Source organism: Manis javanica, chromosome 11, assembly GCF_040802235.1.
Source record: "Manis javanica isolate MJ-LG chromosome 11, MJ_LKY, whole genome shotgun sequence".
Taxonomy (NCBI): Eukaryota; Metazoa; Chordata; class Mammalia; order Pholidota; family Manidae; genus Manis; species Manis javanica.
The window spans coordinates 85,502,834-86,079,549 of record NC_133166.1 but is presented as its reverse complement, the minus strand read 5'-3'; the positions used below and the strand labels follow the sequence as shown (position 1 = coordinate 86,079,549).

At 43.4% G+C, this 576,716-nt stretch overlaps 2 protein-coding genes and 1 long non-coding RNA gene across 10 annotated transcripts; 2 read left to right on the top strand and 1 right to left on the bottom strand.

The window, feature by feature from the left end:
• The first annotated feature begins 155,273 nt into the window (after positions 1 to 155,273).
• LOC140844460 (uncharacterized) lies at positions 155,274 to 159,937 on the top strand. Its single transcript, XR_012122802.1, has 3 exons — positions 155,274 to 155,390; positions 159,028 to 159,114; positions 159,820 to 159,937. It is a non-coding gene; the product is annotated as an uncharacterized lncRNA (long non-coding RNA).
• BRINP2 (BMP/retinoic acid inducible neural specific 2) lies at positions 155,385 to 271,223 on the bottom strand. 4 transcript variants are annotated; one of them, XM_073216805.1, is made up of 8 exons: positions 271,142 to 271,223; positions 212,492 to 212,838; positions 179,158 to 179,348; positions 177,846 to 178,054; positions 166,261 to 166,366; positions 163,461 to 163,697; positions 159,969 to 160,191; positions 155,385 to 158,391 (listed from the first exon to the last, which is right to left on the bottom strand). In XM_073216805.1, the coding sequence occupies exons 2-8, from the start codon at positions 212,758 to 212,760 to the stop codon at positions 157,275 to 157,277; spliced, it is 2,352 nt and encodes a 783-aa protein (XP_073072906.1). In that variant the 5' UTR covers positions 212,761 to 212,838; positions 271,142 to 271,223; the 3' UTR covers positions 155,385 to 157,274. The 4 variants fall into 4 exon arrangements, with proteins under 4 accessions (XP_073072906.1, XP_073072907.1, XP_073072904.1 ...); XM_073216806.1 differs by lacking the exon at positions 271,142 to 271,223 and adding an exon at positions 270,291 to 270,395; XM_073216803.1 differs by lacking the exon at positions 271,142 to 271,223 and adding an exon at positions 263,479 to 264,284.
• Positions 270,325 to 557,344, top strand: ASTN1 (astrotactin 1). 5 transcript variants are annotated; one of them, XM_073216799.1, is made up of 24 exons: positions 270,325 to 270,607; positions 365,814 to 366,001; positions 393,536 to 393,929; positions 395,390 to 395,536; positions 396,614 to 396,721; positions 400,792 to 400,941; positions 401,488 to 401,598; positions 401,899 to 402,066; positions 409,497 to 409,581; positions 454,771 to 454,845; positions 461,475 to 461,612; positions 462,120 to 462,270; positions 470,385 to 470,551; positions 473,570 to 473,764; positions 475,161 to 475,288; positions 489,124 to 489,228; positions 491,408 to 491,596; positions 524,864 to 525,132; positions 529,572 to 529,705; positions 533,257 to 533,408; positions 534,435 to 534,570; positions 540,692 to 540,792; positions 549,666 to 549,849; positions 553,796 to 557,344. In XM_073216799.1, exons 1-24 carry the CDS (start codon positions 270,325 to 270,327, stop codon positions 554,031 to 554,033), a joined length of 3,996 nt encoding a protein of 1,331 aa, XP_073072900.1. In that variant the 3' UTR covers positions 554,034 to 557,344. The 5 variants fall into 5 exon arrangements, with proteins under 5 accessions (XP_073072900.1, XP_073072899.1, XP_073072902.1 ...); XM_073216798.1 differs by having other exon boundaries at positions 401,899 to 402,090; XM_073216802.1 differs by lacking the exon at positions 270,325 to 270,607 and adding an exon at positions 306,244 to 306,450 and having other exon boundaries at positions 401,899 to 402,090.
• Positions 557,345 to 576,716: the final 19,372 nt, after the last annotated feature.

Genomic DNA, 576,716 nt, shown 5'->3' with positions numbered 1-576,716 from the left:
ATCCATTTTCTCTTGCTAGACCATATCAGCATCCCCTGCTTACCTCTCCTTCTAGCAACTTGAGCATCCAACTTATACATCCTGTGCATCAGGCCTTCACCACATGGAAGATTAGTCCAGGAGGCAGGATGTTATGGGGTATGGGTGGCATATATAACCTGAGTTCTAATGTCAAACAGCACAGCTTGTAGGTAACATGAATAGTTAAAGTATACATGCCTTTCTCCTTCACACACAGTTTTAGAACATTTGACAAACTATTTCTGTCTATCAGGAAGGTTTCTTTTCTATCTATAACTCAGCCTGCTTCGATGCAAGGTTTATACTATCAACAGCAAGGCCTTGGGTTTCCTGAAGTCTACAACAGACTTGGCTCTACAAGGTTGAGGGTACAGCCCTGGATCCAAGCAGAACTGCTTTGCGTAATGAGGAGAAAGAAAGTTGGAGTTTCTGGGGCAGATCCAGGAGTAAGTGACAGGCAAAAGGGCAGTTGTGCAATTAAATGCAGAGAAACCCCCAGGATGGACATGGCTGAGAAAGGAATTTGAGGTACAATTGTGTTCCAATAGGGACATTTATGAAGTTTGCAGTGGTAAGGTATCATAAAACTCTTACTCTATCACTTGGTGATGTCAGCCCCTATTTGAGTGTGATTGGATTCCTTTGGTGGAATTTGAAGAGATGCTAAGTTCTACTTGCAGGAGGCAAAGACAGAGTAGGTTTGTGTGAAGGAGCTGTAGGAATTGGTGTGGGCATGGGAGGCTCAAACGATCTAAGAGAGATATTTTAGAGTGACATGGGATTATTTGAGTCAAGGTATTCTACCCTATTGAGTACAGCTTTTCCCAACCTAGGGCTCTTTGTCTGAAGCACAGAACCTAGACAGTGACCTGAGGAACTATTTTCTCTGTTTTCTCAAGGTTGGTATGACTAGTATTATTATAGATGCCCCAGGAAGGGGTCAAGTTATCAAACGCTGTTGATTCTTTCATTCAAGAGTTGACAAACTATGACTAGGGGCCAGATCCAGCCCACTGCCTGTTTTTATAAACAAAGCTTTATTGCAGCATGACCACTCACATTTTGTTTATGTATTACATATGGCAGCTTTCATGCTATAATCGTAGAATCAAGTGGTTGGAACAAAGAATGTATGGCCTACTCTTTTGCATTCTTTTATGAGATGGTCAGTTCAGGTGCTGCCTGCCTCAAGAGAAGACAGAGTTGAAGGTCAGGAAAACGAAGTTTATAATGCAGGTCCCAGAGATAGGAGGCACAGTGCACCCACAGGGCTGCACAGGGAAGATACCAGCGTGGTCAGGAGGCAGAAGGCAGGAGCGGGAGAAGCGCTCGCTCACTGCCTTTATTGGGGTTTTTCCTGGAAAGGCAAAGCAGGGCAGTTTTGGATTGTCTAGTCTGGATAATTTGATCAGGATTTGGGCTGTTGGGGTGGTCTCTAATTGTCTGGTACCTGGCCCTGGGATAAGTAAGGCAGAAGAATATTGCCTCCTTGGGTGCCATATAGAGGAGGTCTCGCTCAGGAGGGCTTAGTTTATACCTCAAGGCACGCTCTAGGCTGGTCCTTTGACTCTCTCTAAGAATTGGCTATCTCAGGGAGAGGCAGTCTCTCCCTAGCCAGAATGTTTTTTTTTAATGTCAAAACATCATAAAATGCATAAAATTAAAAGTATGTACAATACACCCACAAAGCCTAAAATATTTTCTATCTGGCCCTTTAATTAGGTTTGTCAATGCCTGCTTTAGGGCAGTAAATCTTCATTGGGTCTTAATTTTTTAGTGACCCTTGGTTGAGAAAGCTGACCTATTATATATATCTAGTAGCATCTTGGATTAAGTGGTCAACTCAAAATTGAGCCAGAAATGTTCTGCACCAAGAGGGCCAAACTCTCAAATACACATTACCAGGGAGCAGTGACTATCTGTACAGGCGATGCTGGCCCAGCCAAAGACTGTAGTTGAGATGGAGTCCTATCTGGAAGAATCTAGACTAAAGAGAGAGAAGCATCATGGCTGCAACTTTGCCAGGATGCCAGTCCGTTTAGGTCATGACCTATGAATTTAAACCCAGCTGGGGAAGCATTCTGTTCAAGGAATCTATCATGGCCTCGGATTTAACGGAGCTGAGTGGAAAGTCAAATATACATGCAGTCCTTTTTCTCAGAAAGACAGGGTTCTCCTAGATAAAGACACGAACTGTGACGGCAGCCCCAAGCATCAGTTGTCTTTGAGACTTTTCTTAACTCATCCTGCACATATAAAACCTCTTAGTTTGACTTTTCCCACTGGAGCCTTTGCACCTGGCACCTGAGACCAAGTTGAGTGTGAGCTCTCTTTAGAGATACAACCTTTTTGAGGTTTCTTGGGCAGATGTTTATCAGTCCTGGGTCACCATGGCCCCCCATTGCCTTTTCCTGTGGCACTGTGTAATCCTAAACAATCTGTCTTTTAAGAAGATTTTCACTCTTGCCTTAACATCCCTTTAAGCTAGAGCATTACCCTCAGAAAACTCCTAAACAGAATTTGCAGTTGACTTTTCTGAAGTCCGTGCCCCTAAGCACATCTGCCACATGATTCCTGTTTTCCCTCTGCATTTAGGTGTTACAAGCCTTAAGTAACGTTTCTTTCCATCCTAACTTTTCTCTGCAGTAATGGGATCAGCCTTTAGTGTTTCATTTTTCTTGCTAGTTCCCCTGTGCCTTTCAGAAAGGCTTAGCTGAGGTTCTGACAGTTTAGCTTTCTTCTTTAGCCATTTCCTTTCTTTCTCTACCATGTGGAGATCTGGCTGTATTTACTGGGCCAAGTGCTCTCTTTCCTCTCTTTTGTGATTTCTGGCATAGGCAGGAATGATACTCAAATATTCAACCTTCATCAAAGCACAGGAACCAACCAATCAAGAGATGCTGACTGTAAAGAAGGCACATGGGTGCATCGTCCGCAGCAGTACAATCTCCCTGAGTACCAGTCTAGCCTCAGAGGTTGGCTGTTTAAAAATTTGTGCTTGCATATTTTTTCTAATGGGGGCCCTTATCATGAAGCATGAAAAGTCAGTGCATTCTGGTCAGTAAAAATGTGTTAGTCAAGCAAATCCTCTTAGACTTCCCAACACTGAATTGGTTGGTTAACCTCACCCAGCAAGGATTATCATAGCAGATCAACGTCTACAGCAGCTCAGGACCTTTCCCAGGTCCCTGTTAGTATGTTCTACATGTTCCTCACATTCCTTTAGAGGCTGCATTTCACATAATTTCGAGCACACTCCAATAGCTGCATGGAGCTGGCTCACACAGGCTCACAAGTGCTGATTGTGCACATCTCTTCCCCAAACCATGGCCGATGATACTGTATTGAAAGCTCAAAATCAGCCATGGAGTATTCATATCAGAAATAAGCAAACACTACAAATAAGGTTTTTTTTGTCATCTTGAAACTCACCCCAATAATGCTATGAGTATTTATGCTGGTCTTTACTAAAGTTGTCTAACTTTTTTTCCCCTGAAATCCTTTATATAACTATCCCAACTTTCAAGAGTGGTTCCCCAATTTATCTTAAAAGTAGAGACTGTCTTCTGTTTTAAAACAAGCAGTTTCTGGATTCAAGCTCCCTGTGGTAAAGCTGGACTCCTGCACTCTTGTTTTGTGGGATTTCTTTGGATTGGAGCAAACCTTTTGCATCTAGAATGAGTAAAATGTACCCTCCCTTTTAAAGTTACCTGTTTTTGAGCAGTTTGGTCCAGGAACATATTTTTTACCCTATCATATCTCTCTACTGGTCCCTAAGATTTTATTTTTACATTCAGAAGGAGAGATTTTATTTCTTTCTTCCAGAACTCCTGATATGATAATATGATGATGCATATTTTTAAAACAAATTCAGTTTCTTTCCTGACTAAACTTGGTTCCTCCAGACAGAAGCCTTTCTAGCCTTTGAGTGTATAATAACAATCACTGAGATTTTTTTCAGTTCCTTAATTCAAGAAGACACTGTATCATTTATAAAATAAGGGTTACCATTCTTTTAAAAATGTCCATTAATAAAATCTACCATCTGGGGGTCTGATGTACAACTTGGTGACTTACAGTTAATACTGTATCACATAGTTGAAAGTTGCTAAGAGGGTAGTTCTTAAATATTCTCACCACAAAAAAGAAATGGTAGTTATTTGACATGATGGAGGTGTATAGCCAACACTACAGTGGTAATCATCTTGTAATGTATAAATGTACCAAATCAAGACATTATACTCTTTAAACTTACCCAGTGTTATATGTCATTTATATTTTAATAAATCTGGAAAATAATAAAACATAATAAAATCCACTACCCTTCTGTGGGTGAAGCCATAGTCAAAACCTATGTAATTAATGAAAACTAAAGTCTTAGCCAAAACTTCAGTAATTAATAAATCTGGAGCCAACTGTATGATGACACAGGGGATAACCATTGGAAACCTGTGAAGATACTATGTGATCTATGAAGTTACTCACTTCTTATACTTGGCCCTGAATGAAATTTGAAATAACATAAAGGAGCTGATTTCTAGAATGCACCTTCACCTCTTTTCTCCTAGTTGTTAAATTTAAGCTGAAGTGTCACTTCTATAAAGACTTCTCTGACTCCACTGCAGTCTTTCCTCTGTACTTTGTTCATTTATTTCATTACACTTGTATGATAATTTTTTCCTTCTTCTAAAATACTAGGACTTAATCTTAGACTAGGATACCTTTTATTCTTCTTTATGGTCCCAGGACTTAAGACAATGCCTGTTACATAGCTGGAACTTTATAATATTTGATTAATGCTAGAATGCAACATTGTTTTCTAAGACTCATAAAGTTCACATAAAAAGTTAAGTGTCATGGAAAACTAAAGTCATTGGATGTAGTGTTCCATTTGAAAGCTGTTGCTGCTTTAGTCTGACCAAGAGTTGAACAAACTAAAGGTAGTTATGCTACCACTGAGATGAAGCCTTTCATTTTCTTGTCCTCTAATGGCCCAAAAATGTATTTTAAATATTACAATTCTGGTTATAATGGTAGATAGATGCAGAGTAGTGTCTTGCTTTGGTGGTCCAATGGCCAGTCCTTAATCTAACTGGCCGGTACACCCATTCTTATATGGCCTAATAAGCCCGGAATTTGAAGTTAGAAAGTCTGGTTTCCACTCTTGGCTGTGCCAGGGAACATCTCTGTGTCCTTAGACAAATCACTTAATTTTGGTGAGCCTTTGTTTCCTTATTCATAAAATGGGCTGAGTAATATCCACATCCATGAGATAACTTAAGGGTCATATTGGAGACCTTGTAAACCTTTCTTACCTAGAAATCAGTGTTTCTATGTAAGTGGTTATTGCTGGAGTCAGCTAAAGTTAACAGTGGGCTCGGACCCTGAGCAACAGAGAAACCCTGTATAATTATGAACCGTGTGCCATTTCGCTTCTGACATTTCGGGATATTTATCTTTCTCATCACAAAAAGAGTCAGCCTGGAAATGGCCATGCTTCATAGCTCCTCCTGAAGTGAGGTTTTTTTTCTTTCTCTTTTGAAAGTTTGAACTGATACAATTCTACCAGCTTTTCTGCCTCTAAGTCAGACCATATTGGCTTTTTTGCCTTCCAGTCCCCCTCTCAAATAAAATACTTCAATCTCTTTCTTGTGATCGTGTAACTCAGAAACGTCTAAAGCTATAAGCTTCAAACTGGGCAAAGTTGTCATCTTCGCTAAGGAAGAAAACTCAAGGAAAATTTGAAGGAGAAACCTTTTCACTTTCTTTTCTTTTAAGTTTGTTGAATGTAAAATAAAAATGTGAAGTTGTTGTTTGCATGTTTTCATTCTTGCTAATAACATCATTGTATTGACTTCAGAGATTCAATGTAGCCATCCTATTGACACAGAGGATAGAGACATATTCCCATTCTAATCCAGGATGATGTGTGAAGCTTGTTTTAGTCTTGCAAACAATAAATGCTTTTCATCTTCTGTTAGAGTGATTAGTAACGAGGTCTAATATTGAAGTCAATTATGGTAAGTAGAAGAGGTGATTGCCTTCAGGGTACCTCTCCCTTCCAGAATTCTCTCCTGATTTTAACCTAGATAAAATTCTAACTTAAGATCTTCCTTTATCTAAACAGCTATACTTTTTGCATAGACTAATGGTAGTTATTACCTATGGACTGCTCTGAATGAATAAAGAATCTGAGGACAGTTTTTGAAGAGAGTTGGAGGAGGTTGTCGACTGTGTATGTGTAAGATTAGCAAGAGGCTCAGAAGATAGAACAAAGAGAATGGAGCAGACACCATTTGATTCACCTATTTTATATATGAAGGAAGGGACTTATTTGACTTCAGTTCACTTAGAAGGGGTGAGAACTCCAGAAGGCACCCTCAAAAACATAGGAAAGAAAGGAACAGCAAGAGTCTGGATCAAAAGTCTGGGATGGACAGAGCAACGTGGGAATGTGAAATGAAGAGCACAAGGTGCTTGGAGGATTTACCTCTTGGTCTGTGTCAAACCGAGAGTGACAAACATGAGAGGCATGGCAAGGTTGGCTGGATGAGGTTTCCTGAAGAATGATGATGTCCAGTGTCCCTGGGCAAATTTAGAGTCAGCAGCCAGATTTCCATGTGCTGAACACAAGAGATAGAGTCCAGGTAGTCAGCCTCCAAGTGACCTTTCCTGGAGCTCCTTATCAGGAGTTATTCAGTTTGTAGTTGGTAGAAAGAAAAAAAAAACAAAAGAGAGATTTAAAAACAATAAAACAGATATAGCTTCACAAGAGACATGACTTAAAAATTCTGGAATTCTAGCATTTTGTATGTGAGGAACTCATAGTTGAAAAAGAGCCCGAGGCACTTGGGCTGTAGGAAACTTGCTCAGGTTTTCTTAGTAGTGGAAGTTTCTTGAAAGGGCTTACAGGGCAATAGAGAAGACAGTATTCTCATGGGAATCCTGGAACATCATTACTCTTGTGCCTACATAGTGCTGAGCACTAGAGTCATCTCTGTTGTCCCCTTAGGAGCAAGAATCTGTAGATCTGCTCTCTGACACCATTAACAAGACTTTGTTATCCTACATCTCTTTGTGCCATTTTCTCTTACTATTTGGACATCCAAAGTGACTAAGACAGTAGATTCTGGAGTTAAAACACCTGGTTTCAAACACTAACTCTACTCCTTATTATCTCCGCAAGTTACTTAACCTGAATCTCTTCTTCTCTAAAATAGGGATAAAATGGTACTTACTTAATTGATTATTTTGTTAACTAATGAGTTCCTATCTTTGAAGCCCTTATTATTAATGTATTCTATCAGTTTCCCCCTGTTCTTACTCCTGAGAAAGATACTGGATGTCTTGGAGAATTATATTACTTCTACTGTGTAGAGCTTTCCTTATAAGAGTATCAGATGGGTGGTGGCCAGCATATAGATTGGCCACACTTGAGTCAGATTTCTGTGTTGTCCAACCAGTGGCCAACACCCCAGGGCCATTTCCCTCAGAAGGCTGTGGGTAGATGGTTTTCCTTAGAAGGGATAAATGTGGCAAGCTTTATGAATGACAAGCCCATTTTAGGAGGGGATTAGTGTAAAGAGGATGCCTTATGTAATTAACTAAATCCATCCATCATCCTGCTATTAAAATCCCTGACCCTTCTTTCTTTCTCACTTAACTCATGTAATTACTTCAATTATGCATTTCTTCAATTATTATAATTATGTATCTTTTATCAAAAACATTCTTAGATGGTGTGATGTTTGCAGGATGATCTCCAAAGTTCCTTCCTGTCTTGATGTTGAATTAGGATGTCTTCACAGTGATTCCTGTTAATTTTGAGGGCAAGGGCTTTGTTGTCTTGTTTATAGCTGTATTCCCAGCATTAGAATAGTGCCTGATGTGTGATAAGTGCTTGGTAAATATTAGTTGAATGAATGGATAAAAAGGACGTTTGGAAGAGGGAAATGGACAGGCTGAGTGATATTTGGCATACATTGTTTTGGGCCTTCATCTAGTAGTTAATGTCTAATGTTCTTCTATTACAAGATAGAAGAATATCCATCTCTCATTTTTTACTGGTATGTTTTTCTTACCAAAAGATATCCTCTGGAGATCAGTGCAGTGAACTAAGCCACGCCTTGAACGAGTAGGAATAGGGGATGGAGTTGTTTACACCCAGAAGTCGAACTGGTGTATTGCTGATAACTACAAAAACTATCATCAAATTTGCTGTGCAGTTGCCATGGATATCATCTGGGGTGCTCTGAGGTGTGATTACCCAGTGGAAAGAGTCATACAGAGTTGGGCTCAAATCCCAGGTCTGCTCTTCATTGGCTTGGTGTCCTTCGACAAGTGATTTAAACTCTGTAGAGCATGAGCTTTGTCCTTTTTAAAATGCGTGGTTAGCAGAGTTAAATTGAAGGAAGCAATAATAATGTTTACCATATAGTAAACATTTTCCATCAGCCAACACTAATCCTTGCAGTCATTCTGTAAAGTAGGTGTTATCCCTGTTAACAGATGAGACAACCATGGTGCAGAGAGGCAAGAGAATTTGTTGAGATCCCACAACTAGTAAAAGTTGGAGCTGAGATTTAAACCCAGGTTTGGCCTGAATCTCATATCTTGAATAAAGATATTTATGTAAAGTGCCTGGCACATAAAGGCATTTAGGTGGAAACATTAAGATTATTTCCCAATATGTACTGCTCTCAGGACTTTCTCATCCTCATTATTTCTCCCCGTGTCAGAGAGCTTTTAAGACCCTCTTTTCCACCCCTCCCCATATCCTAATACAAACTCATGAACTTCAAAACCCTAAAGTGAATTGAGACAAGAGCCAACACAACTGGCTGCTTTCTAGTCAATGTCAGAAAAGGAGAGCCTTGGTTTGAGGATCTTTCAGGGGTTAATATATATCTTGCAGTGGTGTGTTCAGATCCCTGATAACTGGGTAAAAATGGGTGAGGTAGGCTTCTCTACCCAGATAAACATGCTGAAGTGGGGATGTTAGACCATCTCTCCCAGTCACCATTGTGCATCAGCATTGCCTTTTCAAGCGTTCTGAACTACAGCCATGAGAGATTCTTTATAAAACCAAATTTGATTCTGTTCTCTGTATCAAAGAAATGATTACACCCTGGAGGGCTAAAACTATTATACAAGAAGAAAGGGAAGAAGAGGATAAATGCTGAGATGGGGAATAATTACTGCCAAAGGTGAAGGAGATTGACTGGGAGAATGATACCTGTATAACTGAGGCAAAGCAAATAGGAAAATCTGTGCAAGCTTGTTCCAGCATGCACATTCAGAGGTCCTTGGCGACCGGAGTGTACAGCAGGTGGGGTGCTTAAAGGTCTGCTTGTCTTGGATCTTTACTTTTATAATCTGCTTTTACAAGGCCTATTTAAGGAGTCCACTGTACTGCTGGCAGGGGAGTAGAGCACAATAAAGCTATATTTAAAAAACAATTCCAGTTATCTTAAATTCTGTATGGCGTTATTTGGGTATTAAATTTGCAGATGAAAGTAACATGCAAATCTCTCCTCACCTCAAAACAAATTTCTAATAATGGTTGAGTTTCCCCGCATAAATGCAGCTGGTGGAGTGGAATGGGAAAGCAGAGAACCTGATCAGGATCTACATGCATCATTTCCTACCTCTGTGGCTTCTGTTCTTTGTTAGAAGTCAAACTTTCTTTTAGAAGTTATTTCAGGTTATCCTTCTGGATTCTAGAGAGGAAACAGCCAATCAACTATATTGAATAAGGGGCAAGGCAGGGTTGTGGTTGAAATTTTGTCTAAGATCTTGGCTTCTTCATCTACCTCCGCTTTCAGGCTTGCCAGTTTCATTTCCATGATGAGCTCTGGGCTCAGTCTGGATGTGGTATCATTTGTTAAAGGGAACGTGCTGCTCTGCTTGAAGCCAGAGTTCACGTTCTTCCCCAGCCCCTTTTCCACCTGCCCCTTTTCTCCCTCCTCCTCCTCTTCCCAGTCCTGCTGCTGCTTTTCATCTGCTTCCCCCACTTTCTCTTACTCTTTCTTCAGCATTCTTGTCCATGCTGTATTTTTCATCCACTTCATTTTTCATTTCCCTTTGTTTTCTTCTCTCCACATTTCAAACCTAACTCATTTTTGGTAGTTTTGTCCTGAATATCTCTTCCTTCCCCTTTGATGATATTTTCCAGTTCTTCAAAATATTACTTGTTTATCACCTTTTTAAAAGAACATGTATCTTTAATCATCATGAACCCCCAGGGGACAGAAGTGGAGATGAAAATCTCTGTCCTCAATATACAGTTGTGCTGACAGGAGGGGAAACAGAGCACAACAGACTTACCCCAGGGCACCAGACCCATCAGCCTGGGCTGAGCACTGCCTATTCTGAATGGCTCTGTTGGTCCTACTCAACAGGAGACCATTTTGTTAACTGTCTGACCATTTATACCAAAGCTCTGAATTTATTTGCTATTTTCCGTTTCCTTCCCCAATAAGCCTGTAATTATTTGCTTTTTGAACACAAACATAAATATTGTTAAAAGGCTCCCATAGGGCTTGCCTACTTACCATGCTCAGAAATACAATGGGAATGACAGCAGAGATCACACTGCAAATCATTATTAAGGAAGACTTTGATCCTGAGAGAATCAGAAAATCAGTGATGAGAGCCACTCATATCTGAGTACCAAACAGCAAGAGAAGAAAGGAGCATGGGGTGCAGACCTTGTGAGAGGTACCTGAAGTGTACTGCATCCAGAACCAGTGAAGAGGCAGGAGCAAAGCCTGTGTGGGTGGTGAAGGACCACGCAGAGGGATAAAGCAGGAAGGGGGAGGTTGGTGAGTCAGAGCCCTCAGTTTAGAGGACTGTGATGTTGCACTGCCCAGTCCTCCTTCAAAGAAGCAATTATTGCCCCGGATGCAGGGAGTGCTGTCAGCAGAAAGCCTTCAGCAGTCAGTTCATGTAGGGATTGTATCAGCGGCAGAGAGCACCTCGCCAAAGGCCACACCTTTGTGAAGTGACCTACGCTTAATGACTGATAGAGCCGGGAGGAAAAAGGCCTCCATCTTTGTCTCCTTCCCAGAGAACACAACCAGCAACAGTGGGTGCCATGTCCAAGAAAGCAGGTATTTAGATGGGATTTTGGAGCTAGATGACTTACTACCCATTTGGCTTGACAATGAGGACTCCATTACTAGCAAGCACAGATAGCTCCTGACACAAGGAGGAAGTTCGGTTATCAAGACTTTTACCAGCTTTGGATGGTATAGCAGTAGAAGAGAATGCTCTGTATCAAATGTTTGAGATATATGGGAGAAATGTAGAAGAACAATGGAATTTAGTGGCTGATACTAAGTTCAGTTGATGCAGTAAACTAGGGGATAGAAAACCAGGACCCATGGGTGAAATTCTGCCTACTGCTTATTTTTATAAAGTTTGATTGTCATTTACATATTGTTTATAGCTGTTTTTGCACTACAAAGGCCAAGTTGAAGAGCTGTGATGAGACTTTATAGCCTAAAACCTAAAATGTTTACTGTATAGCCCTGTCAAGAAAAAGTTTGCTAACCTCTGCACACACACACTAAGAGATTAACAAGCAATTGCAAAATCAAATATGAAACCCAGAAGACTTTTTTGACAGACTACAAAGAGGTTCTCATCTCATCTCCCACCTGTCCCAATTAAGAGCTACCATACTCCGTTTCTTGCTTAACAAAATGCAGAGACTTCTCCCCTGAGAAGCAATACGTGCTCCTCTCAAGATATGCCCCATTTTCCCTCCTGGCCACTAGATGTATCATTAGCAGCTAGAAGTGTACAGGGCATGCAAAGGAAGGAAAAATACTATACTTGAAAGATGCTGCAGGACTTGGTCAGCATATACTGGCAGGAGTTGGAGGAATATGTGTGGGACTGAATTCTGAGGGCACTTGATTGAGGAGACTGAAATATATGGTTAGTGAAGGGATAGTTTACTGAATTAGGAGTATTCTTCTGAGACAAAGGATTTAGTGCTATGTCAAGAACAAAGTCTGGAAGCATAAAAAATCAATAGCCCACCCTGAGTGAGGTTTAAATGCCAGAATTTCCATGAAAGAAGATGGAGAAACTTATTAAAAGACTTGGTAAAGCTGGCATGCTGAAATGGATATATCATGTAAAGCCCAAAACTACACCAGATGATTATGTTCCATGGGGAGACCCAGAGGATATATAATTTACCAAGGCTACAGGAAAGCTCTGATGAGAGGATCACCAGCATCTAGAACTTCAATGATGCCTCTCCTTTAAAGGTCATGGGTACTGATCGGAGGAGGCATCCCACAACAAAGCTCACTGACAGCAATGGGATGATGAGAGCCCTATAACAATTAGGCCAGGTGGTAGTACTTACTAGTCAGAAGCTAGGTGCATATAATTTTCATAAAGAACAGTAAGGCTGGAATGGCCGCCAAGAAGATATGATCTGCAGGGAGTTATGAAACTGTTCACAGACTGTGGCATTCCAAGGGGCAGAATAAGTGTGCATCCAACTAAGCTACTACTCAACTTGTACCATCAGAGGAAATCAAGGATGGATCATCAAGAGGCTGAGGGTAGTCACCCCAATAAAAGTCATGTTTCTTTGCCCATTTTCTGGTCCTGAGCCAGTGTTTAGATCCTAAACTCATGGATTGAAGAGAGAACGGGACCTCTGGGATTAAACACTGTAACACCATGGCAAGGTGTACAGTAATGATTCACCCAGTTCTTCCCCAAAGGGATGTAGAGCCAATTTACTCAGGGACATTGTGGGAAGGGAATACTCAAATATTCCAAGGACTCTTGGACAGTGTTGGGGTTAACATTAATACTTGGAGACATGAAATATTTTTGTGGTCCTTCTGTTAAGATGGAGACTTATGGGGCCCAGGTAAAACACAGACTTTGTCAAAGATCTAGCTCATTGTTAGTTCCTTGGGATTGTGAATCACCCTGTGGTAATTTCCCCAAGTCCCCTAAAGTATAATCAAACTAGAAAACTTAGTAACTGGTAAAGCCTCCACATTGGGTCCTTGGTCAATGGAGTAAGAACTACCTATAATAATGGGAGAGGTCAATTGCAAGTGCCTAAATTTCTCTACTCCTGGGAAAGACATTATGTTAAAAATAAAAATTGCATTCCAAGGATGTGGAGGACAGAATTTACCAGTAAGTCTCTATCATTAAATCTCTAAAGGAATCAGGAGTGTTGGTCCCCATCATATCCCCACTTAAGTCTCAGTTGAAAAATCAGAGTCATCCTTTAATCCCTATTGCAACTATCATGCCAAATGCGGTATCCTTTGCTAAAAAAAGGTTAATGTGGCCTCAGGTACATGAAATACAACCATTGATTTGGAGAATGTTTGGTTTTCTGTCCCTGCTGGAAAAGAGAATCAGAAACTGCATTTTTATGGATTGGACAGCAATATATATTTGCATTTTACCCCCAGAGGTATGTTAATATTTGTCTTCTCTCATAATACAAACCAAAGAAATTGGGGTTATCTGGGTATCCCAAAGAATATCATGCTGATACATGAAAGAAATTATGCTAATCAAGTTGAATAAGCAAGAAATGGCTAGCATGTTTGAGACCTTGGTAAAACTCATGCTCTCAATAAGATGGAAGATAAACTCTATGAATATTCAGGGACCAGAAGTATCAGTAAAATTTGTAGACTTTATATTAAAAGAAATGAATAATAGCTGCCATGCCCTAGTGATCAGGGGCATTCTAGGAAGTCCCTTCCAAAACAAATGTAAATTATTGCATCTTGCTCCCCCATTAACAAAGAAGGAAGCACAGGTCTATAAACCTTTTCAGGTCCTGGAAGCAGCATATTTCATACTTGGAAATACTGTTTCATCCATGTAACAGGTGATACAAAAAGCTGCCCATTTTGAATGGGGCTCAGAGCAGGTAAAGGCCTGTTCAGCAAGTGCAGGCTATGGGCCAAGCAGCCACTTGGGTCATAATGCAGAAGACTTTATGGTATTAGGGATATCAGTGTTGATAAAAGATTCCATGTGGTGTTTACGACAAGATCCAATAAGTGAATCACAAGGTTCTTTGGGGCTCTAAAGCTGGGGCCATGCTATCTTCAGTGAAGAATTATACTACTTCTTGAAGATAACATCTGATGTGTTCCTGGGCCCTGGTAGAGACAGAATAGAGACAGAGAGTACCAAGTGATCATTCATCTAGAATTTCCCATCCAGATCTGAATTCAGTCAGGCCTACCAAATCATGAGATTGGATAGGTCACGCAATAGTTCATTGTAAAATGTAGTTATGCATTGTACATCCGGGATCAAGTACAGGAAGCACAGGAGGGCATGAATAAGAAGTACGAGCAGAAGCCTAAATCCCATGTTGTCTACCACTGTTGTACCAGGGCCCCTCTCAGTTCATACCAGTGGCCCATGGGTCATCTTACTGGTTCTTGGAAGGAGAAAGTAACTGACAGGGTGGGTCATCTCTCGAGGTAGGTGTATGCTGAAAATGTACAACAGTTGCAATATATGGTCTTTTGAGGCTGGCTACCAAAGACAGTAGCAAGAAAAATCTTTCCAATAGGCAAAACTTCAGTCTGAGCACAGACACACACTTTGTGTTGGGGGAAACGTGGCCCAAAGTCAGAAATTAAATGATGGATTGTTGGGCAGTGAAAAATGGCTTGGATGGCTGATGAAGCACCTGCAAGAAAAAAAAATGTGAATATTGAGACCAGGGAAGTGTGGGATTGAGGTATGTGGGTAAATACATGGGAGTGGACACAAAGTGGAAAGATCATATTAATCTCCACCGGAGAGCATCCATCATGGAAGAAACTCTAAAAACAAGTAGATAAAGTGACTTGCCTACTTGGTGTCAACCAGTCTATGACACTGGTTACCTTAGTGCTAATCCAATAGTCCCAAGAGTTAAGTGATTGTAGTGACAGAAGGAAATTGGAAAACTTCACACAGATATATAAATTAAACCACACACTGGGTCAAAGCAGAAATCACAAGGGAAATTAGAAAATAGTTGAAATGAAAACAAAACCAAAACATACTAAAACTTAGGGCATGCAGCTAAAACAGGGCTAAGAGGGGAATAGACAGCTGTAAATACCCATATTAAGCAAGAAGAAAGATTTCAAAACAGTAACCTAATTTTTTACCTTAGAAAGCTAAAAAAAGAAGAGAAAGTAAACCCAAAGCAAATAGAGAAATTAACAAAGACTAGAGTGGAAAAAAATGAAATAGAGAATGGAGAAACAATATAAAAAATTAATAAAATATAAAGTTGTTTATTTGAAAAGATCAAGAAAATTGACATTTAGTTATAGTAAACAAGTAAAAAAAGAAGACTCAAATTACTGAAATCAAGAATGATATAGGAACATCATTAACAACCTCACAGAAGTAAAAAGGATTATAAAGGAATAGTATAAATAATTGTATGCTAAAAAATTTAATAACATAGATGAAATGGGTAAATTCCTAAAAAGATTAAAAATAAATGAAGCTGACTCAGAAGAAATAGAAAACAAAAATAGATGTAAAACAAATAGTAAGATTAAATAAAATTTTTTAGAAAAGCTCACAATAAATCCCAGGGCAAAGTGGCTTCATTAGTGAATTCTAAAAAGTGTTTAAAGAAGAATTAACACCAAACCCTCAGAAAACCTGCCAAAATTTTGGAGAGGAGGAGTTGCTTTTCAACCCATCTCTGAGGCCAGCATTACTTCAATACAAAAATTATCTCAGTATGGAGGAGATACCTGAATATGAGAGCTAAAACTTTAAAACTCTTAGAAGAAAACAAAACCTTGAATTAAGCCATGATTTCTAAGACATAGTGGCAAAACTAGAGCTACAAAAGAAATAAATAAATTGGGCCCCATTAAAAAAAACTTTTATGCTTTAAATCATCAGGAAAGTGAAAAGACAACTCTACCAATTATGGTAGACTAATTAGAAAAGACTAATTTCTACCAATTATGGTAGAAAATATTTGCAGATTATATAGGGTCTAGTCTCAATAAGGGAGTAGTCCCCAGCATATATAAAAGACTTTTGTAATTCAATAATTAAAAGACAACTCAATTTAAAAATGGGCAAAGGATTTGAATAGAAGTTTCTCCAGTGAAGATATACAAATAGCCAGTAAGTACATGAAATGGCATTCAACATCATTAATCATTAAGGAGATGCAAATTCCAACCACCACAAGGTACCACTGCACACTCAGTAGGATGGCTACAATAAAAAAGATGTACAATAACAAGTGTTGGTCAGAATGTGGAAAAATAGGAACCCTTATATATTGCTTTTGGGAGTGTAAAATGTTTCAGCTGCTTTGGAATATAGTTTGACAGTTCCTCAAAAAGCTAAATTTAGAGTTACTAGATGACCCAGAATTTCCACTCATAGGTCCAATAAAAATCAAAACACATGTCCACACAAACAATAAAGGCTAAATGCAAAAACTAAAAACCAAAGATGAATCCTTTGAAAAGTTGCATTTTGTGCTGTGTGAATTATAAATAAAGCTGTCCAAAAATATAGGGGCACTTAGCATGTAAAATTTAAGGGGGCACTTATCTCATGCAAGTACCCCCTTAAATTTTGTGCCTTAGTTATCTTGCTTGCCTCACCCTGTTCCTGGAACTGACACTGAAGTTCCCTTCTCAGTTTACCTCAGGAAGAAAGGCCCACAGAAATGCTAGAGAAGGTGTTCCACAAAAGCATATGCAAAGTGAGACCCAAGTGAGAACAAGGGGTGGACTCAGGACATGGACATACACCCTCCAGATTTCCTTTAAGAAGCAACTTGTTGCAGTAGTAACAGAACATGCAGTGGTCAGTCTTCAGCTGTCAGCCTCCTCAGAGGTCACCTTACGGCAGGGCTCTTTTGGAGGTATCCACATCCAACAATCAATGGAAGAAACAATATGAGGGCTCAGCTTTTCAACCCCGTGTGCCATCTCTCTGCTGGGCCATTTTAGCTGCATAGCTTCCCTAGAGAATAGGCTAAGGTTGTCTAGGTCACCATAAAAGCTCAATTTCTCCCACCTCCAATGCAGCTTTCTTCCCTTCTTCCCACTGTTGTTATCCCATAGACACTGTGCACCAAACTCAATCTCAGAGTTTGATTTCATGAGAACCTAATCTGTGATAGGGTTTAAGGGAAATTATAAGCAAAAAATTGATTAACAACAAAAACACAGAATCTGTTAGAGGTAACCACTATCTTTTTCAGAATTCGTTTGAGATTGGATAGGTCTGAAATAGTTTTTATGGAAATAGGAATGTAATACTTATGGTTCCAGGTCCTGGAATTAGAAGATCATCCCACCTCAGTTGTTCAACAATCATTGATAGAAATAGCCTAAATTTTTTATCAGAATGAAATGGAGGAAGGAGGAGATCAATATGTAAATATTATAGCAGTGAGTGCAGCACAGATGCTGGCAGGGGTGGTGTGGTGTAGAAGGCTGAGAAAGGATACACCACCTTTCTTGCCCTGAAGGAGCTCACAGTCTTGATAGATGTGGTGATAATGTAATCATATGCCTTGGGTGCAGGGCTAATGATTACAGTTGGAAACTTCTTTTCTTGGAGTTTTTCAGCTACCTCTTCCTGTTTTTTTTCTCTCTCCATCATCATTCACTCACCCACTTACTCTATACCCGCTGGTTCCTGCTGTACATATGCTCGCCCTGCAGGCTAGGGTGGCCTCCCAGTGGACCTGTAGGGCAGACCACTGTGTCATGGACTTAGATGCAGCCTCTGGGAGGAATCTATCTGTGATGAGAAGCCGCAGGTTTTTGATGAGCAGTCCACAGACCTCAGGACAGCAGCCAAGATCTTTAATCAATATACTAATGAGGTTTCGTAGAGTTTCCAATATCTCTCATTCCAAGAACATTGTTTATAGCCTAGTCCTTTCTTACATATGGAATCAAAGAATCTAGACTCTATTACCTTCTTGCCTCTAACTGGCTCTGGTCAGCCATAGGTGTAGACGGAGAGATAGCAATCTGAACAGGATTATTTGGTGGATTTGTAAAGGTCCTTTTGTCTATATTCTATCTCCATGTTTAGTAATGCTTTCCTTTCAGGCTTAAGGTTTTGCTTACCCATCCAAGCATAACCTTTTGAGAAATGAAATGAAAAAAAAATTAGAAGAATTTGAATTGAAGTTTCACTGCTTATTGCTTAAAGATTCTGGCAAAATTACAAAACTTTTGTAAGCTTAAGTTTTCTCAGGTATAAAATGAAATGAGAGTAGCTAAGTGGTTCATCTCTCAGGGATTATTAGAAAGACAAAGATAATGGAGGCCAGAGTTTCATAAACTGTAAAGCACTGTCGAACTGAAAGAAGTTATTATTTCCAGCTGTTTCCACTTCATTGTAAATATTGTAAATGATATTACCTGTCAATTTCTTCTCTTTATCTTAGGACACTGAAAAAATGGAGTTTTAAAAGGAAAAGAAAGATGATTTGGGAGAAGTTTCATGATCAACTTGTCAAGGGTAAGTCTGAGTCTGTGTCCAACTGGGAGGAATATACTGGATAAACCCAAAGGATAGTTAACTGGTGATGGGGAATTGCTGATGGCTCTAAATTAATCATCAGTTTTCCAAGAGAGAGCCCCTGGACCATACGCTGTCTAAAAAGAACCAACTGCAAATAACTTCATTCACTCATTCACTCATTCATTCAAAAACATTTAGCCAGTTTTGGATGTGAGGGCAATCTGGCTGTGACATCTGTCACCCCACTGATTGCAAGGGTTGATTCGGCTGATCTGGCTGGCTAGGCGGGTGTCCTCCCTCGCTGCCCATGCCTCCCTTCCAAAGCTGGGCACTCAGTCAAAGAGGATGACCTTCCCTGATAGAGGAGGGACTGTTCTTCAGTCAAGGGTATATGAGTAACTGGGCTCCCCTGCTGGAACCTCCAAGCAAGCTCTTGAAAAACATGTGGCCAGGTTTCACTGTGTGTTCAACACCAGGGGAGTTGAACAAAACACAACTGCACAAAGTGGAGGTAGAGTTATGCTAATACATCACACATTTCAGCATAATGTGGCAAAGGTAGGTACCAGACAGAGGCAGCATGGCTACAGAAGGAGCATAGAGGAGGGGCATCTGTACTGGATTAGGAAGCTTGAGCAAGGTTTCTTGGAAGAGGTGATGCTTGAGCAGAATTTAGAAGGATGAGTAAGTCTTAGGCGATGTGGGGGCGGAAAGAGTGTTTTCCTTGAAGAGAGAACAGTATGTGCAAAGACTTGGAAGTCTGAAGCAGCTGTTGGATTTTAAGGAACCACAAGTAGTTTCAAATGACTGTTTTGAAGGTGTGTGGTGAAGGGTAGGTGGGAGGAAGAGAGGTGTGTGCATGGGTGGGAGAACAGAGAAACAGGAGGGCAGAGCCAAAGTATCTGAACTTGATCCCCAGAGCTGAGTGGACTGAAGACATGGTGAGAGTGACCTGGTCAGTGATGCAGTTTAGAAGAAGGTGGAGCTGATGGGTCGGAGTTTGGCCAGGGGCAGGAAGCTCAGTTAGAAATCTGAACAGCAGCTGTGGGGGCAGAAAGCAAGGCAGCAGCCTGGCTGTGGGATGGAGAGAAGGGAGCAGGGCCAACAGAATCTGCAGAAGTCCATGTGCAGAGCTCTGTGCCTGAATAGGGGACTCTCAGTGGGTCATGTTAGAAGGCCTCTCAGAAGTTGAAAGTACAGATAATTTGGGTTTGGTCACGTCTTCTACTAAAACCATCCTTTACTATGGGGAATATAAGTATCTGCTGATAGTCAACCTGCTCTCGGGTTCTGGGAAGGAGACTGAGCATCATCTCCAGCTCCATTCAGTTTCACAGAAGACCAATCCCACCATCAGTCATGTCTGGTCCGTTATTTACTATAAGGAACTGAGCTCATGCAAAGCACACTTTCACAGAAGCAGTCTCCAGTTTCTCATGTTCTCTGCAAGAGCCCATGCCTCCTGCCCTGCTTCCCCGACAGAGCAGTGGGTGGGGACCCAGAGCAGCTGTCCTCATAGGTCAACCTCCCCGGCTTATTCTCCCCGCCCCGCCACGCACGCCGTCCTCTGTCAGAAGTGACAGATGACTATTTTGGTCTTGGGATTTCCTCTTCAGTGTGTGTCTGTCACTTCTCCAGTCTGTGATGAATGCATTCTAAGGAACTCAGAGGCTGTTTGACTGGGGCTGAGGCATCTATTTTAGGTTAAGAATTGCTGACATCCAGGAGCATTTTTTTTAAAAGAGAAGGAAGAATGTTAGAGGTGCCCTGATCTCTTACATAGTCACATTTCTCTGCTACCTAGTGATGTGAGATGGTGAGGCACACTTCGGAGTTTATCCGTTGTGACCTATGGTGGATCACAGAAATGGCCACAGTGTCCCCCTGGGATCCATGCCTTTGCAACGTGGCTTAGTCATTCCTCCCATCGAGCAGAGATGCCTCTCTTTTTCTAAGGGTGTTGAAAGAATGGGAGTTTTAAAGGGAAGGAAGGGAGTGAGGGAGGGAGGAAGGAAGGAAGGATGGGTGGATTTGGGAGAAGTTACATCCTTTATCTGGCACAGCCCTCAGGGAGGAAAGGTCTGGGTCTGTGTCTAGCTGGAGGTAGAATGTACTGGATCAACCTGAGATATAAAAAGCTTTAGGAAGTTGCTGGGGAAAATAAATATATCGCTTTGCAACTCTCCAAGAGAGACCTATACCACACAGTGTCCAAAAAAACCCAAATTCAGTAACTTCACTTATTCATCCACTAATTCATTAACTCATTAATTCAAAAAACATTTACCAGCTTTCTGTTTGTATTCTGAGCTGAGACTGATTAATAGATCACCCGTTTAAATAGAATGTGCAACCCTAGCTGAGATTCACTGAGTGAACTCCAGCCCAGGGCAAAAGAACCACTTAGAATAATCATAAGTTAAATAAATGGTGATGTTTTTAAGCCTCTAAGTTTTGGGGTGGTTGATTGTGAAACAAAAGCTAACTGAAGCATGATCTAAATCTAAAGGACAGTATTTTAGTCTTCATTTCTGTAGAAAACTCCTCAGGCCTGCTCCTTAAGATGGGTGATGATAAAGTTTAAAGTAAAACTGTTTCATGCAGTGGAGCAGGGCCAGACAACTTCATGCAAGCAGAGGAAAATGCTTGGACCATCACTGTCCAATTCCAAATTTCAAATATAGAACACACCCAGGATTAGTTTTTAAGGGTATGCAAGGAAGGCTAGACCCCAATAACCTTTAGAATTTAGAAGCTTACAAATGTAATTAAAGGTACTTTTTTAGTTTTTTTTATTGCCCCAGGTAATAATTGATGTGGTAATTTTTTTCTATTTCCTTTTTATTAAACATTTTTTGCTCATAAAAGCCTTACACTAAACTTATTTATCACAGAAAAATTACCTTTCCATTTCTTCTGGGTAATCTGCAGATTCTATGCACTTTGCCAAAATGAACCGTGTGATACCCTGGGACAGTGTGACACTTTAAAAGCTTCTCTTTGAGAATAATAAGAGGAAATATAAGAATAAAACTATTATTGTAAATTTAGCAGGGGCCAGGCACTCGGCTTATGGCTCTACATTTATATTCTCATTCAATCATTTCATCTGCTCATATGAGGTAGAAACCACCCTGAGGAGTAATTCCACTCAGGTAGTTAAGGCTCAGAGACCTCCCACGAGCAAGGAGGTCAGCAGAAGGCAAGATGGCATCCGAGGGCATCGGCCTTGCTGCCATGCCCCTGACCGTGATTGTGTGTTGCTGTGTCTGGGATGGAATCTGCTCCCTGCCATCACTCTCCGTCATCACTCCTGTGCCATCTGCTCAATTTCTCTCCACTTCAGTGTTTTTTACTGCGGTGGTAACGTGGGGTTAACAATATATAGATGTAGAAACTGAGGGCTGGAAAATGCCATTTTATATTAGTGTCCTAGCAGCTCCAGAGGAACGTAAGCTCACAGAAGCTCTCTGAGAATGTAAAACAGTACCTTGTGTGAGGTATAAGGTTTGCTTTTGTCCATACAAAGATTGTCAGGGCAAGCAGTTAGAAGCTGAATCTCAACAGGACTCCACATTTTTCTGTGTCTTCCTTCTTTCTCCACACTATATTTGGAGGGTGTTCCATAAATATGAATGCCTTGAACAGTTCCTGGTTCTGGTCCACTGGAGAGCCCTAGCCATCTTTGACCCTCACAGAAGACAAACCCCCTGTCTAGAGCCCAGGGACCCCAGATGATCTGCATTGTCCTATGAGAGATGCACAAGCTGGTAGCAGCAAGGATGTTCAATGAGTGAGCATGGAGGCAGAATGTCTGTGAAGGTAAATGGTACTTACTGAGTGGGAAGGTTCCAGAAACTCAGAAATATGGCCAGTGCATACAGTAGTAGATATCTGTTCCCTTTGTGCTTCCTGAAGAATGTAAACCTGCTTCAGGTGCACAGTGGATGAATGGGGTGGGTGCTTAGAGGAAATGGAATGTTTTCTTTCTGGGACTAGGATTGTCCCATGTGTTGTCCCAAGTAGTCCCAACCACTCAGACAAACACACAAGCACACACGTACACACAGGTGCATAAGGAGATATGCACACAGACCTGTGTATACATCACAACAGATGTGTTTAAGCAGTATTCCTCTTTTTTTTTAATTTAGAAAATATGGTAGAAGAAAAGGAATATCATTAAATAATACAAGATAAAATGAATCCTCAGCTCCTTAACAAGGTGAAAGGGAAAATGTATAAAATGTTGACGTCAGGCTGAAGGACAATGTTGAGGGCTGTCCCTCTGGTCTCATAAATCCTATGTAACAAGATACAAATTACCAGCCATAAAGCATCTTGTTCTCATGTGGTGTCATTTCCATAAATATGGTATATAAAGAACACAATGATGAGGGCTAACGCAGGTCACTGGGGAAAAGGCAAATGTCCATAAAGAAGCTTATGTTGCCAAAGCAAGATTCTAGGATTTGTCTCCAAAGGATATTACAGACTGCTATGAAGGAATAAGTACACACACATGGGTGTATAAATTTTAAAAATGTGACTAATTATTTTCCTTCAGTATTTCTCCATCAGCAGGAATCCAGACCACTGAGTAAGGAGGCCACAGGGACATGATCCTTAAGTTCACAGCAGCATTTACTGTTCTTTTTTCCTTACGTGTGTCCTAAATGATATTACTGATGTCTCTTACCTGTCCTCACCTGGGAACTGATGAAATAGTTCAGGAGTGTTGGATGATTCCTGCCCAGGTCACCTTCTGGTCAGTGATGGTCATTTTGAATAAGTGAACTTCCATCAATATTCCAGGCCCATGAACAAGAGGAAGGGAAGCCACTCTGCGAAGTCTATTATCTCCTAGTGCTTTTAGCTCCTTGCACCTCAGACAGCTCCTAATATTCCAATCTCACTTCTGGCTCCGTGGGGGTATTTCATAACTTTGAACAGCTGATTATCTCTTAGCTAGAAATCTTAAGGATGTGGAGACAGCTCAGTTAAACTCCTGCCTCACCTCCAGAAGGCTATTGGCTGATCCCCATGGGCAGCTGCAGAATCACGTAGGTGATGCAAAGAACTGTTTTTTTTAAGGAAGTTTTCATGTGGGAAGAAACATCTCTCTCCCCCTTTCCCAAAACCAAAACCAAAAAAATTAAAAGCAACTCTGCTTGCCTACTTAACTTTTCTACCTATCTACCTAATCTGTTATTTTGTCCTGTGTCCTATCGCAAGAAGATACACCTCACTGTGGGGCTCAGTTGAGCTCCCACAGTCCCTAAACATCCCTTACGATAGTCATAGTAGGAGTTATATCCAAATTTGGGTATCTAGGGCATTTGGCAATAGACCTAAGCCACTCTTCACTTAAACCTGTGTTCCCTCCCCACTCTCCCATAACCCCAACCCTTGACATCTGCCATCACACACATAAACAATCCATCCAGTGCACAGGGACACCTAGATGATCTAGGTCTCGATCAGAGTTCCAGAGAACTGGGGTTATACATATTCACTCATTTATTCACTCATCTATCCAATAGAATTTGTCCCAGGTAATGTGGTGGGTGCATATAGTTTCAAAGATAAAGATAATCTCTCTCTGCCCTCAATGAGCCTTAAACTCAGAGTGACTTGGGATTGCATTATACCTGGATTTCCCAGATAATGTTTTCAGGGACTCATTAAAAGGGGGAAAAACTCATTAAAAAGGGACCACTGATTTAAAGGAGGACAGCTGAAATTGAAGGATTGGAAAGTGGGGACTATTAGAGGAGGCAAGAGGAAGCACTGTTATTCAGCACAGAAAGAAAATGCTGAAGTGATGACTTAATAAGAATATTTAACTGTCTAGAGGATGGACTCCATTATGGATCTATCATTCGTGAATTTATCTAAAACCCTTTTTGAACCAAGTTATCTTTTTTTTAGTCTGTGCTATCTGTAGGGGTAATGAGTTCCTTATGTAGACTGCCTGCTGTGTGAAATAACACATCCTTCTAAATATCTGCCTTTAAGCTTATAGGAACTCCCACTAATTCTGGGTTTCCTGGATTTGGAGGGTAGGTCTTCATGTTATGTACCCTGCCTGTAGCCTGCATGATTTTGAGGCTTCTTTCCCATCTACCCTCAAGCTCCGCCTCCACTTATTTTTCCTAAATAGTCCCATTTTTTTCCTTGTAGAGAAGCCTCTCACATTTTGTTATCACATTAGCTACACTATTTCCTGAGATTTTACCACCTCTTGTGTGTCTTTTTAGGGGTATGCTAAAAGCAACAAATTCATCAATTAATCTAAAACACACTCCCCCCTACGATGTTTAATTGGCAGCATTTTTTCCCCTTAGGTAAGGAAAGAGAATGGTGTGTCTTGACTGTCATCTTCAATTTCATGAAATATGGTATTAATATACTGTTGGTCTGTGTGGAACAGTGGTGGTTGCTAGGGCACAATGGTAATGTTCATGAGATGCTTCCTGGATGCCCCAGGATGTAGTTAATATGGGTATTTTTATAATGTTCATTGAGGTGCTTTTTTTTCCACCAACATCTTTGTTGTCTCACAGGGCAAGTCAGCTTCTCTGTTATTTAAAATCTTGGTGTAGCCTCACATAGCTGAACACTTAAATGATACTAACCAGTAAGAGTGGAAGCACTGGGATCTGGCTTCAATTCCTAACCCGGTTCCACAGGCTAACCCCCCAGGAGCGCTCCAGCCTCCCACCCACACTGCCATCGGATCTCTCTAGAAGTAGAATGTCTGTCCCTCATCTTCCCAACCGGGTTTGAAGATAAAAGCCAAGACAGTGTCAGGATGCTCCCCTGAGTTCCTTGGGCAAAGGAATTGTAGAAAACAGCACGATATCATCATTATTATCATGTTGACCACGTCCCTTGAAATCTAAGCCATTCAGGAGAATGGATTTTCAGCTCAAGTAATCGGAGCTTAATTGGAGGCAGAGTCTGTTCAGCAAGCTTCTCGGCATGATTCTCCTTTCTAAGGCGGATTGTATTTCACTTTGCATAATGAGGCAATCTTTCTATTTACTGGTTATTTCCTCATATAACTTGATCACTGGAAAGAAGTCACCACCAATACCACAAACAACTGACTAATAAACATATTTCCAACTCCTGATGTGCAGGGCGCCAAAGATGCCTCTCTTGTTTGCAGATCGAAATTTATGCACACTATGTCAGAAGACACATTTTGCCAAGAGGTGAAGTTTACATTCCTGACATTTTGTAGAGAAGTCCGGAAGGAAAAGAACAGGATATCATCTCCATGGCTGGCATTTTGAAGGTATGAGATAGAATATGAAATTCCTAGGGTTGACCTATTAATAGCCCAACTAACATTTGAATAGCACTGTATAATTTCATTTTAATTTGTTTCCCACCACCATGATAGAAATAAGAAAAACAGATATCTCATTTTATATATGAGAAAAACAATAATTACAGTAGTTGATTTGCCCAAAATTATAGTTAACAACTGACAGAACCAAGAATTGAGTCCAGGTGTTTTGATTTGTAACCCTGAGTATCATGCTGCCACCCCATGAAAACTACCTATATTCCGGGCCTTACCAACACTGGGACAGCCAAAGCGGCAGCTATGGGTACTGTGTCCGCAGTGATTCAGATAGGGGGCCAAAAGGCTTGTACCAGTCTCCTTAGATAATTTCCGCAATCATCCAGTTTATTTTAGTAGCATAAGCCAGAAATGTTATCTTTCCCCATTATCCCTGTAACATCTCCTTGCTAGTTTTTGGTATAGAACTTACCTGATACATAATTTTTCTGTGTACTAAACTGTCTGTTTACTATCTGTCTCCCCTGCATGTGGGTGTCTATCGTTACATACCCAGGCCCAGTACAGTGCCTTGCACACAGTAGACATCCAACAAATATTTGTTAAATGAATGAGTGAATGAAAAGGTGTTTGAAATGGCTGAATTCCTGAATCAAATCAACACCAAAGTTAGCAGCATGCACATTTATAAGTGAGCCACTTTGCTGTAAGGTTTTATTCCCTTGAATAACAAATCTGTGTTCAAGGTGGTCATGGTATTTTGTAGTATCAGCCCCGCATCTTGAATTGCGCTGCCAGGAATCCCATATCATCTGCATTTAATTATACATTTACTGTATTATAAACCTTGGTTATCTGATTACAACTGGAGGGAAATGAAAAGGAATGCCGAATAGCACACTAGGGACCACTGCAGTGATACAGTCTAGACTTCAAAATAGCAGTGGCCCTATTTATGGTCTTCCTTCTGGCTTCAAGTACTTTCATAATTCCTGATATTAACTCAATGAACCCTCCAATTTTCCCAAACTTATGTAAGCAACCTTGGTAATGTGGTAAGAAAAAAAAACCTGTATTCAATGTAGCATATATTTTGTACATTCAGCAAAGCTAGCTTTCTCCTCTGGCCATAAACCATCTCTTGTAAAGCTCAGCAAAGCCTCAGGAAAAATCTCTTTCCTTCTTCAATAGCATCAAGTCCCTCTGTGCAGACACTGCTCTGTTGGTCGATGTACTTGTTAAATTGACCCTATGCTTATGTTTTAGTTAGAACTGATGACAATGACAACATCAATATTACTTATCACTATCCTTGATCTGCTCCTCAGGATAGGAACTGCCTACATCTGCTTCCAAAAGGTTGGACAAACATCAGTAGTAAATAATTAATTATAAATATAGGTCACCTCCTGTTTGGTGACAGCCACTGACAATTATAAGCTTGCTTCCTGGACACCTGAACCAATCATATTTCCTTCCTCCCTTCTTCCAAACCACCTGCTTTCTAAATGTATTACTTTGTTTTTAAAGAAGCTTGCTTATCACCAATATTAAAGCACAAAATCTAAATGTACCCTCATTTGCTTCTAGGAATATGATCCCTATTGCTGAAACATTTTGGGTATATATAGACATGTTTTTGCTAAAAAGTAAAATGGCTTAGTGTCTTCACATTATGTTAATAAATATGAATTTATGAGTCAACAAAAATGAAACAACGTATTTGACTTGAGAGTCATAGTGCGTTTGAGGAAGAGATGCCTGTGTTCGTCCATTATGGACGAGGAAATGGAAACCCAGAGACGTGTGTAGCTTGTGCAAGGTCGTGCAGTCACATAAACACAGGAATGGTGCTTCTTTATGTCTAATTCCCTATGACTTGTGGATGCTAGGAAAGAGGGTACAGTGGGGTTTGTAGACGTGTCAGTCTGTGGCTTGCTTTACTCACTGGGAGTTATATTTCTAAAGTTTCTTTCTGAGTCGCCACTCTCAGATTTTGTGAGACTGGTTCACTTGAGTACAAACTCAAAGCTGCCTGGAAGCAAGATAGTCTCTGGCAAGTCTAGAGGGTCTTTGCTGTCTTCCTGGGTTTTCTGAGTGCAATGCCTAGGGTTGGTGGGGGATGTGGTAGTGGCTGACGAATGGAGGGAACAAAAGGAAAGTGAAGAGAGAGGAGGCATAACCCACAGTGGCAGAGAATGGCTGTTCCTTATTCCAGCTGTGTTACTAGAACAGGCATGAAGAAGAATCCTTTTGTTATAGCTCCTATTTGGCCTGACCCAGAAGTAGGAATGGCTTAAAAGGAAAAATTGACTGTTATGTTCATTTTCAATTTTAGGTTAATTGCAGGGCCTGCCCCTCCTGGTCACTGCCCTTGGTCTCAAAAAGCAGCTTCTCTCTGTGGGGAAGAAAATTTCTAGACACATCTCCGTCATAATTTGGTTAAATCCTCAGGTCACACATGATAATTCAATGAAAACTACTCTTCCTCATACTTATCAGTTACAATAAAAATAAAAATATATTATGTACTGTATTCATATGCTAGGCCACCACAAAAATTAAATTTCATTCTCCTATTTAAGGATTATCCTCACTTTTAGCTTTGAGGGTAGGGCAAGAGTAGAGTTTTTATGGAGGTGGGTAGATGCCAAAATTGAAGGGGATGCTTCTGCCCTCTGGTTGGTTCATCTCCATCTGACTCTGGTCTTCCCTCATTTCCTCAAAGGATTATGCCTCCAGTACTTTATACTTCTGGGATTTTAGCTATTCTACCTGATTCACATCCTGAGCCACTTTACAGTATGAAGTGCCAGTGGACCAAGCTGCATCATTGACTCTGAAGTTTCTTTAAATGTGAGCATCTAGTGGCTTCGGGCAGAATTGTCATCATGAAGTGATAAAACTTGGCGCATTCAGCAACTGTGTGAGTCGTCCTTAAAAAACATAAAGAAAAAAATAAAACTGGTCTGCTACCTCATGATGTAAAATGTTAGTAATGTTCCAAACTGTAATTATGCTGAGGAGAAGCATGGCCATGTCACCAATTAGTCGTGTGTATGAAAGCACTAGAACATACCAGTTCACACTGATCCAGAACTTTCCAGGGTTACTTTGTTGGGGATGAATGTGTAGGATGTGATGAATTGCTTCAGCGGTGTCCTTCATGGTGGTGGTAGGGACCAGCTAGTCTTTTATTAGCTTGGGGCTGGTCCTTTGGACATCCAGAACAGGTGGATTTTTAAGAGAAGCTATAGCAAAGTGGTCAAGAGTTTGGACACTGTAACAAGACTGCTTGAATACGAAGTGTGGATCCACTGCCCATTAGACATATGGCCTTAGACAAGCTATTTGAGCCTCAACTTTCTCATCCATTGTCCATAAAAATAGGAAAAATAACATCACTAACCTCAAAGGATATTGAAATAGTTAAATGTATCAATACATGTAAAGCACAAGTGCTCAAAAATATCATACTTAGTGTTAATGATAATTAGGTCAAACTCAAACAGCAATGTTAAAGCAGCAGCAAACCATGAAAATTAATCAATTTTTCTTGGCCTTCATGAAAACTGCGCTACAAGTGCAGTTGAGAAATCATTGATTTAGAAATTACCTCCATCTGTGCTATCTTGGGCTCATTACTCCTCTAAGATCCAGTTTCTCGTCTGTAAAATGGAATAGTAGTATCTACCTCATAGGGTGGTTATAAGGATTAAACAGCATCACGTAAATGTGTCTGATGCAGAGTGACTGTCAGTGTGCGTTGCTTTGCTTCCCTTGCCCTCCCAGTCAGATTGAGTCAATTGGTAAAGACTGCAATGTCTTTGAGTCAGAGTTTTCAAAATGAGAAGGCAAGTTTATTTAATTACTAGTGCAAAGAGTATTTATTGAGAACCTACAATGTGCCAGGCCCTGTGTTACAACGGAGAAGAGGCCCCACTATTCTCCCTGACTATTTGGAGCTTGAATTGTACTGGAAATGGCCAGCCTTCATAGGCAGGAGATCCTCACTTTGATATTCAAGGTAGAGAAGGAAACGTTGGTGATTTTCATCTCAGAAAAGATTCAAGGAAATTTTTTGTTTGAGAAGGAAGTTGCCTTGGGAGCCTTCTCTTTCCTCGAATGGGACTGCCAAGCTCCGTCACACTGCAGCAGCTGGACTCGTGCTTCACTGTCCGTGGAGCACGTAGTCTAAGGGAACTGCATGCCACTGATTAGGCCGACTTCAGTGTCCCATCTGTCTGCATGGCTCAAGATCTGCGATTGTAGTTCCAGAATCCTTCTCACTAAGAGCTTCCTGGCTGATTTAGCAGGAATTCGAAGAGGTGGCTGCAGGCCAAAGTGCTTTATAGAGCTAAGAATCACGAAGTTCTTCCCCTGGGAGCTTAAAGTTCAGCTTCATCAAAGTCATCCCAAACCAAATGAGGAATTTATGAGAAGAAAAACTGATCTGTGGGAAGGAGGAGTATGGTAGTGGGGAAGATGTCTGAGCTTGGCATTGGATGGGTCTGGAATCAGAAGAGGTAAGTGCTTAGAGATACAGGAGCTGGGGTTGGAAATACCTTGGTTCCAGCATCTTACTAGCAGTGTTAATTTGAGGGTGTTACCAAGCCATTCTGTGTCTCAGTTTCTGCATCTGCAACATGGGGATGATAACATTAGCAACTTCATTAGGTTACTGGAGAGTCATAGTGCATGTAATTAAGGTCCATTTGAAAATGTTCAAGGGAAGGACAGGGAGGTACTGTACCAGGATTATACTGGGCAATGCAGATGGGAAGGATACTACAGGCAGGGGAAGCCACATGTTCATTATCTAGTATATGTTATGTTCTTTGCTGTGTTCTGGGGAAAGTGGAGCTACAGAGATAAATGAGTGAGTGCCAGACACCCTCCACACATTATGTAATTAAATCTTCACAATATCCTTAGTTGATGGTAACTTACATGATCAATAGTTTGAGGATGACGAAACAGAGACTCTGAAAGTTTATACAGCCAATAAATGACAGAGTTAAAACTGCTACACCAGACTTAACTTATTCCCCAAATCTGCACTGTACCCACTCCTCAGAAGATGAATGACCACATCTTTCTTCCAAAGAGCTTGCAGTCTAGGTCAGTAAAAAAACACTATGATTATAGAGATGGCATGAATTTCATAGTTAGAAACTCTGATGTGGAAATGAAACTTTATTTCCTTATATCTGAATTTACCTTATTTCTTAAATCTCAAATTCAAGCAATGGGAGAAATTTTTATCTTACTTATTTAAGGTAAAATCTCTTCGGTCATTTTTTTCCCCATAAGTTTTTTTGATAAATAGTTTGGGCTTTTTACTTCTCTCCCTTAACCCAAGGTGGTCTACATTAACAAGCATTCAGGTAGTTTTCTGGTGTTTTGTCTGTCTTGTTTTCTGATCTTGTTCACCTTTGCTGAGGAGAAATCCATCCACCTCATAGGTACTGTTCCTTTGCTGATGCTGATGGTCCATTCCCAGTTCAGACCCCATCCCACCATCATGATGGCCAGCCACCTTCATGACACTCACATGAGTGCCTTTTTGTCCTCAGGCTTTTCAACACATTGCAATTCTTCAGGGTAATATTGGATTCATCACATACGATCATTGATGATCGGGTGTATAAAATATCAGTCCCCAGGTTGTGACACTGGGCTTCATTAAAAAGCAAAGAACTGTCTGTATGCCTGTACCAAAGAGTCACTTTATTGTCCTGCCACACTTAATGAATAGCACTAACTTTCTCTCTTACATCTTGGTCTCCCCACAGAGAGAAAGAGTCTGGTGGTCAAGGGTTTGAATGTCTGGCACATACCTCAGTGCCTGGTACATAGCGGTGAGTGCTCAATAAATATATGAATCAATTCATTAATACTGAAAAAATGCTTGAAAATCCAAGACAGGTCTTCCTGAGTATATGATAGCGATATCCAAGACTTTTTGGTTATAGTATTTTCACTTTAGTCATCTCAAATAACAGAACACAGGGGCTAAGAAGAAGGGTAGAAAGTCACAATTGGGGAGATTAATTGGGGAAAGAAACAAGGAGACCGCTATTGAGCACTGACTATGTGTGAGAACCAATGTAACTCATTTGCATGAACTCCATGAGGAATGCTTTGCCTATGCTGATCAAGTTATGGTTAAAAAAAATATAGCTGCCATTTAAAAAATTCTTAGTTCAGACAAAATAATTTTTGGACTTCTTTTTAAATGGCTTTTTACTAAAACACAGTTGAAAATGTCACAGAAAATTGTCTTACCCAGGTAAGGATACATACAAGTTTCCAGAAGATAAATGTTAGATTCAAATCTGGATGAGAGCTAGCTACAAACTAGACTTGATGTGAATCTTTCCAAACTATGGCATTTGAATCAAACTCCCTAAATCCTGAAGCCCAAAGCAATAAATTATGGCTGGTTTTTCTGTGGTGAATTGTGACTCTGGTAGGGAATGATGTCAGGGGGTTAGCACGAGTAACCACACCTTGAACATGAAGTGAAGACCAGGTAAGACTATCCAGGAAAAAGGAGAAGAGAATAATGTTTATCCAGTTTCTATTAAAACTGGGCATCTTAGGTCATCTCATTCTTACAACTTTATAAATGTGTACCTTATACCCATTTTACAAAATAGAAAAATAATGCTCAGAGAGTTTAGAAAATTACTCATTTAGTAAGTGGCAGAGCCAGATTTTTGTGTCTGAGGTCAGCATGTGGAGGATTTAGACATGCTGGGAGGCATAGCAGGGGCTGGAGCATGAGTTGGAAGGACGGGCTTTATGCTCAGAGGCCTAGTTTGACAGGAAGCACAGGTGAAAACATGGCCAGAGCAGACCTCAATATCCAGAATCACAATTTGTGTACAGATGAAGCCTGATAAAGAGTCAGGCTAAGCACAAGGAAAAAGGCAGACTCCAGACTTTACTAGCTTGGAATAGAGGGCTTCAGGGCTTAGAAATTCCACAGTAATATCTTTTGCACTGAGGATTGACCCTGGGGCAGGGACTGTCTGCCTATGCCTGAGTTTGAAGTGGCTTTCTTGGTTGGCAGGAACAGATAAGGCAGGTAGGCAGATGAGGCCAGGGCCTACACATGTTCCTCCTCTGAGCAGACCTCATACCTTTTTGGGTGACCCAAAAATGAATTTGATGATATATAGTAGCTTTCTCATTAGAAATGGAAATTTGGGTAAAAGCCTATCTTCAAGATAGGAAGCAGAAATGTGGAGATCAGAGGCAGGGCAGGGCCCGTGCATCTGCCTAACAGTAGGTGGTGAGAGTGAGGCCATTGAAAGAACTCTTGACCTGGTCGTGGAAATTTCGGGGAAGTTCAGTGATGGTAGAATGTGGGATGTAATTTACCTGTCAGATACCTGATAAAAAAGGTGGCATTTATAGCTTGGATTTTGGAGGTATTCTTAGTATTACCTATAAAAGCCAATAACTCCTACTGTTTTTCAAGGGTTGGTGGCTAAGTAAAATGAGCTGCCTACTTCAGTGTGAGCTAGTTATAATTTGGCGTAGTGTAATGATGTGGATCATTTGCTATAGATGGGGGTAGTTATGGGTCCAGATGCAGAAAGGAATGTTCTCTTCACCCTTTGCTTATGACATAGGGGAGTTTTTAATTTAAAAATGACCTAGTTTTTATAAAAGTCTGTATTCCCTGATTTTGGCTGGACTGCTCCTATTTTCCCATTTGAGAAATGAGATGGCACCACCTTTTATCCAATTAACAGGTAAAATACAGGAAGCCCATCCACTAGGTCATTTTTCAAAGCCATAGCACATCAGGCTTACCTGGTAACAACAGGCTTACCTGGAACTTCCTACATTGAGCGATGTGAGCATGAGCCTTCCTTTAATGGTAGCAAAGCCATCATCTGAAGAAGAACATACCTTGGCCTGGCGGGGGTGGGATCATTAATTTCCTGTGCCATATTCCAACTCACAGTCCGGTTCCTTCCTGAGCCGGGTGCTGGAGTGTCGCTGTTGGTTTGAGGGGAGAAGTGACATACTCCTCAGGTGGCGGTTGGAACCACTACACGGCCTTACTGAATGCCAGGCAGAGCTGTAAGTCCCTGCTCTGGGTCTACACATATACCACCAACATCAGGTTTTATTAACAGGGGAGACAGCCACCTAATGAAATATGGCCCTTAACTTCCTTTTATATTTGGTAATACCCTGAACTCTTTATCCAAATGAAGCATAAAGCACTTACAACTGTGTTTTGCCATTGCACTGACCGAGGAATATATTCATTTGCAGTAACATGGGATTCAATGGAGTGGAAAATAAGCTCTGAAAATTGCTCTTGCCATGAAATTGTATCAATAAATAGGAAAAGCCCGTTTAGATTTCACTGACCAATTTCCCCCCTGTGACAGAAATTAATATGGCCAAGTGGTATGTATCGAAGGTAAGAACCAGCAGGCAGGCACCAGAGTCTGAACAAGCCATGAATCAAAGACTGCCTGGCATAGCTAACCTGTGTTACTGTTCACAGAGCCAGCTGAGTGTGCTTTTTGGAAGGGGGGAGCAGGGGACAATGAGTGGGAGGTAGGCAGGAACCTCTGGGGGGTGAAGCTGGAGGAGAGGCACTGGAGGCTCCCTCCTCTGCCATTGACCAAGCTCTTACTATTCCAAGGACAACCAGCCCAAGTTAGGAAAAGGAAAGCAGGCTTGTGTTGTACTTCTTTGAGTTGGTGTGCCTTCTCACTGTTCATTTTAACACACCATATTCTCTTAATAAAATTCTAGCAGACACATCTGAAAGCAAGCACATGGTTGATCTGTGGCTTATCCATGTGTAAATAAATAAAACATCAAGTTTAGGTATAAAGCAGTCAGTTAGGATGTTAAAAATTTGTGGAAAAAACAAAAACTTCTGATTGATGACATGGAAGTAAGTAAAGCTAAGAGTCAGACATGACGGTTTCTGCGTGATTTAAGGAAACGAATGTCTTGAACTCAGTTGCCACATTTGTAAGATGGACCTAATAATGGCTGTGCTGCTTGCTGCTCAGAGTTAATGTCAAATGAGATTGTGTATGTGAAATTATCTGTGATGATCTGTAAACATCTTATTTCCCTCAACCATCAGCACTGATGTTGAAGCACAGTAATTGTGAAGGTAACTTATACCTTTCAGAACAAGTAGAGGTAGAAATTTTGTGGCGAAAGATGATGGGCCTGGGAATCTGACGTATTGGGTTCAAGTACCGCCTCTCCTGCCACACACAGTGACCCCTCAGACAGTTAACAATGTCTCCATATTTCACATCTGTAATGAGATGGCTTTTCTTGATTCTAAAATTCCTTTCCAGCACCAAATTTTGTATGTCTTTGATCAAAGAGGTATCATAATGGAAACCCCAGTGATAAGCTAAGAAGGAAAGAGTATATGTTGTAATTCCTGAACCAAAAAGATGATAGCTCTCTTGTAATTTGATGTTAAAGTACAAGGTCTTGGAGGAAATTTTTAGGCATATTTTAGAGAGCTGTACTCTCTAGCATAAACTTGTCTTGAACCAAAATACATTACTTGTGCTGCTGAAACCTTCAGATTTCCCTCTTTATCTCCCATTTGAATCATCTGTCCAGTGTCGATGAAACTTACTAGAGGTGGTAGACTCCTTTGCTTTCCAGGCACCCACTGAGATTCTTAGGTCTTGGCAAAGATCTAAAGACTCTGTTTTCCTGTGTCCATTGCCACCCTAGTAGAAACTGGCTATAATACTTTCTCTCTTGGCCAACTGAGGTGCTTTGGGAGCCTTCTGTTATTCTAGATATGCAGAATGATGCACAGGAGAGCATTCCAAGCCTCTTGCATGTTGACTAAGCCCCCTCCCAGCTTTCTCAATGCTTGTCAGGAAGCCTTAACAAGCAGTAACTCCATGTGGCACTCAGCATGGCAGAACAAGGCCATCTTCTCCCTCTGTGCACTCTTACAGACTGCCCTTCCACCCTGCAGGGTTTCTGCTGCTCTCATTAATCAGAGTCTAGCAGATGATCACACAGACCAGTAGCAGGTGGAAGATGGAAGGGAACATGTACTTGTAGTCTGTGTTCCATTAGCAACGTGGGTGATGAGAGTCTGTGCTGTGTTTCTGTGGCTCCACTTGCCAGTTATATGCTTGGAGAAAGTGCAGCTCCTCAGTCAAACTTTGAGAAAATTTATCAGTGCAGAGTCAGTGGTGCTCAGCACAGTAGTGTGGGCAGGGTTGACCCCAACTTTGGCTGCCTTGGTTAAATCATTCCTGGTATCTCTATAGTCCAGTCAATATTCTTTTGAATCAATGAATGAAATACATGAAAACATTCCCTTTGCAACAATCCAAGTGATATAGACAAACTAAAGCCCATTTACTGCCACTCATCATCCCATGTCCCTACCCAGAGGAGAATACTGTCAATCGATTAGTTTTTATGAACATATAGTTATATGTTCCAGGATGATGAGTGGGAGTGCAGCTGAGGTGTCACTGGGGACCTCTCTGCAGGATTTTCTAAGAAGCAGTAGAACCAGCCCTGCTGCTGTCTCCCTATAAGTTCCTCCTCATGTTGTATAAGAAAGGAAGTGGAGATGCCATCTGTGGGTTTAGAGAGAGGGAGCGCTGTTGGGGCTTCCCTTCCATCTCCCTGGGGAATCAGAAGAGGTGCTTTGCCTAATCCTCAAGCCAAGGGGAGAGGACTCCAAGAGAACTATTATATTGGGAGGGTGTCTGCAAGAAGGGGAGACTGGCCTCTGATTCCCTGATTGAACATCTGCTTAAGGAGTGGACCTGCTGGTCTTCACGCAGCACCTACTTGAACAAGGTGAAAAGAGAATTGGACAGAGAAGGCGCAGTGAAGCAGCTCCATGTTGTCTGGCAAGGAAAAGAGTTTTCTATGCCTCACTTAGACACGGAGGAAGGTAGCTTGGATGTTCCTATTGTTATCCTGACCATAACGGCTGATTTCCAGAAGAGGAGGCCCAGCGAGAGAATGTGCTTTAAGCAAGTAGGTAAGTTGGTCAGAAGAGGTCAAATACAAGCTTTTCATCTTAACTCAGGAAGAATTCACTCATGTTCCTTGGGAAAAATGCCTGCTAACTCAATGGCATCAAAGGTCAATGTCAACCCAAAGAGGACCTCAGAAGCAGAGTCCAGTTCCACCTGACCCCTCTAGTGCACTGGAGGAGATAGAGACCTAGAAGAGGAGGAGGGAGAGGAAAAGAAGCAAGGGAACAGACTGGGCATCCTCGAGACCCCAAGTCCCTCCAGCTGGGGTCAGGATGAACTGGGTAAATGGATAAAGAGTAGTGCTTAATATGTGAAAGTGATCTGAGAGCCACAGGATCTGTCCTGCACACCATTAAGTGTTTGAAAGGGAGATTCAACATAATTAAAGGCAGTTATTGACAAAAAGTAATAAAACAATTCCATCTTTGTATCTCAGTGAGTCAGATTTTCAGTGAAACCAGTTATGTGCAGGTTAGTGTTGTTTGTGTTATAACATTAATAATGTCATAATGTATATGTCATACTGCAACTTGCTTTTTCTCAGAAGTTCCTCTCAGATCTTTGAATGTCAGCACAGTTGGGTTTTGTTGTCATAACTGCTGCATAAACTTCAATAGCACAACGTTCCTAGAGTTTATTTTGCCATTCTGTAGCTGGTGGGTACTTAGCTGCTGTGGAATAGCCTGATGGTTGCTCACTATTAGACTGTCAGAGAGGCCAAGATTTGGCATAGATCTCTAAGGAAGGGCCATGTGTATGGACTGATCAAGAACTTGTCCAGGATTGCTGAATCCCTGGTGCTAAGGCTGGGTTCTAAGTACATGGAGATTAGGAGGAGCTGCCGAATAGGCTGTCAAAATAGTCTCCTTTTCATCTTCTCATAATTGTTCTTCAAAACATGCATCTTACTAAGGAAGAAGTAAAGTCAGTGACTTCATGTCAACATGCTGTTTTCTCACCTAAAAATTGAAATGAATTCATTCTTTCTCCTTCCAAATTTTGGGTTTTGCGGCAATTAATCAATACTTTCAGAAAAGTACTTTGAACATCTTGAAATGGAGGTTTATTGCAAAGTCAAGGATTTATTAAACAAATTCCTTTACCACCTTTATGTATTATTTCATACACCTTTGTCAGATACATATATTTTAGTATCTAAGTTTTTAAAGTAATACATGCCCATAATAGCAGGATATTTTTTATTGGCCTTTTACAGTCTCCCTCATGAAGCCATAGAATGAGAGTGTCATACTTTCACCCAAAGGAACTCTCTCTGAAATAGCTCTCCCTTATTTTCTCCCAGGAGTAGAAGAATCTGGCATTGCCTTCCTTTCTGAGTTAGGGTAGTTTTCACTGATTTTCCGATTGTCTTTGTATTTGGGTTTGTCTACCTTCCAAAATCTTAGTGTTACGGGAACAAATAGATTATTGTTATTATCATGTACCTACCAGGTTGCCTGATGGCATGAACATGTTCCTAGTTAATGTTAGGCCACTCCAGATATGTTTTCCTGGTTTATTCTTATATGTCAGGCTCTCATTTACAGGTGTCAGCCAAGGCCACAGGATGTCCACTGGGAATTTATAAAGTGTGGAAAGGCCTTCTTTCTCCTGAAAACTAGGACCTCAGACAAGCCACCTGCCAGAGATTTTTAGCTTTTTTTTTTCTCAGAGGAAAGAATAAATATGAATCATTTGACATATCTGAAAGTCTTCTATTAGAAAGATTCATAGATTTAAAGGTCTGGAAAGGAATCAGGGGAACCTGTAGAGTCCACTTCCCTCACAGGGCGGGTCAACAGTTGCCATCCCAAATAGAATGGCTGTCTTCTCTTTTTGTAACTTTTCAGACTAAGAAATTCTGTTCTCACTATGGATGAGTAATTCTAATATTTAACAGTCCTCACTGGAGGATGTTTCTCTTTTAATCTCTCTAAGAATTAGAGTTGGAAACTGTTGACCTCTTGTCTGTATACAGCCCCTGGCTGAGACTTGGCATCTGTAGGTGAGATAATTTGCTACATTAGTAGTATCTTTTTGGATACAAATATGTTTGTGTTTTGATCATTTTTGTGGTTTTCTTAGATACTTTCTCCTAGTGCCCAGGGTCAGATCCAGAAAGGCTGCCACTGACATGAAGCCCAAAAGCTAAGAGGACCCTCAAGATTCCCTAACAATGGGTGTACGTGGAAAAGATAGATGACTTCCTTTGTAACACATAGATTCCCACTGACCAAACATCTATGACGGCAACGGAAGGTATTTACTTTGAGGTCCCATTTGTATCAGTGGGAAGTCAAATGTAAACTTCTGAACAGTTTCCACAGAGGGTGAAGGCAGAAGGTTGTGTAAATCTGCTGCCTCATTCTGCCCTCCAGCCACCATTTCCCTCACTGTTTGGTGTTCGGCAAAGCATATCCTTTGTGATGATACCAGCCACCTAAAACTAGTGAGCCATGGGCTGCAGACCAGGCTTATAAAAATCCTGTAGGGCCACATGGTCTGTGTCCGGGGGTATGTGCCACACTACTTTTCTTTTGATATTTTAGCCTCTCATCTTCATCAGCTCAGCACAGAGTTTGATAACTCAGATTTTATTTTACAGTGAAAAATATGCATTATTAATATTAGGGATGCTTATACCCTCTAGCCTAGATTTCTTTCCAATATCAAGGTAACAGAGTACAGGGATAGTAATTTGAAGTTGCTCAGAGCTTAGAGTAAAAAGGAGTTGAAAAGTTTTGCAAGATATGTCACATACTCTACAAACCAGAAATTTTTTTATTGACCATATTCCTAAGGAGCTGTTATTTTGTATCACACAAGACATGATAACTATCAAGAGCCTAGCCAATCAGAGAGGCCCATACGTAATGTTAAATAGTGCTGTGGGAAGATACTCCAAATCAGGTGTGTCTGAGTTGAGTCTTGAAAGATGAGCAGGATCTAACTAGGTAAAAGGGAAGAGTCAGGGCAGGTGTTGAGAACAGAATGAGCAGCTTCTCCAGAGACCTGCAAATTATCCAGGGGGTGGACCAGAGTGCAAGGAGTGGGGTGAGAAGATGTGAGGTGGGGGAGATAGGTTGTATAGGATGGGGAACAGTTTATATAGCACTGGAGAGTTAGCCTGAAGGCAATAATGAATCACTACAGGGTCAGGGCATCCTCGTATTTGTGCGTTTAAAAGTCATTTGAATGGTGGGAAGAGAGGTCTGAAGAAAAGTGAATTAATGGAGACAAAGAGGCAAGGAAAGCATTTAGAAGACTGATGAAATAGTTCATGAGATAGACTTGTACTAGGGTCATAGCATTTGTAATGGAGAGATCCATATTGGAGATGGCATTGGAACCAGGTTACCAGGGAGAATTAGTAGAATTTGATTGATTGGCTGTGGCAGTTGAAAAAGAAGAAACTCCAAGTTTTGGTCTTAGAGAAGAAGACACCAAATTCAGTTTTAGATTTATGAATTGTGACGTATCTGTGAGTTATGTGAGTGGCCATATCCAGAAGGTCTTTCTGGAGCTTGATTTGAGAGTCATCAGCATATATCTGTACGTGAAACCATGAGAGTGGGTGAAATTGCTCAGGAAATGTGCTAAGAATGTACACTGACTGCCCTTGCTTTTCCTTAGAGCACAGCAATTCAGGTACCTTAAAGGGCAATGTGTACAGTGTCATTTTCTCTCAGGCAGTGGTGGACAAACATTCTTATATGGTTATTCTTCTTTTTGGACTCTCCAAGCTGTCACCTTCTGTTATTACAATCTCATCAGTATTTCATGATCCATTCTTGTTTTCAGAATGATGTGGACAGATGTCATCCTGACAGCATAAATAGAGGTCTTGATTTGGGTATTAGCCATGCTCATTCACCAAAGTAAAATGAGATTAAAGAAAAACCCTTTCACTGTATGTTGATCCCTCTGAGGCAGCTTCACTGGCGATGATTTCTTGTTACTAGATATGAAGGCAGATGTTTTCATTCTGTTCCTTAATGACCAGAACTGAACTCTGAAACCTCTATCACTGTGTTGGTGTCCACGGAAGAGTCAGTATTTTCATCCATGACCACTTGTGGGTTGCTGTGAATGTTTATAGAAATGGGGGTGGAGAGAAGAGGAACTTTCAAAACTGGATTTTCTAAGGCCTGGCAAAAGGGTAAATATTTTTAGATTTAAAAAATTCCAAAGAGTTGAGAGCCGCATGTAAATGCATCTCCGTGGTCTGGAGATTTGCATGTTCTGGAGGAGGAGGCACAGCGCAGCATGTTGGCTTGTCTGTGCCCGCATCCCTGATTCCCTTTGAGGTGTTGGGGACTGAGATGATGCTGAGCACCTAGTGCTCCCAAATTTCTTCTTCTCTTCTGACAAAAGTACTTGCTAGTGGGTCTCCCAGGATGCAGATGCTGCCTTGGTGAGTCAAAGAACATTCTAAATAGAAGCGCTGTGTTCTGGGGACTAGCTTCTGCACTTCAAAAATGGGACTCTGTCGAGAAGACAGTTATGCTTCCCAAAACTATGAGATGGATAGGATGTGATTCCACGTTCATTTTTGTGCTTTTTTTCCCCCCTTGGCTTGATTTGAAGTTCTGTTGGAGTTACATGCCTACATATGAGAGATGAGCCTTGCCCCAGTTTTCTAGACTATTATACCAGTTCTCTGCCTTCTTTAACTATTGAACGCTGGACACAGCTCTGTCTGTACCTGTGGGGCAGTGGGGGCAGGATGGAACTGCTGATGTGAGCTGGAATTCCATGACTCCACCCTAGCTAGTTAGACACTGGGGACATGACTTCGTACTAATAAAAAATGTTGCCAGTCAGGGTGTCATACCAAAGGGTTCAGAATATAGTCTATTTAGATGGTAAAGTGTTAGAAAAAAAAAGAAATGACCTGAGTCTAATAGGCTGATTGAACTCCAGAGAGAGAGAGAGCTAACTAGAAGCAGAAGAGGAGAGGGCAAAGGAACAGTTTCTAGGCAGAATGTGGCAGCCAAGACGAGTTCTGGGGGTGACCAGCCATTTATCGTGGACAAAAGAAGGTCAGATGAACTCATTTTGGAGTTCAGACTGGTGCTGGAGTCAGAAATTAAACAACTGTAAAAATGACTCCATTTTGGTCGGGTGTGTCTGGTTTGGTTCCTGCACCTGAACAGTTAATGACATAGGCTAAGAAATGGCTGGCTGGAAACCAAGTGGAGGCTGATCATGCTGCCTGTGAAGATGGCAGGCAGCCTTCTGGGCACTGGCATTGCTGGGCACAGTATTGGTGCCCATCTGCATAGATTTTTATGTAAGTTGTAGTAGCAGTGGGTAAATGTGGTGACCTGAAGGCTAAAAGCAGTCACAATGAATAACTGTCTTTCCTGACATTATTCCCAGGGTCAGCCTGGCAAATGATTTTTTACTTTAGGTTACATGTACTACGGCCGTATGCACTGCTATATCAGGGCAGTGTTTCAGGTTCAGCCTCTCTTTCTCTTTACCTCTCTCCCCCCTCCCTCCTCCTTCCTCCTTCCTCTCTCCCTCCCTCCCTTCACCACCACCTCACCTCTACCTCTACTTTTATCATACACACCCCTGCAGGTCACATGGCTTTGGCAGCTATAAGCTCCTCTGAATGACACAGAATTTTGCTGGTATAGGTCACCACAGTGCATGATGTGGCCTGTCTTAGGATAGATCATGACCACCTAAACAAGGGTAGGGGTCTGGAACACTTCTGTAGCCTGGTAGATAGAGAAAGGTCAGCTCAAATTGGAAGATCCACTACATAAACCAGGACAGGGTACAAAATAATTCCAGGTGCTGGAGTCAGAAATGGGAGGAAAACTACCACAGCTCTATTACCTCTGAACTTCACCCAATTATGTTCATCCTGGCACACTGGGGCGGCTATTATTCTCTGTCTTAGGTTAAAAAGCAGAGCCCAAGTCAGAGATTTAAGTGCACATGATTTATACAGGAGATGCTTTCAGGAGAAAGGTACGGGGAGAAGTAAGACAGGGCACACATGGAAAGAGCTAAGCAAACATTTGTTTCAGCTTGATCCCATAGCAGCCCTGAAACATAAATTGTACCATGGGGTTGTTCCACCCTGCCCTCCCTTCAGTCAGTCATTGGCTGCCATGTAGATTACAGGATGGAGGTTGATTGATATTTGCCCTATACTGTGCATGCAACTGGGATCTATTAGTGTACATACCAAAAACAGAAATTAAATCCCTACATGAATCCTCACTCTGACTAAGTGAACACCAAGGGGCCAAAATTATTCTATGTTGTTAGGACACCATTCTCTGTGGATCTGTTACATTTCCATATGACTGTGAGAAGCAGCATGTACTTCCTTTTTCCCTAACTATCTTTCAGTGACATTGTAGAGCAGAAACCTTGGAGGTCACACTATCTCTTGTCCTTGCAAAGGCAGGGATCCTTCCTATCTATTATGTAAGCTTGGGTTTCCTAAGCTCAATTTTCCTCTCCAGTCATGTAACACACTGAGTGTGCAAGTGTCACTTGGCCCTCTGAGCATTGTCTAATGGGAATTGGGGTCAAGGAACTGATGCAAAAATGATGACATTCTGGTTGCTGCTATTGCTGTGAGTAATAAGATATCTTTTGTTTTTGACCCAGGGGTCTCATGTCCTTTGCCAGTTTCCATGAAATTATGGCAGGTTAACTTGTTGACATGCAAGTAAGATAAAAGATTAGACCTGTCAAGTTATTGACCAATATATTACCACCTCTGGTTTATAAAAAAAGGACATTAACTGTGATCAGTGATCTGACTCTCTAGGAATGCTTTAGAAGTTTTTCTTCCCCCCAGAAATAAGTATTTATGTCTGTGCCAAACAATGGTATGCCTATGATGTGCTTTTAAAATAATTATTTGCTTTCACAGCAATGAAGAGTCTCTTCATTATATTAGTCAATTAGTTTAATGTAATTAGGTAAACTGCACTAATGGCCCCAGTTCTTCATCTGTTTGGTCAATGGGATGTTAGCAGATGTAACCAAGTGGAACCTTGAAAATGTTGGCGTGACTGGGCTTGCACTTGTATCTCTGCCACCACTATGAGGTGAGCAAGCCTGGGTTAGCCTGCTGGTTCTAGGATCATAACTAGGGACGCATGGAGTGGATACTCTCCCAGTCTTACCTAGCCTAAGTCAGCTGACTCCAGACTGGCCTCAGGCATGTGAAGAAGCAAAGGCAAGATGAGCCAAACTTCTCTGCTCAGCCAAATCTAGGTCAAATTTGACAGCTAAATGGCTGTTTTGGTTTTAAGCCATTAATTTTGGGGGTTTATTACACAACAGAAGCTAACTGTCAAAGTTTCCCACTTGAATAGATTGCTTTCATTTTTTTCATTTTCACAGACTTGGGAGAAAGGTGCTCCGAGTGAGCTGCTGCCCTGCCAAAATTCACATCTCTGCTCTCAGAGCAATATGAGCTTGCTTGCTCTTCCTGTGTTTTATATGGGCAGACTGGAGTTGCCTGCCTTCCCTTCTTTCATTTGTTGGTTCATTTATTAAAGATTAATAAGCTTTCACTTTTAGTAGATAGGTACCGGGCATACAAAGGTAAAAAACTCAAGAGGGCATACGTGGAGGGAATTCTTACAGTAGGTATAGTAAGTGCTGATGGAGCTGTGTGCAGTCTTCTGAAAACATAAAGGACAAATCAGCTGCCTCTGACAAATGGGCATGGGTGGCTCCAGTGACGGGGCAGGGTTTCAGAAGTATTGAGTTGGCACAGTCACAGTTATTCCCCAGTTCATGCCAGGGCATTCAGGATGGATCTTCCCACTCAGGAAACCTACCCCATGCTATGCACTTTGCTAAGCATGAGAGATACAAAAACTAATTAAATCAGTTCCTTCAAGGCTTTTATATTTTTAGCTTAATTCTAGTAGCTTGGCATTTCCCCTCATTTATAATGTAGCCATCTCTAAGAGGAATTGCACTTTAATCTGATGTCAATATTTTAACCTCTTATTAGTATTTCCCTTCTTTCCTTCCTCCTCCTTTCTTCTTCCTTCCCTCCTTTCAGGTGTTGACAGAATGAGTTGGACGGATCACTGCAGGATGGTCCCTCATACCAGGGAAAGGCAGAGGCTCAGAGACTAAATTGATACACTGGGTCTAAGTTGTAACCAGGAAAGATCTCCACTGTGGACTGGAAGACCTGTTTCTAAGCCCTTTCCCTTCTAAACGTTCAAGATGGTATACATACCCTGTAAACTGTCTTGTTAAATTGGTCTCTGTAACCAACGAAATGGCCCTCATTCCCAGCCCTCAGATACTGTGAGATAGCATCTCAGGGGCTCATTGTCCTGATAGCTGGTTCCTTGGCTGATAGGTGTAACCTCAGCTCACACGTTACTCCTTAAACTGTTCTGTGCCCATTAGTAAGGCTACCTCAGGCTGTATCAACAACAGCTAATCTCAGACGTCCTATTCTGTCTCAGCCAATTGCTGACTCTCTTTCTGCACCTTATTTGTTAAGGTTTGAAAGAATAATTGTATGTACAGACCAACCAATTTCTTTTAGTTGTGACAGGATTTTTTTAAACAAACAAGCAAGAGATTCATTTACACATACAACCAAATCATGAAATCATAACTCTGGCCTTAGGAGAAACTGGAACCAGAGTGACAGTGTATTTTTGCACATTTTGTGCGCAGGTTCCCAGCCCAAGAGGCAAGTAGGAGCTGGAAACCAGCCCTGCTCCATTCATGCCTTGTGCTCTTAGGTATGAGGTTATGTCCAATCAAAGGTGCCTTCTGGTCTCCTTCAGGGCTAGGCCTCTCCCAGAGGCAGTGCATTCCTCTAGTTGGTCCCCCCTCAGAGGAGATGCCCATCTTCTGCCTTTCCTCTGCTCATTCTTTGCTGTTTTGTTTCAGTAAGAGCCTCACCAAAGAGCTTATGTGAATGCAGTTCTCACAGCTCAGGCATGTTTGCAGGATATACCTCACTAACTAACCAAGTGTGATAACTGAGTTGGCATGCAATAGCATTGGTGTTGGTGTCATTCATAGACATTAGATGGTCTTTAATACTAGTTTAGATCATTACCATGATCATGAAAAGAAATAATCACAAATATGGTGGGGATGAAGAAGTATAAGCCTAGTAACTATAAGTCAGGGTCTCCTATGGAAAAATCTGTGCATCAGAAGTACTTGGGAACAGAATTGAGGCTGAGAAAAAAAAAAAGAATCACAATTGTCAAGAGTAACTTTAGAAATTCTTCAGATACACAGAGGAAATGGGGGGAAATGAGAAAGAAGATTGTGAATGTAGATAGAAAGCAGAAGCTTTAGAATGCTTCTGAAAAGGAAATCCAAACCATTGGAACCAGATTAAATTAGGAAAGATATTGCTGAAAATGCTTCTTGACTTGAAAAAAGATCTCACATTGGGATGACCAAAATGGCTCATATTTATAGGTAAGATTAATGGAATGATTACTATGCCTACATATTTCAGGCACAATTTTTACATTATAAAAAAAAGGAAAAAAGTTCTGTAAGTACCTCTGAGAAAAGGAAGAAAACAGAGCTTTTCGACCAAAGCATTGATATAAGGCTGGTGACAACTTAATTTCTTCAGCAATAAATGCTACAAGACAGTGGAGTAACATCTGGAATTTTGTTGACTGAATTTTGGTGAGAAGAAAATTTTAAGTCCAAATTTTATACCCAACCAAATAGTTATTCAAAACATTATCATAGGACTAGTATGTGTACTACCTGTTAGTCTTTTTTTGAAGAAGTTAGTTGAAGACATTCTCCAACTGACTAATTAATTTTTAATAATTACATGGGAAGTCATTATTAAAATACAAATCTTAATACAAAACTGCACAGGAAACACTTTGCATTGGTAGATTTCATATTTATGGTTTTAACTATTTTCATGTAATCCCAAAGACTTATGATATGTAGCAGGTTTTTTTCATTATTAATTTTATTTTAAGTTGAAGTAGTTGACATATAATATTACTTTAGTTGCAGGTATACAACAAAGTGATTTGAAAATTATATGCATTACAAAATGCTCAGTGTAATAAATGTAGTTACAATTTGTCAGTATATAAAGTTATTGTATTATTATTGACTATATTCCCTGTGCTGTACTTTGCATCCCCATGTCATTTGTTTTATAAGTGGTAGTTTGTACCTCTTATTCTCCACCTATTTTGCCCAAGTCCCCTTCCCCCTCTCCTCCGGCATCCACCATTTGTCCTCTGTATTAATGAGTCTGTGTAGCAGTTTCTAATTGTGTTGGAGTAGAAAGGTAGAGTGAATTGCAGAGCTAGGGAATTAATCTGATCATTACCTCAGTATCCACGTCTTCATCTGTGTAATATCTTCCTTAACTGAATAAATGTTAAACTCTCCTAGATCAATTAAAAATAAAATTATTTGTTTTATAAAATGACCATAAACTGAGAAAAAATGGCAAAAGTCAAAAAGGCAGTTAATGCTGTGAGGATATGCTCAGTTATGTGTCGATTGTTTTATCCTATAGATACATATTGAACATTTACTGTGCACTGGTCTTTGTCCCAGATCTGGGAAAATGGTGAATAAAACATATGATGTTTGCTTTTATGGAACTAATGGAGCAATCAAACTCTTCTCACAATTAAGCAAACAAATTAGATGATACAAATCGTGAAGGGTGCTTAAAGAATATGGACTTAACTTTAGACAATGTAGTAAGGAAATGTGGTTGGAAAAGATGATTTTCAAGTTGAGTCTTGAAGGATGAGATGGGTCATCATAGCAGGAGTTGGGGGCCTTTTATACCACAGTTCTGCCAGCTCCATGTTTATGGTTGGAGCACTAGTCCTGCTCCGTAATGAAGCCCTGGACTATAGTCAGTTTCCATGGATCTTTGCGGGAGTCTTGCAGGAGATGCTTTCAATCTACCTTCTGATTCCAAAAGGCTCTGTCTGTGCACTATGTCTCACTGTCAGAAACCTATAGCATTTGAATCCTGAGAGCTGTGAGACTGGTTACTGGCATTACTTTAAGAGACACTGGAAAATGGTAGTAATGGTCAACTGACTACTCCCAAGAGGCAGGTTCTTTTCAGCTGAGGCACACAAGGAAGTTCATCCAGAAGAACAGCCAGGAGGGGCATATTATTCAGTCTGATAACTATAGCTAGGTCAACAGCAGCTGTGACTGTGGTCCAAGAGTTGAGAAAATGCTAAGTAAAATTTTCCCCATTACTCTCAAGCCTCCTCCAATGACTCCTGAAGGGAGAAGAGACATCTTACATGGCTTATCAGTCTCTAGTCCTATGATTCATTGTGATAGTTTCATTGGTAGGATACTAAGTGGTGTGACTCAGGGGGAAGGGGGTTTCAGAAGGCACCAGAATAGATGACAGGGTTGGTGTTATCAGCACACGCTAAAATGGCTACCAACTCTATCCCACACAACCAGTGCCAAATAGCAAGTCAAGCATCCTGAAAGGTGAGCCGAGGAGGTCACCTGTAAATAACACACTGAAGAACTCAGAATGTCCTAGGTGGCAATTCTTCTGGAAGTACTCAAGTTCAATTATTGTGTCCATATTCTGTCTCTCATGGTTTCACATGTTTCCTTTGAGTAGGTGAGGGGCTTCTCCTTCTGGAAATATCCTTACTGTCTGTCCCATGCTTGGGGCCCATTATCTTGGTAGAGACCTGGAGTCATCCCATCACCTACTCACAGCTCCAACACTATTGTGTTGTGATGGTTGAATGCATGCATTTGCATACATTTGCATACAAGATGAAAAAAGTAGCATAGTGTACATGGAAAGCACACGGCAAGGTGTCTGGGTCCAAAACTTCAACATCACATGGGATAAGGTGAAACTAATGTAGGTTCCCTGGAGTTACCTGATTGGCTGGACTACCAGTAACCAGTCAGGAGAAGCAGTGCCTTTCAGGGGTGTTTGCCTATTCCTTCCATAGGAAGCCCTGAAGGAATCAGGGTAGGCATGCTAGTGTCTCTATAATTAGCACAATCTAGCTGGAAACTGTCTCTTAAGGAAATCTGTAAAAATGGTAATTTAGGCTTTGTGCCCTTACGTAGAGAGAATAGCTGAGAATGGCAGCAAAGGTTCAAAGTTTAACAAATGACACCTGGTAGAGTCCACCTCTTTGGATTCTCAGTGTCCAAACACACCCTTCTATCCATATGTAACTCACAAACAGCTGCAGTTTCAACATCATGCACCCACCTCACTGCATGTGTTTATATATTGCATGAATAAAAAGTTACTCTTCCTCTCCCTCTAAAAGGAAGATGCAAAATCCCATTATCTGTGTGTGAAGGATGTTCCTTACTTTTCCAGCACAGCCCAAATTCCCTTTGATATTCTGTAGTCTAAAGGTTAAATAATAATTGCTACTAATATACTGTATGTGAGATAGTAGGGAAAAGAGAGTTGTGGAAGTGACATAGGTCATTTTTGCTCACATTCTGTTGGTCAGAACTAGTCATCCAGGCCAGAACCTAAATGTAAGCAGCATCCCAGGAGAAAAGTAAAAATCGGTTGGTGAACAATAGCATCATCTCTGTCATACTAAGAAACCAGAGTGTTTCTTTTAGGAAAGAGGGACTTCTGATTAGACACATGTATTTATTTCCTCAACCTTGGAGTAATCTTCTAAAATGTCAATAAAGGAGTAAAACACAGAAGTCGAGAAGAACAAAGAGAACAGGAGGGTGAAAAACAATGAAAGAGATATTAACCAAATTTGAGCCACAGAAATCAGATGACTTAAATGGAGAAGTGGCAAATGTTTGAAAAGAAGATGACAAAGAGAAAATGCATGATATTTCCACCCACCCCTCCAGCCCTCTTGAAAACCTTAGGTACTGGAGAACAAGGTGAATTGATTAGGTATAGTCACAATAATCATGTGTAACAATCGTAAAACCTGGGTGACACACACCGACCTTTTGGTGTTTCTGCTTTTGAAGATGAGCTGGATCACTCAGACATTCGTGAAGCAGCTGTGGGCTTTCCTCATAGCTGGGCTGGGCCGGGACTCTGCTGGGGCAGCTGTGCTCCACATGTCTCTCATCTTCTTCCTGAGGTCAGTGTGCTAGCCCACTTGTGTCTTTTTCATGGTGAGGGCAGAGTTATGGGGGCTCCAGTGAAAAATGTTAGCCCTCTTTGGGACCAGGTCCAGAACTGGCACACTGTCACACACCTCAGTGTATTGACCAAAGCCAGTCATAGGGCTAAGCCTAAATTCAAGGGGTGAGGGAGCAGCCTCTGACCCTTTCTTAGGGGAACTGCAGTCATGTGGCAAAGAGGGTGGATGAAGGGAAGTATGAGGAAATTGGCCCATTAATACAATTTACTATAGCAGGACTGAGATGATGAGCTGAAAAGTCGGTACCTGCAGGGAAGTCCTGTGAAGAACAGTTACAACCCCAGATTTCTCGCTCCAGGGCCATGAAACAGCAGAGGTAGTGAGGTGGCTGCTGCAACAAGGGGAATAATTGGAAGTCTGCATTTTGAAATATAAAGCCTCAGTCTCTTTTCCCCATTTGTCTCCCGGAACTCTAGCCTGTCTGGAGAAGATGTTGGTGGTCTTTTCTGGAGAAACTAAATGAACCCAGAGAAAAGAGCTACAGATCATGCTCACTGGGGGCTGAATTTGTGGAGTCCATGCAAAATGAAGTAATATTTGAAAGCAAGCAATTATTAATTATTTATGGAGCTGTGTAATTAACAAGTACAATTAATAAAATGAATTATTAACAAGTATAAAATTACATGTTATATTTACAGTAATTTAAAAACAGTAATGAATTAGAGATGAAGTGGCATCAATCTTTCAATAGGTGGAGATGAGAAATGAGGTGATAGATGAAAGAATGTGGGCTTAACTAGTATTTTTTAATGCATTGTACAATACAGAAGAGACGGCATAAATGGAGGCTCAAAATCTTTGAGAAGAATTTGATGTCAACTACAACACAGGTAATTCTGGAGCCTCAGCAGCAGATACCTCTGTTCAGGAATTTGGAGACTTATAAATGTTTCTGTTTGTTACTTTGCAAAAGCATGGATTTATCTCAAGATCCATATGTACACATATATGCATATAGCATGAAACATATGTATACACATACACACATATATAAAACATGAAATGGAAACCTAAAATGATAATGGTTATATTTATGCAGTAGGTTGGGTGATTTTGTTCAATAGGCTTTTCTGTACTTTCCAAATTTTATACATTGAACATGCATTAATTTCAAATCTGGGGACAATGTTATCTATCCACCTATCTTCTTATTTCAGAAAATGTATGTTCCTGGAAGGACAGATAGACTACCAAGGAAGTGGTATTTTAACTAAATAAAATCCCATGTATTTTGGGGAGTGATTTGCCTGAGGGGATGAATGGGTGGTTTGACATAACCCTCCCCCCTCAAGGGGTGCTCCTTTCCCCAGGATGGCTGCTCTCTCTGCATCCTGCCCTTTCTCCACCACATCACAGTTGCTTCAGCCTCCCTTTCACTGTTTCACATGTTTCATCTCTCACTCCCTCAGGCTGTTTTCTCTTCACCCCTTCCACTGCCTGATCTGTTTTCATGTAAGCAACATGATTTCTGAGAGTTCCTACTTCATTTTCTCTGGTCCCCCTGCGGACTGGCCTGAACGCACGTTGTCAGAGAATTACATTGCACTCGCTGCAGGGAATAAATTAAATTACTAATAGATCATTCTCTCTGAGGACACAGAAAAAGAATGCAAATAAACCAGCTGTGTCATCTCAACTCCCTGTGATTCTACCTTGGTATGCTAGTACCCCAGAATCTCTCTGACTCTCTGTCCTCCCTCTTGAACCTTAAATCAAATGGACTTGGATCAGAAACTGCCCCTGACTATCCGTGTGACTTTGGGGATGTTCCATGTGACTTTGGGGATGTTCCTGTGCTCCCTAAGCTTAGGAGTCCTTTGTAAAATGGGTATAATAACACCCATGTCACTGAATGCAAGGCTGGCTAACAGCTGCCCAGCAAATAGCCACTTCTGTCCTTTTCTTCCTGCTTGAGCTTCCTACTTCTGTTCTGGTTTATTTTAACTAGCAAACTGCAGTGCCCCTGTCACACTATATGCCCTGCCTTCACCTCCACAGTCATGTCTGGGCTGAGTTCAGACACAAGTGGAGACAGAAATCAAGATCTCAGCTATAAGGGAATGACAGCTGAGAGCTTCTCTGTTAAGGAAACTTTTTTCAGTTAAAACAAACAACATATAACAACCTGTCTATCTCCCATACTTCCCTGGCTGATCCTAGGTATTTATTCTGACCAAGGCACTATGATAGGTTCCTTTTATTTTATCCTTGCTTAAGCCTCAAGCAACTTTGTGTGATTTTACCATCCTGATACCATAGAGAAGAAAGTGAAGCTCAGAGAAGTTGCTCAAGGTCACAGTTGCTGATACTTGTTGGCAACAAGAATTGAAATCTGCACTCTATCTAAGCTCTTAGGTAGATTCACCTGCCTTAATTTTACTGTGATTTTTCTGTCCCTGTTGCAAGGAGGAAAATAATAGGACATGGAGTTTAAAGGTATTAATTAAGCCAAAAACACTGACTTCTCTCTAGTTATTATCCTGCTCTCTTTGGAAAGGCTCTTCCCACTTTTTGTTTCTTATTTGTTACCTTCTTTTTAATATTGTGATGCAGTGGATTGGCTTTTGGAGATTAACAAGGTATTCCTTCATTCATTCATTCATATTTTCTACATCTGTCAATGTACAGTGTGCTGGGAAATGTGCGAGACAATGAAGATGCACAGGTATGGGCGAGGTCAGTCTTGTGGGGAGAGAGAAATGTAAATGTGCTTTGAGTCCTGGAGCGGGGAGCATCAGGGAATGCTCACTGTCTAGGTAAGTCGGGTGGATATATTAAGTAGGAGGCAGGCAGCTGCGAGTACTAGAAAACCAAATTCAAACTGAGTTAAGCAATAAGAAATTTATTATCTCGCAAAACACAATATCCAAGTCATGGCAGGCAAAAGTTACAGTCTGGGCAGAGCACCAGCTGCATTTCTCTGCTATCCTCTCAGCTCTGTCCTCTTTTGTGGGCTGACTTTGACCTCAGCTTCCCTAATGATGATGGCCAGCAGTTTCTCTGTGTTCAGTAGGAGAAAGAGAGAAAAACCTCTAGTCAAATGTGTGTAGCTGCTGAGGCTGATGTAACAGGTGGTTCTGATGGGTCTGGGACCTGAAGATCAGGTCAATTAGAACATTTCTCAGACAAAACCCAGGGCCAATAGGTAACAGAGAAGAAGTTTCCCATCTACTCCTGGCCCGCGGTATAGAGGTACAAGCACTGATGTATGTCTTTGGTGGTGGTCTTTTATTTTAGAATTCTACATCTTCTGGAAAAATTTTTTGGCCATAAGAAATCACTAAGCAAGCCTTACAACTCTTCTCTTGGATGGGAATTGAGCTTGGTGGGAAGGAATTTACTAACTGGATGGGAATAGTGGGTGAAAACAGTGTCTCATCCATGGCATAGTATCAGAAGGGTTTCTCTCCTTACTTCCTAAATTTCTCCTATGTGTTGGCTCATTCCTGCCAGCCTACAAACATGCCGCAGGATCTCACACAGTGAAAACAGCAACCAAAACAGGCTTCTTAGACCTCTTGTACTCTCCAGCTTCAGCCCCATTTCTATTTTCCCTCTACAGTAAAGCAACTACAAAAAGGCCCAACTCTGTTTCTGCTTCCTGCCTCCCAGCCTCTCCTTAACCCACTCCGATCAGATTTCCTCCACTATATGGGGACTACCCTTATCAAGATATCAATGATCAATGGTCAGTTTTCAATCCTCATTACTTAGCCTTTTGGAACATTTGACAACATTTGGTCATGCCTCCTTTTTGAAACTTATTTTTCACTTACCTTTCAAGTCAACAACGTTTTCTGGTCATCTGACTACATCCCTGACTACTTCTTGATCTCCTTGACTGTCTCCTCTTCTAGGTGAGCTCTGAAAGTTGGGGCATCCCAGGTCTTAGTCCTTGGACCTCTTTCCTTCTCATACCTACTCACTCCTTGGATGAGCTCATCTAGTTCCATGGCTTTAAATGCCAGGGACTCAGAGAAACATACTCCTGCAGTCCCGAGCATCATTCTTGTATGTCCAGCTGCCTGCAAGATACCTCAATGTGGATATCTACCAGGCAACTCGTAATACTGTCTTTCATCTACTTTATACTACTGCGATACAGAGAGTGTGCTCCAAAAGTGTGTATTAGTTCCTTCAAGCTACAGACAGTTGCTCTAATCAGGAATTTGCACTACAGCTGGCTTCACTGCAGAAAGGCCATTCTCCAGAGGCAGCTACTACAGGCACTTCAGCTATCTTTAACTCTGATCAACACCAGACATTTTGCTAATTAGCATGCTGAAGTCAAAACTGAGTTTTCATTTGTGAAATTAGTGGCTTGTTAATCAGCATAATGGGTGTTAGAAATGGGTTTTCATAGGTCAAATTAGAAGTAATCAAGATATGGTAATTGACTAAATTATTTTAGGGACATTCTCTACCCACATAAAAACAGGACATAAGGATCTAGCAAGGCCAATAGGCTGTACCTTGAGGGATAGTGTGGAAACTTGATTCTTTAATACTTGTGTTTCTAGCCATTAGGACTAAAGGGTTCTGGAGGCCTGACGCTGCCTGGAATATGATCTTCCACTGAGTGTTCTCCTCATGCAGTACAGGGGTAGGAACTCTGGAAGACCCATGAGTTGGGACTACATCAGGCTCACAGCCCAGATGTATGAATTGCCCTGTGCCTACTTGTTTATGACATTGTATCTGCATATGTAGTAAAATCTGATCTGAGACTCACTTTCATTATAACTTGGTAATGAGGTTTTGGGAGCAATAACTGACCTGCTTCAACTTTCTCTGTGGCTATAGTTGTATACCACAGTGAACCTAAGACTTGTGCATTATCACATTGGCTTATGTGTTTTCAGGACAGGTCACCCATAACGTGGCCAAAATAAAACTCTTTATTCACCAGCCTCCAAAATATGCTCTCCCCAGGATTCCCCTTTAGGGTAAACAGCATCAGCAGTCACCCACTTGCTCAGGCCTGAACTTAGCACCTTAACTGAGCCTTGCCTTATACCCACCACCTGTCTACCAACAGGTTGTCTCAGTCCTGTCTTCAAAGGATATCTTCAGTTTGTGCACTTCCTCCATGTCTGTAGCTCATCTTTCATCTCTGCTAGTACAGTAGCCTCCTACCTGCTCTATTTCCATTGTTACTGCTGCCCAGTTCCCACAGAGCTGCCAGAGAGAGTCTATCTACATTGGTAATGAGATCATATTATTCTCCTGCTTTAACCCCTACAGAGTTTCCTATTATACTCTCAAAAAAAATTCCAACATGTTGCCATGTCCTCTAAGACCCCTGCCGTTGGCCCCCAACTGCCTCTCCAGTCTCAGCTTCTCTTACTCTTAGCTCATTGCTGTCCTACAGTCTTGAATCTCTTCACCTCCTCAAACTCTTTCCTCTCTTAAGGCCTTTACGCTTGCTGCTCCCTCACCAGGAATACTCTTTTCCTGCATATCTGCTCACATGTCACGTCTTCCAAGAGGGCTTCCTTACCAACCATCTTGTCTAAAATGGCTGGTTCTTGTCATTCATTCTCTATTCTGTTGCCTGTTTTACTTCTTAATGTATATCTTGGGGAATGACATCGTAACATATCTTTGTTAAATATATTGTGATCTGTTTCCCCCCCTGAGAACAAAAGCTCCATGAGGGCAGAGACTACACCTTGTTAACTGCTGAATCCCTGTGAGCACAAGTGTTGGGCACATAGCAAATACATATTCCTTAAGTATTTGTGGAATGAATGAATGGTTTTAATATTCTGAAGTATTTCTCTGTCTTTCCCATGTTATAATACCCAAACCCAGGGGCACTGAAAAGGTAATTGTGGAGTAAGATTTCTCTCTGTGAGATATGCTTATGTTCACCCATTCATTCATGTAAACAGTTTTTCTTGCGTGCCTTCTATTGATGATACCCTGTAGTAGGTGGGGCTGCAACTGTGAGCAAGCCAGACACATGTTCTGCCCTCATGGAACTTCCCATCTGGTGGAAGTCATAAACATTAAACAGCAAGAAAATAATTATACATTATCATGAGAGGTATAAAGGAAAACACAGCCACGATAGAGAATAGTCAGGGAACACTATAGTAGCCAGTGAGAGGCAGCATCACTGAAGAGATGACCTCATCCTGGGGCCTGAAGGATGAGAATGAGCAGGATGTGGTAGAGAGATGGCAAGAGCAAAGACCCAGATGGAAGAGGTCAGCCAGCACTGAAAGGCCTACATGGCTGCAGAGCTGGAAGTGACAGTGCAGCCATGTTTGACCTTGAAAAGAAAGGGAGACTGAGGCACCAGGGCTTACCCAAGGAGGGTATTATAATTTATTTTAACTGAAAGACAACAGAAATGTTTGGGGCTGTAGTGAAATTATCATATTGTAAAAGTTGCTCTGGCAGCTGGGTTGGGTGTGATTACGCATGACTTTCAGGTCAGTGTGAAAGCAAGTAGGTCAGTGAGAAGGTAGTCATGCTGGTTGACCTAGAAATGACAGAGCTTGAACTGAAGTGGTGGCAGAGGAAAGGGAAAGACGCAATCCCATTAGAGATATATTTTGGAGGTAGAATCATTAGAAATTGGAGAAGGATGGAATGTGGGTACACAGGGCTAAATACATCACAAATCTTCAATAATGTGATTATATCATATCATGGGAGAAGGAGGAGATATAAGAATATTTTCCAGATTTAGGGCTTTTACAACAGGGAGGAAGAGCAATGTTTTCGGAGAGGATGGGTAAGACTGAGAGACATAGCTCTGAAAGAAAAGCTCACTTCTGATTTGAACACATTAAGTGCAAGCTGCCTGCAGCCCATCTTGTTAAGCAGACAGTTGAATATGCAAGGCCAGAGTAGGAGACAGGACTGCAGATAGCAATTTTGTATCCTTAGGAATATAGGTGGTATTTGAAACTATGAGAATGGAGAACATCAGCCAGGAAAAACTAGAGAGAGAATACATCCCAGAAGAAGGTGCTGGGAAGTCTAACACCCTCAGTCAATTTGAAGAGGAGGGACTTAGAAAGAAATTTGACAAAGGTGAGTAAAGAGAAATCCAGGATAGTGTGGTATCCTGGGGACAAAAAAGGAAAATGTTTCTAGGAGGAAGTTTGTCAGTTAGGTTGAATGCTGGTGAAACACTCAGGAAGATGAGGCAAGAACAGTGTCGGCTGCATTTGGCAACGTGGAGGTTGTTCACTTTGACAAGAGCAGTTTCAGTGAGCAATAGAGATGAAAGTCAGTCGTTGCTGCGTGAAGAGGAAATTGGAAATGCAGAGAGTGGAGACAGCTTGTGTTAAAAAGCCTTTTAGGAAGTTTGACTGTGAAGATGAGCAGAAAAATGTTGCAATGACTAGAGAAGTAAGTGGGGCAAAGGAGAACTTACCAATTATTTTTTTTTTTTTAAGATGGGAGATTACAGAACTTGTTTGACAATGATGGGACTGTTCCAGCAGACAGGGAGAGATCGTGCAGAAAAGAGCAGAGGATGCCTTTCAAAGTCAACAGGGAATGGGATCCAAAGTAGAAGCAGAGATTGATTGGTTTTTGGTAGGAGGGCTGTTTATTTTATGGAAGTCAGGATGTAAAGAGTACTTACTTTTCCTGTTTCATTGCTAAGTCCCAAAAGCTGGGAGTGATGGATGACCAATATTCCTGCATTCATAACTGGGACACGGCATCATTTATGTAGGACTGGGAAAGCAGTGGACCAAAACCTGTCTGCCCCATTAGCCCATCAGCCAACTCCAGGCCGTGGAGAAGCTGGTAATGAACAGTCCGCTGCTGCTCCGGGTGAGAACAGAGGTGTGGTTTCCCTTCCACTTCATGCCCAGAGGGAAAGGCTTCATGAACCACTTGGGAAGTTCGATATGTATCTCTTAGAGCTTGGAGGCCCCCAGGGACCCACCTGACTACACTTGGAAGTCTGCAGATGAAAGGCCGTGTGGAACGGTCGGGAGCAGAAGAGCAAAGACGGCTGCCTTGATGATGGCCTGCACTTCCAGAGTCACCGGGTCCAGAATTTTTTTTTCCTGTGGGCCATAAATGGACCCCACAAGAAAGCAGATAGTCTTAGGATTTTTTAAAAGGGACGTTTCCAATAGGACAGTCTGGAGAGATGAGGCACCCTGAGAGAAAGTCTGTGTGGATCCAGGATCCAGAGGATGACAGGGGAATCATAAAATCCCACAGGAGACGGCATTTCCCACATCAGGGGGCTCTGGTGGGGGAATATGGGAAGGGCCCACAAAAGCAACTCCCAAGCGGCAGGCTTACATTTGGGCTTCTGCCGCGCAGAGGAGAGGGCCCCAATGCCACGGAGCAGACGTGCCGGCAGAGGGAGAGCTTGACCTTTCTCTGACTGCTCATCTCCTAAGCCCAGCTCATGGGGGCCAGAGACAGGATGTAGAGAGCGGGGAAGAGGTAGAGATGAAAAATAAAAGTGGACAAAGGGGGAAGAAACGAATCTCCTCCTTCATTCCAGGCTTCTGGACCCAGGCCAATCTCCTCCTATTGTGTGGGTTGAACAGTGGGGGCACTTATATTGTTTAAGAGATTGGAGCTTTAATATCAGACTGGATCGGACTTCCTAAATACTTTGAAAGTCCAATTTTTCATTAATGGCTGAGAATGATGGGAAAAATAAGGATGTGCCCAAGAAACCCCCAGTCGTAGGGAAGAACAATTCTAGAGAGGAAGAGTAAAGGGGCAGTAAAGAATAGAGTTGCTTTCTGCCTGCCCTCTTCTCATTCCAGCTTGTTCAATAAATGGTTGATAGTTTACATTTGTTTCTGTCTTAAAACTTTGTAATGTTTATGCTGTTGTAGTCCAAATAAAACCTGTATATGACCATTTATAAGCACTGCCATATTTACCGTTCCATCATGTTTTAGACCAGGTTTGTACATTGAAAAGCATCCAAAAACATAGCAGGTAGTAAAGATGAATGAGGCAGGCCAGGAGCAGTGTGGTAAAGAACGAGGACTAGAGAACGCGTGGTTTCTAAACGCTTTAGAAAGCCTCTGTCAGTCAAACGACATAAAATTGGAGGCAACAGTGTATTGCTTTTGTGTTAGGCGTGTTAGATACAATTCTTCCCCTGCCCTAGACATTGCAAGCCTACATTGCAGTGAGGCTGGCCATGGGATGGGAACCAGGGGACAAGGCAACATGACATGTCCCCACTTCACATTCATACATACTAAGCTAATGCTATTGACTGGGTAAGTGTAGAAAGATTTTGGGATTTCCCAGTCTATAATTTATAATTTCTTGTCAACATTCTAGTTACAAATAGGAAAGCATCAGCCTGTCATCTTAACACTAACAGGAGGAGAGATGAGGGAAGAAACAGAAAGTGGGCTCATAAAGCTTCTTGTCTATCCTTTGCCCAGTCCTGGGAATGTACACCAACACAAGCCATTTGCTTTAGCAAGGAAACCACTTTTTAAAAGGATTCCTTTCAATTCATTCAATATTTACTGAGTAACTACTGTGTGCAAGAAAATAATAGGAAGTCGGCACTGACCAGAAGGGTCTGAACTGTCTGGTATATGACCTTGTCATTTGGAATCATGCCTGACTAGCATCATGCTAGCCTCAAGCCAAATACCCTGTCAGCAGAATAAGAGCCTCCTCAACCCAAAACAAAACATACCAGAGGAGTATAAAAACAGAATTTTGGAATGAGACTAGTCATATGCCAACAAAAAGAAATATAATTGGATTTCATTACGTTTTTATTTTTGAAATGATTCCTTATAAAGGAGCTCAGGATTTGTTTCTTTACATGATATCTGAAAATATCACAGAATCTTGGGTGTTGGAAGGGTTCTCAAAGGCCGTTCACATCACGCTCCCATGTGGGACAGGCATTTTGCTTAGAGTAGTGCTCTTCCCAGGTGGTTCAACCCACCTCCTCTTGGCCACGCGTGATTATCACAACCAGGTTCTGGTGCTGAGTTGTCCTAGACCAGATGCAACCAAGTGCTGGAATTAGAGAGATCTGTGGTGCTGGACAAAGGTTAGGTTAGGGTCTTACAAGACATATGGACACGAGTCTGAGAGTTGGTCTATACCAGAATGTAAGCATGGTGAGAGTAGTGGTGAAAGAATGGCAGGAGACCAAGATGGTGGGTGCTGTTGCAAAGCCTGATGGCAGAGTGAGAGCCCAACCTGAGGAGAGAGTCCAGCAATAAGCAAGGAAAAGACCTGAGAGCAAGGCAGGGACCAGCGTTAGGGAAAGGAGTCTCTGCAGGTGCTGTAATACCTTTCGCAAGAGTGCCCAGGCCTTGAACACCCAATGAAGGTCTCTACTTCCAAGAAGGGTGATCTTTGCCTGCTGGTGGGGTTAAGGTGTTTCATCGCCGGAAGAGGGGAATTATGGAACAGTAAGGCCTTCACAGGGAACTGTGAGATTCTGTGAGGAAAGTGGAATTTCCTATGGCCAGGATCCTCACCTGACCCTAAACGTTACTTGATGATGTCATTGGTCTACTGCTAGGCTACTGCTTCCATACCTGTAGGCAATTTGCTGTTACTGACTGAGTCACTACTACAAAGAGCTCTGCCCAGTGCTCTAAGCAGACGCCGAGGAGGATTATGAACCTGCAGACTGGGGGATGCAGATGTGATTCTAGTGCTCAACCTATGGCTGTGAGAATAAAGCTGAGTATAAACCTTTTCATCCCAAGAATGTTCTGTTGTCATTTCCCGGTAACCCTGAATCTATAGTGAACTTGCCCAGGGCTGAAACCCTCAGGCAAGACAAGATTCCTTCCATGGTAGGAAGAAAAATCTATTTTTTATAGGATTTTCCTTTAATAGGGTGTCTTCCTCTTTAAATATTTTCTTCCTTTGATTTTCATTACTCCACCTTTTCCTGGTTTTTATTCTGTCTCATTAGCTCTCACTTTCAGTCACTCTGCCTCTTCTAATTGATCTCTACATATTAAAGCTCCCAGTTTTGAGGTGTTTTATATTTCCTTCTATCCCTAGTCTTGCCAATGGGTTTCAGCCCCAGGCAAGTTCACTATGGATTGAATGTGACCAAAAAATGTCAGTAAAACGTTCTTAGGGTGAAAGGGTTATACTCAACTTTATTTCCACAGTGGCAGGTCAATCACTAGAATCCCATCTACTCAGAGCGAGTCTGCACGCAGCAAGCCAGTCTCTGCCTCTGGGCCTCTGTCCTCAGCGCTGCCACCACTCCAGCCTCTGCTCTGCTCTCCTGCAGCCTTGCAGCCATGCCATCGTGTCGCCCAGAGCACTGGGCAGAGCTCTTTATATAGAGTCAGTAGCAACATATTGCCCACATGTGTGTGGTGAGCTAGCTGACCAGGGCCAGGTGAGAATTCTGGTCACAGGAACCTTCACTTTATCCACCCCTAGTCCCATGACTCATGTCCTGTCTGTGTGTTAATGACTCCCAATCTTTGTTTCACCAAAGAGTCATGACCTCTTCCCTGAGCTCCAGGCTCCTGTATCTAGCTTCTTACATGACATATCCACTTTAGTGAGTGAAATTGGGATTTCAACATAATATATCCAAAGCACAACTCTTAATCGCCTCTGCTGTCCACAGCCTGCCTCTCCATTTTTCCCCATCTTAATAAATGGCAGCACCATTTAACTAAACATTTAAGCCCAAAATGGAAGAGTAATCCTTAATTTTCCCTTTTCTTCACTGTCCCCACCCACTCAATGTCCAATTCATCAGCAACTCCTGCCATTTCTATTTTTAAAATGTTTCTGGAACCCATTTCTCTCTATCAGAGTATTACCACCCCACTTCAAGCTGCCATCCTCACCCCTGGAATTCTGCTATAGCATTAACTCCTCTACATTCCATTCTATGCCCAAAGGCCAGAGTGATTTTTTTAATGTACAATTTAGATAATTTTACTGCCTGAACAAATCCTGTCCAAAATTTACACAAGGGTCTCCCATTATACTTGGAATACAATCCGAAGAGAATTTGAATGAGTTTTTTGTCTACCTAACTTCATCTGACACCTCATTCCCATTTACCTTCCTTTAGTCACACTGGCCTGTTTTCTAGTCTTCAACAGCCCAGGCCCAATACTGAGTCTGAAGTCAAACCTTTTTACTTGATTTTTACTCTGCTCAGAGAGCTCTTCGTAAGCCTGGCTGCTACTTGTCATTCAGATCTCTGGCCTCCTTAGAAGATGCTCCCCAGCACCGAATCTAATGAGCCCTGCCTCGCCCTGTGCTCCTCCCCTTGGTTCTACATTGTCTCTTTGTGCTGTCCGGCTTTCCTGTGGTAATCATCAGTATCAGAAGTCATTAATCTTGATGATTATCTGTCTCCCTATCACTAGAATATGAACTTCAGAAGAACAGGGACTTTATCTGTCTTGTTCCTCATTAGATCTCTGTACCTGAACCTAGAACAGTCAGTGCCTCCTAAATGTGGGTCCTTAATCATTTATTGAGTAAATAAATGTGAACTTGACCTGCATATAGCTTCCATTCATTGATCTGCTCAATCAGATATGTTCAGTAAGTCCACTGTTTCTTCTGTATGATGGCCCTTTAAATATTTAGAGGAAGTCTTTATTACATATGCAAATATGGCTGTGTGTTGGTGGAGGGGCCGTGCATGTGTTTCTCCTGAATAAATACCCACAAGTATTTCAATCAACTTCATGGGAAAGGATTTCCAGATACTTCACTATCCAGGTCACCTTCCCCTGGATAAACTCCAAGAGAAGATTCTCCAAAGTTAATTCCAGTGCTGTCTAAAAATAAACTGAATGACACCAAAAATAGTTAGTGAAGAAAAATGCTTTCAGGCTGGGATGAACAGCCAACTCCTGTCTTCCCCTAAAGTATTTTTTCTGTTATGCAGAATTTAAGGTATAGAAAAATCTTAACAGATTTTCTTTACTCTTCTTTCCTATAGCAAAGAGCTCTCCCCTGTAGCCTGCAAGCAATCAGCCTTAACCATGTATTATTTACTTCCCTGCTTGCTATTCTCCAAGCCTGATCTAAGAAAGGAGAACTAGAAGGCAGAGTCTCTGCTGGTATTTCCAGCCCTAGCCTCTCCTCTGAATTTTGGACATACACATGCAACATCCTACTCAGTGTCTCCCCCATTGTACCATAGGCACCTCAAATCCAACACATATCCCAAATTGGGCTTTTCCTCTCCTGCCCCTAAGCTTTTATTCTCTTTTATTTCACATGCTTGTAAATTACACCTCCATTCATAAGATATCCAAGACCCAGACTTCAGTCATTTTAGATGCTTCTTCCTTAATATTCAATCCCAATCAATTTTCAACTCTGAAATTTTCCCTGCCCTTCATCTTTGTTTTCATAGCTCTTGCTCAGGCCTTCACAGCCTCTTGGGTGTGGTCTTCTGACTGGGCTTTGCATTTTCCTGCCCCTGCCTTGCTTCCTTTTGCCCCATTCCCTGCTCTGCAGTCACGGCGACTTACAGGCAGCTCCTTTGTGATGGGGTCTAAGCCTGGAAACACGGTCCCCAAAGTCCCTTAGGTCTCCACCTCTCCACCTCTGCCACAGCAGCTACCAGATCTTGACTTGCTCTTGATTCTAAAAGACGAAACTTTAAATTCCCCCAGACACTACAGACTTCTATCCTCCATGCCTTTACCTTTCCCTCCGCCTGGACTTCCCTTCACACCTTTCTTCACCTGACAGACACTAACTTTCAAGGCCTAAAGGAGCAGCTGCTGTGTCTTCAGGGAGCCTTCTGACCCCTCTGCCTGGACTATGCGTCCCCTTTTCTGCTAGGCTGGTGCCCTGTGTGATTCTCCGCCTAAGCACCCAACATTACTTCCTGGGATTACCTGGTTTTGTACCTGTCACAGGGCTGAAAGATCTTTAACGCAGGAAATGTTTTTTAATTACCTTGGTACCTACTCCCTAGGACCCATCTGAGGGGGCAGCACATAGTAGGTATTCCACAAACATTTGCTGAACTGAAAGACCCTTTTAGAGGCTGAAGTCATGAGTTCTGATATGGCACTCTTAGGCCTAAAATAGCATCAGAATGCCCTGTGTTAAGAATAGGCAGGTCCGTAAGTCTCCATCATTCATAGTTTGTGATATTTCAAACCTTCTTCTGATGTGACTCCCATGCCTCAGCAGCAAGATTTTAGGGGACTTAGGATGGTTTGTGCTGCAACTACATGTTACCTTTACTTTTGTTAAATGTGACTAAATCTATGTTAAATGGATGGTACGATACGTGTTCAACACCAAGACTGCAGCTTCGTGTGATCTAACAGTAGATAATTGTTAAACAGCAGAGACTCCAGTGCACTATTATTATTGATGTACATGTCTTAGTCCCACATCAGGGCTTCTACCTGTGGACAAGGCTTAGGACTCATTCATGCTTGAAACTCTGAGCGTCTCTAGCACAGTGACCCGCACAGAGAATGACCTCCATAAGTGTGCACTGCATTGAATCGAGGCTGCTAAGTGGAATGGAGCTGCTTTGAGGCACCACTTTTGTTTACAACAATCATGGGAAAATATATAGTGACCATATCTTCCTCTTTACACGGAATTTCCTTGTCAAATTTCTCTTTAAAAGGCAGGTAAATATAATTGCAAATCAGCTGCAAGTGCTGCCAAGATATAACCGCTGGGAAGGCCTGGAAGACAAGTGGTGTCGTGCAGCTCTGTTAACGTGCAGTATCTAACTGATTCAAAGCAGAGAATCAATTTGACATTAGGGTGAGTAATGGCTTCAAGTACTTATAGTCATAGTGAAGGGCTTTGCCACCAGGCTCCAGGAGAGATGAGGACATCTCTTTCCCATTCTCAGCCTCCCCTGGTCCCATCAGACTCCAGCTGGTTGGACCCTCAAATGCTCAGCTCTTGAAGGCTGTGACCCCCTAAAGGTATTCCCTAAATAAGGCCAGTGTCTGCTATTTTTCAAATTCAATAATACCAATCTTCCTCAATAGTCATTCATTCATTTGGTCAAAAGTCATCCATCACACAAGTCACAGTGCAAATTTAAGGAATTTATGGCCAGTAGTCTTCATGTTATTTCCCATGGATTCTCTGCAGGCACATCAAACATAAAATGAGGTTTCTAGTCTATGAGACAGGGCACACAGTTAACTTTGGGAAAATAGTGACTCTGTATTGAAAAAGTTCTCATTTTCCCAGTCTGCAGGGTCTCCTATAGATCCCTCAAAAAATAAATTCACAGAGAATATGAATATTAATTTACTTGCACCTTCACATAAGGAATTTCCTCAATGTATAGAAGAGGAACAGTGACTATTCTGGGTAATAGAGCACAGCAAAAATTCTCTAACTAGCAAAGCCCTTTTTATGTACCAGAAAGACAACCTGGAGTCAGTGCTTCTGGAGCACTTAATAATCATACCTTTCTTTTCTCCCTTGTCTCTGAAGGCAAAAAGCTCTGTTATCTTGCTGTAACATAATTGAAACAGAGCCGGGTATAGAACCAAAAGCCCTGGTTTTCATCCCCCCTTTGCTACTTGAAATCTGACATTAGAGATATTATTTGACATCCCCTAGCTCGTTTCTCATCTGGAAAGTGGGATTATAAATTGTACCTTCCAGGGTAGTTCTGAGGATTAAATGAAATACAAAAATACTTGTTTGGTATTGAATCCTGGTCTGGTCTAGTTATTAGTTAAACTCATGAAGATATAATGTTTAGGAATCCACAGTTTTTTTTCTTTTTTTGCCAAGAAATGAAATTTGAACCCAAACATGGACTAAAACATCTGGAATTTCTACAAAACTGTTAGGCCATGATAAGCCATTTAAAATCTCCATGTTCACACAGGGGAATCAGAGCTCAGGCAAACCAGCCAAGGACAGACCTGTGCTCCTGTAGCTTCCATGCTCTCTAACCACAGGAGCACCTGGTCTCTAGGGACGTGCTCTGTGGTGGGCACTTGGCCATGCACTTGACACGCATCCTCTTCCTGCATCCTCATATAGCCCAGAGAAACTTGAGCTCCTTAGCATTGTGCCACGGCCCCCCGTGGGGGCCACACCTGTGGCTAAGGTGGATCACAGATGGAGTGCTTTAGGAAGCCAGGCTTGTCACCAAGTCTGAACCCTGAAAGATGTTAATGAGCAATCTGTGTCCCTCACTACATAGCTATTTTATTTTAGTCCCTCTCTTGATCTACTGTAACTTCATACAGGAGGCTTTTGGTCATCTGCTTCTCTCTACTGCCCCCTTCACAGCTTCCCGTGTGATCTTCTGAATCTGAGCCACCCATGGTCCTGGGAAGGTGTCTGGAAGACCAGGCCTTTGGTCAGTCCAGCCTCTGAGAGCCCATGGCACTCAGCGAACAGTACTGGGGTAGCTTTCATGACGTCTCTCCAGGAGAGTGAGAGATCCTAAAAGATAGGAACTGAGCCTCATTTAGCCTCGCATCTGCTGGGCTGTGTGCAGTGGGAGCTCCTTTCCCCTCACTTTCTCTTAGGTGATTCTTAACTCCTGGATGCACATTTAGAATTAGGTAGGGAGTTTTAACAACTGTCCATGCCCCTGCCCGTGCCCAATTTGAGTCCAGTGGAATTAGAATCTCTGGGTTTGGAGACTGGGTCTAGGTTTTGCTAAAGCTTCCAGGTGACTCTAACCTGTAGGCAGAACTGAGAGCCAGTATAATGGTGTCTGTGTCCTGGTCTCTCTCTGTTGTCCCCTCACTCGTCTGACTGAGTTGAAGAGGAAGACTGGCCTCTATGCAGCCCTACCCCTCCTTTCCCTCTGAACTACGGGGACGGAGAACTTCCTGCTCTGCCCCTGGCCAGGCTTCGAGATAAACAACCAGTGCTCTGCCCCGTGGCTGGGCAGATTTGCCTGTTAATCCTGGAGTTTAGTACTAGGGAGCTTTTTCTTACCCCAGCTTATTCCTGAATACTGGAGAATTTGCTCTCAATATAAATTTGACATTTACATCTCCATTTGCCTGACCCCCACCCCATTAATTGATTTAGACTTTGGGAAGGGAAGACATTTATTATCTCTCTCAAATCAATAGCATCCTCTTTTGCTTGCCTGATACACAGGCCATAATAGATGCTTAATAAATATTTGTTGAATGAGTCAATTCCCCATGCACTTCTAGTAATATCCATTCTCTAAATTTCAGTTGTACTTTCTCTCTGTCTCTTGCTTCCTCCATGAGCTACAGATGGTATAAATGCTGCAGTCCTTGTGAAGACTGAAAAAGCAGACAGATGTGTTGTTCATAGCTCCCTAGTCAGGCATAACTAAACATTTACATTTATTACCAATTAGAGGGGAAACAGACTGTAGTTTTATGCACTGTATGTGGCTGGATATATTTCTTTTTGGGATCTCACTAAAAACTTCAAAATGTATCATTAGATCTCACTCTCTTACCAGCTCAAACCTCACTGAAAATGCCATTTAAATAGAGGTCTACTAATGACAGCACAAATCTGCGTGTCGTTCTCCTACCCACCCACAGAGCCCCATTAGAGGTGGGAAAACAATGTCGCAGAAAGACAGCTGACCCAGTGTGATTCAGCTGAACTCACCCCACTAGGAATCTGAAGCAGAATTCATGGAGTTATGGTAGGCTTTGTTGAAGGTGGTGCATGTAAAATTGTTGATGGTACATGTTGTATAACAAAGTATGTGGGCACATAGAGCTTTTCTGTATGTACAGCCCTTTGTACATTTAAGGCAAAGTAGAATGAATGGAATAATACTAGAAGTGGCTCTGGAATCAGCAGTTGCATGGAGCATCAGAGCCAGGGCTCAAGAATTCACTGTTTTTAGCTGAGTTCCACCTAATCTACACATCTGACATATAAAACACTGACCCAACCTCATCAAAAATCAAAGGAAAGCCCTGGCTGAGGTAGAGGCAACCCAGTTCTGGTCTAAGCTCCTGTGAATTCAGCTGCTTCGCCTGCAAACTTAGATGACTGCCCCCAGGAACATTTGCTGAGCGAATAATGAGAGATTTAATGAAAGATGTATGTATTATATAAGGTTTCACCCCATAGCAATTTACAAGAGGGACAATTTAAAACAACCTAAATGCCAGCAACAGGATAGGGACTGGTTAATATATTATGACATTAAAAATTGCAGTTTTACTCTAGTGAAGTACCAGTTCACACTCACTGTAATGGATGGCTATAATGGGGGGTCAGGCAAAAGCAGAAAATAACAAGTGCTGGTGAGAATGTAGAGCATTTGGACCCCTTGTATATATATTGCTGGTGGAGATGTAAAATGATCCAAAAGCCACGGAAAACAATGTTAGTGCTTTGTAAAGTTAAACATAGAATTACCATATGACCCTGCAATTCCTCTTGGTGTACACCCAAAGGCATTGAAAACAGGAACTCAAACAAGTACAATCACACACATGTTCATAGCAGCACTATTCACAAGAGCCAGAAGGTGTAAACGGCCCAAATGTCCATTAATGATGAATAGCTCAACAAACTGTGGTATGTATACGTGGTGAAATGAATGTAGTACTGATGCATGCTACAACATGGGAAACCTTGACAGAATTATGCTAAATGAAGGAATCCAGAGATGCAAGGTCACATATTGGAAGACTCCATGTGTATGAAATATTCAGAAGAGGTAAATTTCACAGAGACAGAATGTAGATTGGTCGTTTCCAGGCCCCTGGGGGGAAGGAAGAGGTGAAGAGCTGCTTAATGGGTGTGGGTTTCACTTTGAGATGGCAGAAATGTCTTGGAGCGAGATAGAGGTGGATGCACAGCACTATGAATGTACGAAATGCCACTGAATTGTTCATTTGACACTAGTTAATTTTACATTGTGTGAATTTCACCTCAGTAAATTATTTTTTTTTAATTGTGGTTTTGGAAGGATACTTATTGACGTGGGAAAATTCACGTCAGGTACCTGTTGTTAAAGCTGGACTTACTATCTCAATTTTGTAAGCTTAAAAATGTAAGTGTGAATGTGTGCATATATATGTGTGTACATATATATGCACACATATACACAAATATACTAAATACATATACACCATCCTCCCCATAAAAAAAAAAGACTAACAAGAAATTCAGAACCCTTTTTTAGCTGAGTTCCACCTAATCTACACATCTGACATATAAAACACTGACCCAACCTCATCAAAAATCAACGGAAAGCCCTGGCTGAGGTAGAGGCAACCCAGTTCTGGTCTAAGCTCCTGTGAATTCAGCTGCTTCGCCTGTAAACTCAGGTGACTGCCCCTTCCAGGTTTTTCTCTGGGTAGAATCCAGAGCAATGTCTCAGTCTTAGTGACTGAAGATCCAACTCTGTTATGTCTCAGTTTTATAGAACCAGTGCTTGATTGAGCTCAGAATGACTCACCTCCCATCCTCTCTAAATTCCATTGGCAGAACTTCCCCGAACTTCTTCCTCTTTTAGGGAGACAAGAACAATGACCCTTCAGCATCTGCGTTTTCAGGCTTTTGTGAACATCCTCTCAACCTCCTGCCTCCTCGTCCGTTAGGAATCACTCCAGGCATTTTGACTCAGTCCCTCCGAATCAGCACCTGAATTCATGTTTTTTGATATTCATGAAATGATAGGTTATTTCATTTTCATAGTCTTTTCCATATTACTTAAAATGAGTACCTGTCCATTTTAGAATTTGAGGGAAGAAACAATGCCCCTGAATAAGAAGGGTAACAAGGTATTGCTAAGGTTTCTTCCAGCTCTACAATTCTAGGAGTCTAAATATGCTACGTTTACTTGGTTGCCCATTAAATGTTTGACAAGAACAGATAAACCTTTTAGGGAGGCACCTCGGAAATGATGATTTAAGATGGTCAGGCAATATTGAGACACAGAGACGTTTTATATACAAACAGTTGTGGAGGCGATCAGCATGCAGAACTTCAGTCTTCGTCACGTTTCAGCAGGGGCACCACTAGGAGGACAGAGCTGCCCATTATCCAGTGCCACCGCCCAATCTGTGTGATGGCTCCTGTAAGAACTACGGTAATGTTCATGCCTTCCTGTGGATCTTCCCATAATACATGCGTCTGAAAATAAAATAAATGTCCCTGTTCTGCACAGCCACCCTAGCTGATATCAGACTAGTAAGAGGAAATTAAGTTGCTTGTCTTTCTCTTTCTTTTTCTTTCAAAGTAAAATATTCCAGCTGATGCATTCCAATAGGTGGCTTCCTAAATGACCGTCTGTTGTTTTGCTTGTCATTCACTGTGGGAACCTGAACTTTTTATTCTGCTTAGTTCAACCTGTCTCCTTCTCTCTTCCTATCATTCCACATCAATGTGACTATTAAGAACACTGAGAGCTGGAAAGGAGAATTTGAATTAATGTTCACACAGTCTGAACATTTTGCTCCATATTCACAGATTGTTTATGTGCCTGTTTTTGATTTTTACCATTTTATTATTTCAGTGATTCTCCCCAAACCCTAATTATCTTTGTGGATTAAGAATCCCCACTCTTCACCTCACTACCTTTGGGTAGGTAGGTAAAACAAAAAAAACTTGGTTATTAAAATATTTGTGCTGAGACATACTCAGAGATTGATTTCTGCTGGTGGGAAATCCTTGTATATAGGGAGGAAACATATGCTTGGACCTATGAAGAGAAGTGCAAAATCTCATTTATTGTTTCCAACACAGAAGATTCCCAAAAAACGTGAATTCAGGTGCTGATTCGGAGGGACAGTCAAAATGCCTGAAGTAATTCCTAACAGACGAGGAGTCAGAAGGTTGAGAGGATGTTCACAAAAGCCTGAAAATGCAGATGCTGAAGGGTCATTGTTCTTGTCTCCGTAAAAGATCTGCCAATGGAATTTAGAGAGGATGGGAGGTGAGTCATTCTGAGCTCTATCAAGCACTGGTTCTATAAAACTGAGACATAACAGAGTTGGATCTTCAGTCACTAAGACTGAGACATTGCTCTGGATTCTACCCAGAGAAAAACCTAGAAGGAGAAATGGAAGTGCTGGCAAAAACCTGATGTGTCAGCATCATGTTTGCATGTACCAAAGAAAAATAGATAATAACTCATTTCTTATGACTAGACTATAGACTTGGATGTATTTTTGCCTCAAGTAAGGTGCACACAGCGCAGTGGTGCGTGCCCTCTGAGTGTGTGTGCATGCTGTCCTGAAAGCCGCAGTGGCTACTTCTGGGTAAAGGAAAAGTCTGGAGATTTAATGAACCAAATACACCTGGGTCTGCTTGCCTGATGCGCAGCAGGGCCGGACACGGACATTAGAATGTAGTGAAGGAAAATGGCCATTTATTGCAGGGTGCCATATGCAGAAAATAGGTGACCAATACCCAAGGACCTGAACTCGCCATAGGGTTATGAGCAGGAGCTTTAAGGGAAAAAATATGGGAATGTGATCAGCAGGGTATGTGATCAGCTGATTGGTCAGTGGTGAGGTGACAGGGGATTGTTTCAGGAATATTAGTTAGCACTTGTCTGGCTCCACCCCGTCTGCTTGTTGTCAGGAGGTAGCCCATCTGGTGGGGGTCTAAATTCCTGTAAAATACCTCAAGGATAGTGAGTCAAGATTTTATCTGCAGCCTTGAGGAGAAACTGAGTCCTGTGTCTTGAGTTTGCTTTACCTTTGGTTGGCAAACTCCCATTTTCTTTAATCTCTGATCACCCAGTCTATTTCCCACATTCTGGACCATGATTAAGGGACACAGGCTTCTCACTGTTAATGAGAAATCTGAGGGGCTTCATCAGAAGGGGGCTACCTCTGCAGTTTCAGGGATTTTAGAAGAGACAACATCCCTACCTAATTCCTCCCTCATTTGACGGCTTTTTTGTTGAATTGTAAAGCTGTGAACCTGGCACACTGATTCCGTTTCTCTAGCTCTTTCTTTGAAAGGACGCTAATCCAGCCCCAGGGGAAATAAATAGCACTGGGATTAACAAATAAAAGATATTCCCTCCCATCTTGACTTCGATCTCCAAAGGAGGTCAGCATTTATTGAGAGGGTGCTCGGTGTCCTGCCAGCCAAGCAAAGCGTTGGCAGGACTGGCCACCCTGGAGCTGTTGGTTCTCTCACTTACCACTCACACACTGGGCTCCCTGCAGGGGAATTTCTTGCTAAGACAGCACTTCACAATTGTCCACATTTAATTGCCCTTTCTTTTCTCTAGCCTCAAGTCACCCAGAAAAAAAAATTTTTTTAAGTCCCTCTAGATCCAGCACATGGGACAAAATTAGTTGCTCTCTCTCCAAATTTAGTTCATCAAGATTTGATAGAGTCAATATGTTCGTCCCACACCATCTTCAAGTAGAGGTTTGGTGAACTGCTGTGCTACGGGTTTGGTATATTGTGTGCTTTAAGCAACATGAAAAGCAGTCCCTGTTGGTGCTTCCAGCATCACAAATGAACACATCTCCCATTTCTTTACTTAGGGAAGCTCCATTTGAAATCTGGAAGCTCATTAAGGTAAAGAGATGGGAAGTGATGTCACACATGACAGCTCTGAATGGACATCACCTCAGTGCTAACAAAAATCTCTCTTGTTTGCTGGAATTTCCCTTTGTTAGTTAAACGAGGATATATTTCTCCCATGATGCTGTCTTTAGAGAACTACTGGAGGGTGAGTAACAAGAGAAATATAAGATTTTCTTCCCCCCAGTAAAGTGCCTTGATTTTAGAAAACGAACTGGGCTGCCCCTCCCATAGAAAGTGAGGCTCCTCGGTCTCCACACAGCGCATCTTGTGTTTTGCTTTTCTAGCAATCAGGATGGGTTTATGTGGAACTAAAAACACAGTCTCTCCTGATCTCCCTGTGACCAGCACTCTAAGACAGCTGGCTGGAATAAGAATCAGAGTGTGTTATCAGCAAAGGAAACAGCAGCTTCTGTGCCTGGCATTACGCAGAGCTAGGATCAACACTAGGGGACATCCAGGGTTGTCCTGGGGAACCAGAAAGAGGTTGAGTTCATTTACTGATCCAGACAGCGGGGTCGGGTGGTGGGAAGGGACTGGGAGGTGGCGAGACAAGCCCAAGCCGACTCCAGATATAACAGGAGTGAAAAGGGGGAAAGCAGCTGGGATTCTGGGGACAGGGCCCAGGGAGTTCCCAGTGATTCATCCCACAGCATCTCCTTGGCCTGGTATGGCTTTGATGGGCTGTGTACAACTTGGTGACTGATTGTTTTTCCATGTCAGATGTGATGGTAAAAGCCAAAGTGGCCAGGGGATTGATGGCAACAGTCAGCTCTCTACCGGCGGTGTGGGGTCGTGAGCCCCAGATCCCTGACTGTCAGTCCAGTGCTTTGATGCAGGGCGGATGGAGGCTTAGGGCAGAGCTCCTCCTCCTGGGGTGGGAGCTCCTATGCTGTGTGGGATCTGCGGAAGTAAGCTGTCTCTTGTCCAGCCCTGGCGGATCTATGCCTCTTTCCTCTTCCCCAAAGGCAGAGTGAAAACGAAGCCTGCTGTTGGGGCAGAAATCTCTAGAAGCACTCTGAAAAGCCAGGGTATAAAGGACTGCATATGACTCTGGACAAATTTGTCCCCACAGTGAAGCAGGGATGCTGTGTCCGAAGCAGCCCGCTCTGTTCAGAAGCCAAGGTCAAGACCCTTCCATCAGACCCTCCCCTTATCTCCTCCCTGCCAGCTCTGTCCTGCTGTCTGTCCCTCTCTGCCCTCCCCCAACCCCAGCACATACATGCTTGTTCTTTCTTTCTATTGATTCTTAGCCAGTTCCCCAAAGCTCTAAATTTATCTTAGGATTTTAGCTTTATCATAATCTTGCATCTTTTACCTTCCACGTTTTAATCTCTTGCCTTGATAGCTCTCAGCTCTTTGTTTTCTCACGTTATTTTGCTCTGCCTTATTTTTCAGCTCTCAGTTATTTGAAATGGTTAGTCGAAATGTTAACTCTTTCCTTTATCTTGTTGCTTTCAGTTGTCTGGAACTCATTTGAGAGTTTCTGGCCTTTTATTTTATTTTCTAGTTTATATTTTCTCTGTGTTTAAAACTCCCTTTGCTCTCCTCCATGCACCCCTTGTTTTTCAGTTGGTTTTAATTTCCATCCCACTATTTGCCATGTTCTATAATGACTCAGCAGAACACTGGCCTGGAGGGGTTACAGTCTCGAGAAACCAGGCGCTGCAAAGGAAACAACAAGGTTTCCTTATTCCCAGCTGCCCCTCTGTGTGTCTTTTCCATTCTCTCCATAGATTTCCTAGCTTAGCTGCAGGTGACTGCAGAGAATCTTGCCCTAGGAGACTGGGGAGGCTTATGGGTAGACTTTCCTAAGTGTCACAACCCTACTGTTCAGATAGCATGTTTTACTAGCTGAATATTAGTTATTTACAGTTCATGCTATCCAGGCATTTTCAAAAAAGTCTTGTGTTTTAAATTGTGTTCTCCAAAGTTTGCCTCATTGGCTTGTGTGTACATCACCTGAGCGGTTTGCCCTGGGAAGCTTGGGAGTGGAGTGGAGTGATGCTTCTAGGCAGTGCTTTGGCCCTGACTTGGTGAAGAGCCAGGTGGGGCTGAGCACAGAGATTAAGGGTGGGATTCCAATACCACAGTGACATCTTTGTGCTCCTTGCTGAGCTATTTCTCTGCCCTGTCTGTGCGGGATTACAGGAGAAGCCTGTCTGAAAGTGACCACCACCCCCTACCTTGTTTCCCTCGTGGTGAGAACCAGAAGAAGCCTAGAACAGAGGCACTGGTGGGCAGGGCTTCTGAATGCAGTCACGCGTGCCCCTGCTACATGCTTCTTTCAAGTCACCAGGCCTGTCCTGGACCATGAAGACCCACCAGAGGGCTGCTTCGACGGCTGTTGTCACTGTCTGATGTGTGATGTGGCTTCCTGGCCCTCACCTCACAATCTCAGGAAATCTACAGTGTGCAGGAGAATAGTTGGGGTGGAGAAGTCTAATTCTTTACAGACTCTCTGAGGAAGAGAGGATGGTGGAACTCCCCACCCCGTGTAATTTATGACCACCTTGTCAACTAAGCCAAGTGAACTAGCAAAAAGTCCCACTCGAAGGCTAGCACTTACCCTCAGAATTTCACAACTGCAGTACATCAAAATGGGATTCTAAAGCAGCAGCCAGTAGGTATGGAGTGCCTGATATAAACAGGCCTGAGTATCAGGTGCCATGGAAGCGACATGCATATGAGTTTTAGTCTCTGTCTTTGGGTACCTTATGAGGTAGTTGGTGATACAAGAAATATGAGTAAAATAGTCCCATTGCTTACAAGGTCCTTACATCTGCAGGTGATCCTCTCCCTCTTTCCTCCTGCATCTCACTGAAGACCTGCTGGGCTCAAACTTCAAAGTCACTTTCTTGAGGAAAGCTGCCATTCCTGCCTCTTATCAGCGTTCACCAGAGCCTTTTCTGACTTTTACCTTTCCACTTTGTGATTTCCAGTGTTTCTGCCCACTTTGCTCACTAGCCAGTAAGCTCATTCAGAGCAGAGACTGACTACCTCACTGTTTCATCGCCAGCATCCAGTATAGAGAAATGCTCAACAAATATTTTTTAAAGAGTGAATGAATCAACAATAAGAGGTGACATGTCACATATGAAAAAACAGACAAGACAGCATCTTCTGAATGGACTTGGGAGGGAAGGGAGACTGTGATTCACTGAGGTACCATGGTGAAATCGTGGAACAGGTGCGGTATGAGCAATCTGGCATATTCGGCGGCCCTGGTCTCCTGGCTACATGCTCAGCCCTTTCTCATCTAGTGTCAGGTTAAGTCACAGAGTCCCTTGATCATAAGGAGGTTAACGTGGGTTGCTTAACAATCCTCCAAAAGAGGAGGCATTGTGATTCTAACTGAGCTCAACGCTTCCATATCTGTGTGTGTGTGTGTGTGTGTGTGTGTGTGTGCGTGTGTGTGTGCGTGTGTGTGTGTGTGTGTGTGTGTGTGTGAGAGAGACAGACAAAACAGTCAATAACAACTGGTCCAGATGACCTGTTTCAGCCAGCCTCTGTTACTAGCACTTCCTGAAAACCACTGCACATAGCAGTCTGTGCCATGCTAGCAAGGACCTAATTATGACAACCCTCCAGGTTATGTTCTGGTAGGAAAGCTTGGGCATACATAAAAAAATACATGTAGAAATACCTCTGAGCTTAAGTGCCACACTCAGTGAAACCTTTACAAACAAGCATAGTGCAAAAGGGACACAGTCAAGAAAACAACTGGCGGGTAGCTGGCTTAGGCTGAATAAACAGATCACATGGAAGAGTGGGAGAGAAACGCCTGGAGATGTAAGGACCATGTAAACCACGTAACTATTTTGTACATATTTCTTGTGTTACCAGCTGTATCATAAGGTCCCTGAAGGCAGGAACTAAAACACATGCCTTGTAGTTTTCTTGGCACTTGATGGCAAGACGTGGCTATAGCAGGCACTCAATACCTACTGGTTGTTGCTGAAGAGTATGCCATTTTGACATATAGCACATGGAAGATGATACAGCAAGGGTATCTGGTGGGACTCCTGCTGAAGGGGACTGTGGGCATAGTTCTAAATGTGAGAAGGGCCTGTTTGCTGAAGAAGACTGGAGAGGGTGGTTCCATGGGGCTGACAGCATGTATATTGTACAGAGTGGAAAGGATAGTAGAGGCTTGAACAGGATTAGTAGGTAAGGGGATTCCTGCTACCAAGCCACAGATGGTGGGTAGAGGTGGTGAAAGGAGAGCAGCTGCTGGTAGACAAAAGGGGAGAAGGAGAAGGAGAAATATGAGCGACCTTCCCTGCTGGAAGGGCTCTCAGTATCAAGGGTCATAGGATGTATTCCATGGAATCTGTGGATGTAGGCATGGCTGGGGATTTGTGAGCTTATGCATTGCAATTGAAAGGGGAAGTTGGAAGGGTGGTTACTTAGTAGGGTTCAATATGATTCCTCTAATTTAATAAATTTGTATTGAGGATCTAGTGGGGGCTTGGTAGTATGGAGAGCTAGTAGATACAATGATAATGGACATCACCCCATGCAGCTCCATGAGGGGGCTTTTAGGAACAACCAGAAGCTTCCTGAAGTATCTGAGAAGGGCGGTCACTTGCTTGCATGATGCTTGAGGAAGATGATTTAACATCGGCATCCAGATTGGTCTGTGGGAAGGATGTGAGCTGGGAGGCTGACCAGGTGCTACCAGGTCTTCAGGGAAGAGAAGCGAGCAGCATCTGGCCTTGAGTGCAGAAGAGACAAGAAATGACTACAGAAATGTGTCCAGTTCTGCTTTAATGTTGTGACACTGAACAATGAAAACAGAAGGGGGAAAGGCAACCACAGAGTTTCCAGCTTCACATGACTACTCTGCCAAGGGGCCTTCTAAGAGCTTCTCTGTGGAAGGAGCACATCCTGAAACGTGGCTCTACTCCTGGCTATTGGACCTCGAGAGAAATCATTTTATGTCAACTTTGGCTTATTTATCTTAAGATGAGGTCATTTCAGCCTTAAATGGTCTATGATTTATAACAATACTTTGGTGGGAAAAGTATGTAATGAATGACGTAGATTTATGATACGCTGAATTACATTATCAGGGCAATAATGACTGAGATTTTCACACTGCTTTACACTTTAGAAGGCATTTTTGCATGATTAATTTCACCGATTCACCCATACACTTATTCATCACATGTTTACTAATCACCTACTATGTGCCAGGCATAGAGCTAGGCACTGGGGATGCAGAGCACCGTCCTTACTCAGAAGGAGCCAGTCTAGGGAAGAAGTTAGACTGCCAAAGTAAATAAATATTTACATTACAGTGTGCTAGGTCCTTATCACTGAAGCACGTGAGAAGCATGCTGTGAACCGTGTGGGTGTAGGTCTGTTTCATCTCGAGCTGGCATCATCTTACTGCATTTTCCAGACCAAACCTCTGACAGTATCTCGAGGACACCTCCTTGGTCAAGGCTGCTCTGGCTTCAGGTCACCATACTCTGCTCTTCTCAGAACCCTGGCACGCCCTCTGCTCCCTCCCTTTGCTCTATGGTGTCTTAATTTTCATTTTCTGTGCATTTATTTATTATTTACTACATGTTTTCAGTACTCCCATAGAAGGCTGTGTGGCATATGTGGAAGTTTTTGGTGGGTGAGGACCTAGGTGAATTTGTTATTCAGTCATAGCACCAAGTCTGAACATGACAGGCAGTCAGTCAACATTTGTTTAAGATTGCCAGACTGAGAAGCCACATGGTTGGGAGGTGCTCAAATGAATCTCCTGAAAGTACTGCCATTAAGCCAAGAGAAAGGAGTCTAGAGCAGCTGAAATACGGAGTTTTAATATGATGACTGTAGTACGTAAGCCCACCCTTGGCCCCCTCAGTCCTAGTGTTAGGGGCTCAAACAGTTGCATTCTGAGTGTGCGAGTTCACCATGTCGGGGAGAAAGGAAGACTTTTGCGCTTGAAAGCCGTTTTGTGAAATTGATCTCGATCCAGTAGGGAAGATGTTAAGCAATAAAAAAAAAAGCAAAGAAAAAGAAAAACTTATTGTTATTTTTACCTGCATCCTGTCTCTGGCTGCGCCACTGTCTTGTGAAGGGGCCTTGGCACATGTGCTACTTTTGAGTTCCAATTGTCCCATCTGTAGAATAATCCCTGTCCTTGATCCTCAGCTCACAGGGGTGTTCAGAAGCCCAAGGAGGTAATGTCTGTGCTGTGCTTGCAAGATCCTGGATAAAAAGCATTGTATAAATAAAGGTGATCACTCCTATTATAGTGTACACAGTGGTTCAGAAGTGTGTTTCATGCCCTGTTCCCTTCCCTTGTGTCTCCTTGCCCTCAAATCTCCCCTCAGCTAGTACCCAGGTGCACACCTGTTCTGATCTACCTGCAGTTAGATTAATTGAACAAAATCCTTTGAAATCCCATCTAGTTTTCCCAACCTGCCTGTCTTTCAGGGCTTTCACAAACTCTTTTTATTGAGAAAGGGAAAAGGGTGTCACTTGGAATGGCAACTTCTCGATTCCTTTATCGGGTCAGCTTTTTTCCTGAAGGGTCCCCCGCTCCTCAAGCAGTCCCATCTGAAGCTCCCTGCACACTGGGAGCGCTGGATGCAGGGCTCTCTGGTTCCGTCGCCTTGGCAACAACTTCTGTTTGCTGGGAGTTCAGTTTAGTGTTGGGTGGTCGTTTTTCCCCTGTGCCTCATCTACAAGATATGCAAATAAGCTCTGTGGATTAGGTGAAACAAAGGAAGCATCCCAGTGTGTGCCGAGAGGAATGCGGAAGAGCAGGCACAAGAAACCTCTAGAAGGCCACTGTTGAGCCTTTGGAACTACCAGGTAGTTATACATTTAATAAAAACTTAAAACCAGGAAGGAATATCTCTGGAATGATTTAGAGGCAGGTATATAGAGACCTTGACATGATAGATTAGGTCCTATGAGGATCATGAGAACAGGGGACTTCATAAGCAGAGCTAAATATCTCTTCACAGTAGATATACACATGGGTTTTCCTTTTTCTCAGTGAACTTAGACTCCAGGAACCCACCGACATTCACTGACAGCCAGCTTACGATTCAGCAAAAGTGTGTTTAATTCAGAAGTGTGTTTAATACCCTGTCCCCTTGTTTCTCCTTGCCCTAAAGTTTACCCTCTGCTAGTACCCAGGTGCGCAATTGTACCGATCTACCTCCATTTAGATTCATTGAACAAGATCCTTTGAAATCCCATCTAGTGTCCGCATAGCACATGTATCCTTAAAGTACAAACATACGATTCAAAAGGTCTTATCCAACTTAGCTCATTATGTATTTCTGTTTGTAATTTTTCTTCACTAGGAAGACTTGGCATAGTCGTACAAGAAAAGACAACTTCAAGTCTTGTGAGTCTGAGAGAGGAGCATTCTGAGTCATTTCACAGTGCTGAGCTTCGATATCTGCATATGTGACTCTTTATTCTCTGTGTTGTCCCCAAGGACAACTCTTATAACAAGAGCAAGGTGGGTTTGGTGGGGATGAATTAGCCTGGAGGTCAACTACAAGTTTAAAAAATTTACATTTACCAACTTTTCATTCTATTATTCACTCATTTACCCACCAAATATTTACCGGATTACTTGCCAGGGACTGCACTAGGCGTGAGGGGTATGGCAGTGAAGAAAACAACACTTCTACCCTCATAGCTGTCATGTTTCCATTCAGTCTCATAATCAGTGTCCGTGCTCACATAAGTGCTTCTGTATTAGCAGGAAAATTGAATGGAGGCTGTAGAGTTGCCACACGCAGTTTCTCAGACAGTTACACAACTTTAGGTTAAAAGGGCCTTCAGAGACCATAATCTCCAGCTGACATTTAAAGTAAGAATTCCTGTTTCCAGCATCCCTGGGAGCTGGGCACTGCCTCCCACCCATCCCCTCATCTGTCACCTCTAGTCTGGTGGCAGCTCCACCTTGGGAACTCGCATAAATCCGTCTGCCACGTCGCTCACCTGCCTCGCTCCACTGGTCTTCTAGCAGGTCTCCCAGCTTCCATTCTTTCCCTCCTCTGTTATCCTTTCTCCACACAGCTAACAGAGTGATCTTTTAAAAATGCAAATCAGTCCATGTCTTTTCTGCTTAAAGCCCTCCAAAGGCTCTCTCAGCGCAGCTTGGATTAAAATCTTAACTCTCCAGCCTGCTCCATAAATCCCTGCCATGCTTAGGCCCGTGCCGCCCCTCTGAGATCACTTCCCTGATGTGCCAGCACAGCCGCCAACACCACTTGAAACACAGTGGTTTGTTGGTTTATTTTCTATTACCACCTGCAAACTCACACACACACATACACACACACACACACACACACACACCACCACCACCACCACCACCACCACCACCACCACCACCACCACCATACCACACCGAAAACTAAGCTCCTTGGAGGCCTATACTTTGATGTATTCCCTTCTGCTTATAAATGTGCTTTACACAGTAGGCATTCATAATTACTTGTTGAATTTTTAAAAATCTAGCCTCTTTAACACCTTTTTGAGTGACAAGGGACTCTGTATGGGTCCCCAATGTATATATTGTTCTAACATTCTGTATCATTTTTTTTTCTTATGTTGTGCAAAATTTTCTTTCCCTGTAACATCCACTCATTGGACTTTGTTCTATTACATGGAATTAACTAATTTCTCATCTACAAAGCTTTTTAAATGTCACTGTAGCTGCTAGGCCTCAGCACATCTTCTGTTTTCCAGGCTAAAGACTCACAGTTCCTTTAACCATTTGAGCTGTGCTGATTTTCAAGCCCTTCTCTCTCTTGCTTCCGGTTCTGTTGAAAACTGCCAGTTTGCCTAGTTCCCTTTTGAAGAGTAGTGATTGATTTAGATGATATTACAGCTACCTAAGGAAGATAGGATGAGTCAGTTAACAGGAAATGTTTGGCTGGTGAAAAAGAAATTTGGTCCAATGTTATAAAATGTTTATCGATCACATACATGAAACTAGTTTAATGTCTGACCTATTAAACCTAATTGAAGGCTCTCCTCTGCCAAGCCAAGTACACCTTCCACTGGATTTTGAGCAACGACTTGATGTGATATTAGTGAGAGTAGCTGAAACTAATTCTCTGTTCTTAATCACTGCTAATGCATGCTGGTCCAATAAATATAATATCAAAATAATTATAATAAGATTATGTACAATCTAAGGCATGGTAATTAATGAAGAAGTATTTGAACTGTCAGTGGTGTCTTGAGCCCTAAAGGGAAAAATAATAACCTGACAATATAAGTGAAATGTGAGATCAACCAATTAATTAGCAGAATAATTGTAATCTGATGCTTTGAAAGTAGGCCAATTAAAATGCACTGTTACTATTTAACATTGGATAAGCAAGGTGCTAGATGTTGAATACAGGTTGAAAATAGACCCTATTCCTATCCACAGAAAACTTAAATATAATAAAAGGACAGAGAAACAGGAGGTGTGGTGCTGACTTGATTTACCTATTGGAGCTCCTTCCTACAGTGTTGTACAGTGGCAGGAGAGGGCTGTTACCACTACACTCTTCCATCCTTCTCCTCTCTCCTCCTTCTAACCTTCACTGGAGGTGGTTGGGGTCAATTTAATATCAAGAGAAGACAGAAGGAATGGATTTTAAACAAAAGCATTCCAGAAAACATGAAGTTTTCTACACTCTTGCTCTAGTTAGTGGAAAAGAGGAACCCAAATATCATTAGTGAAAGGGAAAGAGGGGATAGATTAAAGAAAAAAGAGGAGATGCTAACTCAACAGTCCGAGCAGGTTTATTGCTGAACCTGAGAGGGACCCCTCTGTCCTGGCTAGTAGAACAAAGGAAAGAAGGGATCTCTAACAGGGCAAGAGGCTTTTTATGGCCAGGGTTTTTGGCGGGCTCTTTGAGGGGAGGGGGGCAGGGAAAAGGTGGGCTTGTGGCTTGCTGATGTGTCCTCTGGAGAATGCTTGTAGCCTAGGTAAGATGACACCTAGGTCTCTCTGTGATCGTGGGTGAGCTTATTTGAAAGGTGGTACTCAAGTCTGGATTCTATCAATTAGTGCCTTAGATAATTCATTTGAAATAATCATTGGTTACCAATGATACACAATAACAACAATAACTACAAAAGAACTACAGAAAAAACCCCAAAACTATCCTGCTTTCCAGTATACTTAAGGGAATGCAAATACCCACCCTCAAATTTAATGATGGTACAAAGATAAAACACACAGTAGCCCATTAGCTACTCACTTAACTTTAACAAATTCTGGTCTCTGCAATAAATAATAATAACATAAATGTATATGTAACTTGCAAAAAGTTCTTTAACCTCTGGTAAACCTTCTCCTTGTGAAATGCTTAAATTTCACAGCCTCCCCTCCAATACCTTGCTCCCAGTGTTGAATGATTAATATTTGGTGTCATAACGCTGCCCCTGAGAAGAGAATGCTCTATTCTTCCCATCTCAGTGGAAGGAAACACAGAGGGCGCCCTCTCTCTCTCTCTTCTGGATTATGTGTTTCCCATAGGGGTGCCTTTGAATTGCCTCTCTAGCAATTCAAGTAGATTGTGTGGAGGCCTTCAACCTCTTTTCTTCTCCTTGGGAACCACTGGCACTCTTATAGAAGACATTGGGGAAAATTGCTTCTGGCTGGGCACCAACCATGGCTCTCTGTCTCAAATGAGACTTGCCCTAAGGCTTAAGACTGACAAACACCATGCTTTTGCTGGAGCATTAGCTGTGTAATAGGCCAAAATGCATGATAATAGGCCACAATGTGTTGTAGATTGTTCACACACACTCAATTATTGTGCTTAAGCCCCAAAGAGCTCTGACCTCATCTACTAAAACTATTAGCAACTCACAAAGCAACATTCCCCACCAGCTTTCTGCATTCTACTTTTGTGTCCATGAGTCTAGGTTAAGAAGCACAAAGTATTTGTCTAAACCAATAGTCCTGTTCACAGCTTAGCTCAATTTCTTGGTGCGTATTTACATGAAAACGGAATGTACCACGAATAAAAGCTATGAGTCACTGAGCTCTTACTAACGTTCACTAAAACTTAATGCTTTCCATGTATTATTTCATTTTTCATGAAATTTTCACAACCTATGAGATAGATATTGTCATCAATTCCCATTTCATAGAGGTAAAGAAATTGAAGCCTAGACAAAGTAACTTGGTCATTGGCAGAGGAAAGAAACAAAAGCGAAGTCTGTCTGGGGTGAACTTCCCTCCTCTGGACCTCTGTGCTTTATTGCCTCCCCTTGGAAATAACATGCCAGGGGATGGAGGCCGCAGTCATTGCTTGGACATACATGGTTTTGGTAACTTACGTGTCATTGCTCTCCCTAGTGTTCACATTACTATACTTAGTCCTGCATCCACTGATGTAATCTCTCCTTACAATCTTTACACGCATGTAGGTATACTTAATTTTACAACAAATTCCTGAAACCTAAAGGTGGTGACCACTCTTTCTCCTTTGTGTCCGTGGTCATGTTTGCACTATGTTCCCAATCATCTAATTAATTGAGTTTACTTATTTAAAATTTTACGTTACTTTCCTCCTCAGCCCAGTCTGAAATTAGCAGTTTGTACCTCTACCTCGACTTAGAAAGAAGGACTAGAAAAGAAAATGAAGTAGGGTCCTGTTTGTTTTTGTTTTTGTTTTTTTGACAGATGGAATGCATCACTTTCTCTGTTTCAAGGGCTAAAATAATGTTTGAAATTGCAGCAAATTGGGAACTTAGGGCCAAATCTATCTTCCTCTGTAGAGTTTTCTGCTCCTCCTTGGGATTCCTTGGAGTTTCCCATTTTTTTAGTGTTGCAAATTTAAAGTCTGGATCCTCCAAGTGAAATGTACAAAAGCCCCTCTCTCTGTCAGTTCCCAGCCCAGCAACTTCAGGTCAAACGGCTCTAGGGAAGCTTTTGTTTGCTTGTTTTTCACCTGACACTCTTGAATTTAATATTTCTTACTACTCAAAGGGGAAAGTCTGGGGCACAAATAACATGGAATGTGGAGAAGATTATCTGAGTGTTCCTTGGGCTAGTGAGGTAATAGTATATTCAGGTAATACAGGTATGTCTCTGTTCTTATGCAGTTGCTGTCTCTGTTCTCTGACACTGTTGTTGGAGAGAAGTTAGGAAGAAAGAATCAGAAGGCCTTGATGACTGATGACATGTAGAAGACACGGGAGAAGGAGGAGTCCAGGATGATGGGAACATTACTGGGAGAATGATGATGCTATTAAGTGAAGTAGAGAAGTCAGGAGGAGCCGCAAGGGATGAAGGGAGAAAGGAAAAGAAATGATGAATTTGGCCATAAAATTGAGTTTGAGATGATGCTGGAAATTAAGTACCACTTGTCTGGCAGGCAGTTTGGGTGGTAGAAGTGGAGCTTAGGGAAAAGGTCAGGTAGGAGATGACAATGTGAAGGCCATGGGCATAAAAAATGGCTAATGTCTCTCAGGTAGAAAGGAGGAATGAGGCTTGAACCTTGAGAAATAGCCTTAAATAAGCTTCCAACACAGAAAAGCCAGTCAGGGAGTTAGAACAGCAATGGACATCATATGGGAGCATAAACAGGAGAGTGCCGCATGTTCGAAGCTGAGGAGGGATAATGGTGTCTTCTGATAGGGCTGTGAGGGCTCACTCAGATTAAACGGTAGAAGCAGTTCATAAACTCTCAACTGCTGTACCAGTTTGTTCTTGTAAAGTTGTCGCTGAAACCAACATTCGATGAGGAAATAGAATCTATTGAAAGGGATTAGCATCAGAACAGTTAAGACTTGTCTAACCAGCCACCCCAACTGGACCCTGTGGCTGAGGCATCAGGACATTCCAGCAAAATAGATTATAACTAAATTGAACCATATGAAATGGCCATTTAGTTTGTCATAGAAGAATGGCCTTTTGATATGATTCATCCTAGTAACTTAAGCATGGTTTCCTGAACCTGTTCTGATGAGCTTGGCCACCTTTGAGCTGTAGGAACTGGCTTTAGACTCCTTTTCCTCGGCCCTCCCCCTCGTTCCTCTGGTCATTCTCCCTGGGGTCTTCTGAGTGCTGCGGAGGGGACATGACTGATCAGTGTTATGCAGCTAGACAGCCACAAGGCTTAGTTCAAAGACCTGTTCTCCTAACTCCTGCCTCATCCATTCTTTTGTCCTCCCATCTATAGCTTTTCTCTGAGCTAAATGAATGAGTTTATTCAAGAAATCAAGACCGTGGAAAGTAATGACTGACTCTGTCTTTCCCCGAACTGAACACAAGAGAAAAATTCTCCGCGATGTAACATACCATGCCCCCTTCCCGCCACAGAGACTGGAAGATAGCCTGGAAGTGCAGCCAGGGCAGAGGGCGGTTACGGTGCACCATCATTCTGATTGACTTGCAGACCCTCTTCCAGAGTCTGGTGAGTTTAATGGTGGTAGTAAAGCGGAGCACCAAGGGAATTACCTCAATTATGCAAATCAGCAACCCACAGAGAACTTGCTTTTGTCCATGGAATCCCAGCATCCCAGCATTCACGTGCTTGCTCAGTTGTTCAAATGACCAAATTGTACTTGGTCTCATTAACACATAATCCTTAAAATGCACTTTCCCCCAACTAATGTAACAGCTTGGTCTCTACAAATGGAGTTCTTCCCACATGTGCAAGTGGCTCTAAGTAGTTTAAAAAGTTTAAAAAGCACAGTAAGTACCTTGAACATAGCCTGTTGATCATTAATAGAAGCTCTGCAAAATGGAAGTCAGCAGAGAGAACCATGGAAGTGCAAATGGGGCAATTATGACTGCCAGCCTGACTCTCCCTGTCACTCTGCATGACTGCTGCCCCTTTGCCAACTCCACAGCAGTTTGAGCAAGCCAACAAATATTCTTGATTCTTTGGTGAGGTTTCAGAGAAGGGAGATCCTCCAAGCCTCATCTTTATATCCATACCAATACACAAGAGGTTGAGATAATGACTATTCAGAAAATTAATCCTTGCCTTTTATTTGCCCCTGGAAATGATCACTGGGTTCTGACTTTATATTTGCCTCTTTACTCCAGTTTCTTGTAATGTTCAGCCCCCTCACCTCCCATGGCTGCTGCTTTTCATAAATGCAATTTCATGATTAAAGTTTGAAAATAATGTGGCACTGGTTGATTGCCAGGGAAGGCAGTTGCCTCTGTCTTTCTCTTCTCAGAGACACTTTAATAAAACACCAGAGAGCTTTTTCATTTTAAATAACTAGAGAGAAAGATGTATGTATAGAGAAATTGATATAATGTCAGATATGTAATATAAATTAGCATAATTATGTTAAAAATTGTAAATAGTTTAAATTTATTACATTTAATATATATGATGCCTATTTTATTTAAACATACAGTTTTAGGAAAACCCAGCAATATATTACAGAAATTGAATGCTAATTTTAAAGAAGCCCTAATTTTTGCACCTATGGAATTCTTCAGAAAGTTAATTTTCTCCACAGACTGTGGTAATTTTAACAAGAATATCCTTAATATGACTCAGATACTCACGAACAACTTCCACGTATTGAAAATTGGGTTTGAAATAGGATTTGAGGCTGTCATTTTCACAAATGAGATTTTATTTTTTGTATGTAGTTCCATTTTTAATAATTTTAAAATCTGAAATTAATAAACTCCACTGAAACCTTTTTAAAAGGAAAAGGCACTGCTCACCTTTACTGATTTATTCGCTGCATAAAATCCCAGTAGGCCTTCATCTAGGCATTGCACCTTTTCAGCAGCCATATTGCTGTTACTTTGTCAACGTATTTTATAAAGACAACAAAAGTAAGTATACAGATTGTCTGTAGGCTGGAAGTTGCCCAGCAAGTTGTCTAGCTAGTCATAGCTTGTTTCTGGAAAACATGGTAGTTATTCTTTGTGAGATGTCCAGAAGTTCTTTTGTCTATATCTGTTTATTAATAATTTAAGCTTTTAAGATTAAATACGTATTTTTGAGGTTTGGGAATCAGATGCCTAGAGTGCTAGGATAGTAGATGACTGTTCTCTGTTCCTGAAGGTCAAAGACATGATTGTAGACCTGTGTTAGTGTCGGTCATTGTTGCAGGTGAAACAGGATGCACTGAAAGTAACAACCAGACTGGAGGAAGAGAACATTTTTACGTGATTAGTTCCTTAGTCTTTACCATAACTGCACCCCTTTATCTCAAAACGATGTATGCGAAATGAAGCAGTCCACGTAGGGAGCTTGTAAACTATGTATTGTTACTTCCCTCCGTTCCACGTCCCTATTCCTGCAGTGGCCTTCCCTCAGAATGATTTAGGTCTGCCCAGGTTCCGGGTATGGATACTGTTGGATGCATCACCTCAAACAATATCAAACCTGTTTGTGTACTTATAATAAATGTATGAAATGCACATTAAATCACATTATACATGATTACAGAAGACTTGACTTGCAATACGGTTGATTATTTGTAAAAGCTTTTGTAGATATTTAAACATTATTTTTTACATTTCAGTTTTCTTTTCATATTTTGGAGGGGTGTTTGGTTTGGTTTGGTTTGGTTTGGTTAGGTCTCTAATATTTTTGAAGCCCTTGAAAAGCCTGGGGGTCATAGATCCTGAGCTGAGGAGTTTTTCCTTCTCTCCTGTCTCAGAAGAAAAGCCCTGGCCAAGACTAGCCTTTCTCTTCTGCCTACAGTACTGGCCCTGGCACCCTTCAACAGGCATTTAGAGAATGTCTATCATGTGACGTGACTGGAAGCAATGGTAATGTAGAGTGAGAATTCCTGTAAAAGAGACAGTACTGACTGTTCTCAGGGCGTGATTTAGGATGGCTTTACAAAGGAGATGGGCCCTGAGCCTCGAGGGTGGCTTAGAATTGGCTAGATGGAGAGGTCTGGGGGTGGGATAGGTGTTCCAGACAGAGAAACAGCATTGGCAGAAAACATAACTTTCTCTAAAATCTTGGTCTATTCAGTATCTCTACCATCTCCATTATCAAAGGCTTTAGGGACATGGACCCGCTTTGGTTTATTCCTCCCTCTCAGACTGCTGTTTCCCTGGATGTCTTTTCACTCCTACACTCATGGAATTAGGTGCTGCCCTCAAGAGCCTGTCCTTGCCTCCTTTTCTTTCTTTTTTGTTCTCCGGTAGTAACCTGATGCTTTCTCAAGACTCTCAACCATTGCCTTATGCAGAACTCTTATTCTTTCAAATTTCCAGGGCCAAACCTTCTTCTAGACTGAAGGGTTTTTTTTTTTTTTTTCATTTGCATGATGGGCATCTCCATGCATTCCAAACTAAGCATATCAATTCTTCCAGAAAAGTCTGCCCTTTGGTTTATGTTCCTTATTCAGGTTACACCATGCGATTTTCTTAGGTATTACATAAAAAATTTCAGCGTCATCTATGACTTCTCCTCCCTTGGCCCACCTCTCCGGTTAATTGTCCTACAGCTAACTCCTTCCTGCTTTCACTCCCTTGCCTTCCTGAACGCTCCCCACTAGGCAATTATTCATTACCCGCTCACCTAGATTATCACCTTGCCTACTAAATGGTCTCTCTGCTTCTATCCCCTCTGACACAGGCTACATACCTAAGTTGTGCAGAACGCCCATTTCTGATCCTATCTCTCCTCTGCTAAGGATGTCAGAGTTGATGGTGAATGGCCACCATCTAGCAGATACAGTTTGAAATGCTCAGGTTGTATTTGTGGTCTCCACTATCAACCTCTCCAATATCAAGTCAAATATGCACTTTTATATAACCCTTCACCCACCAAAACAGACACATTTGCTGCTTCCCACAGGCATGTAGAAGTTTTTGGTCTCCATCTTTTTGTCTAGAAGAGCCTTCTCCCCATGTTGAATCCAACTTCTCCTGAAAGTGTCAACTGGAGGGCTGCCTCCTCACAGAGGCTCTCCTGTGCTCTGCTTTCCTCCTGTCATCCCTTCCCCTCTTCTCCAACACCACATAGCATTGGAAGGGAATTCTGCCTCTTTTGAATTCACACTTAATTTTGTAATTAACAAACCTTACTGTTTTTCTGTTTATAATCCCACAGTATTTTACCCATAGTTCTTAGAACAATTATTGCAGTTTGAATTGATTTTGGAGACATTGCTCCGTAAATATCTGGTGGATGAATGAGAGCAGCCTTTATAGATTTTCCTTCCTCTAACAAGTGTACCTTCATGTCCCTAAAGTCAATTGAAGGGATATTATACATGAAGTGAATTTATGTATGCTTACTACATGTTATTTTGATAACTTAAAAGGGTGTGGAATTGAAATTCTCTGTATAACTTTAAAAAGAGAAATTAAGTAAGCGAGGTAAATTATCTGGATAAGTTGGATAATTTTTTGATTCTTCTTTCAGAATATTTGAGTTAAAATTTTGTATAAGAAAGCAGAGGATGAGCCAAGGACAATAAACAATAATAATAATAGTAATTTAATAGCTGTTGTTTATTGAGAACCACATATGTGCCACATACTGTTCCATATGGTATGTCCACATTTTAAATTTGCAAATTGAGGTGTGAAGAGATTAGCTTCAGTTATCTAAGAACTCAAGATTATTAGTTAGAATCCAAAATCCACACTTAGGTCTTTCTCTGGATCAGAATCTATATTTCTAGTTACTTAAATATCATATTCCAGGTACCCACCCCCGACCTTCTCTAGTAAAACCTATTCCATTTTTTGTTAACCTATGGTTTGCTTCTGCTCTATTAGCATGAAGTTTTGTTTGTTTGTTTTATTTTATTTTTTATTTTTTGTTTATTTTGCTATCATTAATGTACAATTACATAAACAACATTATGGTTACTAGACTCCCCCTGTGATCAAGTCCCCACCACATACCCCATTACAGTCACTGTGCATCAGCGGAGTAAGATGCCATAGAATCACTACTTATCTTCTCTGTGGTATACTGCCTTCCCTGTGTCCCCATTATACGTGCTAATATGAAGTTGTTTTTTTCCTGACTTTATACAGTCATGTAATGGTTGTTCCCAGAGGTCTGAAAAAATGAAGTTATCAATGCATGAGCAGTCAGGGTTTTTCCTCACGGTGATTCATCTTAGGATACAGTTCAGCCATTGCCTCTATCTGAAAATGATGTGCATTTCCCCACAGATCTGTGCACCAGGCACAACTTTTTTTTTTAATACTGGCATAATTGAGTCTAAAATATTACATCTAAGAAACTTGGCCATTGTCAAAAAAAGAAAATGTCAGCTTTGATGTGTTCCAACAGTGGAAACCCCCACCACTGGAGCCGCTCCCTGGAGCTGTGGGAGTCCACTCCTCTGTCACAAGAGCTTACTCGCCGGAGTCCCATATGAATGGGGTGGTGAGAGTAAAGAGCATGGGCGTCAGATGCTGGCTCTACTGCTTAGTAGCTGTTTGGCTCCTCAGTGCCTCAGTTTACCTTTGTGTAATGGGTGTGGGAGAGGAGATAACACTTCTAAAGAGTGATATAATCATAGGGAAAAAAAATATGGACCTGTGTATAGATGAAATATTCAACCAATGGTAGCCATTATTGTTATTAGTCTCACAGGAAATTCCTATTCCCTAGCAGAAGAAAGAGCCCTATATTAGTTTCCTGTGGCTACAAACTAGGTAGTTTAAAACAATACAATTTGTTTTGTCACAGTTCTGGAGGCCAGAAGTCTGAAATCAAGGTGTGGGCAGGGCCACACTCCCTCTGGAGTCCCCAGGGGAAATTCCCATTCCTTCCCTCTCCCAGCTTCTGGTGGCTGCTGTCGTTCGCTGACTTCCGGCCATGTCTCTGCATCTGCAGGCACATGGTCTCCGCTTTTGTCTGTGTCTGCTGCCTTTCCCTTCTAAGGACACTTGTCATTGAGTTTAGGGCGCACTTGGATAATCCAGAATGATCTCATCTCAAAATCCTTACATCTGCAAAGATCCTTTTCCAAATAAGATAGCATTCACAGGTTCTGAGGATTAGGTCATGAATGCATGGGGGGAGGGGAGAGCACCATTCAACCCACTATCCGTCCTGAAGGGTGGGTGAGGTATTTTGTTTCTTTTGCTTTTGGGAAGTGGAATATGTGTCACCCACAGAGTGCTTCCTGGGTGAGGTCGTCTATTGATGCTGCCGGCCGCTAGGGGGCAGCATGCGAGGCTGAAATAGCTGCCGCGAAGGGGATGATAAGACCCAGAGAAATAGCCTAGACCAATGGGGGTGCGGTCTGGCCCCCAATTCACAGAGTAACACAGGGCAAGACACTTCTCCAGGACTCTCAGTTCCCATATCTATAAAGTGAGAGAATATCGAATGAGATAATGAAATCAGCAATTTTAAGTTGATTGTATACAGGATGAATTCAACCTACCCAGGTGTTTCATTTGTATCTTTAAAAAAATCTGACAGTTAACATATAAACATCAGTATAGCTTCTTTTGAAAATAAGATGTAGCAGCCACAGCGCATTCAGTCTCCTTGGCTGACAACAGGTTGCAGGGAGTGTAGCCCCATTAGAACCACCCGCACCGCCACCTCCCCCAACACCGTGTTGGCTTCCCACACTGAGTCTGGGTACATGCGGCCTTTTATCACTCTCTCACCCTGCAGATTTCCTGATGGTAGAGAAATATTTGTCTGTATCTCATGTTTCCATCAATTGTGAGATCCACATGAATGTTTTTTTTTATACCTAACTGGGTTCACTAACACGGCCTTGTGGGCCTTCTAGAGCTTTGCTTTTGTGATGACTGCATCAGAAGACTGGGATCACTGCTTACCTCTGTGACACTGCCAGCCCAGGTGCCAGAAGGAAAAGCTGGGGTGCCAGAGACTGACTTGGCCTTCATCTGCAAGCAAGCTCTCCACGTGCCCTTTCAGGCACACCAGTCCAGGTTCCAGGGCTTGATGGAGGGAGCTTCACAGTTCACAGGATCAGGTTCTTGGCCCCACTTATTGCCCCTTATAACTAGATCCCCCTCTCAGTTTTCTTAGCCCTCAGATTTCTTCTCCTCGTCTTTCTGTGCACTTCCAGAATGCTTGCTTCAGAACCTCTTACCTTTTGGCTCCTACCAATGAGAACCCTGCCTGTGGTTTTGTGGGGGCTGGTACAGCACCCTCTCCTGCACCTGGACTTCACTGCTCTCTCCTGCAGGATTCATGACTGAGTTCTGCAAAGCATTTCTAGAGCCTTGTTTGCAATGGGAGAAGGCTAGGAAAACAAAGTAGCCTGGTGTCTTCAATCTGGGCCCTCTCATAAGGGGTCTGCTTAATTTTTAAAATTGTAATCCTCCAGTAATGGACCATCTGAAAAGACAATCTCTCTCTCAGGCAGAGCCTCCTGGGACTCAGGTAGGAGTCATGAGCCCTGTTGTTAGGGCTGAGCCTTCCTGGCCACCTTTCAGGGAAGCCACCCGCACCTGTTCCTCGGCTCTCCAAGTCCCACTGATTTCCTCACTTATTTTCTTCTCTGTCACTTGTAACAGAGGGTCTAGGATATATTAAACATATTAACTTTACTCATACACTGAACAGATATTTCCAAATCATCTGTTACGTGTCAGACATTATTAGTGAAAGTCAAGATCTAACAGTGGAAAATTATGGACCAAACTGCCCTCATGGAGCTTACACTGTGGTTGAGGAGCCAGAGAGCAAATAATATAAAAAGTAAAACCTAATATGTTACATAGTGACAGCATGTGTTAGAGCAAAGGAGAAGCCTGAAGCCACCCAACGGCAGGATCTGAAGGAAATGTTTGTTGAATGAACGACCCGTTCCTTCTCCTTGGGGATTTCACAAAATTCCAAGACAAGGGAAAGGAGGGATACACTAGAGATGAATAAATATGAAAATAACAAATCTAGATACTACCTATTTTTAAAACTAGGTTTTGATCCTCCAGTGATAGGGATTTAAAAGAACCTTTGGTCTCTGAGTGACAGGGTCTGAGCAGATATTTATCTATACAGAAGAAATTATATTGCGAACTGACTTCAGTGTCAAATTCTTGCAGCTTCTATCTGAACCATTAACATCTATATCTGTGCATTTCTCCATCTCTGGAATTACAAGCATTTTTTATTTTTGGTGCTGTTCCCCCCATGGGAGCCCTTGGAACGTCCCCGGGATGGGCTGCCTTTGGCTTCTCTCTGCCTCCCCCACCAATAATCTCATAAAGGTGTGAAGGTCACTCACCCGCACGCACTCATGCTCACACACACATGCTGACCCGCACACACACATGCTCACACACACACTCACCCCACACTTACCCCTACACACACGTTCTCACATACCCACACACACGCTCACACACACACTCACCCCACACTTACCCCTACACACACGTCCTCACATACCCACACACACACCCATACATGCTCACACACACATGCTCACTCACAGTCACCCCCACATGCACCCATACACGCTCACACACACACACATTCACACGTACACACGCTGAGATCCCTGCAGTAGAGCCTTGCTGATGCTTTGCAGCTGTAATTAGCTCTTAAAGCAGAGCCTCTGACGCAGTCAGATCACCCAATCAGCTTTTCGCAACCTTTCCCTTCCATCAAGTACTCACTTTGGACTGTAGTAACTTAGGCACTGACCTCCAGTCACAGGTCAGTTTTCGGGAAGCCACTTCGGGCTCCCTCTGCTTGCTCTGCTGTGTAGGAGTTTTAGCTTTCCTCAGTTAAGCGTCTGTGGTGACATTACCCCTTCCTCACCTATGCTGCCTGCCAGATCCCCTGGCCGCCTCTCTCAGGGTGGTGTCCCCGCATGTGCCCTTCTCCCAGGAGAATCAATCTCCCAGTGTATGGAAGTCCCACAGTCTGGGTGTGTAGGGCGGTCCTCCCCCAAGTCCCGTGAGGACTTCCGAGCACACTTTTGGCCTCTGACACAGGAATGGCTGTCTTCTCCTTGAGTGGTACACTCACCTCTGGGACCCTTATGCCCCTGCCACAGGCAAGAGCATTGACCAAGTGGTCCCAGCTGGTATCACCTAGAAAAGCTTCATTTCACAGGGGACATTATTGTCCAGTCAAGGAAGAAATGAAATGACTCCAAAGTCAGAAATTGAATCAAAACAATTATGACTGTCATCCCCAGGAATGAGATAGGTTTGTTAGGTAGAGTGGTGTTTTATCCCCTTTGGATAAAAGAAGAATCTTCTTTTTTCTTTCCAGTTTTGAGCCTCAATAAGTAGAAAAGTAGCTGCACACTTCTAAAGAGGGTTGGAAAATGGGAAAAGAATGATAATTCATTATTCAGTAATCAAAGCCTTCTGCAAAAGCAGCAGATTCTGCAAAGAACATAGGGATGTGGGGAAAGGCAAACCCAGACACTGCCCAGCTCATACCTCTGGGGCCAGGTGCTCCGTAGAGACCTTATTAAGAGCAGAAAGAAGGGGAACCAGTGTGGGGTACCACTGTTTGCAGCCTCTCTACCTTTGTACAGTACATTAGCATCCAGAGTCATTGTTTTGTGGGCCAGCACTCCCTCCTCTCCGAACCCCACTCTCAGATTAAGAAGCCACCACGTAATCATCTTCCTAACTTAAGGTTCCATAGAGGCCCCCTCTCTCCTGGAGCCATGCACACAGATGTCAGGCAGAGTCCTAAGATGAGCCCAAGCGCCCCATCCCCAGGTGCGCACACACCTGCCACGGGTGCAAGCTAATGTAGGTGCTGCTCTGAAGGAATTTTGCTGATGTAATTATGATCCCAAATCAGTGACTTTAAGAAAAGGAGAACGTCCTGGATTAAATCCAACCTAATCAGAGGAACCCTTACAAGAGACTGGGTTCTTCCTAAAGAGTTTGAAGTGTGAGGGATATTGAGACCAGGGAGATTCTCCATTGCAGGTTTTGAAGATGGAGGAGTCAGGGGACAAAGAACATGGGTGACATCAAGGAGCTGAGGGCAGCCCTTCGCTGATAGCCAATGTGAAAACAGGGGCCATAGTTAGTCCTACAACCACAGCGAACTGAATTCCGCCACAGTCATGTGAGCTTAGAAGCAGACCCTGAACTCCAGATGAAAGAGCAGCATAGCCGACACCTTGATTTTAGCTTTGGGTGACCCTGAGCAGAAAAGCCAGCCCCACTGTGTGCTAGCACCTCTGACCTACAGAATTGTGAGCTAATAAGTGCTTTATTTTAAGCCATTAGGTTTGTGGTTATTTTCTATGCAATAAACAGGACTAGTACACTGACCCAGCTCTGCCGATCCCCATAGCTGGGCCATGTACACAACCCTCTCTGCAAAATGTTTTCAGGCATGTGGGTGTGCTCTGGCTCTCATGGTTTGAAGCCCCTCACAGGCAGGGACTATGAATGCCTCAGTGGTGAGAGGGGGGACTGTGGAGTGGTGGAGAGCACTGAAGTCTACAGACCCTATTTGAATAGCTGTTTTACCCGCCACCTGGGGCACATTCATCCCCCAACTTCAGTTTTGCCATTTCTAAGATGAGGCTAATGGCATCTACCTCTTGGGATTATTATGAGGATTAAATGAACCAATCCATATGAAACGTTGAATACCCTGCTGACATGCAGTAAATGATCAATAAATGTATGGCAATTTATTATTATTTGCTTTCAATACTTAAACATATATTAAGCAGCTCCTTTGTGCCCAGCTAGGTGCAATGCTAGGTTCTTAGGGATATAAAGACAAATAATACCAACCTCTGGCCATCAAGTATCTTACAGCCAGTAGAGTCTCCACAGTGTCTTGCATAGTGTTCTGTCCAGAGAAGGAACTCAGTGTCTTGGACATGGTAGGCAGGAGGGAGTGGGCTGTGAGCAGACCCAGGCCACACCTAGGGTGCCCCAGGTTGTACCCCAGAAGAATCTAGACAGTCCCAAGCGTGTCCTGGGAAATCATGCTACCAGAACAGAGCCAGTATGAGGGTTAATTGTTACACTTGTGTGATAATGTGAATCACCCAGAGGGCCTTGTTACAGTGCAGATCCAAGGCCCCACCCGTGACAGAGGAGGCACCTAGCTGGTCCATAGTGGAGGACTGAGCCATGTAATAAGAATCCCACACTGATTCTATCCTAGTTATTTATTGCTGTGTAGTAAACTACCCAAAACTTACAGGCTCAAAATAACAATTTTATTATGTGTACAGATTTTATGGGTCTGGACTTTGGCTTGATTGGACCACTCTGCTCCATGGGATGCTGACTTAGTCCACTTGGTAGTGTTCCACTAGCAGATAAGCAGGGCTGGAAGACCCAAGTGACTTCACTTCACACACCAGTCACTTTCCTAGGTATGTATCTCAAAGTGTGCAGAGAGAGTGTCTCAAGAGACAGGAAGAGGAATCTGCCAATTTTTTAAGGCCTGGGCCCCAGCACTAGCCTGGTACACTTTCTCAATATTCTATTGGACAAGATAACCACAGAGCCCACCTGAAGCCAAGGGGTGGAACACAGAGTCACCCCTCAACAGAAAAAATGTGAAAAAACAAGTGTGGCCATATTTAGTCCACCACATCGCCTAAGCAAAGTTAGGAAACAATGATTTACAGAATATTAAATGGCTCGGGGCTCTGTTATGGACAGTTTTGGGTATTCCAAAACAGAGCTCAGCGAACTTTTTCTGTAAAGGGCTAGATAGTAAATACATTAGGCTTTGTGAGCAACATATGGTCTCTGTCACATACTCTTCTTTGTTTTATTTACCATTGTTTTACATGTGTAAAAACCAATTTTAGCCTGTGGGCTGTGCAGAAACAAGCTGCAGGCCATATATGGCCCATGGGCCTTAGTTTGCCAATCTCTGTTCAAGAATAATCTTCCATCACACAGAGTCTGGCTGAGCTGTAACTATGGTGACAGCTTCTGCTCACTGTGTCCCAAGAGTAGTAATGATTCAGAGAATCTTAGAGCTAGGAAGATCTTGGGAGTCACGTATTCCAATCCGTCCATTCTATAGATGTGGAAACCCAGGTTCACAGAGGTTAAGCGACGTAGCAGAAGACCATGGCTCATGAATCGTAGAGCCCCAGGGATCCTTAGGCCTCCTCTCATCTGATCCAGTGTTCTTGCCACTGCATCAGACTGTATCTCAAAACGCTGCTTTTCTAGTCAGCAGAAATAGCAGCAATCTAGGGGCAAGGTTAGCCATAGCAGCAGTGAAATATGCTTGTACCTAGGGCCCTAGAGCATGTGCACTCCTGGCTGTGGTCCAGGGCATGCAGGGAGGCCAGATTTATGGCAGTGCTGCTTGTCCCGTCTCTGGCTACTGGCTGGAAAACCAGAGTAATCTGTCAGTCACATTAGGATGGGTCATCAGCATGGAAAGGCTGCAGAACATGTAAAGAAAGGGACTTGGAGACGTTACACATGGATATGCAAGAGGTCAGCCGGGGTTATTCATGTATCCCACTGGAGAAATGTCATCAGGGCTTTATGAATCACTTCTTGTCTCCTTAGTGCCAGGTGCTATTTAGGGGAGATTCTCACTTTGCCAAGTTTCTCAAGAGGCCTCCAATTTACTAGTACTTGCTTATATACATTGATTTCTCATGTCCCCATGCCTATGTGGATGCTGTCTCTTCTACCTTGGAGATTTGCAGTCCTCCGTGCCTTTTGGAAAATTTAAATTCTTATCTCTTCTGAAAAGGCTTCCTTCACCTTCCTAGGAAGACTAAGGCACTTGTCCTAGGCTCGCACTCCTGTTTTTGCTTTATGTAAATGATATAGTCTGGTCCTAAGTAACCAAGTGAGCTTGACACAAGTAGTTAACTATACCTGTTATAATCTTTTTTCATAGGTATATTCTAATTGTGTTGTAGTTATTTATTTTTAGGTACATCTCCTTATTCAATTGTAAGCTAAGTGATGGCAAGAATCATGCCCTTTTTTTTGGGCTGGGGGTTGGGAGGTTCACCAGCTCCTGCTAGAGAGCCTGGCACAAAGTATGTGTTCAAATAAATGCTTGCCACATGAGGGAGTACATGCATTCATGAAAGTGGGTAAAGCCATAGTAAATATAATACATTCCTCCTGGGTCGGGTATTGGATGACTGACTGCTTGGTAGTTCATGCCAACATTTTCTTCATTATTGGCTCTGAAGAGTTGGAATCAATTGAAATAGTTACCATGAGAAACTCTGAAGTATTCTCCTTTGGGTCTTAAATGTCAAAAACATTTCTTAAAAGAGTTACTTGGGCATAATTCTATTCAGGTGACCTAGCAAGGTCTATCATTCAAGTTGTAATTTGGGTCTATCCATCTCTCCTCCCCATCACCCTGGACGCTGGGCCACCAGAATGATCATATATTCCAGCTCTTTCTAAGGAAAACACACATGGTCAACATTTGGCTTTTGATACTATGGTTTGTGAAATATTTGAGATACTTTGCTTAACATATAACTCATACTTTAGAGGAATATACTTACAAACTCCTACTGGGGTCTTCTCAGATGTGTCCTGACAGTCCCAGCTGTTCTTCCAAAATTGTATTTTTTTATTCCAAGTAACTAGACACTGGATAATCATTATCCCTTTCCACATATTAATTTTATTTTTTTATTGAATCCTGCCTTTTGTCCACATAATGTAAGCTTTTATTAAACCTATCCTGACCTCTTTTCAATTGCAATGCAGAACAGTAAGACACTATTGTTTTTCTAGCAGTTCTAATAGATGTGACCAATTGTTTAATACTGATATGGATTCTAGGCCCCTGGAGGGATGAGTTCTCCGCGCAAAGGAAGAGTGCTGTGCTTGTCTGCTTACAGAGAGAAGGGATGTTCGGTGATTGGAATAGCCCTTCACGGCTGCCCATCCCTACAGCGATGCTGCTGTTGTTTCGCAGTGGTTTAAAATAACTAGTTGGAGGGAGAGTGTGAGCCTGCAGTGGATTCAGACTGTGTAAAGAGATTTGAAACGTCATGGACATGTTCAAATGTTCATCAGCTCTCAAAAACCTCCTCTTGCTGATGGGTTTCTTTGCAGGCCTGGCTTATTCAGCAGGGAGCATGGGTCACTGGGGGAAGGACAATACCACAGCAGGGACTAAGATTTTACATTTTTATTTACAGTGTGTACTTGTACGTTGTTCTGTAGTTTTGCTTGCTTTAGATCCAGTCAAATTTCTCCCACCCCCAGAACCTGGGGGTAGAAGTGGGAGATGCTTAGAGCATGATATTAATTTTGCCGGTGTAGTTGCATTTAGCAAACGTCATGGCTGTAGAAACCCCAGGATGCCCACCAAGGATAGATAAAGTAACGCATGCTCACACAGGACTCTTGTAGTAGAAAGAGAAACTGTTAAAATAGAGAAGTCTGTCTGGATCTCACATTCTGACTATGAACATACTACTTCCTGACTTTGAACCTCAGTGTCCCTCTCTGTAAACTGGGGGGAATATGCACTTTGCATGGTCTCTCTTGTATTATTTAGTTCTGGTAACTGCTGGTAGCCTATAGAAGTCAAGGCAGGCCTGAAGCAGAATCGTACCCCATGCAGTGTTTATATGTGACACTTTTGGAGGTCCACTTCTTTGGAGGCTTTGCATTCATGGGGTGAGGGACTCACAGATGAAGATGTGGCCTCTGTAAGGCTCCCTTTGCCTCCAGCTCACAAGTATAGAGTCAGTGTCAAAGTGGACTCCGGAGAACACCCAGCAGGGAATTGGTGTGGGTCATGGGTGTGAGAACCTATGCTGTGTGAGACCCTGTTTGGTGGCTGAAATAACTGACTGTGTCCCCTTCCCCCTCCACACACTCCTCGGAGGGTTAGCTCTGTCATTTGGAGGAACATACAAAGAAACGTCACCAGTGCTAAGGCACCGGGTACGTGGAGGCTTTTGCTTTCTCCCAAACCCTAAACAGAAACAAAGTACTCATGTCCTCTGTAGGTGAGAAGCAGAAGCTTCTTTGGTATGGGTGTCCAGAAAGGCATTCCTTCAGTGGCATTTTCTAGAGGAAATAACAGAAAGCCCTTCTCTAATCAACAACAACACAAACCCAACCAGGACCCCAGAGATGCAGGAGAGTGTACCTGGCATATCAGTAAGTCCTTGATAACTGCTGGAGGTGGGGCGGCAGTAGCTGGGAGATGGAGAAAGGAAAGAGAGGGAAGGAGGTGGAGAGGAGCAGAAAGAAGGCAGCAGGGCTGGGAGGAACTTACAGCATCAGTAAACACCTGCAGTGAAAGCACTCTAAATCAAGGTCTCCAAACTACTGCCGGTGAGCTAAAGGCAGCTTGTTACCTGGTTTTGTATGAATGGTTTCTGCATATTTAAGTGGCTGGAAAAAATCAAAAGAAGAACAGTATTTTGTGCCATATGAAAATTACATGAATTTCAAACATCAGTGTCCATAAATAAAGTTTTATTGGAATGCAGTTATATGCGTTAGTTGTTACCTACAACTGCTTTTGCACTTTAACAGCAGAGCTGAGGAGGTGTGACCAAGACCACATGGCCCCCAAAGCCAGAAAACCTTTCTATCTGCTATCCCTGCACCAGATAGAATCTTAAACGCTGGCCTGGCAATTCAATTTGGGAGTCTGGATTTCCCCAAAAAGAAGCACTTAGCAATTATTTGTTACTGTGTATCTTTTCTGGGACATTGAGTGCCACCACTGCAAAGGCAGGTAGGTAAGGTACTCCCTGCGCTCTCTCTGGCTGTGCTCTGCCCCTCAGCCACCTGAACTACGCCTTGCCCAGATCATGATGCACCTGCTGGAAGCCAGCCTGCCGGGGGAACTCAGCGTGCCTGAGATTTTTATTTGAGTATTCACATGGCGACTACATCCAACTTTTTGAAATATTACAGAAAAAAAAGTTACATATGGAAATAAGTGTGAAATGTGTTCCACTGATTTCCCTTTCTTACAAAGAAACTTTAAGCAGAGCACAGCCATATTTGAATAATCGAATGTGTGTTAATAATAGTGCAATATGTGATGCTATTAAACTCCATCACTGTAGTGAATATTTCATATCATATGGTAGAGATCATCTTGGGCTAATGAATCACACTTGTGGCATGTATTTTGTATGGCTGCAATGAATACTGCTTTATTTAACATAGTTGCCATACCTCATGAAGCACATATGCATGAATTCACAGATGCATATTTTCCCCAATAGCCTTTTTTATCCTGTTAATACTTGCAAAATGGCTGGTGGACAAGAAACTAACATTACCCAGCCTAGAATTGCCCTTATTCCCACTACTTTCCACAATCTAGATCTTCCTTTAATTAGGTTCCTTTGTAAATAGCCATTTTTTAAAAATAGGATTTTGTATTTTTTTCTGATGGCTTGCTTTACTTCTAAGTGACTGGCTGAATCCTCATGTATTCCCCAAGGAACTTGTTACATAATCCAAAGTCAGGTTCTTAACTCAGGGGAATCTTGTTTGGTTGGAAGGACAGGAATGCACTGGAGGAGAGATGGAGCAATAAAATAGTTATGACTGCCTTGGGTAGAAGCTTCCCGTGAGTGCCAGGGAGGAGGGCACTGATTTGGCCTCAGAGAGGTGGAAAAAGAAGAGCAACAATGGAGGGTGGAGGGTGGGGTCTGGAGGAGCAGGAGAGGCAGGGGTGTTTTTTCTGAAAGACTGTGAGAAGGTGGAGCAGGTTCACAGTCAGAGAGACAACATGGCAAATGAATGTGTTTAGAAAGAAGGTGGATGGGAAGAAGAAAGGCTGGGGTGTAGCTGTGATCTGAGAGGGAGCGTGAGTGTGTGCAGCAGGTGTGTGAATCGCTGGTTTCTTTTGCAAGTTGTACTCTGAGAGTCATTGTATAAGGGAGAGTGTGCGGAAGGTGGGTGGGTAGAGAAGAGCTAGTCAAAGAGCATTTCAGTGAAGGCAGGAGATGGGGCTGGGTTTGTGTGTGTGTGCGCTGTGTGGGTGCGCAAGGAGAGAAAATAGAAGGACAGGGGCAATGGGGAAGGCATTAATTGCTTCCCGCCTGTTTCTGTGACCTGACCATAAACCCCATTTCCCCATCAGGCTTTTTGATGGGCCGCTGAGGTGAACGTGTGGCTCTGTGCCGTCAGGAGTGATGGTATTGAGGGGGACAGCCCTGGGGCTCTGCTTGCCCCCTGCAGTTCATCATGTCTGAATTAAAAAGGGAATTGTTTGGACAAACCTGTTAAGTGAATGTTTTTCCAGCATTAGTGGGAGAGCTTAAGGAGCTCCCATTGGATGAAAACAGCCTCTAACCACCTCAGGCTGTGCTGGCAGAAGAAATTTATGTAACAGCGACTGCATAGCATCATGCCTTTTCTTCCTTGGTCTCCTATATTCAGATTGGTCTAAGACACCTTTCCAAATCTCTGCCTGGGTTGAAACTACCCTGCGTCTATCTCCAAAGTTGTCCTCAATCCCCAGGGCTTGTTTGCACACCCTGATTTGGTCTGTTTCAGCAAGATTTGGAATGAGCGAGTGTTCATTCTAGATGTGTGTGTGTGTGTGTGTGTGTGTGTGCGCACACATGCATAATCAGGCATGTTGCATTGAGGAGACAGGAGCCCTAGTTATGAAGACTCTTTCAGGGGCCATTTCTGTGAGAAAGAGGTCAAAGAAAATTATCAGCACAAGTTTTGTGTTTCTCTCTGTAGGAGCTACATGGAGCCACAAGAACCCCAGCTCCTGGGATATTCCCACTTATTCCATATTCAGGCCATTTCTAGCAGAATGCTCCAGGGAAGCCAAAAGCCAGGAGAACTGTTGAAACTTGTGTTGTGTGAGAAGAAAGTCACATTGTAGTTTTGGGTCTGTATCTAGGAAGTAGAGGCGGGAGCTCATGGGGAAGGAGGGGAGACCCAGCAGCTCAGTGAAGGGAGGACCTGCTGGGAGCCTTCCGGCCTTGGAGCCTGGCCTCTCTGTGGCTGCTCTGCTGCTCGCCTCAGGCTTCTGCACACCTCAGCTGCAGAGAGCCTGGGAAAGAAGCTGACACACAGCAGGAGAGAAACCTGCTTCACTAGTAAAGAAGGTGGGGCCGAGGAGGAGAGAGATCGTGCCTGTGGCCAGAAGTCTTCCTGGGTTCTGCTTGCTCCATTAACTCTGCAGAGGGAAAGCTTCGCCCCCCGCCTGTGCAGGTGTGAACACTCCAGTCATCACTTGGAAAATCGGGCCCCGGAGGCGGGCGCTGCCAGCTGCTCAGTGATGGGCTCTAATGCCTTCCAAGCCTGGGCTGTGCCCAGCATCCCTACCCTGCTTCCCTTTCCCAGCAGTGTGCTTGGCTCCCCGCCGCTCACCTTCTCCCTCCAAGCCTTTGCAGCTTCCCATGTAATTTGCTTGTAACAAGCCTCATAAAGTTTGATCGTGCTTGCTAGGACTGCGGACGGCCGAGCGCAGTGAGCTCCTGCTTCTGGCAGCGGAGCACAGGGTTAACGCGAGTCCCAGAGGGACTGCCTGCCCGGGCTTTTTCAGGAATGGGAGGCCATTAAGCAACCTTCAGCCTCTCAAAGTGTCAGGGACGTAGAACTTGACACACTCTTGGTGGGCTGTACATACATACCTGTACTCTGAATTCTTATGGTTTATCAGCTTCCCTTTAAAGTCCAAGCCCCTTCCCCAACCTCATCTCCTGGGACGTTCAAATCATCGTAAAACAACACTTTCATTGTCATCTCATTCCCCTGGAACCACTGTGCCCCTTCCATGTCTCACTGTCCCTTTGGTCACTCTCCACCCTCCCGACCTCTCTGGTATTCCTTCCCGTCATGGCTGTCCCACCCCTCCTCTGCCTTCTTTCCCAAGATTACCTACCTCCCCTTCCCCTCCCCTTCCCCTCCCATTCTCCCTCTCTCCCCCCTGCCCTCCCCCCACCTCTCTCCTCCCTCATCCCCTGTACTTTTCTGAATCTCTGCCATATGGCTTATTGGCTTGGCATCTCAATGGTACATGGGCAGATGGACAGAGACCAGAACAATGAAGTAGGCAGGTTCCCAAGGGGAACTAGAGAGCTTTGCTCTTGATTCTTCCAACCCACCAAGGCACCTAAGAACCTCACAAGCGTGTGGAGCACCATTACATACCACCACCCTTTTAAACACTGGGGCTCTCCCTGCCATATATCTTGGAACCTGAATTACCACAGCCATTATTACTGATAGTATCACTCAACTGTGTTTTGCAAACAGGAACAGTATTAATAAACACATTTGTGAGCTTATTAACTAACTCCTCATATATCATTTGTTCAAATAATTAATTACATCTTTATTGGGTATCTTCTGTATGTCAGTTATTATGCTAGTCACTGCGGACATGAAGTGCCTTGCATGGGACTTAACAAAAATTTCTGGAATGCCCAGGATAGTCACTGGCTAGTCCAAGGTCAGCGATCTAGGGAAGGGCCAAGTCAGATACTTTTTTTCACTTAGAGCTCATGTTTGTTCTTCAGCTTGGGTTCTGAAACATGGCTGTACACCGGAACCACCTGGGAAACTAAAATATATTGACATCTGGGTCCCACTCCCAGAGATTCTAATTTCACTTATATGGGGTAAGGCCTGGGCTCAAGATTTTTTAAATTTCCCCAAGTGATCACTCACACACCAAGGAGCCTGGTTTCCTCTCTAAGGCTGTAAACAGCTTGGGTACCGAACTGTATCTCCTACACTTTCTATGTGGCCCATAGGCTTGGCACGATGCTGAACGCACCATCAAGACACCCCCACTACTTAGTGGGTTTCTACAAGTATTATACCAAGTTGGAGGGTAGGGTAGTGGCAGAGAAGACTATCAAAGGAGTTCCCAGCCCCTTGTCTAGTGGCAGGGGCCTGAGCCATTTTCTATGACAACCCTTAAAAGCACAGCACAACAGAAGGCTTCTACTTTAAACTCCCAACAAGCATCTTTACTTGCTTCCCCCACCCCGACCCCCCCACCACAGTGTTCCTCACTTTTATTTCTCACAGGATTCTTTTCCCCAGGAAACTTCTCTCTCCATTTAAAATTGTTTTCTAAATTGCAAACAGATGCCAAGTTAGGTTTCCAGAACCCTTTCCCCCTTCAAAGCTGGCAACTAGAAGCTGGGCTTGGCTGCCCACACAAGGAGGATCCAGGCCTCTGCTCTTCCATGTTGGCCCCGTGCTGCAGACAAAGGACCTCCAGGTAGTAGAGGCACAGCTGTGAGCAGAGCTCAAGCATTCAAAAGAAGATGACCAAACTGGTTGCTTCCCACTGTCTGTGTGCTCTCCAGAATCTCCTTTCACAGGCTTCTGGGGCCATGTCGGCACTCCCCAGCACGCACTCCAAACTCCCCCAGCCTCTGCACACTACCCAGTTCCAAAGCCGGCTCCCCTGCTTCAGGTGTTTGTTAGAGCAGCACCCTGCAGTCAGTACCAATTTCTGTCTTAGCCTCTCAGGCTGCTGGAATCAAATACCATAGACTGGGTGGCTTTAACAACAGAAACTTATTTCTCACAGTCCAAGGCTGGGAAGCCTGAGATCAAGGTGTGGCTGGTTCTGTCCAGTGAGGACTTGCTCACGGGGGGCTGCCTTCCTGCTGTCCTTGTGTCTCTCCCTCTTTCATAAGGGCATTAATCCCATCATGAGGGCCTCACTCTCATGACCTAATCTAACCCTGATGGATCTAATTTCCAAATGCCATCATGAGGGGGGCTAGGACTTCAGCATGTGAATGGGGTGGGGGCACACATTCAGTCCGCAGTACCTCTGTGAGTGGGATTAGAGTATTTAGCTCAGATAAAGTCAGAGGATCATCTGTCAGCAGCCTTCCTCACCCCAACTATCTCTTGGTTCTAGAAAAATGTAAGGCATGATAGCTCCATCCCCCAAAATGTAGAGTTGTGAGACATGAAGGTCTTTACTTAAAAGAAGCTGCTGGAAGGCTTCATTCATTTGCTTCTTCAATTAGACAGTCAGTTGACATTTAGTGAGTCCTTTTGAACTAGTAAGTGCTAGTTCTAGGAACAGAGATGAATAAGGCATGAGCTCTGCCTTCTGGAGCTCCCGGCTTCATGCGGGAGAAAGATGTGGAGGTGAACAAATGCATCTGTGGATGGGGTGTTAGGGTGGCGTACAGTGGAGAGGGTCCCATCTGGGTGAGCTAGGTAGTGGAGTGGCTAGGGAGAGTTCCTGGGGAACAGTGCCGTGAATGGTTAGACTGCAAAGAGAAGCAAGTGTTAGTTCGGTGGGGGTGCAGGGGGACAGGGAGGTGCCCTACTGTGAGCACATAGAACTGTACTTGGTGAGTGAGGGCCTCAGTGAGTTGTGGAGGATGGGTCAGGAAGAAGGGACAAGATGGAGAGAAAGGCCAGCAGCATATCAGGAAAGGTCTCCTGTGTCACTCTGGGGAGTGTGGGCTTTTGTCTGGTTACATGTCATACTCCTAGACTCTGGGAAGTGACTGGCCAGCCTCTGCCACAGGATTTTTTCTGCTACTAAGCATTTGGGATATAAAGGTGGCTTCAGGAGCAACTGCTGATGTTCCATTGGTTCTCAGTGCCACCACCTTCTGCAGGGACACTGCTCACATCGTGTTGAGCAGGTCTGCACTATAAGGGAATAGTAGGCAGTTTCTGTCTGCGTGTCACATTCTGTCCGAGAACTGCAATTACACCAGTGACAGGTGCACCTGCAGATCCACCAACATATGTCCCACAAGGACTCATCCCCACAAGACAACCTGTGTTCCCAAAGGTAACTGCTCTCTGTCAGTGCAGAGATTTTTATGGATGAAATGTTTCGCAAGTGTCATTCTTAAAGCCCTGGTACCCACAGCATGGGTCAGCTGTTCTCCCACCTGACACTGTGGCTCCACCGAGCCATTTCCTCCCCTAAGCACCTTAACAGAAGGAGTGCAAAAAATAGTCCAGAGTGAGGCCAGAGAGGACCCCATGAATATACCTTTGTTTGCTTTCGTGACGTTATTACAGGAGCCCCTGGACGTTCCATGCATTCTGTTTGCTGAAGGGCCTTGAGGTCTCAGTGAAGCTGAAGCTGAGCTGGCAGAAGCTCCAAGAGAATTCTGTGTCCCTCGCCACACACCAGGGATTCTCATTTCTGGATATATATATATATATATATATATATATATATATTTTTTTTTTTTTTTAATTTGAGGACTCAGTTGAGCTTTTGGAAAAAGTACCAAGTTTCTTTCTATTCATTCTGGGTAAATTTCTACTACGAACCTGATTTTTGGCAAATACGGTGGAGATTCCAGTCTCTGTCACAAGGTGGTCATTTTCAATTGTAGGAGAAGGAAATGGTGAAAGGGGAAGGGAAGGATTTGTGGGTGAGAAGAACCAGGCTCCCGTAAAGTAGCAGGGACTTTATAGGTTTTATCCTCATGGCAACCTGGTGGGGGCAGATAAAGCATCCCCATTTCACAGATGATGATATAGAAACAGATCATTTGAATAATTTGTCAAAGGTCACAGAGATGGGAAGTAGCACAACTGGTTTCTGCAGGTCTGTGGACAGGGCAGGTCTCTAATGAATATCGGTGGATTTGAAATTCCATGAGTAAAATTGCTGGGAGAAGAGAAGGCCTTCTCTGATTAATTTGGAAGAGTGATTAATGGGGGATGTAGAATCTGATAAAAAGAATATGCCCTCTGATTTGTAAAGTGCTTTTCTACTTTACAAAACCTTGTGCAGCTCTTATCTCATAGAAGAGAAGGACCACGTGAAGTATGGATTTTTCAGGCAAGAAAGCTGCCACTTGACAGGATCCTTTAATGAATTAGCAGCAGACAAGGAGAAGAACCTAGGCTCTTGGCGCTGGTGTCAGAGGCCCTCATGCTGTGTGTGCTGCTTGGGCCTTGGCACGCTTCAAAATCAATATGGATTTCCGCATTCCACCCCAGATTCTCTGCATCACCATTTCTGGAAATGGGCCACGGGTTCTATATTTTAAACAAAGTCCCCAGATGATTTTTCCTGACACCAGAGTTTGTGAACCCTTGTCCTTTTTTTATATATATTTTTTGGTTATTTTGACTTTGTGAGTTGGAAGTCCCACTTTGTCCCTTACACTGAGGTGGAACTCTCCTGAACATCCTCTAGTCTCCTGGCATCTTCTAATCTCAAGAGCTGCTCTGGAAGGGCGACAAGAAAGCGCCCCTCATTCTCTCTCATTTTTAACAAGGCCTCCTGCTGGCTAGTTCTTCCTTGTGTCTAACTGTAGCTTTCCTAAACCTGAATAAGGTTTTTTGTTTTGGTTTGTTTTCTTATCATTCAGAGTAGAATACAGGATCACCATCCCTCATGTAATAATAGCCCCTATAGTTGAAAGCAACTCTTTTTTTTAAATTTTCTATTAAGGTATGATTGATATACATTCTTATGAAGGTTTCACATGAAAAAACCATGTGGTTACTACATTTACCCATATTATCAAGTCCCCACCCATACCCCAATGCAGTCACTGTCCATCGGTGCAGCAAGTTGCTGGAGATCCACTATGTCCCTTCTCTGTGCTACACTGTTCTCCCCATGATCCCCCACACCATGTGTACTAAACATAATACCCCTCAGTCCCCTTCTCCCTCCCACACCCCTCCCCTTTGGTAACCACTAGTTCATTCCTGGAGTCTCTGAGTCTGCTGCCATTTTGTTCCTTTAGTTTTGCTTCATTGTTTTACTCCACAAATGAGGGAAATCATTTGGCATTTGTCTTTCTCCATCTGGCTTATTTCACTGAGCATAATGTCCTCCAGCTCCATCCATGTTGTTGCAAATGGTAGGATTTGTTTCTTTCTTATGGCTGAATAGTATTCCATTTTATATATGTACCACATCTTATTTATCCATTCTTCTACTGATGGACACTTAGGTTGCTTCCATATATTGGCTATTGTAGAAAGTGCTGCGATGAACATAGGGGTGCATATGTCTTTTTGAATCTGAGAAGTTGTATTCTTTGGATATATTCCAAGAAGTGGGATTCCAGGGTCAAATGGTATTTCTATTTTTAGTTTTTTGAGGAACCTCCATATTGCTTTCCACAGTGGTTGAACTAGCTTAAATTCCCACCAGCAGTGTAGGAGGGTTCCCCTTTCTCTGCATCCTCGCCAACATTTGCTGTTCATAGTGTTTTCGATGCTGGTCATCCTTACTGGTGTGAGGTGATATCTCATTGTGGTTTTAATTTGCATTTCCCTGATGATTAGTGATGTGGAGCATCTTCTCATGTGTCTGTTGGTCATCTGAATTTTTTCTTTGGAGAATTGTCTCTTCATATCCTCTGCCCAATTGTTAATTGAGTTATTTGCTTTTTGGGTGTTGAGGTGTGTAAGTTGTTTATATATTTTGGATGTTAACCCCTTGTTGGATAAGTCATTTACAAATATAGTCCCCCATACCATAGGATGCCTTTTTGTTTTGTTGATGGTGTCCTTTGCCATACAAAAACTTTTTAGTTTGATGTAGTCCCATGAGTTCATTTTTGTTTTTGTTTCCCTTTCTTGACGAGATGGGTTCAGGAAGAAGTTGCTCATGCTTATATTCAGGGGATGTTTGCCTATGTTGTCTTATAAGAGTTTTATGGTTTCATGACTTACATTCAAGTCTTTAATCCATTTTGAGTTTACTTTTGTGTATGGGGTTAAACAATAATCCAGTTTCATTCTCTTGCATGTAGCTGTCCAGTTTTGCCAACACCAGCTGTTGAAGAGGCTGTCATTTCCCCATTGTATGTCCATGGCTCCTTTATCATATATTAATTGGCCATATATGGTTGGGTTTATTTCAGGGCTCTCTAGTTTGTTCTTTTGGTCTAAAGGTCTGTTCTTGTGCCAGTACCAAATTGTCTTGATTACTGTGGCTTTGTAGTAGAGCTTGAAGTTGGGGAGCATAATTCCCCCTGCTTTATTCTTCCTTCTCAGGATTGCTTTGGCTATTCGGGGTCTTTTGTGTTTCCATATGAATTTTAGAATGATTTTCTCTAGTTCGTTGAAGAATGCTGTTGGTATTTTGATAGAAATTGCACTGAATCTATAGATTGCTTTAGGCAGGATGGCCATTTTGACAATATTAATTCTTCCTTTCCATGAGCATGGGATGTATTTCCATTTATTGGTATCTTCTTTAATTTCTCTCTTGAGTGTCTTGTAGTTTTCAGAGTATAGGTCTTTCACTTCCTTGGTTAGGTTCATTCCTAGGTATTTTATTCTTTTTTGATGCAATTGTGAATAGAATTGTTTTCCTTATTTCTCTCTCTGCTAGTTCATTGTTAGTATATAGGAATGCCACAGATTTCTGTGTATTAATTTCGTATCCTGAAACTTGGCTGAATTCATATATTAGATCTAGTAGTTTTGGAGGGGATTCTTTAGGGTTTTTTAAGTACAATATCATGTCATCTGCAAACAGGGACAGTTTAACTTCTTCCTTGCCAATCTGGATGCCTTTTATTTCTTTGTGTTGTCTGATTGCCATGGCTAGGACCTCCAGTACTATGTTGAATAGAAGTGGGGAGAATAGGCATCCTTGTCTTGTTCCCAATCTTAAAGGAAAAGCTTTGAAAGCAACTCTTATGTCTTTCTTCAGAAAACCCTACCTCAGACTGAATACTCTACCCTGTAGCATAAGACTTATGAAATATTTTTAGACTGAGGCAGTTCTGAGTTATGGAACCTGAGGATGGCATCACAGAGAAGCTCCAAAGATATACTTTCTTCCAATGTCACATATTTTAAGTAAATACGATTTAAGAATGGAAATATACATTTTCAGTTTCCTCTGGTTACCCTACCTTTTATTTAAAAAAACCACCTAACATCTGATGTTATAAAGTATATAAAAACTGAAACAATTTTTAAAACCACTGATCATAATGATACATTATTTATGCAAATCAATGAAAGTGATCAGGCTTCTTATGTCCATTGTTCAACCAAGATTTATAGCTTCTCATTACCTCAGGGAATAGGTTGGTTCAACAGGTTCACATTTTCCCCATCTTTCTGTAGCCTTATATTTCCTTATAAAACAGTGTCAGTAAAACATGGGAAAAAACACCCTCTCTTCCTTTGATCCTTGTTTTCCTCACCACACCCACCCCCTAAAAAATAAAAACCCAAACTATTTCTTTTTCCAAATCTCTGGCAGGCAATTTCAGTTTGGGCTTAAAAAGATAATTCATCTGTATAGTTTCTTATGACATAAAAGATCATAGAAATGCCCTAGAGGAAAAATAAGAAAACATTTGGGGAGATATGACAAGGTTAACAGGTCTCCATACACAGTCAAGTCACTGACAAGATGCTCTCCTTCTAGCACTTGGCTAATCTTTCTGCTCACTTATTCTGTGACACTTCTGGTACCATAGGGAGCTTGAGACTTCTGGGCTCTACTGTTGTATCCTAAAAAGTTTGTTCAACATATGCAGTAGGACTAGATGCAGTACTCAGGCAAATTCCAAATTCTGAAGCCAGTAAAAAAAATAAAAGCTGTCTATTTTCTTTTGTTCTATCTTTTTATTTAGCTTTTTTGAAAATTGTAAACATTTAGAAATAACCAAATAAAAATTAAAGTCATTTGAGGTGTTGAGGTCACTGTGCTCTTCCTTTCTAATCGCTACCTAGGGACCTTCCACAGGCAGAATTATTTAGCAAACAGACCTGGACGCCCCACGCAGAAGGAGGTACTGACAGTAACACATGGGACTGGCATGCACAGAAAGTGGCTGTCGGCAGGAAATATGTATGGACAGCATGCTTTATGACCCGTAGACACCGCACTTCCCATCGCCAGCCAACTTTATCTGGAAAGACCACACTGCCTGATGTCCTAAATGTCACAATACAAAAGAGCTTTTTTTGTTCCTAAAGGATCCTTTCCTTACACAAGGCTTTCAGCAGCCACGGCATAAAATCTACAAAGAAAAACACCCAGCCATGCCTGGGAAAGGCATCCATGGCAACACCCTCCTGTGGCTCAGGGGATGGGGCAGTGGAGGCAGACAAGGCAGGGAGAGCTAACCCCTTCCCAGCACAGCCAAAAGACAAATGCAGTTTGCAGATGCCTTGGACAGCGACACACATTTGGCTAAGAACTGCCTACATTTGTTTCACACTCAACCACGCACATACTCTGACTGAAACAATCAAATGCTTTCTCTTCTGTCCTACCCTGACCTGACCACATACATGCTTAGGAGGGACTGCACGCACGCCCCTGGCTGGGCAGTCTGGTGTAGGAAGCTGGAAGCAGAGGGCCCAAACGTCCCTTTAATCTGTTAGTCGTCTTTGAGAGCATGGTTATAATATCACATGGTTGTAATACCACAGAAAGAGGTGGATAATTCAAAGTGGTTTCTTCATAATAAGACATCCATCCCTGTGCCATCAGGGCCCTGAATGCCTGATCAGATCACGACAACTCAAGGATTGTCCTGGGCTCCTTTAGGCTGTAAACTGATGAGTTACTGATGTTTGTGGTGTGTCCATCAGAAGGAAATGCCGCGTCTTGAATTTCTGAGGAACGTGTCCTCACAGCAGGATGCCCAGGAGGCACCCCCAAGGATTGGCCTGATATCACACGTTTTCCGTCAGCTCCCTCACCTCCTTTCCAGGTGCTACTGCTTCCCTGCCTTCCCACCTTCTGTGTCACCTCCCGGGAGCTGACTCGCCCTACTCAGACCTGCCTTTGTTCAAGCCTGAGGAGATCCCCATGGACATCTAACTACTTGGCTTCCTATTGGCCTAATTGGAATCCAGTTAGCGATGGCATTTATTCTTTAAAAGCTTTTGCAGATGTTCATGATCTGAGGAACTATCAGTGCTGATGTTACACCACAAATGGGGTGAGGCCCCTAGGAGCCCCCACACAAATCATGGTCTAGGGGTCTCATTCCCACAGAGACTCATGGATGCTAAAGATTTTTTCTGAGAAGACAGTCCCTGTGAGCAATGCCTCCTTTCAGTCCAGTTCAGCAAAGGTTTGCTAGTGGTAACAGAACCGTGTGCTCAGTACGTCACTGACCCAGGTAGCTTGGAAGAACTGAAGAATGTGCCTTATTTTCTTGAGGGTACCTACCTGTTGTTGCATATGAGATTCAACCACACATGAAATGGTCACAAAGCAGCACGACAAAGCTCCTAACCAGGCACTGAACTCTGATGAGGGGCTGACATGACCACATGAGTTCAAAGAAGGATAAGCCAAGGTGGATGGCCGACCTGGGGGGCCGAGTGGGGGCTGAGTGGGTTTGGGGTTAGCAAGCAGATGGGAAGACCATCCAGGGTGTGGATAATATGCTCAGCAACCAGAGCCAACCTAACGCTGATGCCCTGAGCCATCTCCAAGTGCAAAGTAAAAGGCCGCCTCTAGGTGAATGTTCTTGCGTCCCTTTGGAAGGCTCTGGAGGTGAAGGGGTGGCAAGATGCCATTTGCGCATGCACAGGCAGACAAAGCAGACAGTGCAGTGATCTGAAAGCCTGGTTCTCCAAGCAGAACGTGGACTATCTGTCAAAAACTTGGGCAGTGAAACATTTCCAAATGATCAAGTGTCCAAGGTCAAGGGTTCAGTAAAATCCTGGACAGGCTGGTTAACTTTGCCTATTTCACTACATGCTGCTAAGCCTGGGCCAAGTGTTCCATGTTAGTCATAAGAAGCCTGGACAAGAGCATAAACAGATTATGGTAAATCTGCCACTGCCATTAAAAATTCCACAGCTTAATACTAGCTATGTCTACTGATTCTGTGTTAACAGTCCCGGTTTTGTTTTGTTTTGTTTTATGTCTGTTTGTTTCTTTTTTATAGATCATATCATTAAAATATACTCATATATTTTAGCAGTAGAGCATAGTGGCTGAGTGTGGGCACTAGAAGCAGATTGCATGGGTTAAAATGTTAGCTCTGCTCCTTAGCTGCATGACTTTGGACAAGCTACTCAAAGCCATTGGGCATTGGTTGTTTTAATTTGAACAATAGAGATGATGATGATAATATTTCTATAGGATTGTTTCAAGGAGTAAATAAGGTAATCCATGTAAAAGAATTAGAGGAGTGCCCTGGTATGTGCTTGGCATGCAATAAATATCAAGTCATGGTTTTAATGAGGGTCATTATTGATCCAGAATGGATCTTAGAAGCTATCTAGTTAAATACTACACTTTTACAAATATGGAGCCTGAATTCTTGAGAGGTAAAGTGATTTGCTGAAGGCCATTAATAGAATGGGTTCTAGTAGCCTTGCTCCTTACTTATAAAAGAAAAATTTACATTTATGTGTTCTCTTAACCATCAACAAAGCACATTCATACACATTACCCCCAAACTCTTCCTGTTATGCCATGATGCCTCTCCAACTGAAGTGCTGCAATGTTTTCCAGGCACCCAAGTATAAGAGTTCCACAGGGAACAATCTCAGTGAGTTCCGGAAAGAGGCACTTGTGTAATGAGATGAGGGAAGGGCAAAGGGAGGGCAAGTCCCAACAGTGCAGCAGACAAATGTGAGGTCTTCAGTTCTGTGGCAGTCACACCCCATTATTAATTTGATGCTGTGTTAAATTATCCATTTTTATGAGCAGCAGAGAGAATTCCTTCAGGGGGAGCTGCAGTATATTCCATGAGTCCAACTGTCCCAACAGGCTGTCAAGACAGTGCCTGTTTCCCTCCAATGATTAGGAGCAGATGACTGTAATGACACCTGATTTGCTGCATTTCTTCTTTCTTGAAGAATTTTGTCTGGCCTTTGGGAAATAGTATCTGTTTGTCTTTCATCATTTAAAGCCCACCTTCTCTTTTCCCTTGTCCCCAGCCTGACTCAGCTGACCCTCCACTAGTGACTAAGCAGCTGGCATGCCACAGTCATCCACTGGGGGGGCGTCCTTTTTGACTGGGTGTACCTGTCTTATATAGGCATCAAACTCCTTTAACAATTCTATTTTTCTTACAGCAAGATGGAGTAAAGTATATTTTACTAGAACTTCTATGAAAGAGACCCCTGTGTGTTTGATAAATCACAGGGATTGATGGGATGGGGCTTCAGATTTATGTTATATTAAATAGCAAAAGCCTGCTGGGCTCTTCAGGTTAGGGCAGAATTACTTGGGATAATAGAGGAACAAGTCGTTCTCTGGGTGTGGGAACACTGTATGAGGACTGCAGTAGGAGTATGGGGAAGTTATATTGGTAAGAATACTTGAAAATATTTTGCTATGGGGTGTCTGATATAAGCTCTCTTTTCTTTTTTTTTTAATGATTCTTCAGTAAAATCTATTAACAAACCATGAACTGGATTTCTTTTGAAAAACAGTGAAGGAGATAGTATTGAGATATAATCTGGTAAAGACAAAACAGAGACATTCTATATGGTTGGTAGGAACCAGAAAGCAGGAGGGAAGGTGGATTAAAAGTGTGTTGAGGTACCTGCTAATGACCTGAGCAGTGGAAGAACTCTTCTTTCTACCAATAACTAGCTAATCCTTAGTAGGAATGGCCAACCTTCAACTTCCCTAATCTAGGAGACAGTTTTCTTCTTCTTGTTCACTAGTTGTGTGTTACTCACTGAAGTGTATCCTTCCAAAATATACAGGTTGAAGCCTTAACCCCCAATATGACTGCATGTGGAGATAGGGACTTGGGGAAATAATTAAGGTTAAATGAGGTTGTAAGAATAAGACCCCAATCTGATAAGATTGGTGTCCTTACAAGAAGAGGCAGAGAGTTCTTTCTATGTGCACATGCACAGAGGGAAGGCTGCATGAGGACACAGTGGGAGGTGGCTGCCTCCAAGCCAGGTAGAGAGGCTTCCTCCTGAAACCAGTCCTGCCAGCAGCTTGATCTCGGACTTCTAGCCTCCAGAACTGTGAGAAAATAGATTTCTGTTGTGGAAGCCACTCAGTCTCTGGTATTTCATTACAGCAGCCCAAGCCGACTAATAAAGTATGTTGTTGCATTAGAACACCAATTTCCTCACTATAGGATGTGACTTTATATTAATTTTTCCCGCTTGTTCTCCTACCCAGAATGCTGTACCAGTCACGATCTCCACCTCTTGTGGAAAGACAATACTATATACACATATTAGCTGATAGAGAGTGTTGGTGTTCAAATGCACTAAGATTCTACTGCCCCTCAGAAATGGAGGAGCATTGAACCAGTAGAGATATATATGTATATGTATACTATGTGCGTATGTATACTATATGTGTATGTGTGCATGCGTACATGCATGATTTTATTGCAGGGAACACGCTTCTGCAGTTTTAAGAGCTGGCTTCCTGATCCTGAAGCCCACAGGGCTGGCAGTCAGCAAGGAAAGGAGAGAGTGATTGCAGCTCCAGTTGCTGCTTCATGCCAGTGAAGTGAATTAGCAGATCTGCAGCAATGAGGTAAGTGTAGAGATTTCAAAATGTAGAAATACTTTACAGTTTACCTTCTCTATTGCTTGGAATCTTTGATATTTAAGGAAGACTTAGTCCCTTTTTAAAGGGCTTTCACCTAATTAAATCAAGCCCATCTAGGGTAATTTCTCTTTTGATTAATTCAAAATCAACTGATTTGAGACTTTAATTGCATTTGATAAAACCCTTTCAGTGTAGCATGTAGACTAGTATTTCATTAAGTAACTGGGAAGGTGTGTGTATATTTCAAAATGGCCACCTTCTCCTTTTGACACTCCAGTTCTCCTGAAAGAATCTGTGTAGTCTTCCCTAATCAGAAACTTAGAGGAAAGGGAATTCCAGGGAATAGAGTTTAGCTTAGCCAAGTCGACCCATCACACAGAGCTGTCACAGTGTTGAATGCGTACATGTGTCCTGTTTCACTGTTATGTTTTTCTCCCACAACACATCTATAGCTGGTCTGTCCAGAGAATCTTCTTGAATTCCATGGAGAAGACCACCCACCACGCTTTAGAAAGACACATCCTCCTCTTCTATTCTCCCTTTGTTGTCCTTGGATTTAAATCCTGTCCAGTCTCACCATGTCAGTCTTTGGCTCTGTTTGCCAGAATGTTCCAGGAATGAAGGATCTTTACTCTTACCCTTGGGGTTTGCTTATTTGTAGTCCTTCAGGTTATAAACTGGGGTGAATAATGACTTTACAACTCACAATCTGTGTGAAGTTGGACCAATCCCTTACTTCTCCAGGGCTCAAAAATAATCATCTCCTAGAGTTGCTCTGTAGGTTAAATGACCAAATAAAGGGAAAACACTGTATGTTGCCTGCACACTGCAACAGTTTGATAAATGATAATGCATCATAAACATTATCATCTCAATATTATCTTTTATTATTTTCTTAGAGTCTTTAAAGACAATCAGAGTATAAGTTCTATACCCAAACCCAAAGCTGAGGACTTATATCAGTTGGTTTTCTCCTCATGCCACCAAGAGTTATCTCGAGTTTCTGGTTACTTAAGACATTTACTCAGAGGGGATTCTGACTGACACCAGCCCTTCATCAATTTCTCAGGAATATTGCCTAAAGCATTAGCAGCAGCAATGATAAATATAATCACGATAAATTCCACAAAATCTCAATGTGTGTTAAAGGTTCCAATGACAATCTGAATAGCAGGAAAGTTTCTTCCTACCAATTAATGGGAAGCCAAGACTAATTTGCCACCTGCACAGCACTTTTGAACTTGTCAGGGAAAAAGGAAACCAGTGAACCTTCATCTTGTCACTAGTCTTCTTGGGGACCGCTCTCTCAGCAAATGAAAATAGCATTCAGTAGAGTGAAAAATAGAGAGCCTATGTCAGCCCCCTGTGTTCTTTTCTTGGCTACAAGCAAAGTCCGTCATTGTCAGCAAGGAAGTAGCTACAAAGCATAGGGACTTACCCACTCATCTCCTGATGCTGGAGAGTGAATATTCCCTTAAATGCTTTAGAAAAGTTGAGAGTGTTAAGTCATTAGTTCTCCTGTGACTTACGAGTCAAGGGATATTCTATACATAAAAAGAGTTCCACTGTTTTCAGAGTCCTAAATCTGAGAAAATGCTCTAAAGGCCAGGATAAATTCCATGTGAAGAAGTGAGGACATCCAAGATGGCTTTTCTTTGACTTTCCTGCCTCATCTAGAATAACAATACAAATATTTATACATTCTACTGTTACTGTACTCCTTGATAAACAAACACAAACAAAAGCAAAACAAATAAGCCCGTAGATCCTTTTCCAGTAGTATTTACTAATACTTCCAAATCATTAGATTTACTTTCATTTGGCACATGGCTTACAATTAGGGATGCAGCCACTAGATGAAAGTGTGGAATATAAGACCATGAGGTTCAGATACAGATGATAGTTTATTTATTCAGTAATTCATTAAGTCAACATATATTTAGTAGAACCTCTCATAACCAGAAACATTGCAATGCAAAACTACTTACAATCTGGCAATTTTGCCTTTGATGAAAATAAACATATTTATTGCTACCTTTATATAGAAACTTTATACTATCAACTTCTAATTTATTGATGATGCACCTAATCAGAAAGAACAAGCTCTCACAGAACATTTCTCACAAATTATGGTAATCTAATTACCATATTCTCCTTACACCTTGATTAAAATTACTTCCTTCCATTGTTATGAACTCCACATCCCATTGTGGTGCTGTTTTTCTGAACTGGCACATCACTTTGGAGACTTTTTGGCACAGCAACCCCTCTAGGGGCTTTCCTCAGTTGCCAGAGATCCAGGGACTTTCTGTCCTTTGTCCCAGTTATTATTAATACATTCATGCTTTTTTTTAAAATTCATTTTATTATCATTAATCTACAATTACATGAAGAACATTACGGTTACTAGGCTCCCCCCTTCACCAACTCCCCACCTGCCACAAACCCCATTACAGTCACTGTCCATCAGCATAGTAAGATGTTGTAGACTCACTGCTTGCCTTCTCTGTGTTACACAGCCCTCCCTATGCCCCACCACCACCACATAATACATGCTAATCATAAGGCCCCCTTTCTTTTTCCCTGCCCTTATCCCTCCCTTCCCACCCCTCCTGCCCAGTCCCTTTCCCTTTGGTAACCGTTAGTCCATTCTTGGGTTCTGTGATTCTGCTGCTGTTTTGTTCCTTCAGTTTTTCTTTGTTCTTATACTCCACATATGAGTGAAATCATCTGATACTTGTCTTTCTCAGCCTGACTTATTTCACTGAGCATAATACCCTCTAGCTCCATCCATGTTGCTGCAAATGGTAGGATTTGTTTTCTTCTTATGGCTGAATAATATTCCGTTGTGTATATGTACCGCATCTTCTTTATCCATTCATCTACTGATGGACATTTAGGTTGCTTCCATTTCTTGGCTATTGTAAATAGTTCTGCAATAATCATAGGGATGCATCTGTTTTTTTCAAACTGGAGTGCTGCATTCTTAGGGTAAATTCCTAGGAGTGGAATTCCTGGGTCAAATGGTATTTCTATTTTGAGCTTTTTGAGGAACCTCCATACTGCTTTCCACAATGGTTGAACTAATTTACATTCCCACCAGCAGTGTAGGAGGTTTCCCCTTTCTCCACAACCTCGCCAACATTTGTTGTTGTTTGTCTTTTGGATGGTGGCCATCCTTACTGGTGTGAGGTGATACCTCATTGTGGTTTTAATTTGCATTTCTCTGATGAGAATGCTCTGTGGAGCATCTTTTCATGTGTCTGTTGGCCATCTGAATTTCTTCTTTGGAGAACTGTCTGTTCAGCTCCTCTGCCCATTTTTTTTCAAACTTCATTTTTTTAAGTTATAAAAGTAATATCACATGGCTATTTAAAAAATTAAAAATTACCTTAGTGAATATATAAGTGCTCTACTTAAACCTCTCTTTATTTCAACCTTTGAGCAACCACTTTATAACACAGTAGTGTATCACTTTCCCTTTTTCTGTGCATATAACATAATGATATACCGTTTTCCTTGCATACAGAAATACATACAAATACTGGTAGTTTTTTTTTTAAAACCTAAGAGTGACTATACCATATTTGTTCTCTGTTTGCTTTTTTTCATTTATTTTGGAGGTCATCCATTCAGAACTTAGAATTAACCTAGTTCTTTTTAAGGGCTGTGGAGTATTCCATTATTTGGATTTTCCATGATTTATTTGCTCTTCCAATATTGATAGACATTTAGGTTGGTTTTTTCTGTTATAAACATTGCAGTGGTGAACATCATTGTAAATATTTTTGTGCATATATGTGAATATTTTGTAGATTTCTGAAAGTGTAGTTGTGTAAGGGTGTGCAAATTTAAAATTCCAAAATACTCCCAGTTGCCTTTTTAAATAGCTGTAGCAAATTGAACTCTCCCAATAGTGGTGAGAATACATATACTCCCATATCTTTGTTAGGCTGAATATCATTGGCTTTCTACATTATTTGCCAATCTGATAGGTGAAAAAAAGCTAGTGTCTCCCTTTGTTTCTATATATATTTCACTATTTGATTACTAATGGGATTGAGCACCTGTTAGTCATTCCTGGGTTTTAATTCTCCTTTAATATCCACCTTAAATTAATTTTTTTTTGTGTGAGATCTCCTCTAATTCCTGTTTATCCCCTTCCAAAACCCCAGGCAATGAGTTTCTTCCTTTGCTCACATCATGTTTTATATGTATGTCTGTTGTAAGTGATTATAATTGCATTATGTTATGATCTCTGCCCATTTTTTAATTGGATTATTTGCTTTTTGTTTGTTGAGGTGCATGAGCTCTTTATATATTTTGGATGTCAACCCTTTATCGGATCTGTCATTTATGAATATATTCCCCCATACTGTAGGGTAACTTTTTGTTCTATTGATGATATCCTTTGCTGGACAGAAGCTTTTCAGCTTGATATAGTCCCACTTGTTCATTTTTGCTTTTGTTTCCCTTGCCCGAGGAGATATGTTCATGAAGAAGTCGCTCATGTTTATGTCCAAGAAATTTTTTGCCTGTGATTTTTTCTAAGAGTTTTATGGTTTCATAACTTACATACAGATCTTTGATCCATTTTGAATTTACTTTTGTGTATGGGGTTTGACAGTGATCCAGTTTCATTCTCTTGCATGTAGCTGTCCAGTTTTGCCAGCACCATCTGTTGAAGAGACTGTCATTTCCCCATTGTATGTCCATTGCTCCTTTATCATATATTAATTGACCATATATGTTTGGGCTAATGTCTGGGGTCTCTATTCTGTTCCACTGGTCTGTGACTCTGTTCCTGTGCCAGTACCAAACTGTCTTGATTACTATGGCTTTGTAGTAGAGCTTGAAGTTGGGGAGTGAGATCCCCCCTACTTGATTCTTCCTTCTCAGGATTGCATTGGCTATTCAGGGTCTTTGGTGTTTCCATATGAATTTTTGAACTATTTGTTCTAGTTCATTGAAGAATGTTGTTGGTAATTTGATAGGGATTGCATCAAATCTGTATATTGCTCTGGGCAGGATGGCCATTTTGACGATATTGATTCTTCCTAGCCAGGAGCATAGGATGAGTTTCCATTTGTTAGTGTCCTCTAATTTCTCTTAAAAGTGTCTTATAGTTTTCAGGGTTTAGGTCTTTCACTTCCTTGGTAAGGTTTATTCCTAAGTATTTTATTCTTTTTGATGCAATTGTGAATGGAATTGTTTTCCTGATTTCTCTTTCTATTAGTTCATTGTTAGTGTATAGGAAAGCCACAGATTTTTATATGTTAATTTTGTATCCTGCAACTTTGCTGTATTCCGTATCAGTTCTAGTAGTTTTGGAGTGGAGTCTTTAGGGTTTTTTATGTACAATATTATGTCATCTGCAAATAGTGACAGTTTAACTTCTTCTTTACCAATCTGGATTCCTTGTATTTCTTTGTTTTGTCTAATTGCCATGGCTAGGACCTCCAGTACTATCTTGAAAAACAGTGGGGTGAGTGGGCATCCCTGGATTGTTTCCGATCTCAAAGGAAAAGCTTTCAGCTTTTCAATGTTCAGTATGATGTTGGCTGTGGGTTTATCATATATGGCCTTTATTATGTTGAGGTATCTGCCCTCTATACCCATTTTGTTGAGAGTTTTTATCATGAATTGATGTTGAATTTTGTCGAATGCTTTTTCAGCATCTATGGAGATGATCTTGTGGTTTTTGTCCTTCTTTTTGTTTATGGGATGGATGATGTTGATGCATTTTCAGATATTGTACCATCCTTGCATCCCTGGGAGGAATCTAACTTGGTCATGGTGTATGATCCTTTTGATGTATTTTTGAATTTAGTTTGCTAATATTTTGTTGAGTATTTTTGCATCTATTTTCATCAGGGATATTGGTCTGTAGTTTTCTTTTTTGGTGGGGTCTTTGCCTGGTTTTGGTATTATGGTGATGTTGGCTTCATAGAATGAGTTTGGGAGTATTCCCTCCTCTTCTATTTTTTGGAAAACTTTAAGAAGAATGGTATTATGTCTTCTCTGTATGTCTGATAAAATTCCGAGGTAAGTCCATCTGGCCCGGGGGTTTTGTTCTTGGGTAGTTTTTTGATTACTGCTTCAATTTCTTTGCTGGTAATTGGTTTGTTGAGATTTTGTGTTTCTTCCTTGGTCAGTATTGGAGGTTGTATTTTTCTAGGAAGTTGTCCATTTCTTCTAGGTTTTCTAGCTTCTTAGCATATAGGTTTTCATAGTATTCTCTAATAATTCTTTGTATATCTGTGGGGTCAGTCCTGATGTTTCCTTTCTCGTTTCTGATTCTGTTGATGTGTGTTGATTCTCTTTTTCTCTTAATAGGTATGGCTAGAGGCTTATCTATTTTGTTTATTTTCTCAAAGAACCAGCTCTTGGTTTCATTGATTTTTTCTATTTGTTTTATTCTTCTCAATTTTATTTATTTCTTCTCTGATCTTTATTATGTGCCTCCTTCTGCTGACTTTAGGCCTCATTTGTTCTTCTTTTTCCAATTTTGATAACTGTGACATTAGACTATTCATTTGGGGTTGTTCTTCCTTCTTTAAATATGCCTAGATTGCTATATACTTTGCTCTTAAGACTGCTTTTGCTGCATCCCGCAGAAGTTGGGGCTTTGTGTTGTTGTCATTTATTTCCATATATTGCTGGATCTCCATTTTAATTTGGTCATTGATCCATTAACTATTTATGAGCCTGTTGTTAAGCCTCCATGTGTTTGTGGGCCTTTTTGCTTTCTTTGTAAAATTTATTTCTTGTTTTATACCTTTGTGGTCTGAAAAGTTGGTTGGTAGAATTTCAATCTTTTGGAATTTACTGAGGCTCTTTTTGTGGACTAGTATGTGGTCTATTCTGGAGAATGTTCCATGTGCTCTTGAGATGAATGTGTATCCTGTTGCTTTTGGGTATAGAGTTCTATAGATGTCTTTTAGGTCCATCTGTTCTAGTGTGTTGTTCAGTGCCTCTGTGTCCTTACTTATTTTCTGTCTGATGGATCTGTCCTTTGGAGTGAATGGTGTGTTGAAGTCTCCTAAAATGAATGCATTGCATTCTTTTTCCTCCTTTAATTCTGTTAGTATTTGTTTCACATATGCTGGTGCTCCTGTGTTGGGTGCATATATATTTAGAATGGTTATATCCTCTTGTTGGACTGAGCCCTTTATCATTATGTAATGTCCTTCTTTATCTCTTTTTACTTTGTTTTGAAGTCTATTTTGTCTGATACTAGTATTGCAACACCTGCTTTTTTCTCCCTATTGTTTGCATGAAATATCTTTTCCCATCCCTTGACTTTTAGTCTGTGGATGTCTTTGGGTTTGAGGTGAGTCTCTTGTAAGCAGCGTATAGATGGGTCTTGTTTTTTTATCCATTCAGTGACTCTATGTCTTTTGATTGGTGCATTCAGTCCATTTACATTTAGGGTGATTATCGATAAGTATGTACTTATTGCCATTTCAGGCTTTAGATTCATGGTTACCAAAGGTTCCAGGTTACTTTCCTTACTATCTAAGCATCTAACTTAACTCACTTAGTATGCTGTTACAAACACAATCTAAAGGTTCTTTTCTATTTCTCCTCCTTTTTCTTCCTCCTTCATTCTTTATATATCAGGTATCAAATTCTGTACTTTTTGTCTATCCCTTGATTGACTTTGGGGGTAGTCAATTTTATTTTGCATTTGTCTCGCAATCAGCTGCTCCACCCTCCCTACTGTGGTTTTACTACCTCTGGTGACAGCTATTCAACCCTAGGAACACTTCCATCTATAGCAGTCCCTCAAAAATAGACTGCAGAGATTGTTTGTGGGAGGTAAGCTCTCTCAGCTTTTGCTTATCTGGAAATTGTTTAATCCCTCCTTCAAATTTAAATGATAATCTTGCCAGATAAAATAATCTTGGTTCCAGGCCCTTCTGCTTCATGGCATTAAATACATCATGCCACTTCCTTCTGGCCTTTAAGGTTTCTGCTGAGAAGTCTGATGTTAGCTTGATGGGCTTTCCTTTGTATGTGATCTTATTTTTGCCTCTGGCTGATTTTAACAGTCTGTCCTTATCCTTGATCTTTCCCATTTTAATTACTATGTGTCTTGGTGTTGTCTTCCTTGGGTCCCTTGTGTTGGGAGATCTGTGGATCTCCATGGCCTGAGAGACTATCTCCTTCCCAGATTGGGGAAGTTTTCAGCAACTACCTCCTCAAAGACACTTTCTATCCCTTTTTCTCTCTCTTCTTCTTCTGGTATCCCTATAATGCGAATATTGTTCTGCTTTGATTGGTCACACAGTTCTCTCAATATTCTTTCATTATTAGAGATCCTTTTTTCTCTCTGTGCCTCAGCTTCTTTGTATTCCTCTTCTCTAGTTTCTATTTCATTTATTGTCTTCTCCACTGTGTCCAACCTGCTTTTAATACCCTCCATCGTGCTCTTCAACGATTGCATATTTAACCTGAATTCATTCCTGAGTTCTTGGATGTCTTTCCGTACCTCCATTAGAACATTGATGATTTTTATTTTGAACTCCCTTTCAGGAAGAGTCACGAGGTCCATATCATTTAAATCTTTATCAGGAGTTGTATTAATAATTTTACTCTGGACAAGGTTCCTTTGGTGTTTCATGTTTGGATATGGCACCCTCTAGTGTCCAGAAGCTCTATTCTGTTGCTGCTGAGCCCCTGAAGCAATGTCGGGGGTCGCAGGGGAACGGTACTGGTGCCTGGGGGAGGAAAGAGCTGTTCCCTGCCTCCCGGCTGCTGTGCCTGTCTGCACTGCCTGAGCCAGTGGGCTGGGCACTCAGGTGTAAGTTTTTGTCCCAGAGCAGCTGGATATGGATCCCTGCTTTTCACAAGCAGCCAGAATCCCAGTCTCCCCAGGAACTCTGCCTGTATTAACTTTCCAACCCGGTAGTCATGTGAGTCTCATGAAAGCACCATGAAATGTAGGTTTGTGCTCCCAGAGCAGATCTCTGGAGCTAGGTATTCAGCAGTCCCAAGCTTTCCACTCCCTCCCTGCTCCATTTTTCTTCCTCCCACCAGAGAGCTGGGGTCGGGGAAGGGCTCAGGTCCCGTGGAGCCACAGCTCCCATACGTTACCCCGTGCGGTGAGGTCTGCTCATTTCTCCAGTAGTGTGCAGTCTGACGCCATCCTCTTTCCTGTTGCTCTCTCAGGATTAGTTGCACCAACTATGTTTTCTAATTGTATCCAGTTTTAGGAGGAAGCCTCTGTCTCTCCTCTCATGCCGCCATCTTTAATCCAATCCCCATTCATGCTTTTTGAGCTTAGCGCTGGGTTCCAGGTTCAGGAGCAACCCCTCTCTGCCCTCCTCTACTCTGATTTGCCACCACCCCATAGTGAAGATTGGATGATCTAAATGGACCAAAGTCAAGGACATTACTGAGCCGAGGTCTAAGACATTCTTTTTATCTCTTTAAGGATGATATTTTTTCCAAGGTCCTCATTTTCTAGGAAGTGAGTTAGAATCCAGCACTGCTCTGGAAGTATGTGGGAAGGCCTGAGTATGTGGCTTTACACCAGCTGTAGTTTAGGTACTAGGAGTCCTTAGGATCTCACTGCCTGGTCATTTCTCAGAGTGGAGTGGTTGAGGACAGACTGATGAGTTCTGATTGTGACTCTAGCTGTTTGTTACCAGCTACTCAACTTCCTTTGAATTAGAGAGGCCAATTGCATTTCTCTTTTAAATCTCTGAGTCTCAGCTCTATTCTTTCTGACACTCCTGTGTCATCTTTCCTATAGGCTAGACTGACACAGCAAGAGTGAGAAAAGCCACAAAACAACCTCAAAACCACTTCTCCTGTACTGACAACAGTTTTCTCTGATATATACACATTTTTTTCTTTTTCCTTGAGAAGTGCTTCATTTCTGTCTCTCTGATCAATACTTTATTCTCAATCAGTAACTCATGTTGCCTCTAGCAACAGCTTTAGCTTGAGCCTATCATCAGACATACCTTCCCCTTTCAAAATTGGTTTTCTATTTTGTTCTCTCTCACCATGGAGCATTTTCCAACAAGCATAATCAGGAGACTTAATGAGCCTTAATTAATGGGAGACTTAAAGTATATTTGTCAGGTCAGACTGTCATGATAGGGACATTTTATTGGACCCAGGCATTTGTTATAAGATTATCTCTCAATTTTTATACACACACACACACACACATACGTACACAGATATGTGTGTGTGTGTATATATATATATTTATATAATATTACATAAGACAATATAAATCTTACTTTTGCCTGTCTATAATACTGGACATAATAGAAATATGCTCAGTTCATAAGGTATTAGGATGAAGAAATAACAATTAAGGTAAAACAGGAAAAGAAAAGGTAATTAAATGTACTTATCTTCCTGCAAGTTTTCCCCAGGGGCAAAACATGGACACAGTCAGTAGCTTAAGATTTCTTAGGTTATCTGGGCATCACTAGATACACCAAGTAGGTCCATTTGTATGTTAAATCACAGTATTCCATACCAGCATCCATTTAAGGTCTAGGCTGCCCAGGTCCAAGGAAGCTCAAAGTAAAAAGAATAAGAATTTATTGAAATCCAGAAAAATCTGCTGTGAAGTCAGTCTATTCCCAGACCACTCCTCTTACAAAGGAAAAGTCACCCCAATATAAGTTAGTTCTAATTTGGAATGCCACTTGCAATTGGATATATAATTTCCTATTTTCAAAGGCCATTTACAGTTCTGCCTTAAATTGGTTTCATATATATATATATATATGTGCACATATATATGTGCATATATATAGCTCTGATTCATAGGCAGAAGGCTTTTAAGACAATGAGTCATGATGTGTAAAACCCCTATAAACTTTACAGGTCACACTAGTTCTAGAAAAATCTAAGAGTGACTTTGAACTACCTAAGAGCCTTACAGGTCAAGTATAGTTGGGTCAAACTCAAAATCTTATGAGAAACGAACCTCCCATGATGTGCTGTGTCCCTTATCCTTGCCCCAGAGGGACTGTCCAACACAGATGGTCATAGAGACTTCTGGCTCCAGAGGGAGCCCTTTGACCTCGTTCCTACCTTCCAACTGCAGAGGTTCACTCAGAAGCCCTTCAAGACAGAGCATAGAATCTTCCTGGAGCTGCGGTTAAAAATTCCAGGGAAACCACCTGGGCTGTGGATGAGGATTATTTCTGTTAAAATATAAATGTGGTATCTTCATGACTTTTTAAAATCTTTAAAGTATACTGATATTAATTTTTAAATGCAAAGTGCTATGAAGTCATAAAGGAGAAATCTCAAGGAAAAAATGATCTCTAGATTGGAGAAGGATTTGAGAGGCAGTGGTACCAATTCCCTTTGGACAGAGAGAGTACTTATAAAAGCAGAATTGAATATAGAGTGGACCCGGGGAGAAAGGAGTGAAATGGGAAAAAAACCAAAGGATAGGTTTGAATGGAGTGACATGGCAAATAATAACTAAACCTGTGGCTAGATTGTGTAGAAGCTAAATACAGTCTCCATGAGGACTCATGTCACCAGTTGAAGAAAAAATATAAATAAGCCAAAATGTCCCAGGTAGGAACCAGGTGCACATGCTGGGCTGGGAAGCCCTGGTGCTGTCAGCTTCCTGTTAACCTACCAGTGAGCTAATGAAACAGGAAATGGGATCCCTGAAGGAGATTCTCAGGAACAATCCTCAGCTATAGTCTAGGTAGCTCTCCTGGAATTTTTAAGTGCAGCTCCAGGAAGATCCTATGCTATCTTTTGAAGAGCTTCTGAGTGAAATTTTGCAGGATTTGAGCTGTTTACCAGTACTAAGAACAGAGCTATTCCACGTTTTAATACCTGAGCATTAACTTCATCAATTGATTGAACAAATATTTATCAAGGACTCACTATGTGCAAGGCATTAAGGTAGTGCTGGAGACACAATTTAGAACAGAATAAAGCCCTTGCCCCATAGAGTTTTCATCATACAGGGAAAATATAATATAATAAATCAATAAACATATAAGAATATATGGTATAATTAGTGCCATAAAGACTACAAATGGAAAACTGTGACAGAAAAATGAGCAGAGATGGACCTACTGTAGATAGCGTGATCTAGGATGGCTTCCCTGAGAGAACTGAAAAGTAGGAAATCAGTGATAAAAAATGGTTGTGGGGATGGAGCTCCAGCAGTGAAGGCTAAGGAGACAGCAAGCCCAGAAGCCCAGAGGGTGAAACACTTAGTATGTTCTAAAAACTAACAGCAGGCAGCCTGGTGGGATACTGTTGAAGGGACAATAGGCAGTAGGAGATCAAAATGGCAGCTTAATTGCTGAGCTAAGCTGGATTAGGGAGTCTGGCATAGATTTCTTGGTAATTGGCTTACAAGTGCACCTCAGAACTAAACTTACCCACTTAGGCCTTGTTGGAAGATCAGCCTCCCCAGTTGGACTGCATTTGCAATTTACCCCGTGGAGAAACAGAATGAGTCTTCCCAGTGAGCAGGCTGCTGCCACCCCAAAAAGGGAGAGGAAAGAAGGGGCTGGACCACATAACTCCTTTTCCCAAGCCCACCAATCGAAGAAGTCATTCCCAAGGGGAGCAGAGGCCAGGAGGCTTACTTAAATGGCAGTCCCTTCCTTTGGCAACTGGAAGCCAAAAACGAAGTTCTTCCATGGCATCCACTCAGGTTTGGGCCTAATGGTGTGTTTAGACTTGAGAGGGCAGAAGGGAAGAAACAAAAAGCTTCAGTGGAATGGGAAGGACTGTAGCTTTTCATGCGAGAAATCCCCCAGAATTCTTGCCAACACTTTTTCCCCATGCAGGATGCCAACTGACACAGTGTATCAGAGCTTGTGGTCTCAGAGATAGGAACGGTGGAGCTCTGTTTTGGTTTTGATCATTAGTTCCATCTAAACTGGATTTATAAGGGGGAAATGCTGGCCATCAGGATTTAAGCTAGGCTAATGTCCAGCTGATTCCTAGGCTTTTAAATTCACATTATTGTGGTTACGCATGCAAGTATGTGCCTAGTGCACATGTATGCCCTGTCCCTTCCATTAATATGGAAACCTCATTGGCTGCTTTTACATCTGTCCTTAGTGCTTGGTTCCACTAGAGAAATTCAATTTTTGCAGTTTGACTTACTGATTAATAAAGAAGGTTAAGAACAGAGTTATTCAATATTGTTGGGTACAGGCCAATGAGAAAAGTTACCTCTTCCCCATTTCATCCAAAACCTTTATCCTCCTTCCCTAAATATTGCTCGTGCTGGGAAACAATGTGCACAGAAGAGAAAAAAAATCCTGGTTAGAATGACAAGAGCCCTTCATCCTTTGGGAAAGCAGACTGGTCTCGGTCTGATTCACACACAGTGAAATCCTGCTTATCCCAGGGTTTCCTGTTGTGTCCCCTAGGATCCATTAGCAGTGGATTTCTTGGCATTTGCGGCTGGCAGAAATGAGATCACCCGGGCCCAGCAAGCTCCAGCCTGCTGAGGGCTGAATCTCAGCACAGGCAGGCTGAGTACCTACCTTTCTGGGTGACATACCAGGAGCAGCTCCTGCACTAAAGGAGCTATAATAGTCCCATCAAAGATGTCCCATTAGTGCCCACTGGATACTGCCTTTCAGCAACACAGAGTTCTTAAAAAAATATAATTGTGAGAAGATGTGCCCAGCTCAAAATGTTCAAATGGTTCTATAAGGTTTCTAGTAAAACGCTCAGTCCCCTGCCCCACCTAGAGTCTGACTCCTCAGAGGCAATCGCTTTTAATTATTTAATCCTTCCTTAGGTAGTTAACTCAATAATTTTAAATAACATGGTTACACTGCTAGTTTTCCAATTTTAGGCATAATGTGTTGATTTTCCTACTATGAAAAAATTAAGATTTGGCTCTCTGATGCATTCACACACATGCACACATCTACACACACATATACATACACGCACACACGACTTCTCTCCCCCTCATTCTCCCAGGATAGTTACATCATGATTTTTCACTGTGTCAATATACATCATTTATATTACTGTGAAGTTATAAATAAGATGCTTACACTGCTGAGTTTTATGGCCCACTATGATTTTTTTTTTCTGGTGTAATTTTTCTCCTGAAGTGAATAATTTGTCTAAATTTTCTTTTCATTCAGTTACACAAGCAACTGTCTTTAATTTATCCCCAAACCAGTTCTTCTCTCAATGGCTTCAAAACACATGTGGTAATCTGTTGGTGTCACCCCTTTGCTTAGAAACATTCCTCTGGGGCCTTCACCCTCCTGCCATTTGGTGGTGTCTCACTGGACCTGCTCCCAGCTGCCCTTCTGGCATCCGCTCTAGCTTCCAGAACACTCAGGAGATACACTCATCTCCATGCTGGGGCCCTGATTTCTTAGATCCCATTTTCCCTTCTTTCTTACTGACTCTCAGATCTTCCAGTAGCTTTCCAGAAAGGGTGCCTGAATTAGAGATGAATTTTAGATAACTGTATCTGAAAAACACTTTATTCTAATTTCCGGAGCGTAGAAATAGTTTTCCCTCCAAACCTTGAAGCCATCTGTCCACAGTCTTCTAGCTTCCCATGTGACCATTGAAAAAGTCTCAGATAGTTTGCATCCCAATTTAAAATTTTTATTCTATTGTTTTTCCTCTGCGGAGAGCATTTAAGATTTTATCATTTTCTCAACATCCTGAAATTTCATAATCTTGTGCCTGAATGTCCTTTCATTCTGAACACTCAAGTCTTTCAGTTCTGGGAAATTTTCTCAAACTACTACTTTAGAAATTTCCTCCCCTTCTATCCTCTTCTCTTTTTCTGGAACACATTTTTTTTATGGATGGACTTGCTGCACTGGACCCTCCAGAGCTTTCCACAGGGGAGTGGGTGTGGTTGGTGGTTTTCATATAGTTTTTCCTTTCCTCTCTCTACTGTTTTGCTTTCTGGCATATTGCTTCAACTTTATTTTTCAGTAATGAATGTTTCATTTCTGCAATTGTAGTTTTAATTCCCAGGGACTCTTTTCCATTCTCAGAATGCTCCTTTTTATGGCCTCGTACTCACTTCAGAGCAGCAGAGTAGAGCTTATAAACTGAAGAAGCAGACTGCCCGGCTGCAGCCTACAGCTCAACTGCTTCACCAGCTGTGTGACACTTGACAGTGTACTTAACTCTCTGGGTCTCAGTTTCATCAACTGTGAAATGGGCTCCCGGCACCCACATTGTGCAGGGTTATGGTGAGCCCTCCCTAGGTTACCGTGGAGCCCTTGGAGCAGTGCCTGGAACATAGTAAGTGCTTAGCATGTGTTGACTCTTAGGACTATGTATAGCTATCTTCGCTCATCTTCCTGAAGATACTATTTACAGGGGTCTACCTTGAAAATCATTTTGTGCTTCCTGCTGTCTGGCTCCCTTTTCCTTTTTTTTTTTTTTAATGTTTTAATCTCTTTCTTTCCTTAAACATTTTGTGATATTTTAACAGGGAGGAACTTCAGTGCTGACTGGGTGCTCTGTGTTTGTGCCTGGCTTACACCCATGGGGGCCGCACTGTGGGCCATCTGCTGGACATTTCATTGTAGAGCCTCCAAGTAGTGGAGATCTTGGACTGCGTAGTCTCTTGCCTGGGGGTCTATACCAGGGCTCTTGGGGCTGAACCAGATGAGGGGCCCAGGTCCTCTGGCACGTTATGCCACCTTCTCCTCTACCCACTATTTTTGGCACATGCCACTCCCTCTGCAGGGTCTTGTGTCCTTGAGCCCAAAACCCCTCTTCAGAGGCTCCACATCTGAACTTCCACTAGGGGTGGGGCTGACAGTCACCTAGTTTTGCAGAATAATAGAGGGGACCTGGGAACCTATCTGCTTCTAATGTAGACACTGCACAAATACTTTAGTTTTCAGCCCTGCCTGTACCCCCACTTCCAGAGGCATCAGTGCCCCCAGTTCCTGGGCGTTACTGTGCTTCCAGGATAGAGACCTGCTTGCTTCTGAACTTTTCTCACTTCAGGCTTTGGTTTTGGCCTCCTCTGCCATGCTAAGTTTATTAGCACTTTTTCATTTACCCTCTCGAGTGCTAAAATTATGTGGTCGTTTTGATTTTTTTCTTGACTCTTATGACTATATGCAGCCTTAGGAATCCTTTCGTCGTCTCACCAGCGGAGATTCTGGAGGATGCAGGGACACCCAAGTGAGTTTACCTCCCACTCCTCACATCATGCTTCTCAATGTATTTCTCAGGATTCTGAGTCTGCGTGGTGAACCGTAAATAATGAGGGCCACAATCCGGATAGTAATAGCTTTCCATAGCCAGTGAAGATGCTGCTGCAAGCCATCAGTAAGGGGCCTGAGCCCTGCGTCCTGAGGGGTGACTTCCCTGCTTTCCCCAGGTGGCCAGCAGTCTGTGGACTGGCTGGCAAGGCTCAGGCGAGCAGTATTTTCCCACGACTACTATTCATTGGCTGTATAACCTTGGACAGATGACGTCTCTGGCTTCAGTTCTTTCCCTTGTGAAGAATACATACCTCTGCTCCTAAATTTTGTGTCGGGCTTAGAAATGATAAACTATAAAGCTCTGTACAAATAATGGGAAACATTGTAGTTCTGTTGCTCCCCCCTCTTGGCTCCCAAACATATCAGTCTGTGCCCATCTGTTTCACAGCACAAACCATGTTAGTTACCTTCATATTTTCCTGTCCTTCTCCCACATTAGACAGAATGGCTTCTAGGCTGGTATTTTGGGCATGATTTAGTCAGCTTAGTATCATCAAGTCCTGGCACTGGGCATGGAATATAATAGGTGTTCACTAAAATGTTGGCTGAATAAAGAGGAGACAGAGTGGTCTGGCACCAGGATTAAACCTGTAATCTTGACCCCTTTAGTTGTAACTTCCAACCAACTGCTTACATCGTTAAGAGAACCCATTTCCATGACTGAGAGGATCTGTTCTTTCAAAGGCTGGTTGACACTGCGGGTCTTGAATACCTTGGGGCAGAACTGAAAAATGATACTCCTGCCAAGCCTGACTTCACATCTTATTACCCATCCCTTGAGCCATATGTTTAGCAACTTATATTTAATAAATATAGCAGCAGAATTCGATTAGAGTGAGCCCAGTGAAAGTTAAAGTCGATTGCCAGGGAAATAGAGTTAGAATCCTGAATTGTTTTTATGTATTGCAATGGGCAATTGAAATGCCTGTTCCATATGGCACTGACTCTGTCTGGATTGCACAGCCCATTCCCTGTCAGATGGTCCCATTTTGGGTCAGTGATGATGGCAGGGAACAATGTTAGACGCAGGTGATCCCCGAGGGGGTCAATTAGATTTCAATTGTTTCCCCTCAATTGCTGTCCCACTGCAGACCAAGGGACTTTGGCACAGTTGGGCTTGCATCCTTACATTGTTAATCGGCACATTAGTATTTACGAAGCTGACTCTGTTCAGGGCTTCAGAAAGGCAGAGAAAATGGTGGGAAGAGAACAAATGCCTCATATAAAGGTTAGCAGAGATTGTTTTCATGCTTCCAAAGGCAGGGGTGGGTTCTTTTATCTGCACCAGCTCACCTGTTTCCAGCTGTCACAGTTCTGAGGCGCATCCACAAAGTTACTGAGTGCTCAGTCAGAAGGGAGGGTGTTGCGCGCTGCTCAGCCTTCAGAGTGACATTTCCGTGCTCTGACCACCCTGCCAAATCCCAGAATGTATTTTCCTTCCCTCTTGAGGCTGCCTGGTGTGTTTCCATCCTCTGTCCTGCCAGGAAGAAGTGCCTTCCTCTCTCGTCACTGAATGGAAATGATAGAAACTTTCTTAAAGACGTTCCCTCTGGCTCACCCGTTCAGCTTCTCAATAAAGCAATTCTGCAGCTTCCGGGGGGGGGTGCATAAAAATGGCCTGGTATGAACCTAAGGTCATTCTTTGAAATTAAGATTCCGTTCAGATCCCAAGAAGAGACACACACCTCTCTTGGTGCCCCTTGCTAAGGCTTTTGTGAATGCTTTAGAGTCTATTACTAGGGAGGCTGGCTCGGTATATTATGAGTATCAATAGAGCTCCCATCACCATTCTCCCTACATAAAGGAGCATTCACATGATATTCACTGGTGCGGTAGAGACAGTAAGTCTGCTTCCCTCCCCGGTTCCCCTTTTGCTTCCTGGTCAAGGGGAATCAGCTCAGTGAGGAGGGTGGGCAGGCTAGCTTTAAGTAATTGCTCTGACCTGGCCTCTTGAGCCAGTAGCCAAGTTTTTTGTGTGTCTGTCACATGTCCTTTGTGGGTTCCTTCTTTTCTAAACATTCTTTCCATACCGTAGTTATCTTTCTCTCTTCCTTGCTCTCTTTCTGTGTTTTGTTTTGTTTTTTTTCTAAGAATTCACAGCCTGGCTAACCCATACAGGACTGTTGAAATGTCATGTGATGACCCCTTGCTCAAGGGCCAGGACACTATTAAGTTCTTTGCCCTCCACAGAAAGACTGCATACTTCTAGCTGGAGTTTATAGATGTCTTGAAGTCATAGAACCTCCTTATTTAAAAATAAAATTAAGCCTCCTTGCCTGAGCAGTAAAGTCTTAACGACCTACATTAAGGCCAATGGCAGTTAAGCGAAGCAAGTACTATGTTATGGGCAACCACTCATGTGGAAGAGGGGTGCAAAGTAATGGTAATCATCACAACAACAAGAGATGTTAGGGAAAGAAGGCTGGAAACAGGGCTCTAATAAAATGTGTCCTTCCCATTATTGGGATTATCGCCATATCTCCTATAAAATAAGAGTGATGCATTTCCTTCCTGGGTGGGGGATACCTGCCCTGACCTTGTGCGTTCTTGGCTGACTTGGTTCTTGATTATGCACAGCTATGGTAAGGATGAGGCAGGCATCTGGAACCAGGTAGAAGGTAGAAGTGAGTTTTCTGGCCTTGTACAATATTTATGTCTTGCACTGATATCAAGGCACCTCGCTGTTGAATACAGTCAGGCACAGTTATTCCTCTGAGGTGCATAGGCCATTGCCCAAGTCTTGGTCATTGCAGAAGAGCCATGTCAGGCAGACTCTTTACACAGACAGGCCTTTCTCTCTAGAGAGAATCCTAGAAGCATTCCAGTATGCTCTAGGGTGTTGATGTTTATAGATGTTTTTGGCCAACTGGCAGTGACTTAGAGTTAGGCATGGCTATAGGTATCCCTGCAGCGTGACCCAACGGACCTACCCCAAAAAGTCCTTTGGCAACAGAATCATCTAGTTTTATGTTTATATCCCTCTTGGCTTTCCTCTTTCATTATCCCCAGCCTTCAGGAAAGTCTTATTTAAATATTCCCCTTGGTCTTAGCTGAGCTACAGAGTTGGCAGGACAGGATCCTGGCTTATGTTTGGTCAGAACATTAAGTAGGAGCAGCTGTGTCCCCAGACGAGCAGTGGTGGCCCTTGTAATTAACAAAAGATTTCCCTCAGGCAGCATTTTCCAAAGTGGGTTGCATACAGTGAGAGTTCTGTTTGGATATTAATAAGCCTTATGGGGAAAGAGTGCCATGATCAATCAAGTCTGGGGAATGTTGGGTTAAGCATCTTAAAGGAGTTGACTCCTAGCAGGACTTTTCCAGGGTTTTTTACTAGTTTCCTTGTGGCTGCTGTAGCAAATTGCCACAAGCGTGGTGACTTGCAGTCACTCATGGTTCTGGAGCCCAAAAGTCTGAAGGCAGTGTCACTGAGCTGAATTCAAGGTGTTACACAGCTGTGCTCCCTTTTAGCTTCAGTGGGAAATCTGTCCCTTACCTCTTTTAGCTTCTGGTGGCTGTCCACATTTCCCGACCTGTGTTCATATCACTCCAGTCTTCAATGCCAGCATCTTCAAGTGTCTCTGCTCTGTCTTCACATCACCTTTGTGTGTGTGTGTGTGTGTGTGTATGAACCTCCCTCTGCCTACCCCTAGCAAGGGTAATGTGATTGCATTTATAGCCCATCTGGATAATCTAGGATAAATGCCTCTTCTCAAGAGCCTTAATTTAATCACACATTTTTGGCATATTAGCTAATTTCTCAGGCTCCAGGAATTAGGAAGTGAATATATCTTCTCGCAGGGTTATCATTTAATCTGCTACAGCCTTTAATACATTATGAGCAGGGTGCATCTCTGGGATGTGGGAGGAGTTGTGAGGGGTTTCTCAAACTTCTATGACAAAACATCCTTCATTTCAGGAAACTTTTGTAGGCTTAGTGTTCAGAGGAACACGGTTTGGGAAATTTCACTAAGGGAAGATGAATCTTGGGGGAAAACCAAAAGATTGTACTCTAGCTGCCCCTTTTCCCAATAGATCAGGATTTTATTTTACTAAGGAACTTTCCTGCCTCAGGAAAAAATATTGCATTGATAAAATATGAAAAAATATTAGCATTTTCACTAGGACATCTAAGCCAAACTCCACAGGTGACGTGTCTCTAGAGAATAATTAATAGCATTGTGTTAGGAGTTTCAAAACCTGGACTGCTTTCCCAGTCACCCTGAATACCAGCTAAATAATGCTAGGGAAGTAAATAAACTTGTCTAAGCCTTGGTTTTCTCATCTAGGAAACATAGATAAATAACCATAACTACCTTGTTGTATCATGTAAAAGGCATGTATAAAAGCACTTTATTAAATGTAAAATGTCATGCAGGAAGTATTTTTATTCTGTAAAATCCAAAATTAAAAAATAAATTCTTGTCCTGAAGGATGATGGATGATAGTGGGGGTAGATTTCTATTGGCCTTCTCTGGAGGTCAAATAATTTTTGCTCAGTGACAGACCATAGCAAAACACTATGCTTTCTTATACCCTGTTATGTTTCCAATACTTGATGTCCAGTATGGGCTAAGAGACTGTGGGATGATTGAGTTTTCCTTCCCTAGATCACTTTCTTCCAGTGTCAGTTCCACAGACTCGTAGACTCATGTGGCTGGAAGAGCCCTGGTGATACCCTCTAGAACAGTGAGTAGTTCCCAGTGGCTGGTCTGGAGACCCATGCAGGCTGGCAACCTGAGAATCATCTGGGAGCTCCTTAACACTATTGCCAGGCACTGCCTTGGGGATTCTGATTCAGTAGATCTGAGATCATGCCTGGGAATCTGTATTTTTAACAAGTTCCTCAGCTGGTCCATGCACTGATCTAGCCTTTCCCACTATCCTAACATAGAACCACACTCCTAAAGTATCTCAGTAAATAGTCTCTTTCTTCTTAAAGATCTCCATGGCATTTTGTAACTTCCTTTGTTCGAGTTGTTCTTTGTACCAAGTGGGCATGTGAGACAGCACAAGTCAGGGCCCCTTGGTTCATTCATTCCCTCATCCATTTATTTATCTATCGACTAATAAAAACATTTATTGTGCACCTCCTGTGAGCCTTTCACTGTGCTAATTTATTCCACTGCATTCCTTCTTAGGAGATCCCTTGTCATCACAAAACGCATGATTTAAAGTCTCTCATTTCTCCTTTTTTTGCCTTGAGTAAGTAGAGATATAGGAAGACTTACCTTTCTGCATCACTGTTTGCTCTTCTCTTTCCCAGGGATTATCTTTGAAGTAAGAAAGAAGCTTTTCTTCCCTTACTGATGAATCCTTGAGTGCCTCAAAATCACATTTCATACAGTTGGGAGGGGCCTCAAGAGACCCTGTCCACAGAAGTATAAGGTGGCCTCATTCCCATCTCCCCATGTACATATCAACTGAAAAGAAGTCAGGAACATTAAGTGATTTTCCCAGCATCAGAATCAGGAAATGTCAGGTGCACATTTCCTATCTCTCCCCTTTTGTTTCTTAAAATAAATGTTTATTCAGAAATTTTTATTCTAAAATAATGTGTGTGAGAGCAATACTCTCCCATTAAAAAAAAAATGCTACCTTTCAAATATTCATCTGGCTGCTTGAGAAATGGGCCTTTCCTTCTGCAGGGTTCCTAATTACTGATTGCCATCTTCTGCTCTTCACCAGTATATGCTTATAAGTAAATATCACAGGCCCCCAAACTGAGCCAGCCAATATCCATTAGATGGTGGATGAGTAAAATGTTAGCTGTACTTCATTTTCCTAGACTGCAAAGGAGACTTGAGCTTTGCGCAGTGTCTCTAGCCCTGCTGAGTGCAAGCACCTCCCCTCAGTTCTGTTCCTCTGTCTTCACTGTTTCTGTTCCAGGGACTCTCCGTCCGTTTGTCACCACCAGCCTCCCCTGTAGGTGGGCATGCAGGTCTCCATGCCATTCTGAGAGCTGTCATGGGGTCTTCTGGAGTTGGGGTATGCAGCATGGAGCTCTGCTATCCCTTTTCCTCTGGGTCCCTGGCTCTAACTTCACAGAGTCCAGAATGGTGCTGCCTTCCTGTGGCAACTCACATCCTCCAGACTTGGGGGCCCAGGGGGGTCCCATAATCCCTGGTCTGTGTGTCAGGGAATCAGGCTAATCCCAGAATTTAACAGAGTTCTACCATATCTTACTGTGTTCTTCTTTTCAAGGGTTTCCAGAGAGAGGTGCTGCCTACCTTGCCTCACATCTGTCCAAAAGTCAGCAGAAGGGATGTACAGGCCCTAGAGGAGCCTCAGGACCAACAGCTGGGGACTCAGGCTCTGGGACAGATGAGGGGAATAGAAGCACGGTGGCCTTCAACAGGTCAGAGGGAGCTTGAGATCTGCTGGGATTCCCCGGCCAAACAAAATCAGATGCCTGGTGGCCCGCCCCAAGGAAAGAGCAAAACACTCTTCTTTCTTTCTTTTTCCCTTGTTTTCTTTTGTGGTGGCATGCAGAAGAGGCTTTTGATTTAGTGATGTTGGTAGTCTTGTGTTTTCTTTTTCCGTCTTTTACATTGTTGATATTTTTATATACAGTTATTATCATGAATTTTCACTCCATTTACTGGAAATGAGATCCCTCAGAATAGCCCCATATGCTGTTAGCAGTGAAATCTGAAGGTCAGAGGATCCAAAGAAATGAACTGTTTGAATGGTAACAAATAGTCCTACTTCAGACATTTGTAAAATTCCCACCTTTTCCTCACTGCCCTCCCACTCTCTCACTGTATCCAGTTGGTCTAAATCACTTGCAAAATGATAAAACTGGTTTGTGTTGCAAATATACAATGCCTTTCTCTTCCTCCCCAACCCCAGCCCACTGCCATCCCCTCCTTCCTCACCCCAGGAGAGACTAGATTAGAGAACTTTTGGTTCTATTTGCAAAACTCTGATTTGGGGACTGGCCCAGCAGCAGACCTGACCCTTCTCTCACATGCCATTTGTCCCTGGAGTGTTCAAAAGGATATTTGCATATTTCCTGAGGAGGTGAGTCATAGAAGCCAGCAGTGTCAGCCGCCGCAGCCACCCTTCCAGGGTAACTGGAGTGGAAGGACATGCCTCATTGTGTCTCAGCTTCAGATTTATTTTGATGCTGGGAAATGGGGGGTGGAAGGGGAAAGTGTAGGGCAAAAGGGAGACAGATGAATGGTTAATGGAGGCTGAAGTGGCAGATTGAGAGAGAACACAAACACAATAGACAGATGGATGGATTGATAGATTGGAGCGGGAGATGTAAATAGGATAGTTTATCTAAGCTGTTTAGAGTCTCTCCTTCTCTTCCCTATCCATCTATTTCTCTATCTGCCTGAAGTAGGGACTGGTACAGGGACAGACTGATTGCTTGAGTAGGATGGATTAGCAGCAGGCATAGGAACCTCCTGACATCCCAGACTTCAGGAGGGCGAAGTGGCTTCGGGAGCTGGGGGACAGATTCCAGGTGCTTCCCTGGAATTTCCTGCCCCTTCTGTGTCCCAAATAAAAACATGATTGGCACCCAGACAGAGAAGGCTACCCAGTTCTCAGAGTGCTTGCTCACCTGCCTTCCCTCCCCAGACCCCTCCTCTAACATCTGCAGGTGTCCTGCTCTCGGACTGGCAAGTGGACAGCTGCCAATCTGAGAAGGCGCAGAGAGAGCAGGGCTTGGTGCTGGCATAATTTTTATCCCAAAGCCTTGCTTTAAATTCCAGTCAGGTCTTCCAGTCTTGCAACAACAGGGTAAGGAAGAAGAGGGGAAAAAAAAAGAGTGAAAGCTAACCGTGTGCCCCTGCTGTTCCCAAAAGCTGTCAGCTGTCCGGTCTGCTTACCTGACACAGGGGGCTCCAGAGCCTATTGAGCCCAGACCCGGAGAGGCGGGGGCTGTCCTGGGGGCGGGGGCGCTGTTGCTGGCTGCCACACTACCTGGTGAGCTTCCCTCCTGACCCCACCCTGCTTAGGCCTACCGGGGCACAACCCTGGCCTAATCAGTGAGCTAGGGACGGGCAGAGAGAGCAAGGTGGGCCATGTTCTCTGTCCTGCCAGTCATCTTGGAGAAGGAGGGTCACAAGGTAAAAACTCAGCTGTGCTGGACCGTCTCTCCTTGGTTGGGATGGGAGAGGCTCCTGGCTGGGCTCGGGAGGGGTGGAAGTGGGGGGAGGAGGAGGGGGAAGTTCCGAGATTTTCTGAGATGCAGGGGGACCCACCCTCAGCCCAGGTCACAGTGGGAGTGAGTAACAGCCTTCAGGCTAGCCAGCAGTTTTTCCAGAGACCAGCGGGTCCCCTCCCGGCTCATCTTCACAAGCTGGCTTCTAGGATCCCCTTCATTTCTCTTCCCTTTCTTTCTTCTGGGCCCAAATTCCTAGGTATGAAATTTCTGTGACTCTCAAAATCATCTTTTCGGGACAAACTCTTCTGTCAGGTTGGAAAACATAGCTGGGTTTGATTCGAATCCCCAGGACTTACTATGCAACTTCAATTCCAGTCCTCACTGCCTCCTCACTGTGACCTTCATCCTAGTGTCCACTACCTAATTATGTAGGATTTTGAGCAAATAAGCCTTATTTCTAAAAAGGAGACTATCTTTACTCCACTGATCAAACAAAACTGCACATGGTAGAGACATTTCATAAACTACAGGAGTCCATACAACATGCCTCCCTGACTTACCTTTGTTTCCTTGACAGCCCCTAGCACAGATGTACCCAGAGCAGGCACTTAACAATACTCAAATGAAAGTATGAAGGGATATAGTAGAAAAATATTTCTCTATGTTTGATCATGGAACTTCTAAGCCCCATTGCAGATCTACAGACTCAGAAACTCCGGGATGGGATCTGGGTATCTGTACTTCAGCTGGCTACACAGGCAGTGTTTCAAAACTGGGAAGTTTCTGTTCTAAGTAGGAAAAGGGGGGCACATAAGGTTTTGTGATTATTTTAAGGACATGGAATCATTGTTGAGTCCCCAACACATAGCACAGTGCCTGATGACAGATTGATACCTCAGGACAAAATTTTATTTCATGACTGTCACAGTCAATGTTTTGGTAGAAAGCAGGCTCCTGGAGTTTCACTAATGATTAAAGCATCGTCTCTACCCTCACAACAATAACATGCAGGGATCATTTGAAGACATTGCTGAGGTGTAGCCGTAGACTTACACAGGGGCATTATACAGAGAGGGAGAAGCAAGACAGGGCAGGGCCAGGATTTAGAATGAGGCCCCAGGCACCTGGACCACCAGATTGAAGGAGGCGCCACTCACATGTGCAAAAGCCTCCTTCAGTTGTGTACTGTAGGATGGGGGCCCTGCCTGCCTTTCCCTAGTTCTGGCCCTGGGGCGAGGGGAAGGATTGAGAAGCCTTCTGGAAGGAGTCAGCGAGTTTGAAAAGGTGAACAGGCAGGAGTTTTCCAGGGGACTTCTGGGGAGAAAGGCATTTCAGGCAGAGGGCAATGCATAAATAAAGCAGAGTTGCTAAGAACATTATGTGTAGCTGAAGAATTACCCACATGTGGAGGTGGCAGAAGCATAAATTAAACATGGCAGGGGGCAAAGTGAAAAAAAATGTGGCAAGTTGGGAGGCATGAGAGAGATGAGGAACAGAACGTGGAGTATCTTGTCAGCCCTATAGGTATCTTGGGATTTGTCCTACAGGCTGTGGGAAGCAGGAGGGTGACCTGGTCAGTTTGTGCTTCAGACAGAACACTCCGATCAATGTCTAGACGCTGCACTTTCCAATTCATAGATACTGTGAACCACAAATGCAAGCCACATGTATAACTTTAAATTTTCTAGTAGTCACACTAAAAAAAGGAAAGGGAGAAGAAAAACAAATTTGAATAATAGAATTTATTTGACTTATATCCAAATATAATCATGATAACCTTTTTAACATGTAATCAATATTAAATAATATTAATGTCATGCTTTATATTTTTTCTCATTGTACTAAAAAATCCAGTGTGTAATGCATACTTACAGCACATCTCAACTCAGTCTAGCCACATTTCAAGTTCTCAGTAGCCACATGTGGCTAATGGCTACAATATTGAACAATGCATGTCTAGAGGAAGGAATCTAGATGCTAAAAAAACAGACCTCTTTATAAGGTTCAAGGGAAGTTGAAAAATTTCTAACACAGGGTGTTGGTAACAGGAATGGAGAGAAGGTGATTGTCCAGATTGTCCAGTGACTTAGCTTTTCCTAGCTCCTTTGTTTGTGAGATTGGATACAATAGTTACCTTCCTGGGTGATGTAAAGATTCTTTGAGGTCATGTATAAAGCAACAGCCCAGGCTAGCAGGGAATGTGTGCTCATCAGGCATTCTCTCCACTACTCAAGCTGTTCACTCTCTCTAGAAACAAGAATTGACATCCCACTCGGATAAGGTGGTATTTACAGCACCAAATGGCATAGATTGTGGACCCTAAAATTAATCACTGCCTAGTTAGCCGCACCCCACCCCTTTGCAGGCATCCCTCTCAATATCACCCACCTAGGTGAAGAGAAGTCAGTCCTGGCCTGTCATAGGGAGGCTGGAGGAGTACAGTGAGGCCAGTCCGTGAGAGGCAGAGAGGCAGCACTGCTGACATTCTGGGCAGAAGCCACTCTGACTGCAGCCAGCAGTTGCCAGCAGCGGTGCCAGATGATGGAGAGCTGAGCAGCTGACTCAGAGGAGTGGAGCACTGTGGAGCGCCAGGCTGGCATGGGAAAGTGGGAACATGTTTCCTCAAAGCCCATATTCCTTGCCTTGGGTTGATGTGCCCATGCTCTCTGGGGGGTACCCCCAGCCAGCCCCCAGTGTGCAGATCAACAGCTTCTGTGTTCCTTGAAAGAAACAAATGCATTTCTGAGTAGATTCAGGATACAGGCTCCCACCCAGTTGCTTATGGAGAAAGGCTGGGAGTCGTGGGGAGGGAAGACTCCATGAGAGCTCCATGCAGGGAATCCAGAGAATAACCAAGGCCACAAGGCTTAACTGCAATAAGGCCCTTCTGATCACAGAGATGTCCTGCCTCCCTCCTACTTCCACCACAGTGACTTTCAGATGAATATTTATTTTCAAAATGATTCTTTTAGCCAAGTAAGGTCATGGGGTAGGTGCTGAGAATCTAAAAAAAGTTACTAAGTAATTAGTACCTAGAGCTGCTGAGAAGCACAGTTCACGTTCCGTTGGGTCCCCTCTGACACATTAATTTGCGATCTCTGTACTAGCCTAAGCCAACTGCTGTAACAAACAAGCTATCCCAAAATTGAATTGGGATAAAATAACAAATGACTATTTGTGTAACAGTCTGATTTGTAGGAGCAGCTACCCTGGACAGCTTTCCTCCAAGCAGACGTCCAGAGATCCTGCACCTCACACTAGGGCTCTAACCCTCACTCCTCAGAACCCTTTCTCGTCTTCCCATAGGAGAGGAAAGAAAGGAGATTTGCAAGTGGAGCATCCACGGGCCAGGCCTGGAAGGGGGCACCTTATCCAGGTCCAGTTCCCTCATCTGGAGTTCGGTCGCATTGCTGTGCTGCACTTCAAGAGGCTGGCAAATACAGACTGTGTGTCAAGGAGAAATAGGGGAGAGGTTTGTAGAACAAGTTGGTCTTTACCATAATCATGCTCTCTCTCTCTGATAAGACTGAGATAGACTGTTTTGGACTCTAACTGGACCAGAGAGGCCTGAGAGTCAGGAGACTGCAGGAGAGGGGCAACATTCATTAGAGGGTGATGCCCTGGGGTTCCAAGGTGATTATTAATCTGAACAATGTCATGGTCAAGAAGTTGTAATGCCAAACTAAATTTTTTTCTCTCTTGTATTTCAGACCTATTTCATGAGCTTGCAGGTCAAAGCAAGAGAAGGTGCTGCAGCCAGGGCACCACCAGAGCAGAGGGGTGGGCTAGGCTTCCCATCACGGATCAGCACCAGGTTGTCACCCACAGTCCCCACTTACCCGACAGGCTCAGAGGATCATTTGTAGTGGTCCTGTGGCAGCAGAATGTTTTCTTTTTGCTTTTGAAAGCAACCCTGAATGTCCAGAATAAGCAACATTATCTGCAAAGGTGTGGAAATTCCAGTCTGGTAAGGTACTGCGAAAGGCAGTGGGATGATAATAGAAACAGTCATTCTGACGGATGTGGGGTGCCACCATGTCCCCTCTATCATCCCTGAGCCTCCTGGGATATCTACCACTGACGGCCCACGGTTCACAGCTATGCTTCTCACTAGGAACTGCCCTGCTCAAAGTTACGCCTTCTCCCGTGCATAACTCCTCTCAGGTAGCCTGTGGGATTAAAAGCCCAATTTGGGGGAATTCTACGGTAATGCCTCAATTTGGATAATTCTGAAGGGTCACGCAGGCTCCAGAACTCCCCATGGAAACTGCTTAGGCCTCCGTTACAAGCTCTTTACAACTCAGCTTTTCCTTGTGCCCACACTTGCTTTCTTCCCTTCTTTACATACATATAGCTCAAGAACTCTGCCCAATAAGCCTTCTGCATGTAACTTCTCATCTAAGAATTAGTTGATACAAGAAGTACTTGTAGGAAGCTAACTTTTAAATGTACTTTGGAGATGGGCCAATAATCGGCTCTCTGGCAGGACAAACCCCTTCGCTGGTGGCGGGTGGAGTAGAGCTAGCCCCTGTGGTAGAGGCGTGATTGTTAGAAGCTGGCAGGTTTCTGTACAGTTGTTAAAACTTTCATGGGTGGTAGACTGCTATGGGGTATCCACAAAAGGGGACGCATGGCCTGGTACGGTGTTTCTTAAAATTGAGAGGGACATAGGAAAGGGTGATTATTAACATCAGGGATTGTGTCTCTGTTTGCTGAGTACCGTTGACTTTGGAAAGGTAAATAATGACAGGCTCAGATGATTAAACACCATTTCAAGGCAAAATATAAAAGCTACAGGGCCTCCTCAGCAGCATTTGGGGAAACCCTTATCTCCTGTAGCCAGAGTACCAAGAGAACAGAAAACTAGGATCAGGACTTAATCATTAAAGTAGTAGAGCCTCAGATAGGATTGCATTCTCAGCTGCAGTAAGTCTTCTGTGTCAAGTAGGGCCCTAGTGGGGAAGGAGCAGGACACAGAGACTTGGAGTGGGGCCATCACAGGAGATGCAGTTGAGTGCCTTGACTTGCTGGGGCTTCTGAAGTCTCTTCCTCCTACTGCCTTGTTAGAAGATCGTAGCTCTCCGCTTGCTTGAAGATCATGCAGAAACCTCAAATGAAGCATTTGCTTTACAAGACAATGTTGGTCTACTTCAGGACCTATCCACCCCCCTCTCCTGGCAAGGAGTCCAGTAAGGAAGATCAAATCCCAGGACAACCAGGCTAGAGAGGCACTGAGCCCACTAAGGAAGGAGAGAGAGAGCACAGCAAAGGAGCTGCACGGCGTGGCTCATATGAACCTGTATTAGCCAGTGGCATCTGCATGGGACGGAATCCTGGAGTACTAGGTCAAGAGGGGAGAATGTAATTGGAAAATCAAAAGTTCATCAATATTTTAACAGTCTCTTTTTTATATGATTTGCTATCTTGGCGAAGACCCAGGAGATGATATCAACATGTTGCTATAATGGCTGTTAGTATATGGAAAAAGCAAAGGGCCACATTATGGGAGGTAGAAACACCAGAACTGCCGTGGTAGAGGGGAAGGAAGAGATCAAGTGGCTCAGAGCAGTTGGCACACTAGACAGGGTACGTATGCTACGTGAGGCCGGAAGCCCACTAGCTGAATATGTTCCATGGGAGGGTCTGAAGGAGACTCCATATGTCAGACCAGTAAGGAACCAAGCTCTGATAAAGTTGTTTTGACACTTGAGCCATATGACCCTGAAGACCCTATGAACTAGTGGCATCAAGGGTGGGAGAAGATCATATGTGGAGTTTATGGCAAGCCCCAGTAGAAGAATCACAACATAGACCCAAGGGGTTCTGGAGAAAGTCCCTGCCATCTACAACAGAGGGCCACCACTGTTAGAAAGCAGTTACTAGTGTGCTACTTGGCCCTTATAAATATAGAGTTTCTGACCATGACACACCAAGGGACCTTGTGGCCAGAACTATCTATTGTGAGCTGGGTATAGTCAAAGCCACTAAGTCATAAGGTAGGACCAGTCCTGCAGCAATCCATTCAAAGATGGATATAGTACAGAACTGGAGAGCACAAGGCAACCGAGCAGGTGGCCCAGAGCCCCATGCTGTCCATGTGCTAGCATATCTCCCACAGCTCACATCTGTGGCTTAATGGGAGGGCCTTTATGACCAGGTAACAGAGAAGATAAAAGACCAAGCTTTCCTTATAGGATGGCTGTGATAGATAATGATGAGGGGAAATCCTCACAGTGGGCAGAGTTTTGATGTTAGGTGCAATTAGTCATCAACTTTGCGTAGAAGAGAAGTGGGCTGAGATATAAATGTAGATGAACTTATGGGCAATGGTGAATGGCATGGTTGATTGGTCAAGGGCCTGGAAGGAGAAAGTTTGGAAGATAACAAACAAGGAGGTCTGGGAAAAAAGACATATAGCTGGATCTATAGAAATGGACGGGAAGCATGAAGTTTTGAACAGCATATTCACATTCAACTGAGAACATCTACAGTGGAAGAGGGACTGAATAACAAAACAGAGTAGTCAGCTGGTAAAGTCAGTCTCTGCCACTGGGCACTCTAGTGCTGGCACAACAGCTATGGGGGTAAGTATGGAGGCTCTGCAGGGGCTCCCATTCATTGAGGCTGATCTAATTACAGTAGTCCCCCCCACCCTTTATCCAATTTCAGTTACCTCCACTCAGCTGTGCTCTGGAAGTAAATGATGCTCCTTCTGGTCAATAGTAGCCTAACTGTATGTCACAATACCTACATCATTCACTTCATTTCATCTCATCACATAGGGATTTTATTATCTCACATCTTCACAAGAAGAAGGGTGAATGCAGTACAATAAATATTTTGAGAGTGAGAAACCCTATTCACATAATTTTATGATAGTATATTATTGTAATTATTCTGTTTTATTATCAGTTATTGTTAGTCTTTTACTGTTCCTAATTTATAAATTAAGTTTATCATAGGTATGTATGTATGGGAAAAAACCTAGTGTATATAAGGCTCAGTGCCATGCACAGTTCCAGGCATCCATATGGGGGTCTTGGAACAAAAACCCATGAATAAGGGGTGTTGCTATACTGCTGCTGGTAAGTGGCCTTTAGAGGCAGCTAAGAACTTCAGAGGTGGGCTGAGAACTTTGAACAAACACCCAGGGTTATTGATTATTCTCACTTTTTCACCATGTTAGCCTTGGGATGCCTTTGTGCACCCATAGATAGTGCTGGGAGTGAAATATGTTTCTGTAGGCCACTGTGACTCTGCAGTAAAACAATTTTCTCAGATGCTCCTAGTAAGAGCACAGAAAAGAAGGAAGTAAGTGCAAAATGCATTGGTTGAAGAACCATTAAGAATAAAGCATGTGGTAAAACTACATTTGAAGACGACATGCTGTTGTATATAGAAAATTCTAAGGAATCCTAAAAAAATATTGGAACTAATAAACAAGTTTGGCAAGGTTGAAAGATGCAAGATCAATAAACAAAAATCAATTGTAGTTCTATGTACAATGAATAACTCAAAAATGAAGTTTATGGAATAATTCCATTTCTAATAGCATCAAAAATAATAAAATACTTAGGAATAAATTTAGCAAAATAAATGTGAGCCTTTAAGAGCAAAAACTATAAAATATCCTCAAAAGTTTTTTAATTTAAGTAGATGTTTCATGTTTATGAATCAGAAGACTTAATATTGTTATGATAGCAATATTATCTAAAGTGATCTATAGATTCAACAAAATGCCTATCAAATTGCAGGTACTTTTTTTACAGAAAATGACAGGCTGAACCTCAAAATCATGTGGAAATGGATGATATTCAGAATGGCCATGACACCTTAACAAAGAAAAGCAAACTTGAAGTTGAAGGATGTCCCATTTCCTGATTTCAAAACTTACTATAATGCTATAATAATAAATACAGTGTGTAATTTGCATAAAGATAAGCATACAGATCAATCAAATAGAATTAAGAGTCCAGAAATCAAGCCATACAGTTATGGTCGATCAATTTTTGACACATGTGCCAAGACAATTCCATGAGGGAAGAAAAGTCTTTTCAACAAATGTTTCTGGGACAACTGTATATCCACATGCAAAAGAATGAAGTTGGACCCCTATCTTATACAACATAACAAAAATTAACTCAAAATGGATCAGAAGCCTAAATGAAAGAGCTAAAACTATAAGACCCTTTGAAGAAAACATAGGCAGACGTCTGTGCGATCTCAAATTAGACAGTGGAGTTGTAGGTGTTATCAAAAGCATAAGCAACAAAAGAAAAAAATAGATGAATTGGATTTCATCAAAATTTTAACTTTTTGTACTTCAAAGGACACTATCAGGAAAGTGAAAAGAAAATCCACAAAATAGGAGAAAAGATTTATATTGTAAATCATATGATTTTTATGCATCATACCTATTATATGATTACATTTATACAAAATGTTCAGAATAGGCAAATCCATAGAGACAGAGAATAAATTAGTTGTTGCCAAGAGCTAGGGGCTACATAAGAATGGAGAGTAACCACTAATGGGTACAGGGTTTCTTTTTTTGAGTGATATTAAACATTGTGGAATTAGATCATGGTGATTGACACAATACTTTTTAAATAAGAACTGAATTATATATGCTAGAACTGTGAACTTTATGGTATAAGAATTGTATCTTAATTAAGCTGTTATTTTAAAAATGAGAAAAGAATGAAAGACATTGGCCCAAGAAGCTGGATATAGTACATGAACATTAGGCTGGCTTATCATGTCTATGAATACATACCTAAACATACGCTGCTTCCACTTCTTAAGACATTTTCCCCACCGTTCTGCCTATCCACAACTTACACTTGAAATATAAGTTCTAATATAACTGGAATATAAATGCTGCATCCCTCATGTCTGTATCTAAAAACCTTATGGCAGTACTGTACCCTGGTTCCTCATCAAAGAATCCAGCCAGGAATTGACTGCAATCCAGTACTTGCTAAAAGTGCACTTAAGATGCTGTAGTTGAAAGAGACAGTCTGTCTAATGGGCACGTTAATTAGCCATTCTCTTAGCTACTCCAAGCTCTATCACCGTAATAAGTAATATCATCAGAAACAGTGGACCTGAGCCACATGATCTGCCCAGGCACAGGCATTTTGGTGATGAGTGATGTTATTATACTGTCTGCTTCTGTAGAGGGTCTATGTAAAAAATATCCATTTGAATGACTTATCTATGTCTGCCACAAAAGTGTAATTGAAAAACTCCATTTTATTACCCAAAGTAATATATATATAGTATGAGTGCAAATGATAAATTTCCCTTTGTTTCCAGGAAGAAATTTGCTTCTGCAGGTGAGTAACATGGATATTTCTTTTTTTCCTTTCCTTTTCTTTCCTTTGTTTCTCTTCCCTTCCCTTTTCCCCAAATACAGAAATTACCTACTACAGTAAAAACAACCTGCACTCACTGAGTGTGTACTATGAGCCTGCCCCTGACCTTTATATGCTTCAACTTATTTGACCATCACAACATCCTACAATACAAACGCTCATCTTTTACATATGTGCAAACTGGTGCTGAAAGAGATTAAATGACATAACCCACACTTCACAACTTGTAAATGGTGTAGATGGAATTTGAACCATGGCAGCCTGCCTCCAGAGAGCATGCTAAGTTTAGCTTTTGCTTTCACTTAGCTGTATAGCCTCCCCCCACCCCAAGTTTCATTTTCTAAGACATCTGCAAAATTTTTTAATTAAGCAAGTATACACACTAAATGCATGTTTGCTTTATTCCCTACATCTCCTAGCTGAAAATGCTCAATAAATAACATTGATTGATGCATTCTTCCAAGTTCTGAGATCCTTAGAAGAATGACCCCACATAAATTCTGGTGGCTGTTTTTATTAATGCTGCAAGGGTAGTAATCTCCCAGGCTGGAGGAGAGGAGGACAGAACTGAAAACAAATAATTCATTTTATTGCTTAGATGAGGTGCCTAAAGGTTGCATGGCACCTTAGCAGTGTGAAGTCTGGGGCCTCTGGGTGCTTACACATTGCTGGTGTGGATTTAATCATCTCATCTGATGTACGTTTCTGTAGAGTGACAGGTACTCCCTGTCCCACTTCTGAACAGATTTACTCTGATAGGCTTTGGGGAAAAGACCTTTACTCAGACAGCATGATTCAGCTGTTATCTGTAAACACATTCATAAGCAAGCTGGCTCTCAGCCTTCAGAATTTTGATTTAGTTAAGTACCCTTTCTTTCTGCTCTCTTTTCTTACATACTGGTATATAGGCCAGACACCTGGCTTCTGTGTGTTTGAGAGATTAAAGGCCAGTAAAGCACCAAGATTTTCATGAGAACCTCCACTCCTCGTCAGCCATTATTGACCTTTTGCTTTCTTAGCCCCTGTATTTCCTGGGAGGCTCTTGTGTTAGAGTCCTGAGCACTGCAGGAAGTTGGCAGGCACATCCTGTACGAACTTGCTCCTCAAAGGATGGCCTGCAGACCAGCAGTAGCATTACCTGGGAGCTTGTTAGACGTGCAGAACCTGGGCCCACCCAGACCTGCTGCATCAGAGTCTGCAGGTGAATCACATCCCTGCGGAAGTTGCAGAAGCACTGGTTTCAGAACACAGCATCCTCAGGAGGTAGGGCAGCTCCTGCCCCAAACATCCCCGTGGCTGTCCTTTAAACGTGCCTTGGGAGGAGTCGCAGGTCAGGGCACCAACCAGCTGCGGGCTGTGCCTTCACGGGGGCTCTGCGGCAGTGTTGCTCTCTTCTGCCTTCTCAGGAGGGATGCATATGGTGGATGGTAGCTCTTCCCCCAGTTGACATGTAAAACATCTGGAGACCTGGGGTGTCGCTTCCACAGTCATTAGGTTCTCAGCAAGTGACACTGGTGTCCCTTCCAGGAGCAGTATGCCCCCTTTGTGTGCATTCCCAGTACTCCTCCCATATCTGCTAGGGAATGCCACTCGGCTTTGTTTATTCCTCCTCCTCCCTGCGTTAAACTGTACAGTTCCTTGTGACTCAGAAACATGTTTCATAGAGTTTTGACAATTCCACACCTAGCCTAGTGCCTAGCATTTAACACATGAAAGAAGGAAGGAAGGGAGGGAGGGGAGGACTGGGAAATAGGACTGAGTTGAAGGGAACTATGGTACACATGTGTTCTGGAAGTTAGTATAGAGCAGAAGTATATAGAGAGGTGAGTGGTCAGAAAGATAAAAGAAAAAAAATCTCAGGGAGGTGGAGGTGAAACAGTTGGGTTATAGATGAGGGGAGAGATCAAGAACTAGGGCCACTTAAATGTAAGTGTGGAGCCAACATGTGCATTGGTCTGACATGTGGCCTCCACCACCTCCTGTACCACCTGCTTTTACCACCCTAAGAGGACGTGCTAGGAGAGCTCCCAATCCCTGCATAGGAAGCCCAACTCCCAAGTCCACAGGGACACAAGCTGGAGCTCAGAGAAGTGCAGTGACCTGCTCACAGTTACAGAGATAGCTGGTGGCAGAACCAGAACAAGAAACCAATAGAAAAGGGCACAATCTGGATCTTCTAACCTGTCTTTCCAGGCCAGGAGTGCAGGCCAGTTTTGTGTCTTGGACATCGCCTTTGGTCCGCATTCTTGTTCCACTGCTGGAAGGAGCAGGGACTCCTCGTGCACAGCAGAGCTGGGCCTCATGGCTCTGCCCTGCCTAGACCTAGACCATATACTTGCCATGGGAACTGAACAGCCTAAGGCCTTCAGGTGTTGGTAGTATCCAAATGCCTGTAGCCTTCACAAGAAAACATTTTTGCAGAAATTACCAGATTTGTAAAGATAAGCAAACTCTAATCTATAGAAAACATCAAGAAATTGGAGGCAAAATGTTGTAATTAAGAAACATTGAGCTGATAGAGTTATTAGGAAGCCAGCAAATTGATCCTTCAATCTCCAACCTTAAGTGAGAACAGGTCTACTCTGTGCTCAAAGCTTCTCAAAGAAGAAACTTCAGTCTTTTTCTTTCACTCGTTATAGCAGCTGAATACTTTTGCTGGAACCAATCCCAGTAAGAGATGTGAGGATGCTCCTGCCTCTTAGTAGGTCTCTTCTCCTTTCTGAAAAATGGTCTTCTATCCTCCACCCTCTCACTCCCAAGCCCTGAAGTAGGACCCTGTCACCTCCCAGGACCTAGACGTTATTTACTGGCAAAGGAAATAGATTAGACTGCTATTCCCACCCTACTAATGGATATGACCTTGGGTAGTTCTTTAACCTCTCTTTGCTCATGTCAAAAATAAGTAGCCTGGATAACCTCTAAAAACCTTCCAACTCCAAAAATCTAATCCTCTAATTTGCCAGTGGGATAACTTCTAAGACTTATTTCTTCTTTACGGCATTATAATTTTTGTACAAAATAAAATGGCAAAAATACCTGTGCGAAAGAACAGACTTACATGATGAAATTACACTTTGGAGGTGGTATTTTGGGGCCAGACATTATATAGGCAATGTATTCTCTCTACTCATAAGGAGCTCCACTCATCATGACAACTATTTTCATATTTGTGAAAAGAAGCCAAGAACTGGATCTGAACTAACTGTGATACCCAGTATTTGAAGAGATCTTCACTTATGTCATTGACTGTGAATACATGAATATGCTTGCAGAGCACAGTATTATATTATTAGCAGGAGGTATTAAATACATCATTTAGTATTAGAGGTATTAGTCTTGAGCATTAGGGCAGATTAGTATCAGATGTACTAGTCCTTTGGAGTTATAATTAAGGCTTGAATTCCTGACTCTTATCTTCAGCAACTGAATTGTGATACAGCTTTTAATTCCACAGTGAGTTCACCGACATTGAAGTCACCAACACTGACAATCTGGTGCTAATTAATTTATGACAATTCCTTATTTACAATTGTGTCTGAAAATATGTGGTTTCATTATCTTCTGATTACTATACTCTTAAGGTGGTAATTTTGACTGAACCTTTTTTTATCAGGGTATTTCTCAGCCTAAATTTCTGGGAAACTCTATGCTGAATTGATGTTTCAAGTCTTTAGATGTCTCTTAAGGAATCCTGCCCATCCTTTATTCCCCCCACCCCCCTTCCTTCATCCACCTTCTAGAAGCAGTCTTTGGTCTGCTGCTTTGACCCAGGCTTTTCAACACCAGACACCCCATCACTGTCTCAGAACAGAGGAGTCCAGCATCCATCATGGATAATGGATGTGTAGGCCAAATATAAACATTTCTACTATGGTCATTAATCAATAATGCCTTTTAGGCCTTCTGTCAATATTGTACTTGCATCTGGGCTCAGAGGGGCACTCCTAAATATTTGCCAGTGTGTTACAGTACTTTCAGATGGAATTGATACACTCAGCTTCACAGTTTAAACCTTCAAGCAGGCAACAAGTGGAAGTCTTAAAACTGGATGCTTGTATTTCTGAACCCATAACACATCACATGCTCAGCTTCCCAGAGCCTTCCTAAGACAAGGAGTCTGAGACAAGGACTCACAACATCCTTCCTGATAACTCTGTAGGTGTGTTTCTCCTCCAGACGAGATTCTGATTCAGAGACTGACAGCTGAGGTTCCCCTCCCTTCCACTGTGGAACTGGCCTAGGCGGGACGTGAGCCCTGATATACTGACTCAGTTCCCACCAGAGCAATTGCCATCATGCTATTGAGGGTCCACACTGCTAACTTCCTGCACAGCATATTACTGATTGCTTTCCTCCCCACTCTGAATGCTACTGTGCGCGGTGTGCTGTTAATTTGTAGGTGAAAGCCTTTGGCCACCCACTCCTACAGAATGTAGACATGTGCACTCAGAGTGTTAAAATCAGACTCTGACATCTTTCTTACCCCTCTGAAGCCGCATCACTGGGAGGTATCAAACCCTGGCCACCACTTGCAGCCCCCTTCCCAACAGAAGCACACTCCTAGCACATCAGCACCTGCAGAGGCAAAGAGAACAGCTGGTTCTGTCTCCACAGATGAAGGGCGGGATACAAACTCCCAAAGAAAGCCGTGACTCAACTATAAATGGCCAATACCTGTGTTCATTCCTAGGTCATCCCATCACTCTGGATTTCTACCCTAGAAGCCTTCAGGGAAGTTGTGAAGAAAGAAATGCCCCGGGCGGCATCTACCAAGGATTTCAGGTCCTAGTGGATTGAAAAAGCTGGTACGATGATTAAATGTAATGCTACATTCTTCTCTGTGCAACAATAAACATAGAAGGCTCTTAGGCAGAGAAACATGATCCTCTTTTCTGTCTCCCAGTCCATTTTCTACCAGCTGAGGTGTACCACAGGTAGAAAATGAAGTACTTAGTATTTATGTGGTGACTTTCACCTGAATAAACTGGGGGTTGTCATGTCTATGCTTTGTACTTGGAAAATAGAGAAGTGGTTCTCCAAGATTTGCTCTGAAATGTTTCTCATGCCACCTGGAAGAGGCCCTAAGGGGAGAATGATGCATTGTTCTGCATGGTGTACATCAAAACTTCTTAGGCTCTGGGAAAGTGGTAATCAGACAGAATGGAGAAAGCCAATGCTATGTCTGCAGCTTTCCCAGATTTCCTCAAAAGACAATCCCAGACCATAAGATGCAGAATATGGGCAGTTCTCCTATTGTCCATAGCAGTGTGGGGAAGAGGAGTCCCCTTTAGCAGGTATTTGCTCCAGAGCAAAGAAGGCAGTTCCCCTTGTCAGCAAGAACTTTCATATTGCCCCCCTGAAAGTGGGAGATCCTGGCTGTTGGACCCGTGCTGGTGATCACACCTGGGAAAGGGGGCAGGTAACCAGATAACCAGGAGAGTTCTGCCTCTGTCCATCCTTCCTTTCATCCCCTACCTGCCTCTCTCTTGTTTCTGTGTGTGTGAGTGTCTGTCTGTCTCTCTTATACACACACACATGCACACACCCCAGTCCAGCCAGACGTGCCTCCCCTTGCGGATACACCAGTCAGACAGCCTCCCACACAGCAGTGTGCACCGTCCATGGACAGCCACGTACCACACACCAGCCATTAGAAAAAAAAAAGGCCAGGCGACCCAGGGACCTATACTTTTTTTCTCTTTTCTCCCTCATTTTTTTCCCCTAAAAAAAGCCTTCTTTAAAAAATATATTAAACCAGGTAAATTTTTACTCATGTTCATGTGGCTGAAGCAGATTGACAAGGAAAACAGTCACAAAATAAATATTTTGTTTGTTTTTTAAAAAGAACATTGCCCTATACATTGTCTCTCTCTGATTTGACAGAGCTGCTTTCTTAGACAGATCAGGTGCTTCTTGGAAGAGGAGCTCTGGCTGGACCAGGGGAATGTGGAGCAAGCCAGGGCCCTGAAACTGGGGAGGACAGGGAAGCGAGGGGGCTGGTGGGAGGATGGGGTGACGAGGCAGAGCATGCCCGCCTGCCCTGAGCGGGGCTCTGTTGGGGTCACTTTTTGAGTTTTCCAAGGGAGCCGGCCTGAGGAGCAGTCAGTGTCTGGGAGGGTTGTGGGTTGTGGCTTGCGGGGCATGGGGGGCAGCACACAAAAAGTAAGAACCAGTGTGGAATATCACGAAACAACGCATTTTAAGAAATTTGGTTAAAAAGAATACAAAAGTGACTCCACAGAGGGAGAGGAAGAGCTGGTACCCCTCCCATTGTTGTCCCCACTTGCTTTCTTGATTGGTAAGAATCGCTTTTAAGGATCTGTTGTTTCATGGTTTGGCTGGCTCCTGTTCCTCGTCTCTCCATTGGTTGGTTCCTCTCCTTCAGTTGCATTCATTTGAGGAAGCACTGACTTTACAGATTCAAGGCTGCGGAGTTGTAGCTTTCCCGGGTGAGTGGGTGTGTCTGTGTGTGTGTGTGTGTGTGTGTGAGTTCACACATGTGGTATGTGCATGTGTGCAGCAGCTGTGTCTTTCTCTCCTGCCTGCTCAGTCCAAGCCCCAAGGTCCTGTCGGCTGGATGCTAGAAGTCTCAAAGGGAGCACCCTGTTGGCACTAGGTGAGGGCTTGAGCGATCTTCACACCCGGATTCATGGATCCCCTCCCTGTCCAGCACCGGCACAGACCCCCCATTAGCTACAGAGTTTGCCTGTCTCATACTCCACGGGGTTTGGCAGCTTGGAATTGAAAGCCCTCAGAGAGGCCTGGATCCTGCCCACCTCATTGTTGGCTAGCTTGAGCCGATGCCGGAGCAAGCAGGAGAAGAGGTCAAGCCGGACTTTGCCAGGTGGAGAAAGCTGGTTTACCCTGTCCCTAAGCTCTATGAGCTGCAAGAGGGCAGAGTCCTGGGAACCTTGAGTGTACGGGTAGTCTAATTGGAGAATTAAGTCCCGGATAGCATCCGGGTCAAAGGGCAGGCTGTAGCCAAAGACCTGCAGTGTGTTGATTTTCATGTAGCCCAAGTTCTTGGAGGGATCTGTCATCTCCAGGGGCTCATAGTAGATTGTCTCATTGGAGCTGTCATCCAGGGACTTGATTCGGCTCCGTAGGTAAACATGGACTGTCTCAAAGAAGGTCTTCCACCTGTTGCCCAAAGTGATAGTCCAGTTTTGGCACTGGGCAGCTGCATCCACATTAGTCCTTTCCCAGTAGGGGAAGTCAGCCTCATTCACGGGCATGAACCAGCTCTCAGAGTGGCTGCCCCCAAAGGGGTTGACATAGATGGCCATGACAGGCTCCAGGGTGCTGTTCTTGGTGAGGCAGATCTGCAGGGACAAGGCCAGCATCACATGCACCAGCCCAGGCTTATACTTGTTGCTCTTCAGCGTGAGCAGCATGCGCTTCCTCCAGGAAGGGTCGAACCAGCTGCCCAGGCGCATGTCATTGCTGATGAAGATGGCGTGTACCTCGATGCGGCTGTCCCACTTCTGCAGCAAGTACTTCAGCTCCAGGTCCTGCAGGTCTGTCTCCAGCCCCAGAAAGTTCTCCAGGGACTCGGCCACCTCTGGCCGGCACAGCCCCTGGGCAAGCACGTAGCCTGGGTTGCAGCTCCCACAACGTGTGCTGTTTTCTGGAGCACAGTGAGCACATGCAGACCCTTCACCCAAGGCACAAGGGATGGGGCCCTGGCAGGAAGCGTGGTCATAGGGGCAGGTGCAGCTGTGGCTCTGTTCCAGGAAGGTGCCAGGGAAGGTGCTTTCTCCACAGTAGAGAAGGGACTGGATTCGGTTCCACCAGTAGGACAGGGACCTTGTGGGAAGAGATAAAAATGAAGGAAGAGTCATAGGATGCCAGACACTGTCATCTTCCCTGAGGGTGGTGGAATTGACTAACAAGCAGAGAGCCAATGAGGAAGATAAATGCCTCCAGTTCTCTGAATGCCCCATCGTACCATTGTGGAATGGTGGAGTAGGGCCTGGAGTTTAGTGTCTGATGGATCAGCACCAGAAATACTTGACATCTTTCACTGCAGGGAGCCAGGCTCATCCCTCCCCAGTACCACCTTATTCCCTTATCCGAAGCCCACAGAAAGTCTCCAACATCTTTTGTATCAGATCTAGTTCTCAGCCTTCTAATAGGGTGTTCCAACAACTGGCTCTCCAAACTTCCCAACGTTGTGCCAGCTTCTTCCCACTTCATGGGCTCTGTCCTTGGCATCCTCTTTGCTTCTGTCACTCTCCCACCAAGAACAGGAGTTCACTATGCCTGGCTCCCTCTTAAGATTCAGATATCACCCCAATGACACCTCATCAAAGAGGTCCTCCCAGACACCCTTCCCAAAAGAACCAGCCAGGCCCTCTCTCACTGCACCCTGCTTTTATGGAATCCACAGCAATGATCAGTATTTGAAAGTACTGTGTTTACTTATTGTGTTCTTGTTCACAGACAGCTTACCCGCAAATGCTGTGAGAGCAGGGACATCGCATTACACACCAGTGGATTTTCAGAAAGTACTATTGCTCCTGGTGCATGGTAAGCATTTAGTAATCATTTGTTGAAAACAAAATAACAACTCCCCATCCAAAGCCTTGCTGGTCTGTCCTGTCCACTCACGCTTCCCTTTTCACTGAGGCCTCAGCTAAGAGTCACACCTTGGGGCTGCTGTGAGGGCAGACGTCCCCTCCTGGAATGTTCCATCTGACATGCACCAGCCCATTTCCATCTCCTCCCACACAATCTGGCCAAGGCTGCTTTCTCCAATGTGGCTTTGCTCTCTGGCCTTTTCTTTTACTAGACCGTGCTTTTGATTTATGCTCCAGGAACATGAATGTAAGTAGCTACTACATAGTTAGGATTTTATGGTTTTTATGTTTCTGTGTATTTATTTTATCTTCCCAATTAACAAATATCCCCCTGTGCATAATATAGAATGTGCAGTGTGGTCTTAATAAAAACTTGTTGACTAAATGAGTGAGGGCGGGCCTAGGACAATATAGGCCCATGTTCCCCAGGGCACAGGGCCTCAGCCTTCTGCCTCTGTGACTCATAGCAGCTGCTTGTTCACACCAATTCAATGTGTGTGTGTCTCATCAGATGCAATGGGTGTATAAGCTTATTCCACCCCTTTCTTTCCTAAAAGACTACTAAAGTGAGATTAAAGTATTATTAGAATAATATTGGAATCCAATCTAATTTGTTTAAAAGGAAAATTAGCTTCTTTTCTCTCTCTCACTTCAGACACAACATGTCACTGAGAATGACACGAGTAGGTCAGAGAACAAGAGGATGTAAAAGGCCACATGTGGGCCGCCGCTCCCAGATCTCCCAGGTTGGGGGGCGCTCTCTGGGGAGGTGCTGAGCTCCGGCTGCAGCGGCAGCGTGCTCACCTCTCCTTGGGCAGGCGGAAGCGCGGCTGCCGGTGGCAGCGCTGGCACAGGCTGAAGAGCCTGCGGACCAGGCGGCGGGTCTTCTTGAACAGCACCTTCAAGCTGGCCGCCAGCTGCCGGTAGCGATGCTGCAGGCCGGCGTCCAGGGCCCAAAACTGGGAGATGGCTGTGGCGTTCAGAAACCTGTCTTCTGGCAGCCTCTTCAGCAGGGCCTGGAATTCCTCTGTGAGCAAGGACACAAGGGCTGAGCTGACAGAAGACGTGCAGACCCCGGGAAGGCGGGAGGGCACCCCCAGACCCAGCCAGCCCTTCACAGTCACCTGAGGAGAAAGGAGGCTTCACATGCACTCCCCCAGGCCCAGTTATATATTTCTTTTTAAACAGCTTTATGGAGAAATAATTAACACATCATTAAATATGGTTTCAGGATTCTTCCCTATCCTTCCTGTCCCTAATAATACTTCCTAATTTTAAAACAGATCTTTGTCACCACTTGAGGGGCCAATTCCTGCTTTTGCCAATGATTTTGGGATGCATCTTCTTCTTGAAACCTCCTTATAAGTCAGTCACAACCCTGGCACAGGCCAGTCTTCTCAGTAACACCACAACTTTCTCAGGGAGGAAGGGAGGGCACAACAAGGTGAGAGTGTACAGGGCTGGAAGAGTGATCACAGGGAAGACCAACACCCAGCTCAGAAATCTTAGAAACCCTTCCATGCCAGAGACCAGCCTCTCCCCTCCACATCTTCTGAGCTTCAACTCTTGGCCAGATACCCGTTCTTTCCTGTAGCTAATCCAGAAGCAACATGCTTTCTGGTTCTTGGCTCCTACTGCAAGTCTGAGCTCTCGAGCTCTCCCCAAGCTTCCTGGGCACATATTTTCTGAACTCACACTCAGATCTCTGTCCATAGCTTGCCTTTTACTTGGAACTGGCAGCTCCCCAGTCTCCTGGTGGGAGTCCAGACACACTTCATTTACTTTTTAGCAGTAACTATAATGATTAAAGTCTAAAGTCATTCCTCTCATACTTAGGCATTATTGAATGCATCCCACTGCCATTAGTCCAGTACAGGTCGGGCTGGGGGCCTGGCATACGATATTCTCCTTAGCTACTACGTGCCTGGTCTAGGCCTTCAGATGGTAATAATGCCCTGGGCCTTATTTCTGAATTCCTGATTTCCCTGGAAGCCCCCCACAGTGGCTGCCCTCCACAACCATGATGGGTAAATTATACCTACTAATGACACTGACAACTTGCGTGTGCATAGTTCTTCCTACGAAACACTTAGGTATAAAAAAGAGCATAGAGAATAACAGGATAAACTCCTAAGTACCCACCATCTAGATTTTGCCATTTTGCCATATTGGCTTCAGATTTTTTTTTGGAGGTGGGGGTGGATATAAAGCAAAGCAAATATAGTTGAAGGCCTTAAACTTCTCTTCCATCTCCATCTAGATGTAACCGCTCTCTTGGATGTTTTCATTATTATTATCACATAGTTTTTAATGTTTTCTACAAATAAATTTATCCTTAAAAATATTAAGTATTAGGAACAACCTAAGACAGGCACAGTCGCAGGGGGGCCATCAGGTGAGAAAATGGGGATCAACAGAGGTGAGGCTTAGAACCTCCAACCCCCCCCCCCCCCGTTCTGAGAGAAATCTTCTGCATACGTGGATGGTTTATTGCCCTTGTCTAGCTTGGATTAACACATAGTCTACAGGCACACACCTGATCATCTACATTTGCTCTCTTACAACACTAAACTATGTTTTCGACCTTTATCTTGTATCTACCTACCAATTCAGCATTTTATTAAAAATAATAATAATAAAGAGAGAAATGTGGTATCCACATATAAATCAAGTATAAAAATCAAATGAATATTCATCTTTGAACTGACTGTTTATAGTTCATAATGCATGATCAAAACCAAAAGCTTCTGTGATGACTGCCCTTGTAATGTTCACCATGTAACTTATTCACTATGTAAGAATTTGTTCTCCATCTAAGAACTTGTTCGTTATGCTTCAGAAGATTGGAGACTGACGAAAATTAGGCTTGGGGTGGATTAATGATTGTGCATTGAGCATTGACCCCCCTATACAGAATTTTATTGTGGTTAACAACCATTGATCAATAAATATGAGAGATGCCCTCACAAAAAAAATAAAAAGTACACACTTCCAATTGTAAAATAAATAAGTAACCGGGATGTAATGTATAGCATAAGGAATATAGTCAAAATATTGTAACAACTTGGTATGTGATAGCTGGTACCTAGAATTATCATGTATATAAATGTTAAATCACTGTGTTGTACACCTGAAACTAATGTAATACTGTGTGTCAACTACCCTTCAATAAAAAAAAAATTAAGTATTGGTGTGTTTTTAAATGTCATATAAATAGTATTAAATATGTATCATATTTAATTAATGAGTATAAGTATGTTTATAATATATAGCCTTTTTCATTTTGCTTTATTTTATCCAACATTATGCTTTTAAGACATCATCATCTAACTATCATTCACTTAGTATTGAATATATTCATCATATGAATATACCATGCAGAGTTCTTTATATATTAATTGTCTCTACATTATTACATATAAGCCTTCCATCCACCTATTATCACTTTCCCTCTTTCTCAGATGAGAAAACGGAGGCTTTGAAAAGCCGCATGGCTAATACAAAGTCTTAAAGCTGGTCAGGAACAGTGTCTTTGTCTAGACTACAGTAACAAAATACCAGAGCAGACAGCCTATTTCTCACAGATCTAGAGGCTGAAAGCCCAAGGTCAGGTGCCAGTGTAGCCAAGTTCTGGTGAAGGCCAATGTCATAGCCAACCTTTTCCAGGCTGCAGGTAGTCAACCTCTCACTGTGTCTTCACATGGCAGAAGGGGCAAGGGAGCTCTCTGGGGTCTCTTTTATAAGAGCACTAATCCCATCTACCCTCATGGCCGAATCACCTCCCAAAGGCCTTACCTCCTCATAGCATCCCCTTTGGCATTAGATTTTCAACATAACAATTGTGGGGGGACAAAGACATTCAAACTATAACACAGAGCAAAGATTCAAAATCAAGTCCTTTGAATTTAGGTTACAAGGTAACATTGATGTTGGTCATTCCTGCAACAAACAATGTACTAGGTGCCTTCTAGAACTATTCTGTGTACCTCATTCAAAAGTACTGTGCGCCTTCTGTGCAGGCACTGGGGTGTCTGTGGAACACAAGACAGACAGGCCTGTGCCCTGGATACCTTAGCTTATTAGGTCCTGAAAACCCATCTCTTTGGTAGGTGTTATACCCATTTGCATACACAAGAGAAAGCAACCTAGACTTGGGGTGGTAATACGAGCTTCTGGAGGTCAGACAGACTGCAAGCAGCTAAGCTAGGATCCAAACTGAGTCCCCACATTGTGGTGCTGCACCTCGCAGCCACCTTCCATTGCCAAGGAAGAGATCTGGGCTGGTGGACTGCTCACCTGACTCTTCGAACTGCCGGTTGTGAGTTGCCCAGGAGTCCTGGATCTGCAGCAGGCTGTCCTCCATGGCCTGGATGTCTGCATCAGGACAGTTGCATTCTGGGAAGGTGGGGCTGCACTTGCACCAACAGTCATTCTCCTTGCAGATGAGCTCACCCTCAGAGCTGCACGTGATGTAGCTGAGCGCGGCGGCCACAAAGCGCTCACGCAGGTACTCTGGCAGCAGCACCTGCAGGCCTAGGGACAGGACATGTCAGGGGCTGGCCCAGCAGGCCCAGCAGGGCCTGGTCCCCACACCCAGGGCTGCAGGATCCCAGCAGGGCCTGGTCCCCACACCCAGGGCTGCAGGATCCCCAGCTGGGCTTCTGTTGATTTGTGCATCCTGGGCCCAAGAGTGGTCACCTCAGGGCCTGACACTGCTGACTAGTAGGGAGAGAGGGCTACTGCTGCACCAGTGACAGATGGGGGAGGATCTGAAAATGCAGATGAGGAACATCAAAGCCCAAGGCTTAGTCACACCTCTCACATCAGCCAGACTTGAGAGTGTACATATCATATGAACAGGTTTACTGGCTAGAATCAGCATTTCTAGGATGGAAACAGGAAGATGTTTCAGATAAAAGAAGAGCTGATAGCCCTCATGGGGAGGAATCAAGGCTTGATGGGCTTTTTGCTGTGCCTCCAGTAGCCATCCTGTTTCTAGCTTCACTGAGATTAGCAGCAGGCATCCTAGGATGTTACTGAATGCTGACCCTCCTGGGCCTTCCACCCTAGCCCTGACGATCAAGGAGGCTGCCCTGGCTAGGAGGTAAGGACAGGTAGTCTGGGTGGGTAGGGACCACGACACCAAGGACTTTCCATAGATGGTCGCAAGTAACACTGGTCATCATTATTGCCGCTTTTCAAGTCACAGGAATATCACAAATGGCTTGGTGTGAGACTCTGTCCTTGTCCTGTCCAATCATACTGCATAACTGGGGCTGCCCCATCTCAATCTGATTTAACTCTTAAGTAGATTTGAAAGTAATGGTGGTGGATAATGTAAGTTCAGTCAAGCCTGGATAGATATGCGTGGCGCTCAGTTCAATTTTCTAGTTAGCTGCCTCTGATCTTGGATATAATCCATTAAACTGCCCCAAGCTTCAGTTTTCCTACCCATCTGTGGTGGACATGAGTTTCCTAGTAGCAGAATATACTCCTAGGTAGCCTCAAGCCCAGCAGAGTGGCTGTTAGAAGCATGTCAAAAGGTGAACGAAGGGTAGGCAAGCCTTTGGACGCAGCCTGGGCCAGGTTCAAGGTCAGACCTGCAAGAGGCTCTCCATGCCAGGACTTGGTGAGACACTGCGCCAGGAGCGTATGGGATGCCAGGACTCCTGGATAGGATGAGCTCCCCTTTCCTCAAGTATCTGCCAGTTCTTTATTTTCACACCCTTGACCTTGTCCTTCATGGGAAATCAGCCCTAAAGGATGTATCCCAGGCTCAGCAGACCTCAGAATTTAACTTAGAATTGCAACAGCAGTGACTGTCATTCTTGCTGGACATCTTCGTTCTATTATGAACTGCTCCCAAATGCTCCTGACTTGATGCTGTGCCCCCAGTGGTGCTCGAACTGTCCCCCCCACACACCCTGTCCACACGCTTGCTTTCAACCCTCCCTCCTTTCCAAGTGCTTTCTTTTCACTCCCCCGTTACCACCCTCCTCCTCACCATAACATTTCCCATTGCTATAAAATAAGTGCCCCAAGCAATGTTGGCATGAATGATGGGCTATAAAATTAAATGGCATAAACTATTCCAAATGAACCACCCACATTCAGAACTTCACTCATCGCTAATTTCCAGACACACACCCAGCCCAGCCAGGGGCACAGGAGAAGGGGATGCTAACTGCATTCAGGTGGCTCTAAGTAGAGGAGTCTTTTACTCCTTTTTATTATATATTCCTTGATTCTTAAAGCATTGATGGATTGCATCTGGCTCAGGTTGCCTGGAATTTGTAATCATAGATCCTGGGTGAGAGCTATTGATTTTGTAATACTAAGACGGTATCTTAAACAGAGTCCAGTTCAGTTAGGCCTTAAGAACAATGAACCTTTCCCCCTGCTAAACAGCTCTGTCTGAATTCAGTTTGCATCCCCCTGTCCCCAGGATGCTTGGGGGATGGAGAGCAGGGCCTGAGTGCCTCCCTTACCTGCCAGCCTCCAGACCTGTGTCATTCCCTGTCCTTTCACTTGCCTTTTTTTTTTTTTTTGGCCTTTTTCTGTCTCCAGCTGAGGCCCCCATTCCTCTCAAACTCTTCTCCTGGCTTTTATCTCCCATGGAGGGTTGCAGACTATTAACATGAAGTTGGGATCATTCTCGGGGTAACCAATGGTCTCACAGTTTGCACAGCTCTCAGTTGAGCTAGAGATGGTGGCCGCATAGCCACTCTGTAAAGGCAAGCTGTGCTCGGTGTGTCCTTAGGATAAAGCAGAGGGTTCATTAGGCCATAAAGACCATCAAACTAGATCAAGACATGTCAGGGTGGATGCACTGTCCTTGTGGGATAGTGACAGAGGGTCTAGGAAGGACTATGAGGTGGAAGGATGTGGGTGACAGGTATGAGCTATGGTCTTGGGTGAACGGTGTCAGTAGTTTTCTCAAAAGAATGATGGAGAGTTAAACATAGGTCTCAGAACTCATGGTAGTTGTCTTAAGGAAAGCTTAGCCAAGGTGGCGGACAGGACTTCTTCTGCTCCTAGGTCTGCCAAGGTTTTCACCTGATACGAAAAGTGCGAAAGTCATCACGGGGTCACTTACCAAGTAACTGCACTTTGTTCTCCGGACTCTGTACCAGGACAGAGCTGACTGAGTCCAGATTGTCATAATTGCTGCAGCCCAGAGGGCCAGTCCTGGTCTCCGTGACCTAGAGAAGGAAGGGCAGGGGGTGCATTTAGGTGACCATCAGAGACTTGCCCTGTGCACCTCCCTCTCCAGTCATCCAGTCTCAGGCCCTGGGTCCTGTTGTTGAGTAGCCAAAGGAAGGCATGTGGTTCCCTACTCCAGGCGCATGGAGCCACCTCTCTTCCTTGCTCTAAGACAGTGTCAGTGGTGAAGGGCTGGCAGCAGCTGCTCTACTTAAGTGGAGACCTTTCAGAAGGAGCCACAGGGGATTTGTGTCTGGGAAGAGAAAATTCCACGTAGGCAGAGGGAGCTGGACCTCAAAGCTGGAGTCCCCCCTTCTCCTCTCCCAGAGGAGGACAGGAGGTGAGATGTGCACCCTGTCAGCCTGCTAGCAAGCCCAGCGGCACCCACTTGATGTGGTGCTCACAGGCTTTAGGGAACCTGAAGATGAAAAGCACTAGAGAAATATGAGTTATGAGTATTATTATTAGTTTTAAACATTTAAGTCCCACCTCGGCACTGAGACATCCTTAGAGAAAATCAGCCAGGGGCTCACTGCATATTTTAATAAGTATATTAAATATACATAAACTCTTGCAGCCATGTAATATTCCAAAACACCATAGAATCATTTAAAAATATTATAAAGTTGGCCTATCAGTTTTTCCCTGATGTTTAAAGTATAAGATGAAAAATGGGGAGCTTTAAATGCACTGAAATAATTATGTAACAAGAATGATGGAGACCCGAGGCCCTTTTTTCTCAGGGTCTAAAGCTTTGCCAACAATAAATCAACCAATCAGCAAGTATTTATTGAGCAGCCACTGTTCAATTTCATACAATTCATCAAACATTTATAGAGCGCCTTTTCCAGAGTTTCTCAAGGAAGTCTGCCCTGATACCTCTGACTTTCTATCCTAGCTCCAGGCACCTCTGCCCTGCAGCAGCCATATGAGTTGCAATTTTCCATCCTTTTCTGTGAGTATCTGGTTAAAGTCTGGGTCTTTCACATGCTAAAGGCTCCACAGAGGTAAGTTCATATTTATTTTGCTTTCCATTACTGTCAATAGCAGTTATCACAGTGAGTGTCTGGCACATAGTGGGTATTCAATAAGTTAGAGAACATGTGAGTGATATGTTCCAGGCTTTGGGCGTGGGGAGGAGGGCACGAGATGCACAAGTTACGTAGTGTGTTGTCCAGGAGAACATACCTGGGGCAGGTAGGTGCATGCACGACCGACTGCACATCCAATTCGAGGAGAAGCAAGATTTCCTAATGAGCATGAGGAAAACACAGCCCTAAACAAAGGGCAAACAAGAAGTAGCAGAGGAAACACCAACTGTGCTGGTCCTTAAAAACAAGCAGGAAGTGGGCAGAAGGGAAGGGAGAGAAACTGCTCTGAGAAAAAGAAGGAGCGGTATGATCTGTAACTCGGGGGCTCAGAAGTGTGTACTGTGTGTGTCTAGCACCCTGCTGGCTACCATGGTGAGTACGAAAGTGTAAATGACATCTTTAAAGAGAATTTAGTATACTTAATCTTAAAAGATACACATGGAACAGAGTAATTAAGTGAGAAGTGGTATGATACTGACTATAATACAGTAGAAAAAGAGTCAGGAGAGATCCTTGAAGCTTAAAGTAATCTGAGAAGGCTTCATGGAGGAGGTGAGCCATAAACGAAGAATTTCCTATCCATAGGGATAGGAGAAAAGAAGGAGAGAACAGAGAGAAAAAGAGGTAATTGCAGATAGAGACCAAAGGGCAGCAACAGACATAGTGAAGAGAAGTAGCAAGACGCAGCCGGAATGAGGAGTGGGACCAAGGCCATGGCGGGGCAGGATCAGTCTCTCGTTTGCAAGTTCATCCTCCAAGACCATCCCGTTCAACCTTCACAGACACTCTGAAACAAATCTCACTCCTCTCACTCACTAAAGAGGGACACCAAGGTTCAGAGAGTTAAAGTTCCCGAGACCCGTGCTGTTGACACAGGATTTTAACTTTTGAGCCCTCAGACTCCAGTGCAATGCTCTGCGTGTTTCCTGTGAGGTCACATCCAAGCCCTGCAGAAAATACAGTGAGTTACACCCCTTTAGATGACATCACTCTTAAAAACATGTATGAACAGACCAATTCATCCAAAATACTGCAGGGATCTCCCCTGTCCTTGGAATGTGGACATGGGCAAAAAGAAATTGTATAGATTTGAGATTGTATTATCCTAATATTACAGATGAGGAAACAAGGCTGGGTAGGTTGAATGACTTATTCAAGGTTACACGGCTGGTCACTGGCAGGCCAGGGTTCTTTTGACTCATTCATTTGTTCTTTCATTCACTCATGTATTCACTTAACACATATTCAAGAAGCATCCAGAACTCACAGTGAGTAAGACCCCATCGTTGCCATAAGGAGTCTGCAGACAAGTGGAAACATGTTTTTATGACTCCGTGTTCAGGCTGTTACACATGGGCCTGCCTCCCTCCACAGGTGGGCATGAGGTGCTGAATACGGCTCTGTGTTGAGTGAGTGGGTGATTAGTTAGTTGTCAGACTGCAGTGGGAAGGCAGAGCCAGGCTTATTTCAAGGGAGAGGTGTCTTTATACAGTATAAAAATCCCTGTAGGAAGAGCCACGGCCAAGGACTAGCCCAGCACTTCTGAGGAAGCCTGCCCTCTTAGAATGGGATGGGATGGTGGGAACGGTATTTGGGAGTCGTGCCTGTCCTGTCTCTGGGTAAGCTGGCCACTACAACGTCACTGAGTTCTGCACTGGCTTTTCCATCCACCCACCCCTGAGTTGGTCTCTCACCACCATCAGGCCCAGACAGGGAGGTGCTACATGTGTTCCAGACGAGTAGGATGATCCCCAAGCTACAGAAGAGAGAAGAGCCTCTTTCCTCTCCTTCGTTCCACCACTGCCCATATCTACATGCCAGTGATCCATCTCCTTCCACAGGCCCATGTCGTGATCAGCATTCTGGGGCCAGCCAGATGCTGTTTTCTGACCTTTGCTTTGCTATTTCCAAAGGTCATTCCACAAGAGGACAATCAGTTAAATTAGATAAGTCACTGTTAGGGTGTGAATAGCTTCACTTTCTCAATTGTGGCACAAGAATGGAGTGTGGCCGACACCAAGACCATGGTTGCCATGCTCACTTCCTGCTCAGGGAAGGATCCAAGCCATCTCCGTGAGCGAGGGAGGCCTGCTCCGGTCTCGCTAGAGCCCGAAGTCCTGGCTCATTCTGCTGCTCTTGTGTGCCGAGCCACCTCTGTCCTCACTGGAGAAGGAAGGAGTGGGAAGGAGAAAGGTTTCTGGACAGGGTGCTCTGCAGAGATTTCCTGAGCACTGTCTTGAGAAGCAGGATGGCCCGGGCTCCCGTCTCCCAAGTCCCAGGAGCTCTGGAGGACTGGGTCAGTGTATCCGGGGCCTTTCTCCATAGACAAGGCAGACAGCTTGGCAGATTATAAAGGGGCCATAGAGGTAATGGCCAGGGCATTTCATGCAGGTGCACATGTTCAAAGAATGTCTCAGATAAGCTTCCAGAAATGCAAAATAATCATGTGCTAATTGGTCTGTTGACAGAGACCATCCTGCCTTCAGAAAGCCCTGCCGGATCTCAGATTCATTAGCACATCCAATTTTCCATAAATACCAGATTGTGCAAACCCTCATTCTAGTGAGCCTGCTCTCCTTCTGCCCTTCACTTCCCAGCAGCTCTTGTCCTACCTGGGGTGGTGGTGGTGGGGTACCTGCGAAACTTGGAGTCAAATGAGCTTCTAATTGTGAGCGATAGTGACAGACAGGGAGAGTGCAGCTGATGGTGTGTGTGGTTAAAAGAGCTGTAAATTGGATTGCAGGCTGCTGCAGGGAAGATGGACAAGTCCTTTTAAGGATGCTTTGGGAGGCCCACTCCCTTTCGCCATTCTGGGATCCACCTGAACTTAGTATGGGTTCTTTTCAGGCAGCTCACAAGTCCTCCCTTCCCCACCGAGTCCTTCCTCAGCCTTTACTTAAGTAGAGGGTGAGCTACCACTCAGAGACAGGCTCCTCTCCGCCTTTACAGCTCCGAGCCCTCCCTGGGAATTATGGGCAGGCCCTATGTCTCTGCAGCCCTCTACAGCTTGCACAGTGTTTTCATGTGAACTGTATCATTTGGTGACATAGCCAACCTATGGTAGAATAAGGGGAGATAGAATATTTACCAGCTCGTATGACATGAGGGTGCTGACTAATCAGAAGTGCCAGGCTTAGTGCCAAAGTAGGGTTCTCCAGGCCACCCCAGGTGAATTAGCCCTTTGGCTGCTATCAAGGGGAGATCTGGGGGTTCCCAGGGAGGACTGAAGGTAGTTAGGATAGCACACAGGGGAATGGGTGAAGACTGTTCGCCAGCTGGTATGAAAGTGTTGTAATATTTTAATAACTGGAATAGCCATATCATCTGAATGTAAGCCCTGGGTATAGGTGAGTCGAATAGTTGGTAATGACATATCAGTGAATCAGTGACTCCTCAAGGTCTTAGAAATTGTAAGCATCAAGGCTGAAACTCAATCCCAAGTCTTCTCACCTGAGTAAGTTTGCTTCTCACTGAGCTGGGAGCCTGCCTTCACCTACTGAGCATGTTATTGAGTGGCTCACCCCATGCCAGCCACCGTGAGGGGCCTGGAACTGTAGGCACGCTGCGAGTCCCTTCTGCTCTAAATGCTCCTGTCACGATGGGTGTGGGGGAGAAGTGGGCATGCAGACAGCTGCTGTGTGATCTGACAAGTTCCAAGATAGAGGGGTGTGCTGATCGAGGCAAACCTTGCAACAGTGGGGGGCAGTCAGTGGGGTCTCAGAGGAATGTGTCAGATACACTGATGGGAGCAGGGTACCTCTTTCTCCATGTCCGTGAGAAGAAGTTGCTAACACAAGGTAAAAAGTAAGAGCACATCCACTTAAAGAAACAAGAAACAGGCAGATGTTCTGGGGGGTTCTTCCTTCACCGAGGCCGAGCAGGTGATTAGAGACCTCAGCCCGCCCACCTCCATCCGGAGTAATGACAATGCTGGACACCAGCTCATCTATGGCACAGTGGTCAGTAGTGGGAAGCAGGGGCCAAGTGCTGCAGCCCCAAGAAGAGTTTTAGCTGGCCAGCATGTGCTGCAGGGCACGTCCAGCCTGCTGGGCCTGCTGTGTGGGTCTGTGCATGCTAATCATGTTAGGGCAGAGCAAATGGGCTGGTGGAACACCTTCACTGTTGGGACAGAATGGGCAGGTCGACCCCACCAGGTGAGCAGAGCAGTGGGATGCAACGCCAGCACTTCCCTTTGCTCCTTAGCCTCGGGGTGCGACCTTGCATGGGCCACGCAGGTCTGTAGACCTCACTAAAGTATGTGGAGATGAGGGCTTGGAGGGGTAGAGGTGGAGAAAACCCTTAAATGACCCTTGTTTTCTCATGGTTCTCTGAATCACACCCCCCGGGGGGGACACACTGTACTCCTCAACAGATCCAGGTCAATCAACTCAGTAGAGGCTGAATAGTCATCTCACATTCTGTGTGCGACTGGAGGAGTTTCAGAGAGAGGCTTCCAAGGATGGTGAGCCCTTTCTTGAGGAGACAGGTGGTGGCTCTAGTTCTGGCAAGTGTGTCCACAGGCACTATAATAGATGTGGTGTTGGGTGCCTGCCCATCTCTCTGTCCACCACCTGCAGACCTTGCTGAAGAGGTGAGTCCAGTTAGCCATGGCTGAGACTGTGTAACCTCCACTCTTTGTATTGAACAAAGGTAGACCTTGAATCAGATTCTTTCTCCAGGGAATTTAGAACCATAATACTGAGAGAAAAAATTTAAAGGTGATGGTGGGCACTTAACAAAATTCAGAATAAATAATTATCAAGTACTACTATGTGCCAGGAACCAAGAACACAACAATGAACAAGAGTGTGGTCCCTGCCTGATGGCACTAGCTGAAAAATAAAACAGAAAGATTCATGTTCCGTCAAAGCTAGAGTCAGCTCTAGAGCAAGGCAGTGCTTAATGAGAGGTGGAGTCACTGGCACACAGAAAAGTCTAGAATAAAAACAGGATGGAACTTCAGCAAGAGAAGCAGAAAGATGAAGAAGGTGGAGATGAAAAATTAGAGACGTCTTCCAACAAGAAACAGAGACCTGGGAATGCTACCGTCCTTTCACAAGGCCCATATGTCTGGCCTGGATTTAGTGCCTTGTCCTTGGAGATCTGTGATGTTCTTCACCAGAGTCCTCTTAATAAACCATCTTTATACCCAAGCAACCTTGTTTGGATTTGTAAACTAAACAAGATCATCTACCCCTGCACACACACTGAGAAGAGCCTAACCCGTGTGGGAAGCAGAATCAGTGACTCCTTCATTCATTCACCAAACCTTTACCCATTACCCATAATGTGGTAAGCTCTGCGCTCTTACTGGGAACCAAGGATGAATCAGCCCCAGTCAAAGGACCTCAAAGTCTCAGATGTCATCCTATTTGCTAGCAATTATAGTTCTAATGATAACCCCTATATAAGAGGCATGTGCTTAAAGCACTGAATAGGGGCATTTTACTACCTTGTCAAGAAAGTAAAAAAAATCTTTCACAGAAGAGCTTCTTTTTGAGCAAAGGACGGTGGGGAAGAGTCCCTCAAATGAACTGACAAGCATTGCAAACAAAACCAGCAGCAGGCGCCAGGGAAGGGAGACACAGGGCATGACGTATTTGAATGATGGCTGGTAGGCGGGACTAGCTTACGTGATATTTTAAATGGTAAGTGAAGGGCTGAGGTAAACATGGATCGAGAAGAGTGTCAAAGCATTGTTTAGAGATGCAATCAGAGAGATAGCAGGCGTAGATCGTGAGTGGCCTTACAGTTTTGTTAAGAATAGAAAATATCCCTTTTCAAGCTCCAGTTGTGCTGTGGTTCATGCTTTCTATATATCTTCTGTGTCTTCCTCACAGAAATCCCTCAAAGTAGAAATTATTCTGATTATTCAACAATTTTAGGATGAGCAAACGAAGGCTCAGGGAAGTCTAGTAACTTGTTCAAAGACACCTCCCCGCCCCCGCCCCCACCCCCATGAGCAGCGGCAGAGCTGACTCTTGGATTCGAGCCTAAGTTCTTTGCATTGCATCACCTGCTGTCCTGGCTGGGAGACGGTGGCTTGGGTATGTCCCCTGTTCAGTCAGGAGACGTGAGAGATTTTAAGCAGGGAGGTGATAGGATATGATGATTTGTACTCATGTGAGCAGCACAAAAAGTGACTCAGAGAGCTGAGAATGGTGACAGTAGGACTAGGTAAAGAGATAATACAAGAAAATATGGAAAGAGTTGATGGGGTCCTGAATAAGGGAATGGCGGTGGGCATGAAGAGCAGGCAAAGGGCAAGCTGAAGATGGAGACCAGGGGGTGATGATGGTGATGGACTGAGGAGCCCCAGTTCTCCAAAGAGGGAAATATGACCACAAAGGGGAGATAGAAAGTGACAGGTGACCACATGAAAGGATGGGGAGGAACATTCATGGGACACTTGCACTGTTGTTCCAGGCCTTCCACTCATTTCTGGATAAGGTTCTTTTCCAGCCTCTACACAGCTCACTACAGGCCTGAAGGGGGAGAGAGGCTTCCATAGAGTTCTGTCTTCTTGGTAAAACCCACTCCACGCTATTGCAGTCCTCTTTCATTATTCTAAGCTGCCTCCCAGAAGTGCCCCAGTCCCTGTTAAGGCCAGTCATCTACCTCTCCCACACTCACTCGGGACACTGTTCATCCCCTAATTTTCACCCCTTCTCTTCAGTTAACTTCCATGACGCTCTCTGGATCTCATGCTCCATCCCCAGTGAGATCTATAACCTCAGTCTCTTCTCAGGGGTCTGCCTGACCTTTGTGCGCCAACCACAACATGGTGGGTCCTGAGAACATGGTCTCGCTGCAGCCTCTCTAGCAGCAGCTGTCTGCTTTCCCACACCTCACACCCCAGCGTGGAACTGAGCTGGGCCCTCCTTCGCCATATCCTGAGCACTGTTCCACCTTCCTCCAGCCATCTCTAGCTCCTTTGTAGCCAGACTTAGCAGGACTCTGTCACCCACCCCTCCTCCTTGTTGCATTCTATTTTTCTTGTTCGTCACCCCCAGTCATTGAATATTTTCCATAATAAGCTGGTTCACCACCATCTTTCTTGCCCCTCCCAGGTCTGTATCTTACCTGTTGACATCACCATCAATGTACGGAACCATCTAATACCCTGGCCTCCTCGCCTCACCTCCTCATCTCGTCTCCAACTGCATCCTTGCCACCCACTCCCACAGCTGGACTCTGGACCCTGATATTTTTGGAAATTGCACTCTCTCTATAATCTCAATATTAAGTATTGCACACTTGCCCTCTAACAAGTCATCAAACTTACTAGACTTCCAATATTTTCACCTGGCCACTTCACTTTTTCTCATCCCTTAATGGTTTCAAATCCCTTGGTCTATCACTATAATCACTCCTTTGTATATCCTCTCAACTCTTGCTTCTTTTCTCTTTTATCTTGTATGTACTTAGGTACACACACACACACACACACACACACACACACACACACACACACACCTTCCTTAAATCCAGCTCTCCATCTAGTCCATGCCTCTCTCTACTTGAAGTGCTGAGTGCGGCTGATCAAACTACATCTGTGCTGACTGGTCTCATGGTATAATTTAGACTGTGCTTCTCAAATGGGCACTCAGTATGCCTCAGTATGGCCCGACAATCCACTGGATGTATCTAGTTCACTGAAATGCCTGACTCCTATTCCCTGAGACCATTTAACAAATTATTTTCTCAACACTTCCTTCTCCTTCCTTTGGGCCAAGGACTTTGCCTCTTGGTTCATGAAGGAAATTGAATTAGTCTTAGGAGAATGTCTGTATCCCTAATGCCTCCATCTGCCATTGCACCACATCTCTCCTTATGTACTGTAATGCCTCCTGTGCAAAGTGAGAGGTGTGCATGCTCCTACACGAGATCGGCCCCTCCGTCCACTCCACCCCTCCAAGGAATAGCAACCTCCTCCACTGCAATGATCTCCTGTCTCCCCTGCATTGTCACTTTGTCCCTCTCTCCTGAATCATTCCAACCAACGTGCCAATGTTCTTGAATATCTCCCATCTTAAAAACACAACCTCTCTTGACCCTACCTCATTCTCCAGCAATCACCCATTTTTATGTTTGCCCTTACACAGAACCCTTAAAACATTGTCTCCACTCCTCTGATTCCTTACTTTGCTTTCTCTCTGGAACCTTCTCCAAGCAGCCTTTTGTACCTTTCATGTCATTGAAACCACTCTTACCCATGTCACTAGTTACCTCCTTATTGCCAAATTGAAGGTCAGCTTTCAATCTGACTGCTTGACAGCATTTAACACAACTGCCTGCTCCCTCTTTCGCAAATTACTTTCTTTACATGGCTTTGTAACATACGTTCGGTTCTCTACATACCTTTCTGCTCTGTCTCAGCACCTTCTGTTGGATCCTCTTCCTCTTCCCCGTTTCTGAATATTATGTGCTTCACAACTTAGTCCTAACACTGCTTTACTGGCTATATTCACTCCTTAAGTGAGCATGTCTCCAGCTTTCTAATAGTTTTAAACACTGACTACACACACACATACACACACACATATATTTGTATGCCAAATTTTTATCTCCAAGCATGACCTGTCTTTTGAAATCCCAGTGTTGATAACCAACTGCCTGTTAGATATCTCTACTTGGATGTCTAATAGGAATTCAAATTCAAACCGAGTTCTTGATTTCTGTCTTTCAATTTGCACCTCCCCCCAGTATTATCCTTCTCACTAAGTGAAATCACTGTTCAGCTGGTTGCTCAGATCAAAAATCTTGCAGCTAATTTTGACTCCTTTCTTCTAGTTCATTATCTAATCCTGTGGGGTCTACCATTGAATATATTGAGTCAGTCAACCTACCACACTACCTCTACACAGCCAGCTTTATCCAAGCAAGCCACCATTGTTTCTCATTTTTACCACTGCAGCAGTCGGTGGGCTGGTCTCCAGGACCCCTCTTTCTGCTCTCTTCCCTAATCAGTAATGCCCCTGGGATCCGCATCTCTCACTTCACCCCTCTTTTGACTCCACTCCATCTGTGCCATGTGGTGTGTTCCTAGATCATACCAAGCACACTTGGGGGCAACTGCACTGGACTCACTCATCCCTCTGTCTGGAAAGCTCTCACTCAAGAGAGCCAGGTGGCTCACCCCCTTGCTTCATTCAGGTCTCTGCTTAACTGACATTTCTTCAGACAGCTCTTCCCTAAAGTCCTCATCACTCTATCTTCTTCCCTGGCTTCATTTCTTCCCACTATGAATCCCACCTAACATTCTAATTGATTTAATTATGTCTCCACTACTAGAATTTAAGCTTCATGAGGGCAGGGACTTTAAATGCTTCATTCATTCTTGGATCTCCATACCCAGAATAGCCTCTGACACATAATAGATACTCAAGAAATATTTCTGCAATGAATAAATAAATGAACAAAACTTCCTTGTGAATTTTGGGTGTGATATAAGGACGTGAGATAAGAGTGACTGCTACTTACCACCCTAACTTTATATTTAGAATAAAAAATTCCAGCATTCTCAAGCATTTCCATTGATCTCCTCTTCCCTAAAACAATATGACCTTTCTGAGAAATCTCTTAGATGTAAGTAGAGAAGTTGGGATGGAGGGTATAGTGATTAAAGTTACAGTAACTGTTGGTCTTTCTCAAACATACATGAGATCACATCACTCCTCAGCTTAAAGCTCTCTGGCTGTTTTCCACTGCACTTTGACATATTAAAGTTCCTTATCACAGCCATGTCGTCTGGTTACAGGCTATCTCTGAACCTCATCTTGTACCAGCCTCTTTCTGGTTCCCCTTACTGCACTCCCAGCAGTCTCCTCTGTGTTCCAAGGCACCTGGCTGGTTCCTGCCTCAGGGCCTTGGCACGTACTGTTCCCTCTGCCTGCACACTCCTCCCTCGGATCTACATACCACTGGCTTCTTCTCATTCAGATCTCAGCCTCAGAGTCTAAACCCAAAGCACCTTCCTCGACCAATCTGGTTAATATTAGCTGCTCCCTTCTCTCACCCTAGGAAATCTGAACCTTATGACTTGGCCTTTTCTTTTCATCTTTATTTGAAATTACTCTGCTGATAGTTACTTTTCTATTATCTTCATCCCCCACTGGAATGTGACCTCTGGAGAGCAGGGACCTTGTCTACCTTTCACAACAGTCCTTTGGCAGAAGCCTACCTCCGAGCAGCTACTACATGACTGCTGGCTGCGCAGTGAAGACTGGGACCGTGTGTTAGGGCTGTTGTGCCAGCACCACAGAGTTTCTTTCCCACGTGCCTCGGTCAGGCCTGGCTGACTGGTAGCTGATCAGGACTCCAGCCTCGCCCTGGGTTTCTCTCCGCCTGTACGCCCTCCCTCTCCCAGAACCTCCCAGGCCGTTACCTTGATGGCCCCCGTGGCTATCTGGATATGGTGCAGCCGCCGCAGCGTGCTCTCTCTGTCGATGAAGTAGGAGGCCGCCAGTTGGTGCAGGGTCTCCAGAGACACAGCAGAGCTGTTCCCACCACCCCCAACTACGGGGGCATTTCCTGCTGTCTCTGTCTTTCGGCTCAGTTTCCGCTTGTCCACAAAAATGGTCAGAGACTCTTCTCCTATGGCAAACAGCACAGGTTCATTGGCAAGACCTCTGCTCCCTGGTCCCCCACCAGTAAGAACATGAAACCTGTGCTCAGAGGGCGTCTGTTGCCCTGCTGACCACCACCTCCCCATCCCTTCCGTCTTTGGAGCGAGCTTATCAGATGCGACCCAGGAGAGCAGCCCAGCTGCCTGAGAGGCCCTCCTCTTCCCTCAGCCCTTTAAGCCTCGGAAAGCTCATCCCCTCTCCGCCCGCTTATCCATTTAACATCCTTTATTGATCTCTCTCTCTCTCTCTCTCTCTCTCTCTCTCTCTCTCTCTGGCAGTCTCCCTCCACGGGGGAGATAAAATTCCCTCTCCCCAGTTGTTTGTGAGAAGTCACCATGAATATTTCTGCTCCCTCGGAAGGAGTGAAAAGCCTGGAAGCTCTGCCTCACGCCCCACCAAACACGCAACACCTACCACCTGCCGGCAGCTGGCCCGAACCCTTAGAAAGGTCCTTTTGGCCCCTCAGACAGTAAGCTAAATGTTATAATAAATCCTGCTTTCTTCTTCCCAGAGCAAACTCATTGTCGCTAAGGCTTTTGGTTCTGCCCTGGGTCCCGGCCACAGGTTGTACTGTCCCCACTCCCAGCCTCATCCCCATCCAGCCCAGAATCACTGGGATTGGTTTGCCAGCTACCAATCTTTATAGAGAGGAAGAAGAAGGGTCAGGGAACCAACAGATATTTCATATTTCCTTCTTTGCCTGTGGGTCTGACAACTGTAGCCGTAACAAGCAACTGGATGTGGAGAAGCCTGAGGGTAAGAGGGACCAGTCAAAGGAAAATGGGAGCGCCCCCTGCTGGCAAGTGCTTAGTAGGCGCCTGTCTGGCCCCAGCCTTACTTGGCACCCTGTCCCGCAGAATGCTTATAAGCAAACAGCAAAGTTCTACGGTGAATTTGGACGTCAAGAGACCATACTGTTCTCAAAGGCACCAGAAAAGAAATATTTTCCAGGCAATAATAGGCCAGCGAGAACAAAGACCCAGGAAGACTGTTGAAGCTATACTCAATGGGTCGTAAAGCTGTTTTCAATGATCTGGCAACCAGTCTTTGCAAGGTCACGACGTTGCTTACCTCCAAGCGTGGCAGACAGTAAGAAATGAGTGCCGTACTTTTTGATCAGGTTTTCTGTAACTTGTTGCAGGTTAGGTCTCCTTCCAAGGAGGCGGATGTTCCGGATAAATTCCGGGGCAAGAGGCAATGGCAAACTGAAGAAGTCCTTCCTTTCCAGAGCCAAGTTGTTCACTTTCCAACGGGCAAACTCCCTGGAGAGAAAGACAAGGGATAAGGAAAATCTCACGGTATTTCAGAACAAGAAGCATAAAATCTGAAATAGGTAATGTTCTTCCTCCACTTGTACCCCCTCATCTCCTCTCAGGATTCATCTCTCCAGAGGGAGTCACCGGCTTCTGAAAGAGACCCTTTGCCCCCCTCACCTGGCCTCGCATTCTTAGGCTGTGGGGAAGCCCTATCTCAGCGGACTTCCACCATGACCTACTCACACCCAGCTTTCTCGTCGGAGAGATCAGCTTATCTATACACAGGTGGTCATGGCAGTAGTGTCAGAGGGGAAACAAATCAACAATGGAAACACTGGAACAGTGGTTTACAGAGATATGATCCAGTCACAATTGCCACTCAGGAGATGAGCAAGTCACCTGTCATGCCTTCAGTTACCCATTTGTGAAGCCAGCAGGTTGGTCTAGAGCTCAACCTTTTTGGTCTTGGGACCCCTTACACTCTTAAAAATGACTAAGTCCCCCTATTTATGTGGCTTACATCTATTGATAACTACTATTTTTAGGAATTAAAATGGGGAAGATTTAAATTTACTTATCATTTCAATTAAAGATAACAGCAATAAACTCATTACATGTAAATAACATTTTTATGATAATAACTATATGTTCTGAAACAAATTAAGCAAGAAGAGAGGCATCACTCTGAATTTTTGTAAATCTCTAATATATGGCTCAGCAGGAGAGAGCCACATTCATGTGTTTGCTTCTGCATTCCGTTGTGATTCTGTGGATATTCTCCTGAACTCAACAAATGCAGTTTATTACAGGTTAGTTATAGTGTGGAATCTGAAACCATACCGATGAACTTTTCACACTCTTACATTAAAATCCAGCATTCTATATTGTACTTTGAATGGATCTTCTTACCCTCCATGATTTTGTAACATCATGAATTGATCACCTGGAAAATATGGGATCAATAAATTATTCTTCTACACTTTGACACTTTTCATTATATAATATCAAAATACCATCTTCATTAATATCACCACAAATCTCATCATCAGAGAAGTCTTTAAATATCGGAAAGCTGTCAAGCTCCCAATGACAAATACAAGTTTTCCAAAACTCTGATTTTCATTTGAAAGCTTAAGTTTTATCATTGGTAACAAATACTGTCAGTTGTTTTCCTTGAAGAGTCAGGCTTTTCTTTTCTTTTTCTTTTTTTTTGAGAAAGTGTCTGGCAGACACTAAAGTCTGAATAACCATAGTTTTTCTATTGGTTGTTCTTTTAAGAAACATTCAGTTCCTGAGTGTTCCTAAGGCTAGTTTAGGTCAACTTTCTCCTCGGCCCAATTCTGCTCTTTGGGATAGTGCTGTACCCAGTCTAACCTTCCCCCCAAATCCATGGAGTACACGTGATAGAGCTACATAAGAATAAAGGAATTCAAAATAAATAAATAAGAAGCCATGCCTAATTTGGGACTATAGAATCCCCTCATTTAACTCTAGACACTAAGAGAGAGAGAAGGGCCACATGCCAAACATTGCCAACAAAACAAAAGAAAAGGAATGACTAATAATTCGTGGCTCCAACAAAGTATTTTAAAATTCCCACTGTGTGGCTTTATTTATCTAAGCAGGAAAGTTTATAATAATACATACCATTTATTTCCTTTGTATCAGAAATATTAAACTTTAATTAAAGTACAGGGTATTTGTCAACAATGTTCTCTATCCCAAATCCCACTTGCAACTTGAAGAATAGTTGCTTGATCTCATTTCTAATTGACTAGATAGCCAATCAAAAGACATGGATGGTTAAGTGGATTTAAAAAACAAGACCCAACTATATGCTGCCTATAGAAAACCAGTTCAGCTGTAAGGACACATATACCAAAAGTGAAAGGATGGAGAATGATTCCATGCAAATGGAAACCAAAAGAAAGCAGGGGTAGCTATACTTACATCAGACAAAATACACTGAAGTCAAAGACTTTAGCAAGAGACAAAGGTCATCATATGATGATAAAGGTATCAATTCATCAAGAAGATAAAGCATTTGTCAATATTTACACACCCAACATAGGAACACTTAAATATATAAAGCAAATATTAACAGATCTGAAGGGAGAAATAGATAGCAATACAGTAATAGAATGGGAATTCAGTAGCCCTTCCAACAATGGATAGGCCATCCAGAGAAAATCAACATGGAAACATTGCACTTACAAGTTAGACCAAGTGGACCTAACAGACATATACAGAACATTCCACCCTATAGCAGCAGAATATACATTCTTCTCAAGTGCACATGGATATTCTCCAGGATAGATCAGATGTTAGGCCACAAAACAAATCTTAATGATCTTAAGAAGACTGAAGTCATATCATACATCTTTTCCAAACACAATTGTATGAAACTAAAAATCAATTACAAGGAGGAAATTGGAAAGTTCACAAGTATATAGAGATTAAACAACATGTTCCTGAACAACCAGTCAAAAGGAGAAATTTTTAAGAAATATCTTGAGACAAATTAAAATGGAAATACAAATACCAAAACATATGGGATACAGGAAAGCAGTACTAAGAGGGTAGTTTATAGCTATAAATGCCTACCCTGAAAAAAGATAAAGATCTTAAATGAACAACCTAACAACATCTCAAGGAACTAGAAAAAGAACAATCTAAGTCCAAAATTAGTTGAAGGAAGGAAGTAACAGATCAGAGTACAAATAAGTCACATAGAGACTAAAAAGATAACAGAAAAGATCAATTAAACTAAACCTGTTTTTTCCTACAGATTAAAAAAAACAGATAAATTATTAACTAGACCAACCAAAAAAAAAAAACAAGACATAAAATCAGAAGTGAGAAGAGATATTACAGCTGATACTACTCAAAGGATCACATGAGACTGTTAAGAACAATTATACACCAAAAAATTGGATAACACAGAAGAGATGGATAAATTCCTAGAAACATATAACCTACCAAGGATGAATTATGAAGAAATAGAAAAATCTGAAGAGACCAATTACTGGTAGAGAGACTGAATCAGTAATCCAGAAACCTCTACCCAAAAAATTCCAGTATCAAGTGGCTTCACTGGTGAATTCTACCAAACATTTACAGAATTAAAACACATCTTTCTCAAATTCTTCTAAAAATAGAAGAGGAGGGAAAATTTCCAAACTCATTTTATGAGGCCAGCATTACCCTGAAATCAAAACCAGACAAGGACATTACAAGAAAAGAAAATTACAGGCAAGCCAATATTCCTGATGAACCTAGAAGCAAAATTCTTCAGCAAACTATTAGCAAATTGAATTCAACAGTACATTCAAAGGATCATATACCATGATGAAGCGGGGTTTAGTCCAGGGATGCAAAGATGTTTCAACATCTGCCAATTAATGTGATAGACCACATTAAAAAGCTAAAGATAAAAATCATATGATCATAGATGCTAAAACACTTGACAAAATTCAACATCTATTTGCGATAAAAACTTTCAACAATGTTTGTAGAAGAGGAACATGAATGTCTATAAAATATATGTAAAGGCTGTTTTTGATAAGCTCACTGCTAACATCATTCAATAGTGAAAAGCTGAAAGCTTTTTCTCTAAGATCAGGAGTAAGACAAAGTTGCCCATGTTCACCACTTTGGATTTATATAGATTTCATTAATAAAGGATTTATTTCCTATCATTTATATTGCTGAGGAAAGTATGAGAGGCAGGCATTCTTCCACATTCCATAACTTCTTAGAGTGGTCAAAGCTCATCACTGAAAGGAAAGGCCCCCTTATCATAGAGGTGGCTCCCACCTTAATTAAGTCTAATAAATAAAATTGGTAGTCACATTGCTTGCTTAGTCATTTCATTCAGGACTGTCAAACAGTACCTCTCACTCATGTATCTTTTTAGTACTTACCACTACCTGACATAATACAGCTTTTAACTCCCTTTTTCTCCCATTAGAACATAACCTCAGTGAGAACTGGTTCCTTCTGTCTTATTCAATAGCAGTAGAACAATGTTAGTGTTCTAACAATGGAACAATAGTAGATGTTCAATATATTTTTGTTGAATGGGAGATTTTCATTTGTTTATTTAAAATAGTCACTTATTTTATGTCACAGCTCTCCTAATCCTTTAGTTGTTTGCAAATTATTGACAGTTTAATAAAATGAAGTTACAGGATGAGAATACATAGAAGCTTCAACCAATTAGTGATTGATCTAAAATGAAAGTAAAGCCTACTAAATGTGTATACATATCAATGGTAAAATTAGGTTCAATTTATGAGAATGTAACTTATGGGCATAATTTTGCACATCAAAAAAGACAAATCAAGGTACTGATGGTACTTTCTCTTGTTGTGGTAAACTGAGTCTGGGCCTCTTCCATTGTCTTCAGTGGACATGGACAACTTCCAATCAATGTTACGGTCCATACTCAGCAGCCCATGAGTACAGAGCTCCTATTCAAACTCTGTGTTATATACCCAGTGTTACTGAGCTGTAGCTCCAGTCCTCTATACTGGGTCTAACAATAATTTCTGCCACACACATAGTGTTAAAGATCCCCAAAGAAGCAACCATCTTAGAGTTTTGTACTTCTCCTTAGTCTTCATCTTCCTTTGTCCAAATTCAGACTTGAAAAATCATAGATTTCATCAAACGAAACAGAGTTTTCAGTACATCTTACTTAAATGCACGAGGATATTGAAACTCAGAAAGCTAAGTAATTTGTCTGAAGTCAGACGACTACCAAGAGGGGAATTTGGGCTGTTAGAATTGGAAGAAACATTTGAGTACTATTTGCCAATCTTTTTCATGTTATGCTGTCCATGGAAAATTCTCTTTATGTGACACATTGGGTTCAATGAATGAGAATTCTCAGACCTGAGGAAGTCATCCCAGGCAGTCCTGCTACTTCGGACCTTGTCCAATTGTCCCAAGGGCTGAGGGGATCAATGTACGGAAATACCTGTAATGCATTTGCAGCACCAACAGGTGCCAGCATGCATACCAGTCGAGAAAGTCTATTCCAGTCCTCTTATGTTAAGAGACAACCACGAAACAGAAAGGGAAGCAGTTGGCCTAAAGCAATATAACCAGTTGCTACCAGAACCAGAACAAAAACTAGTGTCCTGACGCTTCCCCAGTGCTATTAACAGCACCTATGATGATGATACCAATAGTAACAATGAGACCCAGAGGAATTAAGAAAACACCTTGTAGGAAGTCACACAGTTAGTAGGCAGCAGAGCTGACATGAAAACCCAGGTCAATGCCATACTGCTATTGCTCTAACACTTTTTTCCCTTGTGTAGCTTAGGTTAAGTGTATGTTACTGCATTCTAATTCTTTTTAAATGTTTACTATCTTTTAACAACACACACAACATATCCTTTATCTACACACAACATGAATTTATTGTATATCAAAAACACAGTGCAACAAATACACCAAAGCTAAACCTTTTTGGATTAAGGTGATTTCAATAGAACCATCAGCAAGAGGAGAAACTTGAGATCTAGACAAGAAAATCAATTCTATACACAGGGTATCATGGGAGGAATCAGAGGTGAAGGCCTGATTCCAACTCCTATGGCTGCTCAGGAAATCATAACAGAGAATAACGAACGACTTAGAAAAATGAGTGATACTGTTTTAGGAAGCTTTTTATGAGCAAATAATAAAAAATAATGGTTAACATTTAATAAATTCTTGGTACTTGCCATGCATTCTAAGCATCTTACAAGTATTAACCTATATAATATTCAAAACACCCCTATACGGGGGGAAATATAATTGTCCTCATTTTATGGATGAGGAAACTGAGGCACAAATAAGTTAATTTGCCCAGTAAGTAACACCCAGTAGGTGGCAGAGTGAGGATTTGAATGCAGGTTGTCTGGCTCCATGATCCATACATAGCCTTTCCCACTGTGCTTTACCACCTCCCCCTGAGATTCAAAGGGGGCAATAATGATCTTGTGAGTTCAAGAGGGTGTGTGTGTCTGTGTGACAGAGAGCAAGAGAATTTCAGTGAAGAAAGAATAGATGCATAGGGATGGGAACTCTCTTTGCAAACAAAACAAAATAATAAAACCTGCCTCTGTAAACTGTAGTGGGGCGTCACCTCGAGCAGGCATAAGGCCTCAGCCGGCTGCAGGAAGGTGTAGGCTCTGCAGGGGCCCTGTGGTTTTCTCTTCTACTTCACTAAGGTTCTTCCTTACCCTTGGGACCCTTCACGGAATCAAAATAATGGGGGAAGCATCTGGGAATGGAGTTTGAGCCAGAAAGTGGTAAAACTGTGCTTACAGAACTTACTAACCTGGTTTTTTCCAGCATCTGAAACCCTCAGAAGGCAATACTGGAAGACAGCCTGAGCTATTCAGAGAATAAACGTTCATTTCCGATTTTTCATTTAGTAGTTTTTTTTTCCAGTAATAAAACAATCAAGACCTTTTTTTTTCCCCTAGAAAAAGGATGTTTTCTATACATAAATTATGTTCACATACAACTTCAATTAAGCTATCATCTTTGTTTCTATTAAGACATCAAGTAGCCATTTCAATTTAGCCATTTCTCCTAAAATCTTCTCCTACTGTGTTACTCAGTAAACAATGTGAGAAAGCAACCATTTCAAACAGTGGTGGATGCCCTCTGGAAAGTGCCTTTGGAACAGCAGAAACCACTACGTAAGGGGTTCACAGGTTCAGCCACAGGATCACCTGAGCTCTCCAAACGTACTGGGCTGCACCTCTCAAAAGGGGGCCTCAGCAGACTACACTTAACAGAAGTTTAGTCCATTTGTCATTGTGTTTTATATTAGCCTAGAGTGAACAACATATGTGTCTGTGAGAGAGTTAATGTACCCGTGAAATCATCAGTAACAACCAAAACAAAGTTTAGGAATGGTGTAAGCCAGATTTGGGGGGTAATATCCAGTGTCCCATGGCAGCCGTACACACCATCACTGGGAATATCGTGGATATAACTCGAAGTCTCTGTATAACAGCTATATTCTGAAGAGGTCATAGTTTCCGTGCTCCCAAACTGCTTAACACCAGTGGTCCAGACTGGCAGTAGATGCTGGCTCTGGTTGTCCATCAGTTTAGGGATTTTCCTAGAATCCGAAGGGGCCTGCAGTAGGAGAGCTGAACCACAGCCATGCGAGGCCGCAGGCGAGAGGAGCTTGAGGAGGGCTTTGGTACTGGGCCAGCTCTGGGTATGAAGCGAGAGGGTCTCTGATGAGAATACTAAATGGCTACAAGGTGTTCCTGATTCGAAGGATGTGAATAAAAAGGGATGCCTCCAAGGCCATTGCTACTGACTCTAGGTCACCAGTCACTCTGCAGCATGTATTCCTCCACATTCCACACCAGGACTCTGCAGGCAAGAGTCCCCTGCAGGGTCTCATGCTCCTGGCGATGTAAGGCTCAGAAAGAGCGCAGGCAGGGTATTTCATCCCAGGTGCTATTTCCAGCAGCTGCATGCTGAAGCACCGCTTTCGGGCTTGTAAACTGAAAACATTGATCTGGCCCCCATGAAGAGTCATTACCTATGAAGCCTCCCTCCCTATGAAGCTTAAAGAGAGAGTGTATTTTCTAACATTTCATAGTTTAAAAACAAAAACAAAACTCAGTAAATGCTGCCTCAATGAGGCTGACACCTCCTTGCGATGGATACTGGACTTACAAAGTGGGTGCTTATGCCCAGACCTCATACTAACAGCGAGATGATTCTGTTACCAGTGTTCCAACAGACACATCTTTCCATCTCTGTGCAAGAAGCACATTTGGGCCTATCTCCAAAGCCATCAATATGGTTGTCATTTGGAAAGTCACATTTCCTGTATCCTGAGTGGCAGCTCTACCCAACTCCTTTGCTGTGGCACCCCTGCTGGCTTGGCACACCCTATTCCAGTGTCAGTGTGCCCTTGAGTGCCAGGAGCCCATTTGTTCTTCCTGAATTAGACTCCAGGCTGGGTTTACTGGGAGGGAATTAATGCTGTTTCCAGCAGAGCCAACCGAGCATCACCTGCTCACTCAGGCGGAGTTCTCAGAATAGGTTCCGGGACTCCCTGAGAGGTTGCAGAGCAAGAAGTCTTAAGGCAGCCATGGAGCCCAGGATGCCCAGATCTAAACACCACTTTGAAGACCCTGGCGGAGAGCAGGCTGTGGTAGGGAATATTGCCCTTCTCTGTCCTGTGGCCTTCCTGATCCATCTCCCATAATCTCTCTTTTGGGGGCATCTTCGTCCAACCTGGAGTGTTCAAAAGGACCACGGTACTGAGTCTGAGCTGTCATTCTCCAAACGTTTGCTTGGCACAGACCATACTTGTAAGGGACAAAATATGACTGGCTTTCCTTGAAAAATGAAAGAAGACAGAGAACAGGTCATTGAATAAAATATTTAAGAACTTTGGAGCAGAAAAAGATGGATTGGCCTTAAGCCAAGGACACAAATAGTTTCCTTGTCATTTTTCCTGTGACTCGACTTTGTCTATGTAAACTGTCAACCAGTGAACATGGGAAAATTTCTCACATACCGACCAGTTCTGGAGAAACACAAATGTCTTTGGTCTCAGAGCCCATCTTTCTCTTGGAGAGCAGCCTCTCCCCAACTTGCCAGTTCGACAAAGGAGGCTCAGTAAACACCATGGAGGATTGCACTGCTGACTTTCCTGAAGACACAAAGAAACCTGCTCTTTCTTCATTGATACACCTCATGCTGGGGGCTACTGCTCCCATCACAGAACTCAGTCCATCAAAATAAGACATGATCATCTTTTCTTTTCCATAGGGCTCACATTCTTTGCCTTGATAAACTCACATGAATAAGAATAGTCAAAGCCAACATATACACTGAGGATATTTACCCTGATGCCTCAGCTAAGATAGCTTCATGTTTTCTAGCTGGACACTTTAGAGGCTGAGGGGTATATCGTGCTTCGGCTCCTGTAAAGCAGGCAGTATTTCTAGGCCCATCACAACATCAGGGTATTTCTATCTCAACAACAGATTACTGTAGTGCACTTGGCCATTAGAGCTAGTACTGCTATAGTGAATAAGACATGATGAAACTGAGCCATAAAAAAAAATGATAATAAAAGTCATAATCTCTTAAGTTAGTGTAGAGCTTTCCTTTAGTTTTTAAAAAAGATTTGTATACAATTTTCACATAAGCTCAACTATTCGACACAAAGACCTCAGGAAAGAGGAAGCAGGAATATCATCTCTCTATTATTAATCTTGTACAGGATTAAAAATATGAAGAGACAGAGTAGGTGAGAGAAGTGACCCAACTCTCAGTGGATCAGTGGTAGAGTTTGATGATATCCGGTGCATGCTGTGAATGATTTTCTGCCTCCTGTACTCACATTCAGAGACCAGTCTACACTTTTGTCACACTTCCCAGGAATTCTTCTTTTGCCTCGTTTACCACCGTGGCTGGGAGAAATCCCCAGGCAAGAAGGCTTCAATCCAGGAGCCCTTTGGTTAAAAACCATCTCAGCCCCTGCAACTGCAGGGGGCACAAGAGCAGAAACAAGGTGAGTTCTCCCCCATGTCGCAGTGCCCCTGGCCTTCCCACGGGAAGGACTCAAGAAGCCTGGTGTGGAGGTAATTTAGCAGCCTGCTGTGTTCTCAGACAACAGCCCGTAAACAATGATTGGCCAATTTCATTCTAATCTTCCCAATTTTGCTCTAATTAAAATCAAGCTGTAGCTTTCAAACAGTTCAATTAAGGCTGATTGGGAGAAATGGGGAGGAGAGACTCAAGCTTACAGAAGAGGAAGGAGATCACTGCTTGGCGCCTCTCATACTGCCCAGTTGGGACTTGGGGACTTGCAGAGGGCACTGAGCGTGGTGTGTTGGTAGATTCAACATGAAATACAACAGATGCATTAGAATAAAGGACCAGGGAATCTATGAGGCCAGAAGGAACTGAAGAGGGAGGTAAGATCTGTGTTTCCCCAGGCACAGAAACCACGTCTCTGTCCTGACCTCCCAGCTGCTCCCCACAGCTTATCTGCCCAACTGTGGAGAATCTGGCTCTGTTCACTACTCTTCGCCTCCTTGTCTTTGCTCAGCAGGCTTACAGTGCATGCCATGCTCCTCCCCAGCAAATGTCCGTGGGTTTCCCATTACCTACTTAACTCCACGGGAATTCCGCAGAATGGCAGTTCCTTTTGTTATTCTACAAATGTATTCCTTTTGCAATGAGACAGGCCTTCTGGTATTGGGGTGCATTTACTTTTTATATGGGCCACTCTTCTTTGGCCTAAATATGTTTCATTCATTCAGTAGTTTCCATTTCCCTAGGCCCTTAGGCTCAACCTCTCTGCTTGCAATCTAGCTTGGCAATGTATTTCTTTTTAAAGAGCCACCAAAATTAAACATGATCCTGTAGATGTGTTCTGAGCCACTGAGAGGACACTAGGATAGAATGTGTGAATCCATCATTATCATCAACATTATAACAATCATCAGAGTGTTTGTTGATTGAGCCCCTATGTTGCCAGTCATTGTACTGGATGCTTTACGTGTTTTTAAATAGTGACCACAGCCTTAAACAAATGTCAGCATGGTAGATTGAATCCTCATTGTCTTCTGTGTCAGAATCCCTTTGACATGGGACTTTGTGGTTTCCCTCACTCATATGGAGGGAGCTTATTTCCCTCCCCCATTGATATAAGGCTTGGCTATGGGTCTTTGCTTTGGACAAAGGACTATAGACATAGGTGACAGTGTGCCAACTCAGGGCCAAGACCTCAAGAAGCATTGCTTGTTTCTACTCTTTTCCATTGCATATCTGCTCTTCCCATGAAAATGGCTTCCCCCACATAGCTGCGGGTGCTGCCCCTTCGGCCTGAGACCCGTCATCAGCATCACTGGAGTGAAGACCTAACGGCTCCCTCACAGGTCTGCAGCCTAAAGCATAGCTAAATAACTCTGCCAACCTGCAGAGGCATGAGTAAGAAAACTGATTGTTTTTTTAAGCTACTGAGTTTGAGGGTTATTTTTGTACCCGGAATCGTGGCAATAGTTAACTGACAACACTGGCACACCAAACAAGCTTTAGTCCTCCTTATAGCTGAGCTAGCTGGGCCTCCGATAATTTAAATATCTTAGTCAAGGACACATAGCTAACCAAAAGTGAAGATGGTCTATGATCTTTCTCCTACACGTATTTCCTTTATTAATGCACCTAAACATTGCATTCCTTTTTTAAGAAAAAATGATCCTAACAGTAGTCTTACGGTCAGCCAGAATATTTTTTTCCAACCCTATATATATATTTTTTCACAGTTAAGCCAGGTCTGTATCCAAATATGTGAAATTGACATTGTGAACTTAAATATAGGGCTTTGCATTCCACCCCTTGGGACAGGGATTGGGCAGTTGTTCCCTATTTCTATTTTCCTTCTGGGCGCACAGATAGACAATTTTTCCCAGCTTCCTCTGCATTTAACTGTAGCATGTGGCTGAGCTCTGGAGAACATGAACCCAGGCCTAGACTGTAAGATCTCCCGTGAAATTCTTCACACAGACTCTCTTTCCTTGTTTACTGGTACCCGGAGGAAGACTGAGGCTCCGAGTGATGACAGAGTGACTAGACAGAAGGAGTCTTGGTGCTCCTGAGTGGTTTCATGCAGCGATCTCCTTGTAACCTGCCCATGAACTGCACTGGACATGAGCAAAAATAAATGAATGAATGAATGAGTGAACAAACTTGTACTAAGTCCCTGAGATTTGGGCACCACATGTTCAAGCAGTTACTACCCTGACCAGTACTACCTTGATCATCTTAACCTCATATTCCAGCCTGGAAGAGTAATCTTCACTCTTGATTTCATTGCCTATCTCAATAGGGTTCCCTCTCAATTACCTGATTTTACTGCCCATGTGGTCAAGCACCCAAGCTCCCATTTCCTCTCCAGCTCAGTAATATTCCCATATGGGGTCTCTTGTCTTCTTAATATCTGAGTTTAAATGGAAATGGTGTTGGTCTGGAGGCCTGACTTTTATGCTATGGGATCATGGTGTACGAGTTGTGCTCTACATGGAAAGCACCTGTCATTGTTAAGGATTTATTTTGAACAATCCGTAACTATAAAGTCAATGAATAAATTAACTCAGGCTATAGTTAGGAGAGCAATATGTGGATTTTAAGTGATAAATTTGATTAATGTATGGAGATTGCAGTGGAAAGAGTTTGACAGAGTAAGACTGCCCCTTATTTCTCTCCTCTCTCAATTAATTTCTGCATTTTCTCTTCTATTTCTCAAGATATCCCCCTTCATTGTTTCCCACGTTTATTCTCAGAAGTCCCCACAAAAAATAATAAGCACTTATCTTGAAATAAATAAAAAATTGTCTTAGTCATCACCAAATAGTCCTATAAAGAAAGTCCTATCGGAGGCGGAGCCAAGATGGCGGCATGAGTAGAGGAGCAGAAATCTCCTCCCAAAACCACATATATCTATGAAAATATAACAAAGACAACTCTTCCTAAAATAGAGACCAGAGGACACAGGACAACATCCAGACCACATCCACACCTGCGAGAACCCAGCGCCTCGCAAAGGGGGTAAGATACAAGCCCCAGCCTGGTGGGACCTGAGCGCCCCTCCCCCCAAATCCCGGCAGGAGGAGAGGAGTCATCAGGGAGGGAGAGGGAGCCCAGGACTGCTGAACACCCAGCCCCAGCCATCTGGACCAGAGCGCAGACACAGTGCATGCATGGGGTCCTGGATACTAGGGAAACAGGGTGGCAGGACCAGTGAGTGGGTGCCTGAGGCCAACGCCAGAGAACAAAGAAACGGGAGCGACCATTTTTTTTTTTTTGGTGAGTGCTTTTTGGAAGTCTTAAAGGGACAGTGACCCAAGTACTAGGGAAACATGGCAGCAAGACCAGTGACAGGCGCCTGAGGACAAAGAAAATCATGCGTTTTACTTTTATTTTTTAAATTATTTATTTAATTTTTTGTTGTTGTTGTTGCTGTTGTTGTTTTGGTTTGGAGAGTGCTTTTTGGAAGTCTTAAAGGAGCAGGGCAGGACACTTAGTCCAGAGGCAGGGAATCTGGGGATCTCTGGGCACTCTAACCCCCTGGGCAGCAGGGAGCACGGAGGCCCCTTACGGAGATAAATAGCCTCCCGGCCGCTCCCCCTCCAACGGGGATCCACTATTTTGGAGCAGCAGGGTGAGCCAGGCCACGCCCACAGCAACAGCGGAGATAAACTCCATAGCAGTTAGGCAGGAAGCAGAAGCCCTGTCTGTGCACAGCTGCCCAGCACAAGCCACTAGAGGTCGCTATTCTCCCAGGAGAGGAAGGCCACAAACCAACAAGAAGGAAAGCTCTTCCAGCTGTCACTCGTACCAGCTCTGCAAACTATCTCTATCACCATGAAAAGGCAAAACTACAGGCAGACAAAGATCACAGAGTCAACACCTGAGGAGACAGACCTAACCAGTCTTCCTGAAAAAGAATTCAAAATAAAAATCATGAACATGCTGACAGAGATGCAGAGCAAAACACAAGAGCAATGGGATGAAGTCCAGAGGGAGATCACAGATGTCAGGAAGGAGATCACAGAAGTGAAACAAACCCTGGAAGGATTTATAAGCAGAATGGATAAGATGCAAGAGGTCATTGAAGGAAAAGAAACCAGAGAACAGGAACATATAGAAGCTGACATAGAGAGAGATAAAAGGATCTCCAGGAAAGAAACAACACTAAGAGAACTATGTGACCAAGCCAAAAGGAATAATATTTGTATTATAGGGGTACCAGAAGAGGAAGAAAGAGGAAAAGGGATAGAAAGTCTCTTTGAAGAAATAATTGCTGAAAACTTCCCCAAACTGGGGGAGGAAATAATCGAACAGACCACGGAAATACACAGAACCCCCAACAGAAAGAATCCAAGAAGGACAACACCAAGACACATAATAATTAAAATGGCAAGGATCAAGGACAAGGAAAGAGTTTTAAAGGCAGATAGAGAGAAAAAGGTCACCTATAAAGGAAAACCCATCAGGCTATCATCAGACTTCTCGACAGAAACCCTACAGGCCAGAAGAGAATGGCATGATATATTTAATACAATGAAACAGAAGGGCCTTGAACCAAGGATACTGTATCCAGCACGACTATCATTTAAATATGATGGCGGGATTAAACAATTCCCAGACAAGCAAAAGCTAAGGGAATTTGCTTCCCACAAACCACCTCTACAGGGCATCTTACAGGGACTGCTCTAGATGGGAGCACTCCTAAAAAGAGCACAGAACAAAACACACAACATATGAAGAATGGAGGAGGAGGAATAAGAAGGGAGAGAAGAAAAGAATCTCCAGACAGTGTATATAACAGCTCAATAAGTGAGCTAAGTTAGGCAGTAAGATACTAAAGAGGCTAACCTTGAACCTTTGGTAACCATGAATTTAAAGCCTACAATGGCAATAAGTACATATCTCTCAATAGTCACCCTAAATGTAAATGGACTGAATGCACCAATCAAAAGACACAGAGTAATAGAATGGGTAAAAAAGCAAGACCCATCTATATGCTGCTTACAAGAAACTCACCTCAAACCCAAAGACATGCACAGACTAGGATGGAAAAACATATTTCAGCCAAACAACAGCGAGAAGAAAGCAGGGGTTGCAGTACTAGTATCAGACAAAACAGACTTCAAAACAAATAAATTAACGAGATAAAGAAGGACACTACATAATGATAAAGGGCTCAGTCCAACAAGAGGATATAACCATTCTAAATATATATGCACCCAACACAGGAGCATCAGCATATGTGAAACACATACTAACAGAACTAAAGAGGGAAATAGACTGCAATGCATTCATTTTAGGAGACTTCAACACACCACTCACCCCAAAGGATAGATCCACCGGGCAGAAATAAGTAAGGACACAGAGGCACTGAACAACACACTAGAACAGATGGACCTAATAGACATCTATAGAACTCTACAACCAAAAGCAACAGGATATACATTCTTCTCAAGTGCACATGGAACATTCTCCAGAATAGACCACATACTAGCCCACAAAAAGAGCCTCAGTAAATTCCAAAATATTGAAATTCCACCAACAAATTTTTCAGACCACAAAGGTGTAAAACTAGAAATAAATTCTACAAAGAAAACAAAAAGGCTCACAAACACATGGAGGTTTAACAAGATGCTTCTAAATAATCAATGGATCAATGAACAAATCAAAATAGAGATCAAGGAATATATAGAAACAAATAACAGCAACACAAAGCCCCAACTTCTGTGGGATGCAGCGAAAGCAGTCTTAAGAGGAAAGTATATAGCGATCCAGGCACACTTGAAGAAGGAAGAACAATCCCAAATGAATAGTCTAACATCACAATTATCAAAACTGGAAAAAGAAGAACAATGAGGCCTAAAATCAGCAGAAGGAGGGACATAATAAAGATCAGAGAAGAAATAAACAAAATTGAGAAGAATAAAACAATAGCAAAAATCAACGAAACCAAGAGCTGGTTCTTTGAGAAAATAAACAAAATAGATAAGCCTCTAGCCAAACTTATTAAGAGAAAAAGAGAATCAACACAAATCAACATAATCAGAAATGAGAATGGAAAAATCACGACAGACTCCACAGAAATACAAAGAATTATTAAAGACTACTATGAAAACCTATATGCCAACAAGCTGGAAAACCTAGAAGAAATGGACAACTTCCTAGAAAAATACAACCTCCCAAGACTGACCAAGGAAGAAACACAAAAGTTAAACAAACCAATTAAGAGCAAAGAAATTGAAACAGTAATCAAAAAACTACCCAAGAACAAAACCCCAGGGCCGGACGGATTTACCTCGGAATTTTATCAGACACACAGAGAAGACATAATACCCATTCTCCTTAAAGTGTTCCACAAAATAGAAGAGGAGGGAATACTCCCAAACTCATTCTATGAAGCCAACATCACCCTAATACCAAAACCAGGCAAAGACCCCAACAAAAAAGAAAATTACAGACCAATATCCCTGATGAATGTAGATGCAAAAATACTCAATAAAATATTAGCAAACAGAATTCAACAGCACATCAAAAGGATCATACACCATGACCAAGTGGGATTCATCCCAGGGATGCAAGGATGGTACAACATTCGAAAATCCATCAACATCATCCACCACATCAACAAAAAGAAAGACAAAAACCACATGATCATCTCCATAGATGCTGAAAAAGCATTTGACAAAATTCAACATCCATTCATGATAAAAACTCTCAGCAAAATGGGAATAGAGGGCAAGTACCTCAACATAATAAAGGCCATATATGATAAACCCACAGCCAACATTATACTGAACAGCGAGAAGCTGAAAGCTTTTCCTCTGAGATCGGGAACTAGACAGGGATGCCCACTCTCCCCACTGTTATTTAACATAGTACTAGAGGTCCTAGCCACGGCAATCAGACAAAACAAAGAAATACAAGGAATCCAGATTGGTAAAGAAGTAGTTAAACTGTCACTATTTGCAGATGATATGATATTGTACATAAAAAACCCTAAAGACTCCACTCCAAAACTACTAGAACTGATATTGGAATACAGCAAAGTTGCAGCATACAAAATTAACACACAAAAATCTGTAGCTTTCCTATACACTAACAATGAACCAATAGAAAGAGAAATCAGGAAAACAATTCCATTCACAATTACATCAAAAAGAATAAAATACCTAGGAATAAACCTAACCAAATAAGTGAAAGACCTATACCCTGAAAACTACAAGTCACTCTTAAGAGAAATTAAAGGGGACACTAACAAATGGAAACTCATCCCATGCTCATGGCTAAGAAGAATTAATATCATCAAAATGGCCATCCTGCCCAAAGCAATATACAGATTTGATGCAATCCCTATCAAATTACCAGCAACATTCTTCAATGAACTGGAACAAATAATTCAAAAATTCATATGGAAAGACCAAAGACCCCGAATAGCCAAAGCAATCCTGTGAAAGAAGAATAAAGTAGGGGGGATCTCACTCCCCAACTTCAAGCTCTACTACAAAGCCATAGTAATCAAGACAATTTGGTACTGGCAGAAGAACAGAGCCACAGACCAGTGGAACAGATTAGAGACTCCAGACATTAACCGAAACATATATGGTCAATTAATATTTGATAAAGGAGCCATGGACATACAATGGCGAAATGACAGTCTCTTCAACAGATGGTGCTGGCAAAACTGGACAGCTACATGTAGGAGAATGAAACTGGACCATTGTCTAACCCCATACATAAAAGTAAATTCAAAATGGATCAAAGACCTGAATGTAAGTCATGAAATCATAAAACTCTTAGAAAAAAACTTAGGCAAAAACCTTTTAGACATAAACATGAGTGACCTCTTCTTGAACATATCACCCCAGGCAAGGAAAACAACAGCAAAAATGAACAAGTGGGACTATATTAAGCTGAAAAACTTCTCTACAGCAAAAGACACCATCAATAGAACAAAAAGGAACCCTACAGTATGGGAGAACATATTTGTAAATGACAGATCCGATAAAGGCTTGACGTCCAAAATATATAAAGAGCTCACATGCCTCAACAAACAAAACACAAATAATCCAATTAAAAAATGGGCAGAGGAACTGAACAGACAGTTGTCCAAAAAAGAAATACAGATGGCCAACAGACACATGAAAAGATGCTCCACATCGCTAATTATCAGAGAAATGCAAATTAGAACTACAATGAGATATCACCTCACACAAGTAAGGATGGCTGCCATCCAAAAGACAAACAACAACAAATGTTGGCAAGGCTGTGGAGAAAGGGGAACCCTCCTACACTGCTGGTGGGAATGTAAATTAGTTCAACCATTGTGGAAAGCAGTATGGAGGTTCATCAAAATGCTCAAAACAGACCTACCATTTGACCCAGGAATTCCACTCCTAGGAATTTACCCTAAGAACGCAGCAATCAAGTTTGAGAGAGATGCACCCCTATGTTTAACGCAGCACTATTTACAATAGCCAAGAATTGGAAGCAACCTAAATGTCCATTGGTAGATGAATGGATAAAGAAGATGTGGTACATATACACAATGGAATACTACTCAGTCATAAGAAGAGGGAAAATCCAACCATTTGCAGGAACATGGATGGAGCTGGAAGGTATTATGTTCAGTGAAATAAGCCAAGCGGAGAAAGAGAAATACCAAATGATTTCACTCATCTGAGGAGTATAAGAACAAAGGAAAAACTGAAGGAACAAAACAGCAGCGGAATTACAGAACCCAAAAATGGACTAACAGGTACCAAAGAGAAAGAGACTGGGGAGGATGGGTGGGTAGGGAGGGATAAGTGGGGGGAGAAGAAAGGGGGTATTAAGATTAGCATGCATGGGGGGGAGGGAGAAAGGGGAGGGCTGTACAACACAGAGAAGACAAGTAGTGATTCTACAACATTTTGTTATGCTGATAGACAGTGACTGTAAAGGGGTTTATAGGAGGGACTTGGTATAGGGGAGAGTCTAGTAAACATAATATTCATCATGTAAGTGTAGATTAGTTATAACAAAAAAAAAAAGAAAGGGAAGGGGGATTACTCCCTGATAGGATAAAACTAACTGTAAATCAACGATTAATGCATGCTTTAAATATCTTTAATTTTGATCACTTAAAGGGTGTCAGATGATCAGCTATGGAGGTACACTTTTCTGATAATATTCTTTTCTCTTAAAAAAAAAACAGTTTCTGTGTGGTGACCTCCAATGAGTTCTACACAATGGTATAAGGGGCATATCAAAGTGTGGGCAAAGGGTCTGTTTGTGTTTATACAGAGGATCAAAGCCTAATTTGGCTACCCAGAAAATGAACTAAGATACGATCTGAAGAAGAACTTCCAACATCAGCACTCTCTAGAAGAGTCATACCAGAAGGTGATCATCAAAAAACCTCAACAAAGATCCAGGCGATGCTGCAGTTGTAGCTGCATCCAACCCACCGGTTCCTGGACTTGCCATTGGAATGAAGAAGGAGATATCTAAGCTGGCCTGTGCTTTCAGTAAAACAACAAATTTGACTGGATCTATACTGTTGGAACTCAACCGAGAATTAGGAGAAGTGCAAGTTGTAGTGCTCCAAAATCTTACAACTACAGATTATCTACTGTTAAAAGAACATATGGGATGTGAACAATGCCCAGGAATGGGTTGTTTTAATTTGTCAGATTTCTCTCAGACTGTTCAAGTACAGTTGGACAATATCCATCATATCATAGACAAATTTTCACAAATGCCTAGGGTGCCTAACTGGTTTTCTTGGCTTCACTGGAGATGGCTGGTAACTGTAGATCTGCTTTGGTTATGTAACTGTATTCCTATTATGTTAATGTGTGTGCACAATTTAATTAGTAGTTTAAAACCTATACATGCTTAAGTTACTCTACAAGAAGATATGTCAAAGAAATAATCAATCCTCCCATGTTTTCTTCCATCTGCTACCTCTATAGCTTTTCTTCTTCCTTCCTAATTACAACCCTTAAATAGAATTCGTGCCTCATATCAAATTTACCGAGTATCATAATTCCTCCAAGTGGTAAAGATACCTCAAGACAAATGCTGGGCATAGAAGCCACAGGGCATAAATCTGCAAAGAAGTAAAAAGCTAACCTTTTCAAACAATATGGCTTCTCTCTCACTTACCAACTTTACATCTCCCTGTATGGCCCCGGAAGATGACTGGTTAGCCAGAGACGGGTAAGATTCCTCAAGGGAGGAACAACCTAAGACAGGCACAGTCTCAGGTGGGCCATCAGGTGAGAAATTGGGGATCAACAGAGGTGAGGCTCAGAACCCCACCCTCCCTGTTTTGAGAGAAATCTTCTGCATCCGTGGATGTTTTAATGCCCTTGTCTAGCTTGGATTAACACATAGTCTACAGGCACACCCTGATCATCTACATTTGCTCTCATAACACTAAACTATGTTTTCTACCTTTATCTTGCATCTACCTACCACTTCAGCATTTTATTAAAAATAACAATAATAATAATAAAGGGAGAAATGTGGGATCCACATATAAATCAAGTATAAAAATCAAACGAATATTCATATTTGACCTGATTGTTTATAGTTCATAATGCGTGATTAAAACCGAAAGTTTCTGTAATGACTGCCCTTGCACTGTTCACCAGGTAAGAACTTATTCACTATGTAAGACCTTGTTCTCCATGTAAGAACTTGTTCGTTGTGCTTCAGAAGATTGGAGACTGATGAGAATTAGGCTTGGGGTGGATTTATGATTGTGCATTGAGCATTGACTCCCCTATACAGAATTTTATTGTTGTTAACAACCATTTGATCAATAAATATGAGAGATGCCCTCTCAAAAAACAAAATAAATAAATAAATAAAAATATTTTTTAAAAAAAGAAAAGAAAAGTCCTATCATCCTACACATGCTATTGATGAGAAAAATGAGGCTTCGATATAAATGACCTGTACAAGTTCACACAGGTAGAAGTAGCAGCACTGTAACGTAAACCTCTATAGAATGATTCTAAATCTTGGATCCTCAGCCACTTGCTTTCTGCTTCATCTAAGTCAGTCCCAGAAAATCCTCTCTTACCAAGTGGTTTCATTCTTTACTATCCTTACCCATGGCAGACATGGTGTTGGACGCTGGAGAAAGAAAGATGAAATAAAATGTGTTCTTTGCCTGAAGGAGCTCAGAGCCAAGAGAATAACAAATAAAGAATAATACATACATACATACATACATAAATGTGCAAAATAAGTTATGTAGCAGAAATATGAACAGACTGATGGGGAATCATAAGTATGAATAACTAATCCTCCTGCAGGAGCCAAAGAAGGCTTCCTAGGGAGGTGATCGCTAAGTGGGTTGGGAAGGTGAGCAGGAGCTCAGCTGGCAGAGAAAAGGGGAAGAGCTTTGCAGGAAGAGGGCGACCTGGAAAGACACACAGGACCTGAAGGAGCTTTCTGGGTCTGGGGGAGCCTGGAGATACTCACTGAGCCTGGAACAAAGGATAAGCAGAGAGAAATGGGGGGCCACAATTGGCAGTAAAGGTCGGTATTCACTGAATACTTGTTGAAATAGTGACTGGGTGGGTTAGGAAGGTACTTTCATGCTAAGAAAAGACATCTGTTTTATTTGGGGGGCATAGAGGGACCAACAGAGAACTTTAGGCAGATTAGATCAGAGAAAAGAGAAGAGTTCAAGTGGTAGCAATGAAGCCTGGAGAAGAAAAGAGGCTGACTTTGAAAGCCAGCTCTGAGCTGTCAACCACAGAACTCAAATGGGGTGGGGGTGGGGGTGAGGTGGGAGCCACAGCAACCTGCAGGCTAGTCATCCAGGAAGCACAGCAGAGAATATAGGAGACACTGTAAGGGCAGTAGGAAACATGATGAGCACAGGTCTGGCTATGATTTCCTCCCAGAAATGAAATCTAGGTGTACATAATCAAATCAAGGGGGAAGGTGGCTGCAATTCTTTGAGAAACTGAGGAAAAAGGTAGGATTTTCCCCCCTACATTTATCTTGAATGAAAAACCTATATTCTTTCATCATAAGCTCGGCACATATTTCCAACTTTTCTAGAAGCATCAATGCTTCAATTCTAGCACAGTCACCACATTTCCTGACATGTGCTTGTGATCTATAACCACGGTCACTGACCTTCGAGAGCTGCATAGAATGCAAGAAGGTCAAGAAGTCTGTGGAGAGGAAAATGCCTGACTTGAGCCCCCAGGATGGTGAGCTGGTGGTGAGGCGTGGCAGAAGCCGGAGTACCGTGTGAGATGAGCAAGCAAGCTCTCCGACAGCCGGAATTGGTCCAGGAGGAAATCTCATGTCAAAATAGGCTGCTTCTATTTTCTTTATGAAGAAAGATGAAAAAGGAAGAGTTAGGAAAAAGACACAAGGACAGCTTGAGAGAGAGACTGTGAGAGGAGGGGAAAGAGCAAAGAACTGGCTGGAAGTTAAAGAGTGCTGATGAGTCTAGGCTTCAGGGAGAAGAGCTCTCTTCAGATATGCAGAGGCCTGTTGTGAAGAAGAGGCATTTAAAGTTCTTCTAGAGAAAAAAAGAGAGCAGTCAGGGCCCATAAGCAGAATTATGGAAAGAAAGACTGTGATTCAGTTTCAGAAAGGTCTTTGTAGTGTTTTGGACTGTTGAAAGAAAATTGGCTTCAGTGAACACACAGGACTAGAACTGCTCAAGCCAAGCCTGCTTGAGCACTTTCTTAGGGATTTGTAGAGTGGTTATCTACATTGGGTAGGGAATAGGTGACTTTAAGGTTTCCTCTTAACTTACAGATTTGAGCATCACTTTCTTCTGTTCTGCCATCCCATGTCACCAGGCTTCCTTGCACGGCCAGACAGTCCCTGCATCTCTGGCCTCTTGTCCCAGACCAACACTAAATTTGTGGTCCCCAAATCTATCTCCTATCTTGCAGACACCAACATGGCCCCTGCCACACTGAGTGGTAACAGAAGGCAAGAGAATGTATTATCAGCCTCCAGAGCCATGTTTCTTCTATCAAGTCTCATATGAGCATGAGTTTCTATATGACATTCAGGGACTTGTGTGGCCTCCCTTCCTCTCCATGTTGTCTTTCTCAGACTCACAATTTAGAACATGCCCAGAAGCAGCCAAGCTGAGGCTACAGTTTACCTCCGTTACTAGTAAACCAACTGTGAGGCTCATGTCGAGGGATCGGTAGGTGTTTACGTGCCTCTGTGGATCCAGGAGAACCCAATCCCCAAAGAGTTTTCCTTCCTGTCCCTCCTCCGTCACTAGCCTGTCCCCAGGTTAGGCACAGGCTCTCCTGGCACACGAGGGAAAGGAGAACTCTCCCAGGCACGGGCTGGTAATGAAAGGCTTGGTGCAGCACTGTTCTGGCTACCTCATTTTTCTCCCTCCAGGGCCTTGTGCCTGGCCAGTGAGACTTCTTCCTCACTCTGACTCATTCTGACATCCAGAGTTTGTTTTTTCTTTGCAGGGAGGGGAATAAAGAGGCATATCTATGAGCTCAAGGGAGAGCCTGGTGCAGTGGCAGAACCAGGGAATGTTAAACAGGTACAGAGGGGAAAACGTGGCAGACAGAGGGAACTCTCCCAGATTCCTGCCTCCCTCAAGCCATGTCTCAGGGATAGCAGCTTTCATCTGTCCACACCTACACCTGCAAATCCTAAAACTGACTCGAGAGTCCCAGCCTCTAGGTCTCTGTTGCTCCTGCATCTGACTCCATGGTGCACTGTGGATGCAAAGGGTAAATAGAAGTGACCCAGAACACATACCCATCTTGTCACTGTGAGAAACTCCAAATTTGCAAAGTAGCCCAATAAGCAGGGGTTATTTGCATCACCAAAGGTTTCTTCTGGCTTTATAAAAATAGTCCTTGAAATATAAGACATGTGCAAGTGGATATGCATGTTTATAAATCAGCAGCTACCTAATACTAGAGTTGGGGGCTAGAACAAACTTAACACTGAATTTTTATAAGTCATTTCCAGGCAAAAAATAAGATACTGCATTTTAGAAATGGCATTACGTGCCCCTCTAGTAGAGGATTCAATTTACAGAAATTCAATTTACACTGCATGCTTACAGAAATACACTGGCAGCCAAAGCAGACACAGGCAGAACTTGTGCTGTGGGTGAATTGCTTTAGGAAGATTCATCTGTAACTTCTTGCCGCTAAGGGTTCACCAGAGCCCAAGTGCAGATGGGGAACTCAGGTAGACACAAAGGATTCTGGGACCTCTAAGTGGGACAAGCCCCACTCTAGCCCCCTGAGGCCTGTCTGTGCACTTGATCTTCAGAAATGCCAAAAGGCTTTCCCATCCTCTGAAATGCCAAAAGAAGAATTGGAGGAGCAAAGGAGCACAGGGGTTAACAACCGGAGGCACCATTTCCCTTGGTGCATTAAGAATCACAGGCTCAGGTTGTTTGATTCAGTAATAATCATTTAATGATTAGATCCTCTATTGTGTCGAGTGAGGGCTGGCTCTTCCTCTTACCGATTGTGTGACACTGTCTCAATCTCAGTGTCTTCATCTGAAATATATGTACACAGAGCGTACTTCCCTTGCAGGTTTCTCATAAGAATAATTTTAGCATATATATATCACTTAGTAAAATGTTGGGCATATGATGAACACTCAATATATATGGCTATTATTTATTACTTTTATTAGTATTTCAGAGTATAGTGGGAATACTTTTCTTCCTTTCCCAGAGCTAAATAGAAACTGTGGCCAATGCATTTGCCCTCTACGACTGTCTGTTTTCTTTGTCCCCTTCTTCCTTCTGTCCTGTTGGGAGACTGGGGAGACTGGGGAGAGCTAGCTGTCCTCTGGTCCACGCTTTGATACTGTGTAATTGATGCACTGAGATCACTGTTCACAAAAAGCTCGTGTCTTAGACACCCACATCTGCGTTCACCTGCTCATGCTTAGCTCACTTGTGGAGCTCCATCTGAGGCACCTTTCCAGGTTATCTGCAGTGTCCAGAAATGCCTTCTCCAGGTGTTTTACTTAGGATGAGGCAAATCAGTCTGATGGACCAGAGGGCTCAGTGGCCTTTAATTTGAGTCAGGGAAGGATTATGGGGTTAGGAATCCTTGTCTCACACTCAGGTCCAAACCTTCCTCTCCAGCCCAGCTTCGCGGTAACATATCTGCTGCACATGCCCTCTGCTGCTTTTGAGCACACTTACCTGCCTGTAATCCTGGAAGAGAAATGGATGATTGGCAGGGAACCAAACTGCTCTCACACAGCACCTTTTACCACTTCACAGACCTCAGCCCCCTTCCAACCACTTGCCCCTGTGGGTCTTCCTTAAGGGCAGAGCTCCCTGAGGCTGGGGTGGGCTCATTCATGGCTGTGTCCCCAGCTCTTGTGGACTGGCCGGCATGCATGGATGCTCAATAAACATGTACAGAGTGAAAAAAGGCCCTCTTAAGCAACATGGACTAAATAAATTTCTTGTAGCAGATGTGGGAAGTCCAGAGGTGGGATAAATGTGGCAGAAGCTGAATAAAGAAAAAAAACTGAGAATCCCTGACCCAGAAAAAGACAAGACCACATGATCAGCCAGTCCCTGTCTGCCTGCATCTGTGTCGTGACAGGTTCTAGATGACGCCTACTTCACTCCTTCCTACATATATGCGTCTCCAAGTAGCAGTTCATTCATGAATAAAATTAATTATTTCTTGAAGCAAAAATTAATTCTCTTTTTCTCTGCCTGACTGAGTCAAGATGTCTCTACTAAATCTCATCTGAAAACAAAACTGATCTTGCTTTCTCCCCTTGGTCATCCTCGGTTTTTCCCTTCATTTCTTGCACATTTTTATTTTTATCTTTGCTCTTCACAGGCTATCTTTGCAATTCTATTTCAATCCAGGCTGGATAACATGGGAAATTTGGGGGGCAAGAATCATTTTGTCCTTGGAGAATTTGCTACTGGCATCCTGAGAATTCATTCGGACATGGTGTCCTTGGACCCAATCTATCCATCAGTTGCTGAGAATGTACCAAATATCTTCTCCCCAGCGCCTGAGATGCTCCACTCCAGTGTGCTTTCTGGCGAGTGTGCTGTCACTCAGACTGGACTGCCAAACTCTTGGAAATCATAGAACACTGTTTCTTCTCTTTTGTAGCCTTTGACAGTGCCCAGAATAATGCTTTACACAGAAGAGGAATTCCATAAATACTTGTAAAATGGCTGAGTAACTAAATACACAGCAAGGCTAGCTTGACTTGAATTCAATTTTTTAAGCATAAATGATGCTGGCTTTTCAGGTGAACCAGTAGCTTTTAGGAACTTAAAGCACTGCTTCCCACTTTCTCACTAGCTGAATAGTCACACCTCAGTTTTCTAAGGTAGAAATGGAGGGGACTGCCTTTGGCACTTCCTTCTTCAGATAGAGGCAGCTACTTTTACTTCATTTTCCTCATCCTTAATACGGGAAAATAACATGCCCCTCCAGATGAGAGATTTTGAAAATGTACCCTGGAAGGCATCAGGGTCTAAGAGACCCTTTTGGCACTTTGGAGGGATGCAATATGACATAAATAGCGCAGTGGGGCAGGAGGGACACAATCACCTGCCCCTTGACATGGACGTTAGATGCCTGGGGCTGGTTCTCAGCTTCCAAACCACACCTGCTCTCCCGTGCTTTTGTTATACTGCTCCCGTGTCCATCACATCATCCCCAACCTCTCCCCCTGGAGAGTTTCCAGTCCTCCATCAGAGTGCAGCCCATCCATCACCTTTTATGCCAGCTTTCCTTGACCTTCCTGTGCAGAGTGACCAAGCGCTTTCTCCAAATGTACTTGCCTGGAAGTTCCATCAGCTCAAGAACTGTGTTCTTGGTCATGGTTTATTATCAGGAGCTTATAGAAGCCTAGGCAGAGCTGGCCTTCAGAAGGCCTGATGGAATGAACACTGCCCTTATGCTCTTAAGTTATAGGTTGTAGTTGTATTTTTACGAGCTACTTCTTGCTCCAGGAGAGCCCGACACTTTCTCACTCAGTTCCTTATAGGTAACGGAAGCGTCAGCTGGGTCTCTTGCACAGGTGTGATATGTTTCTAAGTCACAGATGGAGACAGGGCTCCGCACACAGATGAGGATATGCAAGGCCTGATGCCTGATCCAAGGGCCTGTGCCGTGGGGGGCTCACCACCCGGACATTTCTGGACTGTAATTCCTTAGGAAAGCCTTATGCTGGGTCCACAGCCTAGATTAGGCATTATGCGTCTGAGATGCTGGACATTTAGCCAGTACTGAACTCTTGATGAAGGCAATTCCTAAATGTTTTGTTCTGTTCCTTTCCTGCTCTTTTTCTCAGTGGACTGAGAAATAGTGCCTGTTAGACCAGATCTGCAGGCTCAGCATTGCCAAGTTGTCTCTAATTTTGCTCTACTCTTTTTATTTTTAGTTTGTGAACATTCCTGTCCCTCCTTCCATCCCAATGAACTCCCTTGCTATCAAAATATAAACCCAGTGAGAAGTTTAGAGATCAACCCGTTCACTCTAGTGGTGATCATTTCTCCAGAAGAGCTCACCTCCCTCCCTGCCTGTCCCACCACTCTTGCAGTTGCTGCGGCCACATGTTAGCACTGCCTCTACCTGGGAAATCACTGGGATTCACCCGGGCTGACTGAGGTTGCCTTTGGCTGCCATTTAGTGGTGAGGATTGTGACCACTTAATTGGAGATAGTGCCTCTCCCAGGGTTCGCTGTTTATCCAAATCAGTGTTAGTCGGTGAGACGTGGTCTGCGTGATAAACAGCTCTGGAGCTCCTCCTGCAATTACTTCCGCAGCTGCTCTCTGCTGCTCAACTCTTGTCTCCAGAGAGGCACCCAGAGGCTGGTCCTAGGCCCTTCAACCTTTTCTGCTTTTAAACGTTTCTCCCAGTTGCTGCGTCTGTTCATGCGCCTTGGCATTAATCATTCCTACATTTACCCTCCCTTGGCTACTATCCTGTTTCATTTCCAACATCTCTAAGTAGTCTCACCTCCTCCAGTGCCTCCCCAGGGATGCTGCCATACCATTATGCCTTCTGTCCTTCTCCACCCTGGTCATTCTTGGTCCCCTCTCCATCTCCCAAACACTTAGTGTGATCAAATCCAGAAGTCTTCAAGCTTTAATGTTCACTGGGGCTCTTGCTCAAATGCAGATTGTGATTCTGTAGGTCTAGGGTGGGGCCTCAAGTTCTGTAGTTTTAATGAGTTCCCAGGGTAGTGCTGATGGCTGTCGGTCCCCAGACCTCAGTTGGAACAGTACAGACCACCTATGTGGTTTTTCCTATGTCTCACTTCCCTCCCATGTAAGCTATTGCCAGATCTTATTGTTCATCCTGGTGAGCTGCAGACAGATTGTCTTTTCTTTGGTTACCGCTCTGGGGCCTGCTCCGGGAAGTTCTTTTGCCTTAATTGCCCTCACTCACCACCTCCTCTGACTCGACCCCTCCTTGCCCTAGTGGGTGTTGCCAAAGGCAACTGCTAACCATAGACCTGCCTCAGCACAGCCTACTTTCAGCTACTATCCCACCCTCTTGGTTTTCCATTGTGTTCTACTTCAGTTCTCAAAATATGCAAACTTTGCCCAGAAGGTGATTGGAATATAATGTCCCTGTTGTCAGTGAAGATCTCTATATAGTTTCTTTGTTGTTTGTTTTCCTCCCAAAAGACTTGTAGTGTCTTATATTAGAAAAAGGGAAAAAAATGTTCTTTTGCCTTCCAGATCTTTCCTTTCTAAAAAGGCAAATGGAGGGAAGAATGACTAAGGCCAATAATTTGGAATTATACCTAAACTTGCTTTTCTCCCAGCCACTGTATTATAGTCATTGTTCTGTATGAGTTCTAACTTTCTCTCTTAATTTTAATTTATTCTTTCCGAGTTTTAAGTGTTTCATCATAGTGACTTGGATTTTTTCCAATCTCATGATTATCTCTCTATTAAAGCCTTAATACAAAAAGAAATTTAAAAAAACAGACTGCTCGTTACTTTGATTTGTAGCAAAGAGAGAATGGAACATTACCGCTAGAGTGTTTCGAGAAACCATATTTACATTTGCATCAGCTCAATTTAGGTGCCTGATTAGGTTGCGTGTTATGATGAAGATGCACTTACCAGTCAAAGGGAAGTGGCGTGGTCTAGAGTTATGAGCAGGAGACTCCAAGTCAGGAGCCCTGAGTGCTATTTCTGGCTGTGACTGGCCACCTCTCTGACCTTGAATAGGTCTGTCTCATTGCCTTGGACCCTAACAGCTCCCATCTGCCTCACAGGGCTGCTGTGAGAGGTTGATCACTTAAGAGTGTATTGTAGTGGGGGCCATAGAGTGGAGCAAAAGAGGAGACTCAGGGGTCACAGATGGAATTGGAGATGGGATCTCTGCTCTTATAGCTCTTACCACTAACCTGTTAAGAGTGGCTAGACTGGGCTGAGAAGTGGGCTGATCGCTCAGATCTTTTTCAACCAGGACTTGAGGGCATGCTGAGAGGTTGGTTAATGGAATTTAAAGGCCCAAAATGGAGTGAGAAGACCAAACCCATCCAGTTATTTAGGAAGGCTTAACAAGAGTGCATGTTATCTCTCTTCTCGTAATGGTGCCATCCTGAGGTTGTTCATTTCATCCCTGGAACCACAGAGCTGGCAGTGACCAGCTTCTGTAGGATGTCCTAAGGCAGGCCTGCTTAGGGGCACTCCCTGCTTCAGGAGAAGGATCATCTGGGGTGGCTCTGAAACATGCTGGAAACCCTCTAGCTCCCTCTGGTAGCCCATGAAGCCAGTAAGAATGTGCCTCAGAGAAGATACATGCATTCTTCAGTTGAGTTCCTCTCTCAGCCCAGAGACAGGGTGAGGGGTAAAGGTCAATAAATATGCTTTAAAAAGGAAAGCAAGAGAATATTTTTTCCCTTTTTTCTAATGTAAGTTGTTGAATGCTAAGCCCTCTGCAGACACGATCACAAAATAGCACCCATGGCTCTCACGGCATTTCTGTTCTTGCCTTAGCTAATATTTGTTGAGGAGAATTAATAATAATAGATTGATTTTTATGTATTAAAATTTTTATCTACTAATGTATATTTATATTTGTTAAGCACTGTTTAAGTGCTTTACATCAATTAACTCTTTTAATTTTGACATCAGTCCATTAGGTGGGCACTACTATTATCCTGATTTTACAAATAAGGAAACTGGGAAACAAAGACATTTAATAATTTGTCCAGCAATTTACAGATCGTAAGCTGCAGCTCCAGGATCAGAACCCAGGTCCTCTGGCTCTAGAAGCATCAATGTCTACATGAACACAAACTTGATATGGAGAGAGGAACAATCTCCAGGGGCCCACAGTTAGAGAGTCCACAGCTATTCTAGAATGATCAGTCATCTTCTCCAAGTAGGAGCACGCTCTGATATCCAGGTGAGAATAGGTGGGATTCAGAGCTTAATGTCAGAAGCTTGTTGTGGAATAGTTACTGTGTGCTCACACAGCTGGAAGGGAAGGAGGGGCTCTCTCCTGCTCTGTGAGAGAGCGTCATGTGACCCTGCACCAACTCTTCTAGTCCTCTTGCAAAATCTTATTCTCCCTCATCACAGTTCATCTCCTTTCTTATACAGAAGGTGTGTGTGGATACCATCTGATTCCTGTGTACCAAAAGCTTCTTAGAGAACTGAAAGATTAATTCTGAGACCTAATCAATATTTCACTACACAGCATTTCTGATATTCTCTGTAAGCTTTTACTCCCTCCGCCTTTCTAGACAAAATGCCCTTCTAGTCCTTGGGGGATGACCCTCAGTGTATATTTTACCAGTTTTCAGTGACCCACTTCAGTCAGAGTAAGCAAGGTCGAATTTGTCAAAGATAATTGCCACTAGAGACAAAAGGGGAAGGGACAAGGGCAAATTCCCACAGCAATAATATAGAGCCCACAACGAGTACACATGGATCCACCATTTTGCTCAATAATTAGAGGCAAAACTCCCAGAATGCTCTGGGGTAGCTGTGTGTGGCCATTCTCTCAGAGCTCCACTGCTGCCTTCCTGTCAGAAGGACTGGTTACTGCTTCCCCAAGTGTAGGTTCATTTTCAGTAACAGACCCCAGAGAAACAGAATGGGACAGTGGAAGAGCCTATCCCATGAAATGATCAGAAACCATCACCAACTGCTCGAACGGCTGATGTGATCGCGGGCATTCCCCACAGGCTTGCTCTGAGCTGCCGCCCAGGCTTTCCGTGGCTGCCAGGCTTGGGGCTGGGGCTTGATGAGAATAAAAAATCTACTGAGGGGAGAAGGAAGCTTGTGGTTTATTCCCTCTAGTTCCTACAACCCTTTGAAGAAGATGGTAGTGTTGGAATTTTGGCTTGACATGTCAGTTCCAATATACTTAAAGATATATTTTTGGTGATTACAAGCGCTTTTGAAAGATTCGGGGTAAATGGAAATGTCTAAGGTAAATTAAACCTTGTTTTCCTCAACTGGAGGGACTCACTGCCTGAACACATTCTAGGGTAGATTGCCTCTCTTTGTTGAAGGGATGGAAAAAGAAATTCTTTGATAAAGAGAAACATCACCCTAAATTTAGCATATACAAAATCTGTGGGGGCCATATGTCTAGTTTCTTATATATTTACTGAAAGTCCTTACCTCTTCTGCATATCTGCTTTCCCCTGAGCAGGTATTAACTCACCCACTCCCAGCCTGGGTTGGCCACTGTCTGCCTCAGTGGCCCTGTGTGGATGAAGTCTCTGGAGAATGGCAAGGAGTAGAGCCACCAAAGCAGGGAGTGGGAACTGCAGTCCCTCCCAAGCCCAGGGGATGAGAAATGATCTGAAAGGAAAGCTGGACAGGCTATTCCTGAGAGTGGGTTTTGTTTCTGTATACCCCTGCACCCAGGAAGTGATGTACCAGCTCCTGAAATTCTGATCTTGCCCCAGTCATCAACATCTGCATGCAGGAGTCAGGTACTGGAAGAACAGTGTCTATGAGTGGCCACTCTGACTACTTGGGAGTCTTCCCATCCTAAATACCTTAAAATCTTATTTATGAGGCTCCATACTAACCTAAACAGACTCCATGGTTATCATGGAAGTTAAAACAAACTCTCAGAAACAGGAAAATGTCTCCAAATACATCTTAAGAACTCAGACTCAAGTCTGACTACTTGGGAGCTAATCCTAGCTCCACTCTTTACTAGCTGTGTGCCTTCTGGCAAGTTCCTTAACTTCTCTGGACTTCATTTTCTTCATCTGTAAAAAAGGGAGAATAATTGTTCTTCTGCTAGAGTTTTTGGAAGGATTATATGAGTTAATGTATATGAGGCATATATGGTACTAGGTCTAACAAGAGGGCCAAAAACTTTAGTATGTTCAGATGACCAGAAATGCATGTGCTAAAGGTTTACATTAGCAACCCCTAGATGCTAAAAGAATATGTGATTCTCACTTTAGAGAACCATACACACAATCTAGCAAAGTTGAAGATATTATGTATCCTACAACCCATGATCTGCTCCTTGGCATATGTCCTAGACAAGACGTGTCCAAGAATATTCACTGAAGAAGAAATTAACTGTTATCTGATAGTATCATAAAAAAAAAAAGAATAGGTGATTTTCTGAGTTTGTTTCTTTTTGTGCTTTTTAATATTTTCTCTTTGTTTTGCATTAGAAACTAATTTGTAACTGGAAAAGAAATGTTTTTGATAAGAGAAGAAAATGTCAACAAAGGTCCCAGGGTTTTCTGAAGACCACAGACAAGGTGGAAAAGGGAGTGATGACAAGGGGCCAAGTGGGCGGAGGGATGAAGGGGAAGTTTGAATTCAGGGATGTGTTTACTTGTGGGAGCCCTGAGCCTTGCTGGGTCACCCGAGGTGAGGATTTCAAGGAACCTTTTGCTTTTTAAGTGCTGGCCCAGAAGCCAGGAATATGTTTCTCCCTTGTCGGATGGACCAGGCGGGTGTCGTGTTTGACTTTCAGCTCTAATGCTCCTGAGGATGTCCCACAAGGTCCAGGATGATCCAGCCCATTTCCATGTGCAGAGCCATGGAAACTGCTGTGGTGTTGACCAGGTTTCCATGTGCAGAGCCAAGAGGCTGTGGTGTTGACCAGGGTGAGGGCGGGCTCGTCCCTGACCCTGCAGTACTCCCCAGACCCCTCAGCCAGAGTCGGAGCTGCCCTGCCTTCATTTGCATGTCTAGGTAATTACAACTCATAAAAGTATCTAACCCATTAGTTAAAACCCGGCCCCAGCATTTGACTCTGACCTCCTGCTGCAGCGCGGGCTGCACGCTGACTCTCTGCTGCCTGATTTGTCCTCAATTTATAAGCAGCACAACCTATAAATAGAAACCCTTTTGCTAAGTTCCCCAGGAGGCATCAGCAGGTTTTCCAGCTTGTATGTGTTTTCTTCTTTCTTTTTTTACAAACCGACATGGTAGGCAGATTTTCCCTGCCTGCTGCTCCCCAGCTCTCACCTCCAGTTCAGCCTGCAGGTGGTCCAGCTGGCTTCGCGGTCAGGGTGGGGGCCCGCACCCCGGCGGGAGGCCCCCTGGGCTCTGAGGGAAGCCCCTGTCTTAGTGGGTAGCAGCACTCACCTGTAGATCCTGTACCTGGTGGTGAACCCCTGGCGGTAGCGCTCCATGAAGTCAGCATACTCCTGCGCGCGGTGGAACGGGCCCCGGTCGGTAAGCAGCCAGTCCAGGGGCGGCTGGCCAGCCGAGGAGGCATGCTGCTCGGGGGCCGCACCCGCAGCCGTGGTCGAGACTGCCAACACCCAACCGGGGAGGCCCAGCGCCAGCAGGGCTGCCCATGGGGCCGCCGCCGGCCGAAGCCCTCTAAACCGAGTGCCACACTGCCACCTCATGCTTCTCCCGGGCGGTTGGCTTCTTCATTCTCTCGCCACAGTCTCCCCCTCTGTGCCACTCCTCCAGGGCTCCTGGAACTGAAATACGACATGGAGGCAGTCAGGTGAACACTCAGATCTTACACCACACAGGTGAGCATTTCTAGCGGTTCTTTAACCCAGTAACACATCTTCACTCTAGACGTTGAGCCTAAGTGCTTGATGTTCATTTCAGTTAATTCTTAAAACAATCCTGTAGGAAACATCACTGTCATTTTATAATGAGAAGATAAGGTTTAGTGTATGAAGAAAGTTGCTTAAGTTCACACAGCTTTTAAGTTGAAGAGACCAGAATTCTGAGCTCAGGGGGCCTTTTAACCTTTAGAGTTTATTGCTTCCATATTTCCTGTATTAACACCATTGACTTCAGTCTCCTCTCTGGCATATTCCTGGCTGCTGGGCCGGCACTTCTAAACCGTTCACTGTGTTTCTGTAATAGCCTCACAGGTGGTATGCTGCCTCTGGAAGCTTGATGGGAGGTGGAGAGCTACCTCATTTTTCAGATGCTGAATTGTGGGGAAGGGCAGTAGTGAAGTCCCATCACTGCTATGAAGCTGGGTGGACCTGGGCAAACAATTCTAATTTCTGGGTTTAGATTTCTCTTCTAGAAAATAAAAAGGCTTGGCTAGATAGTATCTAAGACTTCTTCTAGCTTTGAACATCTGACCCTTTTTTACGGAAGGCCTTGCAGGGGTGGAGTTAGGATGGGAAGTCAAATTGGCCTGCCACCACCATCAGAGAGCAGATGCGCACACACAAGGATGCCTGTCGCGTTCTCTCTCATCACCTCCTCCCTGGGCAGCCTGAAAGCTCGCTGAGGCCATCCTTCTACCTGAGCTCCCAAGAGCACAGAGTAAGCCTCCAGAGACCCTTCTTGAAGGAACAAAGAGTACAGGCCTTGTTTTCTCTGAGTAAAAGGGAAGGTGCCAGGGAAGAGTCTGACCTTCAAAACTCTTGGCTGCCTTGTGACTCATCGCAGTCACAGACTTTGATTTCTGTGTCTGTAGTTTGTGTAAGGATACTAGTCACTTTTATCCCCTAGGGAAGATGCAGACCACTGATTCAATACTGTGGGGGATCCTCCATTCATTCATCTCTCACTCGTTAACTTCCAGCACATGCCATCAGTCTCACCCTCCTCCCCTTGCCAGTATCGCCTCAGGTGTGCAAGGATGACTTCCCACCCCCAGCCCCTGCTATTTGTGGCTTTGAGGACTTTCTCTGGGTGCCGAAACCCAGAGACAGGCTCCCTGGAGATGAAGCAAGGGATGCTGATTCCCTGGCACTTCCAGAATCCTACCAGGGATGTCTGCATTTGATTCACATCCCTTCCAGTGTCTCCCAGCACGTTCTGGGAAGGTTCCAGTTCAGCAAAACCACCTTTGGACCAGTGAGAACCCTGAAGATGCTTCCCGGAGGCTGGGACCATGTATTAAATCCTGGATACTCCTGACCTCAAGGCTGGCCTGGGCCTGAGAAAGTTGAACCTCAACATTTGTACAGGATGCTTCCACTAGACTCACGTCCCTGCTTGTAAGGATGGATAGACAGAGGCATGAGTGTCTGGACCTTCAGAGTTTCTCCTCTACTCCAGCTAGGAGGTTTTGCCCACCTACTACATGCTGGATGGTCCTGAGAAGTCACCCTAGTTAATTCTCATAATAAGTTTGTTACATAGGCATTATTATTACAGGTTTACATTCCAATGGGACTCAGAGGAATCGAGCTAAGAAGATACAGAAGTAGAATATGAATGTAGATCTGGCTGCATGTCCTGACATTGCCAAAGAATGCCATGCTGTCTAAGGGGCTAGAGCAGGCAGCAAGATAGACCTTCACTTACAGAAGAATAGTGAGGCCACACCTGCCCTACCAAATCCTAAAACATTATAAAATTCCAATAACTAAAATAGATAAGATTGGCACACAGATAGGCTGGGCAAATCAGTGATCTAGAAAAGATAGCTCAAAAATAGAGCTTATTGTACACAATGTGTGTGTAACTAATTGGGTAAGGGGTGAAATAATGTATTCATCATATTGAGAAATTAGTTCTAGATGGATTAAAAAGTTAAATATAAAAAACAAAATCTTGGAGGAAAAGCCCCAAAGTGTTTTATGATAAGCATGAATTACATTTAAGTCAGGGGAAAAGGTGATATAAACTAAAAGGAGGAATCAGCTTTGCACATGGAGGGCAGGAATTTTCTTTATAGGATGTAATCTGATGAGGATGCCCCAAATATTTCTCTTCTCAATAAATGAATGCATGGAACTGAGGACTCCTAAGTGCCCAACACTGTACCAGGCATCAACCATATAGAAGCAAGTGCTTGTTATATTGCCTGAAACTCAGCCAGTAGTGATTAACTCTTCTTACAAAATAGTGTTCCATTTTTAAAGACATCTTGGTGGGAGGAGGGGAGGATGTTCATTGTGGAGACGGTGCTGCCTATTCCGCAAGACAAGGCAGCCAACACAGTAAGGCGGGAAGGCCTCCACCCAGGTGGGAGGATGCTGTAGAAGGCTGGATTCTAAAGTGGCCCCAAGCCCCTGTGTCCTTCTGTGCATGCCCTACGTGATCCCCTCGCCCGAGTGCAAGCAGGACCTGTGACTGTGATGGGATATTCTCTTGCGATCAGATTACGAATCTGCTCACTTTGAGTTAATCTAAAGTATCTGGGCCTGACCTAAACAGAGGAACCTTTAAAAGAAGGTGACTAACCAGTCTCCTGCTGGCCTGGAAGAAAGTGAACAGCTATGCTGTGAGCAGCCCATGGGCACCATGCAGCAAGGGATTATGCAGTCAACAGCTAGTAAGAGGATAGGACCCTCAGTCATTCCACCACAGAAAACAAATTCTGCCACCAGCCATGTGAGCCCAGAAGAGAACCCTGACCGCCGGCTGAGAACTGCTTCCTTGGCTGACACTTTGATTTCAGTCTGGTGAGACCCTGAGCAGAGGACCCAGCTAAGCTGTACCTGAACTCCTGACCCACAGAAACTGCAAGATAGTAAATTTGCACTGTTTTACACCACTAAGTTTGTGGTAATTCATTCCACAGGAATAGAAAATAATACTGACTCATAAAAGACAACAGTACTGCCTCCCATTCTGTGTAAGGCCTGGCCTGGTGAGGGTTCTCTGTGCTCTCTGAGGCAGACCAGCTCTTATTCTTGGATTAAGAAAAAGCTAGCGGTGCAGTTTTTTGAGCAGAGTGATGCTGATCATCTCCCCTAAACCTCCTCATCTCTGCTGCGTCATACCACCTCATTCCCAGCCCCCACTGAGATTATGGACTCCTCAAGGTCAGAGGCCAGGTCTTTGTACTTGTAGCATCAACACATGGTCAGTGCTCAAAAACCTGTGATATATCCATTCCAAGCATCATACGGAGAGACCATTGTGAGCCAGAGATATGTGTGAGCCTGTGTGGCCCTGGCCCAGCCACCGAACCTCTGGGTGCCCTGTGTTATAATACAGGGGTGGTAACCACCTCCTCACTTACTAATCGCGGGTTTTCTAAGGACAGGTGAGAGCATATGCATGAGAAGCTGTGTGCTCTTTGAAAGAAGCAAGCTATATGAAGTCAATGTGTGCTGCTTGTCTTTCTCTGTTTGTAATTATGCTCTTTCAGAGCTCACAATGTGCTGGAACGTGCCTGGCTATAGGAGGACCCGCTTTAGAATCAAATGGTTTTGATTGCAGGGCCAGGTCTGCTGAGTACAGCAAGAACGCCTGAATTCAGTGCTGACTTCTCACAAAACCTGGTCTTAGAATCATATGGTTTCCACTTGACGGGTTTTCCTCAGGATCTGAAGACATTCTGACTTAAAAAAAAAAAAAACTTTTGAGGAAGGAGAAGTTTGAAACAGGTTTCAAAACTTGCTTTTAAAAAAATGCCTAGAACATGCTCCTTCGCCTTTAAAAAAAAAAAGGACAAAATAATTCCTTGTGTTGACAGTTGTGTAAAAATTTGGCTTTTTCAAGGAAACAACTTTGGCCATTTCCTATTTATGCTCCACACATAGTATCACTGGGAATTTTGTAACAGCAACCTGACAAGCAAATTTTAACTGTCTAAATTCTCACCCCTTCCAGCAGGACTGCTAATACACAGCAGGTTAAAATGATTAGCACCTTCCCCGTGATGTTCCCATGCACCCTTTCTGTCCTAAAGCTGACTGTATGAGTAAGGCTCCATATTACATATGAGTGTATTAAGGTAATGGCTAGGCTCGCTTCTTGGCGAAAAAATTATCAAATTACTTGAGAAAGTCAAATAATTTCATTTCCTTAGACCATACCGAAGGCAGAGTTTTATACCTACACAAATACTGAGTTAGCTTTGCACCCAGGGTACAAGTCACAGGTTTTCTTTGGCAAATATGTTGGTTCAAGTCTGTTCACTAAGCCATGAATTGCAGGGGCTACCGTTTTGTCAGTGGAGAAAATCAAATATGGACAAAGTCATGTGACAAGTAGACAATACAGTTTTCAGAAGGGGAAAGCTTGTAAGAATCGGATCTCCACCACTGCGATGACCACCCAGCTGAGGACTTTGGGGACGCTTGTATCCTTCTCTCGGTCCCAATCTCCATTTATGCTAGACGTGTCAGCAGAGAAATTAAGATGTAGGTCATCAGCTGCTTATATACTAAATCTTGGCAAGTGCAACAGAAGTAGTGTTTTCTCTTTGTGAATTGCAGAGGCAGGGGGCTGCATGCAGAAGTTACAGATATGGTAGGCTGCTGTTAGAGGCCAGAAGAAAAGGAGAAATAGTAATGAAATTATTATTACTATAATTAACAATACTGTTAATATTAACAATTATTGATAAATACCAGTATAAACCATTTAATCTTTGTGTGGTAATTACTGCTTATGAAGCATGGATAACAAAACCACACTGAATCTTCATCCCCAGATTTTGTTTCCCTTTCAACAGACAAGAATACTGAGGCTCGGAATGGCTATGTAATTGCACAAAGTTAGGATTTCAGTGGTGAATCCAGGAGTATCTACCCTAAATCCAAGAGGATTTACACCTCCTCAACCACTTACATGATTCACAGCTATAAAAACATGGACCTGCCATTCTCAAGTTACTGCCCTTGAGAACAACTCACCTCCCTCTGAGACTCTCCCTGTAGTCACCAGTAAAATGATCAGAGGTCTGGTGACCCCTGTGGTCCTGCCCAGTGCCCAAATTCCCTAACTCTGGGGGAAGAGTAGGGGGACAAATACAAGAGGAGAGGCGTCAAGATGTCACTCTTCTTTGGGGAGAAGCTCTGTGTTTCCGAAAGGGAGCATCAGGAAACGAGGTATAAAGCAGAAATTCTTGCCCGATGGAGCAGTGACATTTAATGAAGTGATTAGGCAGTGACATTAAATCAGTTTTCAAGCCATTTGAGTGGTTAATTGGCCAGCTCTATTGAGGAGATGTTTTCTTGAATAAGTCTGAGGATGTCATGGTATAAACTCACAGAAAATGTTATTTGTTTCTTATCGTCCACTACATCTTGATGCAAAACCTCCTATTTTGACAAGAAAGAGGAGGTAGATGGGAAAAGTAGCAAGGCGTTCTGGGTGGAGATTCCTAAAGGCAAGGGTGGATGTGGGGTGCTGTCAGTTCAGATCAGTGAGCTCTATGCTCCCCCTCTTGTTAGTGTGGTCTGCTAGCCTTAACAGAGACTAAGCATGTTTACCCATATGATTCGTGCCTGGTTGCACATCAGAGCACTTCTGCAGTGCCCACCATTCCCCTGTGTGAACCCAGGCATGTGCTACAGCCTGACTGCCTCTGCCCTCCCCAGACTCTCTCTGTGGTAGGACCCTCAGTTCCACCCCCAGACTGGTCTGGAACTAGCAAGCTACCGCTGATGCATTTCCCTACTCTAAGCAGGAAGGCGCAACTTAAAATAGGGTATGGACATCTGCTCAGCAGAGAATCAGGTTAACAGGTATTAATGATTATCTGTGCACAGGTACGAGCTAATTGTGATGACTGTTTCCTAAGTGTTCTCATATTCATCTGAGCCCCCTAAAAGGAGAGGCTGGGTGGGGCAAGGGGGCTTGCTGGGGGTCCTCCCCGAGGAAGCAGAAGTGAAACTCAGATATTCTGATGCCAAGACGTATAACTCAGCAGCCCCATCCTCATTCGCCTCTGTCCATTGAACAGTCAATTAGTTACTAAACATTTCTGTGCACAAGGAATTTTACTAGGTGATGGTAGTAAATCTGATGAGTAAGACAGACTCAGCACTTGCCCTCATGAAGCAGGAATAACATGTAGGACTGGAGGATCCTGTAAGGAGCAGAACAGGGTGATTGATACATGTACCTCTACACACACACACACAGCTTTAGTGACACTAGACCTTGTAGGTGCTGTCCCCTCCAGCCCCACATTTATAGGATTCTGCCTTGTGATAACCAGCCCTTCACTTTTCAAGGACGGGCTCATCTGTCAGTTGCAGAGGCTTTGAACTTGCCTGCCGAGTGTCCTTGGCACTTCCCTTGGAGAGACAAGCTAACAGACGTGCTTGCCCAGAGCCTCACATGATAAAGCCCGGGTCACAGTGTTCAGATCAGGGACGCCCTTCTGACCCCGTGCTTCCCTGGAGGTCACAGGGCTCTCGGAAAAAGAGACAGGAGAAAGAAAACACTGCCGATCAAACAGAACCTCCGAGTGGAAAGCTGCATATTCCAAAGCTTTTAAAATCCGATCTCCATGCTGATTAACCCTCCTCCAAAGTATTTCCATTTCACTCCAAGTTTATGAGACTCCAGCAGCTCCTTGTGGCCCTGAGAACAAATCTGCATTCTTCTGCCAGGCTCCAAGTGCCCCGATCAGCCACTCCCCAGTGGAGCAGGTACAAGGTGGGCCACGGAGTCAGACTGCCTGCTTCTCACGCTGGCTCACCTCTCTTGCCACAGCTTCCTTATCTCTTTAAAAAAAAAAAAGGATAATAATAACCATGCCTCCTCATAGGGTTGTAGGGATTAAGTGAGTTAATATTTGCAAAGCTCCTAAAAAGGGCCTGGCCTGCGGTGAATGCTGGTGTGCGTTTGCTGTTATATCTTAGAAGACTTCAACATAGGTTATTAGAACCAAAAGAAGCCATTAGGCACCCTTAATCCAATACTGGTTTTTGGTTGTTTTGTTGTTTATAGGTAAGAAAACTGAAGCATGAGAAGGTAAAGTCTATGCTAAAAATGTGCCATTGGCCTTCGGGGATCCCTGCAGGTCACTGCCAAGGACCTCACTGGTCTCCTCTCGGGCCACCCACAGTTCACGGCTATAGGGGTGAGAGTCTTTTTGCCTTTATCTGTGGCCTCTGTCACTTGACCCAGATTTTCTGGCTGTGGGCCTTTCTGTTGTATTTATTCCTGCCTTCCTGTCCTCTCTGTGGGTGAATATCTGTCACATCTTTGAAAGACAGAAATAATTGTTATCTTAGATGGGGGTGTATTTCTTTATTTTGGAATGTTTTGAAAGCCCCTCAAGGAGATTTTGGTACAACTCTGCAGTGCAAGCCAGTGATGGAATCCCCTTCCCACTGTACAATAGATGAGAAAATACAGGACCACAGAAGTGCAGTAAGTTATTCAAAGTCACATCACGGATTTGGCGCAAACTAGGCACCTAGGCCTTGGACCTGGGGCTCTCAGTACTAAGCCTTGAGCTCATTCTGTCTCTATTTTACATGTGTCAGTGGCAAACTGAAATTTTCAGAATCCAGAACCCCATGAGTTCCAGAGCTACCATCACCATCATTGCCTGTTAGGTTTAGATATTGGTGACTATGTGCCAGTCTCTGGTCTAAACACTTTCCATTTACTGACACATTTCATTCATGTAAAACCTTATGAGATGGATGTTGTTATTATGCCCATTTTACAGAGGAGAAAACTCAGGAACAGAGAAGCCAGTAATGTTCTCCTCAAAAAGCTCCTAGTGTAATCTGAATGCCCTATAAGCCTAAGATCCACAGACTTCACTCTGAAAAGGGAGCTGCTTTCCCAGATCCCTCAAGGTCGCTCTCATTTAATAAAAATTGTTACGGAGTGATGAAGAGTCAAAATCTTGGCATACAGAGCAGGATCACCTAAAATCGTTTCCTGGCTTGGGTAAGGACGTGTAAGCCATCTGCTTTTGGGGAGCTCTGTGGCTCCTGTTATTAGGCCTGTCAGCATGGCCTTAGGAGAAGGTGGCTATATTTCACTTGTGCTGCCTTACAAACTACAAGGTCAGGCATGTTCCCCTAACCTGGGTCCTGGTGGACAATCCACAACTGCTGGTTTCTGATGCTCCCCTGAGTCACCGCACTCTTTCCTCAGACCCCCAAACCCGGCTGAGCCTGCACCCGTTTGCCATCCCTCTTCTTTCTGCCCAGTCCTGGACTGTCCACCTGAGATATGGGACTTGCACCCTTGCTGGCTCTTGCAACCCCCTACTCTCCGTTCCCCTCCTTGCTATTGTGGGGGACAGACCCCCAAGAATTGCCTGCCCTTTTGCCTAATTCTGAATTGCTCCACCAGCTCTTTATGTATTCAGGCCAGAAGGTTGGTCCTCCTGGTACCAAGATTGCCTGAATCATGCCATTTGGACCCTGCCTTTGGGTATGCCCAGCCCCTCTCCCTGGGTCCAGCTACTAAAGCTGGCTTGGTTATCCACTCCACTCCCCTGGCAGACAGCTGGCTCCATCCTCCAGAGAGGAAACCTTCTCTGTCTGTCCTTACCTCCTTCCCACCAGCCTGGCTTACCCTGCCTATGCCCTAGCTCACTTCCCAGCAGAGCCACTGTATATACACAGGACAATTTAAGTGTTTCTCTCAGGCTTGCAAAGCCAAGATAAACCTAAGCCAGTCACATAGAAAGTACTCACCACTGTCCAGGCTATAGACCTGAGGTGGGGCTGACAAGCCACTCTCCATTCGGACCCGCAGCCCTCAATGTTACTCTTGCTCTTCTTGGCTTTCTGCCAGGCCTGTCACCGAATTTGAACTTCTACCCCAAACTCTGCCCTACTGGGGCCTTGTCCCAGACCAGGATGTAAAATGATAATGCCATGAAGTGTGCCAAATGGCACAGAGCTCCCGAGATGTTAGAGAGGCAGCTGTGACCAGCAAGCACATTGTTTCCGGGATGGTGTTTGTAAATATATGCATTGCCCAACAGCTTGTGGAATTAAATATAGATGCTACATCACAAACTCCAGCTAAAATAAACTATATGCTGCTCAATGAATGTCAATAAGTACACTGAAAAGGAATCATTATCCCTTTTTGTAGCATCGTCCAAGAAACCCATACCTAAGTGTTTTTTTGTTTTTTTGTGTGTGTGTTTTTTGTCCATTTGCTTTTTGGTGAAGGCAACATTTTTCCCCCCACAGGCTTTTGACTGGTACTGGTGGGCAGCTGGGGGTATGAGTGAGGGGACAAAGCAAGTGCATTCGGTAACACTGCAGCCGTTGGGATGGTGTGTATGGTGCGGGGGCGAGAGCCAACGTGGAGGTTAACAGGTGAACTAGGTAATCACAGTCAACCTTTTGGGGTTGCTGGCCATGTCTAAAAGTATGGTTGTAGGCCCACTGGTGGTTTGGAAAGACTTTCTGATGGTGAGCAAGCTTATCCATCACCAAGAGTGTCCTCTCTTCAATTCTTGAGCCAAATGGCTCTCCTTCCCTTACGTTGATTTCTACAGATTATTTGTATACTAGCAACCTCTTAAATTAATAATGGCAGGTTACCAGAAGTTGGAATTCATACCCTAAAACTGACACCCTGGAACAGTTTACTGAGCACTCTCATTCAGCTTTTGGCTGAGGTGGCTTGTTGCCGAGCCATCCTGGGCTTTAACACCAAGCCCCCCACTGCCCTGGCCAGACCCCCCAAACCCGCATTCTAGGAGACGGTGCAAAATGAAGGAGGCTTTGGATTCAGGGCAACTTGGATGTTGTCCTGAGGAGTTAAGGTTTTGCTTGTATTGATCATTTTGAATTTATGCAATTGCTGTGGTGTTGCCAGTTTTGTTTGTGTTCCTCTCTAATTCTTTGACACCAAGTTTTCCCCACTGAAAAATGGAGCTGTAGACTTAGACTGCAGTGATTTGGACACTGTCTGTTACTCCTTGTGCAAGAAGGTTTAAGAGCCTCCAGAGGAAGACCTATGTTAATTCTTTAAAAAAGTCCCAGTTCAGACCTGATTCTGGTTCACGCTGCTACTGACTAAAACTATTTTGACAGTATTCAACCCTTTGTAATATGTGGCAATGAGTTTTCTACTTCCTTCCTTTTAGGAAAGTTAATAAATATCTACTCATTCATCCAACTAATGTTTATTGTTTAAAGAACATTCTATTTAGCTAGAATATAAAATGCCTGAGGGGGACAGTGGGAGAAAAGACTAGAAGGTAATGCTTGGATTTATTTGAAAGGAAGTCGAGTGCAAATTCCTGTTATAGCTTTCTTGTGGCAAGCCGTATTAGCCAAAGTCTCAGTGGGAGGGCTCTTTGATGACCACAATTTGCAGGTATCCCCAACTCGGTCATAACTGAGGCTCAAGTCAACTACTCCTGAATCAAACCTAAGATTACTTTAAGCCTAGTTTTGAATTGCATCATTGATTTTCAGTCCAAATCTTCAGAAAAATAGTATAAAGTAATTTATTAAGAGTTTTAAAAATTAAATCAAATATTTCATTCCTCAAAGATGGTAACAAAACATACAGATAAGACAGACTCAACCATTTACTCTAGTGGGTCTCAGCTGGGTGTGTGTGTGTGATTTTGTCCCCAGGAAGCTTTTGTTAATTTCTAGAGAAATGTTTGGCTGTAATAATTTGGAGAGGGGTGCTACTTATCAGCAGAAAAGGCCAGCAGGGGTTAAACATCTTACTGTGCAGGACAGCTCCCCACAACAAATACTTCTCTGACCTCAAACATCCGCAGTGCTGAGATTGAGAAGCTCTGACTTATGCCAACAACTTTAATGAGCCCAGACTCATAAAAGGTCTTTGAATAATGGAAGAACGATTTTTAAGCAAAACTTTTCATGCATACCTAGTTTGCCATCACAGGGCATGGTGGCAGACCAAAACCACTCACCTCCAGTCCCTCCGTGTAGGCCTCCTGCTTCATGCTTAACTGGTCCTTGACAACATTAACAAAAAAAGCCAGTAAAACATTCTATTTATTGTATATTTGCCCCCTGACACTGTGCTAAAAACTTCATTTCCAACAAAGTAGGTATTATTAATCCATGAGCAATCAATATAAGGAAAATGAAGTTTCAAGAGATTAAGAAACTCTACAACTTCTTTCTTCCTGGCCTTCCTTCCCAATTCAAGTCAAAAAGCCAATAGGCAGGCCTGTGTGATGGGGGTGACTTAGTAAAGGTCTGAATCCATGTGAGGTAGGTTGAGTGGGGCGGCAGTCCAGTTGTCAGGAAATTGGTTCCATAAGGGGATTTTTGCCAGTAAGTAAATATATTGAGGATAATGGGAGCCAAGTTTCTGTGGTCAAAGAAGGGAGTTATAAATATGGAAAGGATAAAAGCTAGAATGAACCCTACAGTGTGGCCATGGGATTAGAGGTATGAACTCATGACTCTAAATACAGACAAACAGAGGAGTAGAGAGATGAAGATATAGGAAGGTAGGGAGATACAGATGATAGGTAGATAGATAAATAAAAATGTGTGTGCTAAATCCACTATGATATTCTGGATTGGATTCTGGAACAGAAAAAGGGTATTAATGGAAAAACTGATGAAATATAAGTAAAGTTTATAGTTTATTTAATAGTATTATAAAACAATATTATGTCTTAGTTTTGACATATGTACCATGGTTATGTAAGATAATAAAATTAGAGGAAGCTGGGTGAAGGCGACAGAGAAGCCTGTGTTCTTTCCAACTTTTCTGTAAATCTAAAATTATTCCAAAATAAAATATTTATTTAAAATTAAAGTATAAACATGCATAAAGCTACACAATGCATATATTTTCTAGTGTATGTGTATACACCCCCCCACCAACACACACACACACACACACACACACACACACACACGTAATCCTTCTCAGTTCTGTCCACTCCAAGTACGTCCAGCAGAGCTCACCTAGCATCAGGATGTTGCTTTCTAAGTCCTGTTCTCCACTAAAAGGAATCAGGCATTCTTGGAGAAATGGGTGATGACAGCCTATGACAGTTTGAGGGATAAAATGAGCTTGGAACATCATTTTGTGACAGAGACATTGGCACACTGTCAAATTGTTAACAACCAGCTCTCTGGGGGAAAAAGTTCTGATTGTAGCATTTGCCAGTTTCCATGGTGTAAATTCTCCCAACATGCTTGATTCTAAGCTGTCAACTCGATGTCCATGACTCACAGATTTCCTGAAAATTTTATAGTGGCTCTTACAAGCCAGTAAGAGCAGCTCCAGAAACCCCTGGATTAAAAGGGATCCAAGAACGATGAAGTCTGGGACAATGAGAAGAGCAGAATAAACAATGATAGTAATGGGTTATATTCCTTTGAATAAAATGGGAATCTAAGAGGCCACATTTTAGGTAAACATACACACACACAAAGGAAACAGCTTTTTGTTATAATAGAATGGTAACTAATAAATGTAGAAAAAATGATAGAAAATCATCATTTAAGATTTATCAGAGTGATGATGGTCCATTCATGGAAAAAAAGATGAATCAGCGCTAAATGAGGGGGTAAAATTTGATGAAGAATGTGGTATTTCATAGTCTTAAAATGCCCTTCTCGAAATACTTATTAATTAGACAGAGACAGAAATAACTTTAAGTGGACAGACCTGACAGCCACCATCCTACTCAAGTGATCAAAGTTAATATCACCAGAAATCATGTGCACCTGGCAGGGTCTGTTGAGCTCACATCCCTTCTGTGATGTTCCAGCCAAAAATTCATAACTTGAATTCAGCATGAGGGAACAACAGACAAACCTAAATTGAAGAACATCCTACAAAATAACATGCCTGTAATCTTCAAAATATTAAGGTCACAAAGGTTGAGAAGGCCTGAGGAGCCAATTGTACTGGATTGAAGAACATGAAGAAACATGACAATGTGCAATCCTGGGTTGAATTTTTTGTTATAAAAGACATTATTGGGTCAGTTGCAAAGCTTAAATGAGGTCTCTTGGCAAAGGGCACATGGAAGTTCTTTCCACTCTTTTATAACGCTTTTTATAAGATCAAAATTATTATAATGTACAAAGAAAAGCAGAAAAGAAAAAAGAAAGCCATACAGGTCCCACCAGTTATGCAGCCACCATTGAAACCCTAGTTGTTCTAACTTTGCCACTAAAGTGATTTACCAATTCATGCTTTAAAATTTGTTCCTCTACTGAAATCAGCGAGGGATGTCTAAGATATAGTTTTAAGACACACAGGCCCTCATTGTTTGCAGCTTAGAAGATGTCAGTGGAGACTGGCGATATGTGGTATATTCAGTGTTGTCTAATCAAAATATAATGCAAACTATATAGATGTATTAAATTTAAACTTATTAGCAGATATATTATAAAGGTAAAATGAAATAGATGCATTTAGTTTTAATAATATATTTTATTTAACCTAGGGACTCTAAGATACTGTCATTTGAACATCTAATTAATATAAGAAAATTGTTACCAAGAGGTTTTACATTTTTTTCACACAGTCTGAAATCTGGGGTATATTTTGCACATATAGCACATTGCAGTGTAGATGCTAATTTTTCATCAGAAATACTTGAATCTGTATTTAGATTTCACATAACTTACAGCTGAAAAAATAGGAATATATGCCCAAGTTACTCCAAACATACTTAAAATATTTCTAATGATGGAATTAAGTTTTAAAAATTAAATTAATTAAGAATAAATAAAATGTCAAAAGTTAATTTCTTAGTTACACGAACCACATAGGAAGTGCTCAACAGCCACATGGGTTTAGCGGCTCCCACATCAGACAACGCAAGGCTGGGCAGACCACAATTCATGAGCTCCTCCATGTTCCTGAGCATGCACATTGCTTACACCATTCCCATAGACGGAGATGCACTGAAACTTCATGTGGAGCAGAGCGCTCTTTTCATTTTGTTGCTGGAAGCATAGAGATGTGCAATGAAGCATGGTTCTACATAAGGGAGGGGACCAGAGGTCCTGACACCTGGTTTCCCACCTGCAGCCACCAAGTTAATCTCCTTCAATCACAGCTGCCTCTGAACTAGAACCTAGTGAACGCATATGGAAGTACCTAGCCAATGACCGCAAGGGGAAGTTCTCCACAAACGAAAAGCACTAGACAAATGGTAGTTGTCCAGGTTATTTATTAGAGGCCAGAACCGGTGGCCCAAAGACAGCACTGTCACAAAGACTTGGAACTAGTCCGTGAACTTGCTATTTTGACCTCCATAATGGTCATGGGAGGAGGCACTACCATCTTCCCTCCAACCCTCACATACCTGCACCTGTGCTGCAGAATGAATTAGAAAATAGCTGCAAAATGTGGTGCTCTCCCAAGAGAAGGGTGTGGCAAGTGAATTTATGTTGGTAATTATTTCCAAGTGCTGCAATTATGGATTGATTTTATTTCCTTTGTTATGATTTTTATGTATTGCACAATTTTCTACAAAACAATACACTATTTTTGTAGTCAGAAAAACATGCCTTTTTCTAATGGAAAAAAATGAATGTAAGCTTCATTGATTAGGGTTCTCTCCTGTCTCCATTTCTCTCATCATCTAGATGACTGAGGGAGACCTGAGTCTTTGCTCTTCCAACTAGAGAGCTTCAGCCACACGTTCGAGCAGCTGGTCAGACAGGCCTTCCATGTGCAACCATCTTAGCGTCTGCCTCACACTTGGTTGTTCCACTTGTGGGAGGTGGAGCTGGGCTTTAGCAGAAACATAGATAGGTCATCACACTCATTCACCAACATTGCTCCTCCAGCTCTCCTTGGCCTCACCATCCCTAACGTTTGGCCAACTCTACAGCCTTGTGCTGACTCAGTCCTTGGCCAGGCTGCCCGTGGGGATGGCCCACGCAGCTCCTGGATGGGCTCTAATGATTCAGCTGGATGAGGCCCATCCATCCTCGCTCTCTGCCCTAATGAGCTGCCCAAAGGTTGAAACTGCCTTCCTGACATCACAGCTGGCATGGACGGCCTGGGGAGCAATTACCCATATGCTTTCTGTGCTTATTGTCCCCTGAAGTTTCAATAAAGAGGCTCTCAGTTCTTTTGTTTTGTTTTTGTTTGTGTTTTTTTTCTTTTTTTTCCTTATCATGGCTTAGAACCTCCCTCCCCTGTAGGGCCTCTGTATCCTATGGTTCAGATTGTCCTTACACAATCCCAGGAGACACCATTCACACCATAGTCTAATTGATTGACATCCTGTACTGGTGAGCAGAACACAGCCTGTGCAGTCACCTCTGGGGCCCTGCCACATCCTGTGTTTCTCTTAACCTCCAGGATGACAATTAAGCTTTCCTCTTGGTGATGCAGCACAGTTTTAAAGGGGGAGGTAGCACACGCAAGAAAAGTCCCAAAAGGCAAGGTAAATAATGCAGGTACATTTATACAGCCATGTACGATGTCTGGGTACCACCAACACACCCCAAGAGTGGAGTCCCATGAGGTGCCCTGACAGGGTTAAAATGTTTGAAATGATGATACAAATACAGGGTGTCATATGGAGGAATGGCCAGAGAACAATGCACACTGTTTATGGGTTCAGTACCTGGGAGATAGTGCTCTGAAGGGCAGTTATCAACAGTTAGCGGGTCGTAACTGCCACCACAATGGGGACAGAGGGAATGGTAAGCACACTTCTTAAAATACCTATCTTCCCATTTTCATTGGTTTGGTTTATCTCAGAGACAGGGAACTCCCCAAACTGCCTCTCAAGTGCTTTTCTTGAACCTACTCACACAGTCCGCCCCCATTCCACAAACTCATTAGGCTTGACTTGTGCAAAACCCACAGCAACTTTCCAATCTCCAAACCAGAGGGACTTTTTAGCACCTGTGGCTAATACCTATTGAGTAATAAGCGGGTGCCAGACATCGTTCTCATTGCTTTCCATAAACTGTCTCATTTGATCTGCAGGACAATAAATAGCATTGTGTTCTACTGTTATTTCCTTTTTATGGATGAGAAAATTAGGAGCTAAAGAGGCTAAGTAATTTCTCAAGGTGCCAGCAGTTTATGGCCAGAGTGGGTTGTCTGGATCCAGAGCCCATGTTCCACGTCCTCCATCCACTTCTCCCTTGTCACCCTGACAACTTCAGTTTGGGGCACTGTTGGCCTCTCTTGCCTGCCTTCTCTCTGCCCTTGCTTCTGTATTTCTGCCTTCTCTTGTTTTTCCTGCCTCCTGCCCCAAATACAACGTCGTGAGCCACTGCCATCATCCTCCCTCCATTCAGTGGGGGCCTGCTCTAATTCTCAGCCCTGGGAACCAACCTCTGTGGAGTGGGGAAAAGCCAGCAACCAGAACAAACTGTAAATGATACAGATGGACAAAAGTCCCAGGAGGATGGCTACCCCACAGCAACTGACGTGGGGAAGTCTAGACTGGGAGAGAGAGGAAGACCCACAGCCTAGAGGTTCACAGAGGAAGAACCAGAGTCCAGAGTATGGTGATAATATTGTCACCATGTGACATGCAGCCAATTAATGGGGAGCCAGCATTAAAACCAAGACAGGTCTTTGCCACCCAGCCCAGAGATGCTGCAGTGCACCCACTCTTCTGACAAATCTGTGGTTCCAGCACAGATCCAAGGGACACCATTAGCCACACAGAACTTCCACATGCACACCCTGACATGTCCCTGTCCTAGGACAAAACGTATGTCCGGCAACCTCACAATTCCCCTTCAAAGCCTCTCTACCCTACAATCTACCCTCCCTTGTCTTAGGCTCTGAGACAGCCTGTCTTTTCTCCACCTGTCTTCCATATACCTGCCCAGCTGTTAGCCACTCAGGCTCTAGGTAACATCTTTCTCCTTCTATAGGGTTGCTTTCAGCAGGATACAAAGGCCATTAGTAAATCAATAACCCTTTATTTAGAAAAGGGGGGAGGTAGGGACCTGGAGTTTTTAATTCAGATCTAGCAGCTCCTGGGGCATTATCAGGAGTGTTCTAAAATTAGGCCTTTGAAATGCTCTCACTGCTGCTGTTGGAATTTTATAGCTTCCAGCCCATAAACAGGAGCAGCTTGCCATGGGTGGGATCATTAGCCGAAATCCCCCTCTCCTGCGGCCATTATGTCTCCCTCTAACTCTAACACCATACGTATTACCTATTGCTTTGGGGCTGTGTATTTCTTTTCTTCTTGCCTCCTCCCTCTTCTCTCCATGAATCTCTTGCCTGTTCTCTGCATCTATCTTTTTTCTTCCATCTAGGAATCTTTGAATTTCCCTCTGTCAATGTGTTTCTAACACACAAAATGCTTCTGCCAGTGCATAATATCTCATTTGTTAATGTAGCCCCACTGAGCATCCATCCATAAACACACATCTTTCTGCCACAGTTACAAAGGTGATCCTTCCAAAGTCAGCACATGTCCTAGGGCCGACCCATCACCATTCCTGTCAGCCCTCAGGGATTCCTAATCACTCTGCCCTGACTGCTGTTCCAGTCCAGCTGCCTCCACCCATAAAACAAAGATCCACTTCTGCAAACAAGTGCGTGAATGGTGCAAGAGCAGGGACGGCCTAACCACACACTTCACAGCCAGGTCCATGGTGTCTAATAACACCCTGAAGTTTAACCAAATCACGTTGGCATTCTGTATTTCCTTTAATCTAGCAAGTCTACATCTGGACAATTGTTTTGAAGACGTACACAAAGATCAACTACAAGGATATTTTATTGGTTGGCAGCTGGGAAAGAGAAAGTGCCATTTATATTTCCAAAGTATACTAATTATCTATTACTGTGTAACAAATTACCACAAATCTTCACATCTGAAAACAAACACAATTACTACCTCACCACAGTTCTAGGGGTCAGGAATTTGGGTGGATCTGGCTCCAAGTCTCTCATGAGGTTGCAGTCGTGGTGTCAGCGAGGTTACAGATATCTAACTGGGGAGAAAGGATCTGTGTCTAATGGGGTCATTTTCAAGAGGGCAGGTTGGTGCTGGCTCTTGGTAGGAGGTCTGTTTCTCTTCATAGGGACCACTCTGCAGGGCCACTTGAATATCCTCACAACATGGAAGCTGGCTTCCCTTAAAGCAAGCTATCCAAATGAGAGCCAGGCAGAAGCTGTAATGACTTTTATGACCTAGCCTCGGAATCACTCACCATCATTTCTGCTTTCTTTATTGCTCATGTAGACCAACGCTGATACACTGTGGGAGGAGACTGTACTACAAGGATGTGGATACCTGGAACTGAGAATCACTGGAGGCCAGCTTGAAGGCTGGCTACACCCCTGGGGAGGACTTCAAGCACCCCTGGTGTGGGGAAAATGGAAGTTCCTAGGGCAGGATCCTCACTTGACCCTAAATTACTAGATGAGAGGTAACTGGCCTCCTGCTAGGCTACTGCTTCCACACCCACAGGCAATGAGCTGTTATTGACTGACTCACTATATAAAGAGCTCTGCCCAGTGCTCTGGGCAGAGGCAGAGATGGAGGTGGATCGTGGACCTGCAGATGTGATTCTAGTGTGCAACCTGCCGCCCTGAGAACAAAGCCAGGTATAAACCCTTTTACCCCAAGAATGTTCTGTTGTCACTTCTAGGTTTCAGTAAATCCATAGTGAACTTGCCTGGGGTTGAAACCCTCAGGCAAGACACCTGGTCTCTCTCCTCACCCCCAGTACCGTTTATATTGTGAGTCTGGGAGAACAGAGTTGGTCTAGTCCTGTTAGGTGTAGATTTCTTTCTCTTTGCCAGCTGTCTGCCTGCAGTGGATGTACATTCCACCTGCTGTCATCCAATAAACGTAGCGCAGCAGGCTCCTCTGTGGCATGGTGGTGGGCTTGCGGGGGGTGGGGGGAGCGATGGGAAGGCTGGTTGTCTCAGTTTGATTTAGTCCCAAATCTGCTCCCATTTTCTACTCATCTCTTTAGAAAATGAAGCTGATCTTCACCTGTGTCTTAATTCCTCACTTGGATCCCAATTTTCTAGTGCTTTCTGTTGACCCCTCACATTCCCAACTATGTTCTATATTTGAACATGTCATCTTTATAATGGAAATTCGAGACAACTTGAATGTCAAACAATATATTGCTTGAGCAAATTATGTCATATCTATACCTAATTCAGTATAATGCAATCATTTAAAAGTGTGCTATATAAGAATATTTAATGGTACAGAAAATTGTTTAAAATATATTAAGTGAAGAATACAGGTTCTAAAACAGTGTGCAAGTTATTATTCTGTTAAAAATAATGCATATTTGCTTAAAAAAGAGACCCAAGGATATATGTGTGTGTGCGTGTGTGTGTATATATAACAAAATACCAATTATAGGTATCATTGGTTGGTTGGTTTATGGGTAGTTAAAATTTCCTTCAAATTTGTCTAATTTGTTTTTCCTAAACTTCCTACATCTTACACTCATGACCCCTGTAATGAGGGGAAAAAAAGGAGAAAAAGTTTGCAAACACTAGTTCAGGGGTTCAAATAAAAGTAATTCAATCTTTCTAATATCCTTTACTGGTGAGAGTCAGGTATTTGAATTCCCCCAACTCATATCCATTATTAGCTCATTTGACACCACTGACCATTATCTCTTTCATAAATACTCTCTTCTATACCCCACAGTATGTTTTTCTGTTTTCTCTGGGGCCACTCCTTGTAGATTCATACTCCTATGCCAAGTCATTAGATGTTGGAACTTCTCAAAGCTCAGCTGCAGGCCTTTATCCCTTCCCCTACATACTCTACCCCTAGGTGACCCCACCCACATTCATGGCTACGGGGCACTTACTCACAGACCAGATGAAATTCATACTTCTAGCCCCGGCTTCCCTCCTGAGCTCATATGATTTGTTCACAGCCTGACCACTTTAAGTGGATGTCTCAAAACTTCCTCAGATTCGCCATACCCAAAACCAGCCTCACGATCTGAATTGGTTCCCTATCAGAAGGAATAGCTGAATAATTCATCTGCTCTTGTGGTTCTCGAGCCTGGGTGCATATTGGAATCATCTGGAAAACCTGTTAAAAAATACCAAAGCCAGGACCTCCAAAGGTTCTGGTTTAAAAAATCTGGGGTTAGGCCCTAGAGTAGGTATTTTTTAAGAACCTCCCTGTGGATTTTAGTGAACAGACAGTGTTAAGTGCCACTGATCTACTTATTCAATATAGCAGTCATGAAATCTTCCTCTCCCTTGCCCCTTAAAATGTAACCCATCACTAAGTTCCATCAGTCTGACCTCTAAAATATTGCCAGAGTTAACCATAGTCCTTGTCCTTTCCGTCACCAACCTAACCTAAACTCTCATCTGGACTTTTAAAGCATTCTGCATAGCATGTCAGATCTGAACATGCCATCTGTTTATCCCTCTTGTGGTGGACAGAGCCTAAGGTGGTCCCTGGTGAATCAGACCCTTGGAGAATTCCCTCCCTTGAGTACAGGAGAGCCTGTAACTTACTTCTAACCAATAGAATGCAGCAGAGTTGATGGGATGTCACTCTCACGATTATATTACTTAGTATCAGACTCCATTTTAGCAGACTGGAGAGATGATTCTCCTGCTGACCTTGAAGAAGCAAACAGCCATGCTGTGCACTGCCTATGCAGAGGGCTATGTGGCAGGGACCTGTGCAGTCTCGAGGACCTGAGGGCAGCCTCTAGCTGACAGCCAGTAAGAAGCTGGGCCCCTTGGACCCATAACTGCAAGGAGAGGAATTCTGCCAACAGGTTGAAAGAGATTGGAAGTGGATTCTTCCCTAGTTGAGCTTCCATGTGACAATGAAGTCTGGCCAACACTTTGGTTACAGCCTTGTGAGGCTCTGAGCAAAGGATCTAGCTAAGCCCTGCACAGATTCCTGACTCATGGAAACTGTGAGATCATTAACGTGAGTTGGTTTAAGTCACTAGGTTTGTGGTAATTTGTTATGCAGCTACAGAAAACTAATATGCCATCTTATTTTCAACCCCCAAACATATCAGTCATTCAATGGCTTCCCATTGCTCTTCAGATATATATAAAAAATCATCAAAATGACCTATGAAGCTATGAATGGTCTGGCTTCCAGACCAGCCTCCTACATTCTACCTTGTTTTGTGTAGCGGCCACACAGACCTTCTTTCAGGGCTTTGGACCAGTCTAAGGCCCTTCAACCACAGGGCATTTGCTCCTGTCTCTGCCTTGAGGACTCAGTTCCCCTAGCCATCTCTTACTCAACCCAATTCTTTAAGGAAGCCTTCCTTGAATCTCCCCGTCAGGGTCAAATTCCCAATTACAGCTACATGTAAGACTGTGTCTTTTTAACTCATAACACTTGCCAACTATGATTTTACATATTTATTTGGATCACTGCTAAAGGTAAATTCTGTGAAGCCTGCAACATCACTTGTTTGGACTCATCATTTTATCCCCAGCGTATTATCTAACACATCACAGGCACTTAAAATAGTCCTTGAATGAATGAAAAGTGAATTGGATATGGCTTTTGTACCCTACTTCATCCCAGTGCACTCACATTAGAGTGCTGAATCTCACCTCAATCTCAACGGATTCTGATTAGATCCTGTTGTATAAGGATGACCCTCAATCCATATGCAACCATGGGAGTTCCAGAAATGGCCTAGGCTTTGGGTAAAACAAACAACAGCCAGCCAGATACCCAACAAATTAAAATCTTCAAGCAGAGTATTTTTAATGGCAACTAACTATATGTAAGGCAATGTTAGTTGTCATGCAGGCTGCTGAGGGGTACAAGGCAAAAATCTCTGACTTCCCTTAACAAGAAAGGACCATTTTAGGGTTTCAAGAGAAAACTTAAGAAACATTCCACCTTCTCTTTTCTTAAAAAATTAGTCCTTTATCATACAATTGGTGAACTTGAAATTGCCAGAAGACTCCTATTCAACCCCATCCTAATTAAATGAAGGACAAGTTCAGAAAAAATAAACTAAGGGCATGGATGTGCCTTCATAAGTTTAGGCTTCTGAATTGTTGGATGTCCATGTTCTATTCAGTGCCTGTTTTATACACTTTTAGGTACAATAAATATTATTTTTATGTTTTATATTCCACAAAACATTGACTAATTGCTGCTTGCTAAGCACTAATCAAGAAATTTGCATTCTAGTGGGGGAGGATACAGACAGTAAACACCAACAAATATATATATAAAGAATAAAACGACAGGGAGGTATGTTGAGTACTCAAGTAATCAGTGCATTTCAGCAAAGACTTGCACAGGTGAGGTGACACCGTAAGACCCTGAAGGGACTTGAACTTTAATCTGAGTGTAACATGATGATGTAGCAGGCATGCTCTGGCTACTCTGTTGAGAATAGACTCTCGGATGCTAAGGGGGGAACAGAGACATATTCAGAAACCAGGACAATGGACCGGGGTGGTAACTGTAGAGACAGTGAAAAATGGTCAGATGCTCTCTCTATTTTACATGTAGAGCCACCAGTATGTACCGAGGCATTTGTTGGGTGAATAAGGAAAGAGAGGAGTTTGACCACCCTCTAGAATTCAGTGCTTTTTTTTTAAATAAAAACATCCTTCGGTCTTTCTCCTGCTTTGCTTTCATACAAAATCATAGCATCGAGCAAACAATCTGGGGACATGCCTAAATCCCACATTCCTCAATATAAATGCAATTTTTAAAACTGGAATGCTAAGAAGTACTTTTCACCCTAAAAATGCTGTCTTTTTTGTATCTCCACCAAACAAAGATGAGAGAAAGGGCTTCAGCTGGAATATTGACATGTCCACTTGAATACAAAGGAAATCCAGATCAGATGCTGTAACAAAACGTGGGAATGATGCCTAAAAATAGCCCTCCATTCCAATCTGCCTGGGACATTTTGGGGAGGGCTGGTGGCCCTCCAGTTTCCTCCCATGCCTGTGACTTGGGCCTCAGAAGAAGCTGATGATCAAATGATTAGATAGTTTTCCTCCATGCCGGTGTCCTCCTGTGCAAAGCTGCCCTTAAAAAGTCAAACAGGAAGTGCTCCAGTACATGTGGCCAAAGCTGGGACTCAAACCACCACCTGCTACAAATAGATCATTGAGTTCCCACAAGTTTGGCCCCAGCTCCTCTAAGAGAAGTATCATGCTGTCCAGTTTATGAGTTCATGCCTTCAACTACTTGGGAGCAATCAGGTATAAAAGGGTGAAAGATCTTTACCTAGGCCTTCTTCCCACCCCTGTCTTGCAATAAGAAAAATATTTTTTTCCTTTCCTAAAATATTACCTCAAGGGGTAAAAATAGAATGTGAAGCTTGTGTGTATGGTGTGTGTTTGTGCATCTATAAGCAGGTAAGGTTTTCAGGATTAGGACGGATGATGTCAAATACAAGAAATGACAGAAGAAAATAAAAAAGGCCTTTCTGTGTACTCTTAGAACTCTCCCAGTGGCCTGGTGCAAAGGGCATGTTGCTGGGCTGGCCTGACTTCCTGCAAGCATGTGACACTTACATCACTCCCCTTCCTAAAATGTGTTCTTCCCTTCCACAACTGCTGAATGACAGAGCATCTGTTTACCTATCAAGAGGGACGTGGGGTTATGCTAAGTGAGAGAAGTCAGACACAAAAGGCCAGCTATTGCACCATTCCATTTCTGCAGAATGTCCGGTATGTGCAAATCTCCAGAGAAGGAAAGTAGATCAGTGGTCGCCCACTGCTAGGAGGATTGGCAGAATGGGGAGTCACTGCCAATAGGTATGGGGGTTTTTTGGGGGGTTATGAAAATGTCCTAAAATTGATTGTAGTGATGGTCACACAGCCTTGTGAATATACTAAATATATACTAAAAACCCTTTGAATTGCATACTTTAAATGGGTGAATAGTATGGCATGTGAATTACATCTCAATAAAACTTAAAGAAAAAGGACTTGGGGTACAACGAAGGGTGGAGAATCTGTTTCCCCAGGGTCACAGACTTCCTTGTCATGCCCCTCCTTGGGCTAGTCCTGCACTTTCTTCCAAGAGGATGGACCCCGGCCTGTCCTCGTTGGGGGTCTTTTCTCCTCATTCCCCAAGGTTTCTCAGCTCCCAGGACTTAGGCTCTTCACCTGCGGCAACAGTGCCCACAAGCCAAGGCCTCACACCTGAGCTCCATACCTGTGCACACATGTGTGCACGTGTGAGCATTGTTGGCTTGCTAAAAAATGAAATAGGATCCACATGCTCTTTGCAACAAGTAAAGCAATCCAGGGGTGTGAGGAGTTTTCTACCTTCTCCAGTTCCATGGCTGTAAAGAAGGAATGGTCTCAGCTTAGTGGGAGCCTCCGAGCAGCTTTCTCCCACCCACACTCATGTGAATTATACATGTGTCTGTTTGTATGTTACATAAGTGTACGCATATATTTCCATATACATATTCTATATAAACTTTCCAAGGGCATCTTAATCTGAGTGCATCTCACATTTAGACTTCAGACCCAAACGTCTGTGCCTTATTTCATGTTTTCTTTGCTTTGAACTGGGAATCATGCAATAGTTTTCTAACTCATCAATCTACCCTCCAAATCACCACATTCATATCCATCATTTTCTCTCCTGTTAGTTAATATGCTCCAAAATGCAAATCTGATCTGCTTAAAATCTGAAGCTGAAACCCCCTTCTCTTGCATACAAGGGCCTTGGGGACCCGACTTCAGTCTCTCTAGCCTCAGTTTTTGTCACACCCCACATTCCACCATGTGCCTTTCCTGCAGCGCTGTTTGCCTGTCCCTTAGGTGCAGCCCATGCTTTCTCTCAGCCTTGCTCTTTTGCATGCGCTCTCCTCTCTGCCTGGATGGGGACGTGTATTAGTCAGCTTGGGCTGCCATGATCTTAGGCTGGGTGACTTAAACAACAGACATTCATTTTCTCACAGTTCTGGGGGCTGGAAGTCTGAGATCAGGGTGCCAGCCTGTTGGGTTCTGTTGAGAATTCCCTTCCTGGTTTGCAGATGGCCACCTTCTTGCTGTGTCCTCACATGGCAGAGAGACTTTCTCTTTCTCTCTTCTTATAAGGCCATGATCCTACGGTACTGGGGCTCCACCCTTCGGCTTCATTTAATCTTAATTACCTCCTGAAGATCCTAACTCCAGATATGGTCATCTTAGGGTTCAGGGCTTCAATATATAAAGTCAGAGAGCAAACAATTCAGTGCACAGCAGAGTCAAGGATTCTCCATTCCTCTCAGCCCGTAAGTTAAGAGTGGGTATTCTGCGCCGGACTGCCTGGGTTCGATCCCCCTTCTGCCTTCTAGTGTCGGAGTGACAATGAACATCCTACTTCACCTGTCTACATTTTAGTTTCCCTACTGCCATGGTTCTCAAACAAGTGCACTCATTAGAATCAACTAAGGGTTTACCAAAACACAGACTACTGAAGCCCACCTAAAGGGTTTCCGAGTCAGGAGGTAGAGGGTGGGGACTGGGAACAGGCATTTCTAACCCAGTCCCTAATGATGCTGTTGCTACTCTTGGAGATGACATGTTTGGAGAACCACTTTCCTCTAATAAAGTGAGGCTAATGTGAGCACCTGCCTCCTAAATTGTTATTGGAATGATTAAATGAGTCACAGGGCAAAGTGGACAGAGCAACGACAGGCCATGCTGACTGCCCAATGAATGTCTGCACCATTACTCTCCTTTGCCTGGCTAAAGTGTACATGTCTGGCATCACTTACCTTAAACTTCACATTTGCTAAAATGCTTTCCTGATATTCCCTGGCAGAATTTGAGTCTTATACCTATTGTCTCCTTACCCTGTTATAGAACTTCCCATGTGGAATGGTAACTGCTTACACCTTACACAAAAGTTAGGCCTTCCATGGACTGAACTACCTAGAGATGAGAACTTTGAATAATTTGTCTCTGATTTCTCAGAATATGCCTGACACAAAGCAGCTGCCCAATGAATATATTTTGATTGAAGAAATTAATTCAGAGAGTTTCATGCATCTGTGTGTGTGTGTGTATGCAGGGTTGACTGTTCTCAGTAAGGGCAGTTATCTAGTTTTTGCTTAGATTTCCACCTAAAATCTAACATATGGGATTTTCTCTGTTGGCAGTGGCTTTCAATTCCAACCAGACATTTAAAATCACCTTTTACACAAAGCTGATACCTGGGCTCCTGCCCAGACCAATCAGTGCAGAACCTGGGGATAGGGCTTGGACACTGGTAAGTTTTTAAAGTTCACCAGGTGAATTTTAAGGTATAGCTAAGGTTGAAAACAACTGGGATAGGAGAATGCAATCTATTAAAATGTGCTTTTCATTCAGCATTACCAGCCTTCTACTCCTGACCATGAATTTGTTTCTCTTATCCCAATATAAATTGCAGGGCTTTGAACAGTTTTGAAGAGGGGTAAATAGAGAAATTAGCATTTGTAGAGCACTTTACAGTTTTCAAAGCACTTTCATACTCAGTGTGTCATCAAAACCTAAAAATAACCCAGTGAGGAAGGTATCATTATTCTTTACAAATGCTTTGAGGCAACAGCCTGGGGAGGGGGGCACACACCAAACCCTTTTAAAAGAAGCAACAAATCAGCAAAATGCCATCTGCCAGGGTTTTTTGCTCTTGGCCTGTTATCACACGCTGCCTGCGGGCCGTCTCTGATGCTCATCTAGGACTTGATTGCAGACATTTCTGGCCCCTTTGGGTTTGCCTTCCTCCACGGCTGGCCAGTGACTCCCGTTTGGCCCCTCAGCAGCCCAGGTGGGCTTGGCTCTCTGCCAGCTGCTTTTCGGGGACTGACTCACTTCCCTACTTGCAGGCATTGGTGTTGGTTTAAGTTTGCTCTGCACAGAGTCAGCATCCCACACAATTTTCCCCATCTTATGGTCAAGGAAACCAGTTCAGAGGAGTGAAATGACTTGCTAGAGGCACAAAGTTGGTGAGTGGCAGGGCTGGGATTCAAACCCAGCGAGGTAAGAAATAACTGAGGAGGACTCAGTACTCTGAGATGGGGAGGGGGTGCAGGAGAGGGAGGAAGGGTGCGGGAAGGGAAGAGCTTTGGACCCAGGCCCTGCCCGATACATGGCCACCTAGGGCAGCTTATGAGTTTGGACAAAAGATTAAACTATGCAGTAGGAAGAGTACTATTTTAAAATGAGTGAGGGGTGGTTAAAGGTTAAACAAAAGTCAATTAGCTCATCATCCAGCATAATAAAAGAATCAGGATTAAGCCATACACCTAACTTTATTAAATGCTTATTTTGATATAGATGTTAAGTGCTTAAGATGCCATCAACCTAAAAATAAATTTGGCACAGAGATGGGTTAAAAGCAGAAAGACAAAAGTCATTATGGTGCATTGGCAGCCTTTTTTCTGCTTAACAATAAAGAATAGGGTAAAAACAGAGACAGTAGCTACATAAAATAAATATATGTATAAAAGATGTTTTAAAAACCAGTACTTGCGGGATGCTTTAGAAGATTATTTGGGGGAATGGATGAGATAGGTTCTTCTGTATTGTGTTTAGGGAAGTGTTTAAACACATGTAATAAAAATTATAATAAAATGACAGGGTCAGACAGAGTGTCCTACACTACAGGCAGGACCCCTTAGCGGGCCCTGAACTGAGTTAGTGGACTATGTTAGGGTTTAAAAAAAAAAAGGAAAAAGTAGCAAGTAGCCCTCTTATTATGGGTGAGGGTTGTCTTAGGACCTGTTGGGATCAGTTGTGAGCCTGTGAGGGTGCAGTGAGCATGGAAAGTTCATCCCACATGGTGGAAGGGTCAGAAAAGCATGAACACCAGTGGTGTAAATGGATACTTAAAGATATAAACAGGTTTAAAAAATAACATAGTAACACTAGTTCACTAAATATGCTAGAATTTAAACATCCCTGCAGTCTGTGCTCACCAAAGAACTCCCATAGGTATATTGTTTTATTCCAGGGATTTGGCAATGACTCAAGAGTATTTTTGGAATTGCATCCAAAACCTTAATTAATGGTGGCAAGTATTTGTCCTTAGAAGGAATAATTTATGTTTAGATAAATGTCACTTAAAACTAAATATGATGAATAAAAAGAAGACAGTGAAGATGAGTGGGGTTTGTTTAGGAAAACCCTGGGCTGTAAGCTCAAGAATGGGGGAGCATGCCATTTTTTATTTTACACCTGTAGCCTCTGCCATATTGCTTGACATATAATAAGTGACTGGTGTTATTTGATGAAACAATGAGCAAACTAACAAATGAGTGGGAGATGTTTCACTAGGAGACTCAGAAGGTGGTATTTTTAAAAGGATGTTCTAATGTACCCCAAAACATTCTAATTAGTAGATTATCAGTGGAGAGAGTGGGCTTTCAAGGAGGCTGGAGGCTCTCAGAAGGCCAACTCTTATTGGGTAATACAGGTCTTGATGTACATGCTTCAAACCCACGTGTGCATGTGCACAAACACACACACACACACACACACACAGCCGCATCACTTTGTAGTCCTACTGTTCTCTATCCATATGAATATATGTGCAAGTCATCCCTATAGGCACGGAAAGAGAGTTAAATCTTCTTAGTCATGGGTAGCTGTTCAGGAGACAGGGAAAAATGAAGGCTTATTAAAATCAAAAGGGGATAGAGGGAGATTTGATACACTTAAGTGGTCAGACGCAAGCTTTTTGCCTGCAAATTAAGACTGCATCTCATCACTAATGCCTGATACCATGCAAATGATCTTTGAGATCCTGTCCATTTAAACCTTGGGTATCCTGGTGAGGTGGAGACTGGGATATAGGACAGTATCATCAGTCTGGACCTGGGTTCTCAGCAACACATTAGTAAGGGAAAAAAACTCATCATCTATCCTCTTTGAACTGTGGATGACAAGACAATAACAAAGTAAAATATTCTGTTTACAGAAAGAAGCAGGACTAAGATCATATTATAGAGGCAGATTTTTAGAGTGTTGGGAGGAATAAAAAATCTGCTTTCCTCCAACACACCTGAAAATGTTATTGGGGAAAACAGAAAATAAAAACACCTCCATGCTTCTCCTATTGAATATAAATGGGACATAAAGGATGACAGTGTTATTCCTTTCTGCATGGTACGAAAAGTAAGATATGTAGCTAACCAGCTCATAAGCATGATCGGCATCTTCTTCACATGTCAATCTCTGTCTAGTCCTAACACAAGCCTTTTTAGTGCAACAGTAGCATATAAAAGTCAGGGTCATGGATCGGGAAGAATGGGACCTGGGTTCCAGCTGCTGCTTTCACCAATAACTAGGTCTGTGACCTTGACCAAGTCACCCCCATGAGCTTTAGTTGCTTCCTGAATAAAATGAGGTGATTGGAGTGGATAACAGCTGCCTCTTTCTTATCACTGGCAAGCTAATACTTTTTTAAACAGTTTCACCATGTGATGGGAGAGACAAACACAGAACAACACAATTCTGTAAATGCTCCAACAATGTCTGATGAAAGTGCCCTCACTTTTGTTGAGGGCACATGCACATTCTAGACACGGCAAGATTCTCACTGTTAAATTCTACTAGAGGGATGCTTTGTGTCACGGCGCAAGTTCAAGAAAGGATGCACTTTTTAAATTCCCTTCCCCATGCATAGACAGACAGATAAAGATTTTGTTAAATTGCTCAACAAAGGGGAAACTGAGAATTTCATGCAATTGTATGGTTCCTGTAAGTTCTTCTAATTGAATTACCAAAGGCGCCTGTTGGGCATTCCTGCCTACGTCCCCTATAATTCCATTAGTATTACCTCTGTGGGTCCTATAAATGCCATTAACATAAGGCAGATATTTGCTTTCAGTAAGATAGCACAGATGATTTTGTCTAATTGTCTCTCTAATCCCTCCCCCTCACAGCCTGGGAAATCACTTGGAACTGCTCAAATCCAGGCATTTATTATCTCTGATCAAAACTGCTAAACATGACAGTGTTTCTGAGGAGGTTTGGCTCCTTGTTCTCACCCGTCACATGCTCTTGTCATCTGACCACGCTCTCTCCTTCCAGGTGGGTGAAATGAGCCATTTGTGCGAGGATCCCCACATCGATACCTGTAGGGAGGAGGGCGAACAGTGGACAGAGCCTGCCGCAGCCCTCACTGCACTGCCTATGGACACAAGAGGGTCTCACGAGCAGTTTGTGCTCACAGCCCAGGTGGAGGCTCATCTATCCGATGTGGGCTGTGCTTTGCTATTGTTGGGTAGTTGTGTCCACTGGAAAGGGCTCAACCTGCAGCCTTTGTAGTCTGGCTCTTACCATTCAGTCTTTGTTATTCTCGGGCTGCTCAATCTTGGATTTTCCTAAATCTAGTCTGTTTATAAGTTATTCAGAATCTGCTTGTTCCCAATATGTCTTCAATGACATGATTGCTCATTCATTGATGCACACTGACTGAGCAGGGTAAAATCTGATCTCTCTTGCTCTTGTTGATTGCTTGAGTGACCTATCTGTAGGAAGGCTGGGGTAAAATAAGTTCGAAGTGTTCTATGCATTGCATCTATTCATGTTCTGATCCACCATTATAAATAATCCAAAGGGTAACATAAGGTCTGGCCACTGGTCCATGATGGTAATAAAAGCTGAAACTCAGCTGTACCAGGGAGATGAGTGATGTTCTTAATAAGAATAGAACTTGGATGGGCTCATTTCCTCTCCACAAACCAGCACATATGCGCAGACCCAAGCAGTATAATAAGAGGAAATAATAAGACTTTGAGTTTGGGACCAGACGGCTTTCACAGTGGGTCTCTGTAATCTCACCTGTATTTCTGCAAATCACTTCCCTCTTAGACTAATCCTTTGATAATTACCAGGCCCATCCACCCACAGCCAGAGTGTGCATGCACCTGGACACTGACAGGCATGATGACAAATGATGTAGTTGTCAATTAAGGATCCCAGGTCTCTCATCTCACCTGCAAACGGTATACCCTTTCCATGTGAAAGGAGGGCCCAATCAGGACATTCTAAACTTTACTAGACTGGTGAGCAATCTCCGTCAAAGACGGGAAGCAATGAGAGGAAATGAGGTTCGAAGGAGACCCCTATTATCTCTGCTCGTAGCAGAGTAATTATTGGAATAATTGTGAACACGAATCCTGCACTTAAACTTGTTTCCCCATTATTTTCATTATTTCAATTGATCAACACTAGTTTTAAACCTATGTGAAGGAAATATGGTCTTTCACTATAATCTTTAATTTTTATGTAAGATTAAACCAAGATAGGTATTAGAGAACATATAAGGAGAAATATATATTGCTGTGCATCCTTCTAATTGATTACTGTACAATGATTTAGATGAATATTCCTGGAAAAAAAGAAGAAATGCATATTTCATATAACAGAAAATAGATTTGATCTTTGTAAGGGTTATTCACTGTACATTTTTGGCTTCAAAATATGCAGCTTGAGACTACAAATTTTTGGGGTTTCCTGTCTGAGTTTCTTCTGTACACATGAGAGGTGAAAGACAAATGAATCAAATGAACTGGATTTGGAAAGGGTCTGCCAGGCCATTGAGTCCTGTGTCCCCAAGGGCTACTGTAGTTTGTTCCCATCCTCATAGTCTCCAGAGTTGTATCCAGTTTAGTTTGAAATGTCTTAAGCAATGCATTCCCCAGAGGAAAAGGTCTAGGTAACAGAGCTTGCTGTCAGAAAGCCTTCCTGACACAGCACTGGCTCTACTTTGAAATTTAGCCCCACAAATGCTCTATGAGCAAATTACTACTTATTCAGTCAGGACATAGGTTTTCATAGGGCTTTTTAGCAAGGGGATCCTGGATTATAAACGTGCTCTGTGGCTAAGAACCCGATGGAGACATTACACTTTCCTGCGGGATACAGATAATGACATGGCCAGGGCCCTCTGCAGTGTGAAGGTGTTGGGTACTTCTCTGGAAAGTTGGTCTTTGGCTCATTGGTTTAGGATGATATAATAGTAAGAGCTAACATTTATGGCAACTGTGCTAAGCTCTGAATTATATCATTTAATCCTCACCAAAGCCCTATGAGGAAAATACAATGATCATCTACATTTGCTATATAAGGAAGCTTAAATCTCTTAAGTGACTCACCCATGATCACATAACTAGCAGAGCCCAGAACTGAAACCAGGCCATCTCACCCTAGAGTCTGTTCTAATCACACCCTGTGGGCATCGCTTTGCTTGGGTCCAAGTAGACAGACTGGTACCCAAAGCACACTTCCCATCTCATGACACTGCAGTTCATTAGTGAAGAAGGAACCATCCGAGGGGACCAGTTGGCCTCTGGCTGCTTCAAGGGGGATCCACATGCTTTCCTTGACTGACTCTCACTAGAGGAAGAAACAGAGGCGAGAACAGGAGCCTGCCAACCTGACAGATGGTGTGTAGGCTGTTTTGGAGATGGGAAGAGAGAGGTTTCTGCTGGCTGACAAAGAACAGGGGGAAGAGATTGGAGAGGAGTGTGACATAAGCAGAAAGAGCTAAACTTGCAGTATATATGGAAGAGAAGGCAATTGAGGGATAGCGACTGATCTAGGGGACAGATGGGTGGATTGCCTTGAAAGGGCAGTTTTTGAAATGCCATATGCAGTCTAGTGAGGAGACACTCTCAGAGAGGAGAGGAGCAGTTCCCGTCCACAGTGATTTGTGCGGTCTCCCAGGGGAAGGATTCAGAAGGCCTGTGATCATGCCCCCCTCAGGGGCTTTAGGATCCACCGTCATGTCCAACGGAAACTGGCCCTAGTCATTCTAGTTTGGAGGGAGCCTCGCAGAAGAGCCAAAAATGGGAACATTCTGAAGAAGCTTGGAATGGTATCAGGCCCCATACATTATTAACTGAGTTCCAGAAAGGGGACAGTAAGTTGTAGGAATGTCTGTGCAGTGGAACCTTATGGGTGCACCACCTGTTACCCGGCCCCAAGGACCCTCCCAAATCTCAGCTGAAACACTACCGATGGTGTGATCAGTGTCCCACATACTCTCCTTTCCTTTTCCCTCACAAGCCTAGCCTGAATTATTTATGCATATGACTTAACATTAAAATGGTTTATTTATGAGGTTGCCTTAGGAGACAGGAAAGAGACAACGTGCTTTTGTGAGGGTCTCTCTGGAGAGTGGCAGCCTGCACAATGTGTTACTCCATCAGGCTCTGTGAGAGCAAAACATCTCAACGTAGAAGTCTCTGTTTAAAATAATGATCAATGCTACATAGGTCCCGTATGGAGCGGCATCTATATTGATAAAGTTGCCTGAAGAAAAAAATCAGAAGATTCTTGAGCAGCAGACAGGGCAGGTCTGTGTTAAGGAGTTAAAACCCATACCGCTGACTGGTTGAATCTGTAACAAGCCTGAAGGTAATTCACCCTCCTAAAGGAAATTTACCATTGTTGACCATCATTCCTCTCTGGAAGAGATCGGGGCAACCCAGTTAATCATTCTGCCATCTATCCACACCACTCACTGTGGGCAGGGGCTTGGCCAGAGACAGAAGTGTTTTGGACTTGATTCTGGGAGGTTTGGTTAGTAAAGAACCTGGCTATCAAATGGACCTTGTTGACAAGCACCTCTCGCCTGTACAGTAACTCCACGGCACAAAACCTCGCTGACTGCCTTGGAAGAAAATCTGTTTTCAGCTCCCTGAATAGCACTCTTTGGTTATTTGTTTGGATTTTTGCTATCAAATCTAATCCAACTGGAACTATTGCTCTCAAAGAAACATAATATATAACTGCAATTCTTAATTTTCATTAAGACTTTTTAAATGCTTTGTCACGGTTACTATTGCACGAAAGGTCAGTTGTCTCTCTCCCTTATCCTCCTAGTACCATGGATTTTTTCACCTCCCTGAGAATTTTCTTGAGTTACAGATTTCCTTACAGTTAATTTGTCCTTTGTCCTGAGTTACTTGAATTAAAAACATCAAGCTAATAAAACTTAAACAAGATGAGTTTTAAAAAGGTACAGTGTTGTGGTGAGTTTTACTGTAAACCTATACACTGTAGTTTCTGCTCTGAAAAAAAGAACTCTCAAGGAAGATAGGTGTGGGTTTATTTTCTATAAACAATTACTGAGTTCTTAACCTGTGCATAATCCTGAGGAGGGAGTATCATGAACTCGCACAGATGTAAAGCATAATACTCTAGACTCTCAAGGAGCTACCGTGGGATAAGGCAGGCATACCTTGGAAGTTAAAAGGTAAGATAAGAGCTAAATAGGTATATCAAACAGTTATTAGACAAAATATATTAATTCCCCACTCTGGGAAAAGCTCTCCAGATAGCCACATGGCTCATTTTTCCACCTTCTTATAGTCTTTGCTCACGTCACCTCTCTGAGTCCCACTCTGACCATCCCATTCAATCTCATGACTCTCCATGAGCACTCCAATTTCCCCTGCTTAAATTTTTCCTGTAGCACTTACCACATTCTAACACAAATACAATTCACTTATTCATTTTAATTTTTGTTCATTTCTTTCTCCTCCCACCAAAATATAAGCTCCATAAGGGAAAGCTTTTATTTTTAGTCTTCTCTGTTCACTGCTCTATCTCTAGCTCTTAGAAAGTGCCTGGCACTTTGGAGAAGCTCAATAAATATTAGTTGTTCTCATTATATGAGCTTGGAACTGAACTAGATGAAATGTATCTGAAGCTCAATAAGTTGCAGAACCTGCTGTAAGGAACTCACAAAATGATACTAATAGCAAAGATAAAAATAATAGCAACAATGATAATTATTTATTGAGAGTGCTTATTATGGGCCTGCCACTGTGATATGCTGATTATTTCACTGTTTCATTTAATTCCCACAATAACCCATTCAGATGGATGTTATCTCCATGATATTGATAAGAACACAAAGACTCAGACTATTTAAATCATTGGCCCCCGCTGGCACAGCAAAAAGTGACTGGAATTTCAGCTCAAGACTCACTCCAGAATCCATGATTTTTTAAATCCTTTTAATTATAGAACGTTCCCAAACATACAAAATTAGAAAGAATCATGTTATACCCCTCTGTACCCATCCCTCAGCTTCAGCTAATGATGATACATCCATCCCACAGTTCATGATCTTAACCACTTGTTACATGGTCAAATAAGTACAAAGGAAATTTTATTCCTTATAAGCAGAAGAGCAAGAGTGGTTAGGGAAGCCTTCCGGAGGTCTGCTTTATTTAAACTCCCCTCCTCTCATTTTCTTCCTCCTCCTTGCCAGCTGATCATCCAGACTTCACTTGCAGCCCCGGGGACAGAATGCTCAGTCCCTGCGCTATTCCTGATCCTGCGCCCAGGATGTGCGGTGCCTGATCCAAAGGAAGATTACACGAGAAGAGCTCATTTTGACAAGTGTACGTGCTTAGTTTGGGAAGGGAGAATCATCTGCTAAGCCTCATTACTGCCAAGTGGTTTCAGGGTTCAGAGGAACAAGTTCAGAAAGAGAGACCTTCGTGGTAGCCAAGGACTAAGACCAGCTATCTTTACGGGCTTCTGGGGCTGGTGGCTGATGGTCAGTCAGTCAGCCTGGATGTATCCTAAGCATTTTCTGTCAAGGGGTGGGCCCAACACCCTGCAACCGGAGACAGTGGGTTTAGGAAAGCCTCAGAACTTGGGGTACAAGTGGGTTGCTGGGAAGGCTTATTTCCAAAGACCCAGATATGACTCTAAGCAGTTTTTTTTAAGTTTCCATCACTGAGGAGCCAGTCCTCAGCTGTCTTTCTGCCTTCCTTCCTCCCACACCTTTTCCAGGTGGTTTAGAGGGAGATCAGGCATCTGGGTTAGACAAGTCAGACTCTGCCTCTCCCACCTTAACCAAGGTTAAGAACAAACTTGCCTGAATCTCAGCTTCCTGATTTAAAAGGGCAACTGTATGGCTTACAGTCACGTAGTATCTAAAATGATGCTTGGCACATGTTAGTTCTTTGGAAATCAGAGCTATGAAATTCTCTGCCATTGTCGTGTGACACTTCTCCAGCTTTCATTGATGACAAAAATGCGGAGTCCCCCAGTGGGATGAGTATTATTCATATTTTTACAAAGAAAGGAATTAAAGTAACCAAGAATCCTAGCATCCTAGCTGGACTGTAAGTCCGGTGACCTACACTCCACATGCATTTTGGAAGAGATTCAGGAACTGGGAGCCAGGATGTATCTTCCTCAATTCCCTTTCACTCCCCGACACCAGGACCAGAACGTTGACCACCTATTATCTCCTCAGTAACACCTTTGGAGGTTCCGATGAGGAAGGTCCTCCTACCACCATCCTGTCATCCCCAGGCCCTGATAGTACAAGAGGCTAAAGATACTTTCCCTGTGCCAAGTATGGGGATGAGCACTATGTGTGTGTATGTGTGTGTGTGTATATATATATAGAGCACTATGTGTGTGTATGTGTGTGTGTGTGTATATATATATATATATATATATATATATATATATATATTCATGTGTTCCTTACAACAATGTAGGTCTCACTAGTTTCCCTTCTCCCTTTTTCTGTATTAGCATTAGGAAACAGGGCCAATGAGGTGAAGTAACCTGTCAAAAGCCTAAATTGGAATTCTGTCATCCAGCCCAGCTTGCCCCTTCAGGGACACTTCCCATGTTTAGGAGCAATGAGGGGGTTGGCAGTGGCGTAGAGTGACAAGGGCCAGGCTGTTGCATTTCATATCAAGGTGTCAGCACCATGGCCAGATCTTCAGCCCATTTTGTTATTTGGTAGGCACAGGATTCTGTACCTAATTGCCCTCCATGAATCATCCTTGTCAGGTTGTTTTGCGAAGCATATTTTGTGTTTAAGTACAGCAACATCTTTCAGAGGTTCAGGTAGTCATTATGATAAATCCTCTGATGAACAGAGGCCAGTGATTCCAGGCCCTCATATATAGAACAGAATCCCGAGGCACTGAGGCAGCATGACTCTGAACAGGTTGCATCTGTGGGTGCTGTCATTTCTCCCTGGCAGAACTTTCCAGAACCTTGCTACAGGAGGAAAGGATGTCTGATGGAGCAGTTAACAGGGCAAGCTCTGGAAGCAGACTGCCTGGATTCAAATCCCACTCTACCACTTCCTAGCTCTGTGATCTTGGAAAAAATACTAGCTTCCCAGTAACTCATTTCCTTTTTAGTGAAATGGAGATAATAAAAGTACCTTGGCTCATGGTGTTATTTTGAGAAGTAAATGAGTTAATACATATTAAGAATATAGAATAGTGCCTGGTAAATATTAAATGCTTAACAAATGATGGCTTTTATAAGAAGCACTTCTGCAGACTATAAGATATTCCCATGGTTAGTGATTCCCCCCACCTCTTCCACACTCATTTTCTTCTTTCTGTTCTTTGGAGATTTAATAGTAATAGAGCTGGGCTGCAATATCACCCCTGTCCAGTAGGTGCTGCCCACTCCCTTATGGCAATGTTTTCCATACTAAATTCATCAAAATTTAACAGGTTTTTAGCCATAAAATATAGTTACAAAGAGTTTTAAGGTCAACTCATATGGGAAATATTTGGTTAAATAAAGTTAAAACATGTTTTCTTATTGTAGATCTTTTCAGAACCTCTAACATGCAAAGTGCATTATAAACCTCCAATTGTGTATGAGGTAGGTGGGTGGGAGGGGGAGGATACTATGTTCCCCAACATTTCCAAACACAGGCCTTTTCTTCCTTCATGACACCTACTAACTACTTAAGGGAAACTAATGTTTTACCACACTGAGGTCACATTTCACTTGGATGGTCTCAAAATGATGTTTCTCAAAGTGTGATCTTCTTATCATCTGCTTATTGACATGCAGTTTTCTGAATTTCACACAAGACGTACAGAATCAGACTCTCTGAAGGAGAGGCTAGAGATTCTGCATTTTAACAAGCCTGCAGGTGCCCATTAAAGTTTGAGAACTGCTGCATTAAAGAAAAACACTTCCCTAATTTTGGAGTTCCATACATTTGAAATCCTGAATACTAAATTTTCTTTAATAGGAAGGATACTTGTTAACTTCCCAGAAACCCATATTTTAATGAAAAGTGGATGCTATGGGGATAGAGGGTGAGGTTTGCTTAATTGCATAAAAATTAAAAGTTTTGCCTGTGCTAGGTATTGGTCAAGGAGCTGGAGATACAATGGCAAATAGGACTCAGCTCCTGCCTTCAAGGTGTTTATAGTCTATAGTGAAGAAGGGAATCAGGGACACTGCTTAGCCTCTTGCCTAGCATTTCTGTATGCTGATGGCTACAGTCACTTTAATAATCAAGTCCATATGAGATTCAGGGGGCTCATTCTAGGATTCAAAGTAGGAAGAGGAAAAATTAATTTCTCTTCTAAATGACTCAGGTACAAATGAACCGCCAAGATACCATTTTGCTTTGGATATCTTGAACAAAGATGTAGTAGGGAATAGGACAAAGAGGCCAAGTGAAGCAAAGGGTGAAGAGCAAGGGGAGGGGAAACCTAATAGCTAGATGAATTATGGGAAGAGAAAAAAAGAAAAAACAACCCTGCTGACTCGTTTCAGTTTAAGGTGAGACATAACAGGATTAGAATGTCAAATTGCTGAGTCTTGCAGACCTGAACTATAAACCTTCACAAACCTGCTCAGCCTTTTTTCCTCTGCAATCACTAATTAATATTGCCTTGGAAGAAATAAAAGAAAGCAAAAATGAAATAAAATAAAAACCCAAAGCCTTTTTTGAGTCAAGTAGAATGCATATTATTAGCTTATAATGGGGCTGGATATCTGGTTGACCTAGACTAAGAGCTGAAAGTGGGAGGGACCATAGGAGAGACATCAAGATTATAAAGAGCTCATCTATCTTAGACTTTTCATAATCTTTTCTTATTTCATGTGCAACCTTTGCAGCATCTTATTTTCATATGTAAACTACTTGCCCTAACTAGCTGTAATCAGAAATATGTGGGCCTCCCCTTTCAGTGTGATTTATGCAGAGCCATAAACCAAAGGATCCTAAAGGATATCGTAAGTAGCGTTTGTAGTCCAAAAACTCATTCATGTGTCCAACAGGAGAAATGACCAGGCAAAGGTCAAAGGTCACCCCAAATACGGTGGCTCATTAAGTCCATATTCTTTGCATTATTCTCATCTTTGATCCAGAGAATATCTTTATAAACTGGTTCCTTTCCTGCACAGAAATCATGCTGAATTGGTAGGTTCCTATGTCTCTTCTCACTCATTTCATGAAAACACAGCATCTGTGACCCTGCTTGGTAGTTGGCATCTTTATGTGTCTGACTCTAGCAGTGAGTCCACTTTCCATTTCACTCCCCTCGCCTATGTGGAGTAGGTCTGCCACCAAGAATCAGTATCTAATTGACTAAAGCCCTAATAGAGAGATCACTGGCCCTGCATTCTGCTGTTTGCCTGAGCAAAATCTATCATTACTCTATATGCATATGGCACGTGTCAACTGTTTTAAAATTAGCCAATTTTCCTAAGGATAAAAATGAATTTTTGTCATTTCACATGAACCACGTATCACAGAAACAAACCAATTTTTGTTGTGGCTTTTTTTTTCTTTCCAAAACGTATTAAGTCTTTTCAACTCACTGCCAAATCCATTTCGCTCACTGCATTTATGAGATACATTTAAATAAACCAAGCAGAGGAAAAAAGATCTCATACAGTGCTATCACCTGGAAAGAAATCTAGTTCATTACGAGACCAACCATACCTACGAGGCTGGATTGCTTCAGTTACTTTTAAATAATTAATACAGCATTTGTACTCTGTCCCTCCCTGAAAGTTTGGAATGGGGCAAAAATGATACCAATAAGATGAGTATGAAAGAGAACTGTCACTTCCTGAGCATACTCTCTGCACCAGACATTATGGGAAGTGCCAGCTCTGCATTTTTTTCATTTCATACACAACACAATCCTGTGACATGACTTTTACGATGCCCATTTTACAGATGTGGAAGCTGAGGCTTGCCTTTAATCACTTGGCAAGGTCGCCTAGCTGGTACACAGCAGAACCTCCAAAACACCTGAAGCCAAGCGTTCCATCCATGAGCCCACTGATGACTAGATACCTCATGTGTGAGTGAAAGCCCATTGGACTTCTAGAGGTGTGATATTGTCATCAGGAGGCATGTCAACTCTTGCATTCCACCTTTCTGCTCTCAGTGAAGGCTACATGGATGTTTATTGTGTGGGTGAAGGGTACATGGGTGCTAGTTGCCAAACGTTTCTCTCAGTCAGATAAATACCCAGATAGCTTTGGAGGAGAGGGTGGGAGAGGCTGGTCTCCTATGCACTCCCAGTGCCAGGACAAGGCACTGTTTTTAAGGATTGCATATTGATCTGGCCTTCTTTGGGAAGTTCTGCTTGAACCCCTGAAAAGTGCTGCCAAACACTGCTAAGATTTGGGGTGCTGCAGCATATGCACTCAAGAGGCAGCTGTGTGGTTCCTTTTGAGGAGCCTATAGTTCCTCTCAAAAAGGAAAAACATACGAGTCTCCTACTTGGATTAAAATCTGTGAATTTCTCTTTCTAAATGCTCGGGTGTTAATTGAGAGGGCAGCGTATTAAAACATTATTAGTCATTAGTACTTCAGCAGATATTAGTTGATCAGGTTGCTGAGAGGTGTGAAGGGCCCTGAGGGAAAGATATCATTTTACAGGAGGTGGCGGGGAGTCGTCACTGTGGGCACTCACTTAGGGTGGATGCAGGGGCTGAGCGCGTGCTGGCAGAGGGGCTGATGGCATCACACCCTTGTCCTTGTTCCTTTGGAGCTTGCAGGACTCTACTCACAGGCAACGGTTTTAGGAACGGTACCAGCTACTCAGCAACCTCCTGGTAAGAAAGAGGCTGGATTGCGCCTCCGCAGCCAGGGGTCCTGTAACACAGCCTTTTGCCTCTAGGGGTCTCCAGCGCCCCGAGGCTTCAGGAGGCTGCTGACCTTGCTCTGTTATCCCGCAGGACTCAAATCCCAGAGGAGGAAGATTGCGGAAGCGGAGAGAGGCAAGCGCAGGCCGCCTCCCTCCCCCAGGACCCCGCCAGAACCCTGCGCATTCTTCTCCCTGCGTCGGCCTGCGGGCGTGTTTACAGATGCTAAATGGCTGAACTCCAGGGAGGCGAGGCCGAAATTAACCCCCACTCCAGACTGAGTGCTTAAGCATTTGCACATCTTAAGGGGATTCCAAGGACTTCCCTCTAGGGGGCCTCACCCTACCCACCCTACCCACTGCCAGTAAGCCCCATCTCTGGGCCTCCGACCACTGCAGAACAGGAATCTTGGCCCTTGGACCTGCAGCCTGTCCTCGGGGGCCTGCTCAAGGCCTGGGAGTGAAGTATACAGCAGGGTACCCCCACCCCGTCACCAAGGACCCCTGCCACTGGGGCTGGCCCCTGATGAGCAGACCCTCCCTGAGGTTGGGAATGAGGAAGAGAAGGACCAGGGAGGGAGGACCATGGCCTGGGTCCTGGGAGACCCCAGAGCCCTAAGAAAGCAGAGTCATGGAAGGTTAGAGAGTCCAGAGAGAGTTTTTTCCGTAAAACCTCAGAACCGAGGAGTATTGGAAAAAGTAACACACTTTGAGAGAGTCAGTATTACTCCCAACTGGTGGCAAGACTCTGGCTTCCTAATCCGCCCTGTGACTTGGGTTGGAATCCCAACTCCCCTGCTCACTAACTGTGAGATCTTGAATAATTGACTGGCTCTCCCTGTACTTAATTTTTCTCAGCTTCAAAATGGGAATAATACCTACTTCATAGGGAGTTGTTAGAGGTTGACCATGATCTTAAACTAGTAACACGGTGTCTAACACTGTGCCGGACATACATTTATTCATAGGTACTGAATTTCAGGCATCCTCAATCATCAAGAACAAAGGGAGAACAGCAGTAATTTGTCCTAGGCTTAGTGAACTTCACAGCTGTGTCAGGGTTGGTGTGAGCTTTATATTTTAAAATCAATTTTAGTTATGTCACCTGCTACTTTCAATGAATCACAAGTCTTGCTTTTTAAAGGAATTTTATAGTGTGGTGGTTTTCAGTGTTTTGAACAGGTTCCCAGGAGGTGCTTCAGGGCCCAGATCTGGGTGAGGAAAGAGAGGTGACAGGTGAAGACCCCCGAGGGGGCTCCAATTAGGCGGGTCTACTTTTATCTGCTTCCTACATTGGGGCTCTAGCTAAGGGTTTATTTGATTAGAGTCTTCGGCTGCTTTTGTAAAAAGTTAAAAGCCATTGCTAATCTATCCTTGTGTAATTCAAGGAAGCCTTTTCCTCCAAGCCTAAGGACACTTCGGCTCTTGTTTTGAAAGCCTGCTCTTTTGAAAATGGAGCACACCTGTGTTCAGATACAGGCACTTGAAATACTCAGCACACATACTCGGTGCCTAGTTTGTGTAAGGAGTTGCGCTTGAAACTTTGTAGCGTGTTTGTACTCCAACCCGCTCCTCCGCCCCCAAATCCCTGAGGGTCTCATGGCGCTTTCAGCCCACTCTGCCCACTCCTGACCGATTTTGCCCAGACCCTGGAGCGGTTACCCTTACCTTGACCGCAAAGGTGCCCTTCCCCTAGATATGAACTAGGACAGCAATTGCATTGCAAAACCCACTATTGAAAAGTTTGGGCTTTAGGATCTGACAGACCTGAGTTCAAATGTGCCCTCTACCACTTCCAAGTTGTATGACCTTGGGTTAGTTATTTAGTCTCTCTGAACTTTATAAGGAGAAGAGAGCCTTCCTTTTCAGAGGCTCTTTTGATGATTAAATGAGACAGTGCCTGGAAAGCTCTTAGCATGGTGCCTGGCATATGGTACACTGCCAGGAAGCTCCTGACTCACTGGCATCTAACAGCATACACTGAAGCTACTACCTGACTCTCATGAACCACAGCTAAATACCATTGTTGCTCTCCATGGAAGTCAATGTGTTATGTTTAATATTTGAGGACACAAAAACAGCAGCTGCCATTTTCTGAATACCTATTGTGTGGCGGGTACTTTGCTGATATTTTTCAGTCATTGTCTTTCATCTGCATGATGTTTCTGTAAGGTAAGGGTTATCACCTCCATTTTACTAGATTGGGATCCTGAAGCACAGAGAGGTTATGTAACATATCTAAGGTCACACAGCTTGTAAGTGACCAAGATTCAACTGAAGCCCCAGTTTGACCCAGAAATAGGGGCTCTTTCTCCCCACCTCCCTGACTCTCAAGGCCTTCCTACATGGAAGACAGAGGGCAGTTTGGAGACAAAAGAGTCCTGGGTCTGAATGTCAGCTCCTCTATACCTTGTCTTGCTCAATTTCAGTCTGTAAACAGGAATGATACCTACTTCATAAGGTGGTCATAAAAATTACATAAGATAACATAAGCAAAAATGATCCTAGTGCAGTTTTTATCATAAAGCAGGCTTCAGATGTATATTAAATAGGGATGAACTTGCCCCACCCAAGTTTTTTTGGCTCTCCAAATCTTATTTTTTAACCTTATTACCAGAAATATTCAGAGAAGACACATGTATGTATGTGCATAGATGTGTGTTATATGTGTGGAAATACATGTGGCTATGTGTATGTGTGTATACATGCATATATATGAAAATTTATAGCACAAACTACCGCCCAGGTCAAGAAGCTAAACACTGGCAGCATCTCAGAAGCACCCTGCCCCCTTACATGTCCTCCCTGATCAAATTCCCATTTCTCCCTCCAGTCCAATTCACTTCTCATCATGTTAAAAAAATTTTCTTTCCCCCTTTTGCTCATGCCTCTGGGGTGTCTCCAGCCTTTTTGCTGTGCCCATGCCTGTCACTCAGTAAGGTTCTGAGTGACACATCTTTCACAGGAGAGAAGTGAAATAAAGTGGTTCAGCAGAGCAGAGATGTGCACAAATGTATTTGCACCTTCCACCTTTGTAGAGAGCAGGAAACCAGATGCTTCAATGAGAATGTCTTAACCGAGAAGAACAGAGGGGACAAGTGGCCTGATGGGAGAGGGGTCTGGGAACCTTTGGACCACTTGCTGCTCCCCAAGACCAGCTGAAACTGAGTCTGCTCCCTCCAGCAGTGAGGGGGACCTCGCAGCAACTAGAGGCTTGGTTGGGGAGAGTACAGCACTTTTCTTCTTTAGACCCCAGATTCTGCCTTACCCTGGGGTTTCTAGCTTCCGTAGTTGACAACTTGGGTTTCAGTTTAAATGTTCCCTTCTGCAAGAGACCCTCCCTGACCTCAATCACTCTTTCCTACAATGGATGCAGGATCTAAAAGGGGTTAGAAAGCCAGCTACCCACTGCGTATTTGGACAAATTGTTTATCCTTGCTGGGCCTCCAACTCACCTATAAAAAGGGAATCTAGGATTTATTAAAGTGGGAATTACGGGATCATTAGGTGATGTAAATGAGTTAATGTCGGTAAAGCCTTCAGTATAGTGCCTGTCACATAAGTACTATTGCAGTGCTAGCTATTACCAGCACTGTCAATAATAATCATTATTATAACTATCATCCTATCTTCCCTGTAGAATGTAAGCGACTTGGTGGCAGGACTTTTATGTGTGGTTCACTGCTGAATCCTCAGTCCTAAGAAGAGTACCAGCACGTAGTCATAATAATATACTGGATAAATATTTCCTGAGAAATATGTCTTTGAACCTCAACCCTGCCTGGGCTCTGAGTACAGGAGATAGTCATATAAACAAATCATTACAGTGTGGTGGGGATAGTGCAAAAACAGTTTATGAGTGTGATGTGGAGGAGTATAGAAGAGGAGGCAATTAATTCTTTCCCAGAGTCTCAGGGAAATCCTCACAGAGAGCTCATCTTTACAGTCTTGAAGCTCCGTGACCATCAGGAAACAGAGAACAGGGTAGGAGAATTATCTGTAGGAAAACAACACCGCCCATTTCATTGTGTGTAGCTGGAGTGAGGGGTGGGAAGTAGGCTATTAAACCAGCTCGTGAAGGATCTCCTGTTTGTCAGGCTAAGGAATTTGCCTTTATTCTGACAGTGGTGGGGAGTCACTGGAGAATTCCAGTAAGGGGAGTAGAATTTACCCTTTTGGGAGGTCACCCTAGCTGTGAGGACACTGGACTGGCTAGCCTTCGGGAGAGGAAATGTGGAGGCAAAGTACTGGGTGAGTCTGGGTGAGAAGGGATAAGAGCCTGACCCAAGAGGGCGGCAGGAGGCAGGGTGGGGGGCAGGTGACTTTGAGAAGTCATGAGGAGGTACATACACCTGGCAGGGCCGTGGGGCCGGCCGCATGTGGGGGGCTGTGTGAGAGAAAGGGGAGCCCAGGACAACCTGTGTTTCTTCATTATGTTTCGGGGGGGTTGGCTGTGCCATTAGTCAAACTAGGGACTGTGGAGAAGGAATAGTTTTATGTGTGCAGTTGTTGCATAATGAATTCGCCTTGGGACATTTTAATCCTGGTGGTAGCAATGTGAAGACCTTTGGGCGAAAAAGATGTTGACATTTGTTGAGCATCCACCATGTGCCTGGAACTGTGTTTGGCCCCTTATGTATTTTATCTCGTTTACCATTTAGAACAACCCTCTGAGAGATGGGGCATTCTTATTTTTTTATTTTATACATGTTGAACCTGAGGCTCAGAGTGGTAATGATCCCTACTTTATATAGTCAACATTGAAGAACAGAAAGTAGGCCAGTTTGATTAAACAAGGTTGATGAAGTACACTTAAGAAAAGGATTTGAAAATAAAATATACTGCAAGGTTTAGAAAATAAATATAATGTGAGCCACATATATAATTTTAACTGTCCTAGTAGCCATGTTAAAAGTAAAAAGAAATGGGTGCAACTAATCTTAATATATTTAACCCAGTATGTCCAGAATATTATCATTTTAACATGTAATCAATATTGAAAAATGACTGAGATGTTTATATTCCTTTTTTTAAAAACCAAGTCTTCAAAATTCAGTGTGTATTTTACACTTACAACACACATTCAAGTGCTCAAGGACCCCATGTGACTGGTGGCTAAAGCACTGGTATAACAGTGCAGTTAGAGCTCAGTCCTGTGAGGTATCAAATTGCCCACTCCCTTGGCTTGACCCAGCATTCCAGGTATATTTGCCTTTCACATGAACTTAAGTAAAAGGAATAATGGAACTGATTGATGAAGATTCCATGCTGTCATGATGTTCCATCTGCATGGCAGAAGGACCATTTCAAGAAAGATCAACCTGCATCCCCATTGGTCAGGTGAGACCCGTCTACTGCAGCCCTCTGTCTGAAGCATGCATGAGGTGCCTGCCTTGAGTTCCTAAGAGAAGCGGCTTTAACCCACCCCTATTAACCCCGCGCCAGTGGGCTGGACCTCTCTCTACCTTAGCCTCCAAACAAGGTGGTGGACACTTCTGCATAGTAATGAGAAAAGGTATCAGCCCCACCATGCAACTGCATGGCCATTTACCATGGGAAACAAAAGTGACACAAGGCCGAGGGGAGGATTGTTTCAAAAAAAAGTAAATATCCCTCAGAACTCATCTCCAGAGTGAATTCCTGGAGCTATGCAGACAAATCAGCTAGGTTCTTAGGGATTTTCCTCCTGACCTGAGAGCGATTATGGTGTGACTTGCAGTAAGCCGTCCGTCCCCTTCTCTGTGCCTGATAGGTATTTCTTCCATGTTGGAATGGGGCCCCCAAGCAACCAAGGCCCCCAGTGTAGGCTAAGCACATGTCTCAAGCCATCGAAGACCAATATATGGGCTGGTTGTGCCTCCAGTTCTTTCCCAGAACTATGCTTTGCTTTGACCTTCTCTCCAGGAGAGGAGGCTCACTGCTGGAGCAAATGTGTGTGGCTGATAAGTCACAGCCATTTCCTGGTGGTCTGCAGCCTTGGCCCTTCCTTGATGCTGCCCACGTTGGCAGACCACCTCTCCCATCTCCTGCTCAGCTGAGCAACTGTAGTGCCCCGTGGTACAGCCGCGGGCAGTACCGCACCCCACCCGGCCTGCTTTTTGTGGTCTCCTCCTTTGTGACTGCTATAGCATATGTTTTATTAAAAGGGAAAGAGGAGGGGAGACAAGAGGTTATGTACATGGGCATGCTCAAGAATCTTAAGACTGAAAATCTGCTCAGTGCTAAATGTCTAAGGGCTTTGTCATTTTGCCTGCTGCAAGAAAACCCCAACAGGGACACTTGGGTGGAGAAATAAGAAATGGAAGAAAACCAACGCTCTCTTAGAAATTCTGATTCTAAAACAGGAAAAGATTTCCTTGTGTTCTATTGAAATTTGCCTGCTTTCCCCCAACATCTTCAGCCAAACCTTTTGATGTGATATTGATAAGCCCCTGACCTTGAACGGTGTTTTCCCATAATATATGGACTCAACTTGAGAGTGGCAGAAGGTGAGGTAGTTCTCAATGCCTAATGAGATATCCAACATTTCAGAATCCTCTTCCTGGCGCAAGGGAAGCTTCCTCTGTCAATATATGCTTCAAATAATTAACCCAAGTGTATGATATTTCCAGGATCGAAGTGGAGAAGCGGCTTAGGGCAAACCCCAAGGAAACGTGCAAACCTCAAAGTTTCCAGCCCTGTCGGCTGCGCTGTAGTTAGCCTCTCTGTCAGCTGGAATCCTTTCCCCACTTCTCCCTATCCAAACAAATCTCACTCCATCTCCCTTGGCACAATTCTGATTCTTCCTCCTTGGAATACTGATAGATCTCATTATTTGTATAAATCAATCGTACATTAATTTGGTCAGCCTCATGAATCTCTTGCATTGAACTGCCATTTAGAGTGTATATTGTCATTTACCTCTTCTCCAGATGTAAAGCTATTTTCCTAACTAGACTGTAAGATCATTGAAGGCAAAGGCAGTCTTATAAGACTTTTGTCCCTCACCGCCCTTCTGTAAGTGCCAGAGAAGCCCTCTGTCACCAGAACCTCCCATTCCTGTAAAGTACAGAACAACTGAATCATATCACAGCTACTAAGATGAAACCATTTCTTTGGAGAAGTCAGTCGAGTCTGTGGCTGGTTTAAGAGTGATGAGACCCAGGCACCAGCCCCTAGGTTCCGTTCCTTGCTGTGTGACCCAGAGCAACATAGTTCACCTTTCTGAGGTTCTCTTCTCTCCCTTTTCCCAGCAGGAAGCTAAAATCATTCTAGCTCTACTTCTTAGGGTGATCAGAGATAAATGAGACAATAAGCTATGTGAGGATTAGTTAGATGAGCTCCCTAAAATGCCCTCAGCCCTTTGGAGAAGGATACCATTATAGAATGTAAACAAGTTCTTATTTAAGAGAAAGAGTTGAATCACCAAAAAATACACTGCACAGTGGGGAAAACAAAACACTAACCAGGAAACCTCCACACTAAGCATCCCAGTCAGCAGAAAGTGCCCACGCAGGTGGCTCAAGTCCCTCCAGATTACCTCTTGTTTGTGAGCTGGGCAGGGATTTTGGAGCACCGTCTCAAAAGGGATCTTTTTTATGTGATGCTCCCCAGTGGCTAGACTGTGCCTTGGGAAAGGAGATTAGAAGGAGTTGATGACGCAGGGATGTGCTTTGCCCTCTGGTCTTGCTCAGTAAACAACCTGTTAGAAGGCCAGAAAGGAGTGCCCATAGGATGATCTTAAAGGCCAAATAGGAGCAGACGCCCCTATCCATGAGGCTGGCCAAGCAGGGACCCTCCTCCCTCTTTTCTTGTGCCCACACTGCAGCACACATCACTCCATTCTCAGAGGCAATGCCAGCCCCCCTTTGGTGGGAAGGGAGAAGCAAGAGTCAAGGATGCTTCTATCTTCTCCATGGCTGCAGCTCAGCTGCCCAGCCCTTTGGAATCAGCTTCCCTCCAGCAGGGAGGATCACCGCCTGACATTCACTTCCTTTCCCTCAGACAATTCACAGTAACTGTGCTCTGCACCTACTCAAATCATATCCCCCCTAAAAGAAGCAAAGCATGCCACTTTCCCCAGAGTAGGCAGCAGCTATGATATCAATAGGATTTCAGGATCACTGGGGCAGCATTGCTTGGCCGTGCTCCCAGTGCTGCCAAGCAACTTATTCTGGGTGAGAGGGAACTCCGGAGGGTCCTGCCTTAAACAAATAACATGCACACAACTGTGTGAAATCAAGAAGGAAAACACACAAACTCCAGCATCACTTTGCTGTTGCCTGATGTCATCAGACTGCCCCCCAGGGGATTTTGTAAAATACTTTAGCTGCTTGGTTAATACTGGAATTGCATGTGTTCTAGAGAGAGTGGTCAGAAAGAGTGTCCCTTCTACATGTACATGTCTGGAGAAGGACAGAGGCAGAAATACTTGACTAACAATGTACCTTTTATTCTCCTCATTGTTCTATGCTGACATATAATTGTTCCTGCTAGATAGGGCCCTGATTGCCCAGTTTGAAGCATGGCCTGTTAGAATTGCTATGCTTTTAACAAAACATTTGTTCCTGCTCTGGGCACCCGGCTCTCAGGCCTAGGAAAAGCACACACACAGTTCTTTACAGAGGGGTTGTTCAATCACGTTACAGTGCATTAGCTTGATTATTACTTAACATTTGGTTTAGGTCTATATACCCTGGATAAATATGTACCATGCAGAAGGACCGCTTCGTGAGGAGAAAACTCCTCTGGGCTGGAACAGCAGCTCCCAAGTTCGTGCTCTCACTAGGAAGGAAGACTCCAGACATTTGGGGCCTGGGCAGAGAGCTGCACATGCATGGTTCTCCTGTCGGCAGCCTGTTTCCTGCATACAGCTGTGAGCACAGGCACACACACACACACACGCGTGCGCGTGCATACACACACACACACACACACACACACACACACACACATTGTAGGCACCATTAGACTCTACCCAGATGAACACAGAACCAGGGAGAGAGAGATTGCTAGATAATGTCAGCATGCCCATCGCCCATCCTTCCAGCACAGCAATGCTCTCCCGGGCATCTCCAATGTGCTGCAGGCTCAACTTAATCACTGGGGCTTCTGCCACCACCCTGGGGAGACTATTTGCAACCTACAGGGTTCACTTCAGAATTTTTTTTCTTGGCTACCTGTGCATGAGGAGAGAGACAGGTCTCTACAGATATGCCACAGAGCCCTGTGAATGTATGAATATAGCCCTATGAACATGTGACTATAGATGCATCATGTACCATGACCTCAGCTTTTCGGGGTCCCTCCCAAACATAGCGAACTGAGTACAGTTCAGTCTGGCATCTGGCTCTGCAGGCAAAAGTCCTCGTCATCTTCTGCAATTATGCAGCCCGATTGGATTTTCTGAAGCTAATGGGAGTTGCACTAACTTTGAGGACTCAAACCAGGCAAAAGCAATATAGGTCAGGCAGAGTGCCCAAGCCGTGTGACAGCCATGCAAAACCAGGAGGCAATAACAGGGCTATCTCTAGCAAACCCCAAAGTCCACCACTCAGTTCCACAAGACAGAAACTAAGAGGGCTGAGGGATCACTCCCTCCGCCTGCATCTGCCAGGCACTAGGGCAAGAGGGTTGCAGGAGGGCAAAACTCTCCCTTTACAAGGGACACACCAAAGGACAACGAAAACGAGATGGAGAAAAATCCCCAAACCCCCGCGCGGTTACCTTGAATCCTTGCAAGAGCCCTCCTTGCTGTATCAGCTGCTCCCCAAACCTCCCCCGACTGGGAGGAGTCTCCTAAAAGATCCCAGGTTTTTGTGCAACATCTTCGGTGGCAGCTTTCCAAAGTTTTTACTTCATGATTTCTGGCGGCTCCTTCTCCTTTGGGGAAACGCAAATGCCTCCCCCTCAGCGTGTGAGAGGGAGCGGATGTCTCTTTTCAAATTCTCTAGCTCCCGCTTTGCTGCCGCCGCCGCCGTTAGACCCCTTGCCTGCCGCCTTCCCGCCAGGCAGCAAGGGTCCCAGGCACGCAGAGCATGTTCCAAGGGGGTCTCGGCGCTGGGCCGGGGCACACGCAGCGGGAGAGGGAAGGAAAGTGCAAAGCCCTACTGGGGGAGTCCCCTTTCCCTCCACCGAAGAGAACCCACGATCTTGCCTTTCTTGTAACTCTAAAGAGACTCACCGCCCTCTCCCTCTCCTGGAGTCACTGTGGTGCACAGGGCAGAGACAGGTCCTCCGACTTCACTGCTCGCAGCCTGCAGACCTGCCCCTGTGCTCGCCCCGCATGGCAGGTGCACATCCCTGGGCAAGTCCTAGCGGGGCCCTCCGAGCTCAGCGGAGGCGCCGCGGAGGCAGCCGAAGCAGCTCCCGAGGCACAGGGTTTCCATCTCAGGGCTGCAGCCAGGCGCGTCCCCGCTCCGACTACGCGCTCCGCACCTAGGCAGTGTCACCTGCAGACTCTGACACCAGATGAGTGTCTTAAGATAACAATGCTGCCCTGCCTGCCTCTCTCTTTCTTATGCACGTACGTTGGCAGCCAATGGGACGCAGCGCCCACACTCTCCCCGGACGCCCATTGGCCGGGCGCTAGGCAGGGGGCGGGCTCGGGGTCTCACCGCTGTCTCCTTTGGGGAGCTGGCTGGCTGGGGTGCCAGCTCTGTTAACCCTCACGGCTTGGCAGCAGGGACTTTTTGGTGTGGACTAGAAAGCCTTGGATAAATTCACGGCTGGGGAGTTGGAGAATGTAAGAAGGCTTGAGGAACAGAAGAAGCCAGGGAGCTAATTGCATTTTCTTCTAATCTTCCTGAGTTACAATAATCATTTATCCCAGACCATTTTGTTTGCTTGCTTAACTAGAACTCCCAGAGATAGGGGCCCATTTGAGCCATTTTCCTTCTAATTGGAGGTTTTATTCAGTTGTTTTGTGCATTTTAGCTTCTTGGTCCTGAATTACTTAATTAGAAATGAGCCCCCAAGTGAGAAATACAATGTACACACACACACACACACCAACACACACACACACACACACACACACACACACACACACACATACACACACACACACACACACACACACACACACACACACACACACAGATACCAGATAGGGAAAAGATAGTAGGAACTCAGAAGAGTAGAAGGGGAGAGAGAGAAGAGAACCAGATTTAGAGACTCCGAAGGGCTAAATCAAACATTTTGTCTGCACAGCAGGGTTGTGAAGACAAAGGTAAAGAGATGAAAGGGGGGGAAATGTCCTGTTTCCAAAAAAGCGAATTGTTTGGCCTGTGGTGTTTTCCTTCTGTGGGTCTCCTTTCACTTCAGTGTGTGTTACGAAGAAGGACTGTGGGTCTCCACTTGGTTTTGGAGCCCTGGGGAAATCAGAACAGGGCCAGCCTTGTTTCTGCGAAGCAGGTGCTGTTGTGGGGCCTGTGCATTTGGCGGGTGGGGAGAGGAGAGGAGAGAGAAAAAGAAATATTAACTTTGCATCAAAGACTGAAATGTATTCTTGATGTCCTAATGAGAATGCAAAACTAAATGAAGCTCAGCTAACTAGAATGCTCCACTAAATTTTGGCAAAAGCATGGGAGAGCAATAATTGAAGACAAGTCCGATTCCACAGAAGAGCTAAGGGTTGGAGTTGGCAAAGGAATTTGGTAGTTCACAGTAAACTGCGGTGGGGGAAATAGGAGAGGGGAATACATAGAAAGTGAAAGAAATGTTTTGGTTTAGTTTCCTTAAATGGAGAGGAATATCAAAGCTTATTTTGTAAAAAACTGGAAGAAAAATAAAAGCTAAAAAAGAGAAAAGAATGCAGAGGATTAATGGATGCCAAAGTACTATAAATCAGCATTAGCCGAAAACTATCGGGGAGGCACATGTTCTGAGTGGATGGGGAGAACTTATAAACATTTCTCAGATACATACCCTCAGTGCTTTAGAACACATCTATCCCTTTCACCTTTATCCCCCCTCCATATCTTGTAAGGCTTACCTTCCTTCTCCACACTGTAAGCATCTGCTTGCCTAAGCTATACAACATAGTAGAGAATGGTGTCTTAGGTCCCCCAGCTCTCCTGTAGTATAAAAACATCCACAGGGACCAGTGACAACCTAAATTGGTGCAACTGCTGAGGTCTTTATTTCTGTGCTTCCTACTAGAGACAGAGACCCCCTGAACTTGTCCCAGCTGATAAGACACCACCTGTTGAGAGTTTGTAAGGTAATAGAAGGGAGTGGGTAAATGGAAGTAGTTGAACAAATGATCACCAATTTCAATGGAAAGGAAACAAAAATTTCTAAGATGTCTAAAAGAGAAGGAAAGGGGCTAAAGTTGGGAGATAAGAAAATCTAAGAAAAGAAAAACTTGCCATGCTTTCTTCTCCTATGGAGCCCTAATCTGTGTTAAAAAAATTAATGAGGTATAATATACATTAAAAATTCTACAAGTATACAGTTTGATGACTTTTTGCTTAGATAGGCATCCATGTAACCCCAACCTATTATTATTCCCAGCACCTTGGGGAGCTAGTCCAGCCTTTCTCAGTCAAATTACCCCACTATCCAGAGATAACTACTATTCTGACTTTCATCTTCAAAGAATTCATGTTAGTTGTTTTGGATTTCATAAATATAGAATCTTAGAGTATACACTCTTGTGTCAGCTTTCTTTCAGTTATTTAGTCTGTGAGGTTTATCCAGGTAGTTGCATATTTTTCATTGCTATGTGCTATTCCACTGCATGCCTATATGCCATTTACTTCTCCTTTTCATGCATATTTGGGTTGTTTCCATTTTTTTTTTGTCTATTATGAGTCAACCCACTACAAATGATCTGTGCACATCTTTTGGGGACATATGTAATCAATTATCTTTCATGTACACCAAAAAGTTTAATTCACCTAATTTGCTTTTGCCTCCTACGTGGGAGAAAATCCCCTGAAGAAGATTCTGAAGCCTACTCCCTTTCTGAACGAATTGAATAAAGGAATAAGGTCAAAGGCTATCACTGCTGAGCACCAACTAACTGCTTAAAATGTGTTAGATCCTTCACATACATTATCTCATTTCCTCCTTACTACTCTAAAAAGCATGCATTATTATTATTCCTATTTTGCAAGTAAGAATTTTGAATGTAAGACATTTTACTAGAAAATTGCCTTTGGCCTTGTAAGGTGAATGAATGTGTGTGTGTGTGTGTGTGTGTGTGTGTGTGTGTGTGTGTGTGTGTGTGTGTTAAGTGCTCTGTGAGAGAAGCTAAGAGAAGAGGAACAGATAAAAGTTCTCACTGCATAGATAAGGCTGGAGATTGGTCTGTGGAGATGGGATGATCTGGAAAATAAGAGTGGTGCCTTCCACATGGATTGAACAGTTGGGGGAGTGAAAATGGAGAATGGGCTTTAATGTAACTGGGATATCTATGTGTTGTGGGAGGAGGGGCTAGATAGTGTAGTAAGCACTAAATCTAAGAGAATATATAGTGTGAGATTTGGAAGAGTTTAAAAAATTTTAAACCATGCCTAAACTTTATCCTGGAGGAAAAGTAATATTTTAGAATGACAAAAGCAAGATTCAATGAGGATCAACCTGGTAAAGAATAGGTTAATGGCAGGGAAAGCATTCAAATGATATTACAAGAGGCAAGGAAAGGAGTCCCTGGTACTTGAATCTTGAATAGTTGAGTAAGTTGAACCTGAGGAGAAAAGTCAGGATTGGAAATAACAGAACCTGCTATTTTTTATATACTGTCTTAGTGAATATAAGTACTTGCACTTATATAATCTGTGGCCTGGAGGATGGGCCAAGATCACTGACTCATTTTATTGATGGGGGCACTGAAGATAAGAATGGTCCAGTCTCACCTCCAAATAAGCAAATTATGGAGGTAAGACTGGGATTAAAGTTGGCTGTCTCACTACCTCATTTTGTCTATACACAAAGGTACTAATAGATGCATACAAATTTCTCCCAGTCCCATGTAAAATATCATACAGTAGTTATGGTCTGGTTTCTATGACCTTCAACCTCTCCCCTATCTCTAGGTATTTAATTCTTCAAGAGGATGCCATGTGATGTGACATTGCATCCACGTTTACAGGAGTCCATGCTCTGGCGAAATTCGATCTCTTTTTATTGTACTGTTTTCTGGCTGCACCCTTCCATAGGGTCAGTGGTCTATAAAGGCTTGAGACACCAACTTCCGATATTTCCAACTCAATACACATTTTTCAATGTCCATTTAATTCATACACTCTTTTCTTGTCCATGTGAGTAAGAAAGCATGTAAAAATGACTATGGATAGGCAAAGAATTCTAGACAGTGACATTAGAAAACCAACCCCAAATGGTCACTTGGGCTTTCTAAAATGACTCAAGACACTTCAGAAAATTAGAAAGAAAGATTTCAAAATAATAATAGAATACATGTTACTCCAAGCAGGAGGAATATTTTTCCTCTAGAATCTGTCCATGCCTTGCTTCATGCCCAGCATATGGTAGGTATGTCAATGTTTACTGAAGGAATTACTGCGACCCATCAAGTCCAATGCTTATCCTTAGGTGTGCCTAGGTGTACTGTAACTGTGGAGTGGACAGATCCTGGGGTAATGAAATCTTGTTTGTGGTCTTAGCTCCACCTCTTCTCAGGAGATGGATCTCGGGTAAATCATATCACCATTTCAGTGGGTTCAGTTTCCTCATCTGTTAAATGAGAGATTGGACTAACAGTTTCATACCATTTTTCACATTGTAGGACTAAGTGTGTTTTCCTGGCATCTACTTTAGTTTTAATGGTAAACCTTGCCTAACTAAGTTCACACTGTTTTTTATGCTGGGGAGAGGAGAATAAAAAGTATCCTGTCTTTCTCTCCCTCATTATACCTTCTAGAGAAGTAATGAAGATGAGGATGAGTTTTAGAAAGGTCATTAGCTAATGAATCTTGTTTGCAGTTGTTTACAAAGCTGCATGTTAAAATACCTCTGGGTTAGTTCTCAGATAGTCACATTCAAATGACTCAACTTGTAACAAACTATTTTTGTTCATTCCTTGAGATAAACAGATCTTTTGCCTCTTCAACATGACCTTAAATATGGCTCATTTTCTCTGTTCCCATCTATCAGCTAGAGTAACTGCCTAAAACATGTGGCAAAACCTTTGTTCTTTTACAGGACATACATTCACATATGCTAGAAAATTGACATCAGGTAGAATGAGAATGAAATTGGATCTAAATGGGGGTCCTCTTTTGAATTAAATTCTTAGAGAGTAGGAACTACCTACACCAGTCTCATAACACCTGGTATTAAAATTAGCATTGAATAAATGACGTTGGAATAAACTTTGGAATAAGTTATTGGTTATCATGTGAGAGAAAGTTCAGTTAAACATCAGATTCCACAAACAAATGCCACTTTTCTCCTACTGTTTATTGCACATTGTTAGTATTTTGTTAAGGCAACCCTGCCCTGCACTAATGGAAATAAAACATGATTTTTTGTTACTGTTACCTGCCCAGTGCTACTCCTGGTTGGGCTGGGACTGACTTGGTCCATATCCAATATATTCTTTTTTTCCTTTTCCATTTGCTGAGGGTGCTTGAAACTAGTTTTCTCACATTTTCTTCCAGCTCTGTTCTATTGACTAGGTTCTCTAAAAGTAAAGGCTCAGTATTTCTTGGTGCTCGCTGTACTTTTTCTATCAATCACAGCATTCCCCAAATCATCTTTGTATTGGCTACGGTAGATGGCATTTGTAACAGAAAGGAAACCAAGAGGCAGAGAGAAGTTGCAAATAAAAGTTCTGGCCTCCTCCTTAATTGTATACAGTACATTGGTTTTGTTCGTTGTTGCTATCTACCTCTTGATCTATCTGTATCTATATACCAAATATTTCCTTTAAATATTTCTGCAAAGGTAGTGCTGAGTAAAAACACATACGTGCATTTACCCCAGCACCTGCTTGTCCAGTGTACAAATCCAACTAGTGGGTAAAAAAAAGACAAGAAAGGGACCACCTACATCCACATACTAACTGGGGGTGGATTTGCTTCTAGAGAGACCCCACCACCACCACCTGCTCTGAGAAAGCGCCTTTTAAGGTGGGTGCGTGTGAGCCGATTCCAGGCCATCTGGATGATGATGTGAGGGCAAAGATTTTGCATTGCAAAGATCGATTTTTTAAAAATGCAGTGCAGGTAGCTAATAGCCAAGACTGTGTTCGTGCTGGGGGATGCAAAGGAGGAGAAAGGCGGCAGCTTGCTGGGGGCTGACCTGATTCCCTAGAATCCTGGGCTCTCTTCCTCTTTCCTCCGACGTCCTTCCTCCCCCTTTTCTCCCCCCCACCTCCACCCCCTTCCCCTTCCCCAGATAAGCAGCTCGGGGAAACAAAGAACGCGGGCTCTCTGGGCAACGGCGCGGAGCCCAGCACCCTGCCCGCCGCGCCTGGTTCCGGGACCAGCTCCCCCGGCCCGCGTGCTCCGCAGCCTCCCCCGCCTCCCGCGCTCGCTCGCTCGCTCCCTCCCGCTCGCTGCCTCCCCCACCTGCCAGGCTGGGAGGACGGCGCCGGGGCTCAAGATGGCTTTAGCCGGGCTCTGCGCCCTGCTCGCCTGCTGCTGGGGGCCGGCGGCGGTGCTGGCCACGGCCGCGGGCGACGTGGACCCATCCAAGGAGCTGGAGTGCAAGCTCAAAAGCATCACTGTGTCGGCGCTGCCCTTTCTGCGCGAGAACGACCTGAGCATCATGCACAGCCCTTCGGCCTCCGAGCCCAAGCTCCTCTTCTCGGTGCGCAACGACTTCCCGGGGGAAATGGTCGTGGTGGACGACCTGGAAAACACGGAGCTGCCCTACTTCGTGCTGGGTGAGTCCTGGGGGAGGTCGCGGCGCCCGAGGCGCGGGCCCGGCGTCCCCACCCCCACCCCGGCTCGCACTGAACACCCGCTCGCGCCGGCCTCCCCTCCCCCACGCCTGCCGCCCTGGATCCGCCCCACGCCTTGACCGCGCTCCACACCCACTTGCCGGCGAGGGCCGGTGCGCCTGACTTCTCCCCAAATCCGACCGGGATGCAGGGCCCTCAGCCTTCCCTCTGCCGCCCTGGCCCAAGACACAGGTTGCATGGGGCTCTCTGACACCTTTCCCAGCCTTGACCTCCCAGCTTTCTTTCAGGAGCACATTGACAGAGCACTTCTTGTCTGCTTCCAGCTCAGCAACCATAAGCCTTCCCCGTGCGCCCAGCCACATGTTGTTCAGTTCTTTATTCACACCCCCTGGGCTCCCACCCCGACCCACAACTCCTGGGAGTTAGAACCAGGTAGCCCGTTGTCACCTTGCCAGGCATATGTAGGCCAGATGGCACTGGCCACATCTCTCGTCTTCACTCCTTCAGGATTCTTACCTGTCATCAGGTTACTGACTCTTTGGGGCCCTGCTTCAGCGCAGTGAAGTTTCCTCCACCACTGGTGCCCATCCTGGCAAGCTCTACCCCCAGGCCTACATGTGACAACCTTCTCATTCAACCACCTCCACATCTCCACGTCACTTCACAGTTCTTTGGATAAAGAAATCACCACCCAACTGTAGTCTGTTAACACTGATGTCTTCTTTGTTCTCAGCGCCCCCTTAGGTAGGCATAGGTGTTCCTGCACACAAATTGACCTTCCTGGGCAAGAGGCCCTTCCTTCTTTTCTCTCTCCCTCTTGGTACGCCTATTTTAATGTTCTTGGCCCACAAAACTCCTTCAGATACTAGAACCTCTACATCACTTCTAATCCACTCCTCTTCATTCACTGCCAAGCTGCAAAGATACTGTGGTCCTGCTCCAGCATCTTGCAGAGCACCAAGGGGTCCTGTGAATTCCTTAAGCAACATTTCCCTCACTTCCCCATGTGCAGATGGATCTCTCACTATGTTGTGCATGTCCACCATGCAATCCATTTCTTTAGTGATGCCATAAATCCTTCTTGTTTTGCTCAGGAGAGAATTCAAAAATAATCATAAGTTAATCTCTCGACCAAAAAAAAATTATACAGGAGGCTGTTCCATTTACTTAATGACCTGTGAACTAGAGTTCACGTTGCAGGAACATGGCTTCCAGATGGCCCATCCATATGTAGGCAAGAGCCACAAGTGGAATGTTATCCAACTTCTCCCTCATGCTCTTTCTTCATACTGAAAACATGAAGAAGTGGGTGAGTAAACCCCCACTGCCCAACTCCTATGGAAAAGCAATTTCAAAAATTGCCAGGTCCTTTGAAAAGTTGGTTTACTATTCCTGGAGTGCAGCTCAGTTGACTCCATTAAGCTCAACCTACACTCTTGATGGCACTATTTGTTCTTGCATTAAAAACATACCAATAACAATAAAAACTGGGGGCCGGCTGGGAATAGGGACATTGTAAATACGCTGCTCATTAAAATGTGCGATTGCTGGGTCATTCAGTGCATGTAATTTTGTGTGGAAGTCATGCTGATGTGCAAGTACAATCTGTTCATCATAGTCTATAAAGATGAGTATAGGGAATTACGTGTTTCTAAAGAGCCTGTCTTGGGCTGTATATGTAATGTTGGCTGTGCATGGAGAGGGAAATATGTGGCACATGGAAAAACGGACACTGAGCCAGCAGGTATTCAAAATTCCACTTCCTTTTTGCAGGATCCCCAAGCCAAGGCCTAAAGCCATGATGTGCCTACTAGAATCCAGGGTGCACAGCAAAGCCCAGATGTTAAAGAATGGCTTTTCTGCACCTCTGTGCAAAGCTGCCCACTGCAGCACCCTGTTGGAGTTGCTATGGTAACCTCCTGCAACTTGGCATTCACATGCAGGAACAGACACACTCTCTCACTTCAGGGCCAGATGCATTTACTAAATGCATTGATTGTCCCCTGCCTGGTCAATAGGGGTATGTTTAAAACCAGAGATGGGCTGGTACCCTTCTGGACCAGTATTCCGAGGGAAAACAGGAGGTAGAGCAGAGTTGAGCAGAAAGAGAAAGCAGTCCAAGTTCATGGAGGGTAGACTCAAGTATAGCTGCTTTTGAAGCTAACTTTTGTGGTCCTGGATTCTCTCATGGCGAATGATAAGGTCTGTAGTGATTTTGATTTGGAACCTAGTTTGCTTAATCCATCCCTTGGAGGAATATCAATCAGTCAAGCCCTGGAATTTACTGAGCATTCCCTTGCTTGCTACTCTTAGGCACTCTTAGGGTACAGAAGTTAAAAAATATAAAAGGCTCCTACCCTCAGGTCAGTGGGAACACAGACTGAGACACCTGTAAGGGCTGTAGGTCCTAACACCGGATTGTGCGGTATGGCTGTTGCAGGTGCAGGAATGCTGAGGAAGGAGGTACTTGTGTGATAAGAGAAGGCTCCATCGAAGACATGGGCCTGACTAGGGACCTTGACCAAAATCAGATCCTTTGGTTTCCTTTTGCCTCCAGGATCATGTCCTGTCATTCAGTGAGGCAAACAAGGGTCTTCTTCTGACTACACCCAACTTCTCCAGGCTGTTATCCCTACAGGCCTGCTGTGGCCATTCAGAATGCTTTCAAGACTTTGCACATGCTGTTCCCTCTGCCTAGATGGCTCTTCCTGCCTTTTCTATTTGGCAGTCATCCATTCTTCCTTCTGACCCCTGCACACGTCATCTCTCTATGAAGCCTTCCCTACCCTCCCCAGAGAGTCTCAGTCCATTCCATTAAAAAAAAAAGACACAAAACATAAATGAATGTAATTAAACATGGATTTGGCTTGGCCTAGGAATGGAGAAGCCATTTGAAGTTGTGAAAAGAAGATGAGCAAAGGATGGTGGTAGAAGCGAACGTGAGTGAGCATGGCATGCATGTGGTGCAGTGTGGAAATCTGCCTTGTGGTACGAGAGTTGAGAACACTGTTGAGAATGGTTCTCCACTTAAAAGCCAGGCAGGGGAGGGCTGCCTTGACGTAGAAAGCAGTGGAGCCTGACTCCCAGTGACTCTCTCAGCCATCAGTGTTGTCAGTATTGCTTGTAGGATAATCCCGAGGGGCAGGGGAGGGGATGGCAGTGTCTCCCTTTCTCTGAGGTAGGTTTGCAAATTGTGGTGCATGGGCCATATGTGACTTGCAGTTGTATGTTGTTCGGCTAACATGGCTTTAAAATGTTTTGAATTTGAATGTTTGTAGTCAGGGTATATCATCTCTAGATTGACATACTTCCCACAAATGCTAATTGTACTGTGGCTGACCCTCTTCTTTAAGGTACTTACCTGGCAACTCCAAGCTTCGTAGCCTTAGCCCCTGCCTTCAGAAGTGTTGTAGGACTCTACAATCACAAAATAACTGTAATTTCTAATTTAAAATATTTAGATACATAGGCCCTACTGCCCTCTCAGGAGACTATACAAGGTTTGCTGAATTAGTCAATTAAAATTTCATATCTCAACTAAAATTTTGTCTCTCAACTTCCTAAACAGTGGCATTCCTGCTTTGGAGGTGTATTTGATTTTGAGACAACTGGTTAGCCGAAAGTGTGGCTTCCACCCTAAAGTGTGGTTTTCTGTGCTGTGAGCAGAGCATATTATGAGACTCATTGCTATTTGAAGGGAATGCCTCTGTTTCAGACCCAACTATTGAGCTTGTGCATGTTTTGAACTTAGTGAGGAAAGCTGTTTCTCTTGTGCTTGGAATTTAGCTGTAGCTGTCATGGCTTTTGATTGAAGAAGGTACCCCTGAAGATAAATCAATCAGCCTGCCGAGATGTAGTGAGTTCCCACATGCAAGGTGCTGTTTAAAGTGACTGGAGCAGTCCAGTGTGGTGGTTAAAAGAACAGGCTTTAAAGACAGATCTGGCATCAATGCCTGGCTTTGCACTTATTCAAACAGTGGAGAAAAGTAAGGATCAGACAGGCTAAATAACTTTCTCAGGGTCACATGGCTAACAACTGATGGATTCATCACTCCAGCTCAGATCAATATAACATTTCAGGCTTTCTCTTAGTTGCTGTTTTATATGCCTTACATTTTTTTCAAGATCTATCCTTTTTCATGGTTGGATAAACGAGCCCTGACAATGGTTAGAAGAGGGCAAGCACACTCACCTGGTTTGTAAAGAGGGGTACTTTATGGTTTCTACGTAAATACCTTTTTGAATATCCTTGCCCATTGAGTGATTTTGACATAAACCCTAAAGCAGAAGAAGATGAACTTCATCAAGAAATATTTACCTAATTTGGTATACTTCCCTAAGCAGAATTCTTATTTCATTCATAGTTTCCAGGTGTAGATAGCCATGTTCCATTTATGTCATGGCACCCACAGGATAAATGGGGATGAAGATAACAGGCCCAGCATTCCGCTCAGAAGGCCCCACAGAAGTGCAAGCTGTGAATCCCAAAGAGAAGACTCCAGTGTTAAATGGGGCCATCTAGAAGGTGCTGTAGTTTTTAAGCTCTTACGCAAGGCCGCTGACCTTTGTGTTAGGCACCCTCATCTTTAGAACCCACTTTCAGAGCCCAGTGGAGCTGTCCATGTAGCAGTTACTGAATGTTCTGATTGCCTTCAAATGTAATATTGGATATAATTTTCTACTTGTTGGTGAGCTTTTGCCTAATGGGAAGCAGCTCTAACTCTTTTCACACATCCCCCATCTCCCTGTTTGGGAAGAAACTTTATAATTTGTTTCTTTTGTTCTCTGCTACAGTAAGCTGCCTAGGTTAACCGTAAACAGATTCATAGAGTGGCAGCCCCACCTAAGACATGGGAGGATGAATGGTGGCAGTCTTAAGGTAGGGTCTTCAGCACTTACATAAATCATACTAGCAAAATACTCTAATTTATAGTATTGGGAGGGTTATTATTTACTGCTTCTTTAGAGAAATGTAGATTTTTACATCAAAGGAATTTTGAATGCAAGAGTGATGAATTTTACAACACTTCAAATGCTCTTCTAGATATATTGATATGGTTTGAATTCAAATCATTGGGGTTTTTTAAGGAAAAATAAAATATAAGCGTAATTTCCTTATTCATCTTTGGAGGAAAGATTGAAATTTTGTTTTATAGAGGTTTTATATATATATATGTGTGTGTGTGTGTGTGTGTGTGTGTACACACACACATTTTTTTTTTAAGAAATGTAACTAGACCTAAAAAGCTAGTAGTTTCTCAGCTTAAGGCTAGTTTATGAGAACAGTAGTTGGCACCTTTTCAGTAGGCACATGCCAAGTCTTTATTTTTTCACTTTTATACCAAGTTCAAATATATGCACACAGATGGCAGAAAGAGCTCTATTTTGAGCAAGGTAATGTCCCAGGACAAGTTAAGGCGTATGGTGATTTCTAATGTGCCACAATTTGGCACCTACCACTATTTTTTATTACAAATATGGAGTATAATTTTATTTTTTAATTGCACACAATGTGAAACTTTGAGGGAAAAAAAAGTGCTTCTGTTGATTCCAAGGTTTCCAAGGAAAAATTAAATTGTTGCTGATAGTCATCTAAACTGACATGACAACTTTAGTAAAACAATTTGGTGTTATCTAGTATACTTGAGAAGGTGCATGCCTTATAACCCAGCAATTCCACTTCTAGGTATTTATCACACAGGGGTTCTTACGTATGTACACAAGAATCCGTGTAGCATCATTGTCGTTCATAGCAAAACCTGGAAGTAAGCCAGCGTCCATTAACAGGAAGCCAGAAGTACACAAGGTATTGCAGTCACCCAATGGAACATTATCTAGCTGCAAAAATAAATGAGTTGCCGCTACGTACATCAACATGCGTACATTGCACAAATGTAGTGTTAAGTGAAAGTAAGCAACTCTTTGAAAAATACGTAGAGTTCCAAAAAACATATTGTTTAAGGATACATAAATATGTAAAATTTCATGAAAAGCAAGGAAACAAAAATCACCCAGTAAGGGGTGGGTGTCACCTCTGGAGGAAAGAGAAGACGATGTGAAGGGGAGGGAAAGAAGGGGAGCTTCAGACTTTCTGGCCGTCCTTGATTCTAGTTTTTCTTCCATTTTTAAAAATAAACTTAATTTTTTATTACTTTCAGATTTACAGAAAAATTACAGAGGCAGTTCAGAGTTCCCATAGACTCCACACCCAGTTTATTACCATCTTACATTAGTATGATATGTTTGTTACAATTAAAGAACTGATTCGGTACATTACTCTTCTGTCAAAGGCATACTTTATTCAGATTTCCTTAGTTGTTACCTAATATCCTTGTCCTGTTCCCAGATCCTCCCCAGCATTCCACTTAGTCGTGTCTTCTTAGGCTCTTCTTTGCTGTGGCAGATTCTCAGACTTGTTTTTCGATGACCTTGACAGTTTTGAGGCGTACTAGTCAGGTATTTTGTAGAATGTCCCTCCATTGGGATTTGTCTGATGTTTTTCTCATGATTAGACTGGGGCTATGAGTTTAGGGGAGGAAGCCATAGAGATAAAGTGTCATTTTTATCATGTCATGTAAAGAGTACAGTCTATCAGTATGACTTATCACTGTTGAGTTGACCTCCATCACCTGGCTGTGATGGAATTTGTCAGATTGCTCTACTGTAAAGTTAACTCTTTTTTGCCCACTCTCTGTACGATAGGAAGTCACTAAGCATAGGCCATACCAGAAGAATGGGGAGCTAGGGTCCACCTTTTTGAAAGCTGAGTATCTGCATAAATTAGTTAGAATTATTCTGCATGGGAGACTTGTCTTCTATCTTCCATTAATTAACTTATTTAATCATTTATTTATATCATACAGTCTCATGAATATTTATTTCATACTGAGGTTATAATCCAGTACTACTTGATTGATCTCATTGCTCAAATTGTTCCTGTGTTGGCTGATGGAATCTCTTTCAGTTGTCTTCTGTGTCCTTTTGACATACCCCCTTATTGTGGGGTTTTGTTTTGTTTTTGTTTTTTAAACGTTTTGTTACTTTCTGTCACACTACAAGCTGTTCCAAGCTCATTTTGTATATTGCCTGCCCCACTCTCCCCAGTCAGCTATTTCGCCAAAGAGCCCAGATTCTTTTCATTGAAAAATGATATTCGAAACCAAGACCTAGGCACTGTGTGTGCTTCTTTATACTCTGTGTTTTTGCTTCTATGGTCTTTCAGCTGAGAAGAGCAAGGAAATATATGTGTGTCTACTAACTCATATGTATACATATATCTGTAATATCTATAACTTTCTATATGTGTCCATCTGTATTTAATATGACCATCTGTATTTATAGCTAAGCATGAGTTCATACTGGTATCTCCAACTCTAGCCCATTATCTAATTATCATTATCTAATCCTTATCTAATCCATGGGTCATTCTAGCCTCCTCCCCTTGCTTATCTCACTCCATCAGTGAGAAATCTAGTTTCCACTGTCTTCCATCCATTTTATGCATCTGTAGCAGTATCAAAATTATTTACCCATATCACCATGGAAAAAACTTTATTAGACTACAGTTCTTATGTGCAGCTTCTTTTGTTTTTAATCTTATAGACTCCACTCTTCTCCAAGTTACTTAGGTCAGCACCCTCCTCCCCTCCCCTCCCCCAGTGGGGTTATTTCATACATTTTGGATGCAGTTGGTGTTTTGTCACATTCTGCATTCCATTCTGGGATCACCTCGCCTCATAAATGATTTCCTTCAATTCATACACATCAAGATCGGCTCTTTGTTCTCTGAAAGTTCTGTGGGTTTTTAGCAAATATAGAATGTCATATATCCACAATTACTATGTCACAGAGAATAGTTTACTGCCCTAAAAAATCCCTCACACTTCACCCATTCAGCCCTCTCCTCAATACCCCCAAACTCTGGCAACCAAAGACCTTTACTGTCATTATAGTTTTGCCTTTTCCAGAATGTCATATAATTGGAATCATACCGTATGTAGCCTCTTTCACTTACCATTATGCATTTAAGATTCAATCATGTCTTTTGTTCAGAGCTTGATAGCTCATTTGTTTTTATTGCTGAATAATATTCCATTATGTAGATATATCATAGTTTGTTTATCCATTTACCTTTTTTAAGAGCATTTTATTTGCTTCTGGTCTGGGGCAATTTAAATAAAAGTGAATATGAATATTAGCATACAGGTTTTTGTATGCTTCCTTTTATCTTGCTTTGTTTTTGTAACCTCAATGCAGAAGTTTGAGTTAATCACACTCCTTAATTCACAAATACATTTTATTGTAAGTCTAGGTGGTTCATTTATTTGCCTGTTCATTTCTCTTTATCCATATTCCTGATTCCCACCCACCCCTCCCCATAGGCAAACATTCTAGAGCAATTCTCTCTTTCTTGCAGTTCTGCTTTCTGTAGTTTTAGTTACCCTTCATCAGCCATGGTCTGGAAGCAGATGATCCTCCTGATGTACCTTCAGAAGGTCAAGAGTTGCCTAACACTAGGTCACAATGCCTCCGTCATTCATCTCACTTCATCTCATCACATAGGGATTTTCTCATCTCACAGCATCCAAGGGTGAGTACAGTACAATAACATGTTTTAAGGGAGAGAGAGAGAGAGAGAGACCACACTCATATAATCTTTATTATTATATATTGTTATAATTGTTCTATTTTATAATTAGTTATCATTGTTAATCTGTTGCTGTGCCTAATTTATAAATTAAACTCTGTCATATATATGTATGTATAGGAAAAACATATGTAGTGCTTGGTACTATCTGCAGTTTCAGGGATCCACTGGGGTCTTGGATCATATCCCCCATGGATAAGGAGGGACTAGTGTAATTTTCCTGTGTGTGTATGTATGCATGTTTGTATGTGTATGTTCTTGCAAAGTGTGAGTAGTTGTTTTGTGTCCAGGTATTTTTAATTTAACTAAATGGTGATGTGATATAATAATACTTTGATTCTCCTGTTTTTCAGTCAACCCTGTATTTTGGGGATTCACTCATGTTACTATGTATGACTATTGCCCGACACTGTCCAATTGAGCTTTCTGCAATAATGATCATGTACTATATCCACCTTATCCAGTAAGGTCATTTTAGGCACATGAGGCTTTTCAGCATTTGAAATGTAGTTTGTGCAGCTTAAAGAGCTAAATTTTTACTTCTTAAAATTTTTAAATTATTTTACATTAAGTTACCTCCTGTGGCTAATGACTCCCATGTTGAACAGTGCACATATATGTGCACTGCCATCATTGCAGAAAGGTTTATTGGACAGCACAGGTCTAGCCCACTGATTCTGATTGCTGCAGAGTACTCCATGGTGGGCATCCACCACGTTTTACCAGTCCTTTGGTAATGGAGACCCAGGTTGTGTCCATCTCTCTATCACTACGAACAATGCCAGAGCTATCATCTTTGTGCATCATTCCTCAAGGACCATTAAAATTTCTCTGGGATATATAAGCAGGAGTAGAACTGCTGGTTCATAAAATCAATGTAAACTTAATTTGACTAAGTACTGTTGAATCATGCTCAGTATAGCTGTATCAGTCTACTCTCACCAATGGTGTTGTGGGTTATTGTGTCCCCATACTCTCACCAACAGTTGTCTTTACCCAGTGTTCCAGTATTTGGCGGTCCACCAAGTGTGAAGTGATGCTTCATTTTGTATTTTTGGGAGCACTTTAAATACTAAGGATTATCTCTTTGACTGTACTATGAGTAACAAATAATTTCCAAGATTCTTGTAGGTGTCTTGCCTCTGCCTATGTTTTTGTTTGGTTTGGTTGTTTAATTAGTTTTTCAGAAGCTTTTGAATTTTATGTAATTTAAATTATTTATTATTTATTTTTGACTTCTACATCGTGAGTCTTAGTTGGGAAGTTCTTCCTCACATTAAGATTATAAAGGATGTACCAACTTTTCTTCTCTTACACTAATGGTTTTAATTCCTTTCATTTAAATGTTTGATGTATTTTGAACTTATTATTATATATATCAGAAGGGATAGCCTTATCCAGATGGTACTGTATGAATGTCTTCTATTACTATATATATATATAGTTTAAATGTGAATACATATATTCATGTGCCTATCCATATTGTTTTAATTATTGATGCTCTGTAATATTTGATAGGACTAGTCACCCTTTAGTACTATTCTTTTTCAGAGCTCTCCTAGCTATTCTCTTTTTAACATATATGTATGTATGTATATGTATATATATACCTTCAAAGAAGCTTGTCTAGTTCTAAGAAAAAATAACAAGAATAAGAAAAACTAAAGGAGAATTAAATCCTCATGATGCTGAGTTTTTCCATTTATGCACCTGATATATCTGTATTTGTTCCAGTTGTCTATTCTGCTCTTTAGTAGTGTTTTAAAGGCTTTTTTTCCTTCTCATAGGTAGTTCCTGTACATTTCTTGCTATATTTACTTGTAGGTATTTTATCTTTTTGTGCTTTTATAAGAAGACTATTTTCTTTTTACATATTCTAAATGATTGCAATTGTATTTGAAAACTATTATTTGTCTGTTAATTTTCAACCCCAATTGTCTTCCTGAATTCTCTAGCTATAGTCATGTTTCAGGTAGTTCTCATGGTTATTTTAGCTATACAGACATACCATCTGCAAATAATGATCATTTCATATTCTCCCATGAAGTTTTTATACTGCTGATTTCATTCTCTTGTCTAATTACACTGGCATGACTTCAGTACAATGTCAGATAAAAATGGGATAATGTGAACTCTTGTATTTTCATAATTTTCACAGTAACAACACTTCTGTCTTGGCATTATGACAGTGGCTTTGGGTTAAGGTAAAAAGCATGGTAAGGAAGGCCTGAATGCCTTTTTTGCTCCTTATCAAGAATTATATTTTTAATTAGAATATTTTTCAGTATTTATAATCATATGACTTTTCTCCTTAGATTTATTGAAAGGATGCATTATATAAATGGACTTTCTAATATTGAACCATCCTTGCATTCCTGAAATAACCCTCACTTGGCAAATAATGAGTTATTCCTTTAATGTGCTCTTAGAAGATTCTGCTTATTAATATTTTATTAAGGATATTTTGCATCCATATTCCCAAGTGAGGTTAGCCTTAGATTTTCTTTTTCTCTGTGTGTGTGTATGTATATAGTCTTGGTCAGGATTTGATATCAATTTTATATTTACTTTGTAAAAATAACTTTTAAGTTTTTTTCCCTTTTTTGCTCTAGAAGACTTTAAATAACATTGAAATTATTTATAGAGCCTAGAGTCTTAGCCACTGTACTATACAGTAAGATGACTGTAATGACTGCATTAATAATTGGTTACTTTGTTAGTAAATAATGGATAACTAAGCCAGACAGAATAGGAATTTGTTTCCAGAGAAATGGTCTAAGTTGAGATAAAAAGGTAGTGGATCACCATGGTGGTTCTGAGTTTTGGGGAGAAATTATAACCTGTAGTTAAGGGAGAAAAAAATAGAAAGTGTAAATATCAAGGATGTGTAGTATAGGAATATCTTAAGTGCCATCTTTGGAACCTGTGTCAAAGTTGACAACCTTTGGTTGAGGGGTCATGAAGCTAACTATATGTTAAACTGTAGGTGTGCCCAGTGAAATTCCTTTACTGTTGTCAGTTTGTAGATGGCTTTTAAAATTCTAAATAATGAGGGGATATGCATAGTGAATATGTGAGGCACTGTTCCCAAAGAAACCTGTATACAAATAGCATCATCTGCAGTTGTGCAATGTAAGCCTGTGCACAGTTAGTGATCTGGGTTGGTGGTTTCAGATGGTGCTATTTTCCCCTGTATAGCTACTTTTCCCCAAAATTCTGAAAATTAAAATTCTCTCTCACCCATTTTTCCCCATTGTAATCTCATCCTATGCTTTGATTTTCTTCTTCCCCTCTCCTGTCCTCCCCAATGGTCTTTGAGTGGCTTTTTCAGTCTGGCACTAATCAGGGATATAACCTGAAAGGGTAAAATAGCAAACGGTGGCTATTTTATTGAGAAGTTTCTTCTGCATACTTTCTCAGAATGTTCCCCCAAGCACATGGGAGGGGTGCTATATTCCCTATTTTCTTCACTGATGTGTCTCTACCAAGTGTTCTTAGCCTCCAGACCATGTATGGGGTCCAGAGTCCATTCAGTGTAAAATTTTTAAGTAATTTCCTAGAAAACAAATTAGTGGCTTAAATTAGATTTTAGAGGGGTATTATACGTAGAAAAGGGATTAACCCTCTGGAACACAGAGACTTTTAAAAAGTGATTCAAAGAAGAAAAGTTTATCCTGACTCACATGACCATTCAAAAGAGAGTGGTTCATTCTGGAAGGGTAGCTCCACTCTGTGCAGTTGTTCCTAAGTTCAGGATCCTTCCGTGATGTTGCTCTTCCATCTCCAAGCCATCATCCTCTTCCGCACGGGCAAGCAAGTACACCAGTATGTGTGCCTTTCATGTGAACGCTACAACACTTGGTTACGTCTGTTATCACACTTCCCACAGTTAATATATTAGTTTGTGTGCCTGCATTTTCTAGTCTATGAGCCAAGTGCTGATGCATATCTGGTGCTTGGTACTTCGTTAATGAACAGAAGAATGGATGGATGAATGAATGAAGGTTCCTGGTCTTGTCATTCTACTCCAGCTTTGTTTTTTATTAGAGTTTTAATGTGCATCCTATGGTTCCTTTGTAGCACAGAGCATTACACACCCATGATGACCTCTACCAATTAGACGGACTGTGTTTGGCCTCACCCCGTACAGCAGTGTGAGGAATTGCTGACAGTCAGGAAGAAGAGTGGCTGATTACAAATCTCAGAGTCATGGTACATAGGGTTCCTTTGAGAGGTGTTTTTCTTTAGTCACTTTCTTTAGGATTTCGGATATATGTGAGTCTAGAAGGCACAATGGTAACATTACTTTAAGGTCATAGGAGAGGCTGATTGAGAGACTATAACATTTAAAGCAATTTTGGCTTATTTCCCAGGGGTCTTGAGATTAAAGGTGAGGGATATGTTTTTGTTCTAGACCCGCTTGGAAGAGTCAGAACCACTTTAAGACAGAGACTAAATCCACAGCATTTTCATCTTTATTTGCTGTTAGAAGAACAGAGCTGAAAGCTGATTTCTCCAAGGTTATAGGCTAAAGGAATCTAGTGAATAAACTGAGTATCGCAAATCAAATTGTGTAGTCCTGGACCACAGAATCCTGACAATTAGACGTTTGGAGACTCAGAGATTTGAAGATTTAAGGCATTCTGGAAAGCTTCTAGACTACTGCTTCACAAACTTTCATGGCAGGAGATATCTGAAAATAATGATCTCTCTATGCCTCCTTGGAGGCATATCTCTTCATAGCTGGAGGTGGTGGGTTTAGGGACTTGGGTTTATACCAGGTCTCATCAGTTACGCCAAGGGTTGGAGGTGAACATCACAGCACATCTGGAGTCCATTTCCAGTGTGCTATGGCATACGTACCAGGGAAGTCTTTTCCAGTTTAAAGAGTCTTTGTGGAAGGAGCTGGAATCTCTTTATACCCTGTGTGGATTCCTCATGTGCAGTGAGAGATCAGTAGTTTTTCCAAGTATCTGAAAACTCTGGTACCAGACTGCCCCTGACCCATTGGGTTATACCCAATCAGATCAGAGATGACACCAAACCATCAGGCTCCACTCCTAGCTTCTGACCTGTTTTGGTCTCAGCCTTAGATACTATTCATATTAATTTCAATTGTCTTGCATAGAGAGCATGTTCCAGAATTTCTCATAACCTCATCAATAGCAGATTAGAGTCCGTGGACTTGCAGTAACTGTAATGTCCACAGAGACTTGATAAGTTTCTAACGCAAAGAAACTTGACATTTTGTTTACCTTGGTACCTTCTTCAGTGTCATTATTGCCCAATAAATGGTAACTTATTATTTTGAAATAATGTTAGCCTTATAGAAAAGTTGCAAAAAGAATGCAAAGAATGCCCCTGTATCCTCCACCCAGCTTCTTCTAATTGCTGAAAGGGAATGAATGATCAAAACTCAGTAATTAGCATTGGTATGGGGATATTTTTAGGTGGTACAAAGCAGTCATTTCAAAAGTATGATATTTAAACATATCATAGAAAATATGTATGTTAGAAAATAACAGGCATATGAAACTCATGATTTCATTGATTTTGTCACCAAGGTTCTGATTAAGCACAAAGTTGGTTTAAAGTAAACTTTAATTAAAAAAACGTGGAAGTGACTAAAATTTCAGGTGGCCTTTGGATGGGGCAAAATTAAATCATGAAGGTATTACTTAAATGGGTGACATTTGAGAATCTGTTGAAGTTAATGTGATTTGGAAACTTTAAGAATTTACCTCCTTCTCCTTACTGCCTTGGTAGATGCTCTTTGGAAAGTGGCTTCCCAGGGCAGGCTTTATTGCTTCAGAGTGCCACTCCTGAGTGATTTGCACTCTTCATTCAGTAGGTTGATGATGGTCAAGCCTAAGATAACGTCCCTGCACATGTCCATAGCAAAGCTGACTTCCCTATAATCCTCACATTACAATGTAGATTGATAATTATGGTGGTGATGGTGGAGGTCAATGTTCTTCCGACAACTGGACATTGACAAAAAAACCTGAAAATGTTATACTAGAGGGAAATTTGAGAGGGAAATGTAAATTATCCAGTTAATGGGTTTTCTCCAATATAAATGCAAAAACTGCTTTCATCTTCAGGTCACAATGTAAATCACACTGCTGCCTGGCAGTTTTATGTTCTCGAAGGTTCTGGGCAGAGGTGATTGCTAAGAACTCTGGAGCAGGGTAGCTATTTGAGGAGTTTGGATAGCCATGAGTGGTGTGCAGAAGGCCGGGAGGACTTTGTTTAATCCTTAAGGAAATTTGCTGACCACATCTGTCTTCTGAAGTTCAGCCTTTCTTCCTCCCTCAGGAGTTAAAATCACTTTAAATAATTTTGACTCTTGAAACTTAGCCTTTTTATGCTTCCTCCCTCCTTTCCCCTGGCTCAAAATCCTGATTTCCCATGTATGTTCTCATTGCTAGTGCATGAAGCTTGGTGAGACATAGGGCTTAAAGTAAGGTCCCTCAATTTTATTGTCTTTATGGAAGTCAGGAATTTGCTTGATTAAATAACGATTGCCAGCTAAAGCAAAAGTGTTTTTTGTTACAGGGTATACTTTTTGATTTTTTTTTAAACCAGAATCTTTGTCATGAAAAGTAGATTCATCCCCACTGATGTTCAGATATTCTTGATTTTCCCTGTGTTATTTTTTACATTAAATCTTGGACATGAATAATGACAGTGAAGTATAAACAACAATTTAATTGGTAGTGACTACTTGGCAGTCTTCTGTATTATTCTTTACATTTGCCTGGCTTTCCAGACCATTCCGTATCAGCTGGTACTCCAAAGTGACCAGGTCCTGGGGTGCTCTGCAATAACAGGAGGATTCTGGGTTCTAAATGTCAAGCATTTGTTTTTTATTCTTTCCTTTCCTGGGTTTGCCTATTGTGTAACAACTGCTGGCACTACAAGCATCATTTAAAAAAAATACATCAGCAATTTGGCCATTGAGCCACATGCTGACCACCTTGCCTAAAATTTGTAAATTTGCTAACACTGTGTAATTATTATTTTTATTGCCTCAAATAATAACTACAGAATAAATATGACCAAAGGAAGCTACTGTCAGAGCATGTCTACAGAACCATTAGAGCTGGGTATAATAATGATGTGGACAGCCCCCTGTCACTCTTGTACTGCTAGACACTAATACTACCCCCCAGTACATGAGGGGCATCCAGTGAGTTGAGTTATTCATTCATGTTAAGTTGGCAGGTGGGAGCCACTGTACTCATTTGCACTGTAGTGTCCTGCTAGTCACGGATGCTAATACAAACGAACATGTTGGGTAATTTCATACAGACAAGGTAGACATAGAGCACAAAGCTATGCTTTGGTTTTCCCCCGAGGTGCCATGTGTGACCTACTTATTTTGGGGTTGAGTGGAGCTAAAGAGTGTCACTGAAATGCAGGACCCCTTGAGAGGCAGACATAGGAGACAGGCAGTTGGAAATGAAAATATCACATTTAGCACTGATACAACTATGCTGGGAGATATGGCTTGGGTATAGTCAAAATCTTGCCTAACGTTCTTTTTAACTAAACTTATGTTCCCAAAGTAGGGCCTGCTGGGAAATGGAGCTGGCCCTGCTAAGCCCCTACGGACTGTAGAGAGCAGAGCAGAAGGTGCATATTCCTCAGGAATGCAGACTCTACAAACAGAGTGGGGGGCAGCTGAGTCATGCCTGCTCAGCCCCTTTTCCTCATTGCCTCGCACAAATCACTTGCCCTCCCGCAACAGGCACACAGGGCAGAGAACCCTGCAGTGGTCCCTACAGGAGGATGCTCTCATGTGGAAGCAGGGGTACAGGGGAAAGGAGGTTCCCCACCACCCCACACTGTGTGCCAGCTCCTGTGCAATGTGCCTGACCTCCAAGATCTCCATCCCCACAACTGTCCTATGAAATAAGTGCTATTTTATTAATGTAGAAACTAAGGTTTCATAAGGCAAGTAGTTTCCCCAGGATCACACAACTAGGAAGTGAGTGAACAAAATTCATTCCTCAGTCTATGGGACCCCAAAGCCTGTGGCTTAAACCAGTGCACTGTGAAGTCTCACACATTTTACATTGCATAGTACTTCTCATCTGAGCATATGCCTAGATGTAGGGCCACATCTCTTCATTTCTTGGTTTCACTATCTGCTCAGTGTTGTCTATCATTTCCACGGTGTCTCTGCCCCAGCAAGGCTGTCCTCGTCACTGCATCCAAAGTGCCCTCCTTGCTACACGCTGTAAGCTTCTGTTTAGGACTGATGTATTGGACCTGATTTAGTTCATATCATGTCTTTCCTTGTAGAATGTTCTTCTCCCTTTCTCTGCCTCCTGAAATACTGGTCATTCTGCAAAGACCAGCCTGAGACCGTCTCTTTGATAGAGACCTCCCATGATTGCCCTAGCATAGATACTCCTCATCTCCAAAGTCCCACAGTTCTTGTTATCTTACTCACAATTATTTTATATTGCTGAACTATCTGCTCTGTGGTTTTTTTTCCTCCCAACTATATGGTAACCTCATGTATAAGAGGTACTATTTCTTTAACTTTCCTTAGAGCCCTTGTCTTTGTTAGAGCCCAGAACAATTGTGTTCATCTCAGATGCTCCATAAAGAGTTACAGAATAAATGCATGAGATTCAGTAAATCCTGAGCTCCCTTGTTGATTCACACCGGGAAGAGATTTTCAATGGATTTCTCTTTTTCTCCCTAGCTTTTTGGCATGGTAGAGTAAAAAGCATGAACTTTGGTATCAGAAAAATCCAACACTTATTCCTTAAATGACCACAGCCAAGTTTTTTGAAAGCCCCTGAACATTGGTTGCCTCATCTATGGAGGAGAGTGAATAGTTTTCTCTTAAGAGTTCAGGAAATCATTTTCTTGGGAAGCTGGCACCGTGTTTGGCATTGAGGAGATGCCTCTTCTTGCTGTCCTCTTGGACTCTACCCACGCCTCACTGTCTACTCTGTCTTTAATCAGGTAGCTCCCAAGTGCCCATTCTATTCAGTGGTGTCCTGATTAATGAAAGTTTCTGTGGAAGCTCAGCTTGGGGCAAACAAACTCACAAAAACCTCCCCTAAATCTTGTGAAGCAGAGCTGTCTGGGACATTTGCATGACAAAACCACCTCGGGACACAGCTCTCCCCAGCCCAGTTGAAGGGGGAGCCATATTGGCTCAGCAAAATGACCAAGTGTTCTCAATATACATAGGGCCACAGCTGCTTCTTTCTATCCTTGTCCCCTTTCTTCTCCTTAGCAAGCAGAGATTCCTCAGTGGCCTCCTCGACCCTGCCACAAAGCTGCAAGAATCTGATATAATTAATGTTCTTTCATTAACTGATTGTAGTTGAAGGTGAATGAGTTTCAGCCAGTGTTACCCCAACCAGGAGTTACGTTTTAAGCCTTTTCTATCTGGTGGTATAAGGAACTTTGTCCCAGGAAAAGAGATCTCCAGCATCAGCAAGCAGAGAGATTTTCTGGAGCAGGGAAATTCCGTATTCCCAACCTGCGAGCTCTAAGGTTGACCTTGAACATAAAATTATTTCGTATTTTTAAAGTGATAGGATATGTGTTGGCTCACAATGAGCCGCCCTTCTTCCCTGATGGCTCAGCTAGCTGTCTCTGCTCCTGGGGAGAGTTGACCTGGGCTGGGTTCCAGAGCTTCTTCTGGTGACCGACAGGAACTGGATAAAGAAGTGCTGTTTCATGGGCACCTTCCAGCCTCTGCAGGGTTCTATTCCTTGACATCGGTGCCCTGGAAGGCAGCTCCTCACTCCCTTGAGGGATGGTATCTTACCCTCATTTGAAACCCTATCTGTGCTTTCTATGCTGAGACTCATAAATGAACATTTTATATTTTCCAATACAGTAGATGCTATTTTAGTTAGCATTTCATTAACAGACTTTCCACACTCTAAAATTCCTCATAAATCACAACAGGCAGTGTGGCATGGTAGAACGAATATTAGGCTGAGAGGCAGGAGACCTAGGCCCAGTTTGGCTGCCAATGTCATCAGTCCTCAGTGTCCTCCAGGCCCAGGTCTGGGTGCTCGACCAGCCACCGATGCTTAAGGTAGAGCCTAAACCTTCACAGACCCGGAGATTTGTATTCCTACTCTGTTTCTAGGTCACTGTGACCTTGGACAAGTGCATTTACCTCTGAATTAAGTGTAGAATGATGGCATCGGAGTAGGTGAATCTAATGCCCATTCCTGTTGTAGATTTCATGAATTTATGCACAGCAGACCTGCCTCTGGGAATTAATACTTCAAAGTGGTATTTTCATACTGTAACAGCCCTTCTCTTCTGACATCCTTGAACTTTTTCTTTGTCTCTCACAGTATTTCCAACTTAGTTAATAATGTCCGTGGCTGAGAAGCAGCCTGTGATGAGGACCTTGGTGCTTCAGTGAGAGACAGTCACTGAAATTAGACGTGGCCTGCTCTCCTTGGTCTCTCCTTTCGGAAGTGTGTGTCTCTCCTGATCCTCCCTCTGTCTTACCAGCCCCTTGTCTTGCATGCGTTATTCGTGCCTGTGTGTTTGCTTCACGTATTAATATAATCGCTCAGCACCTGTGTCGGGGCTCTGTTAAGTCACACCACCATAGACTTCTTCCTTATGCTGTCCTGATGGTCGGCGCTAGTGTTCCCTAACCCAGTGGCTCTCAGCCAGGGGAGAGTTTATCCCTCTTCTCCTAGGAACATCTGGCAGCATCTGGAGACGTTCTGACTGCCACAGCTGAGGGATGATGGCTATCCAGTGGTATCGCCAGGGATGCTGTTAAGCTTCCTCCTTAGGGCAGCAGCCCCAAGATCAGAGAATTGTCAGGTCCACAGTGTCGTTAGTGCTGACGTTCAGGAACCCTCTGTAACCGTTTTTAATTCCTTAAGTGCAGCAGCCAAAATATGCCCATTTCCATGTGAATAGCCTGCAGTACATGGTGACATAACAAGAAAAGGAGGAATTATTTATAATTATTTGACTAACAAACCCCTGGGCAGGTGAACAGAGCCACCGTGACTTTAAAATCAGTCATGCTACAATCTCACAAGCACATTCAGGAAAGGAGGTCTGTCTGCCACCATGGCTGGGTACATCCTATAACACTTTGAAATGTCTGAAGACTCTTCTATTGGGCTACTTAACCAGATGCAATAAGACTAAAGACCCCCAGGCAATCCAGCTGAGATACATTCAAAAGAGGACACTCTATATGAGACTAGCCACAAGGATTACAGCAGTAACTTCTAAGGCAGGGGCTGCCCGCTGTGCGGGAAAACAGTGAGCAAGAACCTTGAGTCGGATGGGATTTAATTTGATGACAAATTTAATACAATGTCAGGCGCTCTTAATGGGCAACAGTGATACTTTGTCTAAGAGGAGTGGTCATCTAGTCTGGCATTTATTTTGCTTTATTTTATAATTGTCAAATTATAACTGATTCTTTATAAACCTGTGATAGAATATTCCAGAACAATGCTTGTAAATCTTTAATGTGCATATGAGTCACCTGGGGGTATTATTAAAAGGCAGAATATCTTTCAGTACTTCTGGGTGGGGGCTAAGATGCCACATTTCTAACAAGCTATATGTGACTCTGTGTGTGTGTGTGTGTGTGTGTGTGTATAATATATATATATATATGCTGGTGGGCCGTGGACACATTTAGAATGACAAGGTTTCAGAATGTCAAAGCTGGAAAGCTTTTTAAAGGTCATTTAGTCCAAGCCTGTATTTCACGAATGATGAAAGTGAGACCCGGAGACTCCAGGGCCGTCATGGAGAGAGTATGGTGACCACATGTCCTTGCCCAGCCCAGTTCCCTCTTACTTCTTCACTCTGGCCTAACTGCACAATCTTTCGAAAATCACATAGTGTTGGTGGGCCTTGGATTTCTTTTTTGGAAGCAAATGGCTGTGGTCCCTGTGAATTCTATTGCAGCCGGAGCTGACATTCACTCCATGTCTCTGTCATTTGGATGCTGGTGGTCACCTCTGCTCGTAACTCTTTTCCTGTTGCCTGCTGCCTCTAGGGAGTGAATCTGGGGAAGGTAGGAGGTAGGGCTGAGTGGTTAGAAGGCGGCTGAGGACTGGTGATGGTATGCTGGCAGGATAAGCAGGTGCCATTTTCATTTGGTGAGCACACCTCTTTGAGATGGGCACAAACCTTGGTCACAAATGTATCCTGGCACTTATCAAACTGGCTCAGGACCTCTACTGATGGGAGGAGATGCACAGAGCATAAGGTGAACTGCATGCCTCACTGCAGAGACACAGGCAACAGAGCAAAAGCAGCATGCTGCAGCAGCGACCACATCTCCTGCCCCTCCACCTGGAGCGAAAGTTCTCTTAGAATCCCAGCGACCACACTTCCATTAATATTGCATTGGAGGGCAGCAAGGAGAGGGAAAGAAAGGAGAAAGTGGGAACCTGTGCCTTCATTCACTGGAACCTCTTCATTATTCATTTGCTATAATGTCTTCCCTGGCATCTCATGCTTTTAGGTCATTGTGATAACTAATCACTATGTAGCTTTGGACGTCCCTCTGGGAATTCCTAAGGCATTTCTCACAACTCATTTGAAAATGATTATACCTCTTCTCATAGGTTGGTTATTATTGCTAGTTTCCCCTCTCTCGTATGCATTGTTACCACTTCCTCTTTGCATTCAATAGTAGCATACAGTGAAACCATTTTTAAAACTTGAGGGGAAAAAAAATCAATACCCAAGCAATAAAAATCCATTGTTTTTCACCAGATTTTTCTTTGAGGATTCTTGCAGACATCAGACAATAAATCTCCTCTGTAGCCCTTTAATTATTAAGGAGGGTGGTTCTTTTCATCCTGTTTAGTAAGATGGAAATGCAGCAATTTAGTGTTGACCTGTGTTCACCCTGGTGGGTTGGTGAGGAGTGGACCCACACCAAGAGTAGAACCAGATTATCTGGTTGAGACCCAGATACCTTGGGCTTCTTAATGCCAGTGAGGTTGCTCTCACTAGTATATTAGGCAGGACTCCAGGGGTGGGAGACTGTGTTCTCTAAGCAGATCAGAACTGTAAGCGCTGATTAGACCTGTGAGATGGAGCAGGAGTGGATAATAAGTGGTGGAGAGGCCAGTTAGGCGCTGCTGCTTTCCCGGGCCCACGTTTCAGAAGCAAGAAGGCACTCAGTGAAATGAAAATGTAACCCATTTAGCGTTGATGAAATGACATTCTTATGTTTGCAATCCATTACTAATCTGTGGCTCTCCGTGCTCCTGGGAAGCACAGAAGCCAGCTCCGTACATGGAATGATGAATTTTGTAGATGTTAGTGTAATAGATTGGGATCTAGATAGATGGTGAATCTAGAGATTGGCGCCCTCATTTCTGCTGCTGTTACCTGCAATTGATAAATGCTTTCAATACACATAGCCTGGGTAACTCCTTGGGCACAGCACAGTGCCAGGTGCAGATGATTTTCTCTCCCTAGCCTCTGGTATGTAGTAGGTACTCAGGATAAGTTTGTTGAATGACTCAATGTGTATGAATTAGTTAATGTATAAACAAAGGCAAGTGAGATCTATTCCTTACGCTCATCAGCTTTCAGAAGCCTGTCTTCTATAGCAGATCAGCATGTCCTGTGTCTCGTTTTGTCCACCTCAAAAATAACCTAGACCTTTATAGGGCTAACCTGTGAACTCATCCGTTCCCACCCTTTTAGGTAAGTAGAAATACTTGCCTGCAAGTTATTGTTAGTGAAGTCTTTGCATTAGCTGGACTCTAGGTAGAAGGATGGCTTTCATTTTTGTTCTCATGTCATTCATTGTGCAAGTAATACTAATTGCAAGATATAACCCCTTCTTGCCCCGTCATCGTGCTTTGGCCGTCTCTATCTTTGCTTCACTCATCACCAGTTAGAGAGAAGAGAAAGGCAAAGATGAGGCCTTGGGGATTATAGGACATTCATAATTAAATTGCCCATGGATTTGGTACCATGTGTTTTGTTAGGTAAAGGGGAATTGCTTCAGTCTCAAAAATAAACCTAGTATTTTTTGAGGTAACAGAATGTGTGGGAAAGGAAGAGCTTGGGCTTTGTATCCAGATGGATCCTGTTTTGAATTTTATCTTTGGGTAATTGCTACCCAGTTACTTGATTTCTCTGAGCCTACGTTCTCTTTTGACTGTGAGGAAGTTTAGAAACAGTCAAGTACCTAGTGCATACGTGTTAATCAATAGCTCTTCTAATTCTGATTAGGTCAGTTAAGGAATCTTTGCAGATACCTTAGTTGTACAAGTGAGATGAGTGATAGGTGTGATAAAAACAAAATCCAACAGGATGGGTACGTATGTTCCTGACTCCAGGATGTTAGGGCTACTTTAAAAGCTATCTTTATAAGTGTATTGTGGATCAGTTGTGCTTTATGACGTGACCTGGAAGGATTTATTTTTCCCCGAGCATCTGACAGCAAGCCAGGTACACAGAGAGGAAGAATACCAACAATGGAGCACCTCCTCACCTTTTTACCCTTTTCTCACTCTGGATATGAATATCCATTAACACTTGTAATCCTCCTTGGGACCTGCATATGCAAATGCATTTAAGTCCAGGTCTTCAGTGAACAGCTCTGTTGGTGTCATAGCAATTAACACCTGTTAAACACAGGCAGTTTGTTAAGCAAGCACTAGAATATATACCAAGGCAGGGGAGTTGGCAGAGAGGAGTTACATTGCCTTTGTTTTTCCATCAGGGCCTTTGGAGTCCAGACACCCAGCTGTCCCCCAGCGTGGACTTGAGCCTTGGCAGGATTCTAGATTATTGCTTCCACACCGTCACCTTCCTGGGGACAAGGACTGTTTCGCTTATATACTCTTCATTCATTATTGCTATTGATTCTAGCTATAGTTCCAGACGACTGGTTTGGATGTTCTGTTGAAAGTACCATCTTAATGAAAAACTGGGCCCCTGAACTTCTCTTGGGATGAGTGGGTTGAGGAGATGTTGGAGTCAGGAGGAGGCATGCAGGACTTTAACCCCTGACTCACACAGCCGTCAGCAGGAAGCCACAGGCTGGAGAAGGCAGCTTGTCACCATGCCTCTTTGGTGACTTCATTTGCTCCTGACCCATTTCTGTTTGGTGATTACTAAGTCCAAATGGAAGACAGTAATAGGTAACCTAGAAGGTGAGACTTCGTAGCCAAGATAAGAATCACATTTCCTCCTCAGGAGAAAAGTGCTTGAGTAGATTACATTTATCTTTGTTTGCATGGTTTTAGAAGCACAATACTTTCCCCACCCCCTTCAATTATAAGGGTAACATATGTTCACAGTATTTGTGTCAGAAAAAATAGGAAACCATAAAGGAGAGAAAAAAAGTCACTTTACTTACCCCACCCAGAGGTAACCCCCTTTTAATGTGTATGTGTATTTCCTTTTTTTTAAGCATAGTTTCTACCTACTTGAAATACTACTGTGTACGTCATTTAAAATCTTGGGTTTTCTCTCAGATTTTTAATATATACAAATATCCATATTATCAAAATCTGAAAACATTAATTTTCTAAACTCTGGTCAGGCAGTGGATGGGTGTAGGAAGGTTCACTGTTAAATTCTCAGTATCTAGCAAATAAATATTTGTTAAACAAAATGAATGTGATATTCTAACATATGGGTGTTCAGTATCCTACTTAATACTGGCATTTCCTATTTGTTTACCTTTATAGATAATGCTGCAGCAAACATCTTTGGCAGAGTAAAATTGTTTTGTATTTTTGGTTATTTTCTTAAGGTAGATTCCCAGAAGTATAATTACACACTCAGTCAAAGAGGTATGAGTGTTTTTAAAGTTCTTGGAACATATTACCAAATTGCTTTCCAGAACAGTTGTGTTAATTTATATTTCCAAGATAACTGAGAAGCCCATTTCGTTGTACCCCCAGCAGAAAGTGAGCTCACATAGTCTATTAAGGGCCACTTGGGCAGCTCCATCCTTCTGGACGACAGACAAGAGCAACTTCTGGTGAATTGAGGGGAAGTTGTGTTTTAATAGGATCTGAAGAGTGAAATGTGTTATGGACTTTAATTAAAAAATGCAGTAAGTGACAACTGGGACTCAGAGTACAGAAAAAAACGTTTTAGGGAAACTGAAATGAAAAGCTTTCACCTGCTCGGGGGACCTAACAGCCAACTCCAGGGAGCCTCAGAGGGGAGCCTCCGTGTTGAAGAGCTAGCAGTAACCTTGTCTGCCTTCACCACTCAGTGTCAAACCTTCTAAAGTGGACCAGGCTCATGCCAAACTCTCTGGGTGACACTAATCCCTGATTTCATTACCCTTGACAGCTGTGATGGGCCTTAACGAGCCACAGTTCCTAATGAGTTGCATCTGGGTTTTAGAGCATTACCTGGAGGGTGTGGTCCTCACCCAGGCTAACCCTGGTGGGTGCAGAAAACCAGCTCCCAGCTCAGGGACCTCAGTGCAAGTGACAGGGCAGAATCCAGTGACCTTAGAAGCATGATGCTTCTAAGTGGGGATGTGACATATGATCTTTCCCTGGCCCTGAATTATTACAAAGTAGGAACTTCAGGGACAGTTTGAAGAGTGTCGACCTTATGTGGGCTCCGTGTCATCTTCTCTTCCACACAGTCATCTTCCTGGGGACAAGGACTATTTTGCTTATATGCTCTTCATTAAAAATCTTCTTACAGACATACCGTCAGGCTGGGGATAGCCCAGCCTTATAACCAGGATTACATAGGCCATCTTGTCCAGCAATACAAGACTTATCCCTGGTCTTCTTTGCTACCTGAAACAAGGTTACTGTTTTGAAAAAGGAACTTCAACAAGAAGAAATGATAGAAAAAGAGTCCACTGAAATCAGAATAGCAGATGAGTTTACAAAGAAGGGTTAGCCATGAATGAGACTGTCTATTCACATTCTATGACCTTGGAGCAAGTTACCCTTTGTGAGCCTTTGTTTCTTCATTTGTGAAATGCAGGTTATGGAACTCACATTTCAGGATCTTACAAGCATTAAAAGACAACATGTGCACAGAATAGAATGGAACATAGCTTTTAGCACCTCCTTAGGGCTCAAGAAATGGCAGGTGCTTTTTTGTTGCTGTTTTTTCTTTATTCAGCCCTTTCCTCATGAATAGTACTATTCAGAGACATTCCAACTCTCAGTCTGAGGAAGATTTGGATTGAGAGTGCTTCTAGATCTCATAGCAGCAAAGATCCTTTGCAACCACCTGCTTCCTTGTCTGGTGGAGTCCTTAGGTTCTGTAGAAGCAGCTCCCAAGTCTTATTTCTGTATGTTCCACCTCCCTGAACCATTCGTCCATCCTTAAATGGTTTTTTTTTGTTTGTGTTTTGTTTTTTGCTTTTTTTGGGGTTTGACTTTGAGGCTATAATTATTTCTTTCATTCATGTCTGGTTCTCAGTGTCCTGGATATGAATTTCTTACTTGGAATTCAGATCAGCTTGTCCTATGAACTCAGTGAACAGCCTTGGAAGTTATACCCTCGTCCCCTGTATCTGTTTACTGGGCATTTTTTACCTTGCCTGAAGGTCACTTGCCTTTTTATTTCCCCAGTAATATTAATCCTACCATTTGATGAAATGTGGCATCTTCTCCTACGGGGCTAGTCAAACACACTGACCTGGTCTTAAAGCCTGAGCAATCCTGATAGTGGCGCCATCTTTCCTTGGAGCTCGTCTGAACCTTTGACGATTAGAGGCCTGTTCTTTCTCTGTTTTTAGACTGACACTTCTTTTTTGAATGTTTATCGTATTCCTATTTCATGCTGATAAGAAATTCTAACCTTCATATCATACTCAGAGCAGAGATAAGTGATCGTTATATCCTAAGGTCAGTGGCTGACTGGACTTTGTGGGGCTGGGTTCTTCGTTCTTCTCACTTCTCCAGTTGCTCTTCAATCCATTCTATAGGATTAAACAGCACTTTCCCTTAGGTGCCCCACCCCTCCGCCCCCACCCCTGCCAAGGAATTAGTCATTTAGGTTCTTGTCTAATACCAAAAGACTGTAAATGCACTGTTGAAATTGTAGAAGAGTCATTTTATCACATATGTTTCTTCTAGATTTTTCTGAGGGCTGCTTAGGCATCTTGTACTGGGTCCACACACACACACACACAAACATGTACCAACTTCAAAAATAGCAGTGGTACTATGTGCTCCTCAAACTAACAGAAAGGATATTTTAAAAATTGTGAGTTTTTAAAAAAGTAACTTGTTTGATTTTTGAAAGCAATATGTGGAGAATTTGAGAGTAAAAGGTTTAACTTTCTAATAATGTCTGACTTCTGGAATTTTATTCAACTAAACAACTATTAAATGTGGTTTGCAGTCCTCAAATTCACCATAGTAAAGCCAGTCCCAGGCATAGGATTGTTTTTGCACATAATAAAAAAATGTGGCGTGAGATAGCCTGCCTAGGTGAAATAGACTCTCCAGAGAGGCTTGTAAAAGAGGGAAATGGGTGATACCTTTTTGTTTTCTTTTTTATACAGTATTTCTGAGTTATGACTCCTCCTCAGAGATGTATTATTTGCTCAAATCCATCTAATGCCAAGAAATTACATAAATAATCTTAAATCCCCAGGTAGGGCTTAGAGTTGTAATTAAGAAATGATAAAGGCATGCAAACCATTTTTACTATTGAATTGAAACTTACATTTGTATTATTTTTTTTTCTTATCAGAACTTGGAGATTGCTTTACCAGGGTATTGCAAGTTACTATTTGTAATGAAATTGCATCTCTCTGGAATAAAGGTCATTTTCTGTTGGTGCATAAGTTGACATGAAAAATTACATCTACAGCAAACATTTATGTTTTGAATCATATGCGTACAGGATGGGGTGACCTGACAAACTGTTTAAATAAATCATCAATATGGGATGCCATCCGTCCAACAGTTTTGAAGGAACTTGAGAGTGAAATTGTAAAGCTGTGGGCCAGATATGTCAGCTGGTTCCTGTAGGAGCAACCTGATCTACTGTATTGCCTGTGTAACCCTAAGAGATACTTGGGGAAACAAAGAGGGGACCTCCAGGTCCCCATATCACCATTCCATTGCAAGAAAGAGGTGAAGTACTTTTACAGAGGGAGTCATTGAATGGATACAAAACCATATCCAGAGCGGAAGGACAGCACAGTGCTTGGCTAGGATCTTGGGCTCCGGACCCAGGCAGGGTGGGTCAGATGTGCTGTGTTCTTTGATTAAGGAGAGGGTACCGGTATGGGTAGATTGGCAGAAAATACTGTGACATGGGTGAAGGCTTAGATGTCAGGCAAGATGATAAATGGGTCCTTCTCGGAATAAAAAGCATTAACTGTAGGGTCTTCTAGAAATCACTACTTCAAAATTTTTAATTTAACATTTTAATATTTTTATAGAAGAGAGAGGCCATAATGAAATTTCTTTAGTGTGCAATCGACATTAAAGCCTCCCCCACACAGGAATGTCAAGCCAATAGAAATAAATTTCAGAAATATCAGAGAAGATCAGATGAAGGAGCTGAAAGATAACTTTTTTAGAAAATTAAAGCTTCACTTCTGACCACCCAGATGATTCTGGCCTTCTTGCCCAAGGTTTTGTCTATGGTTCCAATGAATATCCACCTCTTAATGCCCTTAATGCCTTTGATGCTTGTTGTATATATTATTTATTGGGCATGGAGCATGTGTTAACTTTAAAATGTTATTTACCTTTTTTTCATATATATCTTGAATCTCCAATCACATTGTCTTTTTCCTTCTGGCATCACAGGACCCTATCACAGAGCCCGGAATCCATTAGGTCCTTAATGAAAACTTTAATGGTATTCTTGATACTACCTTAGCCTAGACTGCATAGAATTCAGGCCCTAAAGACTAAGTTCTGTTGCTTTATTTGCGAGACGAATATCACAAAAATACAGAGGAAGGATGGTGAGAGAGGAAAGAATGAGAGGGGGTACCCACTGATGCCTTATCGTAATGGCCATGGCTCCATGACCGCGCCACCAGCAAGAAGACACAGCAGGTCGCCAGGCACACACTTGGCTCTGCCAAATGGGAAATCTTTGGACAGGGCTGTACCACGCGTTGGATCAATAATCCATGGAAAGGAGGAAGGAGAGATCATTTTTCTGCCTGGCTCCTTTTGTGCTCCTATCTCCAAAGGAATGAACTCCCCTGTGATTCTGGGTTGCATCCACTGGCCCCCCAGTGGCCACTCAACAAGCCTGATCTCCCCTGAAGTGTGGTGCTAGATCTGATCCAGCAGTTTCAGGAGATGCCAACACTGAAGGGGCACAGCTGATCACTTTGGTTGTATATCCGTAGCCAAGGGGGAAGGTCTGTCACTCCCAGGCGGTAACACCAGGTTGGGCCCCTGCAGGGTTAGGTCAGTTGTCAGTCACAAAGGCAGCTGAGGTGGAGCCAAGCAGCCGGGGGTCTTGGAGGCAGGGAGGCCAAGGGAATCAGGTGAAGCTCAGAAGATGTATCTGATAAAACAGTGATGATGGTGATGATAAAAAAACAGGAAATGCTAGCTGGAAATGGAGCCACGAAAGCACCCGAGGAGGCCAATAAGGATCAACAAAGAAGTAGATGGAAATTTTAATATAAGGATGGATTCTACACTCTTCCCTTTAGAGAGGTGAAGGCCAAGAGAAGTTCTAATGAATATAAATTCATTCACGACATCTTGAAATATTAGAAATAAGGGGCATCCTTTGCTTGAAGGAGAGACTTAATTTGGGAGAAATGAAAGGGGGGTATTATCACTTAATATAGTGGGTAGTGAACACATAGAATGTTTTACCTTCAGAGTGATACTGTCAGAAAATACAAATTGGTTGAAGAATAATTTAGGTAAGTTTGTTTTTTATGGAGCCATAATCGGCTACTAGGAGGAAATTAAGGGTGTTTAGGTACTAGTTCTGACCTTTTGAGATTGAGATCACAAAGGACAGTAATGTCCTTCCTTTAATGTTCTTGGTGTCATTTTCAATGAATGAATCCTGGTCTGAATGGACCATTGGTCTGAGCCAATATAGAGTACTTTATATACCTATTTTTATCATTAATATCTATGCTAATTTCAGGAACTTGTTCCCTTAGGAGAGGTAAGGGGAGATGTGGATGGTGCCTCCGAACTGGATTCAAATCTAGGTCAGAATCCTGCCTTCCAATAGAAGGATGGTGTTCGCTTTAAGGATTACTCTGCTTTAGTCAATACTCGGTCTAAAAGCATTTACTTCTCTACAAACCAGTGGGGAATTAAATGGGCAATCAAGGCAATCAATCTCCTTAATCTCTGCATAGTCATTTGAAACACAAATACAGTAAAAGACCCTAGTTTTATCATACCCATTCTGAACTCTAGTTCTTTGCCTAAGTTCATCTCCATACTTGGATTTCCTTCTCGATTTATCCAAATCCATGCACTGAAAGGCTTAGGCCAATTCCCATCTCTCTATAAAACCTTCTCTGACCACTTCATTCCTCATGACCTTTCACTGCTTTAAATCATCTGACATTTATTGTCTTTATTATAAATACTCAGCTTTATGCTGTATTGAATTGGTTGCTAATCACTTTGTTTGTACATAAATCATGTTGCTCTAACTAGACTTTAAACCCTTTTAAGACACGGAGTGAGGTCTCCTAGTACTCTTGGGTTCTCGGAGCATGTAGGCCAATTCAGGCACTTAGCTGATGCTCGGGGAACACTTGCTGTATAACACACAGGTTGGCAGAGGAGAGGAGCGTATGTGCTGCCATCCAGACTTGGTAGCTTCCACATTGCTTTTGGATGATACAAGCAGCCTTTAATTTTCACAGAGAGTCATAAAAGTTACTGCCCTTGTTAGTGGTGCTAACTCACTCCCACTCCTCCTCCTCCTTTATCCAAACATGCCCAGTGCCTCCTAAAGACATCCTAATTGATAATAAAGAGAGCTTAATCTCCTACCTGAGTTTGAAAAGGAATTTGCCTTCCCTGTCTTTGTCCTGTTGTTCCTCTGGGCGGTGGCTTCTGCAGTAGCTGTTAGCAAAATGCTCCAGGCCGTGTACATCAGGTACAGAAATCCAACATCCTTAAATTCCTTCCAAGCTCAAATCTGAGATAATATTAGTGTAGCCAAAGCAACATCAACCTCACACACACCCTCACCAAATCTGTGATGGGGTCTCAAGGGTCTTCTTCATTTTTTTTCTCCTGGAGAGAATTTTGAGGGTGGGGATTCATCTGCAATCTGAGGCAGAGAAAAAAAACTTGGAGCCAGATTGACTTGAACATTCTGGCCAGGAGCATGCTGCTGACCTTGTATCAGCCTCAGTGTCATGACTTCCCTCCCAGATGCTTCTTGTGAGGATGAAATGAGAGGAAAATACATAAATGCATCAGCACATGAGCACATGAGGATAGACAGGGCAGCTTTGGCAGGTCGAGCCTTGCAACCCCGATCTGGCCACCTGCTTTAAGCTAACATGTTCATCCTAGCAGGGAAGGGATGCTGAACCAGTGCCCCGTTCTTCTTAGAAAGAGGACCGTGGTATGCTTGGAAGGAGGAGTCAAGCCCTTGGTGGAAAGCAGCTACCAAAACCCTGTGATAATCAGATGTATGGCTGAAAGGCTTCCTCGAAAACATCTCCGTCAGAGAACAAAATTAAATGCCCTTAAATCAAACCTTTTACACAGAGGATCTGTCCCTTCCTAGGCAAGATGGAAATAGACTTGCAACTCTGGGGCTTAGTTCTTTTTTTGCTCCTGTCCTGACCCATCAGTCCCTGAATTCGGCTTCCTGCCTGGGGTGAGCTCACAAGTTGATCCCCAGGCCTCCCAGAGGTTTGGCTGTGCCAGTTGCTTGCCGCACTGCTGACCAAGATGTAATCAGCTCACAGAGCCAGCGTGGGTAAGATGCAGCTTGAAATGAGTAGCTGCTCTCTGCGGAGAAACTCTGCTGCTGAGAACTCCCAACTCCTAATAGAAAGAAAGCAGCAGCCCAGGGGCCACCAGGAGCACGCTGGGTTAGAATGAGGGTAGGAAGGTGGGGAGGAACGTGCATGTGTACCTTCCATGATCTGTGATCGCCATCTTTGGGACGTTAGCTTAAGGTTATATTTTGTGGAACTTCTGTTGCCTGCCTAATCTGTGAAAGGGGAAAAATAGTACCTACCCTATTTCCTCCATGGGGTTCTGTTGAAGAGCAGATGCTCCAAAATATTTGCAAAACTCAGTAAGCCACAAAAGGTGTCAGGCAGTTGTCATTAGTGGAAAAGTCCAATGAGGGTGATGATTTGGTTAGTTTTCTCCCTTTGTTTTAAATGAATGCTTTGAAAATTTTTGCACAGATCTGTGTATCTCCCATTGACTGTTGGAATGAAGCCATGTGCTGTACAGTGAAGGTTTACTTAGGACCGCAAATAGAGCATTCTACTCAGCATAGACTGGTTTTCTTGTCTCCTATGGAACCTTGCAGAAGAATGTGCTTCTTCACTTCTGACTGGTACTAACTGACCCTGTGGTCAAGTCCGGCTGCATGTGGCTTCTGTGTGGTTTTAAAATAAGCGAGGCAGAACCAGTTGCCCTGGATGTCCCCTGGAGTATTGTGTGTGCCCTGGCCTTGGGGCAGAATGCTGGTGTTTCGCGCCTGTTAATCCCTGGAGGGAAGAAGGGCGAGCTGTTCAGAAGAGGCAGTGCAGTTTAGTGTTTTGATTCTGGCTCAGCATCTCAAGGGACCTTCTCTCTCAGCTTTTTCCATAATTTATTGTAAGCCGCTGGGAAGACCTTTCAGCTCCTGGGCATTTCTGCCTCCAGTTCTTTGAAATAATGAGGATAATTCCTATCGCCTCCCTTGCAGGAATGCAGTGAGTCTGAGAACTTAGGTAATGTCTGGGCCGGACTCTGGCCATTGTGAAGTAAGGAGGGTAGGGTGGCCAAATGCAAAAACACCCAGTGGTGACAAGGCAGTCAAGTCACCAGGACAGGGGCTGTGGTCTGAGCCTTGACAGCAGGAGTCTGAGCTGAATGTGAGGTTGGGTGATGTGGAGGAACAGGGAAGAGAGAGATGGGAGGAACCCCATTTTACTCGGTAAAAGTCTTCTTTCTGGCACCCTTGACCATGAGCATTGAAGCTCTTTCCTAATGCCACATCCCAGCCACCAATCAAGTACTTTGAGCTGTCATTGCTCAGATCCAGTGTCCCAAGCTATTGTGACTAACCAAATTGATGGGAAGCAAAGACAGTTCCATCCTCTGAGTTTTTTTTGGTGGCACCATGCTCTGCCTCTCGAAGCAGGTATGATGTGGCTCCTGCCACTTCTGGCCCCGTCTCCCTCCTGCACCAAGCAGCTGGCCACCCACAGTCACCCACTGGGTTATGTCTCGGTCCCTCAGTAACCCAGAATTTACTCTCACTACCTCCTCCTTGTAACTCATTTTAAAACCACTTGGGCTTGAGGAAGATAGGACTTGGCAGGTAACAGGCCCCATTGAACCTTTTTGACCCAGTAACCCCACACCGTTCCAGATAGCTGCAGTACTTCCTTCTCTCAGCATTTATGGCTCTGCCTGCGCCAAGAAATGAAACTGTCAGCTCTGTGCTAAGTGGGTCAGGTGAGCCTCTCGTTTGCTCGCATCTGCTGGGACCCCATTGACAGCATCCTTGGGTGTCTGTTCTCCCACCAGGGCCACCTCTCCAGCTCTTCCCCCAGTCCCCACTGCGTGACCTCTTGACACATTTAACCTGCCTCCTGAGTCAATCTGGATCCTCATCACAAAGCCAGCCCCTTGAAAAGGACACCAGGGATAGCCCCCATAAACCTGCCTTGTTACCTAATTTCAGAGCCACTCCGATCAAGGACTCGCATGTAGTGTGAGAGCTAATAGAAGCCTGGAGGGGTCGGAGGAGGGGAAGGAGGCGCAGGTAGAAACACTAACTTTTACAGATCATTTCTTCAGTGCTGCGAATAGTAAAATGCTGTCTCCCTTAGCTGTTACCCAACCCCTATAAAGTGTAAGAGCGGGTAGAGGAGAAACTTGAGGCCCTGAGAAGATCATACTAACTTGTCCACCACCACCACACACCCTTAAGGGGCAGAACTGCTGACTGCCCACTCAGGTCCCTCTGATTTCCAGGGCCATGTTCCTCCATGCATGCCCTTCCTGGCCTTAAACTTCACCTGCGCCCCCTCTTCCTTTTCCCCACGGAGCCAACAGAGTGTGTATCACACTTGTTCAAGCTCCCTGGACTTATTTAAGGGCCTGGATTTCTCAGTCTTCTACCCGGTGTCCTTCCTACAAGGCACCCAGCACTCCTTTCACCTCCGCAGGATTATAATGATGCCAGGTGGGCCTATCTCTGAGTCACAGGCAGAATTCCAACTCTTTTACCCTCACAGAGCTCACACGCAGTTTATACAGTGCATCGGGTTGACGGGGATCTCCTGGCCCTGACAAGGCTGCTCCGTCTACGAATAAAACAGCAGCAGCAGCCATAAATCAAAGCAAAAACCAGCAAAACCTTGCCTACAGAATCACAAACCTGATTCCTCTGGGATGAAAATGCCTAATACATGTAAGCCACCTCCATTTCCATTTCCGAACTTCAGCTCACAAAACAGCCTAATGCAGTGGCAGTGGGATGAACGGAGGGCATGTTGGCATGAGGCCCACTGAGCTCTGTTCAGAAGAGAAAGGGAGGCCCTTGCTAAGGATTCCTTAGACCCAGGCAGCACCCTGTGCCAGGGAGACATCTGCTCCTGGGAGCACATCTCCCGGGTAGGGGGAAGGCCTCTTTTTAATGGCTGGATTGTGGAGTGGGCTTCTCCCGTCTAATTCGTGCCGCGAAGAGGACAGAGGCTGGGTGGGTAAGATTGGACAGGTAAAACTCATTATAGAAGGAAGCACTGTCTTTTTGCAAGTGAGGATCCTCCTTGTGTCTGGGAGCCATGAATATTGCATCAAAGAATAAGCTTATTTAAGAAAAGGAAAGAGAAACCCAGATGCTGAGAGAATTAAGTAACTCCTGGGAACTCACCTTCAGAAGGTGTTTTCAGTTTGATGGTGGTGGTGAGTTTCTGTTAGAGTTTTGCCTTGATTTTTAGCCTTGTGTAATACAGATCAAGAAAACCCCTTCAGGAAGCCTGGGGGTAGAAGAAAGCCCTGAGTGGAAAGGTGGCCGAGGTGGGTGGCCTCACTGCCGGGGGACTCCCGGTGCCCGTCAGGCCTCCCACGGCTTGGTGCCTTATCCTGTGCCAATGTAGAATTTCCCAGTCTTTAAATCTCACCAGGGCAGTTGAGCTCAGCATTTTAATACTTCAATTAAAAATCAAGTAAACAAACACACTTCTAGGGGTCTTTCCAGTGCAAGCTCAGAGACAAGAGCTCTATCTAAGGCAGCTCCATCTCCAGCTCTGAGGCTACGTTGCTGCTGCTTTCTGTGTAGAGAGGAGCAAATAAATGCCAGCAAACGTTACTGCTTCCTGGTGCTGCGTAGAACAGGCAGGGGGACGCTGTTTCCTGGGTTATTTACCCAGTTTGGGACCATGACTCTCCGGTGGGCCATGCACCCAGGCTCTCGGTTTGTGTATGTGGGGTTTGGGTCCTTCCACAACTTTGCCCAGAATCTGCCCTGTTTCTTTCACTGCCACTTTAGGACCAAGGGCCAGCTTCTGCTTGTTGACAGTTATCAAGATGAGGCAGGTTCAATGGACACACTTGGAGCAGTTCTGTGTGATACTGAGAACCAGGCAACGTGGACACAGATGCTGTCAGAACAAAGGGCAGAAGGAAAGGGGAAGGAAGCCCAGAGGGTGTTAAAAGTAGTCCAGGGCTAAATCTGCCCTGTTCTGTGTGGGCCAGGCCACTCCGGGGCTGCAGGGAATTCTGGGAGAACTGGCTCCTAGAACTCAGCTGTTTCAGCTTTCAAGTTGCTCAAATGAGTGAAAGGTTTGGGAGAAAAGAAGGAGAGGCGGGGAACCAAAACACCCTTTGCATTTCTGCAGCTTCTTTCAAGAAGGACTCTTTAGCCGGAGCCTCCATCCAGAACCTTGTTTCCATGGCAACCCACTTGCAGCCTGCAAAGCTGTGACAGCCCACTCTGGAGCTAGTGTTACCAAACCAGAAAATGGAATCGAAGTTTTGTTTCCTGGATTATTAACAGTATATATGTACCCGTGGAGGTATGTACGACTCTGTTTTCAGTAGCCAATGCTGTTTTTCTTCCTTAAACTTAGACGTGAATTCTGTGCATTTATTTAGCATTTACTGTGCCCTGGCTGTGGGTAGGTCCTGGGACCACAAGGGTGAACTTGACATCGATGAGGCTGTTGTCTGTGCTCGGGTCACCTCCACATGAGATCTGTGCCGCCGAGTGCTGGCGTGCTGGGTGTTTTGTCGGCGCCAAGGAGGGGGTAGCTACCTTTGGTGGGAGTTGGGAAAGCTGCTCAGTGAAGATGACATTCAAGAACTAATGAAAAAGAGTGAGTGGGAGTTTTCCTGGCGGAGAATGTGAGGAGAAGGGAATTCCTGTGGGAATAATGTCTATTAAGAGGAAAATAAACCAGATTATGATTCTGTTTGGTGACAGGTGCCTGCGAGCCCTGCCCCCCCATAGATTCTGCCCTCTCTGGAGCTTCTGCCCACCAGCTGTTGAAGGTTCTGACTGCAGCATCACCATTACCACTTTGGGTTGAGTTAAAATCTGCCGACTGACAGCATTTCCCACACCTTGATGCGGCTTTCATTTACGTACTTGCTTTTTTTAAGGGACAAGTGCATTTCTTGCATTATGTGGAAATGTAATACCAGCAAACTAAATGACATGGGCTCAGAGGGTGGTCAGGGCTGATTTTTAAAGACAGCTTGTAGTTAAATATTTGAAAACTCTATTTGGGGGGATTAGAATGTGTTCTCCCCAAGACATCCCACCTTTTGACTCTCCATATAAGGACTTTTTAAAAGAGGGCCATACCTGTTCTGAACTACCTTAGTGGTCTTTACTTTTACTAGCTGGTTTCTTTATGCTCCTAGAGATATGTGAATTTGCATATTGACACCAAGAATATCAAGATAAATGACTTCTTTCAGAGCACCGGAGAGCAAGGCCCACCTCCATAATGTTCCACAGAGCCCCCCAGGATCAGTGCCAGTCATCCTGTGAACGCTCCAGGCATATTAATTGGTGATAATTGAAAAATAACACCCATCATCCTTAAAGAAGAAAATCGCCTTACCTGATTGCACTTTTATACAAAAACTGTTTGTATTACCTCAACACACTAAATCATCAGATTGTCATTATCACCCTCCGTATTACTACTAATATATATTTAATTCTTTCATTCATTCATTCAACAGCCATGTGCAAAGCAATGTGGTTAGGTTATAAATATGGAAAAGAATAAGGCCTATTCCCAAGATCTTACAATTTACTGTGTTTGTGGAAGAGAGGGTGGAGATATATAAATAAATATGATACAGAGCAGAATGAAGCAATTGGTATACATATATATATATATATAATACATGTATATATTATATATATGCTGTGCCTCACACATAACACGTTATATAAGTGTGAAATGATTGATAGGATAAATAAACATGCTGTAAACATGAATAGAAGAAATTATTCATTTTGATAGGTGTCCAGGGCTTTCAGAACAGAAAGGCTTTATAGATGAAGTAACATTTATGTAGAATTTCCGAGAGAGTGATATTTTGTAGGTGTAGAGGGGAAGAGCAATACTGACTGTGAAACAGCCTGGGCAAAGGCTGGGCCATGGGATATGCAGGGGTGGGACTGGGAACTGGTGAGCAGTCTAGTGAGGAAGGATGAGGTGTGAGACACCTGGAAATTGGGCACATGATTTTGGAGAATCTTGAACATTGTCACGTGTAGGAGTTTAGGTTTTATTTTTATGGTGGGGAGGACAGAAAATGAGTAGCCATTGGAGATGTTTGAGGAGGGAATCAGCGCCATTATGTTTATTGCTTATGGGCTGTGTCCTCACAATACAGACTCTCCGCCAGGTGAGGCTTCTTGTCTGCTTCATCACACAGACATCCCCAGGGCTTACCCAGGGCCTGGCACACTGTAGATCCTCAGTAGATAACTGCTGAATGGGATCCTACCAGGGCTTTAGGAATTTATTTCTGGAAATGATGTGAAGGTAAGGAAATGGGAAGGATTCCAGGCAGGAGATTCAAGGAAGAAAGCTCTTCCAGAAGGTCCAGAGAATGCCTAGGGGATGGACGCTGAAGTAACACGGAGAAGGGAAACTGGAAGTGGGAGGGCTGAGGAGAGCACTGGGGAACTTGGCCGCTGCATAAATGTGGGCCGAGGGTTGACTCTGTTCCTTGTAAGTGCGAGATGGAGCCAGTGGCTGTGATGGCCATTAACCAAGGCTCGGAACTCCAAGGGAGAACTTGCCTCCTGGTAGAAGAGGGAGATACTGGCTCTGCCTTTGGAAAGGTAGCATTCCAGGTCCCTTGGAAATTCCTACAGACGCTCACTTCCAGAGGCTGTTGGCGTGAGGAGCTCAGTATGGGACAGGAGGAGTGAGGGATGTGGGAGTCGATAGGAAGGAGGTGGTAACTGAATACAGGGCTAGGGCCCTGGGTCTCCCGGGGAGGGAATGGGGAGCAAGGCTGATGAGCCTGGAAGAAGAATCTGAGGAAAGCTTGCATTTAATGGGTAGGAAATGCAAAAGCTCGAGCATTGGTAGGGAAGTCAGGACTAAAATGGAGAGAGCAAAGGTCAAAGAAGTTAGAAGAATGTCTGCTGATTGAGGACGAGACCGAAGAACTCAGGTTGATTGGCAACAAGGCTGGCGACTGCCCACCAGATCAGATAGCCAAGAGGTACTAGTAATGTCGGTAGGACTGCGGAGACAGGAAACATTACAGGAAGTGAATAAGGTTGGGTGAGAAAATGGAGCACAAATGTAGACTGCTGCTTTTAGAAGTTTGGCCTTGAAGGAAGAGAAAAAAGAGATTTAATTTTGGGGGAAATCAAGTTGATGAAAGGCATTTTATTTTTTGTGAAGGGAAGTATGTATGTGAGCTAATGGGAAGGAAGCTGTTATGTAAAGATTTAATAATAAACTCTCAGTTTCTATAACATAGGAAGATATTTTTATTTTTTTATTGGAATAAAGTTGATATACAATATTATATTGGCTTCTGATGTACAACATAGTGACTCTATAATTATATACATTACTAGATGCTTGCCACAATCAGTGTGTTACCCCATCACTATACCAAGATATTACAATATTATCTCTATGTTGTACTTACATTTCTGTGACTAATGTATTTTACAATTTGCAGTTTGTACTTTTTCATCCCCTTCGCCTATTTCACTCATCCCCCTATCCTCTCCCATGGTAACCATGAGTCTGTTGCTTATGTTTGTGGGTCTGTTTCTTTCTTTTTTATTTCTTTTGGTTTTTATATTCAACATATAGTGAAATTATATGGTGTTGTCTTTCTATGCCTGGTTTATTTGACTTAGCATGGTACCCTCTGTGTCCATCCATGTTGTCACAAATGGCAAGATTTCATCTTTTTTATGGTTGAGAAATATTCCATTGTGTATGTGTCCCACATCTTTAGCCATTCATTAGTCGATGGGCACTTGGGTTGCTTCCATATTTTTGCTATTTTAAATAATCCTGCAATAAACATAGGTAAACATATATCTTTCAAATTAGTGATTTTATTTTCTTTGGGTGAATTCCCAGAAGTGAAACTACTGAGTCATATGGTATTTCTATTTTTAGTTTTCTGAGGAACCTCCATACTGCTTTCCACAGTGGCTGGACCAACTTGTATTACCACCATCAATGTAGGAGGGTTTCCTCTTCTCCACATCCTCAGCAGCACTTGCTATTTGTTGTTTTTTGAATAGTGGCCATTCTGACTGGTGTGAGGTGATGTTTCATTGTGGTTCTGATTTTCATTTAGGAAAATATTCTTGATTATGAGAAAAGAGGCCTTTATAAAACATGTGCTTTCATCTATACATAAAATAATACACATCAGCACAGTTTTAATGCAATAATGTCAAATGCAATGCATAAAGATGATATTCAGTCTTACTAATACAATCAAAATCTCAGACTTTGCCTATGGAAAGAAGGCTCCTTTCTGTAAAGGTTGTGAGGTCAAAGAGGTGGTGACATCACCACCTGCCTGTCTCTGTCTCACCATTGACCAGTGGTGGCAGGAAAGTCCTAAGGATGAAAATCCAGTCAGGTGGAGTAAGAACTTGAGTTCCATGTTTGGGTTTCATGAGAATGGTAGGAATCCCAGATATTGAGGTACTTTGGGAGATTAGTAAATTTTTCACCTTGTCACGCAGAAGATTTTCATGAAAAGTATTCCAGAATTATAATGTCCTGCTCAATGTTAATGTGCCTGGACCTACAGTGCTAATGGTGTCAGTTCATGTGGGAAAGAATCTAATGGAATTTCATGTGATGGTCCATTTTGACTTGCTAGAGAGCAGAGCTGACATGGAAACAAATGGGGAAACACTTTTCCTTTTTTTTTCTTAACCTAGTAACATAAACAAATAGAAGCAAGAAGATTTTGTTTGTCTTCAGAGTGCTAAGACTTATTGTTATAGAAACATAAAGTTAGCTGAAATGTGAGCAGAAAGAAGTCTATGTAATTCAAGACTGTCTTCAGTCCAGAATCTGGAGACCACCGTGTTTGGATGAATGAGTATGTGGGTGTATCAGCTGAATACTCACTCTATACATTCAACACAAAGGTGCTTAGTTTTGTTTTTTTACCACTATTCAAAAACAAGACTAAAGGGCAGCTGCATATCAATACTGAAGGCAACATTGATGAAAGAAAAAGAAGTGAACATATAATATCTAAGGGTAGGGGGTAGTTGATTAAACAAACTATGGTGACTCTCTAAATTCATCATAGGCAGGTTTAGTATATCCCAAAACATGGAGGAAACCCAATAAATTGTTCAAGGGAAAATACAGGATACAAATCCCTGTGTAGTATAATACAAGTTTTATAAAATTAAATGCTGCCTGTACAGATACATGTGTACACAAAGAGACCTGAGGGAATATTATATCCCAGAAATGTTAATAGCAGTTATCTACGGTGATGGGATTATGAACAATTATTATTTCCCACTTTATATTTTTAAGTAGTCACCAAGTTTTATATAATGATCATACTTTATTTTTATAATCATTAAAATTATTTAAACTTGCACTTAAATATCACGAAAGTATAGCTGCTCATGCGTTCCCTTATATGAGTCTTTTCATTTAATTTTCATCTGAGTAGGGTCTGCGTTTGGGGGCCTAGTGTTTTAACTCCTGTGGGCTTGTGTTTACAACCAACATTCAGTATGAATCAGAATAGGCTCTTTTTAGATTCTAGACTAGAGCCAATCAGAATTGACGTGTGTAGCAGGGATTTCCCTGTGTGTGAATCAGGAGGACGCAAAGATTGGGGAGATGGTGATGCAACTCCTGGTCTGTTGGACATGGAAAGGGCTGCCATGGCTCATGCCCCTCCTCCTCCTTTCCCTTCCTTCCTCCTGCCAGCTCTCCCTCCCTCCCTCCCTCCCTCCCCCCTCCCTTCCCTCCCAGCTCTCCCTCCCTCCCTCCCTCCCCCCTCCCTTCCCTCCCAGCTCTCCTTCCCTCCCTCCCTCCCCCTCCCCTCCCTCCCTCCCTCCCCCTCCCCTCCCTCCCTCCCCCCCTCCCTCCCCCTCCCCTCCCTCCCTCCCAGCTGTCCCTCCCTCCCTCCCTCCTCCCCTCCCTCCCCCCCAGCTCCCTCCCTCCCCCTCCCTCCCTCCTCTCCCTCCCTCCCTCCCAGCTTTCTCTCCCTCCCTCCCTCCCTCCCCTTCCTCCCTCCCGCTCCCTTCCCTCCCAGCTCTCCCTCCCTCCCTCCTCCCTCCCCTTCCTCCCTCCCGCTTTCCCTCCCTTCCTCCCTCCTCCCCTCCCTCCCTCCCTCCCAGCTCTCCCTCCCTTCCTCCCTCCTCCCATCCCTCCCTCCCTCCCTCCTTCCCTCCTCCCCTCCCTCCCCCTCCTTCTTCTCCTCTCCCTCTTCTCTCTTCTTTGCACTGCTTCTCTGATGGGCAAGTGTTCTGCTGTTGCACTTGACTCACAAGCACTGGAGAATGAAGCGTTGGCTCAGGAAACGTTCATGGGCATTATGGATAAAATGCGCCAGGAACAAGAAGAAAGACAAAACAAGCATTTTGACGATGGCCAACTAGATCAGGCCGTTTGAAAAAAAAATGATTAAAAACACGTGAATGTTTCTGGTGATGAAACTGTTGTGCATCTTGACAGTGGTAGTGGGTACACGAATCTGCACATGTGATGTAATTGCACGGTTTAAACACACACACGGATATAAGTAAATCAGGAATTCTGAATAGGATTGGTGAATTGTATCATGTCGTTATCCTGGTTGTGACATCATACTATAGTTTTGCAAGATATTGCTAATGGGGGAAACTGAGTAAAGGACACAAGCTATGACTGTGTTATTGCTTACAACTGTATATGAATCTACCATTATGTCAAAATAAGAAGTATGTGTGAGTTATTCATGTCATATAAGGCCCATTGCCTATGGGCTCAGGATTCTGCTCTGATAGTAAAAACAGAGTTGAAACAAATATCTTCTAAGAAATTATTATGTGTTAGGCACTATGCTAACTAGACACTTCATGTACATTATTCTCTTTTAATCAGCTCATCAGCCTTATTTATGAATGGTATTATTATCCTCATGTGACATATAAGGAAACTGAGGCTCAAAAAAGTTAGGTAACTGGCCTGTGCTCATGTGGCTAATAATTGCAAAATAAACTAAGCATGGTAGTCTGACTCCAAAGTGTACCCTTTCAATCACTAAGCAATACTCCTTCTGTGCTCTGTCAGGTAACATGTTTGCCTGGAATGATATTTAACTCAGATGGGTAGGGGTGTCTCGTCTCCTCCCAGCCATCATTTCTTTGCATCTGTCCTTTGGGTCTCATTCCCCTATGAGTTTATCTAAATTCTTCCTGCACTTATTTATATGACCAATTTTACAGTGTCTGGTTTACTATCTCAATTTTACTATCAATCAAGTTTATGCCCTACTATGTAGAGAAGTATATCTTTTTAAACTGAACTCTTTCTCTTAGGTCTCTATGGGAAACTCCCCACTCCCTCTCCATTCACAAATTTAATTATTGAGATTAGATGGGGTTGGTCTATATAATCGGTTAGTGTAGGGCAGGTGACTGAATGCAGGTGAATCCTGTACCTGGAACTGGGAGAGTGTGGCAAGGGGTTGTGAGGGCCTGAAACTGGTATCAGGACAGAGCCCAACTTCTGGGACCAGGGCAGTGATTGAACGCATCTAGATGAGATTCAAGAAGTGACCTGAAAGCAAGTATGTGCACTGGAAGGAGGAAGGCAGAGAATAACGGCCAAACAAGGCTTGCTCCAGAATTGGCACATCCAAAGAAAACAGGGTGGTGGTAGAGGAAGATAAAGAAGAGAATGAATCTAGGGTCAAGAGGATGACGGTACAGCATGTCTCATTTTGTTGAGCTTTGCTTTATTGTACTTCCTAGATTTTGCTTTCCCTCCCCGCCCCGCCCCACCAAAATTGAAGGTTTGTGACAACCCTGCTTGGAGCAAATCTATTGGTACCATTTTTACAAGAACGTTTGCTCACTTTGTGTGTCTGTGCCACATTTGGTTAGTTCTCACAATATTTCAAACTTTTTCATTACTATTGTATGTGTTATGGTGATCTGTGATCAGTGTCCTTTGAAGTCACTATTATAATTGTTTTGGAGCACCAGGAACAGTGCCCATATAAGATGGATAACTCAACCCATGAATGGTGGGCATTCTCTGACAGCTCTACCTACCACCATCCCCCACTTGCTCTCCCTCTCCTGAGGCCTTCCTATTCCCTGAGGCACAACAATATTGAAATTAGGCAATTAATAACCCTAGAGTGATCTCTGAGTGTTCAAAGGAAGAGCCAAACATGTCTCATTTTAAATCAAAAACTAGAAATTATTAAGCTTAGTGGGGAAGGTGTGTCACAAGCCTCGATAGGCTGAAAGCTAGGCCTTTTTGTGCCAAACAGTTAGCCAAGTCAAGAAAGCAAAGGAAAAGTGCTAGTTCAGTAAACACATGATAATAAGAAAGAGAGACCTCCTTATTGCTGATACTGGGAAAGTTTTAATGTCTGGATAAAAGATGAAACCAGCCACAACATTCCCTTGAGCCAAGGCCTAACCCAGAGTGAGGCCCTAACTATCCAATTCTTTGAAGGCTGAGGGAGGTGAGGAAGCTGCCGATGAAAAGTTGCCTAGCAGAGGTTGATTCATGAGGTTTAAGAAAGAAGCCATCTCCAGAACATAAAAGTGCAGGTGAGGCAGGAAGGGCTGATGCAGAAGATGCTGCAGGTTATCCAGGTCTACCTAAGGTCATTCATGAAGGTGGTCATACCAAACAACTTATTCTCAATGTAGACAAATTGGAGGAAGATGCCATCTGGGAATTTCATAGATAGAGAGGAGAAGTCAATGCCTGACTTCAAATCTTTGAAGGATGGGCTGGCTCTCCTATTAGGGGTTAATACAGCTGGTGACGCTAAGTTGAAGCTAGTGCTCATTTACCATTCTGAAAATCTCTGGGCTCTTAAAAATTATATCTACTCTACCTGAGCTCTAAAATGGAACAACAAATCCTGGATGACAGCACATCTATTTATAACATGGTTTACTCAGTATTTTAAGCCCACTGTTGAAAACTACTGCTTAAGAAAAAAGACCCCTTTCAAAGTATTACTGCTCATTGACAGTGCACCTGGTTACCCAGGAGCTCCAACAGAGATGGACAATGGATTAATGTTGCTTTTATGCCTGCTAACACACCATCCACTCTGTAGCCCATGGATCAGGGAGTAATATCAACTCTCAATTATTATTATTTAGGAAATATATTTCATAAGGCTATAGCTGCTATAGATAGTATTTCTCTAACGGATCTGAGCAAAGTCAACTGAAAACCTTCTGAAATGGATTCTCCATCCTAGATGTCATTAGTAACATTTGTGATTCATGGGAACAGGTCAAAATGTCAGTAGTAACAGGAAATTTGGAAGAAGGTGATTCCAACCCTCATGGATGCCCTTGAGGTATTCAAGACTTCAGTGGAGGAAGTCACTGCAGATGTGGTGGAAAGAGCAAGAGAACTAGAATTAGAATAGAGCCCGAGGATGTGACTGAACTGCTGCATCTCATGATGAAATTTGAATGGATGAGGAGTTGCTTCTTACAGATGAGCAAAGAGATTGGTTTCTTGAGATGGAATCTACTGGTGAAGATGCTCTGAAGATTGTTGAAATGGCAATAAGGAATTAAGAATATTACATAAACTTAGTTGATAAAGTAGTGTCAGGGTTTAGGAGGAGTGTTTCCAATTTTAGAAGAAGTTCTACTGTGGGTTAATTGCTGCCCAACAGCAACACATGCTGCAGAGAAATATTTTGTGAAAGGAAGAGTCAGCCTGTGGAATAAACATGGCTGTTGTCTTATTTTAAGAAATTGCTGCAACAACTGTAATGGGGTGTGTGGTGGGGACTTGATAATGGGGGGAATCTAGTAACCACAATGTTGCTCATGTAATTCTATATTAATGATACCCCCCAAAAAAGAAAAAAGAAATTGCCACAACCACCACCCTGATCAGTCAGCACCCGTCAACATCAAAGCATGACTCACTGAAAGCTCAGATGATGGTTAGCATTTTTTAGCAGTAAAGCATTTTTAAACTAAGATGTGTACATGTCTTTAAAGTACACAAAAGTATCTAATGCTTTTGTACACTTAATAGACTCAGTATAGTGTAAACATAATTTGTATATGTACTGGGAGAAAAATTCACTTGACTCACTTTATTGCAGCAGTCACTTTATTGCAGTGGTCTGGAACCAAACCCACAATATCTCTGAGATGTGTCTGTAGCGGGGAAACCTCTTCAGTTGGAATGGCCGTTTGCTCCCCGTGAGAAACAGCAAGCTTCAGGACCTGGACAGCAACCAGTTCCTAGCTAACAATGACTACAGATTTCTGTTAGATTTTAGTCACTGAAACTTGACTGTCTTATCATTACATCTGATTTTTTTTTTCTTTTTTCTTTTTTCTTCTGGGATTGGGGGTTAGGGGCTGGCTGGGGATGGATTGTTTTCTACCATGTGGAAGCTGGAGACAGCTTTGGGTGTTTATGGCCTGGTTTGGGGCAAGCACGTGGTTATGATTTCTTGTCTCCTCTGCAAATTGACTGCCCTGTGCCATTCTGCTCCTGAACTCCTTGAGATAGAGGCAGTTTCCAGGCAATCACTAGGAAGATGCTGAGCATATGCAGAGAAGGCTGGAGAGTGGGGAGGGGTGCTGGCTCGTGTGGGTCAGCTCTGTGTGCGCTCACATTTACTTTTCAGTGCGTGCTTTGCACAGGGTTGGGAAAGAATGGGTCGGCTAGTTAAAGTTGGCTCTACAAAGCTCACCTTACAGGGAGAATGAAAGAGAACCTTCACAACCAGTCACAGGGGAGAGAGGTCATTGCAGAAGGAGGAGCAGGGGAGGCATAGGGAAAGCAAATAATGAGAAGAACACTGGGCATGATAACAGACTGACTCAAAAATGGGAAAAGAAAAGAGGATTCTGGGCTGCTCTGGGACTGTGTAAGCTGCATGAAACACAGAGATAAAAGGTAATGCAGCTGTCTTATTAGAACCGGGGGCTGTCTGCACCTCATGCTTTTCCCCTCCAGCCCCCTTTCCAGGCTGAATCTCAAATCCAAGGGAATTAGGGATGTGAGATGAAGAGAACAGAGGTGCCTAACTGAGAAGGAGCAAAACCCACTTTTTGTGGCAATACTGATCAAGCGCAGTTTGAAGCCATTTCCCCCACTGGACCTCATTACCTAGATCTGATTTGGAGTCAGTGTCCCCAGTATGGGTGCCACCCAGGTGGCACCCACACCCACTGGACAGGGGCCGGAGGCAGAGTATCTTCTTGGAACCCTTCCCTGGTGAATAGGGCCTCAGTGGGCCCCCAGAGGAGATGTTGTAGGTAAGAGGCCAGCAATTCTGGAAATAGCTGGTGTGTGTATCACCCACAAATCCCCTCTTCCTTTGATGTGAAAGATACCCTACACAGAAGCCAGTGTCAGCTGCAAAAACATGGTAGTTAAGTATTTTTTTTTTCCTGCTGAAATAAAGCAATTACCACAGATGATGCAATCACCTACGTGACCCCAGTGGTAACCAGAACAATTTTCTGGGAAGTTGATTTCCACTGAAACAGCAAAACATTCCCTGGAAGCCAGCCGTGATGTTGGGTTGCAGACATGGAGTGACAGAACATGGCAAAGGGTTTCCAAACAACTTTGCACCAAACACCACCAAGTTGCCAGTTCCTCCGCTGGCTGAGTGCTGCTGTCACCCCAATAGATGGGGGCCTGTCGGATGGGATTGTGATAATTCGAGAACTGCTGCAGCCTCTGAGATCAGAGGAGATTTGTCAAAATTCGACCTTACGAGTAGGGCCTGCTGACTGCTGCTGTAGACTCCTTCCTTTAGGAAGCAGTTATCCAAATGTTTGCAGGATGGAATGAGGTTTGGGGCTGATAGAGATATGGCATACTTACAGCCCAAATCCCGATCTTCATCCCCACTCTCAATCTTAGCAGCTGTATCAGAGAAAATTACCAACCCATTGCTTAGAGTGATAATGGCCTGTTTTTGAAAGCACAAAGTTTCCACTAAAGCCATCTAGCAGAAGAATGCCATGTTTGGGCACAGCCTTGTAGGGCTTGCTTCATACTTACAGCATTTCTACTCTCAAGAGTGGGCTGCAGACTAGCGGAATCAGAGAGCTTGTGAGTATTACAGAATCTTAGGTTCCACCCAAGACCTAGTGAATCAGACTGTTGAACAAGATCGCAGGTGGTTCATACCCACCTTGAAGCCAGGGGTGTCCTAGGTGCCACTGCTCTCAATGGCATTATGGTGGAACAAAGCTTGTCTTTGGAATTAGCCCTATATCCACATCTTAGCTCCTCTACTTAATGATATTGATGAAGAAATCTGACATCTTTGAGACTGGTTTACAAAGTCATTGTACCGCAGGGAGTTAGGAGAATTCACCGAGCTAATGCGTACCAAGAGCCTAGCAATGGAAATGAATGAACAGTTTCTCTCCTACCAAGTCTTCTTGTTGAAGGACCTTTGAATAAAAGACTCTACCCCCTGTCTCTAAAAGACCAGCTTTTATGGAAACTGTTATTTTCAAGTGGTAGAGGAAGGTTACATAGAACTTCACTTTGCTTGATCGATCTCACCTCTCTTAAGCTCAGCCAGGCTTTCACAACAATCTTTTCCTAAATCATGTCTACTTCATAATTAAAGGCAAGATACTGCCTTATTTTCTGGTCTGTTGAGCCTGAATGAGAGGCAGCCTGGAATCAGAGGTCCTTTCACATCTGCCTTTCTCTCAAGTAGACCGTGGTGCAGCTGCAAGGACTTTGAGGTTTGACAGTTGCGGGTCCAATCTTAATCTCCACCATTTACTAATGTGTGACCAGGAGTTCCCTAATCTCTGCAACTCTGTTTCCTTATGTAGAAAATGGAGCTGTCAAATCCTTGTCTCACAGGGTCATTGTGAAGAGGGAGTATAAAGTTATGCACGGCTGAAAGGGTGAAACCTTGCACACAGTAGGTATCCTATACATATTTATTTCCTCTTCTTTTGTACCTAGAAATTACTCTTACCATCTTTTGGGATAATTGATACTTAGTCTAGAACATCCTGAGAAAGGAAGGTTTGCATGTCAGAGGCACATGCATGACTTGATTCCTCACTGGCCACTTCAGAATCAGAGAGAATATTTTGTTAGGCACTGCAGCCAAAATGGCATCATCGTACCTTGACCTTATGACTCATTGTAATAAATTCACTTTGAAATGTTGCTTATTTTTACACTTAGGAGCTCATTCTAACTTTGTCCTTGTTTGATCTTTGTAATGTATTTTAAAGGTCTCTTTGTATGCTATCTTTCCTCTTTAACCTTTTTGATGGCCTTTGTCCAAAGGTGATGAAATTCTGACCTAGTAAAATCCTTATTAATTGTTTTCACATGTCATGTATAGTTTGTATTTACCCAGCAATTTTGAGTTCTCAAAACATAAACCTTCAGTGAGAAAAGAAATTAAATGTTAATGTGGTTTATAGGTAGATGAATAAGGTAGGAAAGACTGGAGAAGGGAGGGCAAATAACGAATGATAGTAAGTAGTACAAGAGGAAAATATTTAGAAGTGTAATTAAAGATAAAAAATGCCTTCAGCTGAGCTTTTCAAGGAAGTAGAAAAATCAGTGAGTCTGAGAAACTTGTCTGGGCTATCTATTTGAGTGAATTGGAAATTGGAAAGATGAAAGCTTTTTCACCAAAAAACAGTAAAACAGTGGAGAGAATCATATAATATTTTGAAAGCAAGTGCCCATGAAAGATTTTCAAGTCTGTCTTGTTTATCTTGAGGCATGCCCACACTTAGAGGCAGTTTTGAACAGAAAAGAACCCATTTTTGTTCCATGGTCTCTAGATTCTAATCAGCACCCAATAATTATGAATGTTTTTAACAATTTACAGTCACAGAGTTTTTCCTTAAATGAACCTAAGTCCCGTGTTTCTTGCTCAACAATGATTTTTATAGATACTATACAGCTAAGGGCTGGAAATTTAAAATTGTATCTGAGAACATTCACATGTCCAGTGTAGTGAAGTTGCCTATCTCTTGGGAGACAGAGAGAGAGAGAGAGAGAGAGAGAGAGAGAGAGAGAGAGAGAGAGTGTGTGTGTGTGTGTGTGTGTGTGTGTGAGAGAGAGAGAGAGAGAGAGAGAGGGAGAGAAGTATGACTTATCTCCTTTAAAGTCACTTTGGAAGTTTTATCAGGTCTCTCTCAAGCACCTTCTAACTCTTTGTCACAAATGTAACATCAGTGATTTTATACATCCCTTCCTAGTTTTTGAATTCCTGCACTATGGCTTGAACAAATGAGTTTCTTAGATTTACTACCTATTTTCTGAAAGTTTCGGGTAGGTACTTTTAAATGTAGCGTACCATATTTGAAAAATCAATATCTATAATTTAATGAATTTCAATTATATCCATTCTCAATTTAAGTTTTTAACCAAAATGAAAAAGTCTGACATCCTCTATCTATATAGATGTTCTTTGGAATAAAATAACCCTTGATTTTTACAATTTGTTTCTGTTTTTCTATATGCTGTTCTATCTCCTTTTCTGGCCCAATGTCTTCCACTTCACCACAAAATCAGAGTTCTTCAGGACTCAGCCCTTGGCCTTCTGTTTGTGCTTTATTTTCCATAAGTGATCTCATTTGCTCTCTTGGTTCCCACTGCTAGCTGAATACCTACCACTGCTAAATCTATGCCTCCAGCCCAGATGTTTTGTGAAACTCAAGAGCCGTATGTATGTTTGTATACTGAAAATGAGCATTTGTATGTTTCATAGGCACTGAGCACAAACACGCCCCAAACTGGCTTCACTGTTTGTCCCTCTGCCTTCCACACCTCTTCTGTTTTCCCTGCCACAGCAAATGGCACCACTGTTATTCACCTTAGCCGAAAGGTGGAAATGACTCAAGTGCCCATTAACAGGTGAATGGATGCACAAAATGTGGCATATACACACAATGGAATTTTATTCAGCCTTAAAAGGAAGGAGACTCTGACACAGTCCACAACATGGGTGAACTTTGAGGACACTATGCTAAATGAAATAAGCCAGTCACAAAAAGACAAATACTGTCTGATTCCACTGATATGAAGGATCTAGAGCAGGCAAATATAGAGGCAGAAAGTAGAGTGGTAGCTGCCAGAGGTTGGAGGGATGGGAATGGGGATAGGGATGGAAAGTTACTGTTTAATGGGTATAGAAGTTCAGTTGGGGAAGATGGTAAAAGCTCTGGAGAAGGATGGTGGTGTGGGATATACAACGATGTGAATGTACTAAATGCTACTTAACTGTCCACTTAAAAATGGTTAAGATGGTAAATTTCATGGTATGTGTGTCTTATCACAATATGAAAAAGACAAAGTAAGGCAACCTGTTAAAAGACACCACAGGAAGCAATCAACCAAATCCAGAATATGGAGCATTCTATAGGACAAATGATGGAGTTTTTCTAAAAAATCAAAGGCACAAATAAAGGGAAAAGAAAGGAGATGGATTGTTGTGGGATAAATGAGACCTAAGAGTCACAAATAAATAATTAAAAAATGAGTAAATACCAGCACCTTCCACCTAGGTTCTTAAGCCAGGAACTTGGAAGCATTGCTTGTCTCTTCCTACCCCATATATCTATATATGTTTGTACATGTGCTGTGCCTACAAGAAACCCCCTGGGTTCTGACTTAGAAGCCCGCAATCTCCAGAGGAGTTGGATATGGGGGAAATGTGTATATTTTAAAATTGCAAGGAAGACTTTACGATAAAGGTGGGCCTGCTAAGGGCCTTGGAGGCCGGGTAAGGTACGGTTATTTAAGAACCAGTTGTCGGCGATAAGATCCTAGATGGAAGAATAGAATGGGGATGTGACAGGAAGGGGCTTGGTGCATGAGTGGCAGTGACAGGTGGGGAGCTGCAGGAAAGCCCTTTTGCCTGAGCAGTCTGGTCACGCTGACTTCCTGTAGAAGTGGGCTCCCTGGAGTGGTGTGTGCTGTATTCCACTCGGAGCAAGACACGTTGTGTTTTGTCGGTTCACTGGTGAGTGTACACATTTGACATTCTGTGATGCAAGGGAGTCAGAAAGAGATTGATCAGGTTGCATTCTAGAGGCTTCTGGAAAATTGGGGTCATGCTGTGCAAAGGAGTGGGGATCCTGAGCAAGTTGGTTGTGCGAAGACAGATCCTACAGGGAAACCAGTGACTCATCTAATCAACGTTGTACTTCAGGGAGAAGGGGAGAGGCGACATTTTCAGTAGATGTCTTACCTTCTTAGGCTGTTTCATGTAAGGGCACCCTCCTAAGGGGACATTGCTAGAATAACACACAACCCATATGCACTTGATAAATACAGAATCTGGATTGAAATGCAATGGAAACCCATTTCGAGAATTAGGATTCCTTAACGGATAAAGGGAAAGCTTACTCTTAATGTGTTCAGAGCATGTTTGCTGTATTTGACATCTAATCATGATAGAGCATCAGCCCTTGGTTAAATTGGTTGCAACCTCTTCCCCCTGGGTCACTATTTTATGTCCCCTCCCTATGATATAGGTTGTTGCTTTCCATTCTTCTTCCTTTGAACCTACAACTTTTATCTAAATCCATCAATCAGGGTCCCAGCAGAAAACAGGTTATATACTCCAACTGAGTTTTGTAGGATTTACTGAGGGTAATTAACAAGGTACAGGGAGGAACAGTTAGTATGCAGAGGCCAGTAGCAGGTGCTGTGGCAGCTTTAGGCTGCTGGGGACAAGTGGGGGACAGTTACTGGAACCCAGAGATGGTGAGGCCTGCTTGGAGAGAGTTGTGACCTCCACTGACAGACCCAGCCGGCCCAAGGCCAGCCCATGGGGAATCTGTCCCTCTGCTCTCATACAGACCAGCCTCCGTAGGCACAGAACAAGACAAAGAATGATGGAGGGTGGATCAGAGCAACCAAGACGATGTCCCTGTTGGGTTTCCATGTAGATCTCTTGCCATCCCCACTTTGAGGTCAGCACATTTATCCTGAGCACAGTTGAAAAACATTTTCCCTTTCCTAATTTTGTTTTTATATTATTGTATGTACTTACTCATCAGACTTTTCACAAAGCAGTCTATTTTATAGCTAGGTCAGGCCTGTCAGTCTTAACCTGAGCTATGAACCCTCTCCCAGGACCTGTCAATATGTAACGCACCCAGGAACGACCAGCTCCTAATGCTGATTTTGATTCAGGAGGTCTCAGGAGGATTCTGAGAGCCTTTATTTCTAGCACGTTCCAAGTGATGCCCATGCACTTGGTCTCTGGACCACATTCTGAAGAGCAGGGCACCACACAATTTGAAAACGGTCTTTAGATAAGCTGCCAGCTGCCCCAAATTAGTTAGGTGCAGTAGTGGGAGCATCTGCCTTTCTGTCGATGGCCTGCCATCTGCTACTTCATTAATTCTTGGTCTTGCCACCAGTTCCCAGGATTCAGGTGCACCATGTACTCCTCCAAGCCCCCAAATTCCTGCCTTCTCTATGGGATTTAATGTCGTTCTTCTTCCTGGACTTGTGAGGGAAGAATGACAACAAATATCTGTGATCATCTTCTGGGAACAGTATCTCATAAGTCCTGCTGTCTGCCTCTGTGTTGTCATTTGTTTGAACACTGATCAGCTTGACGCTTACCTGAGCCAAATGAGCTGATTGGATCGGTGAACTGCAGGAAATGAGGAGTCTGTAACCTTAGCGCAAGCTTCCCTTTCACAGGGCAAGGTATCACAGACTAACATTTTGGGGCATCTCAACATATCCTTGGCCTGTTGTTTAATGGAATTTCAGCAAAACTTAGAACAGTGCTTATAAAATAAGTGCCCAGTGTCTCACAGGCTGAAGTTCTACACATAGTGGGGAAGGACTTGTTCCTCTGAACTTTACTTCAGATACCGATATATTAGTAAGTAGAAGTCTGAAAGGCAGGACCAGGGAAGTTTCATGATGGGATGTAAGGGAGGCTCCCTCTGGGATGTCTGTGGATGCCACTGGACACAGTGTGCATGGGCTGAGACAGCAGTGACGCCAGTGGAGTTGAAACTGTGGCAAGTTAAGGTAGAGAAGAATGTAAAGGAAGAATTTGTGTCATATCAACTAGGAAAACCAACAACATGTAAGAAAATAGCTCTTTTAACCTAAATGATGCAAAAATATTGTTTAGTGAGTGCTTACAATATGGCCAGTCCATCCACATATTTTTTTAGATCATCATATCAGCTCTGAAGAACAGCATAATTAACAGCCCTTATTCTAAATTGCCTGGGCTTAAGTCTGGCATGCACCAGTTCCTGGAAATGTGGCAACCTGAGGCTTTTAAGCTCCCTGGGCTGCATGTTCTTTATACAATGAAATGGACATGAAAATAGTAACAACCTTATAGGGTTGTCTTGAGGAATAAAGGACTTGATAAGTGAAAATTACTGAGAACAATGCCAGCACAGACTAATTTCTCAATCAGGGCTAACAACAATTACTGTTATCATCTAATCAACTTCTATTTTCTGCTTAAATGTGAGTTCTTTTCATGAAGCCATCTTGCCTCTTCCAGCTTTTGGTGAAAGCATACCTAATAGTGGGATGAGCAAGTTAGTTATGGGGTAAGGGGAGTCTGAATAATATTGAAATATCCACAGGATATTTTCCCTTTATGTTTATAGGCATCTATCTAGAAAGGAATATGGGAACAGTAGTTGAGACTGTAAAACATAATGGTCATTATTCTTTAATGATTCTGAGGAACGAAGGAGAAGGAAATCCCTGCTCACAGTGGCACATCAAGGCTCTGAGTTTGTGGCACAGTTCTTTTGGGGAATAAAGAGGAACTAAAGCCTCTTAAAGAACCATTGAGCCCTTGAATCTGGAAGATATTTCAGGTGAATTCTGTGAGACTCAAAAGGTAATTATTACTGAGTGTCCAGTGTAACATAAAGTGTTAGCGGCTAAGTCCCGCACAAGCGTATGATTTAATCTTCCCCCACTCTTTCATGGTAGCTAAGTATTGTCATATAATCCCCCATCGGTGAGGAAATGATGGCCCAAGAATTCCCAAGTGAATCTCTGTTCAAGGGCAAACAGCAAGTCAGAGAATGAGAGTGAACCATCACTTGTCTCTATAAGCCAGTGGGTGTCCATTCTGCCTATTAACTCTGTGAGCCAGGCTAAGTAGTCAAAGAAGAATGCCCTTTGGGGAACAAAGAAATTCATTTCGAAATGAGACTTGATGAAAGATAGTGGTGATCAAGAAGGATAAAGGTAAGGCCCAGTGGAGCATTATTTCACAGGTGCAAAGCTGAAGTGGACAGGCGCATCATCTCATCTCCATCTCTCCATCTTCCAGATGAGGAAGGAAGGGTACAGACCTCACGGGCCCTTGCAGTTAGTTTCAGCACAGAGACAAGAACCCCTTCGTGGACTAACATTCATTCTACTCTGTCACTTCCCAGCAAAGCAAAGTTGCTTTAGCTGGAAATAAAAGGCTGTGGATATAAACATCTGTGGTATTCTTATGGTAGGAAATAGTTAAGCCAAGAAAATCATACTTTTTAATTATTGATATTATTTATTGATGCTGAGACACTGTTTGGTGAACATATGTGAGGAATATTAATAGATAGTATGTATCATAAAGCTCCCCCTTATTGACTTCTCCATCACTATATAAACATGCTTATCCCAATAAAACATGACTTTGTCCTAATAGCATTATGAATAAATTATTTAGGATTTTTATTCTTCTGCAGTAATTTTTACTAGTTTGGGTTAAAAAAAAATCAAACCTTCCATAGGACTGTAATTAAAAGTAAAGGTATGTATAGTAGTTTTAGCCATAATCCTCAGGAGATAAGTAAAAACTATCAAAATTTAGACTAAAGAATATACTGCTTTCTGCGGGGCTCCTTGAGAGTGGCTTTCAAGGGGGCCCTGACCTCTGTGGCTGCTTATGCATCTCACCAGCTTTGGCTGAGGTCTGCGTGGTGGAGAATTGCCTAGGGTGGCAGCCATGCGGTGCTTGCTGGGTGCCTAGGAGCACGCCAAGGCCAGGGAGTGGCCTGCCTCATTCAGGTCTAGCACAAGCCTGGCCCACAGTAGGCCCTCCACAAAGGCCTGTTGCATGCGTCACTGCCCTCCAGGCCATACCCTTTAACGCCAAAGCCACATCACCTTTTGAATTTCTTACCAAGTTGCCCTAGGGATGTGCTGAGAGCTAGTTTGCAGCATGAATAACTGGTAAGAGACAGGAGAACCCAGCTTACTGAGCAAGAGCTCTTGTGTCAGCCAGGCCTGTGTGATACCATGGCTTCCCTATCTTAGGCAAATTACTTTGTCTCTTTGATTCTCCCGTGTTTAATTACAAGACCCACTTTTCAGAGGCTCGTGGTGAGGGCTGTGTGATAAACATGTAAAATGACCTAACTCGGGGTCTGGGAGATTGTTCTTTTTATTCACTCCGCTTACCTCCAGATGGACCCTTAGAGGAGAGTCACCTGATCATGAGCAGCTATGAAGTTTGATTTAATGTTTTGCTATTTTTGTATAACCATCAAGTATCTGCTGCCCCATCTCTGTAGCTCAGTGTTTTGTCTTCTCTCTTCTTATATTAAGTCAGTTTTTACTGAAAGAATGTCTGTGGCTGCTTTCTCCTGAGCAGCGCAGTCCTGTCACCCTCCCCAGCAAGTGCAGGGGACCAGTGGGCCATCCTGTGATCTTGTATTTGAGGCAGGCCTTGCTGTTGATCTCCTCTAGCTGGGCACATTTCGGTCTACCCTTTTTTCCTGGCTTCTTGATCCATCCAGTCCCCAAATATAACTCCACATCATCTGTTTGCCTTTGTGTGTCATCATGAGTTAGTAAGTCACTCTTAAAGCTGCTCTGTTGGGAGCTGAGAACATGTGCGAACTGTGTGAGACTGACACCGATCTGCACTGCACAAGGTGCCCTGATGGCCACATGATTCTTGGCATTTGCATGGTACTTCTTTCTGCAGGCATTAGCTAGTTCTTTTAACACCCTCGAGGACAGGAAGGAGTTGTCATCATCCTTTTGCAGCCTGGGGAAACTGAGGCATCAAGAGTCAGACGCTTATTCCAGGTCACAGCAGCAGCCGTGGTGGTCAGAGACTAGCTTTCAGGAGCAGTCTGAGTCCTGAGACCTCAGGACTCATATCTGTCTGGCTTATGGTTTCTCTGGAGTCTTTTTAGTTGGCACTGTTATTTTTTCTTCTTTGGATGTTGGTTGGTTCTCTAGGGCTAGGGCTAGGGATGATTCCTCCTGGGGTCTAAGAGAAGTCAGATGCATTGAATGTGGACATAGAACCTCTTGAGGCCAGTGATAACAATTATTATAATTGTTCTATTCTCACTACCCCAGTTAGTTAAGACTTCTTTTTTTCCAGGTAAAAGGGCCGTTGTGTTTTTCCTTGCACTTGAGATACTCCTACCAGGGTAAAATTGAGGCGGGATTGAAAGACAATCCCTTTGGTTCTCTTCTTCGGGAAATTTAGACATTTCATCAAAGGGCTGTTGACCTCTGCAGAGGCTTTGTGATATGGAAAGAGCCTGCTGAGTCAATGGTCCCAAATTTGACCCTTTCTTCCCTCATTTAGGGGCGATATAAGTTACATAGGTTTCATCTTCTCTCGATTTCTTTCCATCTCTGTAAAATGAGGCCAGTCATACCTACCATTGAAAGTGATTGTGAAGATACATAAATGCTTAATGGTGCATTGACTCATAACAGGTACTTAAAAGTTTATTTCCCTTCCTTCCTTTATTAAACCTTGAAGACAGACCTCTGTAGTCCCTTACAGATGGAACACAAAGGACAAATGTCCAATTCGTCCCTGTCCTCAAATGAAGTATGTTCCCCAAATGTATCTGATTGCTCTTTGTAATTAGTAGAACACATCTCTCATACCACAGACTGCCAGCAATTAACTTGAAATGACAGACGTGAACTCACTCATTATCCTAATAGGTCCATTTTTAGTATATGAAAACTGAGACCCAGTCTTGCCTTGGGGCAAAGAGAAGTGAGTGCCTTGGCTCCTGCCTAAGAATGTGACACTTCAACATTTGTGTTCCTCATTTGCTGGCTGCTGACCAGTTTCATAAGCAATAATGAGGGAAGAACAGGACAAAGGAGGAAAGGCTGCCTGTGGGTACAGTCAGTCTTTATCTTATTGACGGGACATCTCTTCTACTACCTTGTCACTTTTGCCCTATCATGTTTTTACAGGAACCTATTTAGGGCTTCATATTTTTTAAATGACATATACATACACTCTTACAAACTTACAAATCATAAGCACATTGGTCAGTGCATCAAGACACGAAATAGCATCAACCCCCATCCCCACCAAAAAAAACCCATGCCCCTTCCAGTTACCACCACCACCCCAGGATAAGCACTACCTTGATTTGTAACACTGTAGATTAATTTGATCCCTTTTAAATTTTACATAAAAGAATCCTACACTGCAAACTTTTTGCATATGTGGCTTCTTTTACTCCACATTATTTTTGTGAGCATTTGTATACCTTATTGCAAGTAACTGTAGTTCAGTCATTGGCAATGCAAAATAGTATTCCATTGTGTGACTATATCACAATGTGTTTATCCAACCTACTATTGATGGCCATTTGGGTAGCTTCCTGTCTAGGACTTTTTTGAATAGGGCTGCAATGAACATTCTTGTGCACGTTGGTTGGCTCATATATAAAAGCATTTTAGTTAGGTGTCTACTATGCGTGAAATTTCTGGCTCATAGTGGATACAAGTGCTTAGTGTTCAAAGCTACTGCCAGAGAGTTCTCCAAAGCTAGGTCTTTGGTTTTTAAAAGACAAGGTCAAGTCAGTGGTAACATTGAGGAAGGACCCCAAGATCAAGCTTGCATTAGTAATCAATTTATCTCTACTTAGGAATGGAATCTTCTTCTGCCAGTTGTAGTTTTTGTGCTCCTCACGACTGGAGTTTCAGTACTGTTATATTACACTAGTTAGTTGGCCTTAACCAGTGATAACGATTTTCTCTCTTCCTAGACTCCTGAAGGCAAGACATTATCCGTGGAGGTACCAACCTTTCTCTCCATGTGAAAGCCTCAGCTTGTTCATTTTTATGGTACAATAAAAGCCTACTTTTAAAAATTGGCCAGCAGGGGATTAGGGTATCAGTAGGAAAATTCTGTGTGTATGCAGTTTCTGAGCTATCTTTACCCTTCTTATTCTGTTCTGGAAATGTATTACTAGGAGCTGTCACTTGTCTTAAATGTTTTAATGAATGATACTTAGTTGTCTAAGGCTCTTTTTTTAAGCAAAGTACATATATTTTTTTTAAATGCAGAGAGGTAGAAAATAATAGATGTTCTGTCTTCATAAAAGCATCACTAAATGCCAGCTAACTGACCTCATTTCCCTGTTTCCAGCACAGTGAAATTGCATTATCGTCATCATCTGCATTAACTATTTTTTATTATCTGTCCATAAAGCACTAAGGGGTTTATAGAAGGGTGCAGTGTAATGGAACAAGTGATGGAATTGGAATTAGGTGCCTGGGAACAAATCTGTCTGCCATTTTCTAGTTCTGTATCTTTGGGACAATCACTCAAGTTCTCTCACCTAAGCTCCCACAGTTTTAAAAAAGAGGGGTTAAAGTTCTTCCATGACGTGTAAAAATCCTTCTAGCTTTACACTGTGCTTTGAATCTTAAGCAGTTTGGATAAGTTGATCAGAATGCACATAATGACTATTTCCTTTTAAGGAAATATACGCTTCTTTTTCAACCTTCATTGCTTAAGAAAATAGATGCCCACACTTCTCTGAGTCCAGTGACCTTTTCCATAGACTTTCTTAAGTAAACAAGATGAGAATGCTTCTTTTAAGTGAATTCAGGCCAATAAGAAAAACCCTCCTGCTTCCCAGTGGTAGTTTCCTTGATAATGCTCTTTCTTTATTCAGCAAAGGGGGAAGTGGAGCAGAGGAGAAGAAAATACAGTAGGCAACTATGTTGGCAAAACATTGAACTGTCCCAACCTTAAGTATCTCCTTAATTGTTATTCTTAGTATTAATATTTATTTATTCAGAAAATATTCATTAAGCAACAGCTGTATGTTAGGGACTTACGGTATAGAACTAGGTTAACAGAAACGTAGAGTCAATGAAAGTCTGCATAGCCGATGAAAGTCTCTTGTGTCTGTCACAAACACAACCAATCTGATATCTTTGTGATTTTTCCGTTTTAAGGTTAAAAAAGAAGAGTAGAAGATAGTACATGTTCTCTGTAGAAAACTTTAGACCTTCTTTTTGTTTTAATAGCCTGTGCATATCATCAAATATAAGCTAGGGCTTTAAAGAAAGATTATATGTTGATTTATTCCTTTTTGTCTGCCTATTTTCCCTAGAATATAATTATACTGAAAAGCTTGTAAGAATGATGTTTTTGGAGGAAAAAGGAGTACATAAAAATCAGATTTGGAATTTCTTCAACATAATACTTCACGTTAATTTTTAATTATAGCAGTACGAGAGTTTATATCCAGTGTGTTGAGAATTGATGTTGCTTAATGGGAATGTGTATTCTTCCCTGGTAGTATATGTATTATTCATAGAAAAAAATGGTCTTTCATGAAAGGGCAGCTGGTCCTTAAGAGACAGGAACCTCTTGAATTGGAGTAACTGCTAACAGTGGTTTTGATTTGCTGCCCAAAGTGTACTTACAGGCTCATTTAACATTAATAGAAGGAGATCTGGGTTCCTTCATGACCTCTTGGAATCTAAATCACAGACTGGGTCACTTAAGAGATTTGGGATGCGTAGACAGCCAGTTAACAACAGGTCATTGAAGGAGTTTTCTCACCTTTATGTCCCTTGTAGACCTACCCAGTGATACTCACGTCCTTATCCTGGGGCAGGTGGAGAGAGGGAATGGAGATCCTTCATCACAAGAGACTGCAAACAGTGATTCTTAAAAATCACTCTTCTACTTTGTCCTTCTGACTCCCTTTTATTTTCTGCTCTGCATTTCTAATGTTTCTCCCTGCTTCCTTCTTCTCAGCTGTTTGTTTATTCGACCTTGGCCACCACACCTAATACTACATAAGGAAAAGTCATATTATTACTGTATAGAAAGAGACTATAAGATACATCAAAGTGACTGAGCTGGAGGATCCAGAGAATAGATAAGAATGAATCAGAATAGGTACCATGCAGGCTTTGCTGAATGACAGGTACTGTATCATTTTGTTTCATCTTTATGACAAACCTTTGATATAGTATCATTATTGATAAAGGCATCATTATTATAGCCACTTTCAGGTAAGGAAGTTGAGGATAGAGTCACTAAATGTGTTGTATAGAGACATACATCTGGTAGATGATGGGGCTACGATTTAAACCAGGTTCTAACCCCAAAAACTGTGTTGTGAGATTGTACTTGTCAGGTTGAGTCTATGTTGAGAAATTTCCATATGAAGTAAGGTAAAGGTATCTGGCAGTTGAGAAAAAAGTACTGAAAGGGCTTTTCTCTGAAAAATCTCACAGGTATTTTCCTAGTGGTGATGATGACTAGAGAAATGATAGTGATGAGTAAAAATGATATGAGTTTTGTCAATTCTGGGGAAGAAGTGAGGAAACCATTTAAGACCTCTATATGGGTTGTTCTAAAATGAGTTTACTATTGCAGATTAGCTATACCAGACTTGAGGTACTCAAGCAGGCATTGGCTGTCTGGGATTCTTAGAGGTCAGCTGAAATACCTCTAAGTTTCCTTGCAGAGCTGATGGCTAAATAGAGAATGTGTCAGAGACCTGCAAAAATTCCTGCTGTGATCTTGTTAGAATCTTGTTCTGCAAGAAGCAAGAATGAAAGCACTCACTGAGCTTTGTTCTTCTTTCTCAGGATTGTTTTGGCTATTCAGGATCCTTTGTGGTTCCATATGGAATTTAAGATTTTTTTCCCCATTTCTGAAAAACATGTTATTGGGATTTTTATAGGAATTGAATTGAATCTATAGATGACTGTAGATAGCAAGGGCATTTTAACAATAGTAAGTCTTGAAATCCATACACCGGGGATGTGTTTCCATTTTGACTCCCAAAACACATTACAAAACTATGGTATTAAAAACAGTATGGTATTGGCATAATGACAGACATATAGACCAAAGGAACATAATAGAAAGACCAGAAATAAACCCAAACATACATGGTCAAATGATCTCTGACAAGGTTTCCAAGGAAAGAATTTCTTAAAACACTAGCTTTCTATGTTCAAAAAAGTAAAGTTGGGCCCTTATCTTACACTATACACAAAAATCATTTTAAAATGGATTAAAGACTTAAACATAAAACCTAAATCTGTAAAGCTTCCAGGAGAAAACATAGGGGGAAAACTTCATAACAATGGTCTTGGCAATTTCTTGGGCTTGACCTCAAAAACACAGGCAAGAAGAACAAAAATAGACAAGTGGGAATATGTAAAACTAGAAAGCTTCTGCACAGCAAAGAAACAATCAACAGAATGAAAAGGCAACCTATGCAATGGAAAGAATATTCACAAACCGTATATCTGATAAGCATTAATACCCAAAATATAAAGAACTCCAACAACTCAATAGTAAAAATCAAATGACCCATTTTAAAAATGAGCAAAGGACTTGAATAGACATTTCTCCAAAGAAGACATACAAATGGACAGCAGGTAAATGAAAGATGTTCAGTATAACTAATCATCAGGGATGTGCAGATCACAATGGGATGTCACCTTACACCTGTACAGATGGCCATTATCCAAAAAATAGAAAACAATGAGTGTTGGCACAGCTGTGGGGAAATGAGAACCTTTGTACACTGTTGGTGGGAATGTAAAATGGTGCAGTTGCTACAGAAAACAAGAAGTTTCCTCAAAAAATCTAAAAGTAGAACTACTGCATGATCCAGTAATCCCACTTATGGGTATTTAGTCCAAAAAAGTTGAAAATAAGATCATGAAGAGATATTTGCATTCCCATGTTCATTGTGGCATTAACAATAGCCAAGATATGGAAACAACCTAAATGTCCACTGATAAGTGAATGAATAAAGGAAAAATATATATATTATTCAGTCTTCAAAAAGAAGGATATCCTGCCAAATGCTACAACATGGATGAACCTTGAGCACATTATGCTGAGTGAACTAAGTCATCACAGAAGGACAAATAGTGCATGATTCCACTTATACGAGGTACTCAGAGTAGTTAAACTCATAGAAGCAGAAAGCAGAATGGTGGCTGTCAGGAACTTAGGGGAGGAGTAGATAGGAAGTTGCTATTCAATAGGATAGAGTTTTAATAATTCATGATAAAAAATTTTAGAGTTCTGCTGTGCAACAATACATATATATAGTTAACACTACTGAATTGTACTCTTAAATATTTAAGAGGATAGATTTTATGTTTTTTTTTTATCACACATGCACACACAAAAGCATACACTGAGAATAAACGTACACATTGAGAATGTAAGAAGGATTAAACAGAAAAGGTAATAGGCTTGAGATGATGTACACTGGAGCTGGTCATGTCTGGGGTTAGGAACTGGAGGAAGGGGAGCTGTTGGATTATCCTCAGGAGAAAATCATGTGCACAGCAGCCTCTCTACATTTAAAACCACCCTCTGCACATTTATGGTACGTTATATACTTTTGAGAGGCAGGGTATACAGTGGCTAAGAGCATGCAATTTGATGTCAGATGTATGAAACCTGGTACTGGAGATGTAGTTTTTAAAAGCTCCTGCCTTTATGGAGCTTATAGTCAGTGTCATGCCACAGGGTCCTGTCTTATTTAACATTTTCATAACTGACTTCTATAACATTCAGACATGTTTGTCCTACAAAGCCACAGAGTGGCTTTAATAAAGACAGTGTGGGACTGGCATAAGGCTAGCATATAGAAATGGAATAGAATTGAAAGTCCAGAAATGAAGCCTATGTTTATAGACAATTCATCTTGAACAAGGGTGCCATGGCAGTTCAATGGGGAAAAAATGGTGTTGGGATAATTGCAAAATCCCATGCAAAAGAATGAAATTGGACCCCACCTCATACAATATACAAAAATAAACTACAGTAGGTCTAATATCTGAATATATGAGCAAAAACTATAAAACCTTTAGAGGAAAACATAGGCATAACTCTTTGTCATCTTTGATTAGGCAGTGGGTGTTAAATGTAACACCAAAAGCACAAGCAACAAAGGAAAAAATAGATAAATTGGACTTCATCAAACTTTTGAATTATATGTTTCAAAGTACACCATCAGGAAAGTGAAAATACAGCCCATAAAATATGAGTAAATATTTGAAAATCATGTATCTGGTAAAGGGTCTGTATCCAGAATACATATGTGCATATAAAACTCAACAATAAAAAGACAAATAATCCAACTAAAAATTGGGCATAGATCTGAGTAGAAATTTTTTTCAAAGAAGATATACAAATAGCCAATAAGTCCATGAAAAGATATATATACATCACCAGTGATCTCGTCATTAGGGAGTTACAAGTAAAAGACACAGTGAAATACTTAGAAGCCACTAGGATGTCTATTGTCAAAAACAAACAAATAAAAGTGTTGACACAGATGTGGAGAAATTTGATCTCTCATACATTGCTGATGGGTATGTAAAATGGTTCAGCTGATGTGGAAAACAGTTTAACATCTTTCAAAAGTTAAATATAGAGTTACCATATGACACAGCCATTCCACTTATAGGTATATACTCAAGAGAATTGAAAATATCTGTCCACACCAAAACTACACATGAATGTTCATGGAAGCATTATTCATAATACTAAAGAAAATATAAACAATCCAAGTGTGCATCAACTGATGAATTAATAAGCAAAATGTGCTGTATCTACACAATATACTATTATTTGGCCATAAAAATGAATGAGTATTGCTTGAGATGGATTAATGACTGTGCATTGAGCATTGACCCCCCTATACAGAATTTTATTGTTGTTAACAACCATTTGATCAGTAAATATGAGAGCTGCCCTCTCAAAAAAAAAAAAAAGAAAGAAATCCATCGCAGATAAATGCTTTGCCCCCACTGCAAAATGCAAGGCTATCCAGTTTATCTGTGGAAAAATAATTTGTGTCTTCAGTCATCTGACTGTTATTTAGCCTCTTCAAGATTCTTGTTTCTTGAACAGCCATAATTTCTTATCAGGCATTTGTACTTTGATTATTTATCTACTCTTTGCTTTTGCCTTTGAAAGTAGTGAGAACTGTGTCCAGCAAACTCTTGCCTTCATCTGTTATAATATCCGAATTTGGCAATCCACTGGAGAACATGACTCAAACTGAAATCTATTGCATGACCTATCATTGACTGTAACACTATAATGGATTTCAGTTAGAGAGTAAAAGTTCTGTTATCCCCTGTATGCAATCATTAATAATAGTAATTTTTCTGCTTAGAATAATTTGATAATGCATAACAAAATTTTTCCTAGATGTTCAATCCATACATATCCTGTCTTATGTAATTTTTTGGGCTGTAAATTTTACTGAAGTAAACAAATAAATTATAAAAGTAAGAAAGAGAGAAAAAAAATGAATGAGTATTGACATATCCTACAACATGGTTGAATCCGAAAAACATTATGCTAAGTGAAGGGAACCAGACACAAAGGCCACATATTATATGAGTCTTCTTATATGAGATGTCCATACCAGGTACATCCATAGAGACAGAAAGTAAATTAGTGGTTGCCAGAGGATGGGGGGAAAAGAGATGGGAACCACTAATGGGAATAGTTTCTTATTGGCATGATGAAAATATTCTAGAATTATGTAGGAGATTGCACAACTCTGTGAATATATTAAAAGCCACAGATTGTACAATTTAAGAGGGTGAATATTATGGTATATGAATTATATTCAATAAAAAGACATGCTTATCATAATTGTAGGTTTATGAAACTAGCAAAAGGAATATTTGCATTGGGTGGCAAAGATGGTAAAGTCAGTACTCAGAAGAATCTTAATAGATTGGAAAGATGGGCTGAATCTGACAAGGTGAAATTTAGTAGGAATTAACAAAGAATCCTTAAAACTGCATTCAAGAAAAACAACTAATAACAGCCCTATACAAATAATTCTGGGCTTTAGTACACAGGGAGCCTGGTGTGAGTCAACAAAATGTCACATCCTAAAAGGTTAATGTTATGTTTGCAGCATTAATAGAAGTGTAGTTACTCCAATAAGGAATTAACATTTTTCTGAGAGCTGGTCAAATTACACCCTGACTTTTGAGGTCAGTTCTGGCTACTGTGTTTCACGAAGCATCAAGTTCAACAGGTGAATCTAATTCAAATACACATTATTTTTGGCTTTCACAAGCCTTTACCACCAGCTCCATCACTCCTCATTGCCTTAAGCAGGGCCAGGCTTCTTATTAACATTTGAGTTTAGCACCCCCTCTCCACCCAATCTTGAAAACAAAGACATCTAAAAAGAATGGTAAAATTCTTGAGTATGTTGAAAGGATATAGAACAGTGAATGAACTGGTTATGTTTGATCAAAGAAAGATCTGGGAAACATGGGAGCAGACTTCAAATATTTGAAGATCTTTCATGTAGATGTGGGAAAAGACAAATGGGTACAGCAAGGGACTAATGTACTGAGGCTTCAGAGGAGATAGTTTAATTCAACATAGAGAACATTTCAATTGAGCGCCCTGTGGTCTTTATCCAAAAGTGGAGTGTTGAGCTTTATTGGCATATTGGATGACCATTTGGATGGAATTTACGGTCAGGTGGTTATAGGGTCTAGATGACCTTGGTAATGTTTTCTAGTTTTCAGATTTCATCATGATGCTAATTATCTATTAGATTCTCTACTGGCTTATCTATTAGATTCTCTACTAGAGACTGAAAACATATCTTGTGGATCTTGTCCTTTAGGAAGCTCATTGTCTAAAAAGGATAATAAGATTATCATGGAGTTATTTTTGAGGATTAAATGGTATCATGTTTGTAAAGCAAAATCTCTCTAACACATTGTATATACTCAATTAATATTAGTGATCTTTTAAATTAGGGAGGATAGAGGAAATAAGTAAATATAATAAATGTGATATATATGTAGGGGATATGAATAGAGTACCGTTATTTGCGTTTATCTATTAAGCTCCACCAGAATCTCTACCAACTCTCTACTGATTGTTGGGACTGTGAGTTTCCTCCATCTATGACATTGCCATTTGCTGATGGCTGACTCTTATGGTAAGAATGGATTGTAGATACTGTCAGTTTAATGGGATGAGCCATAACTTCCTAACTTGCTGGGGCCTTTGTAATGTAATGTATTATATCACATTGATATAGAGGCAGTGACTGATAGGGGTGTGTGTGTATGTGTTTGACCAGTGTGTACTCATGTATGCTCATGTGAGCAGGGCTAAACTAACAAATGGGCAATGCTTTTGGTCTTAGAAGTGAAGAGGATGCCCTATTTTTATTAACCAAAGTAAAAGCTTCACTCAATCACTGACCGATAACACCCAGGAAAGGTGACCATTTTCAGGGACTTATAATTTCTATTTTAGTGTCTGATTTCGGGCTCTTTTCCAAGGGTCGGTTTTGATGGGGTTTGTAGGGTTGTGGAAGAACCCCAGAGGCCCCAGTGTGTTGACCATGCTCGGGAGTGTGGGATACGCTGGTGGAGAGCAGGCTCCGGGGCTCGGGCACTGCAGGTAGGAGCTGTGGTGTGAGTGACAAAAAGGATGGAACAATCCTCAAGCATGGGTCTGTGTGTGAGTAGTGAGCGTGGGTGAGAGAGCAGCACAAGTGGAAGTGTGTATCCTGGGGGGCTTTGGATATGGTTTCTAGTGTTCTGAGAACTGGACTCTGAGAATTGTGGAGCATGTGTACTTGCTGATTTTATTCATCTCGATCGTTTTCAAGATATGGTGCATCTCTTTTTCTTTCTCTCCTCTTTCTTTCTCCCTCTGTCTACCCCCCTCCCATCATAGCTGTGGAGCTACAGATCAAAGATTAATGCATCACCCAAATGATAACAAATGGCTTTAACATCCCTCCATAGGAGCTTTTGTTATTGGAAGGGTTGAATCTGGTCCCATCCAAAACCATCCAGAAACTCTCCTGGGGCCTTCAAGACTACCTGGTGGTATGAATTCCCAATGAGCAGGAAACTCTTGGCCTCAGACCAATCCCAGTGCTCAGGGAGCATCATGCCTCCACACTGACACGAATAGGACATGAGCTCTGGGGTCACCTCCAGGATAAGGACTGTCTGAGGTTAGTTACGTAAGTGAAGAAAAATCGCCATCATGTCCTGCTTGCTCACTGCCCAGGTATCTGTTAAAGTGTCCTTCCTATGAAGCGGGGAGAAGGTAGGGGGAGAGAGAGGAGAAACATAGGCAGTGATTTGGCTGCTTCTGACTCTGAGCCAGGGGAAATAGTTCATATCTAATGAGGGTTATAACTACTTTCCACCTTAATGGAAGCATTTTAATGATTTTAATACCCCATTTTGTGGAGGAAGGAAGCAAAGAAGGAAGGGAAGAAAGAAGGAGAGAGTAGAAACCCTCCGTATGTATTTGTATCCACTCAGATGAGCTTGGAGGAGGGTGTGCAAAGGTACATTTTAAACTTTTGTATTAGTTGCTTCCAGGAGTGGGATTGCAAGGCAGCGGGGCGGACGTTTGCTTCAAAAATCTCTGGGTTGTTTGACTTAGAATGAGCATACTATACTGTAAAGTAGAAATGTTTTAAAATAATTTTTTAAGTAGTGTGATATCAGTGGAATGTAGGAGTTTTCAGAAAAATTAAAGTTGTGTCTCTTGGTTTGTTGATAACTCCAAAAAAAAGTGGATTTTTCTCTCTTGAATGTCCTACCTGCCTTGTTGATTTTTCCGATGGTGGCACTACCTATATTCAGCACAGCTTTAATCAGGCCCACAGTGACTGTCACTGCAGTGTCAGCCTCTCTGTGTCTTTGGCTTATTGGTCTGATTCCCGAGCTCAAGGGAACTGCCTCCTTTTCCCCCTGTAAAATGTGGAGGCTGGACACTTAGGAGTGAATATTATTCAACTCTGGCAACGGAACTCTGTCTTGGTTCTTGGTGGCAGCACAAGTGACAGGCAGATGAGCATCTCCATGTCCACCAGTAGGAAGCCTTTCATTCTTTCTCGGTGCTTAAGTAGATTTCCAGCCCAATTCTGTCACATCTGAGGGGTTCAGATGTATTTTCAGCATCCAGACCTGAGGGCCTGTATTAAATGGAAACTCAGAGGCTTATGAGGTTGGTTCCTCATCACTATTACTGGAGTTGAAGATAGAAAAAGATTAGGTGATAATAATACCTTACAGGTATACAATTTAGTTAATCCAAAGCTCTTTGCAAACAGCTCTGCAAACCCCAGGACTGAAAGCCCAGCTCGGCTGGTGCTGACATGCCGCCATGCTCTGAATGAAGCTACCTCCAGGGTCAGCGAGCCACCCTCGGAGAGACCACAGCTCCAAACTTCACTTGGGGAGGTGAAAATGCATCTTACAGCAGCAGCAGGGACACTTGTTTTGAGGGAAAATGTAATTACTAGAGTAGGAGTCAGCCTCGCACCTGGGATTAACACTCCCCAGCATCCCCAAGCACCTTGGGCTCCCTGAATGGCTTCAGCAAGATTTGGGGTTTATGCTTCCATCCAAAAGTTGGCTCCGCATGAAACATGGTTGAAGACTAGCAGACTATAGGGACGTTGATTCATTGCAACCAGGGAGAAGGATTTATTCGTATTTCTTGTAAACCTAGGCAGCCTGAAGGTGGAGATGGGGATTAGAGGAGATTCACAGAGTGTGAAGGTTGTAAAAGAGGCCATGGTCACCTCCAAATAATAAATAATATCCAGGCTCTTGCTGAACAGGCAGGATCCCACATGTGGCTTGCTGACCATAGTGCCTAGGATGGCGGACTGTTCACGATCAGCAACACAGGCCCTCTTACTAGTCCTGTATCTTGAGAGCATCACTGAAAGATGCTTTCCTCTTTTAGGCACGTCTCTAATGCAACCATCGTAGGAGTCTGAAAATCAGGGCTTTCTGCTTTGCCCTGCTCAGAAACTTGATGACTTTATGCTAGCCACCACCCCTCCTGATGCCTGATTTTTCACCCCTGCTTGGAGAGGTTGTATCAAATTGGGATCTTTACAAATTGTGCTTCCCAGAGGCCTAGGCATTTCATTAATATGCCTCAGCTGCCACCAGGAGGGCAGAACGATGGGAATAATGGGACTCTGGGCCCATTATACCTGCTCGGATGAAAACCACTATTCTTTTATCTTTGTTGACATAGTAAGCATCTCTTCAAGGTTTCTTTTGAAGAAAGAGTTTTGATATTAAATAAAATAGTTTTATTTTATAAATAAATAGTTTTATTTGATATTAAATAAAATAGTGTTATTTTCTAGTTCTCTCTAGGTCTAATAGTCTTTGCCTATGCAAATAGCTTTGGCAGTTTTATAAACAAAACACCCAGAGTATGCATATTAGTTACCATAGAAGATACCTAACCATCTGTGTTGTCAGATGAAAACTATTATTTTCTTTTCATTAAAAACTATTTATTGGTCATAGGAAAGTTAGAAGAAACACAGACAAGGTGTAATGGAGAAATTTAAAATCACCCCTAACCCCATTCTTCAGAGATGCACTGAAAACATTAGTTGCATATTTTGCCAATTTTCTATGCACATAAAATTTCTTTATAGAAAGCTGAGCTCATATTTTACCCAATTTAAAAAGAAAGTTAAAAAAAACTATTTGGCCTTATATTGTGATTTGCCACATCATTAAATGTTTGTTTAAACATATGATGGTTAATGGCATTTCATATTACACAGTATTTCCTCATATGCCAATACCATCATTTATCCATCCCTTCCTGAAGTGCTGAGCATCGAGATGGATTCCAATGTCTTTGAGTTAAATTCTAAGAGGAATGTTTTTGGAATAACTATTTTTTCACTGTGTATATATATTTAAAACTTAACTATTGATTTTTAAACTTAATTTGTTGATATATGGGGTTATAGCTATCGTTTCCTTTCTTGAATGTTTGTATTTATGTCTAAAACTAGTTGATGTGAGAAGGGAGCTGAAAGTGGAGACAAGAGTTGGTTGGATGGGTCATCCATGATACTGCAGAAAAGGTACCACTAGAGAGACAAGGAGGAAAAAAAAAACATTAGGAGAAGGTGTATGTGTCAGGGGGAAGCTATTATAAAAGACCAAGACATTGGACAGCCTCAATAATACAGAGAGGTCTTTGTGTCAGATCATAACATGAGTTTGGAAAAAGTTTTTTTGGAGGAACACAAAAATCAGACATGTTGATTCCCCCAAGGAGCATGGTGAGGGTCCTGAGTAAGAACCACACATACAGTAACACAACCTGGTTGCTAATGTGGATGTTGCCACTAACCCCATGAACTTGGGCCGGTGGTTACACTGTTATTCCATCATATAATAAGTAAGTTATTTCCCAGGAAAGACACCAGCCCACCCAGGAGCCACTGTGAGAGTAGTGTGTCTAAGAGGCATAATTTGAAGTATTTGTTAAGAAATTGAGAGATACTCTGCCCTTGCTATTGAAGAAAGAGAGAAGGAGAAAACCAGGGAACCTACATTTATCCCATGCCTCCTCTGTGCCAGTCATTGTGCCAACCAGGTGCTTTATGTTCCCACTGCTCACAATAGTCCTGGGAGGCAAGGGTTTGCAGTCACACTTTAGGACCTTAACTGCATGCTGCAAGTGAGGAATCCGAGGCCGGAATCAGTTAGTCGCCTGTCCAGCATCATGTGGCTAGTAAGGGGTAAAGTGGGGATCAAATTCATACTGCCTGGCTTAAAAAACTATGATCTTGTCATGGGGCTAGTTATATGTTTCTTTGAATAAAAAAAGAAAAAAGACATTATTATCCAATAAATACAGTTTGGTAAACAGGAAGAAAAATATGATATGAGGCTCCCTGTCAGGTAAAAGCAAAAAAAAAGATGGCTTAGAACCCCAGGACTGTTTCATCTTTAAGCTCTATTCTAATATATACAACTAGATGCTTTTCCCTCAAATCTTTAATGTGTCAAGGAGCATGAGAAATCCTTTAGTCCACTCATTTTGTTGTACAGGGAAGAAACTCGGGTTCAGAAAAAGGTCATTGACTTGTTCAGTATTGTTTAGACAGTTAGGAGCAAAACTGAATTAGAAATTAGTCACCTGTGATCAAATGAGACACAAGTACTTGGAATACTAACACACTGCCAGCCTGGATTGCTAACAGTCATTCAAAAGTAAGCGTATTCCTTCTGCTAACGCACTAACTGCTGTTTTGTCCTTTTCCTGTATCCATTCCTTCAATGTGCACTTGACGTGCCCAAGACACATTTTCACGAGGCTCTGGGCCCACTAGAAGTTCATAGTATCTTACACTGGTGCCCTCCTGCTTGCACCCCAGATCTTTTCAAGAAGAAGTTGTATGTTAGTGGTTTTAGAAGTAAATGGGAGAAAATGAATCTGTTGGCTCAATTTTTGCAGGGTTGGGCGATTAGTGAAAGGAAAAAAAAGGCAGTAAGAAAAGTCACAACCAAGGTCAAAAGTTTTGTTGGAGGAGATGCAGGTGAGAATGACTTCTTAGCCATATTTTTTAGACCAGGAGGAAAAAATGCTGGGAAGACAGACTGAGGGTAAAAGAAGCAGGATAGTAGAGCAAAATCTTTAGAGGCAGCAGATGAGGGAGATCGAAGACCCAGGTAGGGGGTGTTGAACTTTGGGAAGAAAGAATAGCTTTTCCTGTAAGACAGAAAGGATATGAAAGGAGAAGCGAATAAATGAAAAATCTTGAAGGGAAAAGCTTTGATGGTAATGGAGTTCACCTTTCCTATAGGTAGATTGGGATTGGGATAATAGGTTTGAGTTATGAAAACGAGAATTGGGCTCCGAATGTTCCCACTCTGAAAGTCTTTATTTGGGGAGGGACATGCTGTTTGGCACCTCTGTGACTGGAGGTCACAAAAACCCTGGGGTTGCATCAGCCCTGTGTTTAGTGGGGGACATGTAGGGCCTGGGATTGTGGTAGAGCACGACTAGGTGGCTCTCTGGTCCTTGGGTAATGCAGTCATTTGCCTTTGTCTCCTCCTACGTGCATAAGGTGACACCTCCATCTAGTCACTCCCTGCTGGAAGTAGGACTGTGAGGACTGTGGTGGGGGATCTGGTGCAGCCCTGTGCTTCGCAGTCAGCAGCATGTGGCCCACCAGAGGGCAGTGGTCATGTATTTGCAAATATTATCAGGAGGCTTCAAGGTAGTTATGTTCCATCTCCACACAGGACAAAGCTGGAAGTAACAGGGTTAAATGACAGCAAGGAAGAATTTACTCTGAAAAAGAAGAAAAGCCTCTTAGTAAGGGAGGATGAGCATTCTGTGGGAAATGGTTTGGAGAACATAGAGCATCTGATCTCAGAGACCCCCCATTCCTCTCATTTGTCTGGATACCTGAGGTGCAGATGACCTGCCTGTTGGGGTTTGGTCCAGGAGGTGCTAAGACTCCCTTGCAGTTCTAATTTCTAGATTTTTTTTATTTCTAATCTTGATCTTCTGACCCCAGGTGGTCATCACTGAGAGTGGTTCACCTGGGAGACTGTTGACAACTGAGGATTGGAGGAAGAGGCCCACAAAAAGCAAGGAAAAAAGAACTCTTCTACTGCTTTCCTGATATGTAAATGGGCCTTTGCAAGAGGGAAGTATTTTGTTCCAAGGGTTAGAAACCTAATGCCTAGGCACAGTTTTATCCAGGGAAAACCCAATTGCTGCATTTTCATTAATTTTTTACGTCACGCTTAGAACTCTCAATGTCCAATGCCTGCAAACGTTGTTTTTATTTTTAAGGATGAGATGAAGCATCTTTTCTCAGTGACACATGACCTGATTGGGAGAGAAAAGAACAATGCTTTTGGATCTTCAAATTTCCTACAGAAAGTGTAGAACATCCTTAGGGCCATCATCTCTTGATACGGAATGGTGTCAGAAAGAGGGTGATAGATGGCTAGTGTTGAGTTTATATGTAATGAGCAATGCATTTTATACAGTTCCCAGACAACCAAAAACATACGGCCCTGGACTCACATAATAAGGAAACTCTTCTGATCCATGGCCAGTTGCTGTCACCAGGTCACTAAACCTATTTCTCCAGATATAAAATGAGACTGTCTTGCCTCTCAGTACAAATGTAATAAAGTCTAGTAATGCAGCCATGAAAATAAGCACTGACCCCTAACCTGGGGGCTTCAGAAGTCAAGGCTAATGAGAAATGAGCAGTATACAAAAAATAAATTGGATTTCCTCCTCTTTGTCTCGGGTTTAATAGGAATTCGGGTGTGTTTTCCACAGAGAACATCTACATGTGCCTCATGCAGGCGGGATGGAGAAAAAAAAAAAGGAAACATCATACTCTGGTAAGCAGAAGGATGGGTAAAATTGTAAATGGGGACATGGCCAATGAAAATTTTATGGTCCTAAGAATTTTTAAGTCTCCTAGCCCGTCCTGGGGTTCTAGTGCCTTAGGTATCAGTCTGTAGTGGCAGCGCTCCCTCCAGTTCGTGGAGAGAGAGCATTGAAGGGAAGCCAGGAGTATTTAATACAAGGTCTGAGGTTATTCTTCTGGTTTGTATCAAAACCACCTCTCCGGAACCACTGAGGAGTGGGAGGGAAACCCATGCCATGTGGCTCCTTTGAAGGCATGAGAAGGCACATCCTGGCACTGAGACCGCCCTGCTTCTCATTTGCATTTTCCTCTGCAAAGTCTCCCTGCTGTATTATTTGTACGCATGTCCTTAGGACAGAAAGATCAGGGGGCCACTTCAGAGAAGCTTAAACTTCCAGCAGACTTTTACGAAAGTAACAAAAGTGGAAGAAACGGGATCTGTTTGTGAGTGAAAGCCTGATCCAAGTGAAACAGTCCTTGAGGAGGCATTGCTGAGGGGAAAGCAGCCTGAACTCATGCCAGCCCATCTATTGCTTTGACCTGGAGAGGAGCTGAGGCCCTGAGAAGCCTTTCCCTTCAAGGTGGTGGTGTCCCTGGTAACCCCCGTGGCCCCTGACTTTTGCACACTCATGGGTGAATTCATCCATTGCCACGGCGCCAGCTGACCGTAATTCTGGAAGGACCACGATGGAGAATTTGCCCATACGCTTCTGATGTGTCCACTTACATATCTATGGGATGCCCCGACTAGGAGGTCCAACGTGTAGTTCAGACCGAGCACTGGGCCCTCCACTCCCTCACCCCAATCTCCCCATCCTGGGTTTCGCCTGTGAGTGGGTGGCACAGGCCTCACACGGGCCTTTCAGGATCATCCACATGTCTTCCTTCTCCTTGTTCCCACATCCAAGCAGCAACTCCCTTTGTTAATTGCTCTTGTCCTTTTCTCTTTTGCCTTTTCCCTTCTCTCCTTTCCACTGGGCAAGCTCTTAATCCCTATTAAGGCAGCCCTTCCTTAGTTGATTCCCTGCCTTTGATCTTGGCTCTTGTGGTCTTTATATTCTGCAGCCACCTTTTTAAAAGCACAAATTAGATCCTGTCTTTCACTCCCTTTTGCCTGGAGAGTAAAGTTGAAATTCTTAAGCATGGAATACAGTGCCCTCTCCAACCTGGCCTCCATTGAGCTCCTCAGCTTCGTAAAGCCTGCCAAATGCTATCTTGACATTCTCGGAGGCAGCCTTGCTATTATTACATGGCTCCATCTCATAACCAAGAGCGTGGCCGGAGTGTCTTCCCCTTGCCACATGTACCTACCGGGATAACCACACTTGTCTTTAAACTCACTGCAGGTATCACCTCTCCTTTTAAACCTTCCTGATGCTCTCTCTGCAGGAACAATGGGCTGTTCGTTCCTCATGGCCTCATTCTACCCATGCATACCTCTTTCATGACCCCTTTGTTGCATTCCTAGTTGTTGTTTTTTCTAGAATGTAAAAAACATTCAAGCATGTAAGCTCCTTATGGGTGGTCTGATCCATATTTATAACCATTAGTATTTGGCATTAAGTAGGACTAAGTAAAATACTTTTTAAAGAAATGAACAAAAGAATGAACAAATGAATGCAAGTACACAGCCCACTAATGGCCTGATCAAGCAAGAGATCTTGGTTTTCCTTCTCCCCAGTTCATCTTTTCCCTACTCCGTGCTGCCCAGTGAGAAGACCCTGGCATTTGAAGTGGTACCACCAGGGCATTTTCTCCACAAAATTTATCTTGTTTTCAAGCTGAAATGTTAGAATGCACAAGCTAACTGGAAATAAATGAGGACGGGGCTTCAATTTCTAGAGTTTCTTATCTTTCTCTTGTGGCTCTGTTATATTTTAATTGCCTGAGAGAAAATACAGACAGGAAGGATGCATAGATATATTTAGTGCCCACTGTACACTCCATACATGGCCTTGTTTAATGCTAACCCAGCCTGTAAAGGGTGTATTATTGTCTGCGTCTTACAAATGAAGACACAGAAGCTCCGAGGTTATGTAACTTGGCTGGGATCATATGACTAGCAAATGTCAGAGTTGGGAGTCTAACCACGTCTTTCTGATTCTCCAGTCCATTCTCTTTCCCCTTCGCTACACTTCCTCCCTAGGGAAACAGAACAGAATTAAGGACATAAAATCTCAAGAAGTTGCACTAAAAGATGTTCCTCTGTGCCTCCAATAACAAATTGGACTGAAGAGGCAGGAACTGTGAACCCTAACTCTAATCCTGTTGCATCGTGTGATTTTGAGAAAGTCAATTAACCTCTTATTTTCCATCTCTTTGTGTTTGCAAATATGTGCACACTACACAGACTTTCCTCATCAATTAATCAACTAATGAATAAATGAGTCTGTCACTGGCTACAGAAATGCCTTTGGTGCAATTACCAACCATAAACGTGACCTTATTTCTCCAAGTAACTAGTATTGGTCTAAAGGAGATAAGACAGCTGGTGAAAAACAAGCAGTGGGTAAAAAAAATTGATGCCTATTTTATTTAAGTTTATATAAGGTCTTTTTGACATAGTGCCTTTATTTTTTAATATCTGGTGAAAGGGCAAAAAAATAATGGAGAGATGAAGAGACGCTTAGGAGAAGAGGAAGGACAGCAGGAGTGTGGCTGTTGAACAATTTACGTGCCAAATTGATTTTTTTTCCCTTGGTCTAATAACTCCAAGGTAGAAATAGACATTTTTTTTTGCTTGAGCGTTAAACACATAACATTCACATAATTCATTGAACTTCAACAGTTACTGGCTGTTGACAGTAACTTGAATTTTGACAGTGTAGTGTCTAAAATTGAATATACTGGACAGAGAAATAGAGAAAATATTCTAAGTAGAAGTATCATAGAATATAAAACCATAGTATTTTCAGTTTTTTTTCTGGATTTTGAGAGGCAGTATAACAGAAAGAGCCTCAGTGGGAGATTTTTTTCCTCTGGATTTTTTATGAGCCAATGTTCTGTGTGACCTTGGGCAAAAAACTTAACTCTCTAGGCTTTTGTTCTGTTTTAAAGGGGGTGTGTGGCGTTTATGCTGTGGAAGGACTGGGCTTCTGTAAAAGGAGGACATTATCGCTAAGTTCCTTTGTAGTGTCTTTGTGCTTAGCCTTATGATCACTGGGATACTCCAGCCGTCTTCGGTCTCCAGCCGTCTTCGGAGCACAGCTGATGATGTGGCAACAGCGAAGCAGGAAAAGCCAAATGTTTGAGGGCCCAGAGAATGGAAAACAGTGGGGAAATGGTGGCTGGGTCTTTGCCATAAAATCATGGCACTTCTTTCACAAAGAACCCTGAATAAAGAGATTTTAAATTGGAAGGGAGAATTAACCCCAACTTCTAGAGGCTACATTCCTAAAAGATGAAATTCCTTGGGACATTTTTATAGTAACCCCCTTAATTAAGTTCCATGAAGGGCTGAGAGACGCCAAACCTGGCCCCAACACTTGGCCCTACAAATTGCCCCACACCCTGTGCTGCTATTCTTCTGGCACTTGGGAAAGACACGAACCCCTTCACCAAGGATCTGTCATTTTTTATAGTCAGAATTCCCCTCCCAGATGTTTAATCCACTCTTCCCTTGTTTTATAAAAAGTGCAACCTTTGTACACCTAATATGATTGAGTCCTGGTTTAATTTCCTGAATCTTTGTGTTGCTTTTTCTTCCTGGATCTCTTGTCAATGCTGCCAGTTTCTTTGTCCCTGCAGGTGCAGACAAATTAGCATAAAGAGGAAGATGCAGAATTGGAGAACAGCAAATTTGATTTCAAAAGCCATTTCAGATTGAGGTCCATTTGGTGGCATTAGGAGCAAGGCTCATAAACTAACCAGGTTTTTCCTACTCAAATTGATATATTTTTTTTTTTTTTACGTGACAGTATCCCTTTAGAAGTAGAAAATTATATAAAATTCTGATTTTAGCTGTCAGGTACAATGCTTTCTTTGTTTCCTCTCTTATTATTGCTGACTGTTAAGTTGTGTGGGACGGCAAAGGAAATTCTTTTCTTTTATATAAAGAAGAATGCATTGCCTTTCCAAAGTCATTATCTGCCTGTGTGTTTTACAACCTTACAGACCTAGGGAACTCTGATTTGACGTTTGTGCTATCATAACTCCCATTTTGCAGATGGGAAAAAAAATTACAGATTTCAAGGGCCATACCTAGACTTCTGAATATGCACAATTGTGAAGAAAACTGGGTCCAGTTTACTCTCTCACTGTCTAACCACTTTTAAATGACTTTTTCTCCTAAAGAGTGATATATATTTACCTTTTGTTCGGGAGTGGGGAAAGAATTCTGTCAGCTGTGACTCACCATCAAAGAAGACGCGTGCTCGGGACCGTGATCAAGGCCATCCCATGACAGGCCTGAGTTCATAATTCTCTGAGCATTCCCATCTTCTGAAGGGCGTTCACATCTCAGTGGTTGATTGCAAAACACAGTGACCTGCTCAGGTTACTCCTGGTGGGAATCCTTGTTAGGACACACACGTGTCCACAGGAGGCAGTTACCTTGCAGGAATGATGGAACGGGCCCCGTGCTCCTGCCAGGCCTCGAGGCGGCCAGACCTGGATCTAGGATGGTTCTCGGGGCCCTGCTAGGGGCTTGGGTCCATTCCCTGTGCTGTCCTGTGGTGACCTGCCTCTTCTGTGGCCCAGAGTGCTCCTTGTCTTCCCCCTGCCATCTTGCCTACTGTTTCTCTCTATGCCCTATGGCTTTTCTCTACCTCAGAGCTTTGCTTACTCATGTGTTTTTTTTTTCCCCGTATTTCTTCCTCTCTCCAGCTTGAAGTAGCCCTTATGGCCCGGACTCCCCATCTATGCTTTTACTAGGCATCTCTCTGAGCTCTGCTTCTGCTGACTTATGCCTGGTTTGTTCTGTATTTCCTATTTCAGATTCCTAAGGAGAATCTGATTAGCTCATCTTTTTGTGCCGAGCTGTGTCATGGGTCACTGCCTAGTCTGTAGGCGGGCTGCCCTTCACTGTGGTGCCCACTCTGAGAGGGTCAGGTGGAGGGAAGGGGTTGGGGAGGAGGGGCAGCTGCCCCTAGAAAGAGCTGTGGGCAAATAGTAAGAGTGGCATGCGCTGGCCTCCCCATCTCTTCATAAACCTTCCTGCCACTGTTCCTCACCCTGGAGTCATCTGGCAGCCTATGAGAAATGACTGAAAATTAAGTTCTGGGAGCTAAATATTTTTAAGGTCATAAAAGGAAAATCATTAAAGTGACTGTAGCTACCAAAGACTATGTTAAGAGCTTTACATTTATTATTTTGCTTCCTGCTTTCAACATTTGATAACGTGGACACTATAATCCTTACTGGACTTAAATAACCTGTTCAAAACAAACCAGTATTTAGTAAAAATCTGGTCTGACTCCCAGATCATGCCCAGTTGTACTCCTTTCACAGGTAACTGGGTATCTTTAGCATTTTCCTCACCTGCATCAAATTGAGCAGCTGTGAAATAAGTCCATTGGTATTGGAGTCACAATGGGAGCCATCCTAAGCTGGTGCCCAGATGGATGGGAGCAGCATGGTAAGGTTAGGGAGACGCTGCACCCTGAATCAGGATCCCTGCTGTCTGTGCTGTGGAGCTGCAGCGCCTCCTTCAGGCCTTTCCCCCAGCAGATGTGAACGCGCCATGTAGAAGCCTTCTGTGACGTGTATTATCATGGCTCCGTCATTTATATGACAGATATGCACACCTGCAGGCTTAATTGCTTCAATTTTCTCGAGTCCCTGATAGGTTTATGGCCTGCCTCAATTCCAGTAAAGCTGAAGCAATCTAGATTGGATGAAAAAGTGTCTTACTCCGATCAATCTCTTGAACAGACCCAGACTCCACTGCTGATGACAGACTTTCTCTCTAGACAGGATAATTAAAGAGGCAGAGACAGCTACTTTTTAAAGTCCCTTCATCTTGGTTTCATCATCTATAACACAATCTTAGAAACTCTGGGCAGGAGACATCTTTTCTTCTCCCATCCACCCCGCAAATGACTGGCCATCCTGGCAAAAACTGTATTTCCTTTCCATTCATTTCATTCCAGATGCCAGGCAGCCCAGGGTTCCTGGTTTGCTCCTGTGAGGTTAGTGGATGTAGTGAGGGATTTCTCTTGCAGTTTAGGGATCCCTCACCTTGACTGAAAGGTTTGCCCAGAAGAAAGAAAAGCCATCTTTATGCTAGAAGCTCTTTTCCCACCAAATCCAGGTCTGGCTCTTTGTGAAGAACCAAAGATAACACAAAATGGGATAGCAATTATCCCTTAAATGGTCTAGGAAACTTCTAGCAAAGAAAGTAAAGCTATTTAGCATATGTTTTCTATCAATGGAACATTTTAAATATCAAGTTTTTTAAAAAAGCAAAGATTTCGAAAACTAATAGATTATTAAATGACTGTAAAATAATGTGTGCTAAACAGAAATAAATTGACTAAAAATAGATTTTTATAACAATCAGGGGTGCAAGAGATCTTTACAAGATATTAAGAAAAGGTGCCAGTCAAAAAATCCTCAAATTCTTTCATTATTATGGAGGAGAAATATGAGAAAAGTAACTGATGGAATGACTTTTCTTGGTTTTTACTGAAGCGTTTGTAAAACTTCAACAAACATGTTACTTCCTGAAATTTAGGAACTTAAACAACTCAGAGTGAGTACTAAGAATACCCCAAACCTGGTAATAAAAAAAGTATTGGTGCTGCATAAGATAAGCCCATGCATCCTGTAGAATTTCAGAGATGAAATTAGGGAAAATAGTGTCATCGTATCTAGTTCAACCTGACCTGGTGAATCATCCCTGTTTGTAAGGACTCTGAGCCCTTCCTGGGGCAGACTACTGAAGTCACTACAATGGATGAGCTCTTTAAATACTTTAGTATGTGTTGAGCCTAGCGTGAGTATAAGGGGTGGGAACAGGGGTGATGAGCATGGTGATAGTGGGAGTCTGTAAAAGGAAATCAAATCTAAATGTCCACTGTCCCATTGGGGTGTACCACCCATGGATCAAGGGATCAGATTTTCAAGAAGCTTTGCTAGGTTCTACCTTTAAAATCTATTTTTTTAAAAAGAAATGCTAAGTTACCACCATATTTGTTGATCATGGAACCAGAGTTATGAAATCAGTATAATTAATAGTCTTTATACATGATTTAGGTGCTACTAAACTTTAGATACTAGAAAGTTAAGCTGATGAGACAGACTGCAAGAAGATCATTAGAACTTATGTCAGAGAATGGAAGAGAGGGGAGATGACTTTCCTGGCATCGACTTCAAGTTAATGCCCTCCCTGATACAGGGTCTAGCAATAGTTATAAAAAAAAAAGACTCTGGGTCATGTCATTAATGATTCAAAGATAACCCAGAGCTCATTAAAATCATTCTCTGAAAACATTGACCCAATATGCTGTTTCTGCCTACAGAAGGGGAACAAAATGTCATGAAGGGCATGGGAAACACTACAGTATTCTACACTTGCTTAGGACCATTTTGATTTCTTACCAGGAATAAAATAAGTCATTCTTGTCACTAATTTTTAATGATCATATTAGTATTAATAATAACTATAACACCTATTTCTCATAATTTGAATTTTCTCATAATTTCCATGTGCATTTTTATTTTAATAGCCCTGTGAAGTAGACGTTTAATAGCCCTGTTTTCTGGAAGATAGAGAAACGGAGGCATCAAGATTTCAGAGATAATAGGTGCAGGAGCCTTGTCTCAGATTTAGCTTTTCTAATATTTGAATCCTTCCTATTTCTGCTATGCTACATTACTCCACTCTAGGGAATGTATTTAATGGACCCCAAGAAAGTGCACAGAAAGGCAGCTATAATGGCCAGTAGGAAATGGGTGTGGCTCTACAAAGGCAGAATAAAAAGCCTGACACATACTAGACACAACAGCCAAATATGGATGAAAGAAGTATGAATGAGTCTGCTGATACAAAGGCACAGAATAAGAAAAGAATGTGAGCCATATTTCTCACATAGAGTATATGTGACCTTGTTCACCAAATACTGCACTGCTAGAATTCAAAGCTCTATTTGAAACCTAAGGAAGGTGAGTTTAGGGCAAATGAAAGGAAGTACCACTTCAGCCAGATGCTATTAGTTGTAGGGAACTTACTTCTCAAAGTGTGGTGCAGTCAGAAATATAGATGTAAATAAGACAAAAAAGATACTGAAAATTTCATGAATGAAAAAGACATCATTGCAAAGAGGCTGGGATTGACCTCAGCTTGAAGACTGGTGTCAGAGAGGATACGTGCCCCTGGATACAGCTCTGTGACTCTTTGGCCACTGAATGAGGACTGGATGGAGAAGCTGTTCGCTGTCCCTAACTCTCTGTCTTTGCATCCTGACTCCAGTATTGTAACAACTCATTCCTGTTACCATCTCATGCGTTCACGGTCTGCTGGCTTGATTATGAAAATTATGCTGTAGTCCTTTGGAGAGTGCTCTTAACAACATCAGAAGCAAAGAGCCTAGCACTTTCTTCATTTTTGCAAAACTCAGTTAACACTGCTTTAGTTACAGCCTCTAATTAATGGGCCAGTGCTACTAGGTAGGGAATGGAACTATCAACCCCATTTCCACCTGTTCATTTCCAGGTCTGTGGTACTGTAGGGTATGCTATGACCAGCTAAGAAGGCAAACTAACCATGGCAGGTCATCTTGCAGTGGAAATATGTGTGGAGCATTGTTGAAAATTAAAAATTAACCCCCACAGGAAGTGTCATGTCAGTTAGAATATGAGAATAGTAACAAGGATATGGCAGAAAGTCAGGAGAAATGGGGCAAGGAACACAAGAGAGGAGCTTAGACAAAGGGGCGGCCTGCCCAGTTTCAGGCTCCCCAGCTATTGGTGAAGTAGGTTGGTTAGAAATTGTATTTTTATAATACATGTATTATAGTAGTTTACGGTGGCCCATTGCAAAGAGCTAGGAAAGTATGGTGCTTCAGAACCCAGACTCAGAGCTAGACATCCTGTTTGCAGCCTCCTCCACGTGGTAAGTATGTGATGCAGGGAAATTACTTAGATGTTCTGTTTCTCAGCCCTCTCATGTGTAATTAGTATCTACCTCGTACAATAGCTGTGAGGGTGAAATGAATTAATATATTCAAAAACCCTTAGATAGTGCCTGTCTTACAGTAAATACTTCGTAAACATTAGCCATTATTCTGAACTTGATCGATAGCATCGGTCTGAAGGCTGATGTGTGTACATGCAGCCATACAATGCCTTCCTACTCTTCACTGAGGTCAAAAGAAGAGCATATATGGACAGATTATCGGGTTTTCATTCGTGGGTTCCCACTCCCCATTCTCATGACCTTGGCAGACGACACCAAGGACATTATCTTATTATTATGATGTTTCTGCAGCCTCTTCCTTGGTCAGGGTGCAAAAGGTGAAGGCAGTTTGTTGGCCAATAACCCCTCCCTGGATCTGATACTAACTGGCCAGTGAACAGAGCGAGGCTCCTGGAAGAGTGTGTTCCTTTCCTGGAGTCACAAATACGGCGAGTTCACTAACGTCTTGGTGCCTCACTGTCCTTCTCCTGGGATAATAATAGTTCTACCTTACAGGCTGTCAGGTAGTGTAAGGACAGTGTATATGTCTAGCCCATTACCTACCATGACCTGAGTGCTCAGTACAAGTTAGCTTTCAGGAAAAATTATAATAATTATCAGTTGTCCTACTTTATTCTTGTCATATTTAGCCTGATGATCATATCATCCAGCACTTTATGAACGCTAAGCCTGTGCAGAGCATGAATTCAAGCTCTTGTATGTGGAGGTCAGAAAAAGAGGAAAACATCCCTAGTGCCCTGGGGTATATATGATAATAAACACACAGACTCCGACACACGCCACAGAGCAGTGGCCAGCGCCGACAAGGGGAAGGACAGTAGACTTGCGGGGTGGTGCCACTGATGAATGCAAAGTGGTGGGCAGGCGTCCCCTGTTCCCTAAAGCCCATCCTTTGTAAAGAACACCAGGCTCCTATTTTTGGTCAGCGCCCAAATGTGTGCCTTGTGTAGAGGGCCTGTAGGGGACAATGGGCTTTAAATTAGTGCAGAATAGAGAGAGGGCTAAAATCAAAGAAAGAGAAGAAAGGTGGAAAGACCTTAGTTCGCAGCTGGTCATGTCAGCTGTTCCCAGCTGAGCAGCAACATATTTTAGCAATCAAGTGACCTTGTAAATTATTATCCTTTTAAATCATTATCATTCACCCAGCAGGGACTAGACGGCTAGATCACCATTTCTATGGTGATATCTGTCAGGTCATTTGGAGGTCATGTCGACCCCTTTGGTAATGAGCACTTACACCAATTAGCCTGTAGAGATGGGCCCAAGGCAGAGTCCACACCAGTGACTGGGAGAGAGGAAGAGGCAGCTCTGATTCCCAGGAAGTCTGTTACTGGGAAGTCATGTAAGATTGCCATGTGATTTGTGTACTAGTGTGAATTGGCTAATAACTCAATTTCATTCCGGTGTCTACAAGCCTAAACTTCAAACTCTGACAGTGTTTACTATTGATGTATGTCTTCAGTATATTTAATTCATTAAGCTGAAAGACAAGCACAGTGGTTCATGATTTCTCAGTACTTATTTATACATCACTTTGGAAGACAGCACAGTTTGGTAGAAAGAGCACTGTGCTAGGAGTCAGAAGGTTGGATTTGACCGTTATCTCCATCTATTTAGCTCTGGCCCTTGAGATTGTCACTTAAACCCTCTTTGGTCTTGTGATTCAGATTTTGTAAACCTACCATACAGGACTGATGAATGAAAAGGGAAGGGGGCCTGTGAGAAAGGTTTTTGCAAGTTGTAACAGTGCTTATAAGAAGGAATTTTTAAAAGATTAGAATATATTTTAGACTTTAATTTCTTTTACGAATTCTATACTTGGGACTTCACTTGCAAAGAGAAGAGATTTCAATTTTGGACCTTAACTTCTTTGGATCTTATAAGAACAAGAGGATTTAATTCATTTTCATTTTCCAGCATTTAATATTATATGCAATGGTAATCAAATGCAGCATCTATTGCTCTAATTGTTAACAGGTTTTCAAAAATGGATGCATATATCTTTGTGCAACACATCTGATTTTTCCCTCCCTTGGTTCCATTTTCATAATTACTGAAATAGAACATTTATTTTAAAATAAACATTTTTCCTTGGGAAGTCTCTTTTAAAAAGGGAGTTTTTCATGTGCTTGAGTCTTTATAGAATTCCCACTCTCTCCCCTTTCTCAGGCTGAATAACACAACAGAGATACATTAAGGTTATTACCACTTCTCATCTTTTACTTTGTAGGAAATGTAAGGTTCAACCCTGAGGAAGGCAATTACAGACCATAGAAAGATAGAAAAGAAACCCAGAGAATTTTAGAGTGAAAGAGAGGCTTTAGAAGTCACATTGACCCTTGCCTCCCCCTTTCCCATAGGAGGAAATGGTTTAGAGAGGAGCCTAGACAAAGGACTGGCCCTCCCAGTTTCAGGCTCCCCAGCTATGTTCATGCAAGAAGGCAATATCATGTCTGCAAGGTGAGCTCACAAGTCTGTAGCAATGAGGTGGAAAGCTTTGTGCCCCAGGATGAAGATGATAAAGGAAGGTTCCACTTGAGAACAGTACCTCTTGGCATTTATGATAACAAGCCCTTACACAGATTAGTCTGCAGAAAAGGACTCAGTTTACCACTGAAGGAAGCTGAGCTGTTATTTTACCACCACTTCCAACTGGTCTTTCTCTCTTTCTTGACCACAGTTACCATTCCCATGTCCCTCTGGAAGGACCTGCCTGTTTTTAATCTATGAGTATATTGCTGAATGCTTGATAGCAAGCTCCCTGGAGCTAGCTTTGCATGGGCATGGACAGCATGGCATCCCGCAGTGAAAGCCCCTGTGGCTGGATATGAAAGCAAAAACAGTGTAGAGTTTTATCAGAGATATCTAAGAAGTGCTCAATTTGCTAATGAGCATTAGGAAGTGAACCAGTATGACTCAGGTCCCTCTCTGGGACTGAGCTGATCTGGACTTGTGGTTCCTGGATAAGAAGATACGAAGACTCTTAGGTACCATTTGTTTAACTCTGTCAAGAATTATTGCTCAATTTTAGAATTTATTTGAGTGATACTAATAATGACAACAGAGTGTTAATAATGACAATGATGGTAGTGATGCTGATTGGTGTTGATCATATGCCAGATACTGCTAAATACTTGACATCTGATATCCTGGGGTTGCTATTTGCAAAGTGAGAGAATGGGAATGGAAATAGTAGAAAGAAGCAGTGCCCTTGAAACCAGGAGGTCTGGGATTTTTTTCTCCCTAATTTTAGTATTTACAAATTAGGTGAACTTGGCAAGTGGGTTGCTTTATCTAGGACTCATTATCAGTAAAATGGGAGCATAAATACCTACATTGAAAGTGTCATTGAGGATTAAGTTAGCTTGTGAATGTTGAAAGGAATTTTTAGCACAGCCAGTGCATAGTAGGCTCATTATTACTTGCTGAGTTGAATCATAGATGATAAGAACTGAAATACAAGTGGATGAGCATTAGAAACAGAGATGGATCAAGACAGTTTAGGACAGGCAACGCGCTGTTCTCCTTTTGTAAGTCATTTGCAGGTGATACTTTGTCAAATATCATTTTCTTTCCCTATCCACGTTATAAGGTGAGAGCCATCAAGGGAACCTCACTAAAAGAGTTCAGGATCAGAGAATTATACCAAATACTAAGCTCTTTGTTAATGAAAGACCCGAGTACAGAGAGAGGATTCGGAATGAACAGAGCTCTTACTGGATCTAATGGGCAGTTTCCCGGCAATCACCCTCACCCAGCTCCCTGTTTTCTGAAACCCGGGCGTCCACATTGCTTCCAAGGCCACACTGTGGGCAAGTGGCCCCCAAGGACTTGCAAAGCTTAAATCAGAATTCCAGTCATGAAACCACAGACTTCAAAATGACTTATTCTCATTACAATGTATGAAATGATCCGTAAATACATATTTTAACATTACCGAGTTTAAATATTATTACACTTCTTATTTGATGTCAGATTTTGTTAAATGCGTGCTGTTATCTCAATTTACAAAGGTCAGTAGGGTGGCAGTGCAGAATAGAACTAGATATATTTAAAATTTTTCTTAGCAGTACATCTGTGGCTCAGATAACCCTGCCTTTTTCAAAGAGCTTGGGGCTTTTTTTTCTCCCTTTAAATGAGACTTTAATGAGTATCATGTGGATAAACTCTTTGCAGAGGATTGAAAAGATCCAGAGAAACACTGTAGTAGGAACAAGCAAACCATTTTGGATGAAATCATAAGCCATCTGAATGCCTCCTCATCTCTCTGGTTGTGTCAGAGCCCTTTGGCTGCATTTTTCCCCACAGGAATGTTTTCATCTCCATGGCTAGGTAAACAGAATGTTCGTGTAGTTGCTCGATTGCTATTCATGCCAGCACAGAGTAGCTTAGATGACCTACTTCCAGCAGCATCCATAGAAAGCTCTGCTGCTTTGCATCAAGTCTGATTTAAAAAGCCACCCTCTGCTTCCCACAGCTCCTGTTCCTTCCCACCCCCAGAAACAGCATGCTGTGGACTCTCAAGAGTCCTTATTTCTTTCTCTCCGTACTCCTGCTTCTGTGTTTGGTTCATTTTAGTCCATCTTAGACCCCTTCTGGAAAAAGAGAGGTGGGTGGGTGGCTTTAATGGAAGTTAACATTTCTGATTTTTAGAATATAGCTCTCTAAAGGGATCTCAGTAGGGCCACAAGAGAGAGAGATTGGGTGAAGTTTTGTTTTTAGACCTGTCTGCATAAACATAAAAGGTAAATAACTCATTGGAAGCCATTTAGAGGCATCAATATATGGATGATTCTTTCTTCCTGGGGACCGCTGATTGTAGTGTTCATAGGTCACTATCATGAGTTTCAGTGCAGCCAATCTTTATTTTGTAAGTTGACAGGTTGGGCTGAGCTTGTAGCATTCCAGACTCCACGAGGAGAGTCTGATTTGAAATAGTCCCAACTTTATCCAGTTGGCATGCAAAAAATATACTCAGCCTGTATCTGACTTGTTGTCTAACAAGAGCCAGGTGTCACGTGTGGTTTTGTGTGACTGAATACCGTGATTAGAGCTGGGGAGTCCTTAGAGACCTAGTCCCACATCTCAAGATGAGAAAAGTGAGCTCCAGGGAGATTAGAGCAGCCTCATTCTCCAGGTCCCTGTCCAGGGCTCCCTAACCTGCTGATCCATTTCTCATCACTGGATCACTAATGCTTTAAGGCACTCTTGTTTTTAATTTTGAGAGCAAATGTCACCGAGCAGAGGAAATAGAAATTCAATTATTCTTCTCTTTGTTCCAAGTGGATGTTTCTATTCCAAGTCTCAGCAAGTCAGGAATGTTCTAGCTACTTGAAAAAGGAACCTCCTATACTTCTGTTAGGTGAGTGATTCTTGAAATTTTAAGCCATTTTGCTCCGGAGCTTTTGCTCACAGGGCTCTGTGGCCATTGCTCAGCCCTGTTTGGAGGCAAAGGAGCAATCACGAGATGATAAGGCAGACAGTGCATTGAACAGAGGAAGCCCTAGTGAGAGTTCCGTTCTCTCCATTCAGTGGGACTCTGAACATCTTCACAAAAGAATTTCCTGGCTCTGCTGTCTTGCATTGTTGTTCATGCAGTCAGGCCTATATAGGCATAAACTCCAAGCTAATCATTGGTGCTCCTGGCATCTGTCCTGGTTGATTTCAGACCCAGCAGGGCACCTTATTTTGTGTGGTGCTCACTCTGGAATGTGGGATTGTATCCCTTCAGAACTCCATGCCAGATGGGCCTGGTGGTGCAAGAGCCAGCTTAGCCCAAGGAATGTCATTTCTCTGGTTGGTCTCCTTTGCTCACTTCTCTTGACTTTGTCCTGTCTTTTCGCATCCTTGTTTGTGTTTCATCTGTCCCTCATCCTCCTTCACAGATGGCCAGGACATTAATGTGCTGCTGTCATTATGTCTATGGAACAAGTTGGGGTCTTCAGAGGCTGCCATTCCAGAGACATTAAAGACGGGTCACATTGATACCAGGGTAAAGATCTTCAGGATAATTAGTGATCCTGTGCTGTTATTAACCCTTGACTTAAGCACATTAGTTTCTAACAAAGGTGTTGAAAGTTAATGCCACTGTTAATAGTCTCAGGTGGAAGACCATAATGAAACCATGTGGGGAGCTAGACCTACCATCAATATCTTTCCAAGTCTGAAACTTGGAAAAGAATTTCAGAGGTGGGAGTTGGGGGAAGGGAAGCAAAAAAGAATGGAAGAAAAAGAGGAATTTGATCACTGGCCTTTTGGTAAACTTAATGATAGTCACTGATGGACAAGATGTGTTTGTTATTCTTAGTGTTGGACAGTTGGCTTATCACTACCAAAGATCTGAGCTTCATCTTCGTCACATACGGAAACAGAATGATAGCTGAGCCAGCATAGTGGGGAGGGGTGACTAGATCCTGTTTTTAGAGATGTTCCCTTTTCCTCAAAAGTCTTTTGTAAAGAATATAAAGCTTTCACAATACTACACTTCATAGAATTCAAAAACAACCCAGCAAAATTGATAACCCATAGCTTACCCCTTCCAGTTCCCTAACAGCAGGGAATTCTTTGGTAGTGCATTTTATTTGTCTTCCAGTTGATCCAGTTCCTTTCTAACTCTGCCCCAGGGAATCCCTGAGAAGCCCTATTCGATTTGGTTTAGAGGAAGGAGTTCTAAGATTAACAGCAAATTTGAAAATCCTGATCTAAGCAAGGTCTTCTAATAGTAATGGCCATCGGGGAGTATTATCATCAACCTTGAAGGACAGCTGGGTCAATTCATCAGGTGCCCTCCACACGAGGCCAAGAATGGATAAATTAATTCTTCCTCCTGGCATGGCCTCACCATCTGAGCAACCTCATTATGACCCGGCTGGACTCAGCTTGAAAGCCCACCTTGTCCAGAATACCAGGACTGCTTTCAGCCACTCTCATTCCTTTAGTTAATTAAAGCATCATTGAGAATTGCCATGGTTCAGATCCACATTGGACTTTAAAATGCCCAGTTCTTTGAAAAAAGGCATCATGGATTTGGTCCTCTATGATGTTATCTCTTGGGGAAATTTTGGTCCTGACTCAGTGTGTTGTCTTAGCAGCTCAGTGTGGGGATTGTCAGCATGAGGGATGCCTAACAAAGGACCAGACACTTGGGTGGTATGAAGAGGTTTTAACACCCTGAAAATGCATTTATGTAGCAAGGTTTGGTATCCTAAGCTAGCCCCACAAATAGTGCTACAGGCTCCCCGCATACAAGCTAACATTAGAACGATGACAAGGACTAATTGAAAAGTGATTTCATCTCACTCTCCATCTCTCTGCCTTTCCCCATCCCAGATTATTCTCTGGCATGACTCTCCCTGGCCCAAAGTCCCATAATCCTTGTTGCCTATGGGTGCAGAAGCTTCAAGGTTTCTTTCTTAGAAACCACATACCTGCATCAGCATGAATGAGAACCTTTCTCAGCAGCCTGAGTTCCTGTCTGAAGAAGCCCTGGCTCCTGAAGGCTCTGATCAAATCATCCCAAACTGGTCCCCCCCTGCTTGGGACAATGAAATGATTGTCTCTAGGTGGCCATGAGAAGCACACCCTTTTGGATTTAAAATCATGGATGTGAAGTTACAAAAGGATCTTGAAACTCATGTTTGCAGCTCCTTCTTACGCAGATGAGAAGACTCAAAGCGAGGCATCTCATACCAGGTTACTGGAGACTTAGGTCTTCTCAGCTCCAGTTCAGTATTCTGGTCCCTGCAAACTATAGGATGAGAGTCACAGTGAGACTGTGATGGAGTCCCATCTGTCTTCTACTCTCTTTCTGCATTCTTAATCTTTCTAAACCGTGGCTCTCTTGGCTGTTCTGGTTAATAAAACCATAGGTGACTTTCCGTTAGCTTTGAACTTCTCCAGCTGGCATTGGTAGCTTTCACAGTTGACATCAATCTGCGTTTTTAGCCTCCACCCTCCACCCCTCCTCTCCCTAGCCTCACCCTGCAGGGTAGCCAGACCTCCTGCCGTCCTGCGAACGCACATCAGCCAGCTGTTCTTTTGTACATGATGCTCTCTTCATCTGGAATTGCCTCCCAACATTTCTCCCCATTTTCTCCCCTCCCATGGGTTTTCATGCCCAGCCAAATTCCACCCTGTCACTCAGCATGCTATTGCCATTTAGAGTACTTCTGCATGGCCACATCTTCAGTTTCTGATTAGATCAAAAGCTCCTTGTGAGCAGGGGCCACGTGCCCCAGTTCGCTGAATAGGGCACAGACAGCGCGCTGCAAAATCTTGGTGGTGTACCGGGAGTAAATGGCACCCTTGTTTCCAGGCAGTTACGCAACTTGGGAGATGGGAAGTTTGTGGCAGGGAAGAAGGGGCATGCTGGACCTTAAGGCAGCCTTACCGTACAGGAGGTCTCGGGCCACAGGGTGGCGATGCCTGTGGTGCTCACCCGACCTGTGGCATCTTCGGTTGACTGTGTCAGCTCCTGTGTGCTTGCTTTAATCAAACACTAAGTGAAGGCTCAGTCTGAGCCTCATCTGGAGCCCAGAAGGCCTCGGACCAGAGCAACTATTTCATCGCCTCCGTATTTGCTCCTTTTGGGTGTCAGGGCAGGCTTGCATTGATCAAGCAGTTTCTGAGAATTTCCTCTTCCTGAGATATTCTGCTGACGTCCAGACCAACGTGATTACATTGATGTTCCAAGCTCTGCTCTCAGCCTCATCATGATAAAATTTGCATTTACTCTACCCTGTGCAGTTTTTCACTGGTTGACCCAGGCCAGATATAGCATAAGTAAGTAAGTACCTGGTTTAGGATTCTAGCTCTCCCATGTCAGATTCTGCCAGGAGAGGAAACAAAGCTGATGAAGAAGCTATCCTATGATTTCTTGAATCTAAAAAATGACAGTCACCTTCACTGGCAGGCCTGGTGCCCTCCTTCCTTCACCCTCTGTGCTGAGCCTGGTCTGGGCAGAATCAGGATACCACACTGTCCAGAGGGACGGGCATGAATAACCCACAGTGAGGTTCGGGGGTCTGGCCTGGAAGCTGAGGCCAGAGATTCTGTGTTCTCAGTCCACCTCCTGTGGGAGCATTTTGTCAAGGGCCCAGCTGCTCCTGTCCTTCCCTTGGTACCATCATTCCTAGAACCCTGGAACAGCACAGCTTCCTCAAAACAGGTCTTAGACTGCCGACGGGTATAGGTTTCTTTGGCAGCTGATGAAAGTGGTCTGGAATTAGAGTGATGATGGTGGTGAATATCCTGAAAATGGAACCATACACTTCGAAAGGGTGGATTTTAGGGCATGTGAATTACATCTCAATTTTATAAGAAGTCATGGAATCCTAAGACCTTGTGTAAAAAATTAAAATAGTGCAGCACCAAAACTCCTAAAAGACCATATGAACTTTCTACTCTGGTGTTTCCTCTCTGCATGTTCAAAGGTCATGTCCTCTGATGTGTGTGTTGTGGGTGAGGGGATCTGATAGAAGTCCGTCCATCTTATTCCCTGTTCTGTGTCAGGCTGGGGTGACCTTGTCCAGGTATTTGTTTCCACAGTTAAAGCAGAGGCAATAAGTCTGACCTACTTGATGAAGCTCTCCTAGAAAATAAGAATCTGGTTTAAGAGCTTTAGGCGTATGAGGTGCTAGATTCCTTCTGAGAGCTACCGGAAGGGCTGAAGTGGCACCCAGTGCTTGTGGAATAAATCCCAGGCTGGGTCAGAGCCGGTGTGGGTAGGAGACTGGAAGCGTGTTGCTCTGGGTGATTTAATTATGCCATTAGGTGCCCTATTAGGAGCCGTTACTGCTTGTGATTTTTATGTCTTGGTGAGAAGAATGTGTTTGGTTATTACTGCGACGGCAGGTGAGGGCCCTGTGGGAGGAGGGGGAGTTTCCCCGGAGCAATCTTCCTGATGCTTTATGGGAAGCCTTGATGAGTGGTTAGAAAGGGTGAGCCTGGGCAGGGGGTGTGATTGGAGCGCTTGCAGTAAAGCGTCCAGGGCTGCTGCTGGGCTCAGTGGGCATCCTGGGAGGCACACCCAAGGGCTTCTCTTGACCTGGGAATCTGGAAGAGGAAAGGTGAACCCTGGAAGCCCATGTCCACTGACTCACTTAAGTAGTGAGTAGGAGCTGTGCTTGCAGAAAACCAAGATACGGATACAGGGGATCTTCCGTTCCCCCCTCCGCCCTCTGTAGCTTCCTGGATACTGTGCCCATCACATCCCAGAGCATGGACTCCCAGAGTTTCCCATCCCAGTGGGATGTCTGGGTCTCTGGGCTATTAGGGAGAGGGGTTAGGGATGGAGGGGAGCTCTGATCACCCTGTCTTTGCTGCCCTCTCATCCTTCATCACACTCCCAAGTTTCCTCTTCTGCTGGGTCTGTAGGATGGTAGGACAGGATAGAAAATCATATCGGTGTCTTGTTGGGACAGGCTGATGACCTGTGGCTCTACAAACCCTTCTCACTGACCTACCCCGAGAGGACCAGTTGATATTCTTCCTCCTCCCTGATTCTCCTCTTCCCACCTCTCTACCCACTAAATGGAAGTCCATTCACCATTCAAGGTCCAACATCAGTATCATCTTCTGAGGAGGCTGCTTTCTGCCCCTCTTCTACTGTCTACCCAGGCAAGATTAGGCTTTCATTCTTCTGTGTCCCCCTAAAACTTAGTTATGCATATGGTATAACACTTGCCACTCATAGGTTGCTTTGGGAGAACTTGTTGACGGCCTCTTTAAGAGTACTATCCTAGTGCTTGGTGAATAATACTTGCCCAATATTTGTCTGTTAAATAAATTAATGAATAAATATATAAATAAATGAAGAAAGAATATCATTTATACCCTCCCACAAATACTAAAAAGATATTTATAAACTCCATAAATATTTTAAATTGCTTTCTTCTTTATGGTGTAGTACTTGATGAGACTACTATTCTGAATGTGTCTTATTAAATCTTTTTTATGTCTATAGAATTGTTATTATTAGTATTTTTTTGGTTAAAGGTGATAAATTTTGAGAGAAGAAGCCATGCCTTAAAAAAAAAAAGAAATATTATAAAGCAATGCTTTGCCAAAGTGTATTCAGCAGAATATTCATTTCCTAGGATGATAATAGTTGTTAAGGTAAAAATGATGTCGAGACCAAATGAAGTTTAAGAAAGGCCGGCTTGATCAGGTCTCTCTTGTGGGATGTCTCAAAGCTTTGAGATGGGGTTGTTTAGAAATATTCGCAAGAGGGACATATAGCTTAGCACCTACAGTGTGAAGTGCATAGAGGTTTCTGGTATTTTGTTTTTAGTTGTTGATGACAGTCCAGGGCCTTGATCTAGAGACCTGAGAGCAGGTGAGTGCTTGTGCCTGTGATAAGGGCCCACTGCTTCACCATCCTCTCCACTCACACCACCTCTGCTCTGCAAAAGTGAAGACAACAATTAAAGGGAATTAAAACATTATCAGCCATAGCAAGTATCAAACATCTCTAGTGGACTAGGCAGCAATAACTGTGATTTTAGAAATAATCTGCCAGCCCGAGATGCTCTGCAGTAAACTCCCAGGACTGTTCCATAAGTGCCAGTTCTCTGCACAGTAATTACCAACGCTCTCCTTGGTAGATTCACTCATGTCTAGGAGTAATTGCTAGGGGACTGAGATTTTCAAATTTACACGAGGCAAACAACCTTGTATTTACCTCGAGGGGTTATCAGGGTATTCAAACTGTGCTGGGTAAAAGATACTATTGATCATAGAAATATGGGGAAGAACTTGAATTTTCACCTTAGTGTTTTTCTCAATGGGTGAGATCCTGGCTCACTAGATTATAGTGCAAAGAATTGTGGGGGACAATTCTCTTTCTCTTGGTATCTTTTCCTTTCCTTGAGATTTGGAGCAGTCATAAGCCTGATGTAACCCAAGTTGGAATCCGTTGTTGTCTTTAGGTGACACTGGCTGATTGGTACCCATGTCTAGGAAGAAGGTGAATAAGAGAGTTTGGACTGGTGCAGTTGGAATTCTGACCTGTGCCCTTGGTGTCTGTCCTCTAGAGATCTCAGGGAACACAGAGGACATCCCTCTGGTGCGCTGGAGACAGCAGTGGCTGGAGAATGGCACGCTGCTTTTTCACATCCATCACCAAGATGGTGCCCCAAGTCTCCCTGGACAAGAACCAACCGAAGAACCCCAGCATGAGTCAGCAGAAGAGGAGCTGAGGATCCTGCACATCTCAGTCATGGTAAGAGCAGCTAAGGCCATGGCTTAATGTCACCTTGACATTAAGAGTCTTGGTGCAAAGGTATAGCTCTCTCAGAACCAACTCCATAGTGATGAGTGGTCATGCTAATAAGTAAATGCCCCATTTATGGGAAATGTCTCCCCTGTGCTCTAAGTAAAACTTGCAATTATTTCTATAGCACCATTGCCCAACTCTTCTCTCTAGGAACATGCCTAGACATGGAGTAGCTTTTAGAAACCAGAGACAATGTCAGATGGGTACCATGGATTGTCTTAGAAAGGAATTATTCAGAATAGATCAGAATATCTTATGGTAGCTGCTCCGTAAGTGTTTGCCAAATGACTGAATTGCCAAGCTGCTTGCTGCTACCAAGCTCCCTATTCCAGCCAGGAGAAAGTCAGCATCCTGGCCTCCTCTCCTTTTATGATAAAGGACATGCCAAGAGATATTTGCCCCTTCCACTAGCCCAGCTCATAAATTTCACTGTCAGCATCTCTTCTCCTATTCAGAAATTTGAGGCCTCAGGAGAATTGGAAGATTCCTCCTAAACCTCTAGGAACTTGTGTTTGGGAATTTCATGAGGAAGTACATGCTGCAATGGCAGGCAGGGGTTTTGTTCAGTGGTATCTTGTTCACTTATGTATCCTGAGCACTTAGAGCAATATTTGTGGAATAAATGAGTGAATTTCCCAGTGGAGATAGAAAATACCTGTCTCACTTGGTGGTATTTTATGTCTTGGTAAAACCAATGTATCATCTGCTCCTGTGGAGGGCATGGGCTATTTCACTGTTTGGAAACTCAATGGAGAACCAATTTAGATGTTGGTCTACACTTTAATTCATCTATTACTCTGGTACCACCACTGAATGCTGCTTCATTTTGTGTGTCAAGCTGGGAAAACACTGAGCACATTTTAGATATATAAAAATTTCCATTATCCAAATATTTGGCCTTGGAAATCTCCCCATAAAATATCTCATAAAATCTCAGAATGTAAGCCCTTCCATTGCTTCCTTAACCTGCATCCCCACGAATAACTGGCTTGCTAGATTCCCTGCTTACACACAAGCTACTTTATTTAAACTGTATAGTCAAGAAAAGAGCCATTGGAGAGCAGATAGTAAACCTCAAGGTCCAGCGATACCAGAAGGCAGACAGGTAAATGAAACTGCTCTGTCTCGCATTTACATAGTAATTGAGGTTTATAGCGTGGGAGTTATACTTACACATCTTTAATCAAAGACCAACGTCTCCTCTCTTAGGGAAGGTTGTCTTCTTCAATATAACTTGTAGTTTCCAGGGAGTGGTGATATTAGGCAGATCAGCCGAGTCAGCCCGGGTGTTGACTGTTGTGCAAGATGTAGAGACCACATTGTCTTCACATTTATAATATGATGTGACTCAAAAGAAGGGCACCATGGTGGACATCCCACCAGCTACCCACAGCCTCCCGTCAATGTGGGAAGCAGTCATTATCGTGGACAGTTTTTGTTTTGTTTTGTTTCTTCTTGTCCAAGATCATTTCAAAGAACTAGTCTTTGGCACACCAAAGACATGTTCAGGGTGAAGAAAACTGTACAGAGAATCCCAAGAACTAAGTTGGGTGTGACTGTGTCTGAAAGACCCTGACTTCAAGGGGCTCAGACAGGAAATGCATCCAAGGGTGTGTCTAATGGGAGCTGGGGGAGAGGGTGAGGATCTGTGGAGAGCCAGTCTAAAGCTTGCCCTGATGACTATGTCTTATCTTCAGTGCAGCACGGAGCTCACCTTCTATCCTCAGAATGAGGTGCTCCCATAAGTTCTCCAGAGAAGCACGTGTGCGTGTGTGGTGGCAGGGTGGGGGGCTGTACACACGTTTTGGGGGTGGATGTCATTGAACATAGAAGTGTGCTGACCAAGGATGCCAAAGGATTGGAGGAAATAGATTGTGCCCTTAAAATATAAGAACCCCTATGAAAAGCTGTGCATTACTAGTGCTTTTTTTTTTGAGGCCCCCTTGGGCAGGAATTAATGGACAGTGGACGATGAAATGGACAGAGGAAAAAGTTAGTCTTGAAGCTGCCCCTGAGATCTTCCCTTCATATGCTCCTGGTCACCCAAGGCAGATCAACAAGGTTGCTCTGTTTTACAAATTAAACGGAAGAGATTATTCTTCCACTTTATGTTACTTTATTCTATGTTACTTCAACTAAGCTGGAGGGGCAAAGGCTGAAAGGGCATGTGTGAAGGGTGAAGGTGCGCAAGTCTTATATTTGTTTCTGGATTGAACTCTTGGATGTGGATAGGGTCACATCTCCATGAAAAATTCAGGAGAGCTTTTGACTTCTGCAAGGGAACAGGACTCCAGAGTGAAGATGTGGCCCCTTCCTCCCGTCCTCAACCAAGACGTCAAGTCAGTGGCGTCTCCTGCAGCCCTGCCTGCCTTCTCCGCATACTCCATTCCCATTCCGTGCCACACTGCCTCTCCTGTCCTTAACATTCCAGGCTAGAAACAGATTCAAAGGCTGAAGTTGTGTAACTGCCTTCAGCTTAAAAATCAAGCCTGAGGGTATCTCATTTGAAGGTGCCGTTCCTGGAATCTCTGATGGCTTCTTCTTAAGAAACTCAGGGATTGGTAGACTTCATATTATCCTCTTTATACCACATTCTGTGGAGGTAAAGTCGGCAGCCATTTGCGGTATCTGGAATACCAGCGTTATAAATGTCAGAAGACGGCAAATTCCTTCAACTAGCAACAGTGTGTTGGGCAGTGAAATGCACTTAAATGAAATCTTATTACCCAACGCCTGTTAGTTATGAAATAACAATAGCGGGGCTGTTAGTCATTAGCTGTAATGATCAATATTGATGCAGTTTTCAGTTTGGATCTAAATAGCATGATTCAAAAAAGAGAAAAGTTAAGGTGATTATGAAAACATGAATACAACCAGCCTTTTTCTCTCTTGTTAAGAAAATGTATATTTAAAAGCTTAACTGATAAGCCTAAATATTTCCAATATGTGCTGAGGGAATTAATGGTTCTTTGAAAACCTTCAAGTTGACATTTCTCTCATTTTGTGTTTACATTTTTCTCATCCATATTGCTTCAACGCAGGGAGCACTGTTTATTTTTATATTTTGCATTTACTATCTTTTGCTTTAAACCCAAAATATAAGTAATGAGAGAATGAAATGCAAAGGAAAACCTTTTTTTGTATCCCTGTGACACTCTATGAATGAGAATTGGTAAGTCCTCTCTTACACTGTGCCCAAGATAAATATACCATCAGCAAAATCATGGGCCTGCAGAAAACCAATACCAGCTGGCAACCTGGCAATTTGAAACTTTGAAAACCCTTTTGCTTTTCTTATTTTTCAATCACATCCTAAAATTTGTGAATTATTTTTTCCCAAAGAGGTACTACGTCCCTTCCTGAAATCTTATATTATTGCTTTGAGGGTCAAACAATGTATATTAACCTCCTGCGCAATCCAAACTTGGCTGAAGAGATTTCGAATTTTGGAAGATAATTGACTTTTAAAACTACAAAAGTCCACAAGGTTATACTTCTGCAAACTCTTGAGTAAGTGAAAGGAAATTCATCAAATGAAAATTGATGCAGGTTTAAACCAGAATCAAGGAATTCTTCAGTTATAAGCAAATTGTTTACTCCATAGAGGATCAGGTTTTACTATGAATTTAGATTAGATAGTCAGCCTGTGTGGATTTAAATTTCCATATTGTACTTTTGCTAATTTACCATATGATCTGCATTTTTCTTCTTAAAAGTGTGCCAAAGAATTTAATGGTGCATAATAGAATTTTAATGTATCATCTATATTTCACTTTTGTAATTAAAGATGACAATGTTAATAGACTTCCTATATGTATATAGGTTGGTTAAGTACATTTTTCACAGCACGTAGCCTTTCAAAAATGCTTTGCTTTGATGTGTGTGTATGTGTGTGTAATTTTTTTTTTTTGAAATAGAGATAACTGCCACTGGTACATGATACCTTTTGTAGTTCACCCTTCTTAGGCACACTTCACAATTGTGGGAAAAAATAATCTTGAGTATTTGTCTTCCCCCATCAGTATCTTGTGACTAGAACCCATCCACGAAGGCGAGGGCTGCTCAGGGCAACTAGCCCAGTGGCCAGTGTCTGCAGGTCCTGTGGCTTTCGATTGCTGGCTCCTCAGGTGTCCTCAGGATCCTTGCTTCTGGGGGCCCAGGTGAGCCCAGGACACAGAGTTTTCTTTTGGGCAAAAAAATGTAGAGAACAAGGTTCAGGGATGAAACTGACCACAGGTGCTCTTGTAGAATCCCAGAGTCCAGGCAGGAGAATGGGCATGCCGGGGCAGTTTCTTCTGGGAGGGTAACACTACGGGGTCAGCTAGTACCAAGCCCACAGATCACACCTAGGGCTGCGTTTCCAGGACTGCAGGCAGCTTTGTGCCTGAGGACCGACCCTTCCTTTATCATCCTTGACTTACTGGTTCGTCCCTCTTCAAGTTCAGTGCAGAGCTGCCTAAGTATTGTGTTATCGTGACCAGAGCTGTCTTCATTTCATTCCTAAAGCTCCGCTACTTCTAGGGCAGGCAAGAGCAGTTCCAAGCCTGGTCATTGCTCTGCACTACCAAGTCCATCATCATTCAGTGTCTGTGGACACCAGCAAGTGCGCGAGATACTTTTTCTGGCAACATGTTTTGCCTTCAGCAAATTAGTTACAAAAATTCATTAGCTAATTCATTAGTCAAGGCCACTTTTGCATCTTTATTATCAATTGATATTTGTTTAGTTCAACTGAGGATGCCCTAGTTTATCAGGGCAATCCCTCTGCTCTTTAAGAACAAATGGAGGGGTTCAGACGTGTCTTAGGTAAACACTAAGAACAGAATTACAGTCATAAATGGGGAGGGACAAAAGACAAGTCCTGATTCAGTTCAGGGAACCTTTCTAGTAGTTCAAGCCATCCATCATGGGGCTGGACTGACTCTCTGGCCATCCGGCCTGCTTACCAAAGCCATCATTGTGGACTGGGCCTCCCATTAGGAAAATGGTGGGCAGTGCCTAACACAATCAGCAAGACCCCTAAAAAAAACCCAAAAGGTCTTTGCTCTTGGGATGTCTGACGGATTGATGTGCAAAAGCCTGGAGATCCCAGTGTCCACTTGGGGGCCATCCCAAGTGCCAAAGGGGGGTTGGCTTGCAAACCTCTCCACACCCCCACCCACACCCCTGGCACTACAGTGTGGCTATGCATTTCTTGCCAAGATGCACTGGGCACAGACAGATACATATGAGTCTGTTAGCCATTGCAGTTGCTCAGCTAATCTGTTATGCTTCCTGCCTTCCCATATTCCTGTAGAGTGGAAGCTAGAGTGTAGTGGGAAGAAACACTGGAGTTAGAGTCAAAAGGTGGCTTCAAATCCTAGCTTGCACTTGAGGTCATCTGCTGACTTTTCTGGCAGCTTCATTATCATCTCATCTGTGAAATGGGTACATCCACTTTTAAGGCTTTTTAGTTTTACAGAGCAATCCACTCAGGCCTTCCCTGTAATGGAGTTAAGGGAGAAAGGAATCTTCTGATTAAAAAAAAAAACAACTTCACAAAGCAGAATTCCACAGAGGAACTGGATGGTTGTGCTGGGTGCACGTCATCCCGCGAGCCCAGCCTCAGGAGTGTGTGCCTGGGCTCGTGTGCACCTGTGCCCATTGTCCCTGTTGACCATGGGCTCCTTTGTCCAGTCAACTCTGTAAATCTTCTCCCTTTTGATGTTTTTATATATTTGTACTATCCATTTTCTCATCAAGTCACCTCACTTACGACCCCTTCTGACTTCTCTCGGCTTCACGGTGTTTCCAACTTTGTTCCTGTAGCTTCCAGATTTCCTGCTTGTCCCCTCATTCTAAATCCTTAGGGAGACAAGCAGATGGACCTCACTAGGTACCACAGTACCTGTTTGTCCAGAGCCTTCCTGTCAAGTTACTGCATAGGTGGACGTAACCCAACCTTTTCCTGTTGGCTATGGGGAGTAGGTCTAGTGGGTGCAGAAAATGACCGCACTTGTTCCAGGCCCATCTCAGAGGCAGAGAAACCATGATTCCACAGTTTACTTGTTCAATAGAGTGGGCATGCGGCAATCTGAGGTGTAGAGATGCCACCATAATTATATCATCATCATCATCATCATCTGTTTTGGATACTGTGTACCAGATACTACTCTTAGTACTTCTAATGCATATTAGCTTATTTTGTGTTCTCATCACAACACCATGAGGTAGGGCTTGTTATTATCCCATTTTACTGATGAAGGGACTGAGGGCCTCACAAACTAAGTAACTTGCCTAAAGTTAAACAACTGTGAGGGTGCAGAGCCAGGATTTGAATTGAGACAGCTGGCAGAGTCTAGACCCTATACTCCAAGGAACACCCAGCTCACAGCCTGACCCACGGCGAGTGCCAGTATGTATTTATTAACATGTTCTTTTATCTGCTTTTGTGTTCTGTTGACTTTTGACAGCTGAGACACATTCACCATTGTCACTTCACAGGTAGTAACTCTATAGCACTAGGACCCACACCAAGGTGGAATACACATCTTTCTTCCTGTGGCTACACCAGGCAGGTAGCCCCAGAAACTCAGCTTCTGTTCAGCTTGGCTACACCCACCTGCCGACCTTGGCTGCAGCCACACTACCTCACAGCTGGCACTGGGTTTATTGGCAGGCAATGGATGAGGGCAGCTGGGGGCTTACAACTCTAAAATTGTGAAAGTCATGTAACAATAAGCTTAGGTTTCTCATATACATACTCTTGCACTTCCACAGTAAAATTTTGGAAGCTAAGAAAGCATTTTTAAAGCATTATTGACCTATCATTGATTTAAAAGAATCATTGACTCATTCAGTCATTTAGGTATTGATTCCCTTAACAGTATCTGTCAGGCTTCAGATATTTTTCTTTTTAGCCACTAAGGAGATAGAAAATTAATAAGACAAGCTTCTGCTTTCAAGGAACATTTAATCGTATTAATACTTAACATTTGAGGATAGCCTTTGGCAGAACAGAGAGCCAGGTGGAATGTCTTTCTTTCCCATTCCTTACATCCTATTTTCAATTCTGTTCTTCTCTTTCCTGAAGCTTATAGAGGCCTTAGGTGACCCCCTTTGTCCAGACAGCAAGGAAAAAGAGACCACATTTTCACAAGGATAGTAATGGTTCTTAACAAATTGATGTGATGTTCTGTTCATCAGTTTAGTTCACTTGATATAGAAGCCAACAAATTACTTTTAAGTGCTCAGTTCCCCAAATCCTTGCAGATTCTTTTGAAGGCAGAATCATAATCTCTGTAGGGTTTAAATCAATATGAAGAACTGGTCCTACTCATAGTAATGAAGCTACCACTATGTCTCTGGCAATGTATGGGATCGTTTTTATGCATGATATAATCAATTCCCATAACAACCTTGAGAAATGAATGGTAATTCCCCCATTTTTCAGATGTGAACACTGAGACTTGGAGAAAGTAAATCACTCTGCAACGTCACATAGGTGGAGCCAGCATCCACGGCAGGTGTATGCGACTTCAGGCGTCACTCTGCTATAAGATTGCTGCTTGGTGGCATTAGGCTCGGCTGGTTTCTCCAGTTTCCCAGGCTGTGGAGTAATTTTGCTTCTTTTAGTTAGCACGGCAGAAACCCTTCCTTGGTGAAAATTAGGAAGGCTCCTATAGAATTGGGCAAGAGGCTGGGACCTCTGGGCCAGCTCAAAAAGTGTAGATCTGGGTTGGCAATCAGATCAAGCACTGCAAAGAAGGCTGGGGTCAGCTCTGAGCAAAGGTCACCGAGAAGCCAACAAGTCAAAGGACACTAAGTGATGGCACTGGCCTTCGGTGAGGTAGTTTAGAGCAAGGCCTTTGCTATCAGAGACACCAACATGAATCCTAGTTCTCCCATCTACTAAATGTTCTAGTGTCCTTGGACAAACAGCTTAATTTCTTGAAACTCACTTTCCTTATTTGTTAAATGGAATAATAATGGCTTCTACTTCTTAGGGCTGTCTTGATGGTTAAATGAGATTATTCTTATTAAGCGCTTCCTACAATGCCTGGCCCCTGGGAAGTGCTCAGTAACTATTAACTAGGTAAACTCTTGGGGTGCCATGCAAGCTGCCTGTAATCATTCTGTACGCAGTGTATTACCCCGGGGCCCCCTAACTCAGGGAGCCAGTAAAGCAGGTGGGATCATAGCAACCTTTCAGGAGCCCTAGAGGAATTGTGCTCAGGGAAAAAGACCGAGGCAATTAAGGATGTTAGGGCGACAGAATCAGACTGATTACAAAGCTGGGATGTGGTCATGTACGTCCAGGGCATTGTTAAGCCACTTTTGTTTCATTGTTTACAGTGTTTCCTAGGAGCTATCCTGCAGTTTAGGATGATAATCCCAGATCCAAACTTCCTCGGCAGAACTTCGCTAATGTATTTATTTTTTCATCCAACCAAATGACGTCATTATGGGAATTCCTCTTCTGCCCAGGCATCCACCATGCAAAATCGTTTTTGGTTCTTTTTCCTTTACCCTGCAGCCTCTATTTGTTGAAAAAAAGTTGCTATTGAAGTATAGTTGATATAATATTATACTAGTTTCAGGTGTACAGTGAGTGTAGTTACCATCTGTCACCATACAAAGTTGTTAACAATATTATTGACTATATTCCCTATGCTGTACTTTTCATCCCTATGACTTATTTATTTTATAACTGAAAGTTTATACCTCTTGATCTCCTTCACCTATTTCATTCATCCCCCCACTCCCCTCCTTTCTGGCAACCACCTGTTTATTCTCTGTATTTATGAATCTGTTTCTGGGTTATTTATTTATTTATTTTTTGAATTTCACATATGAATGAAATCATATTGCATTTGTCTTTCTCTGCTCAACTATTTCTCTGCTCAACTGTACACTTAGCATTATATCCTCTAGGTTCATCCATGTTGTCACAAATGGCAAGAGTTCTTCCTTTTTGTGGCTGAGTAATATTCACTGTATATATATAAACCACATCTTTATCCATTCACCTATTGATAAACATTAACTCAAAAAGATATATGCACCCCTGTGTTTATTGCACATTATTAAGAGCCAATAAATGAAACTAACCTAAGTGTCCATCTATAGGTGAATGATATACAAAGATTGTTATAACTCACATTCACAATAGTAAAAAGAAGTCATGGAATGGTAGGTGATGTTCATGGCCAGCATTGGTGGAAAAACTCAGATATTCTTATTCCGAATGTTATTATCTTTCCACTAGATCATGCTGTCTTCTCCTCACCTTCTACTCATCTCTAAAATTTTAAGATTCTCTCACAGACCTGAAATTTGCCTTTAAATATGACTTCAAACCCACCCCCATGGGCCATGGTTGGAGGCAGACTACATTTGGATATAGTAGATGTAGCCAGCCATATGCCCACAGAGAGAAAACCCTAGCACAGATAATGGAAGAAAATTAGGCTGGGGTCTGTAAAGCGACAAATGGGGAATGTTTTCAGCTTTGCAGGTCATATGAGTTGTATTGCAGCTAGCAAGTTCTTGACATTATAGTGTCAAAGCTGTCACATAATATATAAATAAATTAATGTGGTTGTGTTCTGATAAAACTTTATTTACAAAAACAAGCAGTGGGCTGTATTTCCCCCAGAAGCCATAGTTTGCTGATCCCAATCTAGACTTTCTCCTTATTTTACCTATAGAGCCTTGACAACAACTTGGCAGAAGCAACGGGGTCCCATTTGCAGAATGAAAGATAAGAGTTTGCTAGCTTTAGTCAAACTCACAAAGATTAATTATAATTGTCACTTAAGGCAGGCATTGACAAAGATTTTTCTTGCTACAAAGTCAAGGCATATGGTATTCACAAATTCAGGTGAAATACAAGCACATTAGCCTCTCCTGAGATGTATTGATGAGTTTTGTGAATACAAAAATTGATGAAAACATGTGTGGAGACTTGAGAAGTATAAACAGGATACTGATTAGCAAATATGTTATTTTTTCTTCCCTGTGAGCCTGATGGCTCTGGCTTGGTTTCAATTTTGACATACACTGTAGACTTTTATGAAGTGTCTTTGTATGTTTAATCAGCCCCTTATAGCAAAATACCTAATGGAAGTATACACACATGTGATTCGAATTATGCTTCCAGACATCATGATAAACTTGTATTGTGTGGGGACTGATATGTAAGGACTCTAAGGGTTAGTGGTGGCTGTCTGCCTTGCTTATGAGGCTGAGGGAGGACAAAGCATTTTAAGACTTCACCTCATAAAATACCCTCTTGAGTATTTGCCAAAGTTCATTGAAAGTTTCACCTATACAAGAGGCTGGTGTCAGTAGCCCTCCTCTGGGTTGTGTAGTGGTCTCCATAGTCTACCCAAGGAGGTCAGGAGCTTCCTGTTGCTGCCTTGCTATACACGATTCTCCTGATACCCCTTTGACTGCTGCTGACATCCATGAATAGCCCTAGAGATGAGTCAAGTGGCCTTATAACCTAGGATGAATCGGATGCCCAGCTTACTGAGACACTGAGCTGAGGGTGACAGCAGTGGCTGCTCATGGAGCAGAAGCTGGGACCTTCTGGGCATGGCTCCCAGTCCCAAAGTTTGCTTAAGGTGGGTGCTGCTGTTCCAAGACCATAAAGAGGACCACTGTGTGAGATCCCCAAGGGAGATCAGACACCAGGTGTTTAGTAAAAGGTTTGACCTTTGGTTTCCTGCCTGCATAGATCTTGTATGAGGAAGAAGATGGAAGGCTTTGGGACTTAGACACATAACATTTTGGATGTGCAAGAGTGAGCATGTCAGAATTTGTCATTTATGGGCCTTAGCTACATTTTTATGAAGCAAGGGAAGCTGCCACATAGAACAAACTCCTAAGGGCTCTGCTTCCCAGCAGTGATTTAAAACATCCCTCTCTTATTCTCTTTTAATCCCCTCAGTGTCATGGAGTGTATACACCCAAGTCACCATGCCTGGGCTCTCAGCTGGCTGTGCCAGTCCCCAGCCCTGCTCACTGTCAGGGCACTGCTGACCAGAGCAAGTGACCTTGGCACTGGGGGCCTCCAGCCCCTACTAGGACTGCCTTCCTTCAGCCCCACCAGCAGGTCCCAGCCAGGGTCTGCTCAGAACTTCCTAGCAGAGTGATGTAGGCTGAGAACCCAGCTGCGCACACCCAGACTGTGTTTTCTCTCCCTCGCCTCCCTAGTGATGAGACAAGCTGCCCAGGGCTGGGAGGGGACCATGCCTTAGACATCAGTGGGCCTTCACTGTAGTCCTTCTCCTCAGGAACCTCTGTGAACTCCCGGCCAAGCTCCATTCCCGCCTGAGCCTGTTTTCCCATCTGCAAATGAGGGCTCTCAAAATTCTAGGCACTCAGACTGTGCTGTATTTGTATACCATCTATATTAGTGTTTTCCAAATATTTTATTTAAATTGACTGATTTTCTCAGTGTGAACTAATTTTAGCCTTACCTTAGATGAAAATGCCAGCAAAATTTTGGATTTGATATTACAGTTAACTATTTCCATATAGGTTAGGAAAAATAATAGGTCACCAATAAATAATAAAATTAACAGGTCCCACACTTTTACCAGCCACTGGTGCATCATCGATCCATAGCGCAGGTTGGGCTGTGGGTTCTCTGCCTCGGAACCCTTGGCCAGATGGCCTCACAAGTCGCCTCCAGCTCTCACATTCTAGGACTGTGTAAGCAAAGGACAGGTGGGACACTAGCCGTCCCTGGTTAGGACAGACTTCCGAATAATCTAGAAAGGAACTTTATTCCCTATAGCAAGTTCTCTGTGGAAACTTGGTTCTTCTTTTTTCCATGTATGAAGATGATGATGGTTTATGGGGGGAATGGTGGGCTTGGGTGTCCAGGCTGGGTTGAATGGAAGCGGGTATGTCCTGGGAGGGAGCTGAGAGAACTGCCCATACTGACCCACTGGAAGGGGTTTGGTGGCTGTTGCCCCTTTCCCTTGGTCCCCTGGGGCTTCTCTGCAGTCCCCCAGGAATTGCTGAACTGCTAACCCAGGGTGCCTTGTGCCAGCCACTGCTCTCAAAGTCTCCATGGAGTCTCCCTAGACATGCCCCCACCTTTGCTGGCAGGAGGTGCTCCCGGAACCTTCTGGGGTTGGCCTCAGGATGGAGTGGGCGCCGGTCCATGTGAGGCAGCAGGTCCAGGGAACGGCATACAGCCTCCAGCATAGGGGTTTGCTGAGGTGATGTAGCCCACAGAGCACTGTGGGATCCTGTCTGGAGCACTTGGAGCCCTCAGAGAGGACATTTATCCTCCTATCTGGATGACTTCATGAAGCCAGAAGCTGCGGGACTCCGAGCACGCACACCTGAGCCAGTGGTTTTATATTTCTTCCTCACCTGCTTGCTTCAGTTGCCCCATGTGCCCTGCTCTTAGGGGAAAAGCCCACTTTAAGTGGAAAATTCCTGACAGGATAGTGGGTTGTACCTTTCCAAAGCCAGTTCAGGGACCTACAGGGCACCTCGCAGTCTCCTCTTCCAGGTGGGACCTGCCCGTTCTCAGCACCCCCTCTGAACGAGGGCAGGACAGGTTGGTGCCTTATTTCCATCAGGAGCCAGGGCAGCTGCATTGCCTCTGGGGCCCTGGAGATGCAGCTCCCTCCCTGTCCCCTGCCTGCCTCTGCTCCGTGCCCTTTGTGAGTTCCTTTGCCTGTTCGATCAAGCTTGGATCTGATGTTCATTTTCACCTGATTTCATCTAATGAAAAAGTTAGAGTGTGAAGTGGGCCATGTGACTCTTCCTGCGTGATACTGTGAGCACATCCAAACGGCTGTTTCTGCCCCCAGAAATTTTCCCTAGCACCTGTGTTAAGTGCTGCTTTACGCAGCTAACATCAGTCCAGGTCACTCGGGTTGCAGAGGAGGAAGAGTTGAAAGGAGAAAGTTATTTTACTTGAGAATCATCTGCACAAGCAGCGCCTTTTGTTATTTGGGGGCAGGAGGGTCTCAGTCTCCCCGTTCATTGTTCTTGCCCAGGATCCCCCTTTCTGCACCCTCTGATTTCCTGTCCCTGTAGCTGCCATGGCCGTGGGATTGCCCTCCTGGGTCTTCCTTTCCCCTCCATGTATATGAGTTGCAGTTCTGCATACCTTTCAGGTCTTATCTCAAACGTGGCCACCTGGCCCCCTTTCCGATCCTTCAACTAGAGATCATGCCGCCTCCTCGGCTTTTTTTTGGCTGGGCCAACAGGAAGACTTCTCTGAGCCTCTCTCATGGACGGTGTCCGTTTCCATCCAAGGCATTAGTATTTTGACAAGTCTTTCCTTCCCTGGTAGTAGACTCCAGGCTCCTAAGTGGCAGGATCTGGTCCGAGTGTGATTCATCTTCATATTTCTTACAGTTACCAGCAGAATACTTCACACCAGGAACATCCCCAGTTGGTGTTTGTGGAATGAATATAATGTGTTTGTGTCATGTTTGCTTCACTCGGTCCTTACACCTGTCTATCTCCAGCTTGGCCTCTGTTCCCCAGGCTTCTGACTTACAGATCTGTCTGGATGTAGCACATGCTTTTCAAACAACATGGTCAAGTGAATCTCATCATCTGTTCTCCCAACCACCCTCTCCGCCTCTTTGTCTTCCGCCTCCCTGGGTGTGAGGACCACCAACATCCAGGCTAGTTCCCTTTTCTTCCCTGTCCCCCTCACTCAATCCAGCACCAACCTCTGTCCTTTTTGTTTTTCGAATGTCACTGGAATCCCTCTCTGCTTCCCCTGTGCACTACCACTGCTGGTACAAGGCCCCATCACCTCTCACCAGACCGCTGCAGGGATTTTCCACCTGTGCCTTCTGGCTCATTCCTCTCAAAACTTCCCTCTCACTGCCACCAGGCTGTTCCTAGTAAAATGCAGATGGACAATGCCATCTTCCTGGGGAGAAGCCTTGAGTATTTCCCTGTAAGGCTAAAGGGTAAATTCTAAGACGCTAAACCTTTCATGACCTGACCCTCATCTCCTGCTGCTCCTTGGTTTTTACTTTGCAAACCACACTGACCAGTTCAAAATCATCTTTCTTGGAACACTGTTGCTGTTTAATACTTCTACTTATTTTGCTAATGCTGTACTTTTGGTTTAAAACAGCTTTCCTTTCCTGAGCAGAATAGCTACTAATTACTGTCTTTGAACTGTGCTGATGGCTGCCTGGGAATGGTCCCTGACCCCCTTCCCTCTAGGTGGGTGGAGTAACACTGTGCAATCTCTGGTGCATATTCCTGCCATTGTCCTCATCTTCCCACAAGGCTGTCTCCCCTGAGTGTGAACTCCTTGCTAGGAGGGATTGTGCATCTCTGTAGCCTATCAGAGGGCCTGGCCTTATACCAGGAGGCCAAAAGGAGTTTTGGGAATGAACAGACAGTCCCGTGAGGAAGGCTGTGCAAGTCTGAGCAGATAGGAAGCTGAGGCTCAAAGAGGTCAAAAGACTACGTGGCTGGTAAGTGGTGCTCTTCGGACTGGGAGCCAGGTGATCGTCAGGGTACCTCCTCTCGTATTGCCAGATGTTTGCAGAATGTTCTATTCTGGCCTCCTCCCTGACTGCTGTGGCTCTGTTCTCTCTACTAAACCTTCACCTCTCTTTCACCTTCACATAATAATGGAACAGGAGCCTTAGTAAAGACTGTTAGACACATTAGAGCTGGCCAGGTCACAAGGCCACCCCTTTCTCTCTCTCTCTTTTTCTCTCTTTTATCCATCTATCTATCTATTAAAATTGCTTTAGACTTGACACCAAGAAAAATCATGGTGGGAGATTTTCAGATGGAACATCTCAGTTTTGGGTGTCTCAGAGCATGGCCTAAGGACCAGGGTGGTAGCACCTGCTCTCTGACAGTGAAGAGAGCAACTCCCAGGACCTGAGACTGGGCAGTCCCTGACCCAGCCTTCTAGACAAAGCAAATGGCTCCTCATTTTTCCTGTGTTCAGTGGCTGCATTCACATCTCTGCAGTTTGCAGCCACAGTGCCATGTCCCCATCAATGGTAAAGTGTGGCAAGTGAATTTGATCCTAATGAGAGGTAAAGTGCTGAAATTTGTGACTGGCTTCCTTTTTTCCATTAGAGTGGACTCTGTGCTATAAATGACCTATAATAAGGTCCTTCTCACCCAACTTGCATTCTTGTATGGTTTCTTGACTGAGAGAGAAAAAAAGGGTCCAGCTGGTGCTGGGCATCAAGCCCTCAGTGTGCCTGTGGGAGCTACCCAGTTTGTAGCCCATGTTCGTCGTGGTATGGCGGCAGGGGAAACAAAAACTGTTGGTCCTGACAACTGTTTGTCCCTCTTGCTCAGTCAAATTTAGTTTCCCTACCCAGAAAAGAATCAACAAAAACTTGTCCATCCTACATGCAGCCACTTTGCAGCAACAGTAGTATAAATGGTAAATATATATGTACATAAATACATGTAATGCATATATTAATCAAACAAAAATTAAAGCTTTCGTTTCTAAGAGATGGGACTTTTTCTACACCATTGTCTTTGTAGAGCCCATAGTACAGCTCTTCCTATAATTAGGTGCTAAGTAGTTGTTTTTATAACTGGTCTTCTGTGTTGATGCAAATATCAAATCATGTTGTACACCCGAAACCAACACACTGGTGTATGTCCATTATACTTGAATAAAAAGAATGTGATGAAAAATTCTTTGACCTCTTTGGTGATGAGACTATTGGTGCAGAGCTCTGTGGCATACAGCAAGAACAGGAAGATCCAAGTGCAGGTCAGCTAGTCGTACTAAGAAAAAATTCCCTGTCAATTTAAATGCACAATGACACAAAAAGGTACAAGCTAGAACAAACTTGCATAAGCCATCATGCTAACATCTGCTGGATAAATGGGTCTGCAGTGCAGACTTCCCATTTGAACATCCTCATGGGTGAGGAAGCTGATACCCTGCCATGGATGACTTCTCCCTGGGAGTCTCAGCTGCTGGGGAGCACCTCAGAGCTGGCCAAGGAGCCAGAGGGCAGGAGCAAAGTCAGGCTTCCAGATGGAAGTCTTAAGTCTGAGCTGACAAACAGTATAAAAGCCATGCTATTTGCGTTTTATCAACCTCACCAAGCCAGCTGTAATTAATCAAGCACTGCACTGTTTATGGAGGGTCAGCTCTGGGTTGAGCCCTCTGCTAAGGCTGGGGCTGCAGCAAGTTTTTAAACTGTGGTTTATGCCTGCAAGACTACTCAGAGCTATGATAGGAGAAATAGCAGAATTAGAGATTAAAGATTAATTAAAGAGTGTCCTCCTATGCTTTAGGAGTTGGGAGAGAATGACATGTCTGAGAATTGGAGTAATCAAAGTAGGTTTCAGGAAGGAGAGGACTTAGGCTGAGAAGGGTAAGGGGTACTTCAGTAGAGGGATGGTCAGGGAAGGGTGAAGGCTCACAGGTAAGGTGTGGACAAGCCCCTGTTCCCCTTTACCTGTTCACTCCCCTCCCCCTTCTTTTTCTCTTTCTCTCTCCCCCTTTCTCCCTTACAATAGTACTAAATGTTAAGAATAGAAAACGTAAATCACCACTATTGAAATGGAGAAAAATGAAACCCCATGAACACTATGATTTGGATTAAGTTGTAGTGATGTTGAGAGTTGGCCGGGAATGGCCCTCATGGGGTCAGGAACACATGTCCACCCCAGGTACAGAATTATGCATTGGTTCGGCCAATGATGTCTGTCTTGTCAGTTGCCTTGGAAGCAAGAACCCCTGACTTTGTATCATGTGCGTGTCTCTGGCCAGATCAGGCTGACTTATGGATTCAGTCTGCATGATAAGCCCAGTGAGCAGTAAATCAGAACAATAGCAGGGTTGGGCCTTTTGTCTCTTTCCACAGTGGGTGGGGCAGAACTGGACTCAGCTTGCAGCTTCCCTTTGCTCTGGCCCATCTTTGGCTGGTGAGCACGGGCGGTGCCCAAGGTCCTGGGACATGTGACTAGCATCTGGCCAGGAACAGCGTGAGCCATGGACAGCTAGTGAAGAAATCAAGCTTACCGGTGGCAGCCTTTCTGCTCCACCGGATCACCTCCCCCTCAAAAGCCACGTGCCAGAGAGAAATCCTGGAAAACCAGAGGAACAAAGCTGACAGCATGCAGAGCTGGGTGGGTGGGATGCCAGGGAGGGAGGAGGCAGGGCACAGCTTTTTTATTTTTTTTAATTAATGATGGAAAGGATTTGAAGATTTGTACAATGGCTTTGCCAGCAAAAATATAATTAGCTGAAGACAATATGCTGCTGATGTTGGAGCTGGTGGTTTAACGAAGCCTGTCCTAATGAGAGCATCAGTGTCTCGCTCAGAGATTGCCTGCACAAACCAGGACTCTTCTCCAGATTTTGTGCTTGATTAGTTCCAGAGAAAAATTGAATTGCAATAATTTTTTAAGAGAGGGAATAAGAGCCACAGCTCTTAATGCGTGGCCCAAGAGGGGACTCCTTTGATTGTCAGTCCTCCCTGTCCCTCCCCTCTTTGATACCAGACAAAGCTTGCTGGCAAGATTGAGGGGTTTGGAAGCATCTCGGCATGTGAGACGCCAATTGTGTTTGTATATCACCATCTCTGCTCATCCTTAATTCCCTCGCCTGTGCCCTGTGCTACAATTCTTCAGCTCTCATATGCATCTTCCTTGGATCCAAGCCTGAGTCATAGCTGGAGTGTTACAAGAGAGGTGACCATGGACACCCACTGTTCCCCTCGGTGCTGCGGGTCAAGGAAGGTACATGTTAGAAGAGCTTTGTGAGTGGAAAGCCACGTAGGAGAGCTTTCTAACTTCCGTATTGGCTAGCATTGAATGACTTGAATTGGAAGTGATCATTATCATCCTTTAGGGCCTCTTGCAGGGTTTCTCTTACCTTTTCCACATCTACTGGCCATTAATCTTCCAGGTGACTTTCCCTGAAAGTGGCTAAGTCCAACATTTTCTTCCCTGTCTCTTATATATGCTGTTATATATAGTATGAAAACTACCTACTGTTCCTCTTAGGTGTTTCATCACAGAATAAGAGCATACAGACAGCAGAGACCTGAGTCTGCATGCGTGTGTGGCAGACTGTTCTTAAGGAAAGGGTTGAGTATCTGTACTTGTTGACCTGCATGATGGTTGATTTCACTTAGAAAATATCTACCCAAGAACAGATAGCTCGCTAGGTTTTCCCTGCCTGCGTTAAACAAGAGCCTGAGAAGTATGGCCATCCTGGACACAATTAAATTATTGCTTGAAATGATAACATTTGGTCAACCCAGTGAACAAGCATAACAGGAGAAGATTGCTAGCATCGGGAGCAAACAGTGTAGATGGTACCAAGTGTAGACATTCAGGAATCCTCATTGCATAATCCCAAGAGTTAGGTGTGGGAGGAAGGTCATCTAGGGCTTAATTTAGAGAAGATGGGAAGTTGGGGAATTGGGGCCTGTGCTACACTGGTGGATCCCTTTCTACTCAACCAGGTCATAAAACAACATCATTAAGATCAGTGGTTCAGTGTTAATTTAGCATCATACTACCACTTAAACTTGGGCAGGTTACTGAACCTCTCTGATCTTCTGTTTCCTCATCTAAAAAGAGAAATAGTAATTTCTTCTCCTTATAGTCATTGGTAAGATGAAATAAAATAGTGAATGTAATTCATGGTGTGCTGTGTTTGGCACATGGTAAGCACTTTATAATTGGTGCTCCACTGTGCCGATACTAAAGAAATAAGGCAGTGTGTGCAAAGAACTAGAAAAGAAGGCAGGAATTCAGGGGACGAAAGAGGTGTGATCAATGGGATTGCTGCAGGAATCTGAGGAATGCTTTCATAATGGCTTGAAGCCTTTGAGATCTTCACAAGTAACCATCAGATCTGTGGGGTCGCCACCTACCTGAGTACAGACACTGTGCCGTTGGAGGTTCCACTGGGCAGAAGAACCCAGGCAGGGCTCCTGAATACTGGACTAGACACTGGGCCCCCAGACCTCATGGTGATCATGGTGGAAGTTGTACCTGTCTGTGTGGGGTGGAACATGATCAAAGCCCACACCCTGTCACCTGACTGGTAGGCATCTCCAAATATCACAGCCTTTAAGGGTCCATCTGAGTTCTTAGCTGGGGAAGAAACAGACATTTTTAATCTACAGTGGTTCAGAGAATAATATGGGTGAATATGTACCAAATTCATCTTGACATCATGACTCCCTCTCTCAGTCTTTTATTCCCCACTTTTTCATCTGAAGTCATTGGAATCTCCACAGGACAGTGGACTCCCCATAGGTACCTTGCGTGAGGTCTGCCCTCCGTGACTGGTTTGTTGTAGTTTGCATTTGCTCAGCGCCAGCAGCTGCTGCCCATGGAGCTCTTAGGTCTCCGAGACCTCCTCTCTCCCCTTTGGGCTGGGCTGCCTGACTTTTGAGGAGATGGGAGGAAGAGGGGTTTAACAACGCTGTTATGTTCAGAGAGAAAGAGGGTTAAAGTCTAATGGTCATTAGCACACACTGTGCCAGCTGCCTCTTCTGTTACTTGCTCAATAATTCCCTTAATGTTGGGCCCTAATGGAGTAGATTATTATTATTATTTTATTTCATCAAGATCACCTACTGCATAAAAACAAAGAGGAAAGGAGGAAAGAAACATGGCCAAGAATACTCACTGAGCATTACCCAGCCGGAGATATTTATTCATTGGTTTCATGCTTGACTCGTGAAGTTTTGAAGGGCTGGTGCGCACAGCCCACAGAGGGAGCCTGTCTCACGCGGCTCTGCCCAAGGGTTGCTGACACTGTGACCAGAGGTGCTTTTGCTTCTGTGCGGATGCTTTTATTTCCCAGTCTCCCTGTCTTGCCCAATACACACATTTGTTCATACACATACCCACACATGTAGGTTACGTGTGGGGCAGCCTCTCAGCACTGCACTGACTAGGGTCCCTGCATAATGCCGGACTAGGCAGTGCCATCTCTCTCAAAGCTGCTGCACATACGTCTAGAGGAATGGGAGCACCTCAGCTTTGCCTAGCTCGCCTGGTTCTCACAGCTCTCCCACTCTGCAGCGGTCTAGGCTACTCTTTGGAATTAGAGGATCCATTAGGGTAGCCTTTCCCCAGCTCTACTCAGCCGTGGCCTTCTCATTAAGGCAAATGCCAGGCACCAGAAGCCACTAACGATCAGAGAGCTCTGGGCTCCTTATTGGCAAATTCACTCCTTTGCTTTTGCTCTGGGACAGCAAAGTCAAGGTTCTGAGGCAAGAAGAATCCCGAGAACCAAAAATGCAGCTCTATAAAAAGCATCTGAAAGATGACAACTTGAAAGAGCCCAGGCTGACTCCAGCATGCTAGCCTCCAGCCACTTTCCCTGTAGGGCTTCAGGCTCTCATTAGTTGAAACTCCTGAAGTCTCATAAAGAAATGGAAGATAAACCTCCTAGATTAAGGAAAAAAGACAGTGATAACACCTAACAGAATTAACACCTTTAGACCTGGGAAAAGCGAAAAACAGATAACAAATAAATAATGAAAAATTTAAAAACTCTAAAATTGAGTTTCCTCCTGAGAAGAACTTCATGTTCACAGCCTCTGTCGGTTGGAAGGGCCCTCAGATGTCAACCTGCCTACCTTGGAAGGCTACTAGTGTTCGAGTTTGTCTCTTGCTTATGGAAGGTTGTCTATCTTTAACCCCCAAAAAATGGCATTTTAATGAGAAAAGGTCTTAGAGGACATCCTGTTTCTTCCCTAAGCTATGGCTACTTGTACCTGGAAGGGTAGGGAAGGGGTTCTGAAGCATCTCGTGGCAGCAGACTAAAGTAGTGTCACGCCCCAGTGAGAGGCTAACCAGGCAGGTCTGTCCCCTTCTAGAGAGATGCGCGATTCATGTCAGAAGCCCCAGAGGACGTATTGAGGCCTCTTAATTAACATGGTGGCCCGTGGCAACTGGAAAGCATTTCCACACAATTAAAGACTTCAGAAAACCCCTAAGGGGAGGTAATGTTCCTAATAATTTATAAATTGAACTCACTACTTAATATGCTTAACATGTTTCTCTTGTCTCCCATTTGCAACAGAGATAGGCAGGGGATAATGGATTTCTATGCACCAGCCACCACAGAAAAGAGAATCTGCCAGAAGAGCAAATCAAGGGGCTTCCTCTTCTAGTTTAGGTGACTCCTTCTGGCAGAAAGGGATCCTCAAGTTCAAGAATGTGTTACTACAGTTGGATGACATCATCTGATTTCAAAGCCCTTACTGTGTCTTTGGGGAAAGCGGTGGGTCTGCTTATCTGGTGCTGTGTTGGCTGGAGTGGTAGCCTGTCTGAGAAGGATCAGTTCCATTATTTCCTTAGCTTGTAGTTTGGGGCTTGACTGGTCAAGAAGGGGCAACAGACATTTCCTCCACCATTAGCTTACCAGGTTAGAGCTATTTCCAGTTGGACAGGGATCAGAGTTACAATAAGGAAATTGTCAAGTTGGAAGAGTCGATTCATTTCTTTCAATCACCTCATTTGATAGGTGAAGGCCTGGGGGAGGTTCAGAGAGGCTGTGCAACTTGCACAGTCTTTCTGCTGATTGGTCCTGCTGTTCTATAGGTATGACTTTCATGCTATTGGTAATTTAGGTCTAGTTTTCCACTGGGCTCATAGACACAGGATCAGATGGGAACTTGAAAAGTCATCTACTTACTTTGTCCATTTCCTACCTCTGGAACATTTGGATCTAGATGTGAATATGGCCAGTGATGCCATATGGGCTTACACAGTTCTTCTCCTGATCTGTCTCCATTGAAAGCCAGTGAGAGATGTGAGTGGCCCTGTCATATGTGAGAGAGGCCCTTTGCCCCAGACCTTTGGGCATTGTTTTCTGGAGAAAATAGACAACATGGACCACCAAATTTATCTATCTGGCTCTTATTTTTTGACCACCATTGAATTCCTTTAGGAATATAATTTGAATTCAGTGTGTCCAGTTGCCTTGCAGGGTAATTAATTACGTCCCAGATTCACTCTTCTGGTTACTCCTGGGGTGAAACGAAGCTTTGAAATGTGAGCTGATTGATTGGCTGCAGTCCCTTGACAGATGGTAGCTGGAAGCATAATCTCAGCTTTTCCATTTTGCTTCCAAGGGTTCACAAAACCCAGGTGATGTCCTAAACTTTGTTGACATTTGATGGATGCAGATCCTTTATTCTGGGAGTTCCTGATCAGATGACACTGATTAGTGATAAGGGCATGATTTCACTGGCCGCTGAGGAGGTACCTAGAGGAGTCTAAGATAGCTTTACCTGTCACACTTTCTTCTGTTATGAGAAAAGGACTAATGATAGGTTATTTCCAGTCCTTGTGATCTGTTTTTGTCTTCCTTTTGTGTCTACATTTATTTACCTTTAAAAACCAGATTTTATAGATTTTCTACCTCTAAATTAAATATAAATTCCATGAGACCAGGACCTATACCTGTACTGTTCACTGCAGTATCCCCATAACAGTGATCACTAGACAAATGCCTTGCTGGACTGAGCAAATGCTTGTTGAATGATTGAGTAAATGAATGGAATGAATGAGTCACATAAGCAACTGACTTAAAGCTTTGGTTGCAGACATGCAGATGATCTCTGTGTTGAAGTACATTCAAGGTGGGCCTTCCCTCCTTCCCTTCCTTCCTTCTTTCCTTCCTTCTACAATTATTGAACATTTGCTCTGTGCCAGGCACCATGCTGGACCCTGGAGCTTAGTGGGCCCTGTTACATGAAGTCTGTAATCTAATAGATGAGATCAGCAAGAAAACCAAAGGTTAAAGTACTTGCAGTTAGAGCTCTGTGGAGGGGGTCTATGGGCAGTTCTGTGAGACTAGGGATGAACTGTCTGGGGTTATGTCATTCAGCTGACTTTGAAGGATAAGTAGGAGTTAGCTAAGAGAGGGAGGTATGACACAGACCTAGGAGGAAAAACAGAGCAGATAATGAGATAGCCTTGTGGTTAGCCTGCATGACTGGGATGAGCATAACAGTGAGATCTGCCTGGAATTTTCTATCCCTGGTCAATCACCATCAATGTCATATACAACATTGTTACATAGATATTTCAAAATCTATAAGTTATCTGACAGACCTCATACTACTTTCTCAAGTAAGTGCCGAAAATGTCAGTTTCATAGTAAAATAAAAGCCGATTGCATGTTTTTGATCTCCATGAAAGCCAGTAGAAATGATTTATTGGTTTTTTTAAAAGAAAAATTTATTTTTAAATGCCACTTTTTTTTGCATGCAACTTGTTAGTAGATATGGAGTTCTCACATATCCCAAATGCACTTCTATTTACAAATGTTAACAGTTTTGAAGAGAATCAATAGAATAATCAGAAAACTCATGAAAAGATGACAAAAGAGCAATACAATTCCATATCTTGCCATCAGTGTCATTTTTTTTTTAATGTTCCAATTTTGTAACTTGTCCCTTGTTTCTTGAGTTCCCATGTTCCTCAATGGTTTGTTTCTGTTTTGTTTTTAATGCCATAAAAATCGAAGTTAACACACATAAATAAAGAAATATACTCTGAACACAGCTAAGGTAATACAGAAACTCAAAGTGAGGAAAGCATGTGTGAGGGGCTTTGGTGTGGTTTCTGTCAACCCATGTGTGATGACATCACCATTGTATTTGTGCTCATGCCCACACTCCAGGAGGAGGTCTGTTTGGGATTGAATGTGTGGAGGATGTTTACTCCTCCCAACAAACTGCCTTTCTCTCTGTAATGTGGATATTAGGAAGCTTCTGGCCATAGCCCTTGACCCAGGTTTTTTTTCCATTTCATCTGCCACCTTCTTTCCATTTTGAAAACAAAATTCCAGAGCATCTGTGACTTTCCTGGAAACTGTTTAAAATCCTCTGTGGAAGTAGAGAGGTTAAAAATAATGATAAGAACAAAGAACTATGGTTTATTACAGAAAGGCAAAAGCGATATAAATGTGAGCTCTGGATTTCCAAGTCCACCCCGAAGGAGGAAAGCCATCAAGGTGGCTATGCCCATGCCTTTTCCTAGCAATAGTGGAGGGCCTGTGTATATATTTCTTCTACCTGTGACCTTCTCACTGGATAGAGCAGATAAGCAGTTTAGAGGAATTTGTGTGTAGTGATTTTACACAAAATATTATTATTAAGTTATACTACATATTAATATCACCTAACATTATGTATATGGTTATTTACATACTAACCCACAACCAGTAAGTTATCACAAAGTGTTGTGACGCCTGCCACCAGTTTGAGTTATAGAAGCAGAAAAACTATACCACAACTTGAGTACCTGAGAATCCTTTTTCATACACCTGTGCTGAGTTTTACCTAATGGCTGGAGCTCATTAATGATAACTGATTATTAAAAAGCTGTGGTCATTGAGAGGCACTGACTCTAAGCAGAGGAAACGTTTCACTAAAGCAAGATTACAGATGCTGAATACAGCCTTGGTCAAATGAAAACTTCTTTTCTAGCCCCCTGTAAATTATTCTTTTTTTGATTAAACATAAAGTCTTCCTACTTGAGTGTCTAGGCCTCACATGATAAAGGGAATGTTAGGTTAACCTGACAAAATGGTATCAGGAATGGAGTGATGGTAGGGAATCTGGGTCTAGAACCAGGTGGGCACTGTCTAATTTCGTAGTTTCTCGCAGCCTTGTCTTCTTTATCAGAAAGGACAGGCTGAACCAAGAGATTTTCAGTGGGTGTTGTTGAAAGTGAACACAAATTTCTCTGTGGAAATTCAACCAAAATGAGGGCCGGATGGTATCCTCCAGGCATGTAGCGGATGCGTGATGTGCATATTTTAGCACAGAGACCTTGAAACGTGAGTGTTCTCTTTTCACTACCAACTCATCTTGGGTTTGGACACTGAATGGGTGCTTGGTAAAAGGTCCTTTGTTCCTGATGGTGCCTCTTGGGCCTCCGATCAGCTAGATGCTTGCTTCGAATAGCTTCTCTTTTTCCTTTGAGAAGCGAGGATGTATCTAGATGGAATCATCCACACTTGCCCGCACTCTCCTCTTACAGTAGATGCTAGGGTGTGTGTGTACGTCTCCAGCGAGCAGAGCTCTTTCAGGGGGACTGTTGCCTAGTGGTTAAGAATGTAAGCTCTGAAATGGGAGTCCTTTGGTTCCTGTTTTCATACTACTATTCATTTGCTGTGTGACCTCAGGCCAGTCACTGAATCTCTGGACCTTAGCCTTTTCAAATACGAAGTGGAGAAATCCTTGACTCTACCTCCTAATGTTAGAAGTGTAGAGCATTTAGAACAAATGTCTGATACATAGTAAAAGCTCCATAACGGACAACTGTTCTCATTTTATTACTGCGTAATATGGGGAGTGGACCTATGACCTAGATCTCATCATAACCCTGTTGTGACCATCCGATAGGATAATTTGAGAGGGAAAGTGGATGGCACTCCCAAAAACCCCTCTGTGCAGGAAAGATGGCATTTCAACCATTCCTTGGAGACTGATGTTTATGCTACTCTTACAGTTCTTTGGGGAATAAAATTACCTCTCGTTTTCACTAGCCTAATTCAATGTCTGACAACTTCCCTCACTCAGGAAGTTATTCTTTCTGTGTGACTTAATTGCCTATTGCAGTTTCTGTTTGGGGTGAAGGAAAGGATAGTGGATCTGACTCTGAGATAAAGGGTCTACTGAAAACACTCCAACACTCCCTTTCTGCAAGCTGGTGCAGGGCTCGGCTAGGGTGCTGTGAGACCCCCAGGGGTTCTCTGTGCATGTCTGCAGGGATTCCAGGAGGGATGGTGGATAGCAGCCTGGGGCAGCCAGGACCTGCAAATCCCTGGCTCAGCACTCCCACCCCTACTGTCACCTGAGCTGTGTCATGTGTACACTTCTCCGTACTTGCATGAGAAGTTACACCAAGAACAAGGGTTCAACAGGTACAAGAAACTTTTGAAAACCTGGAGGCCAGTGTACATCCCTGATAAGCCAGCTGACATGACCTGTCCCTTGGCAGCTGACTCTGTTGCTTTTTATGTTGGCCCTTCTGCGCTATTCGTTTGAAAGCAGCAACACTGTGTGTGTGTGTGTGTGTGTGTGTGTGTGTGTGTGTGTGTGTGTGCGCATGCACATACATGCATGTGCACTTGTGCTCCCTAGCTCCCAGTGATGGTGGGAGAAGGAGGAAAATGGGAAAGTTTGTGGGGAGAGTAACTTTATAAATCCAAGATACAACTATTATGAGGCAGGAAAAAGCTCCCTTTAATGTGTTAGAAGGAATAATCTTGACCCAACCAAATGCGGGTGGGACCCCTGGGAATTAATAGGGGGGCTTTCATATCTAGGCTATAATCTGGGGTAGCTTAGATTGAAGCCTAAGGTTGAGAATGGTACCACTTGGCACACCCTCATCTAATGAAATAGATTTGAGGGGAGATTGGCCAAAATAAAAGGAATGGATACAAAGTGTGCACAAAGATTTATGCCTGCTGAGTGCCATGCAGCAATGGGCTGGCGTGGCCTTCCATCCAATCCCTGCCCGGGTGGCTGTCAAAGTGAGGTGCTCAGTCTTGCCAAGCATTGTATCCTCACCTCTGATAGACAAAACTGAGTGGTGTCCTGGTTTTTAAGTAATGGCCTCAGAGGATGGCTTGGAGCACGCGGTTAGGGGATGGGTCTCAGTCCCTTGAGCTGTAGTAAGACTGGGAGCATACTCAGGATGGAGGGACTGGGAACGAAGCCATCTCCTACAGCAAAAGTGACACAAAAACTCAAATTCAAATGGTGAGATTCCTCTGCATGCTTGGTTGAAAATTCTTGATAGATGTAAACCTTTGGATCTGTCGATGGTCTTCGCCTGCCTGGGGCAGGTCCTCCAAGGAGACATCTAAGGTCAGGCTGAGGGTAGCCTTGATTCCACCTGGCTCGCTTATTAGGGACTTAACACGGTTACCCCCCTTAGTCCTCATCCCCACCCTGAGAGGCTAAGTGGTATCCTTTCCATTATACAGATGAGGAATCTGAGGTTTCCAATTTTCAGGACTCACTAATTGTGAGTGGAGCCAGAGTTAGAATTTATACATGATTGACTTTAAGATGTGAGAGAGGAAGAAACCGGATGCCATTCTGCTACTAAAAATTGGCCTGAACCCATATTTACATGTAGCAGATTTGACTTAACAAACTAACCCTCTCCCCTATTTCTACAGCTGAAATGATATACACACACGCATACACACAAAATCACAAAGGCTTCTTTCTTCGAATTGTTTGCTGAGCCAGAAGCAGCCATGGATCATGGAATTGAAATGATGTGCTGGTCATCCTGGCTCCATTTTTCTCTCACCTTAAACACCAATCCCAGCAGGCAGTCTCCCTGCTGCTGAGTGATGCTTGCTGGAGGTCCTCACTGCCCCTGAATGAATGAATGAATGAGTGGAGTGGTTGGTGGTAGGGGGAGGGGCAGGGCCTCCCTGGGACCAAGCTCTCCGTCTCCCTGCATCCACCTGCTGTCCTCTCTTCCCAGGGCGGCATGATTGCTCTGCTGCTGTCCATCCTGTGCCTGGTAATGATCCTGTACACTCGCCGGCGCTGGTGCAAGCGCCGCCGGGTCCCCCAGCCCCAGAAGAGTGCCAGTGCTGAGGCAGCCAATGAGATTCACTACATTCCATCTGTGCTGATCGGCGGGCATGGGCGGGAGAGTCTGCGCAATGCCCGCGTGCAGGGCCACAACTCCAGCGGCACCCTGAGCATCCGGGAGACACCCATCCTGGATGGCTATGAGTACGACATCACAGACCTGCGCCACCACCTGCAGAGGGAGTGCATGAATGGAGGGGAGGACTTTGCCAGCCAGGCCACTCGCACCCTGGACTCCCTGCAAGGCTGCAACGAGAAGGCTGGGATGGACCTCACACCAGGTGGGCGACTGGATCCTGCCTTGTCTCGGGCAGCTAGGGTATGGGTAGTGCACAGCTGTTTTCTAATTTCATGGCTGGTTGTCACACATAATGGGATGTGCCCGGGCCCTTTCCCAGGTGGGCAAAGAGCAAGCTTTTTCCTGAGATGATGGGAGCTGTTTTCCAATATCGGAAATCAGAAGAACTAGTACAAATTGGATCCCTCTCCACTTCCACTTTGCACTGGAAGCAGAGACTTTCACATCCAACAGAAGAGTGGGTTAGAGCCTTTTTCATATATAATGAGCAATCCTCAAGGAAATAAGAAATAGCAAGAAAGATCAAATGTGTGTATGACATTTTTATATATAGTATGTTTGCTTAGGCGATTTAATTTCCCACCAAAGAGGAGGGCATGGAGGTATCTGTTCTTTTTCATGCCTCTGGAGCCTTTGACCTGGGGGTTTTTGTTTTGTTTTGCCCATGCCTCTGTGGTCTTTACAAGGGATGTACTTCTTCAAAGGAAATGAAGGAAAGCAATCAAGCTCTAGGACTCAGATACTTCGTGTGTCTGTGAGATGCTTGGTGGAAGAAACTTGGGCCTAATTCTGACAAAAAAAGACCAGGGTCCACAAAATGCAGAGAGGAAACGATTGTACTACTCTCTTGCATTAGCCCACTTGTCTCTCTCTCTCTCTCAAACTTCTATAAATAAGTAACTGCCCATAGATAAAACCCCAAGGTAGGGATCCTCCAAATAACTTCTTAATTATCTTTGAAGAAGACATTTTTGATACTGAATATTGCTTAAGGTACATGGACTTTCATTTGGGCTTGACAAAAGGGAAATCACATCACAGAGGTTTCCATTTTCCATGTTATTTGGAAGAGATCCTGTATGATTTCTACTAGCCACTTCTTAATAGGCTCTAAAATCTGAGAACGAACTCCTTGACAACAGGGAATATCTCATATTCCTCACAACAGCTGGCACAGCGCTAAGCCCACCAAGTAGCCGTATGATACTCAAGGGTGACAGATGCGTTCAGGGAGAGGCGATAGCACAAGTATCTGAAATAGCTGAATATGAGACATAGGGGATAGTGCAGACTGGGATTGGATGTAAGAGGCCATGTTCTGCCTGAATGCACTCAAATTCCAATTCTTTTAAAACTCTTTGCTGACCCAGAGAAAGAAATCTGCAGTCCATATCTAGCCTAAGGATCACATGTAGTGACCTTAGTAATATAGAATTAGCAGAACTAGATTTTCAGTTATAGTCACTCTTACTTCACCCCTCCCATAACTGTAGTCCTCTGGAAATCCATGAGGGGTATTTCAGCCTCTGCCAATCTCTCACTGTAAAGGTTCCTTATTTCAATTCTGCAAAACTCCATTTGCTCGGTGCACACAGATTTCTTTGTTCTTGCTTTCTTGGGCCTTGTCTCTGAAAGTTTTGGCCTTGACTTTTCCTCATGCAGGAAGTGACAATGCCAAGCTGTCGCTGATGAACAAGTACAAAGATAACATCATCGCCACCAGCCCTGTGGACTCCAACCACCAGCAGGCCACCCTGCTCTCCCACACCTCCAGCAGCCAGAGGAAAAGGGTCAGCAACAAAGCAAGAGGTACCCACGCCTGATGTTAGCGCTTGAAGGTGGATCCCTTAATATTGAGAGGCAGGGCCGTTAACACCCTTAACCCCCACTCACAGGCATGGTGGGGGGGGTACGACTTCATACAGTCTTTCTGGAGACCTGTTGAGTGTTACTTACTAAAAACCTTAAATATACGAACAAACCTTTTGACCAAGTAATTTCATCAACAAGACTTAATCCTTTGGAAATAATTGGACAAGTGTGCAAAGATATGTGTAAAAGGCTGTTCATCACAACACTGTTTAAAAGAGTGAAAAATTGGAAATAGCTTAAGTGTCCATCAATAGGGAATTGGTTAACTACCAGCACATCTGTCTCCTGTCCAGTGGCTTACCATGCAGCCATGTAAGATGATAATGTAGATCTGTTTATTAACATGGAAGGTTGCCTACCCATCTATTAAATGGAAAAAAATGAGGTTATAAAACAGAAAGGGCAGCAGGATGCCCCCTTTTTTTTGGAGATTTAAAAACCTTTCTCTGTTTCTGTATCAGAAAATGACAGAGAATATATATGCCAAATGTTAACACAGTTTTTCTCTGATTTAGAGGATATCAGGATGGTTTCTTTTACACATTTTTGTGTATTTTTTTAATTCTTTTATCTTTTTCACATTGAACATATATGGGTTCTAGAACCAGAAAAAACAAACACGTACTATCCTGTAGATATGAACACATACAGGCATATGCTCCTTAAGACACAATTCCCGTCTCATGTCTGATGACCTGTAATGAGGGAAATGTCCCTTTCTTCCTTCCCACTTACCATCCAGAGGGGTCCTCTCTGCTGGTAGCTGCCCGGGTTGGCCCTCCTGGGAGGAGCAGGGCTGGGTGGAGCTAGGGCCCTGGTGATTGCTGTCATACAAAGACCTATGTCTCCATCAAGCCTGTCCTTCAGAAGCTCCTGTCCCCTGGGCTACTCCCAGACTGTCAGTCCACCTGCTCTCACTCTGAGGAGTTTTTCTCTTGCGTTTGCTGAGTGGTGATTTGGTGTCACAAACACAAAGCTGAAGATGTTGTCTTTGCTGTGTCCCTTTTACTGCAGCTGGTTCTGCCTTCCTGAACCCTGAAGGGGATTCTGGCACAGAGGCAGAAAATGACCCACAGCTGACCTTTTACACCGACCCCTCAAGGAGCCGGAGGCGCAGCAGAGGTGGGAAGGGTGGAGGGCGGGGTGGGGTGAAGGGGTGCTGGGGAGGGGAAGGCAGGGGGCTGTGGAGGAGCTGGTGGCGCAGGGTCTCTGTGGACCAAAGGCAGATTCTGCTGGAAGAATTCTTGGACCACAGTTGGTGTTTTCTCCTAAGGAAGAAAGAAGAACCTAGAGTGGAAGTTTTCAGAGAATCATCTCTCCCAGATAATGGCTCTCTCAAACAAGTTTCCAAATTGTTTGAAAGGCTATTTCTTGGTCAGAAGACTCTCAATTCCTTCTGGAAGCCTCAGGAGTCATATTTTGCTGTTTAGACATAGGAAGTAAAGTTGATAAAGTAGGTTATACATGAAGAAATGGATAGTGTGTATACCCTTGCTTATCCAGCCATACTGAATTTGAGATTGGGCGAGGCAGGGGCAGGGGGAGGCTGAGAGGTTGAGGAACTGGGTGTGTAATGGTTTTTGGCCTGTGATCCCCTCCTCGGAGAATCACAGGACCACAAGCTGCCAAGGCCCCTCCTTTCTCCTGGCAGGGCCGGATTAGTTAATTCATTCTCCTCATCCGTAGAGTTGTCCTTTCGTGCAGCCCCTACCCCTGCCACTCCACCCTGACGTTTAGTGGCTTCACGTGTGGCTCTTGTAGCTGTAGCAGCCACTGCCCATGATTCTGCTGGTATCACCTCCACTGAGCAAGGTCTGGGTTCAAGCACTGATCAGTGTCACCGGTTACTTGCTCTGTGATATTGGATGAGGACCACAACTTCTCTGAGCCTCAATTCCCTCACCTACTAAATGGGTTAACAATATCTACAAATGGGACTCCTGCCAGGATCACAGTCAATTAAAATGAGCTTCTTTGGTGACTGGCAAAGCACTGCGCAGCCCCTTTTGTTGCCGTTCGAACACCCCGCAGTGTGGCCTTAGGTTTCTGTAGCACTCTGTCTTAGAGAATTTTGCATAGGGGCCCTTGAAATAAAATGGACGATCTCTGAGTGGCATCGCCTTGTGTCCTACTCAGTAGCATTTTCCCAACCAGTAATCCACCAGTGTCCCCAGAAAAGGCACCCATGTTTTGGCTCTCCCCTATCTCCACCTGAGGTCCTTTCATACTGAAGGCATTCACCCCAGAGACTGAGAGAAGCCCTCAGAATTCTCCAGCTCCAGTCTTTGTAGGCTTTGCTGCCATCAGTACAAAAGTTCTTCCCACCATTTTTCTCAAGAGATCAGTGAGGCTCTGGGCAGCCTAATGTCTGAAGATCAGTATCTCTGAGGTGAGAGTGTGGTTCCCTTGATTCTCATTATATATTTTTCTCCAGCAGATAAATCAGCTAGGCCCATCCAGTCTAGGTCCACCAAACTGGGTGTGTTCTGCTTTAATTAAATCCTGTTTAAAAAAATCCATTGTAATGAATTAGAATGAGTTTCTTTGTAGCATTACATTATTCCTTTTGGATTCTATGCTTTCCTAGTACATCGACTGTTTATTGCTGTTAACTAGATACAAGCTTCTTAGGGATGGGCATGTCTCATTTATTTTTCCAAAGTGCCTAGTGGAAGATTTTTGCCTCCAATACATGCTTGAAAGTGTTGGTTGAATCCAACTGAATATATTAACCAGGTCAGGAAGAAATTTTATAACCCTCCTGCCACGGGCCAGACTTTGTTGATAGACAGAAACATGAAAATATAGCACAGTGATGAGGCTTAATTTAATAAAATAAATAAAGTAAAATGTGTACTCAGACGGGAGATAGTTAATTCTGTCAGGCAGCCTAAGAGGCAAAAAAGCAGTACAACATTAGACTTGGGCTATAGATCAGTGTATAGAATTTCTAGAAAGAGGAAAATCTAAGGTCAGGTCATTCCAGAAGAGGAACATAGCATAGAGAAAGTCTTAAAGGCTCAAAAGAACATGGTATTTTCAAGCCAAAAAGTGGTTCAACACGGCAGCTTTAATCTGGGATATAAATACATAGGCACATGGGGCTAGTTGAGATGGGGCTGGGTAGCTGGGTAGACCAGCTACCAAAGGGCCGTACATGTGCCCTGCTACTGAGTTTGCACCTGGTTCTGCAGGTCTTAGAGAACGCTGGGAATTTTGAAGCCAGGTAGAGATGCTGAATGATGGGTTGATGATGGCAGAAGGATCAGCAAGAGCAGAGATGGGGAGTAAGTTATTGCAGTCAGGTGACAGACGTGGCAAGCGCCCGAAAATAGTGATGACACTGTGTGATAACGGCTGTACCAGCGGGGAGCACCAAGGGCTACAGGAGCAGCAAGGAATGAGTGAGAATCTGTTCTTGAAGGTTCTAGGGAAGTGTTTGCAGGGAGATGTTGTTTGAGCCGAGACTTGAAGAGTAGGTGTTCACTGGGCTGACAAGGTGACAAAATGGCATTCTGTGGAGGAGGAAATGAAATGTGCAAAGTCACATAGGTATGAACAATAATGGTCTAGCCAGAGAGCAGTAAATAGTTTACTAGGAGGGAGCTTATGTTGCAGGTTTGCGGTTTGCTTAGGAAATAAGGCTGAGAGATCAGGAGGGAATATGTGATCTTGACCAAAAGACCTGGAGTGGACACTTCAGCTGGCGTCACTGGGGGCATTTAAGAGATTGCTCTGGTCCCTCTGCTTCCTGTGGATGGGGGAGGATGGGGGAGGGAGGCTAGGTGGATGCCAACTGCCTCAGTCCAGGTGTGAGATGATGGGCGTAGGGAAGGGTGGAGAGAACGGAGGCAAGATAATTTTGGATGCAAAATGAAAAAGGTTTCATGGCATCCGTGGTGGGGAGGCTGTGGCTTATGAAAGATAGGGAAGAGTTAGAAGTGATGGCATTGGGGACTTGAGGAGCCAAGTAGATGGCCGTGCCATTCATGGGGCAATGGACATAGGAGGGAGCAGGGCCAGGAGGCAGGCTGAGGGCCAGCCCGGCCAGCCCAGGATATTGCGTCTGATTGCCTGAGGTGCCTTCTGGTGGTAAATCTGCTACCGAGACCTGGTCTGGGCTGGAGGTAGGGGTTTGTGAGTGTGGGTAAATAGACTCCATGTTGAAAGTTTACTAACATGAACAGGCTGTCTCCAGGTAGCAAGGGACAGAGGAGCTGTAGGCTGCCTGCCAGCTACGGCCAACACACCACTCAGGCAGCCTGCCTCCAGAAAGGACGGGTGCAGCCGTGGGCCAAGCACCTTCCCTGTGTTCCTGACAACAGCAGTTCTGCACATTCCACTGGGCCCAAAGATTGAATAGCACATTGTCTGGGGAGCTGTTTCTGCACCTGGACCTGCACCTTGATCTGTGCTGTACCCCTTAGTAGCTGCTTGATCCTGGACATGCCCTACAGCCTGTCTAACTCACTGTCCCTCTGTGGGGGCTGCCTCATCAGACTGTGGTCACCATTAAGTGATACGAACCATGTAAAACCCTGAGCAGTGGTGCTCACACGTAATCACACTTCATAAGTGCTAACTGTCACTATGATGTTAATCTCTTTGAGACTTGCTTTCCTTAACTGTAAAGTGGGTACTGTACGGACCCAGAGACTTTTTGTAAGGAAGCAAACATTAAAAATAAATCATGTATGTGAAACACTGAGCACACCGTTCTGATATAATAGATGCTTCTCTCGCTATCACTAATAAATATTGAGAAATACTGGGGGAACTGGCTGGGAGAGTGCCCTCTGTGAAGAGCGGTAGGAGATGCAGGCAATTCAAGCTCCTGCTTAAAACATTCCTGCCACCCTTGGGCAAGAGGATGGAGCTCAGCCAGGCAGACAGAGGGGGAGCATGCCCCAGGGCCTTTATGATTTTGCTTGTAAACCTGGCCCGAGAAGAGCATGCAAGACTTGCACCCAGCTGCCCATTGTTGACCCTGAAGCCACCTGTAGGCCAAGTCCCCTCAGATTCTAACAATGAAGATGAAGGTCACTGAGGTCAGGTAGCCACAGATGCTTCCGGCCCGGGTAAAGTTTGCAACTGCCTCCCCTGTGTGCTGGGTTGAACAGCAAAAGACCAAGTTGGCCTTTCCCTGCTGAGATTTTTTACCACTATGTGTCTTGCTTTTGTCTTGTTTTCAGTGGGCTCTCCTCGCAGTCCTGTGAATAAAACCACCTTGACCTTGATCAGCATCACCAGCTGCATGATTGGCCTCGTGTGTTCCTCCCACGTCAGCTGCCCTCTCGTTGTCAAAATCACCCTGCACGTCCCTGAGCACCTGATTGCCGACGGTGAGCCCACTTCTGAGGATGCAGCTTCCTCCCCAAATAGGAAGGCTTCAGGTTGGGCAAGGAAGATACAGAGAGGCGGGGGTCTCTAGTACCTGTTACTGTAATTGAGGGGAAAAAAGAAACCCAGAGTTGTCTACAGATGAAATCAGAAAGCGGGTTAAAAAACAGCAACCCCAAAGGATCACCTCCTTTTCTCCAGGCCTACTCCCGTTTCCCACTTCGGCTTGATTTTAAATAAGCCCCTATCTTTGTAGAGAAATGCAGAGCATACAGGTATGTAGACACCAAGATTCTTAGAGCTTTCGGGCGGAAAGAAGCTGAGTGGAGTAGCAGAGGCATTGAAGGATCAGCTATGCTTCGGTTCAGTATGCCCACATAAGACATTCCTAATTGCAGTAACTTGCTATGAGCCTAGAACTCTGAAGCAATAATTTACTTTCATCCAGAGGCACCCCAATATAATGAGGGAGAAATACAGGTTCTGAGAGTCCCTGAATTAGTTAAGCTCAGAGCACCTGATTGGTGTGTTAATGTCTGCTTTCTCAGGTTGCTGTAAGGCTGAAAACAGGTGGAGACTGTCTGAGATGCTAAAGGCCTGCTATTTCAGGACAAGTGAAGACATGCAGCGGGTCCCTGCTCCTGGGATGCATGCCAGTGGTGGGGTCTGGTGGAGCCATGCCATGGCCATCACAGAGCTGCTCTGTCCCTGTGTCCCTTAGGTCCCCTCTGGTGGAGTTGGGATGGGGCAAGGAAGCAGGGGATGATGGCGGGAGGTCCAAGTGCTGGCCAGCCTCCATCTGCTGATCTCCTGCTCAGGGATTCTTGGTGGGCCAGGACAGGTGGGAGTAATGGCCTCAGATCGGGGCTAATCTACAGGGCGTCCCTGACTGCATCTTCAGTGACATGTGTATGTGTTGTATGCACACATGGGCATGCCTTGTTTCTGTCCCCCTGCAGGGAGTCGCTTCATCTTGCTGGAGGGGAGCCAGCTGGATGCCAGTGACTGGCTGAACCCTGCCCAAGTGGTGCTCTTCTCCCAACAGAACTCCAGTGGGCCTTGGGCCATGGACCTCTGTGCTCGGCGGCTCCTGGACCCCTGTGAACACCAGTGTGACCCCGAAACTGGTAGGCAGGAGCACCGGGCAGCGGGTAACTGTCAGAGTTCATGCCTCTTGCAATCACCCCTTGAAACCCAGGCCATCCTTCCAGATTGTCCCATTGTCCCTGGGAGCCTGGATTGCACAAGCTGCCACCCTGTTCATGTTGGCTTAAATTGTGGGGCCATCTTTTTGCAGAAGCATTGGAAGCTTCCTAACTATAGCCCCATGCCAGACAGATGAGTTTAGGATGACCTCCGCAGCCCATTTGCCATCTAGTCAGGGATTATCAACCATCAGGGCTAGACTTCTTATGCATGTTTATTGTAGAAAATCTGGAGTATTTAGAAGAATTTATAGAAGAAAAGGATAATAATCTATAATTCTATCTCCTGGAGAAATCATTTTAAACTATAATGTCCTCCTTTCTGATCTTTTATCGATGCATGGTTTTTAGAAGCTTATAAACACACTAAGTCCAGTAAAGTTTTCTTGATTTTTTTCACTTAACATTTTATCATGCAAGTTTTCTGGAACCATTAAGTAACCCTCAATAACAGTTTTAAAGGCTATTTGTTATTCCACTGTATGTCTACGTAGCTCATTTAAATAGTCCACTATTGTTTGACATTTAGGATGCTTTAAATTTTTAATTTTTACAAAATGCTACTAAAATGACTATCTTCCCACATAAATGCAGGGTACATTTTAAAAGTTGTTTTCTTCAGATAAATCTTAGAAGAAAGATTTCTGGGCCAAAGAGTGTAGACATCTCCAGGCTGTCAGAGTATCAGATGGGGCTAGGGCTCCTCTGAGAGAGGGTTCCCAACTCGGATGGCGTGCACTGGGCCACTCACAATGCTTCTTGGGCTCCAGGACATCCAGGAGAGTGGATTTCTCATTGCATGTGGCTTGGCACTTCCATTGCAGAAGGAGTTCATCTACAATAGTCTTTTTAGGACCTGTTTCCAGTAGATGCAGTACCACAGACAGATCCTTCTCCCAGAAGCAGTAGGATGCCTTAGAGCAAAGCCAGAGCAGGCAGTGGCTTCTCAGACCCAAGTGAAAGGTTGCTAGAGCTGGGGACCAACACCTCCAGCTTTCTGTGCCTCATGTATGGCCTCGACTCCACCATATGCACATGCGCACACACACACACACACACACACACACACACACCCCTGCAGATGCATCGTCCTCAGGTGCTGGGGTGGAGGGACATCAGTAGAAGTTGAATCCACGAGGTTATTACTCCTGTTCTAATCCAATACTCTCTCTCTCTGGGGGAGGGACAGGTAACTGCCATATCTAAAGTTCACCTTCTTAGGTCTCAAAGTTGTTTCTACCTGGGTCCATCACAGAGATTCTAGACCCCCACATGGAGGAGAAAGTACAGTGTTTTAAACATCTGATGCCTAAGACTGTGCTTACTTGCTGTTTCTCCCATGCTGTCAGGCAAACACCAAACTGAACAGATGGGTTGTGCACCATGCCCAAAGGCAGTGTGCTTGGGAGAAAGAAAAGCGAGCTCATCGCAGAGGCGGGGCCTCTCCGTGCAACTGAGCTAGTCTCTGGTTCCCCACTGACTTGGCTCAGGAGACCCTGGGACCATCTCAGTTGTTAAATGCACTTCTGAGACAAGTGTGATTTCCAGAGAGCCTTGGAAGCTGCTACTGAGGTTTTAAAGGACAGGAAGCACTTGTAATTGCCCATGGAAAGGAGGGATTTGTGTTTCAAGCTTGGAGGAATTACAGAGCTAAACTGCCTCCTTACTTTAGAGCAATGCTCAGATTCCCTGAGGAGTTGCATGACTTACCCAAAGTCCCACAGCTTCCTCAGGCAGAGTAAGCATCCTGTCCATCATGAAATCAGAGCAAAGGTGGGATAAAGGATTGCTTAATTTCCCCAGACATGGCAGATCCAACACATTTGTCATCTAAAATGATTTAAGCAGCCACCGTTACTGAGCGTCACAGCTTCTGGGGCCAAGAGCTGAGGAGGCAGCTGGTTCCCAGTGAAGCTGCCATCACCTCTCCAGTCCCTTCCAGATGTCTCATTTCTAGTCCTTGCTGAAAATGACTTTGAGAAGCCCCTCCCCTATGAGTGACTACCCAATATCTATGACAATTAATGAATTTCCAACTGGAAAACTAAAGGGGGGGAGACTAAAAATAGAACCCAAACCCCACAAAAGAACTAGGGTGCAACATCTTCATTTGAGCTAACATCTGAGAAATGATGCTGCAGAGACTTCTTTTCATTAATGCTGGAATTGGACACCTTCCCGCCTAGCCCTGCTTTTGCACATGGGATGATGTGGTCATCCCACACGCTCATCAGTAAGAAACTTTATCGCCTCCCACACTCCATCCTAGAGCCTTTCTCCAAAGAGCTGAGTGTGGGAATTGGCTGCAAGTCAAGTAGACGTTATTTTTGCATTCCTCCAGCTAACTCAGTTGGAAATGTCATAGCACTGGGACATGTGCTTTCCCAGCCATGCTGAGGGGTCTGTCCATATGGATGTGTGGAACTGTGCAAGTGCACGTGTATACTTTCTCATACACACACACACACACACACACACACACACACACACACACACACACACACTCACACAGTGGCTCCATGACTGCAAAGGAGCAACCTTGGGTGCCCGGCATGCTCCCCAGGCATCCTTCCAAAGTGTTCCACAGTTAAGTGTCACACCCTCAGAGTGGTTGGGATACCAAGTGTGTTAGGCAGAATAATTGGCCCTCCGGAGATGTTCATGTCCTAATCCCCAGGACCTGTGAATATGTTAAGTTATGTGGCAAAGGTGACTTATATTTGCAGATAGGATTAAGGTTGCTAAATAAGTGGCTTTAAGGTAAAGAGATGATCCTGGCTTAACCAGCTGGGCCCAGTGTAATCATAAGTCTCCTTAAATGTGAAAGAGGGAGGCAGAAGAGGTGGCCAGAGTGGTGTGGAAAGAGAAGGACCCCAGCAGTCACTGCCGGCTTTGGGGGTGGAGGAAGAGGGCACAAACCAGCGAATGTGGGTGGTTTCCAGAGGGTGGAAAAAGCCAGGAAATAGATTCTCCCCTCAAGCCTCCAGAAAGGAACATAGCTCTTGTAGACACCATGTTTATAGCCCAGTGAGACTCATGTCAGACTTCTGACCTACAGAACTGCAAGATAATAAATGTCTGTTGTTTTAAACCACTAAGTTTGTGGTGGCGTTTTATGGCAGCTGTAGAAGGCTAATACACCAGGGAAGAAAGAAAAGGACAGAGGAAGAACAGGCATTGTTAGGTGACTCTTTATTTCTCCCCAGCCCTGTTTATAGAGGGTGTGTGAGGAAGCTAGAGACTAACTGCAGCTGGAAGAAACCTTTTGCTCTGTTTTCCATTCCAGCTTCCCTTTTACATGTTTGCACCATGCTCTCTGTGGGGGGGATGTAATGTACCCAAAGCTTTTAGCCGAATGCCTGGAAGCCCTTTGCCAACTGCACACTGATATTGTTTCCCAGATCCTCCCAGGTTTGCAGCCCTAAGTGTGTCTCCCATCAAGTAGGAGTAACAGCAAACCACTAAGGTTGTATGGTTTAATGCCTCAACTGGGTCCAGCCAGAGGTTGACTTTTCCTAAACTTTCTAAGGTTTTTGTTGTGCTTGCATGTTGGTTTGATTGTTTGGTAGGAACACAGACTAACTAGTTTCAGTCACTTCGGTCTCCACTCCATTCCTGGTCTCTTTCCTGCCATAGGGGCAGCTGTGGAGGCTGTACAGACCTGCTTCATTTCGCAGCCTCCATCAATCCTGGCCACAGACCCTCACTGCCCTTTTCAAGAAATGTAGCTTTTATGGGTGTACAAGGAGCACAGACTTCCAAGCTAAATCAAGTTTTAATTGCCATCCAAGATGTTCACTGAAATTCCTTCTGTCCCACATCTTTCCATAGTCCAGTCCCAACTGTGTAGAAATGTGTGAAGTCTGGTGAGCAGCATAGGACCAGTTTTCTAGACACGGTTGAACCTTACTCCCCTTTCCTTGCTCTGAGCCATTACCTCTTTCTCTCTAGCCTTTCCCAGTCTTTCAAACCCTATCTGGCAGCATAGCACAGCTCCCATTTTGTTCCTGCCACGTGGATTACCCACCCATTCCAAACTTCCGTTTGTGCTTGACTGAAGCACCTTCCTTCAGGATGTATTTTTGGCATATTTCCCTCTCTCTGCCCCCGCCAGAGTCACATGGGGCTGTTTGACCCTCGGGCCTGCCACTTGCCCAGGGGAGGAGACCAGGCAGTTGGATATTACCCAGAACTGTATGTCTTACAAAGATTTCCCTTTTTGGGTGAAGTGCACCCAATTCCATTTAACAGATGCCAACAGCTACTGAAGGATAGAGGTGACTCAGGGCTTTTGACCTTGATCTGTATTTACCTCATGAAGAACTTCTGAAGAATTTACCTCATGAGTAAGTCATGTCTGAGGAGCCCTGGCTTCAAGGTCTTCTCTTCCATGAGTTTTGTACCCTCGGTTCCTCCGCAGAACAGGAGATAACTGAAGGTACTGCCTACCACACAAGGTCCCTCAAGAAGCCTGCCTTAAGGAAGCCAAGAACTAATGAAGTGGAGCCACCTCTGGGCCCTGCATGGATCAATTCTTGGTGGGCTCCCACTCCCAGGCAGTGTGGCTGCCCCTGAGTGTCTCCTGCAGGGCACACTCCATCCCGGTTGGGCACTTCTCTGTGGCCGTGACATGTCTCTCCATTGAATTCTTATGAACACCACCACAGAGTCGGCACGTCATGTGTTCCCCGCCATCTGTCATGGCAGATGCAGAGACTGTAACACTTCTAGCTTAGGAGGGCATCCAACACCCTCGTGGGGTCTTTAAAATTCACAGCTAACAGTCGGAGCCTGTGCTCGCATGAAACCCCTCTTCAAGTCAAGATTTAGCAGTTGGTTGCCATAGCAACTCTCCTCATCAAGGCTGAACTCCTTTCAGTGTAGATGGCCAAACCGGTTTTGAGGAGGAATACAGAAGAGGGAAGTTTAGTAGGTTCTAGAAAAGATCATTTGAGAGGCAAATTTTGGAGATCCTAAAACTCTAGCCTGATATGTTTGAACATTTCTCTGTTGCTCTGACTGTGGGCTGCAGCTGACATTCTATGGGGAAAAGCTTTATCTGTTTCCGGCAGTGTGTCCCCACACAGTAATGAATGATGGAAACCTCATAAGGAGATAATGACTATGAAGGCAATTTGAGAAAGGCAAATGTGCTCTACAAATGGTAGGTATGGCCATCATTAGGAAAATCAGGCTCTGCTTGAAATCCGAGTTGTTACTGCATTTATTTTTACATATTTTGTGGTAACAAGATATCAAATGTGGAAAAAAGACTCCTTTTTTTGTCAGTCCTTATTTCTAGGCAAGGCATCCAGCTGAGACCATTCTAAGAATTTGAGTGATGGGTTTGCCAACCTCTTGACGTTACTTCCTGTTTTTTAATATCATACTCATGCTAATGTCCACAAGGAGACCATCCCTTTAAGGGAGAAGCCTCTCGGGCTCTTGGCCCATTAATTGGCTCAGATACCTACATCTTAGAGAGCGGTGGTGGTCGTGCTATCCATAAACTTAGGGCCAACTCTTTAATTGATCATTTATTTTTCATCACACAATATTTATAAAATCCCTACTCCTATGAGGGGAGGAAACCAGCCTTGTTCCTGCCCTTGTGTAGCTTATAGTCTAGAGTCTGTCCATGTTTTCTTTGGAATTGATAAGGGATGAAGCCCGGTCCTAGTGCTTTCCATCTTTTGCTTTTCTTTGGTTAACTGCCTTCTTTATCTTTCCTTCTATCAGAAAAACAGGCTTCCTCTGAAAGCCTTATCCTAAACTACCTAATTTTAAGCTGTGTTTTCCTGTGTTTAACTGGTAGCTCCCTGATCATTCTTAGACAGTTCAGCCCACAGAAGCCAGTAAATTTGAGTCTATTGGGAATCTAGCCCAGGTGGAAGCCTGAATTTGTCATACAGGAGACAAAGTACTGTTCTAATATTTTCTGTGGCTTCCCCCCACCAAATTAAGAAGTTACTCATGTTCCCTCCCCTCCTTAGTGTATTGAGCTGAGCAGGTGTGGGGGAAGAAAAGGAGTGTTACCTGATAGTGAGGCCCTGGTGGGCAGGAGCTTACAAGGTCAGGCCTGAAAGGAATGGCTGAACGGGGATCCTAACAAAGAACTCCTGGCTGAGAGCCTACCCACTTCCTTCCCCAGCTGTGAGGCTCCTTCACTTCATTTTACTGGTTTTTATCTTTGAAAAAAGAAAAGAGCACTCAGCTATTATCCTGTCTATATCCTTTTTTAAATGTCTCTTCCTAGGAGATAAACTCTATGCCCCTGTCTCTTTATGGCAGGGCACCTTTGTTATTTACACATTCCTGGAAGTCACACCCTGTCGCTTCTTCACCATCTACAAATTAAATAACCAGCCAGGGAAAGAGTCAGTACTAGTGCTGTGTGGAACTGGCCTCAGCCATTCGAGGATACGTAGCGTCACCTAAGGAATTATTAATATAAGGAAGCAGCAACAGTTTTCTTCAATATCAGTGCTAAGTAGAACAATGATTCTTAATCTTTTGGAGGTCTTGGATTTGCTAACTCAGATGAATGTCAGGGAACCCTGCCATGGAAAGATGCACATACATGCATTCGGTTCCAGAGGGGTCATGGACCTCTTAGTATACTAATGGAGTAACTAATGATAATGAAGCATAATAATATTCTAAACAAATATGGAATTGTAGTGATTGTTCAGCTCCAAGATAATTAGCCATTTTCAATTAAAAATGAAAACCCAGAGTTCCTATAAAACTATAATAAGTATAAGTGACCTTCTCTAAATATAGTAGTTGTGCTGTGGGCCAGCAGTATGGCATAGTGGGAAAATGGTCCGGAGCCCAACAGACATAGGTTCAAATACTACCTCTGCCATTTACAAACTGTCCCCAGATGCCTAATTTTTTCTGAGCCTTAGTTTCCCCCATCACCACAGCACAGCTAGTAATACCTGCTTTTCAAGTTTCTTATAAATATTTGATGAAATAACTCCTTGTCTGGTCTTTAAACATTTACCTGATATGTGCCTTGCAGTATACTGGGCACTGAGAAGATGAAAATTAAAAAGTCCCTTTGCTCAAGGACCTCTCAGTCTTTGTGTTTATAAAGCACACATAATACGTGCATTGTAAGGGTTAGCTTCCTCCTCTCATGAAAATTATCCTGTAGTTCGGTGGTGTGTTCATGCACGTGGGCACTGGAGATGGGAGCGTATGACATGATGGTGTTAATTGTCTCAGCCATGCCGTTATTGGAGTCAGAGTTTAATCTGATCACTCATTTCATATTCATTTTCTCAAACACAGACATGTTAATCAACCCTGTGTTTCCTGCTCTTCTTCCTTGCCCTCCTTCTAAGGGGAATGCCTCTGCTACGAAGGCTACATGAAGGATCCAGTCCACAAGCACCTCTGCATTCGGAATGAATGGGGGACAAACCAGGGGTAAGTGAGGGGATGGCAAGTTCACTGGTTCCCAGATGTCACTGCTTCCTCACACAGACACGATGCAGAGCTGCTGCGCGTAGAGGAACACAGCGAAAGCTCACGGGTGGCTATATTCTGAACAGTGAGTGGGTAAAAATGTCACTGTGCAGTTCCATATTTATATCATTCCAATGACGTCCATATCATCTTTTTCTCCATTTACTGAGTTCAGGGATGATGCCTCTGACTCGCAGCCCCGCAGCCTCCAGCTGGGATCTGAAAATCAAGCTGTCCCTCTCTTCCTTTTCATCCTGCTGCCAGCCACCAGGATTCCACAGGAAGAACTTAGCTCATGATTGTGTTGGGGACACATGAAGCCACACAGACTCCCATGTAGCACTCCCAGATCTTGATGAGCTTTGTGAGATTGACATGAGCAGATACTTGTTTTCACCAGGGTTGCCGGCGAGGAGACTCGGAGAGTGCTGGGTGCAGAGTAATCGGATCTCCAATTAGCGTTTCTCTGGGAGACCTTTGCTTTCTCCTGTGTACACATGACTGGGATAAAAACAAGTTACCTTGTCTGTTGCTTTTTTATTTTTATTTTTTACATTTTTCTGACTCATGCTGAAATAAAATCATACATGACACATTTACCATTTTAACCCTTTTAAGTGCATAGTTCAATGACATTAAGTGCATTCACATTATTGTGCAAACATCACTGCTATCCATCTTTTGTTACTCTTCAAAAGCAGCTTTCTACTTTGCTGTGGGTGCTGAGAGCTTGCTTTCTGCTTTGGCTGGGTCGTGGTGGAGGGTGGGAGAAGAAAGGGATCGAAAAACCATAAGTAGTAATAGCAATCAATGGAACAGGGAAAACTAGAAAGAAATCAAGGCACAGCCATCTTGGAGTGATCGCTTGGACTGCAGATTAGAACTGTATTTGCAGCCTGACAAGATAGAAAAAAGAAAACACCATCATTTCACACATTGCCATGGAGGGCTCATATGCCAGGGTCAGTGATCAGCCCTCTGTGTGATTCTGATGAGACCAAGTCTAGAATATTTAATGCAGTTCCGGACTCTCAATGCAATGAATATGGAGACAAATGGGTGAGAGTTTGGAGGAGAGCAATAAAAATGATCGAAGAGCCTACGGGAGTGATTTATGATGAAGGAATTGAAGAACTCAACTTGGCCAGCTGATGACTAAGTCAAGATATGATAGATACTATAGACATTAGAAGAGGGCAGATGTTCTGGAACAGGTTGAGGTTGAGGGATAAGGACAAGAGAGAATGGAGGTTGGGAAAGGAAACCTGAGTCACAGGTCAGAAAACTTGGAGAAGTCAAAATGCCGTGAAATTTTTCTGTTAGTGAAAATGAAAGATTGCTCTGTTTCTGCAGAATTTGAGATCGTATCGGAAAGGCAGTCCACACAATTTAGAGGAAGGTGTTGGTAGAAGGGTAAATACATACGAAGTGGCATAGGACAGATTGGTGGGGAGGGCAGAGGATTTGGCTAATAGATGTCAACCCAGATCTGAAGAAAGGCCAGTCTCTCGTTAAAGTCAGCTTTATCTCCTCATTCTCTGACTCAATGTTTGCATAGTTGATGGGGAACCAGGATTTTAGCTTATGTGATGGCTGAGAATTTCAGTTGACCATGATTCTTTTTGGAGTAAAATATTGGAAAGGGTGATGGATAACCAGCCGTCCAGCCTGCAAACTTGCTGCTGAAGAAAACAATGGCAAAATATCATTTCAGGACTTTTTGCCCTGAATGATCCAGGCTGACTCTGCTGTGATTGGATTTGGTGGCTAATCGCTCAAGCCTTCGCATCTCTTGCCTTGTAGACAGATCATGCAAGGATGGGCCTGACTTCACTTGGTAATTGCACAAGGCTTTGTCATTCCCTCTGGCTGTGAGTGGAGACAGTCTTAGGATGTAGACAAGAGCCTCCAGGGAAATGTTGGAGGCCCCACGTTGGTGTCATTTAAAATAAGACAGGCTAAAGCGCTGAGTTACAGACTGACAGGAACATTAGCCCCAGGAAACAGACGAGGAGGCCTAATCTGTCATTTCCATCTCTAATTTCCATTATTCTCTGATCATCACTGTCTACGAGGTCTCATTTTGGACCCTAATAAAATAATGGAGCAACTGTTAGAAGGAAAAAAATGTGACTATCTTGCAGATAATGGAACCAGGAGTGATAAGCAGCTTGAGTTTATATGTATATAAAAAGTGCCAGACAAATGACTGCATTTTCTAAAATGACAAGATAAATGAAAAGTGGAAGATGTCATACATCTTGGTTTAAATCAGGGATCTGATGCCACGTTGCTTTAAATGATTCTTACAAAATTAATCAAAATTGATTTGAACGTGAAGACTGTCATTTGAATTGGAAACTGCCTGACAGATTGTCAACTAATGATATGTATTGGGGTATTATGGAAAAATCAATGGTAGGCCTGATTTTCCTGAATATTTTATTTCATGTTCCAGAAGGTGGAGGTGATCAGCGAATATGGGTATTTCTGTTTTTCACTTAGTATTCTTGTGTTGCATACATTAAAAGAGCTGAACATTCTTTTGAAATAAAACAACCGAATCCTAGGCCAGTAATAGTTAAAATGAATTCCCTTGTGAAAAATCTAGGTTAACATACCAAGAGAAAAGTAGTAATAAGCATTCATGACTTTCAGACAAGGCAGAAAATTGATCAAGGACACTGATACAAAAACTTACAAATGGATGATTCTATGAGGCAGAGGAGTTACACCTGCAATTTTGTCCAGCCTCTGCCCTGTGCTACAGTTTCCCTGGCCCAGTGTGTGTGTGTGTGTGTGTGTGTGTGTGTGTGTGTGTGTGTGTGTGTGTGTGTGTGTGTGTGTGTGCACGTGTACTCTAGTTTGTTTTTAGAAATCCTCTCACCGCTACACTCCATCATTTATTTGTCTCACTTGTTCATGTGTTCCACAAACATTCACTCTATTACCTGCTACCGCCCAGGGTAAGCTAGAGTGCTAATTACTGTAAGAAGATGTAGTCTCTGCTCTAATCGTCTACACAGATAAATGGGCACATAACAAAAATCTACCATTAATTCTAAAATCTACTACAATGAAGGTGTGAGCAAAGGTCTATGAGATTCCAGTTTAAAGGGTGGTGTGTATGACATCTGAGGATCTAGAATAAGGCTTCCTGGAGAAGTTAGGTTTCAAACTGTTCTATTTAACTTGTAGCAAAAGGAATTCTAAGCAAAGGGAACAGCATATGCCAAGGCATGGAGATGTGAAAAGCATGCTTTTTATCCACAAATGGCAAATAAATAGCTCAGTGTAGCTGAAGAGTGCAGTTTACATGGAGGAGTAGAGGCTGTCAAGGTGGGTAAAGACTGTATCTTGCAGGGGTGTTGCTACAAAGGCTTCAGACATTAAAGCTCCATGTATACGCCCCTAAAATTGTTAGCAGGAAGGAGAAGTTCCAAGGTATCTGTACATTTTTCAGGATAGTACCTTGCAACACATCATTTTTCTGGACCTCTCAAACTAAATTAACCCTAAAAAGAAAACAAAAATCAAACATGCACAAAACCTCTTGAGGCTACCTAAATTATTTTTTTATTCAAGTATCATTGATATACAATCTTTTTTTATTTTATTTTATTTTGGTATCATTAATCTACAATTACATGAAGGACATTATGTTTACTAGGCTCCCCCCTTCACCAATTCCCCCCAACATCCCCGTTCACAGTTACTGTCCATCAACATAGTAAGATGCTGTAAAACCACCACTTGTCTTCTCTGCGTTGCACAGCCCTCCCCGTGCCTCCCCACACTATACATGCTAATCGTAATGCCCCCTTTCTTTTTTCCCGCCCTTATCCCTCCCTTCCCACCCATCCTCCCCAGTCCCTTTCCCTTTGGTAACTGTTAGTTCATTCTTGAGTTCTGTGCTTCTGCTGCTGTTTTGCTCCTTAAGTTTTCTTTTGTTCTTATACTCCACATATGAGTGAGATCATTTGGTACTTGTCTTTCTCCGCCTGGCTTATTTCACTGAGCGTAATACCCTCTAGCTTCATCCATGTTGTTGCAAATGGTAGGATTTGTTTTTTTCTTATGGCTGAGTAATATTCCATTGTGTATATGTACCACATCTTCTTTATCCATTCATCTACTGATGGACATTTAGGTTGCTTCCATATCTTGGCTATTTTAAATAGTGCAGCGATAAACATAGGGGTGCATCTGTCTTTTTCAAACTGGAGTGCTGCACTCTTGGGGTAAATTCCTAGAAGTGGAATTCCTGGGTCAAATGCTATTTCTATTTTGAGCATTTTGAGGAACCTCCATACTGCTTTCCACAATGGTTGAACTAATTTACATTTCCACCAGCAGTGTAGGAGGGTTCCCCTTTCTCCACAACCTTGCCAACATTTGTTGTTGTTTGTCTTTTGGGTGGTAGCCATCCTTACTGGTGTGAGGTGATATCTCATTGTGGTTTCAATTTGCATTTCTCTGATGACAGGCGATGTGGAGCATCTTTTCATGTGTCTGTTGGCCATCTGAATTTCTTCTTTAGAGAACTGTCTATTCAGCTCCTCTGCCCATTTTTTAATTGGATTATTTGCTTTTTGTTTGTTGAGTTGTGTGAGCTCTTTATATATTTTGGATGTCAACCCTTTATTGGATCTGTCATTTACAAATATATTCTCCCATACTGTAGGATACCTTTTTGTTCTATTGATGGTGTCCTTTGCTGTACAGAAGCTTTTCAGCTTGATACAGTCCCACTTGTTCATTTTTGCATTTGTTTCCCTTGCCCGGGGAGATATGTTCAAGAAGAGACATAAACATTTATGTCTAAGAGGTTTCTGCCTATGTTTTTTTCCAAGAGTTTTATGGTTTCATGACTTACATTCAAGTCTTTGATCCATTTCGAATTTACTTTTGTATATGGGTTAGACAGTTATCCAGTTTCATTCTCTTACATGTAGCTATCCAGTTTTGTCAGCACCATCTGTTGAAGAGACTGTCATTTCCCCATTGTATGTCCATGGCCCCTTTATTGAATATTAGTTGACCATATATGTTTGGGTTAATGTTTGGAGTCTCTATTCTGTTCCATTGGTCTGTGGCTCTGTTCTTGTGCCAGTACCAAATTGTCTTGATTACTGTGGCTTTGTAGTAGAGCTTGAAGTTGGGGAGTGAGATCCCCCCACTTTATTCTTCCTTCTCAGGATTGCTTTAGCTATTCGGGGTCTTTGGTGTTTCCATATGAATTTTTGAACTATTTGTTCCAGTTCATTGAAGAATGCTCTTGGTAGTTTGATAGGGATTGCATTAAATCTGTATATTGCTTTGGGCAGGATGGCCATTTTTACGATATTAGTTCTTCCTAGCCAGGAGCATGGGATGAGTTTCCATTTGTTAGTGACGTCTTTAATTTTTCTTAGGAATGTCTTATAGTTTTCAGGGTATAGGTCTTTCACTTCCTTGGTTAGGTTTATTCCTAGGTATTTTATTCTTTTTGATGCTATTGTGAATGGAATTGTCTTCCTGATTTCTCTTTCTATTAGTTCATTGTTAGTGTATAGGAAAGCCACAGATTTCTGTGTGTAAATTTTGTATCCTGCAACTTTGCTGAATTCCAATATTAGCTCTAGTAGTTTCGGAGTGAAGTCCTTAGGGTTTTTTATGTACAATATCATGTCATCTGCAAATAGTGACAGTTTGACTTCTTCTTTACCAATCTGGATTCCTTGTATTTCTTTGTTTTGTCTAATTGCTGTGTCTAGGACCTCCAGCACTATGTTGAATAACAGTGGGGATAGTGGGCATCCCTGTCTTGTTCCCGATCGCAGAGGAAAAGCTTTCAGCTTCTCGCTGTTCAGTATGATGTTGGCTGTGGGCTTATCATATATGGCCTTTATTATGTTGAGGTGCTTGCCCTCTATACCTATTTTGTTGTTTTTATCATGAATGGATGTTGAATTTTATCGAATGCTTTTTCAGCACCTATGGAGATGATCATGTAGTTTTTGTCTTTCTTTTTGTTGATGTGGTGGATGATGTTGATGGATTTTCGAATGATGTGCCATCCTTGCATCCCTGGGATGAATCCCACTTGGTTATGGTGTATGATCCTTTTGATGTATTTTTGAATTCAGTTTGCTAATATTTTGTTGAATAGTTTTGCATCTATGTTCATCAGGGATATTGGTCTGTAGTTTTCTTTTTTGGTGGGGTCTTTGCCTGGTTTTGGTATTAGGGTGATATTGGCTTCATAGAATGAGTTTGGGAGTATTCCCTCCTCTTCTATTTTTTGGAAAACTTTAAGGAGAATGGGTATTATGTCTTCTCTGTATGTCTGATAAAATTCCGACGTAAATCCATCTGGCCCGGGGGTTTTGTTCTTGGGTAGTTTTTTGATTACCGCTTCAATTTCGTTGCTGGTAATTGGTCTGTTTAGATTTTCTGTTTCTTTCTGGGTCAGTCTTGGAAGGTTGTATTTTTCTACGAAGTTGTCCATTTCTCCTAGGTTTCCCAGCTTGTTAGCATATAGGTTTTCATGGTACTCTCTAATAATTGTATTTCTGTGGGGTCTGTCGTGATTTTTCCTTTCTTGTTTCTGATTCTGTTGATTTGTGTTGACTCTCTTTTCCTCTTAATAAGTCTGGCTAGAGGCTTATCTATTTTGTTTATTTTCTCAAAGAACCAGCTCTTGGTTTCATTGATTTTTGCTATTGTTTTATTCTTCTCAATTTTATTTATTTCTTCTCTGATCTTTATTATGTCCCTCCTTCTGCTGACCTTAGGCCTCATTTGTTCTTCTTTTTCCAATTTCGATAATTGTGACATTAGACCATTCATTTGGGATTGTTCTGCCTTCTTTAAATATGCCTGGATTGCTATATACTTTCCTCTTAAGACTGCTTTTGCTGTATCCCACAGTAGTTGGGGCTTTGTGTTGTTGTTGTCATTTGTTTCCATATATTGCTGGATCTCCATTTTGATTTGGTCATTGATTCATTGATTATTTAGGAGCGTGTTGTTAAGCCTCCATGTTTTGCTTTCTTTGTACAGTTTATTTCTAGTTTCATGCCTTTGTGGTCTGAAAAGTTGGTTGTTAGGATTTCAATCTTTTGGAATTTACTGAGGCTCTTTTTGTGGCCTAGTATGTGGTGTATTCTGGAGAATGTTCCATGTGCACTAGAGAAGAATGTGTATCCTGTTGCTTTTGGATCTAGAGTTCTATAGATGTCTATTAGGTCCATCTGTTCTAGTGTGTTGTTCAGTGCCTCTGTGTCCTTACTTATTTTCTGTCTGGTGGATCTGTCCTTTGGAGTGAGTGGTGTGTTGAAGTCTCCCAGAATGAATGCATTGCATTCTATTTCCTCCTTTAGTTCTGTTAGTATTTGTTTCACATATGTTGGTGTTCCTGTATTGGGTGCATGTATATTTATAATGGTTATATCCTCTTGTTGGACTGAGCTCTTTATCATTATGTAATGTCCTTCTTTATCTTTTGTTATTTTCTTTATTTTGAAGTCTGTTTTGTCTGATACTAGTATTGAAACACCTGCTTTTTTCTCTCTGTTGTTTGCATGAAATATCTTTTTCCATCCCTTGACTTTAAGTCTGTGCATGTCTTTGGGTTTGAGGTGAGTCTCTTGTAAGCAGCATATGGATGGGTCTTGCTTTTTTATCCATTCTATTACTCTGTGTCTTTTGATTGGTGCCTTCAGTCCATTTACATTTAGGGTGATTATTGAAAAGTATGTACTTATGATTATTGAAAAGTATGAACCAAAGGTTCAAGGTTAGCTTCTTTACTTTCTTAGTGTCTAACTTAACTCGCTTATTGAGCTATTATAAACATGATCTGATGATTCTTTATTTCTCTCCCTTCTTATTCCTTCTCCTCCCTTCTTCATATGTTGGGTGTTTTGTTCTGTGCTCTTTTTAGGAGTGCTCCCATCTAGAGCAGTCCCTCTAAGATACCCTGTAGAGGTGGTTTGTGGGAGGCAAATTCCCTCAACTTTTGCTTGTCTGGGTATTGTTTAATCCCTCCTTCATATTTAAATGATAATCGTGCTGGATACAGTAGTCTTGGTATATAGTGCCATTCTCTTCTGGCCTGTAGGGTTTCCGTTGAGAAGTCTGATGATAGCCTGATGGGTTTTCCTTTGTAGGTGACCTTTTTTTTCTCTCTTGCTGCCTTTAATACTTTGTCCTTGTCTTTGATCTTTGCCATTTTAATTATTATGTGTCTTAGTGTTGCCCTCCTTGGATCCCTTGTCATGGGAGTTCTGTGTACCTCTGTGGTCTGAGAGGCCATTTCCTCCCCTAGTTTGGGGAAGTTTTCAGCAATTATTTCTTCAAAGACACTTTCTATCCCTTTTTCTCTCTCTTCTTCTTCTGGTACCCCTATAATGCAGATATTGTTCCGTTTCAATTGGTCACACAGTTCTCTTAAAAATCTTTCATTCCTGTAGTTCCTTTTATCTCTCTCTGCATCAGCTTCTCTGCATTCCTGTTCTCTGTTTTCTAGTCCATTAATGGTCTCGCATCTCGTCCATTCTGTTTTGAAGTCCTTCCAGAGCTTGTTTTATTTCTGTATTCTCCCTCCTTAGTTCTTGCATATTTCTCTGTAAGTCCATCAGCGTGGTTATGACTTTTTTTTAAAATTATTTTTCAGGAAGACTGGTTAAATCTATCTCCCCAGGTTCCTTCTCAGGGGAAGATGTAGAAGATGTCGAAGCTGTCTGGGTTAGTCTTGTCTGGATCATATTTTTTTGCCTTTTCATGTTGATATGTGCAGTGGAGTGCTTTTGACGCATCTATCAGCTGGGAGAGTCAAGCCTCTTTCCACTTGGCTCCTGGCCTTTCTTTACTGGGACAACTGCTACCCCTAGTGGCTTGTGTTGGGCAATTGTGTGTAGATTGGGTCTCTGTATCTTGCCCTGCCGGTATGGAGGAAGCTCCCTTACAGTGGGCATTGCCAGCTAGAGGCTGCTGCTCTGCTATGGCGGGCCCCGGAGGGGTAATGGCCAGGGGGCTGTTTTGCTGTTTCCCTCTGTGAGGGGTCTCAGAGCTGTTGCCCAGGGGGTTAGTGTGCCCGGAGTTTCCTGGAATTTCCAGCTGCTGGACTGTGACACGGGATGCTTCCGTCCAGCTGTGGGGTCCCTGTCCCTTTAAGACTTTCAAAAACCACTCGCTTTTCTTTGTCACAGGGGCGCCAACTTCGGGACCCACTCAAAGGTCTTACTATCCTGTTTCCCTAGTATCCAGCATCCCACACAAGCACTGTGTCTGCACTCTGGTGCGGGTGGCTAGGGCTGGGTGTTTAGCAATCCTGGGCTCCCTTTCCCTCCCCACTCTGACTCCTCTCCTCCCGCCGGGAGCTGGGGTGAGGGGTGCTCGGGTCCCGCCGGGCTGCGGCTTGTATCTTATCCCTTTCACTAGGCGCTGGGTTCTCGCAGGTGTGGATGTAGTCTAGCTGTTGTCCTGTGTCTTCTGGTCTCTCTTTTAGGATTAGTTGTGTTTGTTGTATTTTCAAAAATACATATGTTTTTGGGAGGAGATTCCCACTGTCCTACTCACACCGCTATCTTGGCTCTGCCCCGATATACAATCTTATGAAGGCTTCACATGAACAACATTGTGGTTTCAACGATCACCCACGTTATCAAGTCCCCACTGCCCCCATTGCACTCACTGTCTATCAGTGTAGTAAGATGCTATAGAGTCATTACTTGTCTTCTCTGTGCTGTATTGCTTTCCCCTTGACATTTCTATATTGTAATTGCTACTTATAGTGCCCCTTAATCCCCTTCTCCCTCTCTCCCCTTGACCTTCCCCAACACCTCCCCTTTGGTAACCACTTCTTGGAGTCTGTGAGTCTGCTGCTATTTTGTTCCTTCAGTTTTGCTTCATTGTTACACACACAAAGTGGAGTCATTTGGTACTTGTCTTTCTCCACCTGACTCACTTCACTGAGCATAATATCCTCTAGCTTCATCCATGTTGTTGCAACTAGTAGGATTAATTTTCTTCTTATGGCTGAATAATACTCCATTGTGTATATGCACCACGACTTCTTTATCCATTCATCTACTGATGGACACTTAGGTTGCCTCCATATCTTGGCTCTTGTAAATAATGCTCTGACAAACGTAGGGGTGCATCTGTCTTTTTGAATCTGTGATCTTGTTTTCTTCGGGTAAATTCCTAGGAGTGGAATTACTGGGTCAAATGGAGACTACCTACATTTTTATTTATGTCAATGCTGCAAGTAAAACATAGTCCTAAAATCATCCAGTAGAGAAAAGTTTTCATGTTCAATGAGCAAAGAATGACATAGAATTAGGCACCATATATACAAGGTATGTGAATTGAGAGGGTTGCGATAATTTTTTGGCAACTCTGGTTCTGCCAGAAATGCCCAAGGAGAAGTGAGGCAGGTTGGGTAAGTCTTGTTTGGATTTAGGTGGTGAAGCTGGTCAGTGTAGGTCACCCAGGTACAGGATTCGGTGGCAGGTTGTAAAATCCTTGAACTCATTACATAAGAAGCTCCAATTCACTAAAAGTAAAAATAACTTCACAGAGATTTAAACAAAGTCATGGATGACAGATTTCTAATGAGTTATTAAAAGAACACAGATGTTTGAAGTTACATTCTTGTTCTTTGAGGTTTGCAACAAAATCGATCATTCCTGCCATAGCACCCTGGGGACCTGGTTGCCCAAGAGAGGACCTGGGATGGAAGGGTCCTGCCCCAGCATGGGACTTTCCCACATCTGTCTAACCTGCATGAATTCACTGAAAAACCCCTCAGCTGTGGCTGCATAGACACAGGCAAGGACTATTAGATCCTGTATTTGATATTTGTTTGCTAGGACCACAAGGACAAATGGAAAATTTTCACAGACGAGAAATGAAAGCAATAAATGAGGGTGGAGGAGGCAAGAGGGATGATTTATATGAAAATATTAGAGGAGAAAAAAAAAACAAGTGTATCTAACTACTTTGAGATGATGAGAAAGGCCGTAATAATGTTTTTTTTGGTCAAATTAAAAGTGTACCCAAGGGTCTCTGGAGCCATTTTTTAGAACCCCACAATTAGATAAAATTCATGGAATTGAAGAATCCCAGTAAACAATAGTCTGATTTTTTATTCTGGCATCTTAGATACAGAGGGCAACATCAAGGAGACTCCCCTCTAGAGAACTGTAACATGTCAGTAGATTTCCGTGCTGAAGGGTGGTGGCGGAGCGGTAACTCCTGAGACGGGAAGATGGCTGTGGAAGTGTTAGAAGCTGCTGTCAGGAACTGGCCTGCTCACCAGACCTCCTCCTTCTCTCACTGCCTCCTCAGAAGGCCACTCACAGACAATGCCATCCCCAGATTAGTACACACATCTGCATGTGCATGCCCTCAGCACACACACACACACACACACACACCCCACCCCACCCCCACTGCCTTAATGCGCCCTGTCCATTGTGCCCGGGGCTGACTCTTCTGTCTTCCAACTCCACCTTGCTGCTTACCCTCCCAGGAATGACTGCGTAGGGATTCTATGCCAGGAACCGAGACAGAGGATGCTATTCATTGCAGTTGGCCCCTGCCTGCGGTGTCTGCCTCTCTGCATGTCCTTAACAGAGGTGATTTTGTCTGGGCCTGCCTCAGTGGCGCCATCCTTAACATTTCCCTAGAGACCACTCACAGACCAATAATCCAATGCCTTTGCTCTGGGTTCTAGGTTTTAAGCAGAGACCCACTTCCACGGATGACTCAAAGTGACCCCAAACCCATCCTCACCTCCCAGTCACATACAGAGCAAGAACTTCTTCTCAGCTGCCCAGCAATCAAAGGGCATATGCTGCCCCACTGTCAGGCAGTGACTAGAATGCTGGGGTGTGGCTCTGAAACTAAGCCTGGTCTGGGACGTTTGGCCCTCTGTGGCCACCCAAAGTCTCTTCAGTAGTGACTCAAATGGAGTCAGACGGTCCTTTGTGACATAGGACATTTCCCGGCTTTTCTGTGCCCATTTCTAGCTCATCATCTGGCTTCTATTTGCTCACCCCCATGCCTGTTGCTGCATCACTGGTGCCCCTGTCCCCTTCCTCCAACCCCTCAAACAAGATTTGCAGGCCAGCCTGCTCCTGCTCTTTTAGCTCTGGGCTGCCTCCTCCCCTGCCTGACCTCATTGTCTGTGCCCAGGCCCTGCTGGTGCCATGTCGTGCGCAAATGGCATTATCTTTCCATTAACTTGCTTTTTATTCCCCTTTTTGGGGTGTGTGTGTGCATGTGTGTCTTTCTAATTACTCCTAACCCACTCACTTATTCCTAACAAGGATTCCCATTGTTTTTATTTGCCTCCTTATTTCTCCTTCTTTTCTTCCTCTTTTTCTTTACTTGCACTTCCTCCTTTTGCCCCAGGAACCGATGGAAAGGTGGCTGTCCTTTCTCCCACTCATTTCAGTATCAAGTGGATCTTCATCTTTGCTCTTAGGATGAAACCTACCCTTGCTAGTTCCTTCTTCAGAAGCCCCTCTGTAACCTGATGCCAGCTAAAACTTTGCCCAGGAGAACTGACCCCTCCCTGGGTGAGCAGGCAGGAACTGTTTGAAAGTGGACCTCTACCTACCAGGACCTCCTCAGATGACCTTCCCAGTCAGCTTGGAAAAGTCTGTACTTCATTTTGAGGGATTTTCCTAAGTGAACGCATGTTTAACCTGACGCATTTGCACAAAAAGTGTGTGGTCAGTCGGCTGGTACAGTGACACACTTGATATATTGCAGGCAGACAGCTGGCTGAGAGCAGCCGAGGGCTGAAAGCTCGTCCATGCTTGCCGAGACAGGCACACAGAGACTGAGACAGATGGGGAGTGTGTCTGTCCAGGTGGTTGCCTTCTTCTCACTTGCTTGTATGCACTTGAGGAGCTGGTGCTGACCCTGGCTGGGGTCATTTTAGGTGATGCCCTTTGCTCCCCTCTTAGAGGCAGCTGTAACCTTCCTGCTTACTTAGGATGCTACAGGAGCAAAATATGCCCTTGTAATTGACTGATGCCCATTCATGGAGCAGATACTCAAGAATCTTCTGGACCTCTTATTTCAAGTATTGATTCCTGATGTCTACCCCCAGAGATTTTAATTCATAGGTCTGGGAGAGGACTCAGAATCTGTACATATGAAAATCTCCCACCAAATGCTGTGGAAGCACAGTCATATATAAGAACCCTTTCTCGGCAGCACACGGTGCACCTGGACCTCCCAGGAAGGCATTCTCTTGCCTGTGCACTGCTCCCTCCCGTGGAAAGAAGAGTGGGTGTGTAGACTAGAGTGAGTGCATTCTAAAGGATCCTTGCATCTTAGTGATTGGGAGATAGAGGGCCAGAGAGGTGAAGAAGCTTGCTCAAGGTCACTCACAGAGCTGGTGACAGGTGGATATTGGCAATAAATCAGTCAGGTAAATACAGATTTCAGAGAGAGCTCAGTGTGAAGAGCATATGGACACTGAAAGTTAGTTGCCAGCTGCAAATGAGAAGTGGACATCCTATGGCCCCACCTGCTTCTCTGTACCATCCTCCGCCTGCCTGGGATTGAGGGGACTCAAGCTATCCCAGCCTTCCCAGACTGAGGAGTGTCTGCATCCCCCAGCAGTACTGCCCACCCCCCAAGGAGGATGAGACAGCCAGCGTTCTCTCTGACTAGCCCAGTCACAGCACGGAGAGACTTATTCTAAACAGTGCCAGAGCGGAACACTCGTATTTCCACCAACATGGCCACCAGGGTGGAAAAAAAAATCAACCTCAATTTACCCTCCCATCTGCTCAAGAATGAAAGATAAATTGTTTCAATTTTATAGAAATGAATGTTTTATGTCTTGCCCATGCTTTCCAAATAGTGTCCTGAATTTATATATTCTACTGACTGCATGGATATTTTCCACTAGGAATGCTCGCTGGACCTTCTGCTTCCTTGGGTTTGGTCTAAGAATACTAGGTTTGAGAGTACTCTTATTTTCCCTGGCTTTGAAGTTTTTGGCTGTTTATCTTCTTCCTTTGAAATAAGTAGAAAAAAGGTCTGCTTATTATCCCATGCTTTGAGAAAACTACTGTTACCATTTTGGGATATTTATTCTCAATTTCTTTTTCTGTGCATCAAAACCGTTGCTTCCCACTGTCCCCCTCAATTCTGTCCAGATTTTTGTTCCCCTCCATAATTGAACAGTGAGCATGTATTGTGGTTATAAGCACATTTGGAGGAAAAAGATAAGGAAGAAAGTATCCTTGAAGTACATTATTTTTCTCAAAACTGTTTCCATGCAGAAGTTATTCTTAATGTCTACCTTAAAACTCTCAATTTTAACCTGATTTTGGGGAGGAAAGAAGTTCAGGTTCTGGTGCTAGCATTCAGTTCAAACTCCTCTAATATAAATATCTACTTAACTCTGTATATAACAAAGGGCTGAGTGAACACCACGCAATGACCCTCACATCTAGCACAATATTTAATGCAGGATAACTTAAGTGTCACTGAAGACTTAGAGCATTCCCACATATAATGCTGATTAATAGCTATCATTTATTAAGCAGGTAATACTGGCCTAGGTGTTTTTTTTTTTTAATATCCTCACTCATTTTGATAAAAATCCTACAAACTAGCTAAGGGGTGAGCACTTAGTAGTGTTTGTTCCACCTACAATTTCTGCAAGAACAGTTTCAGTAAAAGTAATTGTAAGGTTTTTCTTCCTAGAGAAGCGTTTTGGTTTCTTGTTCAAACATTCACATTACAATTACCTATCTGAAGTTTTAACTTTATGTGATTTCAGAAATTGGAAAGCAAACATTCTGTCATTGCCCATCTTCTGTCGCATCTTATCTTTTTTCTTTTCATAAAAGAAATGCATGGAATTAGTAGAAAACCTAGAAATAAACACACAGTAAAAAAAAAAAAAAAGTCTAAGTCAACTGAGGTGCCATTCCCTGGAGAGAACTCATTTTGACCTTTTGTTCATTTTGTTTGTTTAGTTGTAATACTTTTTATAACAAAAATCATATAATGTTGTGGTATCTTTTTCTTTGTCTCATATACATACACACACGTGTATATAGATACACATATATGTGTGTTATATATGCACACATACACATATATAAGTATATATAATGAGAAAGGAGCCTTATTATTATTTGAGTCTCCGTAGTCTAGTGACCGGATTTACAGAGTGGTAAGCAGAACCATCCGATGCCCCCTCTAGGCAATTTATCGAACCACAAACAGCTCAACAATTAGAATACTCTTTTCCTCCCCTCACAGCCTCCCTCCATCAAGTTTACTAACCTGGCCACAAGGTGTTTCACACTGAGAGTAGCATTGTTGGCTTGAGGAAATAAAGCCTAAACCAGGCTTCCCAGTTGAGGTTGGCCTTAGGGTCTAAGACCCTTGGGTGTACGAGGGTCGCAGATTTCTGTTGTGCAGGACTGTGAGCCGGCCATGAACAGCTGCTGCAGACCCTGATGCCCCAGTAGCCCAATTAGCCCTTTGCAGGATTCCCAAGGGGCTGCCCAGACCACAGTTCTCAGCATGGACTTCCTCCCGTCCTGACGTACAGAAGGGACTCCTTGTATATAAGCATGTGAGAAGGGTGACGTTAAGGGGACCATTGTGGGCTGATCACAAAGGAGAAATAGTCCTCCCAGGAGAAAGCCTGCTGGGGTTGAATTAACATCAATGCCAGTGAGTCATAGTGCTTTGCCTGCATGGTATTATAGCACTGCCCACCAGCTGCCGGTCAGGTGCAGATGTTAATATTAGCAGTAATAATAGCCGACACTTATATACTGCTTGTGATGCACGAGTCACTCTTCTAAGTGCTTTCATATACCAACAAATTTAATTCTCATTTCATCATTGTGAAATAGAAACTATTATTGTCCCCATTTTACAGGTTAGTCTATTGAATATTGCGGCAATATTGAGGGTCTCATAGATAAGGAAGGAGAATCTTGTTCACAAAAGAGAACTTTATTTTGCTAAACCCCTCAAGTACTAGTGTTTGAAGAGTCTCAAAAGGAAAGCAGGAGAGAAGCTGCAGTTTAGCCCAGAGGCTCTGGGGGCAGAGATCCCTGAGCTGATGCCTAGATTAAAACAATGACAAGTATTCTGTAGTTAGGCATCTCTTTCAGAACACTGTAGGGTTCTAGGGAAAGTGACAAGTCCCTAGAGCAACCCAGCTGGAGATCTAAACACAGTAAATGCCACTGGCTGCGGCCCAATCCAAGGTAAAGAAAGCACTCCTGGGGCCCCGGGGCTGGTAACTAACTCTCTATCAAGGGCAGACATCTGTTGCCGGGGAGCTCTGTGCTTGGGGCTAGTGTCAGATCACGACTGGGTTCAAGTCAAAATGGCCCATTGTAGCAGAAAGCATGGATAGCCTGCACCATGGACCCTATTCAGGGACTGCATTTGCCCATTTACTGGCACAAATGTGGGAGAATAAAACACATAGGAAGGTCCTTGCTATATTGGCAAAGCCAATTGGGTGAGGAGTGACATCTTCATGTTTGAAGCTACTTGTCTTAGGAAAAAGGTAGTTGGGGATATGTTTGGGGCTGTTTCTGTCCAGGAATAGGCTTGGATATAAGAGCCTTGATGAAACTACATCCTAGCCAGGAGGCTGTGGATACCTCACTTCCAAGAGGATTAACGTTCACCTGCTCGCATGTTTATCTATACAGGAGGCAGCAGAGAATAATGGGAGGGGGGCACGAAGTTGGAGTCAGACAAACTTGGGCTCAAATCTCATTTTGTCTACTTAAAAGCACTTTATTTTTGGCTCGTTTTATAATTTTCTTGAACCTTAACTTCCTCATCAGTAAAAAAAAAAAAATCTACATAAAGTTGTTATAAGTATTATGAAGCAAATCTAAATACAATATGTTGCACTCAATAATGTTACATAACATATGTAAGCGCTCAGTAAGTGATGGCCTGGAGTATCCCACCGATCATGTCTTATATTGGTCATGGCCTCATTTATGTTATTTTCACTGCCACCAAATGCTGTGATCTTAACATCAATCTGGCAAGTTGGGTTTGAACAACCCCTCTCTAGAATGTAAATTCCACAAGGGCATAAACAGTGTCTCTTCTATATCATTGCATTGTCGTACCCTAACACACTGTATCTCTTACCTTGTTTAAATACTAATCAGTGATACTACCTGGGGGCTTTCTTCAGGAAGGCATTATCTGTGTCGCTTTATGACTGCTCATGCCATTCCATCCTCACGCTGTATGGATGAGGACGCCGTGGCAGGGTGGGTCCCAATAACTTGCTTGAGAGCTCACAGTAAGAATAGAAGGAGATGGAGTGACCCCAGCAGCCTGGCTCTGAGTGCAGGCCCCCAGGGTGGTAGAGGAGGATGAGTACAGCCAGCATAGCCTCTCAGGATCAGTCCCTCCCGGCACTGAAGGCGCCCAGCGTTGGTTTCCACCTGACATTGACCATACTTACTCTTTACTTCACCGCTCCCCACTTTTGCTCAGGGTGCTTCCTCCCCTCCACTTACCCCCTCCAGACACCCCTCTGAATTAATTCTACCCTTTCTCCAAGACCCAGCCCAGATATCTGCTCCTCCATAAAGACTTCCCAGATTCTCCATTGGAAGCCTTCTCTTCTTCCTTTGGGCTGCCACAGGCCTTGCGGCAGTTCCCACACTGTGCCTTGTGTTATTTCTAATGCTAGATTTGTCTGGACCCCTTGTGGACCGTAAGACTTTTGGAGCAAGGCCTTAATTTTGAGTCTCGTGCTCAAGTATACACAGTGTCCTGCATATAGTAGGTATTCCATAAAAACTGAATAGTTGTTGCTGGTGAGATTTCAAGCATTATGAGGTGATGGCTAAGAAGAAGACATTTATGTTGGGGCGCAGTAGGGAATGTTTTGGGAACACAGCACACCACTTCCACCGAGACTTCCTCTGTGCCAAACACCACATTCGGTCCTCACAGTGGTCCTGTGAGAGCCAGTCCATTAGGAGCTTAAATACATGAGCCCATAGAACTTAATGGTCAAGACTGTACAAGCAGACCACCTGAATCCAAATCTGACTCTACCCACTTCCCTTAGGTAAATTCCTCAAGTTCTGTGTGCCATAACTTCCTCCCTGTGAGTTAGGGATAATTATGCCTAGCTCATAAGGTTGTAGAGAGAAGTAGATGAGACTAGTGGAAAGGAAGAGCCTAGTTTGTGGAGGGTGCTCGCTGAGACCCAGAAGTGGGACTGGATTGCCCTTCCTTTACTCACCCAGACCTCATAATACCTGCTGCGGGAATAGTTTTCAAGCAGAAGGTATTGCTTCCATTATTTAAACCATTCAGTTTTGACCCCTGGCCAGCAGTCCTTGGCCACGCAGGGGTGTGTGGTTTGATTTGCTTTGAACTTTTCTTTCCTCTCTACCAGCATCAAAGCAGTCATTCTGAAGATACACTCCTGCTCTTCAAAAGCTTTGTCTCTCCCTTCCCCAAATCATGCTTGCCACTGAGCAGAGGAGGGTGTTGTCTGACACACTAGCCTAAACTCAAGACTCTTGCCTAATTACAGTGCAGTCGGATATTCCACGCAGCCCCTCGCGTGGCAGGATGCCCTCTTTGAAGTCATTAGTCTTCACAGCAGGGAGAGCGCATCATCAAAGACTGTTTCCCAGCAACCCTTGCTGTGCCCCTGTGCACCAGAGGATTGCAGAGGGAGAGCAGAGCCTACCAGTGCATTAAGTCCGCTGTGCTCTCCTCTGGCCCTGAACCACTATTCCTTTGAACTGAAGCCCAGGGAGAGGGCTGGTGATGCTATCACAAAACCTCTTCCATTCTTTCAGTTTCAACCAATTTAGCAATTAAGCTTGCTAGGGCCAGAGATACAGAATGTGGGACATGGTGAAGTTCCATTTGGTATTCCAAGGAGCTATGGGATGGGAGTCGGGAAGGGAAAGGAAGTGGCTCCGAGGCTCTAGATTCTAGGATATATTTGATAATGACTATAAAGAATCTGCTGTATGTGCAGTTAAATTTGAGTGTGAGTGTGTGTGTAAGATAGAGAGGGAGAAAGAGAGTGAGACTGTGTGGCTGGACTTTGATCAAACACACCTGGGTTTAATCCTGACGTGGCCTCTCTGCCATTTACCTGCGTAGCCTCTTTATCTCTGACTTTCAGTTTCTAGAGCCCTTTGAAGTTGATAACAATTGTGAATGAAATAATGTTTACCAAAACCATTTTCTTCAACCCAGAGTTAGGTACTGTGCTGCACCTGGGCCTTAGGTTTCAGCACTGAAGTCTGAGGACTCTGGCCAGACTAAACTGCTCTCTTTTTGGAAATCACCTGGTGGAGCTCTGTCAGCACCCCAGATCTCTGGGGGGCCTTGCTGAGAATTAGGGAATGCCCCTGGTGGGCTCCAGTCTGGAGCACCTCCTCTTCTCCCCTGGGATATCCATCAGATTGGCCCCTGGTCCACACCCAGTCTCACCTGCACCACCACTCTCTCCGGCCAGCACTTTACCCTCACCTGTACCACCAGCCATCTCACCTGGCTCCTGCCCCTTGACTTGTCCTCAATCCCTTCCTCTTCAGCTATGAAAAAAATCTATGTAAGCAAGCTTTCCACTTTATACCCTGCCAAAATCCCATCAGTGAAACCTATGACTCCATAGAACACATTTGGGGCTTTCCAAGGTGACCTGCAGGCTCTTTCTGAGCTGGTTTCTGCTGACCCCTATCATCTTCCACTCTTTGCCCAGAAGTTTATGTTTCAGTGACACTGAATCTGTTGTAGAGCCTGTGTGTGCACCAGGCCATCACACACATCTGGGCATTTGCTTGCCTGGTGTGGCCTTTCCTACTCCCCTCTCTGTCCCACTGCTAGCTTTTCTGGTCATTCCCTACTGACTGTTTAAGCCTGTATCCAGAGAGCCCCCTCTGACATATCTAACTGAGGCTACCTCATCTGTACAAACTAGCCCTTGTGTGTGACCCTGTGACACCCATACATATCACCAGCATTGATTTCACATCATATTAGAATGATCTGATAACCCTAATCATCTGTTCACTAACCTGCTCCTGACCCCATCCCAGCTTGCAAGTTCCTCAAATTCAGGACTGTGTCTTATTCACCTTGTAACCCTAAGGTATTTCCTGTCCCTTTCAGTAATAAGCACTGAAGGCATGTTTGTTGAATGAGTAAGTGACTAGGTGTGTATGAGGTCATATGTGCATGTTCTAGGCACACTTCTGCATGATTTTCTCAGTGCATTTCTTGGTACTTAAATCTCTCCATCCACAAAAGAGAGGTTAGTTCAGGTATATCTAATACTTAGCATGGCATCCTTTTCTGAATTAACTCATTTGTCTTCCAATTGCCTCTGAAGTAAGGTACATTCATCATTCATTCATTTGAAAAATATTTATGGATGACCGTCCATGTCTCATGGATTGTGTTAGACCCATTACAAACAGAGATGAATAATAATCACCAAAAAGTACCTAGGGCTTATTGTATGTTAGGGACTATTCAGAACACTTAATAATAACTCATTTAATCTTCAAACAACTTTATGAAGTAGATACTATTACTATCCACCCTCATTTACAGTTGAAGAGGAAGGTACATCCCAGAGAAGCAACAATGAAGGGGAAAGACAGTGGAAATGGGGAGTAAGGAAAGCAGTGCCAGGTGCTCACAGCTTTGCAAAGCCAGCTTTTGGACACACAAGAGGTAGCGTAGACAGGCCTTATGGAAACCTGTACCTGTGAACAGTCCTGGATGGGTGGAAAACAGGCAGGAAAGGAGAGAAATTGATCTGCTGGTTCCCTCCAGCCTCCTAGTTCTCATGGGGCGGATTAACTTCCATGAACATCTACAGTATTAGAATGAATGGAGCCTGTGGTATGCGCCTCCTTCACTTACACATGCATACATGCGCATGCATACACACAGCTTGTTACCACCCATGTGAAGCTCTGATGGGGTCAACCTCAAGTGAGGAAGTGAGGAATCTCCATCTGAATTATAAGGAAAATACACATTGGCATAGATCAATGTATAATGTGCAAGAAATATAGAATACAAAAGATTGAGTATAGCAAAGCTGGAGGCTGACTATAAATACAGTCTACTGAATGGTTGAATGCATGAGTGGAGATGAATGAAAGATGGGAGAGGAGCAGCCTGAGGACTGCGTTAGGTAGGTCCAGCAGAGGAAAGTGAGAGTGGTGCTGAAGTGGCTGCACTGATCCCAAGTCCTGACTCCAGTCACCACGCAAGGTGATAAGCTAACAGAGTCCCCAGCGACCTAGGTTAGGCCGCTCAGTGTGTGAGATGGAGGCAGCCACACTTCATAGCTGGTGGTTTTCTGGAAGGAGAGGGTTCCTGGGAGAACTTCTAGATTTTTCTTGATGCAAACGAGGTCGTGGGGTGTTAGTGTTTAGGATAAATACTATCCTGCTCCTATTTACCTAACCCCTATTCCAAGAAAACTTCCAGCAACACTCTTTTTTTTTGTTCTGTTCCTAGTTTCTGTCATCGTGGATTTAAAAGATTCTTCCCCGACATTCCATAGCACCTATGTACAGTGAAGGGAGAGCTCCGTGTGGCATGACCACTGGCTTCTTGTCTTCCCACTGGACTGTCCCTTTTCTTATCTTTTTTGTCTTTTTGTATTTGCTATGTCCAGCCCTCTTAGTCCTACAGTAGGTGTTCAATGAACATTAAATCAATGACAGAACCAGTAAACCAATAGTGCCAGATGGCTGATAGTCCACTCTAGGCATTTTCTGAGCAGGAAGAGTAACAGAAATTTTTCTTGCCCTTCTGAGTCTCTCTCTATTCTTGTGGCTGGTACCAAAGTAACACCGATCATAGAGACTGCAGCAAACACCATCTTAGAAGAGATACCCAATCCTGGTGGGGAGAGAGGAAGGGAGACATGGCTCCTTCTGCCATGCCATTCTGGATGGTTAAGAGGGATCCCCTGATCTTCATCGGGCCTGCCTTTCTGTGACAGGACACAAGAGCCCAGCTCAGGGTTCTTAATGGGTCGGGAAGCAGAATTCTCATCCTGTAAAGTCATCTTCGGGACTGTCTTTCACAATGTTCAAGGCATACGTTGTATGACAACCTGGGATGTCACTTGCCAGTTTTCTTCTAGGAGCCTCTCTTTCCTTCATACAATGTTCTCAGTGAGGTTGGCATTATTTCCTCAAGTCTGTCTCTGAGGACACTGAGGACAAATAAATTATGACAGGTCAATGGCTGATATGTTGCAGAGTCAAGATTTGAACCCAGGACTGCCAGACTCAAAAGCACACATACCTCCACAAAGTCACTTCTATTGCCCGGTTCATGAAGATCAGATCTTAGACTGTCAGAGCTTAAACGGGCTTCAACAGTGATTCAGCCCAACTCACAATCTGGCCCAACACACCTCTGATCAGTAGTAGAATTTAGTCTAGAGATCTGGTCTCTGGACTCAGTTCAGCATTATTTCCTCTCCACTGTACACTTTTTGGCCTTCCCAGCTGTGGGCAACCACCCATTATTGATGTCCAATTTTCCTGATTGAAATATTGAAGGTGCTTGATTACCTGAACAGCAGAGAAGCCAGGGGCTTTGGGGAAGATCACCAAGACTCATTCTGGCAGGGAGGGGTTTGGTGTACAAAGAGAGATGGAAAGAACAATTATGAATATATAATTTGGGTTAAGCAAATGTAAATGGGATATGGTGTCATCTATTAATATCTAAGTGGCATAAATGTCAGAGGAAAGGGCAGAGAAATTATTTAGGGGATATAACTAGGAAATGAGATAAGAAGGAGAAAGAAGAATTTAGGCTGATAATGTGATGTTGATGTTTATCAGCCGGTGGCAGGCTCTGCAGGTAAAGTTGCGGTGCCCACACTGCCCCCGGGGGATTGCCTGAGTCTTCCTCCTGATCTGAAATGTCTATGGTTTTTCAACAGCTATAGTTTCTCACTAAGTCCTCTACTCTGTTCTTTACTTTTTCTGTGTTTTCCCTTCCTGCTCATTTATATCCATTTCAGGCTCTTCTTCCCATTTTTCTTTTTCCCTTTTAGCTCTTTCACCCCTCACCCTCACAGCCACTTTTGATCTGCTTTTTTCTCCCTCTGGTTAGGCTCCCTCTGCCCATCTCCCTCCCGGCCTCTCTCTCTCATGCCTGGCATAGTCCAGGTTTCCAGGCCATTGCTCTTCCTCTCCTTCCAACACAGAAGATGAAATTGGCCACTCTGACAAAGAAAACAAAAGCTACAAGTCCCTGCCCAAGTTACAAGGACAGCAATTTCTCTTTTTAGGGGGTTTTAATTTTAAAAGGGAGGGAAAAATACTGCAGCCTCGTCTCCCTCCCCCTGCAGTGCATTCACGGCTTTCTGGGCGGTGAGGGAGGCTTGAAGGCTTGAGGGTCGGTGAAATGAAAAGCCACTCCTTGGTTCGGATCATCTCTGCTCTCATGTTCCCTCCCAGCTTCAGCTCCTCCTTACTGCATTTTTTTTTAGCTAAAATTCAGACAGAAAATGGTAGCATTAGCATTTTTAATAAAGGAAACTGGAGACGAGAGAGGCAGCCTCAAAAATGCTGAAGGAGGGGTTGAGAGCAAATCCGCTGACAGTCGAGACTCCCTTTTGGACCAGAGAGCTCAGGATGGGCTCAGGGGAAGGTGAACAAGAGAAGCAGGAGTCTTAGGAGAGACTTTCAGGCTGGTATAATTGGAGCTCTGAGCCCAAGCACACAGCGTTGGGAGGTGGGAAATTGCGGAGTTGGACAGAGGTTGGCTCAACTTGATACTGAGGCCCAGCATTGTGAAATGTTTTCTAATTTATCCCATTTTCTGTCTTCCTGGAATAAGCCATTATTCGTCCGTTACTGGCAAAAATCGTGGTCCTGGCTAGCCTCTTCTCTTCTTTTCTTCCTTCTCTCCCTGTGCTCCGTGGTAAGGGAGAATAAATAAACAAGGGGATGCGGGCCACACATACTCTCGATTTAGAAAAAGAAAGTGAACATCGGAGACCCATAGCAGCTGACATCATCTCTCCCTATTTCATTTTTCTAGGGATGTGAATGCAGAAGTTTAATGGAGTTGCTAGGTTTATGTTTTGCCCATTAGGCCACTGTACCTCTGCAGGATGAAGCTTAATTGGCTCTTTTGCCGCCATTGAAAAAGGAGAAAAAATATCTCCTTGCCGAGTTTGCTGTTCTCTAAAGAAAGCAGCAGTGATTAGATCTAATGCCTTTGACAGCTGGATAAAAAGTTGCTAAATAAGAATAAATTGAATGCCTGAAACCTGCAGTCAGTCAGAAGGTAACACAAACCCCAAACACCAAAATGAACTGTTTTGTCACAGTCTCTCGCTCATCACACTTAAAACTGTGCCAGTAAAATCATGGCAAATCTACTTTACTTTGCTAAATCCAATTGCATAGAGGGCCAGAGCAGAGTCAAAGTGGGGGGCACTGTCCCTTTTTACGCTTGGGTTTCAGCCCATTAAGTGGTTAAGACCTCTCTTTTGGTGGAGCATCAGCCCAGATAATTGTCGACGTGTAGACGTTGCATATGTTCAGACGTGGTGTTAATCGCATTGTTCAAAGCCTTGCAATTTTAACAAAAGAGTGACTGTCTCAACCAGTGTTTCCTCATACATGATTATCAATCATTTTAGCATCATCTGCACAGACAAAAGAAAGTGTGTATTTGTCGAAACAGTTAGTTGCATCTGGGCTGTACATCTTAAAGCTGAATCTCGATGTCCTTCATCAGGTATTCCCCTTGTCCCTGTATGTATCATCCTGACTGGTACCAGGTGCCAGGCATTTGAATATCCACTTAATTATTAAACCACAAACCTGACAAATTTCCAAGATCTTTACACCAAAGTATCTTTAAAGAGTACAGAGGGGCATATGGAATTGTATCTCTTAGGTTCCTTCAGGGAATAAATGCTGCCTCCGAGCTTCAAATCCGAGGGTAGAATTAACATCAGTTGGAAACTGAAACACATTTGGACTTGGATAGAATGGAAGTGTATTCCCAGAGCCAAGTTCTTTTGAAGGTGTTAGGAATTAATTTGGAAATTGCTCTGTTACAATAGCTAAGGATAAGAGTTTGTTTTTTGTTTTTTTTATGTCTATTACTTTGCAAATAACCTGAAGTGAAGCCTCGGCCTTAGCTTTCCTCATATTAAACTTGCTCTGGACAAAGGTCAAACATTTAAGCATCTGAAAGTAAGTTCTTTTTTTCCAGTGACATCTCTATATATTACCTCTCCCTGGAGGTTTTGGCAGGGCAATTGATTCCCCTCTGCTACTCAACTGTCTGTTTTCCTGGGTGATCGCCCGCACCTCCCCAAGTTTCAAACATGATTTATGTGCTTGTGTTGTCCACATCTGTATCTCCAGCCTAAACCTCTTTTCTGGGTTTCAGGCCTCCATTCCCAGCTGCCTTTTGGATATTTTCTCATGGATTTCTTGCAAGTATCTCAAATTAATTTTGTTCAGAATTGAACACAAAACCCATTCTCTCCCTGATACCTGTTCTAACTCCCACAATTCGTGGCCTGGTGTAAATAGCATCAACACACAGTCTCCCAGATGAGAAACTTTGGAGTCATTCTCCAGAACCCTGCCGCCACCATACACACTTACCTTCTCCCTCCTGTTCACACTCACCTTGTTAGTCTCCAATCCTCTTTGTTCTCAGAAATGTCTCTCCAACCCAGCTGCTCCTCTCTATTCCCAAAGCTATTGCCTTACTCTGGGACAACCCATAACCTTCGATAATTTCTAACATCTTCCTAACTGTGGCCCCTGCCATGAAGCACACCTCTTGAAAGGGAGGGAGGAAGAGAGGGAAAGAAGTTGGGAACTAGAGGGTGTGCACAATAGGGAAGTTACCCTGGGCAAAGCACAAGTGGAGGAGGAGGCACTGTGGAAAATAATGGGTATGATGGGGCTCTGGATCTGACAGCAGAGGGACAGAGGTGCAGGGAAAGGCAGTGTCAGGAGGCTCTGGATTCCAAATAAGGAATCTGGATTTTACCAAGTAGGAAATGGGAAGCTACAGAGTGGATTTTGAGCAGGAGAGGGGTTGAGGAAGATGATATTTCAGGAAGGCACGGAAGGCGTTAGGTCAGGATTCTAGAAATTACTACTGTCCTGAAGCAAAGCCAGCCTGCCACCTGTTCTTGTAAATAAAGTTTTATTGGGACACAACTATACTCATCTGTTTGTGTATTGCCTGTAGATGCTTTCCAGCTTCAAAGCAGTTGAGTAGTTGCAACAGAGACTATATGGCTGCAAAACCAAAAACATTTACATTCTGACCCTTCACAGAAATGATTCAATGATTCATGTATTCAGTCAGGGCTTCCGAACATCAGCATATTGACATTTTGGACCAGATAATTTTCCTTGTGGTGGGGGGCTGTCCTTGGTGCTGTAGGATATTTAGTAATATCCCTGGCCTCCATCCACTTGCACATGTAGCACACCCACCCCCAGTTTCAACAATCAAAAAAGTGTTTCCAGACATTGCCCAGTCACGAGAGGGTGTTGTAATCACTCCCCATTAGATTGCAGTGAGGCCAGCATTCTAGGGGACAATTTAGGGGGCAGCTGCAGCAGGTAAGTTTGATGATAACAGCAAATGTGTAGAATGCTTAGCATGTACCTGCCACTGTAAGCACTTTACATTTACGAACTCCATTAGTTTTTACAATAGTCATATGTGGTGAGTATGGTTTTATCACTAGTATCCTGTAAGGTGAATATAGTTACTATTGTTTTACACATGAGAAACTGAGACACAGAAGTAAAGTGGTTTACTCAAGGTCACCCAGCTAAGAAGTGGTAGAGCCAGGTTTTGAACTGAGGTGGTCTGGCTCCTGAATTTACAGGTGTAACCATGAGATTAAACTGAGTGACATGAAAAGAAGAATTGATATGTCCTGATAGTTCATTGGATACAGGAGTGGTTAAAAAATAGACATTTTGAGCTATTTCCTTCCCCCTACTTCCAAACCATTTTTGCTTCACTCTAACCACAAACAGCTGGAGAAACTCTTCAGATATCACTGAACCTTTAAGGTGCTACATCCAACTACCCTCTTACCTGCCCCAGCAATGAACACACACCCCCTACACACACACACAGACGTACATAGTCAGGCATCACTCACGGGCTTTGGGCTGTCAAGATGGTGATGGTTGCCTTTCTTCTTGGTGTTAATATTCTTTATTCTACCGCATTTTTTAAGTAGTGATTTTGTACGCATTCTTATGAAGAGATTACAACCCCTTTCTTATGGTTTGGCACCATCCTTGACTTTCTTTCCTGTTTGGAGCTGGCAACAATTCTGTCATGTTCCTGATTATTCTGTCTGTAGGGAGTGCAAATGTTGTGAAGACAAATGGGCGGAAGATGAGTCTGGGAAAATGAAATAAGCTAGAGAGTGTTCATAGAGGGAGAGAATCCTTCTGGGGACAGGAGAGCAGGTTTGAGCTTTGGCTTCAGAGGCAGTGCTGGGAGCCAGCTCTCAGTTGCCACTTCTGGAAACCTGTCATCCCATCCTTCCTGCTCCCGGGCCTGCTGAGTTTATCAGGGCTTCAAGGTGAATGTGGGGGTTGGCCAGCTCTGCAGGGAGAAGAGTAAATGCCGTCTTGTCTTCCTCAGGCATGCGGATCCTTGTTTTTTCAGAAGATGGCCTAGGTGGAAAGAAATAATTGTATGTGTGTGTGTGTGTGTGTGTGTGTGTGTGTGTTGGAGAGAGGGCAGCAATAAAATGACTTGGATTTAAGATTATAGTTTGAAAGTAAAGTAGCCCAGCTAGTGGAGAACAGGGGTCAGATAGCTCTGCCTCAAGGGCCATGACAGAGTGGTCTGCACTCATCCAGGCCCATGGGCTTCTGGCACCTGGCACTGGGGCAGCAGAATGAGGGGCAGGGGAGGGCTCGATGCCCATGAGATGCTTCCTTGGCCTTGGGCAAATCCAGGGAGTGGCCAGGGAGGGGTAGGCAGCAGAGAGGTGATGCAGGCAGTGCCTTCTCACCCACCCGAGCCAGCCCATACCCCTAGTCTGTCAGCTCCAGTTCTTTAACTGCCAAAGTATGGAAGTTGTACGGTGACTGTCAGGAGTGGGAAACACACAGCAGAAGCAGGAACCTGCAGTGATCTTGAGAACTGGAAAGAGGGAAAGGAAGGTGGGGTGTGGGGAGAGAAGCATAGCAGAGCAGGGCACGGGGGATGGCCCAGGACAGAGCAGGGCTGCAGAAGGGGGCCCTCGGCAGTGGGGATGGGAGCCGGGAGTCTGCAGATGAATGGAGAAGGACTCTGGGTCTTCTTTGCTGAGGTTTCCCTGCCCTAGAGAAGACTTTTTCTGTTGCTTAGGCCTCATTTTATCCCTTGAAGGGGAAAGTGAGAGAGGGCCTTTGGTGCACAGAGAACAGTCTCTTCCAGGTGTTCAGAAGGCAAAAGCCTCTAGGTTTGAGGCAGAAATGAGAACTTATGGAAGGGAGGGCTCAGAGTTACTCTCTCACCACTGCACGGAAGCTGAGCGTGAGGCCTGGGTGGGAGGCAAGGGGTGAGGGGTGCTGGAAGCAGGTCAGCTTCCCAGGATTCAGACGCCGCTGCGGGATGTGCACACAGAGGCTTACTGGGAGAGTTCCTCTCAGGAGCTACAACTGGGAGGGAGTCTAGGAAACGGGGAGCTCTGCTGCCAGCCAGTGACAACAGGGCTTGACCGGTCCCACGGGAACTCTGGAGCTGGGACTGCCCTTACAAGGTGTCCCAAACTGAAGCCAGGGCATGGGGACTTGGACCCCCACGTGGACCAGCCACTGGATGTGAGCGCCCCTGAGAAGGCCTACATTAGGCCAAGCACCTCCTGTCTGCTGAGGACAGCGTTCACAGGGGATCTCAGCTGTGGTCCATTGGTAGCCTCATTCCCAGTGCCTGGGGGTCCTGAAGGGGGTGTCTGGATCATGGCCCAGAACATGCACAACAGGGAGCAGAGTCAGGAGAACATGGGGGTTCTTACTGGAATCTGTCCCAGGTGCCAAATTCAGAGCTCCAGTCTGTGCCATGGCTAACAGTGTCTTACCTTGAGTCAATAGGATCAGATGTCCAGGACAGGTACAGGCAGGGCTGGAGGCTTGTGTGCATCTTGCTCTGGTCTGGTCAATCATAGAGTTCAAAGTTTAGGTCTGAGAAGTTCAGTGACACGGGCTCCAGATGAGAGCGACCAGAGGCTGGTCAGCCATTTGGCAACCTGGGTTTAAGCACCTGGAGGGGCCTAGTCTAGAGGGGAAGTGAGAGAGGACATGATAATAACCATAGCAAGGAGGCTAAACTTGCTCTGTTTTGCCCCAGAAAGGCAGAGCCAAGACTAGTACATACAAATTAGAAGGAAGCAGATTTTAATTCAAATAAGAAAAATGTTGATGTTCAACATCATCTCAAAATAGAATGTTCTGCCCTAGAAGGCAGCGAGCGTCCTGTCTTCTGAAATCTCTGAAATGCAGACACACGCTGGTGGGTTTGCAGTGAAGGATGTAGTCTCTAAGTTCTCTGACTTATGAGCTCCTGAACTCCAGTTTTTCCCTGGAGGCCGTGATCATCTAAACATTTCCAAAAGGGTCTAGCCTCTCAGCTTTCAGCTTGATGGCAGCCTCACTACCAGACAATGATTTTCATTTCTGGATAGTTCTAAGGGAAGGAAAGGAAAGTCCTTCCATTTCCTTCCCCCAGAGCAATGCTTACCATCCCCCATCACTTAAATTGGAGACAGAGGAAATCAAAAGCCAAGTGCTGCTGAATGGCACTCTCAAACACTCCATTCTCCTTGCTGTCTGTATTGAACAATCACTGAGCCTCGGCTTTTGTTCCTGGCTGCTGCACCAGCAGTGTGGAGGGAGAATAAAGGCCCCGTGTTGGAGAATGCTAAAAGCCCCAAGACGTAGCAAAGCTTTCACAGTAGCAATGAGGCTCGGAGGACAGCCTCTGTCCGCTCTTCTGTCTTTCTCTATCTTGCCTCTGGCTGGGCAGTTACGATCGCTGGACTTCCTGAAGTCTCCACTTGTAGTCTGCTTGACAGAATGGATTAGGCTCTGGCCGGAACATTGTACAGCAGCACAATCCAACGGAGGCAGGCCCCGCAGCTGTCATTTGTATGAGTGGATTTGAGGCTGGTGGGAGCTGCAGGAGAGGCGGCCGCAGGGATGTGAAACCTTTTGTTAGTCCAGAGGCCCGAGGCTGCCCCACCACTGTGTCCAAGTCCAAGGTCAGAGTGAATACTTCCCAGGCCTGAAAGAGGGAGAAAGAAGCCTGTGTGCACAGCACAAGGGCACTGAGATGCAAAATGTAGAAAACCTATCTTGAGCTGATGAGTAAATTGCCTTCAGCAAAAACTGGCCTATGCAAGGAAACATCCCCAAACCCCAAATCAGGAAAAGTTTGGGGAAAGAACAAAAAATAATGTGCATTCTAACTATGTCTGGGGATATTTTTCATAGGAAAGATAAGGGCAACAAGTACAGAGTGAGTTAATGCTGCCAAAGGATTAAGAGGAATAAACATGGTGTTTACGAATATACCAGGGAAAAGAAGCGCTTGGGAAAAACAAGTCCATAAATAAGTAAAGGGGATTGAAATCTCCTGCAAGTCTAACAAGATGGAGGCACTGAATTGCTTTTTCCTGTCTGCCTTTTACATGCAAAATAACAAGAAGGGGCAGGGAGATGTGATGGTTGTCAGTGGGAAGCTGTAACTGGGAGGCAGGGCAGGGAGGCCCATGGGTGCCTGGGAAGATCAGGAGGCCTTCAGGGACCCCCAGCACCCCTGATGCCTAGAGCCTCATCTTTCCCTTCCATGGCCCTGGTGCACCTGTCATATTGGACCATTTGCATCAGCCAAACAGACCACTTTCTTAGGTTCCCTCCCTTTCCAGGCCTGCAACAGCCCCTCTGTCATCGTCAGACTTCACCCAACCCGGCATTATCGCTGCCCTCCTCCCCAGTTGCCAACCTAGAAAAGTCAAGCCTTCTCTCTCTTCCATCCTGGCTTCCCACATCAGTCTTCATCAGCTCTGTGGGCTCCCCTGCTTCCACGAACTCCTCACTGTGCTTTCCCAAACCCCCACTGCTCACCTCCTTTAAGTTATGTAAACAGACATATACATATAATTCTCCCTCTAGACCATGAGCTCCTCATGACTTGGGCCATGTCTTTTCCCTCTGTGTTCCTGGAGGTCTACCTCAGTGCAAGGCTACAGTTCTCTACCCAGGGTACACAGAGTCTCCCTGGGTATATTCAAACATATCCATGGCCACGCCCCATGTCAGACCTATTCCATCAGACATCTCTGGGGGCTGAACCCAGCATCAGCATAGCTTAAAGCTTCCCAGGTGAATTTGATGCCCCTTGAGGGTTAATATTAGTAGTACCATGGTTCTCAAAATGTGGTCCCCAGACCAGCCGCGTCAGCATCCCCTGAGAACCTGTTCGAAATGCCCATCCCCAGGCCCCACCCCAGATGAACTGAATCAGAAACTCTGAGGTGGGGCCCGGCAGTTCGCATTTTAGCAAGCTCACCAGGGGATTCTGACGTGCACTGAAGGTTGAGAACAGCTGTCTTCCTTGATGTGTGCCAATCAGCAATCGCTGAATGGGCACACATATATAGAAAGTGCTCTTTCCAGCATCGCACACTTTTGCTTATTTATAATCACCAAAGTCATGCATTAAGCAGTTTTTTTTTCCCTGATGGCTTCTCTCTGTATCAGGCTCTGCTGATGCTGTGGGGAAAGAGAGTCAGAGGACTCCTGCCCCCAGCGGATGAGCACTCTGGTGGGGAAGGCACTAAATGAGCAAGAAGACAGACGTGATGGAATATTTACAGGCTGTGACAAGTACAGTGAAGGGAAATAGAGGGCTAACTAAGAGGGCCTAAGTGAGGGGGGGACAGGGTAACGGGACAACTTCTTCTCACTGAGGCTGTGTTTAAGTTGACACCGGATGAGAAAACACAGACCAGACAAAGGGGAGGATAAGGCTTGCCAGGGCTAGCACGCCCTGGATGGTCCTGGGAGAGGAAAGAGCCGGCATTCTAGGAACTGTCATCCTCCACGACTCTGGCGTAATAAGCAGGGAGAGAGGAGTTGTGAGTGAGGCTGGTGAGGTAGGTGGGGGTTAGGTCATGCAGGGGGCCTTGGACAGGAATTTAAAAGAGGCAAGTGATATGATCCAAGGTATGTGTAAGTAGATCCCCTAGCCCAGAGCTTACCCCTCACCTCCTCAGACAGGCTGTCCTTGGCCATACACACTCAAGGCCCACTTTCCTTTCTTCAGAGCCCTCATCTCTCCTGCGGTACCTATTCCTTAGTATGAACTCCACGAACAGAACCTTACCATCTTGGTGTTTGTTTGCCTCAGAACCCCCAGGACACACAGCTTGGCCAGTGCTGAATACGGATTTGCTGAATCAGTGGATGAATGAATACTCCTACCTTGTTTATCTTCTGTAACCTCTCTGAGCCTCAGTGATCTAATCTCTGAAATAGGGATAAATGGGGAGAGTAAATGATTGACCCATGGACTTGTTACTGTATCTCTTCTCTAACTGCATGAGGCACATCTTGCCAGATGCTCACAGTGAAAACAGCCATTTCAATCCTGCCTTGTCACTCCTGTCTGGTACAGTGGAGGGCGTGTCCTCATCTCACTAAGCCCCCAGCCTGCCGCTCAGCGACTCTCCTTTGCTGTCCGGCACAAGGTAGAGGGCAGACACGGAGGTCGCAGCAGGGTCTCTGCTGTCCGACAGCACTGGACTGTAGCCCTGGCTCTGCCACACGTTAGCTGTTAGCTGTGAGTCTTTGCCTAATGTTACTTAACTTTTCTAAGCCTTGCCTTCCCCAACTAGTAAATGGGACTGATATAAAGCCCATGCCTCAGGGTTTTTATGACAATTAAGTCAAATAATATAAAGCACTGGACTAACTTACTACTAAATAATGGCATTTACTTGCTGTGTCATAAAAATTGCCAAACCAGATGCATGCATTGTTTACTCGCCATTCTTAACCCCGTTAGACCATGATCTTGGACAGAGACCCAGGTCTTAAGCAGGCTCTCGATTGTGTCTGGCTCACCAGAGGTGCATAATAACTATTTGGAGAATGACTCACTACATTGATGAAGTCCTGGATGGCAGAGAGTGTGTATTAATCATTTCTGCATCCCTAGACAGCATTTAGCAAAGTGTTTCACTTTTTACATGGTATTTGGTTAATTAATATTTTTCAAGTAAGTAAGTAAATGAATAAGTGAATGAGGGCTTGAATTATTAGTGAAACTTGCTAAATATATGTTGAAGTGAAACAAATTACTAGATAAGAAGGGGCTTTGGGGAACAGGTAAAAGCCCTTTGCACAATACAAGTCCTTCACAGATGCTGTGATTCCTTCCTGGTTTGTTTACATTGTCAATTTTCCTTCATAAACCTTCGTAGAAATGGGGGAAGCTGTCTCTTTTCCAGCACATCCTCAGCTCCTTGTCTTTTACTCTTCTCTGGTGTTGGTGTTTTCACTCTCCTACCTTCTCGCTGAAATTGAGTGTGTGTGGAGGAGGAGGGAGCCCCAAGTGGGCATCCTCTTTTGTATGGGGTGGTCGCACTGAGCAGTGCAGAGGTGCTGAGCTGTTCTTCTTTTAGGGATGGATTTACATGGGTGCATTACCAGCCTCAGGCCCTGTTCACTTGTGAGCAGAAACAGGTGTCTAGGAACTCCCGGGGCAGGCTGTGTCCATGGACAGGAAGCGACACTACCCAGCTTTCGGGAGAATCAAACTTGAGACCCTGGCCTCATTAACCCAGGGTGAAAATCAACTAAGCCTTTAAACTCAGAGTCCAGAGAGAAATGGGGAAGGGGACTTACATTTAGAAAGTAACCACTGAATTTCAGTCACTGTGCTGGAACTGTATCTATCCACTCATTTAATCTTCTTACAGTCCCATAAGTAACAGGCAGCTATTATTAAAAAGAAAAAGAGGCTTGGAAAGGTTAAATATCAGGTCAGTTTCACACAACTGACAAGGAGCTCTGGTCCAAACCTTAGACTCAAATGGAGATCCATCTGACTCCAGAGCCCACTCACAAAATCGGGGCCACGGGGTGATTTGTGTGACTGTCTAAAGGCCCAGTGGTGGCCTGCTGGGGACCTTGCTCTTGAGGCTCTGTTCTGCAGGACCTCAGAGCAGCTGCCAAGAGGTTAGGAGGAGGAGGAGAGCAACCCGTGGGTCCTACCAGCTGTCTGAACCCCTGCCCGCAAAGAGTTGTCACAGCTGTGGCAACGTGCGTGTTTATGTGTGTGGGTCACGTGTGCAGGCACATATGTGTGTATATGAGGCAGGGGGAGCATCTGAACCTGTGGATGCATTTGTGAATGTATAAAAATTGTAGCTCTGCATAGTACTCTTTTAATGGAAATGTTGATTCACTGAAATCAAAATGACTGACAGTTTTAAAGAAAAACAAATGTACCTCTTATGTAATTGTAATGATATTAGAGCTATCTCAATTCACCAGTAAAGGGGACAGGAAGGAACTCAATATGTTACATCTTTCATTATTCAGAAATTTAAAAAGTGGGTTCCAGCGTATTCGTAGGCTGGGGTTGCAATTTCTCTTTTAATGGCAGTTACAATTTATAGGATGCCAAACTTATTCACACAGATTGGCCAGGGTGTGACTGGGCACAGTTTATGACAGTGGTTCTCAACCTGTGTGTGCCCTAGAATCATCCACCCAACTTTTTAAAAAGTACTGATGCTTGGCCCCAAATCTAGAGATGTGGAATGAGAGCCACTCAACTTTAAGAGCCGTTGTGCCCATATGTGGGGTGAATCTGATGTACTCCAAAGCTTGAGAACTATTCTGCTAAATGTCACTTACGAAAGGTGCGAGAAAAATGAGATTCAGTAGCTATGGCAATGAGGGAGCCTTTAAAGAGAAAGACAGATAAACAGGTGATTCCAGTACCACATGGTGTATGCTAGCATTGCCATGTGAAAACAGGCAAGGGAGCAGGTACTTCCTCCTGTACACTATAGGTAACATCTGCCCACCTCAACACCACCAATTCTGCACGGAGGCCAGTGATGGGCAAGCCAGGCCAATAGCTCAGCAACATCCCTCCTACAGCTTCAGTGCTGTCTTTTTACATTTTATCCAGTATCTCGGTGTCCAAGATGGTGAGAGGTGAGCAAGGTGTGTATAACCTTTGATAATACTCACCTAGATCCCTTACCAGCTGTATGACCTTGGACAACTTACTTAACCTTGCTGAGACTTTGTTTACCTTTGCAACACGGGAGCTCTCCAGGTGGTTATGAAATGATGCATGTATGGCACTAAGCATAGTGCCAACCTGGCACATGGTAAATGTTCAGTAAATCGCAGTTACTGTTACCAGCCTTTTCTGATCCATTCAAGACTTTATTTCTCTTGCTTTATATAATCCTTGATTCCAGAACAACAGAGTCTCTGGGCCACCTTACCCCATCTGAGGATGGATGGACTCTGCCTCTCTACCTTCTATGATGACCCCTGAACTTACAGAATTAGATATTTATGCTTTCTCCTCATAAGGCAGGTGTTTGGGATCAAGGCATTAATCTCTCCTGCATAAGTAAAGTCCATGCCTGTGTCCCCGCTTTTCCCTTACTCAATGAACAAGGGAATTAGGCCATTTGTGTTGACAGAAAGGTTAAGCATGGATTCTAGAGTTGTGTATGTATATGGGTGCAGTAGTAAGCATTCTACAGAGATGCAGACCCAATAGGATATAAATATGTAAAGAGAAAGAGATTTATAATAGGAACTGGCTCATGTGGTTATGGAGGCTGATGGGCCCAAAGTCTGTAGTCAGCAAGCTGGAGACTGAGGAGAGCCAACAGTGTAGTTCTGGTCCGAGTCTAAAGGGCTGAGACCTAGGAGAATTGATCATGTAGTTCCAGTTTATAGGTGGGCAGGCTCAAGACCAAGAAAAGCTAATGTTTCAGTTCAAGTACACAGGCTGGAAAAACCTGACGTCTTCCGTCAGGCAGCAAGACTGTGTGATGGCGGGTCAGCTATTTTGCTCTGTTCAGGTCATTCACTGATTGGATGAGGCCCACCCACATTAAGGAAGGCAATCTGTTTTACTCAGTCTGTGAATTCTAATGTTAATCTCATCCAAAACACACTTAACAGAAACATGCAGAATATTGCTTGAGCAGATATCAGGACACCCTGTGGCCCAATTAAGGTGACACATAAAATTAACCATCAGAATGTGTGTATTTGTCTTTATTGCTACTTTTTGGGCCAGGTTGTATCCCTGAATCCCAAAATTGGGTGAAAAATACCAATATTTTGTTCATTATGGTCATTTTCAAAATCACTTTATGTGTTTCTAAAACTTCTCCAGGAAAAACCCATTCTCAACATTCAGAACCAGCATTCCGAATACAAGTCTGGGGAGAGAAAATCCAGGGCAAAATACCTCTAAAAACCAAAGGCAGTCTAAGGGAGAAATGAAGTTTAAAATCCATTTATTGCTTACAAACTGCAGTCCTGTATATTCTCTCTTTCCTGCTCCAGCAGAAGCAAAACCGGCCCTCCCCCTCACCTACAAACTGCAGTCCTGGCCATCTCTCTCCTCTGCTCTGAAAGAAGCAAGCAAGCCAGCCCCTCCCTTTAAACCCTCAGGTTCAGACACACCCTCGGTTGCCCAGGTAATTGCCCATTGATATGGAGATTACCTTCTCTCCACCCCTGAGGATGTGCAAATGAACTAAAGCCAAGCAAGATATTCTGGAAATGTTACAATTTTACCCACACTGAATAATGTGTGAATAATATCAGCTAACATTTATCCAGAATTTACTATGTCCATGGTTATTATAAATTATGCACACAGATTAGATCATTTAATCCCGAGGAGTTGTGAGATAAGTGCTATTATTATCCCATTTTATAGATTAAAAAACAACTGCAGAGGGGCAGGAGTTGTGTTCATTTTCCACTCTTACATCTTTAAACAAGATAATTTATGTAACATGTATGCATGCACACATGCACAAAATATGAATAAAAACTGCAAATCAAAGTTGATTAAAAATGAATAATCAAATATTAAGGATCTAAAATTTACTTACATACATTTTATTCAGCAATGTATAGTTTGTGTGGAATGTGTTATACATCATGACTTCCATTCTACGTGTGAAGTTCAGACCCTGAGGCATGCTTATTTGCTTCAGGTCATAGTAGCAGAAGGGAGTTTGGACTTGTAACTTCCATCCAGGGCTCCTTCCCTTCTATCCCACTACCTATAAGACACCAGAGGGTGGAGTTAGGACAGCAACATGCCAGACAGGAACACCAACTGTTCATGCCTCACAACTGGAAGGAGGGCCAGGTATTGGGTACAGGGACAGGTAGTGGGTGGATGTGGCAGTAAAGACTTTTAATCTGATTGCCTCTGTTTTCTCAATTACATAGGAAGCAGATCATTAGCTGAGGGTGAGGATTGGGGAGGAGGTGTTGGAGGTTTGAGGAGAAAGAAAAAAGTATGAAATAATGATCTAGAGAGTGTGGGGGGTGTGCAGAACCCACTGAAGTCAGCGGTGTGGGATTTCAAATGAGACCAGTTGGGTGGTTGCCAATGCATTCGTGAAGACACAGAAATGGAGCCGTAGGATCCTTCAGCTTAACCAGCACTGGAGTGTTTCAGACAAGTATGATGAGGCCATGGAGGGGGCGAGGAGGCGAGGGGCACGTGAGAGGGTGTGATTACAATAACGAATCACAGAATTTAATCTGAATAAAGGGTGGAGAGAAGAGTGAGGTGGGTAACGTCAATAAAATGGTGATTAACGAATGGATTTGAGTCTCAGGAGGGTTGTGATGGAGGTGTAGGGAGGAGTGAGCTGGGTGGTGGGAGGTGACCGTCAGGTATTGGGATTCTTGAACTGTGCCCGAGGAGGGGCTGCAGATACTGGCAACCTAGGCGATTACCTTAGGAGAGCAGGATCCTTTGTGGAGAGAAGCCAAGGCACTGAGTGGTTTGAGAACTGAAAGGCTCATCTTAGTAGCTACTGAAGTCACCAGAAATTATGGGGAGATGCTAGAGAGAATAGTGAGCCAGGCTCTGAGCTGCGGAGGGAAGAGGGGAGCAGGGTGGTGTGCATGAATGGGACAAGGAGAGGAAGTGGATAAAACTGTCTGATGAATGACCTTAACCAAGGGCACAGAATTATTAAGTAGTAAAGCCAGGTTTTAAGCTGACTCAGTCTGGCTCCAGAGCCACACTCCTGGCCGCTTGGCAAATTTTTGTCAATACATTATTTTTCTACATAAAAAATTCTAAGTGAATTTGTTTACTTTTTAATAGACATTAAAGAATGAATAAAATCCCATCAGTATTTAGTTTTTTCATTACATGAGATGCACATGCTTCAAGAAAACACACATTTGTGAAATATACCATGTTTGTCATGATTTATTTCTAAAAGGTAGTATTAGAAATGAATTTTCTGTTCACTAAACGGGAATGTCAGTTATAATGAACAATAATATTTGTTGCATTTGTTCTGTGTGGCAGATACCATGCCAGGTATATCCATGGCCACTTAACAACTCTAGGCACTATTTTATACACATTTTGTAGATGAAGATACTGTGGGTGAGAGAAGTTAAGTGGCTTACCTGAGATTGTGTAGCACAAGGGGCTACCTCACTCAGGACTCAACCCATTTGCAGTACAGTCTAGCTTTCTATAGTGTCCCTGCTATGTGATAGTGTCATGCTAGACAGCAAGGATATGACAAAGATGATGACAGGGTTCTTTACATCTGATGAGGGGACAATATTATCTAAATATATAGTATGTTAATTATAGTTACGGGTTCTGTAAAGAAGCACAGAGCACTTTATATAACAAGGGGACAAAATTGAGTCTTAGAGCACAAGGGCAGGTCTATTTTGGGAAGTAAATTTTAAACCAGACTTAAAGAATTGTGCAAGTTATCCAAGTCAGTGAGAGGGGGAGAAATTCCAGGAAGAGAAATATTTGCAAAGGTCCAGGCCCTAAGGTGTCATGTAGAGACATGGGGCATCATTATCCTTATTATTTAACTTCTAATAAAGCCACAGGTTTACCAGGTAATCTAGACAGCTGTCATTCCAGGACTTATTTCTCCCAGGATTGGTAGTGATTGTGAAGGCATAGTAATCACTCCATCTTATTATTAGGGTAAATTGAGGCATAGAAAGTTTCAGCCAGCTGCATAGCTGGAAAAATCATTTTTACCATTTTTTCTCTTCACCTTTTCTCCTGTATATCTTGCAAACTACGTTTTTCCAGAAGCATTTTATTAATTAACTTCTCTCTTTGTTTCACTGTTTCCTTCCTTGCAAATGCATTCAGGTAATTAAGAGAGGAACTTTTTGCTCAAAAGCTCTCACAGTACATATGCATATGCTGTCCTCTGTTAGGACCCCAAAGTGGTGTGGAGAGCTGGGTAGAAACCTTGGAAACCCAGTTTCCACCAAGAACATAGCCTAATGTGAGCCAGAGGCAAGCTTAAAGGGATGTGCTTTCATTAAACTGTAGACAGATTATTTTGATTTGTAAAAATGCTGTCTTTCACAACAGGTGGAAGAATATATTTCAGAAGAAGTCTTAGTCTCCAAAAGCTCATCATGAAATGCCTTATTGCCTGTAGCTGAAACATTCTCCCTGCATTGAACTGTGTTCACAAACACCACACCCCCATGCATATGCTTTCTCTATCACTCTCTATACCCCTACATGTTCTTTATATCATCTATCTATCTATCTATCTATCTATCTATCTATCTATCTATCTATCTATCTATCTATCTATCTATCATCTACCTATCCGTCTACTGAATTCCCCACTCCCCACCCCAGGGGATGAGTCTTAAGCTCTCCCTAAGAAGCCCGCCACCAGATATGCAGGCTGAAAGCTCCCAAGTTCTGCTTACAGGTGCCGCAGTCAGGTGGAAAGCTGGTATTAGCACTTAATCAAAAAGCAGCACTTAAAATACTCTTATTCATAACAGAAGAAGACCCTTTCTGTCTGGGAGGACCAGTGTGAGGGGGTCGTCCCATCAGGCTAGCCACGCAGGACTTTCACCCACTGGGCTGGACCCAGGTTACACAGTGGGAGAAGTATGACCGGTCAAATCAAGTCATGGCAAGGCCACAACCAGCTTTTTGCCTGAGCCAACTCCAGGGCTAAAGGGAACCCACCACAGCTGTTGTGTCCTGGGGAAGAGAGGACAAGAGCTGAGCAGAGAGCTGAAAGCTTGGAAATTGCCCATACTTAGAGATGACTCTGCATAAACTGTGAGTGCTGTGTGAGAGAAAAGAAAAGGCAAATAAAAGATGACCAACAGTTCTCAGCGTATGCAGGAGGCGCATGTGTCCTGCTGGCCGCTGGCTCCCTTGCAGTGGGGCTCCTTCATGGTACAGAGTGTCTGCCTGCTTAAGGCTGTGGTCCTAGGTGCTTCCCCCTGGGTGGGATGCCCCCGGGTCTAGGCCATCTGGAGCTGCCCACAGGGGAGGATAATCTTCAGGTCTTGATTTGTCAGATTGAAGACATTAACAAAGAAACAAGCAAGTGAACTTCATTCTGACTTCTGATTCTGCTAATTTTCCTAAACTAGGAAGATGTGACTGGGGTGCCCAGTTCAGGGCAGAGAATATTGGAGGCCACATCATAGCTAAGTTGAAGTCAAGAGACTTAAGGGTTCCTTCCAGTTGCTTGGTTCAGCCTCCTGCCCCACTTCTGCCCTTATACTATCCTTGAGCTCCTTGATGGCCTCTCTTTCCATAAAATGAGTATCAGCAGGGTCTGCTTAGTAATGCCTCCCGCTCCTGATGGAGGCAGCGCTCTCACCGCCATCAGCAGATAGAAGCGAATGTGGAAGTTCATGTTTTGTTTGACTTCGCCCTGCTCGCCGCAGCTCTAGCCCTGAGACCCAAGTGGGCCCTGCCATCTGCTTAGTTGCCTCTTCTTCCTGGGCCCCAGAGTCAGTCCAGGTTGCACGTCTGACCCAGGATGTGTCCAGCCATTCTTTCATGGATCATGTTTCCCTAATGAGGAGGAGGAGGGTCTCCTCTGTGGTCTGAGCCCCATAAAGACGTGAGCTGGAGCTGCAGAGCCATTTTGAGAGAATGGAGCCTATAGAATAAGAAACAGCAAGTACAGAAGAGGGGGAGTGTCTCACAAAGACAGTGAATTATAAGGGCCTTTGACCCTTTTCCAGACATCTGCACAGCAACTCCGCATAAGCCTGGATTTGGGACTCAATGATGGGTTCCTTTTGGTGAGGCCTGCCCAGCATTCTTACAGGGATTCACACCCAGAGAACGCTAATAGAGGCCTTTCTTTTTTTCACTCGGTCTCAGGTAACTCAGCCACAAAGTGTTTTGGGTGCTTGGAGGTGCAGCTTTCCATCACCTGCCCTGGCCCTGTCCTGTTTGGCCCCTGTGGCCTCTTGACTTACGTGCACCAGCTCCCTGCTACTGTCTTTCCATGCCCTGCCAACACGCAGCTTGTGGGTACCCAGGATGAGCCATCTGCCACTTTGCTGCCACTTGGCTTATCCCCTGTAGCTCCATTCTTTTTCCCTTGTCCTCATTCTCTTCTATGTGTCTGCACATGTATGTGTTTCTTCAGAAAGACTATGGATTCTCTTGAGGGCAAGAATCTCTTTATCCCATCGCCTGTTGCCTAGGATCATAGTTTACATACAATAGGCCCTCTGTAAATATTTGCCGAATAAATCGTATAAGATTTCCCATCTCTCTGACTGATCATTCCTGAGTAGTGGGAAGAAAATAAGTAAATTCTCTTTCACCTCTTTGCTGGAGCCATTTGCAGCTCCCTGACTCCCCCTGCCATTTCACAGTAGGCTCTGCGTCTCTTCCTGTATTTAAAGCTAATGCTGTGCAGTCTCTGCCCTGAGAAGTGTTTGCTGGGTGGGAGGTGGCAGTGGTGGGGTGCTTCGGTCTTAGCTCAACATTAGCAGCTCTCCAGGCAACACAAATCCATTTACAATCTGAGTTAAGCCTAGTGTAGCCATGGCATTTACACCTCGGGGTCAGACACCTCTTCTGCTATAGAAATGGGGGCATCTCTGTGTTTCCATATTTATGCTGGATTCAGGTAACCTAGTAAATTTACTTTATTTAACAAATGCTTGTATGACACTAAGTGCCAGACACTATCATTATGTTATATTATTATATTATCATATAAATGTTAGTATATTAAATAGTTCCTCTTCTTAACAGCCTTGCTAGGTAGATACAATTATTATCGTCACCTCATTTTACAGATGAGGAAATGGGGACACAGAATGATTAAGGGTCTGGCTCAAGATCACACAGTGATTGGTGGCTAAGTGACTGGTGGGATTTGAAATAGGCCCCAGAGCCCACGGCCTAACCACTGTGCTCTGCTGCCTCTGCGTGTGGTCCGGGCGGGGTCTGTCCTGCATATCTATGCCCTTCAAGCATGAGTTTCCTTTCTTAATGTTCAGGCCCCTGGAGAACACAAAGTCTCTTTGAGCTGACCTCCCTGGCAGCGTGCCGATGGGTGCTTAATCATTGGCTCACTGATTCAGTGCCCATGGCTTGAGTATGTGTTTATTTATGTTACTCTATGTAGTAAATTTTTCACATTGTAATCAACACCCGTCCTAAAACTGGGCTCCTCAAAATACATTTTCAAACAACCTAGGAACCATGCCAAGAATGAACTCTAATTACACATTGTACCAGTTTTCAGTACTAGAGATGACTTGAAGGCAAAATGTGTGTTATTTAAAATTATTAAACTGATAGTAAATAAAATGTGATTTTGCCCCAAAGAGAGAGAAATCAGTTGCGTGTCCCTCTTCTCTTTGTATTGCCCTTTCTAAGTGTCTAGGCTCATATGGGACACTTTTTCTTGTGATTCCTAGACTTTTTCTTGAATTAATACATATCTTCAGTTGCCCATAAGCCACCACTTACTGTTCAGCAGAAAAGAATCACATTCAAACCCCTCTCTGTGAGTTCATCTCCAATGAACAGAGCAAACGTGATGAACACGTAGGGAAAGCTGTTTGTTTGAGGCAGGGATTATTCATAATGCAGTGTTTTGGTAATTTTGGAGCCAATTCCAGGTGCCTGAGGTGAATTTCTAGAATAAAGTGTTCATAAGTAGCATGAAAAATGAACGCATTATTCCCAGCCACTCCCATATGTGGTTTCAATGGCTTCCTAGAAGCCTTGGGCTAGTGAATCAGTCAGCTGTTTGAGTGAAATTGGTGGTTCTCAACCCTATCAGACCCAACACCCTGTTTTATAACAAATATCTTTTTAACTCCTTTTATAATCCTTAAATGAAATTTATAAATAATAAAAATCTATAAGCACATTTCAAAAAATAAATAATGCTTTCACAATAATTTAAAAAGAAACAATAAGAAATTTATAATGATTTAATAACTATTTCGATGTGTCAATACTTGGTAGTTTCACGACATGAGAAATAATACTTAATACATGATCATGTAAGAGCAATATACACTGATCCAGATGTGCTGAATTGGTGAGTCCAAGACCATGGAAAGAAGGGCAGACAAATTTTCCAAAATTATAAACAAACATGGGTAGAATTTTCCAAGTAATCATGTTTATTCTTCCCTCAATTTACATAGTAGTTATGCACCTGAAAAATCCATCACATGTTAAAACAGTACAAGCTGATTTGTGCTTATATGTGAATGGAGTTGACACTGAGGCTTGGATAATTCTAAGCAAGTTGTCACCTATGTAAATATATAGGAAGACATTCAGTGGTTTGCAGGATATGAGAGACAGTTTTCTTGTGCAGCACTGTGCTGAAGACTGTACCACTCCAGCCTTCCCAGGCCTGCTTTCTCAATGCCAGTCATGCCCTCATTCAGCGTGTCATTGAAGAGCAATTTCCCCACATGCACCCTGCTGGGTGGTACCACCTGCACTGAGAACCACTGGGTTAATTCCTAGTATTAGATTCAGCCCCAAATAGTAATTATGTCCATTAATTCTCCTGACCGTCTGCAGTGCTTGAAAGCCAAAGGCACGTCTCCAGTTTTGTCACGAGGCTGTATGTTCTGTGAGGCCAAGGACTCAGTTCATCTAGTGTGCATGACATTGAGCGACTAGTGCAAGCCCAGCCTTTACTAAGTCTTGTCTGAATGAGTAAATAATTTTGGTGTTGGACATTTGAGTTAATAAAAAGAGATAGATTATTGGAAAGAAATAGTTTTTGTTACACACCTAGATGCTCACTAGAGAGACTTGTCGTTAAGGATTATTGAAAAACAGCATTTCAGTTGCTTCTGTTTAAGTGAGTAACATTAAAATGTTGGAAAACATCTGGGGCCCATCAAAGACCCAGAATCTTCATGTCATCATGTCATTTTGAGTAGAGAAAAGACACACGTTGCAGACCCTGAAAGACCTGTGGCCTGGCCGAAGAGATTTGGTTCATCTTTGCAGTGGTCTGTGGGGCAGCTATTATTAACCTTATTTTTGCAAATGAGGAAATTAGGCTCAATAAGGCAAATAATCTGCCCAAAGTGAGACAGTTCAACAACAGAACAGAGTTTGAACCCAGAACTGTGTGGTTCCAGAGGCTTCACTTTGTTCAAGAAATTATGTTGACCTTTTTTTCTTAAGTGAAGCAAAGCTGTTTCTGTTAAGTCTACGGCTGAAAGATCAAGAATTAAGGATATGTGAGAACCTTCCTAATATCATTTTATTCTTTATGTAGTTCCTATTGTCATGTCTTTTAAATTCCACTTTCCTAGAGGTTCAGTGATTTTTACATTGATTCAGTTCTTGGTCAGGTTCCAGTATTCAGGGTCCTGTGTGAACTCACATTAGAGGGATTCTTGAGGGCAGACTCCTCTTTGTCTTCGGATCTCCAGAACTTAGCACAGTGCCTGGCACCAAATGGATGTTCAGGGAGTGTTGGTTGAGCTGACTTTAACTGAACGATGTTTCTCCTTTTAGGCCTTGGCCTTATACAATATTTCAACGAGGCTTTGACCTGGTTTTGGGAGAACAGCCTTCTGATAAAATATTCAGGTAAGTAGCTGTCTAGGGACTTGCTTATGTATATCTACAAGCCCCATATCCCACTTCCTCCCACTGAACTTTCTTTCCTAGTGGTAAAGTATAAAACGGGAAACACAGCTAGTCATTCTGCCCTCCTAGTAACTAAAGTGCTTGTCCCCTAATTATGCCCAGTGATGTCGGGGAGGACTCTGAAGGGGGACAGTCTGTGCAGGTCCCGGCTTCCTTCCTTGCCTGCTCTGTGAACCCCCTCTTGGAGCCTCTAGTTTCTGCATTTGTTAGATGGGGCTGCATGACATCCCCGGCTCTACTGTTGTGAAGAATATATGAGATAGTACAGGGAAAGCCCCTGGCACAGAAACTGGCACAGAGCAGGCAATTAATGTCAATTTCTGCCTCTCCTTTTTTGCATCTAATTTGCACCTTCTTCATAAAGCCTTAAGTTGTTCAAAATGAATCTTTCTGCCCCTGCCACCCCCTTTTCTCAGCTCTACTTCCTTATTATTTTCTTTTATCTACCACACTCTTGATCAAATTGAATGCTTCTAGTCCCTCCCAAATTTCTGCCTGCATACCTGGGAATAGCACATATTAGAAAACCCAACAGCAGAGAGAGAATTTGGGTGCCGGCCACGAGCCATTGGATTTTCATAAAGTTCAATTCACAGCCTTAGCTGGAACTCATGTTTATTTCCAAACTAAGATCTTATCACCCTTCTATTTTGTCCGTCTATCCTGCACTTACTCTGCACTTGCTGAGTACCTACGAAGTGCCAGAGACTGTGCGTGGCCTGGCAGGATGGACATGAGCATGTCTCCCTCCATGAGCAAGCCCACTGGTGGAGAAAGTAAATCGTCCTCACGAGTGTCTGATGGCAAAATGCCTTCAGCTACTGCATGCCACCACTGGAGGAATGGTGGGCAGTGTGGGCAAATGGGGAACTTGCTTCTCTTTTGCTGTATTCACATGGGGGCTGAGTCTCACCTGTTCACTGCTGCCTTTCCAAACCCCTTCCCCAGATCCTCCTTGTCAGCACGACCTGGTGCAGCCGTTAGTCTTGCTCTTGCATTGCCTCCTAGGGCTGGCTCCTCTGCCCTGGCTTCTCCTGTCCTGCTCTGCTGGCTCAGGATGGGCTGGGCTCGGCTCTTCCAGTGTTCTAAGGCACGCTCCTAGCCTGAGTACGGATTTACAGAACCACTTCCCTTGGCCCTTTCTCCTCTGAGTGTCTCTCCTGAGGCAAGATGGGTCCCCTTCATGGCATTGGCCAAAGTCTGCTTTTGAAGCCTTGTGCTATAAGAGTTGTCAGCTTTATTATATAAATAAGTCAGCTTTATTCCTGAGATGATGACTTGGGCGTTTAAACTTTCCAACAATGAGTTATAATTTGGCTGACTTTTTTCTCCCTTTTTCCTACTGCTAGTCTGCCAGGACCCTCAAAGGCCGATAAGGATAAGGCAGATGGAGAGCCTGGTGGAGTTTGGCTGATTAACATGGATAAGTTTCCTCTCCCCTGAAAGTCAGAAACGAACACTGAAAAACAGGGGTCTTAATGAAATTGCTATTAGAGCAGAACCTGCATGAAAACTGTTTCTATCCCCACAAGCACCATTTGTTCTTTACAAGTTTGTTAGCTGCCAGCTGGTTGTGATATCCAAGCACCACAGTGGGGATCGGTTGACCCATGCAGTCAACTATCATCTAGGAGCCAATGGGTAAATCAATAAGTGATTAATCGTTCCAGTCCCTAACATGACAATAACTAACCTCTTGGATGAAAACAATGGGTCATGAGCTCCTCATTTCAGGTATTAACAACTTTAATCAAACACTCTGGGATCTGAGTAAATCAACTGCCAATGGCCTTTCTGGAGAATTCAAAGACTTGGTTGTATGACCTTCAATTTCTTGAAGAAGTTTCTTGAAGCATGACTATTTACTTGCTATTTCGCTCACCTATGATTTTGTTCCTGATGAATTCCAAGCCATTCACATTTCCCTGGACTGTGGAATAAAGTTTAAATTCTGACATTTGAATCTTTCCATAGCTGAATGCCAATGTACATCCCTGTTAATAAGCTGCTCTTCTATAGAATCTTCTCTTCTTAGTCAAATCTAGCTTCTAACCAAGGCACTGTCCCCAACAACTTGAGTATTTCCCATTTCATACATTTTGCTCAAACTCTTTCCTCTAGCAAGACTGCATATTCTCCTCCTAGTATAAGCACTATCCATTTTAATGGTCTAGACCAAGTCTCAGCTAAACCCAACACATCTGTTGAGCACCTGCTCTTGCAAGGCATTGTTTTAGATGCTGTAGATATGACCACACAAATGTGGCCAAAATAGTCCCCAACTTTAAGGAATTTATAGGTTCATCTAACAATTGTTCTCCAATCCTGGCCCTTCTACAAGAATCCCCAGTGTGCTTTAAAAATGACCAATGATCTTACCCAGCACAAACCAATTAATTCAAAAGTTCTGGGAAGTGGGACCGGATGATGAGTATTTTTTTTAAGCACTATGAGATGCTGCTCTGAAGCTTCTCCAGTCCACTCTAACGATCTATGATGATGTTTCTCCCTCCAAATTTCTAGAACATGTTGACCATAACATTTAGTTGCCAATCATTTTATTTCATATTTATGTTAAATTTGCCTCATTATTTACCCAATGAAATGATTGTCTTTTTTGAGGGAAGGGAGAGTGCCCTGTATGGCTTTACTATTGAACGTCAAACATGAAATTTGCAACACAACAGGTCTTCAGTAAATATCTGCAGATGATCATTTCAAGTATTTCCTAAGGACTTGAAGTCAGATTAAGAAAAGACCTGACACCCAGTGTAACTTTGGTAATCTGCAATCTCAGAGAACCTGAAAGGGTCTAAGCTAGACTCAGAGGGTCCCAGGGAACCCTGGACCTCGGGACTGAGTCTTCTCACCAAACCCAGTCTAGTGCTAAAGATGTCCTTTCCACTCTGACTGGGATCCCTCCATTCCACTAGACCCTCTGGTGGCAGGAATTAGTATAGACCAAATTTCTCTTTCGGAGACCTTCCCTCCCAAGTGTGAACCTGTAGCCCTGGGAATAATATCTCATCCTGGAATGGCCTGCTTTGGGAGAGAGTGGAGATGCCAGGCCAAGAGCTGTTGATCAGTTTTCCTACATTCTGTTTCATGCCAAGCCACAGTGGGAGCACAGGGCTGGCTTATTCTGTCCAGTGCTCTCTGGCAAGTGTTTGCCTCTGAATGGAAGTTTCACTCTAGTTCAACAGTGCCACGAGCAGGGCTCAGCCGACAGCTGAGCCATCAACTGCGGTGGTCACCACCAGCTGTCACGAGAGAAGGCCCAACTTGGGCAAGTATCCCAGATGCTTACCCAACTCCTCATTGGTGACTTTTTGAAGTTGTTCCTGCCAAATCGGCATGAATGAGGGACAGATGAGATTTCAGGACACAGCTTTTCTCTGACAGTTTGTTCTATATTTGGTTTTTGGAGTTACTCAGTAGATTTTGCAGATAAAAGAAAACTTTAGAATTTCATAGGCATGAGCCAGCATGGGCTGGAAAGCTGGTGATTTATACTTGACAATCAGACCAACCCCCGTTTTTCCTGTTAATGGAGAAATGACCTTGGGGAAGTTGCTAAATTTCATGAGATATTAGTTGAAAAATTGGTAAAATGGGGCCAAATGACCAACCTCAGATGACTGTTGTGAGGATAAATAAGGCAGCTCTACAGATCACCTGTCCCTGAAAATTTCCAGTAAAGGTCAGTCTCACACCACACCTGGCTGTGCTTTCCCTACAGGCTTTCACCTTGACCTACCAGATATGGAAGATGACACTGTTTTCTTGTTAACTTGGTACAGCATCATGTCTCAGAGGCTGCTGTGCAAGTTTCTCACAATATCAAACACAGATCCATCTTGACCATTTTAAATCTATCGAAACCCAGATATTAGCCCATATCCTGCTCTAAAGGAAGGATAATCTTTACCATCACTTTTACCTTTACATTTGAAAATTGAGGTTATATTCCCCAGTAGCCTATGCAACCTAAAGAACATAACTAAATCTCCATGTTGATCAGTCACTAAATATTTATGGAGTAACCTCTTTGGGCCAGAAATTGTGTTAGGAGGTGGGGATACAAAGATGACCAAGAACTGTCCTGTGCCATCCACAAGAGCACATTCATCAGTGGTGGCAGACACGTGCAAAGACGGACAAGCCTCGGTGTCTCAGGGCACAAGGAACAGTGTGCAGGTTGCATTGGGCAGACTCCCTTGCTCAGCCTGACGGTGGACCCTGAAGGTCCTGGAGGGCTTTCTGGAAGGGGTGGCACCTTAACTGAGTCTTAAAAGGAGTGGAAGTATAGCAAAAACTGGAAGGAAGGAATATTAAGAGCAAAGACAAAGAGGAGAGACTCTAACGACAACTTTAGGAACCACAGTCACATTGCACTGTAGGAACACAGAGTGTGAAGCACAGTTTGGTAAAAGAAGAAGCTGAAGATGGGGGTGGAAATGACATCTTTGGAGATGTGGATGTTGTTCTGTAGGCCTGGCCTGCTGTTAAATAATTTCAGGTGGAGAAAGATGAGGTTTGCTTTTCCCTTCAAATTATTACTGCATGCAGAGGAGGAAAGGGAACCTGTGAGGTGCGTGGCATGGCTCTCTCTCTTCCAAGAGAAAAATTAACCATCAGAAATATGCTAGAACTGCCAGCTGTTTCCTATATTCTGTTATTTAAATAATAAGCTAGAGGACACAGATTTGCTGCTCTGCATCAACACAAAACATGTCATTTTATGACCAAAATAGAAAACAAAAACTCACCTTTATGTCCAAATAAACTGCCTCCTTTCTGGTACCATTCAAACTTGTATATATTCTCTCTGAAACAATATACTGTATATATTAGTGGTGCCCCCACACTAGCCTGCCTGTTATAATGTTGCTTTTTCAAAAATGTCCATTATGAAATCCGGAGTGAACAAAATACTTTTATGTCATTGCCTTCAACCCACATTCATCCTGAAGTTCCAGATTCCAGGCACCTTGGGGCAATCACTTGCTCTGAATCAGCTCGTGAATTTTGCCAGGTGACGTGTGTGTGTGTGTGTGTGTGTGTGTGTGTGTGTGTGTGTGTGTGTGTGTGTGTAAAGGGGCTGTCGTGCCTTTGATCTTGACAGCTGTGTTCCTCACCTGGAACAGACCCTTCCCTGTACAGACCTAGCCCCACCTGTTGCCTCATGTCCCTGTGGATGGGAAGAGGTAAGTGTGCCCTTCAGAGCAAGAAGAGGCTCTGATATTTCACTGTTGCTTAATGCAGAAGTCTGCCTAGCAGATCAGAGAAGTAAGGGATCAAGAGTAAAGATGGGAATGGGGGAGAAGTCTCCCAGATCCTGGCCACATCCCACTCACTCAGAGGTTTGCCTTTCCCCTGGGCACCCTTTTTCTCATCTTTCAGCTGCTCCAGCACCAAGCGCTGTCATGCAGGGAGTGGGCGAAAATCACACGGGTTGGCTGCTTGTAACTCACGAGCCTCAGTCAGCGGGTATGCTCTGTGGCCAGTGTTCTAGAGAGGACTGCATTTCTCATAAAAGACCTCACATCATCAGTCTGGTTTCCGAGTATCTCAGGCAGGCCAGGGAGTGGAGGGGGAATGTGTAGGTTTGGGGAGAGGAAGGAGCAGGTTTCCAAAATGACACTTTGACCAGCATGCTAATGGAGCCGCACTGGGTTCTGTTTAATTGTACCCATCCTTCCATTGTTCCTCCCTCCACATTAAGTTGGAAGAGGATGCCAGACTGCTACATACAGCCTTGTGATATCCCACCCACACTGGCTTTTATTCTATAGACTATTTTTGACTGTGAACACAGAACAGTTGAATGCCTTTGAAATAAAATGAATGAATAAATAAACAAATAATCTCTCATGGTTTCCTTAAGCTCTCTCTTGAAATGCTGATTGATTCTTTTATTCCTTTTAGGCCTTGTTGCAAGAATTAATAAAAAAAAAAACACCCTTCCCTGTCTCCTGAGGTTTAGCGCCATTAGCTAGGCGTGTGGATAGTCATGCAGAGAATACATCCAGGCCCTTCTTGTTCATCCCTCTTCTGTCCTCCCTGGAGGCCCCTGGCGTTAGTCATCTGTTCCCATTACACAGAAGCCAGAAAGGAGGAGCTTTTCTCCTTCCCTTGGTAGGGTTCCTCCAGGCATAAAGACGAGCCATCGCTGCCACTGTGGGGGTGCAGCCCAAGGAATGGGGGTGGTGGGAGGCTAGCATGTCTCTTCCATTTTAGTGTTTCCAATTATATCTGACTTAAGATAGGGGAAGCCCCACTTCAGATCTGAAGGAAACTGGAACTTCTTCTGACTTGATAAAAACCACTTCTAAGAGCTGGTGAGTGGGTGCTATAGCCAGTTCGCCAACTGTCTGGGCATGTGAGGGGGAGCTGGCTCTCTGCCTCCCTCAGACTCAGTTGTCTCATCCATAGAATGGAAGTTAAGTTCTCCTTTCTGAAGGGGATCAGAGGGGGTGAGATGGAAGCAGCTGGCAGTAGAGTACCAGGTCCTCCAGTGAGCTGGGCGTCCTCCAGCCACAACCCCCCGGTGTTGGGTGTCCTTGCAGATTCACCTACACCCTTGGGGAGGGCATGTGGCTGCCCCTCAGCAAGAGCTTTGTGATTCCACCAGCTGAACTGGCCATCAACCCATCAGCCAAGTGTAAAACGGACATGACAGTGATGGAAGATGCCGTGGAGGTCAGGTGAGTCTGGCCTCAGGGTGCTGAGGCTGCATTTAGCTTGGGAGGCTGAGTGAGAAACTACCCGAAGGTCCAAGGTGCTGGGAAAGGAATCATGACGAGCTAAAAGGGGAACCTGGCAGGCTGCCTTCATATTCCTCATACACAGTGCCAGGATCTACTCTATCTGGGTCAATATTGCACACTCCAAAGCTCATGCACAGGAAGAGGACATAAAATTAGAGTTTGTAAGCACTTCTCACATCCCCTAAGGACTGACAGGCAATAAAATGTTAATTTCCTTGCCCAAGCTTAGACTCCTTCTTTCACCAGGCGTTACAATCTTGGCTCAATTCCCAGATATGGAAAATACCCATAATTTGTTAGTTCAAGGCTCAGAATATGGTTGATCTTGAATTTTTGTAAGAGAGAGTGAGACATGATCTGGGTGGCCTGATTGGAGCATGTGACATGATGTTCCTTGTTGCACCTGGAGTCCCCTGACCCCCGCCTTCCCGTTTCTTCCCCCAGAGAGGAGCTGATGACCTCGTCGTCCTTTGATAGCCTGGAGGTTCTCTTAGATTCCTTTGGACCAGTACGTGACTGCAGCAAGGATAATGGCGGCTGCAGTAAGAACTTCCGTTGCATCTCAGATCGCAAGCTGGACTCTACTGGCTGTGTGGTATGTGCACCCTGCTAAGCTGGTCATTTAGGGGAGGGGCATACAGGATAAGAAACAGTGCAGCTACATAGATGGAAATCCACTGTGAATGCAAGAGAGGGCCTTGAATGACCCCTCCCTCCCCCGTGGTAGCCACTATCCAGTCTAAATGATGAATTTTTTCTTCACATCTATGGGGAACAATCACCAGTCAGTTAATCAGGAAATCTTTATGGATTACCTACTGTGTGTGCTCTCACTTTTCAAAGGAAGTGTCATGAATTATAGAACCTGATTCTGTCCTTCCAGGCTTAGAGTCTAGTTGGTAAGATGTACCCCCAAACCATGAGAACTAACTGCTTAATGGTATGATATTGACTATAGTAGAAAATAGACTGTATTTACTGTAATAGGAAATTCTAGAAGGAACCTACCTCTGTCTAGTCACATTATATTGACTGTATTAGGGTATTTTAGGAGAAACTTACCGAAAGCCAGAATGATGAAGGAAGTTACTTCAAGAATAGTACAGAAAAAATAAAAATAAGTCCCCTTTGAGACCATGGCAATGAACTCCTATTTTGCCAAAGGTGGTTTTCTACTTTGTTATCAACTAAATGGACTTTGGCTACATGTAAGCTATGTAATGCTATGAACTAGAAAGACTGTTTGGGCTAGAGTGGATCCTAGTTATCTGATAACTCCCACGCCATGGGTATGAAGATTGATTGAACCTGCAGGTGACGGAGGCTGGAGCAGACGAAGCCATCATCATCTGCTGGTGCCTTTATATTGGCCATGTTTGTACTTACCAGCACTGTTATCTGTTTCCTGCCCATCCTCCTTTTGAGGGCAGAATGCTGCAATCCTCTCAGAAGGGAGGGGGCATGAGGCAGAGGAAGAAGGCAGAAAAACCATTCATAAAGTGGGCATAAGGGAGAGCGAGGGGCGATCATTGAGGCAGGTAGTTCTGTAATGTTTCTGGGGCAGCACCAGGAGCTTCCCACTGGGAGGGGGGGATAAAGTGACTCATCTTGCCTCCCAGTCTGTCATCGGTCCTCTTGTAAGAGGACCCAGAGCAGGCCAGCTTTGAGGACGCTGGACTGACTCCATCTCTCACACGCCCCTCTTCCCCATCTCTGAGCACCTGCTCTGTTCAGGGAGCTGTTCTCCATCAAAGATGAATGTGCACCTGGGATCAGCCCTGAGGCCTCCCCAGACTTTCACAGATTAGGCAGCAGTTAACAGCAGCCTGATTCATCTGAGAAAGGAGAAAAAATGAAGAAAAGAAAGGGGAAAGAGAGAGAGAGCTGAGGGGCAGGTAGGTGGAGAAGCTGGCAGGTCCATCAAAAGAGGGGAGGGAAAGCAGAACAGATGCGGCTATCAGGAAGGTACACAGATGCGTGGCCTCTAGGTCAACTTCCAAAGGCAGCAAGGAGGGAAACTGGTGCTCCACGCTGTTCCCCTCCCTTTGGTTGGTCCATTTTCAGATGTCTTACACTGAGTTTCCCAACTGGGTCCCTCGGGGGACAATTTCACTCTCTAATGAAACTCCCGGCTGAGACACAGTCTTTAAAAACTATCCAACCTGCATTTCCTCATCCAGATTTCAAGCTATTATTCCTTTTTACTCTCTTGGGTCATTCTAAGTACTGAAACCCCGTGTATGCACATGCATGGTCACCTCTCTCCATCCCCCAAGCCAGCCCCCGAATGAATCTGAGCCTGCTCTCACTGCATGCACATGCACACCGATGTACTCCCCATTTCTTCCCACTTCTCTGCCTCTTTCCTGAGCCCCTAAGAGTTTGCCTGTCAAATGCTGTCTGTTGGTGATCCTAGCCCCTTTTATTTGGCATATAGCCATGCTGATGTATTTTTATACTTTTAGCACTGTAATCTGTGAGACGTAGCTATCAGGAATAGTTCCACTGAATATGCATTTGCAATACGGCTGCTGCATTTTAGAATTGAAGCTACTGCAAAAAGTCACCCAATTATACCAGTGCTTGGTATTAGCATAATACTTTGAAGTCACTGGTCCACGTGGCTCTTGGAGGGGTGAGGGGGCCAGGCTGTTCAATTCAACTGGCTCTTTCTCATTGGCTATGAAACGTGTGATCCCTGACGCTGGGCGGCTGACAGGTTGAGAGCTGATCTACCACATCAGAACTCTCATGACCCTACTGAGAAATTCATCAGGGGTATTCCTCTGAGCTGTCCTGACTCCACTGGGCATCAGGACGGTGCCAAGGCCCTGCAGTGTTAGCAGAGAGGTCGGTGTCATCTGGAGGTAGACTCTGGTCAGGGGCATCAGCGTCACCAACTGCAGTTTGGGGAGGACTGAGCTGCCTTTCTTCTCCACGTGAACCTGACATTCAGTTCTCTGGGTGCAGAACCAAAAGGCTTCTCAGGAAAGGCATTTTGTATGAAAGAAGAAAGAGAGGAGAAATTCACAACATTCTGGCCCTTAAGGAACCTGGGAATAAGGCAGAGATTTGGGAAGACACAGCATACTTGTGTATTTCCCTGATTGAGGGTAAACCAGGCAGGTGCAGTGGGTCCACATGGGCTGCTCAACCTTCATTCTTTCGAGGAAGGCAGGGCACATTTCTCAGTTATGCGTGGACTCCCTCAGGGTCAGCTGCTACCAGTTAACTGCCCTATTGTTTATGCACTATTGGAGAACAGGAACAAGTACCTGTGAAAGGCACAGACCGCTACAAGCCATAATCGCTAGTGCCACACCAGACCACTCTCCAAAAGCCTGGATGGCTGAGAATCCCAGAGCAGAGGTCAGCTCACCCACCACTGATAACTGGGTCCTACTTCTACCCATTGTCCTTACCGTGCCAGGGTAGGAGCTGTGGTCTCTACCTGGAAGGCGCAAGAGCAGCCGTTCTTGGTTTGTGGAGTCCCATAGGGTCCTGCAGAGTTAACTGTATTAGAGTCCTCTTGCTGCTGTAACAAATTAGCACAGGTCCAGTGCCTTAAAACAGCACTCATTTATTATCTTAGAGCTCTGTAGGTAAGGATCCAGTCGGGCCTCACTGGGCTCAAACCAAGACGTCACAGGGCTGCATCCCTTCCTGGAGGCTCTAAGGGATAATCCATTGCCTCACCTTTTCCAGCTTCTTGAGACCACCCATGTATTTGGGCTTGTGGTCCCTCCTTCCATCTTTAAAGCCAGCTACCTGGCATTTTTCCGACTATTCTCTGGTAACACATCCTCTCTCGTTCTTCTTCTGCTTTCTCTTCTACTTTTAAGGACTCTTGTGACTACACTGGGCTTGCCTGAATAATCCAGGGTGCTCTCCCTATCTCAAGAGCCTTCACTTGATCTGAAAAGCCCCTTTCGTCATGTAAGGTGATATATTACAGGTCCTGGGGTTTATACTGCAGACATCCTTGGGGGGCTGCCAGTGGGAGAATGCAGTGGGGATTGGAGCCATCTTTGGGGGCAGGACTCTAGTCTCTACACCCAGCGTTAACCCAGGCATCTTCATTCTCATCAAGCCTCTCTATTGAGGTTTAATATAAAACTTTGTGTAGAAGTTTTGAAATGATTTCTGATGCTATAAAACAGTGGAAGTTGTTCCTTCCTCATCCTCACACTCATCCTGAAGTTGGCCTTTGCTTTGTGAGATGTCTGCATGGGCTTAGGTGAGCTGACTGTAGCCTGGGAAGGTGAGAGGTGGACTGTCCTGCTTCTCAGGTGCTGAACACAAGACCTTCCCTGCCAGATCATTATGCCCTAACGAGCTCTGAATTGCCTGGTGACCCTGCTGCCCTTCTGTCCACATGCTGTCCACAATGGCTTCCCATGAAATGTGTCATGTCACCTCTACTGGAGCACAGATGTGCAGAGACCATTACAGATGACCATTCCTCTTTCTCTCTGTAGGACAGTAAGCAGAATGGTTTGCCTCAGAGGCTTTCAGAGAAATGGAGGTAGGAAGTCGACACATAAATTTAATCCCATCAAACTTTCCCCTTAGAAGGAGTCCTGCATGGCTTGACCTTGCATGTCAGAGCACATCAAAAAGTCAGCGAAATCATTACTTGTAAAAGGAGTAAGACTGCCACATAGTAACAGGGAACCTATTTCAAGTAGGAATTAGAGCTGCATATATTATGAATCATCCAGGTAAAGAGAGGCAGGCTCAGCCGCAGGAAGTCATTCTGCTTCTCCCAGGGGCCCTGAATATGCTCATGTGTCCATCACTCATATTTATCTGCCAGTAGAGCATCTACCTCATAATCTGAAACTGTGGTGTGTATGTCTCGGGCTCAGTGAGATTTGACTAGACTCCAACGTAATTAATCAACCTAAAGTCATTGGTAGAAAAAGAGGTGAAAGACAGTGAAGAAAAGGAGTTGAATGGGGAAAATCATTTTAATCTCATTAGCAAATTATGCCTTAGACCAGTAATAAGTCAAGGAGCCCTGAGCATTGCAGGACAGATGATTAACCTTGTGGATTTTAGGGGTCACTGAAGTATGAGTTCATTTATTAAGCCTTCTTGATAGGGAAGAGTTGTCATAAAAATGGAATTTTCTTCTGAAGCCTATAGTTTATAAAGGCTCTGGAACTGCTAAATGGAACATGCAAAGAGCGGTTAATGTGTAACCTTGGGGCTCAATCGGGAACACACAGTTCTCTTTGAAGGAACGAGCGGAGGGATTATCCACAAGCCAGGAAAAGAGAAGCCACACTTGCAACGAGAAAATACAAGCTCCTTCTGGAGGCAGAATTTCTCTCCTGACACCTGGAGCCTGGTTGCAAATACGTTTAGGAAGAGGGCATGGTTTGCAGCCTGTGGTTTCTTTGTATTCAGACATAGATTTCAAGGAGCCCAGAATGTGACTACCACGGCATAAAGGACATGTAGGTAAAAACAAAAACAAAGTTTTACCCTGGAAATCTTGATTGATTAGACCCCTGGGGGAATTGGTATTCTGGTTCAACAAGGGTTAAAAAGAAAACTCTATTTTTGGTTTCAGCCTTTTTTTTTTTCTGGAAATCTTTCAAAAATGTTTTACTCTGAACTGCAGACCAGGTAAGTTACAGTGCAGTCAAGATAATTGTATCTTTTTCAGTGATTGAGGATCTAGCCTTGCCTTCAAGGGCATCACTCCAGACAGTTGGCAGTGTTTGGCCCTATAAATATATTCACCCATAATATGGTGTCTATATGGGTGTGTATGAAAGAGAAGGAGAGAGAGAGAGAGAGAGAGAGAGAGAGAGAGAGAGGGACTATTAGAGTGAATCTACAAATCTATAACTGATCCTAGAATGTACTGTGGGAGTTGCTTCAAACAGTCAAACAAACAACAAACCTACAGGATTGCTTTACCTGTTAACACACTGACTTTATGTCTTTAGGAATTCACAGGAAATCAGGTTTTCTCACACTTGAGAAGCAGCATGGCAGAATGGAAGGGACACGCACAAGCACTGGGGTCAGATAGATCTAGGTTCAAAGTCTGATTCTGCCATTTTCCATCTCTGACCTTAAACAAGTTACTATTTCATCTTTCTGAATCTAAGTTTGCTCTTCAGTAAAATGAGTGCGGGAGTGGGAAAAGTCTGTGTTGTTGGGATTAAGGATAGCGTATGTAGATAGTACCTGCCCATAGAATCACTTAATTCCTGGTAGCTGTTATTATTTTTAGCTTTGCTTTGTTATTATTTTTGCTTTTGTTATTATTTTTATGTGTCCAACTTGGACAGGGCAGCTAACTCTGTCTTCTCTCCAGACCTCTTAAGAGAGTATAAATATCAGTGGTCCAATTTGGCACAGCAGTGACCATCTAGATAGATATCAGGGCCAGGCGAGACGTGGATATGCCAGGTTTGGGAGTTCTGGAACAAAGCCTACTCGAGTTTCATTTGGTGATGTCTTTGTGAAAAATCACGCTTCGTGGGGCATCCTGAAAAAAAGCAGGTGTTTGGGATACTGGGGAGTCCTGGCTGGTGACTGAGAAAGCTGGCTGGTACGAGGATTGAAACACCTGAGGTGGGAGTACTAGGAGGACTGGCTTTGTGTCTACTTTAACGGGTTTTCTCAAGCTTTATAGAAGAAAAAAATTTTTTTATATAAAGGAACTCATGACAACCAGGGCAGATCACTTAATTCCAATCAAACTTCCATTTTTCAGTACCCAGGTCCATGCCCGGACAGCCTCACGGTGGTGAAGCCAGCTCCCTTCTGGCAGCACATCTGGCCTAACAGCTGGGTGACCATGCAAGTGGATGGGTGGGGGGGCTAAGAAAACATGGAGTGCTATCCTCAGTTGCCTCATTTGCTTGTTTATCATCGTCTGCAGCATCTGCGTTTGCACAGCACGGGGCGCTCCTTAGAAACTTCTTTAAATGCTGTCACCTTCCTGCACTCCAGCTGGCTTCATGGGGAATAGGGGGATGGACCAGGCTGGGAGCCTGGCAGGCCCACAGGGGGGCCATTTGTTTGGGAAATTGCAGAATTAGTGTCAGCAAACAGTGTACATCCTGCTGTGATCTTGAACTGGGAAGTGGGGAGGGAGGAGAGGTGGGTTTTCAGAGGCACACCTGTGGCGGCTCTGGCTACCAGGCCAAGAGGCAGAGGCAGGGTGGGGGGCAGATCCCACTGAGTTTTGAAAGTGTTTTTAGTCTGGTTTTCTGTCTTGGAGGAGTGTGTTAGCTAGATGACAGGATGTGTAGCACAGAGTCTTTAAAAGCAAGTCAGATCTAAACAGACTCCCCAACTCTGTCCCTTACTGGGTGCTTGGCCATGAGCAAGTCTTTTGCCCCCTTCCAACCTGCTGGAGAGAATCAGCTGTAATGAAAATGTTCAGGATGTGTTGCACAGGCAGAAGCGGCAGGATAGAAACAAATATTCATTGACTTATAGATGGAGTCCAGGGCAGCAAGACGTGCATGTGTTATGTGGCAATGTTAATGGTCTCCCCACCTCTTAAATGAGGATCATAGAGGGCGCCGTGAGACGGACCACCTAAGGCATGTTGCGTAGTGTCCTGCTCCAAGTGTTTAGTGAATGGTGACAGCTGTGTGAGACTGATCGAGGTGTACGCTAAGGATGGAGAAGGCTGGGTCATGGACTCCATAGCCAGCCTGCCAAGGTTTCAGGTGTGGCCCTGCCATGATCTGTGATTTTAGCCAACCTAAGCTCCCTGTGACATGGGTTCTTCATATGTAGAATGTAGAATGGGGATGATCACACGACTTCCCTCAACGGGAGTTGTCAGGGTGAGAGGAGCCAGTGAGATGAATGAGTTGGACCTTGCCTGGCGTGTGATGCCTGCCGTGTGAGCACAGCTGCTGCCCACCAAAACCCTTTCATCTTCCCCAGTTTCTGGCTGAAATCTCTTCCTGGATTATCTCCTTTGCTGTCATTCCTGGGGAATTTGAGGACATGGTAGTGCAAAAAGCTTATTGTTTCACATTAAGAGCGTCCAGGGCCCTGGGATAAAGTCAAACCCAGTGAGCACCCTGTGTGCTCACGTAGCAGGCACCCTTCTCTATGCACCTTCTGCAGGATGTATTTGAGTTGAGAAGGTCATGTGCATGGCCACTCCTACCAGCAGAGCAGTCAAACCTCCTTCCAAGGTCAAAAAGTCACAGAAAAGTCCACTTCGTCCTCCCAGCTAGAAGACCAGGTCCACCTGTTCCCTTCAACACTGTAGTCTGGTACCAGCATTGACAAAATGCTTTGGGCATTAAAAAAAAAATCCTATTAATACTAAGTCCCAACAGCAGCACTCCCTTCCCTCGGCCAAAGGAATCAGCTAATGTGTTTTAATTCTGGCCCATCACTGCCACTCTTCTGCCAGCCTGAGGCCCAGTTGGGAGGCCAGCACACCTCGCTCTGTCTTGCTACAACGCTCCCTTCCTGCATGTTCGGAGGAATAGGCTTTAATGAAAATGTGTGTGGTCTGTGTCCAGAGAGAAGAAGCAAGATGTCAAAAAAGGCTACTTGCTTTTAAAGCGTGGTGGGAAATTGGTGCACTAGCCAATGTTAACGGTTTCGAGGCTGAGTGCTAAACATAAAAGTCAGTGGCTACTTACTCCCTGGTTCGCAGAGAACCCAGGGCCCTAGTTCACCCACCTGTGTGCATGTTTTCTGATGTGCCAGTGCCCATCCGGACTGAGCCCCATGAAGGACAGCTCTGGCTGCTATGACCGCCACATCGGGGTGGACTGCTCCGACGGCTTCAACGGCGGCTGTGAGCAGCTGTGTCTCCAGCAGATGGCGCCCTTCCCGGACGACCCCGCCTTGTACAACATCCTCATGTTCTGCGGGTGAGTTGAGCTGCCCGTGAGACCCCCCTGCTTGCCTGGACGCTGGACTTGTGGTGCATAACCCAGGGGAGTAAATCTGAATGGGCTGGTCCCCTCGGGCAGCCCTTAGGCTCTGTAGGTCTGGGCTGGGAGCACTTTGACAGTCAGAGTTAGGGGGACCCTTAGGGAGAGTCTAGTCCCATGCCGGGAGGGGAGGAAACCGATCACGGCTTCCAGTGGAACTTTCCGAACTGTGTTCTGTGGAACGATGTTCATTAGGTGTTTTGAGACAAAAAGGATTCCCTGGTCCGAAACGCCTGGGAAAGATTGTGTGAAACTAAACAATTATTTAAGAAGGAGAGGGGGAAATCTTCGGAGGAGTGGAAGCCCAATTAAATTTTGCTTCCAAAGTCCCAGCCTTTCGTGCAGACACCCTCCCTCAGACACAGTCATTCCTCCGTGGACCTAGAGAGCCCCGGACTGTGGACCAGCCCTTCCACTCAAGTCGTTTCGTGCGTTCCGGGGTGACTGTGTGGGAACAGGGCAGATGATGTTACCCCATTTTGCAGATGAGAAAACTAGTGCTCACTGCAGTGACCCCCTCAAGATGGGCGGGGTTGGGAAGTGGGAAGAGTAGGATTAGAAATCAGGCTTTCCCTGGTCTTTCAAGAACTCTGTGGTTCCCTCAGAATTTAAATTACTGACTGGAATTATATTAAAGACATTTTCATGTCATATTTATAAAGTAAGTAAAAATTTGACCCCTTTTTCTACACCCATAGTCTGCTTGTCTGTCCTTCCCTCCACCATCTTCCTTTTCGTCTACCCCCTCTCTCCTCCCCTCCCTTCTCCCTCCCCACTTCCCCTCCTCTTCCTGCCTGTCCAGGGGCTCTGCTTACTTCATACCACCTGCCATGCTGGCCACTGGACAGCGAAGACCAGCGACAGGTGACTCTTGCCCTCAAGGGTCTCACAATCTAATAGGCTTGCAATGAAAACCAGTATTTATAATAATAAAGTTATGCTGGGTTGTTGCTAAAAAACAGTGCCTGTTGAATAATCATGAAAAGATTATTGGTGGAGTACTAACATTATCTTATTGTATTTTACTTTATTTTATTTCTTTGCAGTTGAGCAATTTTCATATTCAGTTTCTTATACAATCCCATTCCATAAGTGGAAGCTTGATCTAAATCTTAATGACTCTGTAATGTTATCATTATGATTAACCCAGTTCAATTAATAGAGGTAAATTCAGCCAAAGTCTCATAGCTTTATTTATTTAACAGACATACAGTTGAGCACCTAGTGTGTGCAGAGAACCAAGTTAGGTGCTATGCGTAGGAGACATCGAAGGATACGAGACGTAGTCCCTGCCCTCAGAGGAGTTTAGAGTGGGGCGTATGGGTATGAACACAACAGAGGATAGGGGAAGTGGGGTGGGGTGGAAGGGGAAGCTGTCAAAACTCTAAGGATGGACTGAGAGGGAATCAGCCAGCTCCAAAACTTCTTCCAGAAACATTATGTTATGGCTCAAGGAAAGAGACATCTTGTCCCAGACCTAGGCTGGTGCCTCAGAGTCCTTTGTGGGCCTCAAGTCACATCTGTTATGTGGACTAATGCAGTAGGTCCCTAACTGGACTTTCTTCCCTATTTCAATCAGAATTCAGTACACATGTATATTTAGCACTCTCCAAGCCACTATATATAACCTGCCAATAGAAGTCCTTGATTGGAGATTTTTATATAAAGACTAAATCACATGCACTTATAATTAAAGAGCTCTACTCACACCTGTTCACACAGATATGTAAATGGTAAATAAGGAAAACAGACAGTTAAAGTTGAGTTAACATGGGCCTCATTTATACTTCTGCTAATAATGGTGGTAGTGACATTTAATGAGTACCTGCTATGTGCTAGGCCCAGTGTAAGTTCTTTAAGTTGATTATCTAACTTAATCTTCTCAGCAACTCAGTGAAGCAGCTACTGTTTTTCCTGCTTTTATTGATGTAGAAACTGAAGCTCAGAGAGTTTAATCAACTGGCCCAAGGTCACCCAGTAAAGGACAGCATCATTACCATTACAACATTGCTTCTCACCACACCACTGAAAACTGTGATTATTTGTTCCTCTATATAGAACAGAGGTCTTTATCTTATTACAACAATTACTGTAGATAGTAATTAATGATATGTTCTGGTGTTGGGAACATCTATAAATTCTAAATCTGCTATATTTCTAAGGAGAGGCCCAAATTAAATGAATATGCTTTTTAAATGACAGCTTTATCAAAGTAGTTCTTACTTGAACTAACGAATTATATTCTTCTCAATGTAACTACACATAAGGTCACTGACCCATATTTACCAACATCAGTATTGTTCTTCCATTAGAGTCACTGTCTATGCTTAATGGTGCCCAGGGTGGGGTGTTCACACTGTGTGCCCTGGCATCCATTTTGTTCAGGAAGGCTACTTTGAATGGAGGGAGAGTAAATATGGGTTGTTCTTGTGTTTGGATACATTCAAACAGAACATGATTAATGAATCTGGAAGATGATCCATCTTTGTCATTTCTTAGTTGACTTGTAACAGGACCATATTAGAAGGTTATTAATTTCTTCAGCACAGTATCATTCCTTTTGTGCCTAATTACCCTCCAAAGAAATGCACAGTCTGGCCATATAGATGGTTCTAGAGAAAGGCTCTAGAATATCGTGGATTTAAATGCATGAAGTAATTTACAACTTCTCACTCTGACGTATCTGGGAAATCATACACTTAGAGGAGGGAGCATTCCAAAGCTCTGAGAGCTCTTACCTGCAAAGGAAGGTGAGAGATTCTGTGTGATTACATAATGGAAGGAGACTCGTTTTATAGGTTTAAAAAGGCTGAGTTATACAGGGTACAGAATCAAATTGGGATCTTTGGTGACTCAACACTCTCCCAGAGGCATTTCTTCCTAGTCTGTTGTGTCAAGTTGACTGCATCGCTCTCAATGGAATAACTTCTTATCTTGAGTTTTGCACTATGTCAGGTGCATTGAAGATTACAGGCTTGGTGTGGATGGACGCTCATGCCAACTCATTGTGGAGACCTGCCCAGAGGGTGCTGACTGTGGGGAAAGCAGGGAGCTTCCCATGAACCAGACCCTCTTTGGGGAGATGTTCTTTGGTTACAACAATCAGTCCAAGGAAGTGGCTGCTGGACAAGTGCTGAAAGGAACATTCAGGTGAACCTCATGTCTATAGTACTGGTTATTCGGGGCTCTTGATAGATTTTTCCTGAGGACCCTTAAAGTCAGCATGAAGTTTTAGATCTTGGAATAAGGTAAATGTGACCCTGAAAGGATAAGTTATGTTGTCTATCGTGGTCTTCTCCAAGTTTACATTCCTTCTTTCAAAATCCAAGAACTATGCTTCCTCTGGGTGAACATTAAGTGTTAAAAATTTCTTTCTCTCTCCCAGGCAAGCACTGCAAGATGTCCATGGAAGCCACCACAAAGTACTCAGTTCTCTTTTCCCTCTTGAGTGGAAGAATCAGTGTGTGAGCCAGTCTAGAATACCAGTCCTCAAGTGTGGCTGAAGGATCCCTGAGGGTCCCTGAGATCCTTCCAGGGGATATTTGAAGTCCTGCCTTTTCCAACTCTATAGAGAGGCTGTATTTTCCTCATATACTTCAACCCAAACAATATATGACAATATGTGGCATGCGGAGCTGAGAATTCAGCTGTCTTCTATTAAAACAGACATTTAAGAATTTTGAAAAAAAATGTAAAATTATGCCACTCGTCTCATTATTTTTCATTATGTATCTTAATATTTAACGGGTTTATTATTGTCATTTTGAAGTGAATTTGAAAATATTTTTTAAAATTCTCATTCAATTTCTAATATGGTAAATGTTGATAGATATAATCCACACAAACAAAAGCTGCTTGGTGCCTATAGTTATTTTTAACAGTGTAAAGGTTTCCTGAGAACAAAATGTTTCAAGCCATTGATTTAGAATATTTCTAGGAGATTCTCCACTTGACCCCAGTGCCTATTTTGTCTTAGGCTATTTGAATATATCTTCTAGGGGATGGTGGTGGTGACGAAATTCTTATAATACAGACCAACAGTTGATAGCAACTTGCGCCTGGATTCTTATGAGCAAACCGATAGTAAATTTCTGAGCTAGTTTTTAGAGTCAGTTGCTTTTTCTGTTACAGACAGTAAAGTTTACTAATATTTTCCCTTTTAGCCTGGGACCTCATTTGCCAATGGCAAGTAGTGAGATGTCATAACTCATCTTTTGGTGGCTGGATCTTCTCTATACTCTTGATGAGACTGTGTATGTCTACATCTTGTAGAGAAGGAATCCAGAATAGAGCCTGGGATGGAAGGGAGGAATATTCTACCTTTCAAATAGACCTTTCAGCTGATTTATTTCTCATCTCACCCAGTCTGCACCCTACTTTTCATACTCACGTCTTACTCCAGACATCTATACCAAGTCAGGTTCAGGGTGTGGGGACATTTTTGGTCCAAAAATAACTTTTTTATTGTGGGTTGAGATATAGATTGCCCACCAAGAAGTGGGGTTCACCTGAACACTCAGAAATGTAGGTATGCCTCTGTTTCCAGGCAAAACAACTTTGCTCGAGGTTTAGACCAGCAACTGCCAGACGGTCTTGTGGTGGCCACTGTCCCCTTGGAGAACCAGTGCCTGGAGGAAATCTCAGAGCCTACCCCTGACCCTGATTTCCTGACTGGTGAGTGTGCCTTCTGCCCTTACTTAACCAGCAAAGCCCACACAGCTCCCTGTGGTCCCATAAAATCAAGACTCTTGACCTCACTTATTTTTTTTTCAAAGCCAGTGATTTCCTTGATACACAATAAAAGCTCAGCCCCCAAACTGAACGCTAATAGGATTATCTATCAGTAAAATTGCCAAAATCATTATGTACTCATCTGCAAAATGGTCCTAATAAAACCTTTCTCTGCTAGCCAAATGGGATAATAGATATGTAAGCATCTCAAGTTCTCAGTGGCTTAGAGGACATGACCAGGTCCTTGTAGAGGCAGAGAGAAGGCAGATTGTGCTCTAGCCTTAATGTCTGTCACTGGGAGGGCTGGGTTCCCTGGCAGGTGCTTATAGAGCAGTGAGAGGGAATAAAAATGACAGAGTTTTGTTGTCCAATGACCGTAAATTTGAATCCTGACTCTGCTACCTTCTAGCTGTGTGACATTAGATAGCGCAGTCTCTTGGCCGCTCCTGGCCCTCCTCCTAAGATGGAGATAAGAATGCCTACCACTCAAGGCCGTTTTTAGCCCAGTGGCGTTCCTCTCTGGGCTCATCATGGAACTGGGATGAAGGGTGAATGAAGGGGCAGCAACCTCGGGGCTGTGTCTCCTTTATGAGCCTCTGAAGATGCTCAGTTCGCACCTTCTGGGCCAAAGGTGACACTGTGAAGGGTTCCGTGGGCCCCAAAGAGGCAACCAACCAGGAACTGAACCTCAGTGGCCAGAAGGCTGGATATGAGCTCAGTTCCTTTGCTGGCTTTGTCCATTTCTCCATTACCTCCCTCCCTTCGTCTGTCTTCCTTATTTTGTACCTTTCTCCCCTTTTCCATTCTTTTCTGAAGAATGGATTGTGCTGAAAATAAGCTTTTTCCAAATACCAGTTTATGTTCAAAACTGTAATTAAGTCCTGACTGGAATTAGAAGTAGGTCTGTTTGAGGTAGGATAACATAGTGATTAATAGACTCTGGGGCCTGACAGCTGGGCCCAACTCGTCACTGGCTGTGTGATCTTGGACAAGTTACTTACCTTCTTTATGTTCAGTGTTTTTACCTGTAAAACTGGGTATTGTAATACTTCCTTGTAGGGTTGATATAAGGAGTAAGTAAATTAATATTTATAAAGTTTTGGAGCAGTTCCTCAGACATAGTGAGATATATGTGTATTAAATAAATACATGTACCAAGGAAGAAAGAAAATATGAACATTCAAAGTACCAAAATGTGTTTGCCCTGTAGAAGGAGAGGGAGCAAGAGATAAATCAATTGGGTATATTCTGGACCAGATGAGATAAATCTTATCCAAATCAGTTACCCTCAGAAAAAGTAACACACACACACATCTAAAAAAAATAAAATGCAGCCTTTGGGCATATCCTTAAAGCTTACATCTCTAGTGTTAGGCAATCCAGTTTCCTTGTTGCACGTTATGTGCTGAGAAACACTTCCCATGCATGTATAACATGTCTTGTAAAGAAGGTGTGAGGTGAGTAGAGTCAACATGGCAGCGTGAGTAGGACAGTGGGAATCTCCTCCCAAAAACATATCTATTTTTGAAAATACAAATACAACTAATCCTAAAAGAGACACCAGAAGACACAGGACAACAGCCAGACTACATCCACACGTGTGAGAGCCCAGTGCCTGGTGAAAGGGGTAAGATACAAGCCCCAGCCCGGTGGGAGGAGAGGAGTCAGAGCGGGGAGGGAGAGGAAGCCTAGGACTGCTAAACACCCAGCCCCAGCCATCCGCACCAGAGCGCAGACACAGTGCATACGTGGGGTCCTGGATACTAGGGAAAAAGGGCAGCAGGACCGGTCAGTGGGTCCCGAAGCTGATGCCCCTGTGATAAAGAAAAGTGAGTGCTTTTTGAAAGTCTTAAAGGGACAGGGACGCAACAGCTGGACGGAAACAACATAGGTCACAGTCCAGAAGCTAGAAATTACAGGGAAAACTGGGCACACTAACCTCCTGGGCAACAGCTCTGAGACCCCTCACGGAGGTAAACAGCCAAACAGCCCCCCGGCCATTACCCCTCCAGTGCGGCGAAAGCAGAGAAGCAGCCTAAGGCTGGCCACGCTCTCAGAAAGGGAGCTTCCTCCATATCAGCCCGGCAAGACACAGACCCAGTCTACACACAATTACCCAACACAAGCCACTAGGGGTCGCAGTTGTCCCAGTAAAGAAAGGCTAGTAGCAAGTGGAAAGTTTGGCCCTCCCAGCTGACAGTCAATAGCACCATGAAAAGGCAAAAAAATATGATCCAGACAAGACTAACCCAGACAGCTTCGGCATCTGCTACATCTTCCCCTGAGAAGGAACCTGGGGAGATAGATTTAACCAGTCTTCCTGAAAAATAATTCAAAACAAAAGTCATAACCATGCTGATGGACTTGCAGATAAATATGCAAGAACTAAGGAAGGAGAATACAGAAATAAAACAAGCTCCGGAAGGACTTCAGAACAGAATGGACGATATGCAAGATACCATTAATGGACTAGAAAACAGAGAACAGGAATGCAGAGAAGCTGATGCAGAGAGAGATAAAAGGATCTCCAGGAATGAAAGAATTCTAAGAGAGCTGAGTGACCAATTGAAATGGAACAACATTCGCATTATAGGGGTACCAGAAGAAGAAGAGAGAAAAAGAGATAGAAAGTGTCTTTGAATAAATAATTGCTGACAACTTCCCCAAACTAGGGGAGGAAATGGCCTCTCAGACCACAGAGGTACACAGAACTCCCATGACAAGAGATCCAAGGAGGGCAACACCAAGACACATAATAATTAAAATGGCAAAGATCAAAGACAAGGACAAAGTATTAAAGGCAGCCAGAGAGAAAAAAACGGTCACCCACAAAGGAAAACCCATCAGGCTATCATCAGACTTCTCAACAGAAACCCTACAGGCCAGAAGAGAATGGCACGATATACTTAATCCAATGAAACAGAAGGGCCTTGAACCAAGAATACTGGATCCAGCACGATTATCATTTAAATATGAAGGAGGGATTAAAAAATTTCCAGACAAGCAAAAGTTGAGGGAATTTGCCTCCCACAAACCACCTCTACAGGGCATCTTACAGGGACTGCTCTAGATGGGAGCACTCCTAAAAAGAGCACAGAACAAAACACACAACATATGAAGAAGGGAGGAGGAGGAATAAGAAGGGAGAAAAATAAAGAATCATCAGACTGTGTCAATAATAGCTCAAAAAGTGAGTTAAGTTAGACAGTAAGATAGTAAAGAAGCTAACCCTGAACCTTTGGTAACCACAAACTTAAAGCCTGCAATGGCAATAAGTACATACCTTTCAATAATCACCCTAAATGTAAATGGACTGAATGCACCAATCAAAAGACACAGAGTAATAGAATGGATAAAAAAGCAAGACCCATCTGTATGCAGCTTACAAGAGACTCACCTCAAACCCAAAGACATGCACAGACTTAAAGTCAAGGGATGGAAAAAGATATTTCATGCAAACAACAGAGAGAAAAAAACAGGTGTTGCAATTCTAGTATCAGACAAAACAGACTTCAAAATAAAGAAAATAACAAAAGATAAAGAAGGACATTACATAATGATAAAGAGCTCAGTCCAACAAGAGGATATAACCATTATAAATATATATGCACCCAATACAGGAGCACCAACATATGTGAAACAAATCCTAACAGAACTAAAGGAGGAAATAGAATGCAATGCATTCATTCTGGGAGACTTCAACACACCACTCACTCCAAAGGACAGATCCACCAGACAGAAAGTAAGTAAGGACACAGAGGCACTGAACAACACACTAGAACAGATGGACCTAATAGACATCTACAGAACTCTACATCCAAAAGCAACAGGATACACATTCTTCTCAAGTGCACATGGAACATTCTCCAGAATACACCACATACTAGGCCACAAAAAGAGCCTCAGTAAATTCCAAAAGATTGAAATCCTACCAACCAACTTTTCAGACCACAAAGGCATGAAACTAGAAATAAACTGTACAAAGAAAGCAAAACATGGAGGCTTAACAACACGCTCCTAAATAATCAATGGATCAATGACCAAATCAAAATGGAGATCCAGCAATATATGGAAACAAATGACAACAACAACACAAAGCCCCAACTACTGTGGGATACAGCAAAAGCAGTCTTAAGGGGAAAGTATATAGCAATCCGGGCATATTTAAAGAAAGCAGAACAATCCCAAATGAATGGTCTCATGTCACAATTATCGAAATTGGAAAAAGAAGAACAAATGAGGCCTAAGGTCAGCAGAAGGAAGGACATAATAAAGATCAGAGAAGAAATAAATAAAATTGAGAAGAATAAAACAATAGCAAAAATCAATGAAACCAAGAGCTGTTTCTTCGAGAAAATAAACAAAATAGATAAGCCTCTAGCCAGACTTATTAAGAGGAAAAGAGAGTCAACACAAATCAACAGACTCAGAAACGAGAAAGGAAAAATCATGACGTACCCCACAGAAATACAAAGAATTATTAGAGAGTACCATGAAAACCTATATGCTGACAAGCTGGGAAACCTAGGAGAAATGGACAACTTCGTAGAAAAATACAACCTTCCAAGACTGACCCAGAAAGAAACAGAAAATCTAAACAGACCAGTTACCAGCAAAGAAATTGAATCATTAATCAAAAAACTACCCAAGAACAAAACTCCCGGGCCAGATGGATTTACGTCGGAATTTTATCAGACATACAGGGAAGACATAATACCCATTCTCCTTAAAGTTTTCCAAAAAATAGAAGAGGAGGGAATACTTTCAAACTCATTCTATGAAGCCAGCATCACTCCAATACCAAAACCAGGCAAAGACACCACCAAAAAAGAAAACTACAGACCAATATCCCTGATGAACATAGTTGCAAAAATACTTAACAAAATATTAGCAAACCAAGTTCAAAAATACATCAAGGGGATCATACACCATGATCAAGTGGGATTCATCTCAGAGATGCAAGGATGGTACAACATTCGAAAATCCATCAATATCATTCACCACATAAACAAAAAGAAGGACAGAAACCACATGATCATTTCCATAGATGCTGAAAAAGCATTTGACAAAATTCAACATCCATTCATGATAAAAACTCTCAACAAAATGGGTATACAGGGCAAGTACATCAACATAATAAAGGCCATATATGATAAACCCACAGCCAACATCATACTTAACAGCAAGAAGCTGAAAGCTTTTCCTCTGAGATCGGGAACCAGACAGGGATGCCCACTCTCCCCACTGTTATTTAACATAGTACTGGAGGTTCTAGCCACAGCAATCAGACAAAACAAAGAAATACAGGGAATCCAGATTGGGAAAGAAGAAGTTAAACTGTCACTATTTGCAGATGACATGATATTGTACATAAAAAATCCTAAAGACTCCACCCCAAAACTACTAGAACTGATATCGGAATACAGCAAAGTTGCAGGATACAAAATTAACACACAGAAATCTGTGGCTTTCTTATACACTAACAATGAACCAACAGAAAGAGAAATCAGGAAAACAACTCCATTCACAATTGCATCAAAAGGAATAAAATACCTAGGAATAAATCTAACCGAAGAAGTGAAAGACTTATACTCTGAAAACTACAAGTCACTCTTAAGAGAAATTAAAGGGGACACTAACAAATGGAAACTCATCCCATGCTCGTGGCTATGAAGAATTAGTATCATCAAAATGGCCATTCTGCCCAAAGCAATATACAGATTTGATGCAATCCCTATCAAACTACCAGCAACATTCTTCAATGAACTGGAACAAATAATTCAAAAATTCATATGGAAACACCAAAGACCCCGAAAAGCCAAAGCAATCCTGAAAAAGAAGAATAAAGTAGGGGGGATCTCACTCCCCAACTTCAAGCTCTACTATAAAGCTGTAGTAATCAAGACAATTTGGTACTGGCACAAGAACAGAGCCACAGACCAGTGTAACAGACTAGAGACTCCAGACATTAACCCAGACATATATGGTCAATTAATATTTGATAAAGGAGCCATGGACATACAATGGCAAAATGACAGTCTCTTCAACAGATGGTGCTGGCAAAACTGGACAGCTACATGTAGTAGAATGAAACTGGACCATTGTCCAACCCCATATACAAAAGTAAATTCAAAATGGATCAAAGACCTGAATGTAAGTCATGAAACCATTAAACTCTTGGAAAAAAACATAGGCCGAAATCTCTTAGACATAAACATGAGTGACCTCTTCTTGAACATATCTCCCCGGGCAAGGAAAACAACAGCAAAAATGAACAAGTGGTACTATATCAAGCTGAAAAGCTTCTGTACAGCAAAAGACACCATCAATAGAACAAAAAGGAACCCTACAGTATGGGAGAATATATTTGTAAATGACAGATCCGATAAAGGCTTGACGTCCAAAATATATAAAGAGCTCACATGCCTCAACAAACAAAAGACAAATAACCCAATAAAAAAAATGGGCAGAGGAACTGAACAGACAGTTCTCCAAAAAAGAAATACAGATGGCCAACAGACACATGAAAAGATGCTGCACATCGCTAATTATCAGAGAGATGCAAATTAAAACTACAATGAGGTATCACCTCACACCAGTAAGGATGGCTGCCATCCAAAAGACAAACAACAACAAATGTTGGCAAGGCTGTGGAGAAAGGGGAACCCTCCTACACTCCTGGTGGGAATGTAAATTAGTTCAACCATTGTGGAAAGCAGTATGGACGTTCATCAAAATGCTCAAAACAGACTTACCATGTGACCCAGGAATTCCACTCCTAGGAATTTACCCTAAGAACGCAGCAATCAATTTTGAGAAGGACAGATGCACCCCTATGTTTATCGCAGCACTATTTACAATAGCCAAGAATTGGAAGCAACCTAAATGTCCATTGATAGATGAATGGATAAAGAAGATGTGGTACATATACACAATGGAATACTAGTCAGCCATAAGAAGAGGGCAAATCCTACCATTTGCAGGAACATGGATGGAGCTGGAGGGTATTATGCTCAGTGAAATAAGCCAAGTGGAGAAAGAGAAATACCAAATGATTTCACTCATCTGTGGAGTATAAGAACAAAGGAAAAACTGAAGAAACAACACAGCAGCGGAATCACAGAACCCAAGAATGGACTAACAGGTACCAAAGGGAAAGGGACTGCGGAGGATGGGTGGGTAGGGAGGGATAAGGTTGGGGAAGAAGAAGGGGGGTATTAAGATTAGCATGCATAATGGGGGGGTGGGGAGAAAGGGGAGGGCTGTACAACACAGAGAAGACATAGTCATTCTACAACATTTTACGATGCTGTTGGACAGTGACTGTAAAGGGGCTTATTGGGGTGACCTGGTATAGGGGAGAGCCTAGTAAACATAATATTCTTCATGTAAGTGTAGATTAATGATAACAAAAAAAGGAAAAAAGAAAGAAAGAAAAGGGGGATTACTCCCTGATAGGATAAAACTAACTGTAAATCAACGATTAATGCATGCTTTAAATATCCTTAATTTTGATCACTTAAAGGATGTCAGATGATCGAATATGGAGGTACATTTTTCTGATAATATTCCTTTCTCTTAAAAAAAAAAAAGCAGTTCCTGTGTGGTGACCTCCAATAGTTCTACACAATGGTATAAAGGGCATATCAAAGTGTGGGCAAAGGGTCTGTTTGTGTTTATACAGAGGATCAAAGCGTAATTTGGCTACCCAGAAAATGAACTAATATACAATATGAAGAAGAACTTCCAACATCAGCACTCTCTGGAAGACTCATACCAGAAGATGATCATCAAAAAACCTCAATAAAGAGCACCACTGCTACAGCTGTAGCTGCATTCATCCCACCGGTTCCTGGACTTGCCATAGCAATGAAGAAGAAGATATCTAAGCTGGCCTGTGCAGACAGTAAAACAACAAATTTGACTGGATCTATATTGTTGGAACTCAACCGAGAATTAGAAGTGCAAGTTGTAGCGCTCCAAAATCTTACAACTACAGACTATCTACTGTTAAAAGAACATATGGGATGTGAACAGTTCCCAGGAATGGGTTGTTTTAATTTGTCTGATTTCTCTCAGACTGTTCAAGTACAGTTGGATAATATCCATCATATCATAGTTAAATTTTCACAAATGCCTAGGATGCCTAACTGGTTTTCTTGGTTTCACTGGAGATGGCTGGTAATTATAGATCTGCTTTGGTTATGTAACTGTATTCCTATTATGTTAATGTGTGTGTGCAATTTAATTAGTGGTTTAAAACCTATACATGCTTAAGTTACTCTACAAGAAGATATGTCAGAGAAGTAATCAATCTTCCCATGTTTTCTTCCACCTGCTACTTCTATAGTTTTTCTTCTTCCTTCTTAATTACAACCCTTAGATAGAATTCATGCCTCATATCGAATTTACCGAGTATCATAATTCCTCCAAGTGGTGAAGATACCTCAAGACAAATGCTGGGCATAGAAGCCACAGGGCATAAATCTGAAAAGAAGTAAAAAGCTAACCTTTTCAAACAATATTGCTTATCTCTCACTTACCAACTTTACATTTCCCTGTATGGCCCCGGAAGATGACTGGTTAGCCAGAGACGGGTAAGATTCCTCAAGGGAGGAACAACCTAAGACAGGCACAGTCGTAGCGGGTCCATCAGGTGAGAAATTGGGGATCATCAGAGGTGAGGCTTAGAACCTCACTCCCCCTGTTTTGAGAGAAATCTTCTGCATCCGTGGATGTTTTATTGCCCTTGTCTAACTTGGATTAACACATAGTCTACAGGCACACACCTGATCATCTACATTTGCTGTCTTACAACACTAAACTATGTTTTCTACCTTTATCTTGCATCTACCTACCACTTCAGCATATTATTAAAAATAATAATAATTATAATAATAATAATAAAGGGTGGAATGTGGGATCCACATATAAATCAAGTATAAAAATCAAATGAATATTCATATTTAACCTGATTGTTTATAGTTCATAATGCTTGATCAAAACTGAAAGTTTCTGTGATGAATGCCCTTGTACTGTTCACCATGTAAGAATTTATTCACTATGTAAGAATTTGTTCACCATGTAAGAACTTGTTCGTTATGCCTCAGAAGATTGGAGACTGACGAGAATTAGGCTTGGGGTGGATTAATGATTGTGCATTGAGCATTGACCCCCCTATACAGAATTTTACTGTTGTTAACAACTACTTGATCAACAAATATGAGAGATGCCCTCTCAAAAAAAAAAAAAAAGAAGGTGTGAGGTGGTATGAACAAATAGGACACATTCCACACCAATGGTAAACTGCCTGGCCTCTGTTTATAAAGTTCCACACATTGTAACATACTGTGGTGAGGAGATTTTACTCAGTCAGCACGCTGGGGGAACACAGAGCAGTCCTGGATGCTACCTAAAGCTTTTTTGGGAGGACTGAGCATATAGCTTTCAGAACCATCAGAACATGTTTGAATCTACATCTTTGGAAATCAGGAAAAGATTTAAACTTGGTCCTCATCCACAACAGAAGTTCTTTGTCCCCCCAGTGCCCGCAAACCTCTCCTAATTTGGTGTATTGGAGTCAAAAGGTATAGCAGAGTCCATGTAGATCACTTCCAATTTTTTATGGCCTTGAAAGAGTAAAGTCTAGTATTCTTCATAGTGCAGAGGGATCCCTCTTTGACCTATTGCTTTTCTACCCAACCCTCGTTTTCCATCTGTTTTGGTTAAGAAGTGGTACCAATCAGTCCAAGAGCTTGTGTTTCCTTTGATGCACAAAGGCATTAGTCTGTTTTTTTTAAGTCCAGAATAACTAGAAGAACCAGTTAAAGAGATGGTTGACCAAATTCCTTCTATATTAAATTTACAGTTGTCTTAACATTTTAATTGTGTCTTTCCTGAGAATCATAGAGAAAATAATAATATCATGCTATGCTATATGTGATTATGGTCATATTCCCCATCAACCTACAAGCTTAGATTTTAGAGTTAAAATGATCTTCAGAATTCTCTACATCAGCAGTTACATATGTGCTCTTTTTATTTTTTTTAATGTAAAACCAGTGCTCTACTGATAAATAGGTTCTTTCTACAAATACGTTTGGGAAGACTATAGTATCTACCTCTTAGCAACTTTCAACACCTTAGCATAGAAAAGATTCCAAGAAACCCTGTATTAAAGAAATCCCTTCTATTGTACTTAATCCAGCAATTCCCAAACCTATTTTAACTAGAGAATCCTTTTATACATAACAGCTATTTGCATCTTTCAAAATTACTGGTTTGAAGAACATACTGGGAAATACTGACTTCAGTGTTTTTTCTTGCTGATTGTTTCCCTCTTCATGAAAACAACAGTTAACTCTGAGCCTCACCAGCCTTTTTGGTGTTACAAGTTGTATGGAAATAAATGGAGACCAACCAAATGAAAACAGGCAAAGGTTATTTATTCACAGCTTGCTGGAGCAAGGGAGTCAGCCGCCATCACTTGCATTTTGGCAGAAACTGAAAAGCGGAGGAGTAGGAAAGCTTTAGAGCATAAAAAAGGGTGCCTTTGATTAGAGGCTGTTGGCATGTGGGTGGGCCAGCTAAGCAGGAGTGAGGCAGTCTATATAGATATTTAGTGGAACATTTTGACTTTCTGTGGTTGGACCTACACTGGAAAAAAAAATATTAGGGAAGCTGTTAGTTATTAATCAAGTTCTGGTTCTGTTGGGTTGATGTTTGCAGTGTTTATTGTTGGGCATCCTGGACTGGTTGCTAAACACAGTAGTCTGACTTCCTATGAGTCTGATCTATAAATAGTGGACTCGTTTCTTGGGCTGGTTACTGTAGATCCTGGGTTGGCTTCTGGAGATGTTTGCTGCAGATTTGCGGATCAGAGTTCTGTTTTTATATGTGATCTGGCCACCATCCATTTGTATTTTCTCAGATGGGAAAAGGAAGAGTCCAGAGGCAGACGAAGGAGGTAGAGGAGGCTGCTGGTCACAGTCTTGGGCCATTGGGTGCCATGATCACTAAATCTAGTGGAGCTTTAGAACTTTGGGAATAATGACATTTCAAATAAAATAGCAGGAGAAACCAACCGTCCTTCTTTATCTTCTTTTCTTTCTTTCTTTCTTTTTTTCTTTTTTTTCTTTCTTTCTCCTAAGCCTAGTCAGTCATTCTCTTTCCAAGCATAGGTGGGGAGGGGTAATATTTTTTCTTGAGAAATCATAGTTAGAGGTATTTTGATTGAAGAAAGAGTCATTCAGAAATGTGTCCCAAATAATAATAAATAAAAAACTAACACTGACTGCACGTCAAGGGTGCACTGAGAAAGAAGCCTATGACTCAGCCAGAAACTATATGCTTTAAAACAACCCTTTCTTTTTAACTAATGAAAATATTATCTGTAAGTGGGCACAGAATAACATTTCTCCAACACGGACAGTTATGTAATGGTTCCCCTGACTATGGTGTAGTGTAAATGCACTCAGTAGAATTGCTGTTCAGCAATTAAGTAATGGAGTCCAGGGGTCGCCTCATCCTGGGTGAATGTGGGACACTGTCGTGCCTCCCTACCCTCAACGTCCCTGCTTCCGTTACTTTTTTCTCTCCTCTCTTGTTCTGAACTAAAGCCTAGGAATTTATAACAAAAACGTCAGTTAGGAAATGTCAAGTTTACACAATTAGGGGTGATGAGGGAGAGGTAAGGAGGCGGAGGGGGGCGACAACATCATGAGAGCCGTGTATGCTGCGTTAGCTTCCCTTTTATACCCATAACTTTATTTCGCTCTGACAACCTACCTGGAAAGTAGGTAAGATGAATACTGTTATCCCCACTTTTCAGGTATGAAAACTGATACACATGAGTTGCCTTGCCCAAAGTCATATAGTTGGTTGGAATCGCAGACAAGAAGAGGCAGCAAGACGTCATCTCACCTAAGCCTCTCACTTTATAGATGTAACAGCTGGGAACCGAAAGAGCCCCTAGCCAGGTAGCCAAGGACAGGGAGCTCAGGCCTGTGCCTGGCAGTCAGAAACTGCGCCCCCGCAGTAGCACAGTCAGCATTAGGTCTCAGGCCTCCTGATTCCTGCCCATTTCTTTTCCCAGTAGGAAACAGTTCAATTAAAGGGCATGTTTTCTAATAGATTGAAAAAATTTCCATTTATTGGGCATGCTATTTTTTATTAATAGACTTTTCAGAATAACAGCAAACTGATGAGCTGATGTAGCTAGAGAATGCATGTTTCATTGAACAGTTCTACAAAGCATGTATGTTTTATGTTCTAATGAAACGTGCCTTTGGGGTATGTGACTGGAATATTAAACTTGTACACTTAAGAGTTTTGTTTATATGCTTTTAAAATTAGCATAAAGGTTAAAAGCCAGAGTATGTGGCAATATGACTCATCACAAAGCTTAGCATCCTGAAAGAATATTTGAAAGGAAAAAAGGTACTGAAAATCTTCCCTTGGTTACAGTAACTTCTCTTTGATTGCCTGAAATAAAATATAAGCAATCGATTCACTCAGCACCTCTCCTGACCGTTTTTTTTCTTTTTGCCTTACCAATAATTATTTCCATGATTCACACAGAAATGGAAATTCAGCAATTACTCAGTTAATTTGATCAGAGTTGACAGGCAACTAATTAATCCTGCCCACTCTTGATCCAGTTTAGGAATTAAATGAGTTGATTTAGCCTCAAGGAAACACAGGTCAAAATGGCAGGATAATTCACTATGTATGTATTATTCTCATTGTATTTATACATACACACTATCTATGTACCTATTTCTCTAAATCTATTGTATGTATTGCCATTATTTTTGCATATATACATGCATAGACACATATGTATATTTGTATGTATAAGTATACACACATATGTATATAAGTATATATATACTTATATACATATACACATAGTAAAAATTAGGCATAGAAATAAAGCTAAAATTTGTTTTCTAAACTTAGAAAGTTATTCTTTTTTATTTCTAGTCACCTAATTGTTGTGTTTCTGTAGTGTTTCATATTCACAGTAATGGCTAGAATGCAAATGGTGTTCACGTGAGAACAGCCCATTGCAGTGTTTCTAAGGGGCCACAAGGATATGCTTACTGAAGAAGGCCTGGGCAAGGAACGTGGCTTCTCAGAGCCCCAGGTCTTCAATTAGTAAAAGGGAGACCCCAAATAAAGCATCTCTCACAGTGTCTGACACAGAGATGGAGCTACAGTCAACACTTGACACAGTCCCTCCTGGTAAAGAAGAAATAAGCATTATCAGCTTCAGAGTAATTAAAACTTAACTACTGAACACAAATCAGTTATATGGGACAGAAAAATCAATGTTATCAGGTATGTGAGCTGAGTCAATTACTTCAGCTCTTAAAAAGAATAGAAATCTGCTGTTACAGTAAGCCAAGAATTTCATATAAATTTATTAAAGGAATATTACAGTAGAATGACTAAGAACCCCAGTCCTGTCTCTGACATAGCTGGAACTCCATCCTGGCTCAACCTGGTGGCCTAGGGCCATTATGCAAGCACTCTCTCTGAACCTTAGTTTCCCCATTGGTAAAATGCAAATAATAGCACCTAACTCACAAGGATCAAATTAGTTTATATGTGCAAAGTACTTAGCAAAACGTCCGGCACAGAGTAAGTGTTCAATAAATGATAGCCTTCTCTCCATGAAAGAACTCTGTCTGATTTTCTCATAATGACACCCCCTAATAGACTTGGGACTTGGGAATCAGTGGCATACTCTGAGCTCGTGTCTCCTCTGTCTCCAGGGATGGTGAACTTCAGTGAGGTGTCGGGGTACCCGGTGCTGCAGCACTGGAAGGTCCGGTCTGTGATGTACCACATCAGACTCAACCAAGCAACCGTCTCTCAGGGTGAGCAGCAAGACATCCCTCCCACCTGCTCCTGGGGTTTGGAATTCTTTTCCAAGGGCACAGCCTTTTATTCCATTGTCGAAGATAAAGTCGAAAATGTAGCCACTCCATGAAATACATAACCTATTCGCTGAGGTTCACGCTGAAGGGCAAATACCTGGAATTGGATCCCTTTTTAAGTACAGATTAAATTGCAGGTTTTAACTTAGACTATAGAAGAGATGGAAAGGGCAAGACAGGGACCACTGAAGATAAACGCCTACTTTATCATTTTCCCTGGGGTCACCCAGTGTAAAGGGAGGATATGCAAAAGAAGGCTTTTTATAGATGGGCAGAATAAAACTTTCCAGATGCAAAGAGCATAACTTAGAAGCTCCATGCGATGGAAGAAAGAAGGGAAGAAAACAAGAAGGGAAGAGGGAAGGGAAATAGAAAACAGTTTATGGTCCCCAAACGGCAAGTAAATAAAAGATTAGCTAGAGATTTATTTATATTTATACCCATATCTATATAAGTATGTTAAGGAGATGTGAATTCTAAAGCTTAGGACAAATTGTTCCAAAACAGAACAGGGAGGAACCCTGTCCAAGTATCCTTTAAATTTTAGTTGTAAATGCCCAGAATCCAGGTTTTCCTAGCCCTTGAGCAATTCCAATGTGCAATTTGCAAATGAGAAAATTTGTACAAATAAGGCCTTACTACAGGTACATATCTTTATTCTACCTCATCCCCTTGGACTAGGAGAGTGTTTCTCAACTCCTGAACTTTCTCCCATAGAATCTACCTTCACTGGGTCGGATGAAGGGTAACTATAGCCAGATGATACTGGTGGCAGAGGATGACAAGACAAGGAGAGGGATCTTAGGGTCAGCAACAGGAATGCAGAGCCTTAGGGCCAATAGCAGAGTGATAAAGGACAGGGGACAGACAAAGAATTATAAAGAGATGTGAGAAATACACTCACAAAAGGTTAAGCTTCATGCATAGAGAGAGAAACTGCATTCATGATACAGAACATTTCCATAGGACACAACGGGACTCAGAACTTCTTTTCACATGAAGAAATTCTTGGCAAGAAGGGATTGGGATGAGAATCTTACTGAAGTAAACTCTGCTGGTGCAGAAAACACCGAGACAGAACGAAATTACTCTTCATTTAGGAAAGTACAGCAGTGGAGACTATCCTGTTTACATGCTGCATTTGCACCCAGCACAGGTGCCACGCACATCAGGGGTTGATAATGGGATGTTGCTCTTGCCATGTGATTTTTCAAGCCACACAAGGCATCATGGGTGATGTGAACATTTCTGTACTTGGGGAGGCCTGCCTGGGCCGGGCTCTGCTTTGTCCTGATGGGAAACAGGCGCATAGAAAGGAAGACTGCATAAAGTCTTGGCCGGGTCCAGAAGGTATTAGATTTGGAAAATTTGCCTTGGGGTATCATTCTGACAAGCATAATTCTCTTAAACAAGGGAAGTAAATCCATTGTCTTGGGAGGAGTGGGAGGAGGCAAACAGATCTTTTTCTCACTTTGCCATTTCCCAGTCCTTATAATTTTCATTTTCTAAAATAAATATAAGCAGTGCATATTGCTTTTCTCACCTTTCTTCTTTCATTGTCTCCCCTTTACCAGTTTCTGTGTCTGAAAGCAACGTTCTGCAAACCTTTTTGGTCACTACCCACAGTCAGGTCACATTTTACACCTGACCTTGTCCCTATGCACACCTACACACACACGACAGAAGTTTTGTGAAGCAGTGCTTCATCTTACAATGTGAAATGTTCTCTGCTAGTATTTGTGTTTCTGTTTTTGACTATTCTTTTTCATTTCCTTTCAAATGCTATTATTTGACCTAACTACATTGATTTTAATGTCATGAGTTGTGATTTGAAAAAAAAAACAAAACACATTGACTTAAACAGGGAGTCAGATTTGGCAGTGCTCCCCTTGACTTGCACAAAGTCAACAATATAACCAACTGGCATGAAGAAAAATTCATTTAGGACCTGAAATGCCTCCTTTAGCTAAATGGAAATATTCACCCGGCCGTTCCAGCCAGCTCTCCAGCATCACTGTGAGCCAAGCAGGCACTTCCACATTTGAGGCTGAGTGGCCTGGGAATCCAGATACCATGTGGTGAGTTCTCACTCTTGCTTTTGGGTGGTGTTTCTCCATAGCCCTCAGCAATGCACTCCACTCCCTGGATGGGGCTACATCTCGTGGGGACTTTGTGGCGCTGTTGGACCAGTTTGGCAACCATTACATCCAGGAAGCTATCTACGGCTTTGAGGAGTCCTGCTCTATCTGGTACCCAAACAAGCAGGTCCAGCGGCGACTCTGGCTGGATTATGAAGACATCAGCAAAGGTGAGTGGCATGCTCATCAGCCAGTTCTACACCCCACATAGGCACTGGCTGACTCGGTGCCACCACTAGGAGCAAACTTTGGGATCCTGTTAGAAAAGGGCTAATTTAGATGTTGCCTCAAGGCTCCATGCCCATTCTTAGCACTGCCAAGGTTTTGGTTGCTAACATCTTGGGGTGTTTGGGTAAACTTCACATGCAGGATGGGTTCAATGCTATTCTGGTCACTGTGTTAGCTATCATAAAGAGGGTCCTCTGTAAGTTTTTACTAGTCCCCGTGCTTCTGCTTCCGTAGCAAAAGCAAAGTGCTAGAGTGTTCTTATGGAATGCGGGAGAAAGAGACTTGTGGTCTCCCCCACTAGTCCTTCCTCCAGCTATCCCAGCCTCCACTGCTGGCCAGCCCTCGCAGCAATCACACAGTACACCTCTCACTCTGTTCTGCCCAGTATTTAGGTTCATTTCTCCTACTGATTTGTGCTATGAGTTGCTCTCTGTTGGCCCAAGCATTTGTGTAGCTCTGGATAAAGCCTCCCAAATAAATCCTTGTCCACCATTTGACAGAAAGTTAATATTCAGTTCAAATAAGAATAAGAAATCGGAATTTTTCAAACCTTCTGAATTCACTGTCTGGTATAGGAGGTGCATGCTTTGGTAAATTTGTATTCTGATCAACCAAAACTGGCCTAGAATTGCCATTCATAGAATTTCTTCTCTTGAGTTTATCCTCAGGACATTCTGATGAGACCAAGTTATGGATGTGTGAGTTGCTAAGGAGCAAGTAATGAAATGAGCACAATGAAAATTCAAGAAGTAGGTCATCTAAGATTTAATGATCAAGAGGCCCTCTGAGACTAGGGACCCTCTGCTGTCAGCAGTACTGCAGTGGGGAAAATGTGCCTCTGTGGCTGAGATGCTCTTGGCTCTCTGAGCTCCATACAAATTCCTGTTTTCTCTTGTTCCATAGGCAACAGAGGCATGAGAACCTCTCTTCTGGCTGGGCATTTTCTCCCAGAAGAAGCAAGAGGCTTGTGACTGGGCTGCAGTTGCTCTAGGCATTTCCCCCCAAGCCCTGATTCCCCTAAACTCAGATATCCAATCATAGGTCTCTGATATCCCTTCAAACATCAGCATCTTAAAATTGTCTGAATCCAGTTTGCCTACACAGGAGTGTAAAGTAATCAATTGTAGATTAGACCAGTTCTAGCTGGCAAGGCTGTCTTATGTTTCCATGCCTGAACCTAGTGGTTGAACCAAAGGACAAAATTCTCCTCTATTTCTGTTTGCATGTGGTTCAAGGATTGTCAGGCCCTGGGACTGCTGGGAGATGAGAGTCTGGCCTTCCCCAGAACTCCTGGTTCTACTTCTTGCTTCTGTCTCAAGCTTATAGTGTCCTTAAAGTTAAACACTGAGCCCAGGAGGGAAATTTGCCCATGACCTTGGCCCTGTGTCCTACCTCTCTGGAACTCAAGCCATTCTTGCCACACAGGAGCTATTTTTGTCATAGTCCTATTGTTGACTTTAGTTCTCATAAATATGATGTAGGCAGCCCCTTGCTTGTTATTAATCTTAAAGATTTTCAAACATTTTAAGCATGTCTATTTTGATCTCTCTCAGTTGTCTGTTTACACAAGCCCCACTTCTGAGTCTTAACTTTATATCACAGGGTTTATCTCTCATATTGTTTGGTCTGGTTATTACTCTTAAATATTTTTCTCCTCTTTAGGCACTAAGTTCCTTTTATTCCAGACGTATGAACCATGCTACTGACTAAGAATTATAAGTGCATAAAACAAAGGAAGATTTTCTTCTGCTTCTATGCACTCTGAGAGGATTGTTCCAGAATGGGGTTTATACACTAATGGTGAAGTGTTCTGAGTGGGCCATGCCTACCATGACATGAAAGTTACACCTCTTTGGACTTGAGTCCTTTGATTATATGTTCTTGCCGGCTCTAACTTTAAAGACCTTCTAGTGAAAAGGATTTCTCTGTTCTTTCCTTTTGTACCTATGACAAGATACCTAAAATTGCTTATGGATTGAATAGGATAGGAGGTTTATCATGGTCGAAATGAAATAGAAAGAGCACAGGGCTTAATTAAGGGTTGAGACTATAGAATCAACCAGGTGACTTTTATTTAGTCGGTGCACTATCAAGACCTCACTTGTAATCCCTCTGTGATCCTTGATCCTTTCCAGCTCTGCGAGTTCATGGATCCTTCCTAGGCCTCCCTTTATGTGAGAAGCTTCCTCCAGGTCAGGCATTGAATAAAGATTCTCTTCTCTCTGCAAATCCACCACAAAAATTCTAAACAGCAGCTGCCATTCTTTACTCAACTTTAAATACCCAGGGGCTAACCCAGCGCCAGGGCCACAGGAAGCCCTGAGCAATTGTTCATTGTAGGTGTTCTGCGACTGTCCTTAATGGTGGTGGCAGTAGCAGTGGTGGGAATGGTGGTGGAAGCCCTTCTGATGTGGTCGCTGCCCATGTGGATTGTGTTATCCACATGTAAAGTGCTTTAGCTACACCTGCCTGATGGATGCCAGAGGTGGATATTTTTGGCCAGATCTTCAGAAGGCACCCTCCCATTCAACAGACACTTGTTTGCCATACTACCGCTATGTGATTTGGCCATCCCAATACTTAGGAACACCTGTTTCTAGATAAGTCTGACTGAAGCCTATGAAAAATAGACTCCCATTTCTCATTGAGATTAGGCTATCCTAATTTTTTTAACAGAGCAAATAAAGATGATCAATTGAAATTTCTCATTTTCCTCTCTCCACTTCTAAACTGATTATATTGTCTCTCGTTGCCCTTTGCGCTTGCACCTCAGAAAGTAAAACGAGTTCCTCCTCTTCAGGCTGACCTTTCCGTCCGCATGCTTGCTCCCACCCCTCTCTGCTTCCTCTAAGCGCTCACTCATTCATCAGTCTCCTCATGTTTAGTCTTTCCAGCCACTTCAGTCCGTCCAGCCACTGAGTTATCCTTCCCCAAACTTTTATCTTCCAAAAAATATTTTTATGAACATGCAACTCTTTTACCAGTATTTCCTTCCAACTTATCACCATCAAATTTCTTGAGTGAGTAGCATATACATCTTTTCTCTCCTTTTTAACTTCTTTCCCTCTTCAAATTATTGCCTTCAACCCCTTCATGCTACAGAAATAGTCCTGGGGAAGGCAATGAAGTGCTTCTTAATCAGGGGCTGACTTTTCTATTCTGTGACCACTTTATCTATCTCATTGAAGCCTTTTGTCCCCTCTTGACTGGGTCTGTCTTCTTGAAAATTCACTCTGCCCTTGTGTCCCTGATGCTGTTCTGTCCAGATTCTCTTCACAAACCTTTGGCCTTTCTTTCTTTTTTGCCCTTCCTCTTCTAAAGGAATCATTACATTTTGCTTTCTTTCTAAAACTTCATCCTTCATGTTCTATCTCTTCCTTACTGCTGCTGGGTAATTCTCTTCTGTATCAACCTCTATCTCTACTTTTCCTTGAGATTCAAAACCTCATTTACCCTTCCTTGTTTCCACCTGGATGTTCTGCGGGCACCTCAGTGATCAACATCTCTTTCATGCGCTCCCCCATCCTCCGCAATCAACCATTTTCAAAGCTCTCATTTTATCATCTAAATATTTCTTCAGCCTGTGTCTTCTCTTGTCCATTTCTCAGAATTGTATGAGTCTAGAGTATCAGCTCTCATTAGAACTATTGAAATAGTGTTTTCACACCCTCACGTTTCTCCTTTTCCTCAGTTTCCTGCCACTCTCATTCTGACCTATTATCTTATTTAATGCCAGCAAATGATGTGACGCTTCTGTTTCAAGGCCTTCACTGACTCCTTACTGCCTTCCCAGCATGAACATGACTTCACCCCCATATTAGTTCCCTCTTGCTACTGCCACAAATTACCACAAACTTGGTGGCTTACAACAACATAAATGTATTCCCTGAAAATTCTGAGGGGTGCAGAGGTCCAAATCAGTTTCAGTGGGTTCAACTCAAGGTATCAGTAAGGCTGGTTCTTTCTGGTGGATCCAGGGGAGAGCCCCTTTCTTTGCCTTTCCAACTTCTGGAGGCCGCCTGTATCCCTGGACTTGTGACCCCTTCCTCCGTCTTCAAAATGCATCACCTGTGGGGGCATAGCTCAGGGGTAGAGCATTTGACTGCAAGGTGCATCACTCCAACCTCCGAGTCACATGGTCTTCTCTGACTCCCCCTGCCTCCTCTTATAAGGATGCTTTGATTACACTGGTTCCACCCAGATAACCTAATATAATCTCCCCATCTCAAGAGTCTTAATTTAAGTATATCTGCAAAATCCCTTTTGCTATTACAAGTAACACTCACAGGTTCCAGAGATTGGGACCAGGGCACCTTTGGGAGCCGTTATTCAGCCTTCTGCACCCTCTGCCTGTCCAGCTGCTGTGTCACTGACCACCCCCTACCCCAAGCACCTTCTACTCAGATGGTACAATGGTACTTGCTATCAACACAAAACCCTTGTCCTTTATTCTACCTCTGTTCTACCACCTCCTCCTTCCTATACTTCAAGAGCCAGCTCAAATGTCATCACTTCCACCAAGCCGGCCTTGACGCTCTGGGCAGAGTTCTTTGCTGCCTGTGTTGTGCTCTTATAGCTCCTTATGTGTATCCTTTGGCAGCACTCTTCACATTTCCCTATATTGTCATTTCCCTGTATGACTGTCTCCCATGAGACTTGATATAGTTCTCTTCTTTTTTTTTAGTTTAAAAAGTTTATTTATTTAAGAAATCCAAAAAAGTATGAAACAGAATAAAGTAAAAAATAAATCTTCCTCCTATTCTTATTTCCCAGTAATCTAGTTTCACTGCCCAGAGGCAACCAGACAACTATTGTTATCAGTTTACTGTCTATCCATCCAGAGATACTCTTATTTCTAGCCATTGAGAAGTAAACAAAGCAAGTTGCAGAAAAGTGGATATATTAGGGTCTCATCTGTCTTAAAATTTTAATGTATAAATATATATAATATTTTAATATCTCTAATTATATATGTATATGTATATACATATTTGTGTAAATACATATAGAGAAACATGTATATAATCTCAAACATATATACATATATACATATACATATATATATATATACATATATATATATATATGCACACGCATATATACACACACACACAGATTGACTTGGCTCCAAGATGAGGGATATGGGGTAGAGACTTTCATTTTTTGGTACTAAAAACATCTGCAGTGCCTTTCTCACAATAAATACGTGCCATTTTTACAACGGAATTCTTTTAACACATTGAAAAATATATTCTGAAAAATTTGTGTTACCTCGAGTGAAGACTTTTAAAGTTAACTGAAGAATGCAAAATGCACAGCTATATCTATGGAGAGCTGAACTTTGGCTAGCCGTCTGGAAGGAAGTGCAAAATAACATGGCCATTTTTTTTTATTAATCTTTGGATCTTCATTCCTGACACGGTGCCTGGCCTATAATTAGCATCCACTGTTTGAATGGATCCTTAATTTTGTTCTAACTTAAGAAAAAAAAAAAAACAGGAAAGAACTGCAGGTCTGTAGATTCTAGAGAAGTCACCAAAAAAAAAAAAAAAAGCCGAACCTTCTTCAAAAAGACCTACCAAGGGCTCAATTTTAATCCAGCACCTGACGGGCTACGCACAGTACTTTCTCCTTTTTCTTCTTTTTCATGCTCCATTCGGGAGAGGATTTCTGTGGGCTTTCTTTCTTCCCTTTTCCAACATCATGTTCATTGTGTCACCTCACATTTTCTGACCCTGTTTTTGGCACCTGTCAGTGGGTTTTCTGGGTCGAAGATTGGCAGTAGGATTTCCCCTGCACTCCTAGTCCATAACCCACTGTTGGTGTGTGTGTCTTCCTAGCCAGTTGCCTCCTTTCCTTGAGGAAAGCTAAGGAGCACAGCTTCCTCTTCTTCCAAGACCCAAGCTGAGAGTCTTTCCCTTAAGGTGGCCCTCTAGCTCTGAGATGGCTCAAGTCAGATCAGAGTCAAAGGGCGAAGTAGCCTGGCTGTGCAGCACTGTATTTCTACCATTCAGGGTGCCATGTTTTCCATTTTCCATCAATTCTTTTTGGGTGGATAGAGCCCAAGACAGACTCAGTTGGTCCCTCTCCTCAGGATAGTGGACAGATTTCTGCTATGGCTGAACCCAAAACTCTAGCTGCCTCAGCACTCAGCCTGTGATCCTGCTCTGAGAGTGCTGGTCAGCAGAGACCCAGTCCTGTGTGTTTGGTGCTAGTAGCAGTTCATAGGCTAAAGTGCGTACCTGTGGTACATGGCATAAAAATCTGGTTAAGTTGAGGACACAACATAGAAATCCAATGCAGAATAATAACTTAAGTTTCTCTAAGGCTTTATGTTTTACAACCCTAGGGTTGCAAACCAGCTCCAAAGGCTTTTTTTATGCACATTTATTACGATGAAGTTAGCACTCAAGTGGCAAATCAATTATGGCATGTAGCCATTTTCTTTAAATGATTAATTAATTAATTCAACAAACATTTGCCGAGGGCCTGCTCCATGCAAAGCCCTGTAGTGAGCAGAGTGGGGATTTAGAGGAGACAGTTGCTCTATGGCTTTCCCAAGCAGACAGGCCTGATGGAGGGGCTGCTGAAGTTGAGCCTGGTGGTATCATAAACAGAGGCTTTGAAAAGAATCTAAGCTTTCCTAAATGTGTGTGTGAGGTTTTAATATGAATCTTCAGGCCCCTAGGCTCTGATGCAGAGTTCAGAGTAAACTGGATCTTCAGGTTCAGGGAGGAAGTTACTGTGGATAATATTACCAAACAGCATATTGCATAGCTTTCCTCACTGAATCCTCAAACATACATATCACTTCAATATTACCTTCTCCATTGTACAGATAAGGAAATAAAGTCTCAGAAGGCTCAAATAACTTGCATATTGTCACATGATTAGTAAGTAGTAGAGTCAAGATAAGAAGAATCCTTCCCTTACTGAGATGTACAATGAATGTGGTCTTTTGTCTGCCAGTGGTACAAGAAGAGATTAAGGTAGGAAGGGGTGTGGATAAAATGGAGGTGTGATCAAGACATAATTGAAGCCAGGCCACGGGTCTAAGGTGAATGTAACAGACATCGACCTTGGTTAGCTTTTATGGTGGACCCACTGCGTTCCACCTGGAGTTTTCTGGGTTCTTGATTGTTGTGGAATTTGGGGGCAGTGATCAATAATGACGACAGAGTTGCTGGACAAGTTCTTGTTTTCCTGTCAGCAGTGCTTCTCAAAATGTAATATGCATATGTATCACCTGGGATCTTGTTAAAACGGAAATTCTGATTTAGTAAGTATGGGTGGGGTCTGAGATTCTGCCTGTTCAACAAACTCTCAGATGACACCACGCTGCTGGTCTCAGGACCACATTTGAAAGAGCAAGGTGTGGTACACTTTGCTCGGAGACCATCAGGGAGTGAGTTCTCTCATGATCCCTGTTCATCCTGTCCAGTACAGGAACTTCAACACTGGCGCTACGGCACAGTGGCCTCCAGGGCTGTGTCCTGGTGTCATCTCCACAGAGGAGTGTCACAGATGAGAGCTAGCCTGAATGTTTTTTACTTTGGAGCAGGACGTTTCTCTGATTAAGCCATTGATCGTTAGGCTTGTGTGCAGAATCGGACAGTCCTAAGCCCTTGGGCACTGAAAGGAAATGGAAACATGCCAACAATCAGGATTAGTGGCAATAAATGTTTTTTTAAAACTTTGTGCTGTAGGCAGCACTGTCCCCAACGTACCATCTCAAGTATTCTCTCTAGGGTTTTAAAAACAGTATTCTAGAGGGCCCAGTTTATTCCCTCTAGAAACCGCTAGTGTTATTGAGTTTCCTTTCTTAGCTAGCATTTTAGTTGATGGGACACTCTGGTGGTGATGTCAAACTCCTTTCATATAATTATGGGCCTGACAATAATGGCATGTTGTTCATAATACATCATTGAGTAGTTGATTGCATAGTATTCTGGATTATTCTTTACCAAACATGTAAGCTTTGCCTTCGCAACTTGTTTGATTGTTTTCTGGGAGTGGGCTTATTCATTCATTTATGCAACACATTCTATAACTAAACAGTGGTCTAGGCACTAGGCATATAATGGTGAATGACACAGAAAAGTTTCCTGCTTTTATGGAGCTTATATCTTAGTGAAGAGAGACAGAAAGTGGAAAGTAACAGGTAAATGTAAGCAATAATTCTAGAAAGTGATCCTATAAAGAAAGTAAAACCAGGTGATATACTAGAGGTTGGCTGGAGAACTGGGGGCGCTGATGAAGATGGCAGGCACAGAGAAGGCCTTGGTGATGGTGATGAGGGGGTAAGGTTGAGCTGAGACCTGGAAGACAAGGAGGAGCTGGCCATGCAAAGATTAGGGGGCACAACAATCCAGGCAGAGGAAATAGCAAACACAAAGGCTTCATTATTTTTTTTTTGAATTCTCTTAGCTTCTAACATAAGGTAAGGCATACAGAAATCACTTGGTAAATATCAGACTGATAACCAACATGACTGTGGAGAGAGGCCTGGATTCTCTGATGGAACAGGAAGAGAAGAAACTACTTCTGGCCAGACTTACTCTGTTTCCTTAGACTGAGCAAGCTAAGATGAGACCAATTTGTTTAACCCATCCTTTTTTATCTAACATGTAGATCAATGCTCAAGTGGGATGGCCGTGGTGATAGAGACCCAGGAGAAATAAGCATATGGTTGCCAGCTTAGTAGAGAAATACATACATGTACCAGGACTTTTATCTTGATCTCAAGTTATGGGCTCCATCCTACAACCAATAATTTATCTCTACAAAAAAAAATATGTTGGAAAAAAATTAGAAGATAAATAGTGATTCAAGAGGAAATTCTATATCAGATATGAAAATCTGGACTTGACATCACCTGGGGTTTTCACATCTTGGGGGGTGATTGTCTTGTGTCTTAGCCACAAATATGTCTATATTGCCAGTCATACTCTGAGGCAGCAGGTTGAGGGAAAGAGCACTGGGAGGGGAGTCAAGAGACCTGGGTTCTTGGTCTCAGTTGAGCCATTAGCCTGTCAGCTGACTTTGGGTAAGTGACTTATACCCCTTCAAAATCATCTCATCTGTATAATAACTAAGTTGACTTAGATGATACTTAAAATTTCTTCTACCTTTAATGTTTTGTTACTTGGTATACTCAGCAAATGATTCCTACTTCTGATAATAGAAGGCAATGTTTAATAATGCCTGGCTCAAGGCTGAGTAGGCTAATTCAGCTGATAGTGCAGTGGGAGGAGTTTAATGCACATATTCATAGTCAGAGAGTCTTATATCAAAATTTCTATTAGCTGTAGTTCTTGAGAAGTTTACTTAATAACTGTGAACCTCAGTTTCTGCCTCTGTAGAACAGGGCTACTAATCCTTACCCTACAAGTAAGAATTGCATAAGGACTGAATACAATAATTAGATATAAAGCACAGTGTCTAGCATTCTGTAAGTGTTCAGTGCATTGTGAGTCATTATTGTCACTATAATTATTAGCATTATTTTAATAAAATTTGCAGTTTCTGCTATTTTTGAACAAAATAGCAACTGATAAAAGTGTTAAAGACATGTCAGTAAAACTTTCCCTGGGTAAACTGTCTTTCCATAGAAATACTGATGTGTATTTGAGGAGTCACAAATCACCTACTGACCAGGTTAGCGGAACAGGGTGGTTCAAATCTCCTTTCCCCAAACTGGGATCAGACCACATCTTTTGGCAACCATTTTCAGTCCCAGTTGCAACTAGCTTGCTAGAAGACCAGGAAATGAGCATGACTTCTCCTACCCATATGAGAGGGATTTATTTATTCAGTTATTTGATGTGGGAAAGAGGCAGGGAATGAGAATGTGCTTTCCGTGGAAAAGGATCCCTGGGGGAGCTTTGCTGATAGTAGCCTTGTTGTTACTGCCTTTTAAGTGCAAAGGAGCTGTCAGGTGCATTTTCCAAAAGGGGAAGAACTCATAAATGTGTCCCTTGTATCAGGCTTCCCTTTTACCTGTGGTTCAAACCCAGCGCCATCTGGTCCCACTGCCTGCATACTGATGCGGACACGGATTCCTCTCGGGCCCCAGAGGTGGGATCCTGGCCCTATTAACAAGCTAAGTTCCAGCCTAAGTGGATGTCAGTGTTCAGAGATAAGTCATTAGTCGTTTTTGCGTATTTTTGTAAGGCTCTTATCATTTCCTGATGTCCATTAGTAATTTGCTTTAGAGGAACACTTTGATATTCCAAAAAGCACAAGGGGAGTCAACCATTGCTGAAAGGTGAGGGCTACATGCCCAAATCTCTGAGTTCATTGCCTATTCCTCCCCACCTCTTGCAGTGTATAACACCACGCACACAACATCAGGCAGGCAGTATTGGTTGAATGAATACACGAGTGAATGCCATACTCTTTTCTCTTCTGCTTTCTTTTCAAGGGAAATGACAATACTTGTCTAAGGTAGCATCTCCTCAGACACCCACCCCTCCAGCCCTCTGGCACTAGCCCCCTGTCATCATTCCTCTTCCATATCCCCTGGTTTGATGGTTGTGTATTGGGATCCTGGGGGTGGATAATGTCATGTCTTGAAATTTGGCATTAGACGAATAGGCTAGACATTAAAACCAAATGATCAGCAAAGGGAGGACTAGGATTAAATGCTAGGAATCAGAGTAGACCCAAGTGTGCACCTCCAGTTGGACACGGATTCCTCTTGGGCCCCAGAGGTGGGACCCTGGCCCTATTAACAACCATACTCTTGGCTGTTAGAGTTTGGCTTGAATTAGTCCAAGTTTCTGGCTACCAGGTTATGTTGTAGGAGCCAGTAATAGTCTTTCTTTTACCATACTTCCTACAATTGCTTTCTTTTTATAAAGCAAGTAGGGAAATTTTCTCTATTGGCAGAGGGCATAAGGGAATACATGTTCAGTGTCACCTACAACTTGTGTTTAAACTGAAACACAAGACATAAAACTACTTTGACCTAAACCAATGAATTAACAAACCCCTTCCATCTTAGTGCATCCATTTTGGCCTCTACCCACTTCTAGTCCATTGCTAGTTTCCACTTTCTGTTGTCAGAGACGTTCTCCTGGAATCTCACGGAATTCTTTGGAAGTTAGTTCAATTATTGGAAGATAAAAATTAAAGGGAAAACTAAAAATATGTAAGAAAAAAACTAATATCAAGGAGAACGGCAAGAAGTGGATTTTTACCAGTAAGGAATTAATTTGGAAAAAATGAGAGTAGTTGACATTATCTCCAAACCTGGCCTCAACTGCCAGCTACACTACAAAATGCAGATGATCAGTGCTACAACAGTCAAAGGCTCCAGAATTCATCATTTCTGTCTCTGTTACTGATGAGAGGAAGATGGTTTTCCAATGAGATCAACTTCCTGCTCTTAAAGACTCCCAAGTGCACTCTGACTTTACTGCTGATAAATTGCTGCCGGCAGAGTCATGTAGACCTCAGCTGGCAGCACCTTGAGGAAGACTGAGTTCCCTGCAAGGTAATAACATTTGTGAATTCACTCAGGAATGTATATTGAGTGTTTACTGTAGGTCAGGCACAGTGCTAGGTATCAGGGATGCAACAGTTCATAAAGAGGGCTCCTAACCATATGCAATTCTAGATGTTGAAGGTAACGTGTGACTCTTTCCTTGGCAGCCTCATCTTACTCCTCCTCTCCTTGCAATTGACAGTCAGTGTCTATGGAACAGCAGAGTTGAGCCCTCAGGGGGACCCACAAAAGAGGCAAAGAAAGCCTCACAAGGTCTGGAACACACTTTCCCCCTTGGGGGTTCATCCCATCCCTTGGGGGCAGGCTTGTGCATATTCTGTCAACCACCAAAGTCCCTGTACTGAAGGTGGCTGCCCTCAGGAGGAATCTGTGAGCCCCTGCAGGAGGGAAGCAGAGGGCACATGTGGAGAGCTTTAGATGAAGGACCCCTTGCAACATAAAGCATTTCTGGGGAGAGGAACTGATGGGCGAGACAGGGTCAGCCCTGGGACACGGATATGCCCACACCACGCCCATCCTGCTTTGTGAAAGGCTGTCTGTAGATTGCTTATGGGCTGCCGATGGCACCCAGGCTGGCGAGGGGACAGTACCCGCCTAAACAGAGTTCACTGCCTGGGGCTCCAGAAGGCAGTCGCACTAGCAGCCCGTGAAAGCCCAGCATAAATAGAAAGGGACAGAGACAGCTCTGCTAAGGCACAGGCCCGTCTATTTGGTTACATCTGGCTGGGCACAGTGTTCATCCTACTCAGCTAGAATGTAATACCACAGGAGCCAGCAGTTTAGAGCAGTTATAAAGACCAAGAAGGTTTAAAAAGACCTTAAAACATTTTTGCTTTTGCTAATTAAAAAAATATCAGGGAAAGAAAGAAAAAGAAAGGTAGAAAGAAGCATTTCTCCAACTCAATTTCCCAATAAATCTTCCAGTTAAAATATGTGCTTTGTAGGTGAAATGTGAGTGCCAGTGACAGGGAAAAACAACCTAATCGGGTAAACCAATAGCCTGGACTCCCTGGGCATTTTTGTTTCCTTGGGGTTTTTCTTTCTCCGGGTTGATTCCACAGAATTGGCTTTTAAAGTCACTCTTTGTTCGTGCCTCCATTGCCTGTGCTGACTTCTCTGGCCCCTCCTGTCAGTTTATTACAAGTTTAGTCGATCACGGTGGTAATTGGCTCTATATATATTGATGTGTTCGGGGCATTTATGACTCTATGTATTTTTATTCGGGCTGTTTTGCCTCCTCCCTTGAGGAGCAGGGAGTCTTCCCACTTCTCTGCAACTCCCTGTCGGGGTTGCTGTAGAATCTGCTCACGGTGGGTTCACATTCAATATTGGTCACAGTGATGTCGATGAGGATAATCAGGAGATGCCAGCCTCTAAGCTTTATTGGTCTCCTTGTGTCGCAGAGCTATGCCTCTCTTTCTCGTAAAGGCCAGGAAGCCTCTGGGGACTGGTTCCGCTGCCCAGTGAGTTTCTGACTTTTGGTTCTGCCCACAGTACTGACCCTCCCCAGGATAAGCACCCCCCCACACGCACACACACACCAAATAAGGAAACCAGATCCGACATGACATCATCCACTCAACAGTTTTATTATTACCAGGCATTATGAGCATGCAGACAAAATGAAATCATTACTCTGCCTTGCCATCCTGCTCCTGGGGTAAGAGTTCTGTTCCACAAGTTAATAAACACTCACTTAATACCTCCTGCCAACTGTGTGTTCAGTGCCAGGCCCCATGCTAAGTGTTGGGAATACACGAGAGCCAGGCCCTCCCTGTCATCTATAAAATATGTGGGAGGGTGTCCAGGACACGGGAAATTCTAAGAAAGTGTGGTAAGGATTGCAAGAGACCTGAGATCAGGAAGCAGAATTTGAAAAGCCTTCCTGGAGGAAGTGGCACCTGGATGGAGAGCTGGAGGGGGAGTGGACATTAGTGGGTGGCCCCAGGGGAGAGGGCATGCTGACTAAATAGGAATGAGGCAAGGCCTGTGAGACAGGGGTCATGAGAAAACAGGGGGCGCCTGGTGCATGTGGGAAGGGTGTAGACAGCTAGGCTGGAGAGGGCTGGGGACAGGTGTAAGGGCCCTCTGGTCACACCCTATTCTCTTGGTTTTATCTTCAAGTCATTTGAAAGTTACTGCAAGATTTCAACAGAGGAAAGGCATGCTCCGATCGTGTTTTAGAAGCCGCATCAGGTAGCAATATGGAGGATGGTTGGGAGATGGAAGCACTGGAGAGGGCTTGAGGAGACAGGACACTTGGAGTAGACCACATGGGAACTGCTGAGGGTCTGGGCTAAGGGGGAAGAAACAAGTGCGGGTGGATGTGACAGTGATTCAGGAAATGTTACCAATAAGTGCCTCTTTGGATGTAATGGGTGGGGATGATGTGTGGCCATGGCAAGGCTTACCTGCAGAACTCTCCTAGGTAGGCACAAATGGAAAAGCTGTGATCCCTGCAGTGACTTCCCCAATTAAGGGACAACAAGAATCTAGAGCTCTTTGGCCCAGACATTAAACTGGGCTGATGTGGATTGCTGAGTAGCAGAAGTTTTGCTTTTAGTGATAATACAGTTTGCTTTAGGATCGACCCCGCTGGGATGACAAAGGCAGCAGACTCGCCTTTCTGGGGTGTCCATCCATGCAATATCTCACTTTTGAGGGGCTCCAAACTGCACATACACAGTGGAGATGTAAGGCAGGAATGGTGAGCCTACCTACCCACCTGTGTCCTTTTCTCACAGACAGCCTGTGCTTGCCAGGAGCCCCAAGCAGAAGCGCCTGGAACCCAGCACAGACTCAGGCCTCTGCCCCAGGGCAAAGAGGCATGCTCTCTGGCTTTCAGATACAAGCTAGTCCATCCATGGTAGGAAGAATTACGGTAGTTGTTCCTTCAGAAGCCATGTGGGCGGAGATAAACTGGGGATGTTGGTGAAGACTGAGAACAGGTCGGGGAGGATTCAGGTTTGTAAAACTGTTAATGCTTCCTTGCAGTAGGTAGAGGTCATTATTTCCGTAAACATTCTGATTCCTGCCATTCTGAATGTATGTTGCCTTGTTATCTTTTAATTGGTTTTTATCCTAAATTTAACACTTAACAGTTTGTGCTGGTAGTGAGTGTGAGCATGGGTGTAGCACATGTTAATTCTGGGGACGTGAGAGACATCAGGACCTTGCCCGTGCCCTCCCTGCCTCCCCTTATCACACCAGCCTGCATTAAGAAGGTGCAGATTGCTCTTTGTGCCCTGCCCTGCCTGTGTTGTTATGTTTATAAATGTCAGGTTTGGGGGAACAAAGGGAGCAGAGTCATATAAAATCCAAGTGATACTGCCAGAAGCGGTGTGTAACAGCAGGCGAATGCCGATGGATTGGAGGCTGGTGTCAGCGGGCCCACGGTGCATGAAGTCCTGCATCCTGGGAAAGGACTTCAGAAATTGTTGAAAACAGATCAACAAAACACTGTTGAAAAACCCTGTTGAAAACAGGGTGTTTGAGAAAGCCAGGGAAGTCTGATTTTGAAGATCTCACATGTCTATGATGTTGAAGGAGGCATGATGTAGAGGGAGGAGAATTGGCGAGTTAGAGACACGGTAGCTGAACGATGTTAAGACAGATGACTTAAAGCTTCTGAGCCTTGGTGTTCTCATCTGCAAAATGGGATAATGGGAATACTGCAGAGGGCTGTGAAGACTAAGAGCCTTCAGGCTGGTACAGCATCTGGCCCATTGTAGGACCTCAACAATGTTAACTATTAAGTAATTTCTCAAAACAGGCTCTGTAGCACTTTAGTCCAACAAGATATTCTACAAGAAAAGAGTTTCCATGTTCAAATTATTTTTGACGGCACTGCATGCTATATTTCTTCCTTGGAGATTTGTCATACGTATTAGAATTTTAAAGGCTTTTTGAAGATTTAAAAAAAAAACCCGCTTAACTTTCACTCAGGTTGTCTTTCATATTAGCACCTGAAAATCTTTTTGTTTGTCCATTTGTTATTTTGAATAATGCTATTAACATATCCTAAAAACAAAAGTTCTCTGAAATCTACTTAGAATAATTCTGCGTTTTTATTATGTAGCTTCTAATAAGGTGAAAGCTTTCTGCTTAACCTCCTTTGTCCAGATTGGGCACCAATTCCTTGTATTTCTTCTGAAATGCTCCCCTGGTGTGCCTCTCCCTCTCTACACATGAGTGTCACTGGTGTGACCCCAGACCTCAAAGCCTGCATTGTTACAGCAGCCTCCTGGATGGTCCTTATTGCTCCCAGTCTGCCATTCATTCATTCATTCATTCTAAATCAGTCTCTATTTCACGGCCTGACTCATCTGCTCAGCCATTTCCACCCTCTGGGCCATTTCCTATCGAGTTCCCACAGAGGCTCGCTCCTAACTGTGCTTCACATCTCACATCCCTGATCTGGTTCTTCGGGGGCCCGTGTAGTGTAGCCCTAGCCTGCCTGTGTAACTTGGCCTATTTAAACCTCTGTGTCACAGAGTGAGACTCCAGCGACCTCCTCAGTCACCTCCACTTCTATTTCTTGACCTTATTGCCTCGGCCCTGATAATTCACACTGTCCCCCAAAGCCTGATCAGCTCCCACCCATTATTCAAAACAGTCTTCTAGGGAGCTACCTGTGACTTCTCTGGGTCTCACTAATGGCATTTCTTCTCCAATCTCTTATGACACTTACAGTCTGGACCATTTGTTGTAGGACTGGTGGTATACCCTAGAGTCAGACAGGCTGGAGTATAAGGTCCACCTCTTCTACTCGGAACTTTGTGACTGTGGGCAGGTGATTAACTGCTCTGCTGCTCAGCCTTATCATCTCTATACTAGGGACAATTTCAGCACCAAACACTAAGGTCAATACAATATAAAGAATTGACACTGTTGACTCTTACCCGAGGGTTAAGAAATCCAGCCGTCCTTCATGTTCTGAAAAATAGCTTACTATTTTATAAAAATAGCTTACTAGAGATAGCTTACTACAAAGACCCACCCTGCCCCAGGAGACTTAGATAGCATTCACAGTTGCATCTCCTTGTTTATTCATAACAAGGCCAGATTCAGACCCCCAAAATTCCCTTTCTTTGCTTTATAAATAATTGCCTGAATTGCTTGCCCTTGTTGATCAATCAAAACAAAATGCCTGTTTGTCAAATTTAGGTTAACCTGCTATCTGTCCTCTGAAGGTGTGCCCCTGAACTTTGGCCCACCATCAGCCTGAGCCAGCATACAGCCCCTCCTGAGAACAGGCTGCCCTCAGACCACTTCCCCACACCTGGTTCCTTCTAGGTTTTTTATTTATGTCTATAATAGAAAAGTTCTTTTTGCCTAACCCTTGAGATGCTTGCAGACCCTATCAGAGCCTCCTTCCTATTGTAATAACCCCTTCCCTATGTGGCAGTAGTTCTTCCCTGACCTACCTTGCAATAATCCTTTTGAAATAAGACTCTTTACTACTAGGTCTGGATTTGTTTTTTATTTGTATACGTATTCAGTGTTTAGTAGAGTGCCAGGATGTCCTCTAAAAACAGCTGCCACTATTGTTATTATGATGACCATTTTTATTGTATGTTTGTTAGTCTTGCTATCCCAAATAAATTACAAATTCTTTAAGGTCATAATCTTATACTTTAGAGTGCCACATGGTACCTAACACAATGCTGGGCACATAACAGATATTTAATAGACATGTACTGACTGGCTGGTGAATCTGTTGGTATTATATCTTGAAGCTGACAATCCAGTGTGATCCTACATTTGTGATAAACCCTACAGATAGTGTAAAGGACACTTCAGGTCTGTTCAGAGAAAGATACTCTGTTCAATCAAACAAGGATTGAGACCACCTGACATACTCTTAACAGGTGATGAGAGAAACGGCAACTTCTGTTTTATTTCCATCTTCTCTAGAACATAAAATTGCTTTTAAACAATAAATAGTAAAGAAGCCAAGCAAGAGAGAATTACTGCTCAAAATGGTGAGGGGAAAGAGATAAATTAGCAGCTTTGAGAGAATTATGTCTCCAGGCATACCCATTAGCTGCATGGGCTGGCCAGACCTTCCGTATGTGGGCTCAGCAACCACTGGAGGACCAGGGGGTGGAGGGGTTAGAACAAATGCTAGAAACCTGTTCCTTTTTCTTCAAGTATTGGGAGAATATTATATTCTGGAAAGTAGAAGATATTCAACATTACATCCATCCCTGCATGACTTGTGAAAAGAGAGAACACGGTGATAACTGAGACCTAAAATGAGTTTACTATGAGCAAGCCAGGGTAGCAAACCTCATATTTGCTGTTAAAAGTAATTTTTGATTTTTAATGCCTAAAGAAAACGTGTTCATTCAACTGTTCTCATGAGTTCCTTACCATTCTGGGGAAGTACTATGGCCTAGTCATTAAAATGAGGTCTTTGAAATCTGTATGACCTGAGGTCTCTAAGCTTCACTTTGGATATCTATGGAAAGCAGTATAAAGGTTCCTCAAAAAACTAAAATAGGAATAGCACATGACCCAGTAACTTCATTTCTAGGACTTTTCCCAAAGAAAACAAAATCTCTAATTCAAAAAGATATATGTATCCCTATATTTTATTACCACATTTACACTAGTCAAGATGTGGGAGAACCTAAAATGTCCATCAATAAATGATAGATAAAGCAGATGTGGTACATATACAAATGGAATATTATTCAGACATAAAGAAGAGAGAAATCCTGCCATTTGTGATAACATGGATGGCCCTACAGGGTATTATGCTCAGTGAAATAAGCCAGGTGGAGAAAAACAAATACCATATGATACTATTTATTTGTGGAATCTAAAAACAAAACAAAACAAAATGAACAAAACAGCAGTAAACTCATAGACACTGAGAAGTGACTGGAGGCTATCATGGGGGTGGGGGTGGGGTGGGTGGGTGAAATAGGTGAAGGGGATAAAGAGGCACAGAATCTCAGTCATAATATAAATTAGTAATGGGGATGAAGGTACAGCATAGGGAACATAGTCAATAGTTCTGTAAATCTTTCTGTGTTGACAGTAACTAGACTAGTTGGGGAGAATTTAATAATATGTGTTAACTGTTGAATCACTGTGTTATATAATTGAAAACAATATAATATTGTGTATCAACTATACTTTAATAAAAATAAATAAATAAATACGTGCAAATGGTATTATCTACCTCACTCAGCAGGTGTAAGAATTTAAGGAGATTAAGGGCAGTAAAGCCTTGTGTTTACAGTGAAAACTCAAGGATCAGGGCTCAGCCACCCATGTATGGCCCACAAGCTGAGAATGGTTTTCCTGCCTCTTTAAATGATTGAAAAGGAAAAGGGAAAATAATATTTTGTGACCCATGGAAATTATATAAAATTTAAATTTCAGTATCCATAAATAATGTTTCACTGGAACAGTGGCATGCCCATTTGTTTATGTATTGTCTGTGGCTTCTTTCACACTGCAAAGGCATAGTTGAGTAGTTGCTATAGAGATTACATAACTAAGCCTAAAATATTTACTCTTTGGCCCTTCACAGGAAATGTTTGTCAACCCCCATGCCCACTGGTAGCTGGTATCATGAAGGATGCTCTTTTACCTCAAGGCCCAGCCCCACAGCCCCCTCCTCTGTGAAGCCTCTCCTGGTCTAATTCTGATGTCCTCTGGGCCTTAGTTGATCCTTTTCTTTTTGTTAATGATATTTAAATTCTGTATGTCTGTCTTATCTCCTCTACAAGATAATACATCCTTTGAATGTAGAGATGACACATAATTCACTGTGGTATATTCAGAAGACCTGCACAGTCCCTTGTAAGCAGACATCCGATAACTTAGTATTTGCTCTATCAAATTGAATCAAGTTCCAGTTTGAGTCTTCTGACTTTTGCTTGATGTTAGTCAACTTTTTGATGGAATGCAAGTCCCAAGAGGCCGAAGGCAGAGGCACCAGAAGGTTCTAAAAAGATTTGCACTAAAAAAATACATAAATAAATAATGGTAACAATCTCAAGATGAGTTCGTACCACTACATACACTAAATTTCAGCATCAGTTACTTGTTGACAACATTCACTTGCCTCCCGTTTCTGGAAGTACCATTAGATATGCCTCATGGATTTAGAAATATTAATGATGAATTTTCTTCTCAACTATTTAAAAAGGGGCTTGTTCTCTCAGGTTTCTTAACGCCATTAAGTTCCTGGTATTGGCAGGTGGGACGTTTTATTTAGTTAGGGCGTGTGTGTATGTGTGTGTGTGCATCCATACATGCACATAGGGACAGATCTTCATTCCATTGTGTGGCTTTATAGCTTTATTTGTTGACACTAGACTAGAATGAAGACAATATCCAAATTGTGCTTTAGTAGAGTTGTTACCACAGGAATGAAAAATAAATACAAGATCCTATAGCTACAAGATTTAGAAAGAGACAGAATTCATGACTTATCTGAAGTGGCTTATTCTGTATTTCTCCATAGGTTTTGATTCCAGGTTGATGCAAAGGAAAGATACCCCTGGGGTCTTGCTGATACCTAGGAGGGATTTGTTTTTTCTCTTTTCTGTGAAAATAAAAAAGAATAGAAATCCTAGCACTCTCTTAGTACCAACACCTAAGTATTATAAATAGTAATTCAAGACATGGAATGGAAGTCTTTAAGTGCTGCCATTCATATACCATCCACCCCATGCAAGTACCCTCCCAGCAGTGTTGTATTTCAGGGAGAAATATTTTGTAACTAGAAAGGGTGGCTTGGAGGATCAACATTTAATCTCATTCCACTAGTGTAGCATTTTTATTTGAAGTAGTTAAAGCTAGCATGGTCAGTCGCATCTTTTCTACCCATTTCCCCTCTAAGACTAATTAAAGGATCACCCAACCCCCAGAGAGATTGACTGCCAGCCTTGAGGGTGCCCTTGGAACCACAGGGGTCATGTCACTCTGGACGAACACACTGGCAGCAGCAAGGATACCTGAGAGGCCACCACTGGGCAAACTAGCCACATCTGACTGACGCCATGCATCAAAACAGTCCATGGAAGCATGCCGTCACAACTAATTATGGATTTAGTGTCATCATTTCCTTCCCCTTTCCCATCCCATGGGGCTCTTGGGGACCTTGTGGCTCTAGTCCTGAAGCCAGCAGGTCAGGCACATTCCAGCTGTGCCCCTCCTGCCATCTCAGGCAGGCCTGGACCAAGTCATGACTGCCTCAGCCTCATTTTGGGGGGCAGATGACAGAGTCCTTCCTCAGTCCTTGCTTTGTTTCCTCACACTGTGGGGGACTTCCGATCCCGTTGCTCTATAGGAACTGACCTCACAGACACCTTGGTGGGTTAAGTTCCTGCAGACCTGAAGCCCGTAGGCTTCATCCTCACTCATTACTGAGTGGTCCTGTTTTGTCTCCAGCTCATGGAGACCCTTGCTTAGTGTTTGAGCGTAGATTTTGTTTTCCATTCATTGTATAGACTGAGCATGTACTGGGTGTCAGATGTGCTGGTCAACAATGGCTGCCATTGAGAGCCAAGATACTAGAGGCCACATTGAGGATTTTACCCTTATCATCCCATTTAACTCCCAGTACAACCGTGGGGGGTAAATTCTGTTAAATCATTTTACAGATAAGGAAACTGTAGCCCAAAGAGTTTAAGCATCTCTGAGATGTATCTCAGAGTTCTGAATTTGAACCCAGGCCTATCTACTTTGTATCTGAGTGAAGACAGGTCTTTGCCTGCGGAGTGATGGCTGGGATATGATGTGCTCCTAGTGTCTGCCTCAGCTGCTGAGATACCAGACCAGACAGGGCTGCCGCACCCCTCCCTGACCTTACCCTTCATTTCCAAGACTAGACATCTGCTTTTCTGCTTCCTGGTGGTCCAGCATCAAGGGTCCCTAAGACTCTGACCTCGTGGTAGACTGTGTCCTCACACACCGTCGGGTCTGGGAGGTTCCGCTGCCTCGGTGACTAAGCGGGGCCATGTCTGGCTGCCTGGCTGGCATTTGCTGCTCTGACAGCTGCTGCTGGTTACCTTGACTGCTGCCCAGTATTTTCCTCACTGAAACAATAAACCGTGTGCATGGGAGAGACACTAGAAGAGACCTTGGTGTCAGGGGCTTTAATGGGCAAAGTGACAAGATGGCCATTTTTATTGGTCATCACGGCTGCCAGCTGAGCCCTGCTGCCTGAATAACAGCCTCCTGCTTTGGCAGGGGCTCATGCGGGAACCACCCAGGGATGCATTTTAATATTTGTATGTTTTTTTAGTATCTACTGTTATGATCAGGATGCGGGGAAGTAACACAAAATCGCAGGGCCACTTTGGTTAGACCTAATAATAAAATTTCCTATGTGGTGTTTGAAGGAGATGAGTTAATAATGGAAATTGTTAATACAGACGCACCTTTATAATCAGCATCTGAAAAGCATTAAATCTGGCTTTTACATTTGCCCCTTGTTTTTTTTATGTCCTTGTGGAACTGTTTGTGAAGTGTTGCGATCTTCTCGCTTCTCCGTGAAGTCCTTTATGAGATAAACTTGTGTGATTGGGTAGATCTATTCTTGGGCAAGAGTATAAAAGTTTTTCGACTTTTGTTATTACCATCTAAAGTAGGACTGACCATACAAAGCTTTCTGTCTAGCACAATTCAGGGAGCAAAGTGGCTCTAGGTGGTCAGCGATGTACTGCTTGTGCCAATGCCCTTCTAGGGCCAGCACATGGTCCTCCTGCTGGGGAGCACGGTCGGTTACTTCTGGAACAGTTCAGGCCAGTGTCATGAGGGTCTGAATCAGTAGTTTTCAAATTAGGCTGCTTCTACCCCGGGGCTCTGAGTAGATGCTTGAATGGCTCCATAAACAATAGAGTTGTTTATTTTTAAACAAACCGTAATGATGCTAAATGCCTAAAGAATTTTTTCCTCCAGTTTTACCTCTTTTACATACTGGGGTTATTTGTAGAATTGTTAAAAAGTATTCTGGCAATATTTATAAAATAAATGACTCTCCGTTCCGGTGGTGAATCCCAACGTATTATCTGGACTGCCCTGTTATCTGAAGTCAGAATCAGTTATTGTGCCTAATAAAATGCAGCCCCCTAGCTCCACCTCCACTGATTTAGGGAAATACTGAGAAGATCTGGTATCAGAATAATAGAAATTTAATATTTGGCTGTTAAAGCGACATGGAACTCATTCTGCTGAAACAACTAGCCCTCCTGCTCTGACGGTCAGGCTTCCACAAGAATACTTCTGCCCAAAGCTGACATCACCCCCGAGGCTGACCATCCTACTTTGTGTCAGTTACATTATTATAGAAATTATGAGTCTTCCTTTACCTTCCTTCTGGCCACCAGCATAGATTTCAGATCTTCCGGGTATGCCCAAAGCCCCTCGCCCATGCCTCTCATGTCACTCCTTATCACATCAGTGTCTACTTTTCTCTTCACTCTCCCCACTCTGCATATTGGAAAATGAACTTTAAAAAAGTTACCTGACACACAGTAGGTACTCAATGAAGATTTTTGGTTCAATAAACTATTTACCCTGTCATTTCCTCCCTCGGCGCTTAATTCTGAACTCTGGAATATACAGAATACTTGTGAACCCACTTCCATGTGACAACCCTTCAGACAGAGACAGCTGCTAAGCCCGCTTCCAAGTCTTCTTGTACCCATTCTAAACTCTCCCAGGCCCTTCAGCCATTGTTCATATGACACCGTCTCCAGCTCCTCTGGAATCCTGACCTTTGGTCAGGGTCTCTCTCTCCACTTGAGTCCCCAAGAACTGAACCAACTCAGGGCGTGTGGCTTGACATAGCACCACTTCTCCCCATCACCTTGGTCACCAACAGCCTTAATGTCATCTGAGGTTCTTCACACCGGCCTATCATTCAGCGTACTCTTGGTCAGCCTCTTTACCACATACCCTTTGCTTCCCCGTGCATCCAGCTGTTTCCACCATTTACACATGGTGTTGCAACCAGGTTGAGCCCCCGAGTCTCTCTCAGAAACCAGGGTGGGTTGCAGCTCTGGGCAAAACCACATCTTATCATGAGAGCTTTGTTAAGGTTGGACAGGGGGCTGCAGAGACCAGAGTGTCTGAGAACAGAGGGTACAGGTCACTGAGAGGTGAGAAGAGCCTGGTCCACTGAATGCATCTTAAACTCAAGAGATGAGGACCAAGAAGTGAGGACTCGCTTAGAATCCTTAATCACCAGTAGGAGCCACAGTCTATTTAAGCTAGTGGCTCCAATGGGCAGGAAAGTGGTATCAGTTTCAGTGAGGCAGAGCTAAGTGGTGACGGACTTTAAATTCTGTCATATATAGTTAATTTGCAGAATAAATTGGTCAGGGCAGCAAAAGGATTTAACATCCAAATTCATTTGAAAAACAGAAGCTAGATGGGTATCGAGAGGACAATGGAGACCATTATAACATTTCCTTTCTGGTTGGAGTAGTAGTATTATTGGATAATATTTTTATTAAAAATTTCTAGTCCATTTAGTAGTTAAAGATATTTATAAGCCAACCTTTGCAGCACCTCAGCAAGAATGTATCTGTCACCGTGAAGCCACGTAAGGCCCCAAGAGATGCCCACCTGCCTTATGTTAGCATCCCTGGCCACACACACACACACGTACACACACACACACACACACACACACGTGCCACACGCACACACACAGACACTGTACACATGATGTACAGCTGAGTTCTTGTAACGTGGAGCCGAGGCAGGTTATGGTCATGTGACAGTTTTAACATTTCTGAAATGGCAAGGGGTTTTCCTAGATCATGTTCCTCTTGCCCAGGTTTGAAGCCAGAAAGAAAAGATGACAAGGCAGGGGCTGGAGCCACAAGGAGGAGATGGGGCACACAGAGTACAGGGTGGATGGAGTCACAAGAGAGAGGGCCCCTGAGCTGGTGGGTCCGGCAAAGCTGGAAGGACACATGGGTATCCCCTACTTGAGAAAGAATGCTGAGGGGAACACAGAGGGAAGCATCAGTGATCCCATTCTGGTAGGGCCAGATGCTCAGAGAGGCCCGGGGATGCCCTCACAGCAGCAGAGGCCGCAACTGGTGCCTGGAGCTCCCTTTCTCTGCCTGCTCTGTTTCTCTCTTTTAGTTTTCTCCCTCTGTTTGTGCTTGGGTTGTGCCCCTGAGATTTCCTGGCTCCTTTCTGGGGAGGACCGGGAAAGGGGAGTGTGGGTAAGCTGGGGTTCCTATGGCCAGGATCCTTACTGAACTTAAACCACCTGATGATGTAACTGGCCTGTTGCTAGGCTACCACTTCCACACCTTTAGGCAACAAGCTATTATTGCGCTACATAAAGAGCTGGGCCCAGTGCTCTGGGCGGAGGCAGAGACGCTAGTGCTGGGTAATAAACCCTTTCACCCCAAAGAACGTTTTGCTGTCAATTTCTGTGGTCACACTGAATCTATAGTGAACTTGCCCGGGGCTGAAACCCATTGGCAGGACAGGGAGGTACTGTACCTGAGTTGTCTGGGGGTGCACCCTTGGCTTCTCGGCCTCCCAGACAGAGAAAACAAGACTGAAAAAAAAAAGTGCCTTAATCTCTAGACAAGTGCATGGGAGGCTCCTTCCCGGGAGCCTGCTGAGCAGGCCTACTCACCCACGTGGTCTTCCTGCTAATGGAGATTTGAAAATAGCAAATCCCGCAGGTGCTCCTCATTTTCACCTCTCTCTCTGCCTCGCCCCCCCATTGCCTCTCTGTCTATGACAAATCAGCAGGGCAGCCCACTGCAGCTCTGCGGGTTCCGGACGCTGTGGCTGATCGCCATGTCAGGTTTATTTTGATGTTGACAAGAAGCTGCCCACAGCTGCAACAGGGCTTGGGACACTGATGGAGCTGGAAATTTCTTCCCTCTTCCTGTCACCTGTTGCCCTGGGATGGAGTCCATTTGCTCCCAAGCTGCCACCAAATGAATCATCATCTGCTGTGGGTCGGGGGAGGGCTCACAGGTCAGTGTCACAGTTCACGCCCTCCTGGAACCTCAGCAGGTGACCTTATTTGGAAATAGAGGCTTTGCCGATATAATTAAGTGGAGTTGAGGTTACCCTGGTTAGGGTGTCTTTGTGGGAGCAGGGACACGGACACGCAGAGAAGACGATCGTGTAACAACTGAGGCCGAGGTTGGGGTGATGCAGCTACAAGCCAAGAAACCCCACGAAATGCCAGGAGTCACCAGAAGCTGGAGAAGGCAAGGAAGGAGTCTTCTCTAGCGCCTTCAGGGGAGTGTGGCCCTCTGACACCTTGGCGTCAGACTTCAAGCCTCCAGAACTGTACCTTTTTGTTGTTTTAGGGACTCGGCTGGTGATGGATTGTTCTAGCAGCCCTCCCACCAAACCCAGTCTGACAGGGTGGTGTGCCTTTGGACACTGGCACGGGTACAGGTGGGATGACAGGAGCAGAGGGGCACTCAGTAACTATACAGAGGACAGCAGGGAGTGGGAGGGTAGGAGAAAGTTTATGCGGGTGTGCAGAGAGAGCAGCATCAGCCCAGCCTCGCACACCCCTCACACGTATGCACTTAATAAGGGCTTCTGCATCATCCCTCTGAGGCACCTCAGGTTTCCTGGCCTCTGTGGCTGCGGCCTTGGGTTGCAGCCTTCAGGAGTTACAGGCAGTCAGAAGTTAGCTCTTTACTAGGCTGACAGAGTCTGGCAAATCTGATCAATTTGTTATTAAATTAACTGTTCCCATGCCAAAGCTGACTAACAGCTTTTGGCAAAGACGGAGCATAGCACCTTCACCAAAACTGCCATTTAATGTGAATATAATGATCCAGGAACCTCAACCAGGTGATTACTTGTTTGATAACATGCCCAGTACGAGGGGCAATCTTAAGAAAATGTAACCTTATGTCATCAATCTGTATTTTTAAAAGCCCTTTGGGGTATCTATACCATTTTATTTCTGTCTCCTACAGCTTCCAAACCTGCATAGTCATAACTGATGAACAAAATCACCTGGGGGCACCTTGGGGAAAGGTTTAATTCTGTTTGGTAGGCAGCACTTCATGAGGCAGGCAGAAAGTGGGAAAACTGCATTTTTATAGAAGAAAAATGTTAACAAGAATTGGAGGAAGAGTAAGCATTTTCTGGCTAAGTGTCAATTAAACAAAAAGTTCAGTTTTCTAGAAAACACATTTCTTGAACCTTCCAGTTAATGATGCTTTGCTGAGGTGCCCAGTGGATATATGATGACTGCTCATTGTTACACTGGACCTCACCACACCCAGGGATGCTGTTCATGATTAGAACAAAGACCGTCTGCTGTTGCCTGAAGAAACTTCCTGAAGAAATGCCAAAGAACTACATCGGAACTGTCCAGTAACTTTCCTTTTAGAACCAAAAGGATTATGTCCTGATAAGGTTCTCTTTCTTTTTTTAAGTTTTGCATTCACTGGTAGGAAAGGACAAGAATGGCAACTCTTTGGAGTTGGGACTGCGTCTGAGCATGTTGGACAGTTGTGAACCAGTGGTTTTCTAGTATTCAATCCCAAAAGAAGGATGAGCTTCCTTTGAGCTAGTGGGTGGTCAGGAATGTGTGGCTGGCAACATGGCTGGATGGCCTTCTGTGTGCAGGCAGAGGCAGGGCGAAGTGGAAAAACTTCAAAAGAAGTGGGTTTTCATGTTTCATCCTTATGGCCACCTTTGGGGGCCAGAATGTGCACCCCCTCTTGCAGCCACAAGCACTGCCCTTTATGCTGGAGAATGTGATGCTGAATCCTGGCACAACTGTTGTCACTCAGTGGTCAGGACTGCCTACATACCCCTGCCTCAGCACACCTAACACGTCAGCCACTGTTTGGTACCGGTCGCCTCACAGGCCCAGGACACCAATTGCACCCTCTGCTGTTGGTGGCTGCCACTCTGCCATGACTTCTAGTCACAAGAGAACTACCATCTGCTTTTCAGCCCAACTGGCTGGTCCTTTCCTTAAGCTTAAATCCTTAAATCCCAAGGTGATTACCCAGTGCACATGAATAGCCTTATGCATGTATATGTCTTACAAAATTTGCAACATGTTCTTTTTGCCTTAGTATTGCATTAGTGTTTCTTCAAACCTTTGCAACTAGACCGTCTCTGACCAATTAATTCCCTTTGTACCTGAAAGCAGTGGGACTCACTCTGGATTGATGTCCCTCTTCTTAGAGGAAAACCAGAAAATCTCAGAATCTGGGACAGCAAGGCAAGAAATGAATTCAAATGCAGTCTGTCTAGCTAGTACCTGCAGAACGCAGAGTAGTCACTCTGTATACAAGCCATTATAAATGATTTATTAATTCAACAATCATTATTTGTTTAATGAATTGTTGAATGCATTAGTTATGTTACGCATTTGGCACGGCGGGATGTTATAGAGAACAAGGCATAATTTTTTCCCTTAAGGAGCCTACCATTAAATGGTGGCAGGGTAGATGAACAGACAGGCATTGTGGGAATAATTAACTAGAGAGGATTCACTATGTCCCAGGCACTCCAAAACTCTCTTCATGGGTCATCCCTATTAATCTATACCACAGTCTTACTAAATTATTATCTGCATTTTACATAGGAGAAAGCCCAGGCCCAAAAAGGTTAAGAAACTTACCCCAAATCACAGTGAGCCAATGGGAGGGTCAGAAATCAGACCCAGGCAATCTGACTCAGACCTCACACTTTAACCTGCCGTGCCCCCAGGGCAGCAGTGAGCAAGCAGAGAGGTGGATATTTTGGGAAGGCACAGACGTGAACTTGAGAAAGCAAGGCAAGTGATTGGGAGAAGCAGAAACAGAGCCCGAAGGAAGTTGGTGCCCTTTGCAGAGCCAGGAACCTGCAAGAGGAGGAACGGGTCGCAGGGGGACATGTGGAAAAGAGGGCGATGGCAGAGTGGGACAGGCTGTGATTGAGGGGCCTGCTGGACAGTCCTTGGCTTTCCAAGGAAGCATATTCAGGTTCTGTTACATTTAAGGGAGACCCAGGCTGGATAGGTAGCAATGGCTGTCACTGGAATAGTGCTTCGTTCTTCCTACTTGATTGTGCAAAACTTCAGAAAGGGGCTAGAGATGGTTTACAAATGCTTTGGTTTTATTCTTTATGGTTGACTTGTTTTAAAATTTCAAATCTATGGTCACAACTGACCTTATTCAATCCCCTCTCCCCTCCAAAGGGGGAAACACCAATGGGCATGTAGATAGAGACGTCGATATGTATCTATACCCCAAACTAGGCAAAGGAGTTTCAGAGATGAAGAGTGTAGAGAGAAGTGGCCAATTTATGCTCTTTTCCCTGATTATCATTCCACTGAGTTTGATTCAGGTCTCAAGAAGTGTGTCCCATGGCAGGTCTAAGAGGTCAGTTTAAGTCCATCCTGAGTTTAAGAGTGACCTGAACCTGTCTGTCCAAAGACATGATTAAATATCCTGAGAGACTGATTTGAGCCTGGGCACGTGTACGGGAACATGAATGTGGTTAACTCCCAAGACATCTGGTGCCAAGACACTAGACCAGGGTGGGGTGGGACCTGGAATACGGGGTGTCGATGGGCCTCAGTGGAATTTGCTGTGGGTGTGCTTCATTTGCCCCAGGTCAGGCTTTCTTCCCTGTGGATCCTAATCTGCCTGCAAAAGCTGGGATCTAATTAGTTTGCATTTGATTTCTTTGCTGCCTAATGAACTACCTCTGTAGTTCTAGCTGTGGTGTCATTAGCATCTCACTGCCTTGGGCACCATCTCTGGAGAGAGATGCTGAGGCAGTCCCAGAATCCTACAGGAACTGTACCAATTTACTTCGTAACAAGTAATTCCCCTCCATGATCTGTCCGTTCCCAGCAGTAGAGCAGAGCTGCGTGAAGATGGTCGGTCACTTCTATGATCGCCCTATGCTTCTGAGTCGAGGTGGGTCAGTATGCCCATGCCTAAGGCCGTGGGCACATCCACACGGGGATTCTGAGCATGGAGGTAGCTCCGAATATTATCATACCATGGTATTCTACTGGGGAACTTCATCCACTGTGTGCTGTATGATACATATTTAGCCTGAAGCAAATGGCATTTATTTATAGCAAGCTGAATTTGCAAAAATGCTTTGCAGTTTGGGGCTTGTTAACTACATTCCAGGTTGGCTGTTCTTCTCCTGTAAGAAAGCTAAGTGTCATGGCTGGGCTCCAAAGCCTCCCCTGAGAGCAAACGGGGTGAATTCCGCAAACAGAGGTGAGAAGGGGCCACACCTGGGTATTCTTTATCGGAAGGCATTTTTGGAAATTATCGTCTTTTGGGACCTTAACTACCCAATTGCTTATGTCAGAGGTTGTATACTTGTTGAAATGGAATAGACTATCCATTTTTTTCCTAAAGATAATATAATGTCTCAAAATTGAGGATTTCTACCCAGGTCCTAGAGGGCAGAAGAGGGAAGAAGTACCAAAGGACTGTAATTGGTTTGCACAAGGGAGGGGTGAGCAGCGGACCGTGGAAACCAGTCGGAGTCTCCTCTGCGTCCCCCACAGACAGAGCTCTCCACCACCCACTCCCTAACTGGGGGAGGACTTAAAATCAAGTATCAAAGATAAGACTCTCCTCATGCGTTTAGGATCTGAACTACTCTTTCTCTTGCCCCCAGACAGGATGGTTATAGGTGCTCTCTTTGGCAAAAGGAGATTCATCTAGGCTTTCACCGCCGGACTCCATCATTTTAAGGAGTATTTCCCAATTGTATCTTTAATGGTGTATGGAAAATGTTTCCTCTTTGAAAAATCTCTCTCTCTCCCCTGCATCTCTATTCTTTCCTGGAGCTGAAATAGATGGCTTTGGGGACTTCACTGCTCATTACTTCTGTATAAATCCAGGTCCCCTCTAGGCAGCTCCAACCTGCATGATGAGGGGACCGGAGGGACAATTAGATTTGGCCCCCAGCAGGGCCCTCTCACTATGGAAACGAATCTTTCCAGGAGAAGGAAAAGATGATTCTCACATAAAACAAGAATTTGGCGACCTCCTGCTATCTTCTGCAACCTTCCCATGCCTCTCTTCTCCCTAACCTTGCATCTATCCAGGGCTGAAGGATACCGAGGGGGATTTGCTGCATCCTGATTTTAATTAGGATAGCCAGAAGACAGCAGCAAGGGGGCCAGCCCCTCAAACGTTTACAGCAATTACAAGCTTTAATGCTGGTATGTTGCGGGAAGCGGGGCTGGGAAACACGGCGCTCCAGCTTGGGGTTTGCTGTGCCCTCTAGTGGCTGCATTTGTCCGTCTGGGGTTGTACGTAAGGACCGGTAGAATAGGTGCTGGGGAGAGTTCCTGGGTATTTGGGGATAAAAAGTGACAGAAAAGGGGTTTGGTGGCATATTATTTCCCCCTTGAAATAAAGTTACTTCACGTGAAGGATATTGAAGAAGGCTGTTTATTTTCCCTTCATTATCTTTTGTGTCTCACAATACTGCATTTTTTCTCCTTAGGATAAACTTCATGGCATTGTTTCACTCATTAATTTTTTATTGTTGAATTAAAAAAATTGTACCACCACAGATTTTTTTAAGTAGCCAGATGTTTGCTTTAAGTTTATTTTCCATGATGCCGAAGTGGCCACACCGAATTTATGGCACCTTTTCTTTTTGCTCACAGAAGTTATTTTAGACTTGATATCACCATCTAGTGGTCATTTCTTGGAACGCCTTTTTCCAGCCTCTCTCATCGAGGAGGGTAGTGGGCTGAAAATGAAATGTATCTGACTGTAAGGGGCATCAGGGCCAGCTAAGGGAAGGTCAGGCTCTCTGGAAAGACTTATGTGGCGAAATTTGTAAAGAAGCACTGTACCTTTACTGATTTTTTTTTGGAAGGCCAGTGAATGAAGGCCTGTTTATCAAGAAATCACATCAAAGATCCAAAGATGTCACCTCACCCTCACTCATTCCTGCCCAGTCCATCGGCCTGTTTAAGAAAACTGGAAGCCTGGCCTGGAGCTTGGTGAGGAGAGTCCTTCCAGATAGTGGCCACTTTACAAACACTCCCAACCATGGGGTTGACTGAGCTGCATAAGCCTGAATGTCAGTCAAGATTTACACGTGGCTTGGAGTGACTTTGGGGCTGACTGGCATGGGCTTCTGGGCCGCCTACCTAACAACATTGCCCTGATTTTGGTGAGTGACAGTTCAGCAATTCTCTTACAACCTAGAAAGGGCTTGTGCTCAACTCTGGGTCTGTTATTAAACAAAATTCAAACGTGAAATTAATTATATCCTGTATTTATAGCCACTTGAATGAGTCCTTTGCCTTAGTGTGTGGGAGGAGTCCCACAGCCATGATGCTGTTGGGTAAAGACGCTTCATCTGCATAGTGATGACGCTCATCTGGGAAACAGCAATGCAGAAATGCCTCGTGACATATTAAATAGCAAACAAGAGGGAGAATAGCAGAGCCTCCCTGGACCCCATAAGAGAGAACCCTGTTATAAAGTCAGTGAGTTGTATCTCACAATCACCTTCTGGAACCACTTTGCAAATCCTTCCAAGCAGTTTCCCCAAAGATCTGGCCTATCAAGTATTGCATTCTTATTGCATTCTTGATTGTTCCGAGAGGACCAGAATGAATATTCTATATCTGCCCACTGTTTCCACAAGCCACTGGTCCCCAGAAATGCTTTGATGTTCCCAACTACAACTGTGCCCAAAGGGTCAGGGGTCTCTTAAGGAATGGAGGGCTTTTGTCAGCCAACTCCACTTCCCTCTTCCTGCAGAATTAGTAAGGTAATGGAGAATCACGAAGGCTTGGAAGAGAAATGTCAAGCAATGCTTTCTTCCATAGGAGACAAACTTATTTTCTGGTAGGCATTTTCCATGTTTGTCACCAAAAATAAACCAAGAACTTCTCCAGCTGCCCCTTACCCATCAACAAACGGTGCTATGAGCTTGTCTCTCAGGCTTTGGAGTGCAAATCCTCCTGAAAATGCCCTCCCCATCTTCCCTGAGCTGATAAATAATGAAGCAGAGAACTCTTCTTCCCCTGTGACTTAAAGGCCTTGGAGTCAGGTTACACTGGACTCAAACCCTGGCTCTCACAACATCCTAGCAGTGTGATCTTGAGGCTCTTACCTTCACCTTCCTCATCTATAAAATGGGTGTGATGAGAGCACTCCATGCAGAGAGTTCTTGTAAGGGTTAAGGATGCCTTAAAGAGACCTCACTTTCATCGTACAGCTTGAGAAACCTCTCCAGGAGTTACAATGAAAACCATCATGCTTATGATTCAACATGTGCTAGCCACTTTAAATTTATTGAAGCACGAATTTAAATTTGTTTAAATTTGCCACTTATTCATTACACAGTGCCAGCACTATTAATATCTTCATTTTATGGGTGAAGAAACTTGAGTCCGCGAATATTCTCACTGTGATTACATTATTGAAGACTATCCTGGATCCTGCATAGACACTGCAGAAGTGTTCCCCTCAGCGCCTCAGGGGAGCTGATGATTCTCAGAAAGGAAACAACCAGCTTGCCCATTTGGAAGGACCATTTTCAACTCTGTGGGTTACTTGGCCTCCCCAAGTTTTGAGTGAGATGACAGAAATACATTCTTACCCCCTCGCTACATTTTTCTGACCTGGCCAGGATTTGACCCCAACCCTCAGGGGCCACAAGGTCATGCATGCCCTTGGTCTTTCCTCACTGTCTCTTTTCATTTTGTGTCTGGCAGGCAACTCCCCATCTGACGAGTCAGAGGAGCGAGAAAGAGACCCCAAGGTGCTAACGTTCCCAGAATACATCGCCAGCCTGTCAGAGACTGGCAACAAGCGCATGGCGGCTGGAGTCCGCATGGAGTGCCAGAGCAGAGGACGATGCCCCTCCTCCTGCCCCCTGTGTCATGTGACCTCCAGTCCCGACACCCCTGCTGAGCCAGTTCTTCTGGAAGTGACCAGAGCAGCCCCCATCTACGAACTGGTGACCGCCAACCAGACCCAGAGGGTAAGAGGCCCGGGACCCTTGCCCAGGCAGACATCAGTGACAAAAGAGGGCTTTCCAAATGGCCTGAGGAGGTGATGGTGCAATTGAGCCCCCTGCTAGAATATGGACAGTCAGGTATTTTGTTTAGCTACTTCAGGTGCCTCATTTGCTTAGATTTGCATATTTGCATAGTAAATCAAATCAGTGCACCCACAACACGCATGGTGATGACTTGGAGTCACAACTCAGCATCTGTGTAGGTCTTTGAGCAACAAGGAAGAAGGTAGAGAGGGAGGCATAGCATTTGCAGTCACTGCAGTCATTGTTCAGAACACCCTGAGGGATAGTGTGGGGGGAGGCTCAGCTCCACCTCCCCCACATTGGCAGGGGAGGTGAACCAGCTCCTCTAAGCCCTCCCCAGCCTGGGACCAGCTGCAGCTAGACTGGAAGGGGCACATCAGCCACAGGTCCCAAAGGGATGCCACTGGCCACCTCTGCCCGGAGGGAGTTGCCTCTAAGAACCAAGCTCCACATCCCTGCAGACCTTCTTAGGTTGTGCTGCAAGGCCATGACATTTCCCAGCCCCTCTTCCCTTCTGCTGCTGCCTTGCCAAGGGTGCTAGGAGGAAATGAATGGACCCCAAGATGAGCTGCAAAAACGTGGCCGAGCCAGCAACTAGCTCAGTGATAAGCTGTCCAGTCTCCTCAAGCACATAAAGAACAGAGAAGGTTGAAACACACACAATAGCAACAGCAAGGACAGAAATAAAAACATGAAGGCTCAGGGCGTGGAACTTCTGAGGCTATAGGCAAAGGGGACCTTGGGGAGCAAGACAAAGCAGAGTCACAGCATGAGCTCCTTACCTGCCTGAGAGGTGTGCCCATCCAGGTGAGGTGATAATTGCTTTCTCTTTCCTCTTTTAAGGGACACCTGGTGTGTCACAGTTGATTTCGTAGGTAATGCCCAAACCAACAGAAGGGATTTTGCATGTGTGTGTGTTTCTCTTGCCTATCTGCCCTGGCCAAGGATAGTTCATTGAATGTTTGAAAATAAGGTTTTTCACAGGAATAAGAAGATAAAGCCTTCCTCTGACCTACAAATTTCTTTTCGATCTGCTAGAAGTGACTATAGGAAGAGGAGTGGGAGAGAAGGGCCCATTGAAAGGAGGAGGAGAAAGAGGTGTTTGTGTCACCATGGAGACCCAGAGCTGCAGGGACCTTCATCCAGTGCCCAGCCCTCCCCTTCCCTGCCCCATGTTGTCTTCTGTGCACACCCAAGACTGCTGCAGCTGATCCCCCAGGAGCCCCTGGAAACAGTGGAGTCAGGGAGCTCACCCTGCCCATCCTGCAGTGCAGGGCATGCATCACTGCAGAGCAGACAATCGCTGGTGGCTTCCTGCAGGGCCAGCCGAGCACAGTGCGGAAGCTAAAGGGAGTTTGTCTGCAGCCTCTCTGTTCAGGATCCTCTGTTTGCAAAACCTGCGTCCTTTCTTGTCTCCCTACACTGGTCTTAAAAGAGGGATTGGGAAATACCTTCCCTCTGGCCATAATGAGCACTTTAATTTCTAAACAGGCATGGTGTCCCAAGCTGGAGTTCAGTCCCTGACATGTTTCTTCTCTCTCTTCTTCCTTCTGATTTCTTCCTTTTTCCCTAAGAATGGAGACGAGAAGTGAAGAAGCCCAGGACCTGTGGAGGGGTGCTGGGTCATGGCGCTAGGAACTTGGTGTATGTTCCCAGCTCTGCCTCTCTGGTGTATCTTTGGGGCCCTTTTCTAGCCTCTCTTGCCCTCATTAACTAGTGTCTGATGCCATATCTCAGTCTCACCTGTAACTGCAATCTAAAAACAAGTAGGTCAAACCACATAGTCAACCAGGTGTCATAAACCCAGCATATTTGAACTCAGCCATCTTCCACCTCAAACCATACCTGTTGTGCTTCCATCTCAGTGAATGACTTTATTTTCTACCAGGTTGGCCCAAGTGGAGACCAGCTATGCTTCCTAGACTTGTCACTCTCTGGCATTTATTCCATCACCAGGGCCACAGATACCTCAAGTTCATCCTGTTTTTATCATACCCCCTTATCACAGCCCAACTAGTTCAGTCATCCCTTGTGATATAACCATACTGTAACCATCTTGTTACAGTAGCCTTCTTACTGTTTTCCCTGTTAGACCAGTCAGAGTCCTCTGTCTAATAATGGAACTCTGATCATGTGGTAGCCAGGTAATTCAGTGGCTCTGCAGAATCTATCGAGTAAAGTCCTTAGCACATCATTGCAAGAGCAGTCCATTGTCCAATTTCATCTTCACCTGCCTGCTTAGGTTGTACCCACTCTACTTCATGCTCTATCCTCAAAATTTAACTCCTTGCACTCCCTTAAATGCAACACACTTCCCCTCATGCATTTGACCCTTCAGGCTTGCCATCTTTCTCACAGGAACACCTCTCCCACATTTCTGCCACTGGCAAACTCCTACTGTTACTTCCAAGTTTCAGCTTAAGCATTGCCCGTCCACAAAAGCCCTCCATTACTGTCCCAGGCCACCAGGCCAACCCTGTGTTCCCTCAAATAGCTTGCCCTGTGCGGTACACACATTTTCTAAAACATACATTCCGTGAGAAAAGTGCCTAGCAGTAGTCTACATACAGGTGGTGCTCTACTTGAATGAATGAACGAAATGATGAAGATATGAATGGACAGATGAACTTGACTTGAAAGTTCAGCTGCTTTCCTTAGAGCAAAATAATAACCAAAATGGGAAAATCCTATTTCTTTTCTGGAATCAGGATTAATTTGAATAACAAATGAGGGTTTCTCATGCAATGTCTGGCACACTGTAGGTACTAAGAAAAATCTAATTTTTCTTCTTTTCCTTTCCAGAAAGGTTCCCTCTTGACTCCTCTCTTCTACCCTCATCCTACTTCCAACATTTCCTGGAACCCAAGATTCAGATAGTAGGAACTCTCATAAAATGGTGTGAATCAAAGATGAAAAGTAAAGCTTTTGAAGAAATGGCGTTTAAACTGTTTGACATCATCATAAGTGTTGGCATTTGCTCCTTTGGACTGAAAATATGATCATGTTGATTCCCTGTTTAAAACACTTTGTTAGCTTACCATTGCTCTTAAAATATGGCATTCCCCTTTCCCATGGCCCCCTGCCCTCTGGCACCGGCCCTGCCTCCCTCCCTCCCTGAACATCTCTTTGCCCCAGGCTCTGTCTCTTACAGCCAGAGGAAACATACCTCAGTTGATTTTAGAAATTAAGTTTCATCCAGACTTCAGTCTTCTTAATACTGGTTTTTCCACTTGGAACGCTTCCCCAACTTCTGTGATCAGATAGCTCTTGATCTAGCCCTGCAAGTTCGGATGAAAGCACACAGCCTCCTGGAGGCCTTCCCGAGCCCCTCTGTAAGATCGTCTCCCCTCGTCCTTCCTGCTACCACTGCCATGCTTTCTTTGGAGGCCTTACCACAGTGGTAGTTATTTGGTTATTTATATAACTTCTGTTTATTTATTAGGTGGCTGCAAGATATGTATGGGCCATATATGTCTATGTGCCGCTGTGTCCTGAATGCTCAGCACTGGAAATGGCCCCTTATAGGAGTTGAGCCAATAACTGTTGATTGAAGACTGTAAGGTAGTAGCCACCATCTCCTTTTCATTCTGCCTATCTCAAAGAAAGTCTGTTTTGCTTAGTCTAAGAAAATACACCTTCTGCTCTGAATTTGGTTCAGTCGGCACAGCATAAAGTGAACACCTGCTACACACCAGGCTTCAGTGCCACATCGTTTCTACCATCTACTAGGAGAGAGAAGCCTAATGCTTAATCACAACTCAGGGCAGAAGTGCATTAATATTATGAGGTGCAGACATGCTGAAGGGATGCAAAGGAAATACTGGGACATGGTGACAAAGGCAGATAAGGATGCAGAGAAGCATCTGAGGAAGAGCTAAGTACATCTGAGCAGAGGGAAGCGTGGTAAAGGCAGGCCCATGACTAATGTGTACAACTTATATGTGACTAATACATGCATAGGATCTTCTAGGCTCTTTGGCATATATTGTTTCACTTAATCGTCACAACAAGCTTATGAGGAAAGTGCTGGTATGGAGCATATGGTATCGAGCTCATTGTTCTGGAGCTGAGATCTGGAATGATGGAGTGGAATTGGAGCAAAATAGGAGGTGGAAAAAGGCTTCCCTGCAAGCGACAGTCTTTACCCACAGGGTCGAAATGATATTCTAATGAGAAAGAGCCACTTAAAGGACCTACAAAGTGTAGGGTTCCCCAAAACAAGTTCCAGAGGTAGGAATTTTAGATTAAAAAATGGTGAAGTGGTGCTATGGACTACTGTCCCGACACTCAGGGCCAAGCAAAGCCCTGCTGCTCTGTCTCTCCATTCTGGTGACCCAGCCTCAGATCCCTGACACTCTTTCATCTTCCCTCTCTTCCAGCTCTTGCAGGAGGCCATCATGAGCTCTCTCTGGTGCTCAGGGACTGGAGACGTCATCGAGGACTGGTGTCGATGTGATTCCACTGCTTTCGGAGCCGATGGACTGCCCACCTGTGCACCTCTCCCACAGCCAGTGTACGAGTTCCTTTCTCTGCCTCTCTCTTGCCCACGTGCCTCTGCATTATCCTGCAGGCATATATTATAGATGGTTTGCTATTTGCAAAACAATAGTCTGGGTCCTGGGAGCAGAAAGAAATACGTGATGCGGTACCTGCCTTCAGGGAGCTTTCAATCTTTTAGGGAAGGTAGGCACACAAATTGAAATCATAGAAGAAATAGTTTGATAAGGGTTCTATGAGACATTTAAAGTAAGTGTGGGAAGGGAATGGTCAAGTCTGACTGGAGAATGGTGAAGGGTTCATTCACAAAGGAGCTGGCCCTTGAATTTCTCCTAGGAGAGAAAGTTGGACAGTGTGGTTAGAGGATAAAAGCAGGGAAAGTGCTGTTGCAATGGGAAACTTAGAGATCTACAGTGAGACCCTAACGAGGCCCAAAACGCAGTGCTGCAAAGTGACTGAGGATGAACTGGCACTGTGTGGAGCAGCTAGATACTGTTATCACACGCCTCCACCCCAGTTTAATTTAAGACAAGGAAATGGATTCAGACAGACTGAAAATGTTTTCCAAGTTGATAGACCAGGAAGCAGAAGCACGGCTAAGAGGCCCTGATCTTAGCTATTACAGTGTGGAGAGGGTATGACTGACACATGACTCTGGGTAGGACCCACCAGGTGTGATAGCTGACTGTGAGTGTGAGAAGGGAGGAGACACTGAGCATGGACTTAGGACTGATGCGCTGAGGGCTGGGAAGAGGAAGCAGCCACAGCTGAGAGGAGCAGCGTCAGATGAGCAGGTTTGAGGCAGAGGCTGGCTCTGTTTGGACCTGCCTTGGAGTTACAGTGGGGCAGTCCTATACAACGCTCCGTGGTCAGAGGGAAGGAGGGGCTGGAGCTCCATCAAACAGAAAACACTAGAGATAAGGAGACTGAACTTCAAAGAAATTATAAATGGAACCACAGCCATGGGGAAGGATGCTCAAGAAGAAGCATCAGCTGGGAGTACCTGAGGGTCAGGGATGAGCATTAGGGGGCATCTGCATTCGAGGGGTGGGCCAAGGAGTGCTGCAAAGGTGACTGAAGATGAACAAGTACAATTTCCTCTCTTCAAGGAAAGGCTGAATAGAACTGGCTGAACTCATGGGAATCCTGATGGGCCAGGGTCCAAGACAGGAACCACTTTGAGCCTCTCATATGGCATCTGCCATGGGGATGAAACACAGAAATAAGTCTAGTAAAGAGGGTTAGTAGAACAAGCTGGAGGAGAGCAACCCATGGGTTGGTAAGTCTAGGAAAGCCCAAAGGGAGGATCAAGACCCGTGGTAACTGGGGCACTGAGTAAGCAAGAGAAAGGATGAGACTGGCAAGTGAGGGCCCGTCTTGGTGAACACTGCCCTCTGGCCTTTTTGTGGACATAAGGGTGGCGTTAAAGGGCCAGGAATGAGCAGGAAGAACACTGAGGAAGAGGAGAACACAATAACAGAGGGTCATGGCAAGCCAACCCAACGTCTCCTCTTATCTACAGGTCTTCTCTATGCGGGTAGTTTTAGACATACCGGCCATTGGCTTCTTGCTGTTTATAGCCTTGGCTTGGACTTCGAGTCAAAAAAGAATCAAGCTCTATTATTTTTAAAGTTTCTTTCCTATAGTAGAAAGGGAGCCACTAGAAGAAAATCGTCTTCTAGAGAGATTTGCAGTGTAAGAAAGTTGTCTTTGAAACCACCGGACAGCAGGGGGAACACAAGATCCAGCCATTAATGTCCTGGGGCTGATTGCGTTTCGAAACCCGTGTTTACTAAATGTCATAGCTAGCAATCAAATTAAGCTAAATTTCTTTAAACAGGAATATCTATTAAGGACTGCTCTTCTCTTGTCAACTCCAATCACGTCTTTCAGTGGTATATCTTAGTTTCTTGAATTTTTATTGGTAGCTGGAAATAGAAATGCACTCTAGTTACACACAAGTCTGAGTAAATCATGCACATTCCTATTTCTCAGTAGAGGTCAACCTTAGTCCATATTTTCACAGAATCTGAGTTCTCAGAAAGACTTAGTTACTTACTTCAGCTTCCTAATGCTTTTTCTTCAAAATAGCACTCTGCATATGACTCTAATTAATGAATTTGTCAATATCCGCACTGTTTTGGGTCTATTCCATTTTTAATGTCATAGGCAAACTATGCACTCCTTCATAGTTAGCCACTAAGGAGCATGTGTTTCACATTACTTCCCCACTAGTTGAATTCCCTGCAATTGCTTCCACAGACTCCTGTGATTTCTTGTTAAAGTTCTTATCACACATGATTATAATCACATGTCTAATTGTATGTTTGTCTACTGAGCACTCCATAGAAGAAGAGGCTGGGAGCCAGATTGTGTACCACTCTATCTTCAGCGCTGAGCACGTTCTTATAAGTAATGGGTGCTTCATAAATATGTGTTAAATGTAAATTGAACATTGCTTTGATGTGATCCAGCCACAGTGCCTGTCCAGTGATCTTGGAGACCAGTGGGAGGCATCTGTGAGCTGAGTGGAGGTCCGAAGGCCAGGAGTATGGGTGGTCATGACATATGGAAACCAAGGATGGGGGTGAATGGCAGGGATTCCTGTAAGGGAGGGAGACTGGAATGAGCAGGAACTGGGAAAATTTCCAGAAGCCAGTAGTGCAGCAAGAAACTGGGCAATGGAAGCAAATGAGAAAGTGTAGACACACATGAAGTCAGAATAAGGCAGTGGATCGAAACCACCTGAACCATTAGGAGATCCATACCAGTGACTGTCAGTACTGTTCACTGAATCTCTACAAGGTAAAAAGAGTTATGAGATGGGAGGGCAAAAGAATGGCCCAAACAGACAGTTTATGTGGAATGAGGAGACTGAATTGGGAAAAGACAGAAAAGGCAGCAATTAAGAATCGGGATAGCATAGAAACCCAAGGGCACAGGCAAAAACAGAAATCAGAACCTGAATTTGCCGAAACAGGTCATCACCCTGAGGGCTTGACAGGTGGCCAATTTTGTCTTGCTAAGTAAGGCCCCCTCTGAGCATTCCCTGCAAACAGCCTATTGCAAGGTCCAGCCAGTAGAAGATAACATTAGTACCCATAGCAAGATGGGAAGCCAGGCCTCCATCAGCAGGGCAGACCCTGGTAATGCTACAGAAACTGATCTCCAGACACCACCTTCAGTGGGCCTTGGTATGAACATTGCACAAGGAAAGAAGTTATATTTTCAAGCCCCTTACAGGGCCTCCCCCAAAAGTCTTCTCCACCGACCCAGTAACATGGAGGCATTCACTCATCTTTGACTCACCTACTTATTTACTTACAAGTATATGTTGAGTTCCTAATCTGGAATAGGAACTTAGATTAATAAAATACAGATTTTAAAGATCTTTAGGAACCTTTACCCTCTAGTTAAGGATTCAGGGCCTCCTTAGATCCACGTGGTGGTTGGTTAAGAAATGTTAGGAAGAAGAGTTTCTGGCATAACAATTTAGAAGGCGGCCAGTGGTGGTACCAGAAGGTCCTCACAGGTTCCAGTCTTATGTTGCTTCCTGTCTGCCCTCAGGCTGAGACTCTCCACGGTTCACGAGCCCAGCAGCACCCTCGTGGTCCTGGAGTGGGAACACTCAGAGCCTCCCATCGGGGTGCAGATCGTAGATTACCTCATCCGTCAAGAAAAGGTCACTGATAGGATGGACCACTCCAAAGTGGAGACAGGTGAACATTTCCCATTTCACAGGTTTGTCTTGACCTAGAGTGGTAAAAAGAAAACAGAAAAATGTCCTGCCTCCTGGCTTTGCCCCAGTGTCCCAGGGCAACAATACAGGAGGAATGGGAAAAGAAACAGCAACCATCTTGTCAATTTAAGAGTTTTTGCATGGTGAGCATCTGACAAAGCCTTGTTTTGATTTTGTTTTACTTTTTGTTTATAAAAGAGGTGTCCATTTCATTGCCTCTAGGCACACTCACAAAGGAACAACAATACGGTGCACTAGTTATCCTAGCCCACAATTAGGAAACAATTCTGTGCTAACCACTGCCATGATTACAGAAAAAGATTCCTTTGCTAATAACCCCCTTCCAGGCAAACCCATGTGCAAACAGATGTGCTTACCCCGTGTCTTGTCCTAAAGCAAACTCTGCCTTTGCAGGTCCAGCTAGAAGAGGCAAGTCTTAAAGGAGTGGAAACACCCCAGGAAAAGTGTTCCATGTCTTAGTATTTCACTGCCTACACATAGGGAAGGCCAACACAGGTCATCCCTAAAACTTTCACATGCGCATGGCCACCAAAAGGGTGGTGGCTCCACAGTCTAACTCAGGGCAACAAGCTTCTGGTAAAATGATCACCAAGGCTTGGACACATGACTGCCCTCAGGCATGGAGAGCGGTCTACTGCTCCTTCTGAGGTGTGTAGGTACCGTGAAGGTCTGGCACTGACCACTGACCAGGAGAGCTCTCCTCCACCCATGCCAAGAACATTTCATGGAAGAGCTCACAGATGCGGTATGTGCATCTTCCCTTAGCTGCTTCTGAACGAACTGAACAAATGGCTCTAAACTGATAGTTACACATGGAACAGTCAGAGAAGACTGTTTCTTCTAGGTCTCCTTTCGCTCCTAGGAATTTGGGCAGACTGAGGATGGAGCAGGCTTAATGTCAAGTTCACATTGAGTTGGTCCCATCTCCTTCCCACTTGGCCGTCACCTTTGCTCAACCCTTTTCTGTTCCTTCCCCTCTGGGCAGAAACAGTACTGAGCTTTGTGGACGACATCATCTCTGGAGCAAAGTCCCCTTGTGCCATGCCCTCTCAGGTGCCAGACAAACAGCTCACCACCATCTCTCTGATCATACGATGCCTGGAACCTGACACCATCTACATGTGAGTGACACATGCCTGCTTACTTATTCCTTTACCCTCAACATCCCAAAGCTTTGAGCTGGTTCCATTTTGCTACTCACCTTTGGAGATTTGGAAAAAATATTTTTTTGAGTCTTTCAAGTTTTGTCCTGATCAGCATTGTAGAGAAATTTCTAGGCACTGGGAGGGGAGAATAAAGAAAGAGAATATAGTTCCATCCTTCAAAGAGTTTGCAAAATAGAGGGGAAAGAGATAAATAACTAACTTCAATCTCAGGCAGAATGAAATAAATGCTGGATAGAAGAGCAAAGAACATGTAGAAGAGGAAAGAAACACTGAATTCTAAGTAGCATGGACATCATCTGAATTGGGTCGTGTAGAATTTCAGTAGGTAAAGTAAGGTTGAAAAAAGGCCCACCAGGCCTAGGAGGCCGCTAGAGTGAAGGTGGAGAGGCATGAAGGTGCAGGTGAGTGGCACGTGGTCCAAGACAGCAGAAGCAGATGGGAGTCGAGGGAATGGAAGAAGAGGCTGGGGAAATAGAGTGTGTGCTCTAAGTCAGAGATACTGCTTTCTTCTGGAGGGAAGAAGTAGAATAGCAAGAACTCATCTTTAGCCCCAGTGGCATTGCAATAGTTTATGGAGGTTAGAGTCGGTCAGCATTTTTCTTCAGAGAAAATCCAGTGAACTCCTATATGGTGGCATTTGGAGCAGCCCTAGTGCCTCTGGGAGCTCTTCCCCATCACTCCTGTGCTCTGGGAACAGTTGTAAAATATCTCTGAAGCAGAGACATAAACGACACCAAAAGAGGAGAGAGATTGATGGACTCCAAGTCGTGCTGGGGAAATTGCGGGCTAAGGCAGAATCCATCGTTAATGTAGTTCTGGGATCTTTTGACCCCATCAGTATGAAAAACATTTAACAGTTTACAGATGAGGTCACAAGAATAGAGTCAAGGTTTCCAGAATAAATCATTTCCATTTCCACGGCTAAAGAGTTTGAAGATGGAAAGCACTAGAAATGTGAGTGGCATTGATTGCAAGATGAGCTTAGATGCTCAGGGCGAATGTCTTCACCAGGAAAAAGAGATGTAACTAGGTGTCTGAGCTGATCAAAGTAGCATACCTACAGACAAGTGACATTATACAAGAACTGGAAAATATACACAGACATAAACGATAATACTAAGACAAAGGAAAGTCACTCTGCTTAGGATTCTCATCAGTTTGATTGCTGTTGGGCAGTTTTAGCTATTTATTCAGAAGGGGACAGCAGAAGGAACAAGGATTTGGGAATGTGAACCACCTAACCTGTAAAATGCCTCCAACTCAGTGAAAGCAGAATTACCATTTATAATAAGGGCTCAATAATTCCTGTCACTAAGTCACAACCATTAATGAGGAATTTCAAAGTTCCCATGAGCAGGCTGGCTTGGTTGTCTGTTAGGAGTGCCAGCCTTCACCCGGGGAACCTCCTCGTGTTGGCCTGATTTGCCACATATCCTGATTAAAGACCTGAAGTTGATACCATCTCCCACCCCACTCTACTATCTTTGGTTAACTTCCAGTATTGTCTTCTTATGTCTTGTAAAACACGGACTTGTGTCTATGTTGATTATTGAAGTTGGACAACACACGGGCTCAGGGAGAAAATGGCAAGTGCCCACTAGGTGGTGCTGCAGATGCAGGGAGAGGCTTGGGAGTGGCCTGGCGCTGTCCTCTCTGTGAAAGGAGCCCACGGACCCCGAGCTGTAGTCCCTGGCGTAATGGGAGAAGCCCTGGATTATGAGATGAGAACACATGGGCCCCAAGCCTGGTTTTTGTCTTTAACCACTTAGTGATTGTAAGCAAGGCACTGAAATTTTCTGAAACTAAATGTTCTTACCTATAAAATGGAGGAAGGCAGCCCTCATGCATGGAGTGCTTACTATGTGTGGGTGCCCCCGGGGAGCCCTCCCAGCCCCTGTGAGATTAGGGTTATTGTTACCATTTCACAGCTGAGGAAACTGAAGTTCAGCCACCCTGAGGAGCTTTCCCAGAATCCCAGCTGGTTGTTGGGGGTATGGTGGGTGGTTAAGCACTGAATCAGGGTTTGCATTTTCCTCATGCACTGTGTCTCAGTCCCCAGCCACTCCCAGCTTCTGGAAGGATCTGACAGCGTGATCCAATCCCCTCACGTTAAGGCATAAGAGCTGCCTCTTAGCCTGGGGTCCACAGAGGTAGAACATTTCAGCATAGCTGGCTTACTTTGTCATAATATATATTCCATCTAATGCATTTTAAAAACATTATTCTGAGAAGGGTTCATGGTTCAAAAACAATTAAGAATTCCTAGTTGAAAGGGATCTTAAAATGCTTGGTCCAACATCTTCATTTTACAGATGAGGAAACTGAGGCCAGAGTGGGGAGGTGATTCCCTGGCCTGCTAGCCCACCATCCCCTCATCACAGAATGTGCTCATGGAAAGTCACTGCCTTTGGCGACATATGACAGCCAACAAATAATTCAAAAAACGGGAGCAGATTCAGGGCAATCAGCAGAAACTGCTTCCAGTGGAGAGGCAGACATGAACGTAGCTGACTGTGCTATGAAACAGCATAGCCAGGCTGTGTCTGCTCACATGTATGCATGCATACACACACACACACACACACACTCTCTCTCTCTCTCTCTCTCTCTCTCTCTCTCTCTCTCTCTCTCTCTCTCTCTCTCTCTCTCTCTCTCTCCAGTGGCCTCACTCATACGGGCTGTAACTAGAGGCTGAATAGTCTCAGCCGGGCTGTGGTGGGAAGGCCCTAGAAGCTTTGGACCAGGCTGTAAATGTACTTAACACAGTAGCCCCCAGACTGGGAGCAGAGCTCATCTCTTCTGTCCAGTGGGTCCAACTAGTTCAGTCCTGAGAGTGTTCAGTGGTGGAAACCAGAAGGTGAACAATAAACAGAGCAGCCTTCTGGAAATGACTGCATGTGCAATTTCTCCCTTTAATGGTAAAAACAAGCTGGCTGCTCCATCAGTGTCCTTCCAGACCAAGGGAACCGGCACCACTGAGGAATGGCTCTTAGGACAAGTGTCATCTCTACTCAGAAGGGTTTGGCAAGCATTTCCTTTCTTAATAGCTTGCTTTACTATTAGACATAGTCGGGGCTTAGGACTATACATTTTATACTAGGTGCCCCATCAGAGTGATGCGAGAATTAATTTAAGCACAGGAATTTTCATTCCAGCTCAGGATCCAGTAGAGTTAGTGGGAACTTGCAGCAAGATGGCACACAAAGCCAGCTGCCTGCAGGTTGGGACCAGCTGGGGTGCGGTGAGGAGCAGCCCAGCACTGAGAGAGAGGGTCTGTCTGACAGCCAGTTCGGTGCCTGAGGCTCGGTTCATTGCTCACTACAGTTCAAGGAAACTGCTAGAAATTAAGGGTCTAGGGTTAAATAACTGCAAAAGTTGGGCTACAAAAGGTGGCTGGAACCCAGTCTCATAGGGCAGGTGACACTTCAACTTTCAGGCAGGCAGGTAGCAGGATCCCAGCCCTGTCCCGCAGCTCCAAGGCCATGCTCAGGACCCTGAGGACAGACAGGAGAGACAAAGCAAGGCCATCTTTTAGAGGATAGGGTAATAGGCAGGCTGGATCTCAGCCAGCAAAACCAAGGCCAGGGCTCAGGAGTAAGGGCCCAGACACACAGCTGGGGAGGAGGCAGTGAGGAGGGGTCCGATGGTGAGAACAGGGGCCCGAGGCCAGGCTCCTGCTAGTAGCCCAGTGGCCATGCTGGCCCAAGGGCAGCAGCCTGGGCGAGGGTGTCTCCTGACAATGATGAGAACTGACCACTGGCAGTGGAGTCACAGCAGATTCTGCAGAAGGAGCAAGAGGCCCCCCCTGTGGGCGGGGAGCTGGGCTTCCTGCACATCAGGGGCCCTGTGGTCAGAATCTCCTGTGAAAGGAGAGGGCTCACTCAGAGCTGGAGGTCAGCCCCAGGGAGGTGTGCAGGACAGCAGCCATCCTTGGGCCCTCTCTCTCCCTGTCCCAGGACTTCGGCTCTACGGCGGGGACACTGGCGTGTAAGGGGCACTTTGCCTGGGTGTGGGAATCCCACACCCCAAGGTGCAGACCCGCAGTCTGCCCTGGCTACCTCTGAGCCCCTCCTGAGGACGTTCCCTCGAGATGGTCTGGAGCAGGAGGGCAGAGGAGGGAGTTGAGACCCAACCCGGGAGTCGGGCTGTAGGACAGGACTCAGAACACAGCAGGTTCCAGACGGGCTGGTTGCGTGCAGCAGCTTTAGCTTTGATGGCCTCCATCACAATTCTAGAAACAGTTCCAAGAGGCTGCCATGGAGGGAGGGTGGGACGGGGGCAACTGATGGAAATCTCTGGTGCTGCCATTGCTAGGGATCCAGGCAGCGCAGCGCTGCCGCTGGGAAAGTGTGTGGGGCTGGGAGCAGAGCCTGCTCAGACCTGGAGGAAAGCGGTGGTGGGGAGAGAAGGGTAGCACTACGCTGGATTTTACATCAGGGTCAGGGTTTAGTACTAGGCAAGACAGGAGGTCTGCGCTGAGGAGCAGGGCCCAAGGCAGAGGTTAGTGGGACAGACGGGGCCTCCTTGAGTGGATGGGGAGAGAGCCCCTCACCTGGTCCTGGTCTGACAAACAGTGAGGAGGCTAGGCAGTGCCAAGGGAGCCCCCAGTGCAGCTCATCACATCCAGTCCTACCAGCCCAGGGCTCCTGGTGAGATGGCACCTTCCTGTGTGAGGACTGGGGAAGCAGAAGGAGGGACAGTCACATGGGCATGCTGGTTCTCAAGCTCGGGACCTCCCTTCTTGGGGCTGGTAGGGGCACCTTCCTCTGCTGAGAGAAAACATATTTCCTGGCAGATTCATTGGGCATTTTCCACTTTTCTACCTCAACATTTCAGTGTCTCAGGCCCAGCTGAGGCCAACCTGGGCCACTCGGGCCTGGGCACCTTCCCTATATCTGTGTTCCACCCTCACACTGTGCGGGAGGAAGGAGAATCCAGACGTGGTGATCAGTGTAGCCTCCCGTGGTGACACAGCAAAAGGGAAAGGGACAGGATGGGCTGATCTAATGATCTGTTTTAGGTTCATTAGGTTAGTTACTAGAGGCCCTGAGCAAAGCACCGGAGGTTGTTTTTGTGGTTACATTCAAATTCTGAGTAGCAGAACCAGGGCTCTGTCTTTCCTTTCCATCCAGCTCCATCATCCAAGGGGAAATTTCACATTCAGGCTTGCAGACCAGGTCTTCATCCTCTTCTGGGAGGCTCCTGGAACTGCATAGTCTCAGCCTCAGGGGTGGTGCAGCATTTCCCCTCTGGATGCCTGGTCCATGGCGGGTAGCATCTCAGTGGGACAAAACGAACTGCGTGTAGGAAACAAAGCCCCTAGCCACAGGCATGTAAAGACCCTTCAGCTCTGGCTCTTTCACCTCTGACTTTAAAGTCAGTCCTCAGTTCTTTGCATAAAACTTTCCTCCATTCTTTGCATAAAAGTATCAGCTGAGTGCAAGATAAGACAGAACAGAATGCATATGACTTGTGCAATGTCATGGTTTCCAGGTACTACACTCAGACTCCAAGCACATTATTATGGAATTTCATTTTCACGATGACCTATAAGCAGTTTTATTATCATACCCATTTCACAGATAAGGGGAAAAATTAAGTTCGGAGGAGATAACAATAACTGCACACATGGGGAGTGGAGGCTTCACACCCAAGTTCTGACCATCTGTTTCCATAGACACATACTCTTTCCCTTTGCTCAGTGGTTGTCAGAGTGTAACTGGTGTCAGAATCACCTCAAAGGCCTGTTACAGCACAGATTTCTTGTCCGCATCCCTAGAGATTCTGATGCATTAGGCCTGGATTTTGATTCCATCAAGTTCCCAGGTGATTTGCCTGCAGGTCTGGGGACCCGCTTTGAGAACCGCTGCTGTATGTTATGACATTTCCCATCAGATTCATACCCAAACCCCACTGGGAAGCAGTAGGAGGCTCTAAACTGTACACTCTGACCTGGGTGGTGGCAGCGAGTGAGCTGTGAGAGCAGCTGGGGCGAACCCGCCCGTGCAGGCCAAGCTTGGCTATGAGCCAGGTCCTTCAGGTTCTCTCTGATAATGACACCCTCCCTCCCTGCCAGGTTCACCTTGTGGGGAGTGGACAACACAGGACGGCGCTCCAGGCCAAGTGACGTGATCGTGAAGACCCCTTGCCCCGTGGTGGATGATGTCAAAGCCCAAGGTAAGAGGCACTGGGCTGGCAGAGGCTGCAGAGGCATGCCCTGGGGAACTCCATTTGCCATGAGGAAAGTTGGTGCAGGAGAGTCAAACGAACAACCTGGAGCTCAGCAGGAAGGGGGAAGGTTTGAGTCCCAGCACAGGAGCATCTCCTTTCCAGGAATATGCCTCAGCCTCTGCCTCTGCCCGAAATCCTCACTGCCCCTCATGATTCCACACATCCCATAGGTCAAGGAATGAATCAGAGATGCTGATGAGAGCTCCAGGCACAGAAGGCGCTTAGGTCCAAGTGAAGTGCCATGAGCTCGGCCCTCAGACCTTGGATCAGCTCACTTCCTCCCATTGTATTTTTATGCATGTACATCTGAAAGATGCTTTTGAATTAAGATAGAAAGGCTACAGATTTGGAACTAATTGCTATATCCCTCCCTTCCAAAGATGTGTTAAAATCCTTAATGTTATACTGCAGAGTCATTATGGATTAGCTTTTGGTAAGGAATTGTCCCTCTTCAGTGCACCAGGACTGGCCCTTGTCATTAGGAAGAGATTGTATTCATGCAACATGCATTGCATAAGCAGCACACTTCTTGTGGCCCCTTTCCTCCTGATGCTGCCTGGCTGGTGTTGATATCATCCCCTGTTCTGAGGTATATCACATCCCCTGCACAACCAGAATTTAGCTGTGCAGGCACCCCTTGTACAGGGTTCTGGCACTAATTAAAGTGATATGATCAACCACTAATAGGTATTCTGTAGAACTGGACTGATAGCATTTGCACATCAGTAGAGGAGACACTGACTGATGCTCGACATTGTGCAAGTTTCAGTAAGAGAAATATTGTGGCCAAGCTGATTTCTGGTACCCTTCAAATAATCTCATGTATGGCTCCTGACTCCAGCTGTATCAGGATGACCACAAGGTACCCAGCCCCATTACATGCAAGGGTTGACCCCGTAATGATACAAAGGCACAGGGGAGAGCGATCTAGACCCACTTTAATTAAAATCACTGACATGGTAGCACTTCCAATTTATGAAAGGATCTTCACATTCAGTGCCTCCCTTAACATGTGTGGCACATTCAGGGCACTGTTATTTTCAGCAGAGAAATGTGATCATATTAAGGCCCTTCTTAAAACTCTTCAGTGGATCGCCATTCCTTTTGCAGCAGGGATCAATATATTGAACAAGCATATTAGGACCCAAATGAAGTGGCCCTTCAGGACTAGAGTGCGTAGTGTGGGGGAAAGTAACTTGGGCTAGGGTTACAAAGGGAGCATCTAACAGAGCCAGCACTCAGAATCATTATTTGACATCAATTCTCATAGTGCCTACAGCATTAAATTAGGTATTTAGAGAGGTATTATGTGCAAGACTGAAAACCATTCTTTGTCTCTGAATACTGATGAAGAAAAGATCTACATTAAAAAAAAAAGCATATAAATTAGAGACCAAAGGAATTCTCTCTTTCAAAATTATTAGTGTTCCCTGGGATGCTACAGTAGAATGGAGGCACTGCTGCCTGGCTTATAGGGTATGGACTGAATGACTTCTGAAAATCTCCACAATCCCTTGATGATGAAAGCAGAATCAGAGGTTGAAAACCTTCCAGATGAGAGGGTGTCCATAAGGATCCATGGCACCCTTATTTTATCATGTTGATTTCTTACTCCCAGCCAGCCAGAGGGGAGCAGGTGATGAGAAGGTGCCCTAGCTATTTCTGTTTTGGAGAATTTCCTGATGTTCTTGCCACCAGTGGTGGGCACTTTGGACTTCCTTGCTGATTAGGTAGCAGGCTGATGGGACATCATGGGGGTGATGAGTAGGTAAGAGAGATGCAGCATAGTGCTACTTGCAGAACAGGTGAATAGAAAGCAACTCTGGCCCACATAGAATAGTCCACCTGGGCTTGACCACTATGCTGTCTCTATGGGGCTTTCTTGGGTCAATTCTGGCCCCCAAAGTGTATCACAATGTTCTTCTGCCCACTATGCTCCCTGACAAAGATGCGTTTCTGAAATCCCAGCAGACCAACTGGGAGCCCAAGAATGTAATTTAATGCTGAGAGAATGAAATAGATTTCCCAGGTCCTGTTATCTCTCAGCCAGAAAGGAGTTCTGGACAGAGCAAATGCAGAAATTAATAAGTTAGGCTAACTGAGGGTATCCTTGCAAAGTAATACAGTTCTAGCAGTTCTATCAAAAAAACATATGCTTTGCCACCTTCAGTCCAGATGGTGGTTATAAATATAACTCACTTGGGTCTGAGTTTAAACCAAATAACAAATGGGAATTATCTTTTAACTGACCCAGAGCATGACTTCAGCTTCCAATTGTCTAGCTGGAAGCCAGACTCTGTTCCTTATATGAACACTTTTCCTAAAATTAGATGGTTTCTATTAAGAATTTTACCACATCATGACACTGAAGCCACCAGCAAGTAGCTTTCTACCCATGTTTTACTGAAATAACCCTTCCTCAGTAGGGATGTGCTAGTCAGAATTACAATCAACCTAGTCTCTAGATTGGGCATGGCCTTCCAACCCTTCCTGAAGCTTCGCTAAGTGAAGGCTAGCTCTCATGCCTCCTTCTCTCAACACCTGTCCCTCTTTCCTGATGCCAGACACAAAAACTTGCCCATTCCTTCATTTCCCCTTCCATAGCCATTTATTGAGCTCTGGGATTAGATGCTAAAGAAACAAAATATGTGAATTTTTCACATAGGTGTAATATTAGATTTCACAAATTTGCTAAATCACACGGCATATATTAAGCCCTTACTAATAAGTATTTGGTCTAGGCTTTGGTGGCCAAAACGTCCTGCCTCATGGAGCTTATATTTTAGCAGAGGTGACATAGAATAAAAAATAGTAAAACAAATAGTATTTCAGATGATGAAATACGTGATAGAGACAAATAAGCTGGGAAATGAGGTAGAAAGTGCAGAGGGGAGAACTTTAACTGGCATGGTTTGGGAAGAAAGTGGAGGAGGAAGACACACAGCTCTCTGAGGGAAGATCATTACAGGGAGAGCTGTATCAGTGTGTAGGGGAATCCCTGGCATGTTTGAGGAAGAGAAAGAAAGCTTCTGGGGTGGAGAGGGACGGCAAGAAGGTGGAAGTTGGAGGGCAGCTCCAAGAGGCTGTGGGAGGCACCCCGGAAGTCCTGGACTCAGGGTAGGGCAAGGGACTCTGCCTGCACTTGGTTCAGGAAGTGCTGGAGGACTTTGAGCTGAAGAGTGACACATTTTACGGGATCTTAATGTTTTACAGACTAGTTCTGTCTGCTTTATTGAGAATGGACTGCAAAGAGAGGCCCTAAGGTAGAAGCAGGGAGACAAGGTAAAAGGCTATGGCAAGACAGAGGAGAGATGATATTGGTTCAAACTAGGATGCTCATGAGAGACGTGGTGAGAAGTGCTTCCATTCTTAATTATTTTAATGGTAGAACCAAAGGATCGGCTATTGGATTGGATGTGGAGCCAGAGAGAAAGAAGAGCTATGTATGCCATACTCATCCTATATGCTGAAAAGTACAGACGGATCTGCAGAATGCTGAGGGGCATGGGCAGGTCCAGCTGCTTCAGTGGCTGGTGGGTTTTCCAGCAGCCCCTACCAGCCTGTGTGAAGGCAGAGGAAAGGCAAAAGATGGGGCAGACTCGTGGGGGGCACTGGCAATGGGCCGGGTGGGTTAGGTCAGGGAGAGAGGGGAATCAGTCCAGGGCTGATGCCCAGTGAAGGGGGAGCCGAAGGACCTCGGTTTCCAGCACTGCAGAACAGCTGTGATCTTAATGGCAGGAGCCTTGAAAGGGGTTGTGTTCACAGAATATCCTATTAGGACTTACTCTTTCAAGAGGGAAGATGTTCTTAGGCATGAGAATTGGCTTCTGGTGGTTGGGGGGCTCTGTTCAGAAAGAGATCATTCACTTGGTCAGTGAAGTCACCCAAATGGAGATAAAGAATGAGGTGGAGAAGATTACCCCAATGCCAGATGTTTCCATGGATGTAGAGAATGGTCAGGAAGTGAGCAGGGGGAAATAGGAAGAGACAGGTAAGTTTTTAAAATGGAGGGACTTCTGCATATATAAAGAGAAATAATTGTTTGCAAAAGGTCAGGAAAGTCTCAGAGAGTGGTCTTCTCTGGGGCATGGCAGAAGGATCCCCCTGTATTGGGGAAGGCTTCCGGCAGGTGTCAGCCAACACAAGGATATGCGGACAAGGAAGAGTGTCTGCCAAGGTCAAGGGTAAAGGGAGAACCATTTGCCATATAATAATGCTGGTTCCAGAGGAAGAAAGGAATGCTTGAGAGAATGAATTAGTATAGCACGGTGGTTCTCAAGGACCATCTTGACCAGCAACATCAGCATCGCCTTGGAACTTACTGGAAATGCACGTCTTCAGGTTCCATCTGAGTCCTACTGAATCAGAAACTCCCATGGCAGCCAACAATCTCTGTTCTCACAGGCCTTCCAGGTTGAGAATCAAGCTTGAAAATCATTGATGTGGAGGAAGCACACAGCACAGGGCAGTGTAGGGAGAGAGCGGGAAGGGGACAGGACAGGCAGAGTTGAAGGGTTGGGGGAAGGGGGCCTTGCAGTTTGGACAGTGATAAGAATGCCAAAGATATAAAGCCAATTGGGACACCTTGTCCTCAAGTCTTCCTATGGAATTCTCTGGTCAGTTACTTCCATGTGGGGACAGACTAGGTCTCAGGTAGCTCCCAAGGAATCTTACGACCTCTACTTAGGGGACTTCTGTTATAACAGCCAAGGAAGCCATCCGCAGATGCTTCCCAGGATTCTTACTTCATAGTAAAAGGAGCAGCTGCTACTAGGGGGTGAAAAGTTCACTTCTTCCCCTGGAGTCATTTCCCCCAGTCCTTTGGATTTCTGTGTTTTGATCACTCTCTCTCTGTCTCTCTCGTGGCATTAGGAAAAGCATGATATAGTAGAGAACCATGAATTAAAAACACCAACCATCTACTACTGTCTAATCAACCCCCCTCACTCACCTTATTTCAGACACTATGGCTTATCTGCTGTTTTCAAATAGGCTGCCCACCATGGTCTGGGGGCCTATGCACTAGCGATCCCTCTTCCTGGCATGCTCTTTCCCAGATTCCCCACCACTCACTCCCTGCCCTCCTCCAGGTCTTGGCTCAAATGTCTTCTTTTCCATGAGACCTACTATGTGTGTCCCATTTATTTATTTATTTATTTATTTATTTATTTATTTATAATGATTGTTTATTGAAGTATAGTTGATATACAGTATTGTATTGGTTTCAAGTATATGACATAGTGATCTGGCAGTTAATCAACATTGTTAAATGCTCACCCCATCCGTTGAAGTTACTGTCTACATAGAAAGATGTTACAGCTTTATTGACTATATTCTCTGTGCTGTACTTTCGTGCCTGTGACTCATTTCTATTACGGTTGAGACTTTGTGCCTCTTCAGCACTGTTCATCTATCTTACCTCCCCACCCCAACCTCTTCCCCGTGGTGACTACCAGTCTCTTCTCTGTGTCTATGAGTTTGTTTCTGTTTGGTTCATTGGTTTTGTTTTGTTTTTAGATTGCACAGATAAGTGAAACCGTATGGTTATGTCCACCCTATTTAAAATCTCAATGCCTGCCCAGCACTTCCCAATCTTCCTTCTCCTATTTTATTTGTCCCCATATTCTGGCACACGTTTTACTTATTTATTATGTTTATTGCTCAACTGAATCTCTCCTACCTACTGGACTGTAAGCACCATAAGAGTGAGCAATTCTGTCTGAGTTTCTCCCTCACATATATAAGTTGTCTTGAAAATATGAAGCATGTGATAAGCACTCCTCAAAAAGTTTATTGATGAATGAATAAATGTATGCTTATTGTGTCCGGACATTGTACCAAAGAAAGGCTTTATATGTAATGTCATTTTTAATCTCCCAATAATCTTGGAAGGTATACATTATTAATCATCACTGAACAGACAAGGAAACTAAGACCAGAGAGGTTAAGTAACTAAGGCCACACAGCTAGTGTAGTGGAGCCCAATTCCATTTGAGGCCATGGCGCCTGTTCTTAGCCATGCCTCTGGGTCGAGGGTTCAGTCCCAGCCCTGTTCATTTATTCTGTTCCCTGAGAGACCTGGGCTCCCTTCTGATAACTCAGTTTCCTTCTTTTGTGATGAGGCTGTGTATATAGACTCCAGGCCATCTCTTCATCTGTACTTGATTCCTGAACATCATACATGTGAGGGAGGGAAGACAGATGCTTATTTTGTATAACTCAAGACTTCCGTGAAATTGAAAACTGGATAAAATGATAACTAAAAATACCTTATATTCTTTTTCATTCTTTGAGTCAGTGAATTCTTGAGATGCTGTGAAAGCTAATGAAATAATATCTCTAAATTTTCTCAGTGGAGCTAGAACGCCCCTGGTGTATAGATCTTCCTGAATATAGCATCCCATCTCCTGAGGTAGGCTTTTAAGCACAACCTGGAGGTAGATCATCTTGGTTTTCGGAGATTTATGATGGAACCCAGGCCTATCCCACCTGGTCTTGGGCACATATGCTGCTGCTCTAGGGAAGCATCAGCCTTCTCTAGCTGGATATTACTGCTGTGTTATGAGAATAGTAAATATGCCAGGAAGCACTTTCTCAGCCATCACGGCTCCTCAGCTGAGACTGTCCCAGCTGGCGCCTGGGCCTGGAATGCTATTTCCCATCATCAGAAGTAAGAACAGATTGACATCAGGAGAAAGATGGGAGAAGGAACCCCAAACCCCCCCAGTCTGGACTCTGATCAGCCACATTTTTCTCCCCTGGTCTTTCTTCTCTCAGTACATATGCCCTGCCTCCCCCTGACCAACACAGATCATAGAATAATCCCTCTTCTTCTTTCTGTCTCAACTCTAGAAGTAACAGGCTCCTTGAATACCTACTAGGACTCCCTCATACTTTGCATCTGTGTGCCAGTCCGAAACAATGTCCTTGCATTCCCCAAGACTCAGCTTCCTGTATCTTAAATTGGTTAAACACTACCATGCCCTGAGCATTGGTGCAAAAGAGCAACAAAAGGTAAACATAGTCTTACATCCTGACTCCAGCCCATACTGTCTCTGTGACCATGAGCAAATAACCTAACTTCTCTCTGAATGTCCTCATTTGTAGGACAGGAACAATCATATTCATTTTGCATGGGCAGTGTGAAGATTAGAATTCACATATGTAAAGTTCTTGGCAATCGATAAGTCATTAATAAATAATTGGAAATACCATAGATCTTTATATGCTAAGTCATTGTCTGCTTTCTCTCTTGATCCTATTTAGCAACCTGAGAATTTTTGAATCCTGAAAAACTATATGGATTTCTGGACCTAAATTACTTTTAACACAGCTTAAGTTGCTGGTTATAAGAGTTTGGTTGCTAAAGGATTGGTGTTGTCTGCTATGGAGAGGTATCACTGAAACTTCTCCCTGCCAATTAGATTTAAATTGCTTCCAAAGTCCTGAGTTCCACCATGTAGCTAACATTTTTTGGTCTACCATTTGTTTGTCCCTATGCTAGTCACTCAGGATGCTAAGGAAGTAAGATGTGACTTCTGTCCTCAGAGGCAAGAGCAGGATAAAGATGTACAGAAATCATCGCAATGCCTGTGCACAGTAGGGCTGGAAATTGTATTCATTCCAACCCAGGAAACTCCAGCAACTTGACTTTATCATTATCAGCATCCCTGAATTCACTTGGAATTGTGAGAAGGAATCAGGTTGCTATGCCTTTGGGCTAATGGGGTCAAGCGAGCAAAGTTCTGGCTTAGAAGTCTGCAGACTGAGTTTCTTCATGCCCAGATTTAACACTGGATCCAAGACAAAGCATTGCTCTCCAGACCACCGCTCCCAGCTGTTCCGGAAGAAAATGTAAACACATCTCCTTTCTGACAGGTTTAATGAGAAAACATTAAATGATAAAGTGCTTTGAGCTCCATAGGAAAAAAATGCCAAGGCTATACCGATTCACGGCCGCTTTGCCACATCACCAAGTTCAATCTTAGCAGTGTATGCCTTGGAGGCAGAAACATAAGAAGCATAAATTCAACTGAAAGATTATTCATTTGAAACTGCAGAGTATACTGGATTCAGTCTCTGTGTCACCACAGATCTGCAAGCTTGTCCTCATATCTGGCCTCCGTGATTCTAGCAAAGGCTCTGATTCCTGCAGTCATGGGGCCAGGCTGACTTTGGCATTTGGACCAGTCCAGGTTCTTCACTTGAAGGTCCATGACAGGACCCCACTTCATCCCTGAGCCGGATGCCTGTCCCCCACTGCCCGGGGCTTCCCTGTTGCTCTTGCAGGGCCCCACTTGGTACCCAAGCATATGCAATCTAGAAGTACAGGGGAGTTACTGACTCCTGGGGGCAAATGAGAAGAGTCCCCATGGGGCAGTCATGGATGGGGGCTGGAGAGAGAGTCTTCTTTCATGTCTCTGGGATGGACAGGGACCGGGGGTCCAGTATCCCTCTATCCCCCCTCCTGCTTCCCTGGGATTGTACTTGGCAATATTGTGGTAATTGCCTCAGGCTCTGTATTTTCAAGAAATATGGGTAAAGACAAAGAATACTATGATCAAAGTTGACCTTAGAGATACATGCTATTTGAAAGTTTTTGTTTTATGGAAGGGAAAACTGAACCTGAAAGGGCAGAGGTAAATGAATTACTCAAAGCACTTCCCCCTAGATCTTCAGTTTTCCTTAAGTAATGTCCTCCACACATGCCTACATATACATAGGTATAGACACACACATACACGTGTGTCTATACATACATATGTGTGCATATACATACACATATATAAAATTGCATTTGCCTTCACTGTCCTCCTCAGAAATAGCAGACAAGATCTACAATCTCTTCAACGGCTATACCAGTGGGAAAGAGCAACAGACCGCCTACAATACCCTTCTGGACCTCGGTTCCCCCACACTGCATCGAGTCCTCTACCACTACAACCAGCACTATGAGAGTTTTGGAGAATTCACCTGGCGGTGTGAGGATGAATTAGGCCCCAGGTAACCAACAGACCTCATTGCCTCTTTTAAAGAGCTCAGCTCTGAAATTTTATACCTCTATGGCTATACTACTGCGTCCATGAAATTGTAGAGATTTCTTTGGTGAGCTTAGGGGCTTGAAAAAGTAAGTCCTGTGCCTTTAGACAGCTCCGTTCATACAGATCAGTCTAGGATAAGCCATGTTTAAGTAGTCAAGTCATGAATGCATTTCCTGAGCTCTGGAAAAAACCTTTGCCCTTGACCTGTTTTACACCTCTCTTTTAATGACACACCATTCGAAATGCTAAAACTCGAGAAGCCAAAAGCCTAGTCTTGTGAAGGAAAACTAGGAATTTTATTGAAGTTATCCAAACATATTTATTGCTATGAACTTTGAATGTATTATATGCATTATACAGACAGACATGTATTCTTAAGTGAAATTCCACATTCTCTTATAAGACATTGGGGGGTTCACTATTCACCCACTTGGCATCTATCTTGGCCAAAGTTAGGACAGTATATGGTATTTGCCAACTTTTCCTGGCCTTGAGGCTACAATTTAACAGTACTCAATATCCACAGCTTTTAGGTCAGACAGCCCAGATGGAGTTCTTGGAAAGAAAGGGATGGGAAAAATGTCTGGAGAATCACCTTTTTTTTGTTCCATTCATCATAGCTATATATTGCTGTTCTGAGAAAAACAGATTTCCTTGGAAATATCAGAATTTTCAGATAGACGTAGTGATGAAGCTTTTCATTGGGAATGTTGGTACCTCTATGTCCCCAAATTATGTAGGTGTTCATAAAGAAAAAAAAATAGGGGCAAGGACTGTGATAATAGAAAAAGAAAGAAAAATGAAGGTAATCCACACAGTAGAGTCATCTGGCAATAAAGAGTTCTTGCACTCCTGCCAACAGGACCAAACAGAAGTATCACCCGAAAGTCCGCCCATCCATCTGAACTCTGACCAAAACTGGAGGAGACCCAGCCTCAGTGTCCTCTTGTGACTTGAAATGATCACTAGAAGACCATGGTTCAGGATATTTCTTCCCCCAGGTTCCTTACTTTTGAAGGAAGGGGGAAATTTAGGATTTTCTTCCTGAAATACAATGATTTTATGTGGAATGTCAGGAAGAATCTTTCTGCTTGCCATAAATTATTTCCTGAATTTTTATAAAGTTTGTAGTCCTCAGGCAAACAGATACCACTGCTGTGGATTAGGACACAGAGGAAAATATATAGGGGACTTTTAATTTGTTTTGTCTCAGTTTTGGTAAAAAGCAAACCCTGCATTAGAAAGTAGATATTAAGAAATACCCTCTTTGCTCCATACCTTATCATTACTCCTGCCCTTATCATTGCTCATACCTGATGTGATCCCCTCTCCCCAGCTCTCTCCCCAATTTCCCTGCCTTCCAGCTCTCCCTCCACACCCTTCTTCCCCTCTGCTAACCACCCCCTTTTCCTCCTTCCTTCCGTCTGACATTTATTGTGTGTGTGTGTGTGTGTGTGTGTGTGTGTGTGTGTATACTTCTTTGTTAGGGAACATAAATGTCACTTTGAATAACACTAACATTGCATATATCATCTTGATTTCCAAGGGCATTTGGGTTGCTTTAAAATTTTCTTTCTTGTAACTCAAGCATCAGAAGAAAAATTGGTTAATGAAATAAGTAAGTGGGGCAGAAATGTAGATGTCACTGTAAAGTGAGGCCTGTTGCTGACAATACACTCTCTTCCTAAAACTCTCCTCCCTGGAGACTTTTCAGGTATAAACCTTGTTTTCCAAAGCTATATATTAGAAAACGGGGTGTAACTTCATGAGCATGTGGAAAATAAGTTTTGCTCCTCAGTGTCGTGGATCTCAGGGTGCACCACAGGAAAAGAAGAGTCCTCTGCCTAGAGACGTGTCAGCCTGCTTTGGAACTGGCTGTGAGAAGAAATAGAAAAGAGTCTGTGGGGGTCACACTTCCTGTGAGCAGGCAGAAAGGATGCCCTCCCGTCAGGTCGGTGAAGTCCAATCCATTAAAATTCTTGGAGGCCTCCAGATTGAGTTATGTGTTCAAATACTTTGAGAACAACACTGGTTGCTTTGCTACTAAGAAAGAAAGAGGCCACAGTCTCTGAGAGGGACAAGGCAGACCCAAATTAATTATTAAATATAAAAGTGATCAATGAAGGTAGCCACAGAGATGCCATGGGCTCATCAGATCCTTCCATTGAAAGGATGGCGAGGATGCGTTCCTGTGCCCATTTCTTGATGATATAGAGGCTGTCTTCACTCTTCCCTCACTCCCCCTTCCCTGACCTTCCAAGAATTTGTCAGCAACTAATGACATGCAGCAGGATAGACTTAGAGGACGGGCCACCTAAGGCCCGGTCGACAAGGACTTTTGGGAAGTTTGCTTGGCTAAACGGCAGAGGCTGACAGGCAGAGGGCAGACCACCTGTGTAAGATGATCTTTAGTCGGCAGGCAGAGTGTTTGATTTCCTCCGACCCACCACGGAAGCTGGAGAAATTACGACCGCCCTACTGATGACCTCATACTCTCTTAGCTCCTTAACTTTGCTGCTGAAGCTGCACACCTTTCCTCCGGCATCCTTCCCTGCCCCTCTCACAGAGTGCCTTCCTCGGAATGCCGGGCCGTCAGCCCTGTGATGCTCGTTGCCAGGACAGAAGAGGAGGAATGAATGGATGTGGTTATCATTCTTTGAAAGTTCATTCGAAAGGGAGGTATACAACCTTCCAGTTTCTGGAAAGAATTGCTGATTAGATTAGAAAAGAGATGGTTCTTCACCTGGGCAGTTAGCCTAGAGGTTAATAAATACTGCAAGAGGTGCTGTTCACTGGGCTCTCCAGAGCAGCATTTTACATGAACTTGTTCAAATAAGGGCAACTTCCTGGTGTCTGGTCACTTAGGCCTTTGAAGAGTGAGAAGAGCGTAGCTGAGTGAGGGAATAATGCTCCTCCCCTCATCCTATGTGTTCAGGGTCCCGGCCAGGAGGCTCTGAGAACAGCCTGTCGGGCTGCCTCTGTCTCTGACACCAGGAATGGGCACTGGGAGGAAGGCCACGGAGCAGTAGATAGACTGTGGCGACAGCCCATTCCCCCACCACGTGGAGAGGTGATCACTCTCTCTTCTTGGCTGGGGGGGGTCACTCCTTTTCAGTATATGTGCACTTGGGGCGCCCTTGCTCTCCTCAGCCCTGATCAGTGGCAGCTCAGGTGCCCTCCCATCACCTCCTTTCCCGCTCTTTTGATTAGGGCCCCAGCACAAGGGCCTCCTGACTTTCCACAGGAGATGGTGGGATGGAGCAGGAACTCACCTGGTGGTTCATTAGGTAATGTGTGCCACTGAGAGCCTGCCTTGTCCCCGAAAACCAGCCTGAGCCAGTGGGCACCCAGGGCATATTGTTGTCCTCTTCCCATGACTCTGGAATTACCTCGTTGTGGGCACAGTTAGTTACATTTGATATCCCCTGAAGTTCTGTATATAGGCGGCTTCTAGTCAGTTCAGAAATAGCTTTGAAAAAGGAAACATTCAGTCAAACATATTACCTGTCACTTAATGATGATAAATTACTGGCTTTAAAGAAAATTGATTTGATTTGTCTTACAAAACTGCCAACTCTACAATTTTAAAAGGTGTAAATCCCCACTAAAATATTTGTTATTTCCTCTTCTTTATTTTTCCTTATTGCATTTTGCTTCTCTGTTCCACTTTGGTGCCCACCCCATTTTGCACAGTCATCCTACTTATTCATTCACTCATTCATTCATTCATTCACCCAGTTGCCGGACAAGTATTTAAGACAGACTCTGGTTCAAAGTGCCAGAGAGAGAACAGCAAACACACCAGGCTCTGCACTTTTGAAGTTCAAAGTCTTGCCCTCATGGTGGCTATTTGTCCTTTCCTGCCTCTCCTCTTTCTGACCTAAATATCCTTCATGCTTGATCTGTAGGAAAGCTGGGCTCATCCTTTCCCAGCTTGGGGATCTCAGCAGCTGGTGCAACGGACTCCTTCAGGAACCCAAGATAAGCCTGCGACGCAGCTCCCTCAAGTACCTGGGCTGCCGCTACAGCGAGATCAAGCCCTACGGACTTGACTGGTCAGAGCTCAGCCGGGACCTCAGGAAGACGTGCGAGGAGCAGATGCTGAGCATCCCCTACAACGATTACGGGGACAGCGAAGACATCTAGTACCGTGATACCAGACAGTGGCTGCCAAACGGAAGTAGGAGACAGGAGGGGGATATCTGGGTGGGTGTGTGGATTTTTAATATTTTTTAATGGAACATTAAAACCTCTAAATCAGGGAGAGGTAACATATAACCCAGGAAGAAATGACCCTTCTCCCTGCAGAACGTTTTTGGTATGATGTTCTCCACTTGTGCGATCAGGAAACCTGCCAGCCAGCAGCTGCAAGCAGAGCCATCTGTCTTTAGGGGATTACTCTGGGGTGTGTTTTGCTGCTGATTTGTTTCATTTATTTCTTTTTTTCCCAAGAGGTTCATCAAAATGCTCAAGAGTTCCATCATGCCTCCCTTGAGAGGTTGAGGTGCCCTGTACTCACCCTGAGGCCATTACAACTGGGGACAGAGATGAGGCCAGAACGTTGGTAGTAGGCTGGCCTCAAGCCCCAGCCTTAGGAAGCATCTCTCTCTGGGAGTCTAAGCTCTGCTCACAGAGAAAGACAAGAACATGGGCAGGTGGTCCCTCTGCAGGGCTGGTGTGTTCCCCTCAGAACTTCTTATTGCTGTCTTCACACCTCACAGTGAACTGGCCCCCCTTATGAGCCCCTTCGGGCCGCTGGGATTTTTATGGTTCTCACCTTTTTAAGACTGGACTGGAACGCATTCTCCCTCTGGCAGGGCTCTGCTCTCCCCTCCAAACATTGTGATCTGCAAGAGGAAACACAACGCTGCCTGTCAAACGTACCATCAGAGCGGTCTACCTGGGAGACTAGCTTCCAGCCCACACTCTGGAGAAGTGGAGTTTATTATTTGTAAAATCTCCTGTGCCTCCAGGATGAACTTCTCCAGACACCAACATGCACCATATGTCTGGATTCTCTTTCATGTTCCAGCTGCTTTCTCTGGACGGATAATGGCTGATGTCTGCTCTAGTCCAGGTGTTAATATGTCCATGTCAGTGTTTTAATTAACTAAAGCTATTACTGATCACAAAAACCTTCTGTGCATTGCCCCCTTGCTAAATCTGCCTAATTATGTTGCTAGTTTTGCAAATCATTTCTCTGGGTGACCATCAACGGGAGAATGTCACCGTTTCACCTCCCGTCTAGTTGCAGGAAAGAGCAAAGATCCTGTGCAGGCAAGCTCCCCTGACTGCAGGTAAGGGCTGGGCCCATTTTTCTGCTCCACTGCCTGAGTGTTGGCATGGGCATATGGTGGCCCAGCTAACAGGAAGCCCAGCCTTTCAGACACAGCTTTGCAGGGCCGTGTGGACCAGTGATGTCCTTAGCTGCCCACACATACCTCCAAGGCCAGAACACACACTCTCAGCCACTCTGCCTTTGCCCAGGGCTCCTCATTTGGAAACACGTGAGAAAGGTCAGGAAGGAGATGCAGGAACTCTAAAGCATGTCGTTTAGCTCTATTGGTCTTTTTCTAAATAGTAATGACAGATCACATTCCCTGAGTGCTTACTGTGTACCAGATGCTGCTCTAAGCACGGCATATCGAGTTCCTGAGACAAGCTCCCTGCCCCAGGGAAGTGCTATTCTTGGCTCCACTTCAGTGATGAGCAAACTGAGGCAAAGAGAGGTTAGGCAACTTTCCAAAATGCCTCCTTTACTCTCTGCCTGCGTTATGGTGTGCATTCAGGCTGTCAGATTCCAGGGCACAGGATTTTAGCCCTCTGCCACCCTCAGCCCTGTTTTCAGTATTGCCTGTGACATGCAGCTGTCTGAGCTCTGAGCTCCAGGGGGACCCACCCAGGAAGATTTCCCTTTCTCCCACCTGCGTGGTATGGATGTGCCCAAGCACAGTGGGAGGAGGAGCCATGGTGCACCCTGACTTCTGCAGCTGGAGCACCCTTTGGCACCACTGGGGCTGCAGCCCAGGCCTCCCGCTTGGGTGCCTGGAAGCGAGCCTGGGAGAGGGCTGCCCTGCAGATGCTCTCACACCCCTCCCTGCCCCTTTCCATAGAAAGACTAAAAGTTCTCTTTGGCGCCCTGGGAGCACATGCTTCAGAGCCTCCCCCACTTGCAGAGCAAAGGCTAGGAGAAAGCTCGGCCATCCCACTTGGGTCCCTGGAGGGCCTCAGGTAAAAGGCCTCAAGGGACATTTCTTGCCATCACCAGAGAGGGAGATGCTAGAGGCAGCTGGCCACCAGCAGATGGGGCTGGCAAGGCCGAGGGAGGAGCATCTGGGCTGCTATTATGTGCCTGTCCTTTGCTCAAGTCTGCACGGAAAATGGTCTGCCCAGCATGATGGGAGGCCGAGGCTATTGCCACATTCCCGCCCTGGCGGTGGGTGAGATGCGAGCCACTGGGCCAGGGAGGGAATGCAAGGAGTGGCAACAGGGTCACCCTTTTCTGTCCCCTCCTGTTTAATTAAAATAAAAGAGGCTATCTCCCTCTCCCCACCTCCTCCCAGCCCCCAAGCCCCTCCGCCCTGTTTTCATCTGCTTTCCCTTTTATTCTCCTGTCAGTGACCCTCCCTCCTTTGCCCCTTCGTTCTCCTTGACTGTCTTTCCCTTCAGTGTCCCCTCATGTCCTCCTCACTGCACCCTGTGTGCATGCACGTCCACACACATGCACACCCACCCACGCCCTATACAGGCACTTACCCACCCACAGGGCACACACACACACACACACGCACACACTACCTATATACACTACACACACACACCCTATACATACACACTCTGTACACACACACACTGTACACACAACCCCAGTGTCTGGGTCCTTCTTCTTTAAAGTTAAAGGGAAGGCCAACACGAACGGGGCAGGAGGTAGACGTAAGGTGCCCTGATGATTTACCTGGAGGATTCTTGCCCCAGGAAAACACTACCCATCACAGCCGGATGACATTTCCCAAGGCTTGCCTGGAGGAACCCACCCTGACTAGAAAGAGTGACGGTACTGGGCCAGCACGAAACCTCAAGTTTCCAAGCCGCCAGACAGTCTTAAGGGGTCTCATTTCCACCAACGCTCTCCCAGCGCTGGGGCTCCCCGCAAGCCCGCGGTGTTCCCTCTGGAATGGACCCGACCCCCTCTATTAGGATTAGGTCTTTGACTGAGCGTGCCGTCGTTTCCCATGGAGCTAGGTCCATTCATTATTTTTAGTTAACCACACTTCTTGATATTCAATGTTCTATTAAAAAACTGAGTGTGAAAAAAATCCACTTTACTACTATAGAAGGAAGAAACAATATAATGTGACCAACTTCAGGTATAACAGTATTGTTTAAAGACGATTAATGTACGATTATAAAAAAATGGGATAATCAACTAAGTAATAAACAAACCTGTTAGTAAGTGTCGGGTGTGTGGGTATTCCCTTGTCTCTTTCAATAATCAGAGTGATATATCTTGGGGAATTGTTACCCTTTTAAATGTCCCATCTTAGATTCCAGGTACATGAGCCTCATAGCCCATCATCCCAACCAGAAAAAAAATGAGACACTTCACAGAAAATTATAAGCTTGTTGTTATGTAGTAGTGTGTCTCATCTTCTGCCACCCTTGAAATAATCAGCTAATGAAATGTATTAATTGCGTATCTGCTGTATTGCAGACACCATTCACGGGGCAGAGAATATGCTGGGGAGTAAGACAAGCTTGTTCTCCACCGCAGAGCATGGCGTTGTTTGGGGAAAGTTAGACATTGAACCCGTTGTCACAAGCATGAAGAGAACTGGGACAGAGAAATACAGGATGCTATGGGAGTTCCTGAAATTTATCTTCAGGTAGCTCAGAAGAATGCAAATGGCCCTCCCTGACACCTCCTGTCTTGCATTCTGTAGAGGCATTTGGGATAGGCTGGCTATTATAAAATGCTTCTTGGTGGGTAGACCAAACACTCAATCTCTCTTTCTCTCCATAGTGTAACTCTAAATAGATGTTATATCTGCCTCCACCAAAACATGTGATTCCCTTTATCTTCAATAACCAGATAGTAAGTACCTGTGTGCTTACAGAGCCTCTTGAAAAGGAATGGTGAGAGATCTTGTCCGGTGCAAGCAGGATCTACAAGAAGAAGGCAAGACTGTGGCAGTTTTAAAACATGGGCAAAATATCTTTGATGCCTCTTCCGTCCACAAATGTGTTCTACTATCTCTGTCTCTAAATCGGGGCAGGCTTATTATCACTGTTTTAACCAATAGATTATGATGGAAGTGACACTGTGAGACTTCCAAGGCTGAAACCTAAAAGGTCCTGGGATTCCTGCCTTCTCTAGAACTCTTGCTCTTGGAGCTTTGAACCATCACATAAGAAATCTGAGGCTATCATGATGCAGTCACGTGTAAGCTCTCCAGTCCACAGTCCTGGCTGAGCCCAACCTTCTTGATATTCCTGCTGAGACACCAGACATGGAAATGAAGTTGTCTTGGGCCCTCAAGACTAGTCTGTCAATGTCACAAGGAAGAGAAGAATCACCCTGTCAAGCCCTGCCTGAATTCCTGACCCTCCAAATTATGCAACATAATGCAGTGGTTATTATTTTAAAGCACTGAGGGGGCCTGCTAAATAAAGGGGATCTAGTCAGGGGCCAACGATGTCTATTCCACCCACCCAGTGATGAAGCAGCTAGGCAAGCCCTGTCCTGGGCGTGCATTCACCATGAAAAGGAGAGGAAAATGTGTGCAGGCTGAGCTACATATGTACAACGTCTCTCTCACCCATAAGGTGTGTCTCTGCTCCAACGGCGGGTGGGGGGGGTGGCAAAAAAGAAGGGTGAGCACTTTCTGAGCGGGTGACCCTCAGGAGCCTAGACAGAAAACCTGGGAGGGAGACCAGCAAAAGAAAGAGAAGGGAGAAGACAATTTGGGGCAAAGAAGAAATATTGGGAGGGAAGGGCTTCTTCCAATTACTTTTTCTGTCCTTTGCATTTGGAACTTCCTGGATGTGAACGGGCATACCTGACACTTAATGGGTGCCAGGCACCATGTTAAACACTAACTACAAAATATTCCTTGATCTTCACTGCAATTCTGTGAAATTAATACCGTTAAAGAGAAAACTGAGTCTCAGAGACTTTATATAACTTACCCAAGTTCACAAGTGGCAGTACAAACATTTCTCCCAAGGGCTGTGTGACTCAAACCATTCTGTATTACTGCCACTCCTACTAATAAGCTTGTTTCCCACTGAGTTTGCTAGTGAGGGAAAACTCCTCCCATTGAGATATTTATGAATCGCTGGCCAACCACTCTATGTCAGGCAATAAGAGAGAAGGTGGCTAGATCAGTGTAAACCTGCCAATGTCACCAAGAAAACAAGTCAGGTGCACAGCTGGTTTCCAAGAGCAGAGTGTATTGTCACTTTTGGTTTGCTTGATGGTTTGGCTTGCCTTTTTGTCAGTCACATGAGTATAAGGCAGAACCAAGAACTGTGACCTGGCCATGTGGGTTCAATGTGCCCTGTATTAGGCTTTCATGGGCTTTCTGGACTGTTCTGTGTTCTGCATGCATCTATGGTAACACCCAATACTTGGGGAATAAAAGCCTCCTGCCTCTAAGGACAGCACAACTTGGTATGTTGATCCACGACCCAGCCCGGATTTTAACCACCTCCTGCCTCCTAACCCTGCTCCCATCAGGGGCTCCTATTTTATTGTCTTTTCAACTGAACCCATTAATGAGCAGGTTAGTGTCAAATGAAACCTCAGTGTTTTGTAGAATAACTGACAAGTTCTCTTGCTACGTATAGGACTCCCAGACTTGACTCATGTCTGCACTATTCCAAAGTGAGAAAAAAGGCAAAAAAAGCAAACCTTTTCTCTGGGACTTTGGACTTTGTAGTGTGTGTGGTAATTGGATTGATTCCTGTAGGGCTGGACAGATTTTTGACATCTGGTTTCTTCACCAAAACTGCCTTTTGTTAGAGTTTATGAATATGCTGGTTCACACAGGGCTATGAATTGGTATAATTGATTCCCTACCACCTTTCCCAGTAGGAGAACCTCAGCCATATTCAGTGCTTAAAATTAGGAGCAAGTTCCTTTATTTGGAATAATTCAAATGTCCTGTGATCCTGAGGCATTGCTGTGTAATGAATCAGACCTGCCAACTCAGAGATGAAACCACCTCACACCGTGTCCTTGTGATGTCTCAGGATGTCAGGGCCCATGGATTAGGTGAGGATGGACATGCCCTGACTGCATTTTGTCCTAGTGGCTGTGGGATATAGCATGGTAATACATACACTCCTCAGAAGTCAACTGCCCTTTTATCCTCAGATCCATTGCCCAACCTCTGCGGCTCTGCTGTGTCATGGAGAGCTGACTCTTGCAAACTGCATTTCCCAGACTCCCTAGTCAACAGGCTTCCAGCCTGGTGGACAGTGGGAGGTGCTTATGGAAGGTAGGAAGACAGGAAGAGGGAGGAAGTCAGGGGCCTTCTCCCTCGCTCTCTGGGTTGGGTGGTTTCTAGCATCTCCTTTGGGATTTCAGCTGCCTCTCTGGCCTCAGAACTCCTCCAGCAAGCTCCCAACATGCTTTCAGCTCCCTTCTGGAGGCACCAACTCCTGAGTGTCAGTAGGACTCTCTCCTCACCTCAAAGCTGTGGCTGCTTCCTGCCAACAATAATCTCTGGGTTACCCCTCACCCCCCACGTTTCCCAATTCTCCGATTCTCCATATGCCTTCTCTGTTATTCCAAAGACTTTCTAATTGGCTTTCCATTTGTAATTTCCTCTTGAATTACCTAAAATGTGCTCTGCTTTCCTGACTGGGTCTTAACTAATACATACTTTAAAATAAAATTACTATATCATTTGCCACAGGAATTTTGTAACCCTTTAGGGTCTGAATGACAATCTGGGAGATGAAATTTTGCTGCAAAGTCTGGAAGTTTCTATGAACTCTAAGATTGGTTGCAGGGATGGCAAATAAGTTTCCACCCAAGTGCTAAATTTAATCAAGTGGAATAGGCTGCCTGTGGCTTGAAAAGGATTCGTAGGGTGGATCTGTATCTAGTCAGAAAGAATGGTGAGATCCATGATCAGTGCCTGATAGGGTATGGGATTGGTGAATGTGTTCCATGCATTTGTTTTCCCTAATTTATAGGAGTGAAATAGGCTCAGAATACTAGAATCAGGACTAGTCCAGGAAAACCTATTATGTGTGCATCATATATATAATTTACATTTTATATAACTTACATATACAAAAGTGAATATAGCTTCATTGTGCATTGATAATGAAAATAAAGGGAGAAAAAAATACATATTTATGAGACCTTCCGGTCCCATTAATTACTACATGATCAATTTCAAAGCATTTCATGATGTTTCTGAATCGTCATTTTCATTTCCAGATCAGTCTTTTAAAATAGTCTTACTGTTGTTAATTTGGTGTCTTAGGTAGCATGAAATAAAGGATTTCAGTCTCTATCTGTTTTTGTAATTTGAAGAGTGTATCAGGATTTAGTCAAGATTTCGACAATTTTAAAGAGGGATTTGATTAAAATATATTGTAGGATTAAAAAACAAAAAATACTTAAAACATTGATATAGTGCAGAGATGTTAATAACAAGGCAGGAGGCATCTGTTACTCCTGAGCTGGGAGAACAAAGCAAGTTGGCTGAACAGAAAAGGGATGCCCTAGGGGTGGGGATTGCGGGGGAGAAGCCATTTGCCTGTTGCTGGAACTTCTTTGTGGGATCAGAATGAGCTGGTCCTTCAAACCCACAAACATAATGGAGAGAGTAATGAGCTACTGCCACCGTGGTGAAGCCGTCGTGGATGCTGCTGACAGGAACGCAAGCACACAGTGAGGAAGCAATCCCTTCTCCTGCCTTCTTCCGTCCAGCCTCCCTCTAGCGCCCCCTAATGATAAAACCTAACATGGAACTGACTGACAAAAAGTGTTCTGAGGGCAGCACTACAGAGTACTAACAGGTGGGTGTGAGCTGAGCAACAATAGCTTCATAACTGGCAGAAACAGCCTGCAGATTGAAGGATGGTGCTTTTGGAAGCACTTATCCTGGTATGCAACTAGTAGGTATTCAACAATATTGGAGCTCCCAGGCCCTCTTCAGTATTTCTTAGACCCTGAAACAGAATCAGATGTGTCACTGATATTACCCAGGTGTTTTCTCTTGACAACATTGTAGGGTTGTAAGAAAACATGTTCTGGGTTCGTACTATGCATTCTTTATTATGTGACAAAGATCCTTTAATATCTTTAAAATTGAGCTTGCTTCCTGAAAGAGGTTGTTACCATTTATGTGAGGTTGCTTTTGTTGCTGAAGATGCTATTGTTTTTAATAGCAAGTAACATATATTGATTGCTTATAATGTGCCATATACCATCCAAGCAATTTTACCTGGCTTTTCTTGTCCAATTTTCCCTGAAACCCAATGTACAAATACTGCTACTATCTACATTTTACAGACAAGAAAACTCAGACTTGGAGATCTCTGGTACCTGGCCCAAGGCCGTACATACAGCAGGTAAGGATGGGAGCCAGAGTGTATCGTGTTGCCACTCTACAGTGCTGCCAGGTGGCCTTCATAATCACCTGCCCATCATTCCTGAGACCCAGAACCCATATTAGGTCAACATAGTGATTGAATTGAACTAACAGCAGAGTTTTACCCAATAAGATTTTTTGTCTGTTTCATGTTTGGCCGGGGCGAGGGCAGTGTACTTCTTGCCTGCAGCAGCACTGAGAAGACAGCACTCTACCTGTCCGAGCCCTGCCTCTCTACCCTGGGCATCAGCACAGCCTCAGTCCTGGCTCTGGGGAAGGCGTGACTGTGCAGCTGGGCCCATGCACTTCCAAGGCTTCTTGTGACATGGGTTAATTGGCATGTGTGCAAATGGGACTCCTCCCATCCCTGACCACTCTGCTTTGATCTATACTGGCTTAAGAGTCAAGACATAAAACCCTCATTCCTACCCTCTAGCTTGGTTGTATTCTCAAACAGAGCAACCTAGCTGGTGAGATGTCTATACACTTACGGCACGGAAGTGTTCTACCACCGCCATCGACCTACTGTCTCTACACCATGGTGAACCCTGGCCAAGCAGGCCAATCTAATGCACTTCAGATCTCTGGACCTTCCAAACAGTCTCACTCTTGGATATCAGACAGGGGAAGATGTTTTGATCCTCACCCTGTAGCCTCTGTGTCCCTGGCATGTGGGAGGGATCTAAGAAGGCCCACAATAGAGGTGTTGGTGATGGAGCTGACAGGAGTGGGCCAAGGAGGGGGAACATAAAGAAAGGGTATTTGGTTGCCTTGGCAATACCAGCAAATAGTCAAAGGAGAGGGTGTGGCTCAGGACTTAACGAAGTGTCACTGGGTTTGAGCAGCAGATGGAATGTCTGAGAGCAGCTGCATTCCTCTGCACCGAGCCGGGGCCAGGCCACTAGCAAGGACTGCCTGTGCCTCTCAGGAATGCTCAGGATGAAGACACACAGGGAAAACACAAGTGGGCCTCCAAGGTGTGGGTTTTCCTGCCTCAGCCACAGAATGCAGGTCCCCCAGAGGAAATTTGGAAAACTCTACAAAGAGCCAAAAGAGATTTGATCTACAAATTATACCCCACCCACCCACCACCAAAGAAAACCCTCTGAGCCTGACATTCTTCAGCATATGAGCAGGCACTGTGAAAGTTCTTCCCTGCAAAAGTTCACTTCTGTCTTTTCTTTTGCTGCCTGCCCTTCTCCAAGGTAGTGTTCTCATTGTGGGAAGGGACCTGGAATTTCAAAACCCTCAGGATTTGATCAAACAGAAAGATTTTTGGTGCTTGTGAGCAAAAGGAATGTGGGTTGAAAAGGCAAGCCTGGGAAGACACTGGAACCAGGAGAGAGAGGACCACAGAGTCAGGGAAGGAGTGAGACTGGCATGACAGGAGAGTGGGTTTAGGGCATGCAAACGCCTGAGGTCAATGCAGGGTCTTGCGTCTAAAACCTGAGTTAGACAAGGCTTTCACAAGGAGATACACAGGGAACCTGATAAGAATGCAAGTGAGGTCAGCTACCGGCCTGGAGCTCCCCACTGCCCCCCACCCCACCCCACAGAGCCTGGAAAGCAGACATTGCCAGGATCTGACTTGCCTTCACCTCCAGGTCTTGCCAGACTCAACTCTTCCCTTTTCCAAACTCAACTCTTCTCTGCGCTGTTATATCGTCTGCTAAGCCTTAACCAGCTTAGAGGAAACTCTTGTCTAAGTCATACCATGAAAAGAAACTGGAAATAAATGATGAGATTTCACTTCATTGAAAAAGAAGAAAGGAAACTCATCTGTTAATAAATATTTATAATTAATAAGTATTTATTGAGCTCCAGCTATGCTGTAGGAAAGGAACTGACATGCTAAGTGCCTTCAAGGGCTACAAATTTAATGCTCTTAACAACTCAGCAAATACAGACTCTTCCCGACTTTACAAATGGGCCCTGAAAGACTCAGTCGTCTGTCCAGGGCTTCCCTGAGCTGGGCGCCCATACTTGGTCTTGAGTCTGAAGTCTGCACTCTGAATGAGCAGGCGTTAAGTGCCCAAAACTTCTACCAAAGTTCTCTCTGAGAGAATCAAGACTCGAAATACATGGATTCCTTGAAGCCTCTGGGGGCTTCACTTAGATCTAGAAAGGAACTTGCTCCCCTCTTCAAGCCATGACCATTGCCTCGGCCCTCTTTACTGCATGAGGGCAAATTGTCTGACTCTAAAATTATTATGGGTGGATACAGATTGCTCATCAACGAACATGCTGCCCCGGCAGAGCCCTGGGACATGCTCTGGCATTAGCATTACCCTCCAAAATTGTGGATAAATTGCACTGTCTTGGTGACATCATTTTTTTTTCTTAGTTTTTCCTTCCCTTAATACTTGGACTCAGGGTCACACTCTAACTATTTAATCTGGGGCCTCAAACTGGCACACAGCATGGCTTTAAATGAAATTATATTTAAAACACAGCCAAGGTTCATAGGACACTTAATTGCATATGAGTGTGTGTATGTGTGTGTGTGTGTGTGTGTGTGTGTGTGTATGTGTGTGTATTTGTGTAAGACAAAGAAAGAAATAAAAGAGACGGAGCATACCAACAAGTCCATTAGAATAGCTCATATCCTCAACCAGAAAGTGGATGAAAACTCAAAAGCCAGCCCATCTCCACTCCCATTACTATTTTTTCCTGGCCCCTGCTGTACCAGGGACACTTCTGTTTACCTCAACTAATCATACTTACAGTATTATTATATTAAACTGCCTGCTCTATGGTATGCACTTCACATTCATTAGAGTAAATCTGTGTAAAAATTCTTTAAGTTGGGAATTACCATTCTTTTGTGCAGATGGGAAAATTGAGTCTCAAGCCATCAAGTGACTTTCTCAAGATCACTCAACTTCTAGTCTGATCAGATTACCTCTTAGATCTCTATCTTGCCTGATCAACAGTTGCGACTTCTTCCTAATCCACATGGACTATATAGCTAAAACTGAAATGGGCACATCTGGGCAAAAAAGCATGCCTCAACATAAAACTGATGGACAAACACTGAATTTAATGGTCAGCTTGAAACTGAATCATTTTGATACTATGCACTCACAACACACAATCTTCTGTGGTGGCCTCATATGACCACCACTTCTTGGACTATTGTTAAGGAAGCAGTTGAAGCATAAAGGTCAAAGTTCCACTCACCCCCAATCCCAAACACAGTATCCAATTTCTTTCGGTTTCACATCTCTGACCTTCAGTGTTGTGATGCATTTCAGCAGATTTCAAGGGTTTAATTCAGGCAGGTCTTTGCGCAGGGCGGTGCCGGAGATCCCAAACTGAATAAGATGGAGTCACTATGTAGAAAGGCAGAACTGCATCTTTTGCAGGCTTGCCTTGTCCAGGGCAGGGATGCAGCCAGAAATCCAGCCTGTGCTACATTTACAAGCCCTGGCTTCCGAGGCCGGTTTACCCACACTCAGATGAAGTGCTTCCTTCTACTTCTTGAGAAGAGTATCAAATGTCCTGGTGGAGCCGAGCTCATCTGCCTTCAAAGAGTTTACAGTTGAATAGGGGGAAAGACAAGAACACATCTCATAAAAGTTCCATCAATTCGATTGATTATCCTAGCAGAGGGCAGTGAGGGGTGGAGACGAGTTCCTTAGTACTAAATTGATTTGTGATTAGGCAGGATGACCCACAGCAGAAAATGCTAGGGTGAATAATTCAGTTTCTGGAGACCCTTTCAGGCCTGAGAACCTATAAAACTAAGTTAAAACTAAGTGCTGTACTTTTTGTGTATGGTTTTCCTGGAAAGGCAGGGTTCTGTTAGAGCATAATGGGTAAAACACAAACCGCAAAAGTAGGCTCCCAGGGTCCAAATCCTTACCAACTGTGCCACCTGGGCCTCTCTGTATCTCTCTGAATACTTTGCATGTCTCATTTGTGTTAAGAGTTTCCTTGGACACTCGATGTGATTTCCCCAAGTTATGGTTCCAGAAGCAACTTTATTACTTTCTCTGTTACAAAACTGCCCAGGCTTTGTGGCAATTCTATGCCAGTAAAAAGCCCTTTATTTGCTCTTTAATTTCTGATGTGAGGTTTTTGGATGTATGAATTTGTAGATGATTTATTCAATTGAAGTTTTCAAAAACTAGAAATAATACAACCCAACTGAGCATGATATACCTTTACCATATCCATGAGACATAAGTGCCATTACTTAAAAAAATCATATTGCTTTGTAATTTTGTAAACACCAAGCATATTTGAAAAGCAAATGTGAATGATTCATTCGTGTAATATTCTAGATGTGCTGTCCAATATGGTGTTTCCAGTCACATGTAGCTATTTACATTTAAATTTGGGGAATTACATATGATTTAAAATTCAGTTCTTCGGTCATACTGGTCACACTTCAAGGGCTTAATAGCACCATGTGACTAGTGGCTACTGCACTGGACCATACAGATGCAGATCATTTCCATCATAGGAACTTGTATTTACAGTAAGTAGTCTTCTACAAACTGGGTAAATTCAGCAGTTTGACTATCTTTTGAATAAAATAACCAGCATTTACACAGCTAGTGCACGTTTCTAGATACATTCCAAACATCTGGAGCTAATGGGCATTTTTGCCAACTCCAAAACTTTCCACTTTTTTTTCTCAGTGCCATTTTCTCTTCTCTCTGAATCTGAAGGCTAGACCATTTCTTGACAGCCAAACTATGGAATTCTCCTACCTGTTCTGTCTTGAGAACATAATAATGATGGCACGTCTCAGAGGCTCTCGAATGTCTGAATATTACAGTGTTCGAGAATTTGAATTTTAGAAGCCATATAAAGGCAATTCCCTTCTCTTTTCCCCTGTCAAACTTCTTGAGAGGGTAGTCTATACTCATTGCTTCCATCAGTCACTCCTTAACCTCTTCTTGTCTGACACGGGTCAGGTGCTATGCTGGGCAGAGCCCTACAAAGGTAGGTATTTAAGGAAACTAAGGCTCAGAAAGGTTAAGTAACTTAAATGACAGATCTAGGGAGTGGTGGAGTCCAAATTCAGAATCAGATATGTCAGACTCAAAAGCCTGCAGATCACCATGCTGCTGCTCACAGATTATGTCACTAATATATCTCACCTGCTGACTTTCAAGTCACCCTGTGCCCAGCCTCCCTGCAGCAGGTTGCCTATCAAAGTAGAGAAGGCATCAGCAGTGGTTAATAAGAGACTTAATAAGCAGTATTTCCAGAGTGGAGACTACTGAGATATTTTAAGGAGCTCTAGGAATTTTTTTGCAGATTATTAACTACCAACAATATTTTTCTTGGAAATCATTTGTGTCCTTACACAATGGCTTCCTATTGAGAAGGCATACCTAGCTGTACATACTGAGCTATGGTTTGGGAAAATTCTCAAACTTTGACAGCCTTTTGTGAGATTTTAATATATGACTTGTTTATGTATAACCATTGTTTTTATTAAGGTATCATTGATATACAATCTTATGAAGGTTTCACATGAGCAACATTGTGGTTACAACATTCACCCATATTATCAAGTCCCCCAAACACCAGATTCTAGTCACTGTCTATCAGCATAGTAAGGTGCTACAGAGTCACTATTTATCTTTTCTGTGGTATATTGCCTTCCCGGTGTCACACCTACATTATATGTGTTAATCATAATGCCCCTTAATCCCTTTCTCCCTCTCTTCCCGGCCACCCTCCCCAACCCTTTCTTTTGGTAACTGCTGGTCCCTTCTTGGAGTGTTTGAGTCTGCTGCTCTTTTGTTCCTTTAGTTTTGATTTGTTGTTATACTTCACAGATGAATGAAAACATTTGGTACTTGTCTTTCTCCACCTGGCTTATTTCCCTGAGCATAATACCCTCTAGCTCCATCCATGTTGTTGCAAATGGTAGGATTTGTTTTCTTCTTATGGCTGAATAATATTCCATTGTGTATATGTACCACATCTTCTTTATCCATTCATCTACTGATGGACACTTAGGTTACTTCCATATCTTAGCTTTTGTAAATAGTGTTGTGATAAACATAGGGGTGCATATGTCTTTTTGAATCTAGGATCCTGTTTCCTTTGGCTAAATTCCTAGGAATGGAATTCCTGGGTCAAATGGTATTTCTATTTTTAGGTTTTTGAAGAACCTCCATATTGTTTTCCACAATGGTTGAACTAATTTACATTCCCACCAGCAGTATAGGAATGTTCCCCTTTTTCCTCATCCTTGTGAGCATTTGTTGTTGCTTGTTTTTTAGATGTTGGCCATCCTAACTGATGTGAAGTGATATCTCATTGTGGTTTTAATTTACATTTCTCTGATGATTAGCAATGGGGAGCATCTTTTCAAGTGCCTGTTGGCCATCTGAATTTCTTCTTTGGAAAGTGTCTATTCAGATCCTCTGCCCATTTTTTCATTGGATTATTTGCTTTTTGGGTGTTGAGGTACGTGAATTCTTTATATATTTTGGATGTGAACCACTTATCGGATATGTCATTTAAAATACATTCTACCAAATTGTAGGGGTCCTTTTAGTTCTGCTGATTGTGTCCTTTGCTCTACAGAAACTTTTTAGTTTGATATAGTCCCATTTATTCATTTTTGCTTTTATTTTACTTGCCCGAGGAGATATGTTCATGAACAAGTTGCTCATGTTTATATTCAAGAGGTTTTTGCCTATGTTTTCTTCTAAGAGTTCTATGGTTTCATGACTTACATTTGGGTAATGAATGGGTCTTTGATTCATTTCAAGTTTACTTTTGTGTATGGATTTAGACAATAATCCAGTTTCATTCTCCTACATGTAGCTGTGCAGTTTGCCACGACCAGTTGTTGAAGAGGCTGTCATTTCCCCATTGTATGTCCATGGCTACTTTATCATATATTAATTGGCCATATATGTGTGGGTTTATATCTGGGTTCTTCTCTGTTCTATTCCATTGACCTATGGCTCTGTTCTTGTGCCAGTACCAAATTGTCTTGATTACTGTCACTTTGTAGGAGAGCTTGAAGTTGGGGAGAATAATCTCCCCCACTTTATTCTTTCTTCTAAGGATTGATTTGGCTATTTGGGGTCTTTTGTGGTTCCATACAAATTTTAGAACTATTCTAGTTCATTGAAGAATGCTGTCGGTATTTTGATAGGGATTGCACTGAATCTGTAGATTGCTTTAGGGAGAATGGCCATTTTGACAGTAATTCTTCCTGCCCAAGAGCATGGGATATATTTCCATTTATTAGTGTCCTCTTTTAATTTCTCTCAAGAGTGTTTTGTAGTTTTCAGGATATAGGTCTTTCACTTCTTTGGTTAGGTTTATTTCTTGGTATTTTATTCTTTTTGATGCAATTGTGAATGGAATTGTTTTCCTGATTTCTCTTTCTGCTAGTTCATTGTTACTATATAGGAACACAACAGATTTCTATGTATTAATTTTGTATCCTGCAACTTTGCTGAATTCAGATATTAGTTCTAGTAGTTTTGGAGTGGATTCTTTAAGATTTTTTTATATACAATATCATATCATCTGCAAACAGTGACAGTTTGACTTCTTACCAATCTGGATGCCTTTTATTTCTTTGTGTTGTCTGTCTAACTGCTGTGGATAGGACGTCCAGTACTATGTGGAATAAAAGTGCTGAGAGTGGGCATCCTTGTCTTTTTCTGATCCTAGTGGAAAAGCTTTCAGCTTTTCACTGTTAAGTATGATGTTGGCTGTGGGTTTGTCATGTATGGCCTTTATTACTTGCCCTCTCTACCCATTTTGTTGAGAGTTATTATCATGAATGTGTGTTGAATTTTGTCAAATGCTTTTTCAGCATGTTTGGAGATAATCATGTGATTTTTGTCCTTTTTATTGATGTAGTGGATGATGTTGATGGATTTGCAAATGTTGTACCATCCTTGCATCCCTGGAATGAATCCCTCTTGATGATGATGGATGATCTTTCTGATGTATTTTTGGATTTGGTATGCTAATATTTTGTTGAATATTTTTCCATCTATGTTCATCATGGATATCGGTCTGTAATTCTTTTTTTTGTGGTGTTTTTGACTGGTTTTGATATTAAAGTAACGCTGGCTTCATAAATGAATTTGGAAGTATTCCCTCTTCTTCTACTTTTTGGAAAACTTTAAGGAGGATGGGTATTAGGTCTTCTCTAAATGTCTGATAAATTTCATCAGTGAAGCCATCTCATCCGGGGGTTTCATTCTTGGGTAGTTTTTGATTACTGCTTCAATTTCATTGATGGTAATTGGTCTGTTCAGATTTTCTGTTTCTTCCTGGATCAGTCTTGGAAGGTTGTATTTTTTCTGGAAAGTTTTCCATTCCTTGTAGGTTATCCAATTTGTTAGCATATAATTTTTCATAGTATTTTGTACTAATTCTTTGTATTTCTGTGGTGTCCGTTGTGATTTTTCCTTTCTCATTCTGATTCTGTTTATGTGTGTAGGCTCTTTTTTTCTCAATAAGTTTGGCTAGGGGTTTATCTATTTTGTTTATTTTCTCAAAAAACCAGCTCTTGTTTCATTGATTCTTTCTATTGTTTTATTCTTGTCAATTTTACTTTTTTATGCTCTGATCTTTATTATGTCCCTCCTTCTACTGACTTTGGGCCTCATTTTTTCTTCTTTTTCCAGTTTAATTAATTGTGAATTTAGACTGTTCATTTAGGATTGTTCTTCCTTCTTTAAATAGGCTTGAACTGCTATATATTTTCCTCTTAGAACTGCCCTCACTGCATCCCACTGAAGTTGGGGCATTGAGCTGTTGTCTTCATTTGTCTCCATACACTATTTGTTCTCTGTTTAATTTGGTCATTGATCCACTGGTTATTTAGGAGCATGTTGTTAACCTTCCATGTGTTTGTGAGCCTTTTTGTTTTCTTTGTAAAATTTATTTCTAGTTTCATACCTTTGTGGTCTGAGAAGTTGGTTGGTACAATTTCAGTCTTTTTGAATTTGCTGAGACTCTTTTTGTGACATAGTATGTGATCTATTCTGGAAAATGTTCCATGTGCAGTTGAGAAGAATCTGTATCCTTTTGCTTTTGGGTGGAGTGTTCTGTAGATGTGTGTTAGGTCCATCTGTTCTAGTGTGTTGTTCAGTGCCTCTGTCTCCTCACTTATTTTATGTCTGGTTGATCTGTCCTTTGGAGTGAGTGGAGTGTTGAAATCTCCTAAAATGAATGAATTGCATTCTATTTCTCCCTTTAATTCTGTTAGTATTTGTTGCACATATTTGGGTGCTCCTATGCTGGGTGCACAGATATTTGTAATGGTTATATCCTCTGTTGGACTGACTCCTTTATCATTATATAATGTCCTTCTTTGTCTCATTACTTTCTTTGTTTTGCATTCTATTTTATCTGATACAAGTATTGCAACTCATGCTTTTTTTCTCCCTATTGTTTACATGAAATATCTTTTTCTATACCTTCACTTTTAGTCTGTATGTCTTTGGGTTTAAAGTTAGTCTCTTGTAGGCAGCACTTAGATAGGTCATGCTTTTTTATCCATTCTGTAACTCTCATCTTTTGATTGGCGTATTCAGTGTATTTACATTTAGGGAGATTATCAATAGATATGTACTTATTGCCATTGCAGGATTTGGATTTGTGGTTACCAAAGGTTCAAGGGAAGCTTCTTTACTATCTAACAGTCTAATTTAAGTCACCTATTTCACTATTATAAACACAGTCTGAAAGTTCTTTTTTCTCTCTTTTTCTTCCTCCTCCACTCTTTATATGTTAAATGTCATAGTCTGTACTTTTTGTGAATCCCTTGACTGACTTTGTGGGTAGCTGATTTAATTTTGCATTTGGTTAGTAATTAATTGGTCTACTTCCTTTACTGTAATTTTATTTTCTCTGGTGACAGCTACTTAGCGTTAGGACCACTTCTATTTAGAGCAGTCCCTTTGAAATACACTGTAGAGACAGTTTGTGGGAGGTAAATTCTTTAAACTTTTGCTTTTCTGTGAATTCTTTAATCCGTCCTTCAAATTTAAATGACAGTCTTGCCAGATAGAGTATTCTTGGTTCAAGGCCCTTCTGTTTCATTGCATTGAATACATCATGCCACTCCCTTCTGGCCTGTAAGGTTTCTGCTGAGAAGTCTGATGATAGCCTGATGGGTTTTCCTTTGAAGGTTTTCTTTTATCTCTCTCTGGCTGCTTTAATACTCTGTCCTTGTCCTTGATCTTTGTCATTTAATTATTATATGTCCTGGTGTTGTCTTCCTTGGGTTCCTTGTGTTGGTAGATATCTGTACTTCCATGACCTGAGGGACTATTTCCTTCCCCATATTGGGGAAGTTTTCAGCAATTATTTCTTCAAAAACACTTTCTATCCCTTTCTCTCTCTTCTTCTGGTACCCCTATAATACGAATATTGTTCCATTTGTATTGGTCACACAGTTCTCTTAATATTCTTTCATTCCTAGAGATCCTTTTTTCTCTCTCTGCCTCAGCTTCCTTGTATTCTTGTTCTCTAATTTCTACTTTTCCATTTATTGCCTCCTCTACCTCATCTAATCTGCTTTTAAATCCCCTTTTAAATTATATGTTTCATTTCAGCTACTGTATTTTTTAGGTGTCTGTCTCCCTCCTGAATTCATCCCTTACCTCCTGAATATTTTTCTGTAGCTCCATTAGCATGCTTATAACTTTTATTTTAAATTCTTTTTCATGAAGATTGGTGATTTTAGTCTCACTGATCCCTCTTTCTGGTGTTTGAGGGATTTGGCATTGAACAAGGTTCTTTGCCTTTTCATAATACTGGAGCGATGGCAGTGGTCACAAATGAGCAGGGCCAGTGCCTACCCTAAAGAATGAGCCCTTTCCTGCTTCCCAGCTGCAGTGCCTGCCTCCACTGTCAGAACCAGTGAGCTGTGCATAGGGAGTAAACTTTGGGTTAATCCCCTAAACTGCCATCAATGGGGCTGCCCTCTGGCTGGCTTGGAGCAGTGGCAGGTGATTGGCATCAGAGCCTGCCAGGAGGACAAAGCCCTTTCCTGCTTCCTGGCTGCAGTGCCTGCCTCTGCTGTCAGGGCCAGTGAGCCATGTGCAGGGGGAAGCCTCTGTGTTAAGTAGTGTAATTGCTATAGGTGGGGCTGCCCTCCAGCTGGTCTGGAGCAACGGTGGGGGCAGCAGGTTTGCACACAGGTGCTGGCATGGAGGAAGAAGCAGGAGGCTGCTTATCATAGTGGGGGGCTTCTGGGCTGTGTTGCCAGCCAGAGAGATGGAATGACTGAAGCTCCTGGAAGTTTCCCACATGCTGGGCTGGGTGTGACGGGATGATTTTGTCCACCTCTTCCTATTCCTGAATCCTTGCCCCTTTAGCATCTCTCTCACTGTTGGGAAATCCTTCAAAGTGCCTACCTTTCTTTTGTCCCAGGGCAGCCGGTTGTAGGAACCTGTTCACAGTCTTAGTCTGTGACTTAAGTTTTGGGCTCCACTAATATCCAGAGCACCATGCAATGTGAGTTTGTGCTTCTGGAGTAGATTTCTAGGGCTGGGTATTTAGCAGTCCTGGGCTTCTGCTCCCTCCTTCCTTTGATTCTCTTCCTCCTGCTGGTGAGCCGGGGTGGGGGGAGTGCTCAGGTCCCACTGGGTCACAGTTTTATTATTTTACACTTTTCCATGAGATGTTCTCTTTTTGCAGATGTAGACTGGCTGCTGCAATCTTATTTCTGGTCACACTTTTAGGAATAGTTGTATTTGCTGTATTTTCATTTTAGATGTGATTTTAGGAGGAGATTTCTGCCTCACTTCTCACACTGCCATCTTTTTTCCTCCCTAAAAAGGGGTCTTGTTTTTTTATCCATTCTGTAACTCTATGTCTTCTGATTAGTGCATTCACTCCATTTATATTTAGGCTGATTATCAGTAGATATGTACTTATTGCCATTGTAGGCTTTAGATTCGTGTTTACCAAAGGTTCAAGGGAAGTTTCTTTACTATCTAACAGTCTGACTTAACTCTCTTATCACACTATTTCGAACACAGTCTAATGAATCTTTTTTGTATTTTCTCCCTTATTTTTCTTTCTTCTCACTCTTTTTATATTAGGTGTCCTATTCTGTATTCTTTGGTACCTCTTGACTGCCTTTGTGGGTAGTTGATTTAATTTTGCATTTGCTTAGTAATTAATTGGTGTACTTCCTTTACTGTGGTTTTATTTTCTCTAGTGACAGCTGTTTAATCTTGGGAGCACTTCCATCTATAGCAGTCCCTTTGAAATACGCTATAGAGACAGTTAGTGGAGGTAATTCCCTCAACTTTTCTTATGTGGTAATTGTTTAATCCCTGCCTCAAATCTAAATGATAATTTTTCCAGGTAGAGTATCCTTGGTTCAAGGCCCTTCTGTTTCATTACATTAAATATATCATGCCACTCCCTTCTGGCCTGTAAGGTTTCTGCTGAGAAGTCTGATGATAGATTGTTGAACTCTCCTTTGTAGGTGATCTTTTTTCTCTCTCTGGCTGCTTTTAATACTCTGTCCTTGTCCTTGATCTCTGCCATTTAATTATTATATGTCTTGATGTTATCTTCCTTGGGTTCCTTGTGTTGGGAGATTTCTGCATGTCCATGACCTGAGAGACTATTTCCTTCCCCATACTGGGGAATTTTTCAGCAATTATTTTCTCAAGGAGATTTTCTATACTGTTTTCTCTCTCTTGCTCTTGTGGTACCCCTATAATACAAATATTCCATTTGGATTGGTTGTACAGCTCTATTATTATTCTTCCCTTCCTAGAGATCCTTTTTTCTCTGTGCCTCAGCTTCTTGGTTTTCCTAATTTCTATTTTTCCATTTATTGTCTCCTCTACCTCATCTAATCTGCTTTTAAATCCCTGTTCGTTTCATTTTATATACTGTATTTTTCAAAGTTTCTTTCACTTTCTTGAGGTTGTCCCTGAGATCTTGAATATTTTTCTGTAGCTCTGTGAGCATGTTTATGATTTTTATTTTGAAATCTTTATTAAGAACAGTTCTTTCAGTTTCATTTAGCCCACTTTCTGGTGTTTGTGGGATTTTTGTTTGTACAAAATTCTTTTGCTGTTTCATATTTCCAATATTACTATGGAATAATAACTTTCTGTAGGTGGCACCCTCTAGTGCCCAGAAGCTCTATTCTCTGGAGTTGCCCAGCACCTGGAACAATGGCATGATTCATAGGTGCACAGCATGCATGCCTGCAGAGAAGAAGGTTCTCTTTCCTGCTTCCCGGCTGCAGTGTCTGCCTCCACTGCCAGGTCCAGTGGGCTGAGCATTCAGGGAGGAGCCTCTGCATTATGCCCTTGTAGCTGCTGTAGGCAGAGCCACCCTACCCTGGCCTGGCACAATGGTGGGGGCAGCAGGTATGTGGACCAGTTCCTGCTGACAGGAAGGAGCAACAGGCCTTGGCACTACATTGCCAGGCAGGGAAATGGAGCGTCTGAAGCTCCTGAAAGTTCCCAACCTGCTGGGCTGAATGTGCCAGGATGATTTTGTCCACCTGTCCTTTCTCCTGAGCAGCAAGCTCTGTGTAATCCTTGCCCCATTAGTAAGCCTCTCGCTATTGGGAAGTCTTTCAAAGTGCCCACCTTTCTTTCATCCCAGAGTGGCCCCATTGTGGATGCCTGTTCTCCGCAAGTGGCTGGAATCTCAGTCTCTTCGAGTATTCTGCCTGTCTTTGCTTTCCAACCCCACATCTCTAGAGCACTGTGTGATGTGGGTTCATGCTCCTGGATCAGATCTCTGGGGGATGGGGAGGCGGTATTTAGCAGACATGGGCTTCTATTCCCTCCCCACTCTGTTTTTCTTCTTTCCAGCTGTGAGCTGGGATTGGGGGAGGGCTTGGGCCCTGCCAGATTGCAGCATTGCTACTTTACCCTTTTCCGTAAGGTCTCTTCTTTTCTTGAGATGTAGGCAGTCTGTTGTAGTCTTTGGGTCGCTCTTTCAGGATTAGGTGTATTTGTGTATTTTTGTGTTATATGCGGTTTTGGAAGGAGGTTCCTGCCTCATTTCTCATGCCACCATCTTTTTCACCCTCAGCCCTGTATAACCATTTTTAAAAAGGCAACTTCTTTCAGATAGCAGCTAATGGAGAGGAAAGGCAAAATGATGCAACATGATTGGTAGTCATTAAAATCAACACTCTCCTTTTATTATTATAATTTTATGCATTTGAATAAATGACTTTTATGTGTACAAACATGAAAAAAGAAAGCTTGCCTATATTAAA

Bases quoted from the DNA above. Each gene is read 5' to 3' on its own strand.
- BRINP2 (XM_073216805.1), bottom strand. From the start codon at position 212,760: ATGAGGTGGCAGTGTGGCACTCGGTTTAGAGGGCTTCGGCCGGCGGCG. The intron at 179,349-212,491 runs GTGAGTGCTGCT...CTTTCTCTCCAG, and splicing joins ACCAGGTACAGGATCTACAG to GGAGTTTGCCCGTTGGAAAG. The intron at 163,698-166,260 runs GTAAGTGACCCC...TCCTGTCCCTAG, and splicing joins GAACAAAGTGCAGTTACTTG to GCCTGCAGGTGCTGCTGCCA.
- ASTN1 (XM_073216798.1), top strand. From the start codon at position 270,325: ATGGCTTTAGCCGGGCTCTGCGCCCTGCTCGCCTGCTGCTGGGGGCCG. The intron at 462,271-470,384 runs GTATGTGCACCC...CTGATGTGCCAG, and splicing joins TGGACTCTACTGGCTGTGTG to TGCCCATCCGGACTGAGCCC. The intron at 475,289-489,123 runs GTGAGTGTGCCT...CTCTGTCTCCAG, and splicing joins TGACCCTGATTTCCTGACTG to GGATGGTGAACTTCAGTGAG.